This window comes from Nycticebus coucang, chromosome 12 (assembly GCF_027406575.1).
Source record: "Nycticebus coucang isolate mNycCou1 chromosome 12, mNycCou1.pri, whole genome shotgun sequence".
Classification (NCBI taxonomy): domain Eukaryota; kingdom Metazoa; phylum Chordata; class Mammalia; order Primates; family Lorisidae; genus Nycticebus; species Nycticebus coucang.
The window spans coordinates 93,611,678-94,188,393 of NC_069791.1; the positions used below are offsets into that span (position 1 = coordinate 93,611,678).

A 576,716-nucleotide genomic window follows, 5' to 3' on the forward strand; every position below is an offset into this window, starting at 1 on the left:
ACCTGAATATCTATCAAGACTAAAATGGATACTAAAATGAAACCAATACATAAACAGCTATATGCCCACATGAAAGAAAAAAAAAACAAAACACTAGTATAGTCTCCAAGGAGGAGTGGAGAGGAGGGAAGGAGGACGGGGGAGCAAGGAGGGTGACTGGCAGGTTCTCACCTACTGTGCACAATGTGAGGGTGTTCAGCATGCCCCCGAGTGAAGGGCTCAACTACAATGTGAACCTTACCTTAGAAATGAAAACAGTGTAACCTAAACATTTGTACCCTCATATTAATCTGAAATAAAAAAAGAAAGACTAAAATTGATAAATAAATTGTGGAATATTAAAAGAGATTTTTCTATCATGACTAGCATCCTAGAGTTAGAATTACTGAATTGAAAGGTATGAGCATTTCATATTTTAATGCCTCTGCTCAGTCACAAACTCTTCATCCCACCCTCCAAAACCCTGCACAAGAAAAAGACTCTATCAATTTTCATTCCCGCCACTACCACTGAGATTGCCTGTTACTCTGCACCCCTAGCAATACCAGATAGTATCCATTAATTTAACTTTTGCCAATCTCAAGGGCTTATCTTCTTTTACAACAGAAATTGTCTTACAACTGGGTCCTGTCATAAAAATCCACGGGTGTAGACCTCTGAGAAGGCTGTTGGTGAATGTGAGTGAATGTGAAACAAAAGCTCCAACCTTCTAATTTGCCAAGCACTGATTTAGGATCTTTGGAAGATTAACAAAAGGTGATTGGGGTAATTCTGAAAAGAAGTGGGGGCAGAGATCTTCAAATAGAAACTGATGGTTTTTTTCCAAGGGAGTTTTGATTTGATTGGCTACAAGACCCCCTCTGCCCGATGTCAGCAAATCACAGACATTCATCCAACTGAAAGCCAACTCATTCCGTCTTTCTGGGCAACACATTCAGACAGAACCTGGCACACTTGGCTCAGGGTGGTGAAATAAATAGTACTTAATTTATATTTGAAAGTCTTTTATCTCTCTTTAAGCCCCCCTGCTTCTCTGAAATAAAATTTGATTGAGATAGAAAGAGGGGAGAATGCAGCTTTAATAATGCATGATCTGTAATCTTGGCCCTTTCTTCCTTTGCCTTAACATTTATTTGGAGGCTTGCCATTTCCCTGTGCTTCCACTACGCAGTTCTTGAATGATAGCTGGGTCCCTCTCCTAAACTGTATTGCCTCAGCATTCAGACAGATTAGGTGGGATCAGAAAGTGGATTTGATGTCCACTTTGACCAACGAGAGACGTTGGGGGCAAACTGGGGCGCTTATCCTTCTCTTTATGAGTGCTATTTATTAGTCAGAATTATCTTATATTGATAAGATTAGCTGGTAATTAACAGCCCAGCAAAGCCAAGCAGAGGAGCTGACTCAATTAGCAGAATGTCACTGCATCTAATTTATTTTGCTTATCAGAGATTTATTCTCTAATGGCTACAGGAAGAAGAACAGGGCACCTTCAGTGGAGGGATCTGAGGGGTTTTACAAGTTTACATGTGGTCTAATATCTCTCTTTTGGCTGGTTTGCTGGGCAGTGAGGAGGCTGATAGTGCCGATTTGCGGGTAATGGCTGCTCTGATATATGTATCTCAAGTTTAAGAGAAAAGAGATTGTCTCTGTTATTGAACCCTCTTCCCTCATTCACTTCTTATTTTTTGAGCTAAGCCTGTTCATCATCTTTATTTGATTGAAAAACTCCTCCCATGGCTAGTTACCTTCAGTTGTAGCAGCAGTTGTAGCGATAACAACACCTATAATAATAATAAACAAGATATTTATTGATTCCTCTTGATACCCCAGGCATTGTGTTAAAGCCTTTATATTGGATGGACTATATTTCATCCTGTGTACGAGCATTGACAAATGTTTCCTTAAATGGCCAGTAAATAAATATTTTCACTTTGGGGATCAGACTGTCTCTGTTGCAAGCACCCAACTTTGTCACTGATTGTATCAAGAAAGCAGTTGTAGAATATGTGTAATTGATTAGGTATGATATAGAAAAGTGGAGCACAAAATGAGGGTCTGGCCTGAAGGCCAAGTAGCTTGTCACTATATGCAGGAAAGAATTCAAGAGGGAGCTGACAGAGTAAAGTGAAAGCAAGTTTATTGAAGTAAGAAAGAAACACAAGGAAGGCTGCCCCACGAACAGAGCAGCAGCTCCCTCTTAGAGCAATGGATAGTAGACTTTGTGAGTTTCTGAGGTCTTATTTTATTCCTTCTATTGAATTTTATGTTAAGTAGAGGAAGGATTATTCATAAGATTTCTGGGAAAGGGGCAGGGAGTTTCTGGAACTGAGAGTTCCTGTCTTTTTTAAACCATATAGGAATTGCCATGGTGTTTGTAAACTGTCATGGTGGTGGTGGGAGTTTCTCCTTTTATACTCACACATTCTAAGTAACGTGAAATGAGCAGTGAGGATAACCTCAGGTCATTGTTTTGTGGCCATGTGGGTTCTAGGTGGTTTGGGCTGCTTCTGCACCACTTCCCGTTTCATCAGGGATGCTGGTTCAGGTCTTACGACTCCCTATCAAGCAGGACCTGACAGTTCCTTAACTCACAACTGTGTTCCAGTAAAACTTTATTTACAAAAATGGGCATTTGGCTAGATTTGAGCTGTCAGCCATAGGTTTGCCAACACCTGCTCTGAATCAGTGTTTCCCAAACCTCATCTTGTGATCCAGTGGTCACCAAATCAATGTAGTAGGTTGCAAGAATCATTTATTAAAACAAACAAACCAACATGAAATTAGCCAACACAGAATGAAGACTATGTAAACATGTCATATCTAATATAGATAACTCCACATTGTGAAATTCTAATTTCATATGCATGCACATGAGGTCTGACAGTTAAGTTTGTGAACTTGCCACCATGTGCTTACATTGGCAGCACTGTACAAACAACTTGGTGAGGATTCCTAACCTTATTATATCAATGTCTCACAGCTGTGTTCATGTTGACCTGTGTCCGTGTCTTGCTGAGTGGCATTTATTATTGTTGTTGCATGTTTCTGTGGGTGTGCCACTGTGAGAATGCTGGAGCTTGGCTTAGAGCCACAAACAAACATTAAATTTCTTATTAAATGTGGCAAGAGTGAAATCAGGAACATGTTAGTCCAAGTTTATGGGAATTATGCCTTGAAGAAAATGGCTGTGTATAAGTAGATTAAATATTTTGCTGAAGGGAGAGAAAGAATCATTGATGAAGAGAGGTCAGGGTGGCCACTAATGAGCAGAACTCACGAAAACATTGCAAAAATTTGTCAAATCAGGCATCAAGCCATCAGTTGACTGTGAGAAGCATAATAGACCAAGCAAACATCAACAGAGAAAGAGTTAGGAAAATCTTAACTGCACAATTTGTCCAACAACTCATGGCTCTTGCATCACGACAATACACCAGCTCAGATGGCACTCACAAGGCACTGTCAGGGTGTTTTCAGCAGTAAACAATAGCTATATTGGAACTCCCTCCCTACTCACCTGATCTTGCCCCAGAGATTTTTTTCTTTACCCAAGGATAAAGGAAATATTTAAAAGAAGACATTTTGATGACATTTAGGACATGGGTAATACAACACTAGCTCTGATGGCCATTCCAGAAAAAGAGTTCTAAAATTGCTTTGAAGGGTGGACTAGATGCTGGTGTCAGAGCATAACTTTCCAAGGCAAGTAGTTTGAAGGTGACCATAGTGATATTCACTTTTTCTAGGATGAGTTCACAAAGTTAATGGTCAGACCTGGTATACATGCACCCATGTATGCATTTGCATATATATGTATTTGTGTTCATGTACCTACTGGGTTTAGATGTAAAATGTATGCCTTATTATGGTTTATGATTAATAAGAGTTTAAAAAATACTGCTCTTAACAACTCATTGAAGAAAGTCTCATTATTTATATGCATTTTACCATTGAGGAATAGAGATGCAGGGAGACATTAAGGACTTTCCCAAAGTTATAATGGCCTGAGGAGCTAGGACTCATCACTCTTGCCATGACAGACTCTTGATGGTGGCATGCAGAGTCTGAGGGAAAGAGCTAAACGCAGGCTGATTTAGACAGGCATTACATCTTGATAAGATAGCATGATTTATTTGAGATGAGGCTTTTTTTCCTCCTTGTCCTTTTTGGAAATATTCATGAACAGTGAAATGGTTAAAAATTCCTTCCAGTGGAAGGAAAATAAAAGAAAACAAGGGACAGGCATAGTCCACAAATTGAATGGTTTCCTGCTGAAAGGAAGGAATGTCTCTTTTTCTTTCTTGGTATTTCCATTGCAAATGCCATTTATCAAAATGTATTTTTTTCCCCAACACATTTTAGAAAGTCAGTTGGAATTGATTTGAGACTCTAAACAGTCTCGTGAATGAAAAAGTGAAGTGTAACCTATTCAAATAGGCCCTCTTCCTTAATCTAGAAACATGTGAGATGCAATTTAAATGATAATGTTAACCACAAGTGTGAGAATGTGATGTTATTTATACCAGAAGTGTTTGTTTTGTTTTTTTTTTTAACCCCCACTGAAAGACAAATGGCTGAAACATCTATATCTGCGGCACTTATTAAGGAGAAAATGCTCAAATCATTAATTTTATTGCAGTGATGCTGAATGTGGTTTCTGGGCACCAAGGACGTTCACAGATCATACAAGGTAGCAGCCAGGAGAAAGGGATTCTATAGTAATAATATTTAAGAAGTCCTAGTATTTTTCCCCTTAACTTTCATCCCCATGTTGCTGAGTAAGTTCTGTAAAATGTTCTTTGGAACATTTTCTCTTAGATTGGGGCTTCAGAGTCACTTTGAAAGTTTGAGTGTGGGTTTTTTAATTTTCAGGTTAATGTGAGGGTATAAACAACCAGGTCACAATGTCTGAATCGTTAGGCAGAGTCTCTCTTGTAGGTGTGTCCCACACCCCAAAGGTGTGCCATACACCTCTACATTGTGCCCATTAAGTGGGAGCACCCCAAATGTAAGTTTGGGTTTTTAAGGCCAACCCTCCATAAGTTGTTTGCTAATCAATTTAAAGACATGTCTCCTTGGTAACCACGTTGTATAGTGGGTATGGATTACACATGTAGAAGATAGAATATAGAGTTAATTGAAAAACTGTATGTGAATGTTAGCTTTGGTAAGAAAAAAGTAGTCAAAAATAAAACAAAGGCTGAGTATTGTAGCCACGCCTATAATCCTAGTACTTTGGGAAGCCAAGTTAGGAGGAATGCTTTAGCCTATAGTTGGAGACCAGCCTGAGTAAGAGCAAGACCCCATCTCTACTAAAAATAGAAAAATTAGCCAGATGGGTGGTGGGCACCTGTAGTCCCAGCTACTAGGAGGGTGAGGAAGGAGGATGGCTTAAACCCAGGAGTTTGAGGTTGTAGTGAGCTAGGCTCACACCACTGCACTGTAGCCCTCAGTGACAAGGTGAGACCTGGTCTCAAAAAATAAAAGAAAGAAGGCATGTAAAGATGTTTTTTAAAAGTATGCCCCAATTAAAAACACACATATAGGAAATAAGGAAGAAAAATTATGCACGCCTACCTACCTAAATAATGCTGCTATTACTATTTTGCAATAGTCTTTCTGTTGCCATCCATCAATGTTCACCTGCCCACTGCCCAAGAGGAAGCCAATCTCTGGACACAGAAGGGTTCACAGCAGAGAAAGAGTTTATTCAGCATAGGATTGATTTCTCAAATCTGCCTCCCTGAGAACTGAGGGATGACAGGGTTTTTAAAGACAATTTGGCCGGCAGAGAGTTAGACAATCAGGGTCTGCTCATTGACTGGTTTGGGGGCAGAAACTTCAGTCCTTTGGTTCGGGCCACTGTCTTGGTGGGTCAGTTATGGAATGCAGTTCCTTGGTAGGGGGTCCAAGACCAGCTGAATCTGGTCCTTGGTGTAGCTGCGTGGGTCAGTCAACCCTCTGAAATGCAGGAACTGGAAGATAGCGCAAAAGCCACTCCTAGGTTCCAAACAGGTGATGTTTTCTATGGAGAGAAGTTAACGGTCTTTACAACTACCAACTGTGCCCAATTATCGAGAAGCAAACAAGGGGAAAGTGACTATTATCAAGCAAAGGCGGGGACAGTGGCTGATTGTTACCATTATTTTAGCTAGGCTTGCTCCTTCACAGAGTTTTGGGGCCCTTACTCTAGTTCTTGCCTTGTACCCCTCCATTAATCCATAAGGGTAGTTTCATTCTTCCCTTTTCTTTCTTTCTTTTTTTTTTAATGGAGACAGAGTCTCACTTTGTCACCTTCGGTAGAGTGCTGTGGTGTCATAGCTCATGGCAACCTCAAACTCTTGGGCTCAAGTGATTCTCTTGCCTCAGCCTCCCTAGTAGCTGGGACTCTAAGCGCCTGCCACAACACCTGGCTATTGTTGTTGTTGTTGTTGTTGTGTTGTTGTTGTTGTTTAGCAGGCCCAGGCTGGGTTTGAACCCACTGGTCCTGGAGCATGTGACTGGCGTCCTAACCACTGAGTACAGGCGCCCAGCCTCTTCCCTTTTTTTTAATGTGCTGTGGTTGAGAAGCCTCCCAACTCTTCCCAATTAACATCTTTGTAAGAAAAGGATAAATACAAGGTGGAATTGTTCTTATCAACTCTCAATTTACCTTTGTCTTTATGCTTCAAAGTCTGGGATTCATATTGAACAACCAGGGACCTCCATCCCGTAAGTCTCAACATTTTACATGTGCCTTGCAAGTGAGAAAAGAAAAGAATTTTCCTCTGAGGAATGCAAGTCCCTTTAATTATCAGGCCCAGAGGGACATTAAAATGAAAGTGCACAGTCATGTCCTATTCCCTTACCCCCGTGAGCTATATATTCATTTTTTGAAACTGCTTGCTATTGCCACAAGTAGCTGTAAGTGAAGGCAATGATGTCACGTTGAACACTAACCCACACCCTATGGCTTAACAATGTACACTCAATCACTAAGCAAGGTTATTTCTGCAAACCAGTGAGAATTCCCGACCAACAACTTTGTATCTGCCCACTCTCTGCTTTTGCCTTCAAAAATCCACTTGTAACTGCTGTTAATAAGAGCATATTTTCAAGACAACTTGAATCTGTGCTCTCAGATTACAATCCTCAAGCTTGGCCCAAATTAAACTCTCTACTTATATTAATTTTTCCTTAACTTTCTATCTCATGGCACACTTGAATCAATAGTTAAACTTCTGTGGCACACTTAAATTATGTTGAGCAAAAAAAAAAAAAAAAGGAGTTAAAAAAGAATATACTTACTGTGCCTTGAACTTTTTTTCAAAAAGAATTTAAGTAACTCTTAAAAAATTTTCATGGCACACCTAAGATCCTCTTACGGCACACCAGTGTGCCTTGGCACACAGGTTGAAAATCACTCACCTCGCCTGTATTACAAGCTCTGTCTTCGTCAAGCTTTGCTAACAAGTTCTCATTATCCATCAAGCTCAGTTTTCTCATGGCTACCATGTCAAGTGTGGCTCAGGGAAGTTCAGAAACTTCTGTACTGTGTATGCCTGCTGATTATACACACACATGCATATATTCGTTTGTATGTTTTTATATACTCACATATATAAACGTGTATGTTAGAAGTGAGAGCTCTTAGCTGTTCAGTGGACCCGGGTCAGTTCACCCAGCAGAACTAGCAAGTTCGGCTGAGACAAAGGGAAAGAAAGAAATTGGGGGAGTGGAAAATCAGGTGGCTGGGACTTCATTAGAGCAGAATAGAAGCAAAGTTCACATTTAAAGTAAAGAAAAAGACTAAAGGAATGCAAAGACAAGCATAGACTTTTCCAGAGAGTGGAAAGGGGGTCCCCATTTTGAGTGAGAGGAGACCCCCAGAAAAGCAATACACCAATATAAGAATGTTCATCTCAATTCCTCCTGCCTTTAACTATAAGAATCCCCATTGGTTCCTCTTAGGCCTTCAGGCGTGACGTCCCAGTTTTATGGTTGTAGATCACCTCAGCTGTCACAGAAATCCAATTTTCTTCACTCTGCACACTAATTGTTATTTTTACCAGTAATAGTATGGTGTCTATCAGTCTTGTGATGTTCGTGGCAACCATGACGTGTATTGTTCCGTGACAGGGATCCTTACCTTTGTTTATGGGGGGGATCATTGTCTCTGTTTTATGGAGGGATCATTCACAGGCTAGAGGTCAGCTGTCACAGGTTAGAGGTTACATTTCACAAGGTCAGCACGTACTTGGTTAACTAGGTCACACCTACCCCCAATTTTTTGTTTTGCTTCAGGCCCTTTCTAACTTTCTTGTCCAGGAGGCTGTAATTCTTTCCCACCTCCCTGTACCCCCTTTAACCTCCTTCCATCCCTAATCAATGCATATGATCAAAAGTATACACACATGTAGTTTAAAGAGTCATGGTTCTACAAAGCTTGTTGCAAAAACAGAGCAGTAACTTGTTTCTCCTCATTTCCTTCCACTTCTCTCTCTCCTAAGGCAACCACTGTTGGTTCTTCTAGCTAATCCTTTTGGAGACTTCAGACACCTAAATAACACATTTGTAATTTTATGTATTGATTTCTCAAATATAGATATTAGCTATTGTCTTTCCCTGGAGGAATAAGAGAACTGGTCCTCTGGTACTCCCTGCCTCCACGACCAGCACCCACAACACACACATTTGTCTCCAACTCTTCTCAATGAGTTTTGATTGTTAAATGCTCATTTGTTTTCTGTGTCATGACCACACCAAATGACTTCTATAGTTGAATCACATAATGTATATTCTATGCTATTTTTTCCTTGACTGCACAACTTTTTTGTTTTCCATGAAGTTGATAATTGCCATTTAAAATTTTACTCAGTTTTGTTTATTTTTCTCACTAACTCAACCTCCAATTTTTGGCTAAATGTGTAACTCTCCTCTGATGATATCCATCTGTATCACGAAGCTATCAACTTCATCTTCCAGGAATTGGAAGTCCTGGAGCCTCCAGGCCTGAGAAACCAAGTCATCTGGGCAATCCCCTCTTGTCTGTACAGTGGACACTCTTAATCTCTCCTAACCCACATGTCCTGTGTTCTTGCTTTATTCCCTCAATTTAGTGGACTAATTCTCTCATTTGGTGTCTTGAGAAAGGAGTTATTATTATTGGAGACATTGGCTATAGAGTCCTAGGTTGGAAATCACTTCCCTAAGATTGTGAAGACTCTCCTCCACTCTCTTCTAGTTTTTAGAGTTGCTCTTGAGATGCCTGAAGCCACTCTAGTTCTGACTCTTTGCATAGAACTTGCTTTTTCTCTATAGAAATGTGTAAAACTTCTTGAATTCTTGGTTTTCTGAAATTCCATGGCAATGCGCCTCACCATGCCTTGGTCATAGTCAACTTCGTTTAAAGCAAGAAATACACACCCTTCAGTTCTGGGGAATTTTCTTGAATTATTTAATAGTTCATTTTCTGTCCTCCATTTTCTCCTTGTTTTCTCTTGATGAAACTCTTGTTCTTCAGATATTGGTTCTCTCTCTTTTTTTTTTATTCTTCTCTCCTATTTTACATTCCTTTGTCTTTTTTCTCTCTTCTGGAGAATTTTGTCAAGGTGATCGTCCAAACTTTTTAATGAAGTATTCATTAGTGTCATCACATTTTTAGCTTCCGAGGGCTCCTTTTGGCTATTCAAATGTTTGTGTTTTCAATAGCCAGACACAGAAGGCCATATATTACCCTGAGATCTCACCTATATACAGTGAAAACAGCCCACATCACAAAGTAGCTGCAGATGCTGGTGTGGATGTGGAGAGAAGAGAACACTTTTACACTGCTGGTGGGACTGCAAACTGATACAACCTTTTTGGAAGGAAGTATGGACAATCCTCAAAGAACTCAAATTAGACCTCCCAGTTGATCCTATAATACCATTACTGGGCATCTACCCAGAAGGGAAAAAAATCCTTTTACCACAAGGACACTTGCACTAGACTGTTTATTGCAGCTCCATTTACAATCGCCAAAATGTGGAAACAGCCTAAATGCCCACCAACCCAGAAATGGATTCAAAAGCTGTGGTATATGTATACCATGGAATACTATTCAGCCATTAAAAAAGATGGAGATTTTACATCTTTTGCAGTAACCTGGATGGAGTTGAAACACATTTTTTTTATCTTATCTTGATATTCTTTTTTTTATTATTAAATCATAGCCGTGTACATTAATACGATCATGGGGCAACATACACTGGTTATATAGACAGTTTGACACATTTTCATCACACTGGTTAACATAGCCTTCCTGGCATTTTCTTAGTTATTGTGTTAAGACATTAATATTCTACATTTACTGAGTTTCACATGTGCACTTGTAAGATGCATCATAGGTGTAATCCCACCAATCACCCTCCCTCCGCCCATCCTCCCCCCTTCCTTCCCTCCCGCTCCCCCTTCCCCATATTCTTAGGTTATAACTGGGTTATAGCTTTCATGTGAAAACCATAAATTAGTTTCCTAGTAGGGCTGAGTACATTGGATACTTTTTCTTCAATTCTTGGGATACTTTACTAAGAAGAATATGTTCCAGTTCCATCCATGTAAACATGAAAGAGATAAAGTCTCCGTCTTTCTTTAAGGCTGCATAATATTCCATGGCGTACATATACCACGGTTTATTAATCCATTCGTGGATTGATGGGCACTTGGGCTTTTTTCATGACTTAGCAATTATGAATAGGGCTGCAATAAACATTCTGGTACAAACATCTTTGTTGTGACGTGATTTTGGGTCTTCTGGGTATATGCCTAGTAGAGGAATTATAGAATTGAATGGCAGATCTATTTTTAGATCTCTAAGTGTTCTCCATACATCTTTCCAAAAGGAATGTATTAATTTGCATTCCCACCAGCAATGTACAAGTGTTCCCTTTCTCCACATCCACGCCAACATCTTTGATCTTGGGATTTTGTGATATAGGCTAGTCTCACTGGAGTTAGATGATATCTCAAAGTAGTTTTGATTTGCATTTCTCTGATGATTAAAGATGCTGAGCATTTTTTCATATGTCTGTAGGCCATGCGCCTGTCTTCTTCAGAGAAGTTTCTCTTCAAATCTCCTGCCCAGCCTGCGATGGGACCACTTGTTCTTTTCTTGCTTATACGTTTGAGTTCTCTGTGGATTCTGGTTATTAAACCTTTGTCGGAGACATAGCCTGCAAATATCTTCTCCCATTCTGAGGGCTATTTGCTTGCTTTACTTACTGTGTTCTTGGCTGTGCAGATGCTTTTTAGTTTGATCAGGTCCCAGTAGAGTATTTTTGAAGCTGCTTCAATTGCCTGGGGGGGGTCCTCCTCATAAAATACTCACCCAGGCTGATGTTTTTACTCACCCACTGAATGTTTTTAATTGGCCTGTCAAAGATCAAATAACGGTAAGTAGCTGGATTCATCTCTTGGTTCTCTATTCTGTTCCAGACATCTACTTCTCTGTTTTTGTGCCAGTACCATGCAGTTTTGATCACTATCGATTTGTAGTATAGTCTGAGGTCTGATAGTGTGATTCCTCCTGCTTTGTTTTTATTTCTGAGTAATGTCTTGGCTATTCGAGGTTTTTTTCTGGTTCCATATAAAACAAAGTATTGTTTTTTCCAAGATCTTTAAAGTATGACAGTGGAGCTTTAATAGGGATTGTGTTAAAATTATATATTGCTTTGGGTAGTATGGACATTTTAATGGTGTTGATTCTTCCCAGCCATGAGCATGGTATGTTTTTCCATTTGTTAACATTTTCAGCTATTTCTTTTCTTAGAGTTTCATAGTTCTCTTTGTAGAGATCTTTCACGTCCTTTGTTAGATAAACTCCAAAATATTTCATCTTCTTTGGCACTACTGTGAGTGGGATAGAGTCCTTAACTATTTTTTCAACATGACTATTGTTGGTATATATAAAGGCTACTGATTTATGAATGTTGATTTTGTAACCTGAGACGCTGCTGTATTCCTTGATCACTTCTAAGAGTTTTGTAGTAGAATCCTTAGTGTTTTCCAGATATACAATCATATCATCTGCGAGGAGTGAAGTTTGATCTCTTCTGACTCTATATGGATACCCCTGATCACCTTTTCTTCCCTAATTGCAGTGGCTAAAACTTCCATTACAATGTTAAAGAGCAATGGAGACAATGGACAGTCTTGTCTGGTTCCTCATCTGAGTGGAAATGATTTCAATTTAACTCCATTCAATACGATATTGGCTGTGGGTTTGCTGTAGATGGCCTCTATCAGTTTAAGAAATGTCCCTTCTATACCAATTTTCTTAAGTGCTCGGATCATGAAGGGATGCTGGATAATATCAAAAGCTTTTTTGCATTGATTGAGAGAATCATATGGTCTTTGTTTTTGAATTTGTTTATGTGCTGAATTATACTTCTAGATTTACGTCTATTGAGCCAGCCTAGAGAACGGGATAAAACTGACTTGGTCATGATGTATAATTTGTTTGATGTGTTGCTGGATTCTGTTTCTTAGGATCTTGCTGAATATTTTTGCATCTATATTCATTAGTGAAATTGGTCTATAATTTTTTTTTCTTGTTGGGTCTTTTCCTGGTTTGGGGATCAGGGTGATGTTTGCTTCATAGAACACGTTGGGTAGTCTTCCTTCTTCTTCTACCTTTTGGAACAGGTTGAGTAATATAGTTATTCATTCCTCTTTAATGGTTTGGTAGAATTCTGACATGAAACCATCTGGTCCTGAGCTTTTCTTTTTAGGGAGGTTTTGTATGGTTGATGCTATTTCCGAACTTGATATGGGCCTGTTCAACATTTCCACTTGATACTAGCTAAGTCATGGAAGGTGACGTGATTCCCAGTATTTGTCAATTTCCTTCAGATTTTCGTATTTCTGAGAATAAAGTTTCTTGCAATATTCATTAAGGAGTTTTTGAATTTCTGAGGAGTCTGTTGTTATTTCATCTTTGTTGTTTCTGATTGATGAGATTAGCGATTTTACTCTTTTTTTCCTGATTAGGTTGGCCAAAGGTTTATCTATTTTATTGACCTTTTCAAAAAAGCAACTTTTTGATTTATTGATCTGTTGTATAATTCTTTTGTTTTTGATTTCATTTTATTCTGCTCTAATTTTGGTTATTTCTTTTCTACTACTGGGTTTGGTGTTGGAATGTTCTTCTTTTTCCAGTTGTTTGAGATGTCCCATTAAGTTGTTAACTTCCTCTCTTTCCATTCTCTTGAGGAAGGCTTGTAGGGCTATAAATTTCCCTCTTAGGACTGCCTTTGCAGTATCCCAGAGGTTCTGATAATTCATGTCTTCATTGTCATTTTGTTCCAAAAATTTGGCAATTTCGTTCGTGATCTCATCTCTGACCTAGCTATCATTCAGCACAAGGTTATTTAACATCCATATTTTTGTATGAGTATGCAGATTCCTGTTGTTACTGAGCTCAACTTTTATTCCATGGTGGTCCGAGAAGGTGCAAGGAATAATTTCTATTCCTTTAAATTTACTGAGGATAGACTTGTGACCTAAGATGTGATTGATTTTGGAGTAAGTTCCGTTGGCTGATGAGAATTATGTGTATTCAGTTGTGTTGGGATGAAATGTTCTGTGGATGTCTTCTAAATCCAAATGTTGGATATTTAGGTTTCAATCTAAAATTTCTTTGCTCAGCTTCTTATTGGAGGATCAATCCAACACTGCCAAAGGAGTGTTGAAATCTCCGACTATTATGGAACCGGAGGAAATCAAGTTACTCATGTCTGTTAGAGTTTCTCTTATACATTGAGGTGCATTCTGTTTGGGTGCATAGATATTAATAATTGGAATCTCATCAATTATTGGGGCTGATGAGAAGTATGTGTATTCAGTTTTGTTCTGTAGATGTCTGCTAGATCCAAATGTTGGATGGTTAGGTTTAAATCTAAAATTTCTTTGCTCAGCTTCTTATTGGAGGAGCAATCAAACACTGCAAAGGAGTGTTGAAATCTCTGACTATTTTGGAGCTGGAGGAAATCAAGTTACTCATTTTTGTTAGAGTTTCTCTTATAAATTGAGGTGCATTCTGGTTGGGTGCATGGATATCAATAATTGAAATCTCATCATATTGAGTATAACCCTTAACAAATATGAAGTGACCATTCTTATCCTTCCTTACTTTTGTTGGTTTAAAGGCTATTGTATCTGTAATAAAATTGCAACACCTGCTTTTTTCTGATTACAATTTGCCTGAAATATAGATGACCATCCTTTCACCCTGAGTCTATATTTGTCTTTTAAGGTAAGATGTGACTCTTGTATGCGAAAAATATCTATCCTGAGTTTTTGTATCCAGTCAGCTAACCTATGCCTCTTTAGAGGACAGTTTAAGCCATTCACATTAATGGAGATTATTGATAAGTCAGGTAAAATTTGGGGTATTGAGTTTTTCGAAAGTCCAGTGGACATTTTTAATCCTTTCACCAGTGTGGAAATTGGAGTTTTATCAAGTGTTTCTGAGTGAGTTTACGTTTGTGGTAGAGGATTGGGTTGGTCATTATGGAGGATAGGTCTGAGAATATCCTGAAGAGCTTGTTTGGGTATGGCAAATTTCTTCAACATATGAATGTCATTAAAGTATTTAATTTCTCCATCATAAATGAAACTCAGTTTAGCTGGATACAAGATCTGGGTTGAAAGTTATTTTGCTTTAGGAGATTAAAAGTCGATGACCACCCTCTTCTGGCTCGAAAAGTTTCAACAGAGAGATCTGCAGTCATTCTAATATTCTTCCTTTGTAGGGTATGGATTTCTTACGTCTGGCTGCTTTGAGAATTTTATCCTTCATATTAACTTTAGTGAAGTTAATTATGATATGCCTGGGGGATGTCTTATTGGGGTTGAGTCATGCTGGGGTTCTGAAGCTGTCTGCTATGTGAATTTCAGAATCTCTAGGCACGTCTGGAAAATTCTCTTTCATAATTTCATGGAGAAGGGCCTCTGTGCCTAGCGAGGCCACTTCATCGGTTTCAGGGATTCCAATGAGTCAGATATTACCCTTCTTTGAATTGTCCCAGAGCTCTCTAAGAGAATGATCCATTTTTGCTCTCCATTTCTCTTCCTTTTTGAGAGTTTGGGAGCATTCAAAGGCTTTGTCTTCAATGTCAGAAATCCTTTCTTCTGCTTGCTCCACTCTGTTACTGAGGGATTCTACTGTATTTTTCAGATCTTTGAGGGCTGCAAATTCTTTCTTCAGTGTGTCTAAGTCTTTGGTGGTTTTGTCTTTAAATTCGTTAAATTCTTGAGCCAACTTTTGAATTTCTCCTCAAATTCCTAATTCCGACTTTTGAATTGCTGCTCGAAGTTCTAATTCCAAATTTTCCTCCACTTTATTAATCTTGTTTGCAATCCAAATTCTGAATTCGATTTCTGACATCTCAGCCAGTTGTTTATGAATGGGATCTTCAATTACATCTGCCATATCTTTCCTTGGGGGGGTTGATCTACTCTGGTTGTTCATGTTACCAGAGTTTTTCCACTGATTCTGCCCCATGATTGTTTTACTCCCTTTGATTTTTCCCCTAGAACTTTGTTGAGGACCCGTACAGTTCTGTGGCTTGAGAAACTGGGGACCTGTTTGGTGTGGCAGGTGCTGAGTGGTCTGTTTTCAGCTGGTTTATGTTCAACCCTAGTGAAACAGTTACTCTGGGTTGAAGTCTCAACTGTGGAGAAATACCAGCAATTAAGTCACCCCGCCCACCACAGGCAACAATTGGAAAAGGAAAATCAAACCTTCCTACAACCACACACCCAGGGCACCACCTGAATAGTCCTCAGGCGATTGGCTCAGTTCAAAAAGTCCAAATCAATTGTCTCAGTCAGCACCTGTCTCTGGTGGGAGAGTTTAAGAGGTTTCTGGGAACTGGATCACAGGGGTCTGGTGACTACTCTGATATGGCTTGCTCCAGGGCTGCGTGGAGTCAGGAGGAGCCACCCAGCCAATAGATCAGTCTGGGAAGGTTGATGCCTCCTTCCCCACCTTGCACTTCTGTCACACCCAGTCACTGATAGCCCTGCTGTTGGCTGACCCAGTTGCCTGTAGTGAACAGATACTCCAGGGGTTTGCACCTGCCTGAATCACAAGAAAATCTATATCTGCTCAGCTGCGCTGCTGTACTCTGCCTCTATCCAGCAGGGGGAGTTGAGGCCTGACAACCTCAGGCGCTTGATGGAGGCTGGGGGTTGTTCACTCAGTTCCAGCCCCGCCCCTAATTGATGTTACTGACAGAACAGAACAACTTTGCAGAAATTTGTTTCTGTCCCTGCTAAATTCCCCTGCAGGAGAGAAGCTGTTTTGTGTTCCCAGAATCTGCACCTTAGGCCCTGTCTTTGCTCCTGCAGGTTTGTATTTGCAGCACGGTTAGGTGTCATTTCTAGCCTCCTGCCTTCCTTTGGTTATAGGCTGACGATCCCCTGAGGGCCAAGTGCATGTTAGGCTCAGTAAAGCGGTCCTGTGGGTCAGCCCTGTCCTGGGAATTTCCTGGCTCTGTGTGTGTGTTTTCTAGTCCCTGCGCTCCATGCAGGTGGTGGTTGCCACCTGAGAAGTTGCCCAGCCTCCTCTGGTTGCCCTGGGAGACAGGGGGTGTTGCTTCGGGATATCCAGGGGTGAGCCCTATTATTGCCAAAAATGGCTGCTACTCTGTGCCTCGGGGTGCTGCCACTCCTGCATGGTTCCCTCTCAGCTGACCATCCTCTCCCCACTCCCATGCCACAGAATCAGCACTGACCAGCTACAGTCTAGGCCCTGTCCACACCCTTTGAGAAATCACCCAAGAATCTGGACTCCTGGGGGACAGGCCTCCAGACCTCAGAGTGAGAGTGGAGGGGAGTGCTGGGAGCTCAGAATTGCTGGTAGAGAATATATACAGTTTTATGCCTGATAGGAGAATGCCGTAGCACTCTAGTAGGGGAGGTAGGTCCAGTTTTTAGAGGATGTCTCCCGTGGAGTGGAGTGGGAGGACCTTTGAACACTGCTCATTTGTTTCTGGGGCACTCTGAGCCATTCTCATGGGTGAGGGGACTCCATCCGCTTGGTGATGGATTTTTTGCCTTTTGTTTGTATCCTTGGGGTCACAGCTTGCCTCAGCGGGTTGATGTGCCTTCTTCAACCTTCTCTCTTGGTGCAGCTCTAATCCACCAGGTTACTTGCTAAATTTCTGTCCTTTAACTCTCCTTTTGGATGGGAGCCTCTGTGGAAAGCTGGCTTCAGTCAGCCATCTTGTCTCCATCCCCGGAACCCATTCTTCTTAGTAAAGCATCACAAGAATGGAGAAACAAGAATCCAATGTACTCAATTCTAATATAAAGGCAGTAGATTATTATACATCCATTTAAAGAGGAAAACTCAAATCAATTCAAGGTGGGAGCCAGGGGTACGAGGGAGCTGGGAGAGAGGAGAAGGGAGGGGTTGGGTGTGCTCCCACTTAATGGGCACAGTGTTAGTGTGTATGGCACAGCTCTGGGGAGTGGGATACAATTATAAGAGGGACATCACCTAACAAATGCAAACATTGTAACCTAACTCTTTGTACCTTCAATTAACCTGAAACAATAAAAAAAAGGTCTTTGAGCTTCCACTTCTAAAATTGGCTGAATCCCTCAGCCTTTCCGTACAACACACACACACACACACACACACACACACACACACACACGAGAGTCTCCCAAGAAAAGCCATTTTAATTCACATGAGGTGAAAATTAAAATACAGGTTAGCCTCAGATCAGTTAATGCAGAAGAGGTAGTGATCAAGCCATTTTAAGGACCCAAGTTGCTGTTAACATTACCCAAGCTGTAGCCTTCCTCATAGCTCATTCCTTATTCTTATACATGGAGTGGGTGGGTAAGCATGGAGGCTAAGGACAGTGCTGGCAGGGATGTGAATTTGTCTAAACTTTCTGGAGGATATTTGGGAGTAAGATTTATAACCCTTACTAATGGACAATTGTTTGACCCAGGAGCAATGTTTTTAGGTGGAGCAATAACAGATGGACTTACATAGCCATTTTCCTACAAAGATGTTCAAGCCAGCATTGTTACCATAGCAATAAACAACAAAAAAGTTGGAGAGGCACTGTTTAATTATGGCACAGACATACAATGGGATACCAGGTGATGGTTAGAAATGTGTTGAAGCTTCTTTGCAGTTATGTAAAGATGGTGATGATAAGCATTTAAATGTAAAAGACTTGTATGTATTGTACAGTTTCACAGTTTTCAGATTTGGAGATTGTAAAACATCCAACCACAGACACACACATACAACACACATGCATAAGTACACTCATGAAAGATAGACAGTGTTATTAGTAAGGGTTATACCAGGTCTGGCTTTCCAGAATCAGACCCCGAGACAAGGGTTCATGTGCAACACATTTATTAAGAAAGTGCTTCCAGTAGAAACCGGTAAGGCAGTGAGAGAGGCAGGACAGAATAGGGTAGGAAGCAAAGCTAGGATACAATTTGAGGCCAAGTTTGTGGAAGGCAATTTCAGCTTGATCCCATGGAGAAACCGCAGGATAAATTATATCTTAGGTTTATTTTAACCAAAGGCAAGGAAGCTAGACTTTCAAAACTCCTCTACTCAGCAGCTATTGGTTAAAGGACAGCCTGGGGAGGAAAGAGGGGACATAAACTCCCAGACACTCTGGATAAAGCTGCTTCAGCATCCTAAGGGCAGGCAGAGTCACAAGTGCTGGTCATCGTGAGAAAGAAGTGTGCAGAAACAGTAAAGGGAACCCCAGGGGATCTGGGTGGCTCCAAGTAGCATTCTTTAAATTTTTGTGGATAAGGAAAATGCATTATTTTTGTAATAACAACGTGCTAGTTAAACATTATGTATAGAAGCAAATACCTTTCAAAATCCTCTGCAATTTCACATCTATTTCACAGAATTATGATTAGCATTTTGTGAAAAATGGTTTTGCTCACAGCCATGCTGCACTGACCATCCTGGCAATATTCTAGTAAAGGGATGAGGATTTAAAATCCTCATTCCTGGGCAGCGCCTGTGGCTCAGTGAGTAGGGCGCCGGCCCCATATGCCGAGGGTGGCGGGTTCAAACCCAGCCCTGGCCAAACTGCAACAAAAAAATAGCCGGGTGTTGTGGTGGGCGCCTGTAGTCCCAGCTGCTCGGGAGGCTGAGGCAAGAGAATCACGTAAGCCCAAGAGTTAGAGGTTGCTGTGAGCCGTGTGATGCCACGGCACTCTACCAAGGGCGGTACAGTGAGACTCTGTCTCTACAAAAAAAAATAAATTAAAAAAAATAAAATCCTCATTCCAGAGACCAGCCTATATCATTAATAGTAATAGATATAAGGGAGGCGATAAGGACAACAGTGGCATGTAGAACTATCCTGTATATTAATATTAGTAATGACAGCAACATGTCTTGGAACCTCCAGGCTAGGTCCTAGGTAAAGCACATTACTGGCATTATCTCATTAAATCCTATGAATTAGCACAATGATTATGCCCATTTCCCGGGGGGCGGGGGGGAACCAAGGCCAAAAGTGGTTAAGTACTTTGTTCCAGCAAAACCCGCAAAAGGCAGAGCCTGGACTCAACTCAGGTTTTCCTGGTGCTGAATCTCATGTTTGAAATCAGTGCACTGTGATATATCCCAACACGTGCATTTCTCTTATATTTTAAGAAACGTTAAGTCTTAAATTCTGATCATGGGCCAGTTCCTCTGCTGTTATGTTGTATTCCTTTTTTCCCTGTGTGATCCTGATAAAGTTTCTCTGCTGGTTTCCCAAGACTCATTGGACAAATCATTTTAAGCTTCTATTCATATACTCTTGGGAAAAGGGCTGATGTATTTGTGAAATTATGAGCAAACCCCCATCATTGTCGATCGAGAATACCTGGCCCAAATCATCCAGGGCTGAGAATTTTATAATATTCAAGCTTCAATCACTGCATTCCCCAAATGATAGCTTTCTCCGATCTAAGAGAAAGCCTTACTTTTTGTCTGCTGAAAATATACGTGGTAAAAATGGACAGAGGCCAAGAGGTGTATTATAATGTGAGAAAGCATTCTCACAGGATGGTAGAATAAGAGTGATAATTTTAGAAATTGCCAAATAGGATAAATGAGTGGCTTCTTTCGTTTCCTTAACTGTTTCCCTTTCATCACCAGCTTATGTCTAAATTCCTGGCATAGAACTCAACATGACACAGGTTGAAAGAAATAGAAACAAGCATATAGTTTGAAAGAAATAGAGAGGATCCGTTTGACTTCTACAGGTTAAATTTCTAGCTAAAGATTAATTTGCTTGCCCCACATTCAAACCTTTCTAGATTTCTGTTCACTTATGTAGGGGGATTCAGGGGTTCGGGGAGGGCAGGAGCAAGCTCAGCTAGGCTGAATCTGGTGATTAGTTATTGAAAAACCTGGATTCCACTTGGAGTAGGAGTTGGTTTCGCTCTCTCTGATAGTAACTTTCTGTTTAGCTGATGGCTACTCATTCTGATAGCAGTACGGGAATGTCAATCCCAAACTCTAGGACCCATTATGCAGCTTGGTAGCCATGATCACATCCTCAAATGTTGATTCAAAGCGTCGGCTAAGGAGACTTGATTACGTTCTGGTTGGGAAACATTTATGTTTTAAGTTTACCCTGCGAAAGAGAAAAGGGAAAGAAAGAAGTCAAGGGACCTCAGGGAATTGAGAAAGCATCGCGCCCTGCTGACAGGTGCAAAGAACAGACCTCACATCTGTGAAAGGAGAGTCGAGTACTTAGGAGCAAGGTGGTGGGAAATTAAGGCACCAAGAGATGGTAAACTGCTTGGGGAAATAGGCTGGGAAACAGATAGTTTGTCTCAATCAAGAGCCGGCTGAGCCTAAAAATAAAGATGGAACTCATCAGACTTTCTTCTCTCCCTCTTCTCTCAGCCCACTGGCATTGATTGGGTCTTAAAGCATGGGAGGAAGCCTTGCGGAGCCCAGCTACACTGTCATGCCGTGAAAATGAACACTTAAAATGTAAACAGTTCTCCCAAATGTGTGTGCTCAAGGCAAATGGATTTGGAAGAATTTCACCCACTGTTCTCATGGAATGCTTGCTCTGTGGGGTATCTCTGAGACCAGAGAGGCCAAGCTTCTTGTTTTTGTTTGTTTACTTTATTATTTTTTTGTTTTTAGAGAAGCACACTGAAAAAAAAAAGAAGTTGGGTGGCAGTCTAGTGTCATGCTTAAAACAGGCTCAAATTCAGCATCTGCCACTTGCCAAATCACTGTGTGATTTGGGCGAGTTTCAGTCTCTGAAAGCCTCTGTTCCTTCTCATATAAGGGAGGAAGGAAAGATAAGAATATCGATGACATATCAGGATGAACAGGGATCGTGCATGTAAAATGCATTCTGTTCATTTAACATAGATTATTGAGCACTTACTATGTCCCAGGTGCTATAACCTTGCATTTCCCCTTGGGTGAGAGATGTAGCTGAGAGTGGCTTCAACTAACCTTATGGAGTACCTACTGTGTGCCAGGTCACTGTGTATATCTTTACACACATTTCTCATCATAGCAGACAGCAATAGGAAGGCACTATTTTTATCCCCATGATATAGGTAAGGAAAATGCAGCTTCAAGAGAGAAATTGAGTAACTTGCCCAGGTCACACCCCTCATAGGTGGCTGAGCTGGGATTTATTCAATAACTTCTTTCAACAAATATTTATTGAGCATTGACTGACCCACAAGTGGTGCTAGAGGCAAAATATGCAATGCCGAGGAAATGGGACAGGCTGGCTGTCCCAGTGGTGCTTGTATTCGAGCCGGGCGGCAGGCAACAACTCCTGGCACAACAAGCTTTAGTTCTGAATATGACAATGTGTGAGGGCTAAGGGTGGGATATGACCTGGTTTTAGAGAGTAACATTTAAACCAAGATCTGAAAAGTAGGGTGTGTGAACAGTGTTCCAGGCTAGAGGACATTTCACAGTTTACTTTTAGTGTCCTTCCTATCTGTGAGACGACAGTGCTGGCTCCAACCTGGGTTGTTGGCGAGGTCTGTTCTGTGCTTTGCCAGCTTGTGTGACCGCCCTGGGCCCTGACAGATGTGTTTTCTCTGGGAGACGGATTTTGACATCATTTCCTAGAATCTTTTTCTTGACCACAGGCATGTGATTGGCCCTTGGCAAATTGCAAGACTAAAGACATTGTGTGTGTGTGTGTGTGTGTCTTAAAGCTGCAAAAATGCCGTCTTCAATTATATCTCATTTTTTTTATTATTAAATCATAGCTGTGTACATTAATGCGATCATGGGGCACCATACACTGGTTTTATAGAGCGTTGGACACATTTTCATCACACTGGTTAACATAGCCTTCATGGCATTTTCTTCGTTATTGTGTTAAGACATTTACATTCTACATTTACTAAGTTTCACATGTACCCTTGTGAGATGCACCGCAGGTATAATCCTACCAATCACCCTCTCTCCGCCCATCCTGCCCCCTCCCTCCCCTCCCTCTCCCCCTTCCCCATATTCTTAGGTTGTAACTGGGTTATAGCTTTCATGTGAAAGCCATAAATTAGTTTCATAGTAGGGCTGAGTACATTGGATACTTTTTCTTCCATTCTTGAGATACTTTACTAAGAAAAATATGTTCCAGCTCCATCCATGTAAACGTGAAAGAGGTAAAGCCTCCATCTTTCTTTAAGGCTGCATAATATTCCATGGTGTACATATATCACAATTTATTAATCCATTCATGGATCGATGGGCACTTGGGCTTTTTCCATGACTTAGCAATTATGAATTGGGCTGCAATAAACATTCTGTTATAAATATCTTTGTTATAATGTGATTTTTGGTCTTCTGGGTATATGCCCAGTAGAGGAATTATAGGATTGAATGGCAGATCTATTTTCAGCTCTCTAAGTGTTCTCCAAACATGTTTTCAAAAGGAATGTATTAATTTGCGTTCCCACCAGCAATGTACAAGTGTTCCCTCTTCGCCACATCCACACCAACATCTCTGGTCTTGGGATTTTGTGATATGGGCTAATCTTACTGGAGTTCAATGATATCTCAAAGTAGTTTTGATTTGCATTTCTCTGATGATTAAAGATGATGAGAATTTTTTCATATGTCTGTAGACCGTGCACATGTCTTCTTTAGAGAAGTTTCTCTTCAAGTCCATTGCTCAGCCTGCTATGGGATTCCTTATTCTTTTCTTGCTAATGCATTTGAGTTCTCTGTGGATTCTGGTTATTAAACCTTTGTCGGAGAAATAATCTATAAATATCTTCTCCCATTCTGAGGGCTATTTTCTTGCTTTACTTATGGTGTTCTTGGCTGTGCAGAAGCTTTTTAGTTTGATGAGGTCCAAGTAGTGTATTTTTGAAGCTGCTTTAATTGCCCAGGGGGTCCTCCTCATAAAATACTCACCCAGACTGATTTCTTCAAGGGTTTTCCCTGCACGCTCTTCTAGTATTTTTATAGTTTCATGGGTTAAGTTTAAATCTTTGATCCAGTGAGAGTCTATCTTAGTTAATGGTGAAAGGTATGGGTCCAGATTCAGTCTTCTACAGGTTGCCAGCCAGTTCACGCGGCACCATTTGTTAAATAGGGAATCTTTTCCCCACTGAATGTTTTTAATTGGCTTGTCAAAGATCAAATAACAGAAAGTAGCTGGATTCATCTCTTGGTTTTCTATTCTGTTCCAAACATCTACTTCTCTGTTTCTGTGCCAGTACCATGCTGTTTTGATCACTATCAATTTGTAGTATAGTCTGAGGTCTGGTAGTGTGATTCCTCCTGCTTTGTTTTTATTTCTGAGTAATGCCTTGGCTATTCAAGGTTTTTTCGGACTCCATATAAAATGAAGTATTATTTTTTCTAGATCTTTAAAGTATGACAGTAGAGCTTTAATAGGGATTGTGTTAAAATTATATATTGCTTTGGGTAGTATGGACATTTTAACGATGTTGATTCTTCCCAGCCATGAGCATGGTATGTTTTTCCATTTGTTAACATTTTCAGCTATTTCTTTTCTTAGAGTTTCATAGTTCTCTTTATAGAGATCTTTCACGTTCTTTGTTAAATAAACTCCCAAATATTTCATCTTCTTTGGCACTACTGTGAATGGAATAGAGTCCTTAACTGTTTTTTCAGCTTGACTATTGTTGGTATATATAAAGGCTACCAATTTATGAATGTTGATTTTGTAACCTGAGGCGCTGCTGTATTCCTTGATCAATTCTAAGAGTTTTTCAGTAGAATCCCTGGTGTTTTCCAGATATACAATCATATCATCTGTGAAGAGTGAAAGTTTGATCTCTTCCGATCCTATATGGATACCCTTGATCGCCTTTTCTTTCCTCATTGCGATGGCTAAAACTTCCATTACAATGTTAAAGAGCAGTGGAGATAATGGGCAGCCTTTTCTGGTTCATGATCTGAGTAGAAATGATCTCAATTTAACTCCATTCAATACTGATACTGGCTGTGGGTTTGATCTCAATTTAACTCCATTCAATACTGATATTGGCTGTGGGTTTGCTGTAGATGGCTTCTATCAGTTTAAGAAATGTCCCTTCTATACCAATTTTCTTAAATGTTCTGATCATGATGCGATGCTGGATATTATCAAAAGCTTTTTCTGTATCAATTGAGAGAATAATATGGTCTTTGTTTTTGAATTTGTTTATGTGCTGAATTATACTTCTAGATTTACGTCTATTGAGCCAGCCTAGAGAACGGGATAAAACTGATTTGGTCATGATGTATAATTTGTTTGATGTGTTTCTGGATTCTGTTTGTTAGGATCTTGTTGAGTATTTTTGCATCTATATTCATTAGTGATATTGGTCTATAATTTTCTTTTCTTGTCCCTGGGTCTTTTCCTGGTTTGGGGATCAGGGTGATGTTTGCTTCATAGAACGTGTTGGGTAGTCTTCCTTCTTTTTCTACATTTTGGAACAGGTTGAGTAAATATAGGTACTAGTTCCTCTTTAAAGGTTTGGTAGAATTCTGACATGAAGCCATCTGGTCCTGGGCTTTTTTTTTTAGGGAGATTTTGTGTGGTTGATGCTATTTCAGAACTTGATATGGGCCTGTTCAACATTTTCACTTGATTCTGGCTAAGTCATGGAAGGTGACGTGATTCCAAGTATTGGTCAATTTCCTTCAGATTTTCATATTTCTGAGAATAAAGTTTCTTGCAATATTCATTGAGGATTTTTTGAATTTCTGAGGAGTCTGTTGTTATTTCATCTTTGTCATTTCTGATTGATGAGATTAGAGATTTTACTCTTCTTTTCCTGGTTATGTTAGCCAAAGGTTTATCTATTTTATTGACCTTTTCATAAAAGCAACTTTTTGATTTATTGATCTGTTGTATAATTCTTTTGTTTTCAATTTCATTGAATTCTGCTCTAATTTTGGTTATTTCTTTTCTTCTACCAGGTTTGGGGTTGGAATGTTCTTCCTTTTCCAGTTGCTTGAGATGTCCCATTAAGTTGTTAACTTCCTCTCTTTCCGTTCTCTTGAGGAAGGCTTGCAGTGCTATAAATTTCCCTCTTAGGATTGCCTTTGCAGTATCCCAGAGGTTCTGATAATTCGTGTCTTCATTGTCATTTTGTTCCAAAAATTTGGCAATTTCCTTCTTAATCTCATCTCTGACCCAGCTATCATTCAGCATAAGGTTATTTATCTTCCATGTTTTTGTATGAGTGTGCAGATTGCTGTTGTTACTGAGCTCAACTTTTATTCCATGGTGGTCCGAGAAGGTGCAAGGAATAATTTCTATTCCTTTAAATTTACTGAGGTTAGACTTGAGACCTGAGATGTGATCAATTTTAGAGTAGGTACTGTGGGCTGATGGGAAGTGTGTGTATCCAGTTTTGTTGGGATGAAATGTTCTGAGATGTCTGCTAAATCCAAATGTTGGATGGTTAGGTTTAAATCTAAAATTTCTTTGCTCAGCTTCTTATTGGAGGATCGATCCAACACTGCCAAAGGAGTGTTGAAATCTCCAACTATTGTGGAGCTGGAGGAAATCAAGTTACTCATATCGGTTAGAGTTTCTCCTATAAATTGAGGTGCATTCTGATTGGCTGCATAGATATTAATAATTGAAATCTCATCATATTGTGTATTACTCTTAACAAATATGAAGTGGCCATTCTTATCCTTCCTTACTTTTGTTAGTTTGAAGCCTATTGTGTCTGAAAATAGAATTGCAACACCTGCTTTTTTCTGATTACCATTTGCCTGAAATATGGATGACCATCCTGTCACCCTGAGTCTATATTTATCTTTTAAGGTAAGATGTGACTCTTTTATGCAGCAAATATCTGGCCTGAGTTTTTGTATCCAGTCAGGTAACCTGCGCCTCTTTAGAGGACAGTTTAAGCCGTTCACATTAATGGAGAATATTGATAAGTCAGGTAAAATTTGGGGTATCAAGTTTTTCGAAAGTCCAATGGACATTTTTAATCCTTTCACCACTGTGGAAGTTGGAGTTTGATCAAAAGTTTAGGGCAACGCCTGTGCCTCAAGGAGTAGGGTGCCGTTCCCATATGCCGGAGGTGGTGGGTTCAAACCCAGCCCCGGCCAAAAAAAAAAAAAACACAAAAAAACAAACAAACAAAAAAAAAAACAACAAAAGTTTCTGAGTGAGTTTAGTTTTGTGGTAGAGGATGGGGCTGGTCATTATGGAGTATAGGTCTGAGAATATCCTGAAGAGCTGGTTTGGTTATGGCAAATTTCTTCAACATATGAATGTCACTAAAGTATTTAATTTCTCCATCATAAATGAAACTCAGTTTAGCTGGATACATGATCTGGGGTTGAAAGTTATTTTGCTTTAGGAGATTAAAAGTCGATGACCACCCTCTTCGGGCTTGAAAGGTTTCAGCTGAGAGATCTGCGGTCATTCTAATATTCTTCCCTTTGGAGGTAATGGATTTCTTACTTCTGGCTGCTTTGAGAATTTTCTCCTTCATATTAACTTTAGTGAAGTTAATTGTGATATGCCTGGGGGATGTCTTATTTGGATTGAGTCGTGCTGGGGTTCTGAAACTGTCTGCTATCTGAATTTCAGAATCTCTTGGCATGTGTGGAAAATTCTCTTTCATAATTTCATGGAGAAGGGCCTCTGTGCCTTGCGAGGCCACTTCATCATTTCAGGTATTCCAATGAGGCAGATATTAGCCTTTTTGAATTATCCCAGAACTCTCTGAGAGAATGATCTGTTTTTGCTCTTTGTTTCTCTTCCTCTTTGAGAGTTTGGGAGCATTCAAAAGCTTTGTCTTCATTGTCAGAAAGTTTTTCTTCTGCTTGCTCCACTCTGTTACTGAGGGATTCTACTGTATTTTTCACATCTTTGAGGGCTGCAAATTCTTGTTTCAGTGTGTCAAAGTCTTTGGTGCTTTGACTTGAAATTGGTTAAATTTTTGAGACAACTTTTGAATTTCTCCTCGAATTTCTAATTCTGATCTTTGAACTGGTCCTTGAATTTCTAATTCCAAAGTTTCCTCCACTTTATTACTTGTTTGCAATCCAAATTCTGAATTTGATTTCTGACATCTCAGCCAGCTGTTTATGAATGGGATCTTCAGTTACATTTGCCATATCTTTCCTTGGGGTCTGGTTATTCATGTTACCAGATTTTTCTGCTGATTCTGCCCCATGATTGCTTTACACCTTTTGATTTTTCCCCAGGAGATTTTTCAAGGACCCATACAGTGCTATGGCCTGAAAAACTGGGGACCTGTTTGGTGTGTTGGGGCTAAGTGGTTCTGTCTTGTTTTCAGCTGGTCTCTGTTCAACCCTAGTGAAACAGTTACTCTGTTGAAGTCTCAGCTGTGGAGAAATACCAGCAATTAAGTCACCCCATCCCCCACAGGCAACAATTGGAAAAGGAAAATCAAACCTTCCTATAACCACACACCCAGGGCACCACTTGAATAGTCCTTGGGTGATTGGCTCAGTTCAAAAGGTCCAAATCAATTGTCTCAGTCAGCACCTGTCTCAGGTGGGAGAGTTTAAAAGGTCTTGGCAAGTGGATCGCAGGGGTCTGGTGACAACTCAAATATGACTTGCTCTGGTGCTGCGTGAAGTCAGGAGGACCCACCCAGCAAATGGATTAGTCTGGGAAGGTCGATGCCTCCTTCCCCACCTTGCACCTCTGTCACATCCAGTCACAGATAGCCTTTCGGGGCTGTGACCCAGTAGCCTCCAGTGAGCAGATACTCCAGGGGAAATCTCTTTCTGCTCAGCCAGGCCACTGCAGTCTGCCTTTATCTAGCAGGGGAAGGTGAGGCCTGACAACCTCAGGCACTTGATGGAGGCTGGTGGTTGTTCACTCAGTTCCAGCCCCACCCCTGATTAATGTTACTGACGGAACAGAACAGAATAACTTTGTGGGAATTTGTTTCTGTCCCTGTTAATTCTTCTGCAGAAGAGAAGCTGTTTTGAGTTCCCAGAGCCTGCGCCTCAGGCCCTGTCTTTGCTCCTGCAGGTTTGTATTTGGTTAGGTGTCAGTTCTAGCCACCTGTCTTCCTTTGTCTATATGCTGACTATCCCCTGAGGGCTGGGTGCTTCTTAGGCTCAGTAAAGCAGTCCTCTGGGTCAGTTCCACCCTGGGAATTTTTCTGCTCTGCATGTGCGTTTCAATTCCCTGCACTCCACCCAGGCCGGTACCGCCTCAGGTAAACCCTTTACTCACGGGGCCTGCATTTCCATCCCAGATCTGTTCCGTCGTGGTTGCCACCTCAGTAAATGTCCGGCCTCCTCTGGTTGCCCAGGGAGACAGGGCATGCGGCTTTGAAATATCCGGGAGTGAGCCCTATTGTTGCCAAAAGACTGCTGCTGCTTTGTGCCTCAGGGCACCGCCGCTCCGGTGTGGTTCCCTTTCAGCAGACCATCCTCTCCTCACTCCTGTGCTGCAGAGTCAGCCCTGACCAGCTGCAGTTTAGGGCCTGTTCACACCCCTCAAGAAATCACCCAAGAATCTGGATTCCTGGGGGACAGGGCTCCAGACCTCAGGGTGAGAGTGGAGGAGAGTGCTGGGAGCTCAGAGTTGCAGGTAGAGAATATATACAGTTTTATACAGTTTTATGCCTGGCAGGAGAATGCCGTGGCACCCTAGTAGGGGAAGTAGGTCCAGTTTTTAGAGGGTCTCTCCCGTGGAGTATAGCGGGAGGACCTTTGAACTCTGTTTGTTTGTTTGTGGGGCACTCTGAGCCATTCTCATGGGGAAGGGGACTCCTGTTCGCTTGGTGATGGATTTTGTACATTTTGTTTGTATCCTTGGGGTCGCAGCTCACCTCAGCAGGGTTGATGTGCGTTCTTCAACCTTCTCTCTTGGTGCAGCTCTAATCCACCAAGTTACTTGCTAAATTTCTGTCCTTTAACTCTCTTTCTGGATGGGAGCCTCTGTGGAAAGCTGGCTTCAGTCAGCCATCTTGTCTCTGCCCCTGAGAATTACATTTTAATAGTAAGCACAATTGCCTAACAGATGGGCCCTCACATCAGCAGATCAGAGCATTCATTTCCTGTAGACAGGCTGGAGTACGTGGGGATCCATGATGTGTGCAGGGCATGAAATCTGCACTAAGGGGGCCGCGGCAGGCACAGCCAGTCCAGTGAGTTTGCACGAAGGCCGGGGCGGCTGGAGAACAGCGCCTTCAGTTATATCTCTTAACCATCCCAATTCTCTGCCCTTGTTCACTGGGCAGGAAGTGAAGATGGTCATTTCATGTGACAGGAAGAAAAACTAGTGAGCTCCCTGCAGCAAAACCTGAATAACCTTCTTTCCCACTTAACCACAAACAGAGAAACTCACTTAGCATCAGAGCTGAGGGACAACCAAGTTGTCAAACATGTCCAGGAGAATTAATGAGACCATTGTCATGTTTTTCCTTTGGGGAAGGGGAAGGAAAGGCAACATTCTCAGACCGGAAGGACTTTGAATTAAAAATGAGAGAGGTGTGAGAACTCGTTTCACATTTTTTTCCCTCATTCATTTCTATGAAACATTTTGGACCCTTGGCTAGGAACTAGGGTTTCAGACATTAAAAAGATTTCTCCTCCCTATCTTCCTAGTGGTTCTTAACTTAGTGCAGGAAACAGATCTATTAAATCAACTTTAATATAAAGTAAACTGTGCTCAGTATACAGCACAGTGCCTGCCCCATAGTGGGCAATGTATTAGTCAGATTTCTCCAGAGAAATAGAATATATAGAGATACAGGCTGCACCTGGTGGCTTTAGGAAGCCAAGGCAGGAGGATTCCTTGAAGTTTGGTGTGCAAGACAGGCCTGGGCAACATAGTGAGACTACAGACATGCACCTACTGTAGTTCTAGCTATTAGGGAGGCTGAAATGGGAGGATCGCTTGAGCTCAAGGTTACAGTGAGCTATGATCATACCACTGCACTCTGGTCTGGGTGACAGAACAATATTCTGTCTCTAAAAAAAGATTAAAATAGAATAAAGAATGTATATAGGTTGGGTGGCACCTGTGGCTCAAAAGAATGGGACGTCAGTCCCATATGCTGGAGGTGGCGGGTTCAACCAGCCCTGTCCCCCCCCCAAAAAAAAACCCTACAAAAAAAAAAGGAATATATATAGATATATATATACCACACACATATACATATGTGTAGATACATAGAAAGAAATTGATTCTGAGAGATTGTCTCACCTGAGTGTGGAGGATGAGAAACACATGATATGCCACCTGTAAGCTGGAGAACTTGGAAAGCCAGTGGTGTAAGTGTCTGTCCAGGTGGTGTAAGACCCAGAAACCAGTAGCACTGATGTCTGAGAGCAGGGTCAGATGGAGAGAGAGCAAATTCACCCTCTCGTTGTCTTCTGCCCAGGCCCTCAACGGATTGGGTGATGCCTGCCCACTCTGGGTAAATCTTCTTCACTTAGTCAAAATGTTCCCCGATGAAGAGGGTCCAGCCACTTGTCTCTGCTCAGTCAATATGCAGACACGGGGTTTAGGTTCAAAAAAGCTTTATTATCAGAAGGCCAGCATGTCTGGAGAACAGTCTTGGAGACTCCAGAGAGTCTCTCAATTCTGTGCTGCCTCAGTTACAATTCTAATAGTTTTAATATTGGGATTACCAGGAAATGAACCTAGAAAATTTTAACTTTATCTAAAAGAAAACAACATCAAACTAGTCTTCATTCTAACAAGGCAAAATGTTTAAACATCATCAAGATAATTTTTACTTGGGAAGGGAATCATCAGAGGAAATATCATATCATCAAAGTAACCTTTACCAATATCACAACACCTATTGTCTATGTGACTACTTCCCCAAAGTCTCCTAAGACCAACATTTTCACAGTCATGGTGAACCCGTAACTAGAGAATCACAGGGGTTAAGGGGAGAGGAAGAATATGAGCTAAACAGACTGGGTCAGCTGTACTGATTCCGCTTAGCTTCTCAGACCCCACCTTGAAGACCACTTTTCTGGCTTCAGGATGAATCAGAAACACCTTGCAGACACAGGCAGAGATAATGTTTCACTACCTATCTGGATGATGTTAGCCCAGTCAAGTTGACGTATGCAATTAGCCATCCAAGGCACTTAACAGAGTTTTGTGGACTGCATGAGTGCCTGCATGAATGAATGAATAAATAAATGAATGAAGGTCTATGAGAAAACACCAGATAAACTTGGGGATGTGCTTTGAGTGGAGTGTATTGTTAGGCATTTTGCTGAGAAATGGAGGTTGATGTATGTAGGACTTGACTAGTTAAAGAAAAGAGAAGAAGGAAAGGATGTCGTGGGAAAACCTTAAGATTCATGTTTGTGGGCTCGATTTAAAGTTCGACTATTTTGTACCTGCTTTAGAATATTATAGTGGGTGGGGTAATACTTTGCAGTGCTGCCAACCTTGAACATTCATTGGAATAACCTGGGAGGCTTGTTGAAACCCAGATTGTGGGGTCTATAGGGGAGGGGGAAACCTGTCCTTTCCCCTAGAAGTTCACTAACAGATCAACTCAAAATTAAGGCAGATTAACAAGAGAAATCTTTGGTTTCCAGTACCATGAGCTTGGGGAGAATCACATAGTGATTACTCAATATCTCCATGACATTTAGGTATTTTCATATGTGCCTTTTAGAAGGGTATGGGGAGAAATGTGGGGTATATGAAGGATGAATAAATGGATGGGGCAGCAGGTTGACTTGTAAATTAACCTGAGGGATAGCTATTGTGTTGTAAATGATTTGGGCCAGGTGTGCTAGCCTTCTTGATTTTTATTTCCAGCTATATGTTGAGATAGCAGGGAAGAGGAAAGGAAGCCAGGTATCCCCTTTGATCTTTTGATCAGTTCATTCTGGTTTATGCAGAGAGAGGGAAAGCCCCTTCCAATGCTTCCAGATCTCAAATGGCCTTTAATTCGAAGTATCCTTTGTACCCAGCAGTCATGTTTTGGGGTAAAATCTCCTGAGCTCAGGCCCCACCTACAGAGTTTCTGATTTGGTAAGTTTAGGGTGAATCCTGAGAATCTGGATTTCTGGCAATTTCCCATGTGATGGTGACACTGCTGGTCCAAAGGACCAGACTTTGAGGACCACCGGAAAATTGGCTTAGAATAAGGACTCTGGATTTAAATTCCTCAACTTTAGGGCTGCTGGGTAAAATGTGCTCAGTTAAGTTTGAATTTTATATAGACAACAAGTAATTTTTTTAGTATAAGTATGTTCTATAGAAGTGACCTCTTGTATTTTCACAAGCTACCTCTAGCTGTTACTGGGTGAAGAGGGTCCGGCTGCCTGTCACTGTCAGCCAATATGCAGAGACAGAGATAGATCCACCAAACTTTATTTGTCAGAAGGCCAGGATTCTGGGGAACAGTGAGAGTAGCCTCTCCAAGACCGTTGTGTTCTTCCGTTTCCAAAAGTACAGTTTTATTCATTAAAGTTCAAAGTGAAAATCATGTTAACCCTTATCTTACACAATAATCAGCAGAACCCATGACCCATAGTAAACAATAGTCAGTATAACCCATGACCCAAAACAACATTCCAATTTGGAAGTTAATCTCCTAAATCAATTGCCCTAAACTACTCAAGATACACATCTCTAGGTTAGAGCTGAATTTACAAAACAACAAGAATGGGAGGCATGAGGTGAAGGTCAGGTGGAATCTAAACTGACTAGACCAGCTGGGTCATGTTGGCCAGAGCCTGACTGGCCACATCTTATTTTCACTACTTGTGCTCTCATAGCAACCCCTTGGGTTTAACTCCCAGTGTTGCTACTCTGGAGCCACGCTGTTTAAGGTAAGACCTTTAGGCTCTTTGAGCTTCAGTATCACCATCTATGAAATGGGTATGGTCCACCATCACCTGTTTCCTAAAACGATTATGACAATGAAATAATCACAGAAAGGATTTAGCATTGAGCCGTGCCTCCAGTAAGCACTCAGTAAATGTCAGCTGTTATTATTCACCATTAACGTCAGGTGAGTAACTTTTGGGAGGAAAAACACATTATGCAGAGAGTGTTTTGTGAAAGGATTTTATGGTTCAGCCTTTTAAATTTTAAACTAGAAAATATTTCTCCTCTTTGAAAAGGTCCTTTTAGCTGCCCCCTCCTATCTCTTTAATAGTAGATTATAAAAAATGGATTGACTGATTGCATCTAAAAGCTCTTCTTCCAACAACTCCCACTCCAACCCAGGGCTGGATTTGGCTGTTCTCTTTGGGGCAATGTCTGAGTTTTATATTTCTGAGGAGCTGGCTAAGGCAGGTCCCTTAAGGGGTAGGGCTGGGAGCTGCCTCTAGGAAATAGACACAGCCCCTCTCAACTTGGGCTTGCTATAAATAAAAATAGAGGGGGGAGGGGGAAAGAGGGAGAAAGATGCTATAAATAAAAAAGAGGGGGCAGGGGGGAGCAGAGGGAGGAAGAGAGAGAATGAGAGGGTCAGGCGGGGCAAGTGACCTTTTAATGTAGAATCAACTCAAGGCTTATTCCATCCCTTGGAATTAAACTTTTCCCCTTATTTTCCCAAACCTATGTCCATGTTGAGGTTGGGATCCTGACTTCCCCTACACTGCGTGGCATCTTGGGCCATTTTGGAAGCTGGAGAACCAGTGAGGGTCAGCCCGAAATGCTCATGGGGACACTGAGTTGGTGCCAGGGGCTGAACATTGGTCTGAAATACTCAGACCTTTTTTTGGTTCTTAGTAAAACAGCGCTGTCTAGATTGGTATTTTTGAACTTGTAGGTAGCAACCTGTACGTGGATCATGAAATCAGTTTGAAGGGTCATAACTAGTATTTCTGTTTTGTTGAATTTTTTTTTTTAAGAAAAAGAATAGGATGCTATATAATAGAATTTAAGATATTAGAATGCATTGCATTGTCCATAACAAGGCTAAGTATTGTTTTGTGAAACTTCTGATACATATGATGTATACGTTAAATATACAATATATGCTCATTTATGTGTGTAATGGGTTTGGGGATTTGGTAAAAAGTTGTGAAAATAGGTAACAGCTAAGACCCCTTACAACTTGGGTAATACGGTAATACAGTTTGTCGTTAAAGCAAGGCTCTTTAACCAGGGGCAATTTTGGTTTCCAAGGGGGATTTGGCAGTGTCTGGAGACCTTTTTGATGGTCACAGCTTTAAGGGAGGGATTGTGTGCTGCTGGCAGCTAGCAGATTGAGACCAGGGATGCTGCTGAATGTCCTACAATGACAGTGCAGCCCCACTACAAAAATTATCTGGCCCCAAATGTCAATAGTGCCTAGGTCGAGAAATCCTGTTCTAAGAGTATGTGTGCATAGACTCACTTATCAGTAGTAGCCTCATTACTAGCTAGCATTTACTGAGCGCTTACTGTATGCAGGCACTCTTTTAAGTGCTTATGTTAATGGGCTCTTTTTTGTACTGACAACGGGTGGGAGATAAAATTATGTTTTCAGCCTTTTTGGGTGAGGAAAATGAATCATAGGTGATCCAGGGCTGCTCAAGGTCACCCCATGTGCAGAATTAAGATTCTGATCCAGGAATTCTAGATGTCTTGTATCAGCATTTTGTATTTCTATAGCACTTAACAGTACCGATGCTTTGTGCTTTGTTTTTGTTTTTTTTTTGTAAGATAAAATACATGTAACACAAAATTTGCCACTTCAACCATTTTAAAAATGCACAATTCAGCGGCAGGAAGTCCATTCACAATGTTGTACAATGCCATAGTTCACCACTATCAATTTCAAATTGTTTTACCATCCCGAACAGAAACTCTGAATCCATTAAACAGTCACTCTTCTCATCTTTTCTCTGTTTCCACGGTTTTTGCCTGTTGTCGGTGTTTCCTATAAATGAAGTCATATAACCTGTAGTCTTCTGTGACTTCTTTCACTTTACTTAATATTTTGGGGGTTCATCTATGTGGTGGCATGTGTCAGAATTTCACTCCCTGTTATGACTGATTAATATTGATTTCATGGTAGGAATATGCCACATGTGTTTGCTGAGGGACACTTGGGTTGTATCCACCTGTTAGCTATTGTGAATAATGCTGCTATGAACCCAGAGCTCTTTCATAATGAGGGTGGAAAAGAACTGTGTCACTGAAAACAGAAGGAAAGAGCCAATTGTTTTGATGCCAGACACTGTCCTCTGTCATCTCACATATATTATTTCATTTGATTTTTACCCCATGAGGCTCCTGCATTTGTACACATGTGAAGAACAGGGAGGGTGAGTCACCTGCACAGGGTTACAGCGTAAATTAAAGTACATCATTCCTCATCACAAAGGAGACAGGCATGCTCCTGATTCAGCAGAACTCTGAACAGTAGCTGCCTTCTGGAGTGGGAGCTAAACTTAATTCTGATTTGTACAGAAATCGAGGTAGACAAAATCCCCTCAATACTCATATTGTACTATTTCCAGGTGCTATATTTAGACACATGTGAAGAAGGCTAGATTGGAAATAAAGATAGTTTTCATTGTGCAAGAAGAAAAGTATTTTTTCAACCTGCCATTGATGGAGGACCTATACCATATACCTTATGCCAGGGATGCTAGCTGGCTGTGAGCAGGGTAGACTGAGTTCCTGTTTCTGTGGAGTTTACTTTTGAGTGGGGGAGACAGGCAATAAACAAGTAAACACACAAATGAGCGGCCCAGGCAGTGATGGGGGCCCAGAGTCACACCTTGCTCTCAAAACATAGCTACTGGCTCTAACATTGTCCACAAGAAGATGCTGAACCCTGAAGCTGGAGGATAAACCTCCATCCCCACTCTCAGCTCACTGTTCTTGGAAATGTGACCTTCTTCCCCTGATCCTTGGGGTCCCTGTTGATGGGAGAGACAGAGTTGAAAGCTGGACTCATTCATGTCCTGGTTTTTCACCTCCCCCCCCACCCCTTCCTGAAGTTTGGTCTACTTAGGAAAACATCTTCTAGTTTGAAGATTATCTTCTGTATCAAGAGTCAGCAGACATCTTCTGTAACAAACCAGATAGTCTTTGTGGGTTATACAGTCTTGGTGACAACTTTTCAACTCTGCTATTGTAATGTAAAAGGGGCCATAGACAATAGGCAAATAAGTGGACATGGTTGTGTTCCAATGAAGCTTTATGAATCCTAAAATAAAATCTCATGTGGTTATAACATGCAAAGAAAAATTTTTCCACTATTTAAATATGGGGAAAAAATTCTTAGCTTGCAGGAGGAAAGCTAGATTTGGCCTGTGGGGTCTCTGGAATCTCAACTCCTTTTCTTCTCTAACTCACTTACTAAATTTCCAGGCAGATTATTTTTATAAAATTTTTTATTTTATTCTATTTTCAGAAAGGCATTGTTTTTAGAAAGTATCAATCGTGTATCGAGTCAAAGTATGCCTTCTTGTATCAATCATGTGACAATCTTGTATCAATCATGTGACAATCATTTTTAAAAATCAAAACATTTTAACTTTATAGGATGGACCATACATCAGGTTAGAGAGAATTCTCTCTAGAATAGCTTCTAGGTGCCTGTCACTCAGTTCTAACAATTAGCAGTGTGTGGCCAATCTTGCTTCATCTCCACCCTCCATCCTGCTTGGGGTTATTTGAAAGGAGATCTCAGACATCGCATTACTCTATCAGCTAATATTTCAGTGTACCTCTCTGAGAGATAAGGACTGAAATTTTTTATCGTGTTGACATGATTAAAAAATTAGTGGCAATTCCTTAATATCATTCATATCCAGCCAGTGTCCATATTTCCCCAACTTGTTTCCTTTTACAGTTGATTTCTTTCAGCTTAGATCAAAATAAGATCTATGTATTGCACTTAGTTTCTTAAGTCATCTTTTTAAATAACAGGCTTATTAAAGTATAACTACCACATAATATGCTGTACGTATTCAGAGTGTGGGTTTGGTAGGTTTGACATATATACATAACTATGAAACCATAAACACAATCAAGATCATGAACACATCACTCTAAAAGTTTCCTTATAACCTCTACAATCCCTCTCTCCTGCCCTCTGCACCTCACCTAGCCCTGCCCCATCCCTATACAGACATCGTCTTTTTTCTGTCATTAGATTAGTTTGTATTTTCTGGAATTTTATATAAATGGAATCATAATTTTTGTCTTGCTTTCTCCATAATTATCATTACTTTGAGATTGATCCATAGTGTTGGGTATATAAACAGCTTATTCCTTTTCATTGTTGTATAACATTCTGTTAGTTGGAAATACCACCATGTGTTTATCTACTCACCTGTTAATGAATGTTTGGATTATACCTGGTTTTATAAGTGAGGCTGTTAAGGAAAAAATAAGACATTGGAAGAAAATGTTTGCAAAGCACAGGGACATCAAAAGACTTACTAGTATATCCAGAGTACATAAAGAACTCTCAAACTCAATAACAAGGTAAAGGGCCCAATTAAAAGTGGGCAAAAGATTTAAATAGCCCTTTCTTCAAAGGAGATAATACAGATAGCAAATAAGCACATGAAAATATACACAGCATCTTTATTCATGGAAAATGCAAATTAAAACCAGAAATAAGATAGCACTGCTCCCCTGTTAAAATGGCTACGATTTAAAAGCAATGAGCATGGCAAGCGGAAGTGAAGATGAGGTGCAGTTGAAACTCTCACATGCTGTTGGTGGGGATGTAAAATGGTAGAATCGCTTTGAGATCAATTTGGTGGTTCCTTAAAGAGTTAAGTAAACACCATGGCAGGCAAAAGAATGCCTCCGCCCAAAGATGTCCACACGCTAATCCCTGGAACCTGTGAACATGTTATCTTACATAGGAAAGGGACATTGCAGATGTGAGTAAGTTCATGATTTTGAGATGGAAAGATTATGTTGGCTGTCTGTGTGGCCCAGTGTACAATGACAAAGGATCCTTATGAGCCGGAGGCAGGAAGGTCAGAGAAAGACATCTGAGGATGCTATACTGTTAGCTTTGAAGGAGATGCAGGGGTTGTAAGTTAAGGAATGCAGGTAACTTTTAGAAGTGGGAAAAGGCAAGAGGGCCTTCTCTAGAGCCTCCTAAAGGAGTGCAGGCCTGCCAATGCCTTGATTTTAGCCCAGTGAATCATATTCTAAACTTCTGACCTCTGTAACTATAAGATACTTGCATTGTTCTAAGCCATTACGTTTGTGGTAATTTGTTACAGCAGCAATAGAAACTAATACATTCACCTACACATGATCCTGCTAGCCAGTTTCTAGTTATTTTCCCAAGGGAAATGGAAATGTGATTATTGGTACATACATGTTCTTTGGTCTCTTTTCATCTATAAGAGTTCTCTTTCTGGGCGGCGCCTGTGGCTCAGTGAGTAGGGTGCCGGCCCCATATGCCAAGGGTGGCGGGTTCAAACCCAGCCCCGGTCAAACTGCAACAACAACAATAAATAGCCGGGCGTTGTGGCGGGCGCCTGTAGTCCCAGCTGCTCGGGAGGCTGAGGCAAGAGAATCGCGTAAGCCCAAGAGTTAGAGGTTGCTGTGAGCCGTGTGACGCCACGGCACTCTACCCAAGGGCAGTACAGTGAGACTCTGTCTCTACAAAAAAAAAAAAAAAAGAGTTCTCTTTCTTTTTGGATTTCTGCCATTTGTAACAAACATCTATTGAGCACCTACTGTATTCTTCATCCTACTCTTAATTGACATACAGCAAATACTATTTTTCTTTCTTTATGGAATATGTGGTAGGTACAGACATGCCCTGGGGTTCCCTCCCTGGATTCTAGTTTAAACCATCTCTACTTTCCCACACAGTCTTCGTTTCAGTGTGTAAAAGTCCCTCTTAAGGGACTGTGATACCAAGAACTATACTTAGAAATGCAACATAGTTTGCTTAGGGTGGTTCAGGATATTATGTGAACATTTGCTTTTTGTCTTCTTAGAATCAACATCTTTGGCCAAAGGCATTCCAGTTTTAATTTGAGGCACCATCTTCTTTCAGTTTCTAAACCATATGACTTGACCTCTCTCAAGGACAATGGGGCAGTCACATGTTCTGGGCTTGGCTTATCAGAGAATTCCACTCTCCTGCCAGAGGAACTGGTTTAGGAATGGGCACTTGGCCCAAGCTGAGCTATTGTGGAAATCCCCAGGCTGTCCTATCACTCATCGACAGGCTGTTGTTTGTGCCCAAAATCAGAGTAAAGGGAACTAGATTCTCTTCGAGGGTGTTCATTCATGTTTGGAAAATGAGTTGGCAGCAAATTCTTCTAAAGAGACACATACATAGTTTTGTGAGAGATGCAGTATTTCTCTCACAAAACTATTGAGGATATTTTTAGAGACAGATGGGAAAAGCCTGGCAGTGTCCATGAATTGTTTAGCTGTTTGATCAAGGTGTAGAGAGACACACCAGCCTCGGTATACAAGATGGCCAGACCACTGGCAATGAACTGGAATTGGCTTTCAGCTCTTGGCAGGTCCTCTGCTTAGCTTTACCAAGTTCTCTGAATCTGATCCTACTTTACCTATTTAACATCTGCTCCCACCCTATAACCCCTTAAACAGACCTTACCAAATCCACAACACCCTTGGAGCTCTTCACTGAGAGTCCTCTGGCTTCTTTGGTTTTCTAACCAGATTGCAATTAAAGACAAAAATCATGGCAAATATTTTTTTCTTAACTGTGTTCTGTTCCTGCCCTGGTCTTTCTAACCACATTTCAGGGACACTGAGGCCAGATGTACCTCTTGTTATACAGAGATCATTTGATAAATATAATAGAATCTCCATAGTTGACCATCTCCCTACACTGACCACCTCCTTAACTTGACCTAATTTTCATAGACCAGCCATGCACCACATGTACTCAATGGAAGTCCCTTATATTGATCACCTGCTTATGTTGACCAGTTTGTTGTAGTCCCCTGGGTGGTTGACTTAGAGAGGTTCTAGTGCATTTGTTGTGTACTGGAGGCAGGCAAGATCCCTGCCTTCCCAGAGGTTGCCATGTAGTGGGTGGGAAAACATAATAACAGGAAAATAAATAAGACTATGCCATACAATGATGAAAATGCAATTATATAATGGAATAATGTGCCATGGGCAACACTAATATGGTGGTCCAAAAGTTTTCTCTTTAAAGAAAAGGCATTTGAGTGGATATTTACTTAATGGATTGACTGACTTCCCTCCCTGTTTTTGATTTGAGCTTGGTGGTTTGTGATAAGGGCATTGGACAGCAGAATTCCTTCCTTCCTTCCTTCTTGTCTCTCCCTCACTCCCTCCCTCTCTCTCCCTCTTCCTCTCTCTGTCTCTTTTTTTCTCCCTATTAAATCTTTGAATTTACCCATCTTCTTTCTTGTTTCTGAGTCTTTGCATATCCAGTTCTCTGTGCTTCCTGTGCTTTTACCAAATTCCTTCCAATTAGCCTTAACCAATCCCACAGACCATGGCAGATGGTATTTAGGAGGGCTCCAGTGGCTCCTGACATTTATGCTCTGTGTTACTTCCCAGCCCTTGAGTGTGGGCTGCACTTATTTATTGACTGACTTCCCTCAAATGAAATATGGCAGAAATGATGAGCTGTCACTTCAAGGGTTAGGTTATAAAAAGACTGTGGCCTCTATTTTCTCTTCTCTTCTCTTCTCTTCTCTTCTCTTCTCTTCTCTTCTCTTCTCTTCTCTTCTCTTCTCTTCTCTTCTCTTCTCTTCTCCTCTCTCTCTCTTTCACTTTCTCTTATGTCATTCAATCCAGGGAAAGCCAGCCTCACTCCCTATTTAACAAATGGTGTTAAGTGAACTGGCTGGCGACCTGTAGAAGACTGAAACTGGACCCCTACCTTTCACAGTAACAAAAATTGATTCTCACTGGATAAAAGATTTAAACTTAAGACATGAAACTATAAAAATACTAGAAGAGAATGCAGGAAAAACACTTGAAGAAATTGGCCTGGGAGAATATTTTATGAGGAGGTCCATCTGGGCAATTGAAGCAACACCAAAAATACATTACTGGGATCTGATCAAACTAAAAAGCTTTTGCACAGCCAAGAATACAGTAAGTAAAGCAAACAGACAGCCTTCCGAATGGGAGAATATTTTTGCAGGTTGTGCTTCCGACAAAGATCTGATAACTAGAATCTACAGAGAACTCAAACTAATCAATAAGAAAAGAACAAATAACCCTATTTCTATGTGGGCAAGAGAGTTGAACAGAAACTTCTCTGATGAAGACAGGCTCATGGCCTAGAAACACATGAAAAAATGCTCATAATCCTTAATTATCAGAGAAATGCAAATCAAAACCACTTTGAGATATCATCTAACTCCAGTAAGATTAGCCCACATCACAAAATCCCAAAACTACAGATGTTGGCGAGGATGCAGAGAGAAGGGAACACTTCTACACTGCTGGTGGGAATGCAAGCTAATACAACATTTTTGGAAAGAAGTTTGGAGACCACTCAAGGAACTAAAAGTAGACCTACCATTCCATCCTGTAATTCCTCTACTAGGTACATACCCAGATGATCAAAAATCATCTTACAACAAAGACATTTGCACCAGAATATTTATTGTAGCCCAATTCATAATAACCAAGACATGGAAACAGCCCAAGTGCCCATTGACCCATGAATGGATTAACAAATTGTGGTATATGAACACCATGGAATACTATGCAGCCATAAAAAAGATGGAAACTTCACATCTTTTATGTTTACTTGGATGGAGCTGGAACATATTCTTCTTAGTAAAGTATCTCAAGAATGGGGAATAAAAGTATCCAATGTACTCAGTACTACTATGAAATCAATATATAATCACCTACATGTTCATATAAATGGCAAAACGTAACTATAGTCCAGAAAGTAGAAGGGAAGAGGAGAGAGAGGGGAGCAGAGGGGGGAAATGGGAGGAGGTGGGGTATTTGGGGGGACCTCACCTAATGTGCATGATGCAATGGTACATTTCAAAACTGTTAAGAAGAGTATAATTGTGATGGATGTGTTACTTAGTTCAATGTAAACATTTCTCATTGTATATCAAAGCAGTACACTGAACCCCATAAATGCATCAATGCACAAAGTTATGATTTAATAAAAAAAAAAAAAAGCCAGCTTCCATCTTATGAGGCAGGTCTGTATAGAGACCCACATGGCAAGAACTGAGGCCTGTGGCCTGCCAAAATCTACCTAAGTAGCTTTGGATGTTGATCCCCTCAGGTGTGCTCAGGTAAAAACTGCAGCCCTGACTGCCAGCTGCAACTACATGAGTGACCTTGAGTTAGAGATGCCCAGCCAAGCTGCTCTGAGGTTCCTGACCAATAGAATCACTGAGAGAATACATGTTTGTGTTTTAAGTCATTAAGTTTTGGGGTGAAGGTAATTTTGTTATATAGCAGCAGATAACTAGCACACAGAGTCAAACTGGGGTGGTCATCTCTGGGTCAGTATGGGTTTGCCTCTTCCTACCGATGAGTGGGGCAGATACCATGGCATCCAGGCATGTCTTCATCAGACTAAATGCCATCCTAAGGCCTTTTCACACCAGATCATACATTTAGGGGATCATCTCTGTGACCAAAATGTAAGATCCACACAGAAACGCGAATGTTTTGCTTACTCCTAGTACCTGGCACATAATCCTAATTAAGATATTTTAAGCAGCTGCCCAGCATAAAGCAAGTGTCGTGCTAACTTCCTTTATCTTTCCAAAGATCCTACAAGAAAAATATTGTCATATCATCATCTTATAGATGTGAAGCTGAGACAGAGAAGAGTTAATTTGCCCACGAGGTTATCACATGTAAGTGGAGGTGTCAGAATTTGAACCCAAGCATTTTGACTCCAGAGTTCTTAATAAATATTTGTGTTTCAGTAAATGAGGAAGTGAAACTGATGTGTGATTCCAGGATATTGTCCTTGGGGCTGGGTTGGGCTGGGTACCTCTCAGCTGTGCTTTGTTTCTTCACTGGAATTTTTATAACTCTTTGAATGGTATTTGTTATCAACCTACTGTCTATGATTGTTGGGCCATTTCTGTATATTCTGAAAGCATCCTAATCCCTTTCTCTCTGCTGAGACTTCACAGAAGGCTGGGCCATCTCCTATGTTTTGGGGTCTCTTACAACTAAGATATTCTCTTCACCAGGCACATGTGAGTTGCAAGCAAAGCTTCTCACAACATTTTGAATAATGACTAGTTTAAGGCATCATATCACAATGAACTTCTCTTTAAACAAATCAAAAAGTCTCATAAGCAAAATCTTTTTATCTGAGCATCTCAAGGGGCCCCTCCAACTCTGGATTGAGACATTTCAAATGCACATTCTCAGCATCTTGTCTGTGCTAAGGCCCAGACTTAGGAACGGATAATGCTGCTCCATTACAGTTCTATGCGAATGGGCCTGGAAAGGGTTGGTCATGTTTCTTTTAAAAAGTGTGAGTATTGGGCGGCGCCTATGGCTCAGTTGGTAAGGCGCCAGCCCCATATACCGAGGGTGGTGGGTTCAAACCCAGCCCCGGCCAAACTGCAACCAAAAAATAGCCGGGCGTTGTGGCGGGCGCCTGTAGTCCCAGCTACTTGGGAGGCTGAGGCAAGAGAATTGCTTAAGCCCAGGAGTTGGAGGTTGCTGTGAGCTGTGTGAGGCCACGGCACTCTACCGAGGGCCATAAAGTGAGACTCTGTCTCTACAAAAAAAAAAAAAAAAAGTGTGAGTATTTCATCTCCACTTTGCAACTTAATTTGGGTTGTGATGTAAGGGATAAGTGCAGAACAAAACTTCCAATACAAAAAAAAAAAAAAAAACTTGACTCTCTCCGTAATGTCATGCAGGCTTGGTTTGGCCTTGATGAATTCAGCACTTTAAAGGGTATGTCAACACAATAAATTTTATGTCCTCAATAAAACTTGTGAGTGAGCTCAGTGAGAAATTCCAAGGTCTGAGAAGGCAATTAACGTTTGAAATATATATTGAGTTGTTTACCGCAACATTTTATGTGGCCACAGAGCTGTACCCAGGGTGTCACAGGGGAAGAATTTCCCTAGGAAATGCAAGCTTTGCTTTTCAAATAACATTGACATGTCAGATTCCTCCCTGAATACAGAGGAATGGAATGAATGGCTGCCAATGAAAATCCAATAGAATTTTCTAACCACATCGATGTGATTCTCCTTGTTATCCATTCCAACTGGCAATAATCTCCAGAGGGTATTTATCGTCAACGTTTTACAGCTAAATTTCAATGGACCATTTGTATTGATATTCTTTGTAGTTCTTTGTGTGTGTGTGTGTGTGTGTGTGTGTGTGTGTGTGAGGGGCTGTCTTATTAATTGATTTCACGTGAGTGCAAGCCCCTGTCCTATTTTGTGGTCAATGTGTGACCTGATACAAGTCATATTGTGTCTCTGGACTTCATTTCCTGTTGTGAGAATTATAGTCAAGTGCCACCTCACATTTTGGCCAATGAGAGACTGCATATACAATGGTGATCCCTTTAGATTATAACGGAGTTAAGAAATTCCTACCACCTGGTGACGTCATACATAGGCAGGGTAACATTGTAATGCAATGCATTGGGCACATGTTTGTGGAGAGGCTGGATGGTGTGCACATAGAATTATGTACAGCAATAGTCCCCAACCTTTTTGGCACCAGGGACTGGTTTCATGGAAGATAGTTTTTTCATGGATCCGGAGGGTGGAAAGTGGTTTCGAGATGATTCAAGCATATTACATTGATTATATTATTATACATTGTAATATAAAGCATGGACATAAAGTTCATGTGCAATCTAAGGTCATTTAACGTTGTAAATTGTACACAAAATTTAGGGACACCGTGTATAATGAAATAATTATACAATCCACCATAACACAGAATCCGTGGGAGCCCTAAACTTGTCTTCTTGTAACTTGACTCTCCTTTCCTATATCTGCAGCTGCTCCCTGGTGCTAGCATAGTCACCTCAGCTCCACCTCATGTCATCAGGCATTAGGTCCTCATAAGGAGCATGCAACCTGGATCCCTCGCACACGCAGTTTGCGGTAGGTTTGTGCTCCCATGAGAACCTAATGCTGCCACTGATCTGACGGGAGGCGGAGCTCAGGCAGTGAAGTGAGTGATGGGGAGCAGGTATAAATACAGTTGAAGCTTTGCTTGTTTGCCCACTGCTCACCTCCTGCAGTGTGGCCCAGTTCCTAACAGCAACAGACTACTACTGGTTTGTGTCCTGGGGGGTGGGAACCACAGATGTCAAGTATGTAATACTTGATGATAATAAATAATTCTGTTACTGGTTTATGTATTTGCTATACTATACTTTCTACTGTTTTTTCCTGGAGTGTACTCCTACTTATTAAAGAAAGTTAACTGTAAAACTATTTTTACTGTACCTTTCCAAGGCTTAGATACACAAATACTACCACTGTGTTATAATCGTCCACACTATTCAGTATAGTAATATACTGTACAGGTTTGTAGTCTAGAGCAATAAGCTATACCCTATAGCCTAGATGTGTAGTAGGTGAGACCTAGATTTGTGTAAGTAGACTCTATGTTGTTCACACAATGAGGAAATTGCCTAACGCATTTCTTAGAATGTATCCCTATTGGTTTGTTTTTTAAAAAAGAGTCTCACTTTGTCACCCTGTGTACAGTGCTGTGGCATCACAGATCACAGCAACCTCAAACTCTTGGGCTTAAGCGAATCTCTTGCCTCAGCCTCCCAAGTAGCTGGGACTACAGACACCCACCACAATGTCTGGCTATTTTTTTTTTATTGCAGTTTTCATTGTTGTTTAGCAGGCCCGGGTCAGGCTTGAACCCGCCAGCCTCGGTGTATGTGGCTGGTGCTGTAACCACTGAGCTACAGGCACTGAGTCACGTATCCCTATTGTTAAGCAATACATGAGTAGAAATAAACAATAGCCTGTAAAATAGTCTGTCAATTATAATGTAGTTTATAATTTACAAAGTCATGATCACTTCTCTGTGTAGCATTAACAAGCCATTTTTGAGAATGGGACAAAAGCACAGAATGTGAGCAGGTTCAAAAATGTCAGTTATATGTATCAGTCAGTTATTGTGGCATTAGTGCTGTGTGACAAACCTCAGATTCTTGTTGGTTTAGGATGATATTTATGAATTAAATATTATTTTTATTATATAAATGTATCAGTTTATTGTTTTGCTCATGAGTCTGTGGGTTAGCTAAGATGTCTCTGTTTCAAGCTGTAAGTTGGGTTTAGGTATACTCTGTGCTCACTGCTTGAAGCATGTCCTTTCATGATGATAATAGTAATATAAGAAGGGTGATTAGAAACACAGGGGGCCTCTTACATCATAGGCTCTAAGTCTAAACCCACACTCTGTCACATTTTCCCAAATTCCATTGCCCCAAACTTGTCACATTGCAATGGGGCAGGGACACTGACCCATGACAGACAATGGAGACTTACCACACCAACTAAAAAGAGGTAAATCATATGAGACCACTTATACAGACAAAAGTTACCTAAGAAACATGGTTTTCTTTCTTTAATATTCAAGCGTCAAATAATTTGAATTGACATTCTATCCTGCAATGCACATAAGGACTGAGTTCTTTCTTTTCCTTATATTTGATGAAATCATAGATTCTGGTTTCATCAATGACTTATTTTTCCTTTTAGATATAGTCATGTACTTTTTTATACAAGATCCCCAGAAACTCTTTGTCTGACAGTGAAATGTCTATTGCATTGACTCATTTTTAAATGTCAATGACCAGTCAAGATAGTAAAAGAGTTAAGTGCTTACTCATCTATTCAAATTAAGTGATACGATGGTGTATATGGCTCTGGGAGTCAGGAAGAAATCCACGTTTCTTTCCTAGCACTGCCATTAAATGTGAACACGTCAGTGATGATTCCTGGGGATAATCTATGAGAAAGGAAAAGTGAGGGAAATGCTCCAGGGCAAACCATTTAATGATGCTAACTATTTGCAGTAATTTCTCAATGCAGAAGTCATAGTCTAAATAAGCATTCCTTTCCAATCGCAGTCTAGCTATTTTGGCTAAAAGTTGGCAGATGTGACTTGCCCCAGGGTGAAGAACATCTTAAGAAAGATGTTTTTAATGTAGTGTTTAAAAAATCTATAACAATTATGCAAGGGTTTTTAAAGTTCATATAACAATTCTACTGCTTTTGGCTCATTAGATATTTCTGTTTTTCTCATTGTTGATTCAGTAATTTCACTTCTAAGGAAATAATCAGAGATGAGGAAAGAGGTTTATGTACAAAAATGTTCTCTGTGACACTTAAAAAAATTAAAGTAAAAAATTGGACAGAACTTAAATGTCTAATAATAAGGGACTAATTGAGTAAATTATTGTAAATCTATTTAATGGACTATAATGCAGATGTTAAAATAATGTTTTAGACCATTTTAATGACTTGACAATGTTCTCATGGTATAATATTAGATGAAATATGTAAAATAAGAAAGCCATAATATTTTATCACCATCAATTCATTAAAAATGCAATAATACAATTGTAAGGAAACTCAGAAAAATGTGAATAATGGTTATCCCGGGATTGTGAGATTATATGTGATTACTTGTCCTTCTTTACATTTTTCTGCATTTTATGCTTTTGTCAGCAAATCTGATTACATTTTAATTTTTTTTACATTTTTATCCAAGTAGATCGTAGGTGTGCCCTACAAGTTGTTGCGTGCTGGGATCAGGGCTTGGGATGTCAGAGAAGCAGAGATTCCAGGGAGCACAGCAGCTGTGGTAAGCTCTGGGCACAGGTGGGTACCTTGCTGGACATGGTTTACCCTATGTAGACCGCTCCCAAAGGAAAGTCAAACTTTTGGCAAAACTCCTTCTGATCCAGACAGAAAGGAAAAATTCCTAGGACCCAATCACAGGCCCAGAACTTGATTAAGTCATTACAAAATTCCTTTATAGCCTTCATTCTTTCCAGCAACCTCTCCTAGTTGGAGGATCAAAACTACTGCCGTTAGACACAAGACTTTCTGCAATCTCCAGCTCTGTTCACACTTTGCCACCCACCAGTATCTGTAGGGGATAAACTCAGCTCTGCAGGGTTGCTGGAGGGCAAGAGCTATTGAATATATACACCCCAGAATGACCACTGGCACCTCCATTAAACAAGCAATGCTCCCCAGAACCTGTCTGCTGGCCTTATTCTCCCAGTGACATGTAGGAGAGACTTATAATAGGTTCCGTCTGAGGTCACATGTGGTTTTCATACTGAAAGTGATTTTGGTAGAAAGGACATAGCTTTCTGATGCTCATTATTGCTGGCCAACAGCCTACTGAGACACACAGGAAATATGAACCCCTACCTGCCCCCTTTTAAAACACCAACTTTCTTTCAAATTAGTTTCACCAGAAGTTTCAACAAGGAATCAATGAGCAAAGAAAATGATATAGGATCACAGCTGAACGGTGGGTGTTTTTTCAATGTGTTTTATCCTCTTGCAGGAATGGATATGCTTGGCTGGAGTTAGTGGCTATTTGCTAGCAAAGATCTCAAGCTCAAGCACTCAGCCCTTTTGTCCTTCCAGGGTTTGATTTGAACATGTACCATATAATGCTACCAAGGTCTTTGCCACCCTTCAGTAATGACAAGATGATATGGTACTTAAGGTACTTATGGTAGCCGGGTCCTGGTTACTTAGGAGGCTGAGGCAAAAGAATCACTTAAGCCCAGGAGTTGGAGGTTGCTGTGAGCTATGATGCCACAGCACTCTACCCAGGGTGACAGCTTGAGGCTCTGTCTCAAAAAAAAAAAAAAAAAAGACATGAAACTATAAAAATACTAGGAGAGAGTGCAGGGAAAACACTTGAAGAACTTGAACTGGACTTAAGGTAGACTTGCAGATAAGTTACAGCCCACATGGGATTTTCTTTATTTTTTTTTTTTTTTATAACCAGTCTCCACCTGTTTTTAAGATAAACCCAGGTACCAACATATAACCCCACGACGAGGCAGCATTCCTTTGTTTTCTTAATGTGGAGCTCACATGTCACAAGGTACTTTGAGGTGGCACGTTCTCATTCTGAATCCCGAATCCCTGATGTGTACTGAATTACTTAGAAGCTTCTCAGGGGTTGCTAAGATGAACTCAGATGATAGAAACTTATGAGAGAGAATAAAGCTAGGAGAAGTCAGCAGAAAACATCCCTGTTAAGATGACTGCCACCATCACTGCTATGATTGCTGCTACTATTTCTGTTATCACTACTGTCCCTGCTCCTACCACTATCCCACTGCTGCTGCTAACACTGTTAACTACTGCCGCCACCACTAGCAGCCACCTTTCTGTTTTTAGCACTTTGTATGCACATGCCACTTTGTATATGCGATGTCACCTAATACAAAAACCAACCAATATTGACCCCGTTTTTCAGACGAAGACTTTGAGGCTCCAAGAGATTAAGGTAATGTGTCTAAGATCACCCAGAGTGAGTAGGGGAACTCTAGTTTGCAGCCACATCTCTTTGACTCTGTTCCTTAATCAGGAGGTTCTACCGAAGAAAACAAAGAGAAACATGCACAAATACCATAGCAGAACGTTCACCTGCCTGATGACTGTAATTCCTCCTACATGAGAAGGCGTGTATGCTATGAAATTCAGAAAGGAGACCCTTGTCCTGAGGACACAGATATGGGGCAGCCTTCCCTTCAAAGCTGCCCATCTGGTATCTTTATTTTATTTTAATTTATTTTCTTTTCTTTTCTTTTATTTTATTTTTTGAGACAGGGTCTAAAGCTGTTGCCCTGGGTAGAGTGCCATGGTGTCACAGCTCACAGAAACCTCTAACTCCTGGGCTTAAGTGATTCTCTTGCCTCAACCTCCCAAGAAGCTGGGACTACAGGCACCCACCACAACGCCCGGCTATTTTTTGGTTGTATTTGTCATTGTTGTTTGGCAGGCCCAGACTGGATTCGAACCCACCAGGTCTGGTGTATATGGGTGGCGCCCTAGCCACTTGAGCTACAGGTGCCGAGCCCCATCTGGTGTCTTTAGATGATGCACACAATTTCACCTAGCTGACCCATTTTATTTTAAAAGGAAAACAAGGTAATGCCTTAGCTTTCAGAGAAGACTGACGCATCCCTGTTTATCTTTCTGCTCACTGTTCTTATTCTTCTAAACCCCAAACTCAAGCTAACAAGTTTTATTCATAGCAGGCTTGGGTGAAGGAAATCTGAGGGCTTCTATCTGCCTTCCCTCTGCCCTTCCCCAGCCTTGTCTCAACATTTATACATAATCCATTCATTGTCAGAGAGAGCCCATGAAAGGGAAATCTGTTAGTGATACCACTTAATAAATACACCAATAATCATAGCTAATACTTTTTGTGCTCTTACATCAAACTAAGCCCTTTACACACATGTCATTTCATTCTTTTTTTTTTTTTTTTTGTAGAAACAGAGTCTCACTTTATCACCCTCAGTAGAGTGCCGTGTCATCACACAGTTCACAGCAACCTCCAAATCCTGGGCTTAGGCGATTCTCTTGCCTCAGCCTCCCGAGTAGCTGGGACTACAGGTGCCCGCCACAACACCTGGCTATTTTTTTGTTGCACTTCAGCCGGGGTCGGGTTTGAACCTTCCACCCTTGTTATATGGGGCTGGTGCCCTACCCACTGAGCCACAGGCGTAGCCCTGTCATTTAATTCTTATATCAGCTCTATGAGATGGTACCATTATCTCTAAGGAGTACCCCATTATGGTACTCCTTAGAGAGGCCCGATGGTGAAATCTCATATTCAGTAACTTGCCCATGGTCACTCAGCTTAAGTAGCAGAATCTCCTAATTTCCCTATATATATATTTCACTATATTGTGCAAAATAAGCATGATAATTTGGTAGAAAAAGTTTAGTGTGGGCACGGGAGAGAATACACAGAGAAGTAAGACTCAACTCCTATGTCAAAGATACTTAAAAAATCTGGTTAGGACTAAAGATAGGGAAACAAGTAGATAAAAGATTGAACAAATGACAAGGGTGGGTTAGGAGGTAGAGAAAGGTAGAGGGGAAAAGGCAGAATCTGGGGCAAACAGGAAACTAGCCACCCTCAAGCCTCACCTTGTATAGCCGGCTTCAGGGTCAAGGGCTGACTCTGGTCTGGGGCAGGAGTAGGCGGGACAGAGAGCCCCGTGGACTGACCATATGAAGTCTGCTACTGCAGACAGAGTTTCAGACAGGCCAGCTCCCAGTCTCGCCCTAGGGACCATTTCTCTTCAATGAAAGAGGTATCTCTTATACCCATAAGCCAAGCATCAGTCAAAGGCAAGAGCAGTTTTGTACTGGTTTAGAGGGATCAGGGTCTCGGCCCTAGGAAGAGGCAGTCTTTGGGAAAGGCATAGTCACAGTGGTCCATGAGCTATTTCAGATTGTGCCCACCTTTGAGGTTTGACTAAGGGTTAAAAAGGAAAGTTGCGTCAGAGAGAAGAAACAGAATAGCTCTATCTCCCATTATTTCCCCTAGGCAGAGAGTGTAGGGAATAGCACCTCTCTCTTCCTCTCCCCCTACACCAGCGGTTCTCAACCTGTGGGTCGCAACCCCTTTGTAACAATGAAAATACATCACGGCATTAGGAAGATTGAGAACCACTGCCCTACACCTTCCTGCCTGCTGGCCCTCCCTCTGCTTATCTCCTTCTTTGCTGCTCTTGGAGGGACTGGGGTGCTGATTGCTGAGCAGAAGCTATTGTGGGCAGAGCCACTGTCATAAGAAGCTCAGATCTGACCCCCTATAATCTCTCTTCCCTCCTCTCTGGTTTCTCTTCCACGCCTGTGACCAGCTCCCAAACTAAGGCGGAACTAAGGTCTTCCTTGCATCCTGGCCACAAAAGGCCCTCAAGTGATGGTCAATGGGTGTGAGGGCATCTGATCTGTGAGACAGATAGAAAATAGTGAAAATCCAAATGCTGGATTTGGGCTTAGGGGAGGAGGTGGGGCCTCCAACTCAGCCGTATCAGAGCTCTGAACTGAGGTCTCCAGGCCAAGCCATTGATAAAATGGTGCTTTGATGCTTACTGCAAGCCTTCCACATCCAGTCCCTGTGGGAACGTTTGCAGGGTGGCCGAGATGACTGTCTATAGCATATTAAAACTTTCCTCACTTTCTCGCCCCTGTAACCTTTACTTACTGTCCCCTGCTCCAAGCTGTCATTCTCTTTTCCCCATTAGCCTTTAAGATTCAGCCATCTTTCTCCTTTTTCTGATTCACTCTAAGGGGGAAAAAAATAAAAAGTTCTCTCTTATCTGTAAGTTTTAAATTGCACTCTTCTAGAGCTTTCTGTTTCTGTCATCACCTTCACTGGTCTGTGAGCTTCTTGAAAATAGATTTTGTGTATCTAATTCATCTATGTGTGTTCAGCATTTAGGGAACTGCCTGTCATTATGTAATTCATTCATTCATTAAACAGAAAGTGTAAGGGATGGGGGTTACCTCTATGTGTCAGATGCTATGTTCGATTCTTAGGACACATCGGCGAGATTTCTGTCCTAAGAAGCTTACCATCTAGTAGGGGAGAGAGGCCTCAGTAACATAATCTCACAAACAAGTCTAAACTGACACTCGGGTCACACAGGCTTTGAGAGCACAGGATAGGGGATTTGACCTTGTTGGGAAAGGTCAGGGAAGCCTTGGGAAGATGAGATGACCGAGCTGTGGTCTGTGGGGAGAGTGGTGCCAGCAAGGGGACATTCCAGGTAGAAGGGAGATTGTACAAAAGGGGATGGGGGGGTGAAAAGTACAACATGTCGGGGGAAGTGAGACTTAGAAGGTCAATGTAGCCAGAGCAAAAATGGTTAGGGAAAACAGAGACAGGTGAGGCTAAAGAAGTAGTGCTTCTGGACCTCAAAAGTCCAAAACTTAGGCCCAAGGGAAAGTGATTGGTCTTCACGCCATGATCATGCACTTGACACAACATCAGGGCACTCCCTAGATATCTATAGATTCCTGAATGCTGGAGGGTTTGTTTTTAAACTGATTTTTACACAGGTAAACTGGACAGCATGTGTACTTATGACATGGGGGTTGGTCAGTATTTGCACAAGTTAAGGATCCCTCTGTGATACCAAGGATGCGGTAAAGAGAGAAAAGTCAGTGATGATGTGTTCTTGCTGTAGCCTGACCCAAGAGAGAAGAAAGAAGTATAATCTTTTGATATAGGTAAGCAAATGGAAAAGAATGTAAATGGGCCAGGACATCTTCACTCCCGTGCCTCTTTTTGTGCTGTTGCTGACTATCTTGCCTGAGCAGACCTCCACCCAGGAGTGCGAGATGTTCTCTCTGGAAGAGAAGGGAACCCACACAGGGGGTCCTCTCTTTGGGCCAAACCTTGCAACAAACTCAAAATTTCTCATCTAGATATTTTGTAAGGTGCTCTAGAGGCTGCTTCCAGTTTACTATCACTTGGGCAAGAGTTGGGCAAGACAAGGCTGAGATAGAGCAGAACCAAGGATGACTCCCTTGATTAGGGTTGGGGGGCGGGGAGGATGTTAATGCTACAAACACAGGAAGAAGAGAAAATTGATGGGAGAAATTTTTGCCTTGTTCGGTTTGGGAGTCTGAAGGGCTTCCAGTTGGACATTCAGAGGTAGCTGGAAACATATTTCCATAACCCTGATTAATAAAGTTGAGCACTTGAAGACTCAGACCTGTTCAAGCAACACTATCTAGAAAGGCTTCTCTTCTTGGAAACCCTCCAAGCTCCACTTAGAAGATGGCACCAAATGCCATTTTTAGGCATTGTTTTCTCACCATTCTGAAGAAAAAGTCAGGCAGGCTAGATATAGGGAAGCCTACCTCTCCCCACCCAACCCTCCTCAGTCCTCTCCTGCTAAGTTTTCAAACCAAGCAATGAAATGATTTTCCCTTGCATCACCATTGGTTTCAATTTTGGTAACTTCTTTAAATTTTCTGATTTTTAATAGTTAATGAGAGCTCATGCATTTATTCATTCACTCATTCATTCATTCAATACCTATGTGCCAGTTGCTGAAACAAGACATATAGAATCTCAGCAGTCTTAAAACTTACAGTCAAATGGGAGAGGAAGTCAGATGTTCAACTAATTCATTTAAATTGTTTTAAACTGGTTTTGTCATAAACATCACAAAAAAAAAAAAGAAAGAAAGAAAGAAAGAAAAAAGAAAAAGAATAGGACCCTGGGAGATGTACCCTGGTGGCAGAGTAATGCCATTAGCTGAGGTGGGAAGCCCAGGAAGAGAACCAGGTTTGAGTATAGACAGGCTTTCAGCTGGTAGGGAACACAAGAATCAAACCCATGCAAAACTCACTATATGCCAGACACTAATATTTTAGGCAGGTGACAATTATCCACTCATATAATCCTCACAATGACCTTATGAATGAGTGATCAACATTATCGTCATTTTACAGATGGAGGCACCCAGGAAAGTTAAGAAACTTTTGCAAGCTCACACAATTGACAAGAGACAGAGCCAGGACTTCACACCCAGACAGACTGGGCAGAACCCACCCTTTGTAGCACTTTGCACAATGCAAGGCTCTCTCTCGAAGACATCTAGATACGTTCATTTGAAGATGCTTGTGGGACCTCTCAGTTACAATCTGATAAACAGTTTCCATATCATTTAAACAACTTTGAATGAAGATTTCTGTTATTTGCTGGAAACAGATAGAAACATGGATGGATGTCTGAGATTGTAAAATTCAGGGGAGTGAGCTGGGCTGGACGTCATTCTGGGGGAGGAGTCCAGCAGTGCCCTCTGCGATATCCAATATCCCCTCCTCACAGGAGTCTTCAGTCCTTACAGGATTTGCATGGACTACAGCCTCTTCTGGGAGAACACCACCTTGCAAAAGGGGTAATCCTTTTAAAGATAAAATCCAAAGGGATGCCACCCTTTCACAGGAGCCTGCCTTCATGTCCCTCCCCTACATCCATCCACCTTAGGACCTGCCGAAATGACTTCATGATGTGTAAGCTGAGTCTGACATGGCGATGGCCATGAAAACCAGCGAGTCTCAAAGACAGGAAAGGCGAGCAGAGGGGAAACAGCTTGCAGAGCAACAGATGCAGACGCCTGGGCTGCCTGTCTCGGGCTTCTCAACCTCTTCTTGCCTTATTGCAAATACCGTAACTCTACCTTGTTCAAGATTGACTAAGACTGATTAAAACTCTTTAAATGGCTCTTGCTGACAAGATTTGCTGTAGAAAATCTTAATGTCTAAACAAAATTATGGTGTAGTTTCACTTGATTAAAGACACAGCTGAAACCTGTGCACTTTCCATTGTCTATGTCGAGATAGCAACTTGAAAACATCTTTAAGGAATCCCTAGCATGGATCCTTTTGGAGGGAAGTATGACAGTGGGGGTGTGTGCTGGGGGGAGCATTGTTTATGGATTTACTTCTCGCCATGGCTACCCATGTGGTTTTTGTCCTTTTCATCGCCCACTGGCTCACTCTCTGTCTGCTTTTCCCTAATTGTCTAGGTGGCTTGAAGGTGGTCCCCGTAATGCCAGTAGTGTTGTATTTTTAGATGTTCTCTGATTTCACTCTGTACCAGCCTGGTTAGACACATTTGTCTCTCTCCTGTTCAAATTCCACTCTAAGGCTTCTCTCTAGTGTCACAACACAACTTACTGATAGGACAAAACTGAGTTTATTGCTTCCTGCAGTAAAGGAGAACACCACCTTGCAAAATGTTGACAAGTGTCTCAGGGAGGGGACGGTCAAGTCGGAACTGAACGAGACTTGGAAGCTTGATTTAAGATAGGGTCTTTCGAAGTGGAAGCTTGATTAAAGATCAGGTAGGGATCATGCAACAGTTCAGGAGTGAATACACAGAGATGTGAATTTTGAGGAAAGGGATTAAACTTTTTAGAGAATTAACTACTGATGTTTTTTTTTGTTGTTGTTGTTAAGGAGTTGATAAGTCCTTTGCAAATGCTTAAAATGAACATCAGATCATTTACCTGGGCAAGCAAATTCTGGAAAAAGAAATAATGATAAAGACGCCAGAGGAATAATACAAAGTCACGTTCACGCAGACAGGAGGGTGTAGTTTTGGTTTTTGTAGTTTTGGGTCCAAGCTGAGGGTGGGGGTAGGGGGTTTGCCTCCTCACTCTCAGTGGACAAACTTCGGGTGTTTAACCCACTCGTAGGGTCCCGTGAGACCTGCGCCCTGTCTGTCCAGCCCCGTCATGTCTCAATCTCAGCTTGCTCTCTGTAGTCAAGCTCTGTTGACCTAATTTTACTTCCTTCCTCCTTCCTTCTATAGGGCCTTTGCACAGGTTGTATTCTCTGCCTTGAACACCCTCTCTCCTTTCTTTTATTGGCCTGGTCAACTCCTGTTTATAGGGCTCAAATGTCACCCTTCGAGGGAGCCCCAGTGATTCCCAGTCTAAGCCGGGTCTCCCATTCTCATCTTCCTTGACACTTGGTTTTTTTCAGAGCGCTGACCATAGTACTAATTAAATAGCAATTTTGAAATTAGTTATTTTTATACTTGCCTCTGTCTTGCCCATTGCTGTGTTCCTAGGGCTTAGAAGAGTAATTTACAGCTAATGGATCCTTAGTACAAGTTTGTGGAAGAAATGGTTTTGTGCATATGGAATCTGTCTCCTTCAATTTATGGGAACAGTTTTGGTTCCATGAAGACTGTGTATGCACATTTCTTATGAAAGCCTTTTGTGACATCTAGCCCCACTGTTCTGGACAGCATGGTGTCCCTCTGAAATGGATACGTTAATGTCCTCATTTCTAATGCTTCAGATTATGACTGTCTTTGGAGATAAAGCCTTTAAAGAGATGATTAAGTCAAAAGGAGGTCATTAGCTTGGGCCCTCATCCGACATGACTGGAGTTCTTAAAAGAAGGCAGAGGGAGGCACCAAGGGTGTGCATGCACGCAGGAAAGGCCATGTGAGGACGCAGCAGAAAGGCTGTGCCCCATCCAGCTGTGAGCTTCAGGACAGATGGAACACACTCACCTCTGCCTTCCCGGGACCTGGCACGGTGCCTGGCATGTAGGAAGCATCCTGTATGTTTTGTAAAATGAATGAAGGAATTAAATATGGTAGGAATAAAGCCAGGATGCTGAGGCTCAGCTTTTCCTAAATAGCCATACATTCATTTATCAATTATTTATTTCATGCCTACTACTTACCACATGCCAATCTAGGTACTAGGGAGAATGCAGTGTTCACAGTAGAAAAAAAGTCCTTATCCTCCTGAGGCTTACCTTGTGCTGGAGGTATAGGAATAATAAGCAAGACGAGTAAATATAGATAGCGGGGCCAGGATTGGGGTGAGACACATGAGCCATTGACTTTGAGGGGATAACTTAAGGGGGTGCCAAAAAACCTCACAGTAATTAAGATAAATAATATTTTAATGTAATTTTTTAAAGAAACAAACATTAATGCAAGAATAGCCATGCTGAACAAAATATCAAAATCTTAGGTAAAGACAGGATATAGCTCGTTAGGAGGGGACATAAATAAAAGTGGGAATAGGGACAGAAAATTATTTTGTGGGGGAAGGGTGTTGAAATTTTAGCTAGAGAAGACTGCGTCAAAAAGATGCTGGGCAAAGCCCCAAAGGAAGGGAGAAACAATTCGTGCAAACACCTGGGAAAGAACTTTCTGGGCAGATGGCAAGTGCAAAGACCCTGAGGCAGGAGCGCACCTGGAGAGGAACTTTGTGACCTGAGGCAATGCCAGGAGTCGGTGGGGGAAGGAGTAAAGGAGACCAGTCAGGCAGGTGACGGAGGTCAAGGCTGACCCCAGTGTTGCCAGATCATCTGAACTTTGCTTAAGGAGGCTGGAACTTAGGAATTTAAAGTTGACATTTCTTAATTTTTATTTATTTTTTTCTTTTATTAAATCATAGCTGTGTACATTAATGCAATTATGGGTGCTGGTTTTATATACAATTTGAAATACTTTCATGAAACTGGTTAACATAGCTTTCACCGCATTTTCTGAGTTATTTTGTTAAGACATTTATATTCTACACTTCGCAGATTTAACATCTACCCTTAAGGTGATCTACAAATTTGAAAACATAAACAAATACTACTCAGGGTAAAACCAGAAATTTACTACTACAGGCCATTTGGGCAATGTCTGATGACATGTGTGATAGTCACAACTCGGAGGTGGGGGGATGTTACTGGTACCAAGTGGATAAAGCCCAAGGGTGCTGCAAATCCTGCCATGCACGGAACTGCCCCACTGTACTGGCCCACCCCAAAACACAATCCAGTTCACTGGTATTGCAGCTGGGAAACCCTGTGCTAAATAGCATGTGGCTGTGCATGGCATCTGTGGACAAGGTCAGCAACCTCAAGAAAGGAACAGATGGGCCAGAAGCCCCAGGATGGCCCTCTCCCCTCAGACCTCCCCCCACGCCTCCCATCTCCTTTATGCTGCGGCAGAAGTGATTGCCTACCACGTGTCTAAACACGCCTCCTCATTCATCACCACCCGCAGCCCCTCATTTCTGTGTCCATAACCAGCCCAGGTATAAAAGATGCCTTATTGACAAGAGGCGATGGAGGTCAGCCACATCCAAGGCTGTTAGATGAAGATGCAGGGCCTGCCTTCTCTCACCTCTGTGGGCTGCACTCCCTCTGCAGGTCGGTAAGTTGGTGCCGGATCAGTCCTTTCTTCTGATGACTGCCCAGCCTGGTTCTTTAGCTTTGGCCAGTGGAGCATCATTTCCTATTCAATTTTTTCTCCTTCCCTTCCTTTGCCTTCCCTTCCCTTCCCTTCCCCTCCCCCTCCCTTCCCTTCTCTTTCCTTCCCATCCCTTCCCTTCCCTTCCCCTCCCCTCCCCTCCCCTCTCCTTTCTTTTCTTTCCTTTCCTTTTTTTGAGACAGAATCTCATTCCTTTCCCATGAGTGCGGTGGCATCATTACAGCTCACAGCAACCTTAAAATCTTGGGTTCAAGGCCAGACGTGGTGGCTCATGCCTGTAATCCTAGCATTCTGGGAGGCCAAGGCTGGTGTATTGCTTGAGCTCAGGAATTGGAGACCAGCCTGAACAAAAGCAAGACCCTGTCTCTAATAAAAATAGAAAAACTGAGGCAAGAGGATTGCTTGAGCCTAAGAGTTGGAGGTTGCTGTGAGCTATGATGCCACAGCACCCTACCCAAGGTGACAGCTTGAGACTCTGTCTCAAAAAAAATAATAAAAATAAAATCTTGGGCTTGAGCAATCCTCTTACCTCAGCCTCCTGAATAGCTGGAACTACAGGTACCTGCCACTATTGCCAGCCAGTTTTTCTATTTTTAGTAGAGATGGGGTCTTGCTCCTGCTCAGGCTGGTCTCAAACTCCTGACCTCAAGTGATCCACTCACTTCACTCTCCCAGAATGCTAACCATTCCCTATTCTGAATGGAATAGTTCCATTGATACGTTCAAAGCAGCAGCAGTATGCATGCTTTTGTGTTCTGTCTTATAGCTAATTATGTGATCATTAGTCCTTTCTTCATTAAAATGATTGGAAAGACAAGTAATTTTGGATAGACTTTGGTGGCTGTACAAAAGTAGGTCTAAAGTAGCAGTTCTTGGTCTGGGAACCAGGACGGAGGTCATAAACTCACAAATGCGGGCTTGTAACCAGAAGGTGTGAACAGAGAGTGGGGGTGACAGGGGCGGCTGCAGGGAGCTGGCTGAGGCTGGTGGGGGCTCCTGGTCCTCAGGTGCTGCCAGTGCTGCAGCACAGCAACTGGGCCCAGACTGGCAAGATTTTTTTGGCATTTCAAGAGAACAAGAAATCTGACTTTTTAAATAAATGCATCAATTTTAATACACCATGCAGAATGTCTCTAAAAACATTCATATGGCCTAGAATAGATAGAGCCTGTTGGCTAGCAGATAGCAATCTCTAGAATCTTGGGAGCCACCTGCTTTTTGCATATGAGAGAAATTTGGTCCAGAAAGTGAAAAATGGACCTTGTTAAGAAGGAAGAGGTAGGGTGGCGCCTGTGGCTCAAAGGGGTAAGGCACCAGTCCCATATGCCGGAGGTGGCGGGTTCAAACCCAGCCCAAGCCAGAAACTGCAAAAAAAAAAAAAGAAGGAAGGGGTGGTGGATTCAAAGTCTTCCCAATTCCGATAACACGATTTTCTTACCCCCAAAGCAGAGCCTTTTCAACCTCATCTATACCATAATGGCCACCTATGCACGCCCACGCAGGGGTCCTTAAACTGCAGCCCGCGGGCCACATGAAACAGTATGATTGTATTTGTTCCTATTTTGCTTTTTTACTTCGAAATAAGATATGTGCAGTGTGCACAGGAATTTGTTCATAGTTTTTTTTTAAACTATAGTCCAGCCCTCCAACGGTCTGAGGGACAGTGAACTGGCCCTCTGTTTAAAAAGTTTGAGGACCCCTAAGGTAAGGGGCTTGTCATGGTTAGCATGTAGTTCTCACAACACTCTGGGAAATTTTCTTCTATTTTGCAGATAAGAAACCAAAGTCTTAGCGATCTCATGACTCATAATGGCATAACCAAGATTTGCATTGCTGTGACTCTACATTCTGAGCATTTATCCACTACCCTCCATGGATGGTAGGTAGGGTTTGGTGGATTTGTTCTTCATAAAGTGATGACTTTAGAGAAAGCTAAGGATGAGTGTTTCTGAACTGTAGAAAGGCATTTGGTAGATTTCTTTTTCTTTTGAGACAGTCTCACTATGTCCCCCTCGGTAGAGTGCCGCAGCGTCACAGCTCACAGCAACCTCAAACTTTCGGGCTTAAGCGTCTCTCTTGCCTCAGACTCCCATGTAGCTGGGGCTACAGGCACCTGCTGTGACTCTACATTCTGAGCATTTATCCACTCAGAATATGGCTGAAATGGCTGAGGGGAGGTGGTGTATAAATACTCCAGCTCCCTCACTATCCTGAGGTGCCTCTTCTGTGTCACCCCTAGAGCTCCCCAGCAGGACTGAGTCCCACTTGTAACTTGTAACTGAGTCCCACAGGAGTAACTTGCTTGAAAACACCCTATACCAATTTCTTTTCCCTCCGTATCCCACCCTTTTACCACTCAAATAACTAGGAATGCTTATCTCCAGGTCTGCTTCTCCCAGGTCTGGGAGAACCCAAACTAAGACACATGGATTCTGCTTTGGGTTTTGGTTAACTTTGATTATATCTGCTTCTTTTTGAATCAGGCTTGTCAGTCATGTCATCAAGCTTTAGTCATCTGCATTTATTACACGTCTTATGTAATCATTAGGCAGATTATAACAAAATTCAGCACTAAATTCAGACTTACCAGGAGAACAATTCAAAAATGAAAGGGGAGGGCAAGATATAAATCAAAAGGATTTGGTCAAAGGGAAGATAGTTGATTGCTGTGATTCCTGCCACGTTACTATTGGCTAAAATACCATTGATTGTCTACAGAGCCCCATTAGCAGTGATGAGAGGCTCCTTCTTTCATCTTCCTACTTAATTTTCTTTCTAATGACTTTAAAGGAAGAAGTCTTTGGCACTAGAAATTGCTTTAGATTGTAACAAAAAAATAAAAAATAAAAAAGATCCAGGACCTTTTTTGTATTTCTTTTAATAGTCATTCAGGGACATAGTATAATTGAATCCAGACACTTCCAGGGGGTGAATTATAGGATAATAATTCAGACCTTTCCATTTAATAGGACTTGGCCTGTGGCCTTGGGCCCAGTAGATCTGAAGGGTGAATTATTGCACCATAACTCACCAGCTTCCATTTAAAGAGACCCTGGTTAAAAAGAATTAACACCAACAACCAAGTCAGGCAAAGGCAACCCAAGAACTAAGAGTAAGAGGGTAACACAGAAATAAATTTGGGAAGTTGGCTCCTCACTTCAAAGAAGTCAGACATCAGAGAATAATGTGTGACCCTCGATAAAGAGGAAAGACCTCTCAGCCCAGCAGAGTGCTGGGTGTTTTTTTTCAAAGCGGCTCTGACGCATGCCACACATGGGCAGAAGACTCAAGTGTGTGTGACACACATGGGCAGAAGCCTTGAGTGTGCCATCCTTTCAGATCTGATAAAATAACCAACTGGGCTTAAATCCAGGTATAGTTAAGGTGTTCAGCAGGGACCTGCATCCCGGAGGCAAAGTGGACAGGGACTACTGATGTCTTTCTCTACTCCTCTGAAAATGTTTTTCTAGCTGCTGCCTGAAATTTCATCATTAGCAATTCATTTATGTGGGTTAAACATGGACATCCTTCTACTTCCTTTCTTTAAAAAAAAAAAAAAAGAATTGACATTGGACGTAAGTTAAATGTTGTGGCACTTAAAACCTCAAACTCTTGGGCTTAAGCGATTCTCTTGCCTCAGCCTCCCAAGTAGCTGGGACTACAGGTGCTTGCCACGACGCCCGGCTATTTTTTGGTTATAGTTGTCATTGTTGTGTGGCAGGGATTTGAACCTGCCAGCTCTGGTCTATGTGGCTGGTACCCTACCAGAGCCAATATAGGTGCCGAGCCAATATAGCATCTTCTTAAAGCTGCCATGAAGACGAGATAAAAGAACAGATATGAAACTTACCAAAATGTCTGACATCAAGTAAGATTTCAATACAAAGCAAACATGGGTGTAAAAATACCTTTTAGAAGGTGATGTGCATGTAAAGAATTTCCTCACTGATTGTGTTCTTTTAGATTCTAGAATGTGAATATTGCTCCATGCTAAAAACAAAAGGGTGATTGATTCAATGTGGTTCATAGACAATTTTTCCTAATATGGCAGTAACACATACTTTGCTACCTCTGGAGTAAATCGAATTTTTGTAAATTTCTGGAATCTCAGAAACAACCCCCTCAACCACAAAAGATTCCGTCTATTTAGGAGGTTAGTAACAGCTAATAATAGGACAGCTCCCATTTTCATATCCTCAGAGACCTCTGCCTGTCATCTGCCAACCTTTTGCTATCTGTCCAAAACTTTTACCTAAAGATAAAAAAGAAAATGCTTATAATTCATTATAGTTCATTAAAATGAAAATAAAATTTATTTTGCATTAAAATGAAAAAATATGACTCATTTATTATTAGCATATAAATGGCATTTTTTAATGTCACTCAGCCTCAAAATCACTTACATTTTCAGTGATCACAGCACACAAAATTAATTTTTGATAGCCTTTTGTGATTTGGGTGAAAATTCTTATTTCTTTTTTGTGCTTTAAACAGCAAACTGTATCCACTGCTATTCATAGCAAATTTTAGATAATGAAGCAATTAAAAATACATGGATTTAAGATCTTATCTCATTTTTCCTTTGGCCTATTTCTGCTTCATTATTCATGAAGGGATATGTTTAATTCAGAGTTAGTAATTGCAGATATATCTGGTATAAATTGCACCTCCTATTCTTTACCCATTTCAATTTATTTTAGCAAATAGATCTCTATTTGAAAAACAGTCATTGCAAGAGGAGAGAGTATGACAAAAATGCAGAAATCTGTGTGTGTGTGTGTGTGTGTGTATTGATTGGCATATCCAAAAAAAAGTCTCAAAAATGTTAATAACTACTTTTTACAAGAGCCAGATAGTGTGGTGGCCAATTTTATATGGCATCTCATTCAATCCTAAGAGCAACTTTTAGAGAGCAGTACAGTTAATTCTCCCATTTCTTCAATGTGGAGGCTCAGGCGCAGAGAGATTATAAAACTGGCTTGAAATCAAATTGCCAGAAGTGATAGAGAACCACAATTGGAACCTGGCTTGTCTGTCTGCAGATTTTGTGTTTTAAACCACTTTATCACCTGTGTGCTAAGACTAAGTGTGTAAGAACCTTGGAGACATTTGCCAGTCTGCTAAAATCTTCCTGCTGTTTCACCTGCTAGCATCTACAGTTCAGAAGCTGCAGTCTGGAGCCTGCGACTTGTTTTCCATGAGCCCTAAATACATTTAAGGAATTTATCCTTGGGAAGTAAAAGAACAAGTACGTATAGTTTCTCATAATATAACTTGTCACAGGGTTTTATATACCAGTCAAAAAGAGAGGAAAAAAAAAAGGAAAAGAAGAAAAGAGAAAAAGAAGCAAGGAAATAACTTAAAAATATTCCATTGAGGGTTAAAGAAACTCAGATGCATTTATTTGGTATAATACTATGGCTCTGCCAAAAATAATGATGGGGATCTTAGTTTACTGACATCCAAAAAACGTTGGTGCAATTTATAAGGATCATAAAACCATATGTGTAAAATAGCCCTATTTTAATAAAAACTGTCTATATGTGTACATATATTTGTATATAAGGGGGAAGAGAAGCTAGGACATCCCAGCCCAATAGAAATACAACACGAGACACCCATATAATTTAAAATTTTCCAATAGTCATGTCAAGAAGTAAAAAAGAGGTTAAAATTAATTTTAGTAACATACGTATTTGGTTTATTCCTAAATGCACAAAATATGATCATTTCAACCTGTAATCAATCTAAAAATTATTATGGGATATTTTACTTATTTATTCACTTATCTTTTTTTTGTACTCAGTCTCTGGACATCTGGTGGACTCAGTTTGCACCAGTCCACCTTTCTAGTAGTCACAGGGGGCTGAGGACCACCATGTAATACAGGTGGTTCATCTGTTATATACAAGTGGTTCATCTTTGGCCAGTGTGGTTTTCCTGCCTTCATCATACTTTTTTGAATGTTCTGGTTCTTTCTTTTTTTTTTTTTTTTAAAAACAAAGCAGATCATCAGTAAAACAATAACGCTAGTTCCAAGTGGGAAGGCAGTGCCTCTCTGGATAAGATAAATCATGTGTCCAGGGTCATACAGCTAAGACTCTGTGGCTGAGGATTTAAAAAAAAAAATTCTGACATTTACATTTTATTTATTTCTTTATTTAAATTTGGGTAAATTTAGTGCAATTCTGTTACATGCATAGATTGCATGGTGGTCAAATCAGGGCTTTTCGGGTATCCATCACCTGGATAATGTATATTGTACCCACTAAGGCCACTGCCCTCTCACCCCCTCACCCTGCGAGTCTCAGTTGTCCACTGTTCTACTCTGTATGTCCACGTGTGAGTGAGAATATGTGCTGCTTGGTTTGCTGTGTCTGGCTTATTTCACTGAACATGATGGCTTCCAGTTCTAGTGGACGAGGATTTGAATACCTCAGTCTAATTGTAGAGGACAAGGTCTTTGCCGCCATCTATCCTAGCTGCAAAGAGGGCTGTGTGACTCAGGAAATGTAACTGGCCTTGGCTGGTCCTTCTCACGGGGCCAGGACACTCATTCTTTCATCTTCCCCTTTTTGCTCCCACTGCCAAGTCTCAGCATCCTGGGCCCTCCTGCCAAAGTCTGGCTATAGATTCCTTCTCTGTCTGCTCTGAGTTCCAGCCCTCCAGTGAAATGCTGCCAGTCCCTGCCTCCTCGGTGGTGGCAAAATACCACTCTGATTATTTGACTGTTTTGTGATGTGGTCACGTTGGCATTGCTCCTGGAAAGAAAACTTTAATTAATTGAGAAGCATCTTTGCTCATTCTTTGACTCAGTCAACAAATTGCATTGATCTCCTTTTGGGAACTCCTTGGGGAAAACTGCCATCTTCATGGAGCATGAGTTCTGGTGGGGAGATAGGGGAAAAGTGAGAAAATAAATGTGCAATATGCCAGGTGTTGATGAGGGGGAGGGAGACAAAGAGGGACCAATGTGTCCTCGTAGGATGACACATCTTATACAGTGACAATGTGTAGACGTGGAACTGAGCAAGTGGGTCTGGAAGCTATTTGGGAGACAATCATCTAGCAATTGCAAAGGCCTGAAGGCAGGAACAAGCTTGGCATGGTTGAGGAACAGTGGAGGGTTATAATGGCTGGAGGAGAGCTGATTCAGTGGGTTTCAGGGGTATGACATCGAGGTTGGGAGTTAGGAGTCAAGTGGACCTGAGCTGTCTAACATGCAATTTTATTGGCGCTGCTCTGATAGAACCTCTCTTGGTCGCCCCAGAGTTTTGACAATGACAAATAAGTTGGGCAAGTGGTTTGGGAAATATCAGAAAAAGAGGCTGAGTTACTTCAAGCGTCCACACAGTGCAGAGAGAAGAGAATGACCTTGAGAGATAAAATGTGAACTGGAGGGAAAGCAGCCGAGGGGCAGGAACTTGGAGGTGGAAAAAACGAAGAGGAACACGAAACCTGAGGAATTCATGAAAGCCTCGCAGGATACGACCGTCAAGGACATGGGAAGGGGGCTCAGGATAAAATGTGTTTAAGACCCTCAGGAAGGCATGACCTCAACTTATCTCTGGGTCAAACATAATTAGGACTCCAAATACATGGAGCATTGTATTGTCTTAATTTCGTTTGTTCTTAGCAGATGCTTTCAGTGGTTTAAACCAAATTTTCAAACTGTTTTTAAAATCTACATTTAATAATAGATAAATTGGTGGGTGGAAAGCAAAAGAAGGCCTTGTGCATGGGATTTTTCAAATAGTGGGTTTCCTTGGCATATATAAAATGTTATTTGGGACAGAAGAAAGCTCGATTTATGAAAATCTTACTTATGCCACATAGATGCAGAATCAAGGGACGCTGGCACCACCGCCCTGGCAGGCAAATGACCATTTTCATCAATCCTTTAGAGTGTGCCTTTCCTGTTTTTCGCCTGCAGAAAGGATGATGTCCAAATAATAGGTAGGGTTCGCTTTGCCTGCCAGTTGTCCATGCTGCCAGAAAACGATGCCATCTGGGTGTCATTCCAATAGGCTCCTTCCTTCACCCAGAGTAACACTCTGTCACGCATAAGCGTCCTAACATGATCTCTGGGTTCCAGTCTCTGGTGGGCCACTGACGAGATGGCCCTCAATCTCAGTTTTCCCTTCTATAAAGGGAGGGTAATTATTAAAATGAGGAGAAATATGTTGCCCCGACGATCAAACAAAAGAACACCTGGCAAAGAGTCCAGCCAGTAGTAAACCCTCAATAAAGGTTGGCATTAAGTAAATGAATGCATTTAGTCCATCAGCAGAGAGCTACTGTATTTTGTTTCATTTCTTTCCTTTTTTTCCCCCTAGAGAAAAATGACAGAGATTCACTTTCTAAGAAATTACACTATGTTCAATGACTTCTCATCAAGAGTAGGCAATGTTCCGTAGCCTGCCATTGGTAAGTATCAAATGGGCCCATGTCAGACAAGTCATGGCTTTTAATCTCCCTTTATTTGCTATGTCACCTGTCAGTGACCTTGACTATTGCCGGCTGCCTCGTGTTCTGCAGTTTCCTGATAAGTGTGTTTACGGCTTTTGAAGTTATGTCTGCCGAAAACCACATCTGGTTCACCGCCGCCTCAGCAGACACACAGTGAAATATAAAGACCGATTCTGCGGTGTACACAACCCAGGCCTCTTTTCCTCAGACAATTCCAGTTGGAGTGAACTCAGTAGAGGCTGTTCTCTGATGGCTGAGGATCTCAGGGAGGGGACAGAAACACCAGGTGTGACTGTAAGTCCTCTCAGAGCTGGCAGGGGTGCCCTGAGCTTAGACTTGGGAATGGAGAGTGAGCTCTCTTGTCCCAGGGAGGGCTGCAAAGCTTTGTGACACCTACTTCTCTGTTCAGTCTATGAAGACCCTTTGCGAAGAGCTGGATTGAGATTTCCCAAATGAAGTAACATTTCCTGATTTAGTGATCTCAGTTGGCAAACACAATGTGAATATTGGTGTCCGAAGGAAGTCTGGTACTAAGAGTGGTTGGAGAGGTATTTTATACTTTATGAGGCTATAAATGACAGCACCCTTATTTAAAAATCAAATTTAAAGTATCAGCTCCCATTTATCAAATATCTGCTACATGTTAGGTACTCTTGAGTGGCTTCCTTAACTGGCTATGACAATTCTATGAAATAGCTGTTGAGAGGTGCGTTTTATAGATGTGGAAAGTAAAGCTCAAAGACTCAAAGCAACTTGCCTAAAGATGGTCAGTCCTTAGAACTTGGGGGTATGTGAAATTTTTGACTATTGCAAATCTGTCATTTACTTTGAGTACATATGTGCCTTGCTGTTTAATTGCTGGGTCTTAGGCTGTCTGTATGTTCAGCAACTGGATCCTGCCAAAACATTTTCCAAAGTCATTATATCAATTTATTTCAATTATATCAATTTATTCCAAGCAGCAGAGCCAAATTGGAAGCTGGATCTGGCTGATTCCAGCTCTAATATTTTTAATCACTGCAATAGACTCCACCTAAGTACCAGGTATAAATAATAGGGACTTCCCAGGGAGGCTTTGATCTTGGCAAGTAGAGAGTTTTGGTCTGTAGAAGTTGTTTTGTTTTGTAAACATCTTAATTAACAGACAACACACACACACAGTAAAGTACATAAATCTCAAGTGAACAGCTCAGTGAATTTGTACAAAGTGATTCTGCCCATTCAGCCACCACCTGACCAAGATGGAGATCATTGCTAGTGCCACTGATGGCTTCCCGCAGCTTTGTTCCCTGTCAAGATTATCTCACTAACCCTTCCCATTTCTACATACGTTTTAGCACCGTGTAGTCATTTTCCCACAACAAAAAGCCTGTTGAACTTTTGATGGAGATCGCATTGAAAGGATTGGTTAATTTGAGGATTTTATTAGATCACTTCTTGCCCTAAGGGTTCTAAAGACTTCTCTGGTAAGAGGGCACTTGGGCCTGGCATGGTTGTGTGTGAGAAGGGTGGAGAGAAGGGGTGGATGATGAGTATAGATTCAATTTCTTTATTAGCTATAGGAGTCTTTGGATTTTCTGATGTTTTTTGTGTCCATTTTTCTAAGTTTTTTTTTTTTAAAGAAAATTTCTGTTTCATCTAAATTTTCCTATCTGTTGACTTAAGGGTGTTCTACAAGGCACGGAGGAATGATTTGGCTCCATAGAAACGTTCTATGTCTAGATTGTGGTAGTGTTTACATGAGAGTATACATTTATCAAGGGTTACTGAACTGTGCACTTTAAATGAGCACATTTTATTTTGTAGAAATTATATCTCAGTAATGTTGAATAAAAAACATATAGTGCTAACCTTTTTTCACCTATAATTATGTAAAAATTAAAAACCCAACAACATCAAGTGTTGACAGCAAATGAGAAACACTACAGGAGAGGGCAAACATTGGTGCACCCCCCTGGGAGGACAATTTGGAGAGATCTTTTAAAGCTGAAAATGGATATATGCTATCATGTAGAAATTCCAACTAGAGGCACACCTATGAGAGAGACTTTCCCACCTATGCCCAAGAAGATAATGCAACATTTACTGCAGCCCTGTTTGTATGACGAAAAATAATGAAAAATGCAGTCATCATTCAGAAGCTAACTCGTAGTCTACATGCATGGTAGCAGAGCCTTTAAATATAGCAAACTGGAACTCCGTGTTTCAGCCTGGATAAATCTCTTAAACAAAGGAATGATGAAAAATTGCAAAAGAACCACAGTTGATGCCATTTAGGTATAAATGTCATTTTATTTGTTTTATTTAGGATTGCTATGAAGGTGCATACAATCAGGTTACCTTGTTTGCATTTGTAAGGTGAAGTCTGGAAGTGTGCCATATACCCCTACATTATACCTTAGGTGGGAACTTACCGGACCACCTTCCCCCCCCACCCCTTCTTGAATTTAATCGTGTTTTTCTCTCAAGTGGGCCTGTAATTATTGCTCTCCTGGTTTCAACATACTATTGAGTACAGGGGATGATTGCCTTTCTATTCTGAGATACTTTCCTTAGGAGAATACTCTCCAAATCCATCCAGGTAAATACAAAAGATGTGCAGTATCCATCTTTTTGTTGGCTGAATAGTATTCCATGGTATACACACACCATAGTTTATTAATCCATTCATGGGTTGATGGGCATTTGGGTTGTTTACACTTCTTAGCTATATATAAATTTTAAAAAACACTATTCTTCCCCTATAGTAATAAAAATATCAGGTAGGCACGTGTAAATCCAGAACAAAGATTTTCTTGCTGCTGGGTGTGCCCAGATCTAAGCTACATTCAGTGGATGATGAGAAGCGATATCCAGCAACTCCCAGGACCCCACTAAGGGCCAGCGGATAAGAGCCTTTAGCTCTTCGGCTCCTTTATTCATCCTCTTTTCTTTCTGTATTGGTTTCTTGGGGCCACCATAACAAAATACCATAGACTAGATAGTTTTAAGCAACAGAAATTTATTTTCTCACATCTCTGGAGGCTTTAGGAGTCCAAAATCAAGCTGTCAGTAAGGCCATCCTCTTTAAGGGCTCTAAAAGAGAATTTGTCCCTCTCTTGGCTTCGGGCATCTTGGCATTCCTTGGCTCCAAATCTGCCTCTATCTTCACATGGCATTCAGATACATGGGTGTATCTGAGTCTGGGTCTCTTCTCTTCTTGAAAGGACACAGGTCATATTGGATTAGGACCCACCTGAAATCAGTATCTTGACTTTGCAGAATACATCCGCAAAGATCTTTTGTCCAAATAAGGTCATATTCAAAGGTATTGGGGATTAGGACTCCAAGCTATCTTTAATTGTGGACACAGTTCAGTTCACAACATTCACAACACCTTCTCCTCCTCCTATGTCTTCTTAACCCCTTCTAAATATTTCAGTTGGTTGGGTTGTGGATGTGATGGCAGGAGCTAGAACAGCCATCTTGGACCACAAGGTAAATTTGAGAATGGAATTCACGAAGAGAGGAACTAAAAGATAGAAGGAAGCTGGGTTCTTAACATCATAAAAAGGTGATAACAGGTCTAGACTATCTACAAAGACTTTATGTGAGAGAGAAATAAATATCTACCTCTAAAACCCCTTTATCTTACCTCCCATACACACAGTCATACACACATTTGTATGTATAATTTGTTGGACTGTAAGTGTGAATATACCATGCTCATGAAGTGGTTATCTCTGAGTTAAAGAGAGTAAAATGAGAAGTGATGATAAAGGGAATTTTAACTTTCTCTGTCATGGTTTATTTTTTTCATTAAAAGAAGTTAAAGAAAATATACCTAAAGTTTAATATCATAAATTCTAGAAGGAGGGAACCATGGTCACAAATCATGATAACATTAATCTTTGCATTCTGAATTTTTAAATTTGTCTCCTCCATTCCCAAATTCCTTAAAACTTGTGAGGATTCCATCTGTAATTTTTACTCCAAGTCACCTGAATCAACTTGGAATTCCCTGAGGGCACGGGCTACTTTTGACCATCTCTGGACATGCTGTTTCTCCTTACTGGCATGTCCTTCTTCCTCTTTTCTCCTGGACACCACCTGCATGTCCTCCTTCAAATCTCAGCTCCGAGTAATATCTGGTGATGAGGCATCTAAGTAAGCATTTAGAAAATCAGCAACGTTTAGATCCCTATCTATTCCAAAATAAAAGCCCAATAGATTACTTCTTTTTCATAATTGTTTAAATGACAAAAGTAATTCCTGCTTATTGTAAAAAATTCTAAGACCAGGATGATAAAGGCATATACAAATAAAAATCAAAATGTGCCCTTTGTCATCTCTATTATTTTCCAGACACAACCCATTTGAATAAAGATGTTAATATCTTAAAACGAAATGATAAAGTGCTGGGATAAACCTGGGGGCTATTTAAAACATCTAGTGGTAGAAAGTATTTTTCTTGTATGGAATGAAAGGCATAAATCACCAGATTCTTCTGTAAGAAAAACAGTTTTAAAAATTCCATGTAAGTCTGCTCGGGAGGCTGAGGCAAGAGAATCGCCTAAACCCAAGAGTTAGAGGTTGCTGTGAGCCATGTGACGCCACGGCACTCTACCCGAGGGCGGGACATGTCTCTACAAAAAAAAAAAAAATTCCATGTAAGTGACAAACTGGGAAAATATTTGCAACATACATGATGGCTGAGAATGACGATATTCTTAACACATAAAGAGAAATTGGAATTAATATAGACAGAAAGGACACAGCACACAATTTTGAGAAACAGAAAATAGATGTAACTGATACATGGCTCAGCGCCTATAGCTCAAGCGGCTAAGGCGCCAGCTACATACATCTGAGCTGGCGGGTTCGAATCCAGCCCAGGGTGCCAAACAACAATGATGGCTGCAACAAAAACAAAATAGCCAGGCATTGTGCAGGCACCTGTAGTCCCAGCTACTTGGGAGACGGAGGCAGGAGAATCGCTTGAGCCCAGGAGTTGGAGGTTGCTGTGAGCTGTGATGCCAGGGTGACAGCTTGAGGCTCTGTCTCAGAAAAAAAAAAAAAGAAAAGAAAATAGATGTAACTGATACATACAAATAAGTAATAATACACATCCATGGGGAAAATTGTCACATTCATGTAATTCTGATGAAGTTGAAAATTAGCAAAACTTTCTGGGATAAAATCTGGCTTTATATATTAAGAAGTTTAGAAAAGATTGAATAGTTCCCATCCCCATTTATTCGTAGTTTTGCTTTCCAGAGTTTCAGTTATTTATGGCACAATACAATAAGATCTTGAGAGAGAAAGAGGCCACATTCTCATACTTTTATGATAGAATATTATGATAATTTATTTTATTATTGTTAATTTCTTATTTTGCCTAATTTATACATTAAACTCTATCATAGGTATGTATGTATAGGAAAAAACAGTGTATATAGGATTTGGTACCCACGGAAGTTTCAGGCATCCATTAAGGATTTTAGAACATATTCCCTGCAGATAAGGGGGATGATGGTACATGATTTTGATTTAGCAATTTCACTGCTTGGAATCCATTCTGAGAAAATAAAGAGGATATGTGCAAAAAAATAGTTGTAAACACATTTATCACAATATTGTATATGAGGTTGGACAATTAAGTTCACAAACTCATCCTAGAAAAAGTGATACACATCTCATTGCTGAATATCACGACAGTCACCAGATGGCACGGGGACACACCTCGAAGGGAACAGTTGTTGCATTCAGCGATGAGATATGTAGCGCATGGTCCAGGGCGAGTTTGTGAACTTAATTGTCAGACCTTGTATACACGTATAGTAGCAAAGGAAATTATAAATAACCTAAATGCCCACGTTAGAGTCTTCATTGAACAAATTATGGTATAGTCATTGAATAGAATGGTATGAAGATTATTAAACTGATTTAATGTCTTAGGAAAATGTCCACAGCATATAAAGTGAAAAATGAGCAGATTAAAAAATAGTGTATGTTATATAATGCAGCTTTTAAAAAGGGTAGAGATACGTGTCTACCATATAGACAGAAGACTGGAAAAATCACATTACTGTTTGTGCGTGTGTGGCCTTGTGTGTGTGCGTGTGTGTGTTCATGGTTTCAGAGTGGTGGGGGTAATTTTCATTTTCTTTTTGTTTATCGATGTGTTAACAATGAAGAAAAAGTTTAGAAAGCCTTGATTGGATCATCTGATGCTTTGGGAAGCCTTCCTGAGTTGTCTTTATAAATGTCTTCCCTGTGTGATTTCACTGTGTATGTCTCATGAGACCAGCAGGCAGAACCCTAAGTGTTCCATTTCTTTGTTCTTCACTTCCTTGGAAAAAAAGTGACATGTCTTGCTTTATCGGTGTAAATCTCCATTTGTAACTCAAACAATGTTTGTGGTATAGTGAATTAAGAGTATCCTGTAATTTGGTCTTTTAAGTAACTATTTGCTAGCTCCCCACTGTTTAATTTTTAAAATTGGAAATCACAAATTATCTGAGCTGACATAAGTTAATTGCTTCAAATTCTGAATTTTGCAGATAGAGAAACGGAGACTGGGGAGAGATGGGGTGATGATTAATGTCACAGCTGGTCAGGGACAGACCAGGACTCCACCGCTTTTGTGATTTTTCTTCTGGGACCTTCACACACCAGATCACTTAGCCCACCTCCTGATTTTCTTTTGTCATCTGAGGGGAAATGTGAGATGCAGGGAATTTTGAAAGAGATGAATATTTCTGGGGAGGGCAGGAATAGGGAGAAAGGAAGAAATCTGTGTGTCAAGGAGAAACTAGGTTCAAAGCTAGATTTTGAGGTATTTCCTCTGTCTCCATGCTATGAAATCCTCTGTGTGTGTTTATTGGCAGAAGATGCCGAAAAACTTTATGCCAGCAGCATGGTGAATTCCACCTACCTCTAACACAACCGCCCCTAGAAATCTTCTCAAGCTGTTGCTTTCTTTCCTCTTCTGTGTCCTAATGGTCTCCCCACCTCCTGAATTTGCCGGGTCATTGCCTATCTGTTTCCACTTGGCTGCATTTGAATAGCCACAGTGTCAGTGAGTGAATTCAAGCTGGGGGTGGGGGTGGGCAGGCAGGTTTATTTCTGAAAATGGACCTGTCTTCACACTTAATCATGTCTCTGTGTACTCTCTGTTGCTCTGAGCAAACAGCTGGAAGTCAGTTGAGTCATACAAGCAACTGATCCATACAGCTTTCTGTATAGCATGTATTTTCTCCTTGAATCTTCATGACCACTCTGTGAGGACATCAGAGCTACTCTCCCCATTTTACAGATTAGAACACTGAGTCTCAGAGAGAGGAGGTGATTTACCCAGGTTGAACAGCAGCGAGTGACTGAGGCTGGCTGAGAAGCTGAAGGTTCTGGTTACAAGGAAGTTAAATGAGCTCTCCCCTTTCCAGCAGGTAGCATTCACAATGAGCTTCAGGGCAGCAGGCTTTTGAAAACAAGTAACTTTGGTGTTTACACAACAGTTATGAACAAGTAATGAAAGTGAATCTGGCCGTCAGCCTTAGCTCATGAGATCTGATGAGAAATTCAATATTAGTCATTCTTAGTAGACCCTTGTGTCTTCTTGGGGTTATACGAGTATCTTGTGACTTGTGAGGTATTGAGATAAACGAAGCACAACCTGGTTCTGAGTTTCCTGAGGATGTCATTACTAAAGGTGCTTTTTTGCCTCTGTCGTAATGCTAAGGAGAGCCAGCTTTGTGCTATTTGTTAGGGAAGGCTCAGAGAGGTCCCCCAGAATTTCATCTCCAGGGACCATAGACTCAGCCACAGGTACCCTGCCAATCATTCCTTAGTTGTCCTCAAGACTTCCACCCCTTGCAGAATCTCCATCCTAGTCTTGTGGACATGCCGTCCTGGGGTGGATCTTTTCTTCTCAGTTCAAACTCCAGACACACACCCCTGCTGCTGAGCCAGACAGCCCACATTTGCAAGACCCTAAAGCTCCCCTTGCCCTCTTGAGATGCAGATACCATTTGTTACCATTCTCTTTAAATCTGTGGATCAGTATTGTTCTTATGTTGTTTGAGGCACAGTAAAGTGGATTTTATGTAACGACCATTCAGAACTACTTATAGAACATTTTTATCACCTTCGGATGGGCCAGTATCCCAACCATGGATATAACTATTACATGATCGCAGTATTAGCTTGGCCTGTTTTTGCCATTTATATTAATTGCAGAAGGCATTCTTTCGTTTCTAGTTTATTTTGCTTAATGTGTTTTGGAAAGTCATCTGTGTGTGTGTGTATGTGTGTGTGTGTGTGTGTGTGTGTGTTTTGTCATATTTCATTCTTTTTTTAATTGATGTTTAGTATTACTTTGTGTGGGCATACAACAATTACCTATTTTCCTATTCACAGATATTTGTATTAATTCCAGTTTGGGATTATTATGTATAAAGCTTCTATGAACATTCTTGTATAAATCTTTTGTGGACATCTGTATTCATTTCTTTGGAGTGCAATCCTAAGATTGGAATGATGGAGTCATGGGGTCTTATTAATTTTATTAGAAATTTGCAAATTGTTTTCCAGAATAATTGAAGTATTTTGCATTCCTACTAGCAAAATTCCAGTGACTCCCCATCCTCACCAATCATTCTATCATTCTTTTTTAATTCCATCCTAGCCTTTAGGAAATCAGGACACAATATCTCCATCAGTGTTTTCTGATTACACACATTACACTGACTGCCCCTACTGGTGACATATACACAAAATTTTAAAGCCATGGTTATTCTTTCCACTCTGGATTTCTCCCATTTGCTATCTATCCCCCTATATCCCTACTCTTGGAAAGATGGAAGGCAATCTAGATCAAGTAACCATCTCCTCTGATAGTAAAAGTAAAACATGTAGTTGAGAAGTAGGTATAAGAAGGGCTTAATTTTAGAATAGTCTGGGATAAAGGTAAATTCTAGGATTCTGGACTCAGATGGACCTGTCCTTTAGTGACTGTGTGATTTTTAGACACGTCATTTAATGTCATCATGCATTGACTATAAAATACGGACAGTGAAAATTAAATGACATACAGAATCTACAATGGTATGCCCTAGACTAGGTACCTCCTCCTAAGTACATTTCAAATTTTAGGTTGTATCCGCCAGGATGGACTGTGTTGTGCTGTTGTAAGAAGCAGCCCCACCCCACCCCAATCTCAGTGGCTTAACACATTAGAAAATTATTTCTTACTCATTCTTTATGTCTAATCCTGGCTGTTGGAGCCCTTTCATCAGTCACTGAGGAAACAAGGATAAAGGAGACTTCACTCTGACACCAGGTTGCACAAATGATAACATTGAGTGCTAGCTGGGATAAAATCAGATTTTGAGTTATTTATTCAACAAAGGTATGCTGAGGAACATGTTCTGTGATAAACATTGGGGATATAGGAACCAAAACAAGTATACCATATCTGCTTCTAGGTGCTTACGGTGTAATTATAACAACAACAACAACAACAACAATAGCAACAGAAACTGAAGCTGCAGAAGCCAAGAGTTATTGGACACACAGGCACTGTATTAAGAGCTTATTTTATGCTGCCTGTATTTTCCCAACCACGAAAGTCAAATAGACGAAAGTGGAACCTCATTTTCTTATAACTGAATTTAATTTTACTCCCAAGCACCCACTTTCACTGGAAAATTGAATTAGAGGAAATATATTCACTTCTGGTTTGAAACTCAGGCTCTCCGGTCACTTCTCAATTGACCCAAGTCTCTCTCTCCCCTTCACATTTCTTTCTACCCTTCTCACCAGGCATGTTTGGTGTTCCTGGTGTGAGGTAGGGGGTTTAGTTTTAGGGGGTTCCAGACTGTGGGGAGAAGCATCTCTCTCTGTCTTCACCTCTCACTACTTAGTGCAGTTTCTACTGCTGCCCACCATCAGTCCACAGTTGCCAAATCCCCTACCTCCACGTGTTGAGAATATTTTGGTCTTCTAGTTCTCAAAGCCACTTTTGTGCTCTTCTTAAGAGTTTTGAGAGCTCCCATCTGCTTTCTCCACATCACATAGACGTAAGTACCTACAAGGCTGCCCTGAGTCCTGCCCATCCAGATGATCCCCTCAGCCACCCCCCTCTGTGGCTTGGGTGCCATGTTGGATGAAGAGCTTCTGTGCAAATCTCAGAGACTCCTGGGAACTGGAGAGGTGGCTTTCCTGCTCTGGGATTCTTGTAAACTTATTTAGGGTTTCTTTCATCATCCTGGACCATATTTATTTCATTCATCTAGGGTTAACTTGAATTCTAATTCTAGCAATTTCATATGACCTTCAAAACAAAAAAGTTTCTCTCCCCAAGATAGGCTAATTGGCGTTCTTGCTGAAGATGGAAAATAATCAATACTGTTTTTGTAATATGGATAACTGTGCACATTCAGGACTGAAATACCAGCAAAGGGATGGCACTGGAATCAATATGAATTAGGATTCTGTGTCCATTCATCATGAAGGCTAATCAGCTGTTGCCTTTGCACAGACGACTCATGCCTTGATTAGAGCCGTCAGTGGCAGGAAGTAAATTAAAATGTGTTTGTGCTCCACTAGTATGTTTGAATTTCAAATCATTTAAAATCCTGGTGTGGCCTAACCTGGAAGGTTTCTCATGTGCAAAAGGAGGGGATTGAACCAGACAGTTGATCTCTAAGTTTCCTTCTGGCTATGAGGTATTGTCTTTGGTAACAGGAAGGTAAATAATCTTAATTCATTCTTTTATGACTTAATTTTTTTTGCATCAGGGAAGAACAGCCGGTGCTTGGTATTTAATGAGAATGTACATTGATAATTAATCTATATGCAGTCATATACATTATAAATGTGAATCTAAAAGATATCTTCCTTAATAAGCAAGTAAGGATTTATGAGCTTATCTTCGTTCACCTCACTACCATTATTTATCTTGTATTAATGACCTCTCTACCTAGTGGACTGCTCTAAGTCCATTAACTTTTTCTTAGAGATATCTTTTGAATTTGGAGTGAACCATGAGGTCTCAACTCATTTGCAATTGCTCTGTTTATCATGAGCACCCTGATTTATGTCATGGGGGTATGGCGACTCATTTTGAGTCTAAGCTGGCTCCCCTTGAATTTCAGGTATCTGAGCATGTCATACGGGCTTAACAAGCAGCCAGTTGAATGAACAGATTTTCAAGATGGTGATATAATTATTTGTAAGGGGTGATGGAGAAGGTGGGTCATACATCGTACTTCAGGGAGAACAACATAGTTGTAAAGACTGCTGGCTTTGGGGAAAGATATTCTTCATGCCATCTTTTATCTATAATCTGGAGGAAATTATTTAAACCTCTTTAGGCAAAATGAGGGAGCTGGTACTCAGGTCTTGCCTGCTTAGAGCACCCAACCATAACGACCCCCATTATGAAGATAATCCTACAGCCTTCCATGCCCTCACCTTTTCCCCCAACTACTTCTGTTTCAGCTAATTGAATCCCTTCATGTTTGATACTGCAATTTCAATATTCCAAATGTTGTGTTTACATAGTTTGGAGTTGTCAAGATCATTCACACAAATATATAGTATCTCTAGCCAAAAGTGCCAGGGAAACCATGCCTTGCAGTTCCAAATGTCTTCACTCCTTCTTTTGGTATGAGGGCTTCGTGTGTGTAGAGATTTGCAGATCGTGTTCACATCCATCAGTTGACACTCCTTATTTTTAATGGGGATAGCCTCTTCTGCTGTCCAGTTTTGGCACTCTGCTTGTGCAGCCCTTGTTCCCTCTAGTATCCAGACAACAACCATGGTCTTTTTTGGGCAGTTGTCATCCACTGAAGGTTCCAGTATCCCATGCCTGCAGAAAAAGTTACTGGGGGAGAAAATGCACTTTTCTTAGAGCCCAGATGATGGTGGATTACCACCATGATGCTTTTTGTTCACCTACACTGGGTGACTTTTCCTCTCCTGCTGGAAGAAGGGATTTCCTATAGTGTAATGACATGTAATTAGCATTGCTGCAAAGTCCTCTAGCATGTGGGCTAATGGCTCCAGCTTCCATGATGAGCCTCATATTTTACCCAATTCTGTACTTGAATGATTCCATACTGCCCCTGGTAACGGTAGCAGTTGGCTTCTAGGTAAATTTTAATATCCTGGCTTGATACATCTGGTGTATAACATGGAATGATAATAGCAATCACTATGTAAGTTTCAAACATATCTTTACTCACAGAAGGGAGATACTCTTGGTTGAATATTTAATTCTGTTTTGTTAAAATTTGAAGTCATCTTAAAACAGCCTGGTTTGACAGAAATACTAATATCAGGAACTCATGAGCAATGGGACCCCAATGTCAAAAAAATGGAACATCAAAAATACAGCCTTCCTTGTCATGGCAGACTGGGCTTTGGAAATTATTAAGCAGGCACTGACAAAAGCAAAGGAGATAAGGTTCTTTCCATCAAAGTGATATTTTCTCAGTGCAAATGCTTTTTGGCATCCATATGGGGTAATTTCCACCCATTTTGCATGCAGGAGATAGTAGGCACCTAAGTCCTCAGGCTCAGGTGTGAAGGAAATATCACTCTTTATATTACTTATTTCAACTCATCTTTACCTTAAACCCTCAAATAGCTGGCTTAAAACAAAAACAACCCCCCCAAAACCAAAAACCAACCAACCACAAAACAAAAAAACCCTCAGTCAATACCGAGGCTTTCTTATCCCTAGAGTTCATTTAGTGTTTATTGAGTTGAATACTTGAATAGGACTTTCTGCTGAGGTGCACATAGTTTGAGATCACATGAACCTTCTTCTTCTATTTCAAGCTTGTAGCCTAAGACCCTTTGGTGGGGCTGCTGGCCTGCTGGCCTAGGATCCTGCTTTCATAGTGGTCTTTTAGAGTCCATCCTTTTCTTTTCTTTCTTTCTTTTTTTTTGGTTGCAGTTTGGCCGGGGCTGGGTTTGAACCTGCCACCCTCAGTATATGGAGCCGGCTCAGGTGCGGCCGGTATAGCCCATCCTTTTGAGATCTTATTTTCCTACATGCTAGGGCTAAGGTTCTTACTTTTTGTAGGACCCTCACTTCCCACCTTCAACCTTTTCCTATCTTTGAGATGGAAATCTCTGCCTCTTTCTGCTAATAGTCTGGTAAATCCAGTTCATCTCTTTTCTCTTTGTGAAACTTTCCACAGTCTGCTCCAGCAAAAAAACACCCCGAGATCTCTTTGAGGTTTTGAGATGGAAGACCAAACACACAGCAAAGAAAACACAGATTAATAATTCAAAATTTTCTCTACCACTGGTGGAGAAAACTAAAACAAAGCCATTTATTTCTTTGTATATTTCCTCCTGTACAGCAAATATACCACAGGGTTCATAGTCTGTGATAATTGGCATAAGGCTCACAGAGCTACATTCAATTTTTTAATTGGATCATTAGTACTACTTCAACTATTTTCAACCAGCCTGCCTTTGGTTGGGTGGGTTATTCTCCCTCCCTCTCTCAGATTTAAATTTTGCAAATAAGAACTGAGAGGTGGCAAGAAAATCAGCCTCATTATCACATTTCAGTTTGGCACCCTATTCATCCCTTTATCAGTAGAGTCTCTGATTTTTTAAAAGCTCATTTGCATAATTCCTAACATCCTGGGTTTCTCCAGGAGGCCCTTTGATGAAGGCATGAAGGTCTTCTCTGCACCAAAGGGCTTTGCATTAGGATAGCAGTGGAACACAGCACCTAAAAATGCAGACCCTGTAGGCAGCTGAACAGCATGGATTTGAGTTCTCTTAGTCGCTCTCTCACAGTCGCTGTGTGCCTGTTGGCATGTTGTTCAACCTCTTTGGGCTTCAGTTTCTCCATGTGTAAAATGAGCAAGGGGAGGGGGGAGGGGATGAACAAGATAATAAGGGCTCCCTGAAAGCTCCCATCTAATAACCAGTCTGAATCAATCCGTGGAAGACACATCAGTGCCCTGCATATGCTATTTGACATTGTTATCATTATCATTTTCTCTTTATCAATGTCAATACTTTAATGAAGAACGTGATACATACAGAAAAGTGCCCGATTCTTAAGGGTAAAGGTCAAGAAGTTGTTTTTTTTTTTTTTATTAAATCATAGCTGTGTACATTAATGTGATCATGGGGCACCATACACTGGTTTCATAGACCGTTTGACACATTTTCATCACACTGGTTAACATAGCCTTCCATTTTCTTAGTTATTGTGCTAAGACATTTACATTCCACATTTATTAAGTTTCACATATACCCTTCTAAGATGCACCGCAGGTGTAATCCCACCAATCACCCTCCCTCTGCCTACCTCCCCCCTCCCTCCTCTCCCTTTCCCCCCATCCCTTGGGGTAACACTGTCCACTCAAACCTTAAATCTGGCTTCTGAAAATTAGTTAAGGGTATGGAAAAAGCAAATTTTTCAGTGTCTTTAGGGTGAAGGGGGATGGAAAAGAAGCAGTCTTTAATATTGATGATGGTTAGGTTGTAAGTTGAGGGAATTGCCGGGATCCAGGGAAGGCCCCTCTGGGGGGTTTCAAAAGGGATCATTCTATCATTTATTTTTCTAAGGTCTTGTAAAAACCTCCAGGAACCGTTGGGGTTCTTAATAATGAAAACAGGGGAATTCCAAGGACTAGTAGAAGGTTTTAGGTGTCCTTGATCTATTTGCTGTTTGATTAACACAAGCAGTTGTTGGAGTTTATTCGTAGGAAGAGGCCACTGCTCTACCCACACAGGGTCTCCGGGTATCCACTGTATTTGGAATACCGGGGGCCAAGCAGTGGCCCTTAGGGTTGGGGGTGAACCCCGGGAAAAAATTGTGTAATTGGTTCAGGGAGCGAATTATGTGTTAGACTGGGCTGGCTTTTATGTTGTTGAGGCGGCTGCTTGATTCTGTCATGGTTTGAAAGGTTGTCATAAAGAACCTTATGGTCAGCGGTAATACATGCTTCAGCTTTGCCTAAAATATCTTGACCCAGAAGGTTGGCGGTTAAGCCAGGGACTACGAGTGGGCAGATTGCTCCACTGTTTCCACTAGGGTCTACCCAGGGGAGCCAGTCTGCAGTTTCCCATGATATAGATTGGCCACCCACCCCTACCAGGGGCGGTCCAGGAATTAGCTGCCAGGATGTGGGCACTTCTTCCTTTCTAATGTCTGTGTGATCCACTCCAGTATCCATGAGGACTTTAAAGGATTTGTCCCCTATTGAAACAGTCATTTTCGGTCTCAGGCCGGCAATGAGAGGGATGGTCCAGTGAGCTTGGACAGGTCGGCTCCCCTTATTTAACGGGGCTGGGGCCAGCCCCGTTGGGAGTTTAAAGGCTCACCTTTGATATTAAATTTAGACTTACAGTCGTGGGCCCAATGAAAACCCTTTTTACAATGGGGGCATGGGGTCCGGGTCCGTCTCCACCCGTGGAGGCGGAAGGGGCTTTAGGCTGGCTAGGGCATTCTCGCCGGAAGTGTCCTTCTCTGCCATACCCAAAGCACGTCTGCTTGCCCGATGTGGGGGCTAACTGCAAGGCGTTAATGAGCGTTTGAAGCGCCTCCTGGCGGTTAGCCTGTAACGAAGAGACCATCGCCCTCATGTGGTGAGATGCAGTACCAACATCTCGGGTAGCAATAATCCATCTCTCTATGGACTGGTTTCTTTTCTTTTTTTTTTTTTTATTGTTGGGGATTCATTGAGGGTACAATAAGCCAGGTTACACTGCCAGGCACACGCAAGCTTGCACTCATTGTCATGCCGTCCCAAACTAGGGAGTGAACGAAATGATCGTGCATTTTGCCGGCAGGGAACTTGTTTTTTAAACTTTTCTGGACCCTGTCAATGAACGTGGAGAGGTCCTCAGTGCCCTTCTGAATGATTCCTGATATGGGGGACTCCGTTGGGCCCTCATGGAGTTTTTTCCAAGCGGCTAGCCCACAGGCCCTGACCTGGTCTTGATAGGGAGGGGGAGATGGTAGCTTGTTGGAGGCCAGTGGAAAATTGATCCGCTGTGCCACAAAGCATGCCATAGGTGATAGGTATACGGGGTCGGGCGGCTTGGTTACGTTCCCCATATATGCGACATTCTTCCTGAAAGAAAGCCATCCATTTAAGGAAGGAAGGACCAGGGAGCACAGCTTTGGCAAGCTCCTTCCAGTCGCGGGCAACACAAGCCCGATGGGCTAGCCCTTCTAAGATAGTTTCTGCCCAAGGTGAATTAGGACCATCCTCAGCGACTGCCTTTTTCAGGTCTTTAAGATCTTGAGGCTCCCAAGGATACCAGGCCCCAGGGCGATTGCCTCCAGGATTGACATTGACTGGAAAGAGGCTGGTCGTTCAGTCCCCAACCTCACTTTCCCTTATATACGGAGGAGGCACATATGGGGCCCTAAAGGGGTTGGTCGGGGTGATCAGAGGGTGCGGCTCCTTATGGGGCCAAGGGGCACTCCTGAATGGATCAAGAGAAGGATAAAGAGAGGGAGGCTGATTTGGTGGGGGAGTGGGGCTTACAGGTTTGGGACTCTGATCTGAGTCCCAACTGGTGTCCAGGGTTTTGTTCTCTGCTCCTTGAGGGAGAGGAGCTTTGTCCGCCTCCTTGGGCGGAAGGGGAGGGAAACAACCTTTCAGGGCGGACACTGTGGGGAGAGCTCCGATAGGGGGGATTTCTCCTTTTTCTATATGAGCTCTCTGAATCAACCTTTCAACCCTATCCCAAGTGTCCCAGTCTAAGAGGTTGCTCTCCGGAAGCCAGGGTGCTATCCAGAGCAAGCACACCCAGGCTTGGGAGGCCTGACTATCCGAGAGGTCAAGCCCTCGACTCTTGAGCAAAACTTGAAGGGACTCTAAAGCGGGGTCAAGTTTAGAGTAAGACTTCCCCGTAATTTATGGGAGTACACTCACCCACAGACAGATTGGCCAGTCAGCGATCGTCGTGTGGGGAGCCAAGTTCCTCACAAGGGGCACCAGTCTGCCGGGTCCTCTGGCAGTCGCAGTTGAGGGAAGATTGGGGCCAGCCCAACCTCATCCCAGGGGCTGAGCGGGATGGCGAGTGTCGGTGGCTGGAAGAAAACCACATGGAGCCAGGAGTCTGTCGAAGCAGGAACACAACTTTATTGCGTCAAGCAGCCACTTATATAGAGCGTGGGGAAGGGGCGGGGAAAGGAAGCAGGGGATGAGGTACGTGAAATGGTGTGATGGGTGGTATAATGGGGTTGGGCCAATGGCATGGTACCACGTTGGCTGTATCTAGGTAGAGGCAGTTTCAGGCCAGGCCTTGCTGAGTCATTGCTATGCAGAAGTAGCTCCATGGATCTACTTCCAGTCAAGCTCGGGAAGTTGCACTAGGCCTCAGGCACATGGCAGGGCCCAACAATATACCACAGTTTGCAGTTAACTAACCTTTTGATAACTTTGTTGTGTCTCCTTTTTTTGGAAAGTAGATTTTTTATTGCTGTTGTTGCAAAGAAACTTATTTGAATTTTGGGATCTCTTGGTTTTTGGAAAGTATTTGAATATTTGGTTGCAGCATGGAAGTCCACAGTTGCAATTGATCCTTAGATGGGTATTAGTCATATGTGACCTTAAGGGTGTCTTGATTTGGGCTAGGTAGGAGAATGTAGATTCATAGCAATAAGTGGGTGAAAAACGAGAAAGCATTTTGGGGGGAATGTTCGTAACTGTGCAGGTATTCTACTACATTTTTCCATATTTCAATAAGATCTTTCTTAGCATCAGACAGTGACTTTAAAATGTTATCTACTGAGAGATTAATCCATTCCATCTGTAGTTCTTTAGGTGCCTTGGTGATATCAACTAGGTGAGGCAGAAATGCTAATTTGAGTGGGATGTCATGATTCTCAAAGTCAGCGAACCTTTCATAGTATTTCTAGTTAGTAAGTTTATAACAGCTGTATATTGTTCAAATGACTCCCGTATATCAGCCTGCTCATCAGTGACCTTTGTTACTGGGGAAAATGTTCATTCGAAATCTTCTTTTGAAGAAGTGTTTTGGAAAAGATGGCTTTGTTCAAAATGCTTTGGATATTTTGCCACATATCATGTATAGGCTTAGTTTTACCTTGCAAAAAATATTCAAGTTGTTTTGATTTGACATGATATCACACAGAAATATGTTGCATTCCTATAGAAATTTCTTTCAGAAATTCACATTGCTGATTCTGTTCTTCATAAAATTTAACTATCTGTTCTTGAAGTCATAAAATTTTGGCTAACACCTGTTCCTGTAATAGTGAATGCACTTTGGAATGACAGGGCAAATCTAAACTGAATAATCATCACTCCACTTGAACATGTCACAAAACTGACTTGTATTTGCACAAATATAGTTAACAGTACTTATAACTTGTTGCAAAGTTTGTAAGTTAAAATAGCAGCTTTAGCACAGAGATTTTGCCAATGCAAGGTACAATGAAAAGAAATGAGAGCATCTGGATGTGTTAATATATATTTTTTTATCTGTGCAATAAACCCTTCATGTTTTCCTGTCATGGAAGATTCACTGTGTGCACATACACTCACTAAATTTATTAAATCCAGTCCAACTTCATAATGTTTATCTTGGAAGTTGTTGAAGATATCTATTCCTCATGTTGTGTTCCCAAGAGTGTCCAAAGTGAGTAATCTTTCACAGCAAAGAAATCTTCTATTATGTCTTAAATGGAGTAGAAAACCTGTGCCAAGTCAGTAGTTATCATTTGATTCAACCAAGGCAATTGGATAATATGTATTTTCCTTTTGAAGTATTGTGTGAAATTTTTCTGTTAAGTTGAAAGCTAATTCATGCTGCTGATCAGTTATGGTTCTCCTTGAAAGAGGCAGTTGTTTGCCATTTGAAATGTTATGAGGGCCCAAGCAACCTACAACTTTGCATTCATGGACAATTGCAACATCACTGAATGGCTTCCCTTTTCCCCAAGTATGTAAGCTACTCTAAAAGTAGCTTCAGTGGCATTATTTCCAGGTTTTATTGCTGCTTGAAAGACTAGTCTTTGCTTTTGCTTTTCATCTTTTCATTTCTGCAATACAACCTTTCACACTTCTTCGAATTTAAAATATTGGTGGTCTTTATGAGTGTTATAATGCTGCTGAGCACTGAATTTCTCTGACGTCGATATTGTAGTATCACAAAGAAAGAAAATCATATTATGGGTTTTTTTTCTTAGAAAATTATGTTTAACAGAGACAAAATAATATTGCATTTCCCAATCCTGACTCAAAAAACTGTTTTCTCTTTGGCCTTCTTTGACATGATGGGCATGCAGACACAATTAAAAAATACTGGAGAGCTATGCAACTATTCACAAATTCCACTTTAAGCAGAAACACATTGGACCATTGTCAAAAGATTATAACAGACTGGCATACTTGACCCCACAAAATCACACAGCCAGCCTTGTCCAGGGGGTGGTGCCAGGCAGGGAAAGTTGGAAATAAATCATGAGTGTAGCAGCCATCAATTTAGCCCTTATGGCTTACTAATGTTCTAAATGTGCCAGTCAATTTGGGAGGATTATTTCATTGACACTTATTTAATTCTTTGGTATTTTAAATATGTTCATTTTAAAAATAAAATAAAAATATAACAATGAACAAAAAAATGTATTAATAGATACAAAAGGATTTGTTCTGTAAAATTTGGATCCAGCCAAAAGTCCATACTTAAGGTATCTGGAAGGTCAAAGATTCCCCACACCTCCTATAGCATATTCTAATGCATTTATTTTGGAGAATTTGTGTATATACCCATTTTACAGGTACACATTTAAGGATGAGACTGCGAATCATAAGTTTAAACTTATGATTCAACTTTATTCAACTTTAGCAGACACGGCCAAGCAGTGTTCCCAGTGGTTGCAAAAATTTATACTCCCACCAATGGTGTGAGTTCCAGTTGCTCCATATTCTCACCAACATTTGGTATGATTAATCTTGTTCATTTTAAACAATCTGGTGGGTGTGGGTGTGTAGTCACATAGCACTGTGTTTTATCCACTGAACATCTGATATTTTATTTTTCTCAACTGATGATTTTAAAATAACTTCAAACTTATAGACAAGTTGCAAGACTAGTACAAAATTGTATGCTCATTACCCATGTTCACTAACTTACTCGTTTTCCACATTTGCTTCATTATTTTTCCTCTGCATGCATAAACATATTTTAATGTGAAATAAGTTTTACATAGCATGCCCCATTTACTGCTAAATGTTTTAGAGCATGTATGCCAAGAACCATGTTTCAGATAAACACAGTATAATAATCAAAATCAGAAAAATTCAATACCCATAATATAACTATGTAATCTACAGATCTTATTAAAAATTTTCAAATGTTTCCATAACATCTTACACAGCATTTTTTTTTTTTTTTTTTGGGCCCAAGACTCAATTCAGGATCATGCATTGCATTTAGTCTTCAGGAATCATGTCTCTGTAGTATCCTTTAATCTGGAATGTTGTTTTAGTCTTTTTTATTTCAGGCTATTGACATGTTTTGAAGAGTGTAAGAATGTTTATCAGATGTTTCCTGACTAGATCCAGGTTATACATTTTTGTTGGATTATTATACAAGTGATAATTGTGTCTTTCTCAGAATGTGCCAGTTTGTTCTATGACTATGGATACTTTGATCACTTGATTAAAGTAATGTCTGCTCATTTTCTCCATTATAAAATTGATTTTATCCTTTCATAATTAATGAATAATTGTAAGGGATAGCCTCTGATGCTGTTTAACCATTGCATACCACATCAAATTTTCACTCACTCATTTTAGCATCTATTGATGATTTATGCCTGAATCAGTTATTACTATGATGGTTGTAGATGATAATTTTCTAATTCCATTATTCCTTCTCTAAATTAGTTTGCATTCTACAGCCAGAAAGTACATTCCCTTCACTTACTTAATCACTCAATCATCATAATAGAAAAATAAGAATATTAGACTAAGAAGAGCAACACAGTGATACATACTATCAGCAGGACAAAGAAAGGCTTCTCAAAAGAAGCAACACTTGGATCTGAAAGGCAACTAAAAATTAGGCCATCAAAGAGGACCAGAAAGAGTGAGTAAAGTAGGGACAGGGGCCGGGTGTTGAAAGAGAGCTTGAGAGAAATTCAGCATGGGTGGAGTGTAGCAGATGAGGAGATAAAGCCTGAAAGTCTGGGGTAATCATTACAGCAATTCCGCATTCATAATGCTGGGTTTTCCTATTTAAAATGCCTTTCCCACTCTTCCTGCTCCTGTCAAACCCACCCATACTCAAATTCCCACCTATTTCTTTTATCTCTTGCTTTAAACAAATAATCCCCAAACTCAGTGGCTTGAAACAATAATGGTTCATTATTTTTTCAAGCTTATGTGGGTCAGCAATGGAGGCATGGTTCAGCAGGGTGATTCTTCTGTTCTACATAGCATTGGCTGAAGTCTCTTACTTGGCTGCCAATTTGGTTGCCAGGACTGGGTTTGAAAGTTCAAGATGCTTCTGTTTCATGTCTGGGGACTTGGTGTTCCCTCACATGACCTCCCTCTCTCCATGTGATATCTCATCAGTCCATAGCTAAGCCCAAACATGTTTATAGTGTAATACCTGCCTTTTAGAGCAAAAGTGAAAGCTGCCAAGATTAATAAGGGCTAGTTCTAGAATGGGCACGTTGTCACTTCTGTTGCATTCTATTGACAAGTTACTAGGTCAACTCAGATTTCACTGGGAGAAGAAATAGATTTCATCACTTGATAAGAAGGGATGGAATTATTGGCAGGCATTTTGGAGATAATCTATCATGCCACCTCTTCCAGGATGTCTTCCCTGACTTCTCCAGTCCCCTTCCCTACTAATCTATATTAATGTTTTGAGATTTAGTTAGGCTCATTTTATACAGTGCTTTATGATATTTCCAGATCTTTCTAAGCTCCAAATTTTAGCTTCCCTGATTCCTGAAATAGGCCCTAATTTATTTAAGTGCAATAATTCACTAATATATTTGGATAATAATAATAAGATGTCATTTATTGAATGATAATCATGCATCAGGCCTATGTAAGATACTTTACATTAGTTATCTAAACTATATCCTCTGAAGAAGATATAACTATCTTTATTTTTTAAGAGAGAGAGAAAAAAAAAAGACCAAGAAGGAAAACATAAATTTCTTAATGTTGCCCAGCAAATCAGGGGCAAAGTCATTGTTGAAAGCCAGGTCTATGTAATTCCATAACTGTGTTACAATCTTTCCATATCTAAAGTAGTTATTTATTGGGCACATACTGTGTGCTAGGTCTTTTGCTTAATGCTAGGGATCTAGAAATGTGTAGATACCTGCCCTTAGTTTAATGGAAAAAGAAGACATTTAGACAATTAATGACAACATGTTTAATGGCACAACATATTCAATGCTAGAGTGGAGGTCTGAGACCCCAGACCAGAGGTCATTAACCCTGCTAATGAGAGTAGAGGGAGACTTGACTATAGCAGAGACATTTGAACAGCAAACATAAAGGACAAATAAGAATTCTTTAAATGGAAGAGGATGGGAGGGGAGGTTGATGGGAGATGAAATTTGAGAAGTGGGCTAGGTTTCAACTATAAAGAAAGGGAAGGAAAGGAAATCGACATCATTCAGCATCCCTTGTAAGATTTTACATGCTTTGTCCCATTGAATCCTAAAAATATCTCTAAAAAGAATATCTTCATATTCCCATTTCTATAGACAGGAGACTGAAGTTCAGAGAGATCAAATCACATACCCAAGGCCACATTAGCTAGTTCGGACTTTATCTTGTAGATATCAAGAAGACAACAGACATTTTAAAAACCAAGCATAACCTGACCTGGCAGAGAAGTGAACACTATTGCCATATAGAAGTAGCAAAAATAGGTAGAGGCTAGCAGGCTGGAGGCCAGATCTAGGAGGCTGTTCTTATTACCATCCGTGAGTTGATGAGGACCTTGATGAATTCAATGGCAACAGGAGGACAGGAGGGGCTGCACTAGGGTAGCGTTTCTGAAATACAAATTATGGGACTGAGAAACTGGTAGAATACAGAAAGGAAAGGAAAAGAGTCAAAAACAATCCAAAGCTTCCAACTTGGAAGACTCTTTGGTTCATATTTCTTCAGTGCAGATACAGAGGCAAGATAGCTCGGCAGATAAGTTGATTCAAGGGTTTGTATTCTGGTCCTGTCTTTTTACTTGCTTCATGGCTCCATCTCTCTGAACCTCTCCATACCTGAAAATGCAGATAATAGCATCACCTCCCTCATTAGCTGCATTAAATGAGCTAACACATGAACAGTGCTGAGCTCAGAGCTTGGCTTATGGTAATGAATATCAATTTTATTTATTCATAGCGTGAATTATCTATTGAAAACCTTCCACAGGCCAGGTACTCTCTTAGGTTTGGGAGATACAAACCATGACTAAGACAGTCAAAGTTCTTGGGCTAATGGAAGTTACATTCTTATTATCATTTTTATTATATAACACATGATACTACAAACATTTATTTCAGAAAAGCTAAGCACTGTGTAGGAAGGAAGCCTAAAGAATGCAGAGATAAAGGGCAGCTGTCAGGGACACTTGAAGTGGGAAATGGTTCTTTTTTGTTTTTGTTTTTGTTTTTTTTTGCAGTTTTTTTTGGCCGGGGCTGGATTTGAACCTACCACCTCTGGCATATGGGACCGGCGCCCTACTCCTTTGAGCCACAGGCACCACCCGGGAAATGGTTCTTAACTGTAATTTGCCCTACCCTCATCCCAGGATATTTGGCAATGTCAAGAGACATTTCAGGTGGTCACAACTTGAAGGAAAGTTCTATGGGCATCTCTAGTGGGTAGAAACCAAGGATATTGTTAAACATCCTGCAGTGCACAGGACAGCTCCCAAATGTCAGGAGGGCTGAGGCTGAGAAACCCTGAGATAGGGTCATAAAAGATGGCCTTCCTAAGGGAATATATTTGAACTGGGGGCCCAAGGACAAGAAGGAGCTGGTAGTGAGAGGAGCCGACCAAAGAGAATTTCAGGCAGAGAAACCAGCAATCACAAAGCCCAGAGGGGGGAAAGGACTTCTTGTATTCAGGGATCATAAAAGAGACAGGTGGCTCCAAAGCTGTGAGGAGAAATAAAACTGGAAGCCATATCACATCAAGAGTTTGTCTTTTGCAGAAAAACTTACTACCTCTATAAGGATGAAGAGCAGCATGTACCCCACCCCCACCCCTTCCCAGAATGACTAATCGTGAGACAAAATTAAATAGTCTTTTTCAAAATAAAAAAAAAAAAAAGAGTTTGTCTTTTATTCTAAGAATACTGGGAAGACAATGAGCACCTCCAAATAAAGGGAACCACCTGTTTAGGTTTACATTTCACATTTTTTAAAACTCATGCTGGAAAACAAACAAACAAGCAAAACGCCTCATGCTGGCTTCCATCTAGATTGGAGAGGAACAAAGGAAAATGTCAAGAGGCTGTGGTAACAACTGCAAGAGATGATGACCCCTAAGCTAGGGTTGCTTCAGGGGAAGGGGAAGGAAATAGACAGATGAGACGTATTTTGGAGGGAGAGCAGAGAGCACTTAAAGACATGGGCTATTAGGGGTGAGGGGGAATGAGAAATCAAGAATGACTCTCAGGTTTTAGCTTGAAGCACCGAGTGGGTGGCAGTGGTGTTCACTGAGTTGGGAAGATGTCAAAAGGAAAGGTTTGGGAGGCTCTTTGGGACACAGAGGTGCCAATTCTTTGTCCAAGTGATGACGCAGATAGGCAGACAGCTGAATATACAAGTCACAAGCAACTGAGGGAGGTCAGGGCTGGATAAGTAAGTTTTATTGCCATTATATGTTATGACATATTTTATGATATAATTCCTTTTTGCAGAAGCCTCCCTGCATATCATCCTGTAGGCAGATGTCTGAAGTCTCAGGAAGGCATTTTCTCAGAATCACTGCCAAGCCCAACACTGTGATATTTTTAAAGTGTCACATTCTCCATGCCCTTCTTTGAATTGAGTCATACGTTTAAGTAAGTTTCCACTTACAACCTCAAGTTAAGGGGGTGGGGAATAACCTAAGGAATTGATCCTGGCCTGCAAAGAATTGGAATTTGGGGGTGGCTCCTGCCCTGCTTCTCTGTTTTTCTTTCCCCTTCCCTCCCTCTCCCCCATGTCTGCCAGAAACATTTTAATTCTCAAGTCCTGATCCTTTGAGAATGGGGGCCTAGTGATAGAGAACATTGAGGAAGCCCCATCCGCAAGAAGGTGAGTCTTCACAAGTAATAGACACGGAACGGCTGAAATGCGGGATCTCTGGATTATGGCTGAGGAGACCTGGGTCCTCAGCTTGGTGCTGGCTGTGCTGACTTTGGACACACACTCAGCTTCCTGTTGTTCCTTTGTCAAGGTGGGAGATGGCAATCCCCACCTCATGTGAATCTCTGTGAAAAATGGATGAGATTATGTGTCCGAGGTCTTGAAAGTGTTCTGCACAGTTTCCAAACATCCTTGCTTCTCACTCCTCCATTGATTCCTCCCTAGGGGAAGCGCCTGTCAGGGAGGCACCATCCTCCTTACCGCAATACCCTACCCGCTGTGGTTTTACTCCTGCCCACCCACCCCCACTCTATTCTTAACACAACAGCCAAAATGATGCTATAAAAATATAAGTGTCACATCATGTCACTTCTCTGCTCAAAACCCTCCCACAGTCTCACATCCCACTCGTGCTAAAAGTCGGAGTCCCTGTGTGCCTCTGCCCAACTTTCCTGCTTAATAGCATCTTCCAGTCATAACCCCTGTTTAGGCCACATCAGCCACTTATCCCTCCTGGAACACAGCAGCAGGATCCCACCCCAGGGCCTTTGCACTTACTGGTTTTCTCTGGCTTTTCCCAGACAGTCACAGGCTTCCTCCCCAACTCCTATCAGATATTTATTCCAGTGCCTCCTTCTTGGGGACGTTTTTCCTAATCACCCCAGCACAGATTGCCACCTCTCCCTTCTGCCCCACATACGCCATGTCTTCCTCTCAAGCTTTAATTCACAGCCTTTTCCATGCCAGCCATTTTCTTTATTCTTTCCAGGTATCATCTGTCTTCATCTGGTGGAAAGTAAGCTCAGTGACAGTGAGAAAATTTCCCTCCGTTTTATTTACTACTGTATCCCCAGCACCTAGAATGACATCTAGCACATATAGGAACTCAATGAATATTTGCTGTTAGAAGGATGATGGAAACAGAGAATGAAAATAATTTTGCCCAAAGCTATAGCTCTCGTGGTGGCAGAGCAGGAATTGGAAGCTGGGGATTTTACCATGAGAGAAGTGTGTGTGTACCTCCAAACTTCTTCATTTCTCAACTGAAAGTTGAAGGTCTTCTGACTTGAAGCAGATACTATCTTTCCTCCACTCTTCACAGGCTATCGTGAGAAATAAAGGAAATGTGTGCATTATCCCAGGGTACCGACTCCTGTACAGAGGTTTCCAGGAATCCAGTAAGGCCATGAGAGGGTGCTGTGAACAGACACATTTTGTGCCTGGAGCACATCTCTTCGGCTCACCTGATTTCAGAGGTGGACAACTTGAGTGTGCTCCAGGTGTCCCATCTCAAGTACAAACTGCAGGTGTAGTTTATACATACATATCCACCTGTACATATCTCAGCTTTTCTACCTCTGAGCCTGCTCTGAACAAAGCAGCTCAGTCCAGCCTGGGCATGAGCAGGATGCAGGGTTCCCAAGACATCTGCCCCTCAACCAATGGCTGCTGCTGGATAAATGTCCCCAGGTGGATCCTACTTCTTACTGAGCTAAATCTAAGGCACGTACGATATAGCTCCACAGAACGTCTTTGCAGAGTTACACACTCTTCTTACTCCAGGCTCTTAAAATCACCTTCCAAATCTTTTACTTGCATCCACGCTCACAGCTCAGACTTTGCTTTAATGAAAACACAAACTCTGGGAATGCAAATTAATACATCCCTTTTGGAAAGAGATACGGAGAACACTTAGAGATCTAAAAATAGATCTGCCATTCAATCCTGTAATTCCTCTGCTGGGCATATACCCAGAAGACCAAAAAGCACATCATAACAAAGATATTTGTACCAGAATGTTTATTGCAGCCCAATTCATAATTGCTAAGTCATGGAAGAAGCCCAAGTGCCCATCGATCCACGAATGGATTAATAAATTGTGGTATATGTACACCATGGAATATTATGCAGCCTTAAAGAAAGATGGAGACTTTACCTCTTTCATGTTTACATGGATGGAGCTGGAACATATTCTTCTTAGTAAAGTATCTCCAGAATGGAAGAAAAAGTACCCAATGTACTCAGCCCTACTATGAAACTAATTTAGGGTTTTCACATGAAAGCTATAACCCAGTTACAACCTAAGAATAGAGGGAAGGGGGAAAGGGAGGGGAGGGATGGGGGAGGTGGGTAAAGGGAAGAGAATTGGTGGGATTACACCAGTGGTGCATCTTACAAGGGTATATGTGAAACTTGGTAAACGGTCTGTGAAGCTAGTGAATGATGCCCCATGATCATATCAATGTACACAGCTATGATTTAATTTAAAAAAAAAGCAGAAAAAAATATTTAAGGAAAAAAAAACAAAAGAAAGAAAATGCAAACTAAGTGAGGGCCTGCAAAGGGGAGCTCATTACTGAAATCAGGTAGAACTGGGTTTTAAAGTTGGATTTCTAGTTTTTGCCCTGGTGACTCTGAGCACATTCTTTAGCTTCCTGGAACTCCCCCAGCAAGAAGAGATACTAGTATGTCCTTGCCTTCATGCTGGGAATGGGAAAAATGAATGCAATGGCCTAGCCCAGTGCCTGGAACATAATGGGCTATTGAAAAATGGAAGCTGATGTTATGATGTGACTGAACATATCCTTTATCATTCAAAGGAAGGGCAGGAGGGAGGTGTGTTCTGGGGGAGGAGACTGAGAAATCCCTAGACTCCACATGTTCCTAAATTGCCATGGTGGAGCACAATGCCCCGCTCACTGAAGTTTTCATTAATCCATTACCTATGTTTCTTTTTTTTTTTATTTTTCAGTTTTGGCCAGGGCTAGGTTTAAACCCGCCACCTGCAGCATATGGGGCTGGTGCCCTACTCCTTTAAGCCACAGGTGCTGCCCTATTACCTACATTTCTAACATAGCTAATCAATTTGGTGTATTAACATGGCTCGTATTTATAACAAACACTCACACAGAGCTCTCAGTGTGGCAGAGACTGTTGCAACTTCTTTACACAGTTATACAATTCTTTATCCCTATTTCACAGATGTGAAAGCCCAGAGAGGTTGGCCAACCATCCTGTGGTCCTACAGCTAGGAAAGAGCAGAGCCAGATTTAGATGTAGGAGGTCTGGCTTCAGAGCTGGTGCTCTTAAACTTCATGCTATATTGCCTCTTTGCACAGTATTAGCAGAGCCTAAGAAGCAATTTGGCGGTCATCCCAGCAGACTAAGGGAAAGGAGGTATCACAGTTTCCTTATTTGGTAACCTAATAAATAATGCATTTAGTGTAAAGCAGCAAGGTACCATGGAAGAATCCCAGATCATCTCGTCTTTCTGCAAATTCCACGGATGGCCTTCTCATGAAGTCTGGGTTGCCATGGTCTCTGCCTCTGCCTCTGCCTCTGCCTTCATCTCTGCCTCCAGCTTCTTCCCACGGCCAGTTGAAGCTCCCCATGATATTTTTGTGGGGGAGAAGAGTAATTTTATAGAAGACCAGTGGCATAGAACCATGGAGCTTAAATTACCAGGCTGGTGGTTCCCACTGCCAAGCAGGTGGAGAGAGCATCAGGTAGAAGAGTGACGTACAGTAGCTAAAGAGGTCTTTTCTCCTTGTCCGAGTAGACTTACATGGTAGATTTGAAGTGGAAAGTGGGAATTCGAAAATTATAGATAAAGAATGGTAATTAGTTTAACTAAAACAAAAAGATGGGATTTTAAAGACTCAACATTTTGCTAAGTCAGTTGGTGCTGGGGAACAATTTCACTGAGAAGTAAAAATAAACTCTAGTTTGTATGCATTGTGGAATGTATTATGTCTTTTTTACTGCATGTTCCTGGCTGTGTTAGGGCAAGAGTTGTAATGGGACCCACTGAAGGCGCTAGGCGGAGATTAGAGGCGCAGGATGTAGAGTTCAAATCCTGACTTGTATCAGCAGCTTAAAGCAGGTTTTGAATCTTCTCTAAAACTCCATTTCCACACTTGTTAAGTGGATAATTAGCCTTTTCCGTAGGATTACACTGAAGGTTAAATGATGCAATCCACATCTATTTAGCACAGTACTGGGCACATGGCAAGTTCTCAGCAACTGATAGCTGTTAGGATGGCAAACTTATAAAAAGGGTAAAAATCCTGTATCTTGTTTGAAGGATGGATACACACAGAAAAGAGGACCAAGTGTGGCTGTCTGGTATGACTTTAAAAAACTGGTGACAAAATGAAGAGACGATTAACAACAACAGTAGTAATAACAGCATAAAAAAGGTTTCAATAGGAGATGGTGGGATTTACTAACTATCCTATTAAAGATTTCTTTTTTTCTTTTTTTATTGTTGGGGATTCATTCAGGGTACAATAAGCCAGGTTATACTGATTGCAATTGTTAGGTAAAGTCCCTCTTGCAATCATGTCTTGCCCCCATAAAGTGTGACACACACCAAGGCCCCACCCACCTCCCTCCTTCCCTCTTTCTGTTCCCCCCCCCATAACCATAATTGTCATTAATTGTCCTCATCAAAATTGAGTACATAGGATTCATGCTTCTCCATTCTTGTGATGCTTTACTAAGAATAATGTCTTCCACGTCCATCCAGGTTAATACGAAGGATGTAAAGTCTCCATTATTTTTAATGGCTGAATAGTATTCCATGGTATACATATACCACAGCTTGTTAATCCATTCCTGGGTTGGTGGGCATTTAGGCTGTTTCCACATTTTGGTGATTGTAAATTGAGCTGCAATAAACAGTTTAGTACAAGTGTCCTTATGATAAAAAGATTTTTTTCCTTCTGGGTAGATGCCCAGTAATGGGATTGCAGGATCAAATGGGACGTCTAGGTTGAGTGCTTTGAGGTTTCTCCATACTTCCTTCCAGAAAGGTTGTACTAGTTTGCAGTCCCACCAGCAGTGTAAAAGTGTTCCCTTCTCTCCACATCCACGCCAGCATCTGCCGTTTTGAGATTTAGTGATGTGGGCCATTCTCACTGGGGTTAGATGATATCTCAGGGTTGTTTTGATTTGCATTTCTCTAATATATGGAGATGATGAACATTTTTTCATGTGTTTGTTAGCCATTCGTCTGCCATCTTTGGAGAAAGTTCTATTCATGTCTCTTGCCCATTGATTACGGGATTGTTGACTTTTTTCATGTGGATTAATTTGAGTTCTCTATAGATCCTAGTTATCAAGCTTTTGTCTGATTGAAAATATGCAAATATCCTTTCCCATTGTAGGTTGTCTCTTTGCTTTGGTTGTTGTCTCCTTGGCTGTACAGAAGCTTTTCAGTTTAATAAAGTCCCATTTGTTTATTTTTGTTGATGTTGTAATGGCCATGGAAGTCCTCTTCATGAAGTCTTTCCCCAGGCCAATATCTTCCAGTGTTTTCCTATGCTTCCTTTGAGGATTTTTATTGTTTCATGCCTTAAATTTAAGTCCTTTATCCATCTTGAATCAATTTTTGTGAGTGGGGAAAGGTGTGGGTCCAGTTTCAGTCTCTTACATGTAGACATCCAGTTCTCCCAACACCATTTATTGAATAGGGAGTCTTTCCCCCAAGGTATGTTCTTGTTTGGTTTATCGAAGATTAGGTGGTTGTAAAATGTTAGTTTCATTTCTTGGTTTTCAATTTGATTCCAAGTGTCTATGTCTCTGTTTTTGTGCCAGTACCATGCTATCTTGAGCACTATGGCTTTGTAGTACAGACTAAAATCTGGTATGCTGATGCCCCCAGCTTTATTTTTGTTACAGAAAACTGCCTTAGCTATACGAGGTTTTTTCCAGTTCCATACAAAATGCAGAATCATTTTTTCCAAATCTTGAAAGTATGATGTTGGTATTTACACAGGAATGGCATTGAATAGGTAGATTGCTTTGGGAAGTATAGACATTTTAACAATGTTGATCCTTCCCATCCATGAGCATGGTATGTTCTTCCATTTGTTAATATCCTCTGCTGTTTCCTTTCTGAGGATTTCATAGTTTTCTTTATAGAGGTCCTTCACCTCCTTCGTTAGGTATATTCCTAGGTATTTCATTTTCTTTGAAACTATGGTGAAGGGAGTTGTGTCCTTAATTAGCTTCTCATCCTGACTGTTATTGGTGTACACAAAGGCTACTGACTTGTGGACATTGATTTTATATCCTGAAACATTACTGTATTTTTTGATGACTTCTAGGAGTCTTGTTGTTGAGTCTTTGGGGTTCTCTAAGTATAAGATCATGTCGTCAGCAAAGAGGGAGAGTTTGACCTCCTCTGCTCCCATTTGGATTCGCTTTATTTCCTTGTCTTGCCTAATTGTATTAGCTAGAACTTCCAGCACTATGTTGAATAGTAAAGGTGACAGAGGACAACCTTGTCTGGTTCCAGTTCTAAGAGGAAAAGCTTTGAGTTTTACTCCATTCAGTAAAATATTGGCTGTGGGTTTGTCATAGATAGCTTCAATCAGTTTTAGAAATGTGCCACCTATGCCTATACTCTTCAGTGTTCTAATTAGAAAAGGATGCTGGATTTTATCCAATGCTTTTTCTGCATCTATTGAGAGGATCATGTGATCTTTATTTTTGCCTCTGTTAATATGGTGGATAACGTTTATGGACTTGCGTATGTTAAACCAGCCTTGCATCCCTGGGATGAAGCCTACTTGATCATGATGAATGACTTTTTTGATGATAAGCTGCAATCTATTGGCTAGGATTTTGTTGAGAATTTTTGCATCTATATTCATGAGTGAGATTGGTCTGAAATTCTCCTTTTTGCTTGGGTCTTTTCCTGGTTTTGGTATCAGGGTGATGTTTGCTTCATAGAATGTGTTGGGGAAGATTCCTTCTTCCTCAATTTTTTGAAATAATTTCTGCAGTACAGGAATAAGCTCTTCCTTGAAGGTTTGATAGAATTCTGGAGTGAAGCCATCTGGACCAGGGCATTTTTTGGTTGGAAGATTTTTTATTGTTTCTTTGATCTCAGTGCTTGAAATTGGTCTGTTCAGGAGCTCGATTTCTTCCTGGCTGAGTCTAGGGAGAGGGTGTGATTCCAAATATTGATCCATTTCTTTCACATTGTCAAATTTCTGGGCATAGAGTTTCTGGTAGTATTCAGAGATGATCTCTTGTATCTCTGTGGGATCAGTTGTTATTTCCCCTTTATCATTTCTGATTGAGTTTACTAGAGATTTTACTTTTCTATTCCTCGTTAGTCTGGCCAATGGTTTACCTATTTTATTTATTTTTTCAGAAAACCAACTCCTTGTTTCATTAATTTTCTGAATGATTCTTTTGTTTTCAATTTCATTGATCTCTGATTTGATTTTGGAGATTTCTTTCCTTCTACTGAGTTTAGGCTTAGATTGTTCTTCTTTTTCCAATTCCATAAGATCTCTTGTGAGATTTTTGATGCGCTCTCTTTCTGTTTTTCGAATGTAGGCATCTAAAGCGATGAATTTTCCTCTCCAAACTGCTTTTGCGGTATCCCACAGGTTTTGGTAGCTTGTGTCTTCATTGCTGTTATGCTTAAGGAAGTTAATGATTTCCTGTTTTATTTCTTCCTGCACCCATCTGTTATTCAACAGAAGATTGTTTAATTTCCATGCCTTTGGGTGGGGTAGAGCATTTTTGTTAGAGTTGAGTTCCACCTTTAGTGCCTTATGGTCTGAGAAGATACAAGGTAAAATTTCAATTCTTTTGATTCTGTTGATATTTGTTTTGTGTCCCAGGATATGATCAATTTTGGAGAATGTTCCATGGGGTGATGAGAAGAATGTATATTCTTTATCTTTGGGATGGAGTGTTCTATATGCGTCTATCAAGCACAGTTGTTCTAGGGTCTCATTTAAATCTCTTATATCCTTGTTTAATTTCTGTTTAGAGGATCTGTCCAGCTCTGTAAGAGGAGTGTTAAGGTCCCCTGTTATTATGGTATTATCAGATATCATATTGCTCAGACTGAGTAACGTCTATTTCAAGAATCTGGGAGCATTTAAATTGGGTGCATAAATATTTAGAATTGAAATGTCTTCTTGTTTTATTTTTCCCTTGACCCATATAAAGTGACCGTTTTTGTCTTTTTGACTTTAGTTGCTTTAAATCCACATGTATCTGAAAATAAGATTGCAACTCCTCTTTTCTTCTGAATGCCATTTGCCTGAAAAATTGTCTTCCAACCCTTGACTCGGAGCTTTAATTTGTCTTTTGAAGCCAGGTGTGTTTCTTGCAGACAGCAAATGGATGGCTTGTGTTTTTTAATCCAGTCAACCAATCTATGTCTCTTCAGTGGGGAATTCAAGCCATTAACATTTATTGAGATAATTGATAAGTGTGGTAGTATTCTATTCGTCTTATTTTGTGAGAGTCCATTGCTTAGTTTTATCTTTTGCATCAGTGTGGAGGTTAGGTTCTGTCCTTTAATTTCTGAGTTCTTACTTTGCTGCTGATCCATTGTGGTGGTCAGTGTGCAGAACAGGTTGAAGTATTTCCTGTAGAGCTGGTCTTGTTGTGGTGAATTTCCTCAATGTTTGTATATCCGTAAATGATTTGATTTCTCTGTCAATTTTGAAGCTTAGCTTAGCAGGGTACAGAATTCTGGGCTGGAAATTGTTCTGTTTAAGTAGATTAAAGGTAGATGACCATTGTCTTCTTGCTTGGAAAGTTTCATTAGAGAAGTCTGCCGTCACTGTGATGGATTTGCCCCTGTAGGTCAACTGGCGCTTACTCCTGGCAGCTTGCAGAATCTTTTCTTTTGTCTTGACTTTGGACAGGTTCATCACAATGTGTCTTGGAGAAGCTCGGTTAGAGTTGAGGCGACCTGGGGTCCAATAGCCCTCTGAAAGCAGTGTGTCAGAATCTTTGGTGACATTTGGGAAATTTTCTTTTATAATATTCTCTAATATGGCTTCCATGCCTCTGGGGCATTCTTCTTCCCCTTCTGGAATTTCTATAACTCATATGTTGGAACGCTTCATATAGTCCCATAATTCTGACAGTGAACGTTCTGCTTTCTCTCTATTCTTTTCTGCCTCTTTTACTATCTGTGTTATCTCAAAAACTTTGTCTTCTACCTCTGAAATTCTTTCTTCTGCATGGTCTAACCTGTTGCTGTTACTTTCCATTGCGTCTTTAAGTTCCCTGATTGACTGTTTCATTTCCTTCAGCTCTGCTATATCCTTTTTATATTCTTCATATCGTTCATCTCTTATTTGATTCTATTTTTGAATTTCCTTTTGATTATTTTCCACTTTATTAGCAGTTTCCTTCATTGTTTCCATCATTTCTTTCATTGTTTTCAACATGCGTATTCTAAATTCCCTTTCTGTCATTCCTAACATTTCTTTATAGGTGGAATCCTCTGCAGTAGCTATGTCATGGTCCCTTGGCAGGGTTGTTCTGGACTGGTTCTTCATGTTGCCTGGAATTTTCTGCTGATTCTTCCTCATGAGTGATTTCTTTTATCTGTTTCCTTGCCCTAATTTTCCTTTCACTTTCTCTTGCTCTTTAAGTTCTCGTGCCTGTGGACTAAGGGTTACAGGACCACAAGGGTGAGAAGGTTGAAGAGCAAAAAAGGGATGAAAGAAAGGAGGACCGAGTGATAAGAAAAAAAAAGAAAAATAGAGAAAGGAGGGGGGGTGGGTAAAAGGAATATTGACAAAAAGAAGAGAGGCATAGAAAGAGGGAGACAGAGCAATATAGGTGTACAGTAAGGTACTTTGATACAACCTTAAAAAAAACCACCTTCTGTGGGTGCCCAGTTGGTGGTTCCCTTGAGGTCAGCAGCTCTTTGCTAACCTGACCAGACACAGTACCCCACCTCCACCAAGTAGAGAGGAAAGACAAAAATGTTATAAATCAAACCAAAACAAGCAAACAGAAAACTTTACGGGATAAAATTGGGTGGAAAACCAAATAATAGCGGTAGAAACACTAACAAAAATGAAGTTCTAATTATTGAAATAGGCAGCAATGGGAAATTATAATTAAACTAGAAAAATTGAGAAAGAAAAAGGATCTGTATTTAAAAGGTCGAACTTAAAAAACAAAACAACAATCAACAACATCAAAATAAACAAAAAAAAACCCAACCAAACCAAAAAAATAAAAACACAACCAAAAACAAAGCAGTATGTATATGTTATTGAATATTGTCTGGGCAACACGTGGTCTTCTGGGGTATGAGATGTTAATCACAGTTCTGATACGACTGGAGGCTGCTAGTTTCTCAAACTCCAGCAGGTAGACACCCTAAATCTCTCTTCAGCCAACTTAAAAGGCACTTTGAACTTGTTCACTTGCTGAGCAGAAGCTTTCCCAGGGAAGTGCTTGTCTCTGGAATCACTGCTGAAGTGGCTATCCACTTACCCTGTGTGCCAAAACTGGTCTCCCTCTTCCCCCGAGGGTTAGGGCTGCAAGGCGGCTCAGACCCCACCCTTAGGCTACTTGGTCGCTCGGTTACCAGCTCCCACCCAATTCTAGCTCTGCGACCCTGAGGGCGGAGCTTGCTGGGGCAGATTGCTCACAATGGCTGCCTGTGACCCAGAGCCAAACACTATTAGCTCCGTCTGGCTCAGCGGCTCAGACTGGGGCCCTAGACAAAGGCCAAAGTTCTCCGCACTCCCGCTCAGGCTCTCCCCAAGGCAGTTCAGCTGAGTGCCAAGTCCAAAGACACCAAAACAGTTAACAGGTAAGGCCTTTCTGGTTTGCAATCTCGCTGCTACTGAACTTACAGTTCCAGGCGAGTTTAGACGGATTGAACACACGCAACCACTTGCGGTTTTCCACTGTTTTAGTCCTCCTCTTGGGGTCCAGAAGTGTCTCGCTGACTCCCTGTATCCTCTCAGGGGTGATGATAGGCAGATGATAGATCCCAGCAGCCAGAGATGCCTGGAGTCCTATCTCCCCAGACTCACAGTGCCCAGATGCAAGGAAGCTGTTACTCGGCTGCCATCTTGCTCTGCCTCCCCTATTAAAGATTTCTATCCATTGTTGGTAGAATAATTGTTAAGAACATTGATCTTGATTTTACGCTTTAAATTTTCATTCTATTCACTAACTTTTGACAATCACATAATGTCTCTGAAACTTAGTTTAGTTTTTTTTTTTTTGAAACTTAGTTTTCTTAACTGCAAAATGTGGATAACAATAGTGCCAAATTCGTAGGGTTGCCTGAGGATTAATTGGCTTTAGGGTATGGAAACAAATTTTGCATGAGAATTAGTATTATCAGTAGTTATTATAAACATGTATATGTGTTCATGACTTCTTTTTTCCAGATTGATTGAAATATAATTGAAAATAAAAATCGCATGTATTTATTATGTACAATGTGTATTTTGATATATATAAACATGAAATGGTTTCCACAATCAAGCTAATTAATATTATACGCATTACTTCACATTCTTACAGGTCTTTGTGGTGAGAACACTTCAGATATACTGCCTTAGCAATTCTCAAGAATAGAATACATTATTAACTGTGGTCGCCATGCTGTACATTAGGTCTCCAGCATTTATTCATTCTAATGAAAATTTTGTATCTTTTGACCAACATGCCCTCGTTCTCCCACCCCAGCTCCTGACAGTTATTATTCTACTCTTTGATTCTATGAGTTTGACTTCTTAAGTTTCCACATTTGAGGGAGATCGTGCAGTCTTTGTCTTTCTGTGCCTGGTTTATTCTACTTGTTAATGACACCCTTCAAGCTCATTTATATTGTTGCAAATGACACAATTTCCTTCTTTTTTGAGGCTAAGTGGTATTCCATTGTGTATATATGCATATATATACACAGAGAGTGGTGAAAACATATAGACATTTTAAGAAAGGAAAAAGCTGCATTCACATTGTAATACTCAAGGCATGTTTGACTTATGCAATTACAAGAGGTGCTCTAACATAACTTTTATTCACCTTTCTTTGTCAGCATATATTGAGTATTACAATTTTAATACAGTTTTTCCCTTTCTTAAAATGTCTATACTTTTTGGGCACCCTCTGTGTGTGTGTGCCACATATACACACACAACATTCTCTTTATTCATTCATTTGCTGATAGGTACTTAGGTTGATTCTATATCTTTACTATTGTGAATAATGCTACAGTGAACTTGAGAGTGCAGTTATCTCTTTGATTTAATTTCCTTTTGGATACATAATTAGAAATGAGATTGAAATATCACATGGTAGTTTTATTCCTAATTTTTTGAGAAAACTCCATATTTTTTTCCATAATGGCTGTACTAATTTACATACCCATAAACAGTGTACTAGGGTTGCCTTTTCCCTATTATCTTTGTCAACTCTGTATCTTTTGTCTTTTTCATTGTAGCCATTTTACCAGGGATGAAGTGATGTATCTCATTTTAGTTCTGATTTGCTTTACCCTAATGACTAGTGATATTGAGCATTTTTTTCATATACCTGTCAGCTACTTGTATGTCTTCTTTTGAGAAGTGTCTATTCAGGAACTTTGCCATTTTAAAATTTTATGTATATATAAAATATATGTGTATATATATATTTATTTTGCTATTGAGGTATTTGAATTACTTACTCATATATATTTTAAATATTAACTCCTTAGCAGATGTATGGTTTGCAAATATTTTTTTCATTGCATAGGTTGTTGCTTTATTCTGTTGATTGTTTTCTTTGCTGTGCAGAAGTTTTTAGTGTAATGCAATCTCATCTGCCCATTTTTTGCTGTTGTTGCCTGAGCTTTCAGAGTTGTATCCAAAGAATCATTGCCTGGACTAAGGTCAGGAAGATTTTTCCTTATCTTTTTTCCTAGTAGTTTTACATTTTCAGGTCTTATGCTTAAACAATTTGAGTTGATGTTTGCATATGATGTGAGATATGGATCTAATTTTATTCTTCTGCAGGTGGATAGCCAGTTTTTCCAACATCATCTATTAAAGAAACCACCCTTTCCCTATTGTGTATTTTTGACACCTTAGTTGAAGATCATCAACATGCAGGTTCATTTATGGGCTATCTATTCTACTCTATTGGTCAATATTTCTATTTTTTGCCACTTTCACATAGTATTGATTATATAGCTTTGTAGTATTATATATTTTGGAATTGGCTAATATGATGCCTCCAGCTTTGTTCTTTTTGCTCAAGATCACATTGGCTATTTGGAATCTTTTATAATTCCACACAAATTTCAGTACTGTTTTTCAGTACTTAAATGACAATTAGATTTTGATAGAGATTGCATTAGTTTGGGTAGAATGGACATTTTAATAAATTGATGTCATGATTTACATCTTTTATCATGGGTCCATTGTTAAATTATTGTAGCAATAGTTATTTCTAATACTCTTGCCTTTTAACTTTTATAGTAGAGTTAAAAGTGACTTAAGCACCAATATTATGTTATTATAGTACTCTGAATTTGACTTTATTCCTTCTTTTACAGTGAGTTTTTTACTTTTATATGTTCTTGACATTCTTTTCCTTCAACATGAGAAGCTCCTTTGGAGATTTCTTGTAAGGCATGTCTAATTTTATTGAATTCCCATAGCCCTTGTTTTTTATCTCCCCTGCAAATTCTGAAAGATAGGTTTGCTGAGTATGATATTCTTGGTTGACAGTTATTTTTTTTTTTTCTCAACACTTTGAGTATGTCATCCCTTTCTCTCCTTGTCTATAAGGATTTTGCTGAGGAATCTGCAGAGGTTCCCTTGTATGTGACAAATTTCTTTTCTCTTGCTGCTTTCAAAATTCTCTGTCTTCACTTTTGAAGATTTGATTATAATATATCTTGGTGAAAATATCCTTATATTGAATCTACTTGGGGTTCTTTGGGTTTCATGGATCTGGGAGATGATGTCCCTCTTCATTCAGATTTGGGGAATTTCTGTCATTATTTTTTTAAATAAGATTTTTGTCCCATTCTCTTCTTCTGTTCCTTCCCAAACTCCCATAATTCTTATATTGATTCACTTGATAATGTCTCATAGTCCTGTAGCATTTCTTCACTCTGTTTTTTTGTTTGTTTTTTGTTCCTCTAACTGGGTAATTTTAAATGACCTTTTTTTGAGCTCTTTTATCCTTTCTGCTGCTTGATCAAGTCTGCTATTGAAGCTCTCTATGAAAATTTTCAGTTTAGTAATTGTGTTCTCACCTCAGAATTTCTGTTTTATTCATTTTTATGGTTTATATCTTTTTGTTGAACTTCTCATTTTGTTCATGTATTATTTTTATTATTTCATTTGGTTGTCTATTAGCGGTTTCATGTGGTTCACTGAGTTTTTATAAGATAAATATTTTCAAATATTTTTCAGGTAGTTTGTATATCTCCATTTCCTTAGGGCTGGCTACTGGTGCTTTGCTTTGTTCCTTTGGTTGTGTTAGGTTTCCCTAATTATACATGATTCTTATGGTTTTGCACTGGTGTCTGAACATTTGAAGAGGTAGAAACCATTTTCAATCTTTATAGACTGGCTTCAGTAGGGAAAGCCCTTTACCAGTCACCCTGCTTGGTAATGAAATTTTGCCATTACAAAATGAATATTATGTATATGTATAGATTGATTAAACATGCTATTCTTTGAAAGAAATACCCTTCCAATAGTAACTATAATATGATCTAGTCTATATTTTTTAAAAGGTTGTATATACAGAAAGTACACAAAAGCAAGCATAGATGAGACTTTTCAAATGAAGAAAAGAAATAAAAGGTGCTTAAGTGATTGCCTTATTACTTCACTTGCAGTCCTGCAACCCATCCTAACTCTTCAGGAAAGCCTGGCTTTGTTAATTTCCCTTACCTCTCCCTATCAGCTTTGGCTCTACATTTAAGCAATTTCTTCTTCTTTCATAGAATTTTGTATCATTTTCTTCTTTTACCATTGAAATCCAGTCAATTCTCAATTCTAGCTTCTATCCTACTGCCTATCATTGCTCATGAATTCTTAAGGTATATAAAAATGCTGTTTTTACCCAATAAAATCACTTTTACTGGTTTATTTTCATGTCTTGAGGATGGAAATCAATAAGCTAACTTTAATTGATTGCAGACTGTGTTTTATTGGTGTTAAAAAACATTCTATATTATATTGGTATCTAAAAAGATTCTGTGTCACATTCGAGATCAGTGATAAAGAATTCCTTAATTAATGATGCCTTCCACTGGCATGGAAATGCGGAGTGGTAATGTTTTTTATCACATATTGATGATATAAAATCCAGATTGTGGGCTTCTACTCATTTGCACTAAGAAAAGTTGCACTAACTTTGAGACTATGAGACTATTTTCTTTCAATATCTCTCAGAATCTACTGTTACAACACATATTGAATGCCAACTTTACGATAAAGCATATAATGCTCGATGTACAAAATTAACAAGACATCACTCGCTGTCTTCAAGCAATTTATGGTCTAACATGAACAAGAATATATGCTAGGAAGATAAGTGGTACAATAGAGAAACTGATCACAGGAATTGTATAATGAATGGGGGAAGGAGTACGTAAGTCTGTCTGAAACTGGTCATATCAGCAACCGGTGACATTGGACTTGAGGTTTGAGGAGTGCATGAAAGTTCCCTTGGGATGATGCAGGAGGACTGTGCCCAGTGGCAGGGACAGCTAGCAGAAGGCACAGAAATGAGAAAGAGCAAGGTGCTTTTGGAAGGAGGCACATGGGATTGGGGTGGTGGCTATTCTTAGAAAATGAGATGAAGGCCTTTTAGAAAGTGAGTTGAGGACCCTTAAAAAGGGCACTCGGGTTCTCAACCAGGGAAGTTTCTATGTCCTTATTTGATTGGTTCCTGGTGCTCCAGGTACCACCAAAGAACTGCATGGCTCCAACAACCTCTTTCGACTGTTCTTGTCCTCCTCTTCTTCTGTTCTGTCTTTTTGTTCTGACTCCAACCTTGTTTCTCAATCTCTGTCTCTCTCCTTTTTTCCTGCTCTTTCCCCCTTCTACCTACATATCTTTCTTTTTTTTGCCTTCTCCCCCTTTCTCCTCTCTTTTGCTTCTGTCACTCCTTCCTTCTTTTTCTTCCATCTTCCTCTCTTTCTCCCAAGTCTCTCTCCCCCAACTTTCTCATAATCTCATCCAGTTCTCTTTCATCTCCCTTTCCTCTCTCCCTCACTTCCTATCTACTATCCTCTCTCTATTTCTCTCTCTCCCTCAACTCTCTCTTATCTCTTTTTTCATCTCTCTCCTCCACCGTTCTCCCTTTCTCCCCCATCCTTCCCCCAGTCTCTTTCTCTCTTTCCCTATTCCTGGCTCTCCCTCACCCCTTCTCCCTTTCGTCTCCTCCTCCTTTTCTGTCTCTGTCTCTCCCTCTTGTCTCCACTCCCTCACTCTCTTGTTCTCTCTTTCTCTGTCCCTTGGTCTTGAGTATGTCTGTTTTAGATCTCTTTTTCCCTTTGACAACTTCTTTGACTTGGTTTTCTATCATTTTTCTTAGCAGGTGGGATTTTCTGGCATTTCTAAGTCCATTTTAAACACTTTGTAAGGCTTGATTTAGAGGAAAATCCGATTTCCATAGTTTGTGTATTGGTGTCTCAGGGGACTCTTAATTTGATTACGGCGTGGAGAGGTTGTGATACAGTTCAGGTTCTCAGAGTTCTGAGAGGCATGGTTCATGGGTTTTCAGCTGCTTCCTTCTGGGTCATGGAAAGTTTTTAGGATCCCAAGAGTTTTTGGGCTCTTTTCTTCATAGTAGAGTGAGACTTTATATTTTTTGCTGAATCATCCAGGGATCAGTAATGCAGATTCTGATTCAGCAGGTCTGAGGTGGGATCTGATAGTCTGCATTTACAACAGCTCCCTGGTAAAACTGAGGCTGCAGTTCTATAGGCCACACATTGAGTAACCAGGATGTTGTGTGCACTGTCATTTAGAATGCTCCCTCTGCCTTGAAGCCTTCTAATTTTCACCTGGCAAATGGAGTTGCTCCTCCTCAATGCTCCCTTTGGACCTACAATGCATTTTATTGTAGTTCTTTTTCTTTTCTTTCTTGTCTTTCTTAAACTGAACATATTCTCAGAGCTTTTATTTATATATTTTTCATTTTATAGTTTTTCTAGTATCCTTCCTCCCATCGTAGAATCCAATAATCTCTATATGTGTCTCTCTCTCCCATTAGACTGAGTGCTACTCTAGTGTTTGCCTTGGAAAAATAAAGTGCAAAAAATAGAAAATTCCAGGTCAATAAGTGCAGTCAGACCATTATAATAACATACATGACAAACTGTGGCCTTCCCCCAGGTTAGTGATGCATGCTGAGGTAAAAAGCAGCAAATTTATTCACAAGAGCTAAAAGTCAGAGGCAGCCCAAGTGTCCATGGATGGGTGAGTGGACACACAAAATGTCATATACACATAGAAGCAAACATCATTCTGCCTTTAAAAAAAAGGAACTTCTGACCCATGCTACAACCAGAATGAATCTCAAAGACATTATGCTAAGTGAAATAAGCCAGTCACAAAAAGAAAAACACTGTCTGCTTCCACTTCCAAAAGGTATTTAGTGTAATAAAATTCACACTGAATGAACAGTGATTGATTCTTTGCTAAGATCAAGTTAATAAAAATGATGTTAAACCAGTTTTTCTTACATACCTGTCCCAGGCAACAGCAAAGATGGGGACTCTCAGCAAGTTAAGGAAAATAAAGGAAGTTACACAGACCCCTTAGTCTTCTAAAGTCTGGCAAGGAAATTCCAAATTTCCCGCATGTGGGGACGAGTTCAGGTGTTCAAAGGACCGCAGGGGACCCATTCCTGCCGGGCAAGGTTAGAACTGTGGTCTGCATACCTATGTCACAAAAGAAGAATGATGATTTCCAGGGGATGGGGGAAGTGGAAAATGTGGAGTTATTATTTAAAAGGTATAAAGTTGCAGTTTTACAAGATGAAAAGAATTACAGCGACAGATAGTGGTGATGGTTGTGCATTATTAATGTATTTAATATCACTGCACTGTACACTTACAAATGTTTAAGTTAGTAAAATATGTTACATGTATTTTGCCATAATAAAAAATAAGAAAAGGGAAAAGCACTGGTTTTGTGTGCACAGGCCACAATTCTAGCCTTGTGCTGCACTGTGGTCCTTTGAATGCCTGGACTGGTCCCTGCACACAGGAAGTTTGGAATATCCTTACTGGACTTTAGATGAACAAGGGATCTGTGTAACTTCCTTTACTTTCCATAACTGATCTCATCTTACTCTGAGTCCCCTGACCCCATCCTTGCTATTGCCTGGGACAGGTATATAAGTAAAAACAATTTAGAAGGAAAAGGGGTCTCTGTCCATGAGTGAACACCATCCTTTCCCACCTCTGCTGTAGGATTCTGAGTCTCGACTTGACCCTCATGCTCGGCACTGCTGTCCACTGCAGAGTGACTGCTCCTTCCTGATACCTGTTGAGCATGTTTCTGATTACCACTGATGAAACCACAGATCTCTGCCATTGACCCTGAGGTTACGTCCCTCTGTCATCTCCTCATCCTAAGTCTCATCTTCTTGTCTTATCTGTTCTCTCAGAAACACTGGGTCCCTCCGGAGGAAAGGGGGCAGGGAGTCATGTCAGCTTTTTCTGCGGGATGGCCTTGTCAGGGACACTGTAACATCCTAATCCGTGACAGTGATCAGCAAACCGCAGCCTGTGTGCCCAGTGTTGCCTATCCCCAGACTCTGTAAACAAAGTTTTATTACAACAGAGCTACACACTCTCACACACTCAGTTACATGTTGTCTGTGGCTGCCTGTGTGCTATTGTGGCAGAGTCGATAGTTGTGAAAGATAGTGTGTAAGCCCACAAGGCTAAAATATTTGCTATCTAGACCTTTGAGAAGAAAGTTTCCTGACCCTGGGTCTTTGTGGTGGGGTCTGGAGTCTTGCAGGGCACAGCCTGTGCTGCTGTGTGCCATAGCCCTGGTTTTCTTCACCAGGCTGCATGAAGTGGAATCAGGGAGGTCCCTCAGCATGGCACCTGACCAGGGCCATTCTATGTCACCTGAGGGACATACTGCAAGGAGATACTTCTTGTATTTATGTTCTCTCTCTCACAACGTTTTTCCTTTCTTTTTCTTTTCTTTTTTTAAGACAGTCTCACTTTGTCACCCTCAGTAGAGTGCCATAGTGTCATAACTCAAGCAACCTCAAATTCTTGGCCTTAAGTGATCCTCTTGCCTCAGCCTCCTAAGTAACTGGGACTACAGGCACCCACCACAAAGCCTGGCTATTTTTTTTTGGAGCTGGGGGTCTCACTGTAGTTCAGGCTGGTCTCAAACTCCTGAGTTCAGGCAATCCACCCACTTCGGCCTCCAGAGTGCTAGGATTACAGGCCTGGGCCACCATGCCCAACCCACTCTCACACCCCTTGGAGTTTCAGTCTTCAAGGTGAGGGACCTAGCAGTGTCTTTCTTTCTTCTCTTCAAAATTTCTCTCTTCTATGATATCTTCATTCAGGTTTTTACCCCTTTCCCAGGGCTGGAACACCTTCTCTTCTTTGTAAGATATAGGAATGTCTCTTCTGTATCATCTCAAACTTAGAACTTGCAGTAAGTTTCTACGCTTATGCGTCCAAGAATCGTTATGTGCGGGGTGCCAAAAAAACGTATACACAATTTAAGTTATTTTTATCTATGTATTACTTTTTGAAGACAAATAGAATTATGGTAGCAATGTGAAGTATGATGCTCACTCAAAAGATGGCATTAATTGGGTGGTGCCTATGGCTCAGTGAGTAGGGCGCCAGCCCCATATACTTAGAGTGGCGGGTTTGAACCCAGCCCCTGCCAAACTGCAACAAAAAATAGCCAGGCATTGTGGTGGGTGCCTGTGGTCCCAGCTAAGTTGAGAGGCTGAGGCAAGAGAATCGCCTAAGCCCAAGAGCTAGAGGTTGCTGTGAGCTGTGACGCCACCGCACTCTACGGGGGTGACAGAGTGAGACTCTGTCTCTAAAAAAAAAAAAAAAAATGATGGCATTAATCAATAACTGCTAGCCTCATCAGGCCACAGGCAGGACAGCCAAAGGATATGGAGGACACACAGTTGTTTGAAGAGGACAAGACCTTCTAGAAGTGGTATTTGAAATTCGAGAAGTTGTGGTAGTGCAGCAACCATAGAGGCGTGAGTATGCGGGACCTTAAAGGACATGGTGTACTGGAGAAAACCAGCTACACTGGCAATACTTTGGGAAGAAATTGAAACAGCATGTGCACTGATACAAGTGGAAACTTTGGTTAATGTTGCTCAAGCAGTCATTCACCATAATGAGAAGTGTCTGGATGCTGACGGCAACCACTTGGAGCATCTTTTGTAATCACAGAAGTTAAGCACGACTTGTATTCATCTTTTGTTTTTAGTATGTATTGCCGATTGCAATTTTAATAGTTTTTTTTTTCTTTCTTAAAATGTGTATACTTTCTTTGCTACCCTCTGTATTGTTTTAGAATTTAGACGTATGGCTTTCTATCTCAGGGAAGTCTGGATTATAAGACTGTCTCAGTGCTGAGAGTCTACTTTGGAGGTCAAAAGTGGACATTGCTCCTTTCTCTTTGTGATTCTGCCATAATTATCCCAATCCTTCCTGAGGCGATGGGTGCTCTGAGAAAAGGAGGCATTTGTATAGAGTAGAACCTCTGTAAGTTGATCACTCATGGGACTGTAATAAATAAACTGGTCAAGATACAGAGGTGGTCGACATAAGGAACTGGGCCTGCTGTACTGATACATACATGTGGTGCATGTCCAGTTTGTGAAAATTAGGTGGTCAATGTAGGGAAGTGGTCAACTATGGCGGTTCCACTGTATTTCAGAAACACCATCTCCTTCGATGATGGTAATTATACCCAGCACAGTGCCTGGACAGAGTAGCTGATCAGTGAATAAGATCTCAACTTCAGAAAACATCAGCATGTGGAACCTTTCACCTGATATGAAACCCAGCCAAACAGAATGAGATATTTTAAAGAATTCCTCTATAACAGAAAACAAGTTCTGCTTTCAACAATGAAGCCTAGATTTTGTGAAAGGGACCTAATGCTGTGACATCATCTGGGTGAGGTCAGGCTGCTGTGGAACCCCAGGGAAGCTTGGGTTACAGCAGCACATCCCCACCTTTCCTTTATTTGACATTCAGCTGCTCATATGGCGATAGCCTTCTTTACTCCCTGCCATGGCAGCCAGCCTACGCATTTGTCTCTCTATGAAATTAATCACTCTTTACACGCCTGATTCTAATACCCGCTTCCTGGAGGCAGAGCCAGCAGGCATCTCCACGTGGCTTCTGGACTCTCCAGCTGGAATTTCTGAAGGACACTGTGAGGCCCCTTCCATTTCTGCTCCCTCCTAACCTGCTGCAGCCCAACTCATGTCTCATGAATGGACAAGCAGAAGCGTGCCCTCTGTGCGGGCTCCCCGCCATCACTAGGCACGTGTGTCAACAGAAAGCAGGTATTCTAAGAAGACTGGATGAGCCGTAGGTGGTGAGGCAGATGCTGGGCTTGGCTCTGGAAGCTGAAGCTCAGAACATTGAGCCGAACCATCTGAAGGCTCCTCCAAAGAAACAGGTTGTGCAAATCTCTCTCCCTCTATCTCTGGGTTCATGCATATTCATAAGAAGAACAACTCCAGGCTGAAGATAATGATTCATGCAGGAAGCACCATTCTGAACATTATTATCTGGGAGTGACAAATGAATTTCTAATTTAACATGTGTATTGCACAAATAGATCACAAGAACTTTAAAGTCAAAAACATCCTTTGGAGTCATGCAACTTCTGCTGTAATGTAGTGTAAAATGACAGGGAAAGGAGGAGGTCTCCCACTGGTGGGCTCTACATAGAGGTTCCCTTCAAAGCAGAGGAGAAATAAAAGGGGGTGAGATTTCAAACACTGCTTGAGTCTACAATAGAAGCCAGTAATAATGACCAGGAATAAAACAACAACAGCAACAACAAAGAGCCAGCCACTGGCACAAGCAATACCATTACTTTGAGTTATTACTTGGGGATGAACAGAATCCTCTCTTTTTTTTCTCCTGCTGACAACAAAAATGGAGTGGAAGCCAGTAGGGTTCACTGCTTGCTCAATAAGAATCAGAGGGCAAATAACTGTAAGGCAAGACTGAAGTGGTAGGATTGATTTGAGCTACATTTCAATGTCAGTTTCATGTTGCAATGCATGATAATATGAAAGCTGCACAATCTGCCCATCTGCAAAGTTTGGCCACTTCCAGCTTATCGAAGCTGATATGTCAAGTATAAAATGGCTACTGTCCAGGACTGGCCACTCTGTTAAGCCATTTCTTAAAGTTCTGAGTTCCTGCCATCACTGTGGCCCACCTCCTCAGACTCTTTCCTTTCTGAATGCTAGAATAAATCAATGACCCATTCCCCCACTTACTGTAGCATCTGTTCAAAGTCCATGCCCATAGAAATGTCTTGGTCTTTGCCTCCCTCTGTGCCTCCCTCCCTTCTTTCCTGCCTTCCTCCCCCCTCCCTCCCTCTCTCTTTTCTTTTTTCTTTTCTTTCTTCCCTCCCTCCCACTTTCTTTCTTTCTCTATTTCTTCCTAGCTAATAATGTATTTTTAAGTGTTTATAAGTAAACATTCTTATTATTTTAAAATGTTTGCTAGGTTTTACAGTGCATCTTACAAGGATACATGTGAAACTTACTAAAAGTAGAATATAAACGTTTTAACACAATAACTAAGAAAAAGCCAGAAAGGCTACGTTAACCAGTGTGATGAAAATATTTCCAATTGTATATAAAACTAGCGCATGGTACCCCATGATTGCATTAATGTATGCAGCTATGATTTAATAAAAAAAATAAAATAAATGTTTGCTAGGTTGAACATTATTAGCTCAAAATATACCAATACTGTGATAAAGCACATTATACTCTCATTACATTCTCTCAACAACCAATGGCAAAAGTTCTAGTATACCTAATTTGCTGATGAGGAAGCTGAGGTTCTGAGAGGTTAAGTGACCAAGTTCACATAGCTTATGACTGACTAGTAGAGACAGAAGTGATGGAAAAACCAGGTCTACTTAACTTCAGAGACCATTCTCTTCACTCCTAAACTATACAGACTTGATGTTGAAGAGGGATACCTTTTTAAGGATGCTTGTTCAAATATCAGCCAAGTGGAACCCTGGTGAAGGACCTCTCTTAGAGCTGGACTTCCTCCCTGGGATGAGTTGCTGCCAGAGCCCAGAGGAGGACGTTTGCATCTGGGACCCATACTGTCTCTACTCCTTGCTCTGGGAGAAGAGGCTTGCAGACTCACCACTCCAGCGCAGCAGAAAAGTCTTTGCTATACTCTCAGCAGTCTCAGCTCTGATTGTATCACCTGCCCATAACTGAACCAATCACTGAGGCTGGGAGGTGGATGGGGAGCTCTGATTGGCCTGGATGAGTCACATGCTTCCTGCTGGCCTTGTGAATGATGTCACTAGCACCTGAGTGCTCTGTTGGGCGAGAGTGGAGAAAGGGCTTGATGCCTCTTAGAACAACTAAGGCGTTGTGAGCAGAAGAGAGAAGAGATGCTGTCTAAAGCACTTGTGAAGCCCCCCTGCCTCCAGCTCCTCTGGGTTATGAGAGTTGTAGGAGAGAGAATGGCTTGTGGAGAGACACAGAAAGGAACAAGGATAAGAAGGAAAGACAGAAGGATCCTTTCACAAAACTTTGTTTGGAAATGGAAATACAGAATTAGAAAAGAATTAGATTTCCCTTTAATTCTTCCAGAAAGTGAACACTCAGGAGGAAATGTGTTAAAGCCCAGCCCTGCCTGATTCTGACATTCCAGACCACAGATTGGTGGTCTTCTGTTCTTGTCCTGCAGCTACCTAGGGGTGTGGGAGGATTCCGTAGGTTTCCTTTTCCAGAATGGGGCGTGCAGATCCTTCGGGCATCCTTTCTTTCATCATTCATTTTTACATTTCTGCCTGAGACTTTGAACAAAAGCGTTCCTTTGCTAAATGTTAAACATCATATTAAACATTGCGCTGTACTGAGATGTTTAAGTCTTCTTGTTTTACCTCTATCTCCCAGGTGTTTGGTGCAGTGCCTGGCACACACTAGGCACATAGACATCATTGAACTGTCAAGGGGAACTAAAAATGATGAAATTGATGCATGAAAACCAGGGAAAGATAATAGAATAAATTATGACTGGAATCTTAAATCATGGAAAGGAAGCTAAGAGGTTTGGGGGTGCATGGAGAACCAATGACGTTTTTTGTAATGGTATGACCACAGATAGCAGACATCTATTGCTCTCTTTTTGACTCACAAACAGCTCTAACTGAACAACCTAAATGTTTCTGATGGGCCCCTGATTAGTAGTAATCACTCTTTGAACATTTATCAAGAGCACAAAGATAGTTGTGTATTATCTCATTTAACTTTTATAATGGCCCCATGGGGTAGATGCTATTATTATTATTATGCTCATTTCATAATAATGAAGAGATTGAGTAACTTGGCCAAGGTCTTTAATAGAACAAGACTAGGGTATAAATCTATCTGATTCCAAGGTCCCAGACCTTAAGCACTTTGCTATTTGATTATTATATGAGAATGCAGTGTTGTGCCCAGTTGAAATCCCCCACAAAGACCACCAAGGAGCCAAATCCGATGCAAAAGCAAAAGAGCCGTTTTATTGCAAGTTTGAGCTTGGACTCCTGGGGTCTCCGTTACAACAGATCCGAGCCAGGAGCCCCAAGCTCCAGAACAGGGGTATTTTTATAGGATAGCACAGCAAAGTAGGCGTATACAAGTTGAACAAAGAGATCGCTTCTGGATTGGTCGCCACTGGTCCTGCCATATGGCCCATTCCAGGAGGCATTTTCTGATTGGACGCCCATGACTCAAGGCCCCCAAACCAGCAATTCACGGTGACTCATCAGTTTTAGACAAAATGGCTCTGAACCTTAAGATGGTGTCAGTCTGGTTCTCTTAAATATGGCATTGGTCTGGTTCTCTCAGCAGCAATGCTGGTCCTGCAAAAGTATCTCATGGTTTAGAGTTCAGGCAACATGGGGAGAAAATCTTAGCCAGATGGAAGTGGTGGAGGGAAGGATGAAAAACCCTTGTGGGAAATGAGTTTGTTTATCAAGGGGAGTAAAAAGACCCTCCAGTAATAAGAGGCACCTTCATATCTCTTGACAGCCATCAGATAATGCAGTACTTTGGGGCAGATTCAGGTAAAAACTCAAAACATCACACTTTCTCAAGTTGACAGATTTCCATGCAATATGAAAGACAAGCTGTCTGGAACAGGGCTTTTCAAACATTAGTGTGCAGAGGTATCACCTGGAGAGCTGGTTCATCCACAGATTTCTCCACCCCTAACCTCCTATCCTCCCCCACCCTGCCTCAAAATAGATTCTGATTGGGTACATCTGGGGTAGAGTCTGATCATTTGCATTTCTAATAAGCTTCCAACTGCCACCAATGATGCCATTGCAGAGCCCACCCTTTCCGTAGCAATGTTCTAGACCAGGCGTCCTCAAACTGCGGCCCATGGGCCACATGAAGAGGTGTGAATTGTATTTGTTCCCATTTTGTTTTTTACTTCAAAATAAGATATGTGCAGTGTGCATAGGAATTTGTTCATAGTTTTTTGTTTTAAACTATAGTCCGGCCCTCCAACGGTCTGAGGGACAGTGAATTGGCCCCCTGTTTAAAAAGTTTGAGGACGTCTGTCAACAAACACTTTCTGGAGGAGGGATTAGGTGCTTCCCCTTAATAGGTAGGATGTAGGGCGGTACCTGTGGCTCAAGGAGTAGGGCGCCGGTCCCATATGCCGGAGGTGGTGGGTTCAAACCCAGCCCCGGCCAAAAAAAAAAAAAAAAAATAGGTAGGATGTAGGCATGTATGGCACACCTTTTGAGTATGGGGCATAACTATGAGATGGATACTACCTAACAAATTCAAATGTTATGACCTGGTCATTTGTACCCCCACATTAACCTGAAAAATAAAAAGTTTTCTGTAAAGAGCCTGATAGTAAATATTTTGGGCTTCTGATGCAACTACTTGATGAGACTCACTCTTCCATGATAGTGCAAAAGCAGCTATAGACACAGTGTAGATGAATATGTGTTTCAATAAAACTTTATTTATAAAAACAGACAGCTAAGCCCTTCTGTATTCATGAGCATTCTTAGCTGGTAGCAGCAGAAATCACTGGGTAGGTTTTAATAAGAAAAAGAATTTATGCGTGCTTTGCTTTGGCAGGCCACCACTGAGTCTATCGCCACCATGGGCGCCCTGCTAAGTGTTGGTGATGATTTAAGAATGCCCAAGTCCTGTTGCGGCCAAGTCATCCCTGATGCCCAACCTGATCTTTGATCTCAGTTAGAAGAAAGTAAAGAGGCGTATGTCCTGTCTGTGTGCCTGTGTGTGGACTGAAGCACTTGGGTAGCTATCCTCTAAAACTGGGTGACGTCTGCACATAAGTGCCAAAGATCTCTGGCAGAGCATTCCCGTCAGAGTGCTCCATCTCTTATGCACCACCCTTATCAGCAGGATTTGCCCTGTGCTAGAGCTGATAAGGCCAGACAGATATGCAAAGTGCTGGGAAAGGCTCAGGTCCAATCAGCCAAGTCATCACGTCTGGAACAAGGAGTGTGTGTGGTGGATCCTGACTTAGAGCCAAATTCAAGTTTCCTGAATGCCAGGAAATCCTTCTCTCCAAGAAGTAAGGCTTCACTGATTTCATTTAATTGTCACTTTGGGGTCGTGGTGGCTGAGTAACACACTCTTGGTTATTAAGTCAAACCTCTTGGTTATGCATTCTCTTGGGTAAGATCTGGGACCTGCTTCACGAGGGAACTAATGTATTGAATATAGTCTCTCTCCAAGGAACTCCTTGGGCCAGCCTCTCATTCTATTTACACCCACCGGTAACTTGCCTCTCTTTCTCTTTTAGAGTTTTTTTTTTTTTTGGCCGGGGTAAGGTTTGAACCCGCCACCTCTGGTATATGGCGCCAGCACCCTACTCCTTGAGCCACAGGCACTGCCTTCTCTCTCTCTTTTGCTTGCTCACTCTCTCAAGCCCATACATGTATACACCAGATTTTTATTAAAGCATATTTGTTGTTTGCACTCATAGAATCCCCAAAGAACCTGGCTTAGAGGTCCTGGATTCAGGGGCACCACTGAAGTTCCACTGTAGCCCTGTGCTGGCGAAGCTCCCAGGAACGCTCCTTTGGGCCAGACACTCCAGTCCAGCAGCTGGCACTGGGCACGGGATGCTATTGCCAGGACCTCCGTCTTTGTTGTCTCTGGAAGCTGATCACTCCTCTGGCTCGTCTCTCCAGGTGGATTTCTTATGGCAATTAGTGTTTATTTAAAAGTCTCATCCAGGCATGGCTGAACAGTGGAGCCTGTGCCTTGTGCCTCTGTCCTTTCTGGAAAAAACCACTGGGAGAGAAAGTTTTAAGTGGAGAAATCTCCAGACAAAGGCAAGATGTGCAAAGGGGCACAGTGGTCAGAGAGAATTTTGCGATGCCTGCTATACCTCTGAGGCCAGCTTTGTGGAATTTGATTCAATGCCTCAGGGTTCACATCCAGGGTTTCGTCTGCTTTTGTTCCCCCTCTTTCCAAATCAACTTTAAGTTTCTACCCATACCTTCCATGCTCTTGAGCCCTCACCACATACACACCCACCATTTATCATCATCCCTCCCCCAACCTCCGAGAAAAAGTTTAGCTTAGTTGCAAAAGTGCAATCCAAATTATTGCCAATGCTAAATGTGCTTTTCTCTTTCTTAGAGACAAGGGGTCCTTTAGTTTTTAAGAACACACAGCAGGAAGAAAAAGAAAATGTTGAAGGTCAACATAGCTTTTGCCAGTTCTGCCAGTACAGAAGCCATGTGTTATGAGTCAAGCAACTTATAACACAAAGTAAACTTCACCTTGTCTAAAAATCAAAATTGAAAACAAATTGGTTTAAATTGCAGCAAGACAGCTTTCTGGTTTTCAGGCTTGTGGCAACACAGAATTCCTTTCCTGGAGGTCTTTAGGGAATTGGAGGGATCCACCAAATTGGCCAGCATAATTATGTCATCTCTGGGTGTGGAAATAGAGAACTAGATTAAGTGGCTTTTACATGTTCCTGCTAGCCTCGCTTGAATACTGTTAGCGTGCAATACGGCCATATAAGGGATGACGGTGCAAAGCTAAACATTCCGTAAGTGCAGGCTTACAAGTATATGCCTGTTTGGCAGGGGAGACAGTGTCAGCTGGAACTACGAACAAAGGGCTGATTCTTGGTTTGGGTTGACTATTGCCTATTATTCCCAATCCAACACAAACAAGTTTTGTGATTGCTGGAGACACTGAAATTGTCAAAGAGAACTTAGGGAGTGTGCTAATATTTTCTCTGACTCTTATTTAAACATTGGCAACTTTTCTGAGACTATAAATATGACTGGGGCCCAGCCATTTCTCTCTTTGTAGTCTATGAAAATTAACTCAGTCCACAGGGGCTGCAGTCACTGCCAAAACCCCCAAGTATGGGTTCTTCCTCCACACTGACAAAAATAACAGTTAATTAGGCTGCAACACCCAAAGGAAAGTGAACTCACACCACCAATCGCAGGGCGGCATGCAAAATGTCACCATGACAACCAGCATTTACAGCTCTTCAATTTTAATGTATCAAAGGCTAAGGATAATTTCCCGGTGAGAATATAGGAGGGTGGATTTCTCCCCACCTTATTGTTTCTGCCAGTCTTTTGCCAGTACTGCCAGTGCAGAAGCTATTCTGGTGGCAACAGGTTTAAAGGGATGAGAAGCCTTGTGAAAATATCGGACACCTGGCTTGGTACTTCTGAAAATGCTGTGTGCTTTTGGAGGCCCAGGGAGAATGGCACAGTAGTCTTTCAGTCTAGGCTGGGTGAACAGAGATTGGAGGAGGCAGAGTATGAGCTTTCAACCTTTGCCCTCAGTTGCAGGTGAACTTTCTGTTTTCATAAGAATCCTTCCTTCCTTCCCTCCCTCCCATCTTCCAATCCTCCCTCCCATCTTCCTTCCCTTCCTCCCATCTTCCTTCCCTCCCTCCCATCTTCCAATTCTCCCTCCCATCTTCCTTTCCTCCCTCCCATCTTCCTTTTCTCCCTCCCATCTTCCTTTCTTCCTTCCCTCCCATTTTCCTTTTCTCCCTCCCATCTTCCTTTCTTCCTTCCCTCCCATTTTCCTTTTCTCCCTCCCATCTTCCTTTCTTCCTTCCCTCCCATTTTCCTTTTCTCCCTCCCATCTTCCTTTCTTCCTTCCCTCCCATTTTCCTTTTCTCCCTCCCATCTTACTTTCTTCCCTCCCTTCCATTTCTTTTCCTCACTCCCATCTTTTTTCCCTCTTTTTCTTCCTCTCTCCCATCTTCCTTCCCTCCCTGTCTCCCATCTTCCCTACCACTCCTATCTTCCATCCTTCCTTCCCATCTTCCTTCTCTCTTTCTCTCCCTCTCTTCCATCTTCCCTCCCTCTTTCCTTCTCTCTCTCCCAGCTTCCTTTCCTTTATACCCCCAATATTTCTTCCCTCTCTCTCTCTTCCTTCCTTCCCTCTTTCCAACTTTCTACTTTCTCTCCCTTTCTTCTTGTTTTGTTGAGCACTTACTATGTACCAGGCACCTAAGGGGCACCATCTCATTCATTCCTCATGACTACCTTGTAAAATAAGCATTATTATTATTATTATTATTGAGACAGAGTCTCCCTTTGTAGCTCTTGGTAGAGTGCTGTGGCATCATAGTTCACAGTAACCTCAAACTCTTGGGCTCAAGTGATTCTCTTGCCTTAGCCTCGCAAGTAGCTGGGACTACAGGCACCTGCCACAACTCTCAGCTATTTTTAGAGATGGTGCCTCGCTCTGGCTCAGGCTGGTTTTGAACCTGTGAGCTCAGGCAATCCACCCTCCTTGGCCTCTCAGAGCGCTAAGATTACACATGTGAGCCACTGTGCCCAGCTGATAAGTATTATTCTTACGGTACAGATGAGAACACAAGATTAAGAGAGGTTGAATACCCTAATCACTAGTTTGTTGGAATTCACAACCTTGGGACCCTTGTGCTTTCCGTCTTCTCTGTATTACTAATACTCTATATACATGAAAGTAGACATATTCAGGACAACCATCAATCCCATCACCATCATGTGTCCACCATATCTGCATAACAAACATCACAAAATCTCAGTGGCATATAATAATAAGCAGCTACTTTGCTCCAGGACAGGATGACGTTGGCCCTCGTGTGTTTATTCTTGGGCTCAGGCTGAAGAGAAACAGCTACCCAGAGGCAGTTCTTCTCATAGTGATGGCAGAGTCACTGGAGGATGTGCCCAACTACACACGTGCATTTAAAATCTGTCCTGTGTCATGTCTGCTAATATTCCCTTGGCCAAACAAGTCACATGGTGGAGCCCAAGTGACGGAGTGGGAAAGTGTACATTTTTTCTTTTTTGGTGGAAGGAATTGTAAAGTTTCATGGCAAGGGTCTAGATATAAAGAGGGGTGAAGACTGGGGGCTCGGAACAGCATTCTACTCAGTACAGTTATCATCATCATTATTCTCATCTTCTCTAAGAACGTAACAAGTGACCTTTTAACAAAGCTCTTCAAAGAGGATGATAGCTAGTCCTTTGATGCAAGCAAAATAAGAATAATTACTATTATTGAGCACACACTATGTCCCAGGCACCACATTGGTGTTACATCAGTGAGCAAAACATACCATCTCTAAATAACTTACTGGGAACCCTAATGCCCCCCGCTAGGCATGAGGAAGACAAATTCTAACACATGCCAAAACCATCCCAAGAGTGAGGTATAGACGAGTGATTCTCAAATGTGGGTGAGTCAAAATCACCTGGGGGAACTTGTTAAAAACACAGATTTCTCACACCCTACTACCAGTAGATCCTAGGTGTGGGGTAGAGCCCAGGAGCCTGCATTTGTGAGCAGCCCCTGTGTGGATCTGATTCTTAGGTCATCTGACCCTCAGCTCATCCCATTGAGAACCGTGCCCACAACTACAGTTAAACTGCAGGAAAAGAAAAGGCAAAACAGCCACAACATTTCTTATGCTCTCCTCTTTGGTTACCTCTTGGGCACTAGACCTTGATCAAGGCTTCCTGTAAGTCTCTTAAATTCTCCAGCTCCCCCTACCCCCAGCTATGCCAGTGAACTAGGATGCTGGAGCTGCATGTGGTAAGGAAAGATATAGGTCACCTCTTCCTGTTCAGAGAGGTTTAGAGAGATGTAGGGATCCATAGGCCGGGTGTGGGGCTCAGGCCTGTAATCCTAGCACTCTGGGAGGCCGAGGCAGGAGGAAGACTTGAGCCCAGGAGTTGGAAACCAACCTGCATAACACCCTGTCTCTACAAAAAAATAGAAAAACTAGCTGGGCGCCTGTAGTCCCGGGTATTCGAGAGGCTGAGACAAGAAGCTTGCTTGAGCCCAAGAGTTTGAGGTTGCTATGAGCTATGAAGATGCCACGGCACTCTAGAGTGACCATGTCTCAAGACAAACAAATGAACAAGAAACCAAAACTGCTCAGTTCAGAATTGTAGATTCCAATGTACGTAAATTTTACCTCATATACATGCCTGTTGTGGAGAGTGTGTGGTTATTTTCACATCTTTCCATGAGGGTGGCATCAGACTGGTGATGGTTGAAGCTGGGAAATGAATACCTGGTTTCATTATATTATCATTTACCTCTGTGTATGTTTCAAGTTTTCCACAATAAAAAATTCTTTCAAGCATATCATATATTGGTTGATCACATCTTAAAAATACTTATAACTATAGTTTGGTATAATTCGTTTCTTCTGATTTACTCTGCATTTTACTTTATGCATGTAAAAATCTACTTTTTCTGAGATGGGGTCCACATACTTCATCAGACAACTGAAAGTTTCCTGGTCACTAAAAGATTTAAGATCCTTTCTCTGTCATCATGCTTTCCCTGGCATGAGGTTTCAGCTTGTTGCAGAATCACAGCCCTGCATGTTTGTAGAGAGCTTTACAGTGCATAAAGTATTTTCTTTTCTCATCTTCACACTTCATCTTCACAGCCATGGGGACCCACAGATGATGTTCCCAGACTAAAGAGCAGGTTTCTACTAGTTGTTCTTTTGGTAGGTAAAGCATTTATCAGAAATTGTAACAATATTAGTTATCTGAACCAAATAAGTGCTCTAAACCTAGTAAGTGAGAGATGGTCAATTTTACTCTGGGAATGATCTAAAAAATAGGGAAGTGGATTAACCTCTTAAAAATAAAAAGTATTTCTGTGCATGCTCTAAATATCTACATTTATAAACTTCCAAACATTGAAAACAGGTTGTTTTTTTTGTTTTTTTTTTTTTGGTTCAGAAACAAATCAGGGATAGGAAAAATCTTGAATTATGAAATATACTGAAAACGCAGGATTATTTCTTATAGATTCAACAGTCCTACTAACTTAGCTAACAGAATGTTGCCTCACACAGATGATTAGAAGACCTACTTTATTGAATAGATGAAGATGAAAAGCATTGGAATGGGCATATCAATTTTGTTGACAATTGAATTATAAGGTGCTCTAAGAAAAAGTTTGTTGAAAGTATTCCCTTGTTGGCTGGGCACGGTGGCTCATGCCTATAATCCTAGTACTCTGGGAGGCCGAGATGAGGGGATTGCTTGAGCTTAGGAGATTGACACCAGTCTGAGCAAGAGCGAGACGCTGTCTTTACTAAAAAGAGAAAGAAAAAACTTGCCAGGTGTGGTGGTGCATGCCTGTAGCCCCAACTACTCAGGAGGCTAAGGCCCGAGGATCACTTGAGCCCAAGAGTTTGAGGTTGCTGTGAGTTACGATGATGCCATGGCACTCTACCCAGGGTGACAGAGTGAGACTCTGTCCCCCCCCCGCCAAAAAAACAAAACAAAGCAAAAAGAAATACTTTGCAATTTCCTTATATAATCCTGAAACTTGATGAGAACACATATTTGCCTTTATTTCACAGAGCCTTATTTAGCACATTGCCTAGGACAGGGACATGCTCAAGAAGTATTGAGTGAGTGAATGAAAGAATGGGAATTTTTGGAAGAGCAAACCCCAGTTCTGGAATAACTCAGGTGGTTCAGAGAGTCAGAATCTGAGTTTTCCCCTATCTGTAGGCAGCTCTGCAGATAGGGGTGGAGCAGATTTGGAATAAACAGAAAAGCAGTTGAAAAGGCCATCCTTGTTGCAGGGATGCCTTGGCACCGTGTGATTATTTGTTTTTGCTAATACAATGTGAAAAGTGCTAATGAGATTAGCCTTTTGTGATGAATGCTAATATGATATGAAAACAAATGCTAATATGCAATGTGAAATTGCTAACAAAGGAGAAAATTGCTAATAAAATTCAATGGACCTCAATGACAAATGCTTCGCACATCTCCCTCATCTGGCCTGGGCTGCCTGATAGCACAGGAACGAAAAGTGAACTGAGGAGAAATCCCAGCCTAGAGGCTACCTGGGGATTGGGTGAATTCATTTACAGCCTCTAAAATTACCTCTGTGTGGGTGGGGATGGGAGAGAAGGCAGGACACACAGAAACATCCACACATGGGCTCCAAGTGCCTGGAAGGTGCAGGTATCCTCCAGGAAGCTGAAACATGCCCCTTTCTATTTTCATTACAGGCCTTTGAGCTTTTCTAGAATTCTCTCCTATCCTTTTTGCTGGTCAGCCTTACTACAACCTCAGGCAGGCACAGATCCTCGGTCACCCAAATTGTGAAGCAGCCACTGAGAGAAGGGACTGGTCTATGTCACCAAAATAGCAGAGTGGAAGTAGGCATCATGTTCTGGGTTTTTCCCTCCAACTCTCCACTCCCATCACAGCTCCCTCCGGCTCCTCCCCTTGCCGTGTCCCTTTCTCCCCTCCTCCGTCTCCATCTACTCCCTTTCTTCTCTTTCTCCCTCTGTACAGTTCAATCTTCTCTACCCATCACTACCCATCTTTCCTCCCTCCTTTCTTCCCATCCTTTTCCTGCTCCTTCTTTGGGTTTGGGAGCAGCAGCTCATTCGGGAATGAAAGAGTGAAAACTTGACTCACCTACTCACGCATTCCATGAAGACACGTGACGGAGCCTCAGGTTCCCCATCATACAATGGGTCTCCTCAGACACTAGCTGTGACCAGCCATCATGATCATGTAAAATATAGTTGTGACTATTCCAATGTGACCATGTGTGAGGAAGGACACTGGAAAGGATATTAAAAATGGAAAAGTAGTGTGTCAAATGGGTGATTTTTGTCGTTTTTCACAATCTTCTTCAATAATATTTGATGGCCCTTTGTGGTGCTCGACCTTTTCAGGCCCAAGACCCCCTTTTTATAACTAATATTTTCTAACATCTTGTTTACTATCTGGAAATGAAATTCACATTGTATTACTCACATAGTTACATAATTTCATAAAAAATTTAATACAAAGGAGATTGGAAGGAAGTAATTTATATCAAATCATTTGTATTTCAACATACGTATTATTGAAATGCATGTTATCTTTGGCCTTGGACGTGGAAGACACGGCAATGCAGGCAGATGCACCTGTATGGACCATCACCGTGAGCGGGCTGCTTACAGACACCCATGGATACAGGTGTGTTTTACTGATGGCTATAGAAGCATCTGTGACATTGCCGTCAGTGATGGGGTTTTTTGAATTGATGAACAACTGCTGGCCAAGTACAAAGTCAAACTTATATTTTAATTCCTGACCTAGAAGTTTCAGTGTAAACGAAGGCTATGCAAAAAAATTCGTGTTTAAAAAAAAATCTAATGGACGGCACCTTTGGCTCAGTTTGTAAGGCGCCGGCCCCATATACCAAGGGTGGCGGGTTCAAACCCGGCCCCAGCCAAACTGCAACCAAAAAATAGCCGGGCGTTGTGGCAGGCGCCTGTAGTCCCAGCTACTCAGGAGGCTGAGGCAAGAGAATCGCTTAAGCCCAGGAGTTGGAGGTTGCTGTGAGCTGTGTGAGGCCACGGCACTCTATCAAGGGCCATAAAGTGAGACTCTGTCTCTACAAAAAAAAAAAAAAAAAAAAATCTATTAAGACTTAAGTTATGGCCAACATGGGGTCTATCCCGGAACATGTCCCAGGGGTACTGAGAAGAATGTGTTTGCTGTTGTTGTTTGGGAGAGTGATCTGTCCCTGGATTCAAAGTATACATCTGTAAGATCTAGTTCATTTATTGTATTATTTAAGTCCTTTATTTTCTCACTTATCTATCTGTTATTGAATATGAGATACTGAACTCTCAACAATTATTGTAGAAGTGTATTTCTCAGTTCAATTATATAATTTTTGCTTCATAAAAACAAAAAAATAAAGGACTGTGTTTATAGGAAAAGTAGAGGATTTTTCACCCATCTGAGTGCCCAGGGGTACATTAGAAAGTTAAACAGACTTTGCATGGACCTGATGCTCTCAATGTTCCTACCACGTTGTCCCAAAACAACCTCACATGCTGCCAAAATGCCTCCAGGGAGATGAGGTCTCTTCTACTGACACCGCAGCTATATTTTTAAAATAATAAAAGTAATAATAATAGAGCAAACAAAGAGAAAGCCGTCCACTGCTTTGGGTGTTCTTTGACATTATCTGGGTTTCTCTGTCTATCTCTCTCAATTTCTCTCTCTTTCTCTCTCATTGAGGCTGAAAGCCGGCTAGAATAGTGGCAGTGATCTCACATTTAGAAAATTGAAAGGGAACCTGTTCTTTTTTTTTAATCTAACCTGACAGATTCAACATGTCTCTCCTGTCACATTCCTGTCTGTCCTCAGAGTCATTGAACAAAATATTTCCACAGATCCATGTTGTTGCTAATAGGATTTGTTTCAGAGTAAGCGTTGAGCCTCCCCTTATTCTCTGAGACCATGGTGGATATTCTCTTCTCCCCTGAACCAAACTTTCAATGTACTTCGGATAATAAAATAATTCTCTGCCAGGGGGAAAAATATAGCTCCTGGGAGAAATGATGGTGCCATCATAAAAAGCTGGACTGGTCAGGACCAGTTTGGATGAAAGCCAGCCATTCCTAAAGTGAGACTGGCAGATGGATTTGCAACAGGCAGTCCCATCTGGGCAAAGCAGACATTCCAGGACACTGGGTCTCTCCAGGGACAAGCAAGCTCTGTCATATGCAATGGGCCTGTGGACATATTTTCTGGTATTAACGTGTCTGCTTTGGGGTTGAGAAATTTTAGTGGGGGTTGGAATTTCAAAGAGAAAGCATTTAGCTCAAGCTCAGAATTTATGGTTCTGAAAAGAAAAAAAAAAAGGCTTTCTATTCAGTCTTGTGATCAAGCCCTATTCTGAAGGAGGTGGAATCTCTCCTTCTAACCCTCTTTCTTGAACTGTCTTCTAAGGTCCTTCCAATTACTCATTCAAGACTTTGGACTAAATAGCTGGTTCTTTAGGGTTTGAAAGGAAGGTACAATCATGGACATTTCTCTCACCTCAACCTTCTCCAAAATATTGTCTTGCAATAAGGGGAAGGGGGAGGATGGGTGGAGGGAGGGTGATTGGTGGGACCACACCTATGGTGCATCTTACAAGGGTATGTGTGAAATTTACTAAATGTAGGATATAAATGTCTTAACACAATAACTAAGAAAATGCCGTGGAGGCATGTTAACCAGTTTGATGAAAATATTTCAAATTGTTTATAAAACCAGCACATTGTACCCCATGATTGCATTAATGTACACAGCTATGATTTAATAAAAAAAAAAAGAAAGAAAGGAAAAGAAGAAAATACCTACTCTGAACTTTGCCAGAACTGAAAATAAACTTGTATCAGTTTAAGCTAAAATAAAAATAATTTCCTTTGATTAGTTTCAACCACTAATGTGTTTTTTTTATTTTTTTTATTAAATCATAACTGTATACATTGATATGATCATGGGGCATCATACACTCGCTTCATAGACCATTTGACACATTTTTATCACAATGGTTAACATAGCCTTTCCGGCATTTATTAGAGGTAATCCATCATTTCAAAGCAAAAGTCTTAGATCTGAGTGAAACAAGTTTGCCTTTGTTCTCTCCATAAAATGCTGCTCTATTTCCTTTAGGATTTGATGTTACATGAGTCCTGGTACTCATCCTTGAACCACAGCTAAATCACTTGTGCAAAAATCTTCTACCATCTCTGATCTTTTCCTCTACCTATACCTTAGAGGTGATAATAGTACATACCCTTACAGGGTTGTTGTGAGGATTGAATTAAGATTTAGGTGTGTGGTGCTAATGGCAGTGGGCGGCTCTTTGCAAACCCTTGATAAACTGTCACCACTGGCTTCTTGTTTAGTCTGTGCAGGAAATCCCCTCTTTGCCCTCCTCACTCAACTTTTGCATCCCAAAGTTGCTCCAGCTGAAATGTAGTACATAGTATTCTTTCCTTTCTCTCAAGCTCTCATCTAAGCATTTGGAAATCCAATGAGCTGTACCCCCAAACCATACCTGAGTCCACATTTCCTTATCTCTATCCCCAGTACCCACTTTCATCCTCCACCTCCCATTATCTTGGCTGGGTCAATAACAACCTAAATGACCCTTCTGCATTGACTCACGGCCTTTTAAAATCCATTTTCTTCTCAGCAGCCAGAGTCGTCTTTTAAAAAATTGACTCATACCACTTCTTTGCTTAAAACTCTCCATGGTTTTCCAAGCTTCTCAGAATTAAATTTATACTCTGTCCTCATGTTTCCATGGCTCCACACCATCAGACCTCTGCCTGTATCTACAGTCTCACCTTCTGCTAGTCCTTCTGTTCAGCATGTTCCTGCTACACTGTTCCTCCAACAAAGCAAACTCATTCCTCCCTCCAAACTCTGCACATAAGTCCTCTCAGCCCAGGATGTGCTTCCTCCGGGTCTTGCAAAAGCTGACATCCTGTCATACTCAGCCTCAGCAGCATTATTACCTCTGAGGAGAGGCATTCTCAGACTACCTGATCAATGTATGTAGCCTGTCACTCTGTGGTTGTTTATATGGTTTAGAATAATCTAGAATACTTATGGGAGCCAGAGGGGACTCTATAACACTTAAACCAAGACACTAGGTTTAAAGCAGAATAGTCCTGGATAAACTGAGATGTGTGGTTACCTTTCCTATTCATTAGTCACACCCTCTCTGTCACATCCTCATGCTTTATTATCTTATAGCCCTTGTTATTAACTGACTTTTGTTTATTTTAAAAAAAATTTAATTTTTTAAAGTTTCAGATTAATATGGGGGTACATATGATTAAGTTACACAATTTACTTTGGTTTTGGCTGGGGCTGGGTTTGAACCCACCACCTCCCGCATATGGGGCTGGCACCCTACTCCTTTGAGCCACAGGCACGGCCCTACATACAGTTTACTTTTGTAATGTTAAAGTCTGAGTTATAGATGTGTCCTTCACCCAGGAATTGTGGAATATGCTCAATCAATGTACGGGTTAGGCAGAAATCAGCCGTTAATTAATCTACTAGTTCCAATTTAGTACTGTGTATATGTGATGTTTATTTTTCTTTTTTTTTTCCTTGATATTTGTAGGTTATGTTTCTGACAAAGGTTTGATAACCAGAGTCCACAAAAAACTCAAACTTATCAATAAGAAAAGAACAAGTGATCCCATTTCACTGGGGGCAAGAGACTTGAACAGAAGCTTCTCTGAAGAAGACAGGAGCATGGTCTACAGACATATGTTTCTTTTTCTGTTCTAGTGATAATTCACTTAGGAGAAGAATGGTCTCCAATTCTATCCAGGTTGTTACAAAAGACACAAAATCTCCATCATTTTTTGGCTGAATAATATTCCACAGTATACATGCACTACAGTTGGTTAATCCTTTCATGTATCAATGGGCACTTGGATTGTTTCCAAGCTTTCTGATTGTAAATTGTGCTGCTATGAACATTCAAGTGCTAATGTCTTTATGATATATATTTTTTAATTTTGGATAAATAGCTGGTAGTAGAATTGCAGGATCAAATGGTAGGTGTACTTTTAATTCTTTGAGGACTCTCCATACTATTTTCCAGAGGTTGTACTAGTTTGCAGTCTCATGTATTTATTCCTTGTGACTTAATGTAAGCTTCAAGAGGATGAAGATGTTGTCAAGAGGATAAGCAGCCTCATTGCTCTGAATATTGTTTAGCATGTAGTAGGTACTCATTAAATAAAACATGTAAATGTAAGGCACTTCAATTGTCATGGGTCAGGTAGCTGTGAATATGTTATCCTGGCTAAACCACTTTTTTCATTTTGAACAGTGAATCATAAAACCTACCTTTCTGTGCTGATCAAGAATCATAGTCTTGGCCCAGTGCTTGTGGCTCAAGCGGCTAAGGCACCAGCCACATACACCTGAGCTGGCGGGTTCGAATCCAGCCCAGGCCCGCCAAACAACAGTGAAGGCTGCAACCAAAAAAAAAAAAAAAATAGCTGGGCATTGTGTGTGTTTGTGGTGGGCCGCCTATCGTCCCAGCTACTTGGGAGGTGGAGGCAGGAGAATCACTTGGGCCCAGGAGTTGGAGGTTGCTGTGAGCCGTGATGCTACAGAACTCTACCCAGGGTGACAGCTTGAGGCTCTGTCTCAAAAAAAAAAAAAAAAAAGAATCATGGTCTTCCCCAAATCTGGAGGTTCTGATCCAATCTGGTTTCAGGCATTGTTTCTCAGAAGTCACTCAGTTCACTTTAGTGACCCCCACCCCAACATTTGAATTAGCTTTGATAAGCACAGACTAGGAAATAGCTCCAGGAATGAAAGATACTTACTCAACCTGTTTAGAAGATGTCATAATTTCCCAGCATTTGGTGCCATAAAATAAATGCTCTTCCAGCTTATTGATTGGAAAGGCCAGAAAAGCAATGTTGGGTATAATACCACAGGATCATTGTATTAATTAGTGTGGGTACTGATTTGTGTAAAATCTGGTTATTGTGGAGTGGGGATAGAATTGCATGTTAATTAATATTTAAGTACTATGGAAATGGCATTCAAGGAAGAGCCTTCCTGACCATTTGGTTCCTCCACACCCCATCCCTCATGAGACAAGATTTCTTGGGGGCCCAAACAGAAATCCCCTTATCACACACAGCACAGATTGCAGACTGGGCCTGCACTTTCACTATTTGCATTTCTATAAAGAAAGGGTCTGGTATTATGTAACTGCATGCCGGTTTTGAGGACTTCCAATGGGCCTCCCTTTGTACAGTCTCTTAGCAACCAATTCAAGTTTGTAAGCTGAAACAAAGAGGTTCAAGTCCATCGCTCCTCTAAGCACATTCCTCCGAGTCTGGCCTGCCTCTGAGAGAGCCAGCCTGGGGGATCCATGCCTTTTCTTCCTTGCCAAAGCTCAACAATCCTTGTTCAATCATTATTTCACCTGGGAAGAAAAAAACAGAGGGTGGGAAGACAGGTAGGACACCCCCTGAATTCTGTCTCTAGAACTTTAGCTGAATCCAGGTAAAGTCTCCAAGGAACTGACAATAGATGACTGCATTCATCCATTCTTAAAAGAGACAATACTGCTTAAGGGTCAAGAGTGTTCTTTAGGGTCAGTAGGCATCCTGGCTGTGGCTCTTACTAGCTGTGTGCCTCTGGGCACATTTCCTTGTGGGCTTCAGTGTCTTCATCTTGTCATGCAAGAACAAGAATTATATATTCCTTACTGGTTTGCTGAGACCATTAAGGCATATCATCAATTTAACAAATATTTATCTAGGGTTAGGGTTGCCTAATGTGTATATGGTGCTATCCTTGGTGCTGAAAGCACTGAAGTAAATAAAACAGACAAAAATCCTTGCGCATACCTGGAAGGAGACAGAGTAAGTTCATGGTGTGAATGACAGAGTCAGGAAAGATCTCACTGAGAATGTAAACATTAAACAGGACTTGAAACAATCCCAAGTAAAGGCCTTAACATGGGGTGCAAAGGTTGTAAATGCCAAGTGCATGTTAGCTATATTTTTATTTAACTTGTTAATGTTAAATGACACCCATTCATCTACATATGCATTTAGTAATTTAATGACTAACTCCCTGTCACTTATTTATCCATCCTTGCACCTGACATTTTCTGAAAGATGTAGATAAGAATGACATAATTTCCATATCCAGTATCGAGTGTCATAATAAAGGTAGATATAGAGAAAATTTATAGCAAAGTTTCTTACTCTCAGCACTGCTGACACTTTGGGGCATATAATCCTTCCTGTGTGTAGGAGGGGCCATCCTGTGAATTATGGGGTGTTGAACAGCATCCCTGGCTGCTACCCACTAGATTCCTGTAGCATTTCTAAGCTGTGAAAACAAAATATGTCTCCAGATATTACCAAATGTTTCCTGGGAGGGAAAATTGCCCCTAGTTGAAAACCCCAAGTTTATAGAAACACCTTCATCAGGAAGGAAAATTAATCTACTACATTTCTGTAGGAAGGAAATGAATCCAGAACTTTAATTTCAGCAGCAGCAGCAGCAGCAGCAATTTCAGACATTTTGTTTCCTAGAGGTGTATTTTCTTGTGCCGGAAAGCAGGAGGGACTTGGGGATTATTTGAAATTGAAAATAGAATCTTACCCCACAGGAACTCTTTTCATCACCTCTGAGAATTGTGGCTCACTCAAAAAACATCTCCAAGGCTCACTGAAGAAGTAGTTACAGCAGAAAAAAATCTCCACTAACCTAGAACGCAGGCTCGGGCTTGGTGCCTTTGGAATCCTGCCTTGATTTTATTGATGATGCCACAACTACAAAGTTCAGTCCAAGATTCCTCAGTGGAGTGACAACAATGAGACTTTCACTGTAAGGGAGTCTGAGATCGGCCACGACATTAGTTGATCCCCTGGAAAAAGGAACACGCCTTGTTAGAGTATCACACTGAGGCCAGCGTGGTCATCTCCACCTCCGAGCCCCCGTCCAGGTCAGCTCCTGAATACAAGCAGCACGCCTCAACTTACCTGGCTCCTCACTGCCCTGCGTGTGCTCATTCCTGGAGACATCTGAGTTGCAGGCAGGTTGTCTGGGAACCCTGTCTGGTCCGAAGCGGCTCTGGAATCTTGCCCTTTCTCTTTAGGCCCTCTGCATCTCCTCTTTCCCCTTTTCCCATCTGGTGACACTATCATCAAGTTCCACCTGGACTATCATTATAGCTTAATAACTATTCACCTCACATCTATTCTTGCTCTCTTCCATCCATCATCTGCCCAGCAGAGACGGAATACTTCCTATTAAATGTAGGCTTAAATGCAATCTCCTGGCCCTGGCCTCAGGGCTGTGCATGGTCTATCCTTTTCTGCAACTTCAACTCCAGCCAGCTCTCCCTTTGTGTGCCCTCCAGCTTTCTTGGCTCCTTCACACTTCGAAATACAAGTATGTTTATGCTGCTCCCTTCCAGGGCCTACCCCAATCCTTACACATGTTCTCTGATAGCTACTTATTTTGAGGATAAGGACCCTAACAGAGCCTCCAAGTGTCATCGGTCTGGATCCCGCCTACCACTGTGACATCATCTCCCACGATCTCCACTTCTGCTGTCCAAGATGTGTCCCCTCTGTCCCCTAGGTGTGCAGGCTCTTCCCACCATAGGACTTTTGCTCACTTTTGTTGTCTCCACTCTAGAAACTCTTCACTTCCCTTTGTGCTGGATTTACCTTGCTTTTATATCAAAGGTCAGAGTCAGCTTCCTTTTATTGTGAAGACTTCTCATCTCCCTGGCAAGTTCCTGTTTCCTTATTATCCATTCTTACAGCATTATGCCCTCTCAATCACTGGCTCCTAGTTGCAATTCTACATTTATTTACACACTGGCCGTATTAATACTTGCCATCTATCTATACCAGAATCTAAGCTTCATAAGAATGGGATCTATGCTTCATTACCTTTGGAACATAACATTCAATGCCTAGCACATAGTGGTGCTCAGTAAATATTAGTTGGGGGCACTGAATAAATAGTGCTCCAGTCACTTCTCAATTATAAAGCCCCATGTTTGGAGGATGAGGCCAACGTGAGCATTTCTGGAGCTACAGGGAGTGTGGGGGATGGGTTGACAATGAGACTGATCAAGGAATTTGTAAGGTCAAAGCATCAGGAGATTGTACTTACTTCACTGTCTCTTATTCTTTCTTATTTGTACATTTGTCTGACATTCTATGTTATAAGCCCTTGAAAATAAAGGTTACTTGTGGCAGATTCTTTCAAGTTACTCTCAGGGAGTGCAGTATCACCCTCACAGACTTTTAAAAAGGAGGGATAGGTCTTCTACTTTTATATCTAAAATTAATTTTAGTTAGCACCTAGCTCAGGGTTTGGCACACAGTAGGAGGCACACCTAAAAAAAGCCGCACTGAATGAATAGATGCATGCATTATGGATTTAATGTTTTAATGTATACCTTACCCCCTAAGCTGTGGTTCATTGCAGTAGTTCTCCATCTTCCTAATACCTCTAATGCCACGAACCTTTAATACGGTTCCTCATGTTGCGGTGACCCCAACCATAAATTTATTTGTTGCTACTTCATAACTGTAATTTTGTTACTGTTATGAATCATAATGTAAATATCTGATATGCAAGATGTATTTTCATTGTTACAAAGGGGTCGCGACCCACAGGTTGAGAACTGCTGATTTAAAGAGATTGGGCAAGGACAGTGAAGGCGGAGGATGGTTATTTATTGGTAGCACATGGTGTATTGAAGCTTTTCCTGAAGCATAGGATGAAAAGAGGCTCAACTGTTTCTTTTTAAGCTAACATTTATTAACAACACACTTTTTTGGGCCAGGCCTTACCATAAATACTTTATATGCATTATCTTGTTAACACCAAGAAGTTAATTTGTAGATGCTGTTAATTTGTGGATGAGAAGACCGAAGCTTGGAAATATGATTTAATCAGCCCAGTATTCAAACTTAGTCTGATTTTAAAATTCATGGGCTTAGCCAGTTGGCTGCAAGGACTCCTTCACCAACTCTGGGTTCAAGTGAGTCAGCCAACACCTTTTGCATTTATATCCTAACCCGCCAGAAGGAAGATTCCATTTCTACTCAAATTTCAAGGCTGAATCACAGACTATGTGTTCGTGGACGGAGCCAGCAGGGGTGCCAAAATTCATTTGGCTCTGCAAAGCCTGGGAGGGCCTGTTACATGACCTCCACTTCTCAAGCCTGTGACATTAAGACAGTGGTGCGCGTGTAAGCTGACCTCGAACTGCTACCTGCTTTCCAATCCCCACCGAAAGGGCCTCTTACATTGTAGCAGGCTAAGAAGCCAGAAGAAGTACTTTACTCCAGTTTCTAGTCATTTGTTCTGCTCTGTGAACTTCTGTGTCTGCTTGTCCAATTTCATGAAAATTGGATTGATGAGAGTTAATTCACGCTGACTCAGCTAGTTTGAAAGGGATCATGTCAGAGGGAAGAGGAGCCCACCAGTGTCATGGCTGGGTCTCAGATCTGCTGGGAATTAGCATAGGTTAGTTGAGGCAGATTCTTTCAAGCCACTCTTATGGAGGATAGTATCACTACCACAGACCTTTAAAAGGAGGAGGTATAGGTCTGCTAGAACAAGGGGAAGATATGCGTAAATGATTTGATCAAGATGTTCATTCATTTCTTCATTCACGGAATCTTTGTTGAGTTCCTATTACACGTTGGGCTTTGTTTTACACAATGGAGAAGTGATGAGTGGTGAGTAAACAGGCAAAATTTCATCCTTGTGAAGCTTACAAGCTCAGGTTGGTAAGCAATAATCACATAAACATGATATTATGTCAGGCAGCATTTGCGTCTCATATATCTAAATTCTTCATTAGGTATGGGAAAGGATGTTTTATCTTTTTAAAAGCAGTTTCTTTTTATGATACATAATTCCTATACCATAGAATTTGCCCTTTTAAAATGTACCATTCATTCATTTTTGGTATATTCACGGAGTTGTGCAATCATCGCCACAGCCAATTTTATAACATTTTCTTTTATCTCTAAAAGAAAACTGTAATTTTTGGTTATCATTCTCCTATATCCCACCTAACCTCCTGTCTGGGGCAACCACAAATCTACTTTCTATTTTCTCTCTTTCTTGGGCGTGCATACACCCAGAAGAGACTTCTGTCAGCTATATCATCACATCTCCAAGGAATAAATAAGCAAGTCGTGTTTATGGAAGTCACAATATAGTCCAAGTTACCGTAATCTCCTGCCTGGATTGCTAGAGTGGCCTGGTCTCTGGTCTCCCACACGTCCCTTCTTGCCTTCCTTCTAGCCAGTTCTTCCCCAAGGATATCAGGATAAATGTTATGAAGCATAAATCTGACTATGTCACTGTTGTGCTGATGAAAATCCCACACGGTCCTCAAGGCAGTAGAGGAGTAGAGGCTGCCCTTTGTAGCCCACAAGGCCCTGCATGACCTGGTCGCTGCCAGCCTTTCCGGCATTATCCATCACTCTTCCCCTTCATGTCTGAATCATTTGTAGTTCCTGCAAAGTGTCACATTCCTCCCTAGCAGGCCTTTGCCCTCTCTGGATAACACTTTCCTTCCTGTATTGCTGGCTACCTCCCACACTCCCTTGAAGTCTTAGATTACAGATGACTTCCTTCGGAGACCTTCCTTGTTTCTTTAGGATGTGATTAGGTGCCTGTATTAGCTCTGTACTGCTGCATAACAAATCAACCTAAAATTCACGCCTTAAAACAACAAGCATATATTTTCTTTTACATGAATCTGGGAGTCAGGAATTCAGGATTGGTTTAGTTGGGCACTTCTGGATCAGGTTCTCTTGTAAGTTATACTCATGGTTTTGGCTGGTGCTACTGTCATCTGAAAGACTGACCGGGGCTGGAGGCTCTGCTTCCAAGAGGGTGCACGAACCTGGATGTTGGCAGGAGGTCTCAGTTCCTTGTTTCATGGTGTCCATCCATGGGACTATTGAAGGTCCTTACGACCTGGCAGCTTATTTTCCCCAGAGTGGATGATCCAAGAGAAGGCAGGAGAAAAGCTGCAATGCTTTTTATGTCTCAGTCTTTAAAGCCAAACACTGTCCCTTCTATCATATCCTACTTGTTAGAAGTCAGTTATTAAAAGTCCGGTTCACACTTAAAGGAATAAATTCACCTCTTGAATAAAGGTGTTTTAAAGAATTTGTGGACACATTGTAAAATTCCCATAGTTTCCCTTGTCTGTATTCCTAGACTATCCTGCACTTACCCCTGAATTAGCTTTCAGCACCCTGTTTTATCATCATCTGTGTATCTTCTCAGCCCTGAGTTCCTCCAGGATAAGGACTCGCTTCCCTTCATAATGATATTCCTAAATTCTACCACGGTTCCTTACGTAGTGTTTGGTAACCATTTATTTGACGAATCGATGATTTGTTGTAGACTCCTGAAAGGTATATATTAGTGCTTCTCAAACGTTAACACTCATGTGTGCAAATCACCCATGTGTCTTGTTAAATGAGAATTCTGAGTCAGGAGACCTAAGACGCAGCCTTGGATTGTGACTTCTAACAGGCTCCCAGGTGATGCTGATGGTGTTTTCATGGACCCACACTTGGAGAAGGGAGGAGGGGCTAGAAGATATCCTATTTCTAGACAAGCTTAATAGCCTAGCTGGGAAGACAACACTTCACCTGGCAGGATAGACCAAGGCTAGTCACAAAGTAGTGTCAGCTTGCTCTTCCTTGTCATGCCCAGCTTGAGGAGATAGCAGTTCAAGATAGTTAAGGAAGAGTTTATCTAATACAAGAAGGCTTCCAAGCAGGCATCACATTCTTCACTGGTTCTGGAATGCAGAACGGAGTGGGGGCCTGTCCTGTGTATGCCAAGGGATTGTATGGCATGAGCAAGGCTGAAGGAAGCAGCCTTGGAGGATCAGAGGACCAGATCTGCCTAGGAGGATTTGAAAGAAAAGTGGGTTTGGGTGGAGCAAGTTATGAAGTAGCCTAGTCTGTCTGCTATAGCTGAAGCACAGATAGAATAAAGAATATATTTGTACTATTCCTCCCAATTCTTGAGATGGGTGATTCTAAGGCTCATGTTTTCAAGGAAACTTAGTGAACCTAGAATATTGAGATATTTTCTGTTAATACTTTGGATCTCACTTTTATCCTTGTGACTCTGATCTTATCACAGTGGGGGACTGGCTTGTAAGCACATGAAAGCTGTGGTCTCCAGTGAAGTGTTATTTTCTTACCACAGAAAGGGCTGTTATAGGCTAGTGTAATAATGATGCTCACCGACATTTGGGGAAAGGTTTCACATCCGTTGGATCCAGTGGTGCTCAGGCTTGACTGCACATTAGAATCACCTGGGACCTTTAAAAATGACTGATGCCTGCCCCCCCCCCCCCGCAGAAAGATTCTGATTTAACGGGTTTGAGGTATAGGTATCAGAATTTTAAAGACCTAGGCAGGTGATTATATTGTTTAGCCATGATTGAGAGCCATTGACTTAATCTTACATGAACCTTTCACTAATGAGAGTAAGGTAGATAAGATACTCCCCCTCTCTCTCTCTTACAAAAATGGAAACAGAAAGTTCAGTAACTGGCTCAAATTCATACTACAAATAAGTGAGAGGCTCGGAACTTAAACCCGGGCTGTTGTTAGTGCTCATTCAATTTGCATCACAAATATTGCCTCCAGGTATTATGCATATTACACAGGAAGAGAAATCTAAGGATGAAGCAATTAGATTTTCAGAGAAATTCAGACTGCGGGTTACCATGCAATTCAGGTTCTATATTCTTAATGTTCCTGGCTGCTCCTCTGCTCCTGTTTCTTGAAAGCTAAGTTTGGGTTAGAACTTATATTAGATGAATAAATTCTAGGTTCCTTGATGACAGAATTAATGTCACTGTCTGCTTGTCCAAGGCATGAATAGTCAAGATTGAAAAATAAAATTGGCAGAAAGAACTGTATTTTATTGGCCCAATCCTAGAACATCAATATTCTTAGTTTCAAGCAATTCTCTCTGTTAAGAGTTCATCCAAGTTCATCTTCAGATGCTTGCAACCTACCTGCTCACCATACATCCCCAACTAAATTAGCAGATGCTCATGATAGAATGAGACTGAGGTCAGAGATGCTGAAATAATTTTTATGATGTTGAGGGAGATCCCAAAGGTTAAAAAAAAAAAAGCATTTCTAAGAAACAGAGCCAAAGTGCTCAGACATCACTGAACAGCCAGGGATTGTTATATCAGAATAATCATGGGATGGGGAGAGTGTTTTGTAGTTGCACCAAAACTTGTACCAAAGTTCCTCTTAGGAGAGAACATCTAAGCTTCGAACATAGGGAAGAATATAGCTTTCTAGTTTGCTTTGGGTGTATGATGTGAAGTCCTAAGACGCTGGTCCACCTAGAGGTAGTGGAATGAAAAGAGGTAACAGGGTGTCCTGCGGGAAAGTGAAAGAAAGCAGAAGAGAGATAGTCAATGAGTAAGGAGAGGGAGTTGGAGACCGCCCAGGCAGAACTTCTGAGAATGGAGGTCATTAATATTAACTTCTAAATCATTTGACATCTCATGCAACCCCTTACCTGTCCACACACGAGTAGTTCTACAAAAGTATTTTAAGTACCAATGAGACTGGGATACTTTTTTGGAAGGGGTCATATGGCGAAGAAGGGAGAAAAAAAGAAGCTGCAAACTAGAGGGGTGATCTGTAAAATGAACGAAGTCAGTGGAAGTGCAACCTGGGCTTGTAGCTGAACTTATCTCTCCCCGAGACCCTCCAAAGAGATTGGAGGCAACACTGAGTTTTCTTTGGTTTGAGACATTTGAGAAAATCTCACTTGAATCTTAGAAATTAAGGTGGTACTTCCTTGATATAAAGAGAGAGGGAAGGAAGACATCAAGTCTCAAAACAGAGAATGAATGTGGAGACCAGTCTAAATGAAATGCTCCAGAAGAAATGACGGATGTAGAGGCAGTCCAGGGCATTCATTCACCAAACACTGGCACACCATCTTCTGTGTCAAGGCCTTTAATCTGTGCTGAGAATAAAGACATTTCTACTGCCCTCAAGGAACTTTCCCCTTTGGAAGGCAAGGGGAACTGACATTTATTGAGCTCCCCCTGTATGCAGACAATGGGCTATGTATTTCACATGCACTGTCTTTAAAAAATTTTTCCCAACAGCTTTGTAATTATTATGCCCATCATGCAGATGGGGAATCTGAGGCTTAGAGATGTTGGAGACTTTGTCTCAAACCCGAATTAGATAATCCATAATGAAAGCAGTGTTCGTCCATAGGATTCTCTGCCCTTATTTTGGTCAGAGACTCTCGAAAATGGGTAGTAAGTGGATCAGTCTTGATAGTGTGATATGAAAAGTGTTCCCATATTTCTCTTGAGTCCCACCCAATCTGTACTGATGTCTGGCAGCCCATCATTCTCAGCGCTTTCTACCGCTGGGTTAGTCACTGGTTTCCTTATCAGCTCCATATTTACAAATGTAACAGGCCAACTGAGCAAGCCACCATCCCTGCATTGTGGATGCATTTATTAGCACCAGCATTCTGGGTGCCTGCCGAGGGGACCGGACAGTTGAAAGCTCAGTGGGGGATCCCGGGATGATGATGTACCGAGGTGTGGAGGGAGGTGCAGGCACACAGACATTGCTTCTGTGGCAAGTTAGAATCATCCACAATAATTAGCAAAGGGCTGTTATGTGGGCCTTTTTCATGTGCCTGTGCCAGGCTGTAAGGATAAAAGAAGAAATCCATCATGCTGTTCCATAAGCATGAACACTCCACGACTAATTAAGTAAAGATGAAATCATCTGTACTGTCCATGTGGTATTTATTGAAAATGATTTGCTTCAGATAGGCCCAGAACCTTCTCCTCGGGGAGACATAGAGGAACTAGGAGGAGACAATTTGGGCACTTGAGGAGCAGAAACGAATTGGACTGGCAAGCTAAGAAGCCACCTGGGCCTGGAGTTGGCTGTGGCAGTGGATGGACATCTGTTGTTTTTGTCTGTTCAGCACCATCCTCTCCCTTTGGGGATATGCTTCTTTTCTACTCCAGTCATGTGACTGCCACAGGGCTGCCAATCACAGTTTCCTACCCAAACCCATGGCCACAGGGGTGGGCACATGATCTAGGCGTGGCCAATCAGAACACTTTGATAGGTTCAGACTTAGAGCCATCTCTTTAGCTAAATGATAAAGGACATTGAGACATCAATATAGAGTTTGAAGGGTAAGAAGCAGGGACCTCTGGGGCCTTCTTTCCTTACCACATGGAGTCAGCTGTCAGTAGGAGAGAATATAATTAAACTGGGGCTTGCAGAAATGGAGAAAAAGGAGACTAAGAGTATCGAGGTTCCAGATCTAGTTCTTGAGTTCTCTCAGGCTGCTAGTTCTTATACTTTGCATTTCATTTTGTTATCTTCCGTGGTTTTCATGATCTAACTTATTTCCCTTCTGATTATACTTCTGTGAGTTGAATTACTGTTATTTGCAAGTGAAGAATCTTAATATAGATAATGAACATCAAAAATTGTATCCCGAGAATGTAGTATTGTGAGTAGCTGGCACCTGACGTATCCTGGGTCAGGCACGGAGTGGGAACTGAACTAGGTAGCCACATGTCTGAACTTGAAGGGCACCCAGTGGTCAGTGGGCCTCCTCTCCTATTTATCTGGCAGTTGAGGGGACTGAGATCCATTGCAGGATAGAGACTTCCTATGGTCACATAGCAAATTAGTGACAGAAACATGAGGTAGGGAGAGCCTAGTTCTCCTGGTTTTCAGGTCAGTACTCCTATTATGGTTGGGGCTGTCTGAGGTTTCCAGGTAGACAAGTAGAACAGATGAAGTATGAATATATAGGATCAAGACTCCAACACTAGACCTCTGGTCAGCCCTACTTCTTATTAGCCCCAGCTCTAAGTTACTACTCTTCTGACTTTCCAATACCAGGTGAGGAGTCTATTCTTGGTTTGGTCTCATTTTCAGAGACCCAACTTAGAACTCAATTTTCAACACCCGGACAGCAAGGTCTCAAGCCGATCCTACAAAAAGCTAGCTGCTTCCACCAGAGGTGTGGATTCCAAAGCACGGCCATGTATATATCTCCTGGAGCCATCAAACAGGTTTGGCTAGTAGGGGCAGCAGGTATTGCTAAAATAGAATTTTCTAGTTCTCCCAATTTTAAAGTTCTTTTTTATATTGAGGTTTAATGTATAATTTTGATTGGAAAGGGATTCCCCTTAAAAGAAAGGAAAACACCCTTAAAATCATTAATCTAATGAACTTAAACCAAGAAAACAAGAACTTCCAAACAAATTTTAATGAAGTAAGCCCAGAAATCTCATTCTTGAATGTAAAAATTATTGTTTTTTTTAAATAACCTATGCTTTGGCAAATATTATCAAACGCATGATAGATATAAAGATGGCATCTTGGAAAAATGACCCCATGGTCATATTGGTAATTAAGAAATATGGCCTCATTCTCTTGTTCATTCAGCAAATGTTCACTGAGTGCCTCTACCCTGGACTCACTGGGCTGAATCCTAGGAGCATTGTAATAAAACAGCTGTTATCCTTTTAGAAATTTATTCTTCCCTTGCACCTAAACTCATTTTCTTAAGGCATGTCTTTGGGCCTCAAAAATAAGAGGAGGGGGAGTCTGGCTATAAGGCCAGGCTGGAAAAAAGTTTTGGCAAATGAACCTTGGCTGTATCCATCTTTCTAAATATGGAGTCACTCATCCTCTCTCCTCAGCCAAGCTCAAGGAGACTGAAGCTGACACAACTCCCGTGTTGGCTCCTGTATCCAGTGAGGAGCTATCTAGCTTGTTTTGTTCTGCTTGCTAAAATCCTATTTAAGTTTCAGTGTGCCATTATGATTTCAAAAACTTTGTAAATTAGAGGCATCTCTACAACCCAGCCAGCTGGGTACTCACTCCCAGCCTTGGCCATAACCCTCAGAAGCCACGTGTAGACATGACCGGAACTCAGAACAGAGGAACTGGCCCTCCCCACGACTTGTCAAAGTCTCACTGGGAGAGAGGGAACTTTGGTTCTAGACTTGACTATGAGATCCACACATGGCTTTAGGACTTTGGTTCCAGACTTGGCCATAAGAATCACACGTGGCTTTAGGACTTTGGTTCTGGACTTGGCCATGAGGACCATGTGTGGCTTCAGGCAAATCCCTTCACCCACCTGGCACTCTGTATCTTTTACCTATGGATGAAGGGGCAAAAATTTAGATTTTTCCCATAGAAACACCTGAATTTCCATTTCCAGATAGATTCATTTATCTTTTATTTTAAAAGATAAATTCTTGGTTGTATTAAAAAAGGCTTATTTCTTTTCATGTCATAGTCAGTGGTAGTGGCTCTGGTCTGGTGGCCTTTCATGTGGCTGTTCAGTGGCCCAGGCTTCTCCCATATTTTGACACTGCCTCTCTTTAAGATGGGGGCTGTGCAAAGGTTCTAAAAAGAGCAGTAGAACAGGCCCACTGAAGCTATGCACAAAATCAAGATGATTAAAATATTTTAAGTTGATTTTAGATAGAGTGTCTAATGGGAGGTTTTGTGGGCCAAAGCTAGAGGTGCCCTGAGTACATCCACTCCATTGGCTTGAGTCAGTCACATGGCCACAGCTAAGAGCAAGGAAGTCTGGGAAAATAGTCTAGCAGTTTGGTGAAGAGGAAGGGGAAACAGGTTTGTTAGACATTCAGCCAACTGGATGCAAAAAACCATTTGCAACCATTTGGGGTGCATGTTATTTCTCACTATCCTTTACTCAATAAAGGTTTAAAATTAAATACTTCTGTCTCAGCCAGGGCAACGCATCACTTATAGGAGGGTGTTGCAATAGCTTGGTCGGGCGATAACAGCAGGGGTTATGTCCTCACACCCAGGAGAAGCCCAGTTTATGCCCGTGGCCCCAGCATCGCATCCAGTCGGTGCCTTCTTTAACTCTCAAACATATCCCAGTTTGGATGATAAACTGTAGAGTCATCTTGTCACAGTGCAGATGACAGAGAGTGAAGATGTATAATATTGCTGAAAAGAAGCCATACAGCCACTGTTCCATAAAGACAGTATTTTTTTTCTTTAATTTTAAAATTCTGCATCTGAAAACACAGTATGACAGAAAGCATCTATGTACACCTGCAGTGTTTTTGGTACGATACAGTATTTAATACATCCACTGTTTTCTGCAAAAAATTTTGCTTTGTCAGACAGAAATAAACTCCCCTAGACAAAAAAATACAGCTAAGGCACAATTTTGTTGTTGTTGTTGTTGTTGTTGTTTTCTGCTAAATGAAAAGACAGAAAAGGTGCAAAAATGGGCAGGTAATGCAATCGTTTCCTAGAATCACATTCTACTTCAAAAAAAAGCATTTGGATGATTGAAACTTTGATTATTGGTCAATTTCAGATAGTTCAATATCTTTTAAAATACTACTTTAAATAAATAGCAAAATATCTACATCTTTCGGAGTATACCATGTGAATTCTCTTTTTTTTAAACTTTATTTACAGAGTCTCGCTCTCTTTTTTTAAAATCAATACATTACAAAATAGTTCTGTACAGTTTTATGCATATTATGATCTATAACAAAATAGTTATTTTTAAAAACTATATCACCACATGTCTTTGAAAACAATGACGGGGAAATAACTTATCGTGAGGCCTCTAAAACAAATACCCAAACAAACACTATTGACAACATCATAATATTTTAAAAAAAAGACAAAAGGACTACAAAGACAATTGCGCTCAATTCCAGTGAATTTCCTATGAAAACCCTGGGGTTGTCTTTGGCCTTCATCAGCACTGGAGCGATGGAAGGATAAAGGGTAGAGTCTGAAGGTAGGCAGAGGGTGATCCCTTTGCGAACACCACCCATCTGTGGGGAATATTTAGTGCTATCACTTTCCAGGCAGGAAGGACAAAGAGAAAAATTGAGAAACCCTCCTGACTTACCCTCGAATGAAGTACATAAAGTCACCCAGTCTTGGGGGCAGGGAAGGTTTAGAAAGCCCAAACCTTCTGGGTGAGCACTCTGCATGGAATTAAGCCAGCCTATTACAGCGACAATATCCTCCCAGAGAGTGCTTCAGGAGTTGGCTAAGGTTTAGATGAACACCCAACCCTTCGTTTTGCCCATAGGAAAAATACAAGGCCATTTTTCTTAAAGATGACATCTGTAAGCAATTTCTATCGCATCTGCAACTAGAGACTGGCAGCCCCCTGGCTTATGAGGCTGCCACGAAAGCTTCATGAGGCTCTTTCTTCTGTGATGTGGGTGGAAATGTGAGGGAGAGGACGGCCAGCTTCCCAAAAAATAATTTTAAGGCCACATTTCAAAAAGGAGAAACCTAAGGCTTTTTTTTTGTTGCTGTTGTTGTTGTTTTTGGAAGGGGGGATGGGAGAAGCAAGTTGGAGGAAAATGAGGGATGGAATATGTGGTGTTAAGAGTGGGCGTGGCAAAGTGCAGAACCTGCTTCCTGGTGGTGTTGTAGGCAGAGGCAGTTGGAGTATTCCCAGCCAAGTGGAGAGGGAAGAGAGGCCACTTTCTCCTTGCATGGGGCTTGGCAAGAACAGAACCAAAGACAACGTGAGGGGCAGACACAGGTGGCGCATGAAAGCCCTCCTCAGTCTTCAGAGGGTCCTAGACAGTATCTTGTTTGCAAGATAAGAAAAATAATACTTCTAAGTTAGAAAGCCCGAGAGGCAGAGGGAGAGAGAAAGAAAGAGGAGAAGTTGCATAGATTGTACATTCAGCTCAAGCAGATTTGGACACCTTTATTCCCCCGCCCCCCAGGTAAACTTCTCAGCGGACATAATGAGGTAGCGCCTGTGGTAGACCCATGGGCAAAGTAAGGAAACTGAGGCAGAAGCTAAGAGGACACCCCGAGAGCCAGCACAGCTCCCTGTGGTTTCGGAAGAGGCTTCTAGAGAAGTGGCAAGATGGGAGCCAAAACTTGAGATGAGGAGGAAGCCCAACTGTTGTGCACCCACCCCCTTCTCCTGGGACCCAGACCCTGTCTTTGCTGTTTCTGGTTGATGCAGTGGCCTCAGGAAGACATGAACGTCTGCATGTCTGAGGGGCAGGAGTCCAGATCTCCAAATTCTGTTCTTTCTCCCTTTAGCACAAACTGTCTTGGGACCAGGAGAGCTGAACAAGCCAGTCTTCCTCTGTGGAATGGTCTCTTCAGGAGGGGAATTACTATCAGGAGGTCTCCATTCCCCTGAGAGTTCAATGAGCTATTGTTTTTGCCCTGACCTGATGCTGTGTTTTTTTCTTCCTCCACCAGGGCAATGCTTAACTTCATCTTAAACTACCTCTCCAGAGAGCAGAGGTTGCTGGCAGTGCACAAGCAGAACTGTGGGATTCTTTTGACCACAGTGAGTCAAAAGAAAAAAAATAATAATGGATATCGAACAACCAGATTTTCAATAAAAGTCTGGATTTCTGGCTTCCCTTACCACCGTGGAAGAACCCCCTACGCTGTGCTTCCATTTCTGCATGCAACGGGCTGGAGCGGAGTGTCTGCTATTCCTTCTGGATGGGGCCCGTGCATGCCCCAGTCCCCGTGGTCCCCATCCCTCCCTCCATCTTACACCAATCTGTGTCCTGGACCCGTAAACATTTGGGACTCCTGCCACAGTGTGGTTTTGATTGGGCAGGCCTACCTTGCTGTCTTTAAAGCTGAGTGTGTTGACAGCTGTTTCTGGTCTCCTTCCCTGCCCCCATGCTGCTGGGAAAGCAGTGTCCCTAATCCTCAGTGGACTTGGTCTTTGTCACATGCCACACCCAGTGTCCACTGCTGTCCTCTACTCTGCACCTTCTTGGTGGAGTCAAGGATCTAGCCATTGTTGTTTCAGTGCAAACAAGACAACCAGAAGGAAGCATGGTGCTCACACACCCAGGCTTGTGCCCAGAGTGGCTGCAATTTGCCTCTTCTTGGTTGAGACTATGGTCTTGCTTGTCCTCTCAAAACTCCATTCAAAAAGTTAAATTGACAAAGAGAACTAAAGCCAGAACTCGTGATCCCACCAGAAAATAGAAAAGCCTTTTAACCAAAGGGAGGAACTCGTGCACTTCTTAAAACATGAGGACCTTGGGAATTGCTCACTTCCTCCTCAGAAACCGCTTTATGCGTGCCCGGGGAAGTGGGACTGGGGATGGCTTGCTGTCTCCTGAGCCCCATTTCTGCCTGAATGTCACTGGGTGGGCAGGAAGTCATACGGAGCGCAGCAGTCTACGCACTGAATGTTACCTTTGCTCCACAAACTAACACCCAAGTCCCACCTCCTAAGTCTTCCTGAATTTCCAGGATCTAGTCAGTGGCTCAGCCCACAGTTGCAGGCTGTAACGGGGTTTCTGGAGACTGCGGCTTTATGCTTTCGAAATCTCCAGGCAGCCGTAGCTCCAGGCTGTCTGACCATGGCCTCCAATAAATAAGTCATCCTCAGGCAGGTTGGGGGAGGGAAGACTTATGCTATTTTCCCTGGGAAAACATCCCTTTTCTCCAATCAAGCTGCGCTTTGTTTGGGATTCTTCTTTTTTACCAAATATAACATCTACGAAATGATTACATATACCTGGACTGAAACAGAGGCGACAGGATCCTACCAAATTAGTTGCAAGAGGGGAGTGAAGCCTCTGGGGGACAAGAGGGTCCCCAGAGCAAGTCACCTCTGTCTTTCTCCACTGGTTCTAGGATGGAAAAAAGGAAAGAAATGTCGTGGGTGCAGGAGGGGCCCTGTCTTGAAGTCTGCAGGCTCACTCTACACAGGGACCTACCGCGGCCAAGTTCCCAAAGCCGCCACAAATAACACTGCAGAAAACACAGCCCAGGCAGCCAGCCAGGAGAGTGAGAAAGAAGCCTGGATGAAGCAACCCCAGGGAAACCATGGCCCGAGGCGGGGGCAGGAAGGGGATGTGGCCTCCGGCTCGAAGTCTCTGAGACCGCTCAGAGATCATAGAAACTTTCTGAGAGAGCCACTCCAAGGTCCCCAGGGCCACTGCTGACAGTGGCCATCTCTTGGGCTCTGTGGCTGGGTCTAGCCAGCTCTTCCTACAATGGATCTCCTTTAAAAGGAGCCCATGTCTGTCTGTCATCGTCATGTAGAGGCCCATGATTAGACTGAATGGGAAGTCATTTACAGAGCAAGCAGAGGGGCCCCAGCTCTCTGCAGTCTGCACACTCCCCCAACCCCAAGTCTATCATTTCCCTGTGCAGGGCAAGGGTGGCTCAGGAATTACAACACTCTTGGAAGTGGAGGGACAGATGAGGCCAACACTGTGACCCCTGCGTGAGGCAGAGCGAGGCTCCCGCAATCCCTAGGTACCCCACCCCCTCCAAGCAGCAGATGATGTGGGTTGGCGCTTTCTTTCGGTGGTGTCCAACACCCCTGCAGTACTCTGAGGACGAGGAGAATGGGGGGTAGACACAGGAGAACTATAGAGAGACACACACCAGGGGGGAGGAGAGAAGGGGGGTAGGTGGCAAAGGTGGGGGCGGGGGCCTTTTGTGAATAAAGGCAGCTTCAGTTAGATAATGTAATTGACAAGCTGCAAAAACAGCACCTACTAATTAGTCATCGACTAAAACATATAAATAATAAATATCTAACATGTCCCTTCTCCATGTCCTCCATTGCCAACAGGACACCCTGCCTTGCAGGGCAGGGATGGGGTGACACACAGACAGGTACCTTCAAGCCCACCCTGGAGAGAAGCAGGAGGACGGGCTCTCCATGGGCAGGACTGTTGGCAACCAGGGCATGACTTGTCCAAGGAAACCCTTTCATCCGAGGAGATGGGATTACGGGAGGGAGGGGGCCCTCTAGGGCAGGGCCCTCCTGGGGGCCCAGGCAAGGAAACCCCTCAGGTTTCAGGTATCTCAAGCATTTGAATAACACTATTTAAAATTTTTTAAGATAAGTTTTCCACTTTTATGTTGCACGTCCATAAGGGCCTGTTGGCACCGTGGACAAAGGAAGGGCATGAAATTAAAACCCAAATCCAAAATGCTTTTTTTCCTGGATGTGAAAAGTCTGGTCCATGTGGTTTGGTCGCTCCCAACAGCACCAAGTGTGCGAGTCAGAAGGTTTTGCAGGCCTGACCTCAGAACGGAAGGGCTCTGGCAGGCGATGGGCATTGCTGTGCTGTCTAGCTCAGGTGTTTGGCTATAAGCAATGTCTTTTGAATTTCCTAGCCAAGGTCCCCAGAGATCCCATTTTCAAGGACCAAAGAGGTCATGCCCTTCGCTTCCAGCTCATGGAAACTGGAGGCTCATGCTCACAGCATCACCTTGTTTCTGCTATTTCATGTGGCAGCCTTGCTGGGGGAGCCATGGGCCATGGATAACTGGCAAGTCACACTTGACTACATCACATCAAAAGGCCTTTTTGCTCATCTGGTTACTAAGGAGAATAGCTCAACCTAAGGAGGGTTGCTAGGAGGTTCCTAGCTTTCCTCCCAATCCTGCTACATCCCTTGAAAGGGCCATGACCATGACTTTCAGGGGCCTGTCATTTCAGGGCTGGCGCAGAGTCTCTCAGCCAATAGGAGGAGAAAGAGGATCCAAAGGGTGGGGCTGGAGGGCAAACCCACAGTCGGCCTGGGCAGTGCTTGTCTAACTGGGTTTGGCAGAGCCCTTGGGTTCTGAAGAGGTACCTTAGGAGATGGTCGTGGCAAAGGGACTGCCCACTGGGATGAGCTTTGAGAGGGAACCTCACAACTTCATGTTCCTTAGCTTCAACCAGAGCAGCTTGGATTTCGTCTGCACCTTAAACTTCTGCCTAATACTGTGCTCAGTAAACAAAGTTCTGCTGCTCAAAATAAAAGCCGGAAAATCACTTGTCAGGGTGCAGGGGTGTGTTGGGTTATCGAAGGGGATGACAAGGAACCTGTAGGATTTGAGGATCAAACGGAAGAGGGGAGGTGACCACAGCACTGGGACTGAGCCATCCCACCCTCAGCTTGCCAAATACAGGTTGTTGGCTGCCCATGGTTTGGCCTACTAACCTACCTTTCCCCTTGTTGTATGGCCGGCCAGGAGAGCCCCTTGCACAAAAGGCACTCCCTGGGGTGGGAGGCCAGGGTTCAGGCCCCACAGCCCCTTTGGCTGCTTTCCCATTGAGATCCCGCTGTGGCCCATTTGTGCCCAGTGCTACCTAAGCCGGCCATCGGGTTTGACCGCCCCTAGCTCTGACTTGGGGTCAGGGCTGAAGGAGCTCCAAGCTGTCTGGCTGCAGGTCTGCATGACTGGGCAGGCGGTAGGGCCCGTGGCACAGATGTCCATGGCAGTCCACATCCCGCCCACCAGCGAGTCCAGCCAGCCCTCCAGTGCTGCGCCGGTGGAGGCTGCGTTCCTCCGGGCCTGCTCCACCTGGGCGGGGCTGATGGGCAGGCTGAGGACGGGGTTCAGGCTCTGGAAGCTCTGCTCCATGTAGGCGCTACGAGGGGGTCCGTTGTGCAGCTTTGATGCTTCCTCTGAAAGCCACAGGGAACAGTTTCAGGATTAGAAGTGTCACCACCTACTTACCGCATACTTGGTGCTGGACCGGGCACTGGGCATCACCTTTTTTAATTGACATGATAATTTCACAAGGAAGTTCTTTTAGCAATCCCATTTTACATTTATGTGAGGAAACTGAGTCTGTAAGGACAAAGCCCACTTTCCACAGGGCATGGTACGTTCCTTTATTCATTCAACACATATTTATAGAGTCCATACATACATACGTTCATTCATTCAATACATAGTTTGAAGCACCCACTTTGTGCAAAGCATTCACTCTACCCATACTTACTCAGCATCTATGATCTGCAAGGCATTTATCTGATAAATATATATATGTAGTACCTCGGTAAGTTGACCACCCAAGGGACGGTAATAAACTGGTCAACATATAGAGGTGGTCGGCATAAGGAGCTAGGCCTACCGTATTGATGTGATTGATACATGTCGGGTCTATGAAAATTAGGTCATCATAAGGAAGTGGTCAACTTTGGAGGTTCCTCAGTATATATTAAGAGCCTACCAGGTACCAGACTCTATTCTAGGTGGCAGAGTGAACCAGATGGACAAGGACTTTGCAATCTAGTGGAGAGAGAGATTGAGAACAACAAAGAAAAAACAACCAGGTCATTTCAGGCCGGGATAAGCCTCATGAAGGAAATAACGTATTGAGTCAGGGCAGAGGTTTGGTAAACTACGGCCCTTGGACCAAATCTAACCTGTCATCTATTTTTATAAATAAAGCTTTCCTGGAACGCAGCTATACTCATTTGCTTATTGTTTACTGTATGGCTGCTTTTGTGTTACCGTAGCACAGGTAAGTATTTGTGTTTTGCCTGAAAAGCTGAAAATATTTACTACCAAGCCCTTTACAGAAGTTTTCCAACTCTTGGGTTAGAGAGTGACAGGGTGTTTATGTCAGCTGGGGTGGGCAGGGAAGACCTCTCTGGGGAGGTGACATCTGAGCTGAGATCTGACTTCTAGGGAAGAGAATTCTAGGCAGAGGGAACAGCCAGTGGAAAGCCTACTTAAGCACCTTTCCCCAAGTCACACAGGTAAAGGGTGTCAAAGCCAGGGGTACTTTGTCCCCTGCGAGGTGTCAGCTCTCAGCTGCGGAGTATCCCGCAAGGTGAGTCATGGGTTTCCACTTCCTGGAAGCCTCGTTTGTGGCGCGATGAATGAGATGACCACAGCAAATTCACACTGCAAAGTGTGAAGCTTGGACAGGGGCCAGGTGGGGTGTGGGCAAATTAGTTCTCTAACTGTTCCACCCTGCTGAACACCTACAGCATGCCAACGCTGAGAAGCCTTCCTGCCACTGTGTCCTGCAGTCAGGCTGTCTGGCTTGAGTCCCCGTGTTCCACGTGCCACATGTGTGACTTCTGACATCAATGCCCTATACCTTAGTTTCCTCACCAATAAAATAAAGTACTAATACATTATTCATCGTCTTGTTGGTGAGGATCGAACACGCTGACTCATATGAAGTGCTTAAAATGGCATCTGGGAGATACGGAGAGCTTGGAAAAGCTCAGTTGGAGTTATGAGTGCTGGCATTGGATCTTAATCCTCACACGCATACAAAACATCAGGCTGGTTTTATCATTCCCTTTTTGCAGATGAGGAAACAGAAGCAGCTATAGTTAGAGATAGAGCTGGGGACAGATAGATTTAGGAGCAACTGACTCCAAAGCCAACTGCTCCCCTGTGTGCCTGCAGATCAAGTATCCACCAGCTGGAAATTAAAGTAACATTCTTGTTTTTTGCTTTTTCATCTGGGAGCAAGTGTTTTGAAAATTTGGTTTCCCCATCTGTAAAATGGGCATATCCATCCTGGTACCAATTAGATCTACAGGGCTGACAAGAGACTCAAAACACAAGTTCACGTGCTACATAAACTAATGTGTGGATACAAACGATAGTTATTACTTTCCAGGGCTTCAAAATTCTGAAGCAGAAAGTGTAGGAGTTTCAGGTGAAGGAAAGAAGCTAAATGCTTCTATTTTTGAAGATGTCCCTACTCATTGCTTATTTTATTGCTAAATGCAAGCATGCATTTAAAAAAAAAAAAAGACTGGGGACAATGAGTAACCATGTAAAGCCATGTAAATTGTGTTATACCAAGTCAGGCGTGACTATAGCTGAGATAGGTAGGGTGAGAAGAACTTCCCTCCGAGATAATGCAGTGTTCAGAAGATAACGCTTCCTGACAGCAGCTGCCACCACCAGTGGCAACCACAAGAGCCAGGATAATTACCAGGTTGTTTTCTTCTAATGTGTATGGTCCTGGGTATGTCTGCCTCTCTAAAAACAAGGAGAATACTAGCTGAATTCAAAATACGCCTGCACTAACACAGACAAGAAGGTTGTTCCTTCAAAGCCCAATGTCCCAAGACGTGGAGGAGCTGGGCTTTATGGTTTGGAGAGGGATGAATGGAGAAAGAGCGTGCGCTGGACACGGATTCTGTCTAGCTGAGAGTTAGCTAAGCTTCTCTCTTTCACAGTAGCTACGAGACACTGGGCTTACAAATCGGTCCTAGCCCACCTCTCTCCAATGTGGGCAGAGTGGCAGCTCCGGCCCCATATGCCAGAAAGACCACAGCCTCTGTCTCTGGTGCAGTCTTTTTTTCTCCACCAGAGCCTCTCCACGCCTCCATTCTGCAGAGCGGGAAGCTGTGGGGTAGGGTGGGTGGGGAGATACCCAAACTGACAAAAGGCAGAACATTCAAAGTGAAAGGAGCAGCTCACAAAACTGAAACACTGGGAACCAAATATTGTGGTTGATGCAAAAAACCCTTATGAGAAATGAGGTTAATGTGGGAAATGCTATTACAATATCAGCTCACGATGCTCTTCTCTATAATTAAATTTTCCTCAATTCCACCTCATCAGATTTCTCGAGATTACCAGGGATGCATCAATAGCAAATTACTCTTGATGAATCATTTTACAAATTGCATTGCTCCCACCTCCCTGTTCCCTGTCATTGGAACATTGTTAACAAATACAACTACCGACGACAGAAGGGCTGCTCCCATTGGGGTAAAATGACCCTTGGGTCATCCTGGACATGGGTGAAAAGAGCCCTGCCTTCCTTAGAAACTCCAGAAGAAAATGTAGGAAAAATCAGGACCCAAAGCATGACCCTGGGCTATTTTGCAGGGGTGCAGGGGGATTCAGGAATGTCCCCTTGTTCTGTTCTACAGGTGCACCTGTCTTTAGCCTGGTTCATGGTGGGCATGGAGGTGCAGGCTTGCATCGCAAGGAAATACCAGGTCTCTATCTTTCTGCTTGCTCAGCACAGAGACGTAGCATAAGCCCCAAAGGTTCGTTTCAAGACTCTCTTTCTTAGGACCACAGGTATCCTTTCCTTACATCTGCGTCTCCCTCCCCTGTATCATTGTCTAAATGTAACCTAATCAACAGCTCTTTTTTGCTAACAAGGGCTGCAGTGCATTTCTGGATTTGGGGTTTGTGATCTGTTCGATGAAGATGAACAATTCCAAATACCGAGAGATCCAGACATCTCATAGAAATCTCATTTCTAGGGGTCTGGTGCTGTCCTTCAGGAATATGCACAATTTTATATTTAAGAACTTTCTTGCAGCATTACCATTACAGCATCTTCATCATCAGATCTACCAATGGAGGAGCTGACAACGACTGCGGTTCCTTAACCCAGTGAAATGTGATGCAGCTGGTGGCTTTATATACACCGACTTAGTGAAAAAAGCAAGATTCAGTACAGAACGTTATTATTCCATTTTTAAAAACTCAGCGAAGCTTCTGTGTTTTATGACATGTGGGAAGATTTGCTGATAGATAGTAAATATTTTTGGCTTTGTGAGCCACGTAGTCTCTTTCGTAACTATTCAACCTGGAAAACCTCTGGAAGCAGGTGTGCTTCACTGTTCACAGTGGTTACTCACGGAGGGAGGATTTAAGTAGGGAGAAAGATATTCCCCTTGATAAAAAAAAGGTGGGAAAGGGGGAAAAGGAAGGCTGAAAGGAAACCCTTCGAATTGGGGAAAAAGAATAAAAAGCGGGCATATGTTAGGGGACTGACATCTCCCTGCTCCTCATACACAGTGGAAACCACCGAATTTCATGTTAATAATTCCCTTCATTTCCACACAGTCTTCTATGGACACACAAATCCTGAAATAATATATTTAGTAGAACCTTCCCAGTCGACCACCTCCTTACACTGACCACCTCTTCAAGCTGACCTAATTTTCATAGACCAGACATAGATCTGTCAGTGACCACCTCCTTCCATTGACTAGTTTGTTATAGTCCCTGGGGTGGTCAATTTACAGAGGTTCTACTGTAGTGGGCTTTTCAGCGTGCTTCCTTCTGAAGGAACGTGCCTCTTAGAAGCCTTGCTTTTCCTCCTGCAGACTGTCAGGGGATGGTAGAGTAACCACCACACAAAACTGCTGTCTGCGCATGGCTAACCACCGGCGTGATTTTATAGCATCCTGGGCATTTTATGTCCACGAAGTAGGAACTGCGCACACCAGGCACTTCTTGGGTTTCCTCTTTTCCTGTTCTGGAAAGGAATGAAGGAGATCCTTGGCAAGAAGTGTGTTCTTGTATAGAGGCTGCCATGGCTGGAAAGGCAAATAACACTTCCGAGCCACTAGGGCTCGAACCCAGGACCTTTAAAGCAGACGTGATAACTGTCACACCATGGGACCAGGACTCTTTTTGAACTTTAAATTGTCACACCATGGGGCCAGGACTCTTTTTGAACTTTAAATATAAATGCATCCTAATTATGATTTATTTTGTAATATTTCCCCTTCAACATTATGTTTGAGAGACTTACCCAGGCTAACGTGTGTCTGAGCTTTACTGCTGTTCACTGCTGCATAGCGAACTGCTGTGCAGACCACAAATTGTTTATCCTCTCCAAAGCTGGACTGTTTTTGGTTCTGTGTTATTACAAAGAATTCCTGTATGAATATTTTTGTACATGTCTGTAGGGCAGTGATTTTCAACCAGCGTGTGGTGAGAGGATCTTAAGTGTGTGGCAAACATTTTTAAAGATGATTAAATTATTTTAGAAAGAAGTTCAAAGCAAAGTAGGTATATCCTTTGCTTTTACTTTTTTTGATCAACATAATTTAAGTGTGCCACAGAAGTTTAACTATAGGTTCAAGTGTGTCGTGAGACACAAAAGGTTGAAAAACCCTGCTCTGGGGCCTATACCTGCAGGTGGAATTTCTCTGTGGGAGGATATGTGTAAGTTCAGCTTTACCAGGAGATGCTAAACCATTCTAAATGTGCCTTGTCAATTCACACGTCCACCAGCAGACAGATGTCCATTATATTCTAATCTTAGCAATGTGTGATATTATCTAACCACCCCACATTTGCCAGTATGGTGGGTGTGACGTAGAATGTCTTTTCACTTTGAATTTGCATTTCTCTCATTATTAACAAGCCTGAGCATCTTTTTACTTGTGTGAGGGTCATTCATGTTCTTTCCTTTTTCCCCCTTCTCTCTTTTATAGTAGGGATTGGCAATCTTTTTTTTTAATAAAGGATTAGATAGTAAATATTTTTGGCTTGGTGGGGCCATGCTGTCTCTGTCACACTATTCAACTCTGTCATTATCCTCCAAAAGCAGAAACAGGCGGCATCTAATACGTATGACCGCATTCTAATAAAACTGTATTTACCAAAACAGTGGGCTGGATTTGCTCTGTGGCCCATAGTATTTGCTGGCCTTTGATTTATGGGATAGATATGAGAATTAAAAAAAAATGTAGCAAATATCTCCCACGAGCATGTGGTTCATCTTTCTACCTATAGTATTTCTGATTAATAGAATTTATTTTAGTTATATTTTAAATAGTAAATAAGATTTGCTAAAACTCAGTATCTGCCTGGGTTTATTTCCCACCTTGTCCTAAATATGGTCAAGGCCTTCTGGAAGTCCAATGGGAATCCAATAAATGAGTGTCTATTAACAATAAATACATAGACAGGTGACAGCTCCTGAGCGTTCAGGTAGGGAATTAGTTCTCTAGGACAAATGAGCAGGAAGCACTGTTCTGCAAGGCTGTTACATGCCCAATTCTCAGGAGCATCCTTTGCCAGGGTTCAAGGACCCTTGAGGGCCCTGGCAATGGAATATTTCCCCCATAGAGACCCTGGGAGTACTCACCCGGCTTGATGGGCTGCCTGTTGGAGAAGGTCAGAGGCGCAACAAGAAATCTGGTCTCTGCAACCGGCACCCAGTGGTGGAGAATTTTCACTGTCCAGACCCCGGGCCTCAGGGGCAAGTTCAAAGGGGGCTTGTAGTGTGTGAATTCAGCAGTGGACTCAATCAGGATGTCATAGGTGGCTGCGATGATGTTGATGGGATCCACCCAAATGACGGTCACAGTCACATTGGGCCCCTTCCCCCATTTCTGCATACCCACCGGCTCATCCATGGGCCCCAGGACACCCCCAAAGTTGCGAAACAGCCGCTCCTTGGCATCCCAGTCGGTGCCGACCTGAAACAGGAGAGTGAATCCTGAAACCACCGGGCCTAGGTGGCTAGGGTTCTAGGTCTCTGAAAGGCCCAGGATCTTGCTTGTTAGACTTCATATACCCATTTAACAGATGCAGAAACTGAAGCTCCAATTAAGTCAGCTGCTCGAGATCACACAGCTAGCAAGCAGAGGGTCTAGGATTTGGACCTGGTCTGGGGGATCATACAGGACCTTCTGTTCTTTCACTAAATCACTGGGCCTCCTCTGCTTAGACATAGTGTGTGCTTTGAAAAAAATGGATGGAATGAATGAATGAATGCTTGCAAGCTATTCTAAGGGAACACACACCCTGCCGCTCAACAGGCATAGCTGGTTTCCACTTTGGTCCTTGTTTTTCCAAGTCACACACCTCCATTTAGTGCAAATGTTCTGAGCAAGAATGGAGTTCAGACTTTGGAACTGCCCTATCATCTGCTAGAAAAAAGGAGAGACCATCAGCATTGCCTATCATTTGCAGGAGTTCAGACGGCTTTCTTGAGAAGAGACAACTTTGGTTTCCTGAAATCATTCTGAGCTGGACCCTAGGGATGGGAGACCTCGTATGAGCCCTCCTTCCTACGGGCCAGCGGGGTGTGTGTGGCTGTGACCTGCAGGAAACTTTTCTTCCTTCCGCTTCTGTGCCTGCAGTTTATTCTCTGCCCTGTAGCCAGGAGACCTTGTAGAATGTCCTGCTCACCCTCCTCCAAGAGCTGCCTACTGCGCCCAGCATCTGAGCCAGCCCGTCTTCCTCCAGGCTTGCCTTGTTCAGCCCTGCAGCAAGGCAGGCTCGTGCCCACCCAGGGTGCCTGCACCATCTGCCCTCCCTGGAACCCTCTTCCTTCCCATCTTTGCACAGCTGGCCCCTTATCTCTGAGGCCTCCTCAGAGAGTCCTTCCCTGATCCTTTCCTTTCCCTTCAGTCACTCTCTGTTACCCCCCACTGCTTTATTTTCTCCCTCCCAGTGGCGATAAGCACTATCTGAGCATTGCCTCTGAGGTCCCTATTCCCTGTCTCCCCAGGCTGTGACACAAGCTCTGTGTGAACAGGCGCTTTACCTGCTTTGTTCTCTGCTCGTCCTTGGCGTCCATAACTGTGCCTAGCACATGGTAGGCACTCATGCAACGTTTGTGTAATGAATAATGACTGACAGGACAAAAAAAGTAATGAACTACAGAGATCTCCGACACTGAGCTTTGTAGCTATTTCAAGTCAAATTTATGGGGCTTTCTAATTTGAGCCAATTTTGAAATCTCTTTCAGGAGGATTACTTTAATGGTTTTGAAGACATGGTATGTGGGCATGTGGACTCCAGATAACCACTGCTTCTGTGGCTATCCCATAATCAGTATCTGTAGTGGGTGTGTGAGGGAGAGAGGGGGGAGGAGAGAGAGAGAGAGAACGAGAACACACATATCTACCCTCTGAGAAGATTCCCCACGTGCAGGGCAGATAGGAGCTGATCTATTTCTCATTCTTGCACAAGTTACTATGCCCATTCTTTTCCCAGGACACAGACCTCCACACTTAACATGGCCCAAGGGCTTACACTGTGCCAGGCACAATACTCCAGTAATCCATCCAATACTCCCAGCTCCACGAATACCAAGACGTTTGGTATTATCCTCCTTCTACGGATGAGGAAACTAAGGCTCAGGGATATGAGCTAATGAGCTGTCATCAGGGAGGGGCAGACCTAGCAGGGCACCCAGAAGGCTGACCCGAGAAGCTGCATTCTCACTTACTGTGCTGCACTTGCCTGCCCTTCCCTTACTCTGTCACTCACCCATTCATCCAACACAAACAACTCGAATGCCGGTTACCTACCAGGGGCAGCAGCCACCAGGACACGCTCATAGGCACATGTCCTGCTTCAAGTTTGCATCAAATCCAAGACCAATGATTGGGACTGGAAGCCATCCTGAGGACAGTAGAAGTAGTTTCCACCCCCATGCTGCTGTGGCGGCTGCCGCCCCTCCCAGACCTGTGAAATCTTGCCATTTTCTACCACCCTGCAGGTCAGCAGGGACCAGCTCTTTCTGAGGCTCTCTGGTGCCAAGCACAGAGCCTGGAACACGGTAGGAAATAAATGATACTATTTATTGAATGAATAAATGAATGAATGCGTGAACAGGATTCAAGTTAGGCCTCAAGGTCTTAAGAGCTTTTTCTAAAGAAACCTGATCCTTGTTTTCCTACTTACAACTCAGGTCCTCATGGTTCTGAAGTCCAGTCTCTAGCTGTCCTGGCAACCCCTGTCTGAGTCCAGCTTCATCTCGCTCCCTGCCACCCACTCCTGGCTCCATGCCACGCTGGGTTACTCTCAGCACCTCCTCCAGGGCTCCCTCCTGCCTCAGGATCTTCTGTCCATTCATTCCCATCTTGCTTTTGGAACCATCTTCCTTCCTCTCCCTGCCTCCTGCTGGCCAGCCTGATCTCATCATCCAGACATCTTCCTGGGTTAGAAGAGTCACGGAGGTGCGTCTCTAAGCACTGGCCATCATAGCTCCCCCACCAAGTGCTGCATCTTTTAATTTACATGTCTCTCTCCCAGTTTGAGACCAACCATGCCCAAGGGCAGAGACTACACTTGGCTTATATGTCAACATATCTCTAGTACCTAAAACAGTGCCGAGCACAGAGCAGGTACTCAATATATCTCTGTCAGATATGGCTATATCTGTCCCTACCATTTATACATCTATCAATCATCTATTTATATATCTGTGACCATCATCTAGCATCTATATAGCTATGTGTCTATCGTTTAAAATCGGCTATCTCCTATGAATTATCTTTCTCTATCATCTATCAATCATCTATTTATCTATTATCTACCTATTTCTATCAACCAATCTCTATCTTTATATCTATTATTATTTGTCTATCCATCTAGCTCCGTCATCTGTGGTCTCTTGTCTGTCCACCTATACCTCTATTTATCTATCATCTATCTAGAGATAGTCTCTCTACCTATCTATCAACATCCTAGTCTATCTATCAGTCATCTGTGTGTCCATCTACCATCTACCTTGAACTTGCACACATGCTGAATGAGCAGAAGCTGAGTACATGGACTTCCCTATGCATCCAAGCCCTCCACACACTGGTTTCCAACAGACACGAATAGAACAGATGGATGGCTGCAAAACTACTTTGGGATCATGCCTCAGTAGAAAGGCCTTCCATAACATTGCCCTTGCATCCTTCAAAGACATGGGCATCAATGTTTCTCTGAAATCTGAGTTATAAAACCAAGATAATCTGGCCAGGAGTACTGTGGACCAGTTGACAAAAAAGCCTGGATCTTGTTTCCAAGCTGAGGATGGCAAGGACATGGTCCACAGCCTCCCCCAGGCATGAAGGGGGCAGGCAGCTCAGGACAAAATCCGGTATTGTCACATCCGCCGTGACCTCCCTGCTCTTCTCAAGGGATCTCACTGCGGGAATCCACAACCATCCACTGCAAAATGATCAATTATCCAGATCTAAATACATGTTCAAGTTCAAGCTTAACATACATCTCTCCAGCTTCCAACCCACCAAAGGCTTTCCGCTGTACTTAAAGGCAATCTGAACATCTTTCCAGGACAGGCAAGTCCCGTACTTGCTCCAAAACCCTTCTTCTGCCACTCTCCCTCTCGCTCCTGGTGCTCTGGATACACAGTCTTCTCACGGCTGAGAATGTTCCTTATCTCCCCATGGCTAGCTCTCTAACAGGTTTCAGATCTACAGTTACTTCCTAAGAAAAGCTTTCTGAATGAATCGTCCTATCAAACACAGTCCCCATCCACGTCCTGAATCCTCAGCAATCACAGGAATGAAGTTCTGTTTTCTCTATGATACTTGTCATTAGCTGAACTGTTCTCAGTTATTTGCTCCCTCGCTTAGCAGCACCTCTAAATTACAATTCCAGGACAACAGGGGCCTGGTTGCCAGGTCCACTACCATCCCTCCAGCACCTAGCATGTGGTAGGCACTCAGTGACGCCTGTGGAAAGGATGGGTATCTGTTCTCCAAGCCAACAGCATGGGACTCCTAGACTGGAGAACTTGATCTGAGCTGTTCAGCAGTCTTGGCCACCTGCCATGAGCTCGGCACCAGGCAAGGCCAGGGGATGGTGTGACACCAGGAAGATTCTCAACAGCCTATAAAGTGGCCCTGAAGTTCCTCCCTTTCCTTTTTGCTCAATTTTATGGCTGTGCCATTAAAAATAATTAAGACTAGAAAGAATTCAAAATACAAAATTAGGGTTCTCTGCATCAAGTGCCATTATTCCCACCAGTGATCTTGATGGCTCTCACACCCAGGGTAGCAGACCTACAGTGGGATCCTTCACAAATCATTGGCCATGGAGTGGCCAACATTATTTGTCATGGAAAGAAGAGCCTAGTTGCCCAACAGCAGGCTGAGAAACAGGGAGAGCCCAGATACCAGGCATTCATCTCTTTAATGGGACATTAATGTTGTCAATTGAATGTTCAGGCCCCCAGCTAAGAATCCAACTGGGGCAGCATCTAATTGCCCCCTGGTGCCAGTAATTTATGGAGCAGGCTCCCTTGGCAGCTCACATCCAACAAATCCACTAGGAGCCTTAATTGAACATGGCAGCTTAACAAGAAACTCCTGCTAGTACCTGTTTGACCTGGGGACCCATGACCGGGGCACAGGTCAGCCTGGCATGGCCACAGGGGGCTGGAGAAGGACCAGAAAGGGCCCACCATACTCCCAGACCCTGGAGAGCCTCCATATTCTGGAGTCAGATCTTTCATCCTGAATCTGGCAGACAGACTCACTGAGATGAATCACCACCCTAGCTACATAGTGAAGTAAGGAAGGCAGAAACCAGGGGCTGAGCTTTGTGTGGGCCACATTCTTGTCAAGCTTCCATGATCGAGCTTCCCCTTCTCCCAGCACTGCCACCTCAGTGTGTTCCCTTTCATTCAAAACTGTCATTTAGCATCTACAAATGCTGCATGCTCTTCTCTGTATGGGGGATACAGCAGTGGGTGAGTGACAGAGATACAGTTCTAGCTCGCTCTCTTTTTATTTTTTAGAGACAGAGTCTCACTTTGTTGCCTTCAGTAGAACACAGCAACCTCAAACTCTTGGGCTCAAGCGATCCTCTTGCCTAAGCCTCCCAAGTAGCTGGGATTACAGGTGCCCACCACAATGCCTGGCTATATTTAGAGATGGGTCTTTCTCTGGCTCAGGCTAGTCTCAAACGTGTAAGCTCAGGAAATCTACCTGCCTTGGCCTCCCAGAGTGCTAGGACTACAGGTGTAAGCCACCACACCTGGCCTTGTTCCAGCTCTTTGGTGGAAAATCAAGTAGCGATCAGATAACTTAATGAGATAATTTTAGGTAGCAACATCCAAGAGAAGGTAATAAAATAGGGAAGGGTCAGGTGCGGAATATAGCTATTGAGATACACATGGGCGGCCAGGGGAGGTGCTTCTCTGAAGGGGCACCATTTGGATTTAGATCAGAATGACAAAAAGTTAGCCAGCTATGTGATAACTTGAGGAAAGCATTCTAGGCGGGAGGATCAGCACGAGATGAGCTTGGGGCAGGAACAAGTGTGGCATGTTTGACAAAGACACGAGAAGTGTGATCAGAGTGGAGAGTGGTACTGGAAAAGGCTGGAGAAGCAGATGGAGGCCAGATCACGTAAGGCCTTAGGGATCTCGAGCCAGGGCTGATGCTATAAGGTGGTGCTGGGTAAATCCATCTCTCCAGTGAGAAAAATAACTAAAAGCTCATGCTATATTGAGGAGGGAGAAAGTGCCTTCTGTGGACCCATGAATCGGTCCTTCTGTCTACCCATTAACCCAACTGCCCATCCCTCCCTTCATCTATCTACGCATCCATCTATCCACCCATTGTCCATCCACCTATTCTTCCATTCAACCACCCATCTACCTTCCATCCATGTGCCCATTTGTCCATCCATCCATCCATTTATCTTTCCCTACAACCATCCATTTATCCATCTTATATCCACTTGTTCATCCATCCATCTGTCCATCCACCCATTCATCCATCCATCCATCTACCTATTTCCTTAAGCACTTATATCTTCAATGGTTGATTGATCTGGTGATTTTTAATAATCCCTGTGTTAGAAAATGGCGTGATGAAAACACCATTATACACAGGATTTGTGGCCAAAGAGACCTGGGTTCAATTTTAAGCTCTTACGCTTTCTAGCTATGATATAGAAAATTAATGAATTTTTATAAGTGTCAGTTCTCTTATCTGTAAAATGGAATTAATACCACTATTTCATTAGGACATTTGTTTGTTACTGGTCTATTACTACCATAAGTTTAGGAAGGGTCACTGACTGGGATCCAAACTTCCAGGTTGGTTTGGTCCACTCATGTTGACAACTCCACTGTCTCTCTCCTCCTTCCCCTTTCAAGACGCTGGTGTGTGTTGGGGCTGGAGAACCTTCTCCAGACACTTGGTGCATCTTTAGGGCTCTCCAAGTCCTTTTCTCCTCCATCTCCAACAACAAGTGTCAGATTACGGAACAGATGATTGCAAAAGATGAAGCAGGACAACCTCTGGCCTCTTACCTCGGAAAACTGAAGCCTCCCAAAGTCGCTGGGTGGGCTTGCAATCTTGAAGACTTTTTTTGGCATCACCCACGTCTCCAGAGTCTCCAGCTTGCTCACAGCCAGATTGGTAGCATGATGCTTGACCAGGAAGCCCTGGAAGTGGTCAGCAAGGAAGTAGAGGTGCACAGATGCGGGGTGGCCCATGGAATAGTACCTGAAAACACAGAAGCTGTGGTCAGGGCTGGAGGTGTCAGGATCATGACAGGGCTCTCCACCCACCATGCTCAGCCTGTTCCTAAAATAGTCCCCATTTTCTACCAAATTCCTACCATTCCCATCTGAAAGCTGCTCCCTGTGTCTATAATTCAATGACTAGGAATAACTTTCTTTTCTTTTTTTTTTGCAGATAATAAATGAAAAACAAGCTGACCATGGGAAAGTACAACAAAGAAAATAAAATGACTCCTTTTCATGCCTCTTCCATAAATAATGCTACTTCACAGATATTGATTGAGTCCTCTGGTGCTTGCTTCTAGGGAGTGACAATGGTGTGTGAACATTGTCACATTGATGGATTTCCCTTCAGCCTTATTTTCTATGCATATATTTGAATACATATTACACAGTTGGGATCAAAATATGTATACTGGTTACATTCTGCTGTTGCCGTTTCCCGAGCATTATCTCGTCTGGAAAAGTTTCTAAGAATGTGATTCTGTGCGTATGGATGTATTCCTTCGTATAGAGTGTCAATTTTACAGAGCAGGTTCCCTATCACTGGATGATCATTCTAATTTTTTGCTACTCTAAATAACATTGCACTAAACAACCTTGAGCAAAAATTAAACAGAATTCTTTTTCATTCATCTCTCTCTGTTTGAATCTTCAAGGGGCACTTTATAGCCTGTTGCTTAACTTTATCGGAAGTTCTGCTGCTAACTGATTCACACTCTGATAGTCTTTTGCCACCACGACATGAGTCATCACCTTTAAAAACGATTGCTAATCTGAGATAAATACACATGCACATATTTTGGTAGCTTGTTGTTCTGAAATGATCCACAGAAGTTTGCTGGCTGAACAGGGCAGGGAAGCTAAGCAGAGATGCCTAGGCAGGGTCCAGGAGCAGACAGCCAAGGAGTGCTCTGAAGGGGCCCAGCTCCGTGTCCTTCCTACTTGTGAAATAACGAGCTGCTGCTTCTGCGTGTGTAAATTGCACACCACTAAGAGGGTGCTTGTGGGCCCTTAATAACAGCAGTCCACAAGTCACTGTCCCTGCTCAGCTAAATGCAGCCTCCCCTCCAGCCTCCATGTGGAGTCCTAAGTCTTCATGTCCCATTATAATGGTCTGGGAAGCCCCCTTCCTGTGTTTAGGCATCTTCTAAAATCACTGCCTTGTTACTGGGATGTCTCGGGGTGGGGGTGCAGGGGGATCCAGGAAAAAAGCTTGCACTATCTTCAGATTATTTGGTGGGCATCATGGCTCATACCATGACCGTAGGAGCAGGGAGCCCTGGAATGAGTTGCCACTTTCCCACTGCAGCCACATCTAGGCAGGGCTGTTCCACAGAACTTTCTGTGCTGATGGAAGTGTTGTGCTGTTCAATAAAGTAGCTGCTAGCCACATGTGACTACTAAGTACCTGCACTGTGGCCACTGTGACTGAGAACTGGATTCTAAATTTTCTCTCATTGTAGTTAGCTTACACAGCCGCTTGTGGCTACTGTACTGGGCAGCAAAGATACTGTCTCAGCAAAGCCTGGGGCTGCCTGCAGCAGTGTCCCCAATTCTCTAGGTCTCCTGTATCTAGACTCCTTTCCACGTGACTCTGTAGCTTTCCTTGTACGCATGAGATAAAATCTATTTCTCCACCTCTGGAATCTTCTTTAGCCATCAGAAAGTGGTGGAAGGAGGGTCATGCCAATTCTGAGCCATGACCTCAAGAAGCCTCGAGCATTTTCCATTTGTTCACGTGCTCGTCTGTGATCACCGCGACAGCACACTCTGGGCTGCCTCGCTGGAGGATGAGGCTTTTGGAACAGAGCACAATCACCCCAGTTGTCCTAGATCAGCCAATTATTCCCAGCCAAGAGCAAGATAGCCACCCTCCTATCCTGCAGCTGGCCACTAACGCCAGAGTGAGGCCAGCTTGGACCAGAAGAACTGCCCAGCTGACCTGTGACTTGAGCACTATGTAAATGCTTATTGTTTCCAAACATTGATTTGGGGATTGTTTGTTACACAGCATGACTGTGGCGATACATAAGCAATGCGTTGCCAAAGTGTGCTCTGTAAAGTGGGTGGCACAGGAGAGCTTGTTGTCACGGGGTCAAAAGAAGAAAGTATTTCCAGAAAGGACTAAGAAAATGAGTAATAATCAGGTACTCTAGGAATGTAGGAGTTAATCTCTAATAGTTTGCCATCCCTCACCTCTCATCAAGAAATCCTGTTGTCTCCACCTTAATTCATCCTGTCTTCTCCTTATGCACTGCCAGAACCCTGGTCCAAGCCACCAATGCTCCCTACCTAGACCTTGCAGGAGCTTCCATAATTGCCCCCCCCAACCCTCACCCCACTTTGTCTGCTGTAACCTATTCCCAAGGTAGCTACAGCCACCGTCCCCTGCTTAAATACCATAAGTTGATCTGCTTAATGTTTGGAAGAAAATACAAACTCCTTACTTGGTGTACAAAGCCCTGCCTTCTCTAGCCTCATTTTGTATTCCTCTGTCCAAATCCACCACTTTCTAGCCACATGTGGCCTTACTTTGGACTCTTGAACACCCTAAGCTCATTTCTGCCCCAGGGCCTTTGCACATGACAGTCTCTCTGCTGAGAAAGCTCTTCTCCTCTTATGACTGCATGTCTGGCTCTGTCTGACCATTTTGCTGAAGTGTTACTGCCTCAGAGAGCTCTTCCTTGACTGCTAAATCTTAAGCCACTATCTCATCACTGTCACATGACTGTATCTTCTTTTGGGGCAGAACATTAACCCTTATTAATCTTTTGTTCTGGTTTATTTGTGGCTTGGGTACTGTCTGTCTTTACCCTAGAATGGCAGGCCCTTGAGCTCGAAGCCTGGTCTGCCTGGGTCATAGCTGAATGCCTTGTGCCTAACATAGAGCCTGATACACATACGGTAGACTGTAACACTTACTGAATAAAAGAAAATTCTAGAAGAATTTTCTCTAGAAAATTTAGGGATCTGTAGTAAAATACTGACATTCTTAACTCTGGATGATAGATGATAGACAAACATTATTTTCTTGTTTTGTTAATCTGTCATTTCAAAACTTTCTGTACTGCACCTGTTTTATTTTATAGTATAAAAAAGAAATCAATAAATGTTATTTTTAAGAAAGGTTATCCTGTGGACTAGAAAGGCACAATTTGCCTAAAATACCCAGACAAAATGAAATTCAAAGTTTTCACTTGCTGTTTCCCCAAGTTCTCCAGGGGTAGGGGTTCATTCTCTTTTACCTTTTGGGATAAGAGTCCTTGGTTCTGATTTATTTGCAGGCTTCTACTCATAAATACGTCAGCTTTGCCCACGGCAAGGCACAATGGTTCCATTACAATAAAAAATGAGGCGGAAACCAGAGGATTCTAGGCTTGAGGCAACTAGATGGCTCGGTTCACTCCGAAATAAGAACTAGGAGAACATTTCAACAACCCTAAATAAATTGGAGGTGTCTCTTGGAATTTCCTGTAAGATCATTTACCTTACACAATTCTGGGAACCTTGTGATTAAAATTATTCTCAAACAGCATTTGCTTTCCAAACATCAGGCACTGCACTGCATGGGGTGGTTTTGAGGAGTCAATTCTGCCCCCAAACTAGCAGAGTTTGGGAAAGACACTCACCAGTGACCTTGATCCAAGGTATCACAGCTATGTACCTGGGTGTGCTGTGCTGCACACAGCTTGGAGGAGGGTGCTTGTGGGGTTATCAGGGAAGCTTTTGCAAACTGTCACAAAGGAGGTGGCCCGTAGATGGCCTTTAATGACTGGGAACAGATCAGCTATGTGGTGACAGAGGGGGGCTGGGAGGTGGGGAATGAAGAAAAGGACAGTGAGAACAACAAGTGGCTCATGTCACCAGTTACTATCTCACAGAGCAGGTTCATTGCTGGCTGCTTTTGCCAGCTTGTATGGAGCAACAATGGCAGCTAAGATACAGACAATGACTGAACATGGACAGAACACTCAATATAGAAAACACTGTTAAAGCAGGGATAATTCTGCTCCGTAACTCATAAGGTACTTTTGGAGGATTACCTCCTTTACACATCACGACACCTCATGAAGTAAAGATTCTTCTTCTCATTTTATAGATGAGCAAACTGAGGCTCAGAGAAGGTAATGACTTGCCTAATGGCCAACAGCTAGGAATTCGAGTTGAGGTTTTATTTTTAGATAGGGTCCCACTCTGTTGCCCAGGCTAGAGTATCCTGGTGTCATAGCTCACAACAACCTCAAATTCCTGGGCTCAAGCGATCCTCTTGCCTCAGTCTCTCGAGTAGCTGGGACTATAGGCAGCCACCATGATCCCGGCTAGCTTTTCTACTTTTAGTAGAGATGGGGTCTTGCAGGAGCTCAGGTTGGTCTCAAACTCCTGAGCTCAAGGGATGCTCCTACCTCAGCTTCCCAGAGTGCTGGGATTACAGTGAACCACTGTGCCCGGCCCGAAATAAGAGTTGAGTTTGAATCGCAGGTCCTGCGTTCATCACTCACATTAGGCTCCCTTTAAACTAAATCAGAACCTGCAAGGGGAGAGAAGCTGGGGGTGGGAGAAGGTCATGAAACATTGTCCCAGCCCTGCAGAAAAACCCAGCTGGCTACGGCTGGGAGACCTGTCTGTTTTCAGGGTTTTAGGGAAAACATAGTTCCTTTCTTCTCTTCCTTCCCTTCCTGTGGAAAGGGAAGATGTGGGCGAAGAAAGGTAGGGGAAAGCACAGTGAAGAGAGACAGGCCCAAAACATTTTTAAAAAGTGGGTTCACTGTTCAAAGTGGAAGGTGGGAGGAAGGAGAAGGAAGCAGAGTGGTCACACACACTGCTGGGAGTCTATCCTAAGGAAATAATCGGAGAAGAGAATGGGGGGAAAAGGTCTTCTGCAAAGAGATATTCATGAGAACGTTATTTACAATGGCGCATTACTGACAACAGCGGCAGCAGAGGGGCAGATGAAGCAAACTCTGGAATTTCTACTCATTGGAACACTGGCGGCATCAAAAAGGATCATTATCATCGCGGAAGCTGCCGAGCAACCCAGGGAAACGGGGCTAATAGTATAACGCCAAGTGGAGAAAACAGGATCCCCGATTCTTACTGCAATTGTGTAAACATCTGCGATGCACGTGGCGGGAGGACAGAAGGAAAGACACGAAATGAAAAGGGAGGCGAGGGGATCACGCTGAGTTCTTTCCCTGCCTCCCCCTCTTCTTATTTCTGGAACACTCTTTCCTAAAGTGTGGGCAGGGAGTGGGAGGCAAGGTGATGCTCAGGGGTAGTCGAGCGCTTTAAACAATAGCTTTGCCTTTTAACAATGTTTGGGCTTATATGTTTAGGTGTGGTAATGACATTGTGGTTATGTTTTAATAAGGAATTACTTTTCAGAAGAAACACATTAAAATATTTGTGACTGACATGACACCACGTCTGAGATGTACTTGAAGCTGATCTGAGGGGGGGCAGCAAGTGGGAGGAGGTGAAGATGAAATGAGAGCAGCCCGGAGCTGGTAACTGCTGGGGCTGAGTGAGGGATCCCGGGGGTTACACTGTTCTATTTTGTATATATTTGACATTTTCCATCATGAAAAGTAAAAGAACAAAAGCAGTTCTGTACTTCCATGGTCACCTTCCACTTAACACTACCATGTAATGTGGTGACATAAAGCATACTTCCAAAGTACACGTGTGCAGCAAAAAGACTTAGACAACCGAAAGAAAATCATGGATAACCATGAGGTCTGGCACGCTGAGAAAGAACAAAGTAAAGCAAAAAGAACGGCTATGGCTTGGACCGGAAATGCCAGGCATGCTGGGATGGCTGCATCGATGATTTTTAGGGAAAGGAAGAGAGGGAGAAGCCTGGGGTGATGCTGCAGCTCCTCAAGAGGAGGAACACCTGCAGTCCCAGCTTCTTGGGAGGCTGAGGTGGGAAGATCACTTGAGCCCAGGAATTTAAGTCCAGCCTGGACAACACAGTGAGACCCTGCATCTTAAATGTTTTTTCTTTGAGACACAGTCTCATTCAGTTGCCCTGGCGTCACAGCACCCTCAAACTCGGGCTCAAGCGATTCTCTTGACTCAGCCTTCTGAGTAGCTCAGACTATAGGTGCCTGCCACAATGCCCAGCTACTTTTTAGATATGGGGTCTCACACTTGCTCAAGCAATTCACCTGCCTCAGCCTCCCAGAGTGCTAGGATTATAGCTGTGAGCCATCTTGGCCGGCCCCAATTTTTTTTTAAAGGAAGCAGGTCCCTCCTGCTCTGTGCCCTCCACACCCTGCCTGCTCCAGGTTCCCACCCTCCGCACCCCGTGGGCTCACCGGCAGCTGTTCTCTCCATCTGTGTGCAACGATGCCTCTGCCCGGCGGAGGCCCAGGCGGGCAAAAGAGTGATACAAGGTGAGCGTCACGTCGCTCAGGCTGTGGATGCCATCAGGCTCATCATAGATGTTCTCCCAGTAGGAGCGGAGGCCCGGGGTGCCTGCGGGGTAGTTCCCGTACAGGTAATAGTCCAGCTGCCCAATGATTTCCTGATTCACCACGGCTTCGAATTTGCGGGCAAAGAAGGTGGGCCGGGCTGTCTGCTGTGCTCGTAGGAAATTAAGAAAAAAAAAAGCTGCATCAGCAAGTGGATGCAGGACCCTAACAGCACACCCTGTGGTTAGGAGCAAGGCTCTGCAGCCAGCCTGCTTGGATCCAAGTTCCAGAGCTGATACCTACAGTACCTCTGTGTTCTCAGTTTCCTCATCTGTAGAATGGGTTATAAGGAGGGTATGAAGAGGATTGAGTGAGTTAATCTCTGCAAAGCATTTCAAGCAATGATAGGCACTTAGTAAGCATCATTTAGATGTCTGTTAAGTAAATTAAATCCTGGATGTTTATAGCTGGGATGGATCTCAGAAATTGCTTAGCTGGTGGTCACAGACTAGTAATCTAGGGCAAAGACAGCCTGCAGATGCATTTTAGTTGGCCAGCCGGTGTTTTAAAATGGAAGTAGTTGGAACTATTTTAAAAGTAAAAGAGTTCACAGAAACTCTTCTGGCTTCCCTTTAAACAGTAACAGATCTGGCAACCTCAGGCCCACATCCCTACATAGTTAACAACTGGTCAAAGCTGAACAGCGGCTGTCCCTTTAGACATGAGCTAAAGGGGCTCTTTCACCACAGTCCTCTTCACTCCCAATTGCCTCCCTGGTATTTCAGCTGACTTGCAGGATCTTTGGGAGTGAGCCTAAAAACAGGCTTTAAAATATTTGCTCACTAAGGTGATCCATTTGCTCTCTAAGGGTTTGGGGATAATGTAAGTGACACCAGAGCTGGCTGTGTATCAGCAACCTAGGTAGCTTTTAAAAATTCGGATTCAGAGGTCCTTCCTGAGACCTAGTGAGTCAACATCTCTGGAGGTGAGGCTCAGGAGCATGCATTCCAAAATACACCTTCTCAGGTGATTATAACACAACATTTGTAGACCATTGATATAAACCAAATACTTACAAAAACAAGTCCAGAGAAGGGAAGGGACTTATCCAAACATACACAGCAAGTCAGTGGCAGAGCTGGGAGTAAGAGTTAGAAATAAAATACTGAGCATCTCTTATCTGCTACGTTTTATACTGTGTTGTAGGGCAGAGATTGACAAACAGTTTCAATAAAGGGCCAGAGAAAAAAATATTAAAAATAGCTTTAAAACTGAACTCTGCTCTTGTAGCATGAAAGCAGCCAAAGACAGAATAGCAAATAAGCGGGCATGGCCATGCTCCAATATTTACAAAAGCAGGCAGTGGGCTGACTCTGGCCCCAGGAGCTGTAGTTTCCTGACCCCAGTCCAGGGCTGCAAAAACAAATAAAACACAGCCCTCTCCCTTGAGGAGCTTATTATGGTCTAGCATTATTATTGACCTAAATTTGGCTCCAGAGCTGTTTTTACTGCAATGGATTAATGGCAACAATTAACTACTGAGCACACACTATCTGCAGGGAATTGCATTTATGTCATTACTTCTAATTCTTCCAACAACTCAGCAAGGCGGATATTATTATGCCCATTGTACAGGTGAGGAAAGTTGAGCTCAGAGAGGGAAGCTTGTATGTATAAACACATGCAGTTTAAGATTTGAACCCAGAATGGATGACTCCAAAACGCAAGCTCTTTCTACTCCAGGACTGAGCTGATTGAGTAAACTAAACATCTCATCATCTCTCTGTTTAAAGCTGGAGACTCTCTCTCTATGGTACAGAAATCAGTGTGGTTCCTTTACAGTCTCACTGAGAAGAGTCCGACCACCTGAGTGGTCTCACTTAGCTGCTTCCTAGCTGTGTGTACCTTTGGGAAAGCCATCCAACCTCTCTGGGTCTCTGCTTCCTCATCCTTAAAATGGGTATACTAACATGCGTTATTAGCATAGTGTCTGGCACACCCTGTTAGCTGTCATATTATGTAATTATTATCATAATTAGCATAACTGACCCTTTGTTTTACTAGGTATCTGTCCACATAGGGGCCTATGAGTTTCATTGTCTGGGGACACAGAATTGGCCTCAGTGGCAGGGCAGCCTTCTTTCTCTGTCTGCGATTCTCTGACCATAGCCAGCTCGTCTAAAAGGGCATGTTTCTATATTTATTGTTCTTTTTCTGAGAGTTCTTTGCACAAGAACTCCAAGTTCCTTCTAGGCAGCAATTTCTGGATTCTGGATGTTGGGGGATATTCTTGATCATTGTTTACTGTGAAAGAAAGAGCTGAAAGCATGTGATGAGGTCTATCACCCAGTCTTTACCAGAGACCACAGTGTCCCCAGGATGTACCACGCTAGAATACAAATGGGGCCGCCTGGGGAGAATGGGGGTCCCAGGAATCAGCAGGTGGAGGCTCAGGGATGGAAGGTCCTCTGCAACTGGGGCAACAACTTGTCCTCTACAGAGGTGGGGATCGTTTTTTTTTTTTTCTTTCGAATAGGTCAAACATCCCTCTGCAGCCCTCTCTCCATCTGCTCACCAAATCTTTTCGGCATGGACAATGGGGAGGTAAAATGCCATCCAAGTTCATGCTGGAATTAGCAGGGTTTGGGGAGAACCCTGTAATCTCCCACCAAAAACAGGCCTTATTGCAGCACCCGCTTAAGGTGGCTAAAGACATTGGGAGGGAACTTCGGGAAAATATGGATGACAGGAGAAAACCGTTGAGTGTGCTGCACCTGTGTAGGGATGGAATCTGGACGGCAGTGAGGCCTGGTGGGAAAAACCCAGGCTGGAACTGGAAACACTACAGTTGCACCCCCCCCCATGCCTTAGTTTTCCCACTTACACAACAGAGGTGATGTTCACCCCCATGAAGCCCGTGCCCGCACAGGGCCGGACACACAGGTGGCACAGAGCAGATCTAACATGGTACCATCCCAGAGTCTGGGGGCCCTGGGCATGGATTTGACTCTGACTCAGAAGTTCTGGAATGGGCAGAGATTCTGCATTTCTAACAAGCGCTCTGGTGACGGTGATATCACTGGTCTGCAGACCACACCCGGAGGAGCCAGGCCAAGAGGCTGGAAGCTCCACTTGGGCAGCAGTGTCCTCTCCCGGATGTTTCAGCCACATGCAAAGAGTGAGGGCGCTGGGGTCATCAGCCTGGCACTGCTGTACTGGTTGTCCCTGTCCTCCCTCCAAGTCATCGGCTTGGGAAGTAGCACACCATCTCCAAGTGGCATCTAGTGACCCCGGGGTGGTTTGTTTAACCGTTCTATAGTGTTCTGTTTGAGCTCTCTGCAGCTGGGGTCTGGGCATGTGAGGAGGAGTGGGGAAAAGCAAGCGGGCTGAGGCATCCTCAGGGCACGTAGCAAGCAGATGAGCACCCCCCACCCTCCTACCTCTGCTCTCCCCAGAACTGTAAACTGGCTGTCCAGAGGCAGCTGTGAAGGTAATGATATCTCTGCCTCTTGTTACTCTTCAAGTACACAGAACACAGCAGTTTCCAAGCCCAGCTGCTCATGAGAATTTCCCAAAGTATAACGCTGAAAATACAAATTCCTGGATCTCCCTGGAGATGCGTCCTTCTCAAACAGGGGCAAGTTTGCCTCTAGGAGACAATTGGCAATGTCTGAAGACATTTTTGGTGGTTACAACTGGAGGTTGCTAAAGTTGTCCAGTGGGCAGAGGGTAAGGGTGCTGCTGAGCATCGTGCAAAGCACAGGACACACCCAGGACAGAGAATGACCCAGCCACAACCTCAGGAGCTGTGAGGATGAGAAACTCTGCCCAAGATATACTCAGGTTTGTATCCAGAAATATGTTTTTTAATCAGAGGATTCTGATTGAGAGAAGTACAGAGAACTGGTTATGAGTCTTTGGAAACAGACACTTTAAATGTTTTGACCTTCCTCTGCCTCGGTTTCCCTATCCCTAAAATGGAATAATAATAATAATAATAATAATGATATATATATATATATATGTATGTATGTTAAATGGCGGTTGAGGGGTTAATGAGTCAACACAGATAAAGCGGTTAGGAGAGCCCTGGCATGGAGTACGTGCTCGGTAAACATTGGCTCTGGTTGACGCTGTTGTTATCATCATCAGCAGGGGCTGGGCACTGGGGCTCGGATGTCTGCAGGGCTGAGGTCTGGGGGGCAGGCGGGGCACAGCGTACTCACCTGGAAGCGGTGGAAGTCCTGCAGCTTGAAGTCGTTGGGGGAGCAGCCGCACCAGTCCACGATGTGCTTGTACTGACATTTGCAGCCCAGCTTGCGGTTCCAGTTGGTGATACGCAGGTTGTTGTCCACCATGGTGTCACAGTGGGGGCTGTTCTCCAGGACCGTGTGGAAGAAGGACTGCAGGGCAGAGAGGGGCCCTGCCTGAGACCTCCGCCAGCCTGCCCCAAATGGGCCGGGGTGGAGGGTCAGTCCTGAGGACCACCTAACTAGGAAGGGACACCCTCAGAGATGCACTCCGTCCTCTCTGTGTGTAAACGGGGGCAGCTGCCAGGCAGTTCTGCCTCACAGTACAGCTGGCTGCTTTGTCCAGACTGGCTTAATTCTACTCAAAAGCCGCCTGCTCTGAGTGGTTCCTAAGTTGTCATTCTCCAGCCTCTAGAATCTGATGTGAAGACATCTTTTATCACCCAGGTCATCTTCTGTCTGCTCAGTAGAGAGGAAAAGTCCCTCAGAGTTTCTCAACATGTGGGGCAGAGGAAAAACATGGGGATTAATTTTCTAGAATATTGGGGGTCAAAAGGTTTGCAAATGGCCAGTTCTGAAACCAAATGGATTCAGGTCTGAGATAGCATGCTAACAAAGGCTGATGCTTTGGTTTTTCCCGCCAGGTGTGGGAGGCCAGATTCAAGGCTGCACGAGGCCCAGGACACCTTGCCGTAGCCACCTGCATAGTGACTGCCACACAGGGAGGGGAGCGGTGGGGCTCCCCACTGTCCATGGTCTTGAACCAAGAGCTATCGTTTCTCCCTAATCCTAGGACTGACTCTGGGCCAACCTCTCTCCAAGGAGAGAAAGGGACAATGTTGGGACTGACAAGAAGATGAGAGGAGAAATGATTATTGATGCAGTGGAGAGATTATCAGAGATAGAAAAAGACAGGTATTTCTATCTCGACACTGTCTTACAACAATTCCAAAGACCAGGGGAATATATTTCACTGCTCTCTGCTCCTTAAGAGAAGCCATCAGCAGACACGTGCCTGCATTCAAAGGTTTACAGGCAGGAATGGAGAGGTGGGGTCTAACAGAGATCCTGGGGTATTTGTGCTTCCGTTTTGGGGCAGGGGAGGGCCAGGGGACATTCACAGAGCTTTGGCCATTAGCAGTGTGGTGGGCACCTTGATTAAAACAGCCAGACTCTCTAATAATCTCTTCTACATGAGTGGGTGGGCAAGATGAGGCTCCACCCACCACTCCCTGCTAACCTTCTTGGGATGCTAAATGACATTCCCATGAACCTGAATTTTAAGCTAGAATTGTCTACAAGCCCACAGAAGCACATATACCCCGTTAAGCAGTGGGGGAAAGCACCCAATTACCGATTGCCCTGTGTCCTTTTATAATGATACAGAAATTCCGTGCAAGATAACGAATGAGGAGGTGATCAGAATTGAGAGAAAAGGTGATTTTTGCAGGAATAGGATTAAAAGCTGATTACTTGACATGTGTGTGGAATAGTAAAACTGGCCCAGTGGTGACATGTTCCTCATCTCTCTGGATGATGTGGGCCATCAGCCCTCCCTTGAGCTTGACACTGCCCCAGACACTGGTGAGACACGAGGAAATCGTCAAATGAGATATGCCATCTCATCTTGCCTGCAGAAACACACAGCCCATGTGATCCAGAGTTGGGGCCCCGCCAGGGAAGGAACAGTAGTGTACCGTACATGAGAAATATCACAGGCTCAACAGAAGAGGATCAGGCTCTGGAGTTTTCTGAAGTCGGATCAGAAATTAGGGTGCAAGTGAACAGAAGGTCAGGAGATGAATCTAGAATCCTCCAGCTCAGCTCTAAAAAGAAGGCTGCTGACACGTCAGCAGCAATTCTTCTGAATTGGTTCTCTACCCATTTCCAGATGGCGGTGGGTCTGTTTTTAGAATACTTCGCAACCTCACACAACAGGGCTTTCCACCCCAAGGTCTGAAAAATGATGACTGTCTCCCCGAGAGCTTTTAAAATACAGGGACCACGTAAGGACTGTAACAAACTGGTCAACAGAAGGAACTAGGCCTACTGTACATTGAGTACATGTGGTGCATGTCTGGTCAGCTATATGCTGACCACTGTACTTCCAAAAGCCAACAAGGAACACTGAGCCCTGAGTACTGGCCCACAATGGCTGTGAATGTGGGGCTAGGGTAGGCCTAGTGGAACTGCTGGCTGTCTGAGATCACCTGGAGTTTTGGAATATGACTCACCCCTGAAACCAACACTACTTTCTGTCAGGGAATGACGGAAGAATATTTGAAATGGGAAAAGAGATGCTAAGTGTTGAAAAGGTGGTTATTCCATGATTGGTGACTACAGAGGATCTATCAGAAGTTGATGTTGGTGTGTCCTGAATGGGTCAGCATGTACGGTTGTGCAGGGTGCATACTGCATAACTCCAGGGGGTGCCGCCATCAACACTGTAGCTATCAGAGGGTTTCTGCTGGTATGCTAAGAGTTCTCTGGAAAACAGCAGTAAAATGTCTTGTTCTGACAAAAATCACCATACTGTGTATTATGTGATTTTATGATCAGTGGGGGCCAAGTGTCTTGAGGAAGGTCTGCCTTCTCTATTTTACACAAAGGTACTGTGTTAACTTCTGGCAGCAGCCCTGTGAATCTATCTCCACGCGGCTTCTGTGCAGGCTGGAAGGGGACCAGGGTATCCTGCTATGACAGCAAGGACGTCCGGATGTTTAAAGGACAACACAGGTGGACTCAGCATTGCTCTGCCAAAAATTCAGCGTCTGCTTTGCTCCAAAGGCTAAAGCCAGCCCCTATCTTTCTTGGGGACTTTGGTCCCGTATACTTACTTCAGCAGGAAGCAGGGTATAGGTGTAGAATTGTTTCATCTTAGTCACCAGATCGTCTGTGGAGAATGTCACATACTCTACAAACTTCCGGTTTAGCAGGAACCAGTCTGAGCCCCCATCCACGGCGATGCCCTCAGGGATGCGCCGGTCCCCCAGGCGCCACATGTGAGCGTCGCACTCCAGGAAGAGCCGATCCAGGCCTTGCTTCCGGATGAACCTGGGAAAGACAAGGTAGCCCTTAGCCCAAAGGTGCCCTGAAAGAGGGAACCCCACCTGGAGTCCAAATGAAACAACACACCCACAGCAAGAACAGCATTTATTGACCACTTACTATGTCCCAGCTACCAAGCCAGGGCTCACTTGATCCCCACAGTGAGGCAAGTTCCTATATCCCTACTAAGGCAGGCATTATTATTAGCCTTGTTTTATGTATGAGGCCACTGAAGCTTAGAGAACACAGGGGAACTCCCCAGCACAGTTAGATAGCAATGGTCATCTGCTAACTTTTGAAATAACCTTGTTACACCACAGATACCTTGGCAGTTTGGTGAATGCAATCTATGGACCCTCATCTCAGAAAAGTGCTCTTAAAGGCATACAATATGTGCAGGGTTACAGAATGTCAAAACAAAAAAGCAAAACTTCCAACAAAGTTATGATAGAGTAATATATGTGCTTCTTGATTCATATATCATATTCAGGATTATAAAATATTTTCCAAAACACCAAATGTACGATAATACATATCAACATATTAAAAAATAAGATATGGCAGCTCTCATAACTACTACAATTTTTGAAGAAGTAATGAGCATAAATGACATTTAGAGTTATCTGCCCCCACTATAACATGATATAGAAATATGTGATTCCTTTTGGTGAATAAGTCATGGTTACTGCTAACATGACTGTGGTTCACTATCCATCTTTACTTGGATCTCAGCTACGATTATTAAAAATAAAGATGTCATTTTTTTCCATCCAAGGTCATGGACCCACTTGAATTTCACCTATCAACTCAGGTTTATAATGCCTACTCTAGTGAGTACATATATTAATATAATCATGTGGTTTAGAATTTTGCAAAGCAGGTACAGTAGGAGAAGTGGCATTTCCTATTTTGCAGATGCAGGAATTGAAGCTAGGCAGGTTCCAGAGAGGGTGACATGGATGTATTGGGGGACAGAGCTAGAACCACATCTTCTGGTCCAAACTCCCAGTCCATTACTAACTAGTGTTCACTGCAGACTTATCATATGCCAGCTACCACGCCAGACCCTGCTGGGGGTCAGGGAGAAGAAAGGGTGATCTCTCTTCCTAAGATCTAGAGGTCTCCCAACCCAGGGATGTTCCCACTCTTCCAGCTTGCTGACTTTTTACACTTCTTCAGGCCTCTATATTTTTCTTTATATAATACAGAATCGTCTTATATAAATGCTTCTCTTTGTTGCTCTCACAATGACTTCTCTAATCCATGTGCCCACCATTGTAAACAGCCTTTTGGGTAAGGTTTTTGGACATGCTCAAATGTTCTCCCTCTCTCTCCCACCCCAGCCTTCCCTAGTTAACTTTAATTTATCCATCAGATTGCAGTCTACAAGTTATTCCTTCAGTTCTTTACTCCACTGTTGACTTCTTCCATGATCACCATCATCTCATTTTCATTATTACACTATCAGCACCTTCATCATCACTATCCTCGTCATCACCGTCATCACTAACATCACCACCCCACCACCATTATCACGACCATGACCATCCTCATCATCCTCATGGTCACCATCACACTGAATATTATCACTTCATGGGCTTCCTTTGAATTATATATTGTAACTCTCATAGAAACCCCAGATAGCCCTTTACTTAGACCACTTTTATACACATGCAAACTCAAGAGCTTACCATGATATATTTGTATGCTTCTTGGATTACTGGCCATCTCCTTGAGTAGACTGCAAGCTCCAAGAGAGCTAGAGTTGTTCTTGTGTTTGCTCATCACTATGTACGTGGCATACAGTCTGCTTAGTAAGTATTCATAGGATGAATGGATGAATAAGCAATGAGTGGCCAGCCCCTTCTACACTTCCGGCTTTGTGGAACAGCATAAATCATAGGCTCTACCTCCTGGGAACTCACAGTCTCACTGAACAAGTGCCATATAGATATTTGTAAGCACAGCTTAAACGAACTTCAAGGAACTTCCAAAACAATGTGGCACAGAGTAAGGTTGAAAAGTCTAGATGCGGTGGAGATGGAGGAGGCAGGGCCTGCACTAGGCTGTAGAGGCTGCATGGGGAAGAGGAAATGAACCTTCTAGATGCAGAGTCAGCCTGACCCCAAGATGTGGGCTAGGGGTGCAGAATGATGTGGCTTACGCAGGACACTGCTTTGGGCTGGTGACACAATTATGGTGGTCATGTTTTTAATTGCAGCAAAATCCAGAGACCATAAAATTTAGTGGCATTAATTCATCTGCAGCGTTGTACAGCTGTCAGCTGCATCTAGTTTCAAAATATCGTCACCCCCAAAGGAGACCCTGTACCCATTCAACAGTCACCCCCGAGTCTCTCTTTCCCTCCAGCCCCTGGCAGCCAATAATCTGTCTTCTGTTTCTATGGATTTACCTGTTCTAGGTATTTCATATAAACAGAAGAGACAATACACGGCCTTTGTGTCTGCTTCTTTTGCTTGTTTTCAATCTTCACCAATATTGTAGCATGTATAAGAGCTTCATTCCTTGGTCTGGTCTGCTTGGCATTGTTTCCTGATTTTTATGGGAAGCACATTTTGTTTTTACTTTAGGCAGCTGCTCATCCTGATCTCTGAGTTCATGTGGGTTTGTACCTACCCCTAGAACCAGAGGTAGAAACATGGCTTGGCCTGAGTCAACTGGCGTGTTCCATCTGCTTAGCCACCATAATAAGTTCAGAGATGGGCCAGTAACTCGAGCTGAGTCTGAAACTAGCACTGGATTTTTGTCAGAACTACCAGGAAAGAGGGCTTTTCTATGGGATTTCTGGCTAGATGTAAGCATGGAGCTGCTGGCAGCCATCTTGTCACCATGAGTCCAGAGGCTGCCTGATAACAAAGGCAAGACAGAAATAAAAGAGGAGAGACAGAAAGATACACTGCCCCGGTCTCGGCGAGTCTGCTTGAGATCGTGGATCTTGCTATGCCTGATTCCCTCCCCATCCCTAGCTTGTCAGTTATGTGCATTTTCCAGACAGGATTTGTCACTTGCATTTGAAGAAATCCTGACTAGTAAATGTCTGGATGATTCTGACTTCACGACTATGACGGCTGGGATGTTTTTAGACTCCAGACGGGGCAGGTAGCCCAAACTGTGGCACCTAAAAGCTACCTCTTCCTCTTCCAGTCTGCTCAGAGTTCTGGAGTTCTTTGCTTTTCCTTGGCAGCCTTTATCCCTTTGTCTTCAGATTGGAGTTGCCTGTTTCTTCCCAGGTAGACCCATTTTGGCTTCTTCTTTCTGCCTCCCTTACAGATCCGACAAGGCAGTTGGTCGGAAAACGTCTCCTGCGATGACAGCGGTGTACAAGCAGGAGAGGAGCCTGTCCTTCCAGTCATGCTGAATTCCAGAAGGAATTCCTTCCCTCTGGGCCCCCCACCAACCCCCTGACATCCATTCAAGGGAACTGCGTGAAACTTCATCAATAAATCCACATTTCCAACACTTTCACCTGCCTGTAGATATTGGCTACCACTGAAGACAATGATGCTCAAAATCTAAGTCTCCACAATGACCATGATGTAAAAGAAATGGTGGTGATGTTGCTGCTGGCAGTGAACGAACTTAAGGTGGCTAGCAATGCTTTTCATCTACAGGCGAGGCTTTAGCCGCACTAGCTGCTTTTCATCTACAGCGAGGCTTTAGCCGCACTAGCTGGGTGATTTTGAACAGTGAAGAGTCCTTCCTGAATTTCGGTTCCCCCCTTAGCAAACGGACAAAGTTAGGCGAGGTCTGGATTATACGGTTAGATTCCTACAGAGGTCAGATCATGGAAGTGTGTGAAGTGGACTGAGTAGGAGCCAGCAGGAGAGCAGAGAAATGAAGAGAAGGAGAGAAGGCGTGTTCTGAGAGGCATTTAAATTCCTTCAAGTATTCTGGCTAAATAAAACATACCTCTGGGCTGCATCCAGTCCACAGGCCACCAGTCATAATAACCCTGGCTTAGCTAACTCCCCAGCTTCTCTCACTGTGACATTCTGTAAGTCACTCTGTTCCACCCAGGAAGAGGACAGGCAGCAGGTGTCACATGATATATGGACACATGGGAGCCCAGAGAAGGTTGACAAGTTTTCCAAGGACGTCCAGAGAGCTCACACAAGGAGAGAACCCACCAGAAGGCCCAGGAGTCCAGTGCTGCTCTTCTTGTTTTTTTTCTTTTTTTTTTTTTTTATTAAATCATAACTGTATACATTGATATGATCATGGGGCATCATACATTCGCTTCATAGACCATTTGACACGTTTTCATCACCATGGTTAACATAGCCTTCCTGGCATTATCTCAGTTACTGTGCCAAAACGTTTACATTCTACATTTACCAAGTTTCGCAAATACCCCTGTAAGATGCACCACAGGTATGATCCCACCGATCCCCCTCCCTCTACCCACCAATGTACTCAGCCCTACTATGAAACTAATTTGGGGCTCTCACATGAAAGCTATAACCCAGTTACAATCTTCTTGTTCTTTTCTTAACACATCTTTCCACATGCAACATCCAAGCTTATTAGCAAAATTGTGTTCTTGCTGGAGACAGACTTGGTGAAGATTTTTCATTGATTTTTCATTTCCTTCTCACATAGTGATGAGGCTTCTCCCTCATCCCACTGCAATGTAGCTCAGCTTCTAACCCCATTAAAGGAAGTCCCCCGGTTTAGGAAAATGCAAGCCGACCTTGACTGTGGCTAGTGCCAATTATGCAGTAATGCCCAGTCAGTGCACTTAGCCATGCTTGAAATTTTAGATAATTTGCATTCAAACTGACATGGTAATGAGAGAGAGGGAAAGCGAGAGAAATACAGGTAAGAGGACTAGCAAAATTTTTCTCTCTAGAGACCAGCTTTTTAATGTCATGTTCCATTATATGGGATAATAGTATCATCTTGCAATTTTAATGTGATGTCCTAGACCATAATATCCAAATACAATATTTATGCAGTCATCTCCAAAATGAAATATTCATAGGGTTGGGAGATTGGTTGCTGTATTTAATGAATTAAAAAACAGGTAAACTGCAAAGACATGCTTTGGTTAATTGTGAGTAAAGACGGACAACCAATTCTGCAGGTCTCAGAAGTTTCTGGGGTCACAGAGGTTACCAGGGACTTACTTTTAAAGTGGGAGAAGGTGGCAGGGGTCCAGGATCTGGGGATCTACCAGGAAAAGGCATCAATTGTTTGGGCAGGGATTTGTTTTTTTTCCTGCCATGTGCATTCCAACTTGAAAAGGTCAAGCTGGAATGCAAGGTAAATCAGTGAACTTACTTTTCACTTACAAAGTGAGGGATGTAACACACCCAGACTTGCAGCAAAGGGCCCTTTACATAGAAGGTGACCAAGGATGCGCTCTGCCTCTAAGTTTCATTTCCCATTGACTAGGTTACCTGGGGCAACTGGGTGCACAGCTGGCACCATCGCAGAACAGACACCCTGCGGGTCTAGGTACCACTCCTGCCTCAGCTGGCTTGTCCCCTCTGAATGCCAGTTTTCCCGTGTCTAAGTGGAGCCCCATGACACCTGTCCTGACAACCTCCCAAATCAGTGTGATGGATGATGCTTCTCAAAGGGCCTTGCAAAGTGTTTAGTAAGCACTATTCACGCAAGCAATGAACAGACCTGATTATCAATCCCTTCTCACATAGTGATGAGGCTCCTCCCTCATCCTTGGCATCACCAGTCTTTGTTCATGCTTTTTTTATTTCCACGGTACTTTTCACTTTCTAATGTAATATATATACATGGTATTTATTTAGTCTTTTGTCTATTTCTACTCACTAGATGTAAGCTGCAAGGTGGCAGACTTTTTGTCTATTTTTATTCACCACTATATCCCAAATGTCTAAAACAATGCCCAGCATACAGCTGGTGCTCAATATATACCAACTAAGTGAATAAAGGGAAGGGTAACAGTCACACTTGGTAGGCAATCAGGAAGTTATGACTTTAGCTAACCAAGTATCAGATTCTTCTAACATACATTTGACAGACAATGGAACTAAATCTCAGAAAGGTTAAGTAATTTCTCCAAAGTCACACAGCAAGAAGTCTTAGACTTGAATCTAGATCTGCAGAATCTAATGCAAGCTCTTAATAATTCTGCCATTCTTATGCTGTCTGATTCACCGGAGTCTTTCCAAAATGATACAAATGAAAATACGAGAACTTTTTTTTTTTTTTGTAGAGACAGAGTCTCACCTTACCGCCTTCAGTAGAGTGCCATGATGTACACAGGACTCACAGCAACCTCTCGCTCTTGGGCTTCCGCGATTCTCCTGCCTCAGCCTCCCAAGCAGCTGGGACCACAGGCGCCCGCCACAACACCCGGCTATTTTTTGGTTGCAGTTCAGCCAGGGCTGGGTTTGAACCCGCCACCCTTGGTATATGGGGCCCGCGTCCTACTCACTGAGCCACAGGCACCACCCGAAAATACGAGAACTTCTATTGCATCAAAAAGAGAATGCCCAGAAATGAAACAGAACCAAGAGAAAAGAGCTCATTGTTGGTTTCGGAAGATGCTTTCTGCCAGACCTCTGGAGGATGTCTGTCTTCAGAACAGGCTACCTGAGGTCAAACATGGACTCATTTGCATTCAGTTGAACGTCCTCCCTTCTGAGAAATGGGCAGCTGACCTTCCTGAGATCTTTCTCTATTGGCACAATATAAAATAAAGTTATAGTTGAATATGAATATGGTTTGATTAGAAATTCCCAAGGACAAATCTGCACAGCTGAGCTTCATTGTAAATCAGAAGGGAAGGGGGGATATTGATTCTCCCCCATGGGGGAAGAGGTCAGTTAAGAAAGTACCTGTGGTTCTTGTGAATGATGCCAGAACAGGCAGACTAAGAAGTTTCTCAATTTAGTAAATTCCCTGGCTAAATATTGGCATAGTCATCAAGTGTGAATTACTCTAGGACCGTCTTGTCCCATAGTGAGTTCTAGAAGGAAGAACTCCACTTCTCTGGTTAGGCTGTTTGAGCAAGAAGGAACTTTAGCAATAAGCTAATATGAATAATTCTACAAGTTAAAAAGCAACAACGAAGACTCAGAGAACACGAATGATCCACCCGAAGTCACAGAACCTAGAAAAAAAATTCCCTTTCTTCTTTCTGTCTAGTGATCCACCACTGCATCCAGATTACTCCTTCAGCATAAGTATAACGTGAGCATTTTAGGTAAAAAATGAAGACATATAACAAAGCGTAAAACCCTACAATGTATGAAATCAGCCAGCTACATGGACGAGCCCACATGTTACAACTGCAGACTGCGGGGACTGATTCGCAGCCCTGAAGTCAGACCACTGGGTCCAAATCCCATGTCTGCTACTAACTCTGGGCAACCTTATCATGTGGTGTTTCAGCTCCTCCTGTGGAAAATGGTGACACTAATAACACCTGCCTCACAGAGCTGATATAAAGGTTTAAATGAGATTATACATTGGATACCTTTTCTTCCATTCTTGAGATACTTTACTAAGAAGAATATGTTCCAGCTCCATCCATGTAAACATGAAAGAGGTAAAGTCTCCATCCTTCTTTAAAGCTGCATAATATTCCATGGTGTACATATACCACAATGTACTCAGCCCTACTATGAAACTAATTTATGGCTTTCATAGGAAAGCTATAACCCAGTTATAACCTAAGAATATGGGGAAGGGGGAGAGGGAGGGGAGGGAGAGGGAATGTTGGGCAGAGGGAGGGTGATTGGTGGGATTACACCTGTGGTGCATCTTACAAGGGTACATGTGAAACTTAGTGAATACAAAATATGATTGTCTTAACATAAGAACTAAGAAAATGCCAGGAAGGCTATGTTAACCAGTGTAATGAAAATGTGTCGAACGGTTTATAATACCAGTGCATGGTGCCCCATGATCGTATTACTGTACACAGCTATGATCTAATACTAATAAAAAAAATAAATGAGATTGTATGTAGAGAAAGCTGAGTACAGTGCTTCGCACATAGTAGGGCTCCATAAATCTTTATCAAGATGCTTTACTCTTTTCCTTCATCAAGATGGAAGTTTTGAACTGCTATCCCTCCTCTTCTCTCTTCTGGAACTTTGTAGGCAAGGTATGAAGGGCACCTCTACAGCTAAGGAGAAACTCTTAGGTCTTAAAAAGGGAGGACATTTCAGCACCAAGGACAGAAACGCAAAGCCCTGACAGGAGCTCCATCTCCTGCTACCATTTTAGCTGGCTGTGCAGGAGTCAATCCCTATGCTTCTACTGTGCAGGAGTAGCTGGGAGAGCAGGAGGACTTGGGGCATTCAATCACTTGGCAGGTCTCGAGAACACCTCTGATATTCCAGGCTCTGGTCTGTGTGCTGAGAATAGGGTAGGAAATAAGATGGACATCATTCCTGCCCTCTCTCTCTTCTGGGAGGAGAGACGAGAAACATAAATAATATCAGCTACCATTTTTTGAAGCACATACTACATTCTAGGCCCTGTTCTACACACTAAATATATGTTCTCTTATTTAGTTTTCACTACAACCTCACGAAGGCTCATGTTACTACCTAGGAAGGGACAGAGACAGAGAGAGGTCAAGTCATCTTCCCAAGACCACACAACTGGTTAATGGTGAGGGTGGGAGTGAAACCTTAGTGGGTACTGTTATTCCACCCTCTAGCCATGAAGCTCTGATGCTGCTCCGATAAATAAGTAGACATAAAGAAATGTAAAATACAAGTAGATAACTACATACTAGGATGAATGCTGTGCAGGAAAAAACCTGGGTGCGAACGGTAGAAAATAAAGAGACGGGGACTTAATCAGCAGCGACTGCTGGGGAAGGCTTCGTGGAGGAGGTGGGGGCATGCAAGTTGGGGAGAAGGATGAGTAGGAATTAATCTCCTCAAGGGTTGTGGGAAGAGCTTTATTAGTGACAGAAATCACCTGTGCAAGAGGCCACATAGTGGAAATGAGGGGCCTCCTAGAAGTGTTGAGCTTTACTTCCGCGGTTCAGGGCAGCAGCCTCTGATTTGATTGGTGGCGGGTATGCGCCCTCCATAAGGATACGTGCGTGGCCTGGATGTGGAAGGGAATGGCCACATGACCACGCTCAGGGAGTCGGTGCAGTGCAGTGGGGTCAAGATCTAAGCCTCTGGAGCCACCCTGTCTGGGTTCAAGTCTGTGTCCCTGGTTATAAACTGTGTGTTACTTAATTTCTTGCCTCAGTGTCCCTATATGGAAAATGGGGATGATTGTACTTACATCAGGGGACTGTTGTGAGAACTGGCAGAGTTAATATCTGCAAGGCATTTAAGACAATCCGTGACACATGGGAAATCTTCCACATGCACCTATCATTACTGCCCTGCAGGGAGAAAGCAGATGTGGGTCTGACATTCAAGGAGGGAGGGAATGGAAGCCCCAGTGGAAATGCAGATTTAGGGCCCTGACGGCCAGGGCCTGGAGCCCTTTCACAGAGTTTGGGATCGCAAATCAGCTCGTACCTCCAAGTTGTCCAAAGGTCTGCTGGGGGCTAATTGGTTTGCCACATTTCATGTATTTTTAAAAATACTGTTTACCGCCTTTTGTTCTGACTATAAAAGAAGGCTTGGAACATAACAAACACGTGAAGAAAAAACTAAAAAAATCACATTCTACCTTTCAGAGATGACACTGTGAACATACTTCCCTGTTAGTCTTTGGTCTAACTTCTCTGCGTATTGTTTTGAAGGAAGTTCTGTTCACGGATGACCTGAAAACACACGCAGAGGCCACAAGAGGAAGTGCCGTGCAGTTCTGTGTGGGTGTCTGCACAATGTTGAACTGTATTTTGACACGGCTGCCATAATTGGATTAAATAAACACGCAAACGGTGATAAACACACTGGTTAGATTTAAGGCAAGCAAAAGGGAAATGCAATCTGCTTTCCCTATTGGAGATGAGATATTAATTATCTCCTTGCCTCAAACGTGGTGCTACACGTCAGCCAGGAAGAGAGCTCTTCTCTCGATAAGCAAGTTGGCACCAAAGGTCCTCCTGAAAGCAGATTGGCCTGGGACAGGTTCCTGGCCAGGCTCTTGACAGATTTGCCAACTTTGGGCTAAACATTTGCTTGTTTATACATCAAGGAAAGTTTGGGCCTGAATTAGTTCAATGTCAAAGGACATTGAACCTGTCTAGCGGGGCTGCTCAGACACCATTCTAGCATACGATAGGGCGGTGCTGCCTCTGGCAGGCAGGGTCCAGTCCTAAGAGGAGAAAGAAACTTCTGCATGCCACTTCTGACCTGGGGCTAAAACGCTTCCTAGCTTCCTACCTGCCTGACCTTCTTACATTTGAAATGCTAGTTGCTTCTCTAAGAGTTGTTGCGAGTGTTTGTAAAATGTTAATGACTTGTATATCTCATTTTTAAGATTCTTCTCATTTCTTCTCCATCCTCATCCCCATCCTTACCACTATTACCACCGCCGCCATCACCATCAACTTAATAGGCACAATTAACTATTCCAAGAACTTATCCATATATTAACGTATTTAATTCTTGTGACAACTCTACAAGGTTGCTATTATTATCATCATTCACATTTTAAAGATGAGAAAACTGATACACAGGTAAATGATGGAAGTTACGCAGGTCACACGCACTCAGGGAGTGTCAAAGCTGGTATGTGAATCCTGAGGGGGTGGCCTGGGAGCTTCAATTTTTAACTGCAATGCCGTGTGCTTTACGGAGCATCTGCCTCTGAGCCCCCTTAATATTTTTCTCTAAGTCATCTTTAAGTAGCTTCTTCTGTTTTCTTTTAACTTGATTCTAAGCATAAAATCCATTAAGTCATGGGTTAGATGGGTTAATAATGTATACGTTTCTGTTGATACACGTAAGATCGATACCTAACTTTCATAGTATGCCTACCAATGAAGGCTCTAAGGAGGCTTACATATCACTGGTGGATCATGAACACACTTTGGGAAATGCTGACTCTAGCAAGAAGGGGAGGGACGTGTGCCCCACCCATGTAAAACATAATTCTATTTAAAGTGAGCAGCTTTTTGCTGTACATCCCAAGCACTTACAACTATCTATCTCAAGAAGTTAGAACTATAGGTCCTCCCACATGCAGTCACTAAACATGGGGTGATAAAAGACACAGGTGTTAAAGTCAGAAGGAACCAGGTTCCAATCCCAGCTCTGCTGTTCACTAGCTGTGAGGCTCTGAGTAACTTAAAACCTCTGAGTTTCTCCAAACCTCAGATGTACTCATTTTTAACGTGGGGTAACACCTGACAAATGAGATCGGCATGAGAAAGACCCAGGTTGGTGTCCGCCTGTGGTCAGTGGGGATAGTCAATCTCCCCAATCCCACAATCCTTATCTGGATTTTATGAAGATGGGGGCATGGGGATATGGCCAAAGTTATTTGCTGAAACCCTATGGCTGTGACCTGGTAGAGCTGGCATTTTGACCCAGGCGGCTGGACTTGAGCATCTTTGCTTTTTCACTACACAGCACCACATCCCAGGACTAAATACTGTGGCCCTGGTGACCTTAACTGAGGTAGAGGGCAGGAGACATCCCACAGGAACCCCAATTCCAGATGAGAGAATGGAGTTTGCCTTTCCAGCTCCCTTCCGGGGAGCTGTCCTTACACACTGAGACCTGAGCAGACTGCAGAGACTTGAAAAACCTCTCTGATGCCCCCTGAGTGGAGGATGTTTCCAAAGACTGATTTATTCAGGTTGAGACTAAATGTTAGGGCGCCTGCTTCTGCGGGCCCTGCTGAGGCTGTCTGGGAAAATGATGATTGCGCTACTTGTCTTTCAATACATTTAGTTACTTCATTTTTGGAGGAAGGCAAGGAGAAACAGTGGAAGCAACTCTCCCCTTCATTTAATTACAGGAACAGTCAGGACCAATTTGGCAGCTATTAAAATACTAGTCTGCCTTTATGCTACCTCTTCGCAGTGGGAGCTGGAAGTTCAAATTGGCTGCTAAGGGCTAGAGATGAAGACAGAAGGTCAATACTGCTATTAGGAATCAGGTGGAATTAAAAACGGAGGCCCCAGGGGTCTATTTTGTGTCTCCCTGCTTGCTTTGTCCCTCCTCAACTCTGTCTTTCAGGATCTTTGCTTCTGTCACCTCCTTTTTGGCAAAGGCTGGCCCAGAAGTGTGGAGGAGCAGAACGGGAAGGGCCTTTGCAGACCATTTTGTTCAACTGTTGTGCATTCAAAGGAGGAACTATGAAGACCAGAGAAGCAGAGGGGCTGCCTCAAAATTGCCCAGCATGCAAGAGGAAAGCAGGACTGGAACACAGAGAGGCTTTATCACACAGGAATGATGAGCTAGCTTGGAGTCTGTGGACACACTTCCCTGGGCGTCAGTCCTCATCCGGCCCTACTGCTGTGAGCTTAATTCAGCAAGTTACTCCATCTCTCTAAGTCTCAGTCTTTTTATCTGTCAATGAGGCTAATACACTGTCAACTGTCACCACCTGGAGCCAGGAAATTAAATCAACACACAGGAAAACAGAACTAATACAGAGTCTGGGCAGGATGGTCTCATTTACGCTGCCTGATCCAGCCATACCTGAAGTCAATACCAAGATTTTAGTTACCTGATACAATAATCTTCCTTATGCTTAAGCAAGTTTGAGCTGGGTTTCTGTCATTTATCACCAAAAGAGTTCTTTCTAATATACCACCAGGGAGGCCAGCTGAGCCACGCCATGCACAGCTCTGTGCCCTGGAGAGAGACTATGGATGATGAGCCGCAGGTAGGGTTGTACCTGGAGCAGATGAGGCTGCAGCTAACAAAGAGGTGAGAGTGGCAGATGATGGCACGTTAGCTCATTTTCTACTAAATTAATACTAAATTACTGCCCTTCATGTAAATAAGAGAACCCCAGCTGGGGACTCACGCACGAATGTTAGAACTTAGGACCTATTCTATTCAGAGACTTTTGGGTTTTAGGGTTTTGGAGCCTCCATACCATCTATTTCTTTTTCCTTTTTTTTTTTTTTTTGTAGAGACAGAGTCTCACTGTACCGCCCTCGGGAGGAGTAACGTGGCGTCACACGGCTCACAGCAACCTCTAACTCTTGGGCTTACGCGATTCTCTTGCCTCAGCCTCCCGAGCAGCTGGGACTACAGGCGCCTGCCACAACGCCCGGCTATTTTTCTGTTGCAGTTTGGCCGGGGCTGGGTTTGAACCCACCACCCTCGGCATATGGGGCCAGCGCCCTACTCACTGAGCCACAGGCGCTGCCCTATTTCTTTTTCCTATCAGCAACATTTTAGTTCTTTGCTAATCACAACAGTGACATCATCCTCATCATCCTCATCATAAGCATTTACTACACCAAATGCTTTCTATGTAACATTGCATTTAATCCTCCAAATGACCCTGTGAGTGCAACTCTTATTAATATTGCCATTGTACAGGTCAGGGGATTGGCTCAGAGAGGTTGAATCACCTGTTCAACACAGAACATAGTAGATCAGAATTCCAGCGCAGGGGGTGTAACCTCAAAACCTCTGTGTTATATGTAGTTACATGCAGTTTAACCTGTGTTATATACAGTTCCTGGCTCAGTGCTTACCCAGGTAATAAATACTGACTAGGCTGGAACAAGACCACTAGGGCGGATGTCATTCAGAGACACAAACTGATAGTTAGAATGGACTCCTTCCTCACGATGCAACTTTGTTTGCACAAATCATGTATTAGAGGCTACCTGGACAGGAAGAAGCGTTTTCATTCTCTACCAAAGGGTAGGGAAGTCCCATATCTGGGCTACTTCTGATAACTAACCACTCCCAGGAAATTAGGCCTGGCTCCATCTGTTTCTGTGGCTACGGGGCCAGAAAGGCCTGGGTTCAAATTCCAGCATTTAATCAGCTATGTGACCTGTGGAGAAATCATGTAGGCTCCCCAAACCACCTTTTCATCTTTTGACAAACGAAGATGATAATTTTTATCACTGTGTTAAGTATTTATGAGAAGGAAACTGGATCCTATATGAGAAGGGGCTGGTAGGTGATGGGCACATAGTAGGAAACAATACACAGTGGCTTTAATTTTTCTTGTTTATCCAGCCAGGCCTCTCTATCCTTTGTGGCCCGAACACGTAATACTAATCCGTGCTGATTTAAAGAGCATCTTCAAGTCCCAGGGCTCTTTTTAAATGTAAAGGGGGCAGGCTGTGAGAAGGGCAGAAACAACCTATAAACAATCAGCTGAATAAAATCAAAGTTACAATTTAGGAAAATGATCTGACACAAGGATGCTGTGGTTACTTCTTGGGAGCTCAGGAAATGGAACTCACTCCTTGCTTTTCTGCCTCCCCTGCAATGGATAACTGGTCAACTAAGTCACAGAGCCAACTAGCCAAAATGATACCTCCGCCCGAAATGGGGAAGAAGGTCCAAAGCAGAGACTGCAAACTGAGATGCTGCAGGGGCCTGGTCAGGAAGGGGAAGAATTAAGGGTGACAGCCACTCAAGATCCAGGAAACAACCACCATAAAAATGTTCAGGGACACACACCAACTTTATGGGGGCAAGACATGATTGCAAGAGGGACTTTACCTAACAATTGCAATCAGTGTAACCTGGCTTATTGTACCCTCAATGAATCCCCAACAATAAAAAAAAAAAATTGTTCTTGGAGAAATATGCTAAATGAGACTATGGGAATTCACAGGAAAATTAAGAACGTGAGAAGATCTATGGAACATATGACCCAGTCTCTTTAACAGATAAATTTCAAGGGGGGGGGGAAGAGGAATGGGAAGCCAATAGATTAAAAACATCTTAAAAGACTGGTGTGAGTAGAAAAATTTTGTCCCCCTCTAAGAAAAGATATGTTGATATCCTAACCCCTAACAAAAAAAAAAAAAAATGTTCAGGGACAGCAGCTGGGTGCAGTGGCTACTGCCTGTAGCCTATAATCCTAGCACTCTGGGAGGCTCAGGGGGGAGGATTGCTTGAGCTCAGGAGTTTGAGACCAGCTTGAGCAAGAATGAGACCCTGTCTCTACTAAAAAATAGAAAAACTATCTGGGAGTCATGGTGGGCACTGGTAGTCTCAGCTACTTGGGAGGCTGAGGCAAGAGAATGGCTTTAGCTCAATAGTTTGAGGTTGCTGTGAGCTATGATGCCACAGCACCAGGGTACCAGAGAGAGACTCTGTCTTAAAACAACTAATTCAGGGGTGGCGCCTATGGCTCAAAGGAGTAGGGTGCTGGCCCCATATACCAGAGGTGGCAGGTTCAAACCTGGCCCCGGCCAAAAACTGCAAAAAAAAAAAAAAACCCAAAACAATTCAGGTTCAGAGTTAACTGACCTTCAGATTTTTCAAGATTACCTAGAAATCTGGATTTTTCATCAGATATATTGTTGTTTTTAAATCGGACTATTAATTTTCACATGAAGCATTTGAATTAAAACAGAATAAAACACCATGAGGGCTAAAGTGTACTGACAAACTAACATTAGCCCATGAGCTGGCAGGTTATGCCCTAGGTTTGCAGCTGGAAAACGTCCCAGGGCGTCACAGTCATGCGAGGCTGGTTCTTTGACGTTGCATGTTGGGATGGTGCTGCCTATAGGGGGCGCTCCAGACTGTGCTCCTTGTAGCTGATCTCTGGCCATGGAGAGTTGGGTTCAGTTCAACACTGGACTGCAGAGATGCTCATTTTAAATGAGAGAGATATAATAGCTATAGGCTGTGGTTCTGGGTACCCTTATACCTACTCACATGTTCAGCAGCAGCTCGAAGCAGTGGAAGAGACACAGGCCTCTGACTGAGGACCCCTAGGTTCAACCTCATGAGACTCTTTTCCTCTACATTCCATGCATGTGAGGACTTTTGTCTTGTTCACCACCAGGACAGTGACTGGGGTAAGCTCAGCACTTGGCAAATATTTGTTGAATGGTTGACTGAATGCATGATTCAGGCACGTAACTTAAAACTGGGGGCCTCAGTCTTCCCACCCATAAGTGGGAATTCACAGTGGCTGCCCTACTCAAAGGGCTGCAGAACTATGAGAAACATTTACGATTATCTTTCTTCTTAGCTGATGGGACGGACTATTTCAGATTCTACACAGAAGTGACCGACACTGGCAATGTGTTCTTGCATCATGCCTCTCTCCCATCTTCAAGTTCTTTCTCGTTTTGCACCAAACGAGCCTAGAAAAAAGGCCCCCCAAATTATCCCTCCGATTCTCATTTCCATTTTGCACAAGGGGGAGGGGGATGATGTGCTACCTTGCATTGTCCCGGCCGTGTGACTTCAAGAAATTCATATCTCGGTATCGGGAGAGAAATGCCACCAGCTGGTCATTTGTCCTGTGGAAACAAACCGAGAAAAAAGTCAGAGGTCTTCCAGAGACCATGGAGCACTTTGGTCTTGGTTTCCTTCTTGGTGACAGAAAGCAGGTTTCATTCTTTGTGCTGTTCTGCTTGAGTTGCCTTCCCTGACCAGTGGCACACAGGCGGCTCAGGCATCCTCGTCATGTGTTACCGTCACTCTATCTGCCATGCTACATTAAAACAGGCTGCCTGTGCTTGTCTCGTTTATCCACTCCACGATACTGGGAACTCTCTAAGGACAAAGCGTCTTACTTGTTTCAGAATCTCCAATGCCTGGCATTAGGCTTGGCAAACAGTAAGTCACTGGTGTGCAGCTCAGTGCCAAATCCACAGCAACCACAGGGCCTTTGCATTTGCTGTGCCGGGGAAAAGTTTTGCCCTGTATCTTCCCATTGCTGGCTTGCTCTTGTCACCCAGATTGCCTTTCACATGTCACCTCTTCAAAGAGGACACTTCTGGCTATTTAACCTAAAGTAGCATCTGCCTCTTCCTCTCTCCTCACCTTCATCTTATAACCCCTGTTTATTTCACTATCTATTAGCATCAAAAAGCACTGAAGTTGTTTACATCAGAACGTAAGCTCTACGAGGACAGAACTTGGTCAGATCTGTTCATCCCTGGCACACAGTAGGAGTTACACGAATGCTGGTTGAATGAATCCATGAATGGATGACTCAAAGTGAGTCGAGTCTGAACTGACTCTTTTAAATGGACTTGGAGTGTTGATTGTACTGATGAATGAATAAATGCCAAGTTCTTGATAACCACTGGGCTACTGATTGAGAGAGACTTAAAAAATATGAAGTGCAATACAAATGAATGACATCGTTCCCGGCATTGTTATCCCAAATTTATCGCCATCAATCTCGGCACTAGCAGTGTAGTCACAGCTAATCAGCTTGTGCATACAGCTGTGACAGTATTTTAAAAAGCAGTCACACAGGTCTCCATCTGCCAGAAACACAGTCGCCTCTTCCACTGAATAAACCCAAACAGGTAAATGGCACTGATGTGACAGCTCCTTTATCATGAGGCTTCTCTGCTCAGGAATCTTCACTTAGAGGGAAAGGGTTAAGCATCGGTTCAGATGAGGAAAAAACGGTTGAAGGCAGTGGAAAGGAAAGATATCTCTGGGAATATAAAGGAGGCTGCACTTTTGAGAAGGAGGAAAGTGCCTTAGAAAACAATCCATGGGCTCTAAAAGCAGAAAGGTCTGGGGATAAATCCCAGCTCCATGACTAAGCCAGCTGTGTGTCCATGGGACAAGTCATCTAACTTCATTGAACAGTGGCCTTCTCTGAACTCACCTGGGTTGAGAATGAAACATGCCCAGCACGTAGTGGGCCCACTGCACAGGCATGCTGAGTGGACAACTGTGTGGATTTAAAGGGCACACAGTAGGTGCTCAACCAATGCACAATGTTCCTTCTGCCTCCCCGCTATCTAGTCCTCCATGCCCCCGCGACTCTGCAGTCTCGCCTGCAAGCCCCTGCTCTCTTACGGATGATTCATGTTGACCAACTCATGCTTCCAGTGGAGGGGACAATGGCAGTTACGAGATGCTGAAGTGAAAACCAGCATTGCTGATATCCCAGCTTATTACTGAAATAAACACCATTCAAAACCAGCCCTGCTGGCGGTGGCAGGCACCAGAGAAACCCAGTGTGTCCGCAGTGGGGTTGATCGCTGCACACACACACACACACACACACAGCTCAGCCCTGCTGATGTGCACAGAGGTGAACCCCAGGGACATTCACTAAAGGCTAACCCCACATGTATGAGTGGTGGTGCACCTCCTGTGTGGATAAATAGCACGTATGTGCCCAGGGAGAGCCCACGGATGCCTCCACCAAGGTACTGTAGCTATTGAGGAAGGAGCCTCTTCAAGGCTCTGGGAGAGGTGAAACTGAATCAGCCTAGGAAAAAAAATAAAAGCAATGTCTCTTTCCCAGCCATAAAGAGGCCCATTCCTTCTCCACGTCTTAGCAGCTCTTATTTACCAAGCCCCTCACCACTCTCTGAGACAGTTCATTATTGTGTCCTGATGAATAAGGGACAAGTTAACCTCTGAATGGGTAACCAGCAGTAGGAATAATAAATAGGGCCTCTCAGGCGGCCTTAGTGGGAGGATTGAAGGGGCTGGCCCGGGCTCCTGGGCCCCCTCTTGAGAAGCCTGGGGCCTCCCAGGATCAGTGGCTGTGGCTCCATTTGGCAACCCCAGAAAGCGCCTTTCAGGGCTGTGAGCTGGGGCCATTTTCACATTTGCTGCTTCACCGAGTCCCCATCTGACAGGGATGAATAGGCATTTAGCGAATTTACTTAGCGATGCTTCCACATGAAATCATCTCAAAAGATGACATCTTGGGGGGAAGGAGGGGGCTGAGGTTTTCAGGTTCGGAGCTGGTGAGTAAAGCCGTTTTTCAAAGGCAAGCGTTTCTCATATGTGCATCTCTTAACCAACTTTGGATGAATTTCCTCTTCAAGTCCACTAAGGTAGTAGAATCACTACCTCTCAACTTCTGTATACAATTGATCCCTATTATTTGTGGTTTCTGTATTTGCAAATTTTCCTACTCACTAAAATTATTTGTAGTGATCAATAAAAAAAAAAAAAAGGCAAGCGTTGTCTGTATGCTTGGGCAGGGATCTTGCTGAATTGTGTGGGGGTGGAGGAGGGGGACCCCTGCCTGCCCCTCTCTGGGGCTGGGGGTGGGGCCTGGGCCCCTCACTCTCCCTCAGAGTACAGCGCTTGTTTTGAATGCTAAAGCCTGTCTCTCCCGCCCTTCTCCAAAGCGAGATGGAATGAATTCGGCTGGGGGCCAAGTTTTCCTATTGTTGCTTTCAGATGCCTGTCGATAATTGCCTACATAATATTTAGTTCTCTCCAGATAATTAACAGCTTGCGATCTGTTGACATTTTACCCCATTCCAGTCCCCCCACCCCCAATCACACACATTTCTCACTCTCCCTTTCTGAAGGGCTCATTTGCCAAATGGCTCTCACACTTCATCACTTCTGTCTGCCTCTTCATCAATTTTCTTCCACCTTTTGCTGAAAATGATTAGGAATCATGTCTGTTAGTCTGTGCTGGTCCCTCCCTTTCCCAGTGGTAACCGGGGGCCCACCTCTGCAACTATTGAAGTCATTGAGAAATCTTTGCTAAAATATGCAAGGAACAAATGAATAAATAAACTTAATGGAAACCATTTGGGAATCCCAGTTGAAATGAATAAATAAATAAGCAATAATATAAACTGTGTACCTTGCCCTAGGCCCTGGGGCAGACTGTTGCCACATTTTACTGCATTTGATATTCTCAAAGACGCTATGAAATGTGGGTTTCATTCCCATTTTACAGACGGGCACCTGAGACTCAGCAAATTCATCCATTTAGGAAAAGGCGGAACACGGATTGTGTAATCTGGTTCCAAATGGCATAGCTTGTGTTCTCCGCTACTACACATGACATTTCTCTGCTTCTACAAATGATGGCAAGTGAATGAGTAAATGGATGAGTAAATGAATTTATTCCAGCTAGAGAAGAAAAAATACTGAGGCTCTTATGTCTCCCTCCTCCTTGCCTGGTGTGTGGACCAGGAAATGCCCTACCTCAGCCTCTACCTACTGAGTTAAAATCTGCCTTTGAACAATGTCCCCAGGTGATGCACGTGCCCTTTAAAGTTTAGGAAGCACTGCCTCTAAGTCAAGTACTAATATCTTTTCATCTTTATCCTCTCCCCATGGTTTCTTCAAGAAAGGCCAGACCACGAGCAAGTTCCTTTCATCTCAATAAACCTTAGGTGTTGAGAGCATTAAATAAAAAAATTGCACGTAAAACCTGGGCTGTAGCACTTGGCATATACTAAGCCCTTGATAAATGTCAGTTATTTAATAGTATTATTATTGCCATCTTGAGCATCAGAAGCTGAATACATGTTGAAAAACAGTAGGAAGGCCCAAGCTGATTTGAACTTGGGAGGCTTTCTGTTCACAAGATCTATGGAATGTTCCACAGAACAGGGTTTGAGAAATGTCCCATAAAAGGAGACTTGCCCAAGGACCCTTGCCAGCCAAGGTCAGAGTTGGAAACTGGCTCCCAGAGGGTCACGGACTCCATTGTGTGCGTCTAATATATATAACAGCTCTGGGCATGAAGGTACACAGAGGGGGCCAGGCATGGTGGCTCATGCCTGTAATCCTAGCACTCTGGGAAGCTGAGGCGGGAGCTCAGAAGTCAGAGACCAGCCTGAGCAAGAGCAAGCCCCTATCTATACTAAAAATAGACAAAAAAAAAAAAAAAAACTAGCTGGGTGCCGTGGTGGGCACTTATAGGCCCAGCTACTTGGGACACTAAGGGAAGAGGATCGCTTGAGCCCAAGACACTGAGATTGCTGTGAGCTATGGCACCAAGGCACTCTACCCAGAGCAACTAAGTGAGACTCTGTCTTGGAGCGAGCCAGAGGGAGTACACAGAGGGAGCACAGCTCTCAGGCCAACGGGAGCCCAGTTTGTGCAGAGAAGGAACTCCAGGCACAGAGAGTCACAGAGTCATAGCCAAGCGAGGCCTGTCCGGGGGTGGCATGTGGTAAGGTGGGGTCTGCTCGGCTTCCACTAAGGAGCCCAGCACAGAGCTGACTGCATTTCTCTGGGTCCCTGGTACCCACCCAGCACGCTTGTGCCCCAGAACTCCTGCCTCACTGCAGAAGGATACCGAGAAGGACCCCGCCAGAGGTGCTTGCAGCCCAGTGGTGAGGCCAACAGGGCTAGAGCCAAAGTCATACCCAGGATTTTGTGAATGTCAGGGTTCAGAATTTCAACCCCCTGATGCTACCAGACATGTGCAGATCCTGAGAGGTGCTGGATTTAGTCCTCCTGGACTGTAACAGACCAGATATTGTGGAGCAGAAATGTAAATCAGGGTTGGGGAATAGAGGGGCTGCAGAATGGGGCAAGCTGAGGATGGTGGGGCTAAGGCAGCTCCAGTCTGAGCTTAGAACAGGCGATGTCAGTGTTTCCCCACCTTCTTCCTGTACTGCGTCCATCAGATGGATGTTTAATTTAGATACCACGTAGCTTCATCCTAAGCAACAATACTCATGGTATTTGATGCCCAATTCTCTTGCCAATCTTTTTTATTGTGGTAAAATACACATAACATAAAATGTACCATCTTAGTTCAGGGGTGTCAAGTGCCTTCACAGTGCTGTGTGGCCACTGACAGCGTCCCTCCCGGGAACGCTTTCAACTTGCAAAACTGAAACTCCCCACCCACTAAACAGTATGTCTCCACTCCTTTCTTTCTGCTTTCTGTCTCTAGATTTTGACTACTCCAGGCACTCCGTGCAAGTGGGATCTCTTCTTTTTGTCACTGGCTTTATTTAACGAGCCCATTGTCCTCAAGGTTCATCCATGTTGTAGCACCTGTCAGAATGTCTTTCCTTTTTCAGGCTGAAAAATCATTCCATTCTGATGTGACACTTTGATGGTGCCTTTTTTCTCCCCACCCCCATCACACACAAAAACCAGTAATGGCCACTTGTCTGTACGCTTTCTGAATCAACTGGGTCACCAGGATACACAGAGCAGGGGCCCTGGTGTGCCCTGGACAGATGGCATTCTAGGATACAGAACTTTCAGTTTTAAAATTGGACATTCCTAGGCAAACAAAGACAAGGGGGTGACCCCAGGTACAACCGAGGGATGTGAAACCACAGGAGAAGAAAGTTCATCCTTCCGTGAAGAGCTCAACCACACAGAAAAACATCACGGTGGAAGGGTCCGATGGTAACCATTCCTCTCCTTTGAAAATTATTATAAAAGCTCAGATCACAGCAAGATGAAGATTTAAATGTTAGCAAAAACAACATCATCTAACACTGGAGAGCCTACTATGTGGTGTCAGACGCTATTCCAAGCACTTTTCATGTTTAACTGACTCAATCCTACGGCAACTCTAGGAGGCAGATGTTATTATTACCTGTACATCCATGTTCTTATTACAAAAATGAGAATATAGAGAGAGATGGATTTTTATGTCATGATATACCCTGCTCTTCTGACTATCAGTGCACACAGGCGGACTTCACTTTAATGGCTGTGCAGAGTTCAATGAACAGGCCTAGCCAACCCTAGTGGACAGCTGGGTTGTCTCCCTTCTCTTCCTCTTCCAGATACTGCCCCAGTGAACATCCTTGCATTTGCATCTGTCCATATACGAGTATGATAGAGTTCTGTAGTATCAAACTCCTCGAACGAGTTGCTTACTGAAAGGGCATTTTCCAGTCTCTTTTTGCTTTCAGAAAAGTTAAAGCATGGTCGGGATTCACACCATAGCATGGAGGACTGCCAGGGGTTATGGGTGGGAGAGGGAAATTGCAAAGCTGCTGGGGCCATCTGCAGAGGGTGGGATTCTTACTCAGGCTGACCAGACCTGAGCAGCGGTTTTCTGGCTTCCTCATGCTACCAACCACGGGGGGACCCTGGAGCATGGAGGAGCTTCACGTGGAGGTGGAAATGACCTTCTGTCAAGCTACAGGGTGGAAGTGGGGTAGAACTATCCCCACCCATGCCTGGTGCAGCTGTTCAGTTGTTCTGTTTGACAAAGCACCAGGATGTTCCCACTGGACAGTGGGGCAGCACCTTGGACAGCAGTCAGGACCCAGGCTACAGCCATGGGAAGGGCAGGCACTGGGTCTGACTGTGCTGTTCCTCCAGGTTCTGACATGCAGCAGGTGTTCAACACCAACTCCATGGCGGCCAGGTGGAGCAATGGCAGGCAGGTCTCCCTCTCAGCTGCTGTGCAGTGGCCGTCCCATGGGAAGGGTCCAGTCTATGCTTGCTTGAAGGACAACAGATACCTTGAAGCCAGAAGCGCCATCATTCACTTCTGTAAACGTGCCTCTGCTCATCCCATTCCCTCTGCTAACAATGCTCTTCCCTGTCTTTGCCCAGGTGAACTGGGGGAGATTTGGAGCAATGAACCCTAGGGTCATGGTACTCATGAGAAAATGCTTTATATTAACAGAAGAATTTTCCTTTGTTACTTACCAAGAGTCATCCTCCTTCAATCTGTTAAAAACCCTGTCAAGTAGGCACTCATTTATCCGTGAATGAACTAGGACCGGAAGAGCATTAATCGCTTGTCCAACGTCTCATGAGTGGTGGGAAAGGGGATGTGATCCCCGGCACCCCAGGCATCAACCCAGAGCCTGAGTTCTTCTCAATCCTGCCTTCCTCCTGCTGATTAAGCTTTAGGCCTGTGGTCTGTTTCTTCAGAACTGGAGCCAGGAAACAAACAGGCAACCACAGCCACCTTCTGAGGCTTCCTACTTCCTTTCAAGGGAACTGCTGTCAAGTGTAAGCTGTAAATCAGGAGCTGATGAGGCCACACCTCTGTGCAGGGTGTGTGCCTTTCTTCTGAGCTTATCCAAAATCGGAGCTGCAGCATGATCCTTCCTCCCACCGCTTCCCGTCTTGTGGGCGGATTCAGACCTGTCTTTCCATGTGGGCCAGGGATACTGGAGACACTGCCCCTCTCTGACTATCTGGATGGTTTACGCATGGACCTTACTCATGTTTTCCTGCTACTAGGATAACCAGGAAGTCCAGGATTGCAGAACAACAGTATAGACAGCCAGTTCAGGAGTCTCCAAGAAGAGACAAGAGCAAAACAACTGGAAGGGAAATCCCTGATTTGTAGGTAGTCAAAGCCTGCACACGGAGGGACTCATTTTCGTTAAGACACAGGGTGAAAGGCATAGAAAACACTAAATACCATATTTCTTCCTAGACTACACAGACATAAATCCAGCCACCATGGGTATCTGAAGACAGATGGCCTGGACAAATTGCTGTCCCCGCCTCCAAACTCCTTTCTCACCCATCCTGCGGGAAGCAGCCACAGGGTCTTTGCCAAGCATGCATCTGACCACGTCACCTCTTCCACTTAATACCTTCCGTGGCTCGCCACTGTCTGCAGGACAATGTCCTCCCTCCTCAGCAAGGCACACAAAGTTGTTCACCACCTGGCACTGCTTATGCAATTTTTGGAATTACCTGGCATTTTCTAGGCGCTCTTCTAAGACTTTGCAAGCAGGTGTTTGCAGTAATTTCTCTCTGGTGTTTGGTTTTGAGCAAATTCCTCAAGTTTGCTGAGTCCATTAAATGGGAGTAACAGGGTCTCTGAGTTGCCTGTGTGTTATGGGTAAGGCACTGACGGGCACTGATGGCCCAGAGCAGGTGCTCAGCACCCAGAGGCCATGTCTGCTCTGCTGGGAAGTGTGATTTCCTCTCCGTCCACAGGTCAGGCCCGTGCTGAACACCTGCGTCAGAAGCAGATCAAACAGCTGTGGTCCCTCGCCTCAAGTAGCACCCAGCACCTTGGGAAAAGGAGATAAGCAGGTAGGTTCTCGTGATGTGGAGTGAGGCACCAGGTGAACTAAAGCACAGGAGATCATGCTGAGGACCACAGGGGACAGTGCCTCCCTCTACCAAGGTAGGCAGGGCCTACAGAGCCAACAGGGGACACTGCCTCCCTCTACCAAGGTAGGCAGCGCCTACAGAGCCAACAGGGGACAGTGCCTCCCTCTACCAAGGTAGGCAGCGCCTACAGAGCCAACAGGGGACACTGCCTCCCTCTACCGAGGTAGGCAGCGCCTACAGAGCCAACAGGGGACAGTGCCTCCCTCTACCGAGGTAGGCAGCGCCTACAGAGCCAACAGGGAACACTGCCTCCCTCTACCGAGGTAGGCAGCGCCTACAGAGCCAACAGGGGACAGTGCCTCCCTCTACCGAGGTAGGCAGCGCCTACAGAGCCAACAGGGGACACTGCCTCCCTCTACCGAGGTAGGCAGCGCCTACAGAGCCAACAGGGGACACTGCCTCCCTCTACCGAGGTAGGCAGCGCCTACAGAGCCAACAGGGGACAGTGCCTCCCTCTACCAAGGTAGGCAGCGCCTACAGAGCCAACAGGGGACACTGCCTCCCTCTACCAAGGTAGGCAGCGCCTACAGAGCCAACAGGGGACACTGCCTCCCTCTACCAAGGTAGACAGCACCTACAGAGCCACCTGGATGATAAATCCTGTCACCTTTAATTGGATTTACCTTTTTTTACTGACAAAAGTAACCCAGCATTAACACGTGCTCACTGCATTTGAAGGGACTGGCAACCCATTTCTCAAAGCTTCAATGCTTTCACAGAACATTTGTAAGGAACACATCTTTCATTTTAAACATACATAAGCCATTCTAAGAGGCGGTTTATCTGACGTTCCATCAGTGAGAACTCTTAACATGTCAGCCCTGCCTACAGACGGCTGTAACAGAAAGGTAACTGACAAGAATCAGAGCGCAGAGTATCCTAGAACGCCACGGGAATCATGAATGAACAGCTACATTGCCAGTCAGCCTAGGGTGCGTGTGCATGTGCGCACACGTGTGTGTGTGAAGTTGATTTAATTGTATTTTAATTCTCTGAAATCTGGTTGTCCTCATATGCCATGTAACATCTCCAATGTGCAGAACATTTGGTTAAACAAATTCTGCACTCCCGTATGACAATTGATTACAGCCAGTTATTTGATTTGGTCTTTGGGGAACCAAGGGAAGTCTACTTTGGAGGACATTAAAAAATGTCAATGTGATTTAAGTGGGGGAAAAAAAGCTATTTTCAGAGAGCTGTTTGCAGTCATTTCTCTGTTTGATTTTGAGCAAGTTTCTCAAGCTTGCCGAGCCTTCGTTTTCTAATCCGTCGGACAGGTGTAAAAATGGTCTCTGAGCTGCTTGTGTGCTGTGAGTATGGCACATCAGTGCCTGGCCCAGAGGCCCTGGAAGAGAAGTTCCCACATTTTTTGCTAGGATTACACAAGGCATGCCCACCCCTTGCTAATAATCCTCTAATTATTTCAAATAACAGAAATAATTATTTGAAATTTTTGACGTTTCAAATCTTACACACCTGTGTCTAGCACAAATATAAGTTATATATGTTCAGGTCATATATATATGTATGTATGTACACCAGCCTTGTGTCTATTTCTGTTTGTACCTCCATACCCATTTCAGAGTGACTCACAGAATCGTCTAGCACTCGTGTGCTGCATTCCAGGAGGGCTTTCATCCACACCGGGCCCTGTACCAGAAATACCCTTCCTGCAACTTGCCTGGACAACTCCTGCTTGTCTTTGCATAAATGGCTTAGTAGTGTTAGTTCTCCTAGGAAGGCCTGGAGGATAAAGCACCCAAACTAAACTGTGGATATATTCAACTTTCTGATCTTTTTCACCATTCATATCCTACTGGGTTTGTTCAAATAATGGCTATGACCTATAATAATCAATGGTCCATTTTGATTTCACCACACCCGTGTTCCTGATGCACCAACACTGAAGTACTGGAATGGGGAGTGGTTAAAATAATGTGGCCCTGAGATCAGAGAGATGAGGCTCAAGTCCAAGTTCCACCATTTACTGGCTGTGTGCTCTTAGGCAGGTCCTTTTGGCTACTTGATGTTCAATTTCCTCATTTTTAAAATGGGGGATAATAACAATGCTGATTTTATAGAATGGCTTGAAGGTTTAATACAACGAGAGAGAATTATCTGTGGTTTGCAATTGAAAAATCTTAGTTGGCACAGAAACTGGTTCCAGAAATGGGGTAATGAATGCTGGGCAGGTGAAAAGAAGAGAGAACTCCTACAGGTTGGGCAACTTGCATACCGGATGCTAGAATTTCAGCTCTTCTTTCTGTTGTTGCTGTTGCTATTATCAAGTCTGTACAGTGCTAGGAGTAGGGTACAGCAAGGATCTCTAACTCCCAGAATTTTGGAGGCGAGTCAGTTCAGATTTCAGTCCTGGGTTGAGATTGAGCTCGGAGGACAGTGGACTCTGTCACCGATCACCTCATCCTCCCTGGGCAGCCTGCCAGGTTCATTAGCCTGTCTGTACTGGATCAAGGTCAAAATCCACTGCAATACAGACAGGACGTCACATGCACCTCCACGGAAAAACAAAACACTGTGGGCTCTGCAGCACAGACAGATTCTGGAGGATCTGCATGTCCTGCATCCAGTAAATTCCTTTTCCCAGGTTGTTTGCTTATCGCTGAGGGTTGATGAGAAATTTGAAAAGACTTTTAAAAAAGATTGTTTAAACAGAGGACACAGGCCTCAAGGTGGTGTCTGACTTTCTGGGGACAGACAACTTCAGATACGTTTTGAAAGAGACGTTATCATCTAGATCAGCAGTTACCAAATGTGTCCTGGGTCTCAGGACAGCTCCGCTGAGCTACCTTCACAAAGGACATTCCACTTACTTCCTACATTGGGGTCTTGGCTGAAATTTCACTTGAGTAAAAACGACTCAACAGCCTAAAAAATAAAAGTTCAAAAATCATTAAAGAAAATAGCCAATTTAGATCCTAATTCCTCAGTTAGGGAAGAGTAAGGCGTCTGACCATATAGCAGGATTGACTGAGCTCTGCCCTCCCTAACTAGATTCTGATCTGGGGCAGATGACGATTTTTCTGAGCAGCACTGTTACCTTCTGAACAAAGGAAATCATACTATGACCTCATAGAGTTGTTTTGAGGATAAAAGAAGCGATTTTAGGTTAAGCTGTTACATGGGTGCTTGGAATATAATAAACACTTGGTAAGTATTAGCTGTGTTCCTATTGGGGCTGTAAATTAAAATTCCTTTCTTCTTCCCTTTCTCTCCGTCCTTGCCTCTCTCCCCCCCACCCCCCCACTTCCCTACTCAATCTTTGGAATGACTCTAAATGTTCTGTGCTCTTTCATAACTCTAAATCTTAGAGTTTATGTCTTAGCATCTAAGACTTTGCAAGCTCTGTTTGCTCTGCTGGAAAATAGGATTTCCCACTTCTGTGACAAGTCAGGTCCTGCCCTGTGCATTTCCTATGCGACAAAGACTATGCTGATTTTGGACTTGAGACATAAATTCTGTTTTATCAATCTCTGGTTATATCTCTGAGTTGCATGGAACCATTTCATGGGGGAAATTTAAGCCCTGGTTTCATTTGACTATACACAAGCTCACACAGCCTGTTCCCTGGATAAAAATTATTCATCTCCAGGTATTTCTGTCCCTTCCCGGAGAAGTGTTTACTCACAGGTAATACTTTAGCCCTCTTAGTTTCTCTTGTGTTCTTACCGTTACTGATACAGTGTTTTACTCACTGAAAAAGAAATTATGAGCAAAGGTCATCTGGGACCACGCCAAAGACCTGCTCACATGAAGTATGCCGGGAAGATGCTGATACAAGTTCATTGATCATTGATGAATTATTTTCAGTGCCAGCTCTCTGAATATTTAAATGGCTATATTGTAAAACAGGATCGTACTGTAAATTATAAAACGGGACATATGGTTGATGAAGGCAAGGCTCATGTCTATGTTCTACCACTCTACCCCCATTCATTAATTCAGCAAGTATTTATGTTGTGAGTCAGGTACTATTTGAAGTGCTGGAGAAGCAGTGACTGAGACGAGGTCCCTCTAAGGACTGTGTTCCCATCATATGCGTTTATTGCCTATGCACCAAGAATAGTACTAGTCACCTGCCACCAATTCTTTGTGTTCTGTGGTTCAGATGAGGAACCTCCGTGCAGCAAAGCTTGGTGAGCACACTGTCTGGCACATAACAGTTGCTCAATGCACACAGGGACTAATGTTGAACGAAATCTCTGAAGCTGTCACAGGGTCCTGAAATGGGACTTACATAGAATCCCTTTGGTGCTACGGCAGATACGTGGCTGAGATGAGTCCAAGTGAGTACCAGCCACTAATCTGCACCAGGCGACCTGGACTCGAAGTCTGTCTCTGCTGCTTCCTTCCTTACTGTGCCATCTTGTAGATTATCCCTCCAAACCTTAGTTTGTCGGTCTGAATTAAGCAAAGATTTGATGAGGTCACACGCATGAAAGGATTAATCTAGTGTCCGGTACACAGCAATTGCTTGATTATTTGATAGCTCTTGCTACATCCTCACCTGTGGAGGAGGGGAGAGGATGCCAGGCACACTGCACTGCAAGGCACAGTCATCGGGGGTTTCCCAGGGCAGCTTTGGTCCCTGGGATATAGAAGAGCCCCAGAGAGCGAGAACTAACATGAGACCAACCTCGCTGTGGGTGGTTCCCTTGTTGGCACTCCAGAAGTTGGGCAAAAATAGAATTTCATCTACAGAAGATGGAATCCCTCTCTATTCCAACTTTATCTTCTTATTACTTCCTTTCTCTCTTAAGGAGGTGAACCACACATATTAAAATGTCATCATAATACCCACAAGAATTAAACAGGTGTTTAAACAAAACTTGTACGTAATATTCATAGCAAAAGTATTTGCAATAGCCCCAAAGGTGGAAATTATCCAATTGGCCATCAGTAAATGTGGTTTACCCAAACAATGAAATTGTTATTATTATTTTTTGTTGCAGTCGTTATTGTTGTTTAGCCGGCCCAGGCCAGGTTCGAACCTGCCAGCCTTGGTGTATATGGCTGGCACTGTAACCACTGCACTACGGGCGCCAAGCCATACAATGAAATTATTATACTTAGCCATAAAAGGGCATGAAATATAAACACATGTAACACGGATGAATTATATAACTGTGTATGATTTAACTGTGGTTGGTATATAGTATATTTTATATACACTATCAACTTAATTCTCACAACCACCTTATAATGGAGCAAACTGAACTTCTCAAAGCTTGGGCAAGTTGTCTAATGATGATCATGATGGTAAGAATAACTACTGAGTATATAAGTTATTGGTTCCAAGCACTTGACATACATTGATTCATTTTGCCTTCCCAACAATCTCACGAGGTGGGTGTTATTATTATCACCCATCTCACAGAGGAAGAATAGAGAGATTAAATAACTAGGTTAGACAGTTTACGTGTAAGAGAAGCAGGGATCTGCATCCAGGCCATCTGACCTCAGAGTCCAGATGTGTCACCACTAGGGTCCAAAGAATACTAGACTTGGTCATGGAACCTGGTCCCCATGGAGGATGGGAACAGGCTAATCTCTGCCACGTGATATTAAGAGGTTGCACAGGATTTTCACCCTCTCCTAGGCTACGTGGAATCCAGTATGTAGCCAGACAGGTGTGATGTATGAACATCCCTCTGGCCTACTAAGCTCCCAGACGCAGCTCCCGGAGGTTTGGGCAGGCACCTCCAGTTAAGTGGAAAAGCAGCTGAGCCAACTTCAGGATTTATAAGCACCCACCATGGCTCATTGTCCTTTTGAAATAGACTCTCCAGTTCTTTGGAATGTTCTCCATATTCATAGTGTCAAAATCTGAAAATGCCATTAGCTGAAAGAAATAAGTAAAGATAAATCCCCTCCACTGGTCCTCATTCTGGGAATGAGTTCTGAGATGGTTCTAATAATTGTTGAACTCAACAAATGCAATAAAGTATCAGTGACTCTTCTGCCACTTAGAAACAAAAGACAAGTCACCGCAGCCACAGTGATGTCCATTATATGGGAGAGGCACTTCCTTCCTTACTTCAGTAAAGATCTACTCAGCACTTACTACACACCAGGCACTAAAGAGCCAATAGTAACTAAGCAAACAGATGTCATCTCTGTACCCCCACAACTGTAAAACTGTTGGGTTTAGTCACTTTGGGTCACCATCACCATCATCATTTATTAAGCGCTTTCTCTGTGGCAGGCAAGGTGCTCCCTATCTCACAGGTTCATCCCAGCTGCAAAGCCTGAGGCAGGTGACCATAATGGTTCCTATTTTACAGATGAGAACGCTATGGCACAGAAGGAGATTGGGCAACTTTCCAAAGGTCACATGGTTAGTAAAGTGGACAGCTGGAACTTGAACTAGACTCCTCGGATGCCCCACATGTACACTTCTACTCCCTTGCTGCACTGTCTTATGGCCTGAGCCCTGGACAATTTGTGCCAAATAGACCAAGGAAAGAAGGGTTAGGTGTCCAGTTCTATCCCCAGCTTCCAGTGTCTCTCTAGGGGCACAGAGCCTAAGAATACTGCATGCTGCAGAAAGGCCTAACACCAAGAGAAAATAAAGCAGCGAAACAACAGGGGGCATTTAGCCTACTAGAAAGTAACTACCTGAGCCATAATGCACATATCCACTAGCAGGAATATTAGCGATCATGCTTCCCTGATCCGGCAGCCTGAACAGTTCTCTACTTCGTAGAAATTATCTTCCTTTCTTTTTCCCACTGCCAAGCAGTTCACTAGGAACTGAAGCGATCTTCTCATCATGACACTTTCCAATAGAAAACAGTTCAAAGGCTGCCCACTGCTTTTAGGATAAACTCAGGCTCCTTCACATGGCTCTCTGGGTCCCATAAAGTCTGGCCCCACCCACCTCTCCAACTTGTTTTATTGGCTTGTTCCCTAAAAACACCCTGTCCACGTAAGCCTCTCTTCCTTTGCTGCCTGAGTCCCATTTCCTCTCACCTGCCTTGGGGCCTTTGTACATGGAGCCCCCTCGCCTGAACACTTGCCCCTTCCCACCCATTTTTTTCAGCCACTTAATTCCGCCTCTTCTTTCAAATCTCAGCTTCAAAGTACTTCTCCTGGGAAGCTTTCCCTGAACTCCTAGAAGAGAAGGGGTCACACTTGTACACATGTCCGTTTCCTGCTTTACATGCATGTAAATTCCCTTAACATTGCCATGAAAACAAAATTATGTAATGGCCTAATCTGTATATTTCTCAAGGATTGAGAAGTTAATGATCCTAATGGTGGCTGTAACCCCAGTGCCTAGCAAATGTCTGGCACATAGTAGGTTTCCAATATGCTTGTGTTGACTGACTTGACTGTATAAATGAATGAACAGTGAGGGCCTAAAGCTGATATTTCATTAAAATAAACCTCATGGTCACTACCTCGGTTAGAAAGTTCTCTCTTGGCTGGGTGTGATGGCTCACACCTATAATCCCAGCACCCTGGGAGGCTGAGGCAGGTGGATTTCCTGAGCTCAGGAATTTGAGACCAGCCTAAGCAACAGTAAGGCCCTGTCTCTACTAAAAAATAAAATAGAAAAATTAGCCTGGTGTATGGTGGTGCCTGTATTCCCAGCTACTTGGGAGGCTGAGGCAAGAGGATCGCTTGATCCTAGTAGTATGAGGTTGCTGTGAACTATGATGATGCCATGGCTCTCTACACACTGCAATTCACCCTGGACCAGCTGTGAGCTGAGATGATGCCATGGCACTCTACACACTGGACCAGCTGTGAGCTGTGATGATGCCATGGCACTCTACACACTGGACCAGCTGTGAGCTGTGATGATGCCATGGCACTTTACGCACTACAATTCACCCTGGACCACCTTCCTCTTCAGGGAACACTCTACCCAGGGGGACAAACTGAGACTCTGTCTCAAAAAAAAAAAAATGTTTTCTCACTTCCCAAATAAACATTTAAACTATGGCAGACTCTTCTGAGACAAATTACTCAGGAGAGGGGAGAGGTGGGGAGGGGAGTCCAGACACATCTAGGCAGAAAGATAGCAGGGAACCAGACATATAGGATCAACTGGATTTATGGAAAGTACAATAGAAACGCATGTCTGGTCACTCTGGGAAATCTTTGAGAATTATCTGGCATTAAGGCATTAGCCAGCAACTTGCCTGGTCAATCAAGGAAAGATAAACGAGTCCTGTGCTTTTAGGGGGAGCATAAAACTGGGTAAGTGCTGAAATCAATGAGTCTCAGGATTCAACATCATTAACCTTTTTGATTCAGACTGAGGAAGGTGGTGCAGGGAGAATTGCAGTGCTAATGAAGACCAGGTATTTCTGCTGGGATTATGCAGGGAAGGCTGGGTGGTAAGAAAACACAGTATGCTCTGGCTGACGCGCACTCCTGGGGTCTGGACAGGCCTACAGACTGTGGGCAAACTGCTCGTCTTTTCTTAGGCAATACTGACAGGTGGGTTATGTTCCATGTGCTGCTTCCCAGTTCAAGATCAGGACTGGCACGCCACGCAGGCTGGGGAAAAATAAAGTAAAAGGAGCCTGTTGTTTTGTGTCAGGTTCAGCTCCCCAGGGTTAGGTGGGACTTCAGGCCAAAGTCCCAGGGAGGTAGACCAGAAGGCTCTGAGAATCTTTACCACATCTTCTCTGTCCAGGGTCCTGAAATCTGAAGCCCTTGGCTTAATGGAATCATCTAAATAAAGGTGAGTCTGGAAGATGGGTGGATGGGTTGGCAACTAAACTCACAAGGGCAGAGATTTATGCATTCTAGGCAAGGCCGTTATCTGAAACATGAGAGGTCTGGCAGCAGGATTAAATGCAAACTATGGCCTACCAGCCATCTGAATAAGTAAAATCGTACAGGGAAAACAGTCATGCACATTCTTTTACATACTATCTATGGCTGCCTTAGTGCTACAATGGCAGAGAGAGACTATGTGTCCTAAAATATTTGCACTCCAGCCCTTTATAAAGAAGTTTTCTGGCCCCTTGTCCAATATAGTGTTTCTCTTTGGGGGTCATTTGGGTGAATACCTTCTTCACAACTTTCTGGTGTATCCTCCTCAGCAAAGTATCTGCTTGGCCCACCTATCCTGCCTCCAGGTTCTTTTGTGCACATTTCTACCAGGTGAATTACCCATCCACTTACCTACTGTCTTTTTCTCTCATGGGTACGGGGGGCAGGGGAGCCCAACAGTACTATACTTTCATTGCTGCTGTGTTCTCAGGGCCCAGCAAAGAGTAGGTCCTCAATAAATACAGGGTGGACATAAAGTTAGTGTGCAATTTAAAATAGTTTAACATAGTAAATTGCATATGAACTTGTTCACCCTAAATTTGTTGAATGATCACAGGGCCACTTACTCCTGGGTTATCACTTTGTTAATATTTTCTTATTTAAATCAAGTATTTTTTTTTAATTTTTCATCTTTAGAAACCTGGGGTTGGATATGTTATTTTTTTCCCTGATATGTATTAATATAGACAAAGAGAGACATTTTCAAAAACTCGCCTGTGTAGCATTTTAAATCATGCTGCACACAGCAAGTGGTCCAGGGGCCATGCCTGGGAAGCCCTGGCTGGTTGTTAAGGACAGGGGTGTGTTTATTCTGGCTTCCACCTCTCAGTGGCAGAGCATTTCCCCACGCCTCTTCTCTTGTAAATGGGGACAATGAAGGTCCCATTTCACCAGATGGCTAAGAGATTAAATGAGACCATGAGAGAAGCACTTAGCGCCCTACACACAGATGGCCCAGAGTGGGAGGGGCCGTCTCCTGGTAGCTCACTTCCTGACAAAGCAGCGCCCTCAGTACGGCTGCCACTGGAGCCTGTCTGGGACATTGCCCTGGTACTGAACAGTTTCACTGCATCCCGGCAAAGCAATTTGGATTAATGGGACTATTTAGCTGTAGGTGTCCAGAGAATGCATTGTTTAAAGTAACTTGTTAGAAACTTCCCCAGGGTGGCAAACTTTTAAACAAAGATTGACTCTGTAATCAAAAACTGCTTGGCCTTAACCCAGATTCCAGCATCCCAAAGAGCACTATTATATTGAGAAAAAGGTGGCAATGTTTGTGCCCCTGGCTTGGTTTGCCAAGTAATGTTGACAGATAAACACAATTAAATTGCAGGGAGGAGAATCAGTCCCTGGAGGAGAAAGGACACAGGGACAGCTGTGGTTCTTAGGGGCACAATTTCTACCCCTCCTCTCCAAGGGAACACACCATTGGTGTGGGATTCCACGTTGCCCCTCACCACGGAAACCTGACCTGCACTGCCCAATGGCCTCCTCCTTTCCATTCTCCACTTTCGGACTAACCAGTCTTGTGGACAATAGGCCAAGGCCAGAATCAGGATTCCAGATGCTTGATCTGGTCTGAGTGAATTTATTTTACTCAAGCTGGGTGGCACTGGGAGGAAGCTAGCGTAAGTCTGATGGGTGGCAGGGACTTTGCTTTCTGCTTATGTTTCGTGATTATTCCTCAAACTGTTGACCTGTCCAGATGTCCAAGCCACTGTCAAACACTGCCTGGGGCCACCAGGGTGGTCAGAGACAGACCGCTTGAGCCTGGGGATGGGATAGGACTGGTGAGTTTGGGAATTTGAAGGAAGTTTCCCACTGGAACTCCAGGAAGGTGGCAGCTGTACTGGTTCAGGAATAAGTGGACAAATGGACTTGAGGGGGACAGCTTTGGTTCACTTCACTGTGGGAGAGAAGGCTTGTAAACACCAGGGTTCTCTTCACACAGCCTTTCAGCTTGGAGAACAGGTGAAGGACCATGGTGTATGTTGGGGCTTTAGATACAAAGACGGCTCAGTTCAGGGCAACCACCCTCCGGACTCTTATCATGATCAATTTCCTCAAGGGCATGTGCTCTGCACCCCTTCTGTATTTCTGTATTGTAATTAGTACATATTTTACAGAGATATAAAATATAAGAGAGAAGGAAGAAGAGGAAAAGGAAAATGATCACGTTTGTCTAGGGTTAATAACTGTACAGGATTAATAACTAACTGTATAGGATTTTTAGTGTCATCATCATCATCATCATCATAGAATGATTTCCTTGTTAAAAAAAAAAGTGCCCAACTCTGGGTGAAGCCCTCTGTCCCTGCATCTCTCGTGCTCCTAACAAACCCAGGAGGAAGGTGCTGGGGAGGACACTCCCGCTTGCTGCCCAAAGCCCAGCCTCCTCTGCCCGTCTCTCTCCAAGGGAGGAAGAACTGAGGGGAGGATTATTTAGTGCCGGAGGAGGGCTGGCCTGAGTCGTGGCTATTAGCGGGCTGAGCAGCTGCACTGTGAAAGCTCCATCTAAACTCCACTACTGCTTCTTGTGCTTCTTGCCTCAAGCCTAGGTTGTGCCAAGACCAGCCACACTCTTCAGTTCATGGGACTGCGTGGGTATAAGCCAAGCTCTCCCATGTAAACTCAGCCCTCTCTCTCCTCTGTAACCACTGGCATGGCGAAGCATCCTCATCTCGATGTTTAGATGGACATGAGGTACCAGGCATGAGGCCACCATGCGCTGAAACCAGCTGTCATCAGAGAACTCAAAATAAAGCATTGCCTGGAGTTCCCCTGGCTATTGTTCCTAATGGGTAACAGTATCATCACCTCCCAAAGGTAAAACACACACACACAGACTTAGAGTGTTCCGTTTACTTGTCTTGAGGGCACACAGCTGGTAGGAGATGGTGACAGGTACCTTGCTCAGTTCAGGCTGCTTTAGCAAGATACAGGGTGTCTTAAACAATATAAATTTATTATATATTAAACCTGCCATTTTGATTCTCAGTGAGGGCTCTCATCCTGGTTTGCAGACAGCCACCTTCTTACTCTGTCCTCACATGGCAGAGAGAACAAGTGAGCTCTCTGGTGTCTTTACTCATAAGGACATTACGTCTACAGGATCAGAGCTCATTTTTATGACCTCGTTTAACCTTAATTACCCCCTCTTAGGCCCTATCTCCAAATCAGGGGTTAGTGCTTCAATATACTAATTCTGGGCATACCTAATTTAATCTACAGCAATAGGATTCAAATCCAGGTCAGGCTGACACCACATGGCTTTTTCTCACAGAATGAATTAATGATGCATGAAGTGCCAGCATTGTTTTGGTTTTGCTTTAGAACAATTAGGCAATTTGGGGGGGATGGCAGCCATTCCTTTCTAATTATGTTTGCATTAGGCTAATATCTAAATGAATGAGAATATCATCAGGCAGCATCAGTCAGGCAGTCAGGGGAGAGATCTGGAAAATCTGAGATCCAGAAGGAAGAACAGGATTACAAAGAAAGTGAAGGCTGGGTCTGTCCTACCCAAGGCAGAACAGCTGGTTCCTAAGTCTTGGCTTAGAGCACACTGTCAGCAAAGTCCTGATCTTCCATCAGACAGACAGGAAAAGAGCCCTTCTGGAGATGGGACCACTCTGGCTGTGCGGATCACGGGGTTGTGTTTGCTGTCTTGGGTGACTGGCTTTTCCTTCCTGGGGTCAACTGCTTACGAAGTGTGCTGCACAAAACAGGCTGAACTTGGGAGTCAGGGGAGCCTGCCTTGAAGGTGGCCATAGCCGAGCTGTGTGACCGTAGGCAAATTGCCTGCATCCACTGAGTCTCAGAGCCCTTCTCGTGGCCACCTCACGGAGATGTTATGGGACTAAAGCAGAACATGGTGGTGGTTTAACAGCCAACTAAACATCAGGCGACTCTGGACTTCAGGTTCTGACACACCCCAGTTTGCCTCTTGCTTACTGGACAACTCCTGTCTCCTGGATTTTCATCCATGTAAGACAAGGATTTAGATGGGCAGAAGAATGAGTGACAGAGCTTCAGTCCAGAACTGTGCAGTGGGTACAATATAACCTGCTGGTGAAAACTCAGGTTGTTTCTTCCCTCCTAATGATGAAAGAAGCATATGTTTGTATTTCAGCTCTATTTTCTACCAGTGGTGAGACACTGGGCAAATTCCATAGTTTCTCTCCATCTCAGTTATTTCATCTGTAAAATGGGGTGCCATGATAGTATCTACCTTCTGGGGTTGTTGGGAAGGTGATATTAGCTAATGCATGGAAATCACTTGGCCCGTACAGTAAGTAAGTACAGTAAGTCCTCGAGAATTATTAGCTGGTATGACGAACTCCTGGAGCATGGAGTTTGGAGTACAGTGGTCCACCTACACAGAACTGGACGTTTACCCTGACCCCTTGGCCCTGTACTCATCCCTATCTTTGCCACCATCAGTAAAAAGGGGTAGGAACACCCCTTGCTTATCCCATTTGACGTGTTCCTAAGATATGTTCCTCCAGATTGCCCTTGAAATTTCTTTACCTGTATTTGGTTGTGAGGGACAGGCAGGGAAGGACAGACTCTCTAATGCAGATCATCTACCCTGTGCATGAGAGCTGGGGCTCTCTTCCTGCTAAGCCCACAAGGCCCAGTAGCTGGCTCTCATCCAAATTCCCAAGGGTATACTTGGATGCACTTGAAATGTCCCTGTGTACACACCACCCCTACTCTTGGCCACTGGTGGAAAAGCCACTAAAAAGAAAACTTCATTTTGCCAAGAAGCAAAAACACTTTATGCATTGGGTAGGCAGATGCCAGGGTTGGAATGTCCCATCCACAGACACAGAAAGCTGCTGCCAAAAGAAGGGAGAACTTAGAGAGCCAGGGAGGAGGAATTCAGAAGAAAACACTTTGCAGACTTGATGCATGGTCAACCTAGGACCTGGTGAGCACATCAAATTGGTGGAGGATGGAAACTACATTTGTTTCTGAACTATGCAGCATCTATTCTCTCTTCTTTTGTTAAGACCAGCATCATACTTTCCAGTGAAAGTATTTCTACCCCATGTCCCAAACCTAAGGTTTGTGAGAACTCAGTGTATGTTTAAATTAAAATTAAAATCAAACCCAATTTAAAATTGCATTCTTCAGTCCCACAAGGCACGTTTCAAGATCTGAATGGCCACCTGTGGCTGGTGGCTACTGCGCTGGATGACACAGCAATAGGATATTGCCATCACTCCAGAAAGTTCTACTGGATAGTGTTGCTCTAGAATATTGCCTCACATCTAGTATAGGCTCTCAACAAGCATTTGTTGAATGAATGAATGAATGAATGAATGAATGACCCAAGTGCTCTATTCTCTCATGGGCAATGAATGGACCCATGACTCAAACAGAGCCACCAAATTCTCCTTCCCAGTAGTGAAAAAGCAGCCAAACAAACAGACAAAGCAACAAGCAAGAAAACAGTATGGCTGGAATATATTTAAACCAAATGGCAGCATCCCTTGGTTGTAACAATCATATCAATTCTTATCTTTTGCTCTGTGACTTTTTTTTTACTAAGTCATATAAACATAGATCATGAATACATTTAGGCCTTTGTGGGATTCCATGTGTTGATTATTTGTACAAATTGGAGTGCTTACGTCCTACTAATTAACATAGCTTTCACCTCATTTACTTAATCACAAATGTGAAGACATTTGTGTTCAATACTTGATAGATTTGACTTGTACCCTTGTAATATACTTCATAGGTGAAGTCCCACCATTAACCCTCCCTCTATCGAACCACCATCTGCCTTCCATCCCTCTCCCCTTCCCTCCTTCATCCTGGGCTACAGGTGTGATTCATCTCTCATATGAAAGTGTGAGTGATTATAAATTGGTTTTATAGTAGTACTGAGTACATTGGATTTTTTTTTCCCATTAAGATACTTTACTAAGAAGAATATTTTCCAGTTCCATCTATGTAAACATAAAAGAGGTAAAGTCTCCATCTTTTTTAAATGCTGCATAGTATTCCTTGGTATACAGCTACCACAATTTATTGATCCATTCATGGGTCGATGGGCACTTAAGCTTCTTCCAAGACTTGGCAATTATGAATTGAGCTGCAATGAACAATCTGGTACATTTATCTTTGTTGCCAATTGATTTTTGGTCTTTTGGATATACACCTAGCAGAGGAATTGCAGGATCAAACGGCAGGTCTAAAGTTAGATCCCTGAGTGTTCTCCAAACGTCTTTCCACAAGGAACGTACTAGCTTGCATTCCCACCAGCAGTGCAGAAGTGTTCCCTTTTCTCCACATCCATGCCAACATCTATAGTTTTGGGATTTTGTGATGTGGGCTACTCTTACTGGAGTTAGATGATGGTCTACAGACACATGAAAAAATGTTCATCATCTTTAATCATCAGAGAAATGCAAACTGAAACCACTTTGAGACACCATCTCACTCCAGTAAAATGTTGCTCTGACACCTCTGACATGGATTTGTGAACTCCTCCATATGCTCCTGGGAATTTTCTCAGCCATCTTAGTGTCCTAAGCTCACAGGACCACTCCTGGCTTTCTGAGGGGCCTTCGTGCTTCTCAGTTGAGCCTCATGAGCATGAGCACTGGAGAACTGTGGCCTCATTCTGTTAATCCTATCTGTTAGTCTTGGTCTCCAGAAATCCTAAAGAGCTGTCCAACCTCAAACACTGACCCAGAACAGCTAGCAAGACGGAAGCACACAGGATTTCTGCAAAAGCAGGAGTGTGCTCCAGCAGACTGAAAAATAACAGGGCCAAGGATATGTTTATTTTGTTACTAGATGCAAACACAATTGTGAATGGCCTAATTACTGATACGTTTTTCCAGTCGTCTCATGAACAGCCCAAAGAGATATACCCTTTTGGGCTCACAAATAATCCAGGTGGAACTTTGGTTGGATGGTTTCATGCCAGGGATGTTGACGTCTCAGAAAATAGGGTGTGTGTCTTTGAACATCCCAAGTTCAAAAGTAGTTTGAATACTGAAAAAGTGGCCTGTGGCAGGGAGAGTCATACCCAAAGTTCTGCACTGAGGCTAACATTTTTTGACATAGCATGTACCTTATAATTTATTTCTGTAATTATGTGATAAATGTTTCTCTCTCCCTCGATTGGTGGTTGTCAACCCTCACTTTATACAATCATCTGGAGGGGGGCTTTAAAAAATATAAAGACTCTTGCCACCCACAAGGAGTTTATATTCAAGTGATCTGGGGTGGGGCCCTGAATTTCTGCAAATCATGCAAAACACTGATTTCACCTTGCTGAGAAGCACATCATTAGATGCCAAGCTCCCTGTCAGGGGCTCTCTTCCTGCTATGCCCACAAGGCCCAGCAGCTGGTAGGTGCTCAGGAAATGGCTTTGAGAAACGCTAGCCTGTTTGTGGGAGACAATGTTCTCTTCGGGAATTCTGAAGTACCAGGCAGGGACGGTCCTGATAGCCCAGCTAGGAGGCAATGAGGGTTTGACCCAGGCCAGGACGCTGGAGGTCACAGGTGGGAATGCACATGAGAAAAATGTCCAGGTTAAGATGAAAACACACAGGGTGAGGAGGGGGTGGAGAAGGAAAGCGGGGAGAGGAGACACAGGATTTCACCTGCTAGAGAGCAGGAGGATGGTTCTTTGCAGAGAAATGGGGAATGAAAAGAAAGACTGATGTGTGGGCGGTGCCTGTGGCTCAAAGGAGTAGGGCACCGGTCCCATATGCTGGAGGTGGCGAGTTCAAACCCAGCCCTGGCCAAAAACTGCAAAAAAATAATAATAATAAAAAAAATAAAATAAATAAAATAAAATAAAAAAAGAAAGACTGATGTGGGTTGGGAAGAAGTTAGAAGAATCATTTGAGAGCTCCTGTGGGAAGACAACTCCCTATACAACTCCCTATACCTAACCTCACAGTTCTACCAACAGGTAGGTTATATAAAGCTGCCAAGGGTGTGAGGACCCTTGGTTTCAACAACTTATACTCTTTTTAAAGAACAAAAAATAACTCACACACACACACACAAAAAGACCAAATGCAGTATCCCCTTCCTATAATCTCAGCACTTTGGGAAGCCAAGGCAGGAGGATCACTTGAGCTCAAGGGTTTGAGACTAGCCTGGGCCACATAATGAGATACTATCTCTACAAACTTAAAAAAGAAAAATAAAACAACAGAGAAAAACAAGTACTGGTGAAGATGCAGAAAAATCAGAACTCTTGTGCCCTGCTGGTACAAATGTAAAATCATATAGACACTATAAGAGGTTGTACAGTGGTTCCCCCCAAAAGTTGGAATAGAAATTACCATCTGACTCAGCAATCCCCCTTCTGGGTATATATTCCAAAGAACCCACAAAATCCCAAGACCAGAGATGTTGGCGCGGATGTGGAGAAAAGGGAACACTTTTGCACTGCTGGTGGGAATGCAAATTAATACATTCCTTTTGGAAAGAGATATGGAGAACACTTAGAGATCTAAAAATAGATCTGCCATTCAATCCTGTAATCCCCCTACTGGGCATATACCCAGAAGACCAAAAAACACACCATAACAAAGATATTTGCATCAGAATATTTATTGCAGCCCTATTCATAATTGCTAAGTCATGGAAAAAGCCCAAGTGCCCATCGATCCATGAATGGATTAATAAATTGTGGTATACGTACACCATGGAATATTATGCAGCCTTAAAGAAAGATGGAGACTTTACCTCTTTCATGTTTACATGGATGGAGCTGGAACATATTCTTCTTAGTAAAGTTTCTCAAGAATGGAAGAAAAAGTACCCAATGTACTCACCCTTATTATGAAACTAATGTAGGACCTTCACATGAAAGCTATAACCCAGTTACAACCTAAGAATAGGGAGAAAGGGGAAAGGGAGGGGAGGGAGGGGGAGGGAGGGGGAAGGAGGGGGATTAATGGGATTACACCTGCGGTGCATCTTACAAGAGTATATGTGAATCCTAGTAAATGTGGAATGTAAAGGTCTTAGCAAAATAACTAAGAAAATGCTACAAAAGCTATGTTAACTAATGTGATGAAAATGTGTCAAACGATCTATGAACCAAGTGTATGGTGCCCCACGATCATACTAATGTACAAAGCTATGGTTTAATAAAAAAAAAAAGAACCCAAAGGAGGGTCTTGAAGAGACACACGGATACCCGTGTTCATGACAGCATTATTCATAATGGCCCAAAGGTAGAAGAAACCCAGTGTCCGCTGATGGATGGATGGACAAACAAAATGTGGCACATCCCTCCAACGTGGTATCTGTCAGCGTTAAAAATGAAGGACATTCTGACAAATGCTATAACTCAGATGAACCTTGAGGACATGGTGCTAAGTGAAATAAGCCGATCACAAAAAGACACATACTGTATGACTCTACTTATATGGAGCCCCTAGAGTGGTCGAATTCAGAGACAGTAGAGTGGTGGTGGCCAGGGGCTGGGCAAAGGGGAAGGGGAATTGTTTGGTGGACCTATACTTCCATTTTACAAGATGACAAGAATTCCAGAGGATGGTGGTGATGGCAATACAACAATGTGAGTGTGCTTCATGCCGCTGAGCTGTACACTTAAAAATGGTTATTAAGATGGTAATAATAACCATTTTAGGGGAGGTGCCTGTGGCTCAGGGAGTAGGGCGCTAGCCCCATAGACTGGAGGTGGCGGGTTCAAACCCAGCCCTGGAAAAAAACTGCAAAACAAACAAACAAAAAAAAATGGCAACTTTATGATGTGTGCATTCTGCCACAATTTAAAAAATTAAGAACAAGAGACAAAGAGGGGTCTCCACACACCTTCTTTCTTATATTCATGCCACCCACCTTCTTACCCTAATGTGTAGGCTGTGCCGTCCTGGGCTTACAGTTGGCTCTCTTCCAGCATGGTCTCCTAATCTGAACTCTTTTTAAAATTTATTTTATTTTTTAATTAATTAATTTTTTGAGACAGAGTCTCACTTTGTCACCCTCAGTAGAGTGCTATGGCGTCATAGCTCACAGCAACCTCAAATTCTTAGACTCAAGTGATTCTCTTCCCTCAGCCTCCCAAGTTGCTGGGACTACAGGTGCCTGCCACAACGCCCAGCTAGTTTTTTTGTGGTTTTTTTTTTTTTGTGGAGACAGAGTCTCACTTTATGGCCCTCGGTAGAGTGCCGTGGCCTCACACAGCTCACAGCAACCTCCAACTCCTGGGTTTAAGCGATTCTCTTGCCTCAGCCTCCCGAGTAGCTGGGACTACAGGCACCCGCCACGACACCTGGCCCCGGCTATTTTTTGGTTGCAGTTTGGCCGGGGCCGGGTTTGAACCTGCCACCCTCGGTGTATGGGGCCGGCACCTTACTGACTGAGCCAGCAGTTTGGCCGGGGCCAGGTTTGAACCCGCCACCCTCAGTGTATGGGGCCGGCGCCTTACTGACTGAGCCATAGGCGCCGCCCTACGCCCAGCTAGTTTTTAGAGACAGGGTCTTGCACTTGCTCAGGCTGGTCTGGAATCCATAAACTCAGGAGATCCACCTGCCTCGGCCTCCCAGAGTGCTAGGATTACAGGTGTGAGCCACATGCCTGGCCTAACCTTAACTCTTGCCTTAGGCCGCTGGGCTTCTCATTTCTCGGCTCCACCCCACTGAGTTGCCCTGTGAGCCTCTGGGTCCCCATTCCAACTATTCTTCCACAGCTGCCAAAATGACCTCTTGATCTTTAAACATGACTCCCCCCTTAAAAACCACACAGCTCCTCAGACACGCCACACCACTGGGCCTTTGGCCATGCCACCCCCAACCATGCAATGTTTTCCTCACAAAGGTTAACTCCTACCCAGCATATCATGTCTCAATTCACAGGCTGCCTCCTCAGGTAAGCCTCCCAGATACCACATAGACACACATTTCCTGTGGTTGCTGTTTGCAATTAATAGTTGGAATTTCTTGACCCATTCAAGAGCCCCTAGCAGACTAAAGGAATGTTAAGTCCAGGAGCTGCTGTACACAGATGCTTGGGCAGCAGTATTAATTTAATTTCAAATCTCAGGGCCACTGTGCTGAGTGTCATCAAGGGTTTGACCTCCCTGCAAAGCTAACTCTGTTTTAATACTAATTTCTTTAAACTTACTTACCTAGTAGAAGTTGTGCTTTGAGAAATGAAGATTAAGACAAAATGTGTATTAACAGCCCTAATGTAGGGCCTGACACATAGTAGGTTCACAGAAAGCATTTGCATTATTAGGGGGTTAGTCTCGCTTGATTGGGTCTACAAAATCATGGGTTTTTGCAGAAGCCCTGGCCACCTGCTTCCTGTCTTTACCAACTGATGTTTCCTGCTGAAGCATTACAAAACACCTGTGGTGCTCCCAGCCTGCAGCTCTGGTAGTATCCTGAGGCAGATGTTTGAATCTATAGTTAATGTAACTTAAATGTCCACATGGTGGGCCCCATTGGGCTAGACTTTGTTGCTATGGACTCATAACAGGCAGAAGTAGTTGATCGTGGGTTTAGCTTGAAAAATGCATACAGTTTCCCCTGCCAAGTAGCTTCTATATATACACACACTTGTCCACACATGCATGCATGTTTGTACACCCCACAGACTGAGTGTGAACTCTGGGAGGGGCCGTGGACCCACTCAACCCTTCTCCCCTTACATACGACTTGGGCCCTAGGGAAGGACAGATGGTGTGGGGTCTCTCACTACTTGTCCAAATCAAGTGATGAGACAAAATGCTTTTGTTTTCACCCCTTCCTGGGGCCAATCTAAGATATGCTGGGCATAGTTCTCCACTTTACTAAATGAAATACAGTAGAACCTCCATAGCTGACCACCTCAAGTTGACCTAATTTTCATAGACTGGACATGCACCGCATGTGCGTATCAGTACAGGAGGCCTAGCTCCTTATGTTGACCACCTTTGTATGGTGACCAGTTTGTTACAGTCCCTTGGGTGGCCAACTTACAGAGGCTCTACTGAATAAAATCAGCATGCCTTTTGAGGATTCAAGAACTTATCAGGGTCTCAGAGTTTAAAAACATCCATTTCTATCCATGTCCTGGGGACATAACCAGCTCTAAGCAGAGCCCACGTGGGCCTGGAATTCATGTCAACAGTAGAGCAGGAAGGCCCAGGGTCTTTAAAACACACTCACCTTGCACAGGCCACATACAGGAATATTCTTCACGATCACAAATGACTTGGGTCTATTCTGTTTTTCTCAAAACATTGTTTTCAACCCTAACTTGGCTTTCCCACTTGTGATGGAGACATGAGTTCAAGACACATTCTACTACTCTTTTAACTCCATCAAACTACTCAGGTTGGGAATTCCCTCCTAGGGTGTCCAGGCTATGCTATTTGCTGCTATAATAACAGCCTGCATTTATCGAGTGCTTTCTATGCATCGGGCACTGTGTTAAGCCCTCAACATGCAATTTTTCATTAAGCCCTCCAAATAGCCCTTTGAAATAGGTACCAATATTCTGCCTGTTTTAAGGTAGAGAAATTGAGATGCAGAAGTTTGAGGCAGCTTGTGCCAATTTACACAGCCAATCAGTGATGGCACAGAATCTAAAACAAGGCTGTTTGCATCCAGGGCCTAAACAAAGGTAAGGACCAGCAAGTCTTTATTATCTAAGAGAGGAAGAGCCTGGTCCCCCAGGTAGGGCCAGCCAGGGGACACAGAAGGGTGATGTCAAGTCACAGAATAGCTCTCAATAGCCACCACAGGCTGGCGCTTGCCCTTGAACATCTCCCTTAGATCCTTTTAGAAGTGTGATATAGGCACTCCTCCCTCTTGTAGAAGACTCTTAAATTTGCTCATCCTTCCTGGGATGGGAGCAGTAGTGGTCTGAGGAGCTACAGATGGGGCAGCAGATGGGATGTGAAAACCTATCAGAGTTGCCCAGGATAAAACCATTCATCTGCAAAATTCATATGTTTTTGTGTGGGGCGACTTCATGAAAACAACAGCAAGAGGAACCAGCCGTGCTTGATGCATGAAGTGCCTCTGGCCCCAAACCTGGCAACGCGGAGTGGCCAGGAGAATCGGGAAAGAGGGTGCACCATGGAAATGAGATCAGGGAGGTAGAGAGAGACAAAGAGACACAGGGTGACCTGGAACATTAAAGCCAAAAAAGCTATAAATAAGATGACTGTCTTCTCTGAACCCCCAAATAGGTTGGGCCCATGGTCTGAGACCAGATCTCTGAGACAGGAGATGCACCCTTGGGTGCAGTTTAGGCACAAAGACTTGACACTTAGCACCCTGCAAGCGCCCAACAGGCTACTAGATTCTATTATCATAATCCAATTTCACAGACAGTAGATTCACTCCCCACTGCCACAGGGCTGGCTGAGTGGTAGAACTTGGACTGGAACCGTACACAGTCTGATGGAAGTCTGTGCATTCACCCTCTGGGATTGCTGAGCAGAGCTGGACTCTGAGGGGGAAGTGGCCACAGGTAGGGCTTCAACTGAAAGTCAACAGAACAGGCCGGGCACGGTGGCTCACACCTATAATCCTAGCACTCTGGGAAGCCGAGGCGGGTGGATTGCTTGAGCTCCTGGGTTCAAAATTAGCCTGAGTAAGAGCGAGACCCCGTCTCTACTAAAAATAGAAAATCTGAGGCAAGAGGATCGCTTGAGCCCAAGAGTTAGACGTTGCTGTGAGCTATGACACCACAGCACTCTACCCAGGGTGACAGCTTGAGATTCTGTCTCAAAAAGAAAAAAAAGAAAGAAAGAAAGTCAACACAGGGGGTGCTAGCAGGCACACCTCAAGAGGTCAAGAGGTTTCCACCCCAGTGCTGCCCTCTGACCCGGGCTGATGCAACATTTGAGGCCTCCTCACTGTGAGTCTGGAGAAGGAAGAGTATGGGCCATGAGCACAGCTCCTCAGACCTGCGAGTGACACGTAGTAGCTTCCAAGTACTTTTCTCTGACATTCCTGCCACCAGGCAGTCTAATCACTACCCTTCCCAACCACAGCTCAAGGTGTGGACCTGTTTCCTTCTGTAGTTTCTAGGCAGCTTGGGTCCATTTCACTGGTCTGGGCCTGACGACCTTCCCGGGGAAAGCAGCCGGAAGCAGACTGCCTTTGGAACCAGACAGAACTGGTTCTCACCCCTACTGTCATGGAACCACCGCAGGACTCAGGCCTCAGTCTGCTCAGGCCTCCTGCTGTTCGCAGGATTGCTGTGAGGGTGAAGCGGGTGCCTGCCATATTAGCCGCCACGCTCGGCAGGTGGGGACACTTCTGAACTCCATCTTTTCACGGAAGCTGGAGGGAGAATGTTCTAACCCCTTCTCGCCCTAGACTTGCCTAAACTCACCTCTTCTAAGTCGTTTGTTGCTACTCAGTCCATTGTTTAAAATTTCACAAATGCAACAGTTTCATTTCTGATATGTTCAGGCTGGTCGCTCTATGAGAAATGGCAGTTCTCAAGTGGAGGCGGTTTTGGCCCCCGGGGGACACTGGCTAACATCTGGAGACATTTGTTGGCACAGTGGGTGAAGGGTGCTCCTGGCATTGAGTGGGAAGAGTCCAGAGATGCTGTCCCACACTCTCCAATTCACAGGAGAGTCCTCCATGGCAAGGATTACCTATCCCCAATATCAATAGTGCTGGAGGTGGGAAATCCTGATATAGAATGGTCCTCTCTTTCTAGTTTCCCTGCTACTTGGTCCCTCCTTGTCTCCAGTCTAAACAGAGGCCTTCTTGCTCTCCTGACCACGCCCCCGCTGTTTTTCTTCCCCACACCTTCCTTTCTTTACAGCCCTGGCTTCCTGCATGCTGCCTCTCACGCACGATTATCTAAGCCCATGTTCTCCACTCAGACACGCGCTCCCCAAGGAGGACAGGAGCAGAAGAAGCCACTTTGCTTTTGTTCATGAAACTCACTATTTGGTACACTGCACAGTAGCTGCTCAATCAATGTTTGCTGCATGAGCAAATAAATCGCGGTATGTAAAAATCTGCCAGCAAGGATCTGTCCCAACCCCTGCTCTCTTTATGCTTGCTTTTTATTCCTGCTCTCCTAAGAACAAAAGAAAACAGGTGTCCCTCTAATGCCTGTCACTTTTCTCAGCTTCAAGAGCGTCAGGTGTATCTTGTCCAAACTGACCAGAGATTTCACCTCCCAGCCCCACAACAAGGGCCACGGTCTCTAAGCAGAGGATGGGATTCCCCAGAGCCCAGGACTGAAGACAGGGACAAAGGACACCGCTGGGAAGAAGGAAGGAGCCATTTCTGGCTTTACAGAGAGGACTTCCTTCCATCCCTAATTTGGATCTTAACCCCAAACCCAAGCTCTTGGGAATATGTGACCTGGATATTTAATGACATTCATATTTTAATATTAATACTACTTTAATATTAATATTAATATTTTCAGTGTAATCATTATACAGAGGATGATAAAGGGGAGAGACTTCATCTTTTTTTTTTATTTTTTTATTTTTTTTTTTGTAGAGACAGAGTCTCACTTTATTGCCCTCAGTAGAGTGCCGTGGCATCACACAGCTCACAGCAACCTCCAACTCCTGGGCCTAGGCGATTCTCCTGCCTCAGCGTCCCGAGTAGCTGGGACTACAGGCACCCACCACAACGCCCGGCTGTTTTTTTGTTGCAGTTTGGCCGGGGCCGGGTTTGAACCCGCCACCCTCGGTATATGGGGCTGGCACCCTGCTCACTGAGCCACAGGCACCGCCCGAGACTTCATCTTTTTGAGATGTAATTATAGTATATCCTAGATTTGTTTCAAAATAAACCAGGGATGTGGAAAGAGGATGAGAATCCAAAGACAAGAAGACTAGCTGTAAGCTGACCCAGGTGATGCGTATCTGAGGGCTCCTCATGCTATTCTTGATACCGCCACGCACATTTGGAAATAGCCCTAATAAAAGTTTTTCTTTTAAGACACTATCACCTAGCTCTTCTCGAAATGCTGTCACCCATCCTGCTGTGCCGACACCTTCACCCCGATCCACTTTGCTTCTCTCCCGTGTGAACAAATCAGGATGATGACACAGGCAAAGACAGAGCTGCCCTCTCCGTAGGAAACGGACTTCACCGTCTTTCTTTCTTTCTTTTTTTTTTTTTTTTTGTCTTACAGGGTCATTAGGGGGTTTTCTTTGCTACGGTCTATTTTAAAGAGCTAAAAGTTGGTGTCTCTGCAAAGGAACAGGCCTTCCTGGTGGTACGTGAAGGTAGTCACTGCTGTGTTTCTTGCCACTGTGGGGCCGCCGGCTGTACCACCAGCTCCAGACAATGGTGACTGAGCAGGCTGTGGGACCAGTGGGCAGGCCTCCCCAAGAAGCTGGGACTCTGTAGTTGCACACAAATTCCCCTAGTTTTCAAATGTGGCCAATCAGCTCATTTGTTACAATTTGAAAAAGGCCAGACAGGAACACTCTCGGGTCTCACGCACAGTGAAGATGCCCTTTGTGATCTTGCCTGGACTGTCACCCATGCGTCCACCCTTCTCTCATGCTGCCCCCTTAGAGCTTAACATTTAAGGCAGACTTTGTCCTTCCTCTGCTCTAAACATGCCAGTGGCTTCCACCGTGCTTGGAGTAACAGCTACATTCTAGACTCTCCATGACCTAGCCCCAATTTACTCCCTGACCTGTGTCTCTTCTTACACTGCCCCTCACTCACTCTGTTCCAGCCACACTGAGCCCTGTTCCTCTTCACATGCACCAGGCACATTCTCACCTCAGGGCTCAGCCCCTAACATTCCCCCTGCCTGGACCACCTTCTGCACAGGCAAAGAAAGCAACTCACTTTCATTCTTGTGAATGAGGATGTTCCTGGCTAGTCTTGTCAAAATAACAACCCTGGCCTACTTTTGCCCTTTGCTTTATTTTTATATTATGCTGTTTTACTCATTTTGTTTGTTGTTGTCCCTGTTTTCTTTTTTTTTTTTTTTAGTTTTTGTAGAGACAGGGTCTTGCTATGTTACGCAGACTGGTCTCATGCAATTCTCCCACCTTAGTCTCCCAAAGTCTCCCAAAGTGAGCCGCCGTGCCTGGCCTGTCTCTCTACTTGAATGAAAGCTCCAGGCATAGGAGTTTCAGTGTCTTTAGTGCAATGGGACATCTGGACAGAGCTAGAGAAACCATGCATTCAATAAATACCTGTTGAATGAGTGAGTGGAGGAACAAAGGCATAAATGTTTCTCAGGTCCAATCTGCATCTACCCTGAGAGATCTTATGAAGACCGTGCATGGGCTCTTTGTGGCATCTCCACGACGGGCAGCAGGATGTCACACTGGGTAGCCTAGAGCCACCAGCCACCTTACCTGATGGGGTAGTCGGCTGCACTGAGGTTGATGAAGAAGTCCCAGGGCCAGTCGGTCATCTCGAGGAGGTCCCGCATGCTCTGCAGGTAGGTGGACAGGAGGCTGGCACCCCCCCAGATGGTAGCCATCCTCCAGGGGGTGACACGGACGTTGCCATACTGCCTGGCGAACTGGAGCACTTGCCGATGCAGGTAATTGGAGCGCTTTTCCCAGGAGAGAAAGGGCGACACTCAGCATCTCAGAAACACCCAGACATGTCCCCCTACCCTTCATCCCCTCCCTGGCCTCTCTCTTCTAGTCGACAGTGCTTCTGAGCACAGTGAACTTTGCCAAGTAACTGATTCTAGCCTAGGGTGTCTTTCTGCATCGTTACTCACGCTTCTATTCTTCAAAAAGTTTCACATTAGATGTTTGAAAGCTGTGTTCCCTGCGCCCGCCTCTGAGCTAAGGCGTCACTAGGCGTGAGCTGGTGGTACCTGGCACTCTACATTTTTATACAGGACAGGTTCATGTGGTCTGAGATAACGAGCTAAGAAATGCATCTCTACCTAAACCTGATGTGTACATTTTGGGGATAGAGCTTCTGTTTTGGGTCAGCTCTTTTGGATAAAGCATCCCCTTTACCTTCTTGACTAAAACTATAATCATGTCCCATCAGCCAACCAACAGAAATCTCTGGGACATTTATAGCACAGCAATTAGTGAGGCTGCCATAGGTTTTGTTAATAAAGTTTTTTTTTTGGAGACAGAGTCTTACTTGGTAGAGTGCCGTAGTGTTACAACTCATAACAACCTCCAACTCTTGGGCTTAAGCAATTCTCATGCCTCAGCCTCCCAAGTAGTTGGGACTACAGGCATTCACCACAACGCCTAGCTATTTTTTTGGTTGCAGCTGTCATTGTTGTTTAGCAGGCCCAGACCAGGCTTGAACCCTCCAGCCTTAGTGTATGTGGCTGTTGCCCTACTCACTGTGCTACAGGCACCGAGCCTTGTTAATAAAGTTTTATTGGCACACAGCCATGCCCATCTGTTGACACACTCCCTGCGGCTGCTTTTGTACTTCAGGGGCAGTGCTAAGAGACAGCATAAGACCCATGAACCCCGAAGTATTTACTATTTGGTCTTTTATAAAATGGGTATTCTCCAGGGATGAGCATTCCCACCAAGTATGTGAGTGCCAGGCAGAAGGCACAGGGCAGTGAAGAAAAGAGGTAAGAGAAACAGTGTTTATGGGGAGAGTCGAAAGTCACAACCAGAAAGTTTGAAACCAATACGCGCACGCACGCAAGCACACAGGCACAGCACCTCACAACCACACGCTCTGAGGAAAGGCAGCTGGTCACCTGCTGCACCTGCTCTGAGGGGAGGCAGCTGGGAGCAGTGATGGAGGAAGAGGGTATCAGAGAGGGAGAAACAGGCCTTGGAGGGAGCCCAGAGTCGGGTGACCGAGGAGGTGCCTCACCTTGTCCACATGGATGTAGTAGAAGTGGTCTTTGTGGTAGATGGCCTTGAACATGCGCTGTAGCTGCCGAGAGGCACGGCCGTGGACCACCAGGACAAAGGCGATTCTGACTGGGTTGGCCGGCATGTACTCCACAGAGTCCTCGTCCCACTGGACGTTCTTGTTGGCTTTGCCTGGGGAAAATCCAAGAGACTACAGAGGTAAGGGTGAGGCTCAGTCAACCTTTGGAGAGCGTGACACTTCTCTGATGCTTTTTATCTTTTTCAGATAGGGTCTTTCTTTTTCACCCGGGCTAGGGTGCAGAGGCATCATCATAGCTCATACAGCCTCAAACTCCTGAGCTCAAGTGAGCCTCCTGCCTCTGCCTCCTAAGTAGCTGGGACTACAGCCAGGTGCTACTTTGCCCAGTCAATTATTTCTATGTTTTGTAGGGACAGGGTCTTCCTATGTTGCTCAGGCTGGTCTTGAACTCCTGGCCTCAAGAAATCCTCCCACCTTGGTCTCTTAAAGTACTAAGATTACAGATGCAAGCCAGTTCTTCTAGCCTCTGATGATTTTTCTGGGTCTATTTATAGGGTGTGGCCATCATATTGGGGCCTAAAACTTGATTCCACTTAGCCAAGCATGTCCTAGCTCCTTGTAGTGCCCAGGGACAAAAGGGGTAGGGGACCCTGGGGTACTTACAGTTTCCATCCCCCCAAAGTTTAAAAAGGCCGGTGGAGACATATGAACACATATTAAAACTATCAAGCAAGGCAGGAATTGGTGAGAGCTATAAGAGATGTGCCTTCGAATATCAGGGAAAGAAGCAGTTCATTCTAAGTTAGGGAATAAAAGATACACACGCCATTTTTGCCTATCCAGAATCCATTTTCCCTTCTCCTAATAGCTTCCAATATCTGTTTATTTGTTTCAGCTGTGTAAGAACAGATAACATGAAATCCATCCTCTTAGCCAGCATGTGAGTATACCCTACAGCACGGGTAACCCAGCACGTGAGTATACCCTATAGCACCGCTAACCCGGCACGTGAGTACACCCTACAGCACGGCTAACCCGGCACGTGAGTATACCCTACAGCACTGCTAACCCAGCATGTGAGTATACCCTACAGCACCGCTAACCTGCAAGCACAATGTTGTACAGCAGATCTCTAGAACTCACTCATCTGAAACCTTTGGGGGCATCACCCCCTTCTCTATTTTCTGTCTATACAAATGGAGAGAATCCAACTCCATATCTCTTCCAGGGCTGGTCATATGAGTGAGTCTGGCTTGGGCCTGGCCACTCAGAACACTGAATGTCCCTGGCCACAGAATTGTTCAGACAGATACGTGACCCAACCAACATAATAAGCCAACGAGACTGAACTCCAGACTTCTGAGACAAGAAGGTTCTCTTTCTGTTTGACAGAAGGGTGGAAAATTCTAAGAGCCTTTCTGTTCCCAAGTAGAAAGAGGCTGCCTGAGAAGAAACCCAAGGCCAAGGGATGCACTGCAGAGTGGTGGTGAGGGTCCAGTTCCAGCGACCCAGTCTGAGCTGCTGGGTGGGCCAGGCTGGCTGAGGATCAATCACCATCATATATTATTTTCTAGAAATCAAGCCAGATCCTACCCCAGATCTGCCTTGGGATGAAGGCTTCCAGACACCTTTTATACTAAAATCAGCCTCAAAAATTCCTCCCTGTCTTTCCCTTGCAAATACTCCAGGGCCAAAGCACCAAGGAGAAACACAGCTTCCTGGTTTAGTTCCTTATAATTCCAACTAGGATTCTCCTCGATTTTCCTTAGTCTAATTTCCTTGGGTTTAGTCCGATTTCTTATAGGGTCCAGGTTTGTGCTCAGGGGTTAGGGCGCCGGCCACATGATCGGGGGCTGGAGCGTTTGAACCCGGCCCGGGCCTGCTAAAAAAAAAAAAAAGAAAGTCCCCAACCTTTTTGGGGCCAGTTTCATGGAAGACAATTTTTCCATGGACTGGTGGTTATGGGGGATGGGACAGAGGGTGAAGCTCAGGTGGTGATACTGTGCAGCCTGGGGATTGGGGACTGCAGGTTTAGGGGATCCAGAACATTGTCAGGGTAGTAGCTTCAGGTGTCCCAGAATATGAACAGGGAAAGCTGAGAATTGAGACCATGTAGCCAGAAGATCAGGAGTCTGTCAATTACCGTCGGAAGGCTGAATGGCTGCCAAATGAACAAGGCTCTTTCTGAGTTGGTCATTTTTAACAGGTGTGCTGTGAAATTTTTAAAAGATCATTAATTAAATTATTTTCAAAAGAAGTTCAAAGCACAGTAAGAGTATTCTTTTATTTACTCTTTTTTTTTGATGACCATAATTTAAAGTGTGCTGTGGAAATTTACTATAGATAAATAAGTGTGCCATGAGATAAATAAGTGTGCCATGAGATAAAATAGGTTGGAAAACACTGTTCTACGTTATTGCAGAGGATAGGATGAGATTGACGTGGATAATGTCCAAATCACACTGCACAGCCTCCACGGCCATCCTGACTGGCTCCTCACACCACTTTTTCCTGGACTGGTTTCACTTCCCACCTCACTACCTCGCCTTCTTTCTCTTTCTTGAACAAGTTCATTTCTGCCTCAGGACCTTTGTAGCGGCTACTCCTGCAACCTGGAACACGCTCTGCCCAGATCTCTGTGTGGCTGCATCTTCCACATTAGTTGACAGTTCTTCTTAGCAAAGTTATCTCAAGAATGGAAAAAAAAGTATCCAATGTACTCAGTCCTACTATGAAGCTAATTTATAGCTTTCATATGAAGGCTATAACCCAACTATAGCTCAAGAATATGGGGAAAGGGCCAAGGGAGGGAAAGGGAGGGGGGAGGTTAGGGTGGAGAGAGGGCAATGGGTGGGGCCACACCTACGGTGCATCTTAGAATGAGTACAGGCGAAACTTACTAAATGCAGACTACAAATGTCTACATACAGTAACTAAGAAAATGCCATGAAGGCTACGTTGAATAGTTTGATGAGAATATTTCAGTTTGTATATGAAACCAGCCCATTGTACCCCTTGATTGCACTGATGTACACAACTATGATTTAACAATAAAAAAATGGTCTCTTGCCCCTCATCACAGCTTTCACTCCTTGCACCTCGCCCTAGTTCAGTTTAACACTGTCTGAAATTGATTACCTGCTTACTTGTTATTATTTGAACACTCCATCAGGACATATACGCTCCAAGAGATGGACCATTTCAGTCTCGTCATCAAATACATAAGGCTGGAACAGTATCTGGCACACATCTAGTTCTTGGTGGTAAAAAAAAAAAAAAAAATTACAGGATGGTGGATTTTGGCTTTTATTGAGCATCAATCAGCTCTCGACATTCATTATACTATTTAATCCTCATAATGATCCTGTTAGGTAGTGTTACTATCCCTATTTTCCAAACGAGGAAACCGTAGCTTAGAGAGCTCAAGGGATTGGTTCAAGGTCATACTATTTTAATATTTGTTAAGCTGATATTCAAGCACAGGTCTAGTTCCAAACACCACATCCATAACTATTAATATACACCACATCATCATACCCGGAATTTAGAAAGAAAAGTTTATAACAATTATGCTTCTGGCTAATGAAATATCTTATGAGTTAGTTCTTGTAGGCAAATAGTTATACATTTAAGGACTGCTGCCATAGGCATTTCTGTATTATAGGAAAGGCTGACTCTAGATGATCAATAGGCTACATCTTTATATCCATCCATCCATCCATCCATCCATCCATCCATCCATCCATCCATCCATCCAGCGGTCTATCCATGCATGCATGCATCCATCCATTCATGCATCCATCCATCCATCTACCCATCTATCTATCCAAATACAGCCACTCATCCATTCAAACACACAGCAAACCATCCAATTATTCATCTAGTGAAGCAATCATCAGCCTATCATCTCAAATACCATCCATCCACTCAAGGCTTATGGGGCGTTTGGGATCAACCCTTGCTTTTCCACTCAGCCATGAATGTCTCTTGCTGTGGTTGTCGAATGAGTGCATGAAAAAATGTGTCCTGAAGAAGAGTGGTCCAGAGGAGCTGATGTTTCCTAGGCACCTGCTGTGCATCTATACTGTGGACGCACTGGGCTCTGTATTGTCATTATTTGGCCCTGGGACACAGGCAGGAGGGCAAACCAAGCATTGCTGAGTCCCAAGTCAGCCCTGCTATTTCCATTCATCCTTTGCTGAAGCAGAGAGATGGGAGATAGAAAGGGTTGGAGACCCTATGGTGATCTGTAAAAGGCACTTGGACATTGACATTGAGAAAAAGTCTCTTGTAACTTGTCTTTAGGGTGTTAGAAAGCTGTGCAGATTTACAGACAGACAGACAGGGACATGGATGCATTTCTTTGGGAAAAAGGGAGGGAGTCCTGGGAAGTCGCAATCGCTCCAGCAAAAGAGCTTTCTTGGCTTAAATATAAAGTCATCCTTGGGCCAGACAGCAAAGTCTCTGCAAAGAGAATGGGGAACAATAAACCCAGAGTTCTTCTGGAGGACAGCTATTTTGAGGATGGGGGTGGGCGGGAAGGAACAAAACCATCTAAAGAAAGGAATCACACAGAGAGCGAGAGATGGAAATGAGGAGGAGAGGCAGGGGGAGAAAGGTCAGCCACGTACCGAGTGCCTACTATGTGGCGAGCAATTCTCTGCATGGCCTTATTTACTTGTATCAGAACCTCTGTGAGAAGGGAGTTGTTACCTCCCTATTGTAAGGATGAGGACGTGGAGGCTGAGGGAGGTCCCTCTTAAAAAGTGGCTGAGCTGAGAAGGAATGAATCTGTGACCTGGGAGCCCTGTCATTGTCACATCACTCCATCAAACTATCCTTATTTCACAAAGAGGAAATTCTGTTTCTAGATGTGCATCAGCTGATTTTCAGCTGCAGGACAAATGACAATGATGTGTGCTCAGAGCTACACAGAGCTTTTTGAAAGACTAAAACCCCAATACTGCCCAGCTCAAAAAAAAAAGAAAGAACTATGAATTTAACAAAGTAATCAGATTCCCGGGGCACAAAACAGAAAATAAGTGGAAAAATCAGAGTGATTAGAGGCAGCAGGAGAAGGTGACTTCAGATGAATGTTAAAAAGCTAGGCTGATGGGGGGAGAATATCAAGTATACTTTTTCAGTGCAGGTGTGAAGGTGGAGGGCGGGGAGCCGTGGACAGCTCCACTGCTAACTAGCTGCGCCACAAGAGGCTTGTTATTCAAACTCTGTATTTCTCAAGCATCGTTGTGAGTCAGGCCAGGACTATGTCATCCGCATGCTTCAAAGATAGTAGAAGTGAAGTTGCTTTGCCAGCTCAATGTGCTGGACAAACGTGATATTGGTGATGAGTATGGACGTGGTACCTTGTAGCAAGGTGATCTGGGAAAAGAAAGCAAGGTGCAGGGGTTTAAATTGATGCTGGTGGTCAGGCAGATCTGTGTGACCTTGGACTGGTGATTTGATCTCTGCAAGGCTTAGTTTCCTCATTTGTGAAATGAGTATGTTTATAATAACAGAACCTGCCTCACGTGAAAGTTCACGTGCAGTACTGACAACAGTGCCTGGCACATAGTAAATGCTCCATGAACTTGACTGTCATCATCATCATTTTTATTTAGCTGCTCTTCCACAACAATCAGAATCAAAGTTTGGTTTAACCAAGCAGCTTAGCTCCAAAGTTCTACCCCAAAGCGGCACCAGCTCCCAGGGCGATGCATATGCTGGAGCCCGCTGCTTGCAAATAAACACTCACGACCGGAATTTCTTGCTGCAGCATTTGTCCAGACCACAATTAATAACGAATGCAAAGGAGCTGCTTGACTGGAATAGTTATTCTACTAACAAAGCCCTCGATTCTATTTATACTCTGAAAGGGCCTCTTCCGGCTGCTGTAAGGGCACTTTCTGACTTGCTTCCAAATTAGAGGGTTGGTTGGGTCTTGGGAACGTAGAGAAGTGAAAACGGGGTTGTATGCAAATTGGGCTTGGGTTAGGAAGCTCCCAGCGGGGGTGTGACCAGCTCAGTGCTGCCTCGGAAGCTGGGGGCCAGATGTAGCCCTTCATAGCAGGGACTTCAGAAAGATGCCACCCCTCTCTGATGGCTGGGGTGAGCAGTCCATCCTTCTCCCCTCTGGGTGGGAGGTGGGTGGCTCATGATCACAGATGGGGAGCTGTATCCGTGTCATGGGGAGAAACCCTCACACCTTCGAGCTTCTTTGTCACACTTGGGCAGGAAATGCCTTTTTCCTACTGGGAAAATTTAAAACAGGTTTTGCTGATTAAACTTGGGAGTTGTCCAGTATCCAGAAAGAATTCCCTGTTCTCAACAGATTTATTTATTTATTTATTATTAAATCATAGCTGTGTACATTAATGTGATCATGGGGCACCATACACTGGTTTTATAGACCATTTGACACATTTTCATCACACTGGTTAACATAGCCTTCCTGGCATTTTCTAAGTTATTGCGTTAAGACATTTACATTCCACATTTACTAAGTTTCACATGTACCCTTGTAAGATGCACCGCAGGTGTGATCCCACCAATCACCCTCCCTCTGTCCACCTCCCACTTCCCTGCCCTCCCTCTCCCCCTCCCCCCTATTCTTAGGTTGTAACTGGGTTATAGCTTTCATATGAAAGCCATAAATTAGTTTCGTAGTAGGGCTGAGTACATTGGATACTTTTTCTTCCATTCTTGAGATACTTTACTAAGAAGAATACCTTCGAAGGCGGTGTGAAGGAGTGGCAAGAGCGCAGATGGGGAGCCACGCGCTGTTTTCAATCCTGCTTCTGTGAATCGGCCGTGGGACCCTGGGCAAGTCAATTCCCTACCTTAGTTTCATAGATGCTCATAGACCAGTGACACTATTGAACACATATTATGCATTTACTATGTCTTAAGCACTATCTACATGTAACTTCATCATTTAATCATCCCAAGGCCTCTGAAGGCAGGTGCCGTGACCATAACCACATCTCACCATGAAGGGTTATGAGGCCACAAGGTAGCTGACGAAGTTACCCCCTCTAATGAGTACCAGAAATGAAGACCAACACTTGGGTCTACTGGACTCCTAAACCCCTATTTTTTGGGGGAGGGAGATGAAATTTCTGAATCATCTGGTCCTTGAACCTGTTCATGGAGTTGGTACCACTGCACGGAAGACTGTACCCCCTGGACAGTCAGGATGATTTTCTTGATCTCTATCAGTTCCCTGCAAGCCCAGGTCATGCTCATTTCTTTCTTTTTTTTTTTTTTTTGAGACAGAGTTTCACTATGTGGTCCTGGGTAGAGTGCCATGGTGTCACAGCTTTGAGCAACCTCAAACTCTTGGGCTTAAGTGATTCTCTTGCCTCAGCCTCCCAAGTAGCTGGGACTACAGATGCCTGCCACAACGCCCGGCTATTTTTTGTTGCAGTTGTGATTGTTGTTTAGCTGGCCTGGGCCAGGTTTGAACCCGCCTCCCTCCCTCGGTGTATGTGCTAGCACTGTAACCACTGTGCTGTGAGCGCCAACCCATGTTCATTTCTTGTAGGATGCCATCCTGGCCCTGGGCTTGGCAGAGAGCTCAGGGGAGAGGCACCCATGAATGATTTTTGACTGACATATTAAGCCTGACAGCTTCATCCTTGTGTGAGGCCTTGGGAGGCCAAGGAGAAAGACTAAGGGCTGAGCAGTTGCACATGGCTGTCTGTGCTCATGCAGCAAGCTGGCTAGGGGCTAGGTCCCCCTTTTCCATGAGGCTTGGGGGCAGCCTGCCGACCTTTGTTCTGCAGCACCAAGTGTTCCTGGGAGGATCCTGTCTAGTGCCAGGACTCCCTCCAACACTGCGACATCACCACCAACCTGGCCTAATGAGAAGTGAGGGGAGGAGGGGTTGTGAAATGGGGCTCGTGGAGTTGAGGAAACTCAGGTCCAAGGATAAAGCTGGTTAGGCCAGCACCTTTTGGGTCTCAGGAGAAATGACCCTTCCTGGGGAAAGCCCTCCTTAGTTCCCTCCTACAGCACCACTGAGCGTCCTGCACTTCTTTTTAAAACTGTGGTGAAAGATACACAGGTTAAGCGCCCCTTACCGAAATTGCTTGGGACCAGCAGTGTTTTGGATTTTGTTTTTTGATTTTGGAGTATCTGCATATACATAATGACATCCCCTGGGAATGAAACCCAAGTCTAAATATGGAATTCCTGTAGGTTTCACATGCACCTTATACACACAGGCTGAAGGTAATTTCATACAATATGGGAGATAATCTCATGCATGGAACAAAGTTTGTGTGAAGTACATATGTGTGGAATTTCCCACTTGTGGTATCATGTTGGTGCCCCAAAAGTTTTAGATTTTGCAGCATTTCAGATTTCAAATTTTCAGAATAGGGATGTTCAACCTGCAGAACATAAAGTTTACTATTTGCACCATTTTTAGGTACACAGTTCCGTCATGATAAACACATGCACGACACAGTGCCACCACTGCCACCATCCATCTCCAGAAGTCTTTTCATCGTCAAACTGAAACTCTGTACCCTTGACATAGTAACTCTCCATCCTCCCTTCCCCCAGCTCTCCTGGAAATCCGCATTCTACTTTCTGTCTCTATGAATTTGATGACTCTAGGGACTGTGAATAATCATGTAATAACTGTCCTTTGGCCATCCAGCTTCCTCCATGTCATAGTGCAAATTTCATTCCTTTTTAAGGGTGAATAATATTCTATTGGATGAATAAACTACAGTTGGTTTAGCTGTTCATCAATGAACCCGGTTGCTTCCTTCTTGTGGCTGCCGTGAGCAATGCACACATACACTTTACACGCATAGCCTGAAGCAAATGTTATACAATACGGGAAATAAAAAATACCTGTCAAGTCATTGCTTTCCATTCTTTGGAGCATATGCCCAGCAATGGAATTGCTGGGTCACAGGGTAACTATTTTAAATTACACATGAACTTTATGGACACCCTGTCTTTAATGTTTTATTTTGAGGAACCCATCTATACTTCCTAACTCAGCTATTCTGCACAGGGGAATAGGTGGGGTCTGTACCCTAGACCCACCATTTATTAGCAGGTCACTTTGCCTATTGTGCCTCAGTTTCCTCATCTGTCAAAAAGAACTCACGTCCAAGTGATGCTGTGAGGACATCTATAACTGAGGCAAAATAAGGCCACATAGCTTGACCGTGTGTGGTGTGAATCCAGAGTCCTCGCCCACTTAACACTGGAACTTTGAACTGTTCACATAGCTGGGAAGTGGTAGACCAGGACCCGACCTTGACTTCAGAGATCCTGCTCTTAATTGGGATGTCAGAATTCTCCAGGAGTCATGTGGTGCACACGTAGGACACCAAATGGCACTGAATCAGGGTAGGACTGTACGTCCATTTTTAATTCTTATGCACCCCTTCTGATGAACCCACCAGCGAAGTCTCAGCCCTATGTAAACACATCCTTAGCAGCGTTCGTTTACTGCACTTCTTTTTCCAATAAGAAAAGTCCTGCCCACAGGGCTGGCATCTCCGGGCAGTAACAGGAGAGCCTCACTAGCACTGAATGCCACTGCTGTGATTTCATCTATTTATGTGTATGGCTGCTGTCTCCTTGTGGCCCGTGACAGCAAGATTTCCACTGATGGCCATGATGCGAAATTACTCTTCACATAAAATTTGCTTACGTAAAAATAAAGGTGAGTTTGTTGCAGTAAAAATATTACAAGAATAACAAAGCAGGTGGAATGTGGATATGCCAGAATTGTGAGGGCAAGAGGGGTGTGAAGGAAGCTGGGGGAATATTAACTAGACTCCAAGAGCTGGCTTCCAAACTAGGATGTGCTGAGTTTGTTAAATGAGAGGATGTCAAGGCCAAGTGCAAAGCGATGCTCAGGTAGCCCCAGATGTCATGGAAGAATTTGAAGGTCCAAAAAATATTTGATTTTCCTGGTTCAGGGGCCCAAGAGGGGTTGTTGGGAGTTTTCTGGGATGGGCTTTTAGGGAGCTAGATAGAAACAAGAATCTGCTAATCCGCTAACAAACACTGGCCTTTTGATTTTCACTCCACTCTGTTGAATACTTAACATTCATGAGGTTCTTTCACAGGCCTTTTAATTCTCATAATAATGCTGGACATGGAAATTATTCCTATTTATGGATAATTGTCCCAGGATCAGAGAGGGTAAAGAATTTGCCCAAGGTCACAGAGCCAGGAGATGGAGATTAGGATATAAACTGTTCTATTTCAAATACCATGCTCTATTGACCAGACTTTGGCTAGCAAGAATCTGGGAATCCCTGTCTTCACTTAGGCTGCTACGCTGAGTTCACTTGGAACCAGAGCATCATATTCATTTTTTTTTTTTTGCAGTTTTTGGCTGGGGCTAGGGCTGAACCCACTTACCTCCAGCATATGGGGCTGGCGCCCTACTCCTTTGAGCCACAGGCACCACCCATCATATTCTTTCTTAAACAGCTTTTAAACCACTGTCTCCTCCAGAGTAGGGTTTCTCAACTTTGGCACTATTGATATCTGGGGCCAGATAATTCTCTGTTGTGCAGGGAGCTGTCCTGTGCACTGTAGGATATTTAAACAGTATCTCTGGCCTCTACCCACTTGATACCAGTATCACTCACCCAGTCGTGACTAAATCAAAAATGTCTCCATTCATTCACAAATGTCCCCGGGAGAAGGAGGGGCCAAATCGCTCCCAGCTGAGAACCACTGAGTGCCCAGAGTGTGTCTCTGATCAGCAGCATCACAGTGCCTGGGAGTCTGTCAGAAATGCAAACCTCAGCCTCATCCCCAGACTGTCCGAATCAGAAACTGGGGACCAGAAAGCTTGGTTGTAATAAGCTAATGTATGAAAACCTCTATCCTAGGCTGCCCAATAGAACCATCTGAATGCCTTTTTTTAGAGAAACAATGCCTGAGAAATTTTGATTTAATTTGGTGGATACCAGTGTTGGTTATTTTTTAAACACTCCCTAAGTGATTTCAATGCACAGAGTTGAGAATCACTTTTGGGATACCTTCTTTTCTTTTCAACCACCTTCCAAAAAAATGTTATCTCCCTCTGGTATACCCAAACTCATCTCTGGGAGCTGCCTCAAATGCTCACAGGCGCCTGCTTCACCAGAGATGGTAGGCTAGCTCATTCATTATTTTTCTCCCACTCTGAGAAAACGTCTCTCTCCACCCCCGTCCAAGCACTCAGGACATTTTCCTGCTCACTGATCTTTTTCCCCCCATTCAAGTCTGGAGTTATTAAACCACAGCCCATGGCTGAACCGTCTTATTGATTTTATTGTTGAGAGCCCTGGGATATTCTAATGATGTACTGCTCAATAAATGCAAACCAGTGGGATAGATATTGATGGCGTATGGTACATTTTGCTGCAATTCACTGGGTCCCAGTCACTTTGCCTGATATGTATCATCTGTGAAATGCTGCAGCATGGCCCACAAGCCCTTATCCATCCCACTGACAATACCTTCTCCAAGCACCAAGGATGAAAGAGCTATTATGATAATAGCAATATTATTGCTGTGTGCTAGGTCCCGGGCTGAGCATGTTATAACAGGTCTTATCTCATTTACTCCTCATGGCAGACCTTTGAGGGAGATTTTCTAACGATTCCCATTTTATAGATAAGAAAATTAAGGCTCCAAGGGGTTATCTGACCTGGCCAGGTAAAAACTTGCAAACTAGGATTCAAATCTCCCTTTTTCAGACACTAAAATGAGGGCTTTTAAACCCCAAGTTGAACCATGCAAGGAGACAACGCTTCTATTCTATTTGAGCAACCTTTCAGATGGTTTTGGCATAGATTAATATTTCATACATTTCCCCCCTTCTCAGGCAGTGTTTTTAAAAACTGGAACTACTGGTATTTAGGGAGAGACAATTTTTTGTTTGAGTAGGGCTGTCCCGTGCATTATATGAGACATTTGACATGACATTTGATGTCCCTAATCCCCACAGCAGCCTCTCATCATTCTTCCCAGTGCCCCTTAGTAAACCAGCATGACTGATGCTTAAGGAGCACTCACCTCTCTGGGAGGTAGGAGGTTTCCTGCCAAGATGGCCTACCTCATTTTTGGATAACACAGGCAGCCACTCTGGAAAAGCAACACGGCACAGTGGTAACAAGTTTAGTATTGAAATCAGACCACTCCGGGTTCTAACAAGTGACTCGTTCCTAATTCTGGGAGGTTGGGAAAGATATATAACCTCTCGAACATTCTATCTAGTTCAAAGAAATCCACAGAACTGTGTGTGCAGAAAACTGCCCAGAACAGTGCAGCAGCTCCGAGCATGAGGCAATACTTCCCACTGACCCCCTATCTCCTACGTGCTCTTTCCACACTCCTGAGTCACAGAATCCAGAAGTGTAAGAAAACTGTGTGCCTGTGGCTCAGTCAGTAAGGCGCCGGCCCCATATACCGAGGGTGGCGGGTTCAAACCCAGCCCCGGCCAAACTGCAAGCAAAAAAAAAAATAGCCGGGTGTTGTGGCGGGCGCCTGTAGTCCCAGCTACTCGGGAGGCTGAGGTGGGAGAATCGCTTAAGCCCAGGAGTTGGAAGTTGCTGTGAGCTATGTGACGCCACGGCACTCTACCGAGGGCCATAAAGTGAGACTCTGTCTCTACAAAAAAAAAAAGCAAACTGTGGAGTTTTATGGTAAGTAAACCCAGCAAATTTGGGTTTGCTACCCAGCAGTAGTTACTAGAACAAGCAACTATGACATGCCCACTAGCCAGATACTGTTCTGGGAATGGGTAACAGACTCATCCATAGCCCACAAAAGCCTCTGCTTATAGGAAGTAGACTCTCCTATAAAGATAGATAATAAACACATCAATATTTCCAGGACCAATATACGAAATGAAATCATGCCCTTCAGTATTATCACCTTCAACAATGACAAGCAAGTGACTGCATTTTCTCTTTTCCCCTCTTCACCCTCATTGTCCACTACACTCCTCCAATCGCCTTTTCTGGGCAGCCACAACATAGTTTGATGTCATGAAACCTCTTCTTTTGGTCCTCAGTGCTGGGGTATCCTTTCTGTTTCCAAAGACACCACTTGCTATGGAGTGAACTGTGTTTCCCCAGCTTCTCCCCATTTATATATTGACCCCCCTAACCCTCCTTGTGACTGTATTCAAGATGTGGCCTTTAAGGAGGTAATTAAGGTGAAATGAGGTTGTGAGCTTGGAGCTCGGGGTTGAAAGGAGAATAGGGCCCTTATAGGAGGGACACCAGAGACCCTGTAGTGTCTCTGCCATGTGAAGACACAGCCAGAAGGCAGCCGTCTGCAAGACAGAAAAAGAATCCCGGACCAAGCTATCACCCTGAGCTCAGACTTGAAGCTTCCAAAACTCTGAGACAACACATACCTACTGCTCAAGCCATCTAGACTATAGTATTTTAGCGTGGCAGCCTGAATCGACTACCGTACTACTAAAGGAGGCAAAGGACGCAGCCCCTGGGCTATGGGTTGCGTAAGGAGTAAACTGAGTATGAGGGGAGAGAACTTCACATGCAGGATTTGACAAGCAGGCAGCCGTCTGCAAGCCAGAAGAGAGTCCTCACCAGAGCCCTGGCTGTGCTGGTGCCATGATCTCAGACTTACAGCTCCCCAAACTGTGAGACAACACACATCTGTGGCCCTGTGGTGAGCATGGCAGATAAAGACACTAAGGAAGGCTATCCTGGCTGGAACCCAGAGGGCCAGAGGAAACACAGCCTGAAACAGGCATGGAAAGACTGCAATACAGGGGCAACAAGCCCTCACCACAGGGGGTCGTGAGCCCTCGTACCACTGAGGAGTGGACTGCAGGCAGGCAGCCACATTCTGAAGTGGCGGGTGGGGTGGGGTGGGATACACTACTTCGCAGAGAGGAGTGGAGGATAGTCAGGGGCCAAGGAGCTGCCATGTCCTCCCAGGGTCTGTGATCAGCGTGTGGAGAACACCTGCTCCATCCTCACTCCCTGCCTTTTTGACCCAGAGGTTGCTGTTTGCAAGTTCTCCTACGAGCCTTCCTGTCACTTGACATTCTCATCTCTGTCCTCCTTTCTAAACTCATGGGCTCAATAAATACTGCCATGGAAAAACGCAGTGACTCATCTATTTTTATTACAAATGGAGCCTCTCGAGGAGGGAACAACTCTTATTTACTTCTCAGGGTAAGGGTTTTGACAACAGGTTTATTTTCTCCAACTCTCCAAGGATTAAGTGAGTAACACTCTAAAGTTAACAGTACATTAATTAATGCCAAATTGGTTGGAATTTTCCTAATAAAAATCCTTACAGTAATCACATTACGGGCTATTAACGCTGCCTCCTGATCATAAACCATAAATACATTCTGCAGGTGCCTTCTTTTAAAAAAGGGACATTTCCCCAAATTGTTTCCCATTTGTCACGTTAATGTTGTCATGTCACATAATGCGGACAGAATTAATTACAAAGCTCTCGTTTGTGCAGGTTTTACTCTGTACTGATTCCCCTTTCAAGCCCTGTCCGTATATCATCTGGTTTAGTCTTTAGCAAACATAGGAGACAAGCACATCATTCCCATTCTACAGATGGGGAAATGGAGGCACAGAAGGAAAGTGGAGAATTTGCCTACACCCAAACAAGTTGGAAGTACTGGAGCTGGGATTTGAGTCCAGGCAACTTGATTCCAGAATACTCTGTCATCCTGCTTCCTGCAAAGCAAGCGCCAGGTAGATCTCTAAGCAGGGTGGTCCTCTCGGCCAAACACACTGCCAACGTGTGTTTATTTAAACAGCTGTCTGGTTTATTTAAACAGCAACAACAGCAAGAGTTGGCCCAATACAACGTTCAGTGTTGCTCCTAGAGGGCAGTGCTGACGATTTCTTTCTGTCGGGCCTCCCTAGGGACTGGGGAATGCCTGTGGGCAATGCCAGGGGCACCTGGGACACACAATAGATTTCCGTTGAAGAAAGAAATGGACATAGAAACACATGTGCAAGAAGCTCACGGCCATGGGCAACAGGGAAGACCTCAGGTTCAAAGCATCCGCTTCCCTGCAACTCAGGAATGGCCTGGCATGACCCAGACTTGGCCTGGTGGTGGGGCTTGGATGTACCTACTGACGTGTGGAGATCCCTGGGAACTGCCACTTCTGGGATAAAGCCAGGGAGAAGCTCCTTTCTAACTCTGTCTAGATTCACGAGGTGCTTTTGACTATTTCTTTGATTTCTCTGTCTACACAGATAATACATACTGCAGAAAATTCAAACATGCAGAACAATATAAAGTAAAAAAGAAAGGAGAAATAAAACCCCAGATACTAGAGTGTCCAAATATCACCATTGTTAACATTTCAGTGAACATTTTCCAAACACGTTATTCACTCACGTTATACATCACCCTATACATTTTGCTGTGTCATAAGCGTTCTATTTTCAACAATATACCTCTGACATCTTTTCCCTGTCAACGAATGCAGGCATTCTTTCCTTCCTTCCTCCTTGCCTCCTGCCTCCCTTCTAGAATGTTCAAAGAACATCTAAAATGAGCAGTCACCCCTCCAGGCACAGGGGAGGCACACAAACCAATGTTGAATTTGTTTTCAAGGAGCCTATGGGCTGGGGAGGGTGGGTGGGGGGAGAATAGACAAACTTGTTGTACGAAATGTGTTGGATGCAATGAAAGAGAATTACACACTGTCCGCACAGGACAGAGATGGAGACAGGAGACCCAGTGAAGACCGAGTCTTTAGACCTTTCACAATGAAGCTGAGGTCTGAAACAGCAGGAAGAGGGACACAGGTAAGGAGAGTGTTGCTTTAGAAAGATGAAAGGCCACGTACGAAGGTCTCAAGAATGGAGAAGGGTCTTAAAAAGGTAGGGGGGAGCAGGGAGAACTTTTGTTTGCTTTTTTTTTTTTTCTCTCTTAGTGCTTTTCAGTATTTTCAGAGTTTCTGTATTTTGTCATGACAAAACCATGCTGAGTAAATAATTCGGAGCTGTTAAGTTCTTTCCTGAATGCCTCCAAAGACAGGCACCTCAGTGCCTTACACGGCAGTTCCTGTGGGCAGCACTGAAGGTGAGGGATGGCTTCCAAAATATGCTTTCATCCATAGGTCCTACCTAATTCTGCCTTCAGAGATAGGACGGCTGGATCTGTGGGGAATGTACCCCTCACATATGTGGAACTGTTACTAGGCAATTATGCCACACCCCATCTCCAAGTCTAGGCCACGCGTGTATCCTTAGCTCATTTGAGTTCACTCTTATGAGTTTGAAGGTCCCTTTGTCATGTTCCTTCCTGGGAGTGACCAGAATCTTCAGCCTGGGCAGCCATCTCTGCTGATTAAGTCCCTCCATGAGATCAATGTGTCACGGACCGCCTGTCGATGGGTCTCAATCTGAGGGTGCTCAGGGCGAACGTTACAGGTTGATTGAAAGGTCGACGCAGGATGAAATGACAAACTGCCACACACCACAAGTGATGATGAAAACAGTTGTACTTTACTGATTTTTAAGTCTGGTATTTATACATTTTCTTCCCAGGGTTTAAACAATGTAATCATTATTTTGCTTATGCTTACAAATTATCTTTGTGTCTGCATATGCGGTTTATCATGCATTACATGTTTTCAAGGTTTTTTGTTTTTTGGGGAGGTGGTTTATCTTTTCAAGGTTTTTGCTCTAGGGAGGTGGTTTTATCAGTAACACCTGGTTACTTCCCCTTATCTAGGAATGTCAAGGTTTGTGACTTCTCTTAGTTCTATAACTCTTTTCAGTTTCTTATGATCTTATTTTTAAAATAGCTGGACATAGTCTTTTACGTATAATGTTTGACTACTTCTATATATATATATATATATATATATTTTTACCTCTATTAGTAACTACTAATAGTAAACTACTCTATTGATTTGTATTACATATGAAAATTAGTGAAGTAAGATGTTTTTCTGGGTGAAGTTTTACTGCGGGCGGTGATAGTGCATGTCATGTTGAAACATCTTGTTTGCTGTGCCTGCATTGTCTCAAGTCACTGACATTTATGGTAGGGATGTGCTGTTGACCAGGCTTACTTGGAGCCACTGAGTTCGGCACAGCCATTCTTGCTGTGTTTAATTGTGGATCAGTAAGTCATTATGTTTATTCTTAGTTTCTCAAAACAATCAGGCATTCAGCTCAACAAACAGGTTTCAGGGTAAAGGTTTCTTAGGCTTTTATGCCGCACCTCGTGAGTCATTACGTTCACTAAAAGGCATGCTAGGCAACTTATGCGCTGCTGTCGCAGCCAGGGGGGCTGGGGGTATCGCTCCGGGGAGCACAGACCACCTAACCACGTAGTTTACAACGCGGACAGCGCCACCTCACCACGGCTAGATGCCGGGGGTGCGGCATCAATGGAAGATTACTAAAAAAAGTGTTAAGAGCCTCCTGAGCCTGTGACAGCGCAAACTCATTTGTTCACTCACTATGTGATCGTAAGTGCCGGTGAGCGTGCTGCGCTGAGGCGGGAGAGGAAGGAGGAAGACAGGGCTTCACAGGATGAACGTGTGATCTGAGAAACAGCCACCAGGTGAGACACGGAGGGCTGAGCACTGAACCAGACGGACACAGTCCCTCTCCTAGCAATTTTTTTTCTACATTAGTGCCTTTCAACCTTTTTATCTCACAAACTTGAACCTATAGTTAAATTTCCTCAGCACACTTAAATTATGTTGCTTTAAAAAAAGAATAAAAAAAGAATATATTCACTATGCTTTGAAGGTCTTTCAAAAATAATCTAATCAATGGTGTTAAAAAAATTTTTTTTTAATTGTTCGGGATCCATTGAGGGTACATAGAAGCAGGATTACATTAATTGCTTTTGTGAGATAAGGACCCTCTTATATTTGTGTCACCCCAAAGGTGTGACACACCAAAAGGTGTATCTCACCCCTTGACCTCCCACCCCCTCCCTCCTTCCCTTTCTCAGGTCTCCCCATCCCCCACCCTCCACTGTGTACTAGGACCTTAATTGACCTCATATCAGAATTGAGTACATAGTATTCTTATTTCTCCATTCTTGTGATGCTTTATTAAGAATAGTGTGTTCCACATCCATCCAGGTTAATACAAAGGATGTGAAGTCTCCGTCTTTTTTAGTGGCTGAAGAGTATTCCATGGTATACATATACCACAGCTTGTTAATCCAAACTTGAGTTGGTGGGCATTTAGGCTGTTTCCACATTTTGGCGATTGTAAATTGAGCTGCGATAAATAGTTTAGTACAAGTGTCCTTGTGATAAAAGAATTTTTTTTTTTCTGGGTAGATGCCCAGCAATGAGATTACAGGACCTAAGAAACTCTCAAGGCACACCAGTTGAAAATCATTGCTGTAAATAAATGTAGACCGAATGAATGCTGTCTTACCTTTCACCATCAGGCAGAGCATTATTATGGGAACAGCCATCACTCCTTTTTTTTTTTTAAATATAAGGTCTTGCTCTTGCTCAGACTGGCCTCAAACTCCTGAGCTCAAGCAATCCACCCACCTTGGCCTCTCAGTGCTAGGAACCACCACTCTTAATCAAGTCCCCTGATACTGCTCTGCTTTTGGAGTTCTCACACCAATTCACCTCCTATCACTCCTTGATTAGCCTGGGAGACCAAGACACCCTGAATTCTCTACCATCCTTGGAAGCTTCCTTTAAGCCAGAGGGCAGCTGAGAATAAACTTGTGAGCTGGCAGAGGAAGCTCATTTGAAACAGGGGCAAGATAGCAGATTAGAGAGCTCCAGGGGAAAGGGGGACATGATGGGATTATGGGAAGCCTCCAAGGAGTCAGAACCTGCACTGTTGCAGCTTTGGAAGGCCATTGACAGTGGAAACAATTTAAATTAAATTAAATTTAGTCAGTTCCAAAAGGAAACACATGTAATGTTAATTTCATGGGTGTACCAATGTGTAAACCTAACAGATGATGCCTAAATGAGAAAGGCAGAGAAATGACATTTGGTTAAACAATGCATCAGTGGGTAGAATTTGTTGAAACTGCCATTACAAAAAAATATATATATATGAGTACAACTGAAAGTTGAGCAAGCTGTCACCCAGGCCACCTAGGGGTTCTCAGTACAACTTGCTTGAGTGGAGCAGGGGGTGGCCCAGGCTGGAGGCAGTCTGCATGAATTTGGAGGACTCGGGCCAATGTCTCTGTTGATTTCTGATGCTCTGACCATGCCCGTTTGCCTGGGTAGATGCAATCATTTGCTTGTTTCTCCAGCTATGACTGAAATCTCACCCTGGGCAGGACAGGTGCCTTTGCTTATTTCCTTTTCTTGAAAGCAATGGATCGCAGAGTGTGAAAATGCGAAGAGACTGGTTATCCTTTGGATCTCTGTCCCCCGACACATAGTAGGTATTCAGGCAGTAAACAGAGAATGTCTGGATGATCCAGAAGCCCTTCTGCCTTGTCCTGTGCCATACGGCTTCACGGTTGCATAATCTGCCACATCGGGATAATCGTTGCTCCCAACCTACACTACCCCCCTGACAGACCGCTTTGGGGCCCTTCTTTTCTTTGTTAATAGAACTCAGTCCTTTGGTCAATAAAGCTATGAGAAGCTGATCAACTGGAAAGACACAGGACTCCCCTAAAGATGCTGACCTAAGAAACAATGTGTACCTTGAGCCTGCCAGAGATATAATATTTATAAAAGCTAGCATTTTGTTAACCTCTTGCCATATGCCAGATGCAGTGTCTAGAGAGCGTTTTTGGTTGGTTGGTTGCATTTTTGTGTTGTTGGTCCTCAAACAAACACTTAAAGGCAGGTGCCATCATAATTTTACAGAGGAAGAAAGTGTTGAGGCTTAGAGAGGTTAAGTAACATGACCAAAGTTATACAGTTAGTGACAGAACTCGGATTTGCACCCAGGCCAACCTCATTCCAGAGACACTGGTCCTTCCTGACTTAAATGTGTTAAGAACAAGTTTCAGGTGACTGATGAGGAAAGGAAGGTAATTGATTGTTTCTTAGTGCTTTGCAAAGAGCCCTGAAGTCCAGTATTAGTCAGGGCAACATGAGGCTCTGCTGTGGTAACAAACAGTCCCTCAAGTTGCAGCTGCTCAACACAGGAAGGTGGTATTTTTCCCCAGATGCATTTTTGGAGTTTCTGGAGATGTTTTTGGTTGTCACGGCTGGGGGAGAGAGTGCTACAGGCATCATCTAGGAGGTGGAAGCTAGGGATGCCACCAAACATCCCAGCATGTATAGGATGGCACCCACAGCAAGGGGTTATCAGGTTCCAAGCTGAGAAACTCTGCTTGAAACCAGTGGCCCTCAGGAAGATTCCCCTGGGAACTTTGAAAAAATGCAGATTGCTGCGCTCGTCCTTGAGCTCACTGGCCTGCCAGTGTCTGCAGGGCCCTCTGGCAATGGAGATGGCTGCTCTTCACGAACCATACCCAGGTAGATCCGGCTGGGAAGCCCAGGCAAGAACATCAAGGGTGATTGGGACGAGGCGCTGATGGAACTTTGCAGACACTCCACAAATGCTTCAGGGTCAGTGAGAGGCAGTCGTGCCAGGAAAAAAAAAAAAAAAAAAAGAAGAAACGCTGACATTTGTTAAGTGCCTGTCTCCATCTCTCTCTCACAGGCCTTGAATTGCAGGGAACATATTCTAAGACTAACCTGTCAGCCAATGACGACTAAATTACCAACCTTGTCTCCCCCTGTGCCCTGTATCCTTGTCAGATACACAACTACATTTACAGAGGAATGCTTCCCAGGGATGCATTCTCAGAAGGTGACCCTTCTGCCCGAAGAGAACCATGTGGTCACATGCACTTCAGAGGGGCCAGGCGACTGGGGCTTGGCTGCATCAACCTGAAGGGGAGAGCAAGTCTGAGCAGAGCAGTAAGGCGAGCTCTTCATCACTAGAACCTACTTCCCAGCATCCTTTGCAATTAGGCCTGGCCAAATTGGCCATGCCATAGCCAATAAACTGGAATTGTAAGTGACATGCATAACTTCGAGGGCTGACCTGCAGACACCTCTTCCACAGGCTCCTCCATGATTTTTCCCCCTTCCACAGACTGGGTGCAAAATAATTTGGTGACACTGCTGGCCATTACAGGGTTAGTTTTTTATAGTAGCTAACATTGCCCCAAGTAATACGGTCATTCTATATTTGTTTTTGTTTTCTTTGAGATAAGAGTCTCATTCTTGTCACCCTGGGTACAGTCACTCCTCAGAGCAACCTCAAACTCTCGGGCTTGAGCAATCCTCTTGCTTCAGTCTCCTGAATAGCTGGGACTATTTGGTGCTCTGCTCAACGCACAGCTAGTTTTTCTGTTTGTAGTAGAGACAGAATCTTGTTCTTGCTCAGGCTGGTCTCAAACTGAGCTTAAGCAATCCAGCTGCTCCATCCTCCCAAAGTGCTAGGATTATAGGTGTGAGCCATTTGCACCTGGCCTATATTTGGGCTCTCGAAGGTAGAAAGGCTTGAATTCAAATTCTAGAGCCAGCACCAGCTAACTGCTCTATCTGGAGAAGTTAGAAAAACCTTCGATGCTGAATTTACTCAGGTGGAAAATGAAATTAGAACTGATATATTTTAATTAGAGGGATTGTCATATACTAGCCATCTAATACTTGTTAGCTCTTATATGCTAATGTTCTTACTGCTGACCACATCCCATCACCAAGCAATCAGGTGCATGAGGGAAATCAAGGCATTGAGACAGAGATGAAGCCATTTAGTTATTGGCCTAAACTTTCTAAATACTTCTTAAATGAACAAACGAGTGAACTAACAAGGACCCTCAGCAGCCTGTGCCTTCCGGGAGGATCATGCACGTGCCTGACTCATCTCCTCTCGAGGGCAAGCTCCATCTACGATCCAGCTTGTTTTCTTCCCCAGTTTTATCAGAGTCTCCTGTGGAAAAGATGACGACTCAGTCAACATTTGCCTGTGACTTGGTGCAGGGAGCTCCTACCATACAGAAAGGATGTACTTGACACATTCCAGTTAGGCAAGCCTCGGCAGTGTCCTGCCTCTGTCACTTACTTGCTCAGTGGCCTTGGGCAACTGGCTTTACCTCTTGAAGACTCCTCAGCTTCCAAAGCTATAAAATGGGTGCAGTAGAGCTAGAAAACCATGCGTTAAAATCCATTCTCCCCCTATTGTATGTACAATTAGAGAAGGGGAAGTGACAGCCTGGCTAGGACAGTCCTTCTCAGCCTCTCCTACAGCCCAGTGGATGAAGCTCTCCCTGTGGTTTAAGAAAGAGGTCAGCAGAGTTTTTTGATACGGGGCCAGACAGTAAACACTCCAGGCTTTGTGGGTTTTACGGTTCTCTGCTGCAACTACTCAATTCTGCCACTATACATAGAAAGCAACCGCAGACAAGACCAAAACAAATGGGTGTGGCTACGTTCCAATTAAACCTGACTTACAAAACAGGTGGTGGGCTGGGTCTGGCTTGAGGGCTGTAGTTGACCAATCCCTGGTTTAAGAGAAGCTCAGCCTTCCAAATACAGTTAACTAGCCTTTCAGAAAGAGTCATCTGATTAGACATTTTGCCTTACATGATCTCACTAGCCACTAATACTTACAACATACACACACCCATTTTCTAATTGACAACTGGTTTGTGTCCCTGAAATTCTCATCATTTCCTTAAACATCAACTATTCCTTGCCCTTTCACCATAGTCTTTGTGGGCTATGTCTATCCCCGGCTCCTTTCTCTCTTTCAGAATCAGCTTCATAATTTGCAGGGCCAAGTACAAAGGAAGATGTGGGGCCCCTAGTCCAAAAATTATTAAATTTCAAGATGGTGGAAACAGAACAAAGAAATGAAAGGCAGGCCCGCTGAGCATGAGCTCTGTGTGACTGCCCAGACTACCAGGTCCACAAAGCACAGAGCAGACGCTGTCTGTGTGTTACCATCAGCCAACCCAGAAAGTTTTCTTGACTAACTTCTTGACAAGTCCAGGAACTTATCACCTGTGTGCTGCCTGAAAGGCTTCGTGGATGGTTTTACACATCACAAGAAGAGGAAGAAGAAGAAAAACCCAATTTTCTTTTAGTATATTACTTGTCAGACAGCGAAATGGGATATAATTATGGTGTGACATTTCCAACAGCAAATATGTTCCAGTGTAAGCAATTAACACCTGCTCTTTTGGCAGGCTTAAAAAGATTACTCAGAGACTGTGGTAAGTTACAATGCCCCATGAATAATAAATAATGTGGAATTACAGCTAAGTTGCATTCCAGGACCAAAGTTCAAATTTCTTGATGAAAATAAATTGGGTGCTGTTAACCCTCTGTCGACTTCATGTGGCTTAAGCGGATTCGGATCACGAGTTCTCTGGATTTTTCTAAATTACATATTTATCTTACTCTTAAGAACATCTGCAAAAAGAAAAAAAAATCTGCAGATTCATTTCAGCTGCAGGAAATCTGCATAAGGTAGTGAGTTTGGGGGGACCCCTCAGGGATGGACAGACCAGGGAGATAGCTTACACTGAGCTCTAGCATGTTTGGAGATTGTCATGGCCGAATGGTGAAGTCCTGTGATTTATAAAAGGCACCCAGATGCATGTTCCTGTATGCTCAAAGCCTATCCTGGTGTAACCAAAGGGAAAGGATCTACTTCTGGGTGTATCTGTGCAGCTCATGATCCTGAGCAATTAAAAGGAATGAAAACATCAACAGCAGTTAAAAAGCCACATACAATAGGGAGACATTCAAAGCCATGGCTATGTACAAAAGCTTTGGAGCAGGGTCTCTCACTCTTGGCATGAGGATCCTTTTGGCTCTGCGAACTAGACCATTCTCTGTTGGAGGTGGGGGCAAGGTGTCCTGTGCATTGTGAGATATTCAGGAGCATCTCTGGACTCTGCCCACTAGATGCCAGGAGCACCTTCCTCAGTGACAATCAAAAATGTCTTCATGGGCGGCGCCTGTGGCTCAGTGAGTAGGGCGCCGGCCCCATATGCCGAGGGTGGCGGGTTCAAACCCAGCCCCGGCCAAACTGCAACAAAAAAATAGCCGGGTGCTGTGGTGGGCACCTGTAGTCCCAGCTACTCGGGAGGCTGAGGCAAGAGAATCGCTTAAGCCCAGGAGCTGGAGGTTGCTATGAGCTGTGTGAGGCCATGGCACTCTACCAAGGGCCATAAAGTGAGACTCTGTCTCTACAAAAAAAAAAAAAAAAAAAAAAAATGTCTTCAGTTAATGCCAATGTCCCTGGGACAATGCTAGTTTAGATAAATCTGGGTCCACCCCCCAGGCCCTGAGCAAATGACTTCATTGCTCTGATCTTCAGTTTTAGCACACATAAAATGGAAAAAGAAAACCATGCCTATTTTAAAGATATTGTGAGGATGGTGTACTATGAATGTAGGCAGAGCGCTTTAGCCTGGTGTCTGGAAGACTGTAAGCGTTCATAGGACTTACACGCTATCTATTCAATCACTCACTCGCTAGAAGCAGCTCCTGAGCACAGCAGAGCCACGGTAGGTCCTAGAATGCAAATGATACATAAGCCTTGTCCCTGTCCACTCAGGCTTGCAAACCAACACCTTTGGTGTTGGGCAATGGGGGCTTTAAAGAAAAATGCCCAAATCTTGAGTGAAGAGAGTTTTCTAGGAAGATACATGTGAGGAAGGTCATTCCAGGTAGAGGGAACAACATGTGCAAAGGTGGGATGAGTCCCTCTGAACTGCTCAGAGCTCAGGACTATTGGGATGTGAATTCTATAGTGGAGGTAGGAGAGGACTAGCAAAAGCAAAGCGGAAGGCAGAAAGCAAACCAGGAAGAATTCTGAGACATCGAGTGAGTAGACAACCCAATGAACTCACAGCAAAACTCAGGCCAAATCCTGCTCAGTAGCGAACTGTGCGGTGTTTGGTTAGCAATGCCTGCTTGGGCCTGGAAAGGCAGAAAATATTGAAGATGCATCATATTAATGCGTTTCCTGGTTTTGTGGTGGAAGAGTTTTCATCAGGGGAGAGACATGTGCAGGACTTCTTTTACAGCTCACTCTGGACGACGCCACCTTTGTTTCTTCTTTTTTTTAAAGAAAAGACGGAAGAGGGGGCAGAAATAGAGGCAGAAGAAAGAGTTGGGAAGTGGCTGTAACACTATAAAAGAGAGATCCTAAAGGCCTAATGGAGAAATCAGGATGGTTGGGGAGAAGGAGGTGGTGGGTGCAAGAGATGTTTAGGAGTTAGAATTGATAGTGACGTTGAGAATTTTAGGAAGCAGAAATAACACAGAGATGCCTTTGTTTCTGGTTTGGGCAACTTGGAGGATGGTGGTATTACTCACCAAGAAAGAAAGTGCAGGAGAATTTGGAGTCAGAAAGAGGGTGGTTTCTTTTTAAGACCCTGAGATGCCTGTGGTACCCCAAGGTACAAATCTCTATTTGGGTATTTGGATCAGGAACCCACACTAGTGATGAGGGTAAGAGTCGCCAGCTTAGAAATGGCAGCTGTCATCACTGGCCAACAAATGGTCTACAACTACCTTGCTTCCCCAAACCTCAGGGACACTCAACAAGTAAATAAGACAGACAGCTCCTTCCAGTGGGATTCTCTCCTAATCTAAAAACCATTCCCGATTGACAGGATTAGTGAAGGGCGACAGAAGAAAGTCATTACTGAATAATCCCCTGCACATTTCACAGTCCACACAGCACTCATGTGATCCTTGTAATCCAATTAGGTGACGCAGGAAGCTATATCTTAATTCCTGGCTTCATTGGGACTTGTCTGGTCGTGGACAAACCTTGTTTAATAAGGTATCGCCTAGACACTGGGTGGTACATAATTAATGAGCACAGAACAGTGGCTGGGTTTGGGGTTGTGGAAAGGAGGTGATTACTTAGAAGACTTCCTGTTTCAAACAGCTGATGAGGGGCGTATAACTCCCATGCCCTCATCAGTGAGGCTTCTGATTGGAAGAGACTTTATCTCCCCTTCCCTCCATCCACTTTGCTCCTTTTGACCTGTACACAGAGGAGCCAACTGTTGGGTGACTGGAACTCACCTAACACTAAGAAGGACAAACATTTTTACATGGTTGCCATTTACTGAATGCGTATCTCACTCAGAATGGCCGGTGGCCAGGAGAAGCCATGTGACAAAGGAGGGGCACCTAGAGGCGCCTGCAGCCACGGGAGGCTAGGAGAGAGGTGTGCTCTCTTGGGTGCTACAGACGGAACCTACCCCTACACCTTGATTTCAGACCTCTCACCTCCAGAGCTCTCTTTCTCCAGAATGAGAGAATAAATTCACCTTGCTTCAAGCCACCCTGGCTGTGGTCACTTGTTATGGCAGCCTCAGGGAAAGCCTGACAAACCGCCCCCGCGAGAGGAAGGTGCCCAGTGGTCCTTCTGAAGATGGCAGGATCACACTCTCCATCCTTTCCCTGCCCACCTCCTCTTCTGAACCCAATGGATTCACTTTCTCCAGTGAATTGCTCCCTGACCACCATGTCAGCCTCCTTCATTCCTGGGCAGGTCAGATTTCCCCACCTTACCATCATTTCCTGCTATTGGCCATTCTGAGTCCTTTCCCTGAGCAGGACAAGGCCCTCCCTCTCGGGCCCTGAAATCTCCCTGCTGCCTGGTACCGAAATGTGGCTGTTTCCCTGAGAAAACCAGGGGCTTCTTTCCTCCAGGTCTCCTTCTTTGGGAGCTTCTGAACCTCTGGGGCCCCTTCTCTCTTTGGAACCCACTGCTTTGGCAGCCCTGGTCCTAGGTCATCCGAGCTCTTTGCACCACTGTGTGTGGCTATGTAGGGGTCTTTTCTTTATTCTCCAGTCCCTTTAATGCAGCCATTTCTGTTATGTTCTCTTTTACATGCTTTAAGTAAGCTAACCTGGTGGCTCTCAACTGCAAGTTAGACCCTAACGGGACATTTATCAATAGTTGGAAACATTTTTGATTGTCACAACCCAGCAGCCCTGTATTACTGGTATTCAGTGGGTTGAGGCCAAAGTGAACCCAAAGAGTAGAGATAGCCCCTGACAACAAAGAATGTCCCCGCCCAAGATGTTACAGTGCCAATGTCGGGAAATCTTGAGCTAAATGAGCCCCGCTTTGGGGCTCTCTTGGTCGATTACTTCACGACCTGTGCTTCTCAAGGAACCCTGGTCCTGACCATGCTCAGGAGGAAACAATTCCTGCATTGCTTCTTGGAGATTCTCAATGTGCATTTACCCCTAAAAGGCTCTGACAAGTCCTGCAGCCAAATTAAAACTTGCTTCTCCTGTGTCTTTTTTTTTTTTTGAGACAGAGTCTCACTATGTCACCTTCAGTACAGTGCTGTGGCGTCACAGCTCACAGCAACTTCAAACTCTTGGGCTTAAGTGATTCTCTTGCCTCAGCCTCCCAGGAGCTGGGACTATAGGTGCCCGCCACACCTAGCTATTTTTTATTTTTTTTATTTTTTTGTAGTTGTCATTGTTGTTTAGCAGGCCCAGGCTGGGTTCAAACCTGCCAGGCCCGGTGTATGTGGCCAGTGCCCTAGCTGCTGAGCTACAGGTGCCTGGCTACTTTACCTTTGTTTAATCCACACTTCTCTAAATGTGTGCGACTATACAAACTGTTTGCTTAGGCAACAGCCACTCATGTTATTCCCAAACAATCTTCACACTAATTGAGCATTTACCATGGGCCAGAAGCACCCAAAACACTTCACAAGGACTACAAGGCCTTCCCGCCTATAGTGCAGTGGTCACGACTGTGGCTCTGTAGTCAAGGAGCTCTGACTGTGGAACCACACTAGTGAGCTGCATGACCTTGGTGAGTGCTTTCAGTTCTCTAAGCTTCCATTTCTTTACCTTTAAATGAGAGGACAGTCCTGTGAGTTGTCAGGTAATTTTGTGCTGTGTGAACATCGTGGGTTCCCACAAACCTAGATGGTATAGCCTACCACACACCTAGGTTAGTAGAGCACGTTACCGCACTGAACATTGCAGGCAGCCGTAACACAATGGTAAATATTTATGTATCTAATCATGTCTAAACATAGAAAAGGTGCTGTAAAAATACAGCATGAGAGATAAAACATGGTACACCTGTGTAGGGCACTTATCATAAAGGCAGCCTGTGGGAGTGGAAGTCTCTCTGGGTGAATCAGAACATGAGGGCTGAGGACATTACTGTACCCTACTATAGACTTTACAAACACTATCCACTTAGGCGACCTTAAATTTGTAAAAAAAAAAAAAAAAAAAAAAACAAAATAACTGCACTGTGGAGTTATGATGGCTGTGATGTCACTAGGCAACAGGAATTTTTTTAACTTCATCATAACCTTATGAGACCATCATCATATTTTCATTGTGTTTGTGGACAGAAACATTATTCCATGACACAAGACTGCGTATCTATTGCCCAAGTCAAAGCGTTCTGAATCTCAATTAGATAAAATGTGTGACGAGCTGTATGGTATTCTCCCACTGATACTGGTTATTGATGGATAAGAGGAAAGATGGTGTCAGTCACTGCCCTGGTGATAGTGGTGATGATGGTGTTGGTCACGATGTTGGCAGTGGTGGTGACAGTGGTATCGTCCTCTCTGGTTTGTCCTCCCTCTTCTCTCTAAATGAGGTAAAGTTATACCCACACCAAGTGATTTATCTCAAAAGCTATGACACTTTCACTGATTGCTTCCTTTGGGCATGATCCTTCCTTTTTTTGCTTCTGCAGCACATTTTGCTAATGTTCCCACCATACCGCCCTCTGACATAGGCTGTCAGGGTCCTGTCTGGACTTGTCCCCCCTGCTTGACAGGGGACGTCCTTCCCCTCACCTGCCACATGCATGCTGATACCAAATGGAGTGACTTACAAAGGCACCAGAACTTTCCATCATGCGTCTCCTCAGCCCCAAAGGAAAAATAACAGAAGCAACTCAATTGGAATATTGTATGTCTGTCTGCTTCGGGGAGACCTCAAGGCAAACTCATGCCCAGCTTCAAAACACTCAGAAAATGAGGCCGCAGAAGACTAGTTTCACTGAAGGCTGGGCTCCAACTACCCTGTTTGAAAACAGTGAGTGACGGATGCTGGTGTTGAGCAAAGCAAAAGGAGGGCCTGGGAAAGTGGCAGCCTGGCTCCCCACTGCCAACCTGTGACAGGGACTTCTGACTGCAGAAATGAGTAAGAGCCCTCCAAGCAGAAAGTGAAGGGGAAGGTGCGGTGCGGGGCTCCCTGCATACTAAGCGGCCTGCAGACGCGCCTTGCTTCGAAGAAGAGCCTGCAGGCTGCCAGCTCCAGGGCCTGCCTGGCCAGCTGACAGGTTTTGTTAGACTCACACTCTCCTTTGCTTCTTTGTTTTAAAATAGTTGTCCACTAAATCAAGAGATTTCAGATAAAAAGTCAGATTTCCTGCTTAAAAATATTTTTTTGGCAGTCCAAACAAGCCTGGGCCTGTAGTCCTCATGGGGTACTATATGACCCTTCCTTTAAACAATGCTGGTGTATGAAATGCCAGCCTCCTTGCAGCACGTGCCTGGAGGTATGGCACACTTGGCCTCACATCTTGGCTCTGCCTTTGGCTGGCTGGGTGATCTTAGGCAAGGTACTTTTTCTCGGTCCTAATATCCTCATGGGCTAAGCCAGGATGTTAATGGCAGTGGCTCCCCCATAATAGAGGATTTAATGAGACTATAAGGACGCATTGAGTGATTTCTATAACTTATATCTATCTCAACAGTGTGGTTCTCATCTTGCAGAGCAGAAACCTGGGATTGGAAGCATGAAGCGACTTGCCTAAGAACCCCTAAGCTCATCAGTGATGAGGGCTGAATTTCAATGCAAAAAGCCTGCTTCCTGCACCCGAGTCATCACCACTTCCAACTCTTGAGACCGGTAGCAAAATCGATCCTCTACTTTGGACGTTACAAATCTCTGTGTTTATCCCATCCCCATTAACACAACTGTTCGGTCACATCCTAGCCTCTCCCCTTAGTCTGTGCAGATTAACTCAAAGTCTTGAGATACTGACTTTTGCATGGCTATCACCTATTTGCCTAATGAATAATGAATAAACACTTAATAAATAAATAAGCCTAATGGATAAATAAGCACATAAGAAATCAATCAGATCAGCTATTGGGTACAGGGTAGATAAAAACCGAAAAACAAAATCAAATCAGCTTGTTGTCTACTTTTTTTGACATTTCTGAAACCTGTTTGAGATTGCACAGCAGCATTCAAAGCACCTTCGATGTGGGAATGCAGCCAGCTAAGCCATGTGATAGATACAAGGAAAATAACCCACCTTCTCAACCCTAAGGCTTGATTCTACCCTAAGCAAAATTTACCCAGTGTTCTTTGGTGCAGATCTACAGTAAATGATTACTTAGCCCACAGAGAAATGTCTGTCTGCATGACTGTGTTAGTCATTATTCTATCATAATAAAATAGATTACGCTATAGTAATGAATACGACCATAATGGTTTGCTGGCAGTTTAATCAATGAATTCCTTAACTGCAATTGAGCAAAAATAGGTAACAGAGGATCATTTGATCTACATTTTTATTAATTTGGTGCCATTTGTCTTCTGGTTATTTTAATGATCTCTCATTATGAGGAAACTGGAAAAATTCCTTAAAAAAAAAAAGAACAGTCATCTTGCTCCATCCTATTCATTGTTTTATTGTGAAAAACAGCTTATTGCAATTCAGTTTGGGAATGGAGATTCCTGATGCCTAATTAAATGTAGTTCTGGATTGCGGGGTGGGGGAGCTTTATCTCAGAAGTCGGACAAAGCTATTAAAGTCATATACAAGATTGAGTAGAAAGTGGGCTGGAGCCTGCAGAACTAAATCACCATTATTACCGTGCTCAGTGTTTCTGAGACCTACTATGTGCAAAGCCTAGTGCCAAATGAGTGTTTCCCTCCCGTCCTGCAAAGGGAAATAAATAGCAGCATCCCCATTTACAAATGGGGTCCAGAGAGTCGGGTGACCTGCCCAAGGTCACACAGCTAGGAAGTGGCAGTGGTGGGCTCTGAACTCAGTATTCCTTACGCACAGGACACAGACTGAGCCTACCCCGTAAGATGCGCTGAGTCATGATAGACATTATGCAGGACACTGAGAAGAGAATTATGACAAATGCTTTCCCTGCAGTTCTTTTGAGGACGCGCGTCTCTCTCGATCATCGCTTTCAGGCTTTGAAGACGTTTGTCTCGTGCCTACATCTGTTTATAGAAAATCCAACGTGTTGGTAAGTTTGCACCTTCGTGCCCTTCAAGTAACAGATTCTTCCAAATCTAGTTTGTAGGTGGCACCATCCCTAGAGCCTTTTAACCGCATACATCATTCTTTATTATTTTTATCAGAGACTGTACTTATGGTGGAAAGGGGGGATGAAAGTCATTAAGGGGTGGAGGACAGTCTGAGAGTAAACACTGGCAGAGGGGATGGTTTAATTTCTCCTCATACTGGGAATTGTGGCATCCTGGGCCCATTTAGGAATTAGTCCCCCGTGATTCTGTAAAGCTCTGGGCTCTAAATGTAGGAGCTCCAGGAGCCAAGAGGGTGACCTGATGCGTGAGGGAGTCCTGGTGTGAGACCACAGTGAGCACTGGGGACTAGGACAGGCACATCTATGTCCCATCAAACAGAAGCTCTTCCTTTCAGCAACAGACAGCATTGCGAAGTGTGGTCCTGCAGAATTAAAGTTGCCAGATCTTTCCTTTTATTTCAAGGGAGGCTAGAATTCTGGGAAATTTAATTATTGTTATTTTTTGAGACAGAGTCTCACTCTGTGGCCCTGGTTAGAGTGCCGTGGCATCACAGCTCATAGCAACCTCAAACTCTTGAGCTCAAGTGATCCATTTGCCTCAGCCTCCCGAGTAGCTGTACCTCAGGCACCCACCACAATGCCTAGCTAGTTTTTTCTTTTTTCTTTTCTTTTTTCTGCTCTTGCTTGGGCTGGTCTCAAGCAATCTACCTGCCTCAGCCTCCCAGAGCGCTAGGATTACAGCCGGGAGCTACCGTGCCCAGCTATTCTGGAAATTTAAATGAAGTCCTCCAATTTTTAATTATTACCTACCGATTTGAAGATGTAAGCACAGTTTACTGACCGTGGCCTTCACACTAGCCTAAATACCTGCCAAGAAAAGACGACACATGGATTTTTTTGTTAGAGGGACTGATGGATGTTGGCATCACCAACTTAAATGGAGAATAAAAAAAAAACAGGCTGGATTTGGTTGAAAGGCTGATGTGGGTTTGAGATGTCAGTGGGACACCTAAATTTTGATGCCCACTGTGCCACCATGAGGGACCTTTAACAATAGGAACTTACTGTACCAGAGCCTGGAGACTTCAAGTCCAAGATCAAGCAGTTGGTAGTATTAGTTCCTGCAGAGGGTGGGAAGGGAGACTCTGCTCTACACCTCTTTCCTGGCTCCTGGTGGATTTCTGGCAATCGGCGGTGTTCTTCCAGGTGTATTAATTACTCCAGTCTGTCCCTTCACATTCCCGTGGCGTGCTTCCTGTGTGTGTATCTGTCTCTGTGTCCAAATGTTCCCTTTTTATGAGGACACAGTCATGTTGGATCAGGGTCCACTCCAATGATATCATTTTAACCCGATCATCTGCAAAGACCCTGTTTCCAAATATGGTCATGCTCACAAAGTTCTGGGGGGTAGGATGTCAGTATCTTTGGGGAGAACTCAAGGCAACTCATCATATCTACCTACTACTACTTGAGTGCAGGATTCTGAAAGTCTAGGAAGAGGCATGATTGAGGAGCCACCAGCATTTAAGTGGCTGTTCAATGCAGAAAGTAAGATGACCAACCACCTTTGGGCAAATCTCATTTGGGGATTTAAAAGATGAAAGATCCAAGGAGGTATGTAATACATGATGTTTGATATAAAAAATTTCAGTGCTTCTCAATCATTCATGTCCACCAAGTGGGAACAATGGTACTCAAGTAACAACCCCACCTATCACTACTGCTATTATTACTGTCTGGAAGCCTCCAGAGTCACATCTGTGTATTGTGATATTTTTTTTCCCATTCTCACTCTAGAAAGAAATTCAAAGGTATCACAGATAAATTACTATTTTTCCCCGTTGGTCTCTTCTCACCCACAAGTTGGCTTCTCTTGCAGTGTTTCTGCCCCTTCTCACACTTAGAATCTGTCTTGGCTGAAGGTGCCAGTGGAGCTGGAGGTTGAAGATCAATGTCCTTTGTCCTGACAGGCAGCAAGTGGGTTTTTCAGAACCTTTCTCATGATTTCAGGAAGTACACATGTAATTAAACCGAGCCTGTGTTGGGTTTCAGATTAGAGAAGTGTGCCTGTGGCAAAAGGTCTCTTCCTTCCTGAGAGACGCAGCGGTGTAATTAGAATCCGGAGATGGTGACAATTGTCACTGTTTCTCACCAGCATTTCTAAAGGATGATCCAATATTCCTATGGGCCCAGTTTTGCTCCCAGGGAGACCACGGAAGTGAAAATGCTGTGTGCGACCTACTAGCGAAATCCAAGGGCTTCTCTCACGTCACGTGGGTGGCACCACTGGGTTCAGGCCACCTGCACAAGTCAGCTCAGCACCCAGGTAAAAAGCAGCAGCAGGCTGGTAATTCTTTGCCCTTATTTCTAAGTCGGTATTACAACACTCTGGGTGTAAGGCTGGCTCTGAATCTCCCTAAAGGTCATTGTTCATTCATTAGCCATTCAACAAACATTTGTTGAGCAGCTGGTGTGTGTCAGGTCATCCTACCTTTGTGCAGCATCCTTCCAGTGAGTGCAGGTGTATCTGGGACACAGGCTGCAGGATTTTTATAATGAGCTGAAATCGGAGCATTTCTCCCCTGACCTTTCCATCCATCCACCCCATCCCTGAAAGTCAACTGAAAACACAGCAGAGACAAGTTTTAGTTATTCCTTGTTAAACGTGTAATTGATTCCCATTAATCAGTTTTGAAGACAATGACAAATTTGCAAAATGTTCGAATACACACTGGCAATAACAAGCAGGAACTTCTGGCTTAGGACAGGAGTCAGGAAACTTTTTCTGTAAATGGACAGACTGTAAATAGTTTAGGCTCTGGGGGGGCTGTACTATCCCTGTTGCCCTTGAGGTTGGAAAACAGCTGCAGACCACGCACAAACAAATGGGCATGGCTGTGTTTTTATAAAAACAGCAATTTTTGGTTCGAGGACCCCTCTCTTAGAGAAGTCAGATGTGGGGTTTGTGATGCCAAATGATTCCATCGAGGGACAATTCCAAGTTCCTTCTGATGGCCTACAAAGCCCTCTGTGACTAGACCCTGCCCTCTTCTTTGCCCTTGTCACCCACATCTCCTTTGCTTGCTAACCTTTAGCCCTCTCCACCTTTCTGTTCCTTGGTCATGCCAACTTCTCAGGAACCTCAGAACTTCTGCACAGCTGTTCTTTCTGTTTTAAAAGCTCTGTTGGTGCTGGACTCCTTCCTTCACGATTTCCTGCACTTCTATCAGCTTTGCAAAATAGCCTAGGAGTACACATGCCCTCATTTACCATCACCATAGTGGGGGGTGCAGTCATCAGCCACATTTTCCAGATGTGGCACCTTCTCCCCCTTCCAGTCAGGGACACCAAGACCCATCACTCCAACCAACAATCCAGGGGTCTTCTTTGATGCACCCCGATTCTTTGTTTATCTCTAGAGCCAATAAATTGTCAAGTTCTAATAAATTTCCCTCCTGTATTGTTTTCAAATACAACCTTCCTCTTTCTTAACTGAGCACACTGTCCTGTCTTACCTGGACCATCGCAAAGCATGCTTATTTAACTCTTTGCCTGAGGACTTGGACCCTTCTAATCCATCTATCCATATACTCAGCCTTTCCATTCATCCACCTGTCTGTTCAATTCACTCATCTTTCATCCATCCACTCATCCATCCACCCACCCTTTCATCCATCTATCCTGTATGGCTACTTTGCACCAGCTGCGAAGTATGCATAAGTAATGGAAAGAAATATAGAACCTGACCTGGATATTTTTAGTCTAATTTGGAAACCACCAAATGAACACATGTATATTACAAGCTGGGGTAAAAGCTCTAGAAGCAAAGTTCACCCTGAGAAAACATGACTGGATTTAAAGTCAGATCCAGAAGATGGCATGAGCTCATCAGTGGAGACCTGAGAACAGGGGTGTGGGCAGGGAGAACAGCATGTGGGAAGGCCTTTTGCTGATGACTACTTTCTTCAGAGGCTGCGGGAGCAGGGAGAAGGGGTGACAATAACAGGAGGTGGGGCTGGAGGGGGAGCAAGGCCAGAGGGCAATGAGCTCTTGAAGGCCTCGGTGGGGCTGCAGACTCACCCAAGGGCAATGAGGCCTTGGTGGGGCTGCAGACTCACCCAAGGTGCAGCGAGCAGCCTTTGGCAGGTTTTCAGCCCACAAGCAACAGGGTTCAACATACAACTTGAGAAGCATACTCTGGATGTACAATGGACATTCCCTTGCGAGGGGTCGGGGGTACAGCAGGGAGATGTGAGCAGGTGAGTTAGGAACTTATTACCACAATCCACAAGACATGCTGGCAACTTGGCGGGGGAGACTCTCTGCAGAGGAGAGAGAGATGGTCCAGTGAGTGAGATTCGGGATGTGAACCGCAAGGTCTTGATGCTGGCGGAGATCGAAGAATGCCAACTGACCTTTGCAAGCTTTTCAGAATCAGGCTTGGTCACCCGAGCTTCCCAGAAGGACCTACCATTATTAATGATAAAACAGGAATAAGACAGCTCATACTGAATAGGCCCCGACTCTGCTGTGCCAGGTACTTTGTCATGTGCTTTATACACACCACCTCATTCAGAGGGACCTATGAAGTAGATCCTATCATTAGCCCCATTTTAGAGATGGGACAAATGAGGCAGAAAATGTGTAAGTGGCATGCCCTCGGTTCCATGGCTAGCCCCTGGCTGAACCAGCATTCAAGTCCAGAACCTCAGGGATTAGAACCCTGCGTCCTTGCCCACAATCTAGGCAGGACCATGTCTGGCATTCCCCACTTCACAAGATCCTGTCCAATGTTCTTCAGGCTATAGAACCTCCCCGCCCCCTAGTATAGAAACCTCTCCAGAGAGGAACCTCATAAGATTTCAGATGCATAAATAAAGTCTGGAGGCTGAGCTCCACTGATCTGCTGGAGTCTTTATTGCTCTACAAATGTATTATTAATCAGCCACTGGGGTCCTCCCCATAGAGCTTTTTTTTTTTTTTTTTTGTAGATACAGAGTCTCACTTTATTGCCCTTGGTAGAGTGCTGTGCCATCACAGCTCACAGCAACCTCCAGCTCCTGGGCTTAGGTGATTCTCTTGCCTCAGCCTCCCATTAGCTGGGACCACAGGTGACCGCCACAACGCCCACCTATTTTTTGTTGCAGTTTGGCCGGGGCTGGGTTTGAACCCACCACCCTCGGTATATGGGTCAGCGCCCTACTCACTGAGCCACAGGTGCTGACCCCCATAGAGCCTTTTAAATTACAGTTAAATTCCTTGATAGCGTTCTGTGCACCTAATAGTGCATTTCCTGTGTTCATAGAAATAAACACAGGGAGGAAGGGCCAGATAACCAGGTTAATTGCACTTTGAGGCCTAGGCAGAGAAAGTGATAGCAATAGCACCTCTAAATTCTCTCAGTCCCCCACTGCAATGCTAATAAAGTCTTGAAACAAACAGTGGTGTTGTCAAGCCAACAGCAGGAGTGCAGACCGCAGTTCCTTTGTGACCAGCCCAGCTGCCATGGCTGCACTGTGACTCCAGGTGACCTTACCAGGACCCTTCACTTTGGGAACCTTGAGTGTGAATGGGGTAAACAGGGGCAGAGCAGAGGCAGAACCTATGTTAGGACTCATGGGGCACCCTGCTTCTTTGAGAGGGTCTTACCAACTCCTAAGTTAGGACATGCTTGATTTTTGGGTGGTACAGTGAGGGTAGATAACTATCCTACCTGTGAGTCTCGTCTCAACCTACCACAGCTAGTTATCGTGGCCAGAGAGCTCTCTAAAGCAGGGGTCAGCCACCCATGGCCTTGGGCCAAGTCCAGCCTTGCTGCTTTATAACTAACTTTTCATTAGAGCACAGCCCTGCCTATTCATTTATACATTGTCTACATATTTAATTGAGTTGTTAAGATAAAGACCTTATGCCTTGCAAAAGCCTAAATTAGCAGAACCTCTGTAGTTGACCACCCAAGGGACTGTAACAAACTGGTCAACATATGGAGGTGGCCAACATAAAGAACTAGGCCCATCCTTCTGATACGTATATGTGGTGCATGTCTGGTCTAGGAAAATTAGGTCCACTTAAGGAGGTGGTCAGTGTAGGGAGTTGGTCAACTACAGAGGTTCTACTATATTTACTATCTGGCCATTTACAGAAAGTTTGCAGCCCTATTATAAAATAGAAATCATAGGATGCCACTGTTCTGCTGAAAACCCATCAGTGGCCCCCTAACAGCCTAGAATAAAGGTGAAATAACTTATCTGGAACAAACCACTCGGCTCACTTTGCAGGAGGGCTGTTATCTGTAACATGGGAGATGGAAGAAGCCTGCTTCGGTGGGTTACAGCAGGACTTAAATAAGGCAATGCGTCTTTCTAGAAGAGGTAACTTTTTTATTTTTTAATTTCCGATTGGTATGAGGGTACAAATGTTTAGGCGACATTGTTTTTGCTTCCAAGGTAAAGTTCAAGGTGTAGTTGGTGTGCTGTATGCCCCAGTACACATTAGGTGAGAGCTTACCAATCACTCTCCCTCCTCCCCCCACTAGAATATACTTGTGTTTTTCTTTCATGTAGGTGTATAGTTGAAAGAGTTACACTTTTAAAAGAATTGTTAAAATACACATAACATTTACCATTTTGACTGTTTTTTTTTTTTTTTTTTTTCTAGAGACAGAGTCTCACTGTACCGTCCTTGGGTAGAGTGCCGTGGCATCACACGGCTCACAGCAACCTCTAACTCTTGGACTTATGCAATTCTCTTGCCTCAGCCTCCCAAGCAGCTGGGACTACAGGCGCGTGTCACAACGCCCTGTTGCAGTTTGGCCGGGGCTGGGTCTGAACCCGCCACCCTGGGCATATGGGGCCGGTGCCCTACTCACTGAGCCACAGGCACCGCCCCATTTTGACTGTTTTTAAGTGAGCAATACAGTTCTGTTAAGCACATTCACATTTGTCGTGCAACCAATCTCCAGAACTTTTTCATTTTGCAAAACAGAAATCTTCTACTCATTAAAAAACCACTTCTGGCTTGACACCTATAGCTCAGCGGCCAGGGCGCCAGACACATACATACACAGGAGCTGGCGGGTTTGAATCCAGTCTGGGCCTGCCAAACAACAATGACAACTACAACCAAAAAAAAAAAAAAAAATAGCCTGGCGTTGTGGTGGGTACCTGTAGTCCCAGCTACTTGGGAGGCTGAGGCAAGGGAATTGCTTAAGCCCAAGAGTTGGAGGTTGCTGTGAGCTGTGACACCAGGGCACTCTACCAAGGATGACAAAGTAAGACTAGGCTCAAAAATATAGATATATAAAAAACCACTTCCTACTTCCCCGTCCCTCAAGCCACCAGCAACTATCATCTTATTCTCTATAGTTTTAAATTTGAATATGCCAGAAACCTTGTATGGGGGAATCAACCAGCATTTGTCCTATTGTGACTAACTGGTTGCCCTTAGCATAATGCCGTAGTATTTGATGACATTTCCTTCTTCCTTTTTAAGGCCAAATAATAGTCCATGGTAAATATCTGCTACATTTGGTGTATTCACTCATCCATGGATGAACACTTGTGTTACTGCCACCTTTTAACTAGCGTGAATTATGCTGCTATGAACAAAGGTATACAATTATCTCTAAAAGACCCTGCTTTCTATTCTTCTGGGTATGTGCCCAGAAGACAGGAGCTACCCTTCTAGAGACAGCCCTTTTTAAAACAATTCACACAGATCATCTTATTCAGTCCTCACAACCCTACAAAGTCAAAACTATTATCACCATGAGGATGTGGCCTCACAGCCAGTCTCCATTCGGGGTCCCCAAGGCAGTGAAGGTCTAAAGTCCTGGGGGCATCCATTCGAGGTAGCAAATTAGCTTGTCTTTAATGCACCCAGAATGGTACTAGTTATAGACATCTTTATGAGAACAGGGAAATCAGTCACTCAATAGAATAAAAAACTGGCAACTTAAATGTCCCTGAATAGGGGAACAGCCAGTTACACTGTGGTGTGTCCACACTGCGAAGTAATAACCATTACAAAGAGTAACTGAAGTCTCCATCCTCTGCCACAGACTGAGGCGGTGCTCTGACCTGGATAACACTTGAATGAAAAATACAGTTTCGTATAACTTATGAATTCTCCCACCTCACAGCCAGATTCTATATTTTTACAAGTTCCACATTTATACACCCCTTTCATACAATCTACGAATGTCCTCACCATAAAACCAAACTGTCTGTGTTTGTATGTGTTGGATATAGGTATCCAAAGGGAAAAAAAAAATTAGGACAGATTTTTACTTAATCTGTAGTGTTCAGTTTTTTTTTTTAAATAATGAGAATGTATACAGTTATCATTTGAATAATTAAAGAAATTATAATGAGTACCCGTTCTACATTATTTGAGCAAGGTTTTTTTTTTTTATTAAATCATAACTGTATACATTGATATGATCATGGGGCATCATACACTCGCTTCATAGACCATTTGACACATTTTTATCACAGTGGTTAACATAGCCTTTCCGGCGTTATCTCAGTTACTGTGCCAAAACCTTTACATTCTACATTTACCAAGTTTCGCAAATACCCCTGTAAGATGCACCACAGGTGTGATCCCACCCATCCCCCCAAGGTTTTAAATATCTAAAAAAAGAACTCTGCTCTCCCAGCCAGTATTCTGTCTTCTCACCATCTTTTCAACTTTGGTCTCTGGAAACATCACCAGGAACAGGCTCCTCACTCTAACCGCGCCACACTCCAAGGTGAGCTATTAATTTGCACTTTGTGGCTCAGCCTTGATTCTGATTTAGGGCAACATAAACCCTCCTCAAAATTGTGAAGAATAAATTAGTTTACTAATTTCACCATTAAGAGTTTATCAAAGCGAGCCCTATTTCAACTGTCTCCTAATCAATCACCATTTTCCTTGTTTATCTCCTATTCAATTTTTACCACAGGGTTCTATACACATCAATTTGCCTGATGTTCTTCCTACATATGTTTTAAATTACTTTATCATTGGATAAATTTCACAGCCATTAAAAGGCTCTAATACCAGAATGGCTGACATGGTGTTAAAAATTGGATTCAATTCCACAGGGTAATAAATTGTGACCTAAATCCAATCTCTCATGGGTGACTGAAGGATACAATGGAAAATTATGGCTTTGTCATTTTTACACTAACACAAATATACCAAGGCGAGTGGAGACTGGCAGAGAAATGGGAGGTAATTGCGGCTAGCTATCTTTCACCCAAGGCAATGGACTGACTTTGAAGGTGAGTCCAGTGGGTCCTGGATGTTATCAGCCCCTCCACCAGACCAAGGTGAATTATCTGACTGTGTAGGTCTCTTTGCAACAGACAGATACAGCACAGGAAGCAAGTTTAAGGGACACAGGACTTCACTGGCCCCAAACTCACCTGCTGTCAGGGGCAGCAAAGCTCAGTGGTTAAGCACCTTGCCACACCACCAGAACCACAGTCTCTGAGCTCAGAGCCTGGCTGTGCTATCGGTCAAATGTGTGATTTGGGGTAGGTTTTTTCTCTCTCTGTGCCTCAACATCTTTGAATACAAATTGTGATAAGGAATAAACAAGTTAATGTGGCTAAAGCACTTAGAACAGTCCCTAAAGCAATCCCTTGGTAAGGTTAAGTGCTATTATATAAAAACAGATTCTTGCATAGAGACTTTAGCTCCCTATTTTTTTTTTTTTTTTTTGGCTACAAGAAAAGTGAGTAATGAACAGCTAGAGAAAGGCATTAATTGATGCTGCTGTGCATGTTCCCCCCCGCCCCCCGGAGAAATTGGATTAGTCATTTAACACCTTTGAGCTCCTCATTTATTAAAAGTGCCAGTGAACCAAGAGGCTAAGGTGTGGGGTTTGAAGTCAGGCAGTACTGAGTTGGAGTTCAAGGTCTATCACTTTCAAGAGTGACCCTAGGGAGGTTACTTAACTTCTCCAAGGCTCAGTTTCTCCATCTGCCCAGCAGGGTTAGACAACATCCTTTCTCCAGGTCATGGAGAAGGCTCATTGAGACCCTGCATGCAAAGGCCTGACCTCCACACCTGGCATTCAGGAAGTACCTAAAAACCTGAGTCTTTATGTCCCAGCCCTGGAGGGAGGGGCTGAAGATCTGAGGGTGACACACAGGAACAAGGACTTGCCCCCTGTGGCTGTTTGGGGGCTACAGAGGACTCTGGCAACTCCACTGTAGTGTGATGGGTGCCCCACCAGGGAGCAGGCAGAGTGATTTGGGGGAATGTGGTCTGGGTACCTGATAGAGACTTAAGGAGGCACGTGTGGGGAGAGAGAGTCAAGAAGGTTTCTAGAAGGAAGTGGGGTTGATACAGATTCCTAGCCCTTGCCTGCCAAATAATCTAAAAGAAGAGAAAAAGCAAGCTGGTTTTTGTTGGTTTGGGCAGAAAGGAGGAACCAGCTAGTACCTGGGTCCCACATTTATCTACTCACTCTAGGGCCATGTCTGGGCTCTCTCTTTTTGCATAAGGTATCTACTTTGGGCGCCCTGGTGGTGGGAAGAAACTGCTGCTGAATCAAGAGCTGTGCCCTCTTTAAATCACCATTCTCTACACTGTCCTTGGCAGTCCGTGTAGCTCCCGGCAAAGAACTTACAGAAGGCTGAGAAAAGCACCACAAGCTACCCTGCCCAGAAGCGGGTCTTCCATGCCCACCTGCAGGCTTCCAGGACCATGAGAACTGCCAATCTAGAGGTGGCCTGTTGCTGACTTGTAACAGGTGCTTGGTAAATATTTGCTGGATCAATGGAATAATGACAGTATTCTCAAATACAGTATTTCATTGGGCAACCTGAGGAGGCAGGGGGAGGTGTTCACACAATCTGTTTCCTAGGGAAGAAGTGAGGCTCAGAGAAAACAGGCACCTTGTCCAAGGCTTTTGCAACTGGTGGAGTGGTAGAGGGGCCGTAGGTCTTTTGAGCAAGTCTGGTTCAAAGGCTTCCCCTAACCCCATAATAGCTCTATGATGGTGAAACAGCCCAGGGTACTGAGTCTGTGCCACCGCTAGAGACACTGAAGATATCCTCCTGTGGCTTGGCTGTCATGAGAAACAACGGCACAATAGGAGGTAAGACCTCCCAAGTCTTAGCCTGACTCTTAGCCTAAATCCAGGGCTAAGAATTGCAGGTGGGGGTATTTTCCTCACCCCAGGCTATCCCATGGGTCCCTTGGTCATAGCCCAAAGGAAAAGAAGCATGGTTCTTTGGAGAGAAGATGTGGGACCTGCTCCCAGTCCCAGCCCACCAGGGCGTTATCTGTCTTTGGGATTGAGCCTTCCTTAGCCTTCTGGCAATGTCAGTTTGGTCCTGAGCAATGCCTCTGTCTACATTCTCCTTGTTCAAAGCAAAGACACATCATCTAAACGCAGAGGTTTTAGGCTTAGTTAAAACGTGGCTGGGAAGAGGACAGACTGACCCTTCTGCTCATATTCACAGCTCTTCTGCTGGCCCTGTGAGTTACTCAAATTCCCTACACCTCTTCCTACCCCAGGGCCTTTGTACCCGATGCCCTTTTGGCCTGGAACGTCCCTCTCCCGCCCTTCCTGCAGTTAACTCAGGTTTTCTCTCTCAGGTCAACTATAAAACACAACTGTTTCTGCAGAAGCCATGATTGATGCTGCAAACTTTATAAACAGAACGTATATTTTATGCTCATTTTACTCCAGTGTTTCCCCATCCACATTAAATAAGTTATAAGCTCCATGAACATAAGGATCCTGGTTTTGCTTTTTTGTTGTTGTTTCCCAGATGAATCCCCCAAACCTACGGCCTGGCACAGTTAGAGGATACTCAATGAATACTTGTTGAATAAGTGAATATTGAAGGGAGCTGGTGAAAGTTTGGTCCCTAGATGGTGGCTGTACCATGCCCAGAACCAGCTCTTCCAGAGGTTTCTAAATGCCCACTCCCATCCCTTTGCTTGCGGCACACAGGCCTCTGCATAGTACCTAGGGCTAAGGGAAGCTGAGCCACCAAAGCCAAAACAACCAGACCATACTATCTTTTTACCCAGGGAGGGTAAGACAGGCCTAGGATATGGCAAGCACTGAATATTCAAAGATGAGTAAAGTTAAGGCACTTATATCTCTTTCCCCAGTACCTAAAAGGAGTGCCTCGCACAGAGTAAGTGGCTGAATAAATACTAGATGAATGAATGAATGAACTCAATCTGTCCAAAGACTAGGAACTGTTCCATTTGGGAGCAGCTCAAATTCTTAGCAAGTTTTTTCACAGTGAGACTAAATTGATCTCCCAGGGCCTTTTATCCATTGCTTCCTTTGATTATTTAAAGATCACCTGGCTGGTCCCTCTGACTTCTTGGTTCTTTCTCTTCTCCTTGCATGAGAAGGGTCACCAATCTCCGTGTCCTTCTCTGTTGTGTGTCCTTGGCACCCAACTCTGAGCTCCAACAGGGTGGAGCTCTTCTGGCTACAAGTATTTCAGTATTTTGCCATAGGGGAGAATGATGTTCACATACAGGATAAGTTTCCAGGGGATGCTTGGGACTCTCTTACTTTCTCACTGAGGTGCAAAAAAGCAGGGACTCATTCATTCCCTTATGGTCGTGTTACTCAATAAGCCACAGATACTTACCGAGTGTCTAACGTGGTGCCAGTTGCTAGGAGAATCTGTGATTCTGCTCCAATTTATTAAAAAAGAAGCTTGCCAACTGTAGTACCTGAATTACTAGTAATCTCAAATTGCCTGCGACACTCCTGGCAACAAAGCCTGGCCTGCAGATGTCTCTGTATGCCACATTAGCCAGGGATACTGTGCCAAGGTGAAGGGTGGCCAGAGAAGCAGCAGAGGTAACAGGTATCTATGAACTCCAGGCCCTGCCCCACTGCCTCCCAGAAATGCAGGAGAGTCGCCCCTTTTTCAAAAGACTCCTTCTAGCCTCTAACAAAAGGGAAGCCGATTAGTTAGGCTTTCTGCCACAGAGCTGATCTCCAAGAAGCAGTCCGCAAATGCGGGGTTACAAGCACGCTCTCAATCCCCTAGTCTATAGATGTCATTGTGAGCATATGAGAAGCAGAAGCAAAATCCACCTAGCCGTGATCCTCTTGTCTGAAACACCCTCGGCTAGGGAAGCACTCATTTATGCATCAAGTTTCCCAAAGGTGTGCTCGATGGCAACCCCAAAGGGCGTTAATCCCACTCCTTCAGGGGCTGGCGGTTTTGTCTTCCTTCTGTGCCTAACCCTTCCGCTTGGCTTTCAGGCATGACAGTTTAGGTAACAAACACACCCTAATGACAACTTTTAAAGTGAATGGCAGAACAGTGCAGCTGGCAGAACATTCCTGGGGGAAGGAGATGGGGTGGAGAAGGAGGTGGGAGGGAGTTGAAGGGGCATTTGTATTTCCCATACCTACGCACCTCGCATTCTAAGGAACCTGTGGGTGGCAGCTGGCTTTCCTTCTTATTCCGAGTCTGGGCGGTGTCCGGGGGTGGGGCAGAGCAAATGCCAAAGTGCTTTAGAGGGAAAAGGCAGAGTGGAATTGGCCCCTGTGGTGGGACTCAGCTCCCACTGGGGAGGGGGCAGGTGCTGGGGGACTGGTGGACCCAGCTCCCTGACACACAGTGGATAGAAACACAATAAAGTATGCCATAAGATCAGGCTTGAGTAGTTCTTGTGCCCAGAAGAAACCCACGAGCTGGAAAGACCAACTGATGGTCATTCCCGCTTGATCCACTGGCCACTCCCGATGGCATTTTTTTTATACACGTCCTGAGTTTGTTTTTCACCACAACCATCTCCTCTCCCTGGGACCCTTGCCAGAACCTCCCTATGTTTCTAGTCTTTTGAAAGCTAAGTCAGATTAGAAGCAGGAATGGCTAGCTCCTATGGCAGTTCTATTTTTGATTTTTTGGAAGAACTGCCACATGTTTTCGATTGCAGTTGTGTCACTGTGCATTCCCACCAATAGTGTGCAAAGGTTCCAATTTCTCCACAACTTACCAATACTTGTCTTTTTTTCTTTTTGATAACAGCCAATCCTAACTAGTGTGAGGTGATTGCCCACCATTTATAAGAGGACTGTTAACGACAGTCAAGACATGACAACATCCTAAATGACCTTTGATGGATGAGTGGATTTAAAAAATGTGGTATACACATAAAACAACATTATATTGCTTTAAAAAGAAGAAAATCCATGCCAGGCATGGTGGCTCACACCTGTAATTCTAGCACTCTGGGAGGCCGTGTCAGGTGGATTGTTTGAATTCATGAGTTCGAGACCAGTCTGAGCAAGGATGAGACCCCCCCGTCTCTACTAAAATAGAAAAAAACTAGTCAGGAGTTATGGCAGGTGCCTCTAGTCCCAGCTCCTCAGAAGGCTGAGGTAAAAGGATTATTTGAGCCGAAGAAATTGAGGTTGCTATGAGCTTTGATGTCAGGTCACAGAGTGAGACTCTCTCTCAAAACAAAACAAAATTAAAGAATAAAATAAAACAAAAAGAAGGAAATCCTACAATATACGATGACATGGATGAACCTTGTGGACATTGTGCTAAGTGAAATAGACTGGTCATTGCAAGGCAAATACTGAATGATCGGGTATAGGAGGAATCTAAAATAGTTAAACTCATAGAAGCAAAGAATAAAATGGTGGTTTCCAGGGGTGAAGTGGAGGAAAGGGAAGTGAGAGTCACTGCTCAATGTGTATAAAGTCTGGAGATCTAATACAGAACAGGACCAGAGCAAATAATTTGTATCGTATTCAGGATTTTTGCTTCATCAGTTTTCCTTGCTGCGTGCGTGTGTGCACACACACAAAATAGGTAACTATGAGATGGTGGGTATCTTAAATTTCACGATAGTAACCATTTTACTACCCATAAGCATCTTATGACATCATGTTGTATACTTTAAATATAGACAATAAAATTTACAAACAAAAGGTTTCAGCTGTGTGAGGTAAGTTGTAAAGATCTGCTGTGAAACACGGTACTTACAGGTAACACTCCCGTGTTGTAAACTTGAACATCTGTGAGGACAGTAGCTCTTGTGTTGTGTTCTTAGCCAACAAAATGAAAATAGCATAAAGGAAGGAAAAAAAAAAAAACTAAAAGGAGGAGGTTAAATCAGATCTTATTACAAGTCTGTTCAGTCCCTCCAGTGGTTTCCAACTCATCATGGCAAAACACACCCAAACTTCTTGGCGGGGCCTAAAGGTATGACTCCCTTCTGACGTCCTCCCAGCTACCTCTGTTTTAGCCTCAGGACCTCCTTTTTGCTTCCGGAACAGGCCAGCCTGTTCCCAGGGCTATTCCCTCTTCCCCAAGACCCTGCTTCCTCAGAGAGGCCTTCTGTGGCTGCCACCTAAATGCCTCCCCATCTCCCGGTCCTCTCTTTCTGCTTTATTTGTCTTCAAATAAGCTGCTTAAGTCATATCCAGACACTGGACTGCAGGTCTATCTATTCACTTGCACCCCTGGCATCCCCTGTTAGGCAGAAGCTCTGTGGGGCCAGAGCCATCATGATGTATAATTCTCAGAGTCAGTGGACACAGTGGTGCAGGATGCAGGGTAGAAGCCCTGCACAGGGACTAGACATTCTCCACTTGTGTTTACCGCTGTATCCTCAGGTTTTAGAATGAAGGTCAGCAAACTGTAGCCTGCAGCTGCCTGTTTTGCTATGGAACTTAAGCTAAGAATGGTTTTTACATTTTTAAATGGTTGGAAGAAAAATCATTAAGTAGAATAGAATTTCACAATACATGATAATTATGTGAAATCTACATTTCAGTGACCTTAACTAAGTTTTCCTGGAACATAGCCATGATGGTCATTTGCTGATGTACTGTCTACGGCTGGTTTCACGCTGCAATGGTAGAGGTGAAGGGTTGGAACAGAGACCACATGGTCTGCAAAGTCTCAAATATTTACTATCTGGCCCTTTGTAGAAAGTATGTGGGAAGATCATGCCTGGCACATAGTGGGTGACCGACGAATAGAGTCTGCTGATTTTTACTGGATTTGGCAAAGTCTCTTTCCCAAACTCCCCAGGGAAGTCCAAGGAAGACTGTTGGGATGGACTAGTTTTGCCCAGCTCCATTGAACTCTGACTGGACACCTCTTCTTCACTGGACTCTGTGCCTTCCTCGGCAGGAGACAACAAAAGGTTCAGCTGGGGCCTCTGCAAGTGGTCTTGGGAAAACCAAGTATGAGGATCCATTTGGTCCATTTGTGGGGTACCTGTTAACTGTGCACAGCTGTTCCCTCATTTTCTCGTCATTGGTGATATAGCAAAAGACCTGGAATAAAACCTGCCTCTGGCTGACAGATGGGGAAATTGGGTGCTCTGAGAGTGGCCAAGCTGATGCCCACAGATCCACCCTTCCCTAGACTAGATGCCAGCTGTCTTTTGCAGAAGCTGGTTGCTCAGGCTGTAGCTACCCCACCGCTTCTGGGGCCGAGGGGACGTACAGGAGACAGCCCTTAAGCAGCTGGTGGTGCCATCTGCCAGTCTCTCTCTGCAGTGGGTGGCCAGTTCTCCCCCAGACATCCCCATCCCCACACAACCCATTTATCAGAGCTGCTAGCCTCCTTCTGGGCAGAGACGGTTTGTCACATCCACGCAGTTTCTCTTCCTCTAGAAGCCTCTTCCTTTCATGCTCATCCCTGACCTCTGGGCTGGGTTCCCTAGTCACATGCAAATGTTTTTCACTCTGCAGCTGGCCAGCTGACTTGAAAGCAACTGCCCTTGCCCATTACACAGATGCCCAGGCCTGAGTTCCTGCTAAAGCCAAGGGCTGCCCTGCTCCTAGCTGACCACTTTCCCTAGACCTTCTCACACTTTTCACCTCCAATTCTTCACACAGGTGCCTGTACTGCAGCCAGCCTGGCCCCAAAGAGGGTGAGGAAGCACAGGAAGGACTGGATACCTGGGGGGCCTTTCTTGGGACATTTTAATTCAAGTCACAGGGAGGAGGCTAGTGGCCATGAGGGCAGGTGGAGGGAGGGAGCTTCCTGATGTGCAGCTGTGACAAATGCAGTGAGGCTGGAAAAGCTGTGTCGTCTGGCAGCTGGCATGAGAATGCCTCTCAGGTCAGACCGTCTTTACTGAGAAACACACTTTGACAATGGGAGGGGCAGGGGAACATCCCTCACCCAGGGCCAGTGTGTACCCTGTGGCCAGGGTTCCTGGGGAGGACTTCCTGAGAAAGTGCATTTAGGCTGAGATCTGCAGAGGCAAGAAGCAAGACAGGGAGACAAGGTGGGTGGATTGGAGGGGTGGGTGTGACACAGAGGGGGTGGGGAGGGTGTCAGGTGAATGAGACCAAGTCTGAGATGCAGCTGACAAGGGAGGAACCTATTGAAGCCACCTTTCCCCTCCCCGTTCCCCTCCTGAATGCCCTTTAATTTATACTACTATTGTCCCTTCACAGCTACCAAGGACCAAAGACATCTGCTTTTCTCCACCAATGCACTGAGCCTTTTGTATGCACTATCTCATTACAGCAACAACTCTATGAAGATAGGGCATGAGTATTTGTATCCACTTGACAAATGGGGAGACTGAGGCACTGAGAGGTTAGGGTCACACTGTTAAGTCAAGGCAGAACCGGGAACTAAACCCTAGCATCCAGGCTGTACTTGGCCTTCACTTTGGTTTCACTTTCAGGAAATACTGAGAGGTCTAGTTGGAGTGTCCAGAGGCCTGGAGTCTGTGTCTGGAGACTACAGAAAGGCCAGGGGGCCGGGGCAGTTAAGGGTGGTGAGGCAGGAAGTGGGTAGGGGTTTTCTGGGTGGGGTGACAGCTTGGGGGCTACAGTGAGCACAGCCATTAGTGCGGCCTAGGATCCGTCCTCCCCTTGTGAAAACAGGTATCAGGAAATGGGATGAAGCTCCCACCTCCTTCCAAACTGTTCCAGATTCTACCTCTGCTCTGAGCGAAGGGCCAAAGGATAGGAGCCCTTCACCAAAATCAACACTTAAAATTCATCTCCTTTCCTCTAAAATTTTCAGTCTTTGCTCCATGAGGAATCATTTCCATAATTATATTCAACTTCCGGCATCCTATTGGCTGAAGTGTGAATGATGGTGAGTTAAGCGGAATGAGAAACTCCGTGCGTCCTTCCGTGTGTGCACATATTTATATGAACATTTACTCGCGTATTAAATTTCCCTCCACCCCTGCCTCCACTTCCTCAGTCAGCAAAAAATAAAAGGACCACTGGGCTGAAGCTCAAATCCCTCCTAAGCAGAGGGAAATCCGGGTGTCATGGTTTCCAGAAAGGGAACACAATCTCTGTATGGGGTGTAATTACATCTTAGCTTTCTGCAGAAGAATAGTTTATGGCTTAAATGCTATTAATTGTAAGCTGTTTTGTTCCACAGGAAGTTGTTCATTGATAACTACCCAATTAGGGTTATTTTGCAATTAGTCTATTCACAGTAAATTTATTGCAAAAGGAGGAGGATGGGGTGTAGCAAATTAAAGCATTGCTGGGGCTGGTGTGCAATGGCTCTTAAATACCAATCTTATTAACCAGCTCAGAGGTCCCAGGAGGGTGTACCACCCTGGGCGATGTAGCAAAGGCCCTAGGGCACCCCCCACCACCACCTCCCGCCCCCGGATTCTCACACTGCAAAGCCACGCCAGGGTGTCTCAGCATGACCAGGAGAAGCGTAGGAACTCCTGGCCTAAGGGGGTGAGATTTTGATTTTTGTGAACAGGTTGCAGCATGTCATATAGCAAATATACACATCATGAAGAGTATTAACCAGGCACAAGTTCTTAACTGTGTATTTGGCCCTCATGAACCCTCTAATACTGGTGTGATCATGCTCTCTTCCTTTTGGAGAAACTGAGGCACAGAGAGGTCAAGTAACTTGCCAAAAGTCCCACAGCTTGTGCAGGAGAAACTGGGATTCGAATCCAAGTGGTTTGCTTTCACAGTCAGGCTCCTAAGCACTGGCCACATCAGCCTTCCTATCCACCACTAACACCCTGACTTCTCCCTTGCCACTCTACCAGTGACAGACAGGCACAGACTAAAGGCAGCAGAAGACCTCTGGAGCTTGATGACTTGAGCTAAAGGGAAGCCTTTTGTCTCCTGAGGAGAGACAGGCTCATGGAAAAGGATACAGGCTCTGCACCATGACTTCCAATACCAGCTCTGTCACCTACTGGCCATGTGCCTCTGGCCATGCACTAACAGTCTTTAAACCTCCATTTCCTCATTGACAACACAATAGACTTAGCAGGGTGAGGATTCAGTGTGATAAGGCACAAACAGTGTTGTATATACTAGTACAGGTGGGCCCTTGAACACCATGAGCTAGAACTGTTGAGAGTCCACTTACACGAGAATTTTCTTCTACCCCGGACAGTAAGACCTCATCCTCTGCTTCCTCAACATGAAGATGACCAAAGCCAGGACCTTCATGATGATCCATTTCCGTTTAGTGAATAGTACATGTTCACCCTTCCTTATGATTTTCTGAGTAACATTTTCTTTTCTCTAGTTTGCTTTATTGTAAGAACATGGAACACAACACAGTAGGTAATACGGCACACGAAATAAGGGTCAATCGACTGTTTAGGTTACTGGTGAGGCTTCTGGTCAACAGAGGCCATTAGTAGTTAAGTACTGGGGGAGTTAAAAGTTAATATGTCATACAGAGTGGTATGATGGACATCAGAAACCCAAAAGGGGTTAAGAGTGGGAGGGATGAAAATTACGGCTGGGGTACGATGTACGAGGTTGGACGATCACGTGCTACATCCCTCACTGCTAAGTATCACCACGGTCACTTTTGAGGTCCTCCTCCTGGGAAGCTGTGCACCAACGCCAGTGCCCAGTCCACCCTTCAAAGCAATTTTGGAGCTCTTTCATGGAATGGCCATCAGAGCTGTCATTGCACAAGGTCTGACAATTAAATTTGTGAACTCGTCCTAGAAAAAGCGCTACATACTTCATTGCTGAATATCACTATGGTCACCTTCAAAGTACTCCCCTGGGCCATCTGGTAACCATAGTCATAATCAGCAATCAGGTATGTAGGATGAGTTCTTGAACTTAATTGTTCAACCTCATACATTATTCGGGTGATGGATACACCAAAAGCCCATATTCCACCACTACACAGTATATACATATAATACATCTATTTAAAAAGTAATACTCACATTTTCAACTGTGTGGGGGTTGGACCCCTAACCCCCCAGTTTTTCAAGGGTCAACTATATATAGTAACGGTATTTAGCAAAGATAAGCAAACTACAGCCCGTGGACCAAATCTGGTCCATGGCCTATTTTTGTAAATTAAGTTTTATTAGAACATAACCAAATGCATTTATGTAGGTATTGTCTCTGTCTATTTTTGTACTATGACAGCAGAGCTGAGTAGCTACGGCAGAGACTGTATGGCCTGCAAATCCTCAAATACTGTCTTTCTGGCCCCTCACAGAATTAGGGTGGCTGCCCCCTCACACACAGAGGAGCTCAATATTATTTTCATGGAAGAGCATTCAACTCAGGTCTCCAAAATTTCTCTGCCAGGTGTTGGTTAACAATAGATTCTGGAAGTGTTGCACTTCATTTAATTATTCCTACATGTGCCAAACCCAATCAAGAATGTAGACGGGAACCACCTGGACCACTCAGACAAGGGTAAAACTCTAAGGGAGAAATGAAGCTTTTCTTTTCCAATCTTTCCAAGTAAAAGAAAGTGATGTGGAGATACACATTTGCTACTAAACTCACCAAAAATAGAGAAGTAATAGAAAAATAGAGCTGTCCCTATAGTGGGGGCCAGATGGAGCTTAGCTGTATACCCACCCTTGCAGCCCTCTCTTTGTGCACTTGGGTGCACATGGCCACCTCTACCTGATTCACATCCCATTCTAAGTGGACTCTCGCAGTTCTAGCTCATTCTGTGACAAATGGTGAACACAGAGCACACACTGAAAATAAGGACAGTTCCGATGAACTGAGCGGCCTTGTATAAGTCTCTTCCCCACATGGGCCTCGTATTGTTCTAATTTTTTTTTTAAAGACAGAGTCTTGCTATGTCACCCTCAGTAGAGTGCCATGGTGTCACAGCTCACAGCAATCTCAAACTCTTGGGCTCAAGCGATTCTCTTGCCTCAGCCTCCTAAGTAGCTGGGACTACAGGTGCCTGCAACAATGCCCGGCTATTTTTTTTGGTTGCAGTTGTTTAGCAGGCCTGGGCCAGGCTCCAACCCTCCAGCCTCAGTGTATGTGACCAGCGCCTTACTCGCTGAGCAACAGGTGCCGAGCCATGGGCCTCATATTCTTATCTGTCCAGGGAACCACCTGAATAAAAGCTTTCTCTTAATGGGTCTTTCTAGTTGACTCTGCTTACAAGCCATTCTCACTATGCACCTCCCTTCTGCCTCAAGAGATGAGAGACTGAGGGTCTGCTTCTACAGGATGCCACCCAGGCAAAGCCATACCTGGCTCCTGAATACAACCAGAATCTCCCCAACCCAGGTCTGCAGTTGGCTCCATTCCCTGGCATCTGTCTGGACATGGAGGGGGACCCAGCACCTCTCTGGTCTCTTTCCTCCCCCATTTGTTAACCTGAAATACCTCCCACCTCCATCCAGGCTGCTCTATGTGCCTTCCCCACTACCCAAGCCTGGGGAAGCCCTGGGTTGCCTCACAGTTGGCCTCTGTGACAATTTGAGGATCTTTTCTCCTCACTTTAGAGTGAACAAAAGCAGTTGTTGGCACTTTAATGTAGAAGTAATCAGGAGATACTGTAAACCCTCAGCCATTTTGTGAAGGACAGCTGGACACAGCTTGAGTTCTGGCCCCATAAGAATGAGGGGTGACCATGAGCCAACTGTGTATTACAAGCTTGGGAACTTTGCTTCTCTCAGCTGGAAAAAAGGGAAAGTGGCACAAGGTGACAAATGCAAAAAGCTGAGTGGATGCACAGAGCCTGGTGCTGTGCCCGGCACACAGGGAAAGCTCTGGAGATGCCTCAAAGGTGAAAGTCACCACTAAGAAATGTGCATTGATAACATGGATTTGGTTTTCTTTATTTATTTTTGGAGATAGTCTTGCTCTGTCACCCTGGGTAGAGGGCCCTGGCATCACAGCTCACAGCAACCTCAAACTCTTGGGCTCAAATTATCCCCTTGCCTCAGTCTCCCAAATAGCTGGGACTACAGGCGCCCGTTACAACACCTGGCTGGTTTTTCTATTTTTAGTAGAGACAGGGTCTCACGTTTGCTCAGGCTGGTCTTAAACTCCCCAGCTCAGGCGATCCCATCCCATCTTGGCCTCCCAGTGTGGTGGGATTACAGGTGTGAGCCACTGTTTCCGGCCAATAATATGGATTTAGAGACAGAGATACACATCTAAGACCTGTCTGTGCAAAGCTGACCTTCCCATCTTCAGAGGGCCCCTCCACTCTGCCTGCGCCTCTCCCTGCATCTCAGCAAAATGCCTGGTTTATCACCGAGTCACTAGCACACAGAAGTGACCCTGGTGCATGGGTGGAGGGAAGAAGGAGGTAAGGAAATGAGGAAGGGAGAGAAGGATGAAACAAAGGAAAGAATAGGATGGGAATGAGCAAACAAGGGAAGAAGTGAGGGAGAAAGAAAGAGAAAGAAGGAAGGAAAAAACTAAGGGAAGAGGGAAATAGGAAGGGAGAAAATAGGAAGAAATGGGAAGGAAGAAAAAAGCAAGGGAGGGAGGGAAGAAATATTAGAGGAAGAAAAAAGAAAAGTTGTTTCCATGAAGCCTCCATGAATGCAACCACTTAGAAACCTCTCTAATCATACTGAATTACAATATTCTCATCAATTCTAATCCCAATATTTTGAGGAGAGGGAAACCGAGGCTTATCAATACAGCCCCCTTGCCTCCTGCAACTTTCATCCAGACAGCATTGTACTCTAATTCCTTTGCCTCTAAGGCAGTGGTTCTCAACCTTCCTAATGCCACAGCCCTTTAATACAGTGCCTGAGAGTCAAGACCCACAGCTTGAGAACCGCTGCTCTAAGGCAATGTTTAGAAGATAATCTGATTTTGTAAAACTTTTCTCCTACAGGACTTCGGAATTCAGAGAGTACTAGGACAAATCAGATCTCATGTCCTGATCTGGGGTTTAGGGCTGAGAATGTGAGTAGAATGAGGCTGGGCGGGAGGAGAGTGTGGCAGGTGGGTCACCTCTCCTGACCGGGGAGGGGAGGGGGGCTGGCACTTACCCTCTAGGGGGCAGAACCGAGTCACCTTCTCAGGCATCAGCAGTCCAAGCTTGTGTCGGCAATAGGTCTCCCCGATCTCCTGGCGGCAGTGCTTGGACTTAGCACGGGACAGGGCAGAGATGGCCTCCTTGCCGGAGATGTCACACTTGGGGGGCTGGTCATACTTGGTCTCAGGGGAGCTGCCCCCGCTTTTCCTGGCATGGGGCTCCCTGGGGGCACCCTTCCCACGGCTGCTGTTGGCTGCAGCTCTCTCTCCGGCCGGCAGAGCCTCACTGGGGCCTTTCCCTTTCTCCTGCAGTTCCAGCTTCCTTTTCAAAAGCTCCTTCTGTCTACTAGGGGGCTTCTTGGCCAACTCAGGCTGGTGCTTCTGCTTTTGAGTCCTGGGTGCAAAGTTGCTATTGTCCACATTCTCAAAATCTTTGGGGACCGAGTTCTCATTGTTGCTGTCTGTTCGCACTTTCTCTTTCGGCCGGTGTGAGAAGTAGCCATCCTGGGAAACAGAGGAAAGAAACACAGAGGAGAAACTTTACTGTGCAATCACAGTAAGCTGCCTGGCCCTGGCGGAGTGGGGCTTATGATATGGGTTTGGAAGTCTAGGCCAGAGTTTCACATCCCACCTTTGCTTACTGGCTTAAACTCTGGTAAGATTTTTCTCTCCGGTCCTCAGTTTCCCCACTTGGAAATAGGAGATGTTCCAGACAGAGATTATAAGCTCTGAGGTGCTGTAACTATGACTCTAACTGCTTCTTATTAACCACACTTTTTTTTTTTTTTAAAGAGACAGAGTTTCACTTTATCCCCATCAGTAGAGTGCTATGGCATCACAGCTCACGGCAACCTCCAACTCCTGGTCTTAGGCAATTCTCTTGCCTCAGCCTCCTGAGTAGCTGGGACTACAGGTGCCCGCCACAACACCCGGCTATTTTTTTGTTGCAGTTTGGCGGGGGCCGGTTTTGAACCCACCACCCTTGGTATATGGGGCCGGCACCCTACCCACTGAGCCACAGGCGCTGCCCTTTTAACCACACTTTTTCAAGTAAGTTTCTTTCCTTGATTGTCTTTGCATACATGTTGTTGTGACTTCTTATTTAAATTCCAGCAGAAAGTACTCTGATGATTTATTTAAGGGTTGGAAATGGCATAATAAAGTTAGAAAGGGAAAAAATATTGGTGGGATAGTATATACATTCCATTACCTTTAGGACATGCTCAGATATCTGTGCTCATAAGAGAACTCAGATCAAGCCATCGTAAATTCTGCAGGAAAGACACTATTAGCTTTTTTCCCCTTTTCCTTTTTTTTTTTAAAGAAGGGCAGTGCAGCTTTTGCAGAATGAACGTTACAATGAGTTCCAGGGGACATACAAACTTGTGAAACTTTTGTGCTTGAGCTCCGGCTCTTGATGTTTGAACCTGGGGCAGAACTGATTAAGTTACCTGGGGTCAAGAGAAAGAGAAGGGTCGGGAGTCATTTATGGCATGGATCCTTCTAGAAAAGGAGCATTCCAAATTCAGCTCCTCTATGGACAGACAGGTCCTGGTCACTTTGAGTTTGGATCAAATGCATCATTCAACTAACGCCTCAAATCATTTCTGAAACATGTTCCTTCTGCTTGAAGCCCATTCCCAAGGCCTTAACCTGAAAGCATATTCATAGTCCCAGAACATGCCCCCTGACCTCTGAAGCCACAGAGAACGCTAATTGGCTCCATACATCTGTCCCTGTTGCTATGGAAACACAAAGGCCATGAGCAGCATCCCTGTCAGTTTTCTTTTTCAAGGAAGATCTGAAATACGCCTCTTACTAGTTCCCAAGGAAAAGGACGGTAGGGACTTAGCAGTGGAGCCCTGCTGGTGCCTGAGAACAGCTGACAGCTTCCTGCTCCAGCAGGTCAGCAAACCACCACCCCTAGGCCAGACCCAGCCCACCACCTGTGTTTGTAATTAAAGTTTTATTGAAACACAGCCACACCTGCTCATTTCTTACTATCTATGGCTGCTTTTGTGCTTCAACAGCAGAAGTGAGTAGTTACAACACTGTCTGCACTGCCAAGTGTCAAATATTTCTATCTGTCCCTTTATGAAAAAAGCATGCAGACCCCTGCTCTGTCTACAGGAGTGTGAGTTTAAAAGGCACACCCTCCTCTGGGATTGGTTGAGCTGCTCCTGTCTTCAGTGTCCCCACTGGGCTCTGCCATGGTCAAGTGAAGAAGCCTCCCTTCTAACCTCTGCCCCATACTGCCCCCTGGCATTAAGCACCAATTTCCTCTATTTGGTGGAGGCTATATGAATGACAGGTGACATCAGATGCTTCATGGCCACCCTGTAAATTGAGAATTGCTATTATTCTCCTTTTACAGATGGGGAATTGAGCATCTGTTAACAAGCTATTTGCCTAAGGTAACCCAGCTAGTTGGTGGTGAAGTTGAAATTTAAACTAGACTACAGGCCCCATGCTCTGGGATGTCAGTGATACCATCCACTTCTGAGAAGCTGTAGGGGACTTTTTATACCTGCCACGCTCTCCACATAAGCACTTCAGTCTAACCTTGTATCACAAGCTCTGGCCCCTTCCCATCCACTCCAGCTCAGCCAAAGAGATCTCCTATAGTCCTGCAACCTGCAGATGGTCATCTCAAGGCTGGTCTGTGGCCTATGGCATTGCAGGGAGTCGCAGAAAGAGGATGGTAAGCAGCGGCTTCAATGCACTTGGAATGTGAGGTGGCAAGAGCTGGGAAATAGAACGGAGAAGGAAGAGCTGAGTCCTTACTGGGTCACAGAGCAGGTGTGGTCATATGTGAGGACTACTGTCACATCCCGATCCATGACGGAGGGCCTTCTGGCTCTGGCCTTTCTTATCTTCCTGCAGAGACTTGCCATAAATCCCCCTCGGGGAGCTGCCTAGAACTACATCTCTATTCTGGTAACTTAAACAAACCCTGCTGATATTCTTCTTTTCCTTTCTATCCACAGGCCCTTGAAGAGTCCCAGGTAACCTCTCAAGACACATTTTCTTAGCACTTACTATGATCCAGGCACCAAAGTAAGTGACTCCCAGGTGTTACTTACTGGAGACTGACAATCGCACTCCAAGGAGGCACTCTGTTTGCCTTTTCTCAGAAAGAGCAGATGAGGCTTGTTGTTATAACATTCTCAGATCTGTATCATACGCCAGACATTGTGCTAAGCCCTTATATGCAACATCTCACTTAGCCTCCATAGAAAAAGGATGGAAACAGGATGTTAAGCAATCTGCCTAAAGTCATCTGGGGGAGGCAACAAACTTGGATCTGCCTGATTCTAAAGCCTGCTATGGTACCATGCCCCTTCCATTTTGCTGCAAGGTGAAGCATTTAGCTCTTACTCTTCCATGTGGGCAGCGAAAGGGCTACTCCTCTCTTTGCTCATATTCACCCTATGTTGGGATACAGCTAGATGAGGCAGAGGTGGTATTCAGTAAGCTTCACAAATATCTCAGTTCCCTTCTGAGCACATGATGGGACTATACTTCTCTGTCCCCAGAAAATTAGGCACAGCCCAGCAACATGCTATTGCCAAGAGTAGTGACTGAAGCCAGGGCACAGTGTGCCATAGTCCCTTGCCTCAGTCTAGCACTGGCCACGCTCTTACATCCCTGCCTGGGTCCTGCATCCCTGAGTGAGGCCAGTGTGGAGTAGAGACTCCACCAACCTCCAACGGGCAGAAGGTAACCTCTGCTGCTTTGCGTCACTGAGACTTGGGGGATCTTTGTTACTGCAGCACGATCTGGCTCATCCTGATTAGCATAGGAGTTCACCTGATCTGCTTTCTTCCTCCTCCTCCTCTTCAGGTATAGGAAACAATTTTTTTTCCTCTTTCCTCCAACAGACAGAAAATCAGTTTAACAACTCCCACTCTCCAAGAACATAAATTTAAATTCTGTCTCTAAGCATGTTTTTTAGGAGCCAATGAGATGGCAGAAAAGAGCCACTGCCCTGATGAACATCCTCATTGTCTCTCTTCAGACACCTGCTAAGTGTTATCTTTTGGCTCTTTATTTTTTATGGGTCCAGCAAACTTTATTTGTCAGAAGGCCAGGATTCAGGAGAACAGTGGGAGAAGCCTCTCCAAAATTGTTCTGTTCTTCCATTTTCAAAATTACAGTTTTATACATTTGAGTTCTAAGTAGAGACCATGTTAACCCTTACCCTAGACAATAATTGACAGAACCCATGACTCACAGTAAACAATAATCAGTAAAACACATGACCCCAAACAACATTTCAATTGAAAAGTTAATCTCCCTAAATCAATCCACTGAAACTACTCAAGACAGGCATCCTTAGGGAGGGAGCTAAATTTACAGAACAATAAGAATGGGAGACAGAGGGTGAAGGTCAGGCAGGACCTAAACTGACCACACAGCCGTGTCACGTCTGCCCCAGCCTGACAGACTCCATTTTTTCCTCATTTACAGATGGAGCACCAAGTTTGGCCCTGGAGCAGAAAACCTCTTCAAACCACCTATTTCAAAAGCTCACATTGCTGCCACTTCCTGGCAGAACTTCACTAAGCAAAACAATACACAGGAAGCCGTGATCATCTCCCTCCACCCACCCGCCCAATGAAGGTGATCTCACAATCAGACAAAGGCTGCTTCCTCTGGCTAATGTGTCACATCAGGACCAAGAGCCACCATCAATTCTAATGACTCATGATTAATATCCGCCATCTACTTGAGAGGGGACACCCCACAGTGGATTTGACTAGGTGGCTGTGGCCCTGTGGCCCTTACACCTGGCCCCAGAAGCTACCTGGCTGCCTCAGGAACCTAAAAGATTCGGGCTTAAGAGGAAAGGAAAATATTTTGCTCTCTGGAATGAAGAATTCACAGATCCTAGACAGCTTCCAGGCAAGTTAGTGAGGGGCACCGTCAGCAAGACTCAGGCAATACTGGGAGGCCTGAGCGTGCCTGACCCTCAGAGGCAATGCCATTTTCTACAGTGACTGAAGAGTTCTCCTTCACCTTCCCCCTCCTTACCTTGTTTCTTAAAAAGTCTTATTTTATTGGGATAAGAACACTTAACATGAGATTTACCTTTTGAAAACATTTTTTAAGTGTATGCTATAGATTACTGTAGACTATAGGGCTCTGCTGTATATCTCTAGATGAATATATATCTCTAGATATACTACATGCCCAGATATACTATATCCCTCGATATACTATATTTCTGGGTATACTATATCTCTAGATCAGTGGTTCTCAACCTTCCTAATACTGCAATGTATTTTCATTGTTACAAAGGGGTCGCAACCCACAGGTTGAGAACCGCTGCCCTGGATAAACTATATGTCTGGATAAACTATATGTCTGGATATACTATATGTCTGGGTATACTATATCTCTGGATATACTATATGTCTGGATATACTATATCTCTGGGTATACTATATGTCTGGGCATACTATATCTCTGGGTATACTATATCTCTGGGTATACTATATGTCTGGATAAACTATATGTCTGGATATACTATATCTCTGGGTATACTATATGTCTGGATAAACTATATGTCTGGATATAGTATATCTCTGTGTATACTATATGTCTGGGTATACTATATCTCTGGATATACTATATGTCTGGATGAACTATATGTCTGGATAAACTATATCTCTGGTTATATGTCTGGATATACTATATGTCTGGGCATACTATATGTCTGGGTATACTATATCTCTGGGCATACTATATCTCTGGATATACTATATCTCTGGGCATAGTATATCTCTGGATATACTATATCTCTGGGTATACTATATGTCTGGGTATACTATATGTCTGGATATACTATATCTCTAGGTATACTATATGTCTGGGTATACTATATGTCTGGATAAACTATATGTCTGGATATACTATATCTCTGGGTATACTATATGTCTGGATAAACTATATGTCTGGATATACTATATCTCTGTGTATATGTCTGGGTATACTATATCTCTGGATATACTATATGTCTAGATAAACTATATCTCTGAGTATAGTATATGTCTGGATAAACTATATGTCTGGATATACTATACTCCGGGCATACTATATGTCTGGGCATACTATATCTCTGGATATACTATATCTCTGGATATACTATATGTCTGGGTATACTATATCTCTGGGCATACTATATGTCTGGATAAACTATATGTCTGGATATACTATATCTCTGGGTATACTATATGTCTGGATAAAATATATGTCTGGATATACTATATCTCTGTGTATACTATATGCCTGGGTATACTATATCTCTGGTTATACTATATGTCTGGATAAACTATATCTCTGGGTATAGTATATGTCTGGATATACCATATGTCTGGATATACTATATGTTTGGGCATACTAATTGTCTGGGCATACTATATCTCTGGATATACTATATGTCTGAGTATACTATATCTCTGGGCATACTATATCTCTGGATATACTATATCTCTGGGTATACTATATGTCTGGGTATACTATATCTTTGGATATACTATATGTCTGGATATACTATATGTATGGATATACTATATCTCTGAATATACTATATCTCTGGGTATACTATATGTCTGGATATACTATGTGTCTGGATATACTTTATCTCTAGTTATACTGCTGCATATCTCAGATGAACATGAGTTATTCATCTGGCAACCACCATTCTACTCTCCGGTTCTGTGATTATTTTTTTTGTTGTTGTTGTTCTATGATTTTGACTATTTCAGATACCTGACATAAGCGGAATCACGTAATGATTCTATGAACTATAATGTTCTCAAGGTTCCAGGTTCATCCATGTCCCTGCATGTTGTGGGATTTCCTTCCTTTTTAAGGCTGAATAATACCAATATACTGTATTATATTTCACATTTTCTTTATCCACTCATTCACAGATGGACAGAAGTTATTACTTTACCATCCCCCAACTCTTTATCTAACTGCCAAGGGGCAAACAGGTCTCAGCTTTTCTCTGTTTTCCCTGGAGACTGAAGATCCAGATGGCAAAAAACAAACAAACAACAACAAAGAAACAGACCCATAGAGCTAAACCCAGGATCCCTTCCCTACTCAAAACCCACCTTGGGAGGTTTCCAGGCGGACCCACATGGGATAACTATCAGATAGTAGCCAGGACCCACATGCCCCCATCCTCTGCCCCTTCATACCCTCTATGTCCCCAATCTTCTTGAAAACTCAATGAGGCAGGCAGTTTTAGTCTCCCTTAAGAGAAGGAAGTTAAGACACTGCGAGAATGGATGTTTGTAAAGCTTCTGGAACATGTCCACCACCCAAAGCAGGAGGAAGTATGAACAGCAAGTCCAGACTAGACAACTCTCCCAATGAACACAGGGCCTCAACCCCCTCATCCCGAAGCTGTCCGCCTATTGGACAGACTGGTTGTTATTATTCCATTATGATCAACTGGCCTTGTCCTCTTTACTCTTAACCAATCCAATTCTCTCACCTTGAGTTATTTATGCTAATGCAACCCTTTGACTTACTTTATTTTAATGTGCTTATTACAATGATTGCACATTCAAATGTTTGCGTGTGAGCTCCAAAACTCTAATTGCTCTGCTGTTGCCTTATTTCCAAGCTGCTGCTAGACTCCACTTTTTCTACAGAGCAATAACTAAATGCAATAATGCCCTCCGTTCCCATTCAACCTTGGGCACGTTGAGAGCCAATTTCAATCAGGTAGAAGAAATATGCGAAACACACTATGGTTCCACAAGGCAGGTGACATGACCCAGGCTGCTCTTGCAGTAACACATGGGTCTATTTCCCTCTTTCCCTGGTTCTCTAATGTTCAGACTTCAGGCTGGATGTCTATTCAGCCTATTGAATCCTGGCCACCATGTCTGTTTCTGAGGGGTGGGGGTGAGTCATTGTGTTTTTAAACTATCCAGTAGAGGTACAGCTTTGCTCTTACTGTGTAGACGAGAGCGCCAGGCAGGAAGGAGGAAGACCTGGGCACTTGTCTCGCCTTAGTGAATGTCTAATTTTCTCCTCTGTAAAATGATGGGTCCCAAATGTGAGTTACTAAGCATTCTCTAAATCGGTCATTAATCAATGTGAATAACTCAGAAAGTAGTGCTATTTCAGCTCATTGGGAAACAAGTGGATGACTTTTAGGGGCTAGAGACTGAGCACGGGCTGGAAGCTCTATATGGTCTCATGTCTTCTTCCAGTCTCATCCTCCCATCACTGTCTCCAGCAGGGTGCTCAGATTCACAGGTCTAGACTCAGGCAGAAGGGTGTCTGATGCCTCCCTTATCCATTCCTCCAGTCTTTAAGCAGAGACAGACCATTTCTTCTCTCTTTGCCTTAATTTCCTCATCCAACCTCAGGAGGCCAAGGATGGCACCTTCCTCCCAAGAACCAGAGAACTGATCAAGCATAGAGCAAAATGCTTGTCACAGGCCATGTGCTTAAGAAACATGCATCTGGGCTCAGCGCGTATAGCTCAGGGGCTAGAGCGCCAGCCACATACACCAGAGCTGGCACGTTCGAACCCAGCCCAGGCCTGCCAAACAGCAATGACAACTACAACCAAGAAATAGCTGGGTGTTGTGGTGGGTTCCTGTAGTCCCAGCTACTTGGGAGGCTGAGGCAAGAGAATCACTTAAGCCCAAGAGTTTGAGGTTACTGTGAGCTGTGATGCCAGTAACATAGTGAGACTCTGTCTCAAGAAAAGAAAGAAAGATACATCTGTTAGAAAATGTGCCTTTAGTAATTTCTGTGTCTCAGGCTGTGTCCCAAACCCTTGACACTCACTAACTCATTTAATCTTCATGATGACCCTATGAACAAGATGCTGTACTATCTCATTTTTTACATGGTAACACCACTAAGGTTCAGGGAAGTTCAGTGAGTAAATCCACACAGATAGGAAGTGGAGGAGATAGGATTTGAACCCTGGATATCTAAGTCCAGAGGCCTTGCTCACCAGCACTGCACTGCCTATCTGGAACTACTAGAATAGGGATGGGGCCAAAGGGAAACCCAAGCAGGTGTGCTGCTCAGACATGAGGGCACCAGTCCCACCCAAGCATCACGATCAGTTTACAGCTCACTTTTGTACCCTGTGGATGCACAGCCGGCTTGGTAGCTGTTTGCTGTTGAACTCAGTGTCCAAGGCTTTGTTCCAATCACCAAGGCTACCAAGGCCATTGAGAGGGACACTGGGGGGAAAGCCCGCACCTGCTTCCAAAAGGACCTCGGTGCCAGGGTAGACGAATGGTGGAGGCACAGCGTGCGCGGCTGCACCAATTAGGGCATGCAGTTACCCGGCTGCCAATGCAAATAGACCTGACAGAGGCCCATCGCCTGGCTCATTCGCATGCATGAAAGGTGCTGGGGCTGGCCAGCACTAGGAAACCCATGGGCCATGCTGGACACGGGCATGCCTTGCTTTAATAGACCCTAAATAATAAGCCCTTTGTAACACAGTGTCATGTTAATGGGACGCACAGCACAGCACAGCACAGCACAGAGTGAGGAGAGGAGGGTGGATGATGTAGCTGGGCTGGAATTCAGTCTCTGCCCCTTAACCCTGACACAGAGGGTAAGAGGTTTAACCTCTGGAAGCCTCAATTTCTCATCTACAATTAAATGTGCACCCTAATTAGTTAATCCCTACCTCAGCTTTGCGAAGAAGACCTACTTTGCAAAAGTGAGATAGGGATTAACTAGTAGGGCACACACATTTAATTCTATTTGACAAAAAAGCATTTAGCAGGAGCCTTGATACATATTAGGCACTCAAGAAGTGTTAGCATCCTGCTGTTTTCAGTGGAACCTCATCATGTGATGAGGAGGCCGTAATCCTTTTGGAGGCACAGGTGAGATGCAATGGCTTCAAATATGGACTCTGCCACTTTGCTCACTGTGTGGCCCTGTCCACTGTCCCTAACTTTGCCTGCCTCAGTTTCCTCTTATGTAAAATGGGTCAATAACTAGTTACTGCCCTAAGAAGGTTTTAAAAGAGTTACAAAGGCTGGGCACAGTGGCTCATGCCTATAATCCTAGTACTACAGGAGGCCAAGGCAGGTGGATTGCCTGAGCTCATGGGTTTGAGACCAGCCTGAGCAAGAGCAAGACCCTGTCTCTAAAAATAGCTGGGCACTGTGGCGGGCGCCTGTAGTCCCAGCTACTTGGGAGGCTGAGGCAGGAAAATCGCTTGAGCCCAAAAGTTTGAGGTTGCTATGAGCCGTGATACCACAGCACTCTACTAGGGGTGACAAAGCAAGACTCGGTCTTCAAAAAAAAAAAAAGAGTTACACACTAAAGCACTTTGCTTAATGCTAGCAATTAGTAACTATTAACTATAATTTATTAAAATAGAATTAATGCTTACAGCGATGACCTAAGATGGTGGTTCTCCCAGCATGGTCTGGGGACTCCTGAGGGCTCCCTGAGGCCTTTTTAGGAGATCTATTTTTTTTTTTAAGAGACAAGAGGCTCACTTTGTCGCCCTCGTTGAGTGCCGTGGCATCACACCAACAGCAACCTCCAGCTCTTGGGCTTAGGTGATTCTCTTGCTCCTGAGTAGCTGGGACTATAGGCACCCACCACAACACTCGGCTATTTTTATTGTTGTTGTTGCAGTTTGGCCGGGGCTGGGTTCAATCCACCCTGTATATATGGGGCCAGCGCCCTACTCACTGAGCCACAGGTGCTGCCCAGTTTTTAGGGGATCTTTAAGGACAAACTATTTTTTATCATAGTATGAAGATTTGATTTTCTTTCTGTGCTCACTCGCTCACAAATGCGCAGTGGAGTTTTCCAGAAGCTCCATGACATGCCCTGTGACAGAAGGTTGAAAACAGAAGTGAATGTAAGAATCCAGCTGTCTTCTGTTAAGCTAGACATTACAGAGATTTGCAAACATGTAACACAGTACCTCACCAAGTTTGTCTTTGCTGGCTTGGTGCTCACAGCTCAGTGGTTAGGGCGCTGGCCACATGCACCGGAGCTGGTGGGTTTGAGCCTGGGCCGGGCTTGCTAAACAACAATGACAACTACAACAAAAAAATAGTTGGGCTTTGTGGGTATAGTCCCAGCTACTTGGGAGGCTAAGGCAAGAGAATCACTTAAGCCCAAGAGTTTGAGGTTGCTATGAGCTGGGACGCCATGGCACTCTACCAAGGGTGACATAGTGAGACTCTGATTCACAAAAAAACAAAATTTGTCTTTGTTGTGGAAAAATGTCCATATTCTTTGCAAAGGTTTTCTTTTTTTTTTTAATTTATTATTAAATCATAGCTGTGTACATTAATACAATCATGGGGCACCATACACTGGTTTTATACTTCACAAAGGTTTTCATTTATATCACATGTGATATGTGATCAGTATTGTTTTAAGTGGAATTACTAAATTCTAAAAGTACCTTAGCTTACATGTCAATATACCAATAGATATAACCTGTCTACACCGAAGATCTTTGGAGGTCCTCAATAATGTTTCCGAGTATAAGTGTGTCCGGAGTATAAGGGTGTTCTGATACCAAGTTTGAGAACTGCTGACATAATACATATGGGTAATAGTAAATATTGACTCCTTAATAAAATGAAACTTAGTAAATGTAGAATATAAATGTCTTAACACAATACTAAGAAAATGCCAGGAAGGCTATGTTAACCGGTGTGATGAAAATGTGTCAAATGGTCTACAAAACCAGTGTATGGTGCCCCATGATCACATTAATGTACACAGCTATGATTTAATAATAAAAAAAAAAGAAAAAAAAGTTTATCTTTCACACTGGGTATTTTTTTTTTCTTTTTTTTTGCTATACGCCAAGCCTTTAGATTTCTATTTTCCTTGCATACACAACAGACACAAAATAGACAGAAATCTAAGAAAGCATCTCTTAGAAAGAGCGACAGCAGGAGCTAGGACCCCTGAGTCGTGAACTGTCTTCAGGGAGGGAGGATGACCTGCTGCCAAAGATTCTGTCTGAACAAACACTAGCCTGGCTCCTCCGAGCCCTTTCCTGATTGGGCTGCAACCTGGGCCTATAAAGACTTGAATGAAATACTGGCACAGTTTCTAACAGCTCTAGGTCACATACCTATGTTGACCCTATGTCCGGTTACAGAGCCTGCCTGAGTAAACTCAAGGCTGCCAAAAGAACTGTGTGTTTGTTCCAGCTGACATCTGTAAACAGGGGCTGTGTCCAGTCTCTGTGGAGGGTAGAACCCTAACTTCCATGAAGGCCACATAGCAACCCCAGGCGAGTTTCACATGGATCAACCCTCCCCTTCCAGGCTCTCCTGAGCCCCCACTCACCCCCTCTCCTCCTTCCTTCTCCCTTCAAAATCCCTGTCACCTCGGAACAAATCCAAGTTCAATTCAGTTCATGCTGGACTCTCTTAACTACTGCAATCAGCATCACTGATTAAATCTGTCCTTAGCACATTCACTAGTATCTGGCTTTGTTTATGTTTGATGCTGCCAAGGCCACGAAACCTGGACCTCAAGCCTGCAATGCCTGGTCCTGGGGGAAGACACAGAGGAGCATGCTCACAGCCTGGGCCTGACCACTCACTCCTCCCAACCCCATGGGGGGACACGACAGTGACAGTCCCCGGTGCTCAGAGCACCCAGATGACTGAAGGCGGGAGGCAGAAGATCTCAACTGTCTCATCTGGCTTTTTCCGTGTCAGCATAGGAGACGCTGTGTGGCGCAGAGACCCATAGAGAAGAAATGATGGCACAGGCAGAGAAGGGGACACGGAGGAAGGGCAAGAAGAAAACAGGAGAAAGGAGAGGCAATCCTCAGTTCTTGTTTAGGATGTGCTGTTTATGCACAAAAAGCACCACGCACGGCCTTTTCCTTGGAGTGGCTAATTCATTCCTCAAAACAATCTCAAAATGTAGGTCGGAGGTGGGCAAGAATACCCCACCCCCTATCCTTGTCAGTAGAATCCTTCTGGAACACAACCACGCCCGTTCACATGTGTATGGAACGTGGGGCTTTTGTGCTACAATGGCAGAGCGGAGCCCCACAAACCCCAAATCTTGCCCTCCGCAGGTAACGCTTCAAATGGGGAAACTGAGGCTGAGCCAAGCTCACTCAAGGCCACTCAGTGTTTAAGAGGCAGGGTCAGAACTGAGGCTCAGGAGTCAGACTCCAGCGACAACCTAAGGCTGGAGAGTCAGGGCCAAGGACAGAGGAAAGGGAGCAGAAATGACAGCAGTCACGTCTGTTTCTTTTGGAATAAAACGCCCCACACGTAGAAAGGGTTCCTAAGGGGAGTCCCATAACTAACTGTTAACAAAAGTGTCTCTGAGCTTGGCCTCTTCTTCAGTACCATTTCAACACGGTTCACCTCTAATTGCAACATTCCATTATCTCACACCCAAACATGGGGAGAGAGAGAAAAAGAAAGACAGAGAGAAGATGAATATGAATGACCCAGTCTTAGCTCAATATCAAAGTCTTCTGGCTCCCTCTCTAAGTAAGGTTCTTCAACATGGCACTGTTGACACAATTTGAGCTGGGTAACTATTCCCTATGGTGGACTGTCCTGTGCACTATGGGCTGCTAGCAGTATCTGTGACCTCTACCCACTAGATGCCAGCAAAAGCCCCGTTACAACCAAAAATGTCTCCAGACCATTATCAAATGTCCTCTGGAGTGGGGTTGGGGTAAACTCACTCCCTAGTCCCAGCCCTGCTGAGAACTAGGGCTCTGGGGCCCATGCTAGCAGACTCTGGTGGATCAAATCCTGCTCCCATCAGAAATAGTCCCTCCCTAGTCAAAGTGGTCAGGAGAGGAGAGAGAAGCCAGAGGGAAGGGGGGTGGCTGGACAAAGCGCTGGAGGCAAGCAAGCAAGGGTGTCCCAGAGTGCAGAGAGAGAGGGGGCTGGTAGGTGATCACAGGAAGTGAGAGGAGAGTCAGGGTCCCCAGCTGGACCCAAGGCAGGGGACACATTCACTCGGCGAATGGACAGCCCCTGAGTTGATGCACGTCCCTTAACTGAAACCCAAGATCATGCTGGGAACCAATGGTTCCATTAAGTACACAGGTGTCTGATTTGTTCTGCAGCCCACAGTTTAAAATCTGGAGATTTCACCTACAAATCTAGATTCTTCCCTCTCTGGAAACATCAGGGACCTGAAAATGCTGGGTGCGTGTTCCCACATGTGACAATTATCTGGGGGCCAGGAAGTGGGTCGCTGGTCTCTAGAGGTGCGTCTGCGCTGTGGAGCATCACAACTCCCCACCCAGCCTGGCCTGTGTCCTTAAACTCTGCCACACCTGTGAGGGGTGACCCTGCTTGAAACCAAAGACTTGGGTCTTTACCTAACTAACACTCTCCCTTCTGAGCCCCACCTCAGGGATCTCAGAACCCTCAGCAAATCCCTTCATTCCAGGGTCTGAGACGGAGGTGGCACTGCCTCTGATGGTGTTTCTGATTGTCACAATGATTGGGGGATGCTCCTGGCAGCTGGTGGGGAGGACACCAGGCACCCAGCAATGCAGGGAAAAGTGTCCACCAAACAATGAAGACTTGTCCTATGTCAGGACATTTGAGTGTCTTCAGATGTCATGTGGGTAAACAGCACGGACGGCGATCCAAACCTACCTCAGACTTACACACAACACAAAGAATACTTAGAAATGGTTTTAATGTGACTTCATTTTCTAGAAAACTAACTAATGTTTGTTTCATTCAAGGAGAGATTTTACATCATTCAAAGTTTAACCAGAATTTCAGAAAATTGTATCACCAAAGGCTATGTAAACTGTGGCTGTGAGTCATCAACACACACTTGTATTATCCACCTGCATTTGTAATTACTGAATTCTTGCTGATTCAACACATAGCAGCTGACCTCTCCACGTGTCTTCTGCCCCCTTGCTACCGAAGTGTGGTCCCCCCGCCGTCAGCATAAACACCCCCAGGAGCGTGTCAGATGTGCAGAATCTCAGGCCCAGCCTGGACCAGCCCATCAGAGGCCATTCCTGTGTGTTGGGTCCACACATAAGTTTGAGATGTGCAAGTCTAAAGTGTTGCACCCATCATTTAAATAAATACATATTGTTTGTTTATAAATTACTTTTATATCTTGCTTCCGCTTCATACTGTTTTTTAGAGGAGTAATTGGTCTCTTTAGAGTTGTGGGTGTAAGATTACAGTAAGTATAGATTCTTTTTCAGGATAGGCAAATCAATCTTTTCCAAGATCTATTTATCACTTTAAGAGAGGCTGAGTCTGATAGGGCTGAGAATCACTGTTTCTTTCATTCTACTAACTTTCATTGGGTGCCCACACCCCACTGGGCACAGCAGGGGCAAAGCACAGGAAGGGAATTAAGATACGCTATTGGCGGGGTTCAGACACGAGAGACCATGAATAGGCATGTACACAAATTATCTTCATAGAGGATGAAAAGGGCAGGGCAGGGGGATGGTGGAGACGGATGTGTGGCAGCCATTGAGTGCCATCAAGGAAGTGGAGGCTAAGGTGGTCTGGGGTCCAGAGAGGGTAAAGAAGCTTTCCACTCTTGACAAAAAGGAAAGCATGTTTATGAGACAAAGGAACCGACCACTTTCTAGGTGAGGCCACAGCATGTACAAGAGTGGTCAGGGGAAGACCAGCCAAACACACATTTCATAAGAACAACTATCATAGCAAACACTTATTAAACGTCTATTCCAAGGACTGTGCCAAATGCTTTGTACTTTACACCTTTAAAGTTTCATCTTTAAAAATCCCGGAGAAATTCTACTGGGTGGGTGCTCTCAGAAGCCACATTGGATAGCTCAAAGTACGGAGGCACAGAGAGGTGAATAACGCGCCCCAAGTCACGCAGCATGGTTATAAAAACCTCCCAGAGGCTATTAATATTATTAATAATAACTAGCTTCGGCTGAATGTCTCACAGGTTTCCAAAATGACTCCTAGAGGGCAACACCCTGTCCAGGGAAGACCTCAGAAGACACCTGCCACTAAGCGTGCTGATCTTTGGCCTGGGGTAGAGGTCCCCCATGTAAACCCCTGCCTCACTGCCTTGGATTCACTATCTCTGTTACTTGAGATTAATCCCCAGCCCTGTGCCACTGCCCACCAACCCTATGCCCCAGAGCCCCAAACTCCAATATGCTCTTTGTCCGCTGGTTTTATTACCTTTGGTGCCTTCTCTGCTCCTCGGCCTCCAACTCCCGGGAAGCCCTCCTTGCCCTGTCCATCTCCCCCTCCCACATTCTCCCATCCAGGGTCTCTGAGATGGAACATTAGGGAGACAAATGGGCCTCCCGCTGATGGAAGATATCCCGCTTTCAAACTCATCCTTCACATGGGTGAGCCCCCCTCCCCCCCACACCCCACCACAAGTGGGTAATGAATGGCTCACTTGTAAGCTCATTACCGCAGAGCCTCTGAAGAAATGGAAATGCTCACAGAGCCAGGGACATAAATAAGGAAAGATGCCTGTAAATAAATAAATATAGACGCATATACACACACACACAAACCCAATTAATTTATATCGGCTGAAAGCCCAAGCCATTTGGGGTGGGGAGACAGAAAGGAAAAGACTCCTAATATTGCCATCCACGTGATTTCAGAACTGAGCTTCCCCAGCAGCTGCCAATAAATTATTTTTACTATGCAGAGGTACAAATGAATATGCTGCTGCCACCCCCTAAATCTCCTTTATGAACATGTATTTGCCTTGGCCCACCCTACCGGGGACAGGGACTTCCAAGCAAGTTTTCACAGGCCAAACTCCCCAAGAATGCTGCCGTGTTGCAGACCTACTCCCCGTGGAAGACGTTCCCCTGGTATTTCCTGCTTACATGTGAGCCCAGCATGGCATGGAGGACATCCATGTCCATCAGAAGGCCATGGGAATCCAAGTGACAGCAGTGCCCCTGCCCAGGCTTTTGGAAAACGCTTTCTGCATCCTGGGAGGAGGGGTGGGATGAATCCTCTTTGGCCATGCGGTTCATCAAAACCTGACGTTCTCTATCAGGCTTCAAGGTGGACATGCAAAACCTTGTCACTACCAATTTTTGAGTGCACCGCAATCACCCAAAAGGAAACTCTGGTCACTCTCTTTAAATGGAATGTGTCTACTGTCCATTTCTCAAGGTTGTTTTGAGCAAGAAGGAGGCCACTAGAAACCACGTGACCATGACGTGCCACCCCAACAAGCTGGCAATTGTCTGATGGAGTGGCTGGAAGCGCCCACCCTTGAGTTACCCTCTTCTGGAATTGAAATCAGGCTCTCCCTTCTGTGTGACCCTAGCAAAGGTAGTTAACCTCTCTGAGCCTTGCTTCCGTAACATGTAAAGTAGTAATAACCTCATAGACTTGAGAAGAGATGTTGACTTATCAGGTGCAAAAGCATAGTTCAGAATAGTCAACAGTCAATAAAAGGGAGCTGTTATCAACATGATTTCATCCAAACTCTATAGTGACTGTTCAGGTACAAATTCACTGGTGTTTACTGAGTGCTGAGTACAAGCCAGCACTGTCATAGGCACCAGGAATGCGTCTATGATGTGTCTCATGGAGCTTACTTACACTTCAGGAGAATGAGACAGACAACCAACCTACCAACTCTATAAGGAGACTATATTCCAGGGCTGAGAATCTGGTGTGTATTTTTATCTACCCATTTAAAAGATGCAGGAACCAAGGCTCAAAGAGATTATCTAGGAGCGAGGACCATTTTCTGTCAGTGAGTCGAGAATTAAGTGGAATGAACAAGAGAGTTGCCAGGGTAATAGATGAAAGGTCTGTTTCTGCTTCCTCTTGCCAGTCCTGTTCTGTTCTAGACAGTTGAGACTTCTCCCTGGAACATGTGCCATCAGGGTTAGGTAGATGGTTTGCTACAGGAGAAGTTCCCCAATCAAGGGGCTGAGCAGTAGCACCTCTTTTGGTATGACCAGCCTCCAAGTTTGTTTGGATTCAGACAAATGTACTCCCTTTTATCCTTAAAGTACCTCAGAAATACACCCAATGTGGTTCTGAGTGACCCAGTGGCTCAGACCACTAGATGGCTCCTTCTGTGAATTTTCCAGACAGCTGCACGGAGATGTCTGAAGCCAGCTGCTTTCCCTTTAAACAAGACACATCTCCAAGAAGTTCTTTACTGTCCTAGGCAGGTCACTCATACTTCCCTTAAGGGTGCATTCGTGTGAGGACTTCTCATACAAGAAGAGTTTGACTCAGCAAGACTGGGACTCCCACGCTGTCTGCTAAGTACAGGCCAAGGGTCAAAGGCATGACAGTCTCCCCAGATAAGGGATAAGGCAACCTTCTGCTAGCTGACCCAGCTTTCCCATCCACTCCACCACCTGCAGCTCCCTCTGTTGACTTCACATCATCCCATCAGGCCAGGCACAAGTCAAATTGTACTCCACATGAGAGCACACTGTCCACTCAATACTTTGCAAAATCCTCTTGTTAAACCTCACCTTTATCTTTGAGGTAGGGGACATTAGTTGTCTTCATTTGACTTAAAGGTAAACGTGGAAACAGTTAAGTTTCCAAGAGGAGGTCACATGACTCACCCAAAGTCACTCAAGGTCAAGGGTGAGGCTGAGATGAACCCCAAGTGTGTCTGACTCTAAAGTCTGTGCTCTTAATTTCACACAGCCTCATCTACGTACAAGGGAAGACCATCCTGAGTCCTGTTAAGTGTCCAAACTTGGAATGGGCAACCAAGGCCAACTGTGAAGTTTCTCCTCTTGCTTGGGCTTGAGGAAGAGAACAGAAATTTGTTTGTTCTATCCACAGAAAACGGGAATCCTTCACGATGCCAGGCATTCAGGGCTTTCACAATACAGTCCCTCTTTCCCTAATGCACCTTGCTTCGTTCCTACTAGAGTGGCATCTTCTCATGCCTTTCTTAACGTATGAGTACACAGAGGCCCAGAGAGTGGAAGACACCTCCTGAAGACCGCAGAGATCAGCAATTTTAACTGTAGTACCTGACTTTGGAGTTGAAGCTCACATCCTCCCTGCAGCACAGCTCCTTCAAGTCACAGACTGGGAATGAGCTGCCCTTTGATAGGAGTGAAGCCCTGAGAAAAAGGGCTGGGGGTTTCTCAGGGAGAATCTTCAAGTCTGCAATTTCAGATCCACCCTGATCTCACTCTCGGGGCAGAGAATGGCCCAAAGGGTCAGTTTCTCCACAGGTCTGTCTTCATCCAGCTCTGGGCTGTTGATGGCTTCCAGCCAGATGGCCAAAGATCATGAGAGCCAGGCCAGGCCTCCTCCTTCTTATATTAATTATCTCTGGTAGCCAAGGCAGGCTGTGGCTGAACCAGCAATTGTTGGACAATAGGGCCCCGTAAGTCCTGGGAGAAGTCAGGCAGGGGCTCAGCACAACCTTCCTCAACATTGAGGACCTCAGACCCCCAGGGATGTCAGGGTCTCCACCTCCAGGTCTCTGTCCCTCTGTCTACCCATCTCTCACCACCCCCTCCCCCAATCACTCTGCAATCAATAGGCTGCCCATGCCCAGGGTCATTTAAAGAGTTATGAAACTTCTGAAGAATTGAGGTGGTCAGATTTTGTTTTATTATTTTCTAAAAATGTATCTGTGTATTTTTCTAATACAAGCATTTATCAAATACAGAAATTTCTAATATAATCTGTATTAATCAAATATATCAAAACATGACTGAAAAAGCACAGAAAAATAATATAACCCTCATGTACCAATTTCACCATGTTTTATTCAAGTCATTCAAGAAATGAGACTTTGAAATACAGCTGAAGCATTTCCCACCTCTCAACCCAGATGCCACTTCCGTCCTTCCCATCTATGCATTTATATTTTTATCTCATAATGTATGCATCATATAAAACATGATTGTCTTTTGTGTTTATATGTTTGACAAAACAGCACCATGCTGTAAATATCTTTTGTGATTTGCCATTTCTAGACCCACCCTTCTCTTTTTAGTTTCTACTCAATTTCTGCTTCCCTCAGATAAGATGCAGGGAAAATTGACAGCATTGTGTTCACTCATTCTCTATCTTGCCTGCCCACTGGAATCACCTAGAACCTTTAAAATGCAGATGCCCAGGTACCCATGCTAGAGATACCAGTTTAACTCATCTGGGTTGGAGTCTGGGAATCTACGGGTTTTGTTTTGCTTTGCAGTTTTTGGCTGAGGCCAGGTTTGACCGGCCACCTCTGGTATATGGAGCCAGCGCCCTACTCCTTTGAGCCACAGGCACCACCCGGGAATCTAGGTTTTTAAAACCTCCCCATGTGATTCTCATGGGTGGCGAGACCTGAGTGCTCCTGACTTGGCCCCTCCCATAGCCCTGGGTACCTCTGTAAAGCCTGGTTGATCCCTGCTTCCCTTGCCAGAGGAAAGGAAACACCTGCTAAGGCTGGCCTACACTGTCTGGTGGAATTGTTGTTTAAAAAAAAAAAGTCATCTTGATTCTTTAAATCTGAACACAAGGAAGAAGCAGCAATGCCATTCAACCTGGGCAAGATGAGACAGAGTTGCCTGGGAAAGCTGCTCTGGCACAGGGGGATGGGCAGGTTTTAGGTGTTAAAGGCACAGATCACTATGCTGAGACTTTCCCCATAGTCTCATCCATGAGACCGTAGGAGCAGTGAAAAGGCAGTCATTTTCTCCCTGGATGATTCAAGGATATTTAATGTCCACGGAGCCCTCAGAATCATCTGGGGTGCCACTAGGAAAAACACAGGACTGGTCAGTCCCTCTAGTTCCTTAACATATGGGTGCTCCAGGAATCTACAGGACTATGGGCTACACTTGAGATTACAGAGTGAGAAAAAAAGGATGGGGGTGGAGGAGGAGACCCAGGGCCACTATACCCTCCCACTCCCAGAACCATCTCCCAGTCCAGCTGTCTTCATGGCCAGAGCTGTCATGAGATTCCACTTTTCACCTCCCAGTAATGGCGACGGTACTAAGAGCAGCACTTCACGTAGGCCAGGAATCGTCCTAAGCACCTTGCATGGACTAACTCACTCAACACCCCCAGCAGCTCTAGGGGGCAAACAGGGCCGGTATTCTAAATGAGGAAACTAAGGCACATAGAGGTGAACGACCTTGCTGAAGACCCTCCCCCTAGCCCCCCACAGTCCCAGCCTTGGCCAGTAAGTAGCAGTCAATCCGAGCACTACAAGCCCCTCTCCAGCTGGGGGCTGACAGATGTCTAACTGCTCTAAAGATGTGGCTGCTTTAGGGAACAAGCCGGGCTGGGGGTAGAAGTACAAAAAACATTTTTAGAAATTATTTCCAACAGGTGACCAGATACTAAAATAACATTTGGTTTGTCTTGCAAAAAATCAGCTCAGGTGGGAGGGTAAGGCTGCAGGCTAAATGCAGACAAGCCTGGTTGCCCTGAGCTGGGCCAGTTCTTTGTCCACCATTAAACAACGCACCAGAAGCCTCCAGCTTGTGTGGCTATAAGGTGAGTTACAGGGAAGGAGAAATTGGTCTTACACATTTAAGGGTGGAAATGAGAGCTTCTGAGGGGCTGGAAGACCTGGTTGTATATGAAGTCCAATGAGCCATTTTAAGGACAAGGTATAAAGCCATGGAAAACGGGAATTGTAACACAAGCTGGGCTATGTGTGTATGAATATTTTATTGAACGCAAGAATTAATATTTACTACACCTTTACTGTAGGCCGCTGCTGTGAGGGCTTTGTGTGCGTCCTATCACTTCATCCTCACAAGGATCCTTAGAGGAGGCTACTGCTATTGCTAACTGCATTTAACAGACAAGGAAACTGGGGTAGTGCCTGTGGCTCAAAGGGGTAGGGCACCAGCCCCATATGCCGGAGGTGGCCAGTTCAAACCCAGCCCCAGCCAAAAACTGCAAAAAATAAAAAGAGAGAGAGAGAAAAGTACAGACGTGGAAACAGAGGCACAAGAACGATAAGTCACCTGCCCAAAGTCACACAGCTAGTGAGCAGCTGACCCAGAGTATGAGCTCCAGGGCTCACCACCTCCAAACTTCATGTCTTGAATGCATATTCCCCACATTTCCAAAATGCCCAGAAGTGCCCAGTTGTCCTGTGCAAGTAGATGACAATGGGGCATATCCTGTCCTCCCTTGGAAGGAAGGAGGGGCTGGCCCTGGAAACTGACAGGCTGGCACGTCTGGAGGCAAAGCCAAGCCAACGAGAGCAGATGGAGCCCAGGCAACAGATGTTAATGTAGTTTGCTTTTTCCATATGCTTTTCTGTTTAGCTGTAATAAGTGAATTGTTCTTTAATATCTGTCAGGAGCTTAGACTCTGAAGGCCAGTGGCAGTCACTCAGAAAGACAGAAAGAGAAGCTGGCCGGCCGTCTCTTCACATCTCAAGAGTGTCAAGCAAGGGAGATGCCAAGTACAGGCAGATCCAGGCCTGTGTCTGCACACGCACAGCGCTCTCCTCCTCTGCCGGGACAGTCGATTCGCACTTGACACTCTAGTCTGAACATTCGTGTCAACGTCCTTCCTACTCACCAATAAGACCGAAGTGGGGTTTCCCATTTTGCCTTTGGAACAACAAAAGATCCAATTTGAGAATGTATAAAAATGGCTCAAACAGCTTTGCAGCTTGAAATTTGCAAAGCAAACTCAGCTCTTCTTCATCGAGGGTTCATCTCCTTAAAGTCTAAAAGAAAAGTTGTCTTCTGTCTTGGGATACTTCATGTGCCTTGGGACATGCAGCCCCATCATCACCATCGCACAGGGGTAGGGTGTGATGATGGTGCTTGTAGACCATATATATTTTTTCTTTTTTTGCAGTTTTTGGCCGGGGCCGGGTAGGACCATATTTTTTGATGGATGTTTCCATTGATAACCATTTGAAGATCCAGCTGTTTCTGTTAACAGCACTACCACTGTGCGCCCTTTAGCCAGAGAAGGGGTACAGACAGAATGGCCCCATGTCCTCTCCATTTTGGCTCAGCACAGAGCAGGAGCTAAGTCCTGAAGGGAATCTCAACACTGCCCCTTGGAAGTTGGGTAACCTTGAAGAAGTCACTTCTGACCTCTCTGAACCTCAGTTTCATCATCTGTAAAATGGGAGGAAACAGCACCTATCTCTACAAACGTCTTATAAGGCTCAAATGATAAGAAATGCAGGTAAAGAGTTCGTAAGTGAAAGACCTGGTACACAGGTGTAAGCACTTACGGAGGGGAAGCTATTATTTTTTATTATTACTACTATTTTTAATTTATTCATTCATCCCTCCAGTATTTGAGTACCTTCTAAGCAACACATATTGAACCAGGTGCTGATGAGTGAACAAAACAGATTCAGCTCCTGCCCTGGTAGAACTTAGGTTCCACAGGGGAAAGGTAACAGGGAAATAACTAGATGTCAAATCTGAGATGACCTGGGGTACGAGAGCTTTGAAGGAAAAGTAGGAGAGAGGCAGGAGATGGCATTTCACATGCAGGCAGGGAGGACCTCTCTGAGGAGGTGGTATTTGGGCCATGACCACTCTAGAAGATCCCGGATGAGAAGTCCCAGGCAGAGGGAATAGTTAATCAAAGTTCCCAAGGCAGAAATGAGCTGGGACCAACCAGTCCTTGGGCCAGAAGAGGCCAATTTGGCTGTGATGTGATCACACCCACAAAGCAGAGGAAACACAGACAGGCTGAGTCTCACTGTCCAGGGAAGGGAGGAGTCCATGTATCATCCTAATTGTCCCGGGAAGCCCCCAGAGGTCTCTTCAGCAGGAGGGCATGTCTGATCTGACTTACGGATCATGGGAGATGCTCACAGATGCCTGTAGAGAAACTAGGAGTGGGAACAGGGGCAGATGCAGCCTTCACCAAGTTCTTGCAGAGATCAGAACACATCCCTCGCCCGGGTGCTGTTCCTCACACCCACCTACCACAAGCGCTCTGGGGTGTTGTCAGGGAGGGGCTGGGGAAAGGAACAAGGACGACAGGAAGTGATGGAGATTTATTTAATAGTTTCTGCCTGCAAGCTCAGATGAATACAATCACCCAGGACCTCAGGGTGGTGATCTCACAGTGACAAATGAGTCTAAATCAGAATTCAAATGAGTCTCAAGTAGCAGGGTCTACTCTATCCAGTAATTTAAAGCCTTCCAGAAGCCCTGGGAACACACCCTGGATGCTTCTTACCCTCCTCTCAGGAGGTCCCTGGCATCCATCGGGAGAGATGAGGCAGCAGAGTTAATATGGGCATAATCCCCCTGCTGATGTGCCCTTCTGAGGACCAGAACTTATTTGAGTTTATAACCCCCAAGGGTCTAGCCCCAACCTGGTGTGTGAGCGTTCGTAAGTATGTGAGTTACGGCACCAACACCACCAGCAGCAGCTCACGTCTGGAGCTAGGCCCATGTGCCTCTGCTGAACACTTGATAGAATGATCTCCTGTGACCCTCACAATAACAACCCTGTGATAGAAGATGTGTTATTGTCCTGGGGGAGGAGGGGGAAAGGCTTTTTTAAAAAGGCTAAAAAAAATGTGTCCAATGTAGCTAGCTAGCAGAACTGGGCTTTGAACCAGGCTCTTAGAAGCCCATAAATCAAGACCCACACGTACTTGAATGGGTGGACACAGTGAATTGTAGGTGGGCTGCAGTGGGTGGAAGGGTGGGTGAGTAGGTGCCGGCTAAATCCTCAGGGAAAATGATGGAAGATGAAAGTTAGAGAAATGAACATGTCAGAGAATCTCTTCGTGGCTTTGGTCAAATAATGGAAATGCCTGTTGGCTTATCCACCCTTGAGTACCCATGGGTACTTATTCATGGCAAATTCTTTTTTTTCTTTTTGAGACACAGTCTCACTTTGTCACCCTTGGTAACCTCCAACTCTTGGACTTAAGTGATTCTCTTGCCTCAGCCTCCGAAATAGCTGGGACAACAGGTGCCCGCCACAGTGCCTGGGTTTTTTTTTTTTGTTGCTCTTTTAGCTGGCTGGGGCTGGGTTCGAACCTGCCACCCTCAGTACATGGGGCCAGCGCCCTACCCACTGAGCCACAGGCGCTGTCCTCATGGCAAATTCTTTTTTTTTTTTTTTTTTTTTTTGTTTTCCCCTCATGGCAAATTCTTACCCCAGAAAAATTGGTCACCCACATGGATCTTTGGTCATTACAGCATGAAAACTAGCTTATATAGCTAATACATAGTATTTAGGAGCTGGACACACAAATATGTTCATGCGAACCTTGCAGCATATATTAGCTTCATTAATCCTTACAATACTCCCATCACCACCACCATCATCATCGTCTGCATTATAAAGACAACTAAACTAACTTTACCCTGGAAGTGAGAACAATGTAATCTAAAATTTAGAGCTGGAACATATTCTTCTTAGCGAAGTATCTCAGGAATGGAAGAAAAAGTATCCAATGTACTCAGCCCTACTATGAAGCTAATTTATAGCTTTCACATGAAGACTAAAACCCAACTATAGCACAAGAATATGGGGAAAGGGCCAAGTAAGGGGAAGGGAGGGGGGAGGTTTTGGTGGAGGGAGGGTAATGGGTGGGGCCACATCTACGGTGCATCCTAGAATGGGTACAGGCCAAACTTACTAAAGGCAGAATACAAATGTCTACATACAATAACTAAGAAAATGCCATGAAAGCTACGTTGAACAGTTTGATGAGACTATTTCAGATTGTATATGATACCAGCACATTGTACCCCTTGATTGCACTAATGTACACGGCTATGATTTAACAATAAAAATAAATAAAATAAAATTTGTACCCTCATTAATTTGATATAAAAAAGTAAAAAAATAAACAAAGACAACTAAAGTAAGGCAGAGAGGGTTTAAATAATTTGCCCAAGGTCTAACAGCTAGCAAGGAGAAAAGTAGGATTTGAACCCATGCAATGTGCCACCTGAACCACCAGCTATATCCATCATTAATCGGAACTGTTACACTGTTCTAAGCATTTTACAAATATCTCTTTTAAACAAATTTATGATACTGTTTTCTTTCCCTTTTTATAAATGGGAAAGAGAGACAGATCAAACCCACCAAATACCACCAGCCAAGGCCATTGTTTACACATATTTCATGAGTATTATTAAAAAAAGTTTCCCCTCTCTCTGGTCAATTACAACCTTGAGCTTAGTGGTATGCCTTGACAACTACAGTGTAGGTTGAATTTTAGCTTTTACTCTCTCGTACAGTATATATCCTGAACCATCGTACATGGAAACAATGCACCCAGCTAGAAATTGGCAGAGCTGAGATTACAGCCCACATCTGACTTGGGTATAGTATTGAATCGTGTAGCTTCCCCATCACCTACTCACACAGCATGCTGTTGTTTTTTTTAATCCAATTGGAGATTCAATGCAATCCAAATCCAAGGCCTCTCAGTAAATGCCCACTGCAGGGCACTTCAGTGGGAAAAAGCTCAGAAGGTGGGCAGATCCTTCCAGGCCAGGCCCCGTGCATCCCCAGAGGCTGTGGCCACTTCATCATAGTCTCAGAAAGACTCTGGCCCACAGACGGCACCTCCTGATGCAGGAGACAACTGTTGAATCCTCGCAGCTGGTACTGCGTGTGGCCCTGCCTCCCCACCCCAATCAGGCGGCCGCTCTCCACAGTGACCTTTCCTGATCTGCACTGTCAGGCTGCAATTTAGCCATTCTGAGGACTCTGCTGGAGGCTTCTCCCGCCAAGAGCTTGCTGCTGGGGGGCCCTTCCAGGACCCTGGACTCCACGCAGATGTCACTTTGCATTAAGGGCCCACTGCACTGGGCTCCCGGAGAGGGGAGACAACAATCACTGCTGACTGTCCCTGAGAGAGAAGTCAAAGGGGGAGGAGTCAGGAGCAACAGAGAGATACAGACAGACAGAGGGAATCTAAAGAAGGGATGAAGGACTGTACCTCGGACCGGTAGTGGAAATACTGATATCAACAACGCCCTGAGCTTACATTTACCATTCGCTCAGTAAAAAAAGACTAATGCTGACTGAGAGTTTCACATGTGTCAGGCACTATCTTAAGCACAAGTCTTCAACAATTACCTGGCCCTTCCCCAATACAGGAATGATGCAGGCCCCTAGCAGACAGACCGTAACGTAAATCAATGGCCAGCAAAACCCTTGATGTGCAACCCTAGATGTGCAGCCCCACTCACAGCAGGAACAAGAGCAGCTGGGATTTCTTATGAACCTTCCACACATCAAGGACTGTGTGTGATTCTTGTGTTCTTCTTGGAGTCTGTCTTGTTGTGAATAGAGCAGACTGACTACAGGGATGGCACCAAGCAGGACCCGCTGTAGCCACACCCTTGGCAATGAGGCCTTGCAGCTCCTCCCAACAAGAGCCGGATCCCATTTGCCCACACCTTGAATACGGATCAGTCACGTGACCTGCATTGGCCTGACAAATGCCACAGACGTAGCCCTGCCAAGTTCTAAGTCTGGCTTCTCTCTCTGGAAACCTCGTTATTGCCATTTGGACAAGTCCAGGCTGGAGGTTTACTGGAGGGTCAGAGACCACAAGAAGGATAGTCCGTATATCCCAGCTGAGATAACCCTAGACCAGCTCCCAAGCAGCCGATGGATCCCCACACACGAGAGCCCAACTAAGCCAGCAAAACTGCAGAGACCAGAAGAACCATGTAACTGACGGTTGGGCAATTAACAGATAAAAATTTCTTACTGTCCTACGCAACTGAGTTTTGAGGTGATCTGTAAACCAAGGATACAAGCAGTGAGCATTACACAGGGTTTCTGTACCATTGACCCTTGTCAGAGTTTTCATCCATGATGAAATTCCCATACCTGGAGTCAAAGAATCTTTCTCTGCACAGGACCAGCTAACAAATATTTTCGGCTTTGTAAGCTATACAATCTCTGCTGCAACTAATCAATTCTGCTGTAACAGAGCAAAAGTAGTAAGAAGCCACAGTGGACATGTTCTGTTCTAATAAAACTTTATTTATAAAAGCAGATGAAGGGCCGGATTTGGGCCAGGAACACAAGTTTGGTACTTCCGCTCTAGACTGCTTCCCTACACACATCACCACTTGTGCCAGCCTCTCTCCCTGTTTCTTTCGTGTTACCTCACTCTTTACTTCCTCTAGAATTTCTGCATAAAATTCCTCAATTATAATATCTTATCCCCTTTTTAAATTCTACCCTGAGACATGTGACGAATAACTCTCAACTTAGCAGCTTTGCTTCTCTAGTGTGTGTGTGGCTTGGCGCCCTGATTTCACAGATCTATGTCATTTCCAGAAATCAGTTTGACTGATGTGTTTTACCAATGTTAGGTTGATTGCTTTCTCGATTCCCCACGTATGGGAATTTTTTAAAGTTGTGACTGTATTCTAAATCCAAGACCCAAAATCATCACTGTGACAGTTGGGATTGCAAATGACTCCTATTCAGAACATTAAAAATAAATGTTTCAGTTCTGTACCTATAAAAATTTGATTTTCTCCAAAAAATGGTTTGCAATCCCCCTGGGAAAAACAACAACAACAACAACAAAAGAAACAAAGAAAACCCCAGAATGATGCAGAAGCGATTCTGAGAATTATTTCATTATCCCACACACCCTGTCTCTGCGACAACATCTAAGATAAAGGAATCAACTTTGGCTTCTTATAGAGAACAAAAACTTGGGTTGGAGCAAATGAAAGCCCAGCGATTTTTAGTTTTGAGGATGGATAGATCTCATCCAGAAAATAAAGTATTATAATAGATTTCATTTTTTCCACCCTTTTCTTGCCCTTTCTATGTCTTAAGTTTTCCTGGTTGGCAATTAAAGTAGACTCTGGACTTGGTTACTTTCCCCCAGCTTGGGATGAAGGGACAAAGTAGACTTGAGATTTTAGCGAAGGACCTTGTGCAACTAGATGCTGAGAGCCACATCTTAGAAATTTCATCCAAAAGAAGTCAGGGCTAGTGTCAAACTTTCCATAATTTTTAACAACTTTCTAAGTAAAAATAAAGATGTCTATCTGGACCAATTTTAACTTTTAAAAATGTAAAATAAGAAGGCAGTGGAAAGTTCATTTCATTTTTTATTATGGTTAAATTCTATTTCCAAGAATAATCGGCTGGGATCCCAGGACCTGGCATAGAGGGAGCTGTTTCTGGAGGCCACCATTACCCTGGAGCCTGAAGCCAGGAGCAAACTGAAAGGAGATACTTCACAATCAGGGGCCCTTGACCATGTCCAGAATCACCTACTGTACTCTTAGCTCCCCACATGGTCCAGTCCACCCAGTGAGGCACCTGCCACAGAGCATGTACTTGTAAATGTCTGCAAATGACAGGAACTAGTTCTATGCTGGATAAAGTATAATCACTTCTAATGTAATTATCTCCATTGTACAGATGAAGACACTAAGGCCAGCGGTCATGGTGCACAGCTAATGAAGGGTCGAGTGCAGCTTCACAAAAACATGACAAAATAACTGACTTGATGAATGATCCTATTCATGTTGGTGGATGAGACAGAGGTGGTTACAATGTCCTGGTATGGATCAAGCCCTGGCTCAGCCACCAAATCTCAAACATCTGGTGATTGTCTTGTTTTAAAAGGGCTTTCATTTGATGAGCAGCAGGTAAGATATGGGACCGATGAGGTCAGCAGAAGAAGTTATTTCCCATTACACAGATGTGGAAACCAAGGCCCAGGCGAGGGAAACAACCTGCCCACAGTCACCAGCCTAGCAGTGGCAAAGTCAAGAATGCACATCACATCCTCAGCTGCCAGCCCAGAGCAAATAGGAGCTCTGGATTTGAAAATTAAGGAAACCCATCTTAATTTTGTCAGCCTACTCTAAGGTTAAGAATCCTGTGAGCCCTTTGATCTGTATTTTCCTAAAGCTTTGAAGATCAAAATATGTTGCTGAGTTAACTCATACTTGGAATATTCTGAGAAAAGTATGGGGTAAAATTTGATTACTTAAGTAGAAGACATACACAAAAACAGAGCTGGAAACTGTATTTTCCAGCTCAATACCCATTTAACCCTGCTCTTCCATATTATAAAAAGGCTTAAATGAAACACACAATTCCGTTGGCCAAAAATTAAAAAGATAAAACGCAGTGGTGGGGGTGGGTGGGTGGGTGAAGGAAAGCAATAAAGGAAAGAGAATAGGATAGGTAATTTAATTTTATGGTTATTACTCCTGGTACACAGTAACCATAAAAAAGAAAAACAAGCATTTGAGCCTCCAAGCTTCCTAGCAGGCAATGCAAAAATGGAAACACAGTTATTTGGATCTGTGCCACAGATGAGGTGCTCACTTTACAAAAAAGAATCTTTCATCCCTCAATTTTTGGTGCCATCATCTCTGCACACTGTTTCTCATGTTCTGTTTCTGAACGTGCTGAGTTAATCTGAAATGACTTGCTGCAGGGCTCTTCAGAACAACCTCTGAAATTCGGAGGAGCCAGCTGGTCTGCATCCCTGTGCACCCGTGGTATAGTCAAGTGTTTATTTTCTAACCTTCACCTGAACAGACCGGTGATGAAGGAGAAGTTTAAAACCACATCGGCAGGAGTGCCACCAGAAGTTTAAAGCCACCTCGGCAGGAGTGCCACCAGAATAGCAATCAGAAATGAAGCAGAGGCAATCTCGGACATTAACATGGAAGTGAGTGAGGAAAAGTACATTTGGGTTGACATCATCCCAACTGGCCCAAACGGTTCTTCAGAAATGCTTTCTCTCCATGCCTCTCCACCTCCTACCCAATCTCACTGTAAGAGACTGCAGGGGCAGGGTCACTGTGTGCAAGAGGCAGGGTCAGGACTCTGACACCTGCTGGGCAGCTCCATACAGGGCAAGCATAAACTGCATCAGGCCTCTGCAGGCACAGGAGCATCTGCAGCTGTGAGGGGTCCTACTACAGCTGGCCCTGAAAGTGTTTGCTTGAAAACAGCTTTTTAACCCAAACTCTGCGGGGGTGGGGGGTAGGTTGTAAAGTTGATTCCCTGTCTGCTGTCCTCCCTGATGCCAGGGGTCCTAGGAGGTTGGGCAGGAATGAGAGGGGACAGCATGACAGGGCATCTGGCATCCTGAGTTTATCCCCATGGAACACATGGGCAACCTCTGTTGAATACTCAACAACTGGCATTTAAGCCTCCATTCTGCTGGCCTGGGAGCATCTCCCTAATGTAACTTCCACTTAGCGTTGCCACTGTAGTTCTCTGAGGACAGTTGTACCAATTAAATCATGTGACACTTTAGAGGTGTAAAGCTATGTATTTACTCCCAAACCAGAGGCTTAAGGCTTATAACATAAAGATATTAAGTGAAAAAGGAATCTCCCTTCAAGAGTTACCAGCAGCACCCACTGTTTGCCCTCCAGAAGGGTTGTCACTAAGCAGTTGCAGGCAAGAAACCCTGGACGTATCTTGGAGAAAATACCCTTAACTACAAAGAACAGAGGACAGAGAGGGGACATGCTCCCAGCACTGGCTCTGGGGTTGGAGAGGAAAGAGTTCAGATGTCGGTTCCATCTGCTACTTGGTTGCTGTGTGATCTTGAACTAGTCGCTTAACCACTCTGTGCCTCATTGTCCTCATCTGTAAAATGGGGCAAACCTAGGGCATTAGATGTGCCCAAAGCAACCCTGTTGCTGTACACAGGAGCAGTGAGAAGAATCAGCAGCCATTCTCCCGGGGGTCCTCTGCTCAGGACAGCATCCAATTTGCTTGTGTCCTTTTGCTGAGGGGCTTCTGACAAAGAGCAGGGAGGAAAGTGGAGGTTTTCTGGAAAACTCAGCGGCCAGAGTCAGCCCTGACTTTGGGTATCACAAACAGTTTGGTGACAGGGTATCTTTGATGGTATTTTAAGTCTGCTCCACACGAGGGAGAAATGATGGGCTTGGCTGGCTGGCCTGGCGCGTCAGAAGATGTGTTACTGCTCAAAAGCATAAAATAAGAGTACGGGTAACTAAACACTATTTTTATCGCAGATCCGCCATTCTCATGCAAAAGCTGCTACACTAGAAGAGATGGCAGGGAAATGTTTATTCAGAGTGTGGGGTAGCCAGAATACCAATGCGGCCCGTGGGTGGCCGCACTGCAAGGGTTTCCAGGGCATAAGGGGGCTCCTGGTCCAGCCACGCTGGAGGTTGACCTGGGCTGGCAGAAACACCCCTTTCCCCCCAAATCAGTCCCACAGCCCACTATCCTCAGGGACGGCCCTGTCTTACCTCTGCCCTACCCAGGAATCTGCAGGAGTCTTGTTTCCTCTGCATCAGCAGCAAAACTTATCATCCAGCTGTGAGCACAGATGATCTGAATATGACAGTTTGAGCTCCTTGAGGGCGGGAACCAGTGCTGCTGTGCTCGCCATTATATTCCCAGTGTCCAGACAGCGGCTGGCATAGGTAAACAGAGGCATTGCAGGACTATTTCATAAAGTATCATCCAAGGATTTGGGGGGCCTCCACGAAAAATGCAGACAAAACCCTTGCCCTCGTGAAACTTTTTTCTAGCCCAGGGAGATGGAGAGATGGCAGATATAACAAACAACACACGGAGTAGGTGGGTGGGCAAGGTGAGGGAGGCCGGGAGGGGTGCAGTTTCTGATAAGGCGATCTAGGAGGCTTAAAACTGAGAAGGTGAGGTTTGGGCAAAGACCCGGGGCAGGCGTGTGAGGAAGGTGCACACATCACTGGAGGGAAGGGTTCCAGGGGGAAGAGAGTTGCTGGCACAGGCCCTGCGGTGAAAGGCCCCTCACCTTGCTGGTGAAGACCAGGAGAGAGACCACCACGGCGGGAGAGGAGGAATGAGAAGGATGAAGGGCAGAACATTAGGGCAGAGAGAAACTTGGGGGCCAGATCTCACAAAGCCTTCTAGAGCCGTGGTTCTCGAGCAGGGCAAGTTCACCCCCAGGGGATACCTTACCATGTCTGGAGACATCTTTGGTTTGACTAGTGCCAGTAGCACTCGCCTTGGGGAAGGGCACCTAGAGGGTAGAGTCCAGGGATGCTGCTAATATCCAGTAACACATGGGACAGCCCCTACAGCAAAGAATAGTCCGGCCCGAAATGTCAACAATTGCAAAATCTAGACCATCGAAAAGGACTTTGGCTTTTGCTCTGGGTGAGTTGGTATTATTTGTCTAATGAACCAACGGCACTGTGCTTGTGCCAGTGATAACACAAATTGTAAATCAGGAGGAGTTTTCTCCCTTCTTAGAATGCTTCCTCTTGCTAATAGTTAAGGAGAAAGAAAAGAGACCTTTCTTCCTGCCAAAAAGCACAGGGTGGAACTCCTGGTTTTAAAATGCCCTACTTTATGTGTGACCACTGCCTTCTGGCCTAGTGACAATAGAAGTCACTTCTTGGAAAGCTGTGGTAATGTGGAGGTGGCCAGGGAGCTGTCCAAAGAAAAAGACAAAACAAAACCCCAACCCCACCCCCAAAGGAACCAAATTATGTCCGGCAGGGCCTGGGAGCGTTGGGGCACCACAGGAGACCAGTTCAACATTTGTTTCCCCCACATTAAGGCTGAAGAGCAGGGTTTTCCTGGGGCTTTGCTGGTGATTTCTTTAGGGCTTTCATCTCTGATTTTCAAATCTGAGCCCTGCTACTTCCACAAACCTCCAGGCTTGCCTAAGTTTCATGTGGGTGATTAAAGCAAAGAGGACCTGATTCCTCGTTCCTGCCTCTCTGTTTGTGAATAATCAAAGGCTAATTAGCCACAGCCCCATGGGACGAGGAATTAGACATCAAGATATCTAAGAGCCTCTGAAAATAAAACTGAGAGGTGGATCTGACATGAATGCCTGCCAGGGACGTCTGGGCTGAGGTTGGCTGGGGCCCAGAGCTGGGGGCCAACAAGGGACAGATTTCTCCAGGGCCAGGCTGACCTTTTGCTCACACTGAAGACAGAAAAGGATGCATTACTGAGAATCTGGCTTTTCTCCATAAGTTCTGGGACCAATCAAATCAAAGCATTAAGAAGCCAGAGTGAGGCTCAGCGCCTGTAGCACAGTGGGTAGGGCGCCAGCCACATACACTGAGGATGGTGGGTTCGAATCTGGCCTGGGCCAGCTAACAACCATGACTACTGCAACAGAAAAATAGACAGGCATTGTGGTGGGCGCCTGTAGTCACAGCTGCTTGGGAGGCTGAGACAAGAGAATTGCTTAAGCCCAAGAGTTTGAGGTTATTGTGAGCTGTGATGCCATAGTGCTCTACCCAGGGCGACATAGTGAGACTCTGTCTCAAAAAAAAAAAAAAAAAATCCAGAGGGAGCTTTGAGATCAGCAAGGACAGAGGGAATGTTCTCTAGACTGGGGTCCAAGTCCTGGCTCCCCACTTAGCACCTGTGTTAAAGACGCTCACCTCTTGGACTCTCAGTTTCCTCATCGGTAAAATGGAATCAAGCACAAACAACCAGGAATTACTTTCAGAATTTATTTTGGTAGGAAAGGAGAAAGGGAAGGAGAAGAGGAAACACAAGTACTATTCACTGATTCTGGTGAGGCTGGACTCTGTGCTAAAGGCTTCAGACTCACGCTTATTGAATCCTCAAACTGACCTGATGCAGTGTTGGGTATTCCAATCCAAGAAGGCTGAGGTGTAGAGGGAATAAACCCGCCTGCTTGAGCCAGGAAGGGGAGTCCCCTTTCCATCCTGCTGCCTGCAACCCCACGTTCTGTTAGCAACACCACCTTTCACAAAGCACTGTTAATTTCTCAGGTGCACTGCCCTGCTGGTCCTTACGACACACACACAGAGCCAGCATTAAGAGCTATCGCTGCTCCATTTCATAGATGAGGAATGGCAGCACATCCCTTCAAGTCCCACTTGCTAAGTCTCCACCCAGAAACCAGACTAGCATCATCCGTCCAAAAAATAAAAAGTCCAAACAAGTGCAAAATGTGGTTTGAGTCAAGTGACAGTCGTGTGGGGAGACGGTGATGGTGTCACATCTGGAGGTGAGGGAGTAGGCAGGGGGCACACTATGTCCCGGTGAGCAGCAAGAACCTGACCCCATAACTAACTGCACAGTAACTATCTGCTTCCATTGAATCCCAGCAGCAAGCCCAAAGGTGAGTGCGCCCATTTTACAGATGAAGCAGCTGAGCATTAGTGAGGTAAATTAATTTAAGCCACAGAGCTGGCTAACAGAGGAGGCAGCGTTGAGCCAGGTTGACTGACGTGATTTCCACTGCTCGGAGGTCCCCTGAAGCTCCTGTGAAGTGCAAAGATGGGAGGTGGGAGACCTGAAGAGATTGTTCTACCCATTCTGGCGCTGTGTGATCTTGGGACAACCAGTTCCCCCTTCCCTGACCTCAGTCTTCCCCTGAGAGGGGAGGGGTTCCACTGACGGCCTGGTCCTGCAGCTCTGACCTCCTGTGGTGTTCACCACAGCCCTAACACCACTGTGTCCCCACATCATCAGCGTCACCTGCCTCAGGGCCTTTGCTCTTGCTGTTCTCTACGCCTCTATCCTCTCCTAGACATCCTAATGGTTCACCTCTCAGGCAACTTCTCAGAGGCTGAGAAGTACCTTCCCCCATAGGCATTACCTGTCTCCTTAATTAGGCTGCACCTCCGGCCAGGTGTCACTACCTGAGATAGCACATGTACCTGAGGTACGGCAGAGTGTGATACTGTTATGTCACCGAATTACATGCAAATAATGCAACTTACAAATAATAGCACAAAGGATGACCCTTTTTATAAGCTGGCAATTTGTACTCTTCTTTTATTAGAAAATCATAAGCATGTAATTCTGTAACTTAACAATGTCACACTCAAGCACAAAAGGGTGCTACTTCTGCCAGACCCTGTGTTTGCTTGTTGCCTTTATCCTCCAAGTGGAATTCAAGCTTTTGGTTGCGTCTCTTACATATCCAGAAACCCTACCTGGCACTTAACAGGGATCAGGTAAATATGTGTTGAATGGATGCCAGAATGCTTTAAATCCATGTCTGTTGCAGCTACTGCATTTAAGGCAGAGTAGGAATGTATGATTAACCCACACACCAGCACCACTACCACCACCACCACCATCACCAAAGAACTCAGCTCCGTGATGCTGCCCACGGTTGATCAGCATGCGTGAGTTAGAAAAAGCTGGCAGAATAGGGGTGGGAGCTGCAGTGGTCCTAGACTTCATGAGCAAAGAGGCCGGCAGATTCTATTTACACAAAAATCATTCAGCCCTCTCCATCCCGTTAGCCCACTGTCCTTAAGGAACTTCCAGAACAAACCACCGCCAAACGCCATTGCGTTTAATTACTCAGATGATTTTAATAGTGCGGCCAGCTTTAATTACAGCCAACTGCTACAAAGGTGCCTTCCGTGAATTTCCACCATCCTTTCCACATCTCGGTTCTCTAGCCGAGGTCACTGTACACGGGAGGCGATTTACACTTACTAGTGAGTTTGGGAGAATAAAGAGTTTATGCGTCCCCTGCAGAACTGTATGGGATCATTCGTGCTAGATTTTTTTCCTTGACTGCTAAAAGATAGCTCAGGAAAATGTGCAGAATGAAATCCTGTTCTGTTCTTTAGGAAAGTTCCAAAACTAAGAAGTGGGGCAGTTGGGAAGGAGGTGAGAGATAAAAATCTACCTCTACGGTATGAACTACACTATTCTGGTGACAGGTCCTCTGAAAGCCCTGATTTCAGCATGATTCAATTCATCCATGTATCAAAAAAACCGTGGTACCCCCTAAATTTTTTGAAATGAAAAAAAAAAAAAAGATTAAAAAAAAGTTTTAAAAAGACTAGTGACATGGGAAAGACCCAGGAGAAGCCATATGCTGCTTTATTCCAATCCCATTTCAAAGCAGGTACCCAGACAGCAGGATGGTGATCTGGCTGCCTGAGCCTTCTGTTAATGAGCTGAGAACCGACGTTCAAATATAAACGGTGGGAAGCCTCGTAGGCAAATACCAGATGACAAGAGGATAATCCAGCGACCAAATGCGGGAAAGGTAGCAGGGGTGGGGAGCACATGTGGAAATCAATAACCAGGTCAGGCAGAATTTGGGGGGGTCAAAAGAGTGGTTTAGTTGTTAAGAAAGTGGCAAAACTGACCTCGAATGGCTCAGTAAGACTCTCAGCTCTGTGGAGATGTTTCTGTGCTTTTGACAAAATGTTCTTTCAAGAAGCGTGCACAGATTCCACTTCCAGGCATTTAACCTCTACATTTATTTGCACTTAAGTAAAATGGTATGACCGCTAGGACAGGGTTTTTTAGTTGCGTAACACTGGAAACCACCCCAGCCACATCAGTTGTGGCCTGGTTAAAGAAATTATGCTATATAATGCAAATGGAAAACAATGTAAAAAAGAATGAGACAATTGTATATGTACTGAACCAGCACAATCGCTGAGCTATACAGATAAAGGAAAAAAAGCAGGATGCATCAAAGTGGGTACAGTTTGCTGCCGTGAGTTAAGAGGAGTGGCTAAAAGCATAGCGACCTCTAAGACAGAATTCAGATTCTCTCCCACTAGCTGTGTGATGTTGGGCAAGTTACTTTCTCGCTCTGGGCGACTGTTGAGAGGAGTTCGTTCAGTACAGGACTATCCAAAGCATGCATTCTCAACACCACCCCCAAAGCAGCAAAAATTGGTTGTGCTTTATGTGTGTGAAGAAAATCTTAGATTTTACAATGGCATGGCCACCCCCTCCACACACACACAGCTCAATCTTACCTGATAAAATCTTATCCCTTAGTATTTAATTTCTCTCACTAGGGAGAATTTAAATTAAATTAAATTTTTCTTCTTAGGAGGGTGATAATGAAAAAAAGTTGAGTGATACTGAACTAAAGTACTCAGAACAGCGTGAGGCAGATGGGATGACATTTACCTTGCAATGATGCCACGAGGCTTAAGTGAGATGATAGAAGCAAACACTTCACTGCCAAGTCTTTGGGTCAGCTGAGCACAGTGCCAAGTGGTGAATGCTAACATTAACCCCCATTTCTCAGACGAGAAGTCTGAGGTCTAGACAAGTGGGCAGATGAGCCAGAGGTCAGGACCTGAGCCAGAACAGTCACCTGGAATTTCTCTGACTGAGAGCTTCCTCTTTATGCTCCAACGGTGCCTGAAGACCACATGGTCTGGTTGTTCTCAGAGCTGCCATAACATCCACCCTGGGTCATGCCAGGTCAATCAGGATCCTAGGATGTGTCCTCACCCTGTTGAGCTGAGCATGAGACATTGAGTCTAGCCACAAACACCTCACCAAGCCCACAATGGGCAAGCTGTGAAGCTACTCACAGCGTCCTCTTGGAAAACCGCCCTAGAGAAGTTTCATCTGACCTGAGCACTAAGTTTCACTTGAACAGACCCGCCTGCTGTGAGCAATGGCCTAGGCCAATTTTTTGGACATGGGGTGGGGAGGGACAGATTTGCTTTACCTGCTGGCCACCAGAAAGCTCTGAGCCCCACTTCCCATTGCCCCATAGCAAGGTCTTTGGGGTGTAGATGTCAGTCTCAGTCAACATTGAGTGTTTCCTTTCTTTGTCTCAGTTTTAATTCATACTATCTTATTTTGTTTTGTATGCCCTTGCAGACTACCCTTAACCCTTCCTGGAACAGGGAAGGTATAAAGAGATAAATCAACAAACACAAAGAACTCCAAGAAGTTCCAGAAAAAGCCCCGCTGGCAGCAGAACTTTTTGGGTCCTATCATCCAATTCCCCAGAGCTCTTGAGGAAGGTTGGGAAAGGCACAGGGGGTGGGCCTGGACTGGCCTTGGACAAGGAACAGATGAGGAGGAAAGGAAGAGAGAAGGAGCCAGGTGGCAGGAGGGTAGCAGGACAGGTGGGGAAGGGACTGAAATGGGGAAGGAAGGGGGAGGGTAGAGCTTAGACCACCAGGGATTCCTTGATGCAGCCATCCATTCATTCACTCAAGATCTGCTACATGCAAAGAATCACGGTCCCTCCATGGATACACACAACAGTAAACAAAAAGCGACATAGTCCCTGCCCTCCTGGTGATTATACTTAGCCCAGGGGTCAGCAAACTACAGACCTGACTTGACAGCCTCTTTTGGTACACAAAGTTTTATTGGGACAGAACCACACCCATTTATTTACATCATGTCTGCAGCTGCCACAGAGCCACACACCCAGAGCCCAGTAGCAGTGCCAGAGCTTATAGGGCCTGCTAATGTTCAAACATCTACTGTCTAGCCCTTGACAGAGTTTGCTGTCCCCTGTGTTGGCTGTGTCACTGTTGCATTTTATCTACAGGTATATAAACATCTTTCACACCAACAAAGAGAAACATCCGTACCCTATTCTGTCCTGTTTTCTGTCTATGAAGTTGGCACGGTGAGGGGCCACCATGACTGTTACAAGAGAGAATACAAGACGAGCTCTAAGAAATAAACTCTAAACACGGACGCTCCCAGTGCTTTCTTACTTTCGTTATTAACTGAAACTAACAATGGCTGGGAGTAAGAGGATGAATCCTTTCACTCCACCTGTCTGTCTTTAAAACACAGTCGGCCTTTTCACTCTGTTTCTAGGAATAGGTACCATCAGTTATCAATGCAACCTTGACCTAAAAAATCCAAGCGCTTTTATAGGCCATTTTACTTGTTCTCTTGATTCTCAGATGAATATTTCTTCCCACTATTTTAACATTCCTGAAATGTAGGCTTCTCTTATCATCAGGGGATACATGACTCAATAAGTCACATTTGCTGAGAGCAAATTATGTTGCAGGTGCTCAAGATATATGAGCAACTATGTGATCAATGAACAAATACGTGTGTGTGTGTGTACAGATGTGCACCCACATACGTAGTTCAGAGGACATCCATCTAATGTTCTCTTGCAGCCATGCTGGAATGGGAAAACAGGCTACAGGAGGGTAAAGTCTGCAAATTGCCAAGAATTGCTATGAAGAAGATGAAGGCATAGCAGAGGGATAGAATGTGATGGCAGTTTGCAATTTTAACAGCAAGGGTTAGGATGGCCCCCATCCAAGATGACCTCTGAGCAGGGACCTGAGGCAGGTGAGGGAGTGAGGTGCTAGAATCTGGCAGCATGAGGCTCCAACAGGTGCAGGTTCAGGTGAAAAGATAGCTATGAGTCCAATACAACACTATCCTCAGATTACAGAGATGCTTTATTGGGAGGGTACAAGCACGGCGTGAAAAATTGTTGCCTGCCTTTGTACTAGTACCGGGCAGGAGAGAGTGGCCAAGTGATTGTAACCCATTTCCTTTCAGCTCAGCTCCTTTGAAATAGCTGACATGTTTTCTTGGCCCTAAACCTGCTGTAAGACTGTGTCCAAAAATGTCACCTGTCAACAACCTGGTAAATCCACAGGTAAGATTATTTTTTCCCCTCCCAAAAAAGTCATGGGAACCAAATGGGTTATAATCAAAGTTGTTGGACCAGTTAAACCAGTGCTAGTTATTACTTCTTTCCCATGGTGAGCAGAGCTGAATGGGGAGTTTTCTATTTTCACAAAATGGTGTCAAGGCACTCAGGATAAATAAATCTATTTGTTTGTATGTCTCCTGCTTTTGCATAGATAAAAACATACAGGCTGATGAGGTCATGGGTTTGGTTAGTAGAATTCACATCCTACCCTGTGACACTTGTCTGCCAGGTTATCTCGGCAAGCTCACCACAAACACAGCTATAGACCCAGAAAAGAAAGGGTGACAGTCTCTGGGTGGCAAAGAAGAAGGGATCTGAAAGTCCATGCACATTGACAAGGCCACTCACTGCCACCGCAGGATACCCCCTAGCCCCTGCAGGCAGAGATCAAACTTTATTTCCATCACTCCTAGAAACCTCACTCTGTTGTACAAAGGCGGGACAGAGGCTCAGAGGGTGCTGACTCCAAAGCCCATCCCAGTGCCCCATTTCAGGATGCCCGCTGGTCTTGTCTACCCGGCACATAAGGTGAGTTATTCTGTAACTTTGATTCTAATTCCCATGTCCAATGTAAGTTGTAAGTCAATGGTTGCTAATCTAACTATCTTCCCTATCTAATTGCTAAAAAAAATCCTCCGGATTATAAGGGACAGCAGATTAGAATGTGTGTGTGCGTAGCACTTCTAGGGGTCAGCTTTAGTTTTCTGGAACACTTCTAATACAGAGCACCTTCTTTCTTCATGGTGCGAGACAGAGGAAGTGCCGCTCCACTGAGCATTCATAACCATAATGGCCCTACAAACCCCTCATTGTGACTTCCAAAGAACTCACTTTTATTTTCAAATGAAAACAGACAGCCAGGCCTTGAACCACACATGTTAGAAACAGGTAGTGCTGTGTTCCGGCTGGCTTCCCTTCCCCCCAGATGTTCCGGTAGCCTCAGGGAGCCCCGAGTGGGGGTGTTTACTCATTTCTCCCAACCTGAGTGTGATTCATCCCATCACTCCTCTGGCCTCAAGGCTCAGGCTGAGATGGGGGATGGAAAGATACCCTCTGAGAGCCCTCTGACAACTTCTGGGATGTCCCTTCCCAAACCCTCCCCAAGGAGGTACTCCTGGCAGGGGGAAAGAAGCAAAAAGTCAACCCAGAGAGCCTGGGGGTATCAAGGGACAGCCAAAGTGCTCCGCCCTCTCTTTGTACAGGGGATTACATTACATTCCGGATTTAACTCAGCAAGTGCATTCTTCTAGTAGGAGATGAGAAGCAACAGGACATACCCTGTGTGTTCAAATGAGAAGTGAAACGTAAGCTGTTGAGGGGAAGAAAGAGTGCAAGAGAAAGCGAGAAAGTTTAAAGAGAATGAACGAGAGAGAGGGAAGATACACGATAGAAAAAAAATTAAGCTACACAATTTTCATCCTAATACTGACTTTCAAACCTAAAATCCAAGTAACATGCAATTCCTGTATATAGATGTATTTCACTTTATGCAGCAGAGAGACTTCTGAAAAATTGGATATGAAGAGGAATTTTTTTAAAAAATCTTTTTTATATACATCTTGGAAAGCTTACAACTTGAAGATCCCTTCTTCATGAAGACAAGAATACGTTAGTAAGATAAAACCGTGTTTCTGAATTGCCACAGATATATCCTCCTGGTCATTTTGGGTTTCCACGTCTTAAATGTTTTCACATTTATGAAACCACCAGAAGGGGATTAGAGGCATCTCTCTCAGCCTCCTCATTAAACAGAGGAAGGGTCTGAGACCCAGAGAAGCAAAGTGACTTGCCCAAGGTCACACAGCTAGACTGAGTCAGGGCAGAACCTTGGCCCTGGGAGTGTGATCTCTGCAGAGGAGCACACCCTGGTGGTTATCCACCTGCGCTGACTGAAATAAGTGGGCCTGGGAACCCAGTAGTTATACGAGCCTGTAGTCTTAATGCCCTATTTTCTAGAAGTCAAAGCTGTATCACGGAGGTATTTCTCTTTTTCATTACAGGAGTCATCTCTATTTTATTTATATTTTGCAGTGAAATGATTTAAATCAAATGTGTTTGGGTGCAGAGGAAATTTGACCTGAAAGACTTTCGGTGGCAGAAAGAGAGCCAGCAGGTACTGATTTCCTGCCTTTCTGAGGCTGGTAACATCTTGGTACAAGGGGATCCATCAATATATCTTTCATAAAGGGCTTCTCTGCACAGTGAGGTGGAAAATCTTTCCAATGACTCTGGCCCATTTGTAACTTTGCCCTGAATAAAAGAAGGGATTGATCGAGCTTGGAACGCTTCCATACCCAGGGGCCTTCCTGTGCCCCAGGAAGGCTGAGTCTACAAATGGAATTCAACTGGGCAGTTTCTCCTGGAGAGAGAACTCTGCAAGGGTAAGCACGGCCTCCAAGGAGTGGGCGGTGAAGGGTTAAAAGCGCACAGCCTTCCTCTGCTGGGGTCTGCAGAGGGACTAAAGTCTCAAAAATAATGAGGCTCGAGAAAAGAGTGCCGGAGAAGACTTGCTATGTTACTGAGTGTTCCAGGGCTGCAGACTGCTTCTCATCTATGATACACAAAGCACATGGGCAGGGTACAGCCTTAGCGCATCCTTCCAGCAGTCAGTCAGTATATTAAGATCTACAATGGGCCGGGCAGAGCAGAAGAGCTTAAAGGCTCCATCTTTAACAAGACAAAGGGGGCTGGGGGAATGAAAAGGCTATCCCCTTCCTCCAGACACATCCCACAAGCCGAAATCTCCCAAGATGGCACAATGGCTGTCTGTCAGCTGCGAGACCAGGAGGGCCGAGCTCAGCCTTAGATGGTTAGTTAGCAGTTCTTGGGGAACTGACTTCTCCCCCTGTGCCTCAACAGCATGGCAAAGTTGACTAAACCTGCCTTAAAAGTTGATGCCAGAAGTATCTGAGACAATGAAATACAGGGCAGAGTCCAGTGCCAGGCAGAGGAAAGGCCCAGAATGAAGAGAATTATTCCTTCCCTTCTCTTTAGAACTCTTCCTCACCTCACCCAGCTCCCAGTAAGGTGAGTGTAAGGTTCTGCCTAGAACAGCCACTTCTCCCTTCCTTCCTCTAGGGTGTTTTGAGCTCAAAGACTGCGGCTCAATTTGCATCCTCACTGCTCAATCCTAATGCACCTGTCCTCACCCTTGCTCGCCTACCCAAAGATTGCCACAATCCCTAGCTTCTTTCGAACTTCCTATGCATGTGACCTTGAACAGGACCCTACTCATCTCCAAGACCCAGTTTCGGGATAAATGGGATTAGAAAACCTAAATTAAACCAGAATCGCTATGACAATTAGAAATCAATATTCTTTCCAGTACTCGACACAGGGTCAATGCACAATAAACGGGATTTATCATTTTCCATGAGGAAAAGAACATCTATCTCCTCCAATCATCCCGAGGATTATAAGGAAAATATGAAGTGTTTAGTCTGGTGCCTGGGGCAATAGTGGACACTGTGCAAATCTTGGCTGATGGAGGCAAAGGATCAACAGATGAAAGTAAACATGAATAAAAGAAAAAAAGGAAGATCCAGGGAAAAACAAATGTCTTGCCCGGAGCCTTGCATCCAAAGAGAGCTCCAAAGATGTTTGCCTAAGGCTGAGAGAGAGAAGGTGGGAAGCAGACGCAGAGATACAGGAGGGTCTACAGTAGGGTTTCTAAACTCTGACTCTATTGATGTTTTGGACTGGATCATTTTGTGTTGGGGGGGCATCCTGTACATTGTAGAATGTTGAGCAGCAGCCAGATCTCCACCCACCACATACCAGTAGCACCTCTCACCCTAATTGTCTCTAGACATTGACGAATGTCCCCTGGGGGGCATCATTACCCCCTGTTGAGAGCCACTGGTTTATAATGGTGTCTGACACACAGGGAGCCCTCACTCAGCAAGACTTGCTGGAAGAAGGCCAGGCTGGAGACCAGGGCTGGCCACCCACTCCTAGGCAGAGCTAACCCTTGGCCTGGCTCTCACTCCTCATGACAAGTGGGAGGGAGGCTCTCCGTGAGCACGCACCAGCTTGGTTCCTCTGAAGCAGACAGCCGTTCCTCTTGTGTACTGTTTGTGCTGTGCCTTGTTAAGAGGAGAAATTTTCTGGGAACCTATTTTTTCAGCCCGGCAGATTTCAAGTGGATATGGCAATAAACATCCATGATACACAAACCCCTCTCGTTCCTCTGCCTTCAAAGGGATTCTCTGGAAGTACTTCTCGTCCCAAATGGTTTGATGTTCCTATTTTGTGAATGTGCCATTACTGTTGAGAAGATGAAGAGGTATGGAGTTAAGATGTGTGCCTGTGGTAGAAAAACCCAGGCCTCTTGCATCTGAGCTTAACCTTTGGATGGAGGCCAAGGAAAGCTACGAAGGGGAAAAATAAAATGCATAGGTCGTAGCTGCAGGGGTCCCAGGGATTAGGGGTGGCAGGTGAGAAGGTCATGTGAGCTCAAAGGCAGAGCTGGTTTGGAGGCTGCGAGTGGGAATACATTACCCCTATAAAGACAGAATCAGATGGAAACTTCCAGGACCTGCTCTCAGGGATGAGTTGCGAGTGACTTCCTAGAACATTTACACCTTCCTTTTCCTCCCCAGCTACAGTCCTTTGCAGAGTCTTATCTCCCTCAGGTCCCTTCACTTCTCTCTAGCCTGACTTTCCCCCTATTATTTCCCAGCATGCTTTTGAGGCACTACCAGGTTTCCACTCACACCAGGACCTTTGCACGTGATGTTTCCTCTTCCTAAATAAATTACCCTCTCTACACTTCTTTGTTTCCATTTAAATGCCACTTCCCCAAGGAAAGGCTCCTGGCCCCCTCAGGTCAAGCCCCACAGCCACATAGTCTCCAAACACTGGCACTTTTATCTGGTTTCACTTATCATAGTCTTGGCTTCAGGGACTGGCATTGTCCCCACCAGATAGCTGCACTGCCTGAGGGCGGGGACCACACCTATGGCCCCATTAATAATGTCCTCCCTCCTACTCAAGGCCAGTAAATGTTTGCAGGATAAGTAAATGCATAAATGGGGAAAGGGAAGAGAAAGTCTTGTTCTAAGAATAGACAGAATGTCCCTTTCAGGGGTCATGTCCCACGGCTCAGTTCCCAGATACCGTTAGAATAAGACAGAGCATGGTGTCTGCCCAGCCCTGGAGGAGCAGGTGGACTCCCTTCTTCCTCTCTGTCTTACTCATCTTTCTCTGTCTCTTCTTGTTTTTTTTTTTTTTTTTCAGACAGAATCTCAAGCTGTCGCCCTGGGTAGAGTGCCCATGGCATCACGGCTCACAGCAACCTCAAACTCCTGGGCTCAAGCGATTCTCCTGTCTCCACCTCCCAAGTAGCTGGGACCACAGCCGCCCACCACAACACCCAGCTATTTTTTGGTTGTAGCCGTCATTGTTGTTTGGCGGGCCGGGGCTGGATTCGAACCCACCAGCTCAGGTGTATCTGGCTGGTGCCTTAGCCACTTGAGCCTCATGTCTCTCTTTTCCAGCCCCAACCTAAGTGAAGACATGGTCCCCCCGACCACCCCAAAAGAGGCCCTTGAGTCCAGGATAATCACATGGTTGCAAACCCACCTCTTCTGTCAACAATAAAACAAATCACCAAGTTCCCGCAGCTGCAGCAGCAGAAGGGGTGATGACAGAAAAGGAGGGGTTACCCTCAGGAGCTTGTTAGAAATGCAGAGTCCCAGGCCCCAGGCCAGGCTGGCTGAATCGGAGTCCGCATTCTAACAAGATGCCTTGGTTCCAGTGTTGGATGCTCTGGGCTAGAGCAGCCCACTGGTCAGATGCCCTGGAAGATTTGCTAAACTATAGATTGTGCAACCCCAGCCCAGCTTTCCTCCCTCATTGCATCTGATTCCAGGGAAGACAGGAGAATGTGCATTTCTCTCCAGTTCTCAAGTGATACTGCCCAGGACCATGGTCTGAGGGGGGGGAGGTCCAGCCAGAGGGCTCAGGGGCCCAGGAAGGCCTTCTAGAAGAGGCGAGGTCTGAGCTAGAAGGATAAATGGGAGCCTGCCAGACAAAGGAGGAGAAGGGGGACATTCCAGACAGAGGGTACCACTGGAGCAAAACTAAACAGGTGGGAAGGGAAGCAAGATGTGTTTAGGGAGTGACTCAGCTGTCCCCAGAGCTCAGGCCAGGTGGGAGGCCGCTGGAGGGGAGGCAGGGCCCTGGAGGTCCCACTGCCCTGCTTCCCTGATAGCTGTGTAATACCTACAACACACTAGGCTTTGTCCAAGGGCTTTGCATGTGGTGACATACTTTTTCCTCTTAACTCTTTTTTGGTAATAATTACAGACACCTAGGAAGTTGCTAAGATAGTTCCACATTTGTCCAGCTAGCTTCCCCCGGTGGTGACACCTTAGAGAACTGTAGCACAATATTATAACCAGGCTACTAAACGTTGGTATGACACTGCTCACCAGATGACACGCTTTATTTGGTTTTCACCGGTTTCCCACACCCTCGTGTATGTGTGCACTTGTGTGTGTTAACTGTTTAACCTTTATCACCACACTAGGATTCTCCCATTTTGCATATGAAGAAAACAGAAGCACAAAGAGAATAAAGTGACCAGCGCATGAACAGGGGGATGCAGACATCAAACTCGGAAAGTCTGGCTCAGAGCTGCTGCTCAACACCATGTCTCAGGCAAGTTCTGGTAACCAGCACAAACTCACGGATCAGAGATGTTTCTTGAAGAATACCCCTCTCCAAAAAGAGCTGCTTGGCGCCAAATGCAGGGTCCAGACCCATCTTGAAGGATCAGGTCCTCTGGGAGACGGGATATGTTCCCCCAGGTCCATGGCCACAGATGCCTATCTGGTTCCCAGTTCAAAGACGAGCCTGTCTGCCAGGTTTGCCCCCAAGTACCTGGTCTGGTGATGTTCTCGGGTCTGGTCCTGCTTTCCGGCCAATGTCAAGACCAGACAAAAATCCCCTGTTCTAAGCCTCAACCCCTGCCCTGGAGCACTGGCACACCACAGAGGCCTAACTGTGAGGCCAGGAAGCAGGAAGCTAGGCTGCTCAGCCCTCAGCCAACCTCTAGGCCCCCGGCTGTGGGGCTGGAGGAGGGGGGAGGGACAGAACACACAACGAGGCCATAACATCACCGCACAAGGCCTCTCTCATGAGGCAGCCTGAGCCGCCAGCAACGTACGAGACAAGGGCCCGCCTCTGCCGCCAACTTTTATGGCACACTGGGCTCCTTGGAAGGGAATGTTCCTTCTGCTTAGAAACACACAGGGCTGATCTATGCTAGTGGACAGGGACCGCACACAGATTCACGCTCACAGCTTGGTTTCTAGCCAAACCAGTGAAATATGGGTGAATTCTTTGCTTCTTCAACAGCGGTAATATTGTTATAATGCTATTTGTGTAACTCAGGCCAGAAAAAGTGGGGGAGAGTCCAAATCATGAAAAAAATAAAAAGTTCTAAAGATCCCCAATGGCATTGGGAGTGGCGATAGCCAGACACGGGGTGATTGTTGTCAGGTCCTGATACATATCCTCATCTCCAAATCTCCCCATGCCTCAGTTCCCCCAGCCAAGTGTGGATTAGACTGGAGGCAGTCAGCCTAGACTATTAACCTACAGGACAGCACTTGGGAGAGTGGGACTTAGGGTTCGAAGTGAAGGGGTTTTTCACTTAGAGTCTGTCCAGAGATTTAAAGCACAGCTGCCTCAGACAGGCCTCACCCAGGGGTAAGGGTCACCAGTGATGAGTCAATCCATTCTGGGAGGGTTGGAACACTGGAAAGAGCTTGTCCAGCCAAAAGAACAGTAAAACTCAATTGTTTTAAAGATATATTACTGTCCAAACCAAGCTTGTCCACTCACTAATTTCCAGTTTTGACCTCTAAAAGCAACTCTTTTCCAAGGAATCATTTCAGGAGCTGTAAATCTGAAGATTGGGGGATTCTGGAGAAAGTTTGGAAGCAACAGGCCCTATAGTAGTAATGAATTAGAGCCCTCAAGTGTTAACACAGCCTCTGGCTCCCTGGCAAGGGAGGCTCTGACCTCAGTATCTTCCCCAGGGTCACTTGTCACTCACACAATGGGTGACAAGGAGGAAAAACACTTAGTCTGCTCACCCAGCTGTACAAGTAAAAGTCATTTTTCATAAAGCCCTTGAGAAACCGCTAGATTCTAACCGCTAGAATATGCATTAAAGGCCCCCTCAGAGGACCAGAAGTACCTCCCTCACTCCCGCCAATTGCTTCTCCATGAATGGCAAAGATCCATCTGCTGTCGATAAGAACTCAAACTGGGGGAAATTTATACCCTCCCATTCCCATAAAGGAAGGCCTGTAAGGAAAGATACAGAAGCCAGAAAACCACTTCACTAGTGATAGAAAGTCAGTAACCAGAATGACAGGGGCAACTTCACAAACCAAGATGAACAGAATTATTATCATTAACATGAAGCTCTGAGCTTCCCGGTGGCCAGCGCAAAAAGCAACATGTGTAATTAATTCACAATCTGGCAGCTGTAAGTTTAGCAACAGAAAAAAACTTCAACTGCCATAAGTGTGTCAGGCAGGAGGTGATGAGGGAGAGAGGTGAGTGGCAGCCGTGTCAAAGGGGCCTAGCTGGTCAAGGGAGCCAAGCTCAGGCCTTTGGCTTATACTTCAAGGGAGGTGAGGAGCCACTTGGTGGGCTCTGTGCAGAGTCGTGTGTTCTTCTGACTTAGGATTTTATAAAACAACCCTGCGAGCTGTGCTGGGAATAGCCTGGTGGGGGAAAGGCAGATTTAAGGCTATAGCAAAAAGCCAGGCAAGCCCTTGGAATAAAAGCTAGTCTTCTTCCCTGGACCTAAAACGCTCAGTGTACTCTGAACCAGCCTCTTTTCCTCCGTCCCCTCTGCCCAGCTGCCCTGACCTCTGTCCTTTTCCTGTCCTGAGCTAAGTCTTTGTCACTCTGCACCTTTGCACACATTGTTCCCTCTACTTGGTATGTTTTTTTTGCCCCCATTCTCATTCTTTGCATCTCAGCTGAAATGTAAGCTCCTTTCCTACGCCTCTATCATAAGTAGAGGAGTCTCCCCTCTACCAACCACCCAGCCTCAATCCCAGACTCTGTGGCTTCTATCCCATACCAGGAGATCATGCATGTTGCCACGCACTTTACCTATCTGTTTTGTCCTATCGTTCTATGAGGATGTCTGTTACTCCATGAAGTCAAAGGTCATCTATTTATTCCCCATTGCATAGCACTTGGCACATAATAGGTGCTTAATTAATTCTGATGAATCAATGAACCCATGGAGGCAGACACAGAATTATCTCCAGCTTAGAAAACAGAAGCTCAGAGAGGTCAGGCAATTTGCCCAAGGTCCCTGGTGGTGGATCCCCAGTCTGACTCCAAGGCCAGGCCCCTTGGTCCTATACCTACTTACTCTAGATTCAAATCAGATATCTTGCCCTGATCTTGCCTCTGAGAAGTTCCTGGGAAGAAGTCCTTGGCGCTGGATTAAACTGAGATCTTAGAGTTTTGACACAGGGCCAATAAGAACATAAAGATGATTGGTAAAGTTCCTAAAAGATGCCAGAAGCAGCTTAGGAAATTGCAGCTGTAGCTGAGCAAGGTCCCAGCAGAGTGCACCAGCAAAGGGCCAGGAGGCAAGATCCCACCTGCTGGGCACACTGCCTCCAGCTATCTTCTCTGAAACAGCCTTTATCTCATCAGTTTTCTAGTCTGGGGCAACCTTAAGTGTACTGACTCAGTCTTTGGATAGCCACTCAGAGAAGAGATATTTACACATGTCATCTGGGCCCGGGGGCCTGTTGCTGTTGCAGCCTGTATTTATAGTTTTACCAGACAGTGGAGGTGGGGGGGAAATAAACACCGTCTGCCTCCCCCTCCATGCAGATTTGGGAGAGTCGGAAAGATGACACAAAAGTTAGGGTCCCTGCTCTGAAGGTTCTGTTTTGCTTCCACTTGTCTGGTTTGGACAGCAGAATGATTTGCGGGCAACCTGTTATTGGAAAGAGCTGACCTTGAAACCCCACTCAGACTTCCTGGGGTCGTCTGTGTCAGCAGCAATGAATTGCGATGTGATTCTATATCCAGGTGTCTGCTGGGTACCCACTGCTTCATGTTTCTTTGAGTTGTGATTTCTCTTCAGGTCATTTACAACTAGAGAGGTGGAGACACCCTTTGAGATCCATGACAGATACTGAGAAGCCTGGTGAATGAATGCCCAAATAAAAAGTAACTGTAACAATGACATTGGCAGCTAGTATGAATATTATTTATGGGACCTATTACTGTGCCAGGCACTGTTCAAATATTTTACATGCAGTTATCTCCTGAACCTCACGTAAGCTCAGCATACTCTGAACCATGTGTTCTTTTGCAATTAGGATAAAATTCAAGCCCTTGTCATGGCCTTTGAGGAGGCCCTACAGGATCCAGCTACTCCCCATCTCTGTAAACTCTTCTCTCCTGCTCTCACTAGCCACAATGTGTCAGCCACCAGGACAAGCTCTCAGGCCTTTGCACAGGCTACTCCTCCACCTAGAAGGCTTTTCCCTGCATCCTTGAGGCATCCCTATGCCTATGACATTTCTGGGTCTTAGTTTCCTTTATCGGGAATGGGGATAACAACCTCTATCAGGGGGTGCCTTCCCACCTCCCTGACTTCCCCCACACATAGTATCCTTCCCCACTGGACTTCTTCAGGTCTCAATTACACCTAGCAATCTGAGCTTCAGAGAGTTTGCATACTCCGTTCCCTCTGCCTGGAATGTTTTTATTTTCCTGGCTCCACCTCAGTCTTCAACACTCAACCTTCCCTGGCTGTCCCATGCAACACAGCCCACTCCTTCCAATTTGACAGCAGCTCCTTCCTCACTTCTTTATTACCACTAGTGAACATTAGAAGTATATACACATTAAGTGTTTGTCTCTTGTTTCTTCCACAAACTGTGAGGTGATAAGCATCTGAAAGAAAGGGACTGCGCCTATTTTGATGACCCGTGTATTTCTAGAACCAGCACAGTGCCTGGACCACAGTAGGTGCTCCATAAAGACTTGGTAAGAGAATGGATGACTGCATGGCGGGTCCTCCAATCTGTCCACACCAAGGCCTTCATCCAACCCACTCTTGTAAAACCATTTTCAATGCCCACGTTCAGTCTGTGTCCCACCCCACTGCCTAAGGCAAGAGGGCATATGCTGTAGGGTTTCCTATTCCACGACTTTTAGCTGTGTGACCTTGTTGGAGTTGCTTAACCACCTCTACCTCTGTTTCCTTACCATTAAAATGGGGCTAATGATAACAGTAGCTACCTCCCAGAATTGTTTCTGGTATGCATGAGTTAACATACATAAAAGATTTAGTAAAACATGTAAAGCACGTAGCACTTACTATGCCTTGCACACAAGTAAAGGTCATGCAGTAGCAGTCGCAAGACCTCTGTCCACACCACTCCTGACATAGCAGGTTTACCTGAGCGCCTTGCCTTCCACACAGGTGTGCTGATTTCTCATCTAGACCACACTTCTCAACCCTGGCAGCTCATCAGAACCACCTAGAGAGCTGGAGCTTGTCCTGGGGCTGCATCCAGACCAGTTACATCAGGCTCTAGTACAGGGACTGCTCCTCAATTTTTTAATCTTTCTAGGTGATGTTAACATAGAGCCGAAGTTGCAAACAACTGTAAGTTCTTCGTGCTTCCAAGGAACTCAAAACTATCTGCTGCGCACTGTCCTCCCTTAAAGACTTACAGCATCTTTACTGTACTATCCTACACTGCAAAGTGTCCAAAGTTACTAGCCAGTTCCATCTTTCTCTAGAGCACTGGTTTTCAACGAGGGGCAATTTTATTCCCTAGGAGACATCTGGTAATGTCTGGAGGCATTATGGATATCGTGACTTGGGGCAGAGGGGGCCACTGGCATCTAGTTGGTAGAAACGAAAAGATGCTTCTACACATCCTACAACGTCCTGGGCACCTCCCCCTCACACACACCCACATATAGAATTATCAGTCCAAAATGGTAATAGTGCTAAGGTTAAGAAACTCTGCAAAGAAGTTATTCTTTCTGTGAATGGGGGAAAGACAGCAGAGCCTCCCTAATGGGCAGGAAAGAAGAAAAAGCAAAGGGAACTTAGAGTTACTGAGTATCAGTGCCAACCACATGCCAAGCAGATGCTTCATGAGTAATGACAATAGCTACGATTTTCTGAGCACCAACAAAGCTAAACCCTTGACATACCTTACTTAACTCATATGGCAATTCAGAGTTAGTCCATTTTGTTCCCCCACTTCATGCATAAGAAAACAGGGAGTGCAACAAACTTGCACACAGCAGATTCAGATGTCAGCCCATTTTGTTTGCATTCCAAGAGAAGGCTACCCCAGGAGTTAATGGTGCTAGCTCCCACTTCTGAGCCGCACCAGCAGGCAATGCTCTGAATGCCCTACATCAGCGGTTCTCAACCCACAGGAACTGTATTAAAGGGCCGCAGCATTAGGAAGGTTGAGAACCACTGCCCTACATGTAGAAAATCAATCCTCACAACAACCCCATGAGCTACATAATATCATTGCTATCATCACCATTTCTATTTGACATCCTGGGAACATTGAGGCAGAGCGGTGGTAAGCCACTTGAAAAATTTTACATGGCTAGCTAGTAAGAAGCACAGATGGGATGTGAACCCAGGGAGCTTCTATCCAAATTTGGCTCATTCCCATCATACTCTCTTGCCTCTAATAGCACAATGAGCAGAAAGGATCCAACTCTACACTGCCTCAGGACCTTTGCACGTGCTGTTTCTGTGGCCTTAAACATTTTTACTCTACCCTTTTTACCCAGCTTACTCTTCTTTTTTTTCACTCATTCGATCTTAGTCTATATTTCCCTTCTCTGTGACACCTTTCCTGACCCTCAGCTCACCTTACTAGGTGAGCTCCCTTCACCCAATTGCCTCCTAGCTCCCCTATCCTCCAGGTGATGGACTTTGTGGGGACAGGGTCTGTGTGTCTGCCTTGCTTAGTACTGTATCCCCAGGCACCTAGAAAAAATGCCTGGGACAAAAGGGGTACTCAGTAAAAGCTTGGGGATAAATTCAGCAGAGAACCTGAAACCAAAACAACAGCTGGTGCCAATCCGGTCCATTTCCCCATCCCCAGAGAGAGCGAAGGAGGGTCCCGTCCAAATGCCTTTGCAACAGGTCAGGACTATAGAACTTTTTAGGCAAGCTGGCAGTGAGGGCCATCAACCAACTTCCCAAAGCCATCTCTGCTCCATGGTAGAGGTCTTTATCATTCTCCAATCAACACTGTTGAGTTCTAATTTTCTACGATATCCCTCTCCAGAAGGGAGAAAGGCTCTGTTTACCGGGGCAGCACATAGAGGACAGGCCTTTTCTTCCTGCTGTATTTAATGCTGCTGCTAATCATGGAGATTAGACTAAAACAATTACAACAGCTAATTAAAGAACAATGCGGTTTTTGGCATCTTCGCGCTGACGGCACCACTGGGAATTCCTAACTCGGGCAAAGCAGGGATAATTAAAACCCCAGCTCCACGCTCCCCACTCCGGCAGCTGGATCACGCTGATTAAACTGCAAATAAAACACATGAAACCAACACTTTGTAGTCTATCCAATTTCACTTAAAAGGGCTTTTAACTGATTCATAAACAGAGAAGCCGTAAACAGCAAATTATTTAACCAAAGCCAGTTATTTCGTCATCACTGTTCGCTTTATTCCGAGCACTGGACTTGTACATGTAGCCCAGGGGACATTAAGCTGATGAAGCCTGAGGAATCGCTCCAAAGCTTAATGTCACTTGCTCCTATTCACTGACAACAGAATGTCACCAATGTGCAGCCACTTTCTCTGAGCTTTTGATCTCACTGGAAAAATAAAAAAGACCGAGTATTGCACATGTCCCAGAATGAATATGCCCAGGTTTGCCCAGAGTCAGCACTTGACTCTAGGTCAAGAGTAAATGGGAGAGATAAAGGAAGTTCCAAAGTATAGCTAACATAAAAAACACAAAATGTGTAACTTTAAAACATAGCTTATTCAGAGCCAGCCAACTTCAGGTCAAAAATGCAATCCATACCTAGGAAAGTAAAGGGCAGACTCATTCTCTAGCTATGGGAATACATATCACAATAGCTGGGTACAAAAGCACTTTTTTGTTTTTCATTTTTGAGACACAGAGTTTCATTCTACAGCTCCAGGTCAGAGTGCTGTGATGTCATAGCGCATAGCAACCTCACACTCCTGGGCTCAAGCGATCCTCTTGCCTCAGCCTTCCAAGTACTTGGGACTATAAGCATGTGCCAACATGTCCAGCTAATTTTTCTACTTTTAGTACAGACAGGGTCTCGCTCTTGCTCAGGCTGATCTAGAACTCCTGAGCTCAAGTGATCCATCTGCCTCGGTCTCCCAGAGTGCTAAGATTACAGGTGTGAGCTACTCAACCCTGCCCAAAAGCACGTTTGTTTTAGACAGGGACACTCCAGGACCCCTAGCTCAGATCCCAAGTATGTGTTTCCCAACTTAGATGAACAAACACATTTAGAAGGTTTGCTAGCTCTGCCCTCACTCCCCCTCCAACTCAGAGATAAGAGGAGGATAAATAATGAGAAAAAAGAAAAAGATCAAGGGAGGAAGAGAAACACATAAGAGAAAGGAGAATAAAGAAAACACTTAGAAAGATGCTTATTGAGAACAGCAAGGAGCAACTTGGGAGGCCGAGGTGGGCGGATCGCTTGAGCCCAGGGGGTCAAGACCAGCCTGAGCCCACGGGGTCAAGACCAGCCTGAGCCAGAGTGAGACCTCATCTCTAAAAAAAAAAATAGTTGGGCGTTGTGGTGGGCACCTGTAGTCCCAGCTACTTGGGAGACTGAGGCAAGAGAATAACTTGAGCCCAAGAATTGGAGGTTGCTGTGCATGGTGATGCCACGGCACCTTCGAGGGCTACAAAGTGAGACTCTATCTCAAAAAAAAAAAAAAAAAACAACAAAAAAAGGAAGAAAGAAAAGAAAAAAAGGAGCAGAAAAAGAAAAGTACTACAAGAGAAGCAAGGATTTTCAGAGCTCAGCATGGCACAGGTGGTGAGGGTCTGCCCTTCAGTGAGTACCTGTCCCTTTGCTGTGACCAGGTATGTGGGTCCAGCTCTACACCACTGATCCTCAACACAGCTGTGCAGAAAGGTCTTTGTGCCTTTGGTCTACAGCAGAGTGGTAATTTTGTAAAATAAAACAAAAAAGACGCATAAAAAAAGAAAAAAAGGTTGGCATGCTTGGGTGCCAAGCATGCCCAATTACCGTGAACCCCTCTTAGTACCACCAAAGAGTGACAAGCACTTTGGGGATAGCACTCCATGCTTCGAGTAGTCCTTTTTAAAAGATCCCCTGCAGTCACTGGGAATAAACTTAATCAGATTCATAGTATTCTATTTAATGTTCACCACATGTTGTTTGGTGAAAAAAAGTAGGCTTTCAAATGCACATAAATGTAGGAACCAAAGACCAGATAGAAATGCACCAAAGATTTTATTTCACAATAATGACTTTACTTACCTCTTCTCTTTTTTTATAAAGCAATATTTTTTTTAACACAGTAGTGAATCCTTAAAAGAATATGCCATCTCCGAAGGCAAGGAATTAAGATGTTTTGTCATAACAGGACTTAGTTATTTATATATAAGTATGCATTGTGTTAAAATTATTGACTTATAATTATGTGATTCAACCAAAGTTACACTAACTGCATGCATCCACTTAATCCAATTTTTAGCTGGCTCACAAATACGCTGTTTAAAAAGAGTATGATTTCAGGAAGACGATTTTGCAATTTAGTTGAACAACATTAAATTGTCAATATTTTGACAACGAAAATAGCCATCTTACACAGTTTAATGTGTTAAATGGAACTAAAAGGTTCACATGATGAAAGTCAGAAATCAACTATGTAAAAAATGCACACTCATGGGGAAGACCAGAAAAAAAAACACTAAACGCTGGCATGGGGACTTTGTTCCTTCTCCATCATTTTCCAGATTTCCAACCATGAGAACGTATTGCTTTAGGAGTGGAAAAAAAACTCCATTCCAACTTTTAATTCAGAGAAATTGCTAACATTTTTGAGAGAGTTTTGTTCCATTACAGTAAATAGCCACTTTTGAATATTGCAGATAAAACTGTTTATATACTCTGTGTATATGTATGTTGGGGGAAAGGGAAAGATGACAGATTTAAATTCATCTTTGTACTAACAGTTAGACTATTATTAAATTTGCTAGTTGACTTGAAGCATGAACTGGGCAAGAAGCATTATGTCCATGCAGTGGAAAATACCAATGTCCAGGAGGGACCTGAAGATCAGAGTATCCCACCTGGAAAATTCTACCATGTATCATCCTATGTATTTTTTGATAGCTTTATAAAGATACAATTGACATAACCAAAAATTGCACTTATTAATCTACGTACACCATCTAAACAGTTTGGACACATGCATAGACCCATGAAACTATTGCCACAATCAAGGGTAATAAATATATCTATTTATACCTTTAAATGTTTGTGTCTCTATTTTGGGGGTGGTAGTAATTGACAACATGCCATCTACCCTCTTAACAAAATTCTAAGCATGGAATGTAGCACCTGGTTTGTACGCTAGAGGTACTATGCATCTGGCAGTTATCTACAAGTTACTCGCCTTGCATAATTGAGACTTTATGCCAGTTGGACCACAACGCCCCATTTTCCCCTTCCCCCAGCCTCTGGTAACCATCATCATGCTAGCCATCATCCTAAACCTGGACAAATCGCTACTTCTTTTTGGCTTCAAAGGTGGCCCTCTAAGCTCCTTCTACCACCTTTGATATTCCATGATCTTACTCCATGATTGGTAGAATTCAGTGCAAAAATGAAAACACAGGGCCTCTTATTCAGAAATTAGTAAGGATTTTAGGATGGTGACAACAAAGCTTTCAAAATAAGCACAGAGCCCCGCTGGGCATGAAGAAGTGTGAGACAGCCGAGGTCACACGTCCACAGAAGGTAACACACAAACACCACCAACGATAGCAAAGGGGGATTTAAAACTCTCAGTTACAAGGGGAGCAAGTTCTGAGTGTCTAACGCACAGCGGGGGTGGTGATGGAGGTGTTCATTAATTTGATTATGGTCATCGCTACACAATGAATATGTACATCAAATCTTCCTACCCCGAACACCTTAAATATATTCCTTTTTTTATTTGTCAATTAAATATTTTAAAATTTAAAAAAGTGGGAGGCTCTGCATGTGCTCATTTAAACAAGAATGACTTCCAAAGTAGCTGAAACACCTGTCAACAAACATAGTTAGCCACACTTGGGTCTAAATGATTTAAAAACCAATGACAATTGCCTCTTCAACCTTGATTACAATCCGTTTCTGTTTCATAAATATGTCTCTGAATGTGAAATTGTGCTTGGATTTCACAGGCAAGTCTGCATTTTCCCACATCTTAAATTCCATCATGGTGAGCCAAACTCAGTCAACCTTCCCTCTGCTAACATCTGTGATGGAGATTAAAGTAACTAACAGTCAGCTCTGGCTACCGAAGCATAACCCAGGGGATAAGATCAGATATTTGCAAAGTGCGAAGATTCAGCCACACTCATTATCTGCTTGAGGACTTGCTGTTTCCTTGGCTATCATTAATCTGTACGCTGGGACCACAGGGAATAAGGAAATTGGGTCTACCTCCCCACCTTTCACTCACAGGAGGAAATGCGCACAGACAATGTAACCTCCCTTCCACAGACTTCAGCCTCACAGAACAGCCTGTAAGACTAGAGAAATCCAGGTCCCGGAGCTTCCCCACCAGAGACTGTTTACTCTGCATACATTTCTCATGAGTTTTGATTATTTCTCGGGTTGAGAGGCAGGGCTGGCTGATCCTAACAATCAGGTACATTGAAAGCAAGAAAAACTAACATCATGGAAGAAATAAAACAGGAAAATGATCAAACAGCAGGCAGGCAGATAAAAACAAGATGCAGGGGCCACAGGGAAAATCTATAGCATTTTTGACACCGTCGGGGATGGACAGTGCTTTTAGCAGCACCCAAAACCTAGTGCGTGAAATGATGGCTAGATACTTCAAGGAAGGCTTAACAACACACGCCCAGCATACTCTGTTTAAGGAGTTAGGGAAATGGGTAATAGAAATTAGAAAAATTCCTTAGGGGTAAAACTTAACTCTCCAGAAAAATCAGGCTTCCAAAGCCTCCAGAAGGCTCCAGATGGCTAAAGTTTTTGCTGGAGGTGTGTATATAAGCATGTTCACATTTGGTGGCATTTCTATGTGTACATTTCAAAAATCATCCATATCACGGGCCTCATTAGAACATGAGTTTGCAAACTCTTCCAGTAAAGGGTCAGAGTAAACATACTTGGTCTTGCAGGCCATTTGATCACTGTCACAACGGCTCAGCTCTGCCACTGTCACTCAAAACAGCCACAGACAGCAAGCACACAGGAAAAGGCGGGGCTGTGCTCCAATAAAACTCTTCTTGCAAAAACAGATGGCTGGCCAGATATGGGCCCTAAGCCATAGTTTATCAGCCTCTGGCCTACAACAAAGAACACGGGCTCTGCACAGGGCTGGATCTGTATTAAAATCATGAATTCACCACATTGTAACCCCGAGAATCAGGTTCCTCTTTTATCATATGGGGGGATACGTATCCTCAGGGAAAGTCACTTGACGTGGGGATTCAAGGTCCCAAGGTCCCAAGAAACCAAGTTCCCACTTGGTTTCCTTCTTTGTGAAATGGGATTACAATAATAGGATAAGGTTCTAGCTCAAATATTGAGTGCCAAGTACAAGTAGGAATTTCATGAATATCTGTTGAATGAGAACAGAATTCTCAGCCCCAGTGCCTGACACGTAGGGAACGCTCCATAAATGGTCGTGGCTCTGTTAGCAACGGTTTTATATACACATGAAGCTAAAAATTCTTACACACACACACACACAGCTGTCGGTTCCATATCTGACACCAAGCATGTGCTTATTACAAACCGTTTGTTTATGGACACACAAAACATTCATGCAAATAAACAGATGAATGCAAACAGTTGATAACCGAGCTGGCTTAACAAAGGTTGCCGCAATTCTCCATCTCCATCCTTTCACCCCCCAGGAGGCGTTAAGGATCAATCTGGCCCAGGTCTGGGATTCTAAAATTTTGCTATCTGTTTGCTGGATGGCAAACTGCCACCACCCGTGTGGGTCAAAGGATCACATCACTTCACTCCCTGGGCTATTTAAACACAGCTGTGACTCCAGCATCCCAACTGTTCCTACGAAGGCAGGGATGAGCAAGGGACTTGTAAAACCTATCAGGTGGCTTGTAAGGGCCTAAGGCAGTGATTTTCAACCAGTGTGCTATGAAAAATTTTAAAGATCATTAATTAAATTATTTTCAAAAGAAGTTCAAAGCACAATAAGTATATAATTTTTTTAACTCTTTTTTTTTTGATCAACGTTAAGTGTGTCGCCAAAGTTTAGTAATAGGTTCAAGTGTGCAGTGAGATAAAAAAGGTTGAAAAACATTGACCTGAGGAGTCTCAGGGACTGTTTCCCTTGAAATGCTGGGGTGAGGTTCTGCCTTTGAACAAAGATGGTCTGTGCATTTGAAAGGTGAGAGCCAATAGATGCTTCTCTGCCCTCCAAGAAGGGGTGCTTATGCTCAGACAGGTCCCGGCCAGTCCCCTGGGCTGAGCAGGCAGCCACTGTGCCCTGCCAGTCCGTCAGGAGTGCCAAACTGGGCTCTGTGCACAGGTGAACCTGTTTCTAAACCCCGCTGTGGAGAAGGGGAGCTGACATGGACTCCAGCAGACTTGGCCCTCAGAGCTGCCCTGCCCATACCACACCTCACTCCCAGGCAGGTACCTTCACAGCGCCAGGATAAAGTCCTTAGAACTTGGACAGTGGCTTCAGAACAAGGGTGGAGGCTGTGTCCTCTCAGCATGACATAAACTAACAGCCTGGCTCCTTGGCCTTGAAACAGAATGAGCCAATGTCTGCCGCTGGCCAGGCAATACCAAGTCTTCATTTAGTCAGTGGGAACAGTACATGGACAGCCAGATGTAGCTTTTGGCTGCAAGGACTCAGCTTGCTCAACTGACACATCTGTTTTCCATGAAACGCTGTTTTTGATTTTGTTGTGGCTGTGTTGTTGTTATTTAAAGGAGTGTGGATTACACCACTCTTGTGGAAAGTTAAAATACATATGCATGTGTGAGTGTGTATCTGTATAGGACACACAGATGAACAGACACACACACATATGGTAGGTTTGAGCATCCCCATTTTACTGACAGGAACATGGAGGGTCCGAGAGATTAGCTGCTGATAAGCAGCACAGCCAGGATCTAACCCCAGATGTGATTATTCCACTGCCCACGCTCCCCCACCACACTGTGGCAAACCTAGGAGAGAAAAACAAGGAGGGCCTCAAATGGCCTAAATGTAAGTGCCTTGTCCACTGAGCTTCCTGGCATATGGTCCCCCAGCCATACACGCCTCCTTATCCCAAGGCCCGGGAACAATTCCTGCTTATTCCTGAGCAGGGGGTATCAGGTCCCTGTCAGCCCCTGGGATTATTCAAACAAGACAGTCTCATCCTCTGACAGGAACAAGGGTCACCTCATTCCCTTGCTGCTATAAAGCCTGCCTCCCACAGCCACTGGATGGCCATCCTGTTCCCGAGCACAACCCAGTGTGGCCCCGCATGGCACGCAGCACCCACTTCCCCTGAGCTGCGGCACATGGGACACGGGTAGATACCGTCTGCCCAGTGCCCGGTGTTATTCTCGTGGGGTGGGAATCCCTACCTCACCAATGGGGTGGCGAGGAGGTGACCAAAACACACCGCCCGCTGCTTCCTGAGTAAGGCAGGAATGTGACTACGGCCATGGAAGGATTATCGTAAAGTCCCCCTCAAGAGGTCAACTTGCTAAGTGCCTCCTGGAAGGTGGAATGCTGGCTGGTTTCAGAAGAGGTGGGGCTGAGGATTACGGCCGTCGGACAACTGAACCTCAAGTTCATCCCCAGGCTGGCCATTCCTAGCCAGTTGGCAGACATTCTTTCATCCTTCCACTGTCACCCTACCACGTGCCTGTGAGCAGGGGCTCTGAATTCTACAGCCTCTTCCTGTCTGCAGGCAGCCCAGGCAGAAGCCAGAGAGAGAGAGGAAGAGCCGGCAGGTGGTCAGTGACAAGGGCAGAGTGTTTACATAGCTGGGAAGAGGTGACAGCAGGAACAATTAGAGGCAAAACCCTGATTAACGAAACTCAACTAACCAGAACCAGCAATTAAGTCGAATCTTTTTTTGTTTCCTCTCAGGAGACTCTGAGATTAGGAATTGAGAAAAATCACAATTTCAAAAGAAAAAATTATGGTCTGGGCTTTTCTCTGGTTCGTCTCTGAGCCAGCTCCATTTCCTTCATCATTACACAGCCACATGTGCAAATTCAAATTTTCTAGTAGCCACGTTAAAAACAAAAGTCAAAAGAAATGAGTAAATGAGGTGAAAGCTATGTTAATTAGTAGGATGGAAGCGCTCCTATTTGTACAAATAATCAACACACTGAATCCCACAAAGGCATAAATGTATTCATGATCTATATATATATATATGACTTAATAAAAAAAACTGGAAAAAAAAAAAGAAATGAGAGAAATGCCTCTCATTCATCTGTTTGAGTTAACCTAAGGTGCAATACATCTGAAATATTATTGCTTCACCATGTAATCAATATGAGAAAGCATCAAACCTACAAAACCAAGAAAAAGCATTCATGTGATAGTTTATGTCCTTTTGTTCACACTAAAGCTTTTCTGGAGCACAGCTCAATTCAAACGAGCTGCTCAGTAACCCCACATGGCTGGTGGCCACCTTATCAGACAGCACAGGTCTGGAGCTCATGCATGAAGCGATGATTCTGGACAGTTGCTATGGTTGGGATGTTTGTGCTGCCTTCAAATTTCATGCTGAAATGTAACTCTTAAGGCCAGAGTACTAAATGGTTTTGAGAAGACCTTTGAGGATAGCCCCTGGGCAGATCTCTGAGGGCTCTGCTCTCATGTGGATAGGGTTAGTCCCTTATAAAAGTGATGGAAAGACGAGGTAGGCCCCCTTTCTCCTACTGTCCCCTCTGCTGTCCCCTTTACTGTCCCCTTCTAAATGACATAGTACCAGGTGCCCTCCTGGAAGGACAGAGTAGCCATCAGCAGACCTTGAACCTATCTATGCCTTGATTTTGGACTTTCCAGCCTCCAGAACTATGAGAAATAAACTTAAATGTTTTTAAATTACCCAGTCTTAGATGTCTTGTTATAGCAGCCTGCACAGACTAAGGCAGGGGTTTACAACCAATCATAGATCAATAATCACCTGCTAACTGTGTTCTCCCAATTGGCACATCATGATTGAGAGTTGACCTCGGGCTTCAATGGGTCTATCAGGACCTCAAGTAGTGACTGCCAAGGTCTTTCTCTACGGCCAGGGCCTTTCTCAGCAGGAGCATGGCTGCGGTAGGAGCTGCCTGCCACGGTCTCCAAACTACTGCCTCCCTCGTTGTCTGACATGTAATTGCAATCATTCTCCCCAACTTCCACCTACATGCATGAACTACCACTTTAAAGCAAAAAAAGAAAAATTTAAAAATTAAAAAAAAATGATCTGAAAAGGCCTTTCCCCTACCAACCAAAGAGAAATGTGTACATGTAGGGTTAGAGGGTGCCTACAAAGACCTTCCTTTGAGGGAACTTGTGGTCTGGCAAGGATGATGCACACACACACACACACACAAAAATTAATTGTGGGTCCAACCAAAACTAGCTGCTGGCTGCCTGGATCGAGGGCTAACCAACATTAGCAGATATCCCCAAGCCTGTTTTTACTGGTGTGAAACTGAGATCAAAAAAATGAATGAATTACCCACCTGCTACAGTGGCAATTCCAGGAAGGAGGGCGGCAAGGAGAAGAGCCTGACTCCCCGTATTTGGATCATTCATCCACTCACTTTCCCACTGTTGTCCTACCCCCCAACATCTACTGTTTTATTGATTTTTCAGCGCTCTTTAAGTCAACTCATCTACATTTTTACTTTAATGAAATAATTTAAAAAGAAAACATTACCCATAAATTAGTGGAAAAACTAGTATTAAATTTGCCACGAATGGAAGGTAACTAGAAAAATAAACTGAGAGCTACTCATTTCTTTGAAGTTTGTTCATGTATAATTTAAATCGTCCTATGGTAAAGGCTGCAGGGAAGAAGATGTGACCTGAGCTTTGCACAGCTGGCTGGGAAGACTTTGTTGGAAGGAGGAGGAGAGGGGAGAGGGAATGGAGGAGTTGGAGTTGGAGGAGGGGGACGAGGAGAAGGAGGAAAGGTGCCCCAGGTGGGGTGCTCGGCAGGGAGAAAGGCACAGAGGCGAATGGTGCAGAGGAACACAGAATGGAAAGAGGAAACCGACACCTGGCTGATGAAATCACCACAGACACATTCAGCTCTGTGCCACAGACTGAGCACATTGGGAATATGCACTAATACATCTCAGAGATATTTTTAAAGCAAGGGCTGAAACAACAGTATTTCTGAAACTCCCAGTAGTTAACCAGAAAACAATGAACCTAACCCGACCCCCACTGCCGTTCTCTAGGACTTCCCAATACTGTCATCTGATTCCGCTTTTCCTGCAGGAAAATAAAAAATCCTATTTCCTGGACAATGGTGAATTCTGAATGCAGATGTCCAAGGTCAGGGCAGCAGACAGGAGAGGAGAAAAAGGAGGCAGACCAGCAAAGGCCAGTCCGAGAAGGTTGACACTGGAGCCCCAACCCTTGCTGGGCTGTGTGTGCATGTATGTGCATGTGTGCACGCATGTGTGTGTATGTGTGTGTGCATGTGTGCACATTTGTGCACGCGTGTGTGTGCATGTGTGTGTGTGCTGATGTGTGCACGCGTGTGTGTGCATGTGTGTGCGTGTGTGTGCATGTGTGTGCGTGTGTGCGCGTGTGTGTGCATGTGTGCGCGCATGTGTGTGCGTGTGTGTGCATGTGTGTATTTTTCCCAGGGTCACCCCAGGCCATCAAAGAGACACACATTACCTTGTAAAAGGTCAACTTCTAAATTGGTCAGGGCAAGTCTAGCCAGTTCAAATTCCACAGTGAAGGGCCAGCCTGACCTCTACCCCTGGCCCAACCTGACCTCCACCCCTGGTCCCCAAACATGGGGACTTAGCCTATGTGTCATATCGGCCTTGATCTCTGCCAAAGGCTGTCTCTACAGGGCCCAGAAACCTTGATACTGTCAAGCAGTCTCGGAAAAAGTACTCACCTGCTTTCCTGGATAAAGTGCAGTGGGACTTTCTAGCCTGCACAAGCCAGTAGAGATTTTTTAAAACCCATGGAAAAGAGAGACATATATTCTATAATACAACATTTGTTATAGGCCATCACGGCGTTTTATAAGGTCATATATAACGCCAACTAAAGCTGTGAAAAAAAATTATTATTCAGCCCCAGAAAAGCACATAAGTCACTGCCAAATGCAAGCTCTTTTTTTTTTTTTAAGTGCTTTAATTCTTACAACCTTTTGCCTCTGTCCATTGCTGGGAGACAGTGGCTTGCAAATGTAGTAGTCTGTGACACTGACTTCTTGAGAACCTTTAACTGAACTTGCAGCTCTGCAATTCTGCCCAAGTTCCTTCCTGGGTGGTGTGAGATTCCATATTGCTAAGTCTAGGGAAGCCCCTCTTGGTCACCTGGGGAAATAGGTGTGGGAGGCTCCCTCCTAATCCACCTGCTCCTTGATAACTTCCCAAGAAGCTGTGGTTTCCTGTGACACTTGTCCTTTATTCACACGTTCCCTGTAGTATTTTTTTCTTGTACTCACCCCCAACCTCTCAAAGTCTTGCCTCATCCATTCTACATCTCAACGCCTTTCAAATTTGTCCCGACCTCCCCTGTCCCAGGTCAGGCCTTCCACATGGCTCTTCTGTATTGCACGTTCCCATTCTTTCTGCTAGGTTCAACTATCCTATCCATTCTCCAAGCAGCAGCCAGAGTGATCTTCTAAAAGTGATTCTGCACCATGATACTTTCCCACTCACACAACGTCAGGGCTCTCCATTGTCTACAGCATCCATCTCCAGCCCCCAGTGTGGTCTACAATATCTGGGCCTGTGTCCACCTCATCAGCCCCATCTCCTGTCAATCCCCATTCCTCTCCACAAACTCCACGGACATCACATTCCTTGTGCTTTGCTGACAAGGCTCACATTTTTATCCTTGTTCTATCAGGAATGGCCTGTGTGTCCCCTCATCCGGGCTATGCCTAGCCTACTCTTATCTCCTCTTTGAGAATGGGAAGTGGACAATGGCTCTTCCAGGAAGCCTTCTGGGAATGTTCTGGGGTGTGCTGGGAGCTCCCAGATTATTACAGAACTGATGCCACTTCACAAGGGAAAAATATCAAAATTCCATTTTTCTTACAAAACTTCAACCACGAACAGGAATTATAAAAACAGAGCGAGACACAAAACGAGGCATTTTAATAATGTGGAAACCTCGCACACCTCTTCATTATGCAAATAAATACCTTATCACAAATATCTTACATTGATATGTATCTCCATCTAGCCCAGGGGGTCACTGTCCTAGAAATCCATGGACTTGAGGGTCTGTGGAGAATTCTGGGCATTTTTTTAATTGTACGCATTTATTTTCATCATCATTTTCACTAATTCTAACTGAAATCCAGCATGCCCTTCAATTACGAATGTGGGCAACAGTTTGCAGTGGTATTAGCAATACCCGAGACTTTCACACCAATAGAAATTACAGACATTTTCATGTCACATTACTTTTTGAGCAGATGTCTCAAAATATTATTTACACTTGTCATTACTTCAAAATTATGGTAGTTATTAGATCTGCTGCCAAATCTAGTTAATGTGCTAATAAAGAAGCAAATGCATTATTACCCCACAAATTTATTTATATTTTGTTAGCTGTACTTCACTACGACTGCTTTCCTTTGTAATCCTATGCATTTTTTTTTTGCATTTGAAAATATTATTCAGAGAAGAGAAGGAAAGGTTTTTATCCGATGTCACAGGGGTCCAAGACACACAAAAGTTTACAATGTTCTTCTTATGACAGTGAGCTCACTAGGACCAGAGCACTGGGTCCTTGTCTTCCAATCCCTGGTGCCTAAAGTAGCAGTCGGTGTAAAATAGGCATTTTTGAGAAATGAACTGGGATATTATATCTTCCTATCTACCTATCTATTGATCAGTCCTTCTTTCCTTCCATCTGTCCATCCATCCATCCATTCATCATCCATTAATCCAGCCATCATCCACTGTCCATCCATCCATCAGATCCCACCTACAGTTCTAGCAACTGACATCTCTGCAGGCAGTCCTCAGATCTGTTTAAAAGTTCTGCTGCTCAACTGGGGATTTGAGGAGGAAAAGTGACCCCTCATGGGAAAAGGTGACACCACACTCTTGGGGTCCTCGGGCATGTCACCTTACATGCCTGTGGCTTGGCTGTCTTTCAGGGGCTGAGCACAGAGCTCTGTGTCTAGCTGCCATGCCAAGGCTAGGGCCCCAAGCTCAGTCTCTTTGTCTAGACTACTTACTGTCAAAGCCCAGGGCCACTGTGGCTTTCTGATTTGAAGATACCACAGAGCAGCCAAGCCTTAAAGAAGAGCCATAGCCACAACTAAATCCACCATCTGTGTGGACCTTCTGCTGAGGTCCAAAGACCAGGACCCCTTTTATTCTCTACAAGACCTTGGCAGACCCTGCGCTCTGTGTGCCTCAGTTTCATTACCCGAGAGTGAGGATAACAACCATACCTCCCTACAGGGGTTTATGAGGACACTGAGAGACTCTCCTCCATAGGAAGATTAAATGAGTTAACCCATGAACAGTATTAAGCACAAGGGCTGGCACACAGCAAGCGCTCGATGGGTCTCAGTGATCATCACCCAGGACATCTCCTCCAAAGAGAGCTATCATCCAGAGCCCTGAAACATGGAGCTAAGGAATGAATTAACAAATACTACTTTTTAAAAATGCCTCAACCCACTCATATGTGAAATGCAAATCAAAACAGCAAGATACTATTTTCACCCCTTATTTGTTAGAGATGATAAAGATTAGTAATGATCAGAGCCTTTGAGAGGGGAAACAGGAAATCACATTCATACACTTTGACAGATCTGAAGAAACTTTGTGTAGGACAATCCAGGTCTGGCTACTAAAATTAAAAATGCACACACCCTTTGAGCCAGTCATCCCAAGTCTAGTCACTTTTCCTCCAGTGACTGTGTAAAGATATAGGGGCAAGAATCATTAATGGCAATATAGTTTAAAATAAGAGATTAAAAAAAAAAGAAGGAACAATCTGAATGCTTACCAAGAAGAAATCAGTTAAATAGATGATGGAATACTTAATGTATTCAGTTGATCTTTACTGAACAGTTACTATGTACCAAATACTATGCCAAGTGCTGAAGATAGAGAGTTGGGCAAATGGAAAACATTTAAAAATAAAGAGGAAGAGTGATAGGTGTTGATATGGAGAGGAAAAACAAGTTATTACAAAATATGTTGCATCATCTGGCTCGGCGCCCATAGCACAGTGGTTATGGCACCAGCCACATACACCGAGGCTGGCGGTTCCGAACCGGGCCCGGGCTTGCTAAACAACGACAACTGCAACAAGAAACAGCTGGGTGATGTAGTGGGTGCCTGTAGTGGGTCCCAGCTACTTGGGAGGCCGAGGCAAGAGAATTGCTTAAGCCCAAGAGTTTGAGGTTGCTGTGAGCTATGACGCCACAGCATTCTACTGAGGGTGACACAGTGAGACTCTATCTCAAAAAAAAAATAAAATAAAAATATGTTGCATCAGATTCCACTTTAAGTAATGACTAAATCCCTGCCAATGTGCTTGTGTGGGCACATACACATACCAACACACATGCAAGTTTATACTCAAAGGAAAAATCTGGAAGGAGAAATTTAAAAAGCTATTAACAGTAGTTATCTCTCAAGAATGGAGTAAGGGGTATTTAGGAATTTTCTTTTCCCTAGATTCACTTTCATATTGATTTTTTGTCAACGTACTTATATTGCTTTAATCCACAGTACGTCCAGTAGACTCTACTCTCGGGACATAAGAAGAATCAGACAACTTCTTTCGGACTCCACTGTTAACATCCTGGTCCAACCACCCCTGCATCCCCCTGCCACAGCCTCCTCCCCTGCCCATCTTCCTGTTCTTGACTTTGATTAATGATAACATTCTCATGAGGGGAGCCACCAATCCCATTTTCAAAAGTCAAGCCACATCATTCCTCTGCTCAGAATCTGCTGAAGACTCCTTAGTGTAAAACAAAAGCAAAAACCAAAGTCCTTTCTAAGTTCAACAAAGTCCTAATGATCTAGCCCCACCTCTGCTGCCCCTTTCTCCCTTATTTACTTTGTTCTGGCCACTCCAACCTCTGCTGTGCAAGAGACATACCAAACACATCCTGCCCCAGGGCCTTTGCACTGGCTGCCGCCTGTTCCTCCAGCTACCTCCAGGGCTCTGCCACTCACTTTCTCTGTTCAAATGCTCTACATAGAAGTGTCCCCACCAAAGTAAAAGGGCAACCCCTCCCCAGCTGACCTGACCCAGCCAATGCCCCTCTCCTGTCCTACTAACCTGACATAAACACACGTTTCTCACTTACTCCCAATTCACCATGTGAGCTCATGAGAATAGGGGCTTTTTTCACATTCACTGCTGTTCTCTCCAGCCCCTAAAACAGTGTCAAGCACACAGTAGGCACTTAACAAATACTTACTGAATGAACTGATCAATAATACAACATGATAATATGAAACACTGTGGAACTAACTACTATGAAAAACAAATCCAGAAAAGAACTTCAAGTTCCAAAAAGAAATTAAAAATAATAATAAATAAATGAAAAGAACATGTTTCCAGTCACAGCTGCCCTCTGAGAACAGGGTGGGAGGAACCCCCAACGACAAACGAACACGTAAACACCTAACAGCTAACACAGCACACAGTGGCCTGGTTGTCTGAGGCAGCCGCTCTGCACACAAGACCCTTTCATGAAGTCCAGGGAGTAAACACCAACACGGTTTGAACTTGTTACTGCGTCAAGCCCCAAAGCCACAGACTATTTCCGGGTGGCAGGCAAGCCCACACCCTCCTGGGACCGTCCAAACACCATAAATCTGAAAGTCCACCCCTGAGTATTCAAGGGACCAAGGCACCAGGACCATGCCTGGACTCAACCCTTCTTGCTACAAGGCACCCAGTGTCTGCTGCATAAAAGTGATTCGGCATGCGGGGGGGTGGGCGGGCTGGGGCCTCCACCCACCAGGTGCCTGTGGGGTTAAGGGAGCTTCACCCTGTTGTGCCTCAGGTTGTCATCTTTGTAAATGGGAAGAGGAACATGAGAGCTGTCTTCAGTATCTCATCACACTCAAGTGAAACGCTTGGCATACGCTAACTTGTTTATAACTCTAGCCCACATGAGATCACTTGAGAGCAAAACCTTAAAACCCAATGACATTCACTGGGAGACGTCCAACCAGCGGGACTGTACCCAAACATCACCAGCACTGTTTCATTACTGTCAGCAGCCGTTGATTTTTATACTGTCTCTGCATACCATACTTGGGTAGGTTAGTGGTTTTTCAGTCCCAAAGCGATTTTGCCCCCAAGGGCCATGTCTGGAGACATTTCGGGTTGTCACACCAGGGAGAGGGGAGTGCCACTGGCATCTAGTGGGTAGAAGCCAGGAATGCCGCTAAACATTCTAAAATGCACAGGACAGCCCCACAACAAAATATGATCCTGTCCAAAACGTCAGCAGGGCCAAGACTGATACCCAGGGGGAGTCGACTGCAGGGTGAATGAAGCTGTCCTGGGGAATAAAGACCCTGCCCTGGGATGGCTGGCAGCAGACGGACAGCACTGGTAAGACCTGGTCCACCCCCATCCTGGGGCTCCTGAGATTGGGCCTGGCAGCCAGTGTGTAGGGATGCTGTCTGGGGACTTTCATCACAGGCAGAGCCGCTGCCTAGCTGTGTACAGACCCAGCTATGGCCAGAAGAGGGGCTTCCTCAGCCCGTGAGTGAGACAGTGAGGTCAGGCCCAAGGGGCCAGCTGGTGACGTGTTTCCTCTTTAAAGGAACTGTCCCCCTGCCTCTGCCACTCTCTGGCAGAGAGTGCCATGTGGTGACAACACAGTTCACCTCCTAACCACATGCAGGTAAAATGCTCCAGCCTGCTCCACCCATTCACTGCCAACATCATCCTGGTATGTCAACTCCTGCTTCTTGCTCTGCAGAGAGGAAACCAGGCACCTAAATGGAGGAGGAAGAGCGTTCCAGAGAGAGTGCAAAGCAAATCCCTGCAAAGAGGGAGTACTGACGTGAAATCGCCACGTCAGGCGCTGCTCTGCTGCTCAACGCGCATTAACCTGTTTGATCATCCCCATAGCTCCCAGAGGAAGCCACTGCTGTGTGTCTCACAGTTTTAAAAGAAACTGAGGCATAGAGAGATGAGCTGCTGCACGGATGGTCTCTCCGCAAAGCAAGTGGGTGGAGAGCAGGTAGTCTGTGCAGAGCCTGTGACCTGCATCCCCAGGGCCCATCCTCGCCTCACCCCGGAGCTGCTTGAGGCAACTGGGTCAAGGCTGACCTTGCCCACCCTGCAGGTGAGACCGTTGGGGGTCCACAATCCAGTGTGTAGGAACAGAGCAAACACAAGGGGGCCTTTTATGAACAAGTGACCCCATCCAGAGACCCCATCAAGTGGGGTCTTCCACTAGCTGACATTTAGAGGCTCAGTATGGTTTTACTTTGCAGTTTTTCAAAAAACTTCTAACCCCACTACCCTCCCCACCACCACCAAAATACCCCCCAAAACCAATAAAATAAAACTTCCTTCTGCCAAACAAAGCCCTCATGTAAGTCAGAGATGAACTCCAGGCCTGTCATACAATCTTGGGTCGAAGGCCATATAATGAGAAATTCAGCCCCTGCCCCATAACTGGTGCCCAAAAATAACTGGGCCAGTGGTCACCAAGACAGGGTATCGGACCGTTAAGTCTCTTTTAGCCTCCTTAATAGCTGATGAAAGTTCCTTCTAGTATTAAGCTGTCTGGGTTTTTCCTTCTTGGGACCAAAAAAATGAATTTCTGTGCTGGGCCCCACCCACCTGGCGCCCACACTGTGGCTCACTTGAGTTCTCCACCCAGTCTTCTTTCGTCCAGTGGAAAAATAAGAGCTCTAGTTCCCAGAAGAAAACGAGAAGGGGGTTATTATTAATAAGACACTCCTTTTCAGAAGGGCAATTGAAGCCGGCAGGGAAGTGGCCTTGAGTGTGGAGCCGAGGGTGGCCCCACCTCCCTGTTCTGCCACCCCTTGGTCCAGAGGGACAGCCACCCACTGGCCTTCCCTGTTGGTTCTCAAAGCGAGGCAGGGTGGGGTGCATTCTGAGAAATCAGACAAATGCTAGGACAGTTCACATTTCCTGGAGGTGTGACAGAGAACAGGCAAAGAGGAATTTGCGAAGCACACTGGCCTTGTAGGCAGACATAATCTGGCTTCTCTGTCAGTCTGTCTACTCTGGACCCACAGGAAGGAGCAGAAGGCCTGCCTCCAAACCCCCCACCCCCCCCACCATGCCTGTAACCACCTTCTGGCCACGGCACATAGAGGGGTGTGACTGAATCACAAGACTCACAGCACACTGTCCCCTGCCTGGGCATCTTTTCTCTGATACCTTATTTAGCATGGGGGAGTTCAGGATGTTTGTTTCTTGGCTCAGTTTGGGGGCAGGTCGTCACAAATACCATGACAGCTACGCTCCCCTTTCCAGAACAATGCTCATACAATTAATTCCATTTCAGGAGTTTTGCCGTCCCTCGTCTCCATTCTGGGACGTCTCCGCAGTCTGCTTTATCCAAATGTGAAAGAACATGACAGTGACTCACCCAGGAAGTCCCTTTGGCTGTGTTAAATCAGCAATGGCCCGGTCAGGGGCCCCCTAGAACAGAGATGCTACTCACCTAAGGGGTAACCGAGGTGACTTTATAAAGAGAGTCTTCCTAAGGAAAAGCAACAAGGAAGGTGCTATGCAGAGAAGGACTGGCCACAGCCCAGGGCTGTCAGCGCCTGGGGCCTGAACGGGAGCAAGCGTTATGAGCAGACCCTGGGGAGAGGAGCAGTAGCCCTGGTCCTGCTAGGGGGACACCGCCAGCCCACAAAACCCACCACCTCACCTGCCCCCACCCTTCACCTCCTGCCAGTATCTCCCCTTTGCTGAAGCAAAGAGAAGTGCATGTTGGGGAATCCATCAAGTTCAGCCTCTGGGGTCCAGAAGAGAAAGAAGAAGGGTGGGGAATGGATCCAGGGGGCAGAGGGTGCTGAAGACACTCGACGTACTTCCTCTCACCAATGCCCAACCGGAGACAGCCTGAGGATACATGAAGATGCCAGGTGGAGCTGTGGATCTTCTGCGCTGAGCCTGCACCCCCCACACCTCTGGGCTACAGATAACCCTGGTCTTCCACTAAGATGCTAAGTGACTGGGCAAGTGGTTCAGCCACTCTGGGCCCTGGTAAAGCATGTAAAGCATAAGGGCAGACAGCAATACCCCAGGTGTGGGAGTCAAGGCCAAGTGCTGCAGCCTACACTCAGGAGCCCTGCTGCCACTCAGGACTCTGCAGCCTCCGACCAGGTGCTGAGCTTCTCTGTGCCTCAGCACTGCCACCTGCAAAAAGGGGAACGAGAGCGCCTTCCCCAAGGGCCACTGTCGTGAGCAGTGAGATCATGCACATGAAGTGTTTGCAACGCCTCAGACAGAGAAGACAAGGAGTCACCCCTCCAGCTCTCAAATTCCCCATAGCCTTGCTATGGATTTTTACATCCCACACACACCTGGGCCTCCCTCATGCTGATGTTTCACGTGAGAGGGCTTCTTTTTTTTTTTTGTAGTTTTTGGCTGGGGCTGGGTTTGAACCCACCACCTCTGGTATATGGGACCAGTGCCCTACTCCTTTGCGCCACAGGCACCGCCCTAGAGAAAGCTTTTCTCGATTAAATTATCCCAGTACCTGCAAACCCAGCCTGAACATTCTAGCACTGGAACCTTCTCTTTTAAGCTCCCCAGTTTGCAGAGCCCTGCCCCAAGTTCCCATGGTGAAGAGGGCCTAAGCTCCGAAGATCCTGGAACATGTGACGTATGCTGAACATTAGGGATGCCTTCTCACTGAGCTTCCAGCTTGTAAATCTGTGCAAACCCAGGGACAGTGCCATGTCGCTCAGCCAGCAGCACCAGGGCTTCTGCCTCAGTGCTTGATGGGAATGGGGGTGGGGTTGCTCTGAGAGAAGATGTATCTGCTAGAAGGAAAATGTGAGGGTCACCTCCCCCAGGTGTCACTGCTCTGCTTGCTGTCAGCTACTCATCCCGGAATTCACTCTGCATGGATAGGTGTTTCCAAATCCTTCTGCTCTGGATTGCCAAGTGAGTGATCAATAGCAATGTAGATCTAATTGATACCCATATCCAATCTATACTGATATTACTGCCACCTGTATCATACTGGGCCCTGTCTATCAACAAAGCCAGAGAGAAGATTGTGTTTCATTTGTGATCTGGCTCTGGTTCATGTTCTACCAACTTATTAACTGTATAACTTTTAAGACTTGGTCTCTCTGGCTTCAATTGGCTCATCTGTAAAATAGGACTAAGATTAGCACGCGTCTCCTGGGGTTTTATTTCCCAAGAAATGAAAGCTAAACTGCCTCGTTCAAATCCTGCTCCATTTGCTACTCCCTGTTTGGCAACCAACTTAACCTCTTTTGCTTCAGTTTCTCATCTGCAAATGGGGATGACAGAAATTCCTCCCAGCTGGGACAGTTGTAAAATGTGAACCAGTAAATTCAAGTAAAGAATTTAACTTAGGAGAGCACTTGGCACACAGTATGTTAGCTGAAAATACTAAATTCATGAATATGTGTATAATGTACAGTTCTCATCTCCAAATAAACGTATATATATACACACATATATACATATATATATTCATGTATGTAGTCCTTAGTTACAAGAGCAATCATTTTAAGTATTCAGAGTTAAGGGCTAAACTTAAACCTTCACTGTCTTAGGCAAAGTCCACTCCCAAGAAGAACAGAGGACTGGTGATCTCAACATGATCTATTTTTTGCAATGGTGCGTGTGGTTGCACTTTGGGGAACTTGCCGGCTATTTGTAGAAAGTTGCATCACACGCACTATTCGCCCTGAGTCATACAACCAGAAAGGAGCCCGTGGCCAAGGGACCACAATCCTCCCTGAGGACAGTTCCACTGCCTGAGTCCAGCCTCCCTGTCTGCTGAGCCAAGTCTCTGCCAGGCAGCGGTCCAGCCAGTGAATCAGAGCCAGAGGAAAAGATCACGGCAAGGGGATTTTCCACTCCCGCCAACCCGCAAACCAGTCTTGTTTGCCCCCCGAGAGATTCTGCTCCCTTAAAGAGGCTGATGGGTCGCAGGCAGCCTGTCCTGCCATGCTGTTGTTTCTGTGGGAGACCGGGATGCCCAGCTCTCTGGCTAAGGGGATGTTTAAGCCAAGTTCTTACGAGCTGTCTCAGTGCCAGTTTTAAAGACCTGCTGCTTCTGGCGTATCCTCTTAACAGTGAGCGGCCCGGCAGCGTCAGGCTGGGGACCCTGCACTGAGTCCCCCGGGAATCCTCTGGAGCATTGGCCTCCCCGCTTCCCATGCAGATTTAATGCAGCAAACCAAATTCATCCCATGTACCAAGAACGAAGGCTTCATGTTTCCTATGAAAATGCACGCTTCACATTCCAGGAAAACAGAAAGGGATGGAATTTGGAAGGGGTCTTGGGCCCCGCCGGCCAGCTCAAGGATGCAAGGAAAATGGAAAAGAAGGAGCCCCCACCCCTGGGGCAACGTGGAAAGATTTCCAGTTCCGGGCCCCACACTGTCTCAAAGCCCACATGGTATTATGAGACAAGGTCTGGATTCCAACCATGTGGGAGCAAAACGCTCCAAACCAGCAATTCTCAGATTATCTGGGGGAAGGGCCTGGGGTATTTTTTGGGTTTTTTATTTATTTATTTTTTTTTTAAAGAAAGAGACTGATGGAAAAGACAAAGATGTGTTGAGAAGCAATCTGGTCTCACCGTCCCCTCAGCAGACGCTGGGCACCTGAATTAATGGGCTGGAGACTCAGGTAAGAGCCATTCAGAAGCTCCCTGATTACTCCAAAAACTGCTCTCTGCAAAGGAAAAGGTTAATCGAAGCTCAGAGCTGGAAGAGAGGAGAGGAGACAGCAATAGCCTTAATCCTAGGATGGGGGAAGAGCTTCAAAAGAAGGAAGTTTGCACAAAGGAGGCTGTGGTCTGCCTCAGAAAGAGGAACCAGGCCTAAAAATCAAGATATTCCATAAGGTCTGCTCCATCAGACCAGACACCTTGGTCAACCCCTCTCCAAACTCTCGCCATGTAACTGCATTTCTAATTTTAACTCTGCATATTCTTTGCACTATTGAGCCACAAATCTCTCAGGAAACCATCTCTTCTAAAGAGTTTATTTTGTCCATAATAATCCAACAGGATCAGGGTTTTACAATCCCATGGACGGGTTCATGTGTACCGTGGGGCACCCCATGCATAGTTTGTCCCTGCAGGCCTGGACACACTGGGGGAATGGATGTATCGTGACTAGAGCCCACACGCTGGATAAAGTCTGACCTCAGCCAGAACATAAGCAAGAATACACCAACGAAGTCACAACCGCATGGCTGGAAGTACCTTTATAAAACAACTGTCCTCAGAACAAAGAGGGTTATACTAGGGTGTCTCAACCTCGACACCACTGACATTTGAGGCAGGGCAATTCTTTGTCAAGGGAGGGGGTGCTCTCCTGTGCATTATAGGGTGACCTCTACCCACTAGATGCCAGTACTACACTATACCCCAAAGTTATGACTATCAAAAATGTCTCAAATCATTGCCAAACGTCCCCTAGTAGGCAAAATCGCCCAGGTTGAGAACCACTGGTTTATACCAAAGCGTAAGTTCAGCTAAACATCAGTCAGTTAATTAACTACACTTGATCTTAGCCGAAAGGCTGAGAAGCGATAATTAACTAACAACAGCATTAGCCAGGATGTCTGACGTTTAGTCACCAAGTCAGCACCACACTGCTAAGATCTCAAGTTCCCCTGGCCTGTTAAAATGCTCACATTGGACATTAGTTTGACTGGGTGGCCCTGAATTTTTCTTCTCTCTACCTCCTCAGTCCTTTTCTTTCACCCTGGCCTGATAAGGTAGCTCCTTATTCATTCTGACATTATAATGACACAAAGGGAGTGACGGAGCTTGAAGGAACTAACACTCTAATTGAGTCTAAGAAAAACTGGCATTATTTTCATAGGAACCAGACATGATATGCAAAATGTTACAGTCTTTTGGCAAGGTTAATTCTTTCTTAACTGTAAGCTCTCATCTCAGATTGCCCCTCCTGAGTGCAAACCTCACCACCCCAGTTCAGATCCCACATCCTGAAAGGCTGCTTAACAACCTTCCCTACTCTGCCCAGTCACTCTCTCGGACAAACACGCCCCTTTTATTTCCATTCACTTATCACCGCCTGAAATTATGGATGCATTTATTTATCTATCTGCATATTTTCCATCTCACTCCCCTGCACAGGCAAAGAACCTTCTGTCCAGCTCACTGCTATATCCTTAGAGTTTAGTGTAAGGTCTGACCTCTACATGGCCCAATAGTTATTTATTGAATAAGCAACTAGATGACTAGATATGCATAGATATAATTTTTAAGGTAGTAATTTCCTTTTATATCCGTAACTCATTTTCTACATGACTTTGTTCACTATCTCATGGCCCCAGCATCATCTTTACATATTGTGAACGTCACTTCCTCTTCTATACCCTCGGCTAGTTGATCAGAGAAATTCAAGTATCTAGTTGGTTTTGAAAACGGAGAAACTGGGAGTTTTCCTCTGGATGTCCTTGATCTTCAGGTCCTCAGAGGGGTCTCAGTGGAAACGAAGCCCTGGTCTGTTCCACCTAGAGCTGACTTTGTGAATGCCCAGATTGACAAATCTTCCCTCTACACAAGTGCTCCTGTATTACAACTCCCAAGGTCTCTGGGTGTTTGAATAGAGGTCATTAACTAATTGACAGAGAGGCTGTTGTGGAGTGGAGGGCGGGTAGGGAGAGACATGCTAAAATTAAATGACAAGAGATCTTGCCAACCGGAGTGGATTCAGGAATGATAAACCATCTTGGGGATCGACCAAAAAAAAGAGAATCAAATAATAAGCATTCAATTTTATCAAAACACTATTGATGTGCTGGGACATGTTTTGTTTTTGTTGTTTTAAAATTAATTTTCTATCAGGTTCACTGCATAAACCATTTTACCAGCAAGCCTTCTGGCAACCTATCTGTCAAAAAATTACTCACCGTGCAAAGAATTCTATCTATCTATCCATCATCCGGCCACCCATCATGCATCTACCTACGTATCTAAGAACATCTGGACACTTGTGTAAACCATTCTTTATCTGTCCATCTGTCTGCCTATCTTTCCATTTATCTATCTATGGCCCTTGAGTTGCATATATCAAGCCCATCCCTCCAGTTTTGCCTGAGCATTAGCAAACCTTTCTACTAGTCAAAGCAATTTTATTTTCTGGCAAAATAGGAGAGCAGTTGAGATGACAAATTTTGATGTCATACAATCCCGAGTCTAACACCCACCAGTGCTATGTGCTTCCTGTGTAACATGGGACAAGTCACTTAACCTCTCTGACCCTTACATTCATCATCTGATAATTGGGACCCAGAAGAACACCGATGTGACAGTGGCATTTGAAGATTCCATGGAAGAACCCAGTTCTTGACAAATGGCAAATGTTACAAGCATGATCATGACAATGCCACCAAGCCACTAACCAGAGTCAAACTTCAAACTCCTTTCAGATCTTTTGTTTCTTCCTCCAAATTTCCATTTCTAGGTCACCTGGTTCCCGGGTAACCACTATCTGAAAACCAGAGACAAGTGCACCACTGCCAGTCAGGGCTGCCTCGGTGCATCCCCAGGGACAGCCCACTGAGGGGAAAGCTGACACCAGGGATTTAAACCTCACTCGGCTTCCTCATTCTATTAATCTGGCTGTTAAGCAGAGAGGCCTGCTGATGCCAACAGATGCAGAGCTCTGCTGTGCTAATCAAAGAGCATTAGAGAAGTCCTCAGCAGCCAATCAGTCCATCTCCCCCAACTCAGAACAGCTGCACAGGGGCAGATTTAAGCAAGCAATGGGTGAGGACGCCTGCAATTCATTCTAGAGAGAGGGGGAAGGGTGCATGAAGGAAAGGGCCCCTGGATGGCCCAACATTCCTGCGCAGGCTGGGCCCAGGCAAGCCAAGTTGCTATGCACAGTGCAAGGAGATGGCTCGCAGTGAAATCTTGCAGGCTGGAGAACGAAGCAGTCGTGAGGAGGAAGTGGCACTGACCTAGGGCTACGATCACATCTGCCACCTTACCTCCGCCCAGTTGGTTCTTCCAAGTTTGGCCACGTCTGCCACCTTGCTCATGGCATATGGGTAACATTTGGGGCACTGCTTTCCTTTCTGCCAGAAAACCCTTTCCTGCCCCTCTTGTCTGACTTGCCTGCAGGCAGCTGAATAGGATCCCACTGTTCACCCCACAATGGGCTGAGGCCCAGCACCAAGTCCAATCTGGCCACAGGCTTGTGCCAACGGTCACAAAAAAGCATTTGCACTTTGGTTGGGTTCCCATGTCTCTTTAACACAGGAAATCAGAACTCGGGGAAAGACAACAATATCCTACGGCTCCCCAAAGAATGAGAACCAGATGAGACTGATGGAGCACTGTTTGCAGACAAATTGAGTCAGTCCCCCAGTGGTGTGGCACACATGCAGAAAGTCCGCCTCATGCCGCTGCTGGCTGCAGACTGGGGCTCGAGACTGTTGGGCTAATGGATGTGACTTGAACAGCGGCAGGGGGAAGCTGTCACCCTCACAAGCTTGGCCAGAGCCATCGGCATATGACTATTTCCCGTGGAGCTTTTGAAGGGCTGATTGGGTGATGTCCTGAGTGACAGTCAAGGACAGAACTATCCAGGGTGCAGCTGATCCACCCCCAGGAGACGAAATTTGGCTTCTGGAGTTCTGGACATGGACTATCCGCCTGTGGGATTTCCTAAGGCGAATAATTTTTTCTTCTGGGGAAGGATGGGTAAAGAAGAGAAGGGCCATCATTTTAAAACACAACCTGGAAGTTTTCTTATCATCTGTCAGGCTGGTGGAGACATATTTCCCAAAGTGTGATACACATACCTCGGAGTACATTTATTATATACGTGATTTTAGAGGGTACCCAAAGGAAATATTAATTTTATCTTCATAGTAGAATATTTATTTTAATGGTGCAGAACAATAGAACTCGTACGTTAAACCTGTGATTTCACCAATATTATTGCTTCAAATAGCCTTTCTGGACCCCGATGCTGTGAGCACTTGGGGCTAGATAATCCTTTAGTGGGGAGCTGGCCCCATGGCATTGTAGGACATTGAGAGCAAACACTCCCCACCCGGCCCCAAACAGGTGAACCAACCAAAAAAACATCTTCAAATGTTGCCCAATATCCCCTGGGGGTGAAAATCACTCCTTGGCTGAGAACCAAGGATCAGAATCGTCTACTTGTGAAAGTAAAGTGAATTAAGTGAAGGCGAAATGTATTTTTAGGTGACTTATGTGAGCAGATGAAATTCACACATGGCAAATATGGCCAAGGTGGCCTGGGAATGACAAGTACAGGCAAAACCAGAGCAAAGCATGGTCAAACCAGCAGAGGAAACCGGATCCCTTCAAGCCACACCCTCTCATATTCCTTTTTGCCAGCCTGGTTGCCTGGTGATCCCTGGAAGCCCGTAAGGCCATGTGTGTGTGCTAGGACAGGGAGGCATGAAGATATTCAAGCATCCACTTTCCCTATTATCTCTGGCCTTCTTGATCAAGGAAGGAAAAGCAGGGTAGGTTTGTTACTGTCCTCATTCCCCTTGGGAAGACGCAGGCAGGGGCTGCAGGAGAGGACCAGCACCTGAGGACAGTGAAGAGTGAGGGGAGCAGGTGCCTTTGTCAACACACCCCAGAAGCCCCCGAAACCCCAGAGCTCGCATGCAGCCTTGATTAAATGTTCACACAGATTTGACTATGTCTGACATCTGGAAACTCTCTGCTGTGAGATCTGAATGGAGCCTAGGCTGTCTTTCTTCTCTCTTTACTGTGTGACCAACGCGGAGAGCTAAAGAAATGGTCAATCCAAAGACACATCCCCTGAACATCTGGGGGGAAGGTGACGCTCACAAGCACCGAGTATCTATTACTGACTTTACAGACCTCGTCTCCTGTTGTTCTCCACCCCAACCCTGCAAGGTGGGTCCTGTTACTCTGCTGATACCCCAGATGGAAAAATTCTGGCTTAGAGAAGTGTCCTCATCAATGTCATCAGGCTATAAGACATATAGCTGAAATGCCACATGTATATGTTGGACTCCGAGGCCCACATTCACAGCTCCCATGCTGCCCCATCTCCCAGGAAAGCAGAAAGTGAACAGTAAGGTCTACTCTATACCCTCCCTCTAAGGTCCACTGGTCATCCTCCTCCCTATAAGGAAATGCCACTGTGATCCTCGGAACAGCCTAATGGGCAATCAGACAGAAGGATGCAACTTTCTTCCATGGCAGCTAGGTGCCACTGCCCCAACTGCCAAGGAGAAAAAGCCACCCAAGTGCAAAGAAAGGAAAGAGCAACGTCTTCCCACTCCATGGCTCCCTCCCTTCTCCCCCTCCCCCTTGCATTCACCTCCTCATGACTGTTGGGCAGGAGCAAAGGACAGAAGAAAACTCAAAAAATGCCACAGGTGCATTTAGACAGCTGGGTGAAAATGTGCATGTATGTACACTGTCACACATGTGACATCTCCAAATGGGGCAGGCGGGCAGCCTTAGGTGCCTGTCCAGGCCTTCTGACCTGTGGAACCAAGAGGATGCACGAATAGCCCCTCCAGAGAGAACAGGAACATGAAGGCGGGGAGAAATACGTGACAAAACCTTGGCCAGGTACTCACCTGGGCCTCCAGGGTGATCAGTGGGCTCGGGGGGTGTGGATCCTATATGGAGAGAAGAAAAAGCACACATGAGGAGTGGGGGAAGGTTAACTTACTACCCTGGCTTGACCTCCTCGGTGGGCAAGCAACCCTGCGGGGAGGACAACCCTGGTGCACCCATTCTACTGGCATGTCAGAACCGCCTGGCCCCATCTGCACCCCCCAGCACGTCCTCCCACACCCCAGGGAGGAAGGAGGCTTGAGTTTTTCATTAAGGGGACGCCCGCCTGGAAATCACGCAAAACAATGAAGTGCAAAGAATAAAAGAAACAAAGCACCCTCGCCAAATATCTCAAAGCGTGTCCAAATCCTCCCTAGGAAGGAGAAGTTGGGTCCATAAGAGGATTAGAAATAAACCTGAAAGAATATAAAGGCCTGGTAGGGGCAAGGCCATCAGTTTGTGTCTGATCTCGGAAAGAATGAGGGAAGGAATGAGACAGGAGCTTAATGCTTGGTATGAGGGGCACATTCCAATGGGCTGGGGAAGATCCTTTTTAGGCTAGAGGAGGCCAGAGAAACGTCCTATTCATTCACTCTCTACAAAAGCCAATTGACTGGGAATGCTTGGTGCTACTGTCTCGGTTCATTAAGCATGAACTCCTTGGGTTGCAGGAGACAGGGTGGGTGCAGAAAGAGGAAGGGGCTGATGGGGGGAGGCAGTGGTGTTCAGTGAGTGCTTTCCAAGGAAAACAGGAAACCCAGTACAGAAAGGCTATTTTAGTCTACACCGTGTCTGCTCTGAACTTAAGCATGTTGGATTCACAATTCTGGGGAAAACAAGCTTCAGTTGCCGCTTACAGAGAATGGGCATGATTTTAGCACCCTGCAGAACAACCACACTTTGAAGCTTTGCTTTATTTTAGCATATTTTCCAACACAGGCTTCTAGGAAGCAATACAAATTAGCACCAGCCCACTGATCTAAATGGCCAGGAAGTGTAAGGAGATGGGAAAATTCTAAACCCCTATGCTGGGTGAGCTGCCACTCACTTTCTCAATCATCATTTGATGAAATCTTTATCATGATGTCTAATTCTGTGGAGAAGAAGAGGCACAATCTCAGAAATATGCAGAGCTCTGGTCAATTCTGCCCTTTCTTTGAAGACGAAGAGTTCATCGTCCCCCAAGTCCAATTTGGAGTCCAATTCCCGGCCCTCCTCCATCGGTATAGCTCAAAGAAAGTTGCCAAGAGAACATCTCTTATTTTCACATTCCCCCAGGCACTGAATAGCCCTCATGCCCCGGAAAAATACTGGGAGGACTATTTTCTCCCCCTCTTCCCACAGTGCAGCCTTGGCGCATAAAGAGCTCAAAGAAGTTGTGAAAGAAATAGTTCAGGTCTCTCTCCTCAATCTCTTCCTAGCCCTTTCCCAAGGGTGAAGAAGTTGCAGGTACGACTGGTGAAAACCCAACATTCATGAAGCCACTTTCTCCAAGCTAACAGGCTATTAAAAAGAGTCAGCTCTATAGTTCCTGCTTCCTTGTGTTAAGCCAGCGGTTCTCAACCTGTGGGTTCCGACCCACAGGAACTGTATTAAAGGGCCACGGCATTAGGAAGGTTGAGAACCGCTGTGTTAAGCAATCACACAGCAGACAGTGACTGTTTCTGGCTGTCAGAGACATGACCTGCTTCCTGGTGTGTGGCTGGGGGTGTGCGTCAGACCTGGTACACGCTGCTGAATGAGTGTGTGCCCTGTCTGCTGTTCAGATCAGCACGGTCTGTGTCTGTTTGTCTCTCTGTACAGATGCCGATCATGACAAGGAATGGGTGAGGTGGCTCACTCCTGTAATCCTAGCGCTCTAGGAGGCCGAGGCAAGAGGATCACATTGACTCGGGAGTTCAAGACCAGCCTGAGCAAGAGTGAGACCTCATCTCTACCAAAAATAGAAACATTAGCTGAGCATGGTGTGCACCTGTAGTCCCAGCTACTCAGGAAGCTGAGGCAAGAGGATCACTTGAGCCCAAGAGTTTGAGGTTGCAGTGAGCTATGATGATGCCACTGCATTCTAGCTTGGGTGACAGAGCAAGACTCCATCTCAAAGAAACAAACAGCAACAAACCCAGAAGATAAGAAGCTGCATCTTAGCCTCCACATTTGCCTCAGTCTTAAAGCCAAGTCCTAGCGGAGCACCGCACTGGGCTGTTGAGTGGATGCCCAGATTAATTAAGCTGTACTTCACAGCCCATTTAGCTACTGTCTGGGACTTACACTTCATTGCTCAGAGTCTCGAGAGGGTGAAGAGGGGAGAATGCCATCCTGAGCCCCTAAAAAGATCATCACTGGAAAAGACCTTCCTTGGGAAGCCATAGGAAATCGCCACCAACTGTGTCAATAAAAGCAAGAGCCAGATCCCTGGATGTAGTGAAGCTCCAACCCTGTATGTGGTGTTCCAAGATCAGAGACAACCCCCCCAGTGCATGGTTAGGGGTTCAAGATTTATTAAAAAGCTTCATGGAAAATAAAGGCACAAATGCTATCTATATAGCATCTTAATTAACTAGCCAGAAAGAAGATAAAGTACTCACATCATTAACACTTAGGGTTCACTTGGCAACAAAATTTTGTTCTCCCTCCCCTGCACACATTGGAAATGGAAGACTTTCCCTAAAGAGGCTCAGTCCAGAGGATTCAAGGTGTGACTATATATCTGTGAGGTCTCACTTTCGGCAACACCCGCCTTAATTGGAAAGGCTAACAAAGTGGAACCGGGTCAATGATGCTGTCTGCCTAATCCATCCTGTCTGTCTAAATTGGGACTCTTTGGTATACAGTAGAGTAAATGCCTGTCCATCAGAGGAAAGCCTCCTAGAGACCAAAGGGAGATTTGCAACATGCTCACAGACCATGCAGTGCTTTTAGAATCTTAATGCCGGTACCAGGAACCACCAGATTGCCTACAGCAAGGAAAGCCCTTTCATATCATCTATTGCAATGACTAAGTTGGGGAAGTCAAATGAGGAAGTAGGTAGACTGAATTGGTGGCCTCAGTTCTTCTCAGCACCCCCTGATTGTGTGACCTTGCAGCTCTGTGCACTTTGCTACTCCATCTGTCAAAGCCCAGGCTAGGGGATTTGACTTGCTTAGTCTAATAGTCAGCAGACGTGATGGAAGCAGAAACTTGAAACAGGCTTGGGTGATTGAACATGACCTCTTACGCTTTTGCCATCTCCACAAGAAGAACGTGCATGCCCCTGGTAGCCTGCTAGTCCAAAAAGGACGGCAGACACGTAGACAGACCCAGCCCCAACCTGCAGCCTGGAGCCAAGCCCAGCCTAGATCAGCCAACTCCCAGCCAACCTTCAGCATAGAGAAAACATATGCTTGTTGTTTCAAGCTGTTGAGTTCTGGGGTCATTTGATATATTGCTTTATTATAGCAATAACTAGTGTACATTCCAAACACTGATCTTGACAGACCAGAAAGTGTCACAAAAACACACAGTCTTGGAAAACACACAAACAATACATACTCTCTTTCCCTAAGTTTGCAAACACATTCCAGGAGCCTGAAATAACTGCAACCAAAATCTATCAATTACAGAGGGCCTACTATGTGCCAGGCCTTGTGCTAGTGCACGATTACATCAAGCAAGAAAATAATCGACCATTATTAAGATCTTGCACTACCCCTGAGTTAGCCTTCAGCCTCCGCCAAATACACCAGCCCTTTTGAATTTATTATTTAGATGCCATCACAACATTAAAGGAAATGATCACTCTGAATCCTTTTACCCTGAAATATAGACAGTTTCCCTTGCTCTGGTTCATTGTCAATGTCATCCTGTGGGTGTATTACTTGACCAAGATTTAGAATGGTACTAATAACAGACATTTGTTAAGTTCTTCGTATGTTCCAGGCACTGGGCTTAACTTCTATATTATCTTACCCCCTGTGATAATAACCCTAAGAGGTAAATGCTCTCTTACGTGTATATTACCATTATAGGGATGGAGAAACTGATCCCCACAGAGATGGAGTAACATGTCCAAGGTCACACAGATGGTGTTGAAAGCCTGGATTCCCTCCAGCACCTTAAACTTGAGAAACCTACATTGCACAGATGTTAGGAGCCCTGATGGAGGATACAGCGTCCCACCTTAGATGAAGTAATGTTGCAATTTGGATAATGTCTACCACAGGGAAGAGTACCCTAATAAACACTATAACCCAGGCGTCCTCAGACTTTTTAAACAGGGGGCCAATTCACTGTCCCTCAGACCATGGAGGGCCGGACTATAGTTCAAAACAAAAAAACTATGAACAAATTCCTATGCACACTGCACATATCTTATTTTCAAGCAAAAAAACAAAACGAGAACAAATACAATCACACCACCTCATGTGGCCCGTGGGCCGCAGTTTGAGGACGCCTGCTGTAATCCTTTCTCTGCATCTGCCTTTTTTTTTTTTTAAAGGTAGTGGACATGGTAGTTGACAGAAATTAGCACACGTGTCATGACTAAAAACAAAACGCACTCACTTGGCCATAACAGGCAACTGGGTAGAGTTTGCTAAATCCATCCACATGCGTTTACTAAGATCCGACTCAGTAGCTAGCACTGTGGCTGGCGGGCACCGGGAGGGAAACAGAAATGAGTTTGAAGGGACTCTGTGTACACTGTCATTCCCAAAGCTAACTGTTTAAATAAGAGGCAGAAGCCTGATTACAGGTCTTAGAGAAATGAAACTTGTCTCACACCTCACAAGTCTTGCTTTTAAGTCCAGGAAGCCAGGCTCAAGGCCAAAGGCCTAATTTTAACAAGCAATTAAGCTTCAATAAAGAAAGCAGAGAGAGGAGGAGGAGGAATTTGTTCATTATCATTCCATGCATGTGTCAAACACATCTGGAAGCCCTGAGCTGAGCCCCCGCCATTGGAAGGGGCATTCTCTTCCATGTATGGAGGATTTTTTGTTAAGAGAGTGCTTGCTCTGAGTGTTAGGCAATGGCATTGGTGGAGACATGACAATTGCGTGACTCACACTTTCAGAGCCAGATTTCTCTATGAGGCCAATCAAATCAACCAGATAGACAGTGGGTCCCCTCACCCCCCGTAAGACACCCACTGCCGCAGACATTCACAGGGAACACTCGAGAAGGCTGGCTTGGCACTCTCTCCCTGGGAGCCTCTGACCAGCCAGAACTGGGACTCTTCCACCATCGACTTCACTCTCAGTCATCATCAAATCACTGCACCCCTTAGAAAATACATGGTGTTTCATGGGATCACAGACCAAAAGGAACAAAAACTCAACAGAGATCCCTGAGTGGAAGCTAAGTTTGGACACCAAGGCAGAGACACTGTCACTTGTACTGTGAGTCAGGTGCGGGGCAAAGAAGGTGCATTTAGTGCAAGAGTGCAGGTTTGGGGTCAGCCCTAGGTTTAAAACCCATAACGTAACAAGAGCATTAGTTTGCTGGGGCTGCCATAACAACACACATACTTGGGGGTTTAAACAACAGAAATTTTTCTGCAGTTCTAAAGGCTAGAAGTCCAAGGTCTAGCTGTCTGTGGGTCTGGTTTTTTCTGAGGCCCCTCTTCGTGGAGTGCAGAGATGGCCACCTTCTCGCCGTGTCCTCACGCAGTCTTTGTTTGGTGCGTTATACCTCAATGACTGTGTGTTTCCAAATTTCCTCTTCTTAGAAGGAAACCGATCAGACTAGATTAGAGCCCACCCTAATGGACTCATTTTAACTTGATCATCTTTTTACAGACCCTGTCTCCAAATAGATACATTCCAAGGTGGGGGTGGGGTAGGGCTTCCCATAAGGATTTAGGGTGGGGAAACTGTTCAGTCCATAACAACCACTGAGTACCACCCGTGACCTCAGGCAAACTCCTTAGCTTCCGTGAGATTTTTCTAATTGACACAATGTAAACACACAGGACTGTGTTCTTCAATAGTGCTTCTATAAGATAGTAGAGGACGGAATTTAATGTCTGGGACCCTTTAAATACTTACACTAGCTGACCAGATGTAAGCCCAGACAGTCCCAGGCAAATCCAGAGATAAGGTCTCCTCCTCGTCTTGAAAACAAAATACCAACATCATCTCGGGTTGTCATGAACGTTAAATAATAGACATTTAAATTGTCTAGTACCGGTTACAAGGTCAAAATAATCTTCCCTTTGTTTTCTTCTTCCAGGTTTATGAAGGCTAAGAAATCTCTCTCTACACTCAACCCTACCAAATCACAATTTTTCTGAAATGCAAGTTTTTCTAGATACCAGCTAAACCCATCTCATGTGACAGCAGTGAGCAAATTTCACTAATGTGTTCTGAATGCTCACTTTGTGCCAGGAGTCTGAAATGCCTGCAACCCTGCCAAGGGAGGCATCATGCTCCCCATTGCATAGATCAGATAACTGATGCTCACGGAGAGTAATTTGCTCAAAAACACAGGGCTAATAAGGGAGAGAGCTTGGACCAGTAGGCATGTTTGTTAAGTTGCCAGAATCTAGTCCTTTAACTAAATATCCTGGTGTTTCTCCAAGTATAAACTTACTGAATCAAGATCTCTGGGCAAGGATCCAAAGATTTTGCATTTTTATTAAAAAAAAAAAAAAAAAACCTTGGGGAGATGCTTATGTACACGGGAACCTATGCTATTTAAGGGTAATGAAAAACTGAAAGTATCCAAAGTGACAAACAAAAGAACTACCTGTGACGTGCAGCCAGCCACCAAGTACCTGACACATAAATGGAATTATTCTGAGGACTGGTCTTCACACTCTGTGACCCCAAGAGATTTCCACGACAGGTGCGAGGTGTTCCTTTCTCTGTGCGTATACAGCCAAGTATCTGTCCTGCCCTAGAAACCTAGCTACCACGCTCCCCTCCCCAACATTTCCTCCCCCAGGAAGTGGGACTCCTTCTCAGCTTCTTCTCCAGTCTTGCTGCAGCCATCAAGGTGTCACATAATAGGGCTTTCTCTTTAGATGTCCCCATGGACTCTCACAGCAACCTTCTCTCCTGTGCCGGTGGCTTCTGAGGTGAAGGCAAGCACTGGGCGATGAGGGAGGGATGCCAAGGGCACAGAAGGCTCCTTGTTCTCTAAGAAAGGCTGCATGTGAAATGTGGACACAGGCCAGGATCACACAGCACTCACCTTGTTAGAAAATGCGAACTCACCTTCAAAGGGCACTCGAGGGGAAACAGAAACCCCCCCAGAGAGGTGGGAGGGATTCTCGCAGGGGTCCTCAAACTGCGGCCCGCGGGCCACAGGAGGCGGTGTGATTGTATTTGTTCCCATTTTGTTTTTTTACTTCAAAATAAGATATGTGCAGTGTGCATAAGAATTTGTTCATGGTTTTTTTTTTAAACTATAGTCCAGCCCTCCAACGGTCTGAGGGACAGTGAACTGGCCCCCTGTTTAAAAAGTTTGAGGACGCCTGCGAGAAATGCTGGTGGATGTTGGTGGATTCCTCTCCCCTCCATTTCTATATCTCTAGCTCTATTTCTCTCTCTCTCATATTAAAAGTTTAAAAAAAAATATAGATCTCTCTCCTATCCTGCAATCTTTCCATATTTTTTAACCCAGACCTCAGAAATAAACAACAGAGCCTGGAAATGACACTTCAGCACTTGAGCTGGTAGTTAATCACCCACAGCCTTGGGAGATCTAAGGAAGCAGGCTCATGGAAACTCAGCAGTGTGTGCAAATCTCTGAAAACAGTCACCGAACTCTACACTGTTGTATGTGGCTCTTTGTTCTGTGTTCACCTCAAGAGCCCTTGTAATTCTTTAAATAGTACGCAGAATTACAATTCTTGGAACTACAAGGTTTTGAAAAAACCTATCTGAAAGATTAGGGGCTTGAGGTATGAAGTGGTAAGGCAGGAATAGCCAACTGGTGGCCCACAGATGTTTCACACTGGGGTTTTTTGGGGGACGGAGGGAGAGACCCTACAACATTGATAAAACATTTGCAGTCACTGTCAATGTTTTAAAACTAGGATATTTCACATGCAAATTCAGATTTCTTATTTCTTCTTTAAAAAACAGAAAAATTTTTATTTTAATGCTGTATGTGTTCTACTTTAAGAAAAACAGCTCAGGACTAGACCCAGTGGTTGTGCCTGTGGCCTGGCTGTGCTGCAAATTACTGACTCCGTCACCCCTACATTAATGCAACTCACCTAAGATCACACAGTAGGTTCAATACTGACAGTCATCAAAATACTATTAACACTCTTCTGATACTGAATGCAAGGCATCACTGTAAGTGGCTTCTAAGTAGTATCTCATTTAAACCTTACACCAACTCTCGCAAGTGACATCAACAGTCCCATCTTACAGATGGTTAAAGTGAAGCTCAGAGGAAAACTAACTTGCTCCAAGTCCCTCACTAACAAGTGATGAATCCAGAATGTGGTCCAGGGCAGCCTCGCTGGACAGGCTGTACTTCTTTCTTGACCGCTAAGCCACACTGCTTAGCCATGGAACAAACTCATCCAGAATTGGAATCACTGAACTACAGCTCATGGTCCTATAAGCAGTGGGCACTGGGAAGCCATGTGGAACAAGGAACTGGGTCAGATACGCCTAACACCTGATCTTCCCATTTCCTTGTTGTGGACCTTGGTGTGAACTTGATATGGTTGTTACTGATGACCATGGCAGTAATAAGAACCACGTCACATAGTTAATGTGAAGACTGACTGAGATGTCACACGACAGCATGCCTCAGGCACAGAGTGGATGGGCCACAAATATCAGTGCCCCTCCGAGGACAACTGGCATCACCTTACAATGACTTTCACAGCTCAGGGACATTTCAAGCAATAATTAAGATCCACAGTGAGCCAGGAAAGGACTGGGCAATGCAGCCTCCACCCAACACATCCCCGAGAAGAGGTACTGCCTAGATCCCTCCAGGGCCACATGCCCTTCTGAAGGTGGCCACGTTTGGACCCATGCCTTCCTGGAGCTGGGAACACCAGCCACATCTCCAGCTCAGCCCAATAATTAGCTTTGCCCCGGCACGGGCCACAGCACCTATCAATTTTGCACCCAATTGCTGCGGTCATCCAGATGGCAGGAGGCCCAGCTGGAACCAGGACGGCCAAGTGTCCTGCAGACACTGTGTGGAGCTCCACACACACTCTCCAACTTCTAGACCACGGAGTGAGTTCTTTGTTCCACAGGGAAATAGGGCAGGTTTGAGCTCCAGAGTCCAAGGTTGCAAGTGCAAGTAAGGGACTTAGAGATATAAACCAGGTGTGTGGCTACCTCCCCAGAAGGTGCCCAAGGTGGGTATTACTAAACCATTACCTGGTCTCAAAGTCAGCATGGCCCTATGAGCAGAGGTTACCAATAGATTCCAATTTCCCTATGAGATGAAACCTATTTCCATCCCTGACCTGAATCAAACCCATCATTTTCTGGTGGAGCATACAAGATCCAGGAAGGGAACCATGTTTCCTAAGGGCCACACACAGTATGTGTCAAAAGTCAGTCTGGAATCCAAGTTTCTCAACACCAAGGCCTGAGTTCATCCTATTTTGCCAAAACAAATTTCTGTTCACATTCCTCCCTCCCACCCCTCTTGTCTTCATTTCCTCCTCTTCAGCTTTTTCACAAGAGCCCCTGACCAGGACATCTTTTGTTCAAAAGATACTGTATCCCAGCTCTGGGAAAGCTGTGATTCAGCTGTGCTGCATGCCTGGAATGTTTCCAAGAGGCCACACACAGAACTGTAGGCTCAACCATGGGGAAAAACCTAGTCCCAGCAGGTGGGGAGTGGAGAGCTTTGCAGCTCCAGGCCACGCCTCCGGGCATGGAGCAGCCTTCCTAGGCTGGAAGAGAGATGCTGAGAGTACCTGTTTGGCAGGTCAGCCCACAGGGGACAGATGGGCTTCCTCCACTTAGCGTCTTTAGGATGAAAGAGGCTTCCTTCCCTTAGAGTCAGGATGAAAGTCAGCAAGTTTCAGCAGGGGAAGGTCTCCTCCTGTACGGTCATGATGGCGATGATAAAGATGACCACACTGATGACAATAGCCATCATGCCACTATCATTAGTTATGTCCTTATGAGGCACCATAATTAGCAATTTATGAGCATTATTCCAGAAAAATCTTAATTTCATCTTCACCAAGTGGCTGCTCCTAAATGGCCATAAAAGTTTGGAAATGTAAATTATTTTATTTTATGCAATTGGGAGAAGCTCTTGATGTCATTACATGTGTGCCTGTTCCCAGATGACGGATACCCTGTGGCACTGTTCCTCATTTACAGAGGAAGAAGCTGTGGCTCAGACCTGCTCAAAAGCCACAGAGCCAGGCCCACTTAACCTTAATGTCATCACAGAAGTTAAAAAAAAAAAAATAGTAACCAAGATGCTTAGATGTGGTAGGATCTGCCCTACACACTGCACAATATGTTTGTTTGTTTTTTTAATTAGCTGATGTTTAAAATTTGGGGCGATGTCACAATATACGGATTTACGGCTTTTCTTGAAATGTCAGAACTGGTTCACTGGGCAGGCAGGTGGGTTAAGTGGGGGACATCCCTGCCCACCCAGGCTGGGACCTATAAGCATCGAAGTCTGTGACACCGCTCCCCCATCTGTTAGCTATGATACGACACTTTATCCCCACCCCCTAACAAGGGAAGGTATCATTTTAGCCAATGAGCAGCTCTTTCTACATCACCACCCCCTCACTCCCAGCCCCAAGAAAGAAAAGTTCAGGACCTCATGAATTCACTGAAGAAACAGAAAAAACTCTATTAATTTGCCAGATAATTGAGCACTGCAAGTTATTCATTTCTGAGCCTCTGCCTTTGACTTTTCGGGGCCAGAGGCCTAGAAGGGAGGTGCCGGTACAGAAGGCAGAGCAGGAAGAGCTTCTTAGCGCCCACTGTTTCCTCGCTTCCTGCACGGCCGGCTCGTGCAGCTGTCAGTGAACTGCCTGGCTGTTTGTCCCTAGCTCTCTCGGAAGGAAGTGTTCTCATCACCCACGACAGCAGAGTTGGCCCGAGGAGCCAAAAACGTGTGCAGGGGCTCCGAGTCTGGCTCTCCTTCTGTTCAGGGAAGCCCCAGAGACAGGAAGATGGGAAGAAAGCACAGCCCAGGATGGGGCATCCTGAGAGAGCCCCTTACAAAGCCCCAGCTGGGGGGGAGGGAAGAGGAGGCTGGGGGAAGAGGGTCTGAAGCACACGATTGTGTACAATGAGCCCCTTTCATGGGTGAATAGAGGGCTCTCCTCCACTCAGTCTCAATGGCTTCATTTCTGAAAATGACTAATTCTACACCCAGAAAGCCAAAGCTGCCAGACCTCGTGCCAAGGTCAGGCAAGGGCCTGAGATCCCTGAGCAAGCTGATAATGAGCACCCAGGAGACAATACTGTGCTAAGTCCTATTTGGCTGAACCAAAGCCTACAACAGTCCTCTTTTATTTCTGAGCTTTCGGCATTGGGGACCCTCAATCACATGCGAGGCATGCGTGGTGTAACTTCAGACTCTATTTAGAAGAGTAAGGGCTCCCTTCGCAAGAGCTTCACTGAGACATTTGTGGGGAGGGGGCAGGCAGGATAAAAAAGAAGTGGAGAAACAAGACTCCAGATAAAGTTTGCAGTCTCCAGCCCAACCCTTTCAGGATGCAGTGGGACTCATCCCTGGTGAGCAGGCATTTGGGAACACGATTTTCATGGGTTTACTGTAGAGGTGGCAAACAGACAGTGGGGCCTGCAAGCAGTATTCAACTCAGACAAATTTTGTTCAGCCTGAGCAATGTTTAAAAAAGAACAAAAAAAGCTACATAGGATGCCAACACTTAAAATTCAGGAGGTTTCACATAAAACTGCAGACTCTTGGCATTCCACGGAAAATCAGAAGACCTGGAAAAACAAATCCAGCATCGCAATAAGGCACTGACTGTCCGGAGCTCAGGAGCAGCTGCCCCTCTCAGAAGCATCGCCACAGTCCCCACCCCAGACACACTTCCTTCACCCAGGGCTGCTGCTGGTGTGGCTTCTGTGGGCACTGGAGTTTGCAATCTCTAGTTTAGTGGATCCCAAGTTAAGCCCAAGGCTTTCAGCTGGAAGACCTGGGGTCAGAGAGAAGTATGGGATAGAAATGACGGACTGCTCAAAAAGCAAGCCTAGTTAAAAAGTCCAAAAATGACTGGACTCGGGTGGCGCCTGTGGCTCAAGGAGTAGGGCGCCGGTCCCATATGCCGGAGGTGGTGGGTTCAAACCCAGCCCCGGCCAAAAAAAAACACACAAAAAAAGACAAAAATGACTGGACTCAAGGAGTGTATAGGCACGTGCGCGCGCACACACACACACGGGAACACTGAGGCAAAAGCATACTACTCCCACCAGCAGGGGTGAGAGTCCAGTTTTCTCACCACTCCCTGCTAACCACTACTTTGACAACATGCACCACCTTCCTGAGGCGAGGGATTAGCCCCTTTGTTTTTATGCTTAATGAAGTCCTGGGACTGGCACATAAAAAGCACTTGGTAAATTCTTATTGAACCCAAGAACTGAGTTCCCAAGTCGTGTTAGGTTGGAATGTGGGAGATGTATGCTGACAGCCACCTTATGAGCCGTAGGATGTCTTCCTGACTACACGTCAAGGCGAGTGCTTGCCACAAAGACGAGAGAGCCGGGGTGTACATGATGGAGAAGTTAACGAGCTCAACCCACTGACTGACTGATGTCTGAGACAAGGAAGCAGAAAGGTCATAGGATATGTAGCGTATCTGATGAGCTTTCGTCTGTTAAGAAGGTGTTACGTGTGCCGACATCATAAAATTAAAGTATGTTCCCGGTTAATCAAAGGCTGCAAAGACTCAAGAGAAGCAAGGTAGCTCCCCCACAACGTGGCAGGGGGGTGGCAGGTGCAACTTGCTTTAATGCAGCTTTTCTAGGTCTAAGAAGGTGGGTTGAGGTTAATCAATTGGCTTTTGCCGTATGCAGCCTGGACCAGTTTTCTTCAGCTCTGTATATGAATGGAGTTATGTGTGTGTGAATCTGCATGTGTGCACACACGTGCCAACAGTGGTGAGCATTCTCATGCGTGTACAGATAGGCAGGTGTGGATCTTTCAGCCAAAGCCCTTCTAAAAAGCTGCAGTGGGAACTGTAGATTTTGTTTGCCTAGCATCTCTAATTTTGAGGAATGTCCTCACCCCACTTGGGTTACTAATTTCAAATGCCTGTGGGGGAAGGGCAGGCCAGCTTCAGGCAAGATTCCATTAAGTAGACTTTTATTTCTGAGCTAGGATAGAAGCGGTAAGAATAAAATCAAAAGCATGCAGCTTTTCCGTTTCTGCACTTTGCATTTCATTCTAATTATTCATGCAGGAGCATCTTTAAACACCAAACGGGGGAAATATTACAGTTGTTCTGATTTCACACGCTAACTGTGTTTACATGCTAACAGCATTTCTCAGGGACAATTATCTTATTACTAGTGCACTAATCTTTTCAATCTTTTCAACACCGTTTACAGCTGCAGACTTCAAAAATTACGGCTAATTAAGACCCTGCTTTCAGCAGGTACGGTAAACTACTCACGTATTTTTATAGGAGCAGTCCTCAACCTTTTCAGCACCAGGGACCAGTTTCACGGAAGACGATTTTTCCGTGGACCAGGTAGTGGGGCATGGTGTTAGGATGATTCAAGGGTATTACATTTACTGCACACTTTATTTCCATTATGATTACACTGTGATATATAACGGAATCATTATACAACTTACCATAATGCAGACTCAATGGGAGCCCTAGGCTTGTTCTCCTGCAACCAGATGGCCCCATCCTGCATTGGCAGCCCCTCCCCAGTGCTAGCAGCACCATCTCAGCGCCACCTCAGCTCGTCAGGAATTAGAGTGTCATAAGGAGCATGCAACCTAGACCCCAGGCATGTGCGTTCACAGTAGGGTTCACAGTTCTATGAGAATCTAACACTACCACTGATCTCACAGGAGGCTGTGCCCATGCAGGGATGGAGAGATGAGGAGTGGCTGTAAATACTGATGAAGCTTCCCTCGCTTGCCTGCCACTCACCCCCTGCTGTGCAGCCCGGTTCATAACAGGCCATGGGATGTAGTTTTATAGAGTAAAAGAAAATCAGTTTTGCAGAACACCCGTAAGGGGAATACACACTATCAAAGGGAAAGGGAAGAAATTATATTGTCTCCACCAATGTGAGAACTACAAGAGTCCCACTGCTAGTATGTTCCAGAATCCAGTAAACAAGTTCCATTAGTGCGGGGGGCCTGTAGAATTCAAGAGCAAGGATAGCTGGTCTGGCCCATTGGAGGAGAAAGTGGGTATTTTGCATTCAATTATATGTTTCTATTCAATATATTCATCTATGTGACTTCCACAATAGAATAGTGGCTGAAAACATGGACTCTTGTACCAGACTAGCTAGTATGTTTGAATGCTGGCTCAGTTCTCTGAACTTGAGCAAGTTCAAATTCTTTTTGAACTTGAGCAAGTTCGAACATCTTGGTGCCTCAGTTTCCTCATATGTGAAATAGGGATTATGATAATAATGATGATATTAATAATAATACCTCCCCACAGAGCTGTTATTAGGATTGGATGAATATCTGTAAAGCAGTTAGAATACTGTATGATTCATAATGATTGTCAAAGGTTTGTTGTTGTTTTTTTTTAAAGTGTGGGCTCCAAGGATTAACAACAGTCCATAATACACCTAAACATGTTTTCTAAGATGTTCTTGACCGCACACATACTCACTGCATTATAAGCCATATAAGAGCTGCTAATATATAATCATAGCTGTATTTCTTGTGTCTGTTAGCCATACATTCTGCAATTACTCGTCCTGCTATCTTGGTAGCTGCCATATGAAACCAGCACCTTGGTTATCTACTATTGTTTTTTGTTGTATTGCATTTTAAACCACAAAGAAGCAGACTGCTCCCTGAACGGCTGTTGTGGAACTGGATTTCCTTCCAGCTTCTCAGATGCCAAGAGGAGCTCTGGTATCCTAAGTTGTGTGGCATCTGAGAAACCACGGATGGGTTTTGATGGTGCTTGTGCCACCAAAGTTCATCAGGTGCCTGCTGGGCGCCTGAATAGAGGCGTGACAGGGGCTGCAGTCCACCTTCCTGAATGTTCACCAACTCCATTTTATATCAGGACTGACAATTAATTTCATGAACTCGTCCTAGCAAAAGTGCTACCTACTTCCTTGCTAAATATAACTAAGGTCACCTTTGAAATACTCCCCTTGGCCATCTGGGTATGCGGCACTGATTCTAGGATGAGTTTAGGAACTATCCTTGTGGAAACTGAGGATTTAAACCAGCAATTCTGAACCTTCCCAATGCTACGACCCTTCCTAATGCCGCTACAGCAACGAAAATAATTTTATGGTTGGGGAGTCACCACGACATGAGGAACTGTATTAAAGGGTCGCGACATTAGGAAGGTTGGGAACCACTGATTTAAACAATTCTTCTATTACCACACAGCTTGTGAAAAAAAATAATGTACAGTGTTGTACAAATGACTGGCGGTCTCTCTTGCGACATTTTCTTAAACCAGCTGGCTACCTTTCTCAAGATCATTAATACTGGTAGCCTTACTAATAGTAGAAGTCAAGGTAACAACCACCAAAAACACGGCATGTGCTGTGTGCTGAGCATCACTTTAAGCTGACACATGTTGAGTCATTAAAACTATCCTATAAGAGATGGAATGTTATTAGCTGCTATTTTACAGACAAGGGAACTGAGTTCAGAGAGGTGATGCAACATACACACAGCTGCACAGCATCAGAGCCAGAATTTGACCAAGTCCAGAAGACCTGGCTCCAAACAGCTGCTCTAGACACTCTGCTCTCTAGCCTGTAAAATTCAACAACTGCGTCCTTTGGACAAAGAAGGCATAAGAAGATAGCCAGAAGTGGGGCTGATCTGATTATCTATATTAAACAACTGATGACAAAGTCAGTGATTCGGTTACATTTGTGAAGATAGACTGTAGGGTGGACAGAAAAAACAGGGATTTCTTCTAGGATGAGAGAGCTGGAAGACTCTTTCAGGAAGTGAGGATTAAATTGGGATTCAAAGAAAGAGCAAGAATCAATTCATCCAAAGTAAGGGAGAGGACAAGCATTTTAGGCAGAAGAAACAGCATTAGCAAAGGCTTTAAGGTAGAAGTCACACATATAATAATTTTTAAGAAACAAAGAAAGGAAGTCTGAAGCTACAACACTGAAAAGGTGAATGGCATCAGATGAAGGGAGAAGATGTAATTCAGGGACTGGGTCAGAGAGTCCCTAGGGGTCCTAGGGAGTTGCCTGGATCTTACCCAAAGAGCAGCAGGGACTCACTAAAAAGATTTATGTGTGGATTGATGAGATTCTTCATTCAAGTCAGTCGCCTAGTCCTACAATCTTAATTGGCTTTTACATCATCAGATCCAAAGGTATCTCTGAAAAAGCAACTTAATAAACCAGCATGCTGATGACTTTCAAGATGAATTTCAAATAATTCCGATTTCCCAATTTTAGGAATCATCTCACACCCCACACAGTCTAAATCATTAGGTTGCTACAACCTACCCAACTTTACAAATGATTCAATCTTCATTATTATTATAGACTGTGGGAAAGTCAAGAGGTAATATGTTGTAGCATATTAAAGTCAGGTAAAATATCTTTTTTCCGTCTACAATAGCAAGACTAAAAAAAAATCAATCTAGGTTAGACAAATGTCAATTTGAAACTCTTGAGTTCTTCGGCTTAGGAAAATAGCACAGCGTTTGTAAATTAAAAGGGGTGAATAGCTAAAACATCCCCCGTGAGAAATGCCCCTACCATACAAATGCACAAACTGTTCAGAGTACTTCCTGCATGCCCCCCTTTTACTAACACCTATTAGGTGCTAGGTGTTCTGGTTCATTTCAACCCCCAAAGTAATGGGATCAACCATCCACTCTTGACTGGGACTGATGACTCAGGAACTTCACTGTTAAAACCAGAAAATTCCCAGACAAACTAGATGCACATTAGTCACTAAACCCCTACAAACACAAGTAATCATGTAAGGAAAATACAGGCTCGGAGAGGTAGAGACACCTGTTAACATCACAGGTAAGGACTGGGGACCAAGGTTCAAGTCTTGATCTGTGAGACCCCAGATCCTTCTATAATAATATCTCACATTTCTTGGGTACTTGTTATATACCTATACTAGGTACTACTTTAAGCTCTTTCTAAGCATTAACTCATTTAAATCTCAATAGATACTGTTCTGAGTCCTGTTTTACTGATGGAAGATTTGAGGCTCAGATTAACTAAGAACTCCTTCATGATCCTCCAGCCAGGAAGTGGGATCTGGTGACGGTGCCTGTGCTGTTAACCTGATCTTACCTGTTTATCAAACAAACCACAGGCAACAGACTGCGACAGTTGTTACGCAAGAAATTAAAGATTTTTCTTGTCATTGTTTTCTTATTCAAGGTAATCTTTTCTAAAAATGGATAAGAGAGATACTACAGAGGTTTGGAAAAACAAGTTGTTGTGAACCAAGCTGGATTTGCTACTTGTTGCCTGTTTACAAGGCTCTCTGGACAATTACAAAACCAGAAATACAGTAAGTTATGATGAAACTGGCCAAGTCCAGTGTTCAAGGATGGTGCTCCAGAAATGCCTGGAACATGCTCTGGGACATTGTGCCCATCCAATAAATCCCCAGTGCCCTTCTGGATGGGCTTGCTGTTGGCACAGGCACCTTGGCACCGAATACCATTCTTCAGGTTAAGAAAGTTTCATTAACATGGCCCTCGAATCCTAAGCCCTGGGGCATTACATCCAAATGTCCAGACTTAAGTAGCTAGTAACACTGGGGTCCCTGCCATGTGTATGTGGGGGAAGGTGGTCACACAGAGGAGGAATGGTCATCACTGCACTGCCAAGACTACAATAAACACTGATCACTGAGTGCTTTTCTTGTGCCAAGCTCTGCACAGAACTCTGACCTAGACAACAGACCAGTTCACAGAGGAGGAAGCAGGACTCCTGGGCCACAGCCAGCACTGTCCTGGGACCTGGAGGGGCCTGTCCCATTGTGCTTTCATGACTTAAGACAGTGGTTCTCAACCGGTAACTCTGTCCCCCAGGAAACATCTGACACTACCTAGGGACATGTTTGGCTGTCATAACTTGGGGGCAGGAGGTGTGAGCCCAAGGGTGCTGCTCGGTAGGCCCCTAACAAAGAATTATCTAGGTGTGGGGTTGAGAAACCCTGACCTAAGGGGACAGAGGCAGGATAAAGAACCAATGACAGCCCACCAAGCCCAAAGCCACACATGTCAGGCTTAGGCACCTCCCAGACCCTTCCGCAGGCTCCCAGCCACTCCTGACTAGAACCCAGTTCCCAAGTGGATGGAGTAATCTTTTTGTTGCTCACAATTATATCTGCAGGGCCTAAAACAAGGAACATGATGACTTTTCTTTTAAAGAATGAGGATCATTAGGAGGCCAAGATGGGAGGGTCATTTGAATCCAGAAATTTAAGTCCAGCCTGGGCAACATAGTGAGACCCCGTCTCTACAAAAAAAGAAAAAAAAATTAGCCAGGCATTGTAGGGCACACCTGTAGTTCCAGCTATTCGGGAGGCTGAGCGGTAGGATTGCTTGAGCCCAGGAGGCTTCAGTAAGTTATGTCGATGCCACTGCCCTCCAGCCTAGGTGACAGAGTGAGAAAATGTTTCTTAAAAAAAATGAAAAAAAAAAATAAGGATCATATAATAAAAAGGAAGACTCCCAATCTAAGGACCGCACAAGTTTGCCAGGTGTCAAAGATAAAAATAATTAGCATGGGAAAGTGTTTAATAGGGATTAGGTGCCGAGGGTTTTGGCAACTACTAGCTGTGGGATCACAGGCAATTTATTTAATCTCTGTAATTCAGTTCCCTCATTTATAAAACTGGGATAATAATAACAATAATAGTATGTACATGATATAGTCGTTATAAGGAATTAGTAAGACAATGAGTGTCAAGTACACAGCAAACGCCAAATAAATCATGTCCTCTGCCTCCTCCCACCCTTCTTCTCATTGTTTTTATTTTAGCTATTTAAAATAATCTCTATAATGGAGATCCCTAAAGGCTACAATGGAAGACAGGGGAAAGACACGCTTTTTCTCTCTTGCTCCCCTGAAAGAGAATGAGGAATTTTTAAATTATATTTCACCCAGATAGAACCGTTGGAGAGAAGGGGATTCCTGGAGACTTTGCGGAGATTGTCAATGAGAGAAGCTGGCCTGTTGGAACCTCATGAGGCCAGCTGGCCAGCCTCCTGCCCCCAGCAAGACGTGGCCATAGGGTTCTTATTGCCCAGATAGTGGAACCTTCCCATCACTGCAGTGGTACAAGAAGTCCAGGCCTGGCAGGACAGTCAGCCTGCTCTGTTCCCAGAAGAAGGCCTTTGAGAACCACTGGGTTGGTCTGTGGTCCCACCCAACATCCCCACCACTGCCCCAACCCCCACACACACATTCCCATTGGGAAGGCTGGACAACCCTGCCTTCCATGGAACGGAAGCTACCGTCCCAAGCACTCAGTCCACCCTCTAATAAACTCCCTGTTCCAAAGATAACCAGACCCATCAGTTATCTTTGGAGTCCCCAACACCCAGATAGTCTTTATTTTCTTTCTGGCTTAACCACACGATGCCTGTGAGTTTCGAGCATTTGGGTGTTCCAATCGTCCCTGGAACCATTTCAGGTAGAGGGAGAGGGGTGAACGAGCGGTTCTGGATTAGCCTGCTGGGGTTTCAGAACGAGGAAAGAAATCCTTCACCTCTTCTGAGTTCTAGCATCAAAGGCCTTGGAAACGTACAAACCATTAAATCCAGCTGTGCTCACAGTACAGCCAGAAGAACTGAGGCTCGGGAGAACAAAGAGATAAAGATGACACCCAGACTGATCACATTGTTCTTCTTCTACGCTGCTTTCCTCCGTAGTTAATTGGAATAGGTCACACACCTATACGGTACTTGAATGTCAGGGGTTCCCCACGCACACCAGGCATGGCACAGAGCTCATACTCAATGTTCAGCAAATGAACAAACATCAGCAATCTCTTAGTAGGCTACTTTGGAAAAGAGTCCATTTCCTCTAAAATGAAAACAACAAATGGCATCAATTTGGGAGGGATAGTATGTGTGTATGTGTAAAAAAGAGTGAGAAGGAATATTGCAATTCCAATCCCAAATGAGTGTTTGTCTATTCCAAGACACATTTTAACCAAAAACAAAATTTTTTTAAATATATTCACCTTTAAATAATACACACTATAAACTTGATTATGTCCACTGGGTTTGCTCAGAGGCCAGGCCCTTGCAGGGAAATGTGTTTGAGCTTTCCTTCCGCCAGGTCACCAGTAAGTGGCCATTTTCCAAAAGGTGGACCTTTCAATACATGCCTGCATGATTTAACCTAAAATACTCGTTAAAAATCCTTGTTAGTATTCCAGCAAGGTGTCTCCTTCTAAGTGAAGGAATGTCTAGGAAGATACTGCTAAAAAGTTTCCATTTCCACAAATATAGCAATAGCAACCACCATTTATTAAGCATCTATTATGTTCCAGGTACCTTATTGGCCTTAATTCTTATTAATTTTCATCTTTATGACAACACCATAAAGCAAATGGGCCCAGTTTACAGCTGAAAGAAAACTGAGGCTAAGAGACAGGAAACTAATAAAGACATGGCGGTGCCTGTGGCTCAAAGGAGTAGGGCACCAGCCCCATATACCGGAGTTGGCAGGTTCAAACTGCAAAAACTGCAATAAATAAATAAATAAATACTATGTGTGCTTTTTTAAAAAAAAAAAAACATGAAGTCATAAAACTCTACTAAAAAAAAAAAAAGAGACAGGAAAACGTCCAATGTCACAAAGCCACTAGAGACAAAGCTGGGATGAAGCCCCAAAGTCAAGTCCAAGCTCCTTACACAAGGTCTTCTTAATCTCAGAATAAAGCACTCACTTCTTGTTAATATTTGTCCATCCATAGAATACTTCAAGGAATGTAATTTTTGCCAAAAGGGACATAAAACAAGGAATGGGGGATCTCTGTCCTCATCTCAGCTTCATCACAACCACTTTACGAAGTCATTCAGGCTCATGGCTTCTGCTCAATGGGTATAATTCCCTCCGAACCCCCGCTCAGGATTGCTGTCTGCATCAAAGGAGCATACGACCCAAAGTGCATCTTTCCCCAGAACTGTCAGGACAGCAGATCTTCCTGGGAATGTTAGCCTCAGTGAGCTTTCAAAATGCTCCCCCAGGCAAGCAGCCCAACCCACCATACCCTGCTCAAGGGAGTCACCTCCTAAAACAAACCCTGCTAACTTCAATTAGCTCACCATAAAGACTATATATAGGAAAAAAGTGAGGAGTTCCCATTTGGCAGGCGCTTCTCCAAAACTCAGCCCAAATGGCTTATTTCTAAGTTAATCTGCAACATCCGACAGGCAGCTTTACATCAGGGAGGCTGGCTGAGAATCGGTAAACTCCTCTGGGACAGCACAGTCTGTCTGGACAGCAACACCCTGCAGTGGTTCTCAACCTTCCTAATGCCATGGTCCTTTCATACAGTTCCTGTGGGTTGTGACCCACAGGTTGAGAACCGCTGCTCTCGGGCTTCTGAGCAAATGATTACTGCATGAAACTGGAGCTCATCCCAGGTTAGGTGCAGGAGAGAAATCAGACAGGGACCCGTGGGTGGGAGCTGGTGGGAATCCAGCCAGGACATTTGGTGTGTGCCGGGGTAGCTGGTGTAAAGGACAGTTGTCTAGTCTCCAGGGGCTGCTGTCAATCCTGAACCTTGGTGTCTCTGAAGCTCATGTTACCCTGGGGAATGGCAACCAGTACAGGCTGAGTTTCTAAATCTTTGAAATGAGGGAATATGACTCTCTCGCTCTCACACATACACACACAGCCATGCACGCTCTCAAGACACACTTGAAACATTGTTATTTGCCCCCTAGAAGGATATATGAGAAATTGTCAGCCCTGATATCTTTTAAAAGAAACTGGAAGAGGTAAAAGAGAGAATTATCCTTATTTTATACTGTTCTTTTATGGGTGAATTTTCTCATCACATGCTTGTACTGCTTATATTTAGAAAGCAAATGCCACTTAAAAATGGAAGGGGGAATATGATAGTTTCTCAAATTAAACATAGACAATCATGTAATCCAGAAATTCCATCTCTGGGTACATATCCAGATGAGTTAAAAGCAGGGCCTTGCATAGATATTTGCACACCAGATGTTCACAGCAGCATGACACACAATAGCAAAAGGGCAGAAACCACCTCAGTGTCCATGCACAAGGATCTGGATAAACAAAACGTAGTACAGACATACAATGGACTATTTGGCCTTAAAAAGGAAGGAAAGTACACTGGCACTTCTGCACACGTGCACGAACACACACTCCACTGCCAGTGTTCCAGGTGTGCACCTCTCCCACGGGGCAGTGTCTCATTTGTTCTCTTGTGAACTGTCTCTCTTCCACTAGATGACATGCTCCACGAAGGCAGCAGCCTTGTCTGATTTGGTCCATGTCCAAATAGTTGTCTGTTTCTGGCACCACACGGAGCACTTGGCACCAAACAGGCCCTTACTGAAAATTCGCAAATGCGTCTTTGACACGACAGATGCAAGGTTTTTTTGTAACATTTCCAAACTTCTGATGCTGATACGATAGTTTCAGGATTTTTGCCATAATTCTGTACCGCCCATCCAGTAACTCAGTAATTTATATAATCAATGCTCACTTTTTGTTAAAATACATCTATTCAAAAAATAAAAGTATATGGCAGTATATTTAGGCAGCAGAGAGACACCTGTGACAGGTGGGCTTTGGCTCTGACCACCACTTATGACAGAGTGAGTTAACTATGTTGTGCCTTAGTTTCCTCTCCTGTAAAACGGGACCTACTGCTGTCTAGAGGCTGTTAAAGGATTAATCAGTTAAAACGTGTGAAGTTAATTGATGGCAAGTCCTTCAAATAGTGCCTGGCACAAAGCAAGCCCTGTATGATTGTTACTCTTGCATTAACATCGCTTGCCATAAAAATAGACAATTAAAAGGGGGGGCAGATGTCACTTATGTAACATCTAAAAAACACTTTTGGAGACACAAGCTAAGTCTGCCCTTGGCCTCTACCCAGATGTGAACCCCTACCCCCCCATCTCCCATCTTTTAAATGAAGTTGCTGGGCCAGGTACGCTAAGATTCCATCTCCTAGTTCCGAATCTCTGACTCTCAATCCCTGGGTGATGCTACCTTAAAAGAAATAAAACTGGAAAACTTAAAGTTAGACAAAAGAAGCAAAAGGGGGAGGAGGAGGGCATTCACATTCATAAAGGATTTGCTTTTACAAAAGGATTAACAACAGAGTTGCTTTAAATAGCAGCTTAAGCCTTGTTTATGGATTACTAAATACTTGATGGAGAGGTGGAGGGCCCTGCCCAGGAACTTGGGAACAAAAGCATGATTAGGCCCAGGCAGAAATGAAAAATGTGTGTATGCTTTCTTTAAAATTATAACCAATATCCACAGGAGAAACTATTCCACTTCAAGAAAATGGATTCCTACTCAATATTTTGGTTGCACATCAACAGCATTAAGGAAGGTGCGCCTGTATCCTTGCACCAGCTCAGAGCAGTAATCTAGCACGTATGTTTTTAAGTCCCTACAATAAGATCATTGGTAATTTATTAAATGTGGCAATCATTTGCAATGTCCCAGGTGCTGCTGCACACGTGACGTGCATTGCTTCGTCTGATCTTCACGGTGATCCAGTGAGGGAAATGTAATTGCTATCATTTTATAGGTGAAGAAACTGAATCTGGGAGAGGGGAAAATGACCCACCCACAGTGAGTGGATAGCAGAATGTTCAAGCCAAAGTACAGGAAACCAGGCACTAAGGTTAGATTATAAAAGGTACGATCCATGCCTCATGGAGGACACAGATCGGCCAGAGAGGTCAACGGACAAGGGCAAAGATGATAATCACCTTTGAGGAAGCAAAGGAAGAGGATACTAAGGGCTCAGGGCGTGCCATACCCAGGTGTGACCTCAACTGACCCCAAGGCATTAGCCCCTACTCTGAACACTCAAGGCCCAGATTCCTTTAATGCACAGAGACACTGTCATCAGAACTGCTCTGGGCAAAAAGCAATCTGCCCTGGGCCTGGGGGCAAAGGAACAAAGAGGAATTCTGCTACGGAGTCTCTCCCAGCATCCACCCTGCCTTACTAGGCAGCCTGAGCACCTCCCGTTGCCTCATCTTCCTCCCTTGAAAAATGGGGATATTAGCTGCCCCCACCTCCCTTGACAGGGAAGCACTAGTGATTAATTAGGTAACATCTGTGCAGCACTCCCAGCTTTCTGGAGAAGGGCACCTTGGGAGAGGAGCTATAAAAACACAGAGGGGCAAGCTATTATCAGCATGATCATTATTATTATCACTGTCATCACGACATTCTCCTGCCCAAAGACCTGTAGTGGCTCCCCACTGCCTAGAGAAGAAGGTGCAGGTGGCAGCCTGGCAGCCAGGGCCACTGGAGCCGCCCCTGCCCTTTCCCAGGACTCTCTCTCATCCTCATACATCTACCCTACGACCGCCATCGAGTCCTGCAATCCTGGCATGGAACCCATTCTCCAGGGAGAAGCTCTAGTCCTGCCTGGTCTAAGGACCCTTCCCAGCAGACAAGCAAGAAGCTCAACATCCACGTGTCCCTGTTTTTGTCGCAGGCCCCGTTTCTTTTCTACTCCTGAGGATTTTATTCATACAGGCACATGGGTGTGTGCAAAATAATGATCTTGCACAAGTTTCTCTTTTTCAAGAGCTGTAAAGCAAAGATGCTACACAAACCATGACTCCCTATCTTAAGGAAAGTTTTTAATATGCAAAAATCAAGAAAGGCAAAATCTGTATGGACAGAAATACATGAAGCCCTCGCAGCAACACGGAGAACCTGAGCAGGTTGCAACTTGCACAGGTGAATCAGAAAGGACACTATTGACCGTGCTTCTTGGAAGTGAAATAATGGACCATAACACAGTTTGTCTCAAAACTTTCATAGTAACCCATATATAGATGGTCCTCAACTTATGATGGGGTTTCAGCCAATACACCCACTGTAAGGTGCAAATGTAACTCAATGTCAGTAAGTCAAGGACGCACTTAATGCACCTATCCAACATCACAACTTACTCTTGCCTACTTTAAACATGCTCAGAAAGTTACCATAGCCTGCAGTTCGGCAAACCCATCTAACACAGATCTCGTTTTATAATAATGTGTTGAATGCTATAGACAGATGGGTGTTTTGCAGACATGACGGGATGCAAAAACACTAAACACAATAGCCAAACATTGCTAGGGTGGAAAAGATCAAAATTCAAAGTATGGTTTCTGCTGAAGATGTATGATTTTTTGCACCATTGCAAAATTGAAAAATCACGAGGTGAACCATCCTACTCTGGTGGTTGTCTGTATCTGATGAAGTGATAAGCAGGTTGATGACTTGATGGAGTTCAACTAAAGTCCAAAAAAAGCCATGAATGGAGCCTCGGGAACTAGTTAATGGCAGAAGCACAGACTCTGGGTTCAGACAGATGAGAGCTCCCCAGCTGCCTCTTCCATCCCTGAATCCCCCTCGGCAAAATGGAGACCATCACACTTAACAGGCACTGCCAGAGAAACACTAATCCAGACTTGGGAGGGATTTCATCGGACAGGATGACTGGAAAGGGGACAAAGAAACAATGGCAAGAAGAATGCTTTGACCATAAGATCTCATAGTTTCTGCAAGCATCTCAAGGGTTAGGCAAAAAAAAAAGGAGTTTTACTTCATAGAAAAGAGAAAACTCACCAAGAAAGACCAGGTGCAGAAATGAAAGGGTGGATGATCAGACAGTAGATTGGAGAGGTTTTACCCTGACACCAGCCTTCTTATTTTCAGAAGGGACCATGTGTTGGCAAAGGGAGAGATTCCTAAGCAAAGTCTGGTTAGCACAGATTGATCAGTGGGGCAGAGCAGTTCAACTAACCACTGATGAGACAAAAAATGGGAATTTGGAGGGGCTGGTTTTGACCTTATCCTAGAGAAATAAGGGGACATTCATGAGTTGTATCTAAGGTTCTATGCTGTCAGCCATATTCTAGAACATGAAAGCGGGGGGTGAATTACTTTAACCTCTGCTCTTTTCCGGAAGCAAGGAGCTCAGGTGAAATTCAACATCATCTGTCTTCAAGAGGATGGTTATGAGGATTCAATGGAATAATGCACAAAAAGTTCTGGAAAAGCATTCAATGAACACGAGCTTTTATGTTTGGTTAAGTAATGTTTGCTCCCAGGCTAACACAGAAAGATAAATATGAGAGCCTGAAGGTCAAGAATGGAGTAGAGACATTATACGTGTGCAGCCTGGAGCTGGATCTGTGTGAAGTCAGCAAGGCCCACGGTGATGCTGATCTGCACTGAACTTAACTCTCAGAGCAGCCCTGGGACATTTTCACATCATCTTCTCTTAAGTAAGATGGGTCTTTCAGCCTAAAATACATTTAACATAGACCCCTGCCATTGATGACTTAAAAGGAAAAAAATGTTAAATGTACAACCCAGCATCCGATCGACCCCAGAATCAAAGGGGAAAGGGCCCAAGGCAAGGGCGGAGAACCAGGAGTTAAACTAAACATGTGTGTGGCAGCCAATTCTCAGCTAACTTTCTATCCTCTGCTATAATCAGCGCCACACAAACCTGTTTTAAATTTACCGACAGCTTAAGCTGCCACCCAGCTCTTGAGGTATTTTTAGTCAAGTAGAAATTCATTTAGAGCCTCACGTCAGGAAATGGGAGCATGTCAGGTGTTGCGCTCAGAGGATTCCGGATCCTGCCCTTGTCTGTCTCAGTCACCACCGCTCACGTGCACACGATCAAATCATCACTTTACCCCCCACCTTTCCTAGCATCTTCCCTCAGAGGGGGAGAAAAAAAGAAAAGAAAAGAAAAAAAAAAAAAAACATCAGGGAAGTCAACTCTAGGTTTAAGAGATCTGTTCTTAATCCAAGTATCGTTCCCATCTGCAGGAACAGCCTCGGGAGGGAGGAGGTTACAAGGAAAACAGGCCCCAAACCAAGCTGAAAGAGAAGAATTCCTCTGTCCCCACTTAAAACAGACTTATCCAATAAAGCTGTGGCTGTATCTACATGAATAAGTTGCCAGAAAGAACGAGGCAGACGGAGGAAGGAAATTAAAACAATACTGCAGAGCTGGAAACAATCTATGAAGGTAGCGAAGTTGACTGGGAAACCAGCCACCAGGGCGTTCACGCCAGACACGTGGGGGTCACCCTTGACGCCTGCTTCTCCTTCAGGCCCCGGCACAGGCAAGTCCCGCTCATGTGCACAGGATGTGTCCAGAACCGTCCGCTTCTGATCTTGACCCCGCTGCGCTAGTCTCAGTCATGGTCATCTTAGTCTCCAATACCCCTTCCCACTCCAGGGTCCCTGCTCTTTCCAGCAGCTGCCTGAAGGACCTTTATAAAATCCCAAACCAAATAACCCACAACATAGCAAATCATAAATCTAGCAATCAATCCAGGGCATCCCATCATACTGGAAATAAAATCTTTTTATATTATTGGAACTTTTTATTCATTTGAGACAGAGTCCCACTCTGCTGTCCTGGGTAGACTGCCATGGCGTCACATCTCACAGCAACCTCCAACTCCTGGGCGTAAACGATTCTCTTACCTCAGCTTCCCAAGTGGCTGGGACTACAGGCACCTGCCACAATGCCCAGCTACGTTTCCTATTTTTAGTAGAGATGGGGTCTCGCTCTTGCTCAGGCTAGTCTCAAGCTCCTGAGCTCAAGTGATCCACCCGCCTCGAGCCTCCCAGAGTGCTGGATTACAGTGTGAGTCCCCATGCTTAATGAACTTCTTACACTGGATCACAAACCCACACAGGCTCTTAGCCCTACCTTGCTTCTCCAGCTTAATTCACACTATTCTTCCTTCTTCCTCTGGGCTCCTGTGCTAACCATCTTCTGTTTCTAGAACATTCCATTTTCTCTGCCCCCCACCCTCAAGGCCTCTTCCCTCTGCCTGGAAGGCTTTTCCTTCAGGTTTTCACTTGGTTTCCTCTGGCCCTTCAGGTCTCAGCCCCAGAGGGCTCTCCTGCAACCAACCATCTCACCCCAACATGCTACTTTAATTCCACGCCACTCCAAGTCCGCGGGTGCCTTGATCTTGGATTTCCCAGACTCTAGAACTGTGAGATATAAATGTGTGCAGTGAAGCCAATTGGTCGTGATATTTTGGTCATAAAAGCCCAAACGAAGACAGAAACTGGTACCAAGAAGTGCTGCTGTAACAAACATCGAAAAATGCAGAAGAGGCTTTGAAACTGGGTAATGGCTACAAGCTGGAAGAATCTGAGGTGCACACACTAGAAAAAGTCAGTATTGCCAGGAAAGGACTTTCAAAGATGAATCTGGTGAGGGCTCACAAAGAAAAGAGGAGAGTTGTGGAGAAAGCTTCTGCCTTCGTAAAGAATAAGGAAATAATCATGTACATAATGCTGGGGTACACATGGATGATAAAAGCTCTGCTGAGGTCTCAGAGAAGAGGACTGTACTCCCAGACCATAAAGAAAAAGCAGTCCTATGAGGAAGTGGCAGAGAACTTGGCTGAATGGTGTTGGTGTTCTAGTGTTTTGTGGAATGTAAAACATTCTATAAGTGATGAAACTGGATGTTTAGCAGAGGAGATCTCCAAGCAAAGTGCTGAAGGAGAGGCCTGGTCCCTCCCGACAGTTTATACAGCAAAATTCGAAAAGAAAGAAATGAATTGAAGACAGATTTATTTAAGCAAAAAGGAACTAGGAGAACCTGCAAGTCTGGAAAATTCTTAGCCTATCCATATTGTAAAAACGGAGAAAGCATGCTCGGAAGAGGGCACGAAGGTGTGGCCGCCCCATCTATGGTGTTTTTGCTGTACCCGTCCTAACGGGCCAGACTCAGTGTGGCGTGGGTCTCACAGCTACTCTGCCTCCTGTGGAAATAGCTTCTCCATGTGAGGCAGGGGTGGTCTCCACGTGGTCCACCAGATTGATCCCTGTCAGCTTCCGTCTTCTCCTCTCACAGATGAGCTGACAGGACCCAGTCCGTAAAACAGAGAGGTGACTTTCGGGGAGCGCTGCTGTGGAGGCTGGCGGCAGGAGCGCCATCCTCCCCAACTTCTGGCTTGACTCCACCCAGAGTGAATGATGCATCCGAGCCTGTCTGCCTGACCATGGAGGACGACAACACTGTTTCTGGAGGTGAATGAGGCCACACTCCCAGGGAACAACAGGGCAGGTGGTATGGAACTCTGGCCATGTGGCTAGACCACCAGGGTCTGCATACCAGCAGTGCCATTCACGAGCTGTGCGCCCTTGGGCACACTGTATCCTGTGGATCAGTTTACTCAAAAGGTCAGTAACTAAACAGCAGAAGAGGTGAAAGGGTCGAGCGAGACAGGGTAGAGAAAGCATTTGTCACAGTGCCTGTCATGCAACAAAGACTCCACAAAAATCATCATAATCATTATTATTCCTCATTATGATACTCTGAGCTCTGGTCACAGACGTACAAAACAACACAAGTGCCCCAGTTAAAATGAAGCCACACTTCCTAAGCAGATAAATGATCAGGAACTCATCCACAGTACAAAGGGTTCCCACTGGGGACTCCTTTGGCTTTTCAAATAGAAATCAATTTACCATATTGACATGGAATTCTTCAGGGAAGAACTCAGATCCCATGTCCCCTTTGTCACTTTTACCTGTTTATTGGTTAACGGGAGACTCTGTTCACTGTCCCTCCTATCAGCCAAGGGAGTTTGTGATAGTTCACAAGGCACTGTGGCAGAGAGATCAAAGTTGCCACGGGTCCCGTCAGATTTTAGGGCTGCTAAGAGAACCAGATGTTCAAAGGCGGCCCCTTGCAGCCGGAGCCAGACCTTCCCATCCCCAGTCGTCAGCTGCCAAATTCTTGTTGCAACAAAAACAAAAGCTTGGAAAAGTCAGCTCCAAGAGGACCGTCGGGGTCTATTTGGAAATGGTTACAAAGCAATGTTTTTATATAGTCCTCTCCTGTACAGGTTTGCAAAACCTGAAACAAAGCCTGTCACTCACACAGTGACTCCTGAGCACAACCTTCAAGCCACACCCTGGGCTGGGCACCAAGAAAATGCACAGATTTGAAAGGAAATATCTATCAGTTGAACCAGAGAAGCACAGTTTAATACAATGTGAAAGCTCAGCTCTGCCTGTCAGCTGGGTGGCCTTGGGCAAGTTGCTTAGCCTCTCTGAGAGTCAATCCCCAGTGAAATGAGGATAAGGCAAGACTTTCCATGTAAACTCATGAGAACCAAGTAAATAAAAATGAAGGGCTTGGAACAGGCTCCCTCTGTAAATATATGTAGCACAGGGCTAAGTTCAAGGTGTTAGGGTAGCACAAAAAAGAGGTCTCTAACTCTACTCTAAATCAACAAACTACTACAGTCCATGGCCAAATCCAGCTGGTGGCTATTTTCATAAATAAAGTTTTATTGGAACAAGCCACACCATTTGCTTATATATTATCTCTGTATGCTTTCCCATTGCAGAAGCAGAGTTCAGTAATTGCCAAGGAGACAGACTGGCCTTCAACATCTAAAACTTTACTATCTGATGCTTTAAGAAGAGGTCTGCCAATCCCTAATCCACTTCAAATCATAGGGATGTGATCACGGAAGGCTTCCTGGAGGAGGTAACAACCTAACATTTCCTTGGCCAGTATTAATTCTTGCATTTCATGACCTTCATGACGAGGATGTTTAGACCCCTCGGTGTAGGTAACAGAAGGGAAACAAGCATTGCCATCAACCTCCATCGGTAACAAATTCTACATAGAAGCCACAAAATGGTGCTCAGGGGGCCAAAAACAGTTCTGCAAACATATTCTATAGGAACCTTGTGGTGCTTAAAAACAAGACAATGTTGAAAAACTGAGATATATCAGGATAATCTGCCTTTTTGGCTTCTGCTAAAAATGCTAAAGATCTGGCAACCCTGGACCCACCTTCCTACCAAGTCCCTTTTGATGAGTTACCTGTTCTTCAAATCACCATGATCCTCACAAGAACCTCCCCATCCCTTTTTATTTGCGTCCGTAGAGGCCACTCGTCTGCTGTCAAAATCCTCTCACACACGTTCTTGGTGCCTTGCCAACCCGTGAAGGAGAACAAGGCAATTGTCACCACTTTATAGCTGAGAAAACCAAGGTTCCGAGAGGTTAAGTGACTTCCCTAAGGATACATAGGTGGAAAAAATGACAAAGCTGGACAGGAACCTGAGTCCTTCTGAATCTAGCTCACTGCCCCTCCTCAGACAAACATCAACAGAAGAATCAGCCATCGCTGATTCTCACCATTTCTTTCTAGGGCGCTCTAGAGTTTGCATGGCTCGCTCATCTACACGAGGCATGACAGGAGAATGCCAAAGTTCCTAGATCCACGCAGGTTGCATAAAGACTGAGGAGCAAGCAGTCATCAAAGGACTAAAAGAGGCTAAAACTCCCAAAGGAGAAGGACCAGAAGTTGCTAAGTCCAGGGTAGGAGCCAGTAAGTCTACTGAATCCAGCAAACACCAGATTGAGCACCTGCTGTCAGGAAGATGCAGAAAGAGCCCCAGCTGCCCGCTGATTCAGTGTGACAAGGGCGTTACCTGCACGTAATGAGGCAAGGCCTGCTGAAATTCAGGTGGCCTAACTGGCAGACACCAGGCCTACTAGTATCCACTGGTGGATATATGGATTTGATTTGGCATGCGTGATTATTTCCAGGGGTAGACGATAGGTGAACTGTGGTCTTAGGATGACATATTCATTTCTTAGGCTTCTGTAACAAAGGGCCACTAACTAGGTGGCTTGAACAACAGAAACCCTGGCTTCTTATTCCTAGAGCCTAGACATCCTCGATCAAGGTATCAGTAGGGCTTGTCCCTTTTGAGGGCCGTGAGGAAGAACGTTCCACACCTCTCCCTGGCTTCTGATGGCTTGCTGGCAACCATCCATGTCCCCCCACTTGTAGGTTTGCACCCCAGTCTCTGCCTTCATCTCACACGGTGTTCTCCCTGTGTGCATGTCTGTGTACATATATTTCCTTTGTAATGACACCGGTTCTGATGGCTTAGGGACCCACCGGACTTTAGTGTGACCTCATCTTTGCAACAATCCCTTTTCCAAATAAGGTCAAATTCAAAGGTACTTTAAGTTGGGACCTCAACACGTGAAGGGGACACAATTCAGCTCAGAACAGATAATTTGCTCAAGGTCACAGGAAAGCATGGGGACCAGGAGCTGAGGTTCTCAAGGCTGTCTTTGAGAAGAATAAAGATCTGGGTTCTCCTTGGGCTTTCTGGGCAGATTAAGAGTCCCAGAATGTTCTGACGCTGCTAGAAGGATCCTGAGAGTAGAGTGTGGACAACTCTGGGCACCCAGCACCAAGGGCAGAAGGGAAGCCTTGCTCCCTATTCATTACATTGTGGAAAACAGAAAACTCAATTTATTTAAGAACAAACAGGCTTTAATCTGAAGTTCATTCTCCTGCTTTATGGCTTCTTAGCATCTGCATGCAAGGGCAGCTGCCAGCATCACGCCCAGGCCACGCTCTCCAAAGGACCTATATTGGGAAAATAATGGCATTTTCTCAACAAATTATCTCACAGCTGAAGTAATAACTTGTTTATAGATATGCCAATTCAGATCTTCATCCCCTTAACCTGCTTCGAAAAGAAAAGCAGAGTCGTCTCCACAGTAAAATGGCAGCAGTTTAATCACCTCTGCATCCCCATCCGCCCTCAGCCCCACCACCCACGGCTGCACCTTTATTAATTCTAAGCCATTGGCAGAGTCTCTTTGGAAACTATGTTTTTTTCACATTTCAGGTCAACATCCTCCTGCTTTGTTATAATAAAATACACACTGCCAGAGATAAAGCAAATATTTCTTTGCTTTGGAAAGGAAAAAAAAGAAAAAGCTAGAACCTCTGTGTTTTCAACACAAGCACTGAGGATCCAGCCAACTCACTTCTCAAACGGCTGCCACTGAGTGGACTGGTCCTCACTGGGGTTCTTACTGATTATGCAACAGGGAAATCACAGCCTCAGACTCTGTCCTGGCACACACGGCCTTCTCAGTCTATGGCTACATGGGCAGGAAGGATAGATGCCAACAGAAAAAGGAATGCTGGGAGTCACATCAAGCATTCAATCAACAAACAGTACATACAGCTTACTATGCACCCAGAACTGTGGGAGATGGTACCTCAGTCAATGACACAGATAGGATACCTACTGCTCTCCCACAGCATTCAGTCCAGGAGGGGAGCCAGGCAGCCAATGAACCAACCCATCAACCTTCAAAGTCAGCTTATAATGAAAGGCAATGTGCAGTCAGCATGTTAGGACACTGAGACCCAGGGGAGAGGACATGGCAGAGGAAAAGAAAGGCTTCAGATCAACTTCCCAAACTCTCCCACCAGGTTGCCTTGAGGTTGCCAGGAGCGGTACAACACAGGGAGGGAGAGTCTTTAGGAAACACCAGAAGGGATGTCCTTCAAGTTTAATCACCGCGTACATTTACAGGGAGATATACTTACATGGGTACATGTTTAGCATGTGCAAGCTTACGTGGTGGCAGTGGTTATGATTTTCCACAAGAATTGGCCAAGACAACTTTGGGAGTACTAATGTACTTGTAATATTCTATAACTGAGTCCCTTTAGGGAAGGGATAACTTCCTCTAACATCCTTTCCTGTATTCCTGGACATATCATATAAGCTCTCTTTGTCTCAAACAGGGCTTCTCTCAAATGGGAAAAACAACACCCCCACCTCAAAAGATTGGGAGGAGTAAATACATGAATCATTGCTAACCACTCAGATAATGCCTGGCCTAACTGTTCAAAGGAGGGTGAGTGGCTATTGTGGTTATTTTTATCGTATCCACCTCCCCAACATTTAGGAGCACTCGGAGTTCATGGAATGTTTGTTGGCCAGTAATCTCATGCTTGAAAATTTATTATGGAAAAATGGGAAAAAGTCATTAAATGAAGGCTGTGTGTCCAAACATGCTTGTATTCAACAACTGGCGTACGTTAACTAAGCCACACCAACTCAACAGAAAATTATACACTAATTAGAACTATTAATAAGGAGACTGAAAAAAATGCTCTAGGAGTGCTTGAGAATAATGGGCACAGATAAAACACTGGAAGAGATGACAACCATGGTTGGCACGGTGGGTCGGGGCAGCATTTTTAAAAGGTGAAACTCCTCTGTGCAAACGTGGACAAAGAGAAGCTCTGTCATCCATGGGACCGCAAACACCCAAAGGGAAGGTGAGCATATCCGTCAGGAAGCTCTCCCGATATTGAACTTGTACTCTACACACTTCAGTGCCTACTTCACTGCGTCCTGTTTTCTGATGGATGAATAACTGAGCATGTCAGAGGCTTGTGCAGAAGGGCCACACTCTTCAAGAGTGAGAGATTCACGGCCAAGTACCTGAAGATGAGCCAGTAACAGCTAATCCTTACCAACGCTTCCTGTGTGCCAGGCAGGGGGATAACCCCTCATTCCCATAGCCAACCTCTGATACAGTTTTAACCATTTGACAGATGAGAAGACTGAGGTTCAGAAAGGGTAAGTGTCTTGCCCAAGGTCACATAACCAGTTAGTGCTAGAACCTGGATTTGATCCTACGAACCTACCTCCAGGGCCCAGGGTGGTTCTTAACAACCTAGCTTTGAGAAACAGCCACGAAAGCTGTTCACAGCAGGAAGGGTAAAAGGCCCTTTTCCCAGATGCCCCTCTGGGGACAGCTCACGCTCTTCTCTATTTCAGACACAATTCTCCATTGAGAGCCAGCCTCGAACACCTCAAGTCCCGAGGAGCTGGAAGGTGGCCTGAAATGCTGCACTTGCCCTTCAGAGCCAAAGGTCAGGCCAGGTAAGTGCCCTGCCCTAGGTGGGTTAGGGACCAAGAAGTCCTCTCTGTACAGTTCAGACCACGGCCATGCAGAATTATTTAAGGACCTTGTGTGAAGCTGTAGCAATGCCAGAGAAGTTCATGTGCATCCGTCCATGCGTGTGTGTGTGTGTGCGTGGTGTGTCTGTAAAGGGGGTGGCCTCAGGGAGAGGGTGACAGGCATGAGTGAGTGAAAGGACCCAGGACACTCAGGTGGCACAGAATGGGACAAACAGCCCTTAAAGAGACCAAAAGAGCCTCGGATGCTATCATTTCTCTTCCTCAAAGTTCAGAAAGCAAGAGAAAAAGCTGACAGAGCCCCTGTCAAAGCTGAGGACATGCAATGGGGCACACAGAGGGGCACACCCAGATGCACCAGTGGGGTGTGCACAGTTGAAATAGCCATAGCAACAGTAGCTGGCGTTTACCAGCCACTGGCTTGGAGCCAGGCATTGCCTTATGTATCCTCTGTGACTCTCCTGGGAGTGAGAACCACCATTATCCCCATTACACGGCTGGGAAGACCAAGGCTGATCGGGGTGAATGTGCTCTGTCGAGATCACATGGTGAATAGGTAGCAACACAATAACTCAAATCCAGGCAGCCCAAGTGTCTCCAGAACCCCTGCACACAATAGACGTTACCAGTAACATTTAGAGTTGTGTGTTCACAAAAGGCGTGCATATTCACAAACACACAAACATGCTGTAAGGATATGTGTACACAGACGGGCATAGGTGTGCATGGAGAGCTGCAGCTCTTTGCACCTGCAACCCATGTCCATTCAAGGCAACCCTGTGTACACCCTCAGGGTGGGGTCACCCACACTGAATACAAAACACAAGAGACATTGCCATGCTTAGGCACATAACTTACCGAAGGGATAACTCAGATTGGACAGACAGGATGGAGAGTTGGCCCGGCTAATGCGACAGCCTCACCACCCCCACCACCTCCCTACATGGCTGACATTGCTGATCAATGTCGCGGCTGTGCAAAGCCAGGATCTGATACTGTGGAGGGCGCCAACTCCTGCTGGGGAATGAATGTGGCGCTTGTCAGCAAGGCCCCAGGCGGCAGCACAACACGATGCCCTGTTTCTCCTGGAATCGGAGCCTTGCGTCCGCTCCAGCCCTCATTTTCACGTCTTTCTTCCCAACAGACACAAGGCCCGCTCAGTTCTGGAGCATCCGCATGGCTGCCAAGGCCCAGCGGAGGGAGAAGGCCTTGAAAAGTCACTTTATAAAACATCTCCGCTTGCAGGGGCCAAGCCACACACCCCACCCAAAGTCAAGGGGCCCTGTCACAGCTAGCCCTTGTTCTCTCACCTGCCGGGAGCCCTGGGGAGTTGGAATTCATGGGGACAGCACTGGGGAGCCCTTGGCAGCAAAGCCAGCTTCTGGCATCTTCCTTGGTGTGGTGGGCAGGGCCAGTCTGATTCAAGAACTGAAAGATGCCCACTTGCTCTGGGGACCCTGACAGCCAGAAGATAGCCAGTCTGAGACCAGGGCAGGCAGGCTCTGTATCACCCATGGTGGCAGAAACAAACCCCAGGCAGTGGAAAGAACCCAGGGCCCGAACCCAGCAGAAGCCAGGCCATGGAGCCCAGGGATCCTGTAAGAGGAGAACAAAGCAGGCGGAACAGCTCTCCCTTCCCCTCCCTTCTCTCAGTGACCTTACCCCGGGGTGGGGGGTGGGGGCAAAGACAGGATTTTACCACTCACACAGTCATCCATCCATTCAATACACATTAATGAGAGCCTACTGCATGTTACTGTTTTAGGCTCTGAGAATGCAGTAAAGAACACAGTCTGGGCCCTCGTGCAGTTTGCTCTCTCCACCTATCCTCATATTTGACAGCTGTGTGACCTAGAGCACAATGTTTCCCCTCTCTGCGCTTCAGTGAGGGCTCTCCCAGGTCCCTATGTGTGAATCACCATCTGGGAGCCACCAAATTCCCCCCCATGGGCCCTAAACTACACTAAGTTGGTTTCCATTACTTTCAGCCAGAAGAATTCTGCCTAGGAAATTAGGAAAGCTAGCCCGAGAAGATGCAGAGCAGGTTTGGGAAGGCTGCGGGGAGCTGATGAGTCAGAGGCTCATCTGGAAAGCAGATGGGAAGACACGTGGAGCCGAGGAGGCCCTGGGGAGGAGAAGCTGTGTTCACTCCAATCCTCTCCAGCAGGCCTGAGGAGCTGGGGCCCAAAAGGCGCCACAAGACCCATGAGGACGAGGTAGAAGATGCTGAATTAACAGCAAACGGGTTAAGTCAAAGGAAACAGCAACAAGAAGAAGTGGGCTTTTCTTTTCCTTATTCAGTATTCATTCAACAAATTATCCTCTGTGCTCAGAATATACTAGGCCCTGGGAGGGATATAGAAGCAACAGGGAAATAGAACACAAGAACACAGTGTCTCTTTCCCTGGGTTCACACGCCCTTTTAAAAGTCACCCTTTTTATTTTAACGCTCTCACTTCTTTGCTATTCTTTTAATTTCTTTGCTTGCACCCCATCTCCTGTGGGATTCCTGCTGACAGGTAGCCTATGAAGGTCAGGAGGCAGGGGCCTTGGGATTTTCCAGGTAGGTCTGCATGACAACCCAGGGTCTGTGACCTTCTGGCTGTGTAGATCTCGTCCCTGAGTGCAGAAACTTGGCCTGCTCTGGCTTGGATGTTTCCACCTGGAAGGCTCATGTAGAAATTTGCTCCCTGATCCTGGAGGTGAGGCCTAATGGAAGGTGTTTGGGCCGAGGGGGTGTATCCTTCATGAATAGATGATGCCCTCCCTCGGGGTGAGTGGATCTCGTTCTGTTAGTTCCCACAAGAACTGGATGTTAAGGGGGGAAGCCTAGCCTCTTCCCTTTCTTTTCCTTCCCTTCCCCTCCTTCTCCCTCTGTCTCTCTCAGTCTCCCTTTCTCTCTCACCGTGCGATCTTCGCACACGTGGTTTCCCATTGCCTTCCTCTAGGAGTGGAAGCAGCCTGAGGCCCTCACCAGGCACAGATGCACAATCTGGAACTTCCGAGACATGAGAATTGTGAGCCACATAAAACTTTTTTCTTTATACATTACCCAGCCTCACGCATTCCTTCATAGCAACACAAACAGAGGAAGCCAGACTCTCAGAGCCTCTATCACTTGCCCTGTAAAGGGAAATAAGGCAGACTGCTGTTTAAAGAACAAGTGAGATTTTGGTTTTTCTTTTTTAAAGAACCCACAAAGCCCAGTGACATGTGCTTGCAAGTGCTCACTAAATGGTGTGTGTGCACATGGTACGAATTCTCATGAAACCTTCAGAGATGAAGCCTCGGGAACTTCACAGCAGGGGTCTTGCAAAGCCAATGCCAGCTTCCTCGTGGTTCAAATGCACCCCTGAGCTTCGTGTCTGGATGCTCATAACAGCTCGCTCATAAATTGACCACTTATCCAATTTCCAGCCTCAAATTGGAATGATTCCTCTAGCTTATTCAAAACACACTGGATAGAACCACAGTACCCTTGCTTGGTTCGCTTTTAGCTGCCAGAAGAATGAAAAGTGTTAGAATTGAGCAGGGTGGCACCAGGAGGATGTCACATGACACTTCCAGGCCTCTTCTGAACTCAGATGCCAGATTTAGACAGCCCTGAGAACCCAAATGGGACTCTAGAAAACTGGGCCAAAGTATCTTCCCATAATGACACATGTCAAAATTGGAGGAGGCCTTAGGAGAAAAAAAGACACAAATTACAAAGACCTTCTTCAGAGCCACCTTCTAAAAGCGAACAGAAAGAGCAGGAAGCTGCTGCCAGTGTGCCAAAACTACCTCCTTTGGGGCTAGAAAGAGTAACAGGTTAGCTCCCAACTTGCAATTTAATTCTATTTTGAAGTTTACTGGAAAGCAGAAAATAAGAAGGGGATTTGAGAGAGACCAGCAGTTTGAAGACAAGGAGGAAACTGCAATACAGAGGGTCCCCAAACAATGTTTACACATCTTTAAAAAAGGAAAAAATTGTATTAAGATTGTGGTACTCAATATGTATTGATAACAAAAGATAAGCCCGTGTCACATTTGACTTCTACAATTGCAAAAGGTGCTCAGAGTGGTTACCATCAGCCTCCAGACGCTTCTGATTACGGCAAACAAAAAGTAATGAATAGATAACATCTCTTAAAATGTGTAGGAGGTTAGGCAATTACGTTTGCAAACTCATCCTACATAACGTACTATGTACCCCAATGCTGAATATCACTACGGTCACCTTTGAAGTATTCCCCTTGGCCATTAGGTGACCGTAGTGATAGTCAGCAAGGAGGTACACAGCACTTTCTCTAAGATGAGTTTGCAACTTAATTGTCACACCTCCTCCGACAATAGCTCTGATGGCTATTGCAGAAAAAGAGTTTCAAAATTGCTCTGAAGGATGGACTAGGTGCTGGCATCCGTGCACAGCTTCCCAAGGGGTGGACCTCAAAGGTGACCACAGTGGTACTCAGCCGTGAGGTATGTGGCACTTATTCTAAGATGAGCTCCCAAACTTAATTGTCCAATCTCATATGGATTTTTGTTGGTAATCATTAGGCAAATGAATTCAAAAGTCCTAGCAGCCCAGGTCCACTGTATCTCGGCTCCTCGTGCACAAGCACATCAGCCCTGGTGTGCACAGATGGGCAATGATGTGCACGATACTGACCTTGAGCCACAGTTGTCGTCCCAGCTCTTTTTGTCAGGGGACAAGATGGGGTGTTCACACATTTGAGAAAGAAAGTCCTCTAAATTAATTACTCAGTTGATTTTTAAGTATTGATACACACTTTGGGGTATAAGACAAGGTTTTAGTTACAAACAACAGACTCCACTCTAGTCAATTGAGGCAAAAAAGGAGTATCTTGAATGATACCAGGTGACTTGTAGGATCTTCGGGACAGTCAGAGTCCAGCTTGGAGTCGCTGCCCATCCACACTGTGACTGGCCAGCACACAGCCTGCCACGACCAGACACAGACCCAAAACCTTGACTACCACTGGGTGCCTCAAAGCTGACACCTCTATGGCTGCCCCTACCACCAAAATGGATTCTGTGCTGTTCCAGCTGCCTCACAGTACATGCTTCCTCATGAAACTCAGAAATGCTGACACAGAAGGTGTACTAGAGCCACAAATGCATAAGTAAAAAAAAAAACAAAACAGGTACACTGCGCTTTGGTTCTCCATGGCCTACAATCCCTGTGATTCACACCAGACTTCTTCTTGATTGTACAGATCACTACAGAGTCTAACATTAATAGGCTGTGTCACCCACTCAGTAGTGAAGAACCACCGGGCCCTGAATCCTCCCTGCCTGGGTCTGAACCACGTTCCCCACACCCTGCGATAGCTGGAGGACCATGGGCAAGTGACCCAACTCCCATCTCTACAATGCAAATCAGAAAATTACCCAGCCCACCAGCAAGTCATGAAGCTTACATAAGTTAAACCAAACGCATCACACAGAACCTGCAATGTAAATTTGCACACAAATATAAGTTGCTATTGTAGATGTTGATGATAAAAGTTAATAACATTACACACAACCCCTGTCACAGAACCAGTTTCTTCATAAGGTGCTATTAAGGCAAAGAGCTACCAATTTAATACAATTAGCTCCTTAATTAATTATATTACATCCGAACTGAATTATATCGTCTCATTCTCCAAGGAATGCTAGTACTATCACCTTGTGCTGCTACAAATGCCCAGACACCAAAAAACTGCTTAAATATTATCCTCGTCATTTCTCCCAATGAATGTAAAGTTTTTGTTTTATTTTATAAAGAAATCTTTTGGCCATGACAATGAGGCCTCATGACACTGAACTGAGAAAAGTCATTTTTGAACAGCAGATGAAAACCTTCTTTGGTTGGCTCTGCGTTTGGGAGCTGTAGCTTAAGAGGTAGCTCTTCTGGGGCCTCTGAGATCTCACAGCTCTGGGTCAGTGAGGGCAACCATGGTACATCCAGCTCCAGCTTCAGCTTCATCACGTGAGAACGGACAAGTGCCAACCCAGCTTTAAAAATGTGGTCAGGGCTCAAGAATCCATCCAAGAAGAAATTCCAGTGCCTTGAAGGCCTCCACTGAGCAAGAGACTCCTCCTAGTGACTCTGATGGGCACAGTTAATTCAGCCTCTAATTGGTAAAACCCTTCTCTGGACCCACCAGAGGCCTCAAGTGAGAAGGATAGTATCTTTCTGTGGGTGTGTTATTTTTAGAAAGCCCAATCAAACTGGGGGAAGGGGAGGGCCCAAAAGGAGAAACAAGAACTCCCCCATCGCAAAATTCATGTTTTTAATTTGGCAGCCACCCAGAACCTCTCCTCTTATACCAACTTGACTTGAACGGTAGGTGTGAGAAGTGCATCCTCAATTACTTTTCTGAGCCCCCCAAGCCCCCCCACAGATGCTCTGGCCAGCTACTGCAGTTGAGGGTCCATATCCTGATAAGGTGGAGCTCATGATCTCACGGCCACTGTGCAGCCCAGGTCCAAGGTCATGATTCACATGAGAAACTAGGTGAACAGCACCCTGAGAGATGTGCAGGTGTACAGACTTCAGCTCCTGGTACCAAGTGCGCGAACACACACACACACACGTGTGTGCACACATCCCAAAGATTCCAGGACCCTAGGCTTAATCCTGCCTAAACTCTACCACATTCCCCATTCCGCAGTTAGAAGCCACAATAAAGCTCATGTAAACAGATTAAATGCCATGGCAACCAAATTCAAACCAAACACCAAGGGTAAGGCAAAAAGTCTCACTCTGAGATTAGCATTTGGGGAGGAGGAGGCAAACAGTCTCTCAAGAATCTAAGCCATCAAAGTGCTCTCCGACTGACGGAAATAAGACAGCCTCATACTTTGGGACTATTAGTCCAACACTGTCACCGTCTTATTTTAAGGTGCGCCTACTGATGGAGTCCATTGAATGAAGTCTGGCTTTCCCAGCCCAGGAAGACCTCAACAGGGCTGTATTTACAGCTTCAATTATTTAATAACATCCCAGATGTTTTCTTGGTGAAAGGAAGGACACGTCATGCCTGGTCAGTTCCCACATCTGATCTGCAGTCCAGCCCATGTTTCCAGCCTTCGTTATCTACTGAACTGCTAAGATGGGCCAGTCAAGCATGGCTGGGGACAGAATACATGTGGCGACACTCCACTGTCTTCCCCGAGACTAGCCCAGACTGCAGGCTCAGTGAGGTCAGGGAGTATGCCCAATCATTCACCACTGTGTGCCCAGTACCCAGATATGAACCAACCAACCAATGCAGAGTCTGCATGTCCAGCCATCACCTTATCTAACTCTCACGCACCCCAAGATGACGTTCCCCCTGCCCTACACTGTGCCAGGGTCAGGGACCAGGCAACTGGAGACCACCACCATAGCCCACAGCCCACCAGAACTATTCAGACCAGCCCACCGTAAGCTGTTTCCCCGCCTCCGTCACCTTTCCTGGGGGAATCCCAAGAAAGGGTTTAGCCTAGACTTACCCTCCCATGTTCCCATCTCTGCCTTCTGACCCAAACCGGTAGCTTCCTCTGCAGCCCTACATGGCATACTCTTCCTTTTGTTTGCAGAGGAACCGAGAATAACACCAAACTTTTCTTTCCATGGCATTGCCCTCATCACTCTGACCCCTGCAGGGTACAGAACAGGGTGGACAGGCAGGTGGCGCGTGGGTCCCCTTATGAGCACCCCACTTCTCCTCCCCCCTCCACTCCATGGCACCCACAGGAAGCCCTGACACATGTAATTGGAAAAAAAGAAAAGCAAATCTTAGAGGTTGGTGTCCCGCTCAGATGGCCTGGGTTTATATGAAGGCCCCTCTGTTGCCCCTGAATCACTGCCCAGCCCATCACAACCCTGAATGCCATTTGCTCACTCACAGAACAAGGATCAGACAAAAAAAGACTGTGTGAGGATTAGAGCACATTCATCCAAAACCGGGCCCAGCACATGGGAAGTGGGGTGCACAGATGTGAACAGCTGTGATGCCTCCCTCCCTTTATCACCTCTGCCACAGACCAGGCACACACGGGAATCAGAACTCCAGACCCTTACGGAGGAAACCCAGCCTGATGATTGTACCCTTTACTCAGCACTTCCTGCACGCGTGGCCTCAGATATGAACAAGGAAAACTTCCCTCATGTAAGGTTGGGATAACTCATGCCCGTTTCAGGAGAAAACCAAGCCTCAGAAAAGGTAGGCAGGTTTCTCCAAAGCTCAAATTGGTGCTTAGAGCCAGGATTTCTGATTTCAAAAACTCTTCCCTCCTCTCCTAACTTTCAACCTGCCCCATTTCTTGGTCCCTCCTGCACTTCAACAAATACATATTCAGCGATGTGCCAGGAACTGGTTTAGGAGTCGAGAGCAGAGCCGTGAAGAGCACAGCTACGGTCTGAATCTTCCTGAACTGCACAGGCGTGGGAAAGAGCACCCTGAGAGGCAACCTCACAAACAGATGGACGGCTGCAGACAGGAGTCTGAGACCAGCCTGAGAAAGAGTGAGACCCATCTCTAGACCCGCAGGGGTGCACACCTGTCATCCCAGCTACTTGGGAGGCTGAGGCAGGAGGATTCTTTGAGCCAGGAGTTTGAGGATGCTGTGAGCTATGATGAAATCACTGCCGGAGCAACAGTGAGAGCCTGTCAAAAAAGCAAAACAAAATGAAACAGAACAAAACAAAACAAAAATAACTTTAGAGGAAAAGCAGAAGCTGCTGCAGTGAGAGAGAATACAGGGGCCTATCCAAAACCAGGATCAGGGATCAGCAGGTGTGAAGGCCTGACACAGACAGGGCTCGGCATGTTTGAGAAACTCCCAGAGGCCAGAACAGCAGCGACACAGGAGTAAGAGAAAGCAGACAGCTAGAGAAGAGCAGAGGGGCCTGAAGCTGGATCATCCTTTGCTTTGGAGCTGCTCTGTGCTCTGCAGGATAAAAGTCCCACCAGATGGCCACAGCAGCACCCCCTTGCCCTAACAACCAAAAAACGTCTCCAGGAATTGCCAAATATCCACCCCATGCTTCCATAGGGGTAGAGTGTAAGACTTCCCCCTACCATGCTATTTCAGGGCAAAATAGAAGTCTGCACTGGCCTGGCCACAGCCTAGTGAGTGGAGAGGACGCAGTCATCTGGGAGGTTGTGTGGGGAAAAGTAAGCTCAGCAGCTAGAAGGCTGGCGCACAGATCAGCCGATCATATTTGCTGCCGGTCTTTGCCTATATTAACAAGCTCTAAATCTATTCATCCAACCCACGGGACACTAGGACATCTTACTTCCTTTTCTTCCTCTGAGCTGCTACACATAACACAGGCTTCCAAACCAGAAAAGATCTGGGTTCAAATCCAGACTTCTGCCTTTTCCTAGCTGAGTGATGTTGGGCAAGTGGCTGAACTTGAATCTGAACTGAGTCTCTATTTCCTCACTGATCAAATTGAGGACACCTCTAGTGAACCTGTAAGCACTGAGCCAGATAAGGCCAACTAAGTCACATAGAGCACATGCAAATTACCCTGTGTGATTCCTAAACAAACATTTTCTTAAATAAACTTCTAGTATGCTACCACCTAATGGGCACAATGTTAGGGTATAACGGCACACCTCCAGGGTGAAGGGCTCAACTACAACTTGGACTCTACCTAACAAATTCAAACAGTGTAAACTAACCGTATCCTATATCAATCTGACATTTTTTGAAAAAATGATTGGTAGGCTCAGTGCCCGTAGCACAGTGGTTAAGGTGCCGGCCACATGCACTGAGGTGGGTGGGTTCCAACCCAGCCCAGGCCAGCTAAACAACAATGACAACTATAACAAAAAAATAGCCAGGCATTATGGCAGGCGCCTGTAGTCCCAGCTACTTGGGAGGCTGAGACAAGAGAATCACTTAAGCCCAAGAGTTTGAGGTTGCTGTGAGTGAGCTGTGACACCATAGCACTCCATCAAGGGTTACATAGTGAGACTCTTGTCTTAAAAAAAAAGTTGGTTAAAAAAATAAAACTTCAATAGTTATATATTTATCTGCTATATGTTAGAAGCAAGCATACTTCATTAATACCATGATTTTATGAATATTATAGCCTAGGTGGAGGCTAAGTAAAAAAATTGAGTGGATTTAAAAATATATATATTAAGTAACCATTGCATTACATGGAGCCTGTAGAAACATTGAGAAACTAAGATAAGTGGACACACATCTCCAACCTGTGCCCACATAGTAGGTATGGACACCATCACCAGGCACATAGTAGGTACTGAGTGTCCGCTTCCTCTCTCATGGCCTTCCTGTGGCATCAGCCTCCAGCCTTGAACTTGGCTCCAGTCTCATTACTGGGGGTTGGCCAAGGCCTAGACACGGGGTGGAGACACCATGCTGTCTTGGGGACGGTTCCCCTTGCCAGGATGATGAGCAGAAACAGTCTTTAGTTTTGCAGGTCATGATTTCCCTTTAAGCGCCTCATAAACAGCAGGGCTGGCCCACCTCAATAAAATTTTATTCAGGGCTTGCAATTCCCCGCTCTTCCACAGCCAGATGCTGCCCTTCGCTGTGTTTTTAACTCCCTGCTGACAACTGATGAGATGTAGACGCATCACAGGGTGATAGCCTGGGAAGACTGCTCATTAGCACCGTCTATATATTTTAAGAGCCAGGAAACCATTTTTCTTGGACCTACCAATTATATAGGACACCAGATAGTTCCCTTCCAAATATCGGCCCAGTCTAGACAGTCAAGGCTAAATCAGCTGAGAAGGTGTATTAGCTAAAGCCAAATCCACAGAAAAAGAATTCTTTAACTTCCATGTAGCAATGTAATATTTCAGTTCCCAGACACCAAAGCCCACATTTCAAAACAGGACTTTTGTTAACTGTTCGCAGGAAACTAATCCAACAGGGTGCTCCAATTTTCACCTGCTGCTGTTCACGCCACCTGTCACTACAACTGGACTTATATAGTCCATCCACCCTGAACTGCTTTTCTTTCTCCAGCACACAATCAGGCCGGTTCCTGTCTCCAGTCCTGGCCCAGGCTGCTCCCTAGATCTAGAACACCCTTCCTGCCCCTGACTCTCGATCCAGACAACTGAAATACATCCTTCAAACTCAGCTGAGGCAGCACTCCCACCAAGAAGCCATAAGAGTTCATAAGAGTTAATGCCCTGCTTCACTGAGCTTCTTCCTACCTCCTTTGGTTTGCATTACTGTACCACAACCAGACTCCACATTTGTGCACGTATTTTGCCATGAGTTCTGCTTCCAATGTTCCATATAAGGTGAAGAACAAAGTCAGTGAGCAAGACATGCCTAGAGAATGAATGATTGCAGCAGTGCTGTGACATTCGTGGACCATGTACCACGGGCAAGGTGCTGAGGATATCACACTACACAAGAAGGAAAGACAGATGCCTGTCTTCGTGGGGTTTATGTTCTAGATACGAGGAGACAGAGTTATACACAAACAAGATTTGAGATAGTTGCAAATGTCAGGACACTAAAACAAGGCAACGGCATAGAGCAGGGATTGGCAAACTATAGTGAGTAGGATAGATACACCCTTCTGCCCACTTTTATAAATAAAGTTTTATTGAAACATGTCCACACACACTTAGCTATGTATTTTCCCTGACTGCTTCCACACAACTGAGTAGCTGCAACACAGACCAGGGTCCACAGGCCTAACTTGTTTACTGTCTGGCCCTTTGCAGAAAATATATGCAGACTCCCTTCATCACGAATAACTAAGGACAGAGGGGACCCTTTAAGTACAGTGGAGAGGGAAGGCTGCTCTAAGGAGGCACTGTTTGAGTGAAGATCAGGCTAAGAAGGTATCAGCCCCACAACTATCTGGAGTAAAACATTCCAGACAGAAGAAACAGCAAGTGCAAAGGCTCTGAGGCAGGACAGAAACCAAAAAAGGCAGTGTGGCTTGGGTGTAGCTAGGCAGTGAACGGTACAAAAGACGACACCATGGTAAACAGAGCATACCTCACAGGCCATGGTAAGGGCTTCTTGCTAATACTCATGAATAATTCTGATAGTCAGCAAAGATGTCTGGGTTTTTTGCAAGTGGTAAAATCATCTCTATAGAAAGGAGAGGGGGTAACAGCCACCCCAGCACAGATGAGGAAGTCCAAGATGGTGACACTTGACTCAAGACTTCTTTTTTTTTTTTTTTAAGGGGTTCAGCATGCAGGGTTTTTTTTGTTTGTTTGTTTGTTTTTGCAGTTTTTGGCCGGGGCTAGGTTTGAACCCACCACCTCGGGCACATGGGGCCGGCGCCCTACTCCTTTGAGCCACAGGCGCCGCCCGACTCAAGACTTCTTTCCCACTGTGAACAAAGTCTCCACACCAAGTTCTGCAGGTCTGTTCCAAAGCTCAGGCAAGATGCTTCTCCAACAGCTGAGTCAGTGGCCACACAGGTGTCTTGCCCATCTTCTTTTGCATTCTTGCTTTGAAAGGAGCCATTAGTTCAGTTTTAAAAAATCATAGGTTTGATGTATCAGTTGTATCTATTTCCTTTAAATACGATAAATACATCTTTTTAGAAATGTTCACCTGGGTACCACCTAAAATATTCTCAGCTATACTTTGGGAAATAATTGCTTAGAGTTCGAATCAATAGGAACCTCATTAATTTCACACCCATCTCCTGACACCACACATCAGGGAGGGAGGCTTGTAATGGATTTGAGGGGGACAGTGAGGATAGAGGGAAGTCTAGGGGACACAACACAAGCTCTAGAGGCAGAGCTTACACCTGACCTTGTCACCCACGAGCTGTGTGGGCTTGGCCATGCTCGGCTGAGAGCACCTCAGACTCCCATCTACAAAGTGGGGCCGGGTCAAGGGGCAGCCGTGAGAATTAAGAGAGATACACATGAGTTGGCCTAGACTTCACAAATGTGAAGAAGCTCAACAGATGACTACAGCTCTGATTACAAATGCATAATTATTTACCCTCATAATTATGATGATAAAGTGTCCTTTGGTCTCTCAAAAAGTGCTAAAAGCATCTCCTGTCATGGATGTATCTGAGCTTCTCAGACATCTGCAGCCTCAGCCCACTCGCCAACTGATATCCCCTTGCCGCCCAGGGGTTTCGGGAAGCTCTCAGCAGTGTGGTAGTTTTCCATTGGGCTCTCCAAACTAGGTCTCCTTTCTCTTGCTTTCCTTTTATTTTTTTGTTTCCAAAAGGCTCCTGATTAACAATCTTCCACAGGGGGAGGAGGAAAGAAATTGCAGCGAATGTTCCTCACTCTGGTCCCTGCTGGGTTGGGAGGCTGCTATTTCAGACTCAATCAGCTACCTGCAGGGTCAATGGATGTAATTCTTCCCCACAGGGACCAGGAGGAAGTGGCACCACTGGAAAGCTACCACAAGTGACCTGTGGCCTAAAAACCCCAACCATTCACACTCCCAGACACCTCAACCCTAAACAGGGATAGGAGCTCAATTTCTTTAAGAAATACCCCTCTTAGAAAAGCAGCACCTCTCACTCTGACTCTGCAGGTGAAAAATGCAGTTCACATCACCTGAAAGTAATTACTTTCAAGTTATGAGGTTCAAACACCATCCTTAACTGGAGATAATCCGAGATTTCACTTTGAAACCCCCTCTGCAGGAGCAGACTTAAGTCTTTAACGGCTTAATTCAAGAAATCATTAAAGTGGTCTTTCTTCCCTTGGCACAGGGGAAGGTAAAAGGAAGACAGCCAAGAAACCCATTGGGCTGCTGATGAGAAACGTGATGGCAATAAAATCACTGGCCCAGGATAATTCAGTCTCTGGCTGACTCAATGGCACATAAATTGCTCTCACTTCCAGGGATGGTGCGTAGCTTCAATCAGTCTTCTGTTCCTACCACTATGTTCCAGGACTAAATATGTTAAGGTGCAAAGCCCCGTGCAAAATAAAATAAAATATAAATACATAAATACATATATTTATATTTATATACATATATTAATATGCAAGTTGAGCATCGCTAATCCAAAAATCTGAAATTCAAAATGCACCAAACTTTTCCAGCCTCAACAGGATGCTCACACAAAATGCTCATGAGGGTATTTCAGATTTCTGGATTAGGGAAGTCCAACTGATTAAGTCCAATGCAAAAAAAATCCAAATTTCAAAATCTGAAATACTTCTGAGCCCAAGCACTTTGGATAAGGGATACTCAAACCGAACATGGTGCCATTTCTAATACAGGTGCCTGCTTAAAAATTATTAAAATTTTCAAGATGTTGATAGCAGATGTGAAACCAAGTGCAGGGCCTTTCCCAGCAGGGCCTTGGGAGATGGCTAGTCTCACTGCTTCCCTTTCTGGCATGTTCCAAGATCACTCTCCCTAGATTTTCCCAACCTAACCAGCCCTGTGATCTGACAAGGGATTTCTTTTTTTCTCTCTCTCCTGTGAATGTCTATACATGGCCTTGCAGATTCACAATCAATAAATCCCCTTTCCTGCAAAGAATGGAATGACATTAAAAAAAGACTTTACCAAGAACACTCAGGGACCCTCAAAGCTATCAAGTTTGGGGACTAGGACCTGAAGCCTAAGCTTCCTTTAATTTCTATCATTTCACTCTAAGAGACAGGATCTAAAGTCAACTTAGGGCTTTATTTTGCACTCATAACTTAGTTTAAAAAAGAAAAGCAAATGACTCAAAGTGTACGTGTATAGTAAATGCAAAACTGGGAAAAGTTTCAATAAGAAAAAGCTAGCAATTAAAAAAAATACATGTTAATAAAACCATCTCCAAAATAGAGGTCAGCATGTTTTTTCTATAAAGATCCTAGAATAACCACTTTCAGCGCTACAGGCCGTAAGGTCTCCGTGGGAGCCATTCAAGGCTGGAGTGGAGTGCCAAGTAGCCACAAGACATACATAAACAAATAGGTGTGGCTGTGTTCCAATAAAGCTTTATTTATAAAAATAGGCAGCAGGCCAGATTTGGCCCATGGGGCCTTATTTTGCTGACCTCTGATTCAGAGCAGCACTCCTCAAACTTCCCCGTGCACAGAAATCACCTGGGGACCTTGTTAAAGTGCAGACTCTGATTCCGACGGGTCTGGGGCAGGGCCCTGAGATTCAGCATTTCTAACAAGCTGCTGGGGGATGCTGATGCTTCAGGCCCAAGGATCCCACTTGCGGCAGCAAAAGAGTACACCCAAAAAAAAAAAAAAGAAGGAAAATCTACTAAACGAACCCAAATTTAGAAGCGCTTAGCACAACACGGTATAAAAAAGTAATTTATTTTCTCATCACCAAGGAACAGAGTTATGCAATTTAAGTCCATCTTCAAAAGAGGAATACCATGTCATTGGCGATCAAGGATGGAGTTAACTATCATTATGAGAAAGCCAAACGCAACACAGTTTTTCAGCACGGCTGTGCATTTTCTGGAGGCAGTTAACAGCGACATATAGCAATCAATGCAGGTAAATGAATCCATTCGAAGGCAGGCCACGGATGGTAAATCACATTGTTCAATAAAGTTGCTAAACTAGCAACAGTGTGATGAGGGGCATTTTTTATAACAGCGAATCCTCTTTGAATGAGATGGACTGCAGGGGAGCATGGCTAGCAAGACTGAACAGGGGAAGGGGAGTGCCAGGGCCTTGGATTCCTCTGAGGTCAGGAAGCTCTGAGTTATTCTGGGGAAACGTATGCGAAAACAGGTGGAGGCTGTTCTGGTCTGTTGTCAGGCTCCTGTGAGGGCCTGCTTCCCACAGGCAAGTTGCCTGTGTTCAGATTATACACGCGGAGGGCTGTAAGTTTATAGTTAGACCAAAAACAGTTGGTTATGCTCACACACTGCTGGCCGCAACACAGGATATATATTTCTTTAAGAGTTAAGGGCGGCACCTGTGGCTCAGTCGGTAGGGCGCCGGTAGGGCGCCGGCCCCATACCCAGGGTGGCAGGTTCAAACCCGCCCCGGCCAAACTGCAACCAAAAAATAGCCAGGCATTGTGGCAGGTTCCTGTAGTCCCAGCTACTCGGGAGGCTGAGCCAAGAGAATCACTTAAGCCCAGGAGTTGGAGGTTGCTGTGAGCTGTGTGAGGCCACGGCACTCTACCGAGGGCCATAAAGCGAGACTCTGTCTCTACAAAAAAAAAAAAAAAAAGTTAAGTATGAGGGTTGGACACGGTGGCTCACGCCTGTTTTCTTAGCACTCTGAGAGGCCACAGTGGGAGTAGTCTCAGGAGTTTGAGACCAGCCTGAGTGTAGAGGATGCCAAGAGCCAGGTGACCCCCGAGCAAGATGATTTGCAGCTGGGGGGCGGACCCTCAGGCAATTTGTCCGCAGGTGCTCCTTGCTTAGAAAGAGCCCGAGCCCATAGTGATCCTTAGGCAGGCAGTCACTGTCTAATACTCCCCTCACCTGTCCTGTACTGTCTCAGTAAAAGGCTACTGTGGAGGTTGCTCAGGGCTACCGTGCAATCAAGGTTAACCCACCTCCTGCAAGCTTAGTGGTTCTAATCCTCATCATGCACGGTTCCTTCCTGCAGCGATCGAGACCAGGGCCATAGGGGCCATCCAGGCTGCGACACCTGAGCAAGAGCAAAACCCCATTTCTAAAATAGCCAGGCATCGTGGCAGGCGCACCTGTAGTCCCAGCTACTTGGGAGGCTGAAGCAAGAGGATCACTCGAGCCCATGAGTTTGAGGTTGATGTGAGCTATGATGCCACGTGACTCTAACAGAGGCAGCAAAGTGAGACTCTGTCTCAAAAATAAATAAATAAAAAAATAAAAGTTAAATATAAATTTTCCTTAGGGCCTACCAATCCTAAGAGAAAGGAAAACATATGTGCACATAAAGACTTGGACACAAATGCTCCCAGCAGCATTATTTACAATAGCCTGAATGTGGAAACAACCTAAGAGTCCATCGACCAATGAATGGGTAAATAACATAAAATATTATCCTTACCGAGGAATACGATTCAGCACTGTGCTATGGCAGGTATAGACCTCATAAACACTATGCTCAGTGAAAGAAACCACACACAAAGACCACATATTACATGGTCCCATTTACAATATATGAAATGTCCAGAAATAGCAAATCTAGATCTAGAGACAGGCAGCAAACTAGTGGCTGTCTGGGGAGTGGCTCAGAAGCGCACAAGGACTCTAACTGGGGTGATGAAAATGTCCTAAAACTAGATGATGGGGATGGCTGCACCTCTCAGCACATTTACTAAAAACCACCAGATAGGCGGCGCCTGTGGCTCAGTGAGTAAGGCGCTGGCCCCATATGCGGAGGGTGGCGGGTTCAAACTCAGCCCAGGCCAAACTGCAACAAAAAAATAGCCGGGCATTGTGGCGGGCGCCTGTAGTCCCAGCTGCTCGGGAGGCTGAAGCAAGAGAATCGCGTAAGCCCAAGAGTTAGAGGTTGCTGTGAGCTGGGTGACTCAATGGCACTCTACCCGAGGGCGGTACAGTGAGACTCTGTCTCTACAAAAAAAGTAAAAATAAAAACCACCAGATAGAATCTTCACAATGCATGGGAATTTACACTATGTAAATCCTACCTCAATCAAGTTGTTTTTAAAAAAGTGAAGGTTCCCATTGTGTCTTTTCCTTTTTCATGTTTCATCTTCCTAGTCCTTAAATAACTTCGGAATCCCACCAGCAGTAACAGATGTAAAGACATGTTGGTAATTCCAGAGGAGACTGAAGCAAGTCCAGCCTGGAGACGGCCCATTAACTGTCTCATCGGAGGAGGAAGAAAACGTATGCAGGGACCAAGCCCTTGATGTTGACAATGAACACTGAATCCATCTGTGGTCAGAGGGTCACCCAGCCAGAGCAAGGCAATGCCCACCAATATGCCTCGGAGAGATCCACAGCCTCCATCCCCAACCCAACCCAGGCCTGCCGGCTTGCAAAGGCCTGAGCCCCAGTGGAAATCAGGAGTGAGAGTCATGATGACAAAGACCTAATCCATCCGCTTTATTAGAAAAAAAACAGAAAAGAAACTTTGCTACAGTGAGAATCAAATTCACCACGCCCCCCACACCCACCCAAGGGGGCATGTTGTTTGAAGCATGCTGTCACCATGAAATGTGAATCTTTGAAGTCAACACTCCGATTCCAGAAAAACTCTCATGTGCTTGGAAAAACATGAAAACTCTAAACTGGCAATACAGCTTTGGCTTGCCTCCAAATGGTGGGAGAAAATCTCAAAAAATTCTGAGCTATCACAACATCCTCTCCTTTGGAAAAATAGTTCTCTCCAGTTGATGGAAAACCATAAAAAGTAAGGATGCGAGGTCAGGAGGGGGTGTCTAGAATGAGCCACACTCCCTACTGTGGCTTTCTTTCCCAACCCACTTCACCAGCCACAAACACACCTGATGGTGGCAACCAGCTCAGAGTCAAAGGCAGAGCTTGGAACTGGGAACTGGGACTTCAGACGGCTAGCGTGTGAATCTACCCGTGACCTTGGTCATCTGGGTGCTGGGCCCAGGTAGCGAAGCCCACCAGGTACGGAGGAACCCTGGCAAGGAGGCTGAACTTGGGCTCCAGCTACTGACCTAATAGCATTCCCTCTGTAGCCCAAAGGTATTTAGATCAGGAACACTAGCTTCACAGCGGCAGCCTGATAATCTCTTTTTCCCTTTTCAGTGAGAAGGAAAATATCTAAGATACTGGAGAATACAGTAAAATCCTTAACTCCATTTTTTTTTCTCTCTCCACCTCCACCCGCTTCTTTCCTACTTGCAAGGCTGGATAAGCTTATCAAGTGCAGGCAAACTACATCTTAGCTCTGATCCTTCTGAGAAATCCATTGGGCACCTTTAACGTTTCATTTGGCAGATTGAATTTTGGACACGTATTTATGGGGCTGGGTTTGCCCTGAACAGACAACTGCATAAATCCCATTACAGCATCCACTTCAGCGTGTTTGGGGTTTTCTAAACCAGGGTTTTATCTAAGTGGACAGCCCCGGAATGACCTGCTCTGGCTCAGAAATTCTCTTCTTTTTGCAGATTGTCTCCATCATCATCATTGTCAAAAAATATTTTAGAAGAAGTTCTGGGCATGGACCAGAACTGAGCCTGTCCCTGCCTCAAGGGAGACTGTGACAATGTGTCATCATCTGCTGGTAAATGACAAAGTTACAAGATTTCCTTCTAAGAACCACTTGACTCCACATCCCCCTAATTTCTGCAACAGCCAGGGAAGGTGGGTACCCATGCGGTGATTGTGTCTTCCCTAAGTATCTAAAAATGAGAGTGCAACATTACTTGTCATTCTAAAAATGAAAACATTACAAAGAAAACTGAGCTATAGAAAAAAAACAAGGAAACAAGATTTGCGTTGGCAACCCTAAGGAAGCCAGCTCTCTTTGAACCTTAGGTTAATTGTTTGGGGGTTTTGTTTTTAAATGGGATTAGCAACCCCAGACACAGGAGGAATGCCTGAGGCCGGGCCCAGCACACAAGTGCTCAATGTGCTGCGTCGCGGGGTGCACAGGGAGCCCAACTCAGTTATAGTCAGTCCTAACTTGTTCCCCTGCAGGGTTTTAGGGGTAGCGAGGCACAGAGGCCGCTAAGACGGGGGCTGCACCAGGCTGAGGCATCAGCAGGAGAAGGACCCTTTCCACCCTCCTGGGATCTGTCCTGGAAGCACACACAGCGCTCTCCAATCACTGGCTTTTCACATAAATAGACTCTAAAGCAGAAAGGCAAGGAAAGTGGCTGTCAGTGAGTCAGAACCCCAGGTAAAGCTAAAAGAATGCCACCCAGCCTTTTCGAACCATCTTTTTCCAAGGCAAAGCGCCTCCTCCTCAGAACTCAGCAATCCAGGGTCTAGTCACTTTTCTTCTATTACACAAGCAAGTTTTTAAAAAAGGCAACAGCAGCTGCAGTGAACCAAGACGAGCACATGATGAGGGCCCTCGGGGCTACTTCAGGCCCCACCCCTGTCTGAAGGCGGCTGTGGGTTTAGTTACATCTAAGTTTGGCCTCAGAGCTTCTAAAGGCAAATGCTTCTTAATGAGGGGGGAAAAAAAAAAAAAAACTCAAAGCCTTCACTGATTCATTGAACCAGTATTTACAAAGTTCCTACTATGTGCCCAGCTTCTCCCTGTGACCAAAGGGAATCTAGTTACTAAAAATCCAGTGACCTCTCCAGGCTTTGATCCTCTACAGATGCTCTCATTGACTTTATTTTCAAACTGCCTTGCCTGCCTGTGAGCAGCTGGGGATAGCGTATGTGCAGTGAATGAATGAATTTTTTGCACAACAGGAGGTATGAAGCAGGCATGACTTGGTTTGCTTCCAACTAAAGTGGGCAGGAGTAGTAATGCCCCATCTAACAGATGAGGAAACCAAGGCTTACGGAGGGGAAGTGACTTGCCTAAGGCCACACAGAGAGGAAGGGATATGAACCAAGGCTGTATGACTCCAGAGTCCCCCCCTCATAGACACTACGAGACCACCTTGACTTTCCAAAGTTTGCTGTGGCTCTGATCTCAGCATTACCATGGTGGTCAGTGTACAGCAGGGGCTCACTCAGTGTACGCTAAACTGAACTTTAAATATGATGGCCATCATATTTAAAGCTACCGCTATCACACCCGGCTATTAAGCTATGGCCTGGGAATGAGGGCATTCTATAAAAATGGAAAACAGAAATAGGAATTTACTCAGAGGAATTTCCTAGAGTTAGGGATAAAAGTCCAATAAGGAACCTACTTCGAATGACCAAAGCTCTAAGACACAGCCTCAGTCCACTATGATTAAATAAGAAGACGCCCTGGAGAATTATGTAACAATTCAGAAAAACAATTTAGATCGACAGTGGTGCTTTTTTGTCAAACTAGCATTTCTGATAAGCTCGCATTATAGGAGGTTCTGATATAAATGCTTGGGTCACGTTGGGGAGAGAGAAGTGAAGACTTATTCCGTTCACTTTGTAACAAAAGTGGTGCCTATAAAAGTCCAGGAGCCCAGGCATGTGAAACGCTGGTCATGATAACATTAATAACAACTGCCCCTCTGGAGTGTTTCCCAGGGGCCGGGCCCCCGCTAAATGATCTAGCTGCTTTATCTCATTTAATCCTCATGAGAACCTTTTAAGGCAGGCAAACAGTATGGGTTCCACAGATAGGAAAACTGAGTGAAGCCAAGCTCTGAACTCAGGCCATCTAGCTCAGATTATGACTACATCTGCAACACTTAGCACAAAGAACACTACAGATGACATCAAGGAAAAAACAAAACACAGTTGCCACAATCCTGACATCTCAGACACCAAGGCAAGAGCTAGGGAGCCATCTGGGCCCATGTGGCATATGAGTTGCCTGATTCCCACTTTAACACCATTCCCCTGGGCTAACCTCCCACATGTGGCCACAGAAACTCAGTCTTTAAACCCAGCATCCCCCACATCCAATCATATTTGTCTCAATAGAAGCCAAGAATGCATCTGGGGACAAGAGATCTTTATCTGTACCAAATGTGTACTGGAGCCACGCTAGGAAATGGTCCCATGTGAAGCCAGGGTGCAGTGTCACCCACATCTGCGTGGCGTGCACCTCTGTCCACATTGCAATGCCTGACATCATCTCTCCCGGAGCACCACCCTGGATGAACATCACCAGGTCTAATAAGACTGGGAGCCTACTTTCCATGAACAGTTATCTAGTCAGAGAGAAGAGAGGGGAAGAGGAATCAAATCGCTCCTTCAAAGTACTCTTTCCCTGCAACCAATTATAGAAAATTGTTCTTAGGGGCAGGAGAGCCTTTAGGAAGTGTGTAAGAACATAAATCTGGCAAGTTTTAAAAATACAATGAAATGTAGTTCCCTGGACTCTAGCATCATCTCCTCAGAGCCAAATCATGGCTTCACAATATTTGCAGAAAAGGGGCTGGATAGGGGTTGCTGCTTGGTGCAGCCACAGCCCTTCGGGACAGGACCATACATATTTAACAACACAATTCCCGAGGTCCGCAGAGGAACCAAAATTACCAACTGCCAGAGGAGGGAGAAACCTCACGCCAAATGCCAAGGGAAAATTTAGGAAGAGAGAAAGGATTAAACAAATGAAAAAGATGGAAACCCTTCCCACTGGGAAGGAGGAAAAGTCACTGGCTTCCAAAATCATGAAGGGCTCCCTAATGGTCAAAGAGGCATTTAAACAGATCTGCTATTCTGGAATTTCCCCTGAAGTGAGATCAGGAGCTGTGAGAGGAACCTCATGACAGAGGAAAATGAGGGGAAGATAAAGATGTTAACAGTGCTGTCCCCCTGTCTGGTTTGGTGGGACATCTCCCAAAGCATTCTCATATCCATTATTTCACCCAATCTGATAATCATGAAGGTAAGTTATAGAGTGAATGACCACTACTACTTTACTTCCCCGAAAGAGTCCCTGTATGGGACATCAATGTTCTCACTGCACAGACTGTTTGCAAGTCACTACAGCCACAATAACTGCAGATTAAACACATGTTAAGTAGAAGTACAGGACTGGTGAGTATGTGTGACTCACTGTGGGCTCCTGAATCCTATTACCTGGGTCATATCCAAGTTCAACAGCGAACTGACTGGGTGATCTCATGAGTCACTAAACCTCTAGGTCTCTGATTTTCTCAGCTATAAAATGGAGCTTATAATTGAAGATATAACTCAAAAGAGCTGTCATAAGGATTAGTACACACCAAGTACTCAATAAATACAAGCTGTTGTCACTATCATTGTCATCATGATCACTAAAGGGGCATGAAACGATGGTCTAGATCAGACATACCTAATCCTATTTCTTCCTACATCCACAGCAGGCATGGCTAGATTACAGAACTCCACTTTTGAACCCAGATACATCCTCAGAAGTCTCAACTCAGAATTCCAGTCATCCTCCAATAAAAGTTGACAGATACGTGAAAAGAATCCTTTCTGCCACCTTCTAGAACCTCGTCAGAAACCAGATTAAAACCAGCCATCCCCGGAGAAATAGTTACCTCTTGTTTGATGGTTGAAAAGAGTAGTTCCTAAATTACAGTCATGCTTCCAAACACCTTCTTAATTTTCACTGTAACTGCACATATTTTACGCTATCATTTATAAAAGTTTACTTGATTATTTAAAGGAGAAACTTATATCTCTGTTCTAAATGAAAAAAAGAGCATAAAAAATGGCTCAGAGTTAGGCAGCGCCTGTGGCTCAGTGGGTAGGGTGCCGGCCCCATATGCGGAGGGTGATGGGTTCGAACCCGGCCCCGGCCCCGGCCAAACTGCAACAAAAAAATAGCCAGGTGTTGTGGCGGGCACCTGTAGTCCCAGCTACTCGGGAGGCTGAGGCAAGAGAATCACTTAAGCCCAGGAGTTGGAGATTGCTGTGAGCTGTGATGCCATGGCACTCTACCACAGGCAATAAAGTGAGACTCTGTCTCTAAAAAATAAAATAAAATAAAATAAATGACTGAGAGAGTATATACATACACATATACCTACCTAGCTATAGTCAGTATAGGCGCACTCGGCATCAGCTATTTATATCAGCCCTTTCTCATCCTTTGATCTTTTTATTTTTTTAAAGACAGAGTCTTATTCTCTACAGTGGTATGGTGTCATAGCTCACAGCAACCTCAAACTCTTGGGCTACTCAAATGATCTTCCTACCTCAGCCTCCTGAGTAGCTGGGACTATAGGTGCCTGACACTACACTGGGCTAGTTTTTCTATTTTTAGTAGAGACAGGGTCTTGCTCTTGCTCAGGCTGATCTTGAACTCCTGAGCTCAAGCAATCTACCTGCCTCAGCCTCCCAGAGTGCTAGGATGACAGGTGTGAGCCACTGCGGCTGGCATCATCCTTTGATCTTAATTTTGTGGAAGAACAGCAAGACCCTGGGCCTTAGCAGCCCACAGACTGGAGTTCCAATTCCACATCTACCCTTATTAGCCATGTGACCTTCAAATAGAAAGGAAATCTTATTCCTTCATTTGTAAAATCTGGATAGTAAGATCTACTTCATCAAGTCAATGTAAGGGTTAGATGCACTGATACTGGGAAGTGGTTATTCGCCTTTGGTTTATGGTCGCCCCAAAACATATAAGCTTCCTTGTGGAATATTCCCTGTGGCTCACTGCTCTTTGCTATAAGGGGCTCTGATATCTCCAGCCAGGGTGGGTCTCACACTTCAGGTCAGAGGAGTCAGCCTCTCGTAGGAAATTAAAGCAAAGGTGGCTGAGTGAGAAAAACTGAGTTTCACCACATCCCAAGGGTGTGGCTGTGCACACGCTATTGACCCTCACTGTGAAAGGGAAATAACACCAGCATCCACCTGGTGAGATAATATACAAGGAGTCAGAGGCATGGAAAAGTGCCAAGCACATAATAAAACAAACAAATGTTAGATATTAGTATTTTGTTGAAATTATCATTTATTATCATCATCATTATTTAATCTATAAGCAGTTACACAGAGGATCAATCCAGTCCACAGAAATGGTTTGTTTGGGTCATACAGGGTGTTATTTAAAGAAAAAAAAAATCTAAGAAAACCCCTCAAATTAGTTGCCAATATTTATCAGAGATTCTAGTAACGAAAGCCCAGATTTCTGTTTTCTTTTTAAAACTTAAAAAAGCAGGTTACCCTGGGCATGATTATCTTACAGCCACAGGCACTGGAGCCAAAAAGCCACTGTCCCCCTTAAGGCAGGGCATTCCGCCTTCTATTTACCAAAGTCTTCACCACTCCCTATCGTCCTATACCTGTCCCATAGCACATACTTACCTACTCGAGCCTCAAGAACATTTAGGATTTCAACCTTTTCTTTAAATCCTTAAAGTCTTGTCTTCATTCTAAATTCTTGGATTTTTTTTTTTTTTTATACCAAGTACTCTAAGTAGCAATGGCAGGAATAGATAATGAATAAGATTAAGTCTCCCTTCAGGAAATCCTCAGCAACAGTAAGTGCCAGATAATGGCTGAAGATAAAGACAGGATCATTATCAAAAGGAGGCTAAAGATCCAGCTCTCTGCAATAAACCTCTACATGTGACTCAAAAATGAGCTGCCAGAACTCAAGCATCAAAATTGTTAAAGTTACTTTTGTCCTCTCTCTGTGATGGTTCATTTCCTGTGTCAACTTGACTGGGCCACAGGGTGCCCAGATATTTGGTCAAACATGATTCTGGGGTGTCTGTGGAGGGTGAGATTAATGTTTGAATTAGCAGGCTGAAAAGCAGACGGCCCTCCCAGTGTAGGTGGGCTCCATCCAATCAGTTGAAGCCCTGAGTAGAACAAAAAGTCTGACCTACCGCTATGGAAGAAGAACTCTTCTCCTTGACCACTGGGACACCAGTCCTTTCTTGTCTTGGGGCTCAGACTAAAACAATGGCTCTTCCTGAGTCTCAAGCTGTCAGGTTTCAGACCAGAACAATGGCTCTCCTGAGTCTCCAGCTTGCCTCTGCAGATCCTGGGACTTTGCAGCCTCCAGAATTGTGTAAGCCAATATAGATCTTCACATATATGCACACACGTGCACTGTGTGTATCACGCAGACCCTGTTGCTTGTTTCTCTGGAGAGCCCCGATGGCAAAAGCTGTTATCAAATTGTTGGTACAAAGTTTACAAATGATGGCAGATCAGAGATCCACATATTGTCCCATCTCTTCTGTGAACTACTGTTTAAGTTGAGGAGGGTCACCACCTGTAGGTTTATCAGCTGCAACAGGCTGACTGGAGTGTCCTTCTTAGATCCTGTCAGTCCCACGACTCTGGATTCTCAATGAGCTTGTGGATTCTCCTATCTTTAGGGAGGGCAGGGGCCGCCACAGGGAATGCTGGGAAGAACTACAGAGCTTCCCCCCATAAGCCTTTGCAGCTCTTTCCAGCTTTCTCATCTCTCAAGCCCAGCTCTGTACATCCTTAGTCTCTCAGAGGAGAGAAAAACAATGAAACTACCTTACTCATACTAAAATTAGTGACTTCATATCTTAACCTGCTTTCAAAACTAAACTGAGAGCAGTATTACAAAGGTTCTAGATTTTCCTCCTCACCTGCTCATCTTCTAGATTTTTCTAAGTGAACATGTGTTAATCAGCAAAGATGATACATTGATTATCCTGCATTCACTCTATGGGAAGCAGAGTTAGCCCAGTATCTGAAGACTGGGAATGTTGGAGCCAGACTGCCTGGGTGTAAATCTCCACTCAGCCTTGTGACCTTGGGAAAGGGTCTTAAACTCCCTCCCCCAAAGGAGTTTAAGTAAAATGAGGATGAAAATTGCAATATCTCACAGAGTGGCAAGAATTAAAATAGCAATTTTGCCAAATGTGGTGGCTCATGCCTATAATCCTAGCACTTTGGAATGCCAAGGAGTTTGAGACCAGCCTGAACAAGAGTGAGACCCTGTCTCTACTAAAAACAGAAAATTAGCCAGGCATTATGGCAGGTGCCTGTAATCCCAACTAGTAGGGAGGCTGAGACAAGAAGATCACTTGAACCCACGAGTTTGAGGTTGCTGTGAGCTATGATGCCACAGCACTTCACCCAGGGTGACAGAGTGAGACTCTGTCTCAAAAAATAAAAATAAAGTTATTTCAAGCAAAGAAGGCTTAGCGTGTGCCTGGCAAATGCTCACTAGGTGCTGTCTCTCATGATTATCATTGTTCTGTAGTATTTATAACTACAGTATCATATTATACATAATATAAATATATATTGTATTTACTAAGTTCTGCTATATGCTAGTTATTAGAAGTGATACAGTAATAAAATTAACTCTCAATCCCTGTGGGTGTTAACCCATCTACTGGAAGTTTAAGCATTATAAAAACACTCACATCTTTTTTCCCCAGGGTCCAATCCAGACAACTGTGGTGCATTTTGTCATCACATTTAGATCAGAGGGTTTGTCTTAAAAGCTTGAAGCTGATTATTTCCCTGTTTTAAGCTCCCCATAATCTATCTTTCCACCTTGTGCCAAATCCAAACTCTGTGTCTTTGTCTCAATCGCAAAGCTTCCCACGCTTTGGTCCATACGCCCCGTGCCCACACTCCCCTCACTCCGTGTGCACCGGGCACACTGGCCTTTTGTCAATTCTTTGAATCCCAGACTCCCTCCATTGTCCGTGCTTGCTGTGCCTTCTGCCTAGAAAGCTCTTTCCTCAGATGTTCTCACTGCAATTCCTCCTCATGTTCAGGTGGGGGTATGAGTATTACCTCCTCAAAGAGGCTTCCCTGGTCAACCCAGCCAAACGAGCCTCAGCGCATCTTGATCACCCTCTATCACCCAGTTCTCTTTTATTTTCATAAAAGCACTAACACACACTACCTAACCTGATCTTATTTATATATGTTTCATTTATGGTCTATGCCCCTCTGCTATAGTGTAGGGCCCTTGTCTGTCTTGTTCACCATTTTATCTTCAGCATCTAGGATAGTACCTGGTACATAGTAGGTGCTCAATAAGCATCAGTTAGTATCAACACCGCTGGAAGGAATAAATAAAGGGAGGACATCTGTTTTCAAATAGTTGTTTGATGTGAACCAAGAGCCTAGCATAGTACTTAAAAATAGGAGGTGCTCACTAAATGTTTGTTGAAATAAAAATGTGTTAGAATAATAAACAGAGGGAAGAAGGACATCATTTTAAAATACAGGACAATATACTAGTGCCTGGCACACAGTGGGCACTCCATCCATATCTGTCATATGAATGGTATTTAATGAATGTCATCCATTTTCAAAAAAAAGAGGTGACCACACAAAGTTGGTCAAATGTAGGCCACCCTTCTGCCCAAGGACTTCTCTCAAGGGGCTACCCATAGGTCAATATATCCCAAGAACCTACCCTAGTGCCTGGCACACAGTGGGCACTCCATCCGTATCTGTCGTGTGAATGGTATTTAATGAATGTCATCCATTTTCAAAAAAAAAGAGGTGACCACACAAAGTTAGTCAAATGTAGGCCACCCTTCTGCCCAAGGACTTCTCTCAAGGGCTACCCTTTCCCAATCCCAGGCCCACATGAGCTGTGTGGGGGCCTGCTTGGGGTTCTGTCGAGTGACTGTCCCTGATTGCTCAGCAAGTCCCAGCCACTGCCACCCCAGCACAGAGGTTCCCCAGTGCAGGCTGCCACGGAATGTTGCCTCAGAAAAGACAGCTGATGAATACCCTTGGAGGGTCTATTGTCTGAATCCTGTCACCAGCACAGAAACAGCTGTTTACAGTTTGTTTATTCATCTCCCTTTGGAGCCCTTGGGAGGAAACACAAATGCTTGTTCTCCGGAGCACAATTCAGCAGCTGAAGTGAGTGAAGAAAACGGTGTTTATTTTTAACAGGATAAAGAGGGGGCATTCTTACAAAGTTTAGACACTAGCAGGAAGATAGCTCTCAGGGAGGAGCCAGGCCCTGGAGTAATGTCTTGCACTCTGCCACTGCAGCTATGCTGGGGCCGCATGAGCCAAACAGCAGGCACAGGTGAGCACCTATGGACAGGAGGGACCCAGAAAAGCTCTTCAGGCTTGAGAATGAGAGCACAAGATAAGAGCAACCACCTGCTTCTCAATACAGGTGACATGCTATGCAGGGCCACCATGTACAGTTGTGCAGGCTGTACACTGCAAAAAGGTGCCCAGCTGAAGGAGAAATCCAGCCTGTGCTCTGCTTATCCAGCTATGCTCCACAGTCCAGGACTGCACTGTTCAGAGAAAAGGGTAAGCCCTTTCTCCATTGCTTAAAGTGAACACTTTTCCTAATTCACGCCACGTAGCAGTATACAAGTAGTGTCCATCAGCCCACGCTGAAAACCCACAAGAAGAATGGAGACCTCACTTCCTTCTTCACCCAGGGCTTCTGCCTGTTCTCCTGCCCTCTTCTTTCTTCATCAGATTCCTGTACCATCACTTTCCTGATGGGAATGCTATTAAGTACAACTCCCCCCCTCCCCCTCCCAGCTAGACAAGTATTCCAAACAATGTTTAGCTAAACTGGAGAATTAAGCAAGGCTCTCCCGAAAACTGCTGGGTCTTTCAGCATCTGACTGTGGGCTATGGGTCCTTGATTCCCCCAGAAAGAGGACATGAGGAGGAAACTTCTATGCTGCTAAAAAACACAGGGTCAAGGGTACCTAAAGGCCCACAAAACAGGCTGAGAGGAGGGAAAGGAAGAAAGAAAAAGGCAGGAGTTTACAGAGACACAAGGGTCACTGAAGTGTGGCCCAAGGTCAGCACTAAGCCCACAAGCTGGAAGACAGCCCAGAAAGCAGCCTTCACCTCTGGTTCCTGCAGGACCAGGGAAAACCTCTTCCTGCTCTATTAACAGAGGCTGTGCTGCCCCATAGGGGGGAGCATGTCCATGACCACTTCCCAGATAGCAAGCAGGACCACTCCCAGAGCTCTGTGTATGCAAACAGGCCTCAGTCCTCCCCTCCAGGGGGCCCACATCCCACTACTCTCCCTCCTGTACCCAGTAAGATCCCAGGCAAAGGCAGGATTGGGAAAGATTGGGCCCTGACACAGAGCACCTTCTAGACTATATTACCAAGCTAGTTCCCATCTTCTGTTCTTGGAGAGCATTTTGCACCAGGGTCTGAATGCAGGTACCTCCCAGATTTCTCACTTGGCTCACACACATCCGAGCGTCTGCACGCACTCGTCTCTGCACATATCCCTTTAGAACTGCACCTCCTCTGGTGGGACATTTTTCTTTTTTAGAGCACTTACCACCTTCTATTACTCTTGTCTGTATCAGGCATTGGCAAACCATGACCCATGCATGGGCTAAACCTGGCCCGTTTTACCCGCTTTTGTAAACAAAGTTTCATCGAAACATAGCCACATCCACTTGTTCAGGCGCTGTCGGCAGCTGCTTGCTCACCAAAAAAGCAAAGGTGAGTAGCTGCAACAGAGACCGTATGGTCTATCTGTCCCTTTACAAAAAATGTTTGCTGACCCCTGCTCTACAGCATTTACTTATGTACTCATGAAAATGTTTACTATGTACCAGTTGCCTTCCCCCATTAGAATGTTAACGCCACAAGGCAGGAACCCCTGTTTTGTTCATGAACATATAAAAGAACCACTGTAGCTGACCACCCAGGGGACTGCAACACCCTAGTCAACATATGGACGGGTCAACATATGTTGATGATCAACAAAAGCAACTTGGCCGCCTGTACTGATACACACATGTGGTGCATATCTCGTCTATGAAAATGAGGTCAACTTAAGGAGGTGGTCAATGTAGGAAAGTGGTCAGCTATGGAGGTTCTCCTATAATTCAAACTCTAAGAACATTTCCCAGCAGGTACCAGATGCTCACTAATTATTCACTAAATGGATGAATAAACAGGGGAGTGAAGCCCCAGAGAGTCCAGCAGCATTGAACAGCATTTCACAGGATTTGAACCCAGAATACACCAGGATTAGAACCCAGGTCTTTCCACTAAAGAGTTGGTAAGGCCCTTTTTAAACCAGCTGTGTGGCTTCTGGACCATCATTGAATCTCTTCTGCGTCTTTCATTTCTCCTGTCCGTCCTGTCTCCCTCTGTCTTCCCCCTGGAGCTATTAAGAGAACTAAATGAGACAACAGCCCTAGCTTTATTTTATGCATGGATGTATTTATGTATTTTTATGCTTAAGTATTAACTTATTTAATCTTCACAATAATTTCAAAGTAGAGACTATCGTCACCCCAATTTTACAGATGGAATCCCGGGGCAGAAAGAGATAAAGTGACTGGGCCAAGCTCAGATAATTAGCTATGGGTGGAACCAGGATTCAAACTTAAGCTCTTGGCTCCTATCCACTAGGCAATGCTGCCTCTTCTAGAAACAAAGTGAGCAAAACAGACCCCAGTGTCATGTTCAGAAAACACAGCAGGTCAGATCCCCAAGATTTCAGAAATAACCATGTCTCCACTCAATTCTGCTGTAGGGCAGGCTGGAAGGAGGTAGGAGGAGGCCCTGCATTCCAAGGTCCCTTCTGAAGACTCAGGGAGGTAGCCTGGGGACCCCACTCAGCAGAAAACTCAGTCAACCCTCACTAGAACAGCCCAATCCAACCAGAGCCCAACAACAAGGCCACCTACTCCACCCCATCCCGGACCCAGGGGTAGCCAAGGGCATCTCCAAGTCCAGAGGGGCACAACCAAGCTCATAGGCCAAACAAGAGGACACCCCAGAGTGCCACCTGGGCTCAGGGCAGAAGAGAGCCCTCATCTCTGTCTACTCCTCCAACACCCCTAGCTCCCTCCTTCCCTCCCTCCTTCAGAAAGCTGCAGATTGGAATCTCCGAAAATGGTTTTCACAACTCAGCAGCAGGCAATCAATTATTCACGACCTCACTTCCCCACAAACTCAGAGACTGTCACTGTTAGCGAGGTAATTTCTGGACTCTGCCCAGCTGCCCTGCTCTAAGCTGTCAGGAGGTCCACTGTTTAGTTCCTCCCTTCTCCAAAGACCCCCCAAAGCCCACCAGCCACTAGGACGGTGAGATGGAGGAGAGATTGCCAGGGTGACCAGGGACTGCTCCCAGCCTGCATGACTCACACTTTGGGCTCTGGGCAGAACATCTGACCTCAGTTAAATCCAACTGGAAAATAGGGCTCAAGCATTCCAGATCCTCTGCCAGGCTCTAGGATGAATCCCACGTTATTTTATAAAAGGCTTTAGGCTCTGAAAACATTGTGTTCTGCAAAAAGCATGACTTGGGAGAGTCTCCTAGACATGCTGTCCCTCTGCCGAGTTCATGGTCAAAGACATTTGGAACTTGGAAAGGGCTCATACCTAAAGACCACCATTAGCATTTTCCTCCAAAAAACTTGAGGCTGTTATTAGCAACATGTTCCCACATCTGGGGAGAAGGAGAGAGATGCTTATCTGACACCCTTAGAAAAGAGTTTCATGCTCTGGCATCGGAACCCATCAGGCATAATGTCAACTCTGCTGCTTGAACAAATGTGACACCTCATCAAGCCACACTCTCTAAACCTCAGTGTCCACATCTATGAAATGGTAGAGCAATGGTATCTACCCCCACCCAGGGCTGTGGTAAGTACTAAACAAAATGCAGCATTTAAAAATGCTATCTTGCTTGGCACATATTCTACATAATTCTAAGGCTCTGTCGCTGGGGAGACGCATCGTTGATTTAGTAGCAATTTGGGGGCAAAGGCTGTGTTCTGAAACACTAAGGAAATGTGCATATCAATTGTAAAACTCACCCCAAATGTCAGATACCATCTACTAAATATAAACAAATGGGAATCTTCAAAAGAAAGTTATTATCATTACTACATTATCACTGCAACATTAATTTTCAGTAAGAAGATGGGTACAGAGAAGCTGTGTAACTAGCTCAAGGCCACACAGTGAGTCAATAGGATCCTGTCCCCACACAGCTCCAAGCAGAGAAGAGAGAGAAGGAAACAGAGTCAGCAGACAAGTCCTCCTCGCCCAGTTCCTCCTCCTCCTCCTCCTGACTGCCCAGGGTCAGGAATAATAAGCATGCTATGGCACTTAGTAGGTGCCCAGGCACTGTGCTGAATTACCTACATGTATCAACAAATGTATTTCTCCCAACCCTTTGAAGCAGATGCCACTAACTTACTAATTCCTCATTTTACCAGTGAGGAAGCTGAGACACAAAGACATAAGCCACACGGTTGGCAGGTGGCAGGGCCAGGATTTGAACTCATGTCACCCGGCACCAGGGTCTACATGCTTAGCCATTACATGGCACTTTGTCCCCCCAATTGAGACCAACAGGGACATTTTAGGGGAGCAGGGATTGGCATGAAAATGTCATGGCATGCTCCCCTCACATCCCCACCAGGGAAGCTCCTCAGAGCCCCGTGAGCACCCCACGTCCTCCCTAAGACAAGCATGAATGTGCGCCTCTCTTCTCCTCTGTCCTGCTGCACTGGGTCAGCTGAGCATGTAACACTGGTGAGCCTGGGTCTGCAGCCCAGTCCTGGGTAAAGGCCCAGACGCCCACAGCCAGTTTTTCACTCATCTATCCGACCATTCCTCCAATGGCCACAGAGAACAGAAGACGCCGGAGAGGACAAAGGGGCACTGGGAGTCTACAGGTCTGCAGCCACAGACACCTCCCCTGCTGCCCGGAGACATAGGGGAAAGGCTAAGCAGCAAGGAGGGGGTCCTTCCCCTGGGTCACCCTGGTCCAACCAGTCCTCCATCCCATCAGGAAGATGTGGTAGTTAAGTGTGTGGGCCTCTGCCAGCCTGCCAGGGGGTGGGGGTACAGAGCTACCTGTTCCCAGCTGCAAAACCCCCAGGGAGTTACCTCCCCTGTCTGTGCCTCACTTTCTCCATCCGCAAAACAGCAATTTCTACAGAGCTCACATCGCGGGGTGCTGGAAGTGCTAAGTATTTAATAAATAAGAGCTGCTATTATTGTTTATCATCATCAGTGGGCCTACACATCAGCACTCAGAACACAAAGTGAACCTGAAGGTGCCATCCACGTGGTGGAGGAACGGCCAAGGAACCCACGTAAACAAAATGCAACTCTAGATCCTAGAGAATCTTTGGCCTTTACATCTTGAAGTCTCACTTTTAAGCAGGGCTCAGTAGCTCTTGCTTTCAGTGCATTTCCTCCTCCCACCTTTCAGGCAATTCTGAAGAAAACAAAAACCTTTATGAGCACCTACTGTGTGCCATTCCCTTTTCCAGCACTGGGATATCCTGAAGGAGTTAACAGGCCCAAGACCAGCTAGGACGGTAATGGGGGGTGGACTTCTAATAACAGGCTAGAAAGACTCTTATAGAGTTTACTATCGGGCAAAGGGGTAGCTGCCGAGGGAAGAAGATCCTTTTCTGCACACAGTCATAGCACAGGTAGGCCACATACATATGGAGGAGGGAAAGGATGCTATTAACTCTCCCTGCTGAGTGCATGTCACAGCCAGGAGGAGTGACGCTTGCAACTAGGGCACCACACTGAGGCCTAAAAGTTCAGATCAGAAGGGCCCTGGCCATCCCTCAGTTCATTTTAAGGGCACAGTGGCTTACACCTATAATCCTAGCACTTTGGAAAGCTGAGGCAGGTGTATCTCTTGAGCTCAAGAGTTCAAGACCAGCCTGAGCAAAAGTGAGACCCTGTCTCTACTAAAAAGAGAAAAACTAGCCAGGCATCATAGTGGGCACCTGTAGTCCCAGCTACTTGGGAGGCTAAGGCAAGAGATGGCTTAAGCCAAAGAGACTGAGGTTGCTGTGAGCTCTGATGACATCACAGCACTCTAGCCAGGGTGACAAAGAAAGACTCTCTAAATATATTAATTAATTAATTATATATTCATCAGGGGTGGCAGAGGCGTTAAGAGGCAGCCCAAAGCCACACCAAGCCAGACAGAGAAGAAGTTCTGAACTTAGGTCCAGACAGATCTCTTTGCTCCACTTGGTAAAATGAGTAAAAGATTTCAGCACAGCACAGCCCTCGCCACAGTCAGGCACAGCTGCCACACCCAGGCCAGGAGCTCACCCCTCTCTGCCATTTCTCTGGGTTAAGGCTACTAGGCTGGGGGGTGGTGCAGGACTCCACCATCAAACACAAATACCTTGCAGACAGGACCCAGGGCAGAGAAATTAGGATATGGAAAAGAATGGAGAGAAAAGTTCCAAGTTGGGAACATCTCCCTGCAGGCAAGTCCTCCTCGCCTAGTTCCTCCTCCTCCTCCTGACTGCCCAGGGTCAGTAATAATAAGCACTCTAGCCAGGGTGACAAAGAAAGACTGGTCTGCTTTCTGTTGGAGGTGAGGTTGCAATCACTGCCGGGAAGCTCTGAAAACCTTGTAGGAGACAAAATGGTTTTGATAAAGTCAACTTTCTCATCTGTTCAAGTCCCACCTCCAAGTCATGTAATTTCTAAACCAATTTTTCTAGGATTTAAATAAAAATGGAGATGAAGAACCATTAACAGGGCTGCTGGGAGCCTCACTTCAGAGACTGCTTCACAGTGCTTGACAGTCCCTGCCGGGTGGCTCTTGTCTTTCTCCCCAGATGACTTCTATGTCCTTGCTCCTCCTCTTCCCCCAATCCATGCCCAACTATCTTCTACTTGTTTCATCTTAAATGTCAGCTTGTTGGAAAAGTCTTCCCTTCTCCATCCCCCACTGTCCCCTCCATCAGAACCTAAGCTGCAGGAGGTCAGGGACCTGTCTCCTCCACAACTCTTTCCCCAGCTCCAGCACACTGCCTGGCACATAGCAGGTCCTTGGTAAAATTTACCAAATGAATAGGTATCTGTCAATGTCCTGGGTAGATCCATAAAGCAATGTGCTTGTGTAAAACTGCTAGCACAGGACACATAGTAGATTATCAGCAGATGCTGCTGGGAGTACTGCAAAATAAACCTCAAACTAGAAAGGTCAGCTTCCCATTTCTGCCAGAGAGTAGCCTTGGGCTTAGTGAGGCAGGAGTCTCTTGCCCAGCACCCCAGGAACCTGCTCCCCAGGGCCCAACCCACCTCTGCCTTTATAAGACCAGGTAGGCATCAAAACTGGAGGCAGAGGAAGTGGTGCGGGGGGGTGGGGAGGGCAGGGGGCTCACTGGGAACACGGAGAACACTTAAGATATTCCACAAAACAACAAAATGCCCCGCCATCCTCACTATTCTTAAAGGCAAGTCGGTCAGTATGGGAAAAGTGTGTCTAGTGTGTTTTGCTGTGATGTGGGAAAGCTGAGAGATAATGTCCCGCAGCCCACCCATCCAAGTAACACAAAGCCTGTGACTGCTCAGCGACTGACACTTTCTCTTCCTCACTGTAAACAAAAGCATTGAGCAAACCCTGGGCATTAGGAAACTTGCAGTCTGCTCACAGATTCCAACCCTAACAGCAACTAAATTCACATTACGAGACCTCACAGATCAATACTACTGTGTTTGCGTCCTCGTTTACCAATTTCTGCCTTTAATTCTATTAATGCCCCTTCCCTACTTCTTTTGTTCACATTCATCTTAAAAAAAAAAAAAAAAAACTAGAGTTTTATTTTAATTATTTTAATAGTTTTCACTTCATGTCAATCTCTAAAGTCCTTTTAAAATAGGCCATCAATTTCCCTCTGAGAAAACTCTGAACCTAATCTCAGGTTTTGATACAAGGACTTCTCATTTTCACTAATCAATACATAATCTGAAATGTTAAATTTGATTTCTTCTTTGATCTAAGAGTTATTTAGAAGAGTTTCACTGGTCTGCTTAAATGTCTATGTGATTGTGTGATTGTCTTTAAAAAGCTAATTTTTAATATCTCTTACTGTTCTATGAATAAGGCCTCGAAGACTTCTACTTCTGTTATCTGTTAGGTTTGAGACCAAGTTAATCATTAATTTGAATTAGGGCATCTTAGAACCTTTAGAAAACAGCCTTTAAAAAGAAAAAGTCATCCCCTAGAATAAATATACACATACACACACATACATACCCCTTTGCAAAGACTTGCCATGAACACTTACAATTCTAAGGTTTTACCTTTTCAAAAGTAAACACATCATTAAGCTGGGGGCTGGGGGTGAGGGACAAAACCACTAGAATTTAAGGGTTAAGTTTCTCATACCTGAGAATTCCACACCCAGGAATCACAGCCACAAAGGCAACACAGCTCTGCAGCCTCATTTTAAAGACTAAGACTGGGGCTGCCAGAGGCTGTGTTCAGATGTAACAGATTTCAGATGACATCAGATTTCAAATCCACTCACCCTTTCCGCATTAAATCCAAATTTCATCCCCAAAGTACTCAAACAGCCACTGAAAGTCTTCTCTGTGACATTCCTTAAGTTTGTTAATTGCCCAAGGCAGAACCAGAAGACAAGCTCCTCCAACAGGCAGGCACTTTACTCCTGGTAAAGCAGGTTGGTCAGATGTGGAAACTGACAGGACTCTCTGACAAGCCCCAGAAAGAATATTAAGTCATTGCTCAGCCAGTGCCATGCAAACCTGAAAGACGGGTAGATCCTAGGGACTCCTGACGTTGTTCTCCCAAGCCTGTCAAGGTGTCTGCAAAAGTGGGCCAGCAAATGGAAAGTGACCACCCTTCAGAAACTGACGCAGGAGTCTGTGCTTCTAAGCAATGCTGACAAGGCACTCCCAGGCAGCTCCTTGGGGAAGTCTCCGTGCTCAGATGCTGTGGCTATGTACAATGTATGCTGCCCCAGAAGGGACATTTCAGCCCTGTATTTAAATATAAAATGACATAATGCTACTATAGGCTAGAGATCTTATTGGAGGATACAGGGCTGTATTCATCTGCTTCCCAGCAAGAAAATCAGAGCAGCCAGAGATAAACAGAAGTCAATCAAAGCAAAAAGTGACGTCAAGGGGGGAAAAAAAAAAAAACTGCCTAATTCTACCAGCCCTGCATTGCTGAATAAAGATAAGAGTATGGTGGATGTTATGGCTTTGGTGTAAGAAATTAAATGATGGCGCCATTCCCAAAAGCAACTGACGCAGCCGACATCGGGCATGTTCCCAAAATCCTTGAAGGGACGGAGAATGGAAAAACAGTCATCAATTTATAAACTGTCGTTCTACAGACTCTCCACTTTGCAAGACTAATAAGGAAAGTAGGGCTTGTTATAGTTTCAACACCATGGAAGTACGACCAAGCTTTACTCCCTACAGTGACAGGTAAAACTTCCAAATTAAAATATAATTGTCAAATCAGCCATTTAAAAACCAAAAACACAGCAGTTGAATCAATTCCTTTCCTAGGTATATATCCAACAGAAATGTGTGCGTATGTTCACCAAGACACGCTCAAACATGTTCACAGCAGCACTATTTATAATGGCCCCAAACTGGGGAGCTCCCAAATGATATGGAATTGATATGTAAATAGTGGTATATTCCACAACAAAATAAACAGGGACACAACACAGACATGCAGTTAGCAAACTTTTTCTGTGAAGGGCCAGATAGTAAATATTTCCAGCCTTGTGGGCCATACAGTTGTTTGTTTTTGGCAATTTTTGGCTGGGGCTGGGTTTGAACCCGCCACACCTCTGACATATGGGGCCAGCACCCTACTCCTTTGAGCCACAGGCACCACCCTGGGCCATACAGTTTTTACTACAGCTATTCAACTCTACCAATGGCATATAAAGGCAGCCATTGCTGGTATGTCAATGAATGGACATGGCCATGTTTCAATAAAGCTTTATTTACAAACAGGAATTTGTTTTCTGTTTTTGTTTTGTTTTTACAGTAGAAACAGCCTTTTACCAGTTGCCACAGTAAGTGGGATAGATGAAGATTACAATGCTTCCCTCTGTTGGAATAGCACCCGCAGACTCAAGTCACTGCTCCCTGAAAGCACAAATTTGAATTTCATGTAATTTTCACATGTCATCAAACATTACTCTTCTGTTGGAATTTTCCCCTATTTAAAAATGTAAAATCGATTCTTAGTTGACAGGCTACATGAAAATAGGCTGTGGTCTACCAACCCCTAAAACAGATGAATTTCACAGGCACAACCTTAACCTGAACAAAGTAGGAACGAAAGCATACAGATCACATTCCAGTTCTAAAAGAGGTGAACGCAACCAATGGGGTTACCCGGTCTTGGCAGAGACGACCCTTGGAGGTGTGGGATCAGCCTGGGCATGAGAGGGACCCGAGGGCTGCTAATATTCTGTACTCTGGATTTGGAAGCTGGTTATTAGTTGGGTGTGGCCACTTTCCTAAACTGTCCATTTAGGATTTGTGCCCTTTTCCATATGTTTGTTCTATTTCAAGAGAATTTTAGCAAGTTTAAAATAAGATAGCTTATGATTTAACCAGCTTCAAACACAAAAGTATAAAGAAAACCACAGCAATCAAATCACATTAGCTCCTTCACTGCCAGGGATTCACCAGTGCTGGACTATTTAGGAATATTGAATAATAAAAGGCAGACTTAAATTGTTCTCTGCTAGCTAGTATTGTGTTTGCTTCTAGGGTGGGGTGTATTTTGTGGATTAAGGGATGGTGCTACTGTCTGAATCCAGCCAAGTTATTTTCCTTGGGGGTCTATGAGAAAGGACGATTCCCAGCCACTCCTTGCATGGAAATCTGCCTCAATAGTGTTAACATAAACAACACCTGGCAAAGCACCTGGCCTTCAACCTGCAGGAAAACCTGCGCTGGACCCTGACAAAGGAAAAAGGCCAGGCCTGGCTTCTATTTGATTTCCAGAGAATATGCAGTTAATTATTTCTCCTCACAGTCAGCAGCTGAGTCTCAATGAAATCCGTGCTTGTAATTATCACTGTAATTATTATTTTAATACAAATCAGCAACTTATCAAAATATGACACTTTAGATGCTACTTCTCCACTGTTAAGACTATGCATGTATATGGATGGAAGGTGGAGGGCGCCACCCCTGCTCTGCTCTGCGTGCATGGAGAGTGACAGGGGGACTGACACCAGAGCCAGACTGTCAGCTTCCCAAAGGTCCATGTCCACGGTCATTTGCACACCTGTCCTCTCTTTGCAGACAATAAGTCACCTGGTGCATTTCACGTCACGGTTTTATCTTGGGTGACTCATGCACTGTTGTATCTCAGAGGTTCCATCCATACAATGGTTGAACAGTACCAACTTTCTTGCAGAGCCACTCTGGGACTCTAATGGGAAACGTTTGATTAAAACTTTCCGAGCAGCACACACATGGACTTTGACACACCTAAGTCACACTGTCTGAGTTGGAATTCCAAGTCTACTGCTTTGCAACCATGGGCAATCCCTTCCTCTCTCTGTGCCTCCTCATCTGCAAGTGAGAATACCACCAGCAGGCACTTCGTGAGGCTGCCGTGATAATTAAATATGACAACCATGAGATGCTGGCAGCACTGTGCCTGGCAGGTAGTGACATTTAATGGACAACAGCAGTTATTATTATGGCTGTAATATTATTATGACATTATAAACTCAGCTCCCAACAGTGGTCTTGCAAGTAACACAACAAAAAGCAGCCTGGTGGGCCTGGTGGCAAAGTAGAGAGCGGAGGTCCCACTTGGAAGGAGAAACACATCTCACCTCACTCAAAGTGTCACCTCTTTGAGAACGTAGGCCAGAATTTCAAATTTTTTCATCAGCACTTCAAATTGGACTTTGATTTGAAATCACTGATTTTGGTTAATAAATTACAATTTCAAAAATTTACTTTTTTTTTTTTTTTAATTAGAAAAGAGAAGAACTCGATGGTGCCATCATTTCCATCTGCAGCCAAAACCTGACACACAAAGAGCCAGGTTGCCTCTGGTTTCCATGTTCCCCATTAGAACGTTCTAGTGCCCACTTTTTTTTTTTTAACCACAAAATTTATTTTTATTGAAGTGTCTTATAGCGCTAGAGTCCCATCGAAAATAATTCAGAAAACTGCCCCAAGGGGGTCAACAATGTCCTAATTGCCAAGCGACATGGTCTTCCCTTAAGAATCATTCCTGCTGACCTGCACAGGGCATCTGTCCTGGTTCGATGGCCCACTTTTATTGGAAGTTTATATCCACCTGTTCACTCCAATGAAGAATCAGTTTCCTCCAAGTGATGCTGTTGTTGTCTATAACTCTAAAAGAAAGCCAGAACAGCCTCCAGACCTGGAAAGAGTTAATCATCTAACCCCCACCCTCAAAGCACCCGGTCCTTCTCTGCACATCCTTCCTCAGGAGATGTTTCTCTTAACACCTCTACCTGCCTGTTTTCTGTCTTCAACTCACCTTCAAAACAAAAGGACGTTAGACACAGCAATTCAAAACATATCCCACAATAGGATTACGAGAAAAAGCAAGGAATAAGAGCACTTCACATCAGAAACAGAATCAGTGGTAACACCCGCGGACAAGCAAACGGGGTTCTCTCTGTCTAACAGCTGCCCCTTCTGTGCTGGGGATAAGAGAAACACAATGAATAGGCTTTTATTTCAAGGAGAACATCTGCAAAGCACGGTTCTACATTAAAAAATAAACAGAAATCAGCCAGTATGAAAAAAAAAAAGTCCCATTACATCTCTAATTAATAAAGCCGCACTTCACAAGGAAAAAGAAAAGGGAAAAAAAGAAAGAGAATAACTCTTCCATATCCCCAAAGAAAGGGTGCTTAATGAGGTAAAGGCTGTACTGCTTGATCCATCTAATCTGGTTTTAATATTATCCTTAAATAATGTATACATTAGTTCTCCATTACCAAAAACATTTGTTTATTTTATGAACGTTAGCCTGTTTTGAGTGCTGAGACTTTGCAAAATTATCATTCCGTCCTTGAGCTCTTGGCTTTTATTTCTTCTCCCCGTCTCATTATGAAATGATTAGTTGTCTCCATGGCCCTTCTGAATTGCTGCTAATGTTATACTATGGTTCTGTTACCCCGGTTCCGAACGGGAGAGTCTCGGTTCAGGGTTAAGCTAATGCAGTCATCATGGGCCCATCTGAGGACCCGTTCAGCAAGTTAATTTTATGTCCAACCCATGGGGGACTCCAGTACAAACAGCCAACAGGAAGTAAATGCACAGTGGTGAATCAAAAAGACGTGCATGCAACACCCAGAACTAAGTCACAGAAGACGGGCCTGGGGAGTCCGCTGGGGTGATTACTTACCCTAATCGCAGGAGCCACCCTGACAGCAAGCAAGACCACCAGAGAGGGCCTGTGATGGGGTCTTCCATGCAGATGGACCCAGAGCACAGTTCCCCCTAAAGTCTTACTTAAATCTTCTCCATCTGGACTTCAGAAAACAGCACAGCTATTTACCCGAGGAGCAAAGGATCTTCAGACTGGTTAAAGCTGACATTTACCAAACCCTGGCCATTCCAGCACTTCCCTAACTGTCTTACATCAACCAAGCTGGAATCAGAATTAGGAATAGAAGTGGTAGGGTTTCCTACGATTACTTACATATTTTCATTTTGTTAACTAACTTCTTTTTACTTAAATCCTACTTTACCTGCATGCTAAGGATTAAGAACCTTGAAGGTGCTGTTTTATACTGGTTCTATTTATATATTTTTCCCAATATACATTTAAAGAAATATATAGCTATTGATAGTTCTTTAAAATGTTCACCCAAGAACCCAAGAAGCAGAGGAGAGGCGCCTCTGGGATATCATCAATGCTCTGTTTCTTGGTCTGGGTTAAATTAACCTGGGTATTTACAAAAATTCGCTGAGCCATACATTTACAATAATGTATACATAGTACATTTGGTAAAAAAAAAAAAAAAAAAAAAAAAAGAAGAGGAAGAAGTTAAAAGAACATATGCAAAATTTAAGAATTGACTGGATGTTGTACAGAAAAGCTGTTATATTTAAGACTGTCTGCCCACATAGCAACTCCAGTCACCAGTATATCGTGATTCCTGGGACTAGTTTGGAACTACTCTGGCTAAAATAAATCCCCACCCCCAAATAAGTAAAATAAGCCCACCCCATCCAAAATAAATGCTCACCCACAGCCCCTTATGTTCAGCAATCCTGACTGTTTCCTTTACTACACTTACAACTTGTTTTTAATGTTGTTTGCTTTTGTTTGGGGCGCATCCTGCCCCCAGACCATAAACTGCGTGAAGGCGGAGTCACATCTGTACTTCTCTGCTTTGCATAAAGCCTGGAACACAGCGGACCCTTACCCAGTACCTACTAAATTAATAGATGAGTGGGTGGGAAACTTCAGGGGGGTTTCATTCATTCATTCACTTCTTGTACCCCAGACAATGTGAGGCAGGGCACACAATTAAGAGTTCCGAACACCCCCACATTCCTCCACTCTAAGATATGAGCCTGTCTGACATTCACATGGGGCTTTCTGTGAAAGCTTCAAAGCGCTTTCTCATCTGTTTATCAGATTTAATCCTCACAACCCAGGGAAGGAAGGAGGGAGGGAGGCTTATTAGCATCATCTGATGAAACGCCAAAAAGACACAGAGATGAAAGTCACAGTCCGTCCCTGACAGAGTTTGGGACCAAGCCAAGGTGCTCCAGAATGTTCCCCTCTTCCCCTTGCCCCTTGTCCCTAAAAGCTCTCAACTCCCCAAAGCATGCTCTTGGGGGCAAGGTCCTGGTGAGCCCCAAGAGGGGAAGGCAGCTGATTCAAAACAGCCTGGTACTCACGCTCCCCACCCGCAAAGGGGAAACTGGCATACCAAACTGCAGAATGCATGATTCTATTTTTGTCAAGGACATGTGCTTTCAAAATGGCCCAATACTTACAAGAATTTGCATATTCTGGGTATCCACCGCAAGCAGAGGGGGGTGGGGGAATCTCCTTCATGCCCAGGGTAGACAAAGGCAGTCGGAGGTAAATAAGTGCCGTGGATAAGCCACATGAGAATAAGGTAACCACAGAACTTATTTTTAACTCTTCACTGTGAACACAGACGTCTTCCAAACATGTTGTAAACTCAACAGCCTAGAGGTTGTTGTAGGAGTCACAGGTGTCAGAGCAATCTTGAGAGGACTCTTGAGAACTTGTTCTGGGGCACAACCATTCTTCAGCTTGGCCACTTAACACCAAGCAAGAATGCAAGCCCAGAAATGCTGGGTATTGTGACTTTGAAAAGAACTCCAAAAATCCACACTGTCTTATGGCATATCATTAAATATCGGTGCCTGCTTATTCTATATCCTAAAATTCAGTGTGGGCAAAACCAAATGTACCCATGGGGCAGGAATTTGAGAGAGACCCCCCCACCCCCCAGCAAACATCTCTGGTGATGTGGCTGCCTCAGGGAGGGAGAGCAGAGCGCTGTCGAGGGCCAGAGCTGCCCCACGTCACCACTCCCTGCAAAGCAGGTGCCTTCCTGGACCCTGTGCTTTAGATGAGGAAATGGGAGCCCCAGAGAAGTGAAGCGACATGCCCAGGTCCCACGGAGATGGTGTAAGAGCACTTCCTACTTCCTTAACATTACATGACCTGCCTCCCAGGCCCCACAGCATCTGACCCCTGCTCATCTCCGGGGTCCTCCCTCAGTTGTAAGATGAGTGGGGTGGCCCAGGCCTCATGTTCGGACATTCCTGGATAGCAGGAGACTTGAGGACATCCAAGGTCTGGATTTACACTATTCCTTGTACCCACCTTTCCAGAGGCACCTTCCCATTGTGTCCAAGAGGCCACCGTAGGGTTAAAGAGTCAGCAGCGAGCCAGGCCAGCGTGTGAGAGGAAGCTCTGCGGACAAGACACTTACGAGCAGGGGCCCTAACCCTTGCCTGCCAGGCTGGTCCTCCTGGAGGCCAGGGAGCACATCTGTCCTGTTCACCAGTGTAGTCCCAGTGCCAGGCACAGGGCCTAGCACACTCTGACCGCTGGAGTGGAGAGTAAGTGATTGGGAAAGTGGCTGGACAGGTGGGTAGATGGACGGACAGATGGATGGATGGACGACACAAGCCTGCATGAACGGATGGGAGGAAGGGGAGCAGAAGGGGTTACAGTCCAGGGAATTACAGACTCTGAATCAGTAGTGACTAAGAACATAGCCTTTGTTTCAATTCCTAGTTAGGCCACTTTTCTTCAGTTTAATTTTCATCTAACTTATTGTCTTAGTTTTTGTTATATTTAATCAGAAAAGTACAGATGATAGCAATAGCCCTTAACTTGTACGATGCTGTAAGGATTCAGTAAGATCATGTCTTTTTACTCCTTCCACAGTGCAGTGTAAACATTCAATAAAATAAATTATCCTCTTTCTCCTCCTCCTCATCACAGTACAACACTTGCACCCTTTGGGTACGGAACAGTGGCATCAATCTCTGGGCTCCACAAACCAGGCTTACAACAAAAGCCTCATGGCCAAGGATTAGAGCAAAGGATTCCCTGGGAGGAGAAACAAACAGCTGTTACCACATTGCCTCATTTGCACCCACTGACACAGGAGCCTGGATTGTATGTCCAGATAAGCCAGCAGTCACCTGGCCTGGACAAACCAGGCCTGAGACAGAACAAATCCAGTTCCCTGCCTTCAAGGGCCCCTGAAGGGGAAGACACCCGAAAGACTTGACACTGGGCCCCACCCTTTTCCATCTGGCAGGGTGCCTGGGGCCGCTGTCACTGATACTAATAATGCCAGTTTCCATGATCAGGGTTAAGGTGACTCAGCTCCACCAACTTCTTTGTAACGGCTCTGGTTTCCACTGGGGGAGAGGACAACCTAACCCAGGGAGCACAGGGACCACAGGGGCACAGATGCCCTGACAAGCAACTGTGGGCTAACGGGTAGTTTCTGTTGCAGGCGGAAGGAAGTACGGACAAGATGATCTGGATTGCCTATTCATAGAGACAGCTCTCGCTGCCAGTCCCGCCTCACCCAGGCTCTCGGGTACAAGTGGTGGCTCCCCAGTGAGCCAGCCCTGGGGCGGGTTAGGATATGTCCACTGGCCAAAGAAACCTGCACCGTATCTCTTGCCCTTTTTCTTCTGGCCAGAGAGAACGGAACTCAAAACTTTCTCCAGCCAACACAGCACTTCAAGTTCAATTATTCCCTAGCAGGCTTCTGCGTATTTCACTACAGAGTGATACTTTCTTTTCCAGGACCATAAAATCCCGTCCTGAAAGAAAGGAATGTAGGTCAAAGAATCCAAAGGAGCAGATACGCAGTATGGAGGATGAGCAACTCTGAGATGCAATGCACAACCCGAGGGCTACACTTAATAATATTGTATTATGGGCGGCGCCTGTGGCTCAGGGAGTAGGGCGCCAGCCCCATATACTGAGGGTGGTGGGTTCAAATCCAGCCCGGGCCAAACTGCAACAAAAAAATAGCCGGCGTTGTGGCAGGCGCCTGTAGTCCCAGCTGCTCGGGAGGCTGAGGCAAGAGAATCGCGTAAGCCCAAGTGTTAGAGGTTGCTGTGAGCTGTGTGACGCCACGGCACTCTACCCGAGGGCGGTACAGTGAGACTCTGTCTCTACAAAAATAATAATAATAATAATAATAATAATAATAATAACATTGTATTATACTCACCATGTTTTTGCAAAAATAGTGGCTTTTAGGTGCTTCTGCCATACACATAAAAATTAGGTAACTATGTGAAATGATGGGTATGTTAACTTGCTTGACTCTGTTAACCTTTTGCTATCTATACATATGGATGGGTATGTTAAAATATGTTATACACCTTAAATATATAAAAGAAAAAAAATTTTAAATAAAATCCTGTCTTTGATGTTGGGCATTTTGACATAGCTAACTACGGGGTATCCCCTTACATATACAAGTCCTGTGATTACAAACTTGGAGACCCTCACAAGACACTTAAAAAAGTGAGGGTGTAGACTAGAGCAGGTCAGAGCAGGAACTGCCCGGGTTCAAATCCCAGCTGTGCCATTTATAACTGTGGGGAAGCTGCATAAGCTCCTATGCCTCAATTTCCTCGATACGGCATGAGGTTTGATGAGTTAATATTACTAAACACCTAAAACAAGGCTTAGTTACATTAAGCACCATGACTGTTGCCTGTTGAAATTTAATAGTACAATAGCTTGAAGGATTAAACGAGTTAATACACATAAAGGGTTTTAAATTGTGCCTGGCAAACAGAATGGAGAACCCAGAAATAAATCCACACATTCACACCCAACTCCTTTTCCACAAAGGTGCCAAGAACACCAAGAACTGGGGAAAGAACAGTCTCTTCAATAAACAGTGCTAGGAGAACTGGATAACCATACCCTTATGGATAAACACAAGAATGAAACTATTTCTCACCATATACAAAAATTAAATCAAAAATGCATTAAAGACTTAAACATCGGATCCAAAACTATGAGACCACTGGAAGAAAACACTGAGGAAACACTTCAGGACACTGGTCTGGGCAAAGATTTTGGGGGATAAAAACCTCAAAAGCACAGCCAAAATACACAAAAGGGATTACATCAAGCTAAAAAGCTTCTGCAGAGCAAACTCTCAAGAAAGTGAAGTAACAGCCTGCAGGATGGGATTAAATAGCTGCAAACTATCCATCTGACAAGGAATTAATAGCCAAATCATGCTATATATCAATAGAATATCTCAGGAACTCAACTCAATAGCAAAAAACCACAAATAATCCAATTAAAAATTGTGCGAAAGATCTGAATAGACATCTCTCCAAAGAAAACATATAAATGACCAACAGGCACTATGAAAAATGCTCAACATCACTGATCAACAGGGGAATGGGAATCACAACTGCAAAGAGGTATCATCTCTTCACGGTTAAAATGGCTTTTTTTTGTTTTTTATTAAATCAAATCTGTGTACAATAATGCAATCAAGAGGTACAAGGTGCTGGTTCCATATACAGTCTGAAATATTTTCACCCAACTGGCTAACATAGCCTTCATGGCATTTTCTTTATTATTGTGTTCAAACCCTTATACTCTACACTTAGTCAACATCACCTGCACCTTTCCAAGATGCACCCTAGGTGTGGACCCACCAATCCCTTTATCTAAAAGACAAAAAGTAACACATGCAGGTGAAGATTTGAGAAGGGGGAGCCCTCATAGGCCACTGGTGGGAATGTAAATTAATACAGTCATTATGGAAAACAGTATGGAAGTGACTCAAAAAAATAAAAACAGAATTGCCATATGATCCAGCACAAGATATGCAAAGTAAAGGAAATCAGTGTATCAAAAAGGTATCCGCACTCCATGTTTACTGTGGCATTATTCACAATAGCCAAAATATAAAATCAACCGAAGGATCCAAGAACAGATAAAGAAAATATATAAACACAATGGAATATTATTCAGCCCTAAAAAAGAATGAGATTCTGTCAAATGCAGCAACATGGAGGGAACTGGAGGCCATCATGAGATGATAAAATAAGCCAGGTACAGGAAAGACCAATATTGCACGTTCTCTAAAACACTGGATCTCAAGAAGACAGAGAGTAAATTTGTGGTCACCAGAGGCTGGGAAGGGAAAGGGTGAAAGGGGATGAAAAGGTTGATTAATAGGTACAAAAATATGGTTCGATAAAAGGAATAAGATGTAGTGTCTGACAGTTCAGTCGTATGATTACAGTTAACAATAATCCATTTTATATTTCAAACTAGCTAGACGGGAAGAATTCAAATGTCCCCAGTAAAAAGAAAAGGTAAGGGAATCTTTGACGGGATGGATATCCCATTTATTCCAATTTTATCATTACACATCATATGAATGTATCAAAATAGCACAGGTACACCCCAAATATGTACCATCATGTATCCATAAAAAAAGTGCCTAGCACATCATCGCTGTAACACAGGCATTATTACTGTTACAATTACCATTCTATTTGCTCATTAAGAAAGAGCCAAGCTGGAATGTGGATCCAGGTTTCTCAGACCCCAGATTTCTCAATGGAGGTCTCTTTCATTTGTGCTGAGGCCTGGCACACACTTTTTGTTACTCGTTCTCCTGTTCTCACACGCCTTCCTTGAATGTAAGTTTCGATAGAGTTTTGTTTTTTTTTTATTTAATTTTTTTTTTTTTCCTCAAAGTAGTTTCTCTTTGCTTCTGGTAGATGGGGTCTGGGTCCACAAAAATGAGGAAATGTACAAGAAAAGGAGAGTGAGCTGTTGTAAGTGACAACTCTTAGGGCAGCTTCAACCAAAAGATGGGCACGAGGTCACCCTCACCTGTGCAGTCCAGCAGGTTATACGTGCTAAGTCTTTCTGCACTAAAATACTAACACAGATAGACCCCCCTGATCACCACGGCTCTGGGGGTAAAGGTAGACTGTCACTTCAGAGATATCCTTAAGGATAGTTTTGGTTTCTGGGGACAAACAAAGATGCAACGATGGCTTTAGTTCAAGCCACCAAATTCCCTTTTCTACTAAGACCATGGACTAAAAGTTGGACAAATGCCAGTAAATAAGCACTTACACCTTGTCTAGTTTCCTATCCAAAAAGTAGCAAGCATTTGACCACCCAACCTCCTGGCAGATGAAAATTGAACTGATATACCAGGGAGAATGTCTATAGTGTGAGAAGATGGAAGGAAAGTGGATATATATGCATGCATATACATATATATAAATAAAATAGAATTGATATATATATACACCTATCTATATAACTTCTATTTATTTTATTTACAATTTCCAGTATATGATTAAACAGATGGCAACATTTGACTATTGTTCAATGATGCATATTTCTGTATGATAAGTGCAACGCGTCACTCACACAAAATAAAACTCCACCGAGACTGTGATAAATGAACCATGGATAAGATACCCCCTGTTTTCTCTGGTCTCAAAACATTTGAATAGAAAGAAAAGCTATGCTACTGATGCTGTTAGAGGCGGTTTGGACCCAGTGAACCAGTCTTTCAATGTCGCTGTCTAAGTCTTTAAAAAGTCCTGAGTTATCTGAGTAATGTGAAGTATGAGGAATTTCTACCGAAAAATCAACATTTCAATGGGGTCAGATGATACAGAAACCCCATTCTACTTTGTGGAGGGACAGACGGAGGCAAAAGCAATATAAAATAAGATTTCGTAAATGAAACTTACTGAGTAACAGTTTATCTAACAGCACAAGCAATAAATGTGAGGACTTCAAGAAGAGAATCACCAAAGGGAAACAAAATAAACATTCATTACATTATCGCGCACAGCTCTCTTTCATTTTCTCCAAAATCTAGCAATCTATTTAGAACCTGTAGCTGATTTTTTTGACAGTTGTCCCCTGCCCCAAGATTTTCCCTCCCTTTGTAAGTGAGCCCATCTGTTTCTTAAATTCTGAGATGACAGTAAAATCCAGTTTATTGGAAACTCAGAGAAAGCACCAGTGTCACAGCCACTAAACTTTGCTACAATCCACCCAATAATTCCAATATTTAAGAGCTCTGAAAGAGGCTGAGAGGAAAAGGGGAACTTGGAAATCTTTTATGGATATGCCCTCTGACTCTGCTTGAAAAACTAGGTGTTTCTTCTTGGCTTCTTAAATGTACCCAAATTACAATCCAGTTCTTCCCCTAGAATGCAATTCCTCAAACATAACAGGGGCAGAAGCTCTGAGAGAACAGGCATAAAGAAGCAGAAAGGTCTGGTTGGGAAAATGCTCTAAATGCCATGCCCGCCTAACACTCTCTGCAAGACGCCCACCACCACTGGAGGCCGTGCAAAAACAACCATTGCCCGCCCAACCCCACCCCCACCTGTACCCTGTGGACATGAAGCATCATCTCCTAAGCAAGTGCCTGACCAGCTCTTTACAAGAGCCATCTGGAAAATGGCAGGGATTTTTTTTTTTTTTAATGTCCCTCTCCCGAATCTCCCTCTAAAGCATCATGCTGGCAGCCCCTGCAAGGTCTGGAAACAAACCGCATGCTGTAAGGGGCCTCATGGCTTGCGAAACTGTCTGGTCCTCTCTCCTTGCCTGCAACCCAAGCTCCAGCTATACTGGACTTTGGGAACAGCCTGCCCCCTTCTGGTCTCCTGGAGCTCTATGAGAGGGCAGAGGCTGGGTGGGCACAGCTGGAGTAGGGACAGACCCCAGGATCCAGCCAGCTTCAATCCAGTCTGTGCTTCAATTTCAGGAACCCGCCCTCCATGGCCTACGTGTGGGGAAGAGGAAAAAGAGTAAAGAGACAAGCAATTAAAATAAAATACAAATTCAGGAGTGACAATAGTCAATAGCAGCATGGCAGACAACTACTTGAAAGGAAAGGAACCAAAAAAAAAAAAAAAAAAGAAAGAGAGAAAAGAAAATACATAAATGTCTACATCAGAAGGAGAAGAAATTGAGACATTAGGACATGCAGGTGTGGGCTGGGGAAGAGTAACTGAACTTGCAGATGGAAGCAGAGTTTCAGAAAAGCAGAGCAAGTCTGCTGCTGGAACTAGAATTCCAAAAGGAATAAAAAAGGAAAACGGCATGCATACACCTACTCCGCCAACTGCAAACCCTCTGTGGCCAAGCTAGGGCGTGAGCGAGTAAGACAGAACTGAAGGCACCAAAAGGGGTTGTGCTTAGATGCTCAGACAGTCAGGGACCTATGAGGAAACTAACCAGTCTGCCTCCTTCCCTCTCTTCACTTGTTTCAACAGGTGGTATAAGCACCCTAAGGGCACCTCTGAACCCCTTCGGAATTCCAGATGCAAAAGATACAGTAAGCCTCTGCCACCTCCCTGTCCACCCTATGTGTCCCTACACTGGACAGCAGGACATACTCCATGGCCCCGCCCAACTCTCAGTAGGTCTTCAAATGCAGAAAGAACTTCTAATTGCATTTCTCCTAGAACACATTACTATCAACTCCAGGAGTTCAAAGACAGTGTCTCGGATACCCTTCCCTGTAAAGAAGAAGTGGCAGGTCACTGCTGATGCTCTGGTTCTCCACCAGGAATCTCACGCCACTTCCCACCAATGAGGAAAAGATTTTCCCTGCTACCCACACAGCAACGTGAAATGCCATCACATCGCGTCTCAGGGCTGGCTCAGCCTGCAGGCACAAAGAATGTACTCCCGGCAGAGAGGGCTTCACAGGCTCCAAAGAAGTTTAGCAGATCAGAAAGCATCACAGTGTGAGGACTCCCAAAGTGACAAATGACAGAGAAATGCATTCAGTCCTAAGGATCCTGAAACCACCCCACTGGTGTCTGACATCCTTTGGAGACTAGGCAGATCCCTGCAGGCCACGGGCATGATGAAGATACAGCTGGAAACACAAACACGCTGGTTATGCCTTAAGACAGACGTTCCCACCCCTGGGGAGCTGGCACCCTGGCCCACACGTGCGGACTCTGACCTCTTGCCTCCAGGACTCTGACCTCTTGCCTCCAGTGCGCTTAGCTCCTCAGGGCAGCTGAAAGAAAATGCAAAATGCATCCCTGCAGAAGTTGGGGACAGGGTAGAAAGTCAACTCAGTTTCCCTCTACCCACCCAGCTGGTCCCAGATCTGCACCCAAAGGGGGCAAAGAAAACCTATGTCAGTGACAGTGCGGTCCGACACAGAGCTGGTGACTGGAACCGGCCACACACAAGACAGAGAGCCAGGGATGACCAGCGAGAAGAAGGGACCATGCCCGGTAACTGGAGATGGGTAAGAGGCAAAGCCAGACAGGGCATGGGAGACGGCAAGGTTAGAGGCAGAGAAGGCGAAGACGGAGGCTCACGCATCCAGGAGAAACGGGAGACCCAAAGTGAGACCAGCCACCCAAGACTGAATCTTCAATGGGGGCTTGGTACACCCATCCCAGATCCTATCGCAAGCCAGGGAAAACAGGAGGCTCGGCTGTCTGCACCCAGGTCGGCAAAGACCAAAAAGATGCAGCTGCGAGAACCACCCAGAGCGGCGGCTGAGAATCCGGCACCATTCCCGCACTCAGGCGGGGAGCGAGGCACCGACACTCACACGCACAGAGCAAGTCGGGTGCCCAGCAAGAGTGACGGAAAACAGGAACCCAGCCAGGCTCCGTAACCCCCAACGCGCCTCCACAGGAGACAACTTCCCCCAGACACCACGGGAGCACTCCTCGGTCTCTGCATGGGGCGGCCCACGACTCCTGAGCTTTGGCGGGGACCCAACCCGGCTTCCAGGGAGAAGAGATGGGGAGTCCGCAGGCTCGCGGAGACCCAGGCTGATGACCCGGGCTCAGGGGCTAGGGGGGCGTGGGGTTGCTGCTACCCGCCTCCCTCCCTCCTTCCCTCCCCGCGGGCGCGAGTCGAAAGGGCATCTTACCAGCGCCCCGGCAGGCAGTGCCCCCCGGCTGGCCGGCTGCTGCGCTCGGGGTTCTCCGGGGCCGCCTCCTCGCGCCCGCGCCAGGGGCCCCCGTCCTCCTCCTCCGCCGCCGCCGCCTCCTCCCCGGGCTGCAGCCGGCTCGGCAGGCAGGTCCCGGCGCTCCCGGCGCGGGGCCGGGGCCGGGGGCGGCTGCTCCGCGCCGCCGGCCGCTGCGCCCCCGCGGCGTTCCCCGGCCCCGGAGTCGAGGCTGCTGAAATTCCACACAACCAGCGTCTGCAGGAGCAGCACCGTGAGCGCGGCGAGCAGCGCCGAGTGCGAGCGCCGGGCCAGCCTCCGGGCGCACGGCGCCGCCACCATCTTCGGAGCGCGGCAGGCGAGCGGGGCGCGGGGACCCCGGCGCGCTCCGGGCCGCCCCCGCGCTCCCCGCGGCTTCCGCGGCCGCCGGCTGCCGCTCGGGCTCCCGCTTCGGCCGCCGCCGCCTCGGCTCGCAGCTGCGCCTCCTCCTCCTCCGCCGCCGCCGCCGCCGCCGCCGCCTCCACCGCCGCGGCGCGGAGTTTTCAGACGGGCAGGGACCCGGACGTCACCAGGAGGAGGGGAAGGCGGGGAGGCGGGAGCGGGGAGGCCGCGCAGGGGGGCGCTGGGAGCGCGCGCGGGGAGGGGCGGGCGCCTGGCCCGCGCGACTCCCTCCTGCCCACGCCCCCGTCCCCGACTGGGGGGCGAATGACTGCTAAGGGGCCACGGGTGGGGGTGCGGGGGGCGCGGGCCGGAGTGGAGAGGGCGGGGCCTGGGGGCGGAGCCGAGGGAGGAAAAGGAGGAGGGAAAGGGAGGGGGTGGGGGCGACCCGGGACCACATAGACCCCCCCAGGACAAGAGTAGGAGTAGGTTGGGGAAAGGGATACAACTCCCGCTGCAAAGAAGAAGCCGGGGCAGGAACACAGGGCAGCTTTGGGTGAGGGGGGCCCCTGCTCCGAATCAAGAGGAGGTCAGAAAGAGAAGGGGTCATGAGGTCCTGGAGACAGAGGAGGGAGGAGACTGCTCGGCCCGGAGCTCGCGGTGCAGGAACCTTCTGTTGGTGCGAGACTGGTTGGCAGGCGGAGACGTGAGAAAAACACTTCAGGAGTGTGAGAGCCACGCAAGGTCCCGGCTCAGGCAGCCAGATCCCTGATCCCCGGCTCGAAGGGCTGGGGAGGAGGCTTTGAATGAGTCTCTGGAGTTAATCAGCCCAAGCACTGTGAGTGTCTCCTGAATCAAACGCCCAACCTCAGTGCCAGCGATGTACTAAGCGCTCACTGAGTCACTTCTCTGGCCCCTGAGGACTCACAACCCAGGAGACTCTAAACCCACTTGGCAAGCAAGTGTTTTAATGGCAAAAGTAAGACCCGTGGAGTTTCTCAGCCTTCACCCTGAGCCGCCCACCACGTCCTTTTCCCTGTCCACCTGGAAGTCCTCTCTCCACAGGGCTTGCTGTGTAAAGTGGAGTTCTTCCCCAGCCTGGCTGGTCTGTCCCAGTGACCTTGAGCCAGGAGGATGAGGACTCCTCCCTGGGCTTGAGCTTCCTCCTCCATCCAGGAGGGTTTAAACAGAATTATTCCAGTGAACTCGAGTTTTGTTCCCAGCCTTCTCTAACTCAGTCTTTCCGGCCTTTCCCTTCATAGTCCTCTTGCCCAGGGCTTTACACTCAGCAACTCTGAACAGCAAACACATGAGATGGAGCTGATGTCCCGATCCAAACTTAGCCCTATGAGAATACAACAGCAGGTCAAATCCTCAGTTTGTGAACTGGGGACTCTGGGGGAATGCTTTGCCTGCTGCACTTTTTAACCTCATCCTAATTTTTAAAGAAAAGAAAGTGGAATATAAAGAGGCTCCATCAGAGAATGAGACAGGGGATGGAAAGAGATTGTTTCTTACACCCTGCAGGCATCCATGAACACTTACCTGGGGTCAGACACTGGGCCAGATGCAGGGATCCAAAGCATGTAAGGCATAATCTCATCTTTAGCAGGAGAATACTACATCTGGTCTAGAGGAACCAGATGCAAATATATGTAGTGAGATGACCATCACTGCAGAGATGTGCGCACAATACTCGGGACTTATGCGGGTGGGTCTGCAATGACCACCAAATGCTTTCTGGACCCATGTGACTAGCCAGTTGGCTTCCCTGACCTCCTAGCAGAGATTCCAAACTCCAGACTAGTGTCAATCTTAGGACCATCTATAGCCTAGCCAGAGATAGAGTCCTTCCCTTTGGGCTCAGCACCTAACCAGGAGTGACCCAGAACAAAGGCAACCTCTTAAGGCCATTGGTCTGCTGTTTATCAGTTGAGAATATTTTAGTTATAAGTAATAAAGCCATTACTAATAGTAATAAGACTTATTCTAAGTGTCTTAAAAACAGACTTCACTGGATCATGTCACTGAGCATTCCAGAGTAAAGACTTCAGGTGAGGTTTGATCCAGCAACTCAGAATTTATAACCTAGGATTCTGTTTCTTTCAAGCTTTCCTCTCTACCTTCATGGGGCCTACTTTATCCTGGGGTTCTTTTTGCATGTCACAAGATGTCTGGACTCAATTGCCAAAACTGCTTGTATCTTTGGTTAATTCTAGCCCAGGGGAAGGAGGGTCAGCACTTCCCAGGATTTTTCTCTAAAGTCCAGAGATTCTCTCTTATTAATGGGAGAATCCACCCCTAGATCAATAGCTGTGGCCAGGGAGATAGAATGTGCTGAACAGCTTGGCGAAGGTTCCTTGCTTCACTTCTGATGTTGGGGTGACACCAGCTTCCCTGTAACCACTGGGATGCTCCATGGAGATCAAGGTCTGATGGATAGAAGAAACTGGGTGCAAGGGGTCAGACCCTATCACCTATGCCATGCAGCTTCCCTGAGGCACATGACCTTGGATAAGTCTTTTCCCCTTCTAAGATCTCAGTGCATTTACAACCAAATAAAGGGTTGAATGATTTGCCCCCTAAGACTTGTCACGTCACCAGAACTCTCCCTTAAGGTCTACCAGGGCTTCTCAAAACCAGCAGAGCCTGCTTTGGGGACTCTTGCCACCCCTTCCCCCTTGCCCATCTTTGCTTCATCTTTCTCCCTAAGCAGATGTCATCTGTTTCCTCCACATGACATATTTAACCACAGTCATTTGGGGCCTGTGTTCTGGTTCAGCTCCCCCGAGGCCACGGGCTTAAGGAGTGAGGTTAAGGATCTGAGGCCTCAAAAGGGTCCCTCAGGAGACAGAATTGTTTGCTTATCTTGACTCATAAAAAGCCATACAAGAAAGAGATTTAAAATCTTCAGGCTGGATATGAATGTCATGAACAGCATATGTGATGTTTTTAGGGAGAAAAATCACCTGAGAGAGAAAAGGAGGAAGGGCAAGCTTCAAGGGTCTCTGGGACAGTCTTCCTGCTCTAAGACAGACAGCACCACAAGAATCTTAGGGGGAGGAGGCTTGGAAAAGATGAGACAGAACAGCAAATGTCTTAGAGTGGGAGAAGGAGGTAAATTTTTCCTTTTCTTAAATGCCCATCCCAGTAGGAGGGAGGTGCAGTTGGTTTGGGTAGAGAGAAAGCCCCTGGGAGCCAGGGCTGGGCATTGTCAGTCTTCTAACCCGAACCAAACAAAAGCATCCACTTTGCATTAGGAGGGGCCCTGCCTTCAGCTTGCAGCAAAGCCAGACAGAGGGAGCTTGATGTTTAAGACTGAGCTCAGAGTGCTGCCTGACACTCCTGCGGCAGCTCCAGCAACAGCAGGGAGAGTCTTTAAAATTTTTAAAGCTCATTCAGTCATTCAACAAAGATGTATTGGACCCTATTATGTGCCAGGCATCATGCTAGGCAAGCAAATAGAGGTATGAAGAAGATTCCCTGAAGAATTCTTCTTTTAAAATATGATACCTACTCTCACTTGACCAAGAGCCAAAAAACTGTAAAGAAGTTCTGAGCTGATTTGTGGGATTTCCTGCCCACCTCCACCCCAAATCTTGTTTCATCATCACTTTCCTGTGAGAGGGAGTAAATCACTTAACACAGAGTTGTGAGCTCCTGGGTATGCAATGCTGAGCTAGGGGCTAGGAGGAAAATCAGGAGAAGGGGTCTTCACCATCAATAAGCTGTCAGAGAAGTCGGGGTCCAGGCCGGCACATGGACGGACACAGCACAGTGTGTAGCATGGTTAGGAGCCAGACTGTCCCGGCTTGATTTGCAGCTCTGCTCCTTTTAAATAGTATTTTAAACATCAATTGTGTATGTCTAGGCCTCAGTTTCCTCATCTGCAAAATGAGGCTGATAATAGGGTCTTTCTTCTAGGTTCCTTATAAAGATTAAATGAGATAACCCATATAAAGGTATTTTCCACAGAGACTGGCACATAGTAAGTGTTCAGTAAATGTGAGATGTTATTCGTTTTATTAATAGCAGTAGGGCACTGTCACCGACGAATGCCTAAAGATATCAGAAGAAAAAAGCAGTAGTCAAGGAAGGCTTCCCGGAGGAAGTGGCACTAAATCTAGTTCTCAGCTTTGATAAAAAAACTGCAATTACCCCCAAGGGCCAGAATCTAATCTTATTCATCTGTATTTTTTCTGGCACTTTGCTCATCGCAGGGCACTGAATGAAGTTTGGCAGCAGAAAGAACACCAATCACAGGGGAAAGGCAGCAGTGAGCCCGGGGTGCTGTCACATTGGAACCCAGTGCTTGTAAGTTCAAAGAACATGGGTTCAAATGTCATCTCAGCAACTTTTTAGTTGGGTCACCTTGGCAGGCTGGTCTGTTAGGAAATGTTCTCCCCTTCTATCAAGCAGTCTTGCCCCCAGTGCCAGAAAAGTCTGGACTTTCCTTCTTCTGAATTTAAATAAAATGCAGCATTAAGAGTCAAATATAGTCAAATCCACTTTGGTGGGTTTTTTGTTTGTTTGATTTTGCTTTTTTAAAATTAAATCTCAATCATGCATCTGTTTGTTTTTGGCTTACTAGAGCCTGTTTTTATCCAGACTTTACAAATTGACCCTGACTTTGCTTTTAAAAAAATTAAAAAACTCCCCCTAGGTTTCACTTCTCTAACAAGATAGAAATCATAAACAGGTGAGTCACTTGCTTCCAAGTGACAGAGAGTTGTTCACAGAACACCTCCCACCTCTAGGAATCCCTGATTCTCTCCAACAAGCATTTGCAAACATGAAGATTCCTGACTGTTGGGGGGAGGCAGACACCCACCCCCACACACCCCACAGCACCAGAGGCCAAGGGCTGGCCTCACCCATTCCCCTCTCCCCCATCCAAAGAAGAACAGTGCCTCGGATCACACCACAGACACAAGCAGGCAACAAATCCTAGCCAGATGCCCAGCTGTGTTTCTGCCGAAACCTGCAGGTTTCCCAGCCAATCATCTACCGAAAATTTCAGCAGAGGGAGCTCTAGGTAGTAAATAACTTTTCTTTGACCACAGTCTCTCGTTTAAAAGATCTGGAGACAGCAAGGAAAAGTGGGGTTCTAAATGGAGGTGGGGCCCATTGTGTGTGCAGAAGGAAACCCCAACAATTTGCAAGGATGGTGGCGGAGGGGAGCGGATCAGGGATAGGAGGACTGGGAGACACAAGATGAAGAAAATCAGCAGCCACTGGATGACGGAAGGGTTCATCTGACCTTGTTCTGTGCCAGCAGTTGACCCACTAAGGGCTCACAGTCTATACACTCTTAATGCCCTGATGTTTGAAAAGGGGGCACGGTCCAGGTCCAAGTCTCAAACCACAGGGTGTCCCAAAAGTCTCCCCTAAAGGCTCCATACACAGGAAGGTGGGAAATTGTAGCTAAATGTGCCTTAACTTACAAAATATTCATCATACAATTTTACGAAATATTTACAAAATACTCACTACATGTTTACCACCTCTCTGTAGAATTGACTAATGAATATTTTGTAAATAAAGATACATTTAGCTATAATTTCCCTTCTGTCCTTGGGTGCAATAACTTTAGGGCTATAATTTCCCATTCATCTTTAGGTATGGTAACTTTAGGGACAGCTTTTGGGACACCCTGAATACTGACAGACCTTTTTTTTTCTTTAAAATAAATGTTTATTATGTGTGTCATTGGTGCCCAATCTGGCCCCTGAGGCCATGGGCTTATGACTATGTGAATGACAAAGATGATAATGAGGATGACAGTGATGACAGCTAACATTTACTGAGCACTTGCTAGGTGCCAAGCCCTGTACAGGCAGTCCCTGAGTTACAAACATCCTACAAACATACTACCTGCACTTACAAACAGAAACTATTACAGGTGATAGGTACATGTATCTATTCCAAATTAGATACAAATGCAACTTATGAACAAACCTACAGAACCTATCTTGTTTATAACCTGAGGACTGCATGTATTGTGGACTTTGACAAATCACATTCATGAAATATTTACTGAGAATCACTCGATATTCAAGATGGAACTCATGCTGGGGATTCATGGGGATCCAATCATAAGAAAGACCTGGGAAGCCCCCCGTCTGCTGTTCTGGATCTTGCAATCTAGTGGGGCACACAAATCAAGACAAATACACACAAGTGTAAACAAGTGATATCACAGAGTGATGAATGCTATGAAGAAAATGAAAAGAGACGGACTTGCGACAGAGACTAGGACAAACTTAAACAGGTTGGTTAGGGAAGGTCTCATCCAGGCAGTGACATTGGAGGGTTTCATGACCATCTCTAGAAATGTGACGAACGTTTGGGGAGTCTGATTCTTTAGGTGTCAAGCATCATCGGTTAACTGAACGAAACAATTGTTGATCTATTTTTTTTGAAATGTGTATAAACACTCTTGTGATATAAAAATGGAAAAATTCTGTTTAATTCATTGTTGTTCTTTTGTCGCTTTGTCTCAAATAGTGATTAATAAAAACTCAATTATTCATGTGGATATAATGGGAGTTTGGAAAAAGTCTGCAAAATAAAAGTTAAAAATTAGCTACCTTACTAAAAAAGGATTGAGAGCAAAGGATATGTTAAATCTCAAATTTTTGTGTCCAAATGCCTTTTACTTTATGAACTTTACACTCCTTACCCTCTCAAAGGTTCTTTATGGCACAAATGCCTCTGTTTTTAGCCCCTGTACCTTTAAGTTGGCATGCTCAGCCCAGTAACCCCCAATTCACCTTCCCCCATCTTCTTTGTACCCTTTGCTCAGCACTCTGATTTCAACCCAACCTGTACATACTGCCAATTTCCTCAGTATCTCTCAAATCTTTTACTTGCACATCTAAAGACTCTATTCTAAAAAGGGTTAAGGGAAGCATTTTATTGGAAAGCCATTTGATAGGCCAGGGTCTGCTAGCTGCCTATCAAATAACCACTCTCCCTTCTTGTTTGGCATAGAATTCTAATTTTCTTTAGGGTCATGACGTGCCGAAGCCAAAAGCAATGAGTCCCAGCCCAGATAGGAGTGATTGACAGCTGATACAATTGGGGGAGCTCCCAAGAACTCATTTGGGGGATAGGTGCTAAATAAGTCAGGATGAATTCCTTTTTGTCCCTTGTTACTCCCATTCTGGCTGTAATATAGAAAAGATAGCTGGAACTCCAGCAGTCATCTTGTGACTATGAGGATAGAGCCAGGCTCATTGCCTTCTACCAGCTGATAGAAGCAGCCTGAGTCCCTGTTGTCCTTATGGTTCACTGTATCTAGCCCACTCTTGGACTTTTCTTCAAACCTGGGAATGACCCTTGCATTAGTTGAAGCCATTCGGGATGAGTTTCTGTAGCTGTCACAATGAGGCACTGGATGCAACTGAACAATCTAACTGAAAGAAGATCAGAGATAGAACTAGGCCTTGGGAAGAGCTGGAACCAGAGATCAAAAATGCACGGTCTCCTCATTTCTTGCTTCTGCTTTTCTCTGCTGTTTGGTTAATTCTCCCTCATGGCAGAACACCCTCTGCATGGTAAGAAGAATAACTGCCATAGCTCCTAAGTGCCACACCCCATGGGGACCATGAATGAACAGGTTCTCCCTCTACTGCCATGAGCCTCCCGGGGACCCTCGATGCTGCCTGGATTGTATTGCATTTTGCTGGTCTGGTCACTCTCCCGTGCTGGAAGCCAGTAGTTTTCACTCCCCTCCAGCCTCTGACTGTCCTTCTCTTTCTTCCCTTGCCTGAAGACCCTGACTCCTGGGTCACTGAGGGAGAGGAAGCCAGCAGAAGAGCATCCTCCTCTCAGTTCCCCATGTCCCTGGCATTGGTGGCACTGACTGCTTTTGTGGGCAGACTTTCTAGGCTCTCAGTTGAGGTTCACACTTCTGTTTGCCAAGGAGACCTCACCCTCTCTCATCTACTTGCAGATATCCCTCTAACACTTCCCTCTTCTCTTTCCTTTATCATCAGTTTTTCCTTTCCATGGCTCATTCCCTCTAGCATGCAAATGTATTGCTATTTCTCTGATTAAAAAGATAATAAAGGGGCGGCGCCTGTGGCTCAATGGGTAGGGCACCAGCCCCACATACCGAGTGTGGTGGGTTCAAACCCAGCCCTGGCTGAACAGCAACAAAAAATAGCTGGGCATTGTGGCGGGCGCCTATAGTCCCAGCCACTTGGGAGACTGAGGCAAGAGAATCACCTAAACCCAGGAGTTGGAGGTTGCTGTGAGCTGTGACACCACAGCACTCTACTGAGGGCTATAAAGTGAGACTCTGTCTCTAAAAAAAAAAAAAAAGAAAGAAAATAGACTCTTCTTTTGGCCTTAATCCATTCTTGGTTTCAACTTCTGTCCCCTTCACAGCAAATCACCCCAAGGTTGTCTACCTCACCATCTCCAATTCTTCCCTTTCCATTTTCTTTTAACCCCATCCCAAACACAAACACACACAAACTGCTTTTAAGCTGACCAATGGCCTCCTGATGAGATTCAGTAGTTACTTGACTCACTGCAGCAAGTGACATAGTTGTTCTTCCCTTCCTCCTGGGCACCCTTCATTTCTTTGGCTTCCAGGATGCTGCTCTCTGTGTTTCTTTTTGGCCTCTTTGATTAGTTTCCTCTAGTCTCACTGCGGTTCTCTTCCAGCTTTCCCCAATGTTCAGCATTGGCTTTTCCTAGGTTTTAGTTCTATGACTTTTCTTCTTCAGATGCATGGCTTTAAAAATCCTGTATATGGGGTGGCGCCTGTGGCTCAGTGAGTAGGGCGCCGGCCCCATATGCCGAGGGTGGCGGGTTCAAATCCAGCCCCGGCCAAACTGCAACAAAAAAAAAAATCCTGTATATGCTAAAAAAATCTCAAATTTATATTTCTGGCCTTCACTCTTCCCCTGAACTCCAAATTCACACACCATCTTTCTCTCAACATCTCCACTTAGATGTCTAATATTTATATCTCAGTCAAGAGCTGTGAAGTAGCTGGGGATTTGACACCACTTGTCAAGTAACAAGATATCCTCCCCCAGTTTCATGGATAACTGGCCAAAGACATGAGACTCCTGGGTCAGAGACAAAGACCTGCATTACTCACTGTACATCAGGCAGCAGGAGCTTCATGTTTTCATAAGTTCTTCTTGTCCCCTAAGTGCCCTGGGGGTGATGCAGAGGGGGCCCAGGTGAGTACTGTGCACTTGGCTGAAAAACCCTGAGTTTAGGAAAACCCTGTATTTTATAATAAGCTGCAAGCAAACCTGCTCAACCTTTGCCCCAGAGGGAGACATTATTTTTATTAGCCTGAACAGCAAACACATCTGCCCTCTGCCCCAGAGAAAGACACTCTATCTTCCAAGGCTGTTCACTACACAAACATATACTTCGTACGCTTCTTGAAAAGGTCATCCTGAACGGAAAGCCATGATGTGCAGAAATACAAGCGACCTATGGGGAATCATTTCCTAATAATATTAAACTTCTCATATTTGAAACAGAATTCTTGATTTCCTCCCCCACTTGCTCCACCAAAAGCTTCCCCATTCCAAGACTTTTGGTTATTACAGCTCCTCCTTTTTTGCTCATAGCAACATCCAATCCATCAGCAAATCCTGTCACCTCCACATTCAAAATATTTCCTTCATCTGGCTACATCTCACTGTCCTCATGGCCATCGCTCAGGTCCAAGACACATCATCTCTCTCTTGATTCTGCACTCACCTCCTACCTGATAGGGCTGCCTCCAACTTGGCTCTGTTCTCTCCATTGCAACCAGAGAGAGCCACCTAAAACCTAAACTGTAAAGTTATCGTTTGTTACTCAGCGTTTGCAAGTGGGTCCCTGTTTCTCTTAGAAATAAAGCCAGCATCCCTCTAAGGGCCCTTGAAGCCCCCACCATTGAGCCCTCAGTCTCTCACCTCCTCTTTCCTCATGATACTCTGTCACTCTGCCTGCCTTGACATTTCTTGAATACATTTCTTGAATTCAGGTGCTCACACCACATCATCGTCCTAGTTGTTTGTTCTGTCTGGAATGCCCTTCACCCAGGTGTCTGCCTGTCTCCCTTCTTCACGTCATTCAAGCTTCTCATTCGAGCCCTTCCTGACCATCCCAAGGAGATCACAGAGCCCCAGCCAGCACTGCCAACTGCCTTGATTTTGCTCTGTTGTTTTCCAAAGCACTTACCACCTTACATGTAGAAATCACTTATTCCATTTATCAGTTGATGTCTGCCTCCCCCCACTAGATTACAAACTCCATGAGGGCAACATTTGGTCTACTTCATTTAGTGCTAAGTGTTTGGCATATGGTAAGTGTTTACTCAATTTGTGTTGAATCAACAGATGAATCACATTCAAAGTCACAGTGCAAAGTCATCTCACAAGGGGTATTGATTACTTTGGCTCATCTCATGAGGGATCTGTCAACTGTAGTTATGGGAAAAGGGTCACATAAGAAGACAGAGGACCTAAGTTAGCCATTGACCCCATTGGTGGCCTCTGACAGAGGGGGAAGGCCAACCACACCACATACGCCAGTTACGGGGTGATAATAAGGCTCTGGATCCAAAGCACTCAAGTTTTTTTATTTTTTTTTTATTTTTTATTTTTATTAAACCGTAGCTGTGTACATTAGTATGATCGTGGGGCACCATACACTTGGTTCATAGATCGTTTGACACATTTTCATCATATTAGTTAACATAGCTTTTGTAGCATTTTCTTAGTTATTTTGCTAAGACCTTTACATTCCACATTTACTAGGATTCACATATACCCTTGTAAGATGCACCGCAGGTGTAATCCCATTAATCCCCCTCCCTCCACCTACCTCCCCTCCTTTCCCCTTTCTCCCTATTCTTCTCACCATTAACCAAGATAGACTCTCACTGGATCAAACCACTCAAGTTTGAATTCTGCATCTACTTCTTACTAACTCTGGCACCCTGGACAGTTGTTTCAAGTACTTGCTCTTTCTTCATCTACAAAACTGGGAGAACATTGTACCTTCCTCCTAGGATTTTCATGGGCCTGAAATAAATGAATAAACACTAAAAAGCACTGTAGGCCGTGTTCAGCATAGCATACTGCCAAGTACAAACCACTAAAATTATTTAAAAAACAATGAGATGGGATCACTTGTTCTTTTCTTGATAATACATTTGAGTTCTCTGTGGATTCTGGTTATTAAACCTTTGTCGGAAACATAACCTGCAAGTATCTTCTTCCATTCTGAGGGCTGTCCACTTGCTTTACTTACTGTGTTCTTGGCTGTGCAGAAGCTTTTTAGTTTGATCAGGTCCCAGTAGTGTATTTTTGATGCTGCTTCAATTGCCTGGGGGGTCTTCCTCATAAAATATTCACCCAGGCTAACTTCTTCAAGAGTTTTTCCTACACTCTTTTCTAGTATTTTTATAGTTTCATGTCTTAAGTTTAAATCTTTAATCCAGTGAGAGTCTATCTTAGTTAATGGTGAAAGGTGTGGGTCCAGTTTCAGTCTTCTACAGGTCACCAGCCAGTTCACCCAGCACCATTTGTTAAATAGGGAATCTTTTCCCCACTGAATGTTTTTAATTGGCTTGTCAAAGATCAAATAATGGTAAGTAGCTGGGTTCATCTCTTGGTTCTCTATCCTGTTCCATACATCTACCTCTTGGTTTTTGTGCCAGTACCATTCTGTTTTGATCACTATCGATTTATAATATAGTCTGAGGTCTGGTAGCGTGATTCCTCCTGCTTTGTTTTTATTTCTGAGTAATGTCTTGGTTATTCAAGGTTTTTTTCTGATTCCATATAAAACAAAATATTATTTTTTTGAGATCTTTAAAGTTTGACAGTGGAGCTTTAATAGGGATTGCATTAAAATTGTATATTGCTTTGGGTAGTATAGACATTTTAACAATGTTGATTCTTTCCAGCCATGAGGATGGTATGTTTTTCCATTTGTTAACATTTTCAGCTATACTTTTCTTAGAGTTTCATAGTTCTCTTTATAGAGATCTTTCATGCCCTTTGTTAGGTAAACTCCCAAGTATTTCATCTTCTTTGGCACTACTGTGAATGGAATAGAGTCCTTGACTGTTTTTTCAGCTTGACTCTTGTTGGTATATGTAAAGGCTACCAATTATGAGTGTTGATTTTGTAACCTGAGACGCTGCTGTATTCCTTGATTACTTCTAAGAGTTTTGTAGTAGAATCCCTGGTGTTTTCTAGATATACGGAGAAAAGGGAACACTTCTACACTGCTGGTGGGAATGCAAACTAATACGTTCCTTTTGGAAAGATGTTTGGAGAACACTTAGAGAACTAAACATAGACCTGCCATTTAATCCTACAATCCTCTACTAGGTATATATCCAGAAGACCAAAAACCACACTTTAACAGAGATATTTGTACCAGAATGTTTATTGCAGCCCAATTCATAATTGCTAAGTCATGGAAGAAGCCCAAGTGCCCATCAACCCATGAATGGATCAATAAATTGTGGTGTATGTACACCATGGAATATTATGCAGCCTTAAAGAAAGATGGAGACTTTACCTTCTTCATGTTTACATGGATGGAGCTGGAACATATTCTTCTTAGTAAAGTATCTCAAGAATGGAAGAAAAAGTATCCAATGTACTTAGCCCTACTATGAAACCAATTTATAGCTTTCATATGAAAGCTATAACCCAATTATAGCCTAAGAATATGGGGAAAGGGGAAAGGGAGGGGAGGCGAGGGGGGAGGATAGGTGGAGGGAGGGTAACTGGTGGGACTACACCTACGGTGCATCTTACAAGGGTATATGTGAAACTTAGTAAATGTAGAATATAAATGTCTTAACACAACAACTAAGAAAATGCCATGAAGGCTATGTTAACCAGTTTGATTAAAATATTTCAAATTGTATATAAAACCAGCACATTGTACCCCATGGCTGCATTAATGTACACAGCTATGATTAAAAAAAAAAACAATGAGAACTTGATAAAAATAAATGCATATGTATTTGAAGAAATCAATACACTTCTATCTTCTTCTTTTCAGCTAGATAAATAGAAATAAAAATAAGTAAGGACATGGAGAAATTACATAGTGCAGTTTATAAATGCAATTTAATAGATACATAGAAAAATATACTTAACAAAAATAATTGCTGTTTTCTTATATTCATGAAATCTGTCATATACCTGGACATAAAAAAAAAAAACAACAACTGAAATACGATATTTTTCTCAAGCTAAATTCTCTATAATCATAATTTACCAATGTTAGAAATACTTTGCTATTTTATTTTACTTACTTTTAATAACCTAAAAATTGAGAAGCACAATCTCAAACAACAAAAGTTAATGTTTTTTAAAAGCAATAAATAAGAGAATACTTTATATCAAAATCTATAGAATACAACAAGGGCTATATTCAGAGGAAAATTAATAACCTGCAATGTCTTCATTATATATAATAATTAATAAAACAATAAAGAAACTTGTTATGAAGCCAGGAGGTTAGAATAAGCATAAAATAAACTAAAAGAAATTCTGGGTAGAAAAATAATAATCTTAGAACCTGGAATTAAAACCTCAACTAATAGCAGGAATAAAAAAATCAGTTCTAAAGCTCATTTGTGGAAATATCAGATTAATTCCCCCACAAGTCTGATTTAGAAAAAAAGAAAAAAGTATAGTCATGTGAAAAAGGGGACTTAAAAAAATGACAGAAGAAAAAAAAATGGAAAAGGGTATCACATTCAATTCCACGGCAATGCATTTGATAACCTAGATTAGATGGATAATTTCTTAAGATAAATACAAAAAAAACATAATCCAGGACAGGCAGAAAATATGAAGAAACAATTCAAAAAGTGATGAAAGATGAACCATTGAAAAAACATTGAAATTCCTTTTCAAATAACTGGTCTGAGCTGTGCCAGCTATTAGCATCTTAAAACAGTATTATAGGTGATTCTAATGTGCAAGCCAAGGTTATAGTCCCTGTGATAGAAAGTAATGGAGAGCTTTTCAATTCTGGTAAAGATAGTACCAGAAAAGAAAACTGTAAATACATTTTACTTATGAATAAAGACAAATTTTTTTGCAGAAACTATCAGCATCAAAGGAAAGAATATGGTATGACTAAGTATAGTTTATTCCAGGAATTCAAGGATGATTTGAATCAGGTAAGGTATCAACATAATCTATTAATTACATCAATATTTTAAAGATGAACTGAGAAACCATTTGATGACACTTGGTAGTTATTCCTAATAAATCCCCATGTAAACCACTGATAGATGAAAATTGCCTAAATATGATGTAGGCTATTGAACAAAAAACCTATTCATAATGGCAAAAATTAAAGCATTTAAAAGTTCTTATAAATGCATTAAGATAATAAAATAATGAATATAAACATTAGAAAAGAACTAAAACTCTCTTTTTATTAATGATTTGCTTGTGTACTATATTAGTCAGGGTTCTCTCCAGAGAGAAAGAATCACTAAGATACAGATATAAATACACGAGAGGGGACTTATTATGGGAACTGACTCAGATGATTATGAAGACTGGGAAGTTTTACAACAGGATGTCCGGAGGCTGGAGAACCTGGGATGCCCATAATGTGGCTCAGTTCAAAAGTCCAAAAGCCTCAGAACCAGCAAAGATGATGGTGTAACTCTTAGTCAAGGGGCCATTGGTATATGTCCTAGAGTCCTAAGGCTGGAGCTCTGATGGCCAAGGGCAGGAGAGATAGAGTGTCCTTTTCTCCAGGAAGTCTTTTTCTCTTCTTTTTAGTTTTGTGTGGGCTGCTAGCTGATTGGATGGTGCCCACCCACAAGGAAGGTGGATCTTCCCCGCTCATCCCCCTAACCCATATGGCAATCTTCTCTGGAAACACCCACACAGACACACCCAGAAGTAAGGCTTTAGGAGTTCTCTAGGTATTCCTTAATCCCGTCATGTTTGCTTAAAATTAACCATCACTTTGACTAAAGAAACCTAATTGACTCTAATGAAAAAGAAAAAAAATAAAAACCTACTAGAATCAATAAGAATATTTGTAAGGGAATTGGAAACAATAAATGTATATACATATCAATAATCTTTCTTTATACTAGCAAGTAAAACCTTGAAATAAATATAGGGGAGAATTAGATAGAAAAATAGTCACAATAGCACAAAGTATGAAATAACTCGGGAAACCACCTGATAAGAAAGATTCAGAAATTATAAACAGAAAAGTATTCTAAAAATGATCTTTAAAGGCTTATTGAATTTCACAAAACAAGATCAATGAAAAATGAAAATAAATACTAAATCTTGAGTGGGAAAGTTGACATAAAATACAAATCAATGAAATTAACTTTAAATTCCAGTATCAGTTTAAATATCAACAGCTTGTTTTCAATGGTGGGAAAAGAAGATAAAGGAGATTGGATTAAACAAATGAAATAAGAAACACCCTAGAATAGCCCAAAGAAATAAATACAAGCACACATGTAAACATACATATACATACGCACAAGGCAGGAATATGCTTCCCTTAACATACATCACAATATAGCATAAAGTCAGGTATAAACAAATAAATATGGTGTTCTAGTTTAGAAATAGAAAAAAAAATAAACCACTGTTAGAGAACTAAAAGACAATATAGTGGAATCTCCACAGTTGACCATATCTCTACATCGACCACCTCCTTAAGTTGACCTAATTATCATAGACCGACATACACCACATGTACTTGAGGGAAGTTCTGTATGTAAGCCAGTTTGTTACAGTCCTGTGGGTGGTCAACTTACAGAGGTTCTATTGCACTTGAATCCTGTAGAGTAATATGGTTTGTTTGAAGTATATTTTTAGCCCTAACTTTCTATGGGAAGAAAATAATAGTGGGTTCCTATCTTACATCCTGTACAAAAACAGTCCAGGTGGATTGAAGCCTTGAATGTAAATAAAATAAAACAAAGAAAACTTTAGAAGTTATAGTGCAAGAAAGTAAAAAGAAAGAAGCTTTTAGAAATAAACTATGAGAGGAGGTAGTGGAGGTGAGGGGAGGCTTGAGCTAGGGAGAAGATTTTGAACAAGTTGAAACATGCTGCCATGTGGGTAGGTTTCAAAAACATCATTAAGCTAAGGAAAGAAACCATATACTAAAGGCCACCTATGGTATGATATTATTTATAAGTAGCGTCCAGAATAGGCACATTTATTGGGACAGAAAGTAGATGAGTGGTTGCCAGAGGCTGGGGAGAGGAGCAGATAGACAGCGACTGCTAACACCTACCTGGGTTCTTGGGGAGAGGATGGGAATGAACTAAAACTACATTGTGGTAATGGTTGCACAACTCTTTAAATAAAATGGGTGAATTTTTGTGGTCTGTAAATTATATCTCAATAAAGCCATTAGAACGTCAACTCCATTAAACCAACCTTTGTTTATTAACTATGAAAAAGATAGGACATCTTACTCTACCACGTAGACTTAAAATACAGATTTCTTTTTTCTAGAATTCCTGCTCACCTTTCAAATAGGTCAATTGTTAGCCATTGAAGTGGGAGATTAGTAAACTGCCATCACCTAAAACCTGAAGGCTGCGTGGGACTACTTTAGCAAAGGTATACATGGAGATTAAATATATGCTAGCTTTGCCTGCAGGCCACACTGGGTTCAAATCTCATTTTTGATACTTACTCCCTCTGTGGCACATGGCCTCAGTTTCCTTATCTGTAAAGTGGAAAGAGGGTTATCATAAGAATAAAATGAGATAATGTATGTAAACAATTTAAGCAATTCTTGGCACATAGCAGTCTCTTCCTAAATGGGTGGTGCGGTGGTGATTAGGATTAGCGCAAAGAATCAGAGGAGATTAAGAGATATATTTATCTTTAATCATTATACCATATGTGTGTATGTAGTTATACACACACACGTGGACATTTCATTTTAAATTTCACACTATTATCCATGGTGAGTCATTTAATAAATTAATTATATAAAATTCCATAATGGCTAGAAAGAGAAAATTGATGCCTGCTCTCAAAGTCACTTATAAACTGTAGAAAAATATCCACATTCTGATCAGTATACCAAGGACAAAGGGAAGAGGAAGAGAAGAGGGCTAAATGCCATTTGTGGAGTAGCCCCCCTCCCTCCGGGTTTCTTTCAAAGACAGTGAAAATGCCACTTTTGCTTTGGGAGGGACCTCCAGTATGGTGAGTTGTCACACTTGTGGTGCTAAAGGAAGACATTGCTATAATCTGACCCAGGGATAGCGATCTGGGTCACAAAATAAACTGGTAATTTTCTAGAGCAAAGAAGTAGAGAGGTTTCTCTGTAGGCTGTTAAGTGTTTATTTAAAAATCATACTATAAAAGGGACTCTTTGTAGTGCTAGAAATGATACAACTTGGTCTGGGTAGTGTACATTGGGGTATGCATGTGTAAAAATTAGCTGAGCTCTGCACTTAAGATGTGTATAATTTACGTATTTTATATTTCTTCGAGGGAGAGAGGGAAAGAGAGATTGGAATGTAACCCAAGGAAACACTCCTCTATGCAGACAAAACTTTACATGCAGAAACAATCATCACAGCTTCTTTGCGATAAAGAGCAAAACATCAGAAACAACCTAACTTCGAAAAGTATCATCTAATAGTTAATTATGCCATATCCACTAATGGCAATATTTATGCAATTTTTAGTAGCAATTTATGCAACTAAATCATTTGCAGAGAGTTTTTGAAAACGTGGAGAAATGCTATGTTATAAAGTTAAGTGGAAAAAAATGAGGAGACAAAATCTTTACATATAATACACAAGCATAATTCTATCGAAATATGCATAGAAAAGTGACAGGAGAGAAACATGGCAGATTTTAATACTGACCATCTTTAGGTAGTAAATCTATGGATGATTTTGTTTTCTTCTTTCAAATTTTATGCATTAGTAATAAATATGTCCAAATGTAATTAATACTTTTAAATTTACAACAGTAGAGAGCAAAAAGGAACTAGGAATCAGTCTTGCAGTGATTAATAGCATAGGCTGCTTGCAATTGCAGACTTGATGTCAGTTGCTGGTCTTTTGCCTTTAAAAGGGCTGTCATTCCTACAGCTAAAACCAATTTCCTAAGGAGATCACCATCAGGCTTGGCATTATGGCTCTGCTGAAGCCTCCTGACATACAGTTTTGAGATGTGCCTCCTGGTCAGAAAATAGTCGGTTATGTTCTACCAATTAAGGATTTCCCCTTCATCACCAGACTAAGCTCTTCAGATAACATCTACTTCCAGGAAGTTTCTGTGCAGCCAGCACTGGATAAAAATTCTATCACTAAAGGCATTTTATTCTTCCAAGACGACATCATATCAATATAGAGTCATCTCTCAGGGGATTAATTTCAGGACCACACCTCTGGGATACTAAGATCCACAGATGTTCAAGTCCCGTATATAAAATGGCATAGTATTGGCAAGTAACTTATGCCCATCCTCCTGTATATTTTATATCATCTCTAGATTTTATACCTAATACTATACAGTATAATGCTATGTAAATAGTTGTTGTGCTGGATTTTTTTATTGTTACTTTTTCTTTTGGAATACTTTCAATTAATGGTTGGTTGAATCCATGAATATGGAATTCATGGAAATGAAAGACTGACTTATGTATTTTCGGGGGTGGCTCCTTTGTACCTAAATTTATGAGCATATCAGGTATCCTCCAAAATCTTCAACTGCTGAAGAAAGATCTGCATCTTGGGAGAATTTGGACTTGATCTTTGAACCAGAGTGATTGATGAAGAGGCAGATGATGGCATCATTAAATAATCTCACTGCACTTATATATCCTTTAATCATCCATTTATTATCCATCCAGAATTGGTGCTAAACTCCATTATTTTTAAGCTTACATGAGGGGTTGGCAAATAACTTTAATCTCGTGTGCCAAATTTGATCAATTGGTAATGGTGGCCTAGAGTGCTCTGTGGGAAGAAATTCTGGGACTGGATCCAAACTTAAATGAGAAGAGCAATGATCGATTGGTAATGTCTGCCCTTCTTATGGAAGGGGAAATGGTGGTGTCTATGCCATGTGTTTGCCAGGCCTGTTGGATTGTTTAGTGAGAGTCCCTCCAGCCTTGATACATGCTCTATTTCCTACAGGTTGAAGGAACCAGATTTCTAAGTTAACATCACTAGAGAAGCACTAACAGAAGAGGATAAAGAGAATAAGTGTCTATTTGCCATCTGCTACATTCTAAACCTTGTACAGTTCTCTTTACATATACTGAGTCATGTAATCTCTAGAATAACCCTCTGAGGGAAGCATTCTTACCCCCCTTTTACGGCTAAGGACCTATGTGAAGAGAAGTGAAATAACTTATCAAAGTCTCACAATCAGTCACAGCAGAATTACTCTTCCATCCAATGAGGCTTAATACGGAACCAAATACGATAAGACAGTGTCCCTTTCTTTTCAGAAAGTCGTAGAATTCTACTAATTTTTGGTAATTAATTAAATTGTTCCCTTTGGAGAAGTATTCAACCTGGTTTGTTCATCAAGACAAAAAGAAGCAGTCTTTTCCACTTTCCGCCCTTTCCTGCGCAGACAGAGTGGCTGGCATTATTCACTGAGGGTGGGACTCATGTCACCCAAGCAGAAAGATCATAGTGTTGTGATCCTGGCTACAAAAGCATACTCTGTAGATGACCTCCCCACTCACCAATTCAACTGACCTTCTTTTTCAGTCTGGATCAAATGTCTGTGATTATTTTGTGACCCCATCAAATTATATATAATTAGAAATTCACTGTGTGCTAATTCCTATGCTAAAGGCTCAGCTGCACTAATAGTGCATTGAGTTCTAACACTGTTCCTAGAATAGAGGTACCATAGTTATCCTGATTAAATAGATGAGAATTATGAAATTTTAGGATCAAATAAGATAGTCAAAGTCACATAACTGGTAAAGCAGAGCTGAGACTCTAACGAGGCGTTCAGACCCTAAAGTCTATGTGACTTACCCTCAGTTTAAACTGCTGGTTAACTTTTAGTTCTAACCAATTTCCAATATGTCTTCCCTAATGGGAAGTAGACTCAGACAAAGGTTTGAAAGAAAGTAATATGTTTGAATGGAGATTCCAGGAAATACCAGAAGGGAGTAGGAAAGTGAGGCAGGGACGAAAAGGAAGCCTATCTCATGAAGCATGTTACCACTAAGGGAAAGTGGATTTTAATAGTGTTGGGAGAACTCTTGGAAACAGAATATATGATACGCCCCACAGGTGAAGGAGCTGAGGTATTTATACATCAGTTCCTAGGAGTTAATGGTTGAGGGCTGCCTTCAAGGGATGTGAAGTCCCTTGTCACTTCAAGTCAGCCACACAAATGGACAGAGGGACTCTGGGGACCAGAAAAGCCCTTAGACAGAGAGCTCAAGCCTGGAAATGGAACCTAGCTCACAACACAATACAAGTGTCCTGGGGGACGGGCATAGGGAATCAACAATTTCCTAATGCCCATTTCCCCTTTCCTCCTCTTTTTTAAACAAACGACTTGATCGAGGTATTAATTATAGACCATAACCCTTACCAATTTTAAGTGTACAACTTAGCAATCTTTAGCAAATGTACTAAGTTGTGTGACCATCCAACATAATCTATTTTTTAGAACATTTTCAACACCTGGGTAAGATCCCACATACCCATTTACAGTTAATCCTACTCCCAGCCCCAGGCAACCACTAATCTTCTTTCTACCTCTATGGGTTTGACTTTTATGGACATTGTATATAAATGGAACTATACATTATGTGGTCTGCTGTATAAATGAGAAAGTCCCTCTCTCCAAATGGCTCAGGTTGCAGAAATGAAGTAAAAGAAAGATGAGTAAGTGCCCAGCAAGTAATTTCTCTATGTGAGAGGTGGGGGCATTCTAAATGAAGCAAACAATGATTGCATTTCAATGGGCAATTAAGAGACACCCCATGCTTTGCCTGGAATCACAACTTTTCTAGGACGCATTGGCTCATACAAGCTTTTGAGTGGATGTACTTTAGAGGTATACTTTCAACACAAAGGACTAGCAGGCAATAAGCTGTTGGTTAGGGAGCCTTGAAGCTCACTAAATTGCTAACCCCAGCATTGAAACAAATGGCACTGACTTAGGAACCCCTGTGTTGTTAAGCAGATCAAATGGTTCCTGATGGTCTTAGAGACTGAAGAGGGTCAGTCTCTGATGTGCAGAGGGATCTTGGTTTCTCATCTGGCTTGCCAATTCCTTTATTGTTTCCCTGTTGTCCTTGTTGAAGTTAATGGAATGTAAAAAAACATACCAATAAAGTGAATAAGATCAGAACAACTGGCCAACTGGTAAAGCAAAGTATGCAGCCAGGAAAGCTGCCGTTGAGGGCCCTGAAGCCTCCTGACATACATACTTGTCTCTGTTGGGTAAACTAGTTATGGTTTACCACAAACAGGGGCATAACTGGTCCATGACTAACTGTTTGTGGAAATAGTCACTGATATGGAATGTGGGATGTGGGATGCGGGATGTAGCCCATACCATCTTGCCCAAAGCACACTCCAACCTTGCTGTTGAAGGTCAGTTTCTTCAAGCTGCTTCCATTCCTGGATTCTGGACCAACCCACACAGTAGAATTTAGACTATTGTTCCTGTGGGATCCCTGTTATGTGCTACTTAGAAAAACCCTCTTTGTTCTTGTGCATCATGAATAAATTGAGGAATAAGCACAGGGACAAATAATTGACCAAAATATCAGCAAATACAATACAGCTCCCTAGTATCTGCTCCTGAGCCTGGGTCCCAGGATCGAGGAATACCAGGGGATATGAGAGAGATGTTTCAGGCTCTGGGAGTAGAGACAGAGAGAGATGGACATCCCCTTCTGTCTCCACAAGACCAACTCCAAGCCCTGACCCAGGCACGTTGATGCCACATCCTCCACCCTCCTCCAGGGGCAAGCCCAGTGCCCCAGAACAAGGCCCAGTGGGTTGAGATACTTCATCCTGAGATACTTTCTTGCCAATCAGATAAGTTATTTCTCCACTCTTGGGGAAGAGAGAAAAGGATCAAGTGAGGGAAAGAACAGAAGTATTTGTTCCAGTAATTCCAAGAGGTACAGATGGTGGTGATGGAAATTTCTATTTTTTGGACTAAACAAAATGTTAGATTAGAAAAGTATTTCCCTGCAGTCCCAGCCAACGTAACTCCCTCCCTTACCTCTCCCCGCCCACAATATACATGTGTGTGCATGTGCGCACACGCACACACACACACCAAAGTTGAAGGATTTAGATTCTAGTGTGAGGGAGTATTTCAGTCCCACTTTCCCATGATTCTAGAATCTTATTTCAGTGACAAAGTCTCCATCAGCTTCAGAGTGTGCTCTTTGGAGATGTCCTTTCCATCTCTAATGTGCTTCCAGCTCATGCCTACAGGGGCCTGCCAGGCAGCCAAAGCTAATGACAGGGGATGGCTACAGGAGAGGATGGGGTGGTAGGGACTGTGGTGAACTAGAAGGTAGGCAGCCCGGCTCCAGCTCACCCACTACTGTCCAGGGAAGGAGAGGCAAGGATGGGCTTCGTACTGCCCAATCTCCCTTTGTCTCAAGAGAAGGAAAACATTGATGCTTATTTTTATGTGCAAAAATCCTTAGATTTTTAAAGGCTGGCTCAGTTTTTAAAAAACATTGCTTGGACCAAATAAAATATATCTGCCAACTCCATTTAGCCCATCATCAGGTTCTTCTGTTTCTGGTATAGAGTGGCCATATGGGAAGTGACCTCTGTCCCTCTTGCATCTGGAGCCAGCCCTAGAATACAAGGCAGATATTCACTATGAGGGTATCAGTTAGGCTTAGCAGACCCTTGCTGTATTGCCTATAGTGGTATCTCCAATTCCACCCTTACAAGCAGATTCTCTTGGGTCCTCAGGGATTATCCATGTCCAGAGACCCCCAGAAAACTGCAAGTGTCCTTGGGTGGCATGCTACACGTAAAATTAGGCAATCAGCTTCTGGAATCTATCATTGCGCTCATCCAGTGCCCATCTCGGAAAAAGCCGTATGGTGTTATATTAACACAACCTTCTACCTTTAATCCACAGCCACTTCAAAGCATTGATGACCAACAGATTTCACTTCAATTTTCTTAGGAGATGGAATAGAGGCTGACATTGCCTCCATGCACCAAAACTTGTTCCTAATCCCTTCTTCGTAGCCCCCATATTTTCACTTCTTAGGAAAAAATAGTCCCTCTGGACACCACCTTTCAAGAAAAAAATAAAGAAATACAATCTCCCCAGTAGCTTCTCCAGCCAAATTGGTTCTGTCACCTTGCCACATACCTTTAGGAAAACAAATGCCTGCTAATCTTAATACTGACAGCCAATGCCCACATATCTATGGAGCACTTACTGAGACAGGCAGTGTTACTGTCACTTTGCAGGTATATACCTACGTATATAGTATCATTATTTCCAATATACAGATGAGAAAACTGAGGCATAGATCAGATCACACAGCCAGTAAGCAGAGGAGTGGGCATCGGAAGTGAGGCAATCTCATTCCAGTGTCTGTGCTCTTAAGAAGAGATTGGCCAATTTTCTTTACAAAAGAAGATAGTAAATATTTGTGTGTCAGAGTGTCTCTGCTGTAGCTACTCACCTCTGCCCTTGTGGCATGAAAGTAGCCACAGATGATATAGAAATGAGTAGCTGTGTTCCAATGAAACTTATTCCCCCAAATAGGCAGCAGGGTATAGTTCACCAACCCCTGCAGTGGAGACAGCATGCCGCTTAGTAGGACAGACCTACAAAGGCCAAGCAATCACCAATTCTCAAAAGATCACCAATTCTTCCTTCCACTACCCACCTTCCTTTACCACCAATATTAATCAAAGCAACATTTGTAGGATATTGGCTTGAGACAGGCACTCATGGTAATTATATGTCAGGGTCCCATAATTTATCTCACTAGCCAGGTAGCAGGTATGATGGCGAATTTTATCTGTCAACTTGAAGGATGTTTCTGGATTAGATTAACATTGAAAGCTGATTGCCCATCACAGTGTGGGTGGGTCTCATCTAGTCAGTTGAAGCCCTGAATAGAACAAAATATGGGCCTCCCCAAGCAAGAAGGAATTTCTCTGAGGTTGCCTTCCACGTCGCCTGCACCATCCTCTTCTGTATCTCCACCTATCAGTCCACACCACGGATTTGGACTCCTCAGCCCCCATAGTCATGGGAACAAATACTTATCATAAATCTCCTTCCATATATATGTACACATACTATTGTTCTCTGGACAACCCTAATACAGCAGATAAGATTTTAGCGAGATAAGAGACTGTGAACCTGTCAGCGGAGAAGGTGGGATGACCCCAACTATCCACTCCCTGGTTACCCTAAAGTCTGGCTCAAGTCACTGGGGCCATCTCTCAATGAAGCAGTCTGTCCACCCGAGATCACCACTGGGCTCCTGGAGGCCAGAACAGCACTTGATGTCTGGAAGGCACTGCCTTCCTGGTTTGTTTTGAAGTGGTGTGATGACAGGGCAAACTCCTTTAGCCATAGTCTCTCCCCAAACCCCAATTTTAAAGTAGGATTTCGGATTTCTCAACACAGCTTGCCTGTCATTGCAGCACTCCATTATTTCACACTTGTGGTAATACTCAAAGATGAAGAGGTCAGGGAGAGAGGAGAGGGACTGAGGGGGCGGAAGAGGGACAGACAGACAGACAGACAGACATGGGAATTAACGACCCACTCATGCTTCTTTAGCAAAGCCTTCTCAACCTTCCTAATGCCGCGGCCCTTTAATACAGTTCCTGTGGGTTGAGACCCACAGGCTGAGAACCGCTGCTCTAGGTTTTCTTAACTTCGGCACTATTGCCATTTGGAGCTGGTTGCTTTTTCCTTTCGGGGTGGGGGTGGGGCTGCCTGTCCAACTTCAGGATGCTTAAAAGATCCCTGGTCTCTGCCCACAAGATGCACCACCTCCCCAAGGGTGATAACCAAAAATGTCTCCAGACATCTTATAAATGTCCCCTGTGGGCACAAATTACCCTTTGGTGAGAAGCACTGAGCTAAAGGGATGCAATTTCTTCATGTCTCTCAGAGCTCAATTTATATATAATGATGGGATGACGGGCCCGTGGCAGAGGACATTCAAAGCCCATTTTTCCAGAGCACTAATTGTCCTTGATCGTAATTTAAAGCATTATTTTTGTATTAAAACAAATGTGAATATATTATAGAGTAGAATCTCAAATTTAAGGCTCAGAAGAAATTTTATGTCTGAGGTGGGGTGATTTTGGCTCTTCTCCCAGAACCCTTGGCAGGTACACATTTACATTCCTCTGCCTTGGAGGTAGCTAATAATAGCTACCATTTATTGAGTGCTTATGATGGCCAGGAGCTTCAGGGATTACTTCCTATTCAGTCCTCGCAGCCTTTCTATTATTAGTCCCATTTTGCAGATGAGGAGACTGAGGCCCAGGAAGGTTATGAAAGCCATTCAAGGACCAACAGTGGCTAAATGATGAAGCTGGCCTTGGAACCAAAGTCTGTTTCACTAAACATCTCCTCAAAGAGCTTCTGGAATAATCTATAAAACAGTGGGCACCATAGCCAACATCCCATCTGCTGAAATTGGCAAACTCTTAACCTTGTCTGGGTTAGACAGGTGAGGTTCAGAAGCTAAATGCTGAAAAGTAAGGAATTGCCAAGGTGGAGAACACCCTGCAAACTGGACGAAGTTAATCAACTTGGTAGCCTTGACACTAAGACTCCAAAAGCTTAGTGTAAGTCTCCCCCTGAAATCTCCAGCTGAGATCTGGGACAGCTCTCAGGAATCTTCTCTCTGCAGCCTGTGACTTACGGTTTCTCTCTCTATTTTATCGGTGTCCATGACTGCAGAGTGACTCCCTAACTTTAGTCATTGTGGGACAATCTACACAGCCTGTCACCTCCACAGACCACTCCTACTCTGATTTGCTCCCTATTATTATTGCTTGAATGGACTTGGTCTTTAAAACAAAACAAAAGATATTCATTTGTAAAGGAAACTTGAAACCAATGTCTGAAATGAAAAGGTTGTTTTCCTTTGCCCTGACTAGATGACTAGAAAAATAAATGCAACAAAAATAAATAAGGCTAGGCGGCGCCTGTGGCTCAAGGAGTAGGGCCATATGCTGGAGGTGGCGGGTTCAAACCTAGCCGCTGCCAAAAACAAATAAATAAATAAATAAGGCTATTTCATATAGTTATCCAGATGCCTGTCTCTGTTTAGAGGTAAACTTGTAAACTTTGGAGAGTCATTAGCACTTAGCTGAGATGTTTGCCTTACCTTGGTGCAATCAGAGTAACTTGAAAAGATTTGACAAGGGGATCACATTCTTCGGGTAGAATTCACTGCTGTTAGTGTTCAGGTTATATATGAAGCCACCATACTTTAATAATGGGGTGTGTTTCATACCTGAGGAATTGCGGGTATGGGGGTTGTTTGTTATGGGCTGAGTTATGTTCCCCCAAAGTCATATGTTGAGGTCCTAAGCCTTGGTGGAGCCTTTAAAGTAGAAATTAAGTTAAAACGAGGCCACTAAGGGGGCCCTCATTCAATCTGACTGGTGTCCTTAGGAGAAGAGGAATAAGGACAGAGCCACACACATCGAGGGGAGGACCCTTTAGAGACACAGGGATAAGATGGGCATTTAGAAGCCAAGGAGAGAGACCGCAGAAGAAATCAACTCTGCTCTCACCCCAATCCTGGACTTCTAGCCTTTAGAATTCTGAGAAAGTACCCTTCTGTTGTATAAGATACACAGTCTGTGGCGCTTTGTCGTGGCAGCCCCAGCAAACTAATACAGGGGTATTGAAACTGAACTCCATGGTACTAGTCAAGAACTCAGTGCATGAGTTAACTGAGTTAACTGAACTGCCTGGGTTCAAATCCTGCCTCTGCCTCTTATCAGCTGTGATGCCCAGTGAGGCTCATTCTACCTTTCTAAGCCTAGGTTTTCTTATTTCTCTGATATGAGGTGACGATACAGTCTATGTTATGCAGGAAAGTTGATTATACGAATTGTATTCATTTACAACCCAACTATTAGCAAGTCAGGAAACCGGGGGCAACAACACTCAGGGCACAAATAATTGCTCCAAGAAATTCCCTGCAGAGCTGGCTGCTGAAACTGCCTGCTGTACCTCCAAACCAGTTTTATTTCATAGCTACCAAAACATCCTGCTGTTGACTTTGAGATTAGTTTTGTCCACCTCTGTCACTCACCAATCAGAGCTTGCCAGGTCCCCAAAACTTTACTAGTGTCACTGAACTTCCCTGAAGAGCAATATGTAACATTCCTCCTTCTGATAAAACCTCCAGTCTTCTTTTTGTTCTTCAGATGTAGTGAAGACCACGGCCCCCAGACTGCAATTCTTTCTTTTCAAATAAAACATTTTATTTTTAGAGATTTGACTCTCTATTTTATTTGACCTTGACATTTGGAATTGTCAAGAGTATAAAACAACACATCCAAGGTGTTTGGCAAAGTTCCTGATAGAGAGTGGGGCTCAATACAACAATTAACAACAATAAAACCACACACAACCAAATTACTGTCATTACAATAATTGACATGCTTCCGGTCCCTGGTGTATTTGAAGATGTTTGTTATCTTCATCTACAACAAGATAATCAAGAGGTAAGGAACTTGGCACTCAGAGACTAAGACTCTTATTTTCAGCACTGAGCCCCTGGGGCAGAAGCATGGAGGAAACAAAATAATCACTGCTTTTACCTCTTCCCCAAACTTACCTAGATTTTTAAAAAAATAATTACTTTTTTTTTTTTTTGAGACAGAGTCTCACTCTGTTGCCCTGGATGTCTCCTGGGTTTCCTGCCTTCTGTTCCCCACTCAATTCCTCCCTCTTTGGGACCAGTCTGCTCCACTTGTTGCCCTGGAAAGATTTGCAGCATCTTTGAAGCCTCCAAACACTTCCATCTCTCAGAATCCTTAAGCATCTTCCCTGGACCTCAATACTTAGCAAATTGCAAAGCCAGGCTTGGAACCCAGGCTTGTGAGATTTACGACACATCCTGCGAGTGACAGTGACAGAGAGTCACTTTGACAGTGTTCAAAGAGAACTTTCTTTTGCCAATAATCATAATTACTCACCCGTTCAGCATAACTTATAATCATTAATTATAGCGAGTCATGACAATGATGAGGAACAACCTCAGGTTCTTGCTGACTGCTGTAAAAGTGGTCATGTCTTTTGTTAACTGAGCATGTGTTACATGCCTAACATCATGCAGGAATAGAGAGATTTTCTCTCCACAACCCTCCCACATGGGTTATTTTATTCTTCCATGTGACATATGAGGACACTGAAATGTAGGGGCTCCATGTCACCACGAGCACATCTACTGGTTAATAGGCTCTGCGAGACATCAGAGAGTGGGGAGGGAAAAGATGAAGCTAATGTCAGAGGGCTGGCAAAAGGAAGCAGGAGACGCTTTGCTGGCTCCCACATAAGTCCCCCACTCTACAACAGGGCTGTGGCCTCCAGATTTCTCTGGCCTGGAAGTAGGACAGTTTGTGGGGATCACCTGGTCTTCTCTGCCGCTGACCCAGCTGGGTTCGTTTGCTACAACTCCAGTTCCACAATGTAGGCAGCTTATACAAGAAAAATTTGTCACATCGCCGTTCTGGAGGTGAGATGACCAAAATCAAGGTGTCAGGAGGGTGATTTCTACTGAGCACTATAAGGGAAGGATCCGTTTCCAGCCTGTCTCTTTAGCATGTAGATGGCTGTCTTAGTCTGCCATCTTGGACTGCTCTAACAAAATCCCACAGACTGAGTGGCTTATAAACAGCAGACATTTATTTCTCACAGTTCTACAGGCTGGGCACAGTGACTCACACCTGTAATCCTAGCACTCTGGGAAGCCAAAGCAGGTGGATGCTTCAGCTCAGGAGTTCAAGACAAGCCTGAGCAAGAGCAAGACCCCGTCTCAAGTAAAAAAAAAAAATAGAAAAATTATCCAGGTGTTGTGCCAGGCCCTATAATCCTAGCTAATTGGGAGGCTGAGGCAAGAGGATCATTTGAGCCCAAGACATTGAGGTTGCTGTGAGCTAGGATGCCATGGCACTCTACCAAGAGTGACAAAATCTGTCTCAAAAAAAAAAAAAGGTGTGAAAAGTTTGGTGTCTGGTAAGGGCTCAATTCCTGGTTTGCAGACAGCTACCTCTTGCTATGTCTGCACATTGTTACCAACCACTGTTAAAGGGAATGGCCATTTCATGCAGGACGCTGCTGGTCAGGCCCTAACAAGGCTGGATGAGCCTACGTCTTTGTGCTGACATCTGGAAATTATTTTTTCACTTTCAAGGCCTACTGTCATAGGTAAGTCGAGAAACTAGACTCCATGGTACCAGTCACGAACTCAGTGCCTGAGTTAACGTGGCCTTCCCTGGTGGGTGCCCTTGGGGAGAGAGAGACATACCTCTCCCTCTGCCTCTTACTAGGGCACTAACCTCAGTAGGAGGGTCCCACCTTCATGACCTCATCAAAACCCAAACCATCTCCCAAATGCCTTACCTCCAAACACCTCCTAACCTCCTATGAGGTGTAGGGCTCTAACATATGAATGTGGTGGGGGGTGGGGACACATTAGCCTCCTAACAATGGCAATCTTCTCCCTGTGTGTCTTCACATAGTCTTTCCTCTGTGTGTGTCTGTCTCTGTGCCCAAATTTCTCCTTTTTATAAGAACACTGGTCACCCTGGATTAGCTCCCACCCTAATGACCTCAGTTCAACTTGATTATCTCTTTCCAAACCCTCTCTCCACAAAACGCACCAAGGACTAGAACGTCAACATATGAATGTGAAGACAATGCAATTCAACCTGCAGCACCAGCCACATGGGTGTACATTTTAGGTTTAATGATTTCTCCTGACTGTCCACCCATGGCTGTGTCCAACAGGAAAACATTTCCCCATTTGAACCCAAGCCTTCTCCTGCCACAGTTTAAATTAATCTTTCATTCTCCAAAAACAGCAATATTCCTTCCTTTCTTAGTCGAACCTTAAGTTTTTTACTTTCCTGGTAGCAGAACCACGACTCTTCCCCCCACTCATGAAAGGAAATAAAGGAAGGGAGTTGAGAAGAAAGATGGGAGATGAGTATTCAAATCATCCTCTTTAGCTCCGAATGGAGCCAGATGCTCTCAAGGACTGGAAAAGCAAGGTATGATCATGGTTGTGGTTCAGAAGCCTGAGAGCTTGGGTTTAAAAATAGGTGAACCAAAATAAACACTGAGAGCTCCTCAGATGGCCCTGAAATAGAGTGGTAATTGATCTAATGCAACTTTTGCCTCGGATAACATCATTATTTGTGAAATTATGTCAGTGTTGCGACTGCCAAGTCAGCAAGCACTTACAGGACGTGACTTCTAATTTAGGAATTGGATTATTTGCGTCTCATCTTAGAAGACAGCAGGAACTCAGTGGACATGCGGTAGCCAGCCTTCTGAGAGCCCTGGTTTGAGATTGAAATCTGCAGAGCCGAAGCATCCAGAAGGTGCCCTGCCAAGGTGCCCCTTCAAGGAAGGACTCACTGCCCTGGGCTAGGGGCTGTGGTCTGCAGATGGCATCAGCAGTCAGGTCCTGCAGGGGCTGCTGCAGCTGCAGAGATGTGCTGCCTCCAGGTTACGCCTTTCTGAGGCCAGACTCAGGCTGTGACTTAGTGAAGTGGGGTATGAACTGAGACGTAGGCATTCAGCCCCACTTGGGTGCTCTGGTGTGACCCAGTCCTTGCTCCACTGTGCCCTGCCAGGTTGCCCACAGCCTGCCAGTTCCTCTTCTTCTCACTCTCAACCTGCTTTTTCCCTCTTCCTTTCCCGGATGTTAATTCATAATAAACACTTTGTACCCCAGACTCCAAGTCAACATCATCCACAAGACCTTGTCTGGGGCGGGTGTCTAAGCAGTTTCCAAAGTCAACGCATGACTCTTTGTACCTGTTATGCGCCTGATAAAAGGGGGGTGAAATTGTCTCTTTATGCCTTCAAGGAGCCAGCTATCGGATCCTTTTCTGGAATGTAAGTGGAAAAATCTTCTAAATTATTGAAGACTATATAGACTTCCACAAATGAGGTACACACATGTGTAAAAATTATTGTTAGAAAGGACAGTCATTCCTTTATCTACTTTGTTGGGGGATACAATCTTTCAGCATCCAAGGCACTGTTTTAGGTACTATGAATACAGGGGGAACACAGGGCATCCCAAACGTTGCCCCTAACATCTCCATACATAGGCAAAATGGGAAATTGTAGCTAAATGCACCTTTATGCAAAATATTCATTACATAATTTTACAAAGAGGTGGCGAACACATACAGAATATTTTGTAAAATTGTGTAATGAATGTTTTGTAACTAAAGGTACATTTAACTATAATTTTTCCCAGTGACTTCAAAGACAGCTTTTGGGACGTCCTGTATTACAGCAAAGGATCCAGACAAGGATTCTCACAGCCCAAGTTCTACTGACAAGATACAAATGAATAAATGTGTTAATACAGGTAAATACATGTGTTAATACAAGTCAATAAATATGTCAATGAGGAAGCACAGATACTAAAAGAAGCAAATAAAATGAGGTGGGCGGTAGCCCATGGCTGGGGTTTGGGAAGATTCTTTTGATCAAATGGTCAGTGGGGGAGGGGAGTGTGGGACACTTTTGGAGGAGGTAGCAGTCGTGTTGAAACTTAAAAGACAAAGATGACCCTGGCTTCTGCAGATAAAACTTTATCTGTTGGCATCAAAGGGACCCCACAAGTTGTACTCAAAGCTGAACTGAACCGACAGCATCACCTAATGGATGGAAGGGGATGCAACTTGTTGAGACGTGTTTGGAGTACGTGCAGGCAGGGGCCAAGGAAACAGAGAGCAGCCGCGAGCAGTCAAGGGCTTGAGACATTCACAGGCTTGTTGGAGGCAGAACAGAGCGGACAGCCTAACCCGGCGCCTCGTCTCAGAGCACATGGTATATGCATCCACACAGAGCTGCCCATCTAAGTCCATCAGAGCTCCCTGCTTGGATGGCACCATTTGTCTGTGGCCCTACAGGGGAGAGGCAAAAGCCTTAGCCATAGTCCCTATTTTCCCAGATTTTCTGTCTCAGCGAGGGTGCAACAACCCTCTTCCAGGACCTGCCTCTTGGAAATCAGCGGTGGTGTTGAAGGCCCAGCTGGTCTCACAGAGTCAAGACGCAATGCGTTTGGTCGGTTTGGCGTTTCCCACGGGCCACAGCTCCCACCCTGTTCGCCGTTTCCTTTCTATGGTGCCTCTGTTTCCTCATGCACTTTTCCTGATTCACGTTCCAGATCTTGCATTCCCTCTTCTCATTGCTCTCCCAGCCCCTAAACACGCACACGAAGAGAGTTGATCTCTGTCACCTCCATGCCTGCCCTGCAGCTGGAACGTTTGTGCCCAGACCCCAGGGCCGGGACGGGGACTAGCCAGTAAGGAATCTGGCTGCACAGTGGAAGGCGAGCAGCAGGGGGCATGGGAAGCTTCATCTGTATTTACAGCGATGCGGCATCATCAGCCTCCCGGCATGAGCTCTGCCTCCTGCTGGATCCACGGAGCATTACATTCTCAGAGGAGCGGAAACCCTACTGCAAACTGCGCATGCGTGGGGTGTAGGTTGCACCCTCCTTATGAGTAGCCCCTCCCCCGACCAAAGGGGTTGGGGACCGCTGCTTTAATTGCTTCCTTCTCTCCATCTGTCAAATGGGGATAATGAAAAAACTTACCTCCTGTGGTTGATTGAGAGGTAAATCAAACGATATATGTCAAGATCTTAGACCCACACCCAGTCAATTGTAACCACTTAAGAAATGTATGCCAAATAGAATCACATGCCTTAATCGTGGTGAAATAATTACTAATAATATCTAACACGTATTGATCAATTATGTGTGGGCACTATGCTTTATTTTAACATGGATTTGCAAAAAGGCAATCCTTAGTTTTTAAAAAGCTGATGAAGTAGGTACATGTTGCAAAACTTGCCTCCATCTTTTTCTCTTCTACTAGGCTGCCCTTTCTTTGAGGGAAAGAGCTACATTTTATTTCTCTCTCTACTTCCAGTTGTTAGCATAGCGTCTTCAGGCCAATAAATATTTGGTGAGTGAGTAATGAAAAAATTAACTAATGAAGCAGAAGGTACTCCTCTTTAGAAGGTGGAGAAACGAGGACTTTCCTGATGATAAGTGTGGGGCTTTTTTTCTAATCCAGAGTCCAAGCAGTTCCCCAGCAAAATCAGTGCTTCACATACTTGACCGGGCACACAAATCACCTGAGAACCTTATTAACCTGCAGATTCTGATTCTGTAGATCTAGGGTGGAACCCTGGATTCTGCCTTAATAACTAATAATCTCCCATGTGACACAACCAGCGTGTGGTCACACGCTTTGAGTAGCAAAACTAAATTAGACAACTTGTGTCTGTTGGCTCTGTGCCTGCAAACGACAGAAGCCAACTCAGCTCACTTAAGTAAAAAGTGAATTTACTAGAAGGATGTGCATGGAGAAACTCCCAGAATCCAAGAAAAAGTGTAGAACCCAGCTTCAGCAAAGATGGGAATAAGAGCACTTGGGACCCAGACAGGGAGGTGTTTCCTTATGGGGGTCTGGAGGAGTTTCCCTGGAGGAGAAACCAGCTACAACAGTGGTCTGTCCTTGAATCATTCCTTTGTATAATGCGCAGTAGTTCACATCCCCCAGGGAGGGTATCTGTTTGAATTACTTACCATTCTTAGGCCAGGGGAGGGCAGAATGTTTTCACTGATATTCTCATCAACACTTTCTATAATGAAGAACTGGCATTTTTTCTTAGAGAAAAAAATGGAGACTTCTTTAATAAAAGAAGGGAGGCATTAAGTGATACTACCCCAAGGCAGTGTCACCAGCTCTGTGGCAGATTTAATGATAAGTAAGAGATGTGTGCCCCCACCCCCGCCATCCTGAGATGGTCACCCCTGAGCATCCTTGGTGACCTCCGCAAAGACTGATGTGAAGCTTGGATCAGCCTCAGAGATTTGGCACAGAATAGAAACTGATAAAGTGATTCTTAATCCTTGCATTAGGTTTTTACCCAGAAATGGTGAGCAAAGTGGCTTGCCTACTCCCCCGGTGTATGTTATGGGTCATAGGTGGCACAGCACCTGTTTAGCAGGCATTTAAGCAATCTTTTATCATCTTTTCGGGGCTTTCTTGTTTGATGTTTTTTGTGTTTTTTTTTTAACTTTGTTCATTTCTCAGCAGCTCGATTTTAAAGGTCATTATATTAACTGCAAAGATGAATCAAGGGATGAGGTCATTTTTCATCCAGGGAAACTCTTTGGTCTTGTATGCTGTCATTTCCATGCCCCATAGATGCTGATCTGGGCTTTTAAAAAGACAATTCTATTTCAACCTAGGATTCTCTGGGGGGGAAAGGCTGCTTCTCTTCCCAAACTCAGCTTTGCTGTCTCATCAAAGGCAGCCTTGTGTCCACGTTTGTCTTGCTCGTATCTGGGAGAGCAGGTGCCACCCTCACAAGTCCTGTTCCTTCTGAAGGAAGCCGTGGGCTTCATTATAATCATCTTGTTGAAATATTTGGAATTGTATAGTGAGAGACTGGTTCTATGTTGCCATAATTTATGACAAAGGCTTGAATAAATCCCCAGACATGGATTTTCTATAAAACCCTTCCTTGTGAAACTTTGCTGCATTACAAAATGAAAAGAAGATGGGGAAGAAGAGAAAGAAAGGGGAAAAGAAAAAACCCGCAAGATGTGTGTAAATCTCCAAGGGTGCGGTTTCCATTCATCACATTTACTGTAAAGACAGGGATTTTATTTGGATGGAAAAAGAATGAATCATAGTGGTTTTAGAGTCTGATGTGAAGCTTGCTGGAAGCGTTTCCCTCTGATCTTTCTGCTTCCTCAAGATCATCTGAATGCGGAGGGAGGAAATATGCCAAGAATACTTCCTATCAACCATAGAAAGCTCTGTGCAGGGAGGGGCGTCTGAGGATGGAGGGAAATCTCCTGTTTGTGCCTTTTACTGGGGACAGTCATTGATCTGTGAAGGTTTAGGAATGCAATGTGGCCGTATCAGAAGCTTATTTTAGTAAACTACATTACACCATGTGAAGTGGTAGCGGAGAGAACAGGAGAAAGAGCGTGGGGAGAGGGGGAAGGAGTAAAGAAGAAAGATGAAGGGAAACTTTTTAATCGTATACATTCTTTCTTTCCTCCTTTTTTTTTGTGACAGTTTCACTCTGTCACTCTGGGCACCCTGGGTTGAGTGCCATGGTGTCACAGCTCAGAGCAACCTCAAATATACGTATTTCAACTGCCATCCCACTCTTAGCCTGAGAAGCAGGAGATGGAAAATCTAATTCCACGGATCTCGCCGTTTGCCCTTTAGCTTCTTGTGTTATGAGCAAATTCCCTTGCTAAGTGCCAGACTGCTGTCTTTGTTTCCACATGATCCCTTAAACACAAGTCAACCTCTTCATCAGATGCTCAGCTCAGACACAGTGGTCTGCTCCAGGTGGATGGAGAGCCGACTGAGAAACCATCCACTTCTTCACAGCGTGGGTGACTTAAGAGGACTTTGGAGGGACATTTAGACTCTACGGGATTGTCTCATTATGCGATGCTTCTTAAAGTTGCTCTCTATGGGGGTATCCCTAAGTGAGCAGTTAGGAGATGAGCGTTACAGATGGGTCAAAATTTATTTGTCAGTCATTCACCAACTATACACAGAGAACCTCCTCTGTGCCAGACACCATGCAGGGCTCAGATATTTCATGGTGATGCAAAGAGCGGTTTCTCACTGATCTTTTCAACATGATCACAAAGATGAAAGCTGGAAGAACCTCGGAGGAGCTCATCTATCAAGAATAACATTAAACAATCTTTTATAGGCGAGCGTTGCTTCAGGGAAAATAAACATGTTTTATCCTCCACGTTCTTGAGGTGGTTCATTCAAAGTGGAAATAGTTTTATTGAATTCTTTGAGTTCCTCATTCTCAAAAGTGAGTTTACCTACTCAATTGAGTAGAAGACCACTGAAAAAAGATCTGGGATTGCTTTGGGGACACCAATATGCAAATATCTGGGTATGTTTGGGAAGCAGTCCATGGAGTTTGTTTTCAAATGATTCAGTATGAAATTAGGTCATGGGTTGTATCCCAAAGTTTAGGCAGGACACACGTGGCCCCTAGGCTGCTCTTGCTCATGGTAGAGGTTGTGAGTGGGAAGCTGGGCTTGATCCCTTTCCAGATTCTCCACCAAGCATTGCACAATAACCCTCTTCTGGATTAGGTACCTGTTTTAGTCGAAGTCTCTTTGATTGCAAGATATCAAAAGAAAAAAAAAGTAGAGGTATAAAACCTCAAAAGCTGAGGTGTCAGCATCAGTCATGGCAGAATCATGTCTTCAAGCCACTTAATCAGTACTCCATGGTTCACTCCCTCAGCTCTGCCTTCTTCTCTGGGGGCCCTGTTCCTCGGTAGGCTCTCTCTCCCAGCACAGGCTAGCACCCTCCTAAAGTTAAGTCCAGTCTAGGTCATGTCTACTGTCGTTCTGGAATTAGAGCTGATATCAGGGCTCTGCCTAGCCTTGAATCAGTCTCAATGGTCTTACTAGTCAGGATGGGTAAATTGGTCAGGGATGGGGCCAGCTTCATGTAAAATATGTGGACAGAGGGTTTAGATTACTGAATGGAGGCAGGTGAGTCTGGAAATGCAAAAGAAGACCCTCTATCACCTTTTCTGTCTGGTCGTTCATTCATCTGGCCTATTCACCCATCCGGCCATCTTTCTACATACCCATCCACCCACTCATCCACCTGGCCACTCAGAAACCTAGCTATCTACTAACTGCTTCTGTGTTTATTGTAGAAAACAATCAGAGCATGGCATATCTCAAGAGTTCTAACACTCCTATGTTTTTAAAAATAAACGAATAAATGAATTTCATCTCATTCTCATTTTACACACAATGAAAAGGTGGACGACAACAGCTGATGTCAGAGCTGAGATCTATACCCAGTCCCCTCCTCTCTATATATGTTTCTCAGGAAGCCGTTGCCTCATCCACCAGGGAGTAGAAGATTACTGATGAGGCAGAGGTATTTGAATTATCACCTAAACACAGGGCATCATGCCAGGGTATACTTATGTGTAGTTTTATTAACCAATGTTCTTTCTCATCCCAGTACCCTATCTAATTATTCAAAAGAAAAGTTTACTTGAATGGTAATGCAACATCTCAGAAAAAAATACAAGTAATTCTAATGCCAAATCCAGGTACATTCTTATTGTGCTGACCCTTAATCCATAAAGCTTTTACAAAACTATTGAAATATGTCCCCAAGTATATGTGTCTTAATAAGATTTTAAAGATCACTGTTATATTGGCAGAGAGAATTAGAATGCAGGACACTTCCCCCATGAGAAGTGCTTTATTTTATTTTATTTATTATTATTAGTCTTTATGTCACCCTCGGTAGAGTGCCATGGCATAACAGCTCACAGCAACCTCAAACTCTTGGGCTTCAGCGATTCTCTTGCCTCAGCCTCCCAAGTAGCTGGCACCACAGGTGCCCACCAGGATGCCTGGCTAATTTTTGGTTGTAGTTTTCATTGTTGTTTGGCAGGCCCAGGCTGGATTTGAACCCGCCAGCTCTGGTGTATGTGGCTGGCACCCTAGCCACTGAGTTACAGGTGCCAAGCCGAGAAATTCTTTCATACAGCCCAACAATGTTTAAAGACTTGGGGATGAGAAGTCAAACATGTCTTCACCACCATTTTTTTTTTCTTTTTTTTGGTTTTTGGCCGGGGCTAGGTTTGAACCCGCCACCTCTGGCATATGGGACCGGCACCCTACTCCTTGAGCCACAGGCGCTGCCCCCTTCACCACCATTTTTAATAAGGTTTTACACACATCTGTGATTTTTGAGATTAAGTTTAAGTGTCCTATAAGCCCAAACCTATATGACATATGCTTTATTTGAATTACAGCTGTGTTATAGTGTTTTATGGCCAAGGTTTCCAAGATGTGCATTTAGCATGGGGTTGTTTTATTTATTTACACTGTTAAAAAAATGGGAGTAAGGACTCTTAGGATCATTTATTTGCTCAAAAAATATTAGCTGAGCATATATATGTATATGTCAGGCACTGTTCTGGGATACAACAGTGAGATACCAATCTTCTCCCTTGTGAAGGTCAGATGTGCTACTTAGCTTCTCTAGGCATCTGGTTTTCTATTTAAAATTTGAAAGGACAATGAACCCAACACAAAACCAAAGCAAACAAAAGGAACGGCTTAAAGAACTAATCTTGGGAAAAGGAAAAGTCACCGGGGACAGGGTACCTAGGTTCAAATACTGAGAAAAGTGTTCTGTGTAAAAGTGAGGATACTGCTTGATGCTACTTGATCTGTGTGTTTCCCAAGGATAGCATGAGGACTGTTGGGGACAGACGTCAACCACATATAAGGTGCTTAGATAGGTTGAGTTTCTTGCTACTGAAAGTGTTTAAGAAGAGGCTGGATATGAACTTGGTAGGATAGTGGAGATGGTGCAAGCATCCCAGCCTTCTAAAAAAGCCCTTTCCCACATAAGTGTCTGAGTGTCATAAACACGGCCCTCTGCCATTTGGGTGCTGGACATCATTTGGACCATGTGACCTCCGTGTTTGCAACAGAAGGAGAAGAGAAGGAAGGAGGAGAGTCCTTAATAACCCTGGGCAGGAAGTGACACCAAGCATGTCTACCATGGACTACCAGCTGGAACAAGTCACATGGCCCCAAACCAATATCCAGGAAAGCCAGGAAGTATAAGCAAGAACATGAATATACCGGAAGCACCATCTCTGTCTAAGATTTTACAGAAATGGAGAGAATTATAATATTTAGTTCAGAGAGTTACTTTTAGAATTAAATGAGCTAAGCCATTGCATCATCTAGTGACCGACATTCAAAAAGAAAGAAATCTTGCCTTCCTTTCATCCTCTTCCTCTTTTCCCAAACTTCAAAGAGTACCAAGTTATTGGGTTGGACCAATTGAAGATGCTCTATAGAGCCCCTGGGGGAAGTCACTGATGAAAGGAACTGATCTTATTTGGACACAGCCACATACCTTGATGCTTAAAATACCACCCTCAGAGGTGCCTTCTTGCCATGTTTCACATCTTTAGGCTTGGGGTAGACAAAGAATGCAAGATCCAGAGGGTGGGCTTGGAAAGGCCAGTGGGAAGCCGACAGTGACAATGTCACCTGGGCTGGCCCCACAGAAGAGGGAGGTGGCATTAGCTCAGAGAGCCACCACCCATGGACTTGCTATTATATATGTAGTCAGCAAGGCTAGGGACAAGCTGCCCATCTGAATCTAAAATGAATTCAATTTAGCCTCATGTAATTGCCTATTTGATTCCTGACGATGACATGCAGTTAGGAGGAAAATTGACATCCTGTCATTTATGTTCCAATGAACCAAACTCCAGCAAGTTTCCTCCTAGGTACTGTGTGACAGCCAGGCCACCTGCTCTTCTTCTGAAGAGAAATTAGCAAGCACAGAGAGCTCGGAAATACAGAATCCAAACCTGGCATCTTTTTTTTTTTTTTAATAGAGCTATGAGATGAATCACACAGTTAGCCAGGAATATACCTGAACCTCTTTTTCTCCTTGTTTAACACAATATAGACCACCTTTTGAGAAGCATTCAGGATGGCTCTCTGCTTTAGAAATACAAATTCTCTCACTTGTCATCCAAAGATTATTTATGATTAAGGTCAATTTTTGAAAAGATTTCAAACAATCTAGGAATCTGGAGACATCTCCAGTAAACCATAAAAGGCCCCACAGTTCCAAACACAAGAATATATGCCATAAGCCTTTTTATTTATTTATTTTTGGTCAGGGCTTCCCAGTGCCCACTTTGTCCAAGCCTAAAGGCTGCAGAAAGGCCGCGGCATTCCAAAGGATGCCTCCAAGACTATAGGACAGGGCCATGCATTCAAGCTAAGAAGAGGCCAGTAGGGGAAATGGGATGGGGCTGGACAAGCTCTTAGTATGTGGTTGAAGTGTGAGCAACAGCCTTGAGTCTCATTGATGAAAAACCTCAGATCCACAGGAGCTAATAGAAGGCCCCAATATCAATATGTAGGAAAACTGAGCCTTCCTTGTAGCCTGGAGAGATGCAATTTACATTATAATCCCAAGGCATGGTAAGGAAAAATGGAAACGTGGAACCATAGAGCAGAGCTTCTTAATGCAGGTAATCTTTTCCTTCTCCCGTCAGAGGGGAGGAAGTTTGATTGGGAGAAAATAATATGTGGAAGTTTGATGGATAGTGCTGAGCTTGAGAAATCCACTAGAGAACGAGGGGCATATGATATTGTCCACTTAGGAGCAGTAACGTCTGCTGTGTCAGGAAAGACAGTTTCTGCGGGACTGAGGAAAACTACATGCCAAGTCAAGGGAGGGGAAGTTGTCTCATTTGAGATCATAAATCTTAACACACCTCTTGTGTCTAAAATAATTCCACATTGTATTAAAAAAATCATAGTATTACCTTATACTTTGTAAATATATTTAACTATCGTTTGTCAATATATACTAAAAATGAAAAGAAATCTCGTACACCTTAAATAAAAAAGGAAAAACCTCCAATGAATTTCTATTGCTTTTAAGAAAAAGTCCAACCTGTATTATAATACACCTGGCTCTGTGTGTATATTGTTCTCAATTTGTTTTTCTCAGGAAGGTGAGGAAAGCCAGAACTTAAGAAAGGGACATTGATCAGAGAACACTCCCTTCAATGTCAAGTTAATGGAAAAGGTTAGAAAAGGACACTTCAAAAATAATCTGTCATTGCTATACTCGCAAATAAGGGGGGAGGAGGCAGTGGTGGCAAATGAATCTGACATGTAGATCCTGTGAGGGTTGTTAGCAAATTGATCCTCAAAGAGCAGTAACTGTCTGCTTGGGTTTTGAGATACTCAGGAATAACTAAAACAAGACAGGGAGAGGAGAGTCATACGGACATCATTCTTCCTCCATCCTCCGTTTAGAGTCAAAGCCTTGATTTCTACATAGCAGCCCTTAGGACTCTTGAAAGACACAGCTGATGAAGAATTCCAGGACATTTGACTGGTTGTGATTCTGTATTTCAGTATGGCTAACAGTTCTTCAGGAAACATACACATCACTCCTCTGGCCTGTGCTAGGTTTCAACTTGTTTTACCCTGGCATCATGTGGTACCAAGACTGGTTTTATTCAGTTACACACAGGGGCATTCTGCTTGCTTGGCTCCCACCCACTGGATGTCCAGGACCTCGAGCATCACACTGCTGTTCCCTGCAATTTCTTTCCCCAGCTCGGCTTCCGGGCACTGCCTGCACTTGTCTACGGGCTCCCTCCCACCGCCCCTGCCTGCACACAACTTACACCTGCTCATCATTCTAATCACAGCTCAAACCTGATTTTAGAGAGATTTTCCTGACTTTACTCAGCCTGGCTCAGTTTCCTTTTTTTGTATATTCCCATAACTCTCTTATCACACATATAATAAAGCTTATTTGGTAGGTTTGTGTATTTTTCCACATTTTGAAGGGCAGCTTCAGGAGGCTGTCTCTATATGCCCCGCACGAAGGCATCTAGCCAAGGGTGCAGTTTGGGCTAAAACTAGCCTTCCCTCTGCTGGTCTGGCAATCCACGGCTGTCACGCTCCCTTCTGTATCTACAGAACCCAGCACAGAGTAGCAACCCAGGAACTGTGCACTGATTGCCAGACACCGTCTGACCAGGCCTCAGCACCCTCCATCATTGAGACAGGAAAGAAAAGTTGCTTCCCAGGTGGAGCAGGCTCCCAGGCCCCTGCAGCCAGCAGCCTGTCTTCATCAGCATGCACCACACGCTGGCCAGCCATCAGCCAGGATGCAATCTCAATAAATCAGGAGGCTGCAGCCCCATTTCCCAGGGACCTGCCAGAGTCTACCTGGGAGCCCAGCAAGCCTGAGAAGCCTGCGGCCGTTGGTCTTGAAACTCAAAAAAGCAATTGGTGAAAACCACCGACAGATTATGGAAGAAGTCATCCCTACCCACTTCCTCTGTAGGCAGAAGTTGAAGATCGTACCTGCTTTCTAGGTCTCTGTCTCCCTGTGGCCCTAGGTAAATGGGATCATCTTGCTAAGCTTCCATTCCTTCACCTGTAAAATGGATATCATATTACTAATCCCTGCCACTCAGTGCAAATGTGAGAATGCATTTAATGTTCTAATGTAGTATATAGCACATGACATATATGTATATGTGCGTGTGCATTTTAAATAAAGTCTCTTCCTATAATGGCTCCAGATTGAGCCCCACGTACGTGGAATTAGACAGTGAAGACACCACTCTCCATCTAGGCTGTCTTGATTTTTTTTTTTATTATTCTTCCCGGGTTTGTTAGCTCCCATGAGGTTGTCCAAGGCTGGACACACCCCTAGAAGAGACCTCATTGCCAACAAAAGAAGGGATACAGGAGAAGAGATGTATGTATGTATGGAATCCCAAGGAAACATGGGCATTCTTTGTTCTTACAGTACAGGTTATTTCCAAGGCTTCAGGAGAGACCCAGAGCCTGCGGTCACGTCTACAAAGGGACACCACGTGGGCCAGAAGCTGGGCCCCAGACAGGACCATTCTCTGTTTTTCTGTTTTATAGATTAACATTCAACACCAAGTTCTTGTTTGGGGGGAAAGGGGTGCTGTTTTGTTAATGAATAAACATACAAGTTAGACAGAGGTTGATTGCTACTTACTAGGATAAAATTCTATGTGTACAAAACCATACAGGCTGTCTGTATGTGTGAATATAGCTCTGGAAAGACAAAACGATTCAATCAGATGCCAGCTTACCCTCGGGAAACACCGATTGAAGAAATCTCAACTTGAATATCTTGCATTTTATTCCCAAGTGTTGGGGTTTAACAAGAGTCTGAATGTGCTCACCCATCCAATTCATCCCTTTCACAAATATTTCCTGGCGTCCTCTATGTGACCATCACTCTCTTAGGCTCTGGGAGAAGGAAGAATATGATAGAATCCTTTTCAGAAATGGCTCAATCCTAGAGTGGGGGGGGGTGAGAATATTGAAATGGTTAGTGACAGTATGATTTATGCACTCAGCTAACATTTATTGAGCACCTCCCGCATGCCAAGCACTATTCTAGGCACCAGGGATGCAGCAAACAAAACATCAAGATTCCTTTCCTTCTGGAGCTCCTATTCTAGTTGAAGGGAAGGGCACAAGGAAAACACTGGCTAGAGGCGAGTGCTTTTCTAGTAAAGCAAGTAAATGGATAAAAAATGATGGAAAGGGGCTGCTGTTTTAGACAAGTTTTCAGGAAAGTCTTTTGGAAGAGATGACATTAGGGCAAAGGACTGATTCAAATGAGGCTGTGAGTCACGGCAGGTTCAAGGGAAGTGAAGTCCAGGCAGAAAGGAACAGATGGGCAAAGCTTGGATGGTTAGGCCAGGTACGACTCTGAGAGGTCAAGGTGAGAGGATCACTTGAACTCAATAGTTTCAGACCAGCCTGAGCAACATAGTGATAGTCTGTCTCTGTAAGAAATACAAAAACTAGCCTGATGTGGTAACAAACACCTGTAGTCCCAGCTACTTGGGAGGCTGAGGCAGGAGGATCACTTGAGCCCAGGAATTTGAGGCTGCAGTGAGTTATGATGACATCACTGCACTCTAGCCAGGACAAGGCCCTGTCCCCTGTCTCCTAAAAACAAACAAACAAAAACAGAAAAAACTCTGGCAGGGATGAAGTGTATCCTCAATGTTCTAGAAGCAGTGAGGAAATCAGTGTGGCTGGAACCTAGAGAGCAGTGGAGAGACAGGAAGGAGAGTGGCATGACCATTTCATGCTACCCACGTTGCCAAGCAGCCTTCAATGGAAAGCAAGAGCCACCAACAAAGGCAAACACAACAGAAACAAAACCCAGCTGCCACAGTAATGAAATTGGGCAAGAAAGACCTACGGTTTTTTACCAGGTGCACAAGACTCCTGACGTAATTCTCATGCCGTAGGGTGGATGCAGGGCTGCTGAGACTTGGAGAAGCAGGAGTTCTCTGTTGTTTCCAACTAACAGGAGGAGTCAGGTGCAGAATGAAGGTGCGCTCAGCTATCCATCTCTAGAGGACATCTCTCCTTGTTTTTGACTGCTCAGCAGTTCCCACGTTGGGGAATTCCCCCAGTAAGGTAAATGCTTCCACCTTTCACTGCAGAAGCTGACCCCACCTTGCAGCTAGCATTGAAACCATGTGACCTTGTTTTCACCAGTCAGAATCCTTGATCCAGGCTTCCCCTTGGAAGCTAAGCATTGCCTACACTGGCAGCAATTGTTACCTAGGTGCTGGGGCCAGCAGTAGAGTAGACAGAAGGCAGAGTGTCCAGGCCTTGGCATCAAGGTAGGGCCCACTATGGGGGGCAGTGATGCCTTTACTGTAATGTGAATTTTGGGATTGTCCTTGGTAGAGCCTCAATGCTTGGCCTCACCTGTATTAGTTTTTTTCTGTTTTTTAAATCCATGAAGGGGATTTATTATATACAGGTGATGGGAAGGAATGGTAGAAGCCTACCACTCATTGTGAGCCTGGCCCCGGAGGGCCAGGAAAGTAGCCTGATCCTTGTCTGTGAGGATGGAGTCTTATCTACATGTTCCCCAGTTGCTTTATATGAGGAACCCTAAAAGGCAGTCTGCCCTAGATGATACAGCTTGAGAAACATGACCAACTGGGCTAAGGCTTTTTTTTTTTTTTTTTTTTTCGGTGAGATAGAGTATCACTATGTTGCTCTGGGTAGAGTGCCATGGTGCCATAGCTCACAGCAACCTCAAACACTTGAGCTTAAGCGATTCTCTTCTCTCAGCCTCCCAAGTAACTGGGATTACAGGTGCCTGCCACAATGCCTGGCTATTGTTTTTTTCTTGCAGTTGTCGCTGTTGTTTAGCTGGCCAGCTGGGTTTGAACCTGCCAACCTCTGTACATCTGGCCAGCGCCCTACCCGCTGAGCTATAGGCACCGCCCTGGCTTTGAAGGACATCTCATTTCTAGGAATGGGGGGAATGGAACTGAGCCCAAGGTCTTCTAGCCAGTACCCTCTCATCTCACCACCTGTATTAGTTTCTGTTGCTGCTGTAACAAATGGCCACAGAAAGGGGGGGACTTAAAATAACAGAAATATGTTCTGGAGGCCAGAAGTTCAAAATCCAGGGGTCAGTAAGATGGCTTTCCCTCTAGAAGTTCTAGGGGAGAACCTGCTCCTTGCTGCTTCCAGCTCTGGTGGCTGCTGGTGTTCCTTGATTCTGGCCTCCTGGCTCCAATCTCTGCCTGCACAGTCACATCACCTTCTCTTCCTCCCTGTAACTTCTCTGCTGATCATTGCAAACTTCTTTCTGTGTCACTCACTAAAGGACATTGGTCATTGGATTTAGGGCCCACTTGGATAAACTAGAACTATGTCCTTGTCTTGAGATCTTTTCCTTAGTTACACCTGCAAAGACTTCTTTTGCCAAGTAAGGTCACATTGACAGGTTTGGGGGACTAGGTCACCCTATCTTCTTGGAGGCCAACATTCTACCACTAGCCCACCTCTTGGAGACCCTGTGAGCTCACTAACAACTCTTAATGCATTTATCCTCAGTTTATACCAGCCTGGAGTGGTTTCTTTGTGTAAGGCAGAGACCTGACACTGACCCCAACCTGACTGCTTCTTTGTTCCCCATCCCCAGAGAGGATGAGGTACCTGGAACGCAGCCCCACTTGGAGGCACAGCCCGAGACTCTGGTTTCAGCAGGGATGGACATCTCCCCGCCTTCTCACCTGCTCACCTTGACTCTTACCTCTGTGTAGTGGAATGAAACTCGGTGTCAGCAGCTCTGTGGTCGAAACAATTTCTTTTCTGTTAAAAGATGTCTCCTGGCCCTGAGAGGTTGGGATGTAGACCCCACCGTAGAGAGTGGAGGGAAGCTGGCTAGGTGGTCAGCCTCACCTCATCAACTATTTATGGCTGTGTTAAAAAATAAAAACCAGATGAAATTCACCCACAGAAACCTTCAGAACAAGCATAGGCCCTTAGAATGCTTCTGGGAAGAAGGTGGTGTCTCCTGACCTCCCTGTGTACTTTTGTTCTGTCTTCTGAGCAAGCACCAGTGTTGTCAGCATGTGGAGTCAGAATGGAATCTCTCAAAGGGAAATGTTTCATGAATACTTGGAGCCTATTTTAAGCAAGAAAATGACAGTTTGACAAACACGGGAAACAATATAGCATGGTGGTCTAACACTTGTGCTCATGAGCCAGAAGGATCTGGGTAGAAATCTGGTGCCCCTGCTTACCACTTGTGTGACCTCGAGGACATTATTCACCTAGCTGAGCCACAATTTTCTCATCCTTGAAGGATATGACTGCATATCTTGACTTTTGTTTGTTTTGTGAGGATTAAAGAGATTCAATAAAGTTGTTAGCTTAGTCTTGGCACCTGTGAACATGTCACCACACCTTCAATTCCCTTGCCTCTATTATTACTTGTCCCTCCTATCTAAATCACCTTGAATTCAATTATCTCTGTATGTATTGTCTTTTTTCTTATTTTATGTACTATATTCCACAAAGCCTGGCATGTGATAGGTGCTTTGTGAACTTTTTGGTGAATGAATCTGTTTGGTTTTGATAGGTGTGTACTCTCTGTTTAATGGACCTGAAAGTGACAAAATTTGATTAATCTCCCTAAACATGGTGCCATATTTCTCTGGCTCCATCCTACCAGCAATGACAATTCATTTCACTCACCACCTAAGCTCATCACTACCAGCTCCCCCAGTATTTGTGGGTACCCCTGGGGAATGTCTAGCCTGTTCTTGCAAGTCCAATGTACTTGACAATGGTTGAAGCCTACCATTTTCTTTCTTCCCTGCCCCCCTGTGGGTGAGGACACCATCACCAAGTCTTATGAGATGATGTTGGACCACTATGACATTCCAGAAGTCGGCATTAAAACAAATATTGCTAAGCTCTGTGACACTGGCTAAGCCACACAATCTTTTAAAATCTCAGTTTTCTCACCTTCAAAATGGGACAAATGATTATATCTTTCTCATAGGGATGGTTAATGATTGAGCAAAATACTGTATGCAAGGGGAATAGCCTGGCATGTATCAGGCACTAAATAAATGCCAACTGTCATTTGGAGGAGGGTTTGGTGGTAGCAGAGAGGTAGTGGCAGAAGTAAAGAGCCTTCCTAACATCTCAGAAGAATAAAATAGTGACTGTAAGAAAATGATAGTGCTGTGGAAGTCAGCTACAGAACCAGCTATACAGACTGTGAGGCTTAGAGCATGAGAACAAATGCAGCATGACTGTGAGGAGCCTGGGCTCTGAGATGCACTGGCTGAGCTCTAACTCTAACACTGGTATTTGCTAACAGAGGCCCTTGGGCAAGTTCCTTCATCTCTGTGTGCCTCAGTTTTTCCTCTGCCAAAGAGGGCTATAGCACCTATTTTATAGGATTATTATGAGAATTGAATAAGTTCATACACCTCAAGAAATCAAGATGACATCTGGGAAAAGCAAGCCCTGATGATTAAGTCCAAGAACTCATCCTAGAAAAAGTGCCTCATACCTCATTGCTGAATATCACTATGGTCACCTTCAAAGTACTCCCTTTGGGAAGCTAGGCACTGATGCCAGTGCCTCATCTACCCCTCAAAGCAATTTTTAAACTCTTGTTCTGGGGTGACCATCAGAGCTGTTGTCGTAGGGTCACACAAAACCATGCAACATTAATGAACACCCTTCAGCAAGACACTGCCACATGTCACACAAACACAGCATGAGACATGGATATATGAAGGTACTAAAACATGGCTGAATTGTTTTTACAGTGCTGTCAATGTCAGTTCCAAATTTTGTAATGAATATTTTGTTAATAAAGGTACAATTGGCTACAACTTCCTATTTTCTCTATGTATGGCAAGTTTAGGGGTGACTTTTGGGACACCCTGTATGTCCCTTCAAATGTTTAGTCACACTTTACTTAGACACTTGAAACTCTAGGAAAAAGTCACATACTACAACTATTGATCAGTATATACACTGGTGTACAAAAGGCTTCCACATTGAGCTGGGGTTTTTGTCATGCACACTGTTCACTGCTAAGAATTTTCTACCTGAAAGGGCTTATGGAAATGAAAAATTCTGCAGACTGTGAAATCAGTTCATGCTCACTATCCATAACCGGGGTGCTCAACAACGTAGTGGCACCTGTCATGGAATTTCATGGAATGATCAAGAAAACAGAGTTTCTGAGGTTTGTTAAATTGCAAGCCAAAGAAACTGACTCAAATGTGGCTACCTCATTTCTCATGTCAAGAGCAACCAAGTCCAATGCCAAATTCCTAGGGGGGATTGATTGGCTAGGAATTGATTGACAAAGATTCAGGCTTTTGAAAGACTCCCTGACAAAGATCCATAATCCACAGCAGAATGCCCTGGGGGCAGTGAGCTGACCACTGGCTGATCCAGTTCAGTGTGCAGCCTTCTGTTTCTCAGTATCTAAGACCAAGGGGAGCACCAGGTAGCTTTGTGGGCTCACTGTGCATGCTTTCTGCACCCCCACAAAGCAATCTGCACCCCTACTTCTTTCCCTGATTTAGAGGCTATGTCCACACCCTTCCCTCTGCCTTAAGCACTTTGCACTGTGCCCCCTCTTCCTAGGCTTTTGTGAACTTGGTTCCTCATCATATTTCAAGTCTCACCTTAATTTCACCTCCATGGAGAGATGCCCTCTCTGGCATACATACCCTGTGTATTCCCTCATGGAATTATCACAATCTGAATGAAATACTTATATTAACAACTAACACCCATGTGATGTTTCCTCTGCGCTGGATATTTTTATAAGAGATTTGTGCTTGTCAAGTTATTTAATCCACCAACAAATCCATGAAGTAGTCAGTCTTAGTCTTCCTTTTTCCACAAACGAGGAAACTGAGGCACAGAGAAGTTAGGTTACCTGCCAAGATCACCCAGCGGGGGATCTCAGTCCATAGCCCTTACTCCAGTCCCCACTTCCTCTTGTTCTGCAGTGCATGGGTTTGATTAGCTATTTAATGTTGGTCCCTTCCCTCTGTGCACTCAGGTCCTGTACAGACTGCATCCACTGGGCATCTTCATCACTCATCAGTATGCCCAGCACTCCGAAAATGTTTGCCAGATGAGTAAATGAAGGATCCCACGAAAATAAGAATATGCTAATTCCTTTTAAAGGGAACAACCCAAGATTCCTGTCTGAATCAGAATGGAAAGCCAGGTAAGACATTTCTCCAAGGACTTTAAGGGAGTGTATGTAGGATTAAAAAGAGGAAGATCTTCCAAAAATAGCACCAGCGGAGGACAGAAGAGGCTCTTCACGTGTAACAGCTTGCTTCCTTTTTGCTACTCTGCTGATACCGGCATCTTTACCCGTGCAGCTGGGACGCCAACCTCAGGTTGCCAATCTGAGCCTAATGGCCTTCCTTTCATGCCTTTAGAGGTGGGAGCAGCTGGTATTAAACACAGAGAGCTCTTCAAGAAATAAGTGAGTAGAGGCTTGCGAGGTGTCCACCGAGCTTAGGCAAGGGATGCTGACAGTGGCTCCCTTTTTATCTGAATTGTTTGTGCTTGGAATAACCCAGTGGTTGGGGTTGGGGAGGAAGTGAGTAGGATGGGGGGAGGGGTTCTATCTCAAAATGTCCTGGGACTCCTGTTCCTCCTCATCACCTCTATCACTGTCAACTGGGTCCCAGACACCAGTGCCCCCACCTGTATCACTGCAATGGCTTCCAAACAAAATGCACCCGAGGAAAACAGCCTTCTATGTGCAGAATGAGAGAAAGGAGGGTTCCTCTGATGGGCAAAGGCAGGAAAACCACGGCTTTGACAGTGTGGTCAGGGCTAGAGTATCAGTGGTGCGTTAATTAACTTTTCTTTGCCTGTTTTCCAAAATCACCAACTTTCATTGCTAATTCCCACATGGTAAATATAATGACGACATCCATCTATATTTTTTCGTGGAAAAGACCCCAACAGAAAATATATAAAAACACATAAAGATGTAAAGAAGATATGAACATTGTGATTCTGTGATACTCAATTTCTCCCAGGAGATAATCACTGGTATTATTTGGCATAAGTTTTTTTAATCAGTGCATTTACATGCATAGATATTTTTCCTATCATAAATTAATGGAATCATACTATATGTGCTGTTCTGCAATCTGCTTTTTAAAATTCTAACTTGGCAGTTCTGGGAGATCTTTCTGTGGCACTCCATAGAGGTCTATCTCATTTTTATAATGGCTTCATATTATTCCATGATATGGATGAAGTGTAATTTATTTAACTTTTCCACTATTAATGGACATTTATATCCATTTGAATTTTTACCTCCTTTTGTGATTCATGGGCTCCAACGGCTCCACTAATGTCAGGCTTTACAATGCAGCAGTATAAATGACCACATTTTTCTCTCATTGAATTTGTAAACGTCTTTTCAACAACTGCACGGGGGCGGACATGTGAGTTGGTTGCAGATGCCACAGGCATGGGCCGGGGCAGTCCCTTGAGCAGATGGACACTGTTTGCCTGCACTGTTTCTGAGGACAGGAGAAAACTCTAGAAGGGTGGCCCCTTCCCCATTTCAATTCCCCTTCCCTACTCTCCCTGGCGTAGTAAAGAGCCCTACACAGTTGCTGAGAGGATTCTCTAGGAGAGAAGAACACAAATGAATTCAAATGGGGGGAAGGATGAGAGATTTATCCATATCCTGGAATAATATGAAGCCATTATAAAAATGAGATAGACCTCTATGGAGTGCCACAGAAAGCTCTCCCAGAAATGCTACGTTAGAATTTAAAAAAAGCAGATTGCAGAACAATACACATCATACGATTCTGTTTATTTAGAGGAGGGAAAGTGGAAAGGGGAGGAGGAAGGCAGGTGGGTGAGCTCTCACCAAAGGTGCACAAGGTTAGGGTATGCCGTATAGGGTGAAGGGCTCAACTACAACTTAAACTTCACCTAAGATGTAACTCATCATTTATGCCCTCATATTAATCTGAAATTAAAAAAAATTAGCCAAGCATAGTGGTATACACCTGTACCCTTAGCTACTCAGGACACTGGGGCAGAAGGAACACTTGAGCCCAGGAGTTAGAGGTTACAATGAACTATGTTCACGCTACACTGCGTTCCAGCAGGGGAAACAAAGTGAGACTCTGTCTCTTAATAAAAAAAAAAAAAAAAAAAAAATTAAGTTAAAAAACAGTATAAAAAAAAGGTTTCTGAAGAACCATATTCAGTTACAAATGGAATCTGAATTAGTTTTACACTTGTACTTGGGGTATTTCCCCAGATGATTCTGTGAACCTGCTTCTTATTAATTTATATTTGGTTCCATACAGTATTTATATTTCTCTGTCACAGTCCTTATTTCTATCTGTCTCATTCTCTTCTTTATTCCAAGATATAGAATCCTGTGCTCCATAGACAATCCATATATCCTTATTAATTACCTTAAGCAACATTGATGAGAGTGAGGAAATGGGACATAAAAACTCTGAGCAAATGAGACAGGAAGTCATGATCGTCTCACCCAAGACCTCACGCCGGATAGAGGGCTCAGCACCATCTCAGTGATTCTAAGATGCTGCCCTTACCATGAAGATATTTCTAAAGCTAGTATGTGCTTTATGATAAAAGTTTACATTTAATACAGAACTTGTAAAACAACCAATAGAGTTGTATGATTGGAGTAAATTCTTCCAAGTGGGAATGACTCAGTAGCCCCTGCCTCTAGGAACAGAGTGGAAGATGGCATCAAGGGAATCATTGCAGGTGCCAAGAAGCTGGCCATAGCTGGCCCCGTGCCCCTCCTGTCTGAAATGTCCACCATTCAGATTCTTTTGTAGGAGCTATAAGGTACCTTGGGCTCCAGGGCTGGGCTATTAGGGTGGTGAACCAAACCAGTAGCTACCCCTGGCCAGAGAGATTGGTTCAGGGACAGGCACATCACCCAAGCTGGGCCCCTGAGAACCATTCTTGAAAAGCCACAGAACCACCAGGAAGGAGGCCTGCTTGGCTAGTAGGATATCGACCCAGAACTGGAGAGGGTCATCTTTGCCTTCTATGGAAAGAATGCATTTGAGATGAAGCCAACCCAGGAAGACAGAGTCCAAAGAAGGAGAGAGGGAATTCTTAAGGCCGTCTGAATCCTGCCTCTCTCAGATGATCCACACATCCTGTTTGCCACCCTCCCACCCCCCCGAACCCCACCCCCACCTGGGGCATTTTCTCAAGTTGTCCTTTATTTTTGGAATGTTCACACCCCATTGTTATTAACCCTGTGAGCCCTGAATCCAAAGCCCCGAGTTCAAAGCTCTTTTCCTTCTTCCCCCCTAGACTGGAAGCTCCCTGAGGGTGATGATTTTTCTGTCTCTGTTCACCATTCTCCCCCCAGGGCCTCCCACAAGCTTGGCACTTTGTAGGTACTTGGTGAATATCTGCTGGATGAAGGAATCAGGGTCTCACTTGTGTTGGGGTCAGCTGATCAGAGCTCAGGTTCCCGACTCAGACTCCTGGGTTTCAAGCCTGACTAGCTGTGATCTTGGGAAAGTCACCTACACTTGTGCATCGGCATCCTCATCTGTGAAATGGGGATAAGGGTGGTACATCCTAGGGGTGGCATGAGGGTTACAAGAGCTGTTACATGGAAGACACAAAACAGGGCCTGGTATACAGTCAACGTGCACCAAAGGTGAGCTGTGCTTATTCTTGGCTGCTGCCTCTGCTTCTGGGAACAGTAAAAGAACCAACCCAGTGTTGCCAAAGGACCAAAGCCCACTCTGGGCTCTAGATTTTTTTCAGGATGGTGTGTTCCCTCCTGTTCCCAAGCCAAACTGAAATTGAAACCTGGATCCACAGACCAGCTACGCTCAGAGAGTGATTTTCAACTGGGTGCCGTGGCACACGGTGCTGTGAAGATTTTTAAACATCATTAATTAAATTATTTCTGAAAGAAATTCAAAGCACAATAAGTATATTCTTTTTTTACTCTTTTTTTTTTTTGATTGACATAATTTAAGTGTGCTGTGGAAGTTTAACTACAGGTTCAAGTGTGACGTGAGATAAAAAGGTTGAAAAACACTGGTCCAGAGGGTCCTTGCACGCAGCCCTTTTATGCCCTCAAAACTCATGGGGGGAATCTTTCTACAGGGCAGACTCTGACTCAGCAGAGCCCAGGATTGTGCATTGCTAACGAGTTCCCAGGGAGGCACTGCCGGTCGGTCTGTGCGCCCGGTTATCAGCACATGTGCCCGGGAAGTAATTCCCATTGTTTGGAGGTAGCTGCCTGGCTCTGGCTATTTGAAAGAGTGGGTAAGTGAAGAGGAAGGAAAACAATCTGAAATGGAAACAAATACTGTGCACCACAATCTCATTAATGTCTAAAATTAGATTAACATAATTAAAAATTTAAAAGCTAGATTAAAGTGTGTCAGCCTGAAATCGGGGACTGAATTATGCTGTGGCTCTCTTCGCTTTTTCCTTAATGGTCTGTGCTAATGGGTATTTCAAAGACTCCTGGGTTACATGTTGTGCTTTGTGATTTTTAATTATCATCAAACACATGCAATTGGTCCTATTTCTGAGACGGCTCTCTCAGGACATGGCTACCATGGCTCTCCAAAAATGTTCAAATGTCTTGAGCTTTTGACCCTCTCCTCTGGCCGGCACATTGGCTCTTGAGGGGCAGAAAATGGAGGCTTGGTCACCCTTCAGCTGATAGGCGTGCACCTAGTAGGTGTCATGACAGTCATGGTGAGTGGCTTAAATATTTTTGAGATTCCCATTTTGTAAGTAAAGAAACCGAGGTTCAGGGAGGTAAACAGCTTCTCAGGGTCACATGGCTAGTTAGCAGAAGAGCTGGGATCCTCCGGCAGGTCTGTTTGACTATGAAACAATCATATTCTTTTCATGGCCTCTCTGAAGAATAGCCATCATGGGGTTCCATTAAGGCGTGCACGCATGTGTGTGTATGTGTGCACGTGTGTGCAGGCGGAACTGGGCAGGTGGTACCAACAGAAAGAGAGAAAGCTCAGACATCCTATTGTAAAACGTCTGTCTCTTTGTTTTTTGCCCAAGTTGCCATACTGGACCCATTACCCACTGATACGATTTCCTACGGAATTGAACAGAATTGGACTAAGTGATCTGTTCCTTCACCAAACCTGCAAAGCACTTATTAGCTCAGCCTCTAATTCTGGTCCTGGAGTCCTTAAGTCTGTTCTCATCCACAGGAGATTAGGACCCTGAGAGTGAACGTGGTCTCTGTGACATTTCTGATCACCGCAGCTTTAACCCTGGAATGGAGAAAGTGGTCCCTTCTCAGGGGAGGTGAGGACTGAGCAGGCAAAGTGAGGTAGGGGGTCTGTGGAGGCAGGCGTGGGTCATCGACACCATTTGTCCACAGCGTAAGTCACACCCCTGCCAAGTTTCTCCCTCAGTCCTCTGAAATGAGGCAGTTTTCCCCCAAACATCTCCCTTTAAACCCAGTTTCCTTCAGTGAAGTAAGCTATTTTGAAAGAATCCTGGGAATGAACTTTGCCTAACTTGGAAGGTCATCGGGATATGTAAGGCTGCTTATGAAAGGGCTGTGGCTTTGCACCAAAAATTACCAATTTCACCTTGTTATATGAGGGTTGCCCAGAAAGTATCCATCCATGTACTATGAAAAAGAGTGGAAAACAAGCATTACGCATACTCAGTAGTACATTGGAGCTAGTAGATGAAAAATACATATTCACGTGACAGAAAAACACAATTAAATTCAAGTGTGTGGGGGGAAGGGGCTGGGTAAGTTCCCACCCAATGGGCACGTCGCACGGGTGTTTGGCACCTTCCTGGGTGAAGGAAGCAACTACAACTTGGACTTGAAGCTCACAAAAGCAACCTATGCAATCTAATCTTACAGCTCTTCATGTTCATCTAAAGTAAAACAAGCAAAAAAAAACAAACAAAAAAGAAAAGAAATATAGTGTTAACAATGGCTGGATACGTTCTGAAAGTCCTCGGATGAGCCCTGGAGTGATGTCTACTATTTTTATTTGTTTCAGAAGTGTGCTGTAAACTGAGATGATGACAATGACCAAAGCTTAGATTTTAGAGGGTGAATATTAAAAAAACAGGTAAAATACAAAATGGTCCAGCCTCTGTGGGGGGGGGGGAATAATTGGTGGCTTGTTAAAAAGTTAAACACAGAATTATCATATAACCCAGCAACTCTATTTCCCAAAGTATGGAAAACAGATCCTGAGACAAATGGTGCCCACATGTTCACAGCAGCACTAATCACAGTAGCCCACAAGGTGGAAATAGTTCAAATGTCCATCAGCAGATGAATGAATAGGAAATGAGGTATATCCGTACAAAAGGAGGCTCTTTGGCCATGTAAAGGAATGACATTTGCACACACGCTCCAAAGTGGGTAATCCTCGACAACGTTATGCCAAGAGAAAGAAGCCAGATGCAAAATCATATTGCACGATTCCAGTTATATGAAAATATCCCAAATAGGCAAATCCATGGAGACAGGAAGCAGATAGGCGGTTGTCCTGGGTTAAGGGGCAAGAGAACTCAGGAGAGACTGCTTAAGGGGTGTGAGGTTTTCTTCTGGAGTGAAGAAATGTCTTAGAACCAGACAGAGGTGGTGGCTGCACAACATTGTGAATGGACAACATGCCACTGAATTGAATCCTGAAAATGGTTAATTTTAGGTGATGTAAATCGCTCTGTGACTGCCAGTGTGGCTGGAAGGCTTGATTAAAGGTGGGCGTGGCGTGAGCCCACATGTGAAGCAGGTAGGAACCCGACCCTGGAAACTTACCTGCTGGGTCAGAAACTTGTCTGTGAACTCCAACACTCAGGGGACTGTGACCCTGGAGTTGCAATCAGGTAACACACCCTGCTATCCAATTTTCAATGGAGACTTAATTCACATAACATAAAACTAACCATGGGTGTTTAGGACATTTACAATGTTGTGCGGCCACCTCTCTCTAATCCTGGGACATTTCCATCACTCTAAAAGGAAACACAACACCCGCAAATAGTCACTCCCAATTTCCCTTTGCCCCAGACAACTTTCTTCATTTTTCTATGGATTTCTCTGTTCTGGATGTTCTATATAAACAGAATCATACAGCATATGATAGTTTGTGATGTTTCCAATGTTCACCAACATTGTAGCATATATCAGCACGTTGTTCCTTTTTGTGGCTGAATAATATTCCAGTGTATGAATGTACCCTGTTTTCTTTACACAGTCAGCTGTTGATGGGTATTTGAGCTGTTTTCACCTTTTGGCCTTTATAAACAGTGCTGCAATGAACACTTTTCCCAAGATTTTTTGTATGAACACCTGTTTTCAACTCTTTTGAGTGTCCACCTGGGACTAGAAGTGTTAAGCTATGCAGTAATTCTGCGTTTCACTTTTGGAGAAACCGCTAGACTTTTTCACAATAGCTGCTCAATTTTTTCATGCTCATGTACTGATTTTAATTTTTTTAAAAAAGAATTTGTTGGCTGCTGTATGCACAAAAAAGATTGCAGACAGGGAGTGGAGGAAGGTGGGAGACCAGCCATTATCCAGGGAAGAGACTGGATTGGTGGGGATGTTGGTGGACGTGCATAGATTCACGATTGTTTAAGGTATCGCCTGACCTAAATGAAAACCTCTAGATGTGGTGGAATTCCAGATGATGGGGAAAAAGATTGTATAAAAGGAGTTGTGGTCTGATTTTGAAGTGAAACATGTTGGGGGAGATTTGATTCCTGGAGATGGGAAAAGTTCTTTGGATGGTGAGCATGTTTTTGTGGAGTAGTGAAATTTCCATTATCTCAGCAGCTAGCCTGAGAATTCCTCTTGGGGTCCAAACTATCTTTGTGTAGGAAAACACCTGGATGAGCAGCTGGGACTAAAAGTGAGACAGTGAAGTCATCAGTTGGAAAAACCAAGGCAATGAAAAACAAGTTTTAACCATTTTCCACAACTTCTTTTGTCGGGCTGGAGAAGCGAGAGGAGGTGGGAGAGGCATCATTAACATGGCTGTCCACGGACTACTAGCTAGTGAAGAATCTCAGGTGAACTTTGTTGAATCATCTGGTTTAATGCCCTATGAAAAGATGAGGAAACTGAGTCTCAGATCAGCAAAATGCTTACAAAAAGAGAGGAGATAGTAAATGGGACAACCAAAAGTCAAATGCCCTTTCACTTTTCTCTTGCTATAAAATGTTTTCTAAGAGTTTCTTTGCAGAGAGACAAACAAATACTCAACACTCTCTGTAAGTTCACACTCAAATGAAAGGAGAGGTCAACTACTCATTCATTCATGCTTTCTTCCTTCCGTCAATCCATCCATCCATCCATCCATCCATCCATCCATCCATCCATCCATCCATCCGTCCATCCATCCTTCTAGTGTCCATTTACCCACTCACTCATCTATGCGTTTCATCAGTCAAAAAATACTTTAGCACTTTACGAGCTGAAGTTAGGAGTTGCCAAGAGGAAGTAGATTCCACAGGGCCTTATAGGTCATAAAAAATTTGAATTTTATTCAGACAGTAACGGGGGCCCATAGAATGGTTGTAATCTGGGGGTAGCCTAGTCTTATTTAAATTAAAATGGTTACTTTGGTGTGTGGATGGTGGCCTGGAGGGGGCGAAAACAGGTACAGGGAGAGGCACCTCTGAGTAATACACCCCAACAAGCCTATTGCCTCAGTCACTGGGTTTTTGTGCCCTTTACTAGGCAATTGTTGAGCTCCTACTGTGTACCAGACCCAGGCACTCTGGGTACAGAGAGGACCAGGGGACATTTCCTGCTGTCCTTGGAGCCAACAGTGTAGGGGAGGGGGCAGAGAAGAAGCTGATAATCATGACCAGGAAAGGGACAGCAGAGACCCAGATGCCAAGGCAGTAAGGGTGGGGGCCTTGACAAATCCCAACAGGGGCAGAGGTAGAAGAATTGGTGTTGAAGCTGAGGATGTCAGGATGCCCAGGACTCAGCTGGGAAGGGCATGCCTGCCAAAGGAAACAGCAGGAGCAAAGACACTGAGGTGTGACACAGTGGAGTTTCATGTGGGAAGCCGCGTGAGATTCCTTTAGGACGGAGGCAGAATACTACGCACAGATAAGGGTGAGTGGTGTGTGTGTGTGAGGATACAGCTGACCAGTGGGGTCATGGTGTGTAGGGAGTGGGAAATAAGACTTGAGATATTGGCAGAGGCTAAGTCATAGCAGACCATATCTGGATTATACCCCATAGTATTGGGGACCCACTGATTATAAAACGGAGAAGACATAACTCCTTCCTACGCTCCTTTCTGAGTGCAGAGCCACAGTGTGAACACACGTGGGTGACAGGGAATGTTTTAAGGCTGAGACATCAGGAAACAAATTCCATATACTGTTTGTGGGTTAAAAAAAAATATACAGGGATTGTATTTCTAGAGGCGATTATCTCATATTAAAAATTACCTTTTATTAATTGTTGGGAATTCATTGAGGGTACAAAGACCCAGGTTATATTGATTGCATTTGTTAGGTAAAGTCCCTCTATCATTGTGCCCCACCCCCAAAACGTATGTCACACACTATGCCCCCCAACCCCCCTCCCTCCTGCCCTCTCTCTGCTCTCCCTTTCCCCACCCCTACCATGCTCCAGGTCATCAATTGTCCTTATATCAGAATTGAGCACATAGACTTCTTGCTTCCCCATTCTTGTGATGCTATATAAGAATAATGTGTTCCACCTCCATCCAGGTTAATACAAAAGGGCGAAAAGTCTCCATATTTTTAGTGGCTGAATAGTATTCCACAGTGTACATATACCACAGCTTGTTGAAAATTTGGAAAACACAGGCTAAAAAACTGAAGAAAAGTTTAAAGCTGCAATTCCATCACCTACTGATAGTTCTGTTACTACTTTACTGTGTATCCTTCCTGCTATTTAAAATTACATAATTACGATTTTTATCTAAGTGGGTTTGTTAATTGCTTTTTCACTTGGCAATACAGCATGAACAGAGCCTGTGTTTGTTTCCCAGGGATGCCAAACAAAGCACCACATGCGGGATGTCTTAAAACAACAGAAGTTTGTAATGTTACAGTTTTAGAGGCTGGAAGCCAAAATCAAGGTGCCAGCAGGTTACTGCTAAAACCTATAGGAGAATCTCTCCTGGCCTCTTCCTGCCTTCTGGAGCTTTTCTGGCAAGCTTTGGTGTTTCTTTGGCTTGAGAATTCATTAACTCCAATTTTGGTCTCTGTCATCACACGACTATTTCTGATAAGGACACCAGTCATACTGGATCAGGAACCCACAGTACTCCAGAGTGGCCTCATATTCCCTAATTACACCTGCAGACACCTGTTCCAAAGAAGGTCACAGTCTGAGGTACTGGGGATTAGGACTTTAACATATCATTTTTATTGGGATGGGGGAGACACAGTTCAACTTATAACAGCTTCCCTGGTCATGAAACATTGTACAATGTGAATTTTTAATGTTTATGCAATATTCCATTTTATGGACATACAAATGTCCTGGGGTCAGTCCTCTTGTCACACTGAACAAGCACTCTGCCACCTGTCTGTGCCCAGCCCTGTGCAGGGACAGTGACTTCAGCCTAAGGGCCTTGATGCTGGGCACGATCTAAACTAGTGCCTCCTGATGAGAAAAGAACATTGAACTCAAGTTCTCTGAAAATCCTTTTAAACACAAGGACAAGAGCAAAAAGAGAAAAATCACACAATCAGAACAATTCATCAGAATTTTCCCCTTGTGTAGTTCCAGTTTATCCAGATTTGACCATATTTTGGAACACAACCGGTTACAAGCAGTCATTCATCAGTTACTCAGCCGCACGCAACAGTTATTTTATTCAACCAGCTGTATGAATGCAGGCAAAAATATCCCAGTCTAAGTTTCCCAGGATGTCATTTATTATCCCCAAAGATATTGCAACAGCCTAAAAAACCCCAATAGGTTTTTAAATCACAGGACCTCCCCTTTTGTAGTAGGAGAGCTTCAGAAACACATCTTGACTCACGCAATGAGCAGCGGTCCTTTAAGTGCCGCTCGTTAAGTGCTGTACAAGGGTTTTCATATACACCTTTTCATTTGATTACCCAAATAATCCAGCCCGTAGGGCAGGACCATTCATACTCAAGACTTTAGAGTGTCCCGACTTGCCTAAACCTGCTTAGTTTATAACTGCCACACCACTGCCACAATTTTATTTAATCTTCCCCCAAAACATAAGAACAAAGTGCTGTGTTCTTCTAGCTTCTAGAGAAGAACAAACTAACCCTTAAGAAACATGCTGTCTAACCCAAGCTTGCACAGCTTGTGACACCAGAGCTGGGGCTTGAACCTAGATGGCTCAACTCCCGGGCCATGTTTATAACCACAAAACTGCCCAGCGCTGCGTTAAGGCAGGCTTCTGACTCCTTCCCGGACTCCTGACTTTTTTCTCTGATGATCTTGTTTGGTTCAGCAATGGCAGGTTATTTCTATTTGAAAACAGATGCTATCATGCAGCAGGCACCAAACTTTCTGGTGCTAGGGACCAGTTTCATGGAAGATATTTTTCCATGAATGGGAGAGGGGGGGTGGGCATTAGATGCTCCTAAGCAGTGTGCAACCCAGATCCTTGCTTGCACAGTTTACATAAGGTTTGTGGGCTCCCAGGAGACTCTGATGCTGCCATGTAAGTGATGGGGAGTGGCTGTAAATGCAAATGAAGCTTGGCTCCTCCCCCTGCCACTCACCTTCTGCTGTTCTTACAGACCAGGACTGATACTTATCTGCAGCCCAGGGTTTGGAGACCACAGCTATAATGTTTACTCTTGAGAGCATTGCCACTTGCTCTACTGCCTGGTGGCACTTATGCTGAGACTGGGGATATTATCTAATGCTTTTCCAGATCAAGGGAGTGAGTGCCCAGTCATTTCATAGGAGGTAATCTTTGCACAGATATGTAGGGCCCCAAAGTGTTCTAGAATAGTCTTTAGAGCAATGTATAGATGAACAATTTTGTGAGCACATGCATTTTTCTGGGAGTTGGTCCACATCACTCCTCCTGAGAATCTGTAAAGTCCCTAGGACTCAGAAATAAACCCAAACCAACTTTATATTTATTTGGCATGTTTTCTAGCAATGGCTTTTTAAATTGCAAAATGTTTTAGTCTTAACATCTCAGTGGACAGAGCACTTAAAGAGACCTCTGCCCCATGCATGTAACAGGTGCTTCAGAAACTCAAGGTAGGGAAAGGATGATTTATAGAAAGGGCCTCTGTCCACCGGAATGAGGGGGAAATAAGGGGTGTGTCTAGAGCAGTGTTTTTCAACCTCTTTTATCTCATGGCACACTTGAACCTATAATTCAACTTCCAGGACACACTTACATTATGTTGATCAAAAAAAAGAATATACTTACTGTGCTTTAAACTGCATTACAAATAATTTAATTAAAAATCTTTAAAAATTTTTGTGGTGCATCTGAGATCCTCTCACGATACCCCAATGTGCCACAGTACACTAGTGTGCCATGGCACACCAGTTGAAAATCACTGGTCTAGAGGTGATGGCAGTTCAGCATCTAAGCATGGCCACCCAGTGGGTCCTACCTTCAGTATGTGCCTGGACCCCTCCCACCTCCCTGTCGCTACTGCAAGAATCTTATTCCAAGACACCAGACTACTCTCTCTGCTTGTACTCTTGGTCCCTTTTCTCTGGTCCCACAGAAGCTGGGATGATATATCATCCTGCCTTCCACTTTCAGGAAGACTTCCAGAGGTTGCCCATTGCTCTAGAATAGGTAAGCTCATGATGGTGGCTGCAAAGTTCACAACCTGCCCTGTCTCCTACGCTTTCCTCCTTTGCTCCACTCGGGCTAGAGGGTTGAACGCCTGAGCTTGCCCCTTCTTCTGGTCTTTGCACTTGCCAACATGTTCTGAGGCTAGATCTTTTCAGGTCCCAGCCTCGCCATCATTCAGGTTTCTCTGAGAGACTGCCTCCTCAGAGAAGCTTCCTCATTCTAGGGCAGCGCTTCTCAACCTGGGGGTTGCGACCCCTCTGGGGGTTGAACAACCCTTTCTCCTTTCACAGGGGTCGCCAAGACCATCGGAAAACACATATTTCCCATGGTCTTAGGAGCCGAGACACTGTTCCTCATGGGTGGGGGTCACCACAACATGAGGAACTGTATTCAAGGGTCGCAGCATTAGGAAGGTTGAGAACCACCGTTCTAGGGTTAAGTGGGTGTTTGCTTTTCAGCACAACCTTTATCACCATTAATACAAGATCTTGTTCTAAAATTATTAACCCGCCCATCCAATGGGATGTATGTTCCACCACTATCTGGAAACTCAGATCTCAATAAATATTTGCCCAGATGGAAGGATGGGTGAGTGGGCAGGGCAGTCCTTAAACTTAAGCTCACCAGAACCCAGCTTCCTCCTGGGGCTCCAGGAGCAGACAAGTGTCCAAATGTTGCCGGTAAATGACTTCCTCCTCCAAAGCACAGGAGGCTCATTTTCACCCCACTTAGCAGTGAATTATGTCACCTGCTGGTGAGGACGACTCCACCAGGTCTGCAATTAGTTCCCTGATTATTCTCAATTGCAACCGATCATGGCTAACGGATGGTGTTCCCACAAAAGCCTGCAGGAGCGCCAGGCCATTTGGCAGCAGCTGCGTCCCCAAGAAGGCAGGTCAATTTCCGTTTGATTTGTTTAAAAATAACAAATAAACAATGGAGAGCTGCTCAGAAGGTTTGGGTTCCTCCTTTTCTGAAATTTGGGGAAAGGAGGCAGCTTGAAATTACCAGTTAGGACAAAACAGGCAGATCGCATTCTTGGCTCAATAGGATTCCCCTATAATCACAGCTAATAACTGTATTTTTCTACTACTAAACAATTCTGTTATTTTAAAGCTAACTATAGTGAGCTAGCTAAATGATAATTGGGGGATGGCCATGGGGAAGACTCCACTGAAATGCAGCGATGATGCCCATTTTTTCCCACTTTGTTCTAATCTTGTCCCCGGCTGATGGGTGACATGCTGACACTTGCAGGAAGAGAGGCCGAGGGGGTGTCTGGTGAGATTTCTTAGGAAACTCACACTTGTGCAGCTTTTCCTGGAATACAAAGGGGAAGAAGTGAGGCGTCCCCTAGGATCATGAATTTGAAAGGCTTTTCTACCTGAATTCACTCTGAACTAGGCTCTTCCTCGACCTCTGCCATTCCCCAAATATCCAAATATGTTCTTTTCTCAGCTAAATCCTTCAATGGCTTCTCCCGGCCAGTAAAATATACCTATATCAGGCCAGACAAGGTGGCTTATGCCTGTAATCCCAGCACTTTGGGATGCTGGAGGTGGGACAATGGTTTGAAGCCAGGAGTTCAAGACCAGCTTAGGCAACAAAGTGAAATCCCACCTCTACTCCTTTCCTCCCCCCAAAAGACCTAGACCATTTTCTGACCCCAGCTTTCTCCTACCAACCACAACTCTCTTTCCTTCATGTTGTTGATCTAGTGAATTATTTTCTGTATGTAGCAGCACAATTAAAGTTAAAGATTCTGGTAGCCGGGATGCTTGCTTCTCATTCTAGCTTCACTGCATAGCACTGCGTGACCTCGGGCCTTGTTACCACACTCAGAACCCAGGGACAATAGAGGTATTTGCCCCATCAGATAGCTGTAACGATAGATGCATTAGTGACAGCACAGAGGGGAGACAACAGTGGGCACGTGCTGAGTGCCCAGGAGAAGGGGATTGTTAGCACCATTCCTCTAAGGAGCTAGTTTTCTCTTTGCACATGCTTAAAAAAAATATTACTTTTTCTGTCCCCAATCCTTTATTCTCTTATTAGACTCATCTTTTCGTGTTCAGCTTAGATGTTACCTCTTCTTAGAATCCTTCCAGGTGCCATATCTATGGATTGGGTACCTTTCCCTGGAGGCAATAGCCCCTTTAACTTCCTCCAACACAGACATCAACCCCAGTGTATTTTAATTGCCTGTGTCTGTCTTATCAATGACACCAGGGTTTCTCAGCCTCAGCGCCATCGTCACTGGGGCCAGATACATCTTGGCTGTGAAGGGCCGTCCTGTGCACTGTGGGATGTTCAGCAGCATCCTTGGCCTCCACCCATGAGGTCTGTGGTCCCCAGGCCATGGACTGGTACTGGTCTGTGGCCTGTTAGAGACTGGGCTGCACAGTAGGAGGTGGACAGTGGGCAAGCAAGCCAGCAAAGCTTGGCCTGTATTTATAGCCACTCTCCATTGCTCACATCACCACCTGAGCTCCACCTCCTGTCTTGTCAGCAGCATTAGACTTTCACAGGAACATGCACCCTACTGGGAACTGCCCGTGGGAGGGATCTAGGTCGTGTGCTCCCTATGAGAATCTAAATGCCTGATGATCTGCGGTGGTGATGCAAGCATTGGGGAGGGGCTGCAAATACAGATTATCAGTAGCAGAGAGGTTTGATGCACAGAGACCATACTAAACCAATTGCTTGCACACTCGTATCAAAGCCATTACCCAACCCTGGCTGTGAAAACATTGTCTTCCATGAAACTGGTCCCTGGTGTCAAAAAGGTTAGAGGCCACTGCACTAGATGATAGTAGCCTCCCTCCCCACTGCAGGTGTGACAACCAAAAATGTCTACAGACATGGCCAAGTGTCCCTGGGGTAGCAGGGAAGGTGGGTATGACGTAGCTCCTGGTTGAAAGTGCTGCACTAAAGTAAAAGCTCTGCGGGGACCTGAACTGTGTCTATCTCACCCGAATTTCCTCACACCTGGAACAGCATGAAGCACATACACGCTCCTTGATAAATGTCTGCTGAGTGGAGGAATCTAGATTCTGCACTGAATAGCAACAAAATCCCAGGCTGAAGTCAGAAAACCTGAGTTCCCCTCCTGAATAGGCTGTGTGACTCTGAGTGGACTTGAGTTTGGCTCTGAAAATGACCTGCAAGAGCAGCCTTACAGAGTCACTGAGAGGAGCATTAGCACCACCTGGGAGTTTGCTAGAAAGGGTCACTCTCTGCCCTGTCCCACCTATCCCTGGGTGTTTCTGGCTGCTGCACTCTTCCAGACCCAGCGAATCAGAATCTGGGGGTGGACACCTGAAACCTTGGGTTTTAACAAGCTTTCCAGGGGTTTCTGATTCATGCTTCTGCAGTTCTCACCCCTGGTTGCTCTTAGAAAGCACCAGACCTGCTTTGTAATGACAGGGTTCCTGGGAGGCTGGGTTCTCCCCAGCCCAACTGCAGGAGAAGCTGTGGTGCTGAGCTGGCCATGAGTATCTTTCACCTACCTTAGATGATTCCAAAGTACACAGAACCAGGATTGAGTTGTTCTCCATGCAGAGCTGGGCAGAGGTTCTAAATCTTGGTTTTTCCCCTCTTAAAGCTTTTGGAAATTGCATTGACTTTTTCAGTCCACCAGAGGGCCATTTACAGCACTAAACAGGGACAGGGTCATCATTTCAGGGCAGGGGCACACAGAGTCACAGACCATAAATGCCCAGGTAGAAGTGGGTGTCTGAGACCTCCCTCCCTGGCTGTATCCTGAAAGATACTCAGACTGGACTATGAAGCATCAGAAGTTGCGCTAGAGCTTTATTCATCCTCTTGCAGCGATGCTGGGACAGCAAAGAGGAACAGGCAAACCCTACCCCAGATTCTCTATTTCATCCACTAGTTGGAAAAACCATGTTCAAGAATCTCCCAACAGGCCGGGTGCAGTGGCTCATGCCTGTAATCCTGGTACTTGGGGAGGCCATGGCAGACGGCTCCCTTGAGCTCAGGAGTTTGAGACCTGCCTGACCAAGAGCAAGACCCCACATCTCTACTAAAAATAGAAAAATTACCCATGTATTATGGTGGGTGCATGTAGTCCCAGCTACTTGGGAGGCTGAGGCAGGAGGATGGTTTGAGCCAGGAGTTTGCGGTTGCTGTGAACTAGGCTGATGTCTCTACACTCTAGTCTGGAACAGCAGAGTGAGACCATCTCAAGAAAAACATCTAACAAAATTTGTTTCTGAAACTCTCCATATCTTGGAGTTCGTAAATCTTCATTCAGAAAGTGATACAGGTTACAGTACAGGAGTGGACACAGGGTCAGACAGACCTCTGTGTTTCTGGGTACACTGTTCCTCTCCCCTAGAACTCAGATCTTTATGGTGGCAAGAAAGTTCAGCTCTCCGGGCTGTGATGAGGGTCAACATAGGTGAATGGGTACAACCCCAGCCCAGAACAGCTACTGAAAAACTCAGTGGTTCTCAAATTCGCCCCTGGACCAGTAGCAGCACCAGAGAACTTGTTAGAAACACAGATTTTTAGGTCCCACCTCAAACATATTGAATAGGACCCTTTGGGGTTAGGGTTAAAAACTTTGCCTTTGACGCCTCTGTTTTCTCATTTGCAAAACCAGAATCATAACAGTACCCGTGTCTCAGAGCCCCACTGTGAGGCTTAAATGAGAAATGCACACAGATTTCTTAGCACAGTGCCTGGTGTTTGGTGAGAGCTCAGTGAACGGTGGCTACTATTTCTATTACAATCATTATCATCTTCCAAGCTCCCTGCCCCACACGAGCCTTGGAAAGAAGTCTTTGTTAACACTCTGCAAATATCTCTTGTTGAACTTTGCAGAATGCCAATTTTTGTTGGGAAAACTCCCTGTGGACTACAACGTCCGGAAAAGGAGTTACAGTGTACCAATATATCCCGCAAATACCTCGACCAGCACAGTAACTCATTCTGAGAGACGCTGTCACTCGGAGCAATAAAGCTATTTATTGCAGAGTCTTATTATGGATTGTGATCTGTTTAAGTCTATCCAGCTGTCAGAAAGACCGGGTTCTCTCCACCCACCAGGAATAAGGAAATGGGCTGGGGACAGGGAAAACAACAACAAACAGCAGACGGAACCTGAAAAATTTTCCACCGATGGCCAGAGGAACTACATAGTATAAAGATATCAAAGGAGCGAAAGTGATTCAGCTCTGAGTGGCTTTGCGGCAGCTGCAGCAGAGAACTTTCTAGATGGATCAGTGGAGGCGGAGGACTGCCTGATGTTTGGGGGCATTTGACTGAAGGGGGGAGTTGGCAGAGCTGAATTTTTAGAATGGGAAGAGGGAAGGTGGAAATGAAATTTACCCTCATGCAGTACAAGTTCTGATAGGGTGAGAAATGGAGGATCTTCAGCTGTAAACAGTTTAACTTCGGCAAAAGTGGGCTTTCCCTCCTTCCTGATAAGGGATTTTTTTTCCTGCTCATATCTCCTTTGGCTCCTCAACTGGCTTCAGTATCTAAGACCCATCCTTCCCTGAGGGTTTAACTGACCATTAGCTAAAAAGAAATTGCCTGACAGTGTGGCTACCTGCAGTTAGCAAGGCTGAGAACGCAAATGCCTTGGGAGGCAGGAATTTGTCTGAAATGTGTGAGGGGAGAGCAAGGCATTGAGGCTGAGAAGGACCAAGAAATGCACGCCCCACTTAAAGGCATTTCAGCTGAGACACACAGTTCAGAGAAAATTACGCTGATAAAACGAATACTTGATATGAATGGGTGTATAGTACACATACTGCCTGTGTGACTTACATGTATCGAAGGACGCAAATGGCAGCATGGAGCCAGCTGCAGAAGCGCTCTGCACTGCTCTAAGTGGTTCTGACTGGGATTTATTCAAGTAAGAATTAGACCAAGCTGATCAAGGGCTGATGATAAGCTTGGGAAAGTCGAGACATTCCCCCTGTCATGAAAGTCCTTTTATATGAGTAGCTGTCCTGCCCGGGCATGGCAACCCATGCCTGTAATCCTAACTCTCTGGGAGGCTGAGACAGGTGGATTGCCTGAGCTTACAAGTTCGAGACCAGCCTGAGCAACAATGAGACCCCCGTCTCTACTAAAAATAGAAAACCTGGGGCAAGAGGATTTCTTGAGCCCAAGGGTTGGAGGTTGCTGTGAGTTATGACGCCATGGCACTCTACCCAGGGCAACAGCTTAAGACTCTGTCTCATAAAAAAAAATAAAAGGAAGACTAGCTCTTCCGCCTAAAAGTGATCAGTAGCATTTTAAGAAATCCATTCAGCATGAAGTATGAACCCAAGCTCTGCTACTTTTAGGTATGACCTTCAAATTTTTCTTAACATTTACATGCCTCTGTTTCATCATATGCAACATCGGGACAATGAAATTTAGCCCTTAGAATTGTCACGAATCAAAGACGTTGTTGACAAAGCATTCAGCAGTATGCCTGACACACAAAGGGCTTCCAACCAATGGCTCTTACCAAAACTATTGTTTTTGCTTATTACTGCCACTACTACCCTACAATGACTCCAAAAAGATGATCCAAGATGGGTCTAGTAAATGGCAGGATAAATCATTAAGAACAGAGGATTGGCAGCTACGGAAGAATGTGTTATTCTTAGAACACGTATGCTGAGTTATTAGGGGTAAAACATAATATTCATAATTTACTTTCAAATAATTCATAAAACTGTCTGTGTGTGTGTGGAGAGACAGGGGCAGAGAATCAGAGATGGCACAGAAATCTGGGGGTCAACAATTATAGATCTCAGGTGGAGGAAATGCAGATGGTCGCTATACCATTCTTTCAGACTTTGTCTGGAGCCAGATGTCCTAGGTTCAAATCTCCACTCTCTCACTTACCAGCTGCGGAATGCCTTCTGACAAGTTACATAAGCACTCTGTGCCTCAGGTTTATCATCGTAAGACGGGAATCGTTAGGGTAACTAACTTACAGGGATTTTTTTGAGCATGATATAAATTAATGTGCTTGGAACAATTTGTTGGACCAAGTCAGTGATCAATAAATGTCAGCTCCATAGTTGGCTGTTTCTGATAGGTAGATAGAAGGGATAGAAAAGATAGATAGGTGATAGATAATATAGTGGATAGGCGCATGCATGGACAAATAGATGGGTGGATAAATAGATGGGCAGATGGAGAGATGGGTGATTGATGGGGAGGGGAGGGAAAGAAGGAAAGAGAACTGAAGGATATACTCACAGTGACGAGTTCACTTGAGATTCTTTTTTTCTCATTTGAGTAGTCTTTATTTCCACAACTCCTTCACTTGAGATTTTTTGTTTTATTCTTCATAGTTTTCAGGGTCCTCCAAATTTTCTGCACTTGGTAAAATGTGCTCTATCAACAAGGTGGAATTTATCACAAATCCCTACCTAGATTATGTAATGCTCACACCTGGATTTCAGCCCCTTGTGGGCAGAGGCAGCGGCTGAGAGCAGCAACCCTGGGAGACTCGGTGCGATCCCTGGCACCCAGGCTAGAGGTGCCCTTGTGTCCTTCTATCTGCTCCTTCTCATCCGGGAGGCCGCCTCCCTCCAAAGTCACTTGCAGCGCCATCTCACTCTAATTGGTGCCCTTGTGATACAGGAGCCCTGTTTGGCCAAGGATGGAGCCGACCCAATGGTTATGCATGTAGAATAGGCCCAGCACCTGGAATGCATTTTAAACACATTCCACCCCATTAGGCAGTCCTCATCACTCAGCAGGCTGACGGCTGTGATGCACTCACAGGGGCCAGAGGCCCAGCGGTGAGCTGCTGAGCCCAGCCCCCTGGCTATTGGGGCATCCTGCCAGGGACCTTCAGCCAAGGACCTTCAGCCAAGAAGCAGCTGCTCTTAGGTGACTACGCACCAGTGGGGTGACCTGACCAGGCATGAGCAGCCTGGTGTCCACCTTGTGTGAATCCAGATTAGAGAGCCAGCCGTGAGAAGCATCACAGCCACTCTTGGGGGCGGGGGGTGGGTGGGAGGGAGGTGCGAGAGATTTTATCTTCCAGAATAATAAAGCACTTTTTTTTTTTTAATGTGCTTCTTTCCAACTTGCTCAAACCCTGCAGCCACCCTGGCCTGCTTTTTCCTTCTTCGGCACACCTGGCACTTTCCTTCCTCAGGACCTCGATATAGGCAGATCCTTCTCCCTAGAACTTTCTTCCCTCTGCTGGTCCTTTCTTATTGTTCAAGTCACCTCCTCAGGTAGCCCTCCTGGATCACAGCCTATCAAAAGGTTGCCCGCACCTCACTGTCTTTTACCTTGGTACTTTTCTCAGGGTGTCAGCTTCCTCATTTGTAAATGGGGATAACATTTCGAAATGAGGATGTTTTCTCTTGTATATCTTATCTACTTTGACCATGTTCCTTTGGACTGATCTGTGGGTTCCCGTGTTCTCTGGCTGGATTCAAACAGTGATAAGCAGACAGAGTGGACATCAGGCTATTTATGATCAGGACATCAGCTTACCTGGTTACCTGCTCATCACCTGCTGGGTGGTGGCAGCTGTGCTGCTCTACCCAAGGTCCCTGATGGGCAGCCTTGTTCTCTGTTGTAGAAAACACCCCCTCCTGTGCTCCTTCAGCACCACGGGTGGTGACAGCTCCCTAGCATTGACAGCTCTGGGGTGTCTCATTGACCTTGCTGGTTTCCTTTCATCCTACTCACACCGTGCTAAATATTCCCTTCATTGCAGGAGCCTCGGTAACCCCTGGACTGTGCCATCTGCTTCCTACCAGGCCCCTGACCCAGACAGTAATAATACATATCTCATTCACTGTGAGGATTAAATTGATTTCAGCACAGGATTTATAGAAAATGCTGAGATTATTATTGGCGATTATTTCCCTTACTCTCACATACCACATTTTGTACTTAACTTGTATGTGGATTGTTCACCAAACAAGTTGCAAAAAGATGTTCCCTTTGTCTGTGTCTGTTTGTTTAGCCTGTGATGGCTCCGTGCCAGGTGCATGATAGCCCTCAGAAAATGTCTGATGAATGAATGACCACTTTTCAAAGCTTTTATAGATAGGTGTCCGTAAAGTTTGTGTGCAATTTAAAACAGTGAACTGTTTAAACGATCAGTGGATTCCCATGGACACTCTGCACACAAACTTTATGGACACTCTGTATTATGTAGAATTTATGATAACACAAATATGAGACCATTTTGTCTTACAAAGATGGCAATTTCACAAAGTCTTACCCGTTACATTTCCTTTTTGATACATGAAGAATATAATCACAATTTAATAGATGAACTGAGGAGAATGAAGGAAAAAGTAAGAGACTAATTGCTGTTTGAGAAGCTATCAGGTGCTAGCCTCTGTTAGCATTTAATGGACGTGATTTAATTGAATTTTTATAATGATTATCATAACAGCATAAGCATCATTATTCCCTGGTTCACATATAGTGAACCAGGGATAGAGAAAAGTTCAAGGACTCACCCATGGTCACAAAGTTGGAAGGTGGTAGAACTATAAACCAAGCCTAGTACATTTGACTCTAAATATGATGCTTTTCCTGCATAGCAATTCTCCCACATACTTGATAGCAGTGTTTTTCAGCGTTTTTTCTCATCTCATGCTTAAACCTACAGTTAAACTTCTGTGGCCCACTTAAATTACGTTGACCGAAAAAAGAGTTAAAAAAGGAATCTACTTACTGTGCTTTGAACGTCTTTTGAAATGATTTAATTAATGATCTTTAAAAATTGTTATGGCATACCTTAGGTCCTCTTATGGCATGTGAGTTGAAAATCACTGCTCTTGAGAGTCTCTTATACGTATGCACAGAGAAATGTAAACAGAAATATCTGCTTGTTGTAGCCCCCCCACCCCCCAAAATAACAATTCCACATGTCTACCAGAGGTAGAAAGAAAAAAAATGCTCTGGAACATTTAAACACCCAAATATTATATGGCTGTGAGTGTGAATGAGCTGGAGGTATACATATCACCTGTCACGTGGAGGAAAAAACTAAGTGTGGTGGAAAAAAACATCAAGTAATACCTTAGTACAAGACCATTTTATACCAAGGTTTACAATGCAAAATATTACTCTGCATTGTTTAAAGATACAACTATATTATAAAAGTGCTCAAGTTGAAGGGATTGTGAAGACAAAATTCAACATTGTGTTAGAAGAGGTGGGAATGGTGATATAGGAGTGTGACCAAGGGGCTCAGTGGTTCCTGTGATGTTTTCTTAAGCTGGGTGGATGCTTGTTATATTATTATATACTATTTTTCTAATAGAAACACTTCATTTATAAAAAAAATGTGGTGCCTTGCCTAAGAACACCAGCTGGTTAAGAACAAAACTGGGCAAGTGTGTATGCCTTGTGACCCCTGGTTCAGAGCTCTTTCCCCTACAAGGAGCTGTCCAAGAAGCAGAGTAATTACCCGCGTTGTGCAACTTGGGAAGAGGTGAGATGCAGTGTTGAGTAATCCTTATCTTGGCCTCCTTCCTTCCTGGATTATTGCCTCGCCATCACCCTTGACATCTTCTTTCAAGTAGTTCATGTTGCCCCCTATCCCAGAGTATGGTTTGGTTTCTGTATGGCTTCAGTACCAAAAAAGAGGAACTTTCTTTCATTGACTCAATTGGAAAGTCTCAAAATGATCAGAGAAAAGTAACTGCCCGTGTCAAGAAGGTGGTATGGCTGCTAGTCTTGTTTGCCTGCCCAGTGGTCTCCTATCATAGAAGCTGAAAATGGTAGCTACTAGTTTTCCAAGCCTTTCCATGGCATGGCCAGTAATCCTCTCTTCATAAAGGCAAAATTTTCTGAAGGTTTTATGGGAAATCTACCTCCTTGTTGTAAAAAGGGAGAGAGACAAGGAGAAGGCTTCTCTCTATTCCGTTTCTGTTTTTTTTGTTGTTGTTGTTGTAGAGACAGAGTTTCACTTTATGGCCCTCGGTAGAGTACAGTGGCATCACACAGCTCACAGCAACCTCCAACTCCTGGGCTTAAGCGATTCTCCTGCCTCAGCCTCCCGAGTAGCTGGGACTACAGGCACCCACCACAATGCCCAGCTATTTTTTGGTTGCAGTTCAGCCGGGGCTGGGTTTGAACCCGCCACCCTTGGTATATGGGGCCAGCGCCTTACCGACTGAGCCACAGGCGCCGCCCCCCTTTCTGTTTTTTATGTTGTCATGGGAAGATGTAAAGTTTGGAGCTGTGGCAGCCACCTTGTGACCGTGAAGAAAGGAATAAGAGACTCATAGGGAAGTTATTGCTGACCTGCTGAGTGAGCTATAAAGTCATCTACCTCTGAATTGCTTCTATCCTGGGAAAAAATTGACATTAATTCACTTTTATCCCAACGAACAAAAGTATACCATCTCATTATCCAGATATAAATTATTTAGACACATAAATTTAATGTGATCTGTCAAAAACCATAAATAGAAACTTGCTGATCCGTTGGTTAGAACCTTCAATGACTCCTTCTAATGTTTTGGTTAAGAATAAAAGTCTTTAATAAGACCTTCCAGGTCTGGCCCAGCTGGTCCCTGCCTGCTTCCAGCCTTACCTGGGGTCCCCTTCTCCATAGGACTCACGATGCTTCCACACATTCATTTTTTTGTTGCTTTTTTGTTTGTTTGTTTGACTGTCTCCAGTTTGCCATACCTTTGTCAATTCAGGCCATCTGCATAATCTTGTCCCTCTGTCTGAAATGCTCTTCTCCATGCCTTTTTCCTGGCTTTTTCCAAATCTTCATTTCTGACCCTGAATATAACTTCTTTGGGGAAGCCTTGCCATTATTTTATCTCATACCATCTTGTTTTTCTCTTCATGGCCCTTATCACATTTTATGTTCACTTATATTTCTTTGCCTTTAAGTTTCTTCAACCTGTCTCCATCGAAAGAATTTAATTCCACTGGGACAGATGTTGACTTTGACTTTAATGTCACTGCACTTCTACCCTCAATATGTGCTATTTCCTCAAAGTGAAAATCTGAGAAAATCCTCCCAATTCTCTAAATTAGTCAATATGATAAATGCTACCTAGTATTATTATGATTCCTAGTCATTGCCAACAGTAAAATTTAATGTCCTTACCTTGGCATTTAAGATCCATTTTAAATAAGGTCCTTCTTCCTTCATTCAGCAAATATTTATCAAACACCTACTAAGTTCTAAACACAGGTTTATCTTCCCTCCACGCCTCACTGAGTCATTGGCTATGCAAACCATCTCATCTCTGTTCATACAACTCAAGTTCATCCCTAAACCACATGCTGAATATTATTCTTCCCATATTTTTTACTCAAAGTCTTTCTTTTGCCTAAAATACCTTCTACTATCTATCTTCCCAACAACTTCTTACCCATTGTTTATATCCCACCCTCAATAGTTTATACAAAAATGTTTATTCAGCACCTTCTATGTATGTTCTGGTCTTTTGTGTTAGACTGGAGACTCCCCAGGGGACACAGGGCACGTGTGGCTCTTGATATTGTTTACACAATGTCTGACATGTGGTCGGGGCACACAGGCTGCTGGATTGTGGGAAGGAAGAAAGATCCTGAATAGAGTCATTGCAAACAGTCTTTCATGCTTTCAAAGTTTAAAATGTCTGTGTCAATCTCCTCCAACTTTTTTTTTTTTTTTTTGAGACAGAGTCTCACTACGTCACCCTTGGTAGAGTGCCCTGGCATCATAGCTCATGGCATCACAGCTCACAGCAACCTCAAATTCTTGGGCTTAAGTGATTGTCTTGCCTCAGTCTGTCTCCCAAATAGCTGGGACTACAGGTGCCCACCATAACACCTGGCTATATTTGGGTTGCAGTTGTCATTGTTGTTTAGCAGGCCCAATCGGTGGGCTTGAACCGCCAGAATCAGTGTATGTGGCCCGGTATGGGTGCTGAGCCTCCAATATTTTTTGATTATGGACACTTCCTTCAAAAAAATAGTAAATGGGCATCCCAGTATTGGACTGATATATACGAAGGATATGTTGAAGTATATACTCGCCAGGCAATAATGCACACAAAAAAAGAGGCATTGAAAGCAGAAAGTGAAGATGAATAGAAGTTCTAGTGTTTTCATCCAGCACTCAGGTGGGTCAGGTGGGCTGTGCCCGTTTTGCAGACTGTTCTAACCTCAGAAGATGCCTGGCTGTAGTTCACATGGGGATCAGGGGAAGGTTGAGTCTCTTCTGGGAAAGGCAAAGCATTTTGGCTGCAACAACAAAGAAGTATTTGGTCTGAGGTTTCTAAGTCTGTTTGCTTCTGTTCTTGAATGTTGCCCCTTGAAACTACAGGATTAACTATTTTTCCCTCCTCTTCCTTGCTTCACCCATTATCTAGGATTAAGCAGTAGGCTGTGGAGTTGGGTTAAATTTGGGAGCTGGCTATGAAAGTACCAGTTCCCTGTCTTGGTTGGGGTTTTAACTGCCAATCAAGCAGCAACTTTCACTGCTCAAGGTAGGCAGGGGATTTCTGCCTGCCAAGAGACATGCCCAGATATTGTGTCATTTGATGTGTCCCACTGACTCTGAATGTCCAAAATAAGATTCATCTCCTTCCTGAGGTAACTCGAGCAGCCACCCACCATCTCCTGCAGAAAGCAGCCTTTTGAGAAACTGCCCAGCCTATGTCTCTGACCCCCTGAGCCTGGCACATCAATAAGGCCTGGGGGTTTGGCAAATCCTCTTGGGAGTGGCAGGGGTTTGGGAATAAAACCACCAAGTGCCCTGCAGAGGCAACAGGCTGTCTTCCCAGGCTGGGCCCTGCATCCAAGTTTACCAGGGATTGTCCCAGTGTAGCACGGAAGGTCCCATGTCCTGAGAAACCCCTCAGTCAGTTTGGAAAGGACCAACTATGTAATTTGCAGGCCTAGTGTAGAATAAAAATTCAGGGCCCTGTTGAAAAATTATGAAGAATTTCAAGACCATGACAACAGAGCATTAATTGGAATGTGGTGCCCCTCTGTGCATGAGGACCTGCGTGTCTGCGCATGACACTCATTCCTGAATCCAGCCCTGCTGCCAGACAACCTGGGACAGTTGGTCACTTCATTCCCAATAAGTAAAGTGTATTGTTATTCTCAGAAAAGAAAGGGTATTGTTATTCCATGAGGTTGTTATGTCCGCAGAGCACCAGGTGTTCTGACACAACAGCTCTTCTCCCACCTTCCACACCTCCTCTCCACTACTGCCAGAGTCTTCCAAGACACAAACAAACTCACGCCTTTCCCCAGCTTTGTCCTTCAATGCCTCTCTGCCATCTGTAGTTTTCTTGAATACATTTTTTTTTTTTTTTTAGGCAGAGTCTCACTTTAGGCCCTGAGTAAAGTGCTCTTGTATCTATCATAGCTCATAGTAACCTCAGACTCCTGGGTTTAAGCAATCCTCCTGCCTCGGCCTCCCAAGTAACTGGGACTACAGGCATCTGCCACAATGCTGGCTTGTTTTTCTACTTTTAGTGGAGACAGGGTTTTGCTCTTGTTCAGGCTGAGCTCAAGCAATCCACCCTGCCTCATTCCTGAAAGTGCTAGGATTGTAGGTGTTAGCCACCATGTCTAGCTTGAATACTTTTTATTTCATTTTTTTTCTTTTGAGACAGAGTCTCACTTAAGGCCAGGGGTAGAGTGCTGTGGTGACACAGCAACCTCACACTCCTGGATTTAAGCAATCCTCTTGTCTCAGCCTCCAGAGTAGCAGGCACTACAGGTACCTGCCACGACATCCCACTAGTTTTTCTATTTTTGGTAGAGGCAAGGTCTTGCTTTTGCTCAGGCTGGTCTCTAACTCCTGAGCTCAAGTGATCCACCTGGTTCGATGTCCCAGAATGCTAGCATTACAGCCATGAGCCATAGTGCCTGGCCTTAAATACTTTTAAATGTGAATAATAATGATAACAATACAAAGATTACAGACTCCTAGTATTGACTTAAATTACTTTTACTATGCCATTGGTTAAATATGTACCAACATAAAACACAGCATAAACTTTTTGCGCTATAGCTCTGATAAAATGGTAAAGTTGAATTTATCAATTAAAAAATATAAGACTCCAGAACCAATACAATTCAAATCAACAACATTAATTTAATGGAAAAGATGAGTTTGTTTTGGCCAAAGCTAAAACACCCCTTGCAGAGTAATTATGGCCTTGGGTTGGGCACAGTGATACAGATTATTTTTCATGGAGATTCTTCATTATTATCAAGTCCGAGAATGGTTTCGTGTTTCCATTTTCCTCTCTTGGGCCAAGTTGGGGTACTTGTGTTTGAACACCAGGCCCTAACACTGTTGGAACCCCACTTGATACAAAACCACCCATTAGGATTAAACCTACCTCTGTTCTTTCCCCATTAACTCATGACCGTGAAAGATGTACTCACTGGTGCCAATGGTTTCATTAATACTAATGCAAGTGCAGGCATTGAAATCCCAGCAGTGCCAGGTTATAAGCAGGATGCCCAAATGACAATGCTTACATCAAATGCTTACATCAATTTAAAAATTATCATTGAAATAAAAAGAATAACAATAGTTAGCATTTGTTGAGCAGCTACTATGTCACAGAGGTTGTTCTAAGTACTTGGCACGTAATAACTTATTTAGTCCTCATAACTCTATAAAGATCGCAGCATGAATATTCTTACCATATTACAGACAAGAAAACTGAGGTTGAGAGAGATGACATTGGCTTGTTCTAATTCCCTCACCCAGAAGGTTTGAAGAAAAGTCCTCCATGTGAGCTTGCAGACTTCTGACTGGGTGTAAGTGGTCTTGCAGGGTTCTGCACTCCTGTGTGACTTGAAGAATGAAGTTCAGGCTCCTCAGTTGAGCTACAGAGGGCTTTCTTCATCATCTCCCCTGTTGATAGCCCACCACAATGTCTTGCTTTCCCCCCCTTGCACCTCTATACTACTGGGATTATTTGAAATTCTAAGAGGACCTCAAGTTCTCTCAAGAGCTGGAGACCAGCCTGAGCAAAAGCAAGACCTTGCCTCTACCAAAAATAGAAGTCTTCCCTCTGCCTGGAACATTCCTGCCCTTTCCCACCTGGAAACTGACTCTGTGTTCTTCAGGACACTCAGTGGCACCTCTCTGCGATGGTGTTTCTCAGTGCAGTTGACCTTGAACTGCATGGGTGCACTTATAGAGAGGGTTTTTCCACAGTGAAAGTTTCATCGAGTGTGCCTGCTTCATCCCACCTCTCCACCTCGGCCACCCCTGAGACACCAACACCAGCCCCTCCTCTTCCTCTTCCTCCTCATCCACTCAAGCAAAAATGAGGATGGAGACCATTATAAAGATCCACTTCCACTTAATGAACAGTAAATATACTTTCTTTTCTCTAGCTTACTTTGTTGTGATAATACAGTATACATTACATATAACATACAAAATTTCAGTGTAGTCAACTACATTATCTGTAAGGCTTCCAGTCAATAGCAGGCTGTTAGTAGTTAAGATTTTGGGGAGTAAAAGTTATATGTGGATTTTTAGCTATGTGGAAGGTCAGCATTCCTAACCCCTGTGTTGTTCAAGCATCAACTAGGTGTTCTTCTTTGGGTTTTCATAACAATAAGGTCTCCCTTCCCTTGTAAAAGACACCACTATCCTCTGCCTTGCAGAGCTGAGCCAATGGGTTCTTCCCCTCTGGATATTTTAAAGTAAGAAGTCCAGAGCCTGTGGGAATGTGAAGTCAGAACTATTTTATAATAAGAGCCAGTGTGTAGTTAGCACTTATGTCATGCCAGGCCTGACTGTAAGGCCATTGCATATGTCACTTTACTTCAAGGGCACAGCAATCCTACAAGGTGAACATCATTGTCCCCACACTTTACGGACAGAAAGCTGATGCATGGAGAGGATGTTGAATTTTCCATGGTTGCACCAATGGTGGAAATACCTGTATATGGATACAGAATCTGTGCCCTGAGGTATGACATCTTACTGCCTCTGTTACTTCAGGAGAGCCAGCACTGGGATTGGTGTCATGGACAAACCACAGGCAAGCTAAAAGTACAAAGGATGAGCAACTGAAGAGTGGAGAATGGTTCATAGTAAGTAGTAGGTTGAATAGATCATGTGTGTAGACAGAAGCAAAAAAACAGGACAAAAACCAACCCCCAAAAGACAGAGAAAGTCCTCTGTCCTCAATTGCCTCCATTGCTCAGCCCCTGGCTGGATAGCTTGTTTAAAGCCTGGGAGTCTCCCATATATATTTTCCATTGACTTTTTTTTTTTTTTAAATCTGACTCAGATTCAGTGACATGTTTTCTTTGTCACCAATACTAAAAACTCCAAAACAATGGAAATGCACCAGACCCAATGAACTATAAGGCCCTGCTGATGTGCACTTTTGCTGCCCCTAAAAGGAAGCTTACCTGCTGACTCACCATACAATATTTGGGTCATGCTTACGATAATTTTTGTAAGTGTAAATGTGTCTCATACAATACTTAGAGCAACTTATGCTAACAAACTAATTGCTGTTTATTTTAAACATAGATTTAACAGGGTACTCTATGTTTTTACCTAGCAACCTTAACATGGAATCATGTCAGAAATGCAAAACCTCAGGCTTTACCCCAGACCTAAATCAGAATCTGCATTTTGGTTTTTTTTTTTTCTTTAGAGACAGAGTCTCACTGTACTGCCCTCAGGTAGAGTGCCATGACATCACACAGCTCACAGCAACCTCTAACTCTCGGGCTTAGGCCATTCTCCTGCCTCAGCCTCCAGAGCAGCTGGGACTACAGGTGCCCGCCACAACGCCTGGCTATTTTTCGGTTGCAGTTTGGCCAGGGCTGGGTTTGAACCCGCCACCCTCAGCATATGGGGCTGGCACCCTACTCACTGAGCCACAGGTGCCGCCCCAGAATCTGCATTTTAACAAGATGCTCAGGTGATTCCTGTGCACATGAAAGTTTAAGAAGTCTAGCTAAAAAATGAATTAAAGGCAATCCAGAGATAGTATAGCAGCTTTTTCATTATCAGGGACCCAAATTCTCATAGCTTTACCTCATAGTTTCCATCCTCAAAGTCACTTTATGGGGACAGCTTCTAGTGTCCTCACCACAAGTCTGGCTTCCAGATAGAAACAAAGAGAAAATATTAAGACCCATTTCCCCCAAGCCCCATAAAATGGCCTTCATTCACATCTCATTAGCTGCTCTTGGCTGCAAGGGAATGTAGGAAATGTAGTTTTTCAGTTGGGCCCAGGGTGCTTATGTGACTTAGGTGCATGTGTGTGGGATTGATATTCAGCAGGTGTCAAATCTCTGCCATCCCTTCACTCTGAGATTTACAATGAAGATCTGTTCAAGTTGATTGGGGGGCCCAATTGAGACAAAGGGACAGAGAAAAGCCAAAGTCTCCTGAAATAAGATTATGTTTTAAAGGAAGGAGGGTGTGTCCTAGCTGTGCTCTAGACCTGGGAGAGTTATAGTACTTAGCTCAACGATAGAGTTTATGGTTTCACAGAGAAGAGATATTTTTATCACGAGATAGGCTTGCCTGATGCAGGAAACTCAGGCAGACTCAGACACTCTACACTATGCTTATACTACACAGAAGAACAACTGATGGCCAAAGTGCTAGTTATAATCTTGCAAGACCAAGTACAAAATACTGGTGGCTATGCTTAAGTGAAGTGGGATCATTCTCCCTCAAAGAACCACCACAGCTTCTGTTGGAATTTAGACTACAAAGGGATTGTCACTGAACTGTGAAGAATGAATCTTCAACAGGGCCATCTTGTGGCTGCAAGATGCAATAGCAGCAATCAAGCTGTAATCAGCTGATTGCTGATCAGCTAAAACTTAGCCCTCTAAGTTTTAGGACCACTGAGGATGGTCCTAAATGGAGTACCCAATGTCTCACTGGTAAAGATGTTCAAGTGTTTAACTGAAAAGAAAAAAAGAGATGTGAACATATTTGCACTCAGACTAAGGAGCAGAGAAAATTGGGATGGCATTGGAATGGTAAAGGAGATTTTCTTGGTGAGGACAATCTTTAATGCCACCTCAACTCTAACTACCCACGTAAGTTGGATTAGTCCAAACCTATAGTTATTCTGGGATCTTTTCAAGCCAGATTACTCTCAAGTATGCCAAACTGGATTGATTCAGGATTTCAGATGTTTGTTATATACCATGGCAATATACACTTCTAATGCAAGAAGTGTTTCTCTTCGATTAGAAGTTGAGCATGGCAGGTGAGTCCTGACTGGAGCCAGCCTGTTCCATTCTGTGAGGCTTTATTTACAAACGGCCTCTCTTTAAGCAATGTTACTTTTGAGGCAATTTGTAGAATAGAGACAAAAATCTTTGTGCCAAATTATGACCCCCCCCAAAGGGATATGCAGGAGTCCCACTTATTCTTTTCTTTGTGGGGACTTCAAGGGTGGGAGGATGTGAGCCTGGAAGTATGACAAACAGCATGAAATTTCTGCCTCGTGGCAAGGGAGGAGACGGGCTGAAGGACAAGCCATCATGGGCCGAATTTGAAGGATGTACCAAGCAGTGTCAGCAAGAAGAGGGAGATTGAGGCTCCAGTTTTGATACAGGCCAAATGCCAGGCAAACCAAAAATATCAAAAACCTAGCCAAAAACCTCCACTCTTGATATAGGCCAAGTGCCAGGTAAACCAAAAAATATCAAAAACCTAGCCAAACACCTCCAGTCTTGATACAGGCAAAGTGCCAGGTAAACCAAAAATATCAAAAACCTAGCCAAAACAAAACAAAGCTAAAAAGCAAAACCCACTTCCTTCCTCTGCATATGCTTGGAATACTTAGAAGAGGGAGGAGGAGAAGGAGAAACAGAAGGAAAGAGAGGGAAGGAGGAGCAGATCTAAAGGACTGAAATATTAAATTGTGTGAAATCCTGCAGGTTCAATGTCAGTGATTCATTAGTTGCATGTGGCCTCACTCTCCTCTGAAGTCCATATAGGTTTGAAAAGAACACAGAGAAAGAAAGAATGAAAGGGAGCCTGAGTCTCATTACTCCCCTTTAAACAGAGCTCTGAATATTTTTGGACATTTCCTCTGGGTTCCCAGTACCTTGGGGAGTCAATCAACAGTGGATGGTAAGTCCATTCCCTGGAGAGAAAGGGATACCTGAATATGGACCTCAGAGTCTCTAATGTGAGCAAAGATTGAAACCAACTGCCATCCTTTTTTTAAAAAAAGGCCCTGAATTCAGGCTGTCTGGAAATTAAATAGGGAGCACTGCTCATGGCTACAGCTTGTCAATGTCGTTGCCACCCATAATTGGCTCTGGGCATCTCTTCTAAAACACACCAGCAAATGCATCTTCATTCTGCATCCAAGCAACTGGTTTGGAGGAGGCAAGCTTTGTTTCCGACCTTTCACAGCAATCTCTTCCTGGAACTGAGGAGGAGAGTTAGTGCCTTGACTGTGACCTCTGTGATATCACGTGACCCACCCCTCTGTCTCCTTTTTGATCACACTTCTCCCACGTTCCCTCCACTCCCACCAAACTGCCTTCTTCATAGCAAATGAGCTCCCGCCTCAGGGTCTCTGAACTTCTGTTTCCTCTCCTTGAAATTCCCTTCCTTCTTCACATCCTCAGATCTCACCCGGAATATCACCCTCCCTGACAGCCCTACTTAAAGTTTTAAACCCCTATGGCTTCCTAACTCTCCTGTCTACTTTATTTTTTTCTTATTTCTTAGTGCTTATTTCTATTTAATGTAGCATATAGTTCATTGGTTTAACTTATGCCTTATTCATTTGCCTCCTGCTAGCATGAATGCTCCTTGAGGGGAGGAATTTGGTCTTTTTTTTTTTTTTGCAGTTTTTGGCTGGGGCTGGGTTTGAAACTGCCACCTCCAGCATATGGAGCTGGTGCCCTACTCCTTTGAGCCACAGGCACCACCCAGGAGGAATTTGGTCTTTTTCTTCCCCTACTCAATCTCCAGTATCTAGGTCAGAGCCTTTCACAAACATTTGTTAAATTACCCAATAAAGTAATAAATGGGAATGGGCATTTGGTAATTTGAAAACCTGAGAGTGTGGCATGGTCTGAGTTGGTAGTCAGTGGAGAGCTAGGGCTAAATTTGGCTCAGTTTCACATCCATGAAGAACCTTCATGGTTAGTGAAGGTTAGAATATTCCTACCTTGGGTCACAGGAAGACCCAGGGACAGAAAGCTGATGCTAGGGTTCCCTGGAGATGGCAGCTGCCTCCTGTTATTTTGAAGCTTTATCAAAGCCCCAGATGGTGCCCCCAAAGCTGTTCATCTCACCTGGTGTTCAGGGCCTGCTGCAGCCCGATGCCAATCAGTCTTTATATCCCCGCATCCAATAAAATACCTCAAGCTTATAATTTAAAATATCCTTCCCCAGTTTGCATTCAACCTCATTATATAGACTTGCTTGGCAGACTATTTAAAAACCTACAGTGGGGCATGCTGGTTCACACCTGTAATCCCAGCACTCTGGGAGGCTGAGGCAGGTGGATTGCTTGAGCTCACCAGCTCACCAGTTTGAGACCAGCCTGAACAAGAGCAAGACCTTGTCTCTCTAAAAAAGAAAAGAAGAAGCCAGGTGTGTGGCAGGTGCTTGTAGTCTTAGTTGCTATTTGGGGGCCTAAGGCAAGAGGATCACTTGAGCCCAAGATCTTGAGATCTCCCTGAGCTATGATGCCATGACACCCTACCACTCTACTAAGGGCGACAAAGTGAGACTCTGTCTCAAAACAAACAACAACAAGAAAAAATCCTTTTTTTCAGATTTCTACCTTTCAGCTCAACTTCTCCACCTTCTCAATGGAGATTAATGGGGTCCTACAGTTTGAGGGGTTCTCAACATCAAGGGTCCTTGAATCTACTAACCAGGACTGAGTTTTCTTTGGTGGCATTTGTTAAATACGACATCACACGCAGCATCGTCCTGGAGACCAGCAGATGCAGTATCTACCACACATCACTTAACCCACAATGCACATCAGCATATGAACATGTAAACACACTGACACACACACACAAACGTGAGCCCACAGACGTGCAGAATCAAATACACACAACATGAGACAAACACATAAAGACACACATAAGTGCAGGGCGGCGCCCGTAGCTCAGTGAGTAGAGCGCCGGCCCTATATACCAAAGGTGGTGGGTTCAAACCCAGCCCCGGCCGAACTGCAACAAAAAATAGCCAGATGTTGCGGCGGGCACCTGTAGTCCCATCTCCTCAGGAGGCTGAGGCAAGAGAATCGCCTAAGCCCGGGAGTTGGAGGTTGCTGTGAGCTGTGACACTCTACTGAGGGCAATAGAGTAAGACTCTGTCTCTACAAAAAAAAAAAAAAAGACACAAGTGCAGATGCTTGAAGCAAACATCCATGGACTGAATTTCTTGGTCTAAATTCAACTAAGCTTTCTGGACTATAGCACTGAAAGGCATCAACAGCTTGTTAAAGCTTATACCTTAAAGAAAGAGGCATAGATTCTTTACCCTATTAGGTAGTTATTTTCCTTTTTCTTTCTTTAGAATTAGCTGTCTTGACCAAGTCAAACTTTAGGCTTGGTTTTATGTTGAAACAATCATAGCTAAAATTCACACCAAGCTGTTATGATGTGCCCTTACTTTGTTAAAGTGTTAGCTAAAAATTATTACAGGAATTATTTTAAGGAAAAGTGTTTGCATTGGAGATGTGCTACAAATATGGTAGGGAATTACCTACCAAGAAGCGGTAGGTAATCACAGGTAGGGAAAAATCAAAAGAGCTACAATTCTCTTTTATTTTTTCGATTCTTGAAACTGGAATAAATGTTCTAAGGGCTGTTCCCTGACAGTACAAATCAGCGCAACTGATCTGACAAAGGAAGATAAATAAGGAAACATTTATTTCAAGGGAATCAGGCATCAGGTATCTCTTTGCCTTCTTTCCCTCCCCGCCCTCTTTCCTCCCTTTCCCTCCTCCACCTCTTCTGGCTGATTCTTGCTGGAAATAATCTCACAAAGCCTTTCTCTAACAGGCATGGAATTATTTATGTTAGTCTCTTAGCTCTGGGATACAACGTGCATATATGCATGCATGCACACACCTGGGCACGCACTTACATGGTACCGCAAGTTTCCACGGAAGTTGTTTTGTTTTTCAATGAGAAGCAATGTGACGCCACTTCCAAACTTGTTTATAAGTGGCACATCAATCAGGTTGTGAAGTGAGAACTTTTAAAGAAGGAATTGTTCTTATTAAGCCCTAAAACAGTGTTCTCTTCCATTGATTATCCAAACCAATTTGCTGTATGTAGAATCTCTGTATTAAGAAAAATATTAGCTGTTGATACCATCCAATGGCACTTAGATAGATTTTTCCCTTAACATAAGGTGCAGGTGTAGTTTTCCTCAATCTCATAATTAAAAAAAGGTGATAAGCTCTGTGTTCAGAATCAATTCACTTAGATTTCAAGGAGCATAATAAAACGTCTTTTGTTCCTGAGATAAACAGCCTAATCTCAGTACTCAGCACACCCAAGCTGGTAGGAATAATGTCTATTTGTCCTATCAAGGTTCTTTACCTGGGGCTTCCTGACCTGAAAGATCTGTGGATAAAATTTAGGGCTCTGTGATTTAGATGGGAAAAATTTGCATATCACCTAAGATCTAGCATTTCAGTTAATTATAAATATAAGCAAAAATGACAATAGTAATACCATTGACTTTTCACCTGTATGAATCATAGATGGTTTATAGACAATTATAGGCTTCTTTAGTGAGCTGATGTAGTCTATCTTATGCGTTTAGAAACATCATTTTATGGAGGAATCCAAGGGCTTCTTCAGACTGTGAAAGGGTCTACAGCAGGTGTCCTCAAACTTTTTAAACAGGAGGCCAATTCACTGTCCCTCAGACTGTTGGAGGGCCGAACTTAGTTTAAAAAAAAAACAAAAAACTATGAACAAATTCCTATGCACACTGCACATATCTTATTTTGAAGTAAAAAGCAAAACGGGAACAAATACAATTCACACCTCTTTCCTTTGAGGACGCCTGGCTACAGCATCATAAGGGTTGAGACCCCTGCTCCAGGAGACCAGGACGTTAGTAAAGGTCATAGAGCGGCACAGTCTGTGAAGGCACCTGGAATCCTATCGTCAGGAAAGTTTTATTTGGAGGCCTTGAAGGCTTCTCAATTGCTCAGTGACATGGCCGGGCTAATGCCCCAGGGTGGAGTTTGTTGTTACTATATTTAAGGGTCTCCGGTGCAGTATCAGAGGTGAACGAGGAGAAAAAGACTACACAGCACTCTCCTATCCTTCCGTATATTTAAAAAATGAATCTCATTCTATAGTGGTATTTTTTAAACTTGTTTTACTCTGTTGCCCTGAGTAGAGTGCCACGGCATCATCATAGGTCACAGCAACCTCAAACTCTTGGGCTCACACGATCCTCTTGCCTCAGCCTCCTGAGTAGCTGGAACTACAGGTGTCTGCCACAACGCCCAGCTAATTTTGTAAATTTTTAGTAGAGATGGGGCATTGTTCCTACTCAGGCTGGTCTTGAACTCCTGAGCTCAAGGGATCTACCCACGTCAGCTTCCCAGAGTGCTAGAATTAGAGGTATAAGCCACTATATCTGGCCTTAAAAAAATGTTTTGATAGGGCAGCACCTGAGGCTCAAAGGAGTAGGGCACTTGCCCCATATGCTGGAGGTGGCAGGTTCAAACCCAGCCCTGGCCAAAAACTGCAAAAAAAAAAAAAAAAGTTTTGATAGCAAACCTGCATGTAGTACTTTTCCAGTCCCAAGTGCTGTTCCAAGCACTTGGCCTGTATTATCTCATTTAATTCTCATAGCCTCTCTCTGAAGGAGGTACTGTCATGGATTATTATAAAAGTTGGCTAAGGGAATAGCTATCATTTATTAAATACTTATTATGTGCCTGGTACTATTTTCAGAGTTTTGTACATGGTCTCATTGATTCCTCCCCAAAGCCCACAGCTAGGTTTTATGCTTTTTACAGATAAGGGAACTAAAGCACAAAGAGATTAAGTACCTTGCCCAAGATCGCACAGCTGGAAGGTCACCAGTGGAACCTTTTAGATGCCAGTGGAGAGGCTGTTTTGAATCACTAGACAATCCTGCCCTCTACTGTGATTCTTTGGGCATATGGTTGCTGCATTATTCCTAGACTAGGATGCAACTTTTTCTTTCATGGAGGTGGGGTGGGGGGGATGGATGCTCCAAGGTGAGTCTACCTTCAATGTAGTATCTTTTCTTGAGAAAAAAGAAGAGAAATAAATGAAACAGCAACTGTAGCAATTCCTCTTCCTCTTGGGCTGTCATCTGGCTATGAGCTTAGGCTGTCTCTCAAATACCAAACCTTATTTTAAATCCCAATAGCCTCTCCTTTGGGGCACCTGCTCCGCCAAACGTCCTTCTTGGAGACAGTCACACACCACCTAGTGACTGATGGAGGAATTGCATTCTCCTCTCAGCCCAGAAGGGAGATCGGCTGGCAGTTGCCAGGATGGATAGTGGGGAAAACCTCTCTGGCTGGTTAAGATGAGACTAAGGATATCACTGAGGCCAGAGGCATCTGCATCTGTATAAGAAGACTTGAGTCTTCATTGTGGGCACATCTGGATAGCTGACGAAAGTGTTTTCATGGTACATCTGGCTGGATAGATTTAACCACACAGTTCATCTTAAGGGAGCAGTTTTTTCTCCACCAAAACTAACTGCCATGAAAAAAAAAACATGAACAAAACATAGCTGTAATTTGTCAAATCTAAATAATGCCAATAAGCTAAGTGGATTTGCTCTTTTTATCGAGACCTTCTGTTTTATTCTAGGCACAGTGTTAAGTGTTTTACATAAAGTGTCTCATGTACTCTTTTTATTTTTTTAACAGCTCTGAGAGATAGAGATTAAATTCTTTGTGTGACAAAAACTGGAGCTCAGTGAAGCTAAGACACTGTCCAGTTTCTCGCAGATGGTGTGTGACAGAGCCAGGAATAGAATACAGCCTATTCTGACCCCAAAACCCAGAGAAGTCTCCTCTGTTAGACTGCCTCAACTGTGTGCATGTGAGCTCACACATATGCATTTAGGGATATAAAAGTTCACTTATTTAACTAAGCTAACTTCTATGCAGCAAACATTTTTGCAAAGTAAAAATCTCATGCTATTACTATGAAGATGTAGGCAGGGGAGAGAGGGCTATTCTTAATCACTATGGTTACAATGAACTTCTTGAGAATTTGACTTTTATCACAAATATTGTTTTAGATAAGCAAATAATAGCAAATTAAATTCAACAACATATTAAAATAATAGTGACCAAGTGGGATTTGCCCTAGGAATGCAAGGGTGGTTCAACGTAAGAAAATCAATCAATGCAACATATAATGTTAATGGACTGAAACATATATGTATAATCATCACGATTGATACAGTAAAGGTATTTGACAACATGCAGCACTTTTCAGGATTAAAAATACTTGGAAAAGAAGAAGTAAAAGGGAATTTCTTTAACATGAGAAAGAGCGTTTATTAAAAACCCACAGTGAACATAAAACCTAATAGTAAAAGACCAAAGGATTTCCTCCTAAGATCAGGAACAAGATGTGGATGCCTGCTGTCACCACTGGTATTCAACACTGTACTAGAGTTTCTAGTCAAAGAAATTAGATAAGAAAAAGACATAAAAGGCATCCAAATTGGAATGGAAAAAGTACACGTGTTTTTACTCACCGCATAATCCCATATATAGAAAATCCCAAAGAATATAAAGGGAAATTATTAGAGCTAATGTACAAACTCAGCAGAGTTGCAAGTTAAAAGCCAAACAGACAAGACTCAGTCACGTTTCTATACATCTCTAATGAATAATTCAAAAAGAAAATCAAGAAAACAACCTCATTTACAATAGTATCTAAAAGAATAAACTACCTGGAAACAAATTTAATGAAGGAGATAAAAGATTTGTACTCTGAAAACTATAAAACATTGCCCAAAGAAACCAAAAAAGAGTCACATAAATGGAAAAACATCTTATACTCATGGATTGGAAGATTTAAGTTGTTAATATACCAAGGGTAATCTGGGGCAGCTCCTGTGGCTCAAAGGAGTAGGGTGCCGGCCCCAGATGCCAGAGGTGGCAGGTTTAAACCCAGCCCCGGCAAAAAAAAAAAAAAAAGAATGATCTATAGATTCACTGAAATCCCTGTCAAAATTCCAAAAACATTTTGGAAAAATTAATTCTTAATTATATTTGGAATTTTAAGGGGTCTTGAATAATTAAAACCATCTCGAAAAATAACAAAGTTGTAGAACTCATTTAGAATGTACCACCGGTGCTGACATAGTGATAGACATAGACCAATGGGATAGAAACGATACTCATGAAATAAACCCATATGCAGATGGCCAATTGATTTTTGGCAAGGGTGCTAAGTTCAGTCAATAGAGGAAACAATAGTCTCAGTTGACGGTGCAACTGAATTCTCACATGCAAAAGATTGACATTGAATCTTTACCTTATATCATAGGACAAATGAACTTAAAATAGATCAATGACTAAATATAAGAGCTAAAACTATAAAACTCTTGGAAGAAGAGAGAGGTAAATCTTCATGACCTTGGATTTGGCAATGGAGTTTTAAACATGATACACGTACCAAAAAAGTAAAAAGTAAAGAAAAAATAAATTGTGTGTGTGTTTGCATATCTCCAGAATTAGAGCATTTTCACTGGGGAGTTGAATCATAGTTCAGAAGTGAGGAAAAAAGTTTGAGAAGACCTTTAGACAATTTTCAGTATATCGACGTCCTAACAATATCAGATCTTCCCGTCCACAAGTACAAGATGTTTTTGCATCTATTTAGGATGCTGAAGACAGAAAGAGAAGTTATTCATTCACAGTAATACAGTTCACAAATGATAAAATGCCAATTGGAACCCAGGTCTTTGCACTCAAAGTTTATTTCTCTCTCTCAGGGAATGCTGAGACAATTATTCACTTATAATTTGTGATAATTCATTCTTTATAGGTAGTGTGAACAGCATGGCAAAAAGGTTGCAAAGAGAATGCTTAAACTATTTGTAATCAAATTGCTTTTAAGCACACTTCAGCACTTTAGCAGAATCCATTTAAATATTAAGAATAAATATGCTAATTGCAAGCCATTCTTGTGTATCCTTGAGGGATCTCTACTGGACAAGCCTCATTTGAATTACTCTCTTCTTTTAATAAACATCTAGTACTGAGACTTATGAATTTTTGGCACAGAGTGTAAATTATTAATAGTTATATTTTTTTGTAAAGGTAGAATTATAAAAGTAGATTGAAACGGAACTAACATTTACTGAGCACCTAGTATGTACCCGGAAAGGCAGCCTTTGTTCTTAGAACAGACATAACATAAAGAAGGATTCAATTCTTCAGCACATCACCCCTTGCTGAAAACAAATAGATCTAGTGCCCCAATAAAATAATAAAAATAGATTAGAGTCTGATAATACTAGGGAGAAGTTTTACATCACACACTACACAATATAAAAACTCCTTGAAACACATGCTTTTTTAAACCCTCAAATCTTCTCTTTTCTGCAAGCTGCCTCATTTTTCTCTCTCCTTATCCCCTGAAAAGCATCACAAAAGAAATGTCTTATATTGTCCTGAGCAATTTAATGGTGACCTTTAGATTGTAAACATACCTCAAGAGAAAGAAAAAGTCGGGTTGTTAATTGAACAGACAACCAAAACTATTTCTGCAAGATGTGTGTGTGTGTGTGTGTGTGTGTGTGGGTGCACGCGCGTGCGTGCACACATGCATGCAGAGTGGTTCTCACTTCATCTGGATTCACTGTGTCATCTTCTTTGCTCTTTAAAACAATCCTAAGACATTATTTAGTCCCTCCTTTCGGAGGAGAGAAGATTGAGTTGCAGAATGAATTGGTAACTTGTCTAATGTTGCACCGCTTGTCAATGAGGGGAGCCAGGATGGAACACAGACTTGATTCCAATATTCAGTACGCCAAAAACTAGTCCCCAAAAAGAAAGGCTTTGATTTTCTTTTCTTTTCTCTTTCTCCCTTTTTTCTTTCTTTCTTTTTTTTTTTTTTTTTGAGACAGAGTCTCATTCTGTCCCCCTTGGTTGAGTGTCGTGGCGTCACAGCTCACAGCAACCTCAAACTCTTGGGCTTGAGCAATCCTCATGCTTCAGCCTCCTGAGTAGCTGGGACTACAGGTACCCACCACAACTCCTGGCTAGTTTTTCTATTTTTAGTAGAGTCAGGGGGCTTGCTTTTGCTTGGGCTGATCTTGAATTTCTGAGCTCAAGCAATCCACCTGCCTCAGCCCCTCGGAGTGTTAGGATTATAGGTATGAGCCACCATGCCTGGCCTGGCCTTCTTGATTTTCATAGCAACAGATAAGTTCTCTCTAGCATATTGGACCTCCTTCAACAGGCTCTTAGTAAGTTGTGGCCGACCATACGTTAGGGTTACTCAAGAAGTTTATAGTACAAAGCAAAGGGTTTAGCAAACTACAGCCAGTGTACCAGGTCCTGTGTGCCACAGATAAATAAAGTTTCATTGACACACATTGGGCCCATAGCTTCGGATATCATCTATGGCTGTTTTTGCACTACAAAAGAGTTGAGTAGTTGCAACAGAGACACAATGCGCTTCAAAGCCTGGAGTGTTTATTATGTGAACCAAAAGGGAAAAAGTGTGCCAATCCTCAGTTGACAGAGTCAACTGACAGGCAAACTGGATGTTGGAAACCAGAGCATTCAGCAGGTAGCAGGTGAGCACATGAGCTATGGGGCTCCCATGGAATTGAAATTCATTTTAAAACCACTCACAAGTGACCACCATCCTTCCATCTCTCATGCTCCACATTGTTATTCGGACCTTGAAAAAAATCAATTAATAAATTACATATTTATCAAGTGCTTGCTGTGCACGAAGCTCTGTCACAGGTGCTGTGGATGGAGCGTGAGCAGAACAGAGGAAGAAGGTGGGAGGAGGAGGAAGAAGGCCACGGGAATCGGTGCCATCTGAGAGCCTGGAGCTTGATACTAGCTGAGGCTGGGAGGGAGGCTGGGCTGGGGATGTGGAACACCTCATGGGATTTTATTCCAAGCAAAATGGTTAGCTGCTGAGAACTTTTAAGCAAAGTGTAGGGTGGTATTATCATATGAAAAGATTATCTCCAACTGCTCTGTGGAGAATGATTGTTGGAAGGTGAGGGTGGAAGCAGGGGGGATAAGGAGGGGCACTAGCTTGATTTGACTGATAACAGTGGAGACAGAAGCATTGGATTTGGAATATGTTTGGGGTTAAGAGGACTCATGGATAGTAAGGATGCATCTTACCAAAGAAGCCTAAAGCTTGCCACAGGCTCCGAGAGCACTAAGGCGAGTGTTGCAAGGTGTAATAGGATTTAATAGCATTCCCATCTCTTGCCCGCAGGAACTTGCAATGCCCCGGGTCCCCTGGCACAGAGGCAGCCCTGTTGTTACCCACAGACTCATCCTGGTGCCCATGCCCGACTGCTGCTGACATGGGCAGATGCCGCATCAGAATAAATGAATGGCCTGGTGCCAGGCAGCTGGCCTTCTCACAAAAGGATGGATTGGACTGGTTAAAGAGATCTCGACACTTGTGTTGCAGATCCATTAATGTCAGCCACAGGTTAATTCTGAGCAATTTCCAGGTGATCCAATAATTTATTAAACTGACGAAAACAAATCTTTGGAAAATCGAGCTGGTGACAGATAGAAAGCCAATGATTTATTGTCTGGAGAGAAATAAGTGTCCCCCATTCCATTCTCCAGTCCATTGAGTGAATCGAAGTGTGCAGGAAGAACAAGGTAGGTGTAATTTCCACCTAATGGGCGTTGTTCAGGCCTGGAGTGGCAGGGCCTCACAGAGCCTGCTCCAGCGAGTCCTAAGTGGAAGGAAGCGTGACGTAGCAGGAGAAGGTGGACACTGGGGTTAGGAGAAACTGAATTTGACTTCCTGCTCCACCTGTTACTTGCTTTTGTGATCTTGGGGAAGTTCACTTCTCATTTCTGACACTTTACTGGTTCATTTCTTCAACTGGGATAATCATATGTTTTTTCCTGTACTCAGGACTGGCCTGTGGCTCAGTCGGTAGGGCGCCAGCCCCATATACCGAGGGTGGCAGGTTCAAGCCCGGCCCCGGCCAAACTGCAACCAAAAAATAGCCGGGCGTTGTGGCGGGCGCCTGTAGTCCCAGCTACTAGGGAGGCTGAGGCAAGAGAATTGCTTAAGCCCAGCAGTTGGAGGTTGCTGTGAGCTTTGTGAGGCCATGGCACTCTACCGAGGGCCATAAAGTGAGACTCTGTCTCTACAAAATAAAAAAAAAAAAAAAAATTTGGAGCACAGTGCCTAGAACATCATAGAATACTCATCAGTAGCCAGCACTTTTTATGGGTGATAACAAAGAAGATACGTGAGTTTTTAACTTTGATGTGAGTACACACTTCATGTGAGCACAGCAAGGCATTGTAGGCATCCTTACTGGTGTGGCGAGAATGTTATTGAGTACTTAGAGATCCAGGGAGAGGGGACACTCAGGACTGCACAGTTTTCCAAAGTAAATTCATTGGGGGGAAAGTGGGAACCAGAGGATGAAGAATATGGGTGATTTGATTTGAGGGGTGCTGGTGAATAGGAAGATAAGGTTCCTGGGGGCTTAAAAGGAATAATGAAGGACAACTTGGGAACTTTCTTTCAAGCAGCAGAGGAGAGGATGAGTCATGTGAAGGAAAGGCTCATTCTTAGAAAATGATGCTGTAATTGATTTGAAGTCTGGATGGAGAAGGTGGCATCTGAACTTGGACCTCTAATATGTCGGATGTGGAAGAAACCTCAGACAGTAAACAGAAGAACTGATTTTCCTTAATCCCTTGTAGTTTAGACTATCCACCATCCTTTTCATCATCTGGTAATAGCATTCTGTATTCCTTAGGGCCCACCCCTCAAGGGTGCATACACACCTCATTTTCTGTATCCTTTCAGCTTTTATCTAGGGGAGCTCTATCAGAGCTATAGCAATTCTAGGCAGGAATTGTGATTTCCTCTGCTGAAAATACCTAAAAGCTGCAAAGATGCCTGAAAGGGATGATTTACCATGGATTACTGTTCTCGTAAATGGATTCCTACTCTAACTAAATGCATTTACGGGAGTAGCTGTTAGAAATGTGAGGCAAACCTTAGTTGGAGTCCAGAGATCCTAAAACCTTCAAGAGAACTTTGAGCTTTGGCACCCCCATCGTATGTATGAGAAGGCTTTAATCTGGCCTGTCTTTAAAAATTTTTAAATTGGTTTGAAATAATAGGCCTGGGTACACTTAGAGCGTATTGCATCCTCCATTGGAGTTATGTTTCTGAGTATTCGCTTGCTCTCCTTGTAAGAGGATCATACATCTCAACACTGTTGTAATGAGACTTGTGCTGCTTCTTGGAGTCCGGGAGTAGAATTTTTGACCCAATCATGTTAGGTTTGTCCACCTGACTTGCTTTGGCCAATGCATATGAGAAGATGTAATGTGAACCATGTTAAAACAGAAGTTTTACAATGGCGTGTTTCTGGCAGCCCTCTTTCTCTTCCTCTGTGCCCCATGAATGGTGTGTATTTGATTGGTGCTGTTCCTTTAGCCTGGATCCTAGAATGTGAGGTCATAGAGAACAGAGCTGCAGCTGACCTGTGACCACCAACATATGATGAGATGGAGAAGTGAATTTAAGTTCACTTCTTAAAATTTGGGGGATGCTTATTACACAGTAGAACCTAACTGACACAAGAAGTGACAGTCACTGACTGTCTAAAAAGCTGATCCTCAAATGTTAAAATAGTGGCTAGAGATTTGTTTTGCATGCTAAACTTTTAAAACTTTTAAAACTATGGAATATTGCCTTTGCTGTTTGTGCTGATTCTGGAGGTTAGAGGTCCGGTGGATTTGATCTTTGCAATTTATCTATGTGCAGGTGAAGTGTGTGTGTGTGTGTGTGTGTAAGTGGCTCAGAACAAGCTATGTCAGGGCACACACTCCTGCTTAAAGCCTTCATGGACTTTGCCTTTAGGAGCTGTGCTTTCCAAAGCACTTATGTGTATCAGGAGACAATTATTCCACCTCTTTCCTTCTCGTAACGTGGGCTTAGACCATCTCAAGCACATGAGCCCTGCTCTTCAATAGTGACCTCAAGAAATGAAAAGAGAAGCCCAAAGCCATGTACTTGCTTATTGATTAGCTTCTTTGGCAGAAGTGAGCAACTACTATATGCAGGCACTATCCAGGTACTGAACATAGTTCATCTTTATGGCAAACGATAAGTTAAGTATCATTGTCCCCATTTTACAGATGATGAAACAGAGGCTCAGAGACATTAGGGCACTTGAACAGACTATAAAACTGCTTACAACTCTGGTAGGCACATTGGAAGAGAGAATAAGGGACTTGTCTATTTTTTTTTTCTTTTTGAATAGTCTCATTTTGTCGCCCTTGGTAGAGTGCTGTGGCATCACAGCTCACAGCAACCTCCAACTCTTGGGCACAAGTGATTCTCTTGCCTCAACCTCCTGAGTAGCTGGGGATGACAGGTGCCCACCACAATGCCCAGCTGTTTGTTTTTTGTTTGTTTGTTTAGCTGGCCCAGGTCAGATTCAAACACACCAGCCCCAGTGCATGTGGCCGACGCCCAACCTGTCTAAGCTACAGGTGCCTAACCTGTCTATTTTTTTTTCTTACTGCAGTCAATACCAAAAAAGTAATTTTAAGCGAAAGATAATGAAAATAAAATGAAAACTGCATTGTCTTATATATGAGGAAGTCCTACATAATAATGTGATGGAAAAATGGAGGCTAAGAGGCAAACTCACAATCTCAAGACCACATAGACAAAGAACAAGGAAAGCCACCACTTTTGTCCCCTGCACTCGAGCTGGCTCCCTGGAAAGATCCTGTGGGATGTGGTAGAAATGGAGGGTGAGAAGACTCTACTTCTATTTTGGGAGATTTCTCCTTTCCCTCAGAGTGAAAAAGCAACAGCTTTTGTTTAAACCCGTAAACAAACTGTTTACTGTTTTATCTCCTGCAAGGAGAAACTGAGAAATGTGTGGAGGTGTACTTTGAATGGTAATGTTGTCCTCAGCCTGTGTTATTAGCGATGGGATGGTGGCATTTAATTAATTACCACTGAAATATTTTGCGCTAATTTATAAGACTGGTTCACTCATACATCACATCTGAACTCTTGCCTGCCTAGAAAGTTTCTTGAAGGTAAAGCAAATCACCTAACTTGAAGCCAAAGACAGTAAAAGAAATCTGAGCATGTTCTCAGTTTGGGGAGTCCTGATGGATTACTTAGTCCAGTGGTTCTCAACCAGTGACATTTGGCAATGTCCGAAAAATTTGTGTTAAGTAAAACTGGGTAAGGTGGTGGAGGTTACTATTGGTATCTAGTAGGTAGAGTCCAAGAATGCAGCGAAACGCCCAGAATGTGTCGGAAAGTTAGCAAAATAACTAAGAAAATGCCAGGAAAGCTATGTTAACTAGTGTGATGAAAATGTGTCAAACCGTCTATGAACCAAGTGTATGGTGCCCCATGATCATACTAATGTACACAGCTATGATTTAATAAAAAAAATAAAATAAAATAAAATAAAAAATAAAAAAAAGAAATTCCTCAACAAAAAATTAGTCCCAAATGTCAGCTAGGTTGAGAACTCCAACCCAGTTCAAGTCTCCTGCTTTGATCAATGGTCAGAGAGGGCAAGTGGCCTACTCAAAGTCACACAGCAAGTTAGTGTGGGACCTGAGCAGCAGGTGGTTTGCAGTCATTGGGAACACAGGCTCTGGAATCTGAATGTTGGGCTCTAGATCTTGGGTTTGACTCTTACTAACTGGGGAATGTTGAGCACATTACTTAGGCTCTCTGTATCCCAGTTACCCCCTCCATAAGATAGGGATGAGAATGGTGTCACTAGTAGGTCTTGAGGATGATCCAGTGAAATGAAGCACATCAAGGACTTGGCATAGAGTTTGCACATAGTACGTTTTTCATTAATTGCTAGAATTTTGTACCTTATCAGCAGTGTTCAGGTGAGCTACATCATCATAATTATTACTAACACAGGAAAAGAGACTTCTATTCAGACATTGTTAGCCCTTTCTGTGTCCTGTGGAAGATATATCTCTGAACCACTAAGGATTACTTCGGTGGTCCCCTTAGTCTCAGGATTGTAACCTAAAGAGGTACCACTAGGTCTAAAGACAGGGCGTGAGCAACACAGTGGGAATGTTTTCCTCCATTAGCTTGTGCTAAAGGCTCCTGTGCTCCTTTCTAAAGCAAGGGAGGGGGTGGCATGCTCATCCGTGGCCCCCCTCTTGTTCTCGCCCTCAAAGAGGGTCCTAATCCTTGGATCCAGTGAGGGCTGTCTTATATGGGAAAGGCAGATAAGATTAAATTGAGGATCTAGAGTTGAAGAAATTATCTTGGATTATCTGAGCATGTCCTGAATATAATCACAAGTGTCCTTTTAAGAGGGAGGCAAGAAGGTCAAAGGAGGGACAAGGATGTGATGTGACTATGGATACAGGAGAGATTAGGGTAACGTGGTACAGAGCCACAAGCTCTGGGATAGGGATGGGGACAGCGCTTGGAGTTGGGAAGGGCAAGGAAACAAACTCTATTTTATAGCTTCCAGGAGGAACTAGTCCCACATCCACCTTGGCTTTAGCCCCAGGAAACTCATTTTGGACTTCTAACCTTTAGGGCAGTAAAAGAATAGACTCATTTGAAGCCACTCCATTTGTAGTATCTTGTTACAGCAGCAGTGGGTGACTGATACAGAGAGTTACTGGTAGAGAAGGCATATGGGCTCAGGGGACTGAGGCCTGTTCTGGAGAGAAAGAGATTAAGACACTGACCCCTTTGTCTTGGAGGTTTTACATTTACCTGGATGGAGCTGAAATACATTCTTCTTAGTCAAGTATCGCAAGAATGGAAAGATGAATATCCAATGTACTTCATACTAATATGAGCTCAATACATAAACAATTACGTGTTCCTAAGAACAATGGAACACTATTATAGTCCAGTTTGGGGGTAGGGGGGAAGCAGGAGGTGGGAGGAGGAGGACATATTGCAGAAGGAGGGAGGACAGGAGGCGGGATCTTACCTACTGTGCACATTGTGAGGGTGTACAACACACCCCCTGGGTGAGGGGCTCTTCTACAAATGGAACCTTACCCTGGAAGTGAGAACAATGTAACCTAAATATTATACCCTCATATTAATTTGAATAAAGCTTAAGAAAAACCACAATAAATCAAATTTTAAAATGGACAAAGAACCTGCTATAGAGACTTTTCTAAAAAGACAAACATACCAACAGGTACCTGAAGAGGTATTTAATCATCATGGAAATACAAATCAAAATGACAACGAGACGTCACTTCCTATCCATTAGAATGGTTATTATCAAAAAAAGCAGGAGATAGCAAGTGTTGGTGAGGATGTGAAGAAAAGGGAACGCTTGGGCATTACTGGTGGAGATGTAAATTGATACAGTCGCTATCGGTATCAGATGATACAGAACGGTGATTTTTAACCAATGGGCTGCATGGCACACTGCCGTGCCATGAGAGGATCTTAGGTCTGCTGTGAAAATTATTAAAGATAATTTTTTCAAATTATTTTCAAAAGAAATTCAAAGCATAGTGAGTTTATTCTTTGTTTTAAAGAATATTTTGAAGAATATTGAAATATATTGAAGAATATTGTTGTTTTATCAACATAATTTAAGTGTGCCATGGAAGTTTAACTATTGGTCCAAGTGCCCCATGAGATGAAAAAAAGGTTGAAAAACCACAGCTATGGAGCACATTGCAAGTACAAGTTGGATCTGTCATGTGTAGAACACAAATGTCCTAATGCTCTAATTGGGTAATTGAGGTGAAAGCTATGTTGATTAGTATGATGTAAGCACTCCAATTTGTACAAATAATCAACACGCTGAAAATGGCATAAATGTATGTATGATTTATGTACAAAAGACTTAATTAAAAAAAAAAGAAAAACCTATAAAGGTGTCTCAAAAATAAAACTATTGGCCAGGTGCAGTTGTTCATGCCTGCAACCACCTTGGAGGCCTGAGGTCAGGAGTTTGAGGTTGCAGTGAGCTACGATGTGGCCACTGCTCTCTAGCCGGGGTGACAGAATGAGACCTTGTCTCAACAAACAAAGCAAAACAAAACAGAAAAACTACCATATGACCCAGAAATCCATCTATTGGGAATACATCCAGAGCAAGCAAAGTCAGTAGCCCACAGAGACATCTGCACGCCCATGTCCACTGCGGCACTATTCACAGTAGTCAAGACGTGGGAACAACCTAAGAGTCTGTCAACAGATAGTATTTAGCCATAAAAAAAGAAGGAAAACCTGCCATTTGCAACATGGATGAAACATGAGTGCCCTGTGCTAAGTCAGACAGTGAAAGACAGATACTGTACGATCTCACTTATTTATGGGGAATCTAAAACAGCCAAACTCATAGAAGCTGAGAGTAGCTGAGTGGTTGCCAGGAGCTGGGAGGAGGGTGAGGGAAACCGGGAGATGTCAGTCGACAGGGGCAGAGTTTCAGTTACAAGACGTGTAAGTTCTAGGGATCTAACGTGCAACTTGGTGACCGTAGTTAACCATACTGTATTGTCTATTCCAAATTGGCTAAGAGAATAAATCGTAAATGTTCTCTCTCTCTCTCTCTCTCTCTCTCTCTCACACACACACACACAAACATGCACAAAATAGTGAGGTGATAGATGAGTTGTGGTAATCATTTTACAATATATATATATCAAATCAACACATTGTACAGCTTGAATTTATGCAATTTATTGTCAATTATGCCTTACTAGAGCTGGGAAATTAATTGATTGATTAATTACAAATAAGGAAGAAAGTCCTTTAAATAGTTAAGTACACAGTGGACATATAAGTGTTCCCTGGGGTCAGCCCCTTACAGACAGACACTCAATTCTCTTGTCTGCAAAGCAGGGGTAATAATAAGCCTCAAATGCCTCATGGAGTTATTGTGAGTCACTACATGGAAAGCTCTAAGAATAGAAGCTCTCACAGCATACGCTCAATGAACACCCCTCACTAGCAATAATCATAACCAGGACCAGGATAATGATAACAACAGAGGTTAATGGGATTGGTGGGAGTAGAGTTACCTCCCTCCCCAAGTCTGGAAACAGCAACGGGGTGGATGGTTAGACTCCAGCCGGGTGGTCACATTTCCTGAGGCCCCACCAACAGCCAGGATCCCTGCCAGCCCTTTTCAAGCATTATCTTGTGACCTTTGATTTTTGCTCCAGGCTTTCTCAACCTCAGCCCTTTTGGCGTTTGGGGAACAAATAACCTTTGTCGTGGGGGCCTGTCCTATGCCTGGGAGGATGTTCAACAGCATCTCTGGCCTCTGCTTTCTAGAGGCCAGTGGGAACCCCGCTTCCCCCAGGGTTGTGGTCATCAAAAATGTCACCAGACATTTCCAAATGTCCCCTGGGAGAAAATCCTCTTCCAGTGGAAAATCTCTGTGTTACACGGCCTTCACCAAGTTGGTGTTCTCATGCCTGCTTTTCAGATGAAAGTAATGAGCTTTAGAAAATCAAGCAACCCAGCCCCTTGCTAGAAAGTGAATTTGTGACTAGAACTCCTTTTGTGTCCCCAGGGTTGGATACTCATGGATTACTGATCTCTGTGACTTTCTACTGAGTTCTTTAAACTATTCTTTGTTAGAGGACTTTGGGGTTGCCAAGAAGTTTCTGTGGGAGAGCACCCTAGTTTTCTTTTTCTTTTCTTTTCTTTTTTTTTTGGCCAGGGCTGGGTTTGAACCCACCACCTCCAGTATATGGGGCCGGTGCCCTACTCCTTTGAACCACCTGCACCCTAGTTTTCCAACTCTTTGGAATGCAGAAATCCCTGTAGGGGTGCATGCCCCCTATGGCTCTCCTGTCTACCTACCTACCTGCCCTTGCCTACCGTGATTTTTCAACTTCATTCTGCAGAGTGAATTTCCCAGACTGTGATTTCTCCATCTTGCAGAGACCACCAGTGACACAGAAATCACCAGTGACCTGGGATTGAATTTTTTCACAGGTGAAATTTTTCTTCCCTTTTGTCCAATGGATTTAGACAGACCATAGACAGCCTTCTTGCTGTCCCCCTGGCTGGTTGGCAGAATCTGTCCATTTCCTTTGCAGTGGCTAGGACAGCTCTTTGAGACTCCAGACCAGTGCCCGTCAATCTACCCTGATTGAGTGGTCATTTTTATAAGAAACAATTTGTAATGTATTCCTTACTATCCTAAAATGGAAAATCACAGCTACCAGAACCTAGTTATACTCCTAAGTGAAAATGTCATCTTACATAATAAATAAAACAAACAATTTATTATAAGATGTACTTAATGTGTAAATAGCCAGGCATGGTTGCAACTAGAAGACTTAAATAGATGATGACATGTGTGAACCTGTGTGTAGCACCACCGTGACGGTGACATACGCAGAAGGAAGGGGGGTTGGACTGGGTGACCCAACTTCATACACAGTGTTTGGATCTATTGGTAACATGGTTTTCCAAGATGGTGAACCACTCTTGCTGCGATTCTGAACATACAAAATACCTGCTTGCCTTGATCTTCATTGTATCAATATTTTGGGGAAATTCAGTGTATATCGAAACCACAAAAAGAAATCTTACATGTACACGCAAGAGTTCATTTAGCCATCAGTGCCCTTAATACTGGATGGACTTTTTCCCCTCAGTAGGCATTTGATCCTTGTCCACGATGAGGCAAGTTCTCTGCTTGGGTAAGACTATCCCGGGTATTATCAGAAGTCCGGTGCTTCCTGCTCTCCAAATGCTACTAATGCCTCTCACCATCATCGTAAACAAAGAAGTGCACCTCAAATTCTCCAAATGTCCCCCTGAGAGGCAGTGCTACCCCAAGGAGAGTTCTCCCAGCTCTTTGCCTTCCATGGCCCCAAATTCACCTCTCCTGTTCCCATGTCCTCAGGTCAGAGCCCAGTCTTTGAGCCCAGAAGCAGACCTCAGGCCTGCACCTGCTACCTTACAACCCAGCTGTCATCTCTGGCTTCATTCCTGGCCCCTGAGAAGCTCCCTCCTTGACTTCCTGGGTTGGCTGGGAATTTTGATGCTAGATGTCACATCCATGTATGTTTGTGGCAGGAAGGGATGCCATCCCCCTCAGTTCAGCCTGATAGTTTGCTGAAATCCTGTGGACTTCCATTTTCTCTGCAGCTCCCTCCCTGTGACGATGCTATTCAAATCTGGCCTCTGAAACACCACTATGCATTGACTCTAGACCCAAACCATCCTTTCTCAGGTCTATCATTTATGGACATCTCACCCCATCTTAAGACGATGTCTGTTCCAGGTTTTTTCATCCCAACAGTCTGTGGCTCCTAACTCACATCTGCAGTATTATGGCATCAGTTTCTAGAAGGTCTCAGCCATAGCCTCACACTCCCCCAGACATCCCCAGTCCAGTCTCTTCTGCTGTGGCAGAGTCCCCCTCTTGTGGCCTTCAAGGTTTGTGCTGCCCTCCAACCTCAGTCAGGGCCACAGTTTGTTGATCCATTCATGGGTTGATGTGCACTTAGGTTGCTTCCAGGACTTGGCAATTATGAATTGAGCTGCAATAAACATTCTAGTGCAAATGTCTTTGTGGTAAAATAATTTATGTTCTTCTGGATAGACACCTAGTAATGGGATTACAGGGTCAAATGGAAGGTCTACATTTAGATCTATGAGGATTCTCAATACTTCTTTCCAAAAGGGCTGTATTAGTTTGCAGTCCCATCAGCAGTGTAGAAGTGTCCCCTTCTCTTCACATCCATGCCAGCATCTGGTGTTTTGTGACTTTGTGAGGTGGGCTAAGCTTACTGGGGTTAGGTGATATGTTAGAATGGTTTTGATTTGCATTTCTCTGATGATTAAAGTCAATGAGTATTTTTTCATGTGTTTGTTGGCCATTCATCTGTCATCCTCAGAGAAGTTTCTGTTCAAATCACTTGACCACTTATAGAGAGGGTTGTTTGCACTTTTCTGTACTTTTCGTATTGTTTAATTTGAGTTCTCTGTGGATTCTATTTATCAGGCCTCTGTCAGATTCATAACAAGCAAAAATCTTCTCCCATTCTGAGGGCTGTCTTTTTCCTTTGTTTGTGGTACTCTTAGCTGTGCAAAAGATTTTTAGCTTGATCAAGTCCTAGTTATTTATTTTTGGTATTACTGCAGTTGCTAGGGGTTGGGGGGTCTTATTAATTTTTCCCCAGGCCAATATTTGTTTTTTAAACTATTTTTCTATTCAGTTGCATGAATTTTCTCTATTTTTTTTTATCAGACACATAATTTGCAAATATGTTTTCCATTCTATAAATTGTCTTTACATTCTATTGTTTCCTCTGCTGTGCAGGTGATTTTTAGCTTGATGGAGTACAACTTATGTATTTTTGCTCTTGTGGCTTATGCTTTTGGGCACATTCAAAAAATCACTGCCAAGACCAGAGTCAAGGAGGTTTTCTCCTAGGAGTTTTACAGGTTCAGATTTTACATTTAAGTCTTTACTCCATTTTGAATTAATTATTGTGAATGGTTGAAGATGGAGGATGGATTTCATTCTTTTGCATGTGAATATTGTTTTTCCAACTCCATTTATGGAAAAGACTGTCCTTTCCCTGCTGTGTATTTTTGACACCCTTGTCAAATACTAATTGACAAGTAGACATAGCCTCATTTCTGGGCTTTTGATTCTGTTTCATTGGCCTGTGTGTCTAGTTTTATGTGAGTACCATACTTACTTGATTACAGTAGCTTTGTAATACATTTTGAAATCAGGAAGTGTGAGACTTCCAGCTTTGTTCTTTCTCAAGATTGCACTGAAGGCTGGTGTGAGACTTCCAGCTTTGTTTTTTCTCAAGATTGCACGCCTATAATCCTAGAACTCTGGGAGGCCCAAGGCAAGTGGATTGCCTGAGCTCGGGAGTTTGAGACCAGCCTGAGCCAGATTGAGACCTTGTCTCTAAAAATAACCGGGTGTTGTGGTGGGGCCTGTAGTCCCAGCTACTTGGGAGGCTGAGGCAAGAGGATCGCTTGCCCAAGAGTTTGAGGTTGCTATGAGCTATGATGCTATGGCACTCTACCAAGGATGACAAAGTGAGACTCTGTCTCAAAAAAAATAGCACAATAACTAAGAAAATGCCAGGAAGGCTATGTTAACCATTGTGATGAAAATATGTCAAACGCTCTATGAAGCTAGTGTATGATGCCCCATGATCATATCTATGTACACAGCTATGATTTAATAAAAGAAAAAGAAAAAAAATAAAATAAACCCGAGCTAGCTTGTCAGAAAAAAAAAAAAAAAAAAAAGATTGCTTTGGCTATTCAAGATCTTCTGTGGTTCTATACCAATTTCAGAATTCTTTCTTCCACTTATGTGAAAAAAATGCTATTAGAATTTTGATAGGGATTGCATTGAATCTGTAGTTCACTACTAGGTAGTATGGACATTTTAATATTATTATGTGGTTGGTGCCTTAGCCGCTTGAGCCACAGGCGCCGAGCTGACATTTTAATATTATTAATTCTCTGCTCCATGAACACAAGGCACCTTTCCATTTATGTGTATCATCTTCCATTTCTTTCAGCAAAGTCTCACAGTTTTCAGTGTATAGATCTTTTACCTCCCTGGTTAAACTTTTTATGTTTTTGGTGCTATTGTAAATGGGATTGTTTTCTTTATTTGTCTTCTGGGTGGTTCACAGTTAGTATACAGAGTGCAACTGATTTTCATATGTTGGTTTTGCATCCTACACCTTTACTGAATTTGCTGTTGTTGTTGACAAACTGAAATTCTAGATTACCTGTTGTAAATGTCTTTCCCTGGAGCAGCGGTTCTCAACCTGTAGGTTGCGACCCCTTTGGGGGTCTACTGCATATCGGATATTTTTATTACAATTCATAATAGTAGCAAAATTATGAAGTTATGAAGTAGCAACAAAAATAATTTTATGGTTGGGTATCACCACAACATGAGGAACTGTAGTAATGGGTCATGGCATAAGGAAGGTTGAGAACCACTGTTCTAGAGTGTCTCATACATAAACCGGAAAAGACAAAAACAGGGAAACAAAGCATCTGTTTAGTTCCAAGCACACATCAGTGTACACACAGGGTATCCCGGTGGTTGCCATACACACATAGGGAAAATGAGAAATTATAACTAAATGCACCTTTGTTTACAAAATATTCATTACCAACTTTACAAAACATTTACAAGATATTTTTAAAAATATATGTTGAAATAGAAATATAAAAACATTAAAAATGTAAAATATAATATAAAATATAATAAGAATTCCTTCTTCCTACAAATAGTGACCTTTGGGAGACTTTGTATACATATATACACATTTTTTTAGTCAATTTTCATTATTTGAAGATTCTGTATTTGCAAATTTGTCTGCTCATGAAAATTTATTCATAATCCTAAAATCAATACCTGCTGTGCTTTTGCAGTCATCCCTAGCCACACGCAGGGTTGTGAGAAACTTGAGTCACTCGATGTGCACATCCCAGATGAAGTCCAACAAGATGCCACCCGCCTTCTTGTCTCAGCTCTCACACTGTAAATGAGTGTCTTTGTGTTTTCTCTGCGTGCCCCATTTTTACACTTTGGTTGTTTTTGTTGGTGGCTTTGCTGTTTAAAATAGCCCCCACATGTAGCGCTGAAGCACTGTCTCAGGCTCCTAAGAATGAGGATTCTGTGACAGGCCTTATAAACAAAACACCAGTGCTTGGATGGGCTTTGTTCAGGCATGAGTTAGAGCAGTGTTGGCTGAGTTCAGTGTTAATGAATCAATGTATATTAAATAAGGTGTCTTTAAACAGAAACACATAAATCAAGGTTGTGTATTGGTCAGTTGATGAAAATGTCACGACTTGAAGGAACCTAACCTATATTTCCCCTAGGAGTAATGGTTTGCTAGTCGATACTTCAGTAGTCGCAGAGACATTATTAAAACTAACTACTATGAATACTGAGCGTATGAACACAAAAGCAGACACACACACACACAGATCTGCACATCTTTTTAGGTCTCATTTGTATTCCCAACTTTGAGGTAGGTACTATTCTACCCACTTGACAGATGAGGACAATTGAGGACCTGGGAGGCCAAGCAGCTTGCTAATGATCCCACAGATCTAGAAATCAAATCTGATTTTGCCAGAATTAATCATCCATGCTCTTTCTATAGGATTTTGATATTTACTGATTGAATCAAATCATGTTGAATACCCAAAAGCACCTGCATTTTTAATTAAAGTAGCTTTTTCTCATTTTCTCTCCTTTCACCTCAGCAAGAGGTACATTCCAGGTGTGATGAGTTCAAGCAAAAAGATACCTCCAAGGAATATTCTTTAAAACCTACTTTACTGTATTCCCAAGCAAGACAAAACTCATGCTAGCACCTTGGAGAAAGCAAATAAAGTTTAAATATACCCTTTTCATCAAAGAGAGAAGTGACTCTTAAATCACTTTAAATGTGTATTGCATCCACATTTTTGCCTTTTTGTGATTTCTTTGTTTTAGTCTGGAAGACAGTTGCTTTTTTAGGGTAGCGAGGCTCTTTTATAATGTTTTTAGTTTGAGATTTTAATGTTTCTGCTTGTTCTGTTTTGTGAGCTCAATGACTTCTTTCACTGTCTTTTCCATCTTAATCTGTCACCAGCACAAGAATGGTCTGTAAGCCTAATTTCCCCACTGGGAAAAAAGCTCTGTCTAAAGATGCTGGATCCGTACATTGCCATGAGATATATAAAGGGAAGGGTCATGTGACTTACGAGTCTTCTGTAAACACTCTTCTCTGTTTTCTTAAAATTGACTCGAGTCCCTAACTTCATACTCAGCTGGAAAATTTAATCTCTGCCACGACATTTCTGCAGATTCTAGAATCTTATATTCTCACCGTTACTTCCCCTGCTAATTTCTTGTTAATCTCACCAAGACCTCACACTGGGAATACCAAAGCAGATGTGCATGCCAGAAATTTTTCTTCAATTTGTCTAAGTCCAGAATGCATAGAAGGCATTTATTTGGGTATGTAATTGTCTTAAAGGAAGATTTGAGGTGATGAACGACTTCTACCCAGCACACAACTTGGAAATTGATTTTTAGGCACACGTGACCTTAAAAATCCCTCAGCTGTTTCTTCTTCTAATTTTGTTTTAAATTGACCATTCTTTGTCCCATTTGCTGGATATTTTTCTGTGACTTTTTCCTTTTTCTCTCTTTCTCTTACTTCTCCCAATCCAAATTTTTCAGGGTAAAAATCTGGGCATCCACCTCTTTGTATTATTGTCTTTCCTTAATTAAAGCTTATTATCAAGATGTTTTTCTAAAAATAAGACAGGATTCCCAAAGGAGGGGTTTTATGCCAGCTATATAAAAAATATAACACTCTCACTCCTTTCCTATTCAATGAAAGTTCCATGGAAGAGAGACTTTGGATGAGTTTACCAGGGAGTTAAAGAATCAAGACTATACAGGGGAGTCCAAAAACACTACCATGTGAATAAGAATCGGAGTTTGCTTCTTTGTCTTCTTGTGAGCTGATGGCCACCACAGTTCTCATGCCGATGCTCACTTTTGTGAGAAGAATGCAGCTCCAGCTCCAGTCTCAAATGCTGTCACTTTCAGACAAAGATGGCCAAGTTCCCTTAGAAACGAGGGGACTGTACAGAAAATGTGAGCCTCCATCTGGATCCGTCCATTTTTGCCGTGTCTTCTCCCCATTTCCTGAATACACAGGACAGATTCTAGTTGAGAACACCTGCTTCTCCATTCCAAAGAGCAAGATTAACTCTAATAATTTCTAACATGTATGTGGTGTTTACTGCATGAGTTGAAATCATTTGATTCCATTATTGAACTCAATCTTCACCCCCAACCAATGAGACCAAGAAAACCAAGACAGAGAAGTCACTTAACATGGTACAAATGAAGACAATTTGGCGCCAGCTTGCGTGTTCTCAACTTCCATACTGTTCGGTCTCGTAATGATTTCGTGGATACCAAATGCCCAGGGGCAGCTGCGTTCAGTGTTTGGACCATCGAGGTCATGAGTTAAATCTTACCGGATCCTTCGAGTGTCAGCAGAAGCACCACTTCCACTGAACTCTGTTCCCCAGCTCCCACACTGGGATAGTTTCTGCAATCACACACTCTCACCTTGCTCTGTGCTGTCTGCTGACCTGCGTTGGAATTGTTAAGTTATTAATTATGTAATTGCTTTGTATCTATCTCTTCTGCTAAAAGGCAATCTCCAGGAGAACAGGGACATGTCCCTCTCATCCACCATGCTCTTCCCAACACCTAAAGAGTGTGTGACGTATTGTTTGGCTCAACAAACATTTGCTTTGCTTCAAGCATGCCTGCATGATTGAGGGCAAATGTAGAGGAGCATAGTGCTAGCTCCTTCTAGACCAGGGGTTCTCAGCCTGGACCCTACTGACATTTCAGGCTCGATCGTTCTTTGTTTGGGGGGCTGTTGTGTACATTGTAGGATGTTCAGCAGCATTCCTGGCCTCTGCCCAGGAGATACCAGTAGCGTGCCCCACCCCAGCTGCGACAACACAAACTTTCCCCCAACATGCATGACCAACGGAATGAATGAAAGGGATGGTAATGTATGAACATAATCGTTCTAGGGAAACAGAGAATGCAGCATTTTCAGGAGCTGAATTTTTTACTAATAACATTGGCTTATTATAAAAATGCACTTTCTCAGGTCAGGTTCTTTGGGAACAAACATAGCAAGAGAAGTTTTATTTAATAATATAGATGTCTTATTCAATAACAACAGCTCTCTACCATTGTGAAGTACATGTTACCAGCATGTGTTATGCTAAGTATTTCACAACATTATCATTTAGTTCTTATTACAGCCTGGTGGGTGATGGAGACCAGATAATTAGTAACTTGACCACAATCATGAGACCAGTGAGAGGAGCAGCTGAGATTTGAACACTGGTAAGTCTAACAGGTAGCGAAGTACTTGCCGTCAGCTACCAAGCGATAAGGGTTCTTTTTCTCCCAACATTTCTCTAAATGCCCTAAACCCTGTCTATGTTTATGCAAAATCATCTCGAAGACACAGAGGGGTATCCTTGGATGTCCCAGGGCCTGGCACTTAGAATATTTGTTGAATGAATAAATGGTTAGAAAGGCCTTCACCATTTCATGGTTATTCGAATAATAAATAAAACAACACAGCTTAACCAAGTCTTTAACCGTTTAAGCCTCTGTGGCTCATACCTTCCACTCTTGCTCTTTAATGCAAAACCCCTTGTCAAAATATTTTTCCTAAGAAAAAACGGTCTCCTCGGGCGGCGCCTGTGGCTCAAAGGAGTAGGGCGCCAGCCCCATATGCTGGAGGTGGCGGGTTCAAACCCAGCCCTGGCCAAAAACTGCAAAAAATAAAAAAGGAAAAGATAGTCTCTTCTCTATTAAGGCAAATTCATAGCAAAAGTCTCATCTCTTTCTCTCTTTCTTTCTTTCTTTCATTCTTCCTTTCTTTCCTTTCTTTTTGACAGAGTCTTACTCTGTTGCCCTGGGTGGAATGCCATGGCATCATAGCAACACAGCAACTTCAAACTCTTAGGCTCAAGAAATCCTCTTGCCCCAGCCTCCCAAGTAGCTGGGACTATAGGCAGCCACCACTACATCTGGCTAGTTTTTCTATTTTTAGTAGGAGTGGGGTTTTCCTATTGCTCAGACTGGTCTCGAACTCCTGAGCTCAGGTGAGCCACCCACCTCAGCCTCCCAGAGTGCTAGGATTATAGGTGTGAGCCACTGTGCCCGGCCTCCACTTCTTATATAGACATGTATAAGGTCTGACAATTAATTTTGAGAACTTGTCCTAGAAAAAGCACTACATACCTCATTGCTGAATATCCCAATGGTCACCTTAAGGAACTCTCCTGTGGAAGCTACGCACCCATGCCCCCACCTAGTCCACCCTTCAAAAGAATTTCGAAACACTTTTTCTGGAATGTCCATCAGAGCTGTCATCTTACAATACACAACACAAACACATAACAATAATGAATGCCACTCAGCAGACACCACCACATGTTGACGTGAACACAGCTGTGAGCCACCGACACACCAAGGGTAGGAAACCTTACTGAGTTATTTGCACAGTGCTGTCAGTGTAAACCCAAAGTGGCAACTTCGCAAACTTAATTTTGTTAGGCCCTGTGTATCCCTTCATTTAGCAGGAAGCATGCCCCAATTTCACTAATCGAAAAAAGTGTGGCCATTCTTTCAAGTAGTAGTCCAGAATGTCTCTTAAAGCTTGTTAATAAATGCAGAACTTTTTACATAAGCTCTTTGCTATGTCTTTATTGCAGACTGTGAAAATGGGATCTGAAGACTTTTACCAGCAATTCAGGTAGGATGATGTTTTCTGACTCGGTTTCCTGTTGGGTTATGGCTGATGGCTCTGAAATTGTCTACCCACATGACTATTGCTTCAAGACAGTGGGTGTGAGCCAAGAAAATCTATTCAGCCATTTATTACATTCCAAAACGGCATCAGGGAAATAGAAGGCCCCAAGCTCGGGGCCTAAAATGCAGATCTGAACATTCTGGCATTTCTATTTTAGGAAGTGTCATGGGGTAGTGGCCCTTACGAGGTTTTAGATGGAAATTCTACAAAAGAACAATCAAAATAGCTCTTGCTGGCAGTCTCCCCTACTCCTCCTCCCTAACTCTAGCCTGGGATTAGGAAGGACTTAAGTGGTCTCTGTGAAAACAGTGTCACCAGAAGAAAAGAACTTGTCATCCGAGACTGGCCTTGTGAGATGCAATATGTTCTTTGAGGGACATTCCTCTTGTGATGGAATCAATGTAGACAGGACATACTCTCTAAAGAGATCTTCTCTCTGAGCCTAATACTTCTCAAAGAGAGAAAGTCACAAAAGAATACAATGATAGTGTCAATTTTTTACTCCCGTGAAGTGAAAACCTGTACTTGAATTCTACGCAAGGATAGCCTTTAGAACTTTCATGGCGTGGCTGAGTATCCGCTGTAGGTTGCAAGAATCTGTGGTGTGTTTTACACATGTTTGAGTACTTATTCCCCTCCTGGACAACAGGGCCGTTGGAGACAGAGGTTCTGGCTTGCTCATTTCACTATCCAACTTTCAGTGAGTGCAGAGGCAGACAAAAGAGACTTTCTCATAAGGCAGAAGGGAACAAAGTAGGGAGACAGACAGGGTTTGTGGAATTGGCTTGGAAGCCTGACTCAGCCCCATCTCCTCTGTCATTCTTTCAACCTTGATGTCAGGGGTCCTAATCTCTTACTGTGGCTTGGACCCCTTCGGCAGGCAGATGGAGTCATGGTTATCTTCGCAGAGTAATGATTTTTTTTTTTTAAGTGCACAGAATAACGTTGCATTTCAAAGAAACCAATTACATCAAAAAGTAGGTATCAAAGTATTTAATAAAACTAATGTGTGAAATGATAGCAAACAGGCTCCTTTAAAAAATATATTAAATAAAAAGATCCAGGGGCAAGTCTAAAGACATCATAGTTTTGAAACAGTGATAAGGGCAAATGATATTTTTTTTGCAGTTTTTTTTTTTTTTGCCGGGGCTGGGTTTGAACCCACCACCTCTGGCATATGGGGCCAGTGCCCTACCCCTTTGAGCCACAGGCGCCGCCCAGGAAAATGATATTTTGAAATATCTGCAACACTTATAACATGATAGTGATCTTGTTTTCTGTGGGTGACGTGGTACCAGTTACACTATTACCGCTGTGGTTTATTTCCTCATTCATAATTGAGGAACATATCAAATTTTAGTTAGAAGCTAGTGAAAATGAAGAAGCATTTGATTTTTCCCCTCTGAGTTCATGGCCCTCCTGAATTCTATTGGCGGACCAGGCTAAAGACCTTTGTTTTCAATATTGATGTGGCACAAGGAGCAATTCCTCGGCCCCCTTCTTGTCTCTGCCTATATTGTTTCCTTCCACTGTATCTTCTAGTCTCTTGGGTTCAGATATATTTGTTCTGTGCTAATGACTGCCAAATTTCTACCTCCAAACCTGGGTCTCTTTCCAGAAACTCCCACTGAAGATCGGCTCAGCACAGACATCTCTTTGGCATGTCTCCCACTCTGTTCAGGTTGCTGTAACAAAATGCCACTAACTGGGGGATGTATTAACAACAGAAACTTATTGCACCAAACCCTGGAGGCTGGGAAGTCCAAGACATATTTGGTGTCTGGTGAGGGCCCACTTCTGGTTTGTAGATGGCATTTCATTTTCTTGCTGTGTACTTACTTGGTGGAAGGAACAATGGCTCTCTCACAGGTCCCCTTTGAAAGGGCACTGATCCCATTCACCAGAAGACACTGTTATTATCACCTGCCCAAGGCCCCATCTCCCGAAACCTTGCAAGTTAGGATTTTAGGGTATGAGTTGGGGTGGAGGAGATACAAATATTCAGACCAAAGCACTGTCTCAGGCTAAATGTGTCCAAATGAGCTTTTTGCTTCACATCTACCTGATTGTAGCCTTGGCTATCTCAGTTAATGGGGCTCCACCTTGCTGAAAGTATGGGCAAAAACTTGGGGTCTCCCAGATGCCACTCTTTCTGTCTCTTACTCACCTCCAACCAACCAATCCACAAGTCCTGTCAGCTCTGCTTTCAGAACAGAGCCATGCTCCATCTGGGTTTCTGGCCACATCTGGGGCGCACCTGCAGTGAGACCATGCTCAGCCCTCACCGAGATGCTGACACCGGCTTCTCAGCTAATCGTTCCTCTCCTTCTTTGCCTCCCTAAGGTCTGTTCTCAGCAAGGCAGCCAGGGTAATTTTTTAAAAACCAAAGTGATGCAATCTTTGTAGCTCATCTGTTTAAAACTGCCAAAAATCTTTCCATTTCACCAAGAGTAAAATCCCCTTTCTGACCACGGACTAAGAGATTCACACCCCCATTAGCACTCCAACATCACTCCATCAGCTACAGTCACTTGGCTTCCTGTGCTTTTTCAAATCCACAAAGCCAGCTCCCACCCCAGGGCCCTTCCACCTGCTGCTGCTGCTGCTGTTCTACAGGAACATTCATTCTAATGGCCACATGACTTCTTTTTTTTTTTTGAGACAGAGCCTCACTCTGTCACCCTGGGTCAAGTGCCATGGCATCACAGCTCACAGCAACCTCAAACTCTTGGGCACAAGTGATCCTCTTGCCTCAGTTTTTCTATTTTAGGTAGAGATAAGGTCACACTCTTGCTCAGGCTGGTCTTGAACTCCTGCGCTGAAGCAATCTACCCACTTTGGCCTGGCAAAGTGCTAGGACTACAGGTGTGAGCCACCACGTGTGGCAATGTGACTTCATGTTCTTCAAATTTCTGGTCAAATATAATCTTATGGGTGTAGCTTCCCATAACTAACCTATGTAAAATAACAATTCCACCCCCCATCTTGGCACTTATCATTCCCCCATTCCTGCTTATTTTCCTCTATAGCACGCATCACTGTTAGACATGTTAAATATTTACTTCTTTTGTTTCTTTATGGTCCCTCTCCCTGGCCGGGAATGTAAGTATTATGATAACAGAGACTTTGTCTGGATTGTAGGCTGATGTATTGCTAACACCTAGAGTTTGGCACTCAGTATTTGTTGAGGGAATGAATGAATGACATGGTTAGCTACTTATAAAACTCCTGCCTTCAAAGAGAGCACAGAAGCTACTGTTATTACTAACATGATAGAACTTTGAAATTGGATGAGTCATCCATGTTTATGCACAAACCAATACGGCCCATCTCAGGACCTGCTGCTGAATCAGCCAAGGCGTTGGGGACAATGGCAACAAAGTGGACCTTCCCTGGCCTTCTTCCTCGCACACAGAAGGCATGTTCTTTTTCACCTGGGCAGGTAGACAAGGTGCTATTCTTAATTGCTAACAATAGTACTTTCCTTTTTAGTGGGCTTTCAGATGTGTTGCTTTTTCCTACACATTACATTTAATCCTCTTCCCTATTACCTCAGAAAAAGTTGCTTATTCATTCAGTATTTGTATTAGATTTTATTCACGCTGTGAGCATAGCACTTTAAGTTGGATCTATGCTTATCTACTTCTGCTGCTGGTGTGAATTTTTAGAAGGAAAGAATGTTTGTATGTATTTTCGGGTCTGAGCATAGTACCTGGGAAATAGTAAATACTGATCAGTTGATTGTTCATAGTACTATTCTCTAATGTTTATTGAGTTTTCTTTTGGTTGTATTAAAGCGGAGATTATTATTGGTAGCCTTTTTCAAGGTTGCTGTGGGAACTGTAGGAGTTAATATAAATCAGCCCCTGGGAATGTATCAGGCGTAGCCCAAGCATCAGCAGGTGTTAGTCATTGTCCCTTTTGTTGATGATGTTGTCATTTGAACATCTATTTAATGAACTAAAGTGCTTCCCTGAAAACAATTATGTGAGATGCTAAACCAGCCGTAATCATGATAACACTTAACAGTTATTGAGCAGCTAATAAATGCCAAGGTTGTGGCTCTTTAAAAAAATGTGTTATCTAATTTTCGCAGCAACCACATGAGGTAGACATAGTTCCCAATGGAGAGAAGTGGGTTCAGACTCAGAGAGGTTAAGTGACCTGCTGAAGGTCACACAGCAAAGAGTGGCAAGCTGGGATTTGAAGCTGAGCCACTCTGACTGCAGGGTCTTAACCACTATCTTGTGGTAGTTGGCACTGTCTTCATTCTAAGAAAGAAGGAAAAGTGAAACGGGGAGGTTTGGTTAAATGGGCAAGGCCCGAAGCTTGCAAAGTATCAGAGCTGAGATTTGAAACAGAAGCATTTGCTCTCATCAGTGGGCCGGGGGTGCTGGCTGGGGCCTGGAACGTGTACTTCCCAAGCAGAAATGCAGGGAACAGTCAGGCGTCCGGCAGATCCCTTGAGGCTGAGTTAATTTAGCGCCGTTAAACAAGTCTGAAATCTGAGTGCACACTGAATAAAGCCAGGCATGTCCCCCCATTCTAATGGGACATTAAATAGCTTACTCACACGATGAATTATTTAACTACAGACTGATAAGTGCTCTAAGGTACAGGGGCTCGGACAGTCCATGGCAGGAAGTGCTGACTGAGTCTGGGTCTGAGGAAACCACAGCAATGAAGACACAGGGCTTGCAGGGTGGGGGCTATGGCGGCTTGCACAGACCTCACTCCAGTGGGGGCTGGAGAAGCAGCAGAGGAGCACCATGCAGGGGAGACAGGCTTCGGAGAATTAAACGATCTCTCGCATTTCCTCTCAATCAGGTGATGTGATTATTGGCAAATGTCATATGCACCTTTCTGCAGGGACAGATGTGTGCAAAGAAAAGTAGGCAGGGTTAATATTTTTCTTCTGGCTTATGAGTTTCATTGATTTTTCTAGAAGGAAAAGCTTTCTCTTTGACCTTGTCCCCACGAGGGGGTTGGCTTGAAACAAGGAATCTGGCAGCTGCTTGTAGGGGACGACCCTGGCCCAATGCCTTCAGCCAAGTCAGGGGGCAGCCAGACAGGAAAGTGATGGTAGAGACAGCTCTGCGTTCTGGACACCTGAAACTCTGATGTGCCTTCTCCCCTACCTCCAGCCTGACATTAAATGCTGTCAGTTTAACTCTTAAACCTCTCTCCAAGCTGCTCACTTCTCCCAGGCCTATGGACACCACCCCAACCCCAGCTACTACCATCTTTCTCTGAAACAGACTCTTGACTCACCCTTACACCTCAACTTTTCCTTCTTTCTGATATCTTTTCACCCAGGCAAATGATAACTGTCCTAATATGTAAATAAGATTGTTGCTACTTCCATCTTCTTGCAATCCTTCTGTCACTCCCCATTGCACTTGGGAAAAACAAAAAATCCTTCTCAAGAGCCAGGCATGGTGGCATGTGCCGTTTGTGCCAGCTTCTTAGAAGGCTGAGGTGCAAGGATCCTTTGAGCCCAGGAGTTTGAAGCCAGCCGGGGCAACATAGCAAGATCCTATTTCTAAATTTTTTTTTAAAGATAAAAAATTAAGTGATCTAGCCTGACTTAAAAGACATATAAGGATCTTTACATGGCAGAAAAATCAGCAAAAATCCTTCTTGCACAGAAACTACCTAGAGGGATGAATGGATAAAGGAAATATGGCATGAAAATGCAATGGAAAATTATCACCTTAGAGAGGAAGGAAATTCTGTAATATGTAACCGTATAGATTAACCTGGAAGACATGAGGCTAAGTGAAATAGTCCAGTCACAAAAGGAAAAACACTGTGTGATTGCACTCATATGAGGTTTCTAACGTAGTCAAACTCATAGAATAAGGAGGAAGAGTAGTGTTTGCCAGGGACAAGGGGAAGGAGGAGGAAGGGAGTTGCTGCTCAACAGATATGGAGTCTCAATTATGCCAGATCAGTGTTTTTCAACCTTTTAAAAAAATCTCAGGATCAGTGTAACCTGGCTTATTGTACCCTCAATGAATCCCCAACAATAAAAAAAAAAAAGAAAAAAAAATCTCAGGGCACATTTGAACTTATAGTTAAACTTCTGTGGCACACTTAAATTATGTTGATTTAAAAAAAGCCATAAAACACTGTGCTTTGAACTTCTTTTGAAAATAATTGAATTAATGATCTTTATAATTTTCACAGTACACCTAAGATCCTCTCACAGCATCTGAGGGTGCTGTGGCACACTGGTTAAAAATCACTGTGCTAGGGTGGTGCGTGTGGCTCAAGGAGTAGGGCACTGGTCCCATATACCAGAGGTGGTGGGTTCAAACCTGACCCCAGCCAAAAACTGCAAAAAAAAAAAAAAAATCACTGTGCTGGAAAAATATCTAAAGATCCACTGTACAACATTGTACCTTCCTATTGTCAACAAGAATGTGTTGACTTAAAAATGTATGCTTAGGACTATGTAAAGAGAGTAGATCTTCTGTTAGGTGTTCTTACCACAATGAAATAGAATAAAAAGAAATAATCTGAGTCTTAGCACTTGAAATGGAAATTCAATGAATAATCGAAATTTTGTATGCCTCAGTCCATCTAAGAAATGGGCATTTACTAATTTGTTCCACCAATGAGGTAAGCTACATGTACATTCATCAATGCTGGGAAAGCATTATTGATTTGATAATTTGATAATTAATGTTTTCTGTATTTTGAGATTATTTGATAAGTTTAGTTAAAACGTACATAATTTGTGGCACAGTGGAACAATTTTAACATCAGAATTAGCTTTTTTATATTAAAAACATTCTTTGCATGGTCTCTGGGCCCTCCCTCCATAGTCTGGCCCCTGCTTACTTCACTTGCCTAATCTCCTTCCTCTTCTTCCCCTCTTCACTGTACTACGATAATCAATAGCCACAGTGGCTTTTTCCGAGATCTTTGGAAATGCCCAATTTCTTCCCATTTTATAGCTTCGAAGACCTCAACATAAGAGACTTGTTCAAAGGGCCCTACCTAGTTGGACACCCCCTTCCACAGTCTGAGTTATACCCACATGTTACACTCCTCACAGCAAATTTTAATTCTCCATTGTCACACTACCCACCCACTCTAAGCTTGCATGTATCTGTGGGTATATGTTGACTAAATCGCCCAGCTGGAGTGTTTGAACCAGGAAGGCAGAGACCATCCTGTGTTGTTCATCACTTTGTCTTCTGTGCCTAGAACATTGAACATATCCCACAAATATTTATGGACTCTTATGAGGCACCAGAGACTTGTTATACCCTGCAACATTGTCAGCTTGTGTATTATATCTTATATCTTTTGTATTGGGAGAAGTCAAATGTGACTTGAATATTATAGTTTTTTCCCTTTCTTAAAATGGGTATACTTTTTTTTTTTTTGGCACCCTCTGTATACAACCATGATTTGAAGAGAGAAGACACGACATGTTTTCCAGTCCATAGAAATCATTTAGTGACTGAGGAGGGAAGGAAGAAAGGAAAAAGTGGGAATAGAGGAAGGAAGGAACTCTAAAATACATAGGGAAATAGTACCAAATGTGGAAAAGGAGAGGGAAACAATGAGTTTTTCCTAGGAAAACTGGGGTGGATTCTCAGAGGAGAATCCTAAATAATGAATAGACATCTGTCAGACGCCCAAATGGGGGAGGAACATTATATCACCCAGCCTGCTATGAAGGAGATGGTATGGGTGGGGCTGGAGGCAGGGAATTTGATTAGAAGGTTCTAGCAAGAATTCAGATGCAGGATGAGCTGGCCTCAACTGGATGGCAGCAGAGGTTGGTGAGGAGGGGGCTTCCAGAGATAATACAGAAGCCTAGAATTTAGGAAGACTATTAGTTTAGGATATTTCTGATGGTAAGCAGAAGAGCAATCAACAGTAACCTAATAGCCTACACAGTATAAACATCTCTTATCTCACTAACAAGAAAACCAGAGGCAGATACTGCAAGGTTAGTTCATCAACTCAGTTATGTCATTAAAGATCCATATCCATTCAAGCACGGACTCCAATCTTCAGTATATTGGTTTTCATACTCATGTTTATTGACTCAGGTTTGCAAGATGGCTGTTGTTGCTCCAGCCCTCATATCTATATTCAGACATAGAACCGAGAAGGCAAAGAGGCCTAGTCAATATAGCAAGAAAGTTATTTAACTTCCTTCTCCTCTTGTTAGTAAGAGTAAATATTTTCCAAAGTTCCCCAGCAGATAACTGTGGATGTTTCATTGTCAAGGAAGGTGTTACATGACCATTCCTAACTGAAAGGGGAGCTGGGGAATCAGATATCCAGCAAAGGGAAACAGAAGTGCCATAAATGGCTCCAATCAGTCATGGTTCTTATTCTGGAGATAGTCCTGCTTCTCACCCACCCCCCCCCAAAAAAAATTAGAATCCTGTTTGGTAGATAGACAACTAACAGTGTCTGCTACAGGGTGGAAGACAAAATTTGATTTTATTTACACAGCCTCCTCCCTGTTATGAAAAATGGCAGCTACCTCTTGGCTTCAGCCTGGTGAAAACTACCTCTCATTCCAGCTGAGCCCGCTGCCCTTTGCTCATACATCCACAAGAAGATGATTATGCAGAACAGCAAGAGCTTCCTTGTTTCTCTGAATATTCTCAAGAAATAAGACTGCATTAATAATTTGTTTTCTTGGTATGGGCCATTCGGTTGCAAAACAATATTCTAGTCATAGCACGATACTTCCCTTCCTCATTTACATTCACTGTTGGTTTAATTATGCTTTTCAGTCAGAATACTTATTAATTTTATAGACCTACCTGAAAATTAAATTGGATAAATTCCTTTTGCTTGGTACTTTGAAAAATGTGTTTTTCCAAGCTGTTGCTAGAACCCACTTCGGCCCTGTGCAATTTTGTTCCTCTTTAAGTTCATTTGCAAATAACACTGTGGTTGGTGTAAAGGGCATTCATCATTTCTGAGCAGGAGAAACTCTGCAAAATGCAGCCCAATTCAAAGCAAAGTAGGAGGACAATGGAGAAAATTGCCAAATATTTTATTTTCTCATTGAAGGGGGGAGTCATTGGGTGAGGCATAAAATTTCCCTTAGGATTCAGTGAATCTGTCTTGCTGGTGAAGAGAACACTGTGTTGTGCTGTAAATAGTAAGGAAGACACAAACTGCCAGAAGGACACGGAGCAGAGACCTCCCTGACTGACCATGGCTAGCCGCTCAATGTGAGAACAGCAGGTGGTATATTTACTCATTAAACGTCTACCAATATTTACAGTGTCTCAGGCACTGCAGGGCTAGGAATACAAGTGAGTCACATTACCTACTCTCAAGCAGCTAACACTTTCATGGGATAGACAGGCAGATACAAAATGATAATGAAATGTGGCAAGTGTTATTATGGACAAAAGCACAGGACACTGTAAGGCTGGAAGCAGGATGGGAAATGTATATATGCCATAGTGTGCTGTAACTCCATTGCCTAGTGCCTGGCCTGGAAATGCTTGATAATTATTTGCTGAATTGAACTGGATTAAAATGAATCTGGTTTGGTGGCATGTACTAATGGACAGGTGTTAGCTGCTATAACAAATAACCCCTAAATTTTAATTGCCGTCTAGTAGGGGGTGTGTGTGCATGTGTTTCCTTCACAAAGTCAAATCAGACATGAAGGAAGATATTTGCCCCAAGTTGTCATTCAGGAACCCAAGCCACTCTCATCTATGGCTCTGTCATACCCTGGGATAGCTCCATCTTTTGTTTCCAGGGGATGAACTGAGAAAGAAGAAAAACAACAGTCACTGGGAAGTTTAATGGGTTAGGATCAGATGCTAGGGCTCTCAATGTTTCCTCTTGCATTTCAATGAGCAGAAGTGTTAC

At 44.2% G+C, this 576,716-nt stretch overlaps 1 protein-coding gene across 3 annotated transcripts; it reads right to left on the minus strand.

Moving 5' to 3' along the window:
- Positions 1-145,961: 145,961 nt before the first annotated feature.
- Positions 145,962-456,311, minus strand: XYLT1 (xylosyltransferase 1). Of its 3 annotated transcripts, XM_053554852.1 has the most exons (12): positions 455,785-456,311; positions 368,038-368,079; positions 286,389-286,878; positions 231,897-232,069; positions 230,435-230,637; positions 195,716-195,796; positions 179,238-179,454; positions 176,377-176,553; positions 172,055-172,317; positions 165,522-165,717; positions 158,592-158,925; positions 145,962-152,388 (listed from the first exon to the last, which is right to left on the minus strand). In XM_053554852.1, exons 1-12 carry the CDS (start codon positions 456,139-456,141, stop codon positions 152,066-152,068), a joined length of 2,856 nt encoding a protein of 951 aa, XP_053410827.1. In that variant the 5' UTR covers positions 456,142-456,311; the 3' UTR covers positions 145,962-152,065. The 3 variants fall into 3 exon arrangements, with proteins under 3 accessions (XP_053410827.1, XP_053410829.1, XP_053410828.1); XM_053554854.1 differs by lacking the exons at positions 368,038-368,079; positions 455,785-456,311 and adding an exon at positions 319,266-319,312; XM_053554853.1 differs by lacking the exons at positions 368,038-368,079; positions 455,785-456,311 and adding an exon at positions 318,569-319,243.
- Positions 456,312-576,716: the final 120,405 nt, after the last annotated feature.

Excerpts from the sequence above, each read along its gene's own strand:
- XYLT1 (XM_053554852.1), bottom strand. The coding sequence starts at position 456,141 with ATGGTGGCGGCGCCGTGCGCCCGGAGGCTGGCCCGGCGCTCGCACTCG. Across the intron at positions 230,638-231,896 it reads ACTACATCCATGTGGACAAG|CGCTCCAATTACCTGCATCG; the intron begins GTGAGGCACCTC and ends TCCTGGGAAAAG. Across the intron at positions 152,389-158,591 it reads CAGGCAGCCCATCAAGCCGG|AGGAAGCATCAAAGCTGCAC; the intron begins GTGAGTACTCCC and ends TGTGGCTTTCAG.